Source organism: Anas platyrhynchos, chromosome 3 (genome assembly GCF_047663525.1).
Source record: "Anas platyrhynchos isolate ZD024472 breed Pekin duck chromosome 3, IASCAAS_PekinDuck_T2T, whole genome shotgun sequence".
Classification (NCBI taxonomy): domain Eukaryota; kingdom Metazoa; phylum Chordata; class Aves; order Anseriformes; family Anatidae; genus Anas; species Anas platyrhynchos.
The window spans coordinates 112,811,767-113,235,485 of record NC_092589.1 but is presented as its reverse complement, the minus strand read 5'-3'; the positions used below and the strand labels follow the sequence as shown (position 1 = coordinate 113,235,485).

At 41.9% G+C, this 423,719-nt stretch overlaps 1 protein-coding gene and 1 long non-coding RNA gene across 10 annotated transcripts; one reads left to right on the top strand and one right to left on the bottom strand.

The window, feature by feature from the left end:
* Positions 1 to 5,364: 5,364 nt before the first annotated feature.
* Positions 5,365 to 392,826, bottom strand: KLHL29 (kelch like family member 29). Of its 9 annotated transcripts, XM_072036500.1 has the most exons (19): positions 392,319 to 392,451; positions 341,494 to 341,666; positions 328,708 to 328,814; positions 310,889 to 310,984; positions 309,374 to 309,537; positions 306,047 to 308,937; positions 249,566 to 249,871; positions 150,273 to 150,386; positions 142,275 to 142,416; positions 140,974 to 141,516; positions 74,168 to 74,306; positions 58,536 to 58,735; positions 52,642 to 52,901; positions 40,895 to 41,093; positions 38,163 to 38,345; positions 35,283 to 35,463; positions 26,269 to 26,462; positions 18,255 to 18,399; positions 5,365 to 7,691 (listed from the first exon to the last, which is right to left on the bottom strand). In XM_072036500.1, exons 6-19 carry the CDS (start codon positions 306,077 to 306,079, stop codon positions 7,508 to 7,510), a joined length of 2,823 nt encoding a protein of 940 aa, XP_071892601.1. In that variant the 5' UTR covers positions 306,080 to 308,937; positions 309,374 to 309,537; positions 310,889 to 310,984; positions 328,708 to 328,814; positions 341,494 to 341,666; positions 392,319 to 392,451; the 3' UTR covers positions 5,365 to 7,507. The 9 variants fall into 9 exon arrangements, with proteins under 9 accessions (XP_071892601.1, XP_071892599.1, XP_071892602.1 ...); XM_072036498.1 differs by lacking the exons at positions 309,374 to 309,537; positions 310,889 to 310,984; XM_072036501.1 differs by lacking the exons at positions 309,374 to 309,537; positions 310,889 to 310,984; positions 341,494 to 341,666 and having other exon boundaries at positions 306,047 to 306,167; positions 306,257 to 308,937; positions 392,319 to 392,339.
* LOC119716632 (uncharacterized) lies at positions 392,684 to 394,247 on the top strand. The gene is made up of 2 exons (XR_005264984.2): positions 392,684 to 393,041; positions 393,362 to 394,247. It is a non-coding gene; the product is annotated as an uncharacterized lncRNA (long non-coding RNA).
* The last annotated feature ends 29,472 nt before the right edge of the window (positions 394,248 to 423,719 follow it).

Genomic DNA, 423,719 nt, shown 5'->3' with positions numbered 1-423,719 from the left:
GCAGTGTGTGCACAAGATGGGTTTGGGTCCCTGAGGCTGGATGGCTGCTGAGAAGGTTCACACCGTCTGTCATTGGGGTTTTGTGGAGCTGAATTCATTGCGCTGAAACAGCCCTCACATCGAGGTAAAATTTCAATTTTGCTATAACCCGGAGATGTCTGACCCTGTATGGAAGCGGGAGCCTGGAGGAGACCGAGTGACCCTCTGGCTTTGGGACTCTAGATTGGGATGGAGAAACTCAGGGAAGTTCTTGAAAGGGCCTCCCCTTTGAATTAGCTCTTCAGTAAAGGAAGTAAAGCAGAGATGAAGATAGAGAAAATTAATTCAATGTACATACATTGAATGTGGACGGAATTAATTTACTACGAAACTGAGCCTCTTCATAGAGGGTAAAGAAAATCATGTTGCATCAGCTGAGGAACTGTTTGTGGTCTCCAAAGCCCCAGCTCTCTGTTGTAAGGGCCTTGCTGATGTTGGCTGTGCCTTGTAGGGTGCCTGCTGCGTGGGGGCTGGCGGAGGAGCGGGGATACCTGACTGTGATGGACAAGGACAAGTCGACAGTCGGTTTTATGTTCCGAACACAGCTCTGAAGTGAGCTTTGATGGGATGCTCTGAGACAATATAAGATGTTTGGTGAGGTGAAGGAAGTGTTAGGTGATTGTTTGTGGCTATTAGCATCAGTTTATTCCTGAATTGCTGTTTTGTGTGGACGTTTTAAGTACCAGAAATGTAAGCATGAAGCCTGCATTTACATGAAACACAGGGGACACAATAGCTTCAAAACAAGTGCCTAACCTTTGGGTCAGGGTTGGAGAGCTTCAGAGTCCTGCTCTGCACTTCAGCACGTGTCCAGAAGGCAGAAAGCTTTTTAAAATAAAAGCAAGGCTCAGAGGACAGCCACAAAAGCACAAACTGAGCATAAATCCTGGTGTTAAATCTTTTTGATGCTTGTGGATGACTTTTGGAAGTGGAAGCGATGACTCTTAGCTCTGACACCAAACGATGGTGTAAATATTTCACAATTTGGTGCAGAAAATCAGGTCTATTCACACAGATTTAGTGTAAGCAGAAAATGGATGCCGTGGTGCATATGGTTTAACCTCGTGCATGCACAGGGTCCGCTACCTCCTCTTCGGCCGAGCAGTCTTTCCAGGGAAGCCTTGATCTGGGCGGTTTGTACGTCTGTCTTTGAGCCTTTCATCAAATGGTTAAGCTCATGGGTAGAACCGAGCCTTGCTCCTCACTCGCAGGCACAGCTTCTTGTCTTTGCTGTCTGTTCCCGGTTAGAGAGCTTTTCCATATGCAGGCTTCCCCCCACAGCCCCCCGAAGATACTAATGCGCTATGACACCGTGATTGAGTAGCCTCTCAGTCGTCTTTTTGCCGAGCACAATGAGCTCTTTGTGGCTTTCACTGCATTTTTCTCCAGCCTTTAAGTCAATTTTGTGACTTCTCTGCAGTGGGTCAATTTTTCAACATCTCCTAAAACATTTGTTCACGGTGGAAATTGATGTGATATTCCAGCATCGGTCCCACCAGTGCCATATAAGAGCTACAATCGCAGGCTCCTGCTCACCGATCCCCTTTTTACACATCCAAAGATCAATTTAGTCCTCTTACAGCAGGAAATTGGGCTGGGAGCTCTTCTTGCTCGATTCTTCTCCAACTTACAGCTTTCATGAGCATCCCTCATTCCCACCTGTCTCAGTCCCATTTAGTTTTATTTAAATAAGGTTGGGTTTAGGGTTCCCATCCAGCTGGATGAGCCAGCTGAATACATCTGACTTGTTCTGTCCTAATTATCTTCTCTGCTAGTCTCTTGTTTGTGCAGGCCTATGACCAGTGATTTACGTCAACGTTTTCCATTCAGAAGTTGGAAGAGGATCCCTGAAAACTAGACAAACCAAAGTGGGAAGTACTTGACCGGATTAGATATTCCTCAATTAATCTGCCTACTCTTAGCCCGCTTAATATTGGCTGTCTGAATACTGTACAGCGAGGAAGTTGATGTATTTTGTCACCTGCTGTTGAAAATCTATTACCTTATCAATCAAATGCGTAATCCTGTTGGAGAATGAAATCAGGTTGGTGTGATACAGCCCTATTTTCTCCAAAATATCGTATTTATCCTTATCTCTTTGATATGCGATCAGTTCAGTCAGATATCATCTTCCCATTTTTGCTTGGGATTGATGTCAGGTGAATGCCCTATAATTACCCAGTCCTTTCACTCGCCCTTTTGATAACTGGTGCGTTATCAGCACTCTCTCTGAAACACCCAGGTATTCCAAGTGCTATTAAAAACGAGTGTCAGCAGGGCAGAGCCTTCTGGGCTTTCTTGAGGTGGTTAAATGTAAGTCACCTCCTGAATCTGAAAACCCGTACCCATTACGGAAAGCTTCATGTTCTCTGTAGGTAGGGTGCAGTCTGGAAATGATGTCCTAATCCCTGTAGGAAAGGTCTTTCCGAACAGAAAACAGAAACGTGAGTCATTCCCAAACCCCGGCACATTTCCACCCCTCATTTTCCATGGAAAGCCTGCACGAGGCATTGATGCGTTCCCATACGTAAACAGAAAGGCTGGGGATAAACTGCAGAAGGTAGAACTGAACTCGGTGTCAACGAGTAATGGAACAGTGCGTTCATCGGCCATGAACGTAAATAACTTATTAAAAATTACTCTTAATGGAAACAGAATGGCTACGGGAATTCCAGCACGCCTTGAAATCCAGGCTTGCTTTGCAGAAGCTCGTTATTTCTACTTGCGTGGAGGGCCGGTGTTTCTGGTGGAGCATGATGCTCAGTGCACTCTTAGGGCTTAAAACATTTGGTGCAGCAGCCTTCAGGCCTCCGCTCCCTGAGCCTTCCTCTGGTGCTGCCCACAAGCACAAGGACCTATTACAAATCGGGGTCCCTAAGTTCCCCAAATTGTAGAGGAATCAGTTCCCTTCTATCTGTAGGAGCTATTAGTTTTTATAAATCTACATGTTTTAGCCCCTTCTTGTCATCACAATTCCTGCTTCTGTATTAATTACTTACAACTCCCCCTTTTTTTATTTGTGAGCGCTGCTCTCTGGACAGGTCGTGAAAGAGTTTGGTGTTGCTGCCAGGATGAATCTGGCTGTGTAAGATGGGGAATCTGAACTCCGAAGGAAGGGAGAACATTGGTTGATAGTAACAGATGATGAAATTAAAACCAGCAGGCAGCCTTTCAAACCTTTATTGCGGAGACCCCCACTAATGAAAAATTCAGAGGCAGATTTGGCTTGATGACAGCACTGGAGCTTCCTTCTCCGAGGCAGTAATGGAGCCAAAACATTTAACTCTGCGTGTAGGGCCGGCACTGACTAAAACACAATTTATTTAAATGAAGAAAATTGGAATTTGTTTGCGTACATGAAACCCACTAGCTAAACAGGAATCGCTAAAAAATAAGGCGTGCTATCAAAAGATGGACACCAGCGCCTCGCTTGGTGTAGTGGGAGTCCTGTCCTGAGGCAGCCCCCTCCCTGTTTTTGAGCTACCTTGAGATGGGAAAGGAGGCATTAAGGGGCGAGCTTAAGGGTGGCAGAGCAATTTAAGGCGCTTGTTTCAGTGCGACAACTTGTGAAAATGTCCGAGTGGTGCAGTGCTGCTGTCGCTGTGGCCCGCCAGCACTTGGCTGCGTGTGCCATTTGTGGGTTCAGCCCCCGCGCGCGTGTTGTCACCTTGCTCGGCTCGTGGGGCGGAGGCGAGACGGCTCCGGGAGAGCTTCCCCCTGTGCTAGAGAAAGCTGAGTAAGGCTTTGGGAGCGGGTCCAACTTGGAGAGAAATCCTTCACGAGAGGCAGGGTGGGTGGGTAAGTACTCGGAGCGGGCTGTGCGCGTTGTGGCGCTGCTCATCACCCGCAGCAGTGCTCAGGCTCCAGCTCCTGTCCCCGCTAATCCTGGCGGCTGCTGGAAGTGGTGGCTCCCACTCGCCTTGCTCCGTCTCAGCTGCACCCGGAGCAAGCTGAAGTGTAATGAACGCGCTAATTAGGTTGCTCCAACCACACGCTGCCAGGCTCAGCCTTAACACCTAGCCGCCGTTAATTAAAAGATGGCGTTGCTGAGGGTTTAGTGGTGCTTGCTGCTAGATGAAACGAGGGGGGAAAGGCAGATGGGTTGTAAGTCATCAGGTGTGGGTGGTTTCCAGAAAGCAGAGACCAGCCCTGGTCGGAGACGGCTCTCCTTCCCCCGAGAGCGTGTTGAACCAGCCAACAAAAAGGGTTTTTATCACTACCGGGCTGCAGAGCCAGCCCGGGCCCCGAATCTCTTCAAGCTTTTAAGGAGAAAAATCTCTGAGCAGATCTGGGCACACGATTCGTTTGGCAAGAGCTCCCAGCCAGCTTCCCCGAGGGGAACTAAAATAATTTCCACGTACAAGTAAAGCAAATACATGTAGCCTGTGTCTTGCTCAGCCTACCAAGCGGTATTGAGTAGTGCTGAGGAAGGTCCTTGCGTGGTGAGGGAAGGGTTGGCCGCTCGTCCCACCTGGGCTGGGCTACGTGAGTGTATAACACCGAATTGTGAGGCTTTTAGTAATCTGCACGGGCTGTTCAACCCGAGCCTAAACTAAAACGTTTAACAACTGCAGTCAAAGTCTTAAACATGTGCGCAGATGTGCTCTGTAAGGAGCCGGGACAATTTCCATGTGTGTGAGGTTATTTCTGTTAATGTGCATAGCAGATAGTGCCCGCGAAGATCCAGATGAACTGTTCCCCAGCAGCGGTATTTTGAGGCTAGCTATTTTTGGCTCATCTTTCTTCCACATCCAACTTTACAGTGGCCGGATGACGCCCTAATGAAACATCAAAGAAGCCCGGAATGGTTGTACTTAACCACGCATTCAAAGCCATGTCCAGTGAATCGCCGAGCTCCTGCCCTGAGACAGAGCTGTTCTGACACAGGGCAAAAGCGGCTTTCATCTTTCAGACATCGCAGCTGCCGTGCACTGCAAATCCCAACTTCCACTAAAAAAAAAAAAAAGCAAAAAGCTGTTTAGCAGCATTTTGAGATAAAGCTTCGAGTTAGTTTGCTAAATGATCTTGAGCCCTTCTGCTCTTTGCTTAATAGCAAGTTTGGGGAAATAGAGAGATGAAGAAGAAACGCTCTCGATGAATAAAATCCAAATTCACTTCTAAGGACGTTTCCGAAACGAGAGTGGGAGCACTTTGGAAACTGCTGAGCATTTAAACGTTAGCAATAAATTTTTTAGATTTGCAAGAGAAACTAGCTGGAATGAGAATAATTTCATCCCTGGCCGGGATGAAAGCGGCAGTAACCATTGATGCAAAGTTGTTTCTTGTTGACTCGTGACAAAAGTAACCCAATCTGGATGCTGAATCTAGATCTATAAATATATTTATTATAATATAACAAGAACTTAACAGTAAACATAAACTATATACAATACCATTACAGATAACCCTGTTTTTAATATTATTCACAGAAATAGCCAGTTTTGTTCCAGTGTGAGAAATGAAGAAATAAGCTAAATTGGAAATGTTGAATGTGTTTAGGTCTTGCTGACAGGTAGCACCTCCTTTGGAGGCAGACACACACCAACACTAAAATTAGTCCTGCCCCAGGCAGTTAGAAACTTGTGCTCCAATCGTTAGGTTCACACTTGCACCCTGTTTGACATAAATACTTTAAATGACATACTAGTATATAATTTTTGTTGTGCTTATTATTATTTTTTTTTAAAGAATAAATAAAACAACTGCATAACAAAGGCTGGAACCTCACTGTCAAAATGAGAGACTTGAGTCACCGGAGAGCTTGACTCAGCTGACTTGAGCACTTTTTTTTTTTCTTTAAATACTGCAAGATACAAATTTCATTTATTTTATTTTATTTTATAAACGATTATTAATAAAATAAGATGATTAGCTAACATCTGCATTGATTTCCCCAAAGCTGTAGGCAGACCTCCCTCAGTATAAAAAGGCGAATGTATTTGGTATGAAATTCAACCAGATATTGACTGTAGGATCTCACCCACACCCTGTAGAGGACCTCCTGCTTGAATTACCGGCATGGTGTTTGGAGTTTGGAGTCTGCAAAGGCAAGAATGGTAACTTTTTTCCCTCTACTTGGAAAGAAATCAGGCAATCCTTAGCTTGGGGTTACTTCCTATTCGTTAACTTTAAGAATCTTTCCCCTGCCCCCTCTGTGTTTCCCACTCCATCTCCCATTTGATCCTTCCACGTATAAATTTATAAAGAATTTCCACATCACAATGCTCTCTGGATAGACAATATTTTAATATATATAAAAATATAACCCCTGTGCTGTGCATATACTTACAACTCTACATAGTAATCATTTTATGTCTCTTATACTGGGCTTAAGTCTATGCATTTTTCTACCATGGGATTTAAACTTGTGTGTTTAAAATCTGTAAATAAGGTAAGATTTCCACACCTATGGGGAAACTTAAAAAAAAAAAAAAAAAAAAAAGCAAAAATAAAAAACCTTCTCAGACTTTACATAAAAGGAACCGATAGTGGCGTCTGTCCCAACGTAAGGAATTTTGGTTGAGAGCCAAAACAGAGTGCGTAGTCGCAGCCGGAGGCATCTGCTCCTCTGCTTGTTGAAAAGGTGGGAATCCCACACTACGCTGCCACCACCCTGATCCGCAGAACCGGGAGGATGCCTCTGGATTGGAAACGGTTTTCGTGTTCCAGGGATCGAGCACTGTCAGGTTTGCTCGTCAGCAGGAACCGTGAGGAAACGCTAGAAGCCCCCCTGCCAACAGATGCGTGCGTGCCCACACAAGTATCGCCGGGAGCAGAAATTCATCCAGCCCAACAGACCTTTTTTCCCCCTCATATTACATGGAATTGTGTTACCGATGGCTCCTCTTCTCCCCAGCCCCCGCCTCTTCCCCCCTTCTGGGCTCTGCTCTAGAGAACTGAAATATTCATTTGATCTGATGGAAGACTGACATCAATGTAAGCCATCTGTCACACAAGATTTCTCTCAGTCATTGGTATTGAAAAGCGTGTATTTGTTAAAAACAAATGCAGGAATCAAAGTGGTAAGGACACTTTGACCTTTCAAATAGATTGATGCCTAAAGTGTAATAGTAAAACTAATCTGCACGGTTATTTTAAGAATCAAGCTTGAGCTCTAGAAGTAAAATGCAGATTTTTTTTTTTTCCTCTCTTCCCCAGCTTAAAAAATATGTGAAATTCTATTGCACCTGGGTTGACCAAAAGCCGACGTCCAGAACAAGTGCCACTATAACATCTAGTGACACACTTGTATTATTGTTACAATATCTTACATAGCACGGAGCTCTCTGCTCCTCGTTCACCAAAAGGTGAGGATGATTTTTCTACATTCAATGTAGACACTATTCAAGACTTTAGAGCAATATGTTCACTGGCTGGCTGTCTTTGCTGCTTTTGTGATTAGTAGTAGTGTTCTCCTTGCCTGCTCTCAACAGGTACAAACAGTTCTCCGTCCAACTCCTCGGTTGTGTCAGCCGCTCTGAATGTACTTCTTGATTACTACGCAGCCATGTCGAAACACAGGGCACGGCATATTTGGTAGAAGTGTCCAGGTATTCGTTTTAGGGTCGTAGGCTTCCATGTTGCCCAGGGCAGGTCCTTCGCTGCTAACAATCCCACCGGTGGCGTAAATTTTTCCGTCGAGAACCACAGCGCTGTATTGTTTAATAAAGAAAGTTTTAGTTAGTGGACTTGCCAAACAATTCTCTTTTTATGCTTAAAAAAAAATCCCACGTATGTAATAATAAGGGATATGCTATGAATACATTTCTTATTTATATAAAGCTATGTGGGCAATTCTTTGCCTTCTCTCTCTCCCTCCCCCAAATTAATCTTTTTCATGGTCCTTCAAGGTAGGTAAATGTCTGTCATTTAAATAGCAGCAACAAACAGAACAAAAACATCTTAAATCTGTAGCAAAGATACAAGGACAGGGGTCCCATAACACCATTCGCACACACACCAAAGCTATCACAGCTGCCCCTTGGGGTCCCTGCCTCCTCAGGCAGCGTAAAATAAATCCTTGCTTCAATTACCCCTCTGATAAGCAAAGAATCCTACAAAAGGGTCAGGGGAAAACCCTCCCCAGGTACTCTTTTGCTCCTTCCCCAGCCGCTCTCAGGCGGGAGGTGCTGCTGCTTTGTCCTTCTTGCCTGAGGGTTTCCCCTTTGCTGGTTTGTTCCCCCTGCTGTGTTGGGAGGCGAGGGGCAGGAGGAGTGCTGCTGAGTGGGAGAAAGGGATGCAGGGGGACGCATGTCCGAGCAGTGCTTGGGGATGTGCACCTCTAATCCTATGTCCAAAGAAAACAAAAACCTTACTGCATGCTTAAAATGAAAGTATTCAACCTCAGAAATCTCTTGCAAATTGAGGATAACGAGGCTGGGGCTAATCCAGGGGTCAGTAAGCTGTTGGTAGTAGGGAAGGGGCAGAGGTGTGAAAGGTATTTGGAAGAAAAATGCCGGTCAGTTTGATCTTCAGTGCCTTGTTCTGGTGCTGACTTCCCAAAGGGCAAGGGCAGGTCCCAAAAGGCCACCAAAATTAGGCTGTGGAGAGAAAGATCTTAGACTGAAAGGAGATGTGGGGAAAGCATCTCCTGCAAGCAGCTGACATTTAAAGACCCTGTAAAGCTGGATGGGGCTGGTGGTGGTTGGTGTCTGGAGGGGAGAAATCCTTTCTAGGAACAGAGTGGGGTTTGGAAGGAAAAGGGAGGAAGATGAGAAATGAATTGCCCCAAAGAAGGTGTCTTAGATCGAAGTAGACGTAGAAGGGTCGTAAGCCCTTAAGGCTTGGTGAAAGCAAATTTATGTCTTCTGGCTGATTTTGGAGCAGTGGGAAGAAGAGGAATGAGAAGTGACAAAGGCAAAAGACAGAGAGCCCTAGAAGACCCTGGATGAACCGGGACTCAAGTGGCACGGAAAAAAGCTGCGTTTCTGAAGAACACAAAGCTCTGATGTCCTTGCGAAGAAGCAGAGCCGTAGGTTAAAAATAAACCCACAATGACAACAGTGAGGACTCAAATAAGCCTAGTCCCTGGATACCACCAGGAAATGGGAAATAATGAGAATCTTGTCAAAATAACTGTTAATCTGAAAGGAGGAGGAGGGCGAGAGAGACTTGAAGCACTTGATTAGAGCCTATCCACAAATCAGCAGGGCTGGATGATACATAGCCCAAGGTCTTAAGGGAGTTTGCTAATGAACTTACTGAACCACTGGTAATTATTTTTGAAACGTCAGGGAGAAATTGGGAAGAACGAGGACTTGAGGAAAACAAGTGTCATCCTGAAAGATGGCTCCGAAGGAGCATGAAGCCGTCTCTGAAGGAGCCGGAGCTGGGGCCGGCGGGGCCCACACCAGGCCTCGCATCCTTCACAGGATGATCGGGATGAGCTGGCCCATAAATCAGGCACACGTGTGTGTATCGGCATGGGTTTTGTCCCAGCAGTGCTACTGGTGCCCGTGTGCTGTACGGGGAGGGCTGCGTGTGGTGGTGCAGCTGCCGGGAGTTGCCTCGTGAGGCCTGGTGTGGAGCAAGCGACCGGGCCGAACAGCCCCTTCAGCGCAGGGGGTGTCCCTGCGGGATGATTATCAATTAAAAACTACGCCAGAGAGGAGTGTTAATAACCTCTGGGCCCCTCTGAAGGGTCTCTCAAGTTTACACGGGCTAGAAATCAGCCTTGGCAATGAAGTGGAGTGCTGGTATTGAAATGTCTGCAGCGAGCTGTGTTGCAACCTAAATGAAAGCAGATGACTTGTTCAGGTTTAGGACTAAGATATTTATGGGGAGGAACCCAACGCTCTTGGAACAAGTTATTATTTAGAAGCAAGACAGGCTGGGATTTGTAGCCAGGATGCCATGGGGAGGATGCTCTGACCCCTGCTCAAATAGCCTGAGAGCTGCAGGCTGTGAACTTGGAAATGGGGCAGCAGGATAGTGTTTGCCGTTTGTACTTCGCTTTCTTTTTTTAACAGCGTGGCTGAAGGAGATGGCAGCTTGTTTTAACCAGGGTATGGTTTGGGATGTGCTGGATGGAAGAGGTCCCATGGCAGAGATGGACTGCGGTGCAGCTTTGCTGCCTTGGCTCTCTGTAGAAATGCTGATCAGTCCTTACAGTGCTGCCCCTCAACAAAATGAGAGAAAAAAAAAAAAGAATGGATGAATTTAGCAACTTTGCTGAGTTAAAGAGGAAAACCAAACACACACTGGAACAAAGAAAACAAAGAGCTGGCTGCAGAATTATTAATAAGGGGAAAATACAGGAAATGTCAACCTGGAGCCCGGGGCCATTTTCATCAGTGTTGATGAAAACTCATGCTCATGAACAGCCTGAGCTAATTTTAATCTACTGGTAGGGACGCTGGCAGAGGTGACAGCACCGGACACCGCACAGAAGGAGACCTTTTTGGCCATGCCACTGACATATTGAGCCTGTCTCGTGCTTACTGCTCATTACCCCAGGAGGCTCAGGAGGGAGCACGGGACCTGGATGGAGGAAGGAGATGGACAGAAGGAGGACCGTGTCCAGGTGCCAATGCTGTGTGCCACCTAGCTGAGGTCTGGCCCTAGGTGCCCTGTACCTCCATAGGCGTCTACTGACAGGGCTTAAACAGGGACATGGGTGCTTTACAGGTGTTTATGTAGCATCTCAGCTGCTCCCATTTCTTTTTGTAAAGCCTCCTCTGGCGTGTTCAGCAGCAGCTGCTCTAAGCCAGAGCTGCTGCCACCTTACAGCAGCCAAGCACACCCTCCTGGTGTCCTCCTCAGCCTGCATCCTGGATTTGGGGTTGCAGTGGGTGGGCTACGACTGCTCTCGTTCTCCAGCACTTGGGCTATGGCACTGACAGAAATTCCTGACCAGCAGCTGAGAAAAGCAGCTCCACGTTGTAGCCTCTCAGAATGGTGCTAATGCATCGGGGAAGAAGCAGATGCTGAATTCCACCCTCTGAAAGAATGTATGAATTTTAAATGGTGATTAGAGTAGCTCCTGCCCTCTCCGAACACAACTGCCATAGATAAGATTGGCATAACACTTAGCTCGTGAGTCATGCCCGGGGTTAAGAAAAACAGTGAGCTCCTCCTGCTGTCAAGAAGCAGGCAGTTCTGAGAGTGCAGCGGGTACTTACGTGCGCAGGGGACGTGGAGATATTCAGGCATCTCCAGGGCTAAAGTGGGAGGTAGGTACTTAAGATCAATTAGGAATTTAGTCCTAGATTGCTGCTACTTTGCAATATTAGGACAATCACTGTTAATTTCTGGGACCTTAGGGAACAGGAAACTCAAGTGGGCTCGAAAACCCTAAGGAAAGCGAGTGGAAAGGCGAGCGCTCATTGCTCTCTCTTCATTACTGTGACAATATTTCTTTTCTCCCCTCCCTTCTATCCCATCGGCTGTAAAAACATCGTTACCGAGGCTGACGTACAAAGAAAGAAATAATTACAATAATTAGGATGCAAGTTTATTGCTCGGTGCCATTAATCCTGAGCGATAAAATGATTACAGGCTGTCAGAACCTGGGAAGGAGCGAAGCCTCGCGCTGCACAACCTCCCCGGGGAAGACGCAGCCCCCCGGCAGCTCGGGGACGGTGACCTGCCCAGCTCCACTGCACCCCGACCCGCACCACCCAGCAGCACGCCCTGGGTGAAGGTGACCGTCATCAAAACGGAGCTCGCTCTGTGCACTCCTTCCAGGAAAACGTTTCAGTGTTTTGCAGATGATTACCCTGCTTTCTGCTCCCCGGGGAGTGAGGTAGAGCCTTCACCTTTGGCCCTACAGGCAAGTCACCCGATTTACCGTGGGGTCTGTGATTGCCCAAACCATGAGCAGTGTCAGCGGGCCGCTCTGTGACTGTCCCCATGAGGTGGCCACCTCCAGGCCAGTCCTTCTGCTGACCTCCACCAAGCTGCACGTCACGCTCCGAAGAAAATCCTGGTGATGCCGAGGTGTGGAAAGGTCTGGTGGGTGCCTGGCTGTCGATGTTTTGGCATGCTTGTGTAAGCTGGACACCCTCTACATCACTTCTCCACGGACCCACCTTCCAGTCCTTCCCCAGGTTGAGCACACAGGTGGCAGAGATGATCCCCCTCTGCCGGCTGCCCATTAAACATCTTGATGGACGAAGCGAGTTGTTGACTTTGGGTTAATTTTTCATCAATTTATTTAACCACGTGAGACCAACAACCTTCCTGCCCGCTGAACTTCTCGGTGTCTCAGCAAGCCCTGCCCTAACAGTGCTCGAGCACGGAGCCTTGGCACACGGGAGCCAGCAGTTGGCTTGATGGCTACCTTCCCTTCAAGAGTGTTATGGGCCCTTTGCTTTTCACTCAACACCACCTTCTAGCAGAGGTCTCCTGGCGGACAGTAATCTGGAAGCAGCCCGAAGCAGAGGGTGTCAAACAGAGGACGTTTGAGAGGCAAGTGCCCGGGAGCTCCTGCTCCAGCACCTCTCTGCACGGCCGTGTCGGTGCCACGACAGCACCAAGCGGTGGGAGCACCAGCAAAGTTTGCTTATTATTATTCTTGTAAAATTTCCTGCTTAGTCCTAAAGATCACATCAGCCTTATCAGGAAACATGAGAAAAGAAAAGAAAAAGAAATCCTGTTTTGTAACATCTGGGGTTGTGAAAGAGAGCCGAAATGGCTGAATTAGCATGTTGTTCTGATTCACAAAAAAACTAATATATTCTGGGGCTACAAACAAAGCTTCTCTCCCGCCTCACTCGTGCCTGTGTGCTCACGGACTTGCCAGTTTATTGGAGCCGGTCCAAAAAGGTTATTAAACATTATCAGTTCAATAGACATAAAATTTGTTTAGAAGAAAAAACAAACAACAACAACAAAAAACCACGCCAGCACCTTGCATTTATTAGTGGGTGGGTTTCTTTCTCACCCTAAGGCTTCAGAAGGGTTTCACTGCAAATGTAACTGAAGGATGCTCCTGAACTGGACGGGGTAAGCGCTCGGAGAAGAAAAGCCTGCAGGGTGCCGGCTTGCCAGGGCAGCTCCTGCTTCATCCAGGGACCTTCCCATGAAACCTGCCCATGGATTTGTGAGGTGGAAGCGAGAAAAAGCGCCGTGGTCTCTATGAGTGGTGGCAGCCAGGATGCCAAAGTGGCATCCCAGGTCAGTGGCTGTGCTGCTGGGGCTGTTTGCAGCCAGGTTGGCAGCAGGCTGCGGTGTTTGGGAAGGCTCCCGCGTGGGTGGCTGTGTTGTGCTGCCAGAGGTGTCATCTTCACAATTAGATGGATAAATGAGGGTCCAGATTAGTCATGGTCAATTAGGAGGCTATCATGCCACTTCTTGGAGCAGGATGATGAGTGTGGGTGTTTTGGCCAAGCTCCAGTTACACTCTCCCATACTCCGCGAGCACTTTCTAAGGATCCCAAACCATCCTGTGGCCTTGTTACTTGTTGCTGAACACCAGCAACGTTTTATACCAAAGTCCACCGCACATCAGCAATGGCTTCAGTGCTCTGCATGTATCAGTTATGCTTAAATGCACACAGAAATCCTGCATGCTGCAGAAATTATTGCCATTAGCCTGGTGCTGCAGTTCTCATCAGCTGTCTGTTGAGCACAGCCCCGGCCACACATCTCCTGCAGACATGCTGGAAGATTTCATTTTTTCCCTTCTGGACCACCAAGGTTTCCAGATGCAAATGCTGTGTGCTTACAGCATGTGGCCGCTGGGGAGCTTCACCTGGGAACTGCTGTCCAGACAAGCTGGGCTCTTGCCCCTTCCTGCACCGAAAGTCATCACAAACTTTGTGGTGAGGAAATGAAGCAGCTGGGGGAGGCTGCAGCTGGTGCCATACGTTAGCAGTGCCTGTAGTTAAGCGCAGGAGTCACCATGCTTCACTGTTCAAGAACAAGGGCTTATTTAAAAAGAAGAGGAAAAAAAAATCCACAAACCAACCCTGTTTTTGTTGTGCTGTTCAGTCCGAGCCTAAGTTTTATTAAAGATTTCCATTCGGCAGAACCATCTAATAAATCTTACTGGTTAACAGTCAGAGGAGGAGGAAGAAAATGCTTTCCTGGTACCTTTTGGGAATTGCTGGTACTAAATTAGCTGCTCTGGAATTATTGCTGGCACCATCACGCTGCTGCTGTACCCCGTGGAGGATCGCTGTAGCACACTTCTGTGTGCACACTGCCTGAATGCCAAGCGAGCAGGATATGGAATTTTTAATCATACGCAGAAACGCATTCTGTATTCTTTTTGCTGGTGGAAAAATAAACCCTTGAAGGGCATCGCAGGAAGGGAGAGCGCCAGCCTGCAAAGAGAGGGCTGCCCAGTGCTGCTGCCAAGCGCAGGGCCTCCAAATCTCCAAATCCCCCGCGAGCTGCCAAACCGAGACGGGGCCCGTGGCACACGAGCGCCTGTTTGGCACCAGCCCTCAAAGGGCAAGGTCTAGGCTGACACAAATTTCTTACCGACTTCCATCAGGCCGGGCTTAATCTGAAAATGGGTGCTCACGCTGCTCGTGTATTGAGTGCGAGCCGGAGAGCTGAGCCATTTATGGTTAGTTTTTCATTAAACGTAATTTAACTGGATATTAAAACAGATCTGATGGACCTCTATGTTTCCACATGTGCTTTGCAGGGAATATCAAGCGCTTTTCCCTTCCCTGTACTCTGAGCAACCTTACTTAACATGTGGAAGCAGTGCAGATAAAACCAGAAGGGATGCGGTCAAGAATTTCCCAGCAAATTTGGTATTGAATGATTCCTGGTGAGAGGAGATCGATAGCATGCAGTTAATTTTTAAGTTGTTTATGTTGCTGCTTTTAAATCATGTATTTTGTGATCCACGCTAATGAGTGGAAGGAGGAATTTGTAGCCTCACAGGCTAAGGTCAGAAGGGACCTCTGTGCGCTGTTAATCTGAGTTTGTGTACACACAGGCCACAGACTTTTCCCCAGGCAGCATCTCTCTTGGAAACACATCTAATCTTCTCTTAAAAACACCGTGCTGGTGAGTTCATCTGTCCCTCGCTGGTTCGCTGTTTAATTATCCTTGCTGTCAGGGAAGTGCCTCACTTCAAGGCTGAGATGCCCAACTTGACTTTCCAGCCCTTGCACCCTGCTGCACCTTGGTCTGCAGGACCAAAAGCTCATCCATTTGCTCCCAGTGACCAAGTCACCTCTCAACCTTTCTTTGATAAACTCCATAAAATTCATGTCAAAGATTTTTTTTTTCAACGCAGGGTCACTTTTGCAGCTTTCCCACGAACTTTGCTGATATTTCCACATGTTGCTGGGCTGACCTGAGTCCTCCCCTCCTGGTGCCAACGCTGTGTGCAGCTGTGCCCTCTCCTCCCCATGTGTTTTCATTTCCCTGTTATGGCTCATAAGCTATAGCCAATATTGTTTGTAGCTCTGAGTGGCCTCCTTTATGTACTCCTCCGAGGGCCTGGCTTTCTGAAGGGAGCATGGGCAGGTGCAGCTGCAGTTGTGCTTCCTAAAGATACCGCTTAGCATTTACAACACCTCTGCTGGCTTGAGACCGCCCAACGGGGACAGGCAGATACCCGCCTATATTGCTCACTCTGTAATACTTTTAACCCCACCAAGCTTTACGCCACCTGCAACCTTTACCAGGGGAGATTTTCTGTTACCTGCATCGTCGGTGGAAATATTAAATAGCACTGAAGAAGAATCAATGCTCGCTAGCAATGGCCTTGCTCAATGATACCTTCTCATTAACAGCTACATTTTGAGATCTGTCAGTGAAGCAGATTTAATCTCTCTAATGTGTGCCTTGTTAATTCCATATAATACCAGCCAAATACCTGGGAGAGATCGCGCTATATTATACCATCACAGTTGTCTTTAGCAGCCAGGCGTGTTTTATTAAAAAACAAAACAACCCAACTCCTACCGCCGAAGCAAATGCAGGTTTGTTTGACAAAGACCCATTTTCCAGGAAAATGCATCGATGGCTGTTCATTGCATTATTAGTATCCAGTTATTTGTTGAAGAAATCCCAAATTAACCGCTCTGTTATTTTGCAAAGGACCACCACCAGGCTAAATGAGACTACTTAGCCTGATGATGATACTTTGCAGAATTAATTGCTGCACTAAGATTCTGCCTTTCACCTTTTCAAAATACGGGAAGCACTTTGGCAGTGCCCTCATCCATCTGGAAGCCCCCGAACTGTAAGAGTTATTAAAAATCAACATTAGTGGTTCCAACAGCTTCTCAGCCAAGTCCCAAAGATGCCTGTGAGTAGGATGGCCAGTTTACCTGATTTGAGAACGTCATTTCTGGCCTTTTTCACATCTCTCCTTGCTGAAAGCCATACCTGCTGTTGGTCCACTCACAGTATAAGATGGAACCAAACATTCTTGCTTCTTTCCAAATGCAGATGAGAAATACCCATCAGGTCATTCTGTTACACTTCAGTACTCCATCAGCCACATCTAGCGATGATTTTATAATGGATTAAAATTATAGATTTGATCCTAACAGGTTAAAAGTGCTTTTCTTTTTGCTCATACTGGCCATCGGTACCTCAATGGTTCCCTCATCTGCTTTTAGCAGCAGCCAATTTTTATCCTATAGCTGGTATTTGTTTCTGTTGAGCTTCCATTTTTTCCTATTTCCATGCCTATTGCTTTATTTAGTCTCTGTCGTGGCTTTCACATCTCTTTTTGGCCAAAATATTTTTCCTTGAACATGTCCCAGCACATTTAGAAATTTTTGAAATAGTGCCTTTATTTTTGGCATCAAATAGGATGTATTTTGCTATTCCTATTTCTGGTGACTATCCCGCTGTAACTGTAGGATTCCAGCCCCCTGTGCTGACGATTGCTTTAGGCTTTGGCAAAAAAAAATCATTTAAAAGTTTGAAGTTACTTTTTATTGACGGGTGTTATATTCTGCTTAAGCCAAGCCAATTTATTGGGATCACCATCACGGTGCTGAAGCAACAGCTAGGAAGTAGGACACTGCCTTTTTTTAACCTTCCTTCATCAACCAGAAAGTTTGCTGTTTGTGGGTAGCAGAACAAAGCATCCCTTAGTGTCAGAAACCTTGGGAAGTGGTTGTGTGTGATGCTCTGCTAACGTCCCATTTGAAACAAGAATTGGCTTCAGCAGCCAAGAGAGGGCGCTCCTTAAATTAATAAAAGGAAGTAAAAAAGGGAGAAAACAAGAAAAACGAAGAGCAAAAAGAGAGAAATGGAATGTGCTTTCTTGAAAATATATTTTTTTTTCCTCCACCAAAGCAAAAATTAACCACAAGCTGAAACACGGAGGCACTTTTCTGCTGTAGGACAGGTGTGAGAGGTGTCCCTTGTCTAAGGAGCGGGCCAACAGGGACTGGAGACATGGGGCTATTGGCGGCCCTGCGGCCACCCCACTTCTCTATCCCTGCCCACAAGGCACAACCCCTCCAGCCCTGGCTTTGCTCAGAGCCTCGAGACACTGCTGCTGTGGAAATAAACACCAAGCCTTCGCCAAGCCCAGCTTCGAAGGGGAGATGGGTCTTCTTGTCCCTATGCAGGGCCCCCAGCCAGCGATGGCTTTTTGGCACAGCACAGGTAGCTCAGCCAGCCCCAAACACGGGTAGGTGCTCCGCAAAGGGCTGGCGCTAGGTGATGCCTGAAGCCAGCCAGCCTTTCTGCTCTCCGTACCAGTAATGCAATACTTTTTAGAAGGCCTTTAAGTCCTGCCAGTACCTGTGAGGGCTGCCAAGTTTTATTTTTGTCTGCCAGTTTGGGAAGTTTGTTAAACCTGTGACTGGGATCAGGGAAGCGAGCCCAAAAAGCAATCGAAGACACGCAATAAATAATAATTAATAGCAGCGTGTGGTGCTATTTTTTTTTTTCCCTTTCAAGGCTCTTTTGGCTAGATAACAAAATCCAGTCCCACATGATGGCAGTCTCTCTTACAGCCTTTACTTCTCATCCTCTGGTTACACGGGGCAAAGTGAGGAAAACAGGGTGACTGTGCTCAGCTGGAGGAGTCCCGTGCATGGCCCTGCCCTCGACACACAGTGCCTGAATATCAGGAGACGCATGAACCACAGCAAGGTGCTAGAAGTACACTTTGGAAAATGTTGCGTCCCTAAACACGTAGTTTAAAGGACTTTAAACACGTACTTTAAAACCCCAGACAGTACACACCTCCCTTCCCCTGCCCCTTCACTATTAGGCAGCATTAGTTTATTTATTAGCAGAAAATGTTAAGGTAATTCAATTGGAATGTTTTTTCTCACCTGCAGAACTGCCTGGAGTGGTTCATGTTGGGACCTGCTTTAATATTGCCTTTCTCTGGGTCATAGATGGTGGTTGCCCGTGCATAAGCTCCTCCAAGAATAAAGATGAACCCATTGAGAGTGACTGCAGGAGCATATTTGTTATCTGTCAATGGAAAGCAACACTGAGATCAGTTTTAGGCTCAGGTTTGGAGACTGTTTTTTATTTATACATTCCCCTTATTTATAGATAAGTCACGTTTCTTCATACCTCCAAGGCTAGGGAAAGAAAAATGAGGAAATCTTTCCTGGTTTTGTTCCTCTCTCTTACGGTTCTCAAAGGCACTTTTAAAGTTCATCAGTCCTTCATCCCCCAGTACACACCTCCCTCTAAACTGGTAAAGTACAATTATCCTCTTGCAGAGCCTAATGGAGTCACTGTGAAAGCACCACTCTTACATATGAAATTAAGATGTCAAGTTGTTTCAGACTTTTGAATTGCTGCAAATTTTAACTAAGATGCTTCCCAACTCTGCGCAGCGGCTAAGTACAGAAGAAACCCACAGTGCAGAGTCCCACTTAATAATATTCAATAGTTGATTCTCTTTTGTATTCTACTTTTGCTTGTGGGAAGGTCACCCACACAATCCAGAAGATTTTCTGAGACCTGACTTTTTTTTTTTCTCCTTCATCTGTCTCGCACATTCACCTGTATTTTTATTTTCAGATGTGTGAAGTACCTCCGAGCAGTCTGTATTGCAATGAACCGTGTGACACCGGGGTTTGAAATTAAGCGAGTGCCTTCGCCTAAGTCACGTTCAATCAAAGTTTCCAAGGATGCTTTAAAACTTCTCAGTTAGCTGCAACATTATTAGAAATACTAACCATAATTTATTGAATAAAATAATTCTGATTTAATTAGTTGACTTGTCCCGTATGCTGCTATCACGCCATATGCACATTATTAAATATGAGCCAGTTGGGCTGAAATTTCTCACGATGGTGTCTGTCTTAATGCGAAACAGTTTTTTTAATCAACATTTCAGCGAAACCAATCAGTAGTGTCTGGGAACAAAAGACGGGAAAATACATTGCTTGAGTTAAAATATGCCTCACAATTAGTTCTCTAAGAAATAAGTGCAATTTCCTGGGTGGCTATCCTGGTGTTAGTGGACACATTTTGCACTTCCTATAAAAATTCTCTGTGAGTAGCTGTATGTTAAAGCTTCTCCCAAGTCTGTATTTATGTAGCTCAGGAAAGGGTGATCCTCTTGCATCTCCAGAGGAGAATTAGCCTGGACAAAGTGCTGCTGGCCATGTGTGAAGTATCCAGTGCAGCACGCTGGAGAGGAAAGCCACCACCTTTTGCGTTGCCCATAATGGCCTCCATATGGAGTCCAAGGGCTCTATAGGTTCCTCCCATATCTGTGACTCTACAACCACATCCTTTTACAAAAAAAAGAAAGAGATGAGCTTAAACCAACCCCAGTGACTTTACTTTTGGCACTCTCTTACCTCTTGCCTGGCTGGCACTGTAACCCTGGTTCTTTTAATACCATCTTACTCCATTAAAAAATGTAATGAGAGATTTAATTTGACAGGAGTTAAGCAAAAGTTGCTGAACGTGTCCAGAAGAGTGGTAATTTCCTTAACTGGGGTTTGAAGTTGTTAAACTAAAAGGGAATTAATGGTTTTGTGGTGTCTGCCTCTGTTCCAGCGTGGCTGTAGTGTGGTCTGGCGCAGTTTGGGGGAAATATGGGGCTGCAGCACCCGACGTGAACACAGACAAAACATGTTACGGGTTTAACGTGGACTCCTCTTACTCTCAGCGTCTACCGGCATATGTCAAAAAACACAGATGTATTAGGAAAATGTCACTGATCCTTGGGAACAGATGGGAAGAAACTAATTCATCCAGAAAATAGAACAAGGAGTATTCAGTTTCTTCTCGGTGCCACTAAGCCACTATAATTCATCAGAAAGACTTATCTGTCCTAACAACTCGTCTCACATCCCTTTCCAAATCAGGCTTGCATATGTGATATTTTTTCCAGTTAAGACACTCATCAGAATTTTTCCATATTTAATTATCACATTTTCCTGTATTTTTTTTTCCCTTCAACTAGCACTACTTTGCAGAAGAATAAAACTTGTGCATTAAAAAAAAAAAAAAAAAAAAAAAGAGCTCAGCAATCAACTCCCAAATCTCACAGGGAGATTATCTGGGGCTCCCTCAAGGCAGAAAGAGCGGCTTCTCAGGAGACTGAATCACTGACTTCACATTCCTTTTTGTCAAAGGAAAAGAGGGAACCCCCTTGGTTATTTTTATAGTGACTTTTTTTTTTCTTTTTAAATAAGCAGACACTGTGATATTCCTTCTTTTTTTCTTTCTTTCTTTCTTTCTTTCTTTCTTTCTTTCTTTCTTTCTTTCTTTCTTTCTTTCTTTCTTTCTTTTTCTTTCTTTCTTTCCTTCTTTCCTTCTTTCCTTCCTTCTTTCTTTCTTTCTTTCTTTCTTTCTTTCTTTCTTTCTTTCTTTCTTTCTTTCTTTCCTTCTTTCTTTCTTTCTTTCTTTCTTTTTCTTTCTTTCTTTCTAGGCAATCATGCTCGATTCTCATCAATTTTGCAATACATCACCTATCTGTTGTCTTTTTAGTGCTTTTGACTTTAGCTACAAATTCATAAATTGGCATAAAGTAAGCCTGAGACTGAGAAACAAGGAAATCTCTGCTGCTTCTTTCAGGAAGGGAGAATTTCACAGCAAATAGTCCTGTAAAAAAAAGTCAAGTCACCAGGGTTGGTTTAAGCCTTTCTCTTTTTTTCATTGTAAAAGGACACAGTCATAGAGCCACAGATACGGGAGGAACAGATCCTGATGAAGATATGGCAGAAGGACACGAGGGACACCCCTCCAGATTCCGGCAGAGAGAAGGCCGTGTATTTTACTTCTTGTTTTGTTACCATGGAGGCAGAAATTTTTCACAGACAAGGAGCTTGGAAAACTCAAGCTGGCATCTAAGTGTGGGTGACCTCCTTCAATCTGCAACCTTGCTTCATCCCAGGTGCTACCTGTGTCCTTCCTTTACCCTTTCCAGGACTTGGTAACCTCATGCAAACACCCAGGAGCCCCCAAAGTTGGTCACTGCTGGTCTGTAACATGATGATAGTGCAAGGTGGTGGGGGACCCTGATTTTGCAAAAGCATGTGCTGGTTGGGCTTTTTGGTCAATGCTCCTGGGTGTGAGCAGAAGCTCCTGTGGGTAAGAGGGTTATCACGGGACACAGCCAGAACTCTGGTTATTTCAAACACCTGCCTGAGGGAAGGAAGAAAGGGGAGAGTAAATGTAAAGGAAATAATAGACAAGGGGTATCTCTACACGTCTAACATCATAGCATTGCTCTCCTTTGCTATTGCAGTAGGAAAACATACAAATATTTCTATTCTAATAGCGATGAGTTGCTGCAGGAAGGGGTATGCACTCAAACACAATCCTTGAGCCAGAGCCGTACTTCACATGGGGTTGATAATTTAACCTACTGATATGCTCCTCTCTTTTTAACAACAACATGCTGTCTGTGATGTGTTTTATGGCTCTCATATCTCCTGGTACATTACATGGTCAAGTATCATAGATCTGCTTTCCATTCCATGATTACTTACAGACCTTATGCTGCCTTCCAGTGAAGCACTCAGTCAGAGCCTGAAGTGGCACGAAAATGAATGGCAGCAGCACTCCATATGGAAACAGGTTATTAAAACCAAACCCAACACTTTTGTCAGGAGGAAGAAATGCTAGCAAGCCACCAGACCTAACACAGCCCCTACCAAAGGATCTCCCTGCAGGTGTGGGCGGCTGGGGTGTGGAGAATGATGAGAATGAGCCACATGATGAAGCATATTCGAGAAAGAAGATGAGTTAATAGGATCCAAATCTGTTTTTAATAGCAAGCATCTCTTCCCCTCCCTGAATACTATGCAGACAAGCTCAGGAATGGCATAGTAATGGATGAGATAGCGTCCCTCAGCAGTCGGGAGGCTGCAGTCTGCTCCGTAACAGAGCTCGGGAGGCTGAAGTGCAGATATTGCAATTAGTGGCGAGGTCTCGGATGTCAGCCCTTCTGCCACGGTGCTGTCACTGTGAGGGGAAACCAGTGCTCCCCAGGGAATGCGGAGACAGAAGAAGGAGACAGCGGGATAAGGAATGATGATGGCCAGGTGTGCTCCAGGAATGGGCCTGATGGGTGGGGAACATGCAGCAGATGAGAAGAGGAAGCCAAGCTACATCACCCCACATGAAGACAGAGATGCTAGCTGATTTCTCATAACTACACGAGACTCATTGCTTTGAGACTTCTAGGTGAGAGCCAGCCCAATCCACAGCACAAATACCGAACTTTAGACCTTGGGAAGAAGGACAGGACAAAAACACATCTGATTTGTCCTGTGACGCCCAAATTCATGGGACTGGTTGTGCATTTTAACCAAACTAAGACAGAGGATGGTGAAGTAGAAATGCCCAGATGCTGCTAACACCATTTTCCAGGTATTTCTTGCATTCTTAAGTCTATGTCCCACTTCAGTCTGACATATTACTCCAGTAGTAAATGGTATGGGGAGGAACCTGGATTAGAAACCACTACTTGGATTAGAAACCAGAAATGCTCGTAGATCTTTGACCTCTGTGTTCCAATAATTCTCAGTAGATTTTAAAAGTTAGTAGTGGTGAAGAATAAACACTTACAGTCCTGAAACACCAATCAAAACTTGTAATTCCATCAGTAGAGATGCTGACTGTTAAGCGTATCAAAAAAGGTGTATTTTAGTGCCCTGACATGAAGGCACAACGTGAACTAAAATGCAGTGACAAGATAATTAGGCTTACTTACAATCACTGACTTCAGCACGTCTGTGGCCAACTTGTTAAATAGGACAAAACTTAGGAAGCTGGGCATGAAATGTATTTTTAGCAGAGCTATATAGGATGACCTGCTAAGAAATGGAAGGACAAGCACTACAAGGATGTAGCCTGGGCACATTTACTTTGTAGGACTTTGGCCCAACACCAGTAAACTTCTTAAAGCTCCAAGCACAAGAGGACGTGCAAGGTGGCTTACCAAAAACATGCAGTGCAAAAGCCCTGGGAGGCTCCGCTATCCAAGTAATATCAAGCTGTGCTGCTGCAGGAACATCTGCTGGCTCCACAGATGGGAAGGACAGAAGCAGGGCGAAGGATGGGGAACTGAGGAAGAGTATCCTCTCCAAATAGAGAGGTGTGTAATCAAACTCTTTTTCTACCCCCAGGCTACCACAGCACTTGTGCAACGTGTCGGTGAGCCTAGTTTTACATGTATACCTACTGCCCACAGGTGTCCCAGCACCTCATGCCAAGTGAAGTGTAAGGAATAAATGAAAACTGGGGGTGAACTCACTGTTAGTTGGAGGAGAAAGGCAGGCAGAAGAGATCAGGGGCTGATCTATGTGGATATGCTATCAGTCCCCACTTCATACCTCCTCTACACAGACAAGAATATCCAGCCTCCTTCACCTCCATTAAGATTATCCTAAAAATGCCCCTTTCCCTCTCCATGGTTGACACCAGTGCTGCTGTGAGTTAGGCTTGCACACGATGCTTTGGAAGAGCTGGATGTGTCGGCTTCAAACGTGTGCCATGCTGCATTCAGCTCGCTGATGGCTGTAAAATACCAGTGACTTGAAACAGGTACCACTGGTCTAAAGATCTCCAGAGACTTCTTTTGATACTGGCATCTACTGTTGCATATTTGAACATACTTGAGGTGTTTTTAAATAATCTGTTATTCCATTTGAAGTTGAACAGGCTTCACTGATCTCTGGAGTCATCTTGAACAACACAACTCACTGTCAGATGTCTCAGGTTACTTACTCTCGAGAGACACCTCAAGAATCCACAAATATACACAAAAAGGCTTTGAGGCTGTCAAAGTTACCCCAGAAACGATCGTATTAGAGTTCAACTCATTTCATCTCATCTGCATTTAGTAAAAAGTAGTCCAAGACTCCTACCCCCTCTTTGTTTCAAGTAAAGGTTGACTGCACTGCACATGGAGTATCACTCAGCTCTTTGGGGAGACTGTTTGGGGATACAAGTACAGGTGATACTACGGTTCTTGTAGAGCTGGAGAAATAAAAATATATTTCCAATATTCCTACAGCCTTTTTAGAGAAGACCAAGCATCACATCAGTTCTTTTTCCCAGACATTCTCCACTGGGGTGCAATTTTTCAGACTTTGTGTTCTTTTACTTCATTTGCAAATAAATTGGCATTATATATTTCTGAACAAAGGCACACAGCAACTCTGCATTTCATCATATATTTTATGCCTTCAACTTAACTAATTAACTTTGTTTACACCAAGAAAACATAAACACTGTCTTTTAACTTCATTGGTGTCTTTTGTGTGTTTTTGTTAGGAAATGGTAGTACACAGGCGTTAGAACAATGGGTGACAAACCCACCTCTGGATGGTTTGGATGATTTTTCCAAAGCACGCATAGTGTTGACGCCTGCTAGACAGTCTAATGAGCCCAGGGAATGATTTCTTAGCTCCTGTGGCACTTGTGCTATTCTGGTAAGGAAAAGGAGTACCTTTTTGCATAATGCATTCATTTTTGCAATACACCCTGAGTGTAGGAAAACCTCGCACCGTCAGTCAGTGGATTAAATGAACAGTGGCAGCTGCAGCCATGTGATGGAAAAATGCAGGAAATAGGTTTGTTTGCACTGCTGTATTACATAAACATGACTTTTGCTGGTTAACGCCCTCCCGCTGGGCACTTCATGCTGCATCATATGCATGTCATGTTAAGTTAGGCTGGACACAAACAGCAGCAAGAGAGTTGGAAAGCAGCAGTGCTGTCTTCACGGCCATGGCTGGACCATTTTCTTGTGATCTGTTTTACTAGGGAACTCCAAGAAGATAGTCATAATAATTGTAAAGAGCTACCATAAAAAAAAGAGCAGCTTACTCTAGCTTCCTGAATGTGCCTAGGCCACATCTGGATACCTTATAACCATATTTGTGTAATTTATTGCTTGCTGTTCATACTTCATCTACCAGGCTGAACACTGAGATCATGATTTTTACTCAAAGCATCTCATGCCACAGTTTCAACACAACAAAGGGGTTTAGGACACAAAAGCAAGGCATCCTAAAACAGCTTCTCTGTGATGACTGCACGAGAGCTGTTTCTTTGGACACGTGGTCCGGGTCAGCTGTCACCTGCATGAACATCCTTGTGTGGCTGAATGCTAAATTGCATTTCCAGAAGCAGCCTCGAAATTCAGGGTTCAAGTTGGTACAGAAAGCAAATCAACTGCAATTGTCTGAGCACTACCATAACTTTGGAAATCTGTACTTCTGAAGTTCTCTTCTACCCTGGGAAATCTGGACTCTCTTGCTCTTTTTCTATAAAATTGAGTTTCTTGCTCTATCTTGTAAAAAGTTCAGAGAGCTCAAGGGCATCATATACTAATAAACACAGTTTTAATAATTTACATGTCTTGGACATCTCAGAATCTGAAGCATGTATGCCTTTCAACACCACTGATAAATCCCTGTTAAGAATGGCCACCTCTTCCTACCAGAGAGGAGCCATTTTAACAGAAACACGAGTAATAATCCATTGAGTGAGCAGTGCTGTTTTAAGCATGGAGCAACACATGATATTAGAATGAAGTTTCACTGCACTTCACGATTTTCTGGATCTAAAATTGCTAGTTGTCCATACCTAATAACTGCTTTCCTTTCTCCTCTACTTTGAACTCATCACTTCTAGCTGATAACTAGTTGTATTAATGAGTGACAATTGCCTTCAGTAAAGAACCAGATAATTGCCTCTCTGGTATAAAATACATGCATTCCTGCCAATCTGCTATAAACATATCTCCCCCCCAAAAAAAAAGAAAACTAATTTGCTTTGCACAAAGACATTAAAATACCTTCAGCACAGAGATTTCTGTCATAATATGAGTTTGCTCTGACAACACGAACCCCTTACCGATCATTGGAGACTCTATAAAACTCCACGAATTAGTCTGGGGGATGTAGGACTGCAAGACCCCGGCAGCTCGTCCGGCTTCGTTCACCCCACCGAAGACGTAGATCTTCCCACCACAAACAGTAGCAGCGGCCGAATGCACGGCCTTGGGCAGAGGAGCGATGGTCTCCCACTGGTTGGTGATTGTATCGTACCTGTGATGAGAGCAATTGGAGTGAGCTGAGATGATGCAATGCCAGTTGAAGAGGATAGACAGGCAGAGAAAGCAGGCTGGGATATAAGAGAAAGGCAGCTTGACAAGCTGAAGAAAAGCAGAGGTGGAAATGTATTTTCTAACATCATACAAATTCAACCACTTGGTAAATAGTGTAATTAACGCCTTTTCTGAGCTTTTAAAACATTGATAAAAGCCCAGAGAAAGCTAGTCCCATTTTCTGTATATGCCTCTCAAATCTGATTATAGTCCAAGCTAAAGAAACTCAGGACATCTTTGTTGAGATGTCTTCCACTAATTAATTTCTATTAACGACTATACAATGAGATTATTCTTGCAAATCAGTGCAGTGATATCCAATAGCAACCGCAGGCAGGCAGCTGTTAATATACTTCAGTTGTTCAGCTTGTGGAACACATCTCACCTGCACTATAATGCAACACGATAGCTCTTTTTACTCTAGTTAACTGACCAGTGATGCACATTTTGTGCCAGAGAGAGTTGCTTCCATTTATTTTCTATTGTGCAAACCATGTGCTTCATTGCAGGATGCTGCAAATGTTAATGCCAGAATAAGATTTCACTATTGCATCCATATTTGACAAGAACCAAACAGAAAAGAGTATGCATGAAAGTGCTAAATTAGTTTTAAGGTCATCAGTATCCGATTTAATTAAGCCATTGACCATAAGGGATGTGCAGTTAATAATCCATGGATGAAGATTCATTTTAGACAATGTCACAAGTACAGACGTCAATTTTTTTAAAGATAATGTGGCAGGGATCCAAATAGCTGCTCTAAAATGAGTCTTGGAGACAGCGGAAAATAATGTGATTTTTAGGCTTCAATATTTCCATGTAATGGCACATTCAGTCAACGAGGACTTTCCTGTGAAGCAATTACTCAGAACTGTGTACTGCAGGAACAGAAGTCCTCTTCACCCATTCGGGGCTTTTGTTCTTAATATTAGTAATATGCAATATGCAAACATTAAATGAATCCACGGCCACAAATCCATCTGTAGAAAATGATTTAGCGACAGGGGAATTCTCCCTTTGTAACATGTCCCTCATATACTCACTGCCTAAACTTGGGGAAAATATAAGGGACAAAAGAAACAAATGGTGGAAATAGCACAAACTAATGTGCTTAATGAAAGTGCATTAATGAGTTTCCAAGTAATATAACCAGAAGTAATTAACACACTCATAAATGAGGAAAAGGAGGCAAACTTCAACTGAAAAATAAGAAGTGAGTAAAGTCCCTTCTAATGAGCATGGAGAACTGCGTTTTACAATGCTCGAAATTAGTAACTGAGAAATTAAATTCATCTACAACAAAGTGATCAAAGGGGAGAAATGTAATGAGATTAAACAGCATGGTGCTGGGAACATTCAGGACGACACACCTATATTGTGCTGATTCTTAAAGTCTGCTACCAAACCCACCAAAACCGAGACTGGAGATGCATGTTTGGCTACACAAACCTCTTCCAGGTAAGGCACCACATGCTGCATCTCCTGCGTTTGCCCACAGCCCTCGAGGCAGCACTCATTGGCATCCTAGCAGATAGGCAAACCTGCTGCTTTGCTACTTTTGGGTTACACTTTGCTAACTTGCTTACTGCAGTAGTTTTGGGTTTGGTAATTCAATTTTTGATGTGTATAATAAAAATGGTTAATGAATTGCTTAACTGGTAAGAAATTGAGGGAAAAAAAACAGCTGAAAAGAACTGATTTTCTTTCTAGCTCCCCAGCTCCTGGGATATAAGTTGTAACTGTCACCCAATACTTAGCACCGCTGTCAGTCCAAACTTCAGAAATGTTTGTGGACAGTCTGCAGGGCAGGGTCTGAGAGGGGAAGGTGGTGGGCAGCCACGCTGCCTTCCCTGGCTCTGGCAGAAATACCTGGAAGACTGCTGCTTCCAAGACAGACACATTACTTCTAATGACTTTCTGATCCTCCTAATACGTTTTCAAAGGAGGGGTTATATCCTTCAAATTTGCTGGGAGTTGGGGGCGGTTGAGGATCACGTTTATAGGAATACTGGTGAAAGATTCAAATTGCAGAAACAAAAGTTCTTTTTCTGAATGAATTTCACTGGGACCCTAGAGACCTCCCCACTACCCTCCATTTATACTTTACAATGACAAGAACTGGTCTTTTTGTCTTCTGCTCTCCTTCATCTGCAACCAGAGAACCAAAAATGACCAGTTTCACTTCATCTGCTGAAAGCCAAAGGCTGCAAATCTACAGGACACAAGTGCAAGTGGAATAGCTTAAAAATGCTCATCTTGAGTGTCCTTTGGTTTCAAAAGCCAGTGAACCATAAAGCAGGTGGCAGCCAGTCCTTGCCCACCCAACACCACTACCCAACTAGGTTTTATACAGGCTGCCTCTTTCACTTACTTAAGAGGATTGCTTACTCCTGTGGTTGAAAAAGAGAAGGAGATGCCTTCAAGTTCCTCCATCCACAGGGAATTTATTCCTCTGGTTCATTACCTCCTTGCGAAATGGTAGGCCTGATTTCTAGTCTCTGTTTTGCTTCAGCTCCCACCCATCTGACAGTAAGTCTTTTTTTCTGTTAGATTATAAAAATGTCTACTGTCAAACTCTCTCTTTCACATATGGACTTGCAGAAAATAATAAAGTCACCTCCTCACCTTCTATAGGATAAACTAAGTAGTCTAAGCTCCTTAAGTTTCCCCTACAAAGCAGGTTTCCATCATTCTGGTCTAGCTCAAGTCAGCTCTTAATGTGTTCACAGACGGATTTGCACCAGATTAACTAAATTGGTTTAAAAATTAATAAAGTTGAATCTTTGTAACCTTTTTAAAGAATAGGAAATAACAACACCTGCTTTACCTCTCTGCCCTCTGGCCTCTCCTTTTGCCACATCATCTCCAGTGATGCCAGCTCTCCATCACCTCTGGCGCTAGTGAGGCTTTTCAGCTGCCTTTAACACCATCTCTACTCAGGGGCCAGCAGGGAGGGAACTGATTTAAAAAATAATCACTTTGATCGCTTTCTATTAGTCAAGTTTTGCATTTGATTCCCCTGCTTGAAGCCATAGATGGAGACTTAATGGGAGCTGGCTTTGAGCCATGCAAAGGTTTTTCTTCCTTCTCCTCCACTGCTCCCTCCAGCCCCAGCGTGCCCATGCCTCTCCTTGGCTGTAGGCCTAGTAGGCCCACCCAGTATGCAGAATGTGAAACTTCAAGGACATCTCCTTTCAGATGACAGACTCCTGGTTTGGCAGTCCACTTGGTGTTACACAGATGCCCTTGCATGCCTTCCTCTGCCCCGTGTGCAGCCCAGCATCCTGCAGTCCATGGCCCTGCCATGCTCTGGACACCAGGCTTTCGACACGCACAGGACGTGTGTGTCCCTGCCTGTCACATCTCCTTCACCGAGCTGTGTTGTCTCACCTGACCCTTGTGCAGGCACTATGCTCTGGTTTATGTTTTATTTATACACCCCTGATATGGCAAATGATCTGAACCCAGCAGAAAATACAGCCCAGGCGTGAAGAAAACACTCTCAGAAATAACCTTGCTACTTTTCAGAACTCTCCACTGACAGGATTTCAGCTCTGGGCCTGATCCTCCTCGTGCTTCACTTGTTTAGTTTAGCACCTCCTTTCTTGCTTTTCCCCTACAACCCTGATATTAACAGCAGAAAACCCCGTCACTTCAAGTTGTGCCATTTGCTTCTCTGCCTTGCTGACTTTTGATCCCTCCAGTACCTGAAAATAGCTCCCCCACCCCACCCCTTCATTTCTCTCCTTCTAGATTGAACAGCCATATAAATATGGCATATTTATTCACATTATAAAATCCTTGCAACACGGTCAGTAGCTTACAGACATGCACTCTCCGGTTTCTTATACATTATTTAATTCTGTTTGTAGGAAAGCTGCTATTTAAAATAAAGCTGTACAGTGTCATATTGATCTGCTCCTCAGATGATTCACATGTTGTTTAAAATCATATTAATGGATTACTATTTTTTGCCTTTTTTATTTTCTTCTGACTGTTCTGAGGAGCTTAAGAAACTATTCTTGGACAAGGCTATATATTTAATTTTCTTAACACATCAATAAAACAGTAGGTTCTGAAGCAGTTTATAAAGCTTCTAAGGCTTATTTTTACATTGAATTTTTTAGACTCTCTTCCAAGTACACACTGCCAGCTGAAGTAATCTCCCAGTTTTAGACAACCCTATTGTAAAAGTGCTGTCAGGTCAAGGGGATTCATCTTCTTCTGTCCTTCAAACAGATAATAACCACAAAGCACCCACATTTCCACACTTTTAGTCACATATATTGTCTTGTCAGCATATGCAGTCTTCTCGGCTCTCAAATTGCATATATTACAAGGCCCATCCATTATCTAAAAACCTAGTTCGTGGATCCACTTCATTTCTCCGCCTCCCAACTCAACTCATATCTCAGAAGAAGACAGAAAGTGTAATACTCTCTCGCCTAATACCTAATGACTCGCTCCCTGTCACACAGAAACTTGCCAGAGGGGCTTGATTGAGAACTGCAGTCATGCTGTTATTTTCCTAAACAGCCATTCCAAAAACATAACTCTCCCTAAATGTATACCCATGTATATTCACAAGAACAGACTTATAACTCAGCCAGTCTGGCACATGCATATTGTTTTAAGATGAGTAATAAATGACTCCCACCTGTCTGTTTGTGGTAGTCCTGTAATATTATCCGTCAAAATAGAACTTTACTGTCTCTTTGCAGACAAATGGCAGATAAAGGGTAAAAAAATCTCAGCCCTATTGAAGTTGATGGGAAAACACCCACTGATTTAAGTGGCACCAGAATTTCTTGTTGAGGCTGCACCCTTCAGCATCAGTGACACAACTGAAAGCACAGACAGAAGCGCTCAAGAGCAGATGCCATAAATCATTAGGAGTCTGATGGTCCCTACTTGCTTTAATGTTTTCTAATGGTGCAGTAGATATATTAGGTGCAACCAGGTAATAGCATGTATAGCTAATATGGTCTGACAACTGTTTTAAAAAAATAAAACAAAAACATCTTTGTAAAACTTTAACCATTTAGGATGAAATGTTTCAAAAATGCCCAGGAAAAACACAGGTGGAGAACAAGAAGAAAACTGGTGGAAAATATTATCTTTGCCATTTTTGGAGACCAGCTGTGGCAAGACACCCATCAGACTCCATGCTCTGGGGCTGCTAACTGATGAAGTCAGGGTAGGTCCCTGTGGACAAGAGATGTGCCCTCCACAAGGCCAGTGAAAACGCATTGAAATCTGGTCAAAGCTGGACATGGTCACACTTGGGTTAATGAAGTAAGCAGAAAGCAAAATGTTGGTGAAGATAAGATGTATGTGGATGAGGGGAGGTGGTGGATGGATGGCTCAGAGAGTGGAGGGTGTCCAGTGTGTTGCTCTTCACACTGGTGGCACAGTCCAGGACTGTATCATGGCCTGGATAAGTCCCCATAGCTCTATCTGGGTGAGCAACATCAATGTAACCTCAGATGCCTCCTTTGGGATGAAAAACAACCAAAAACTCAAGAGGGCATAGTCCTGAAATTCAACACTGAGGGGCAAAATGTCCACCTCAGGGGTAAATGTAATTCTGGGCATCACTTAAGTTGAAGCATGTGACAGTGGCACCTTATTATTATTTTAATACAGTGCTCTTGTAAGACCTGCTGGAATGACAGAGAGGTTGCCCCTCCAGAGAGATGGCATCTCAGTGTCCCATCCAAAACCCTAGAAAAACATTTGCAGAGGAATGTGCAACCCCCACAGAAATATAGTGGGAAAAAGCCATCTCTTTGTAGAGATGGGGAGAAGAAAGAGAAGACAAAGGCAAGAGGTGTGTATTAACTGTGTATATGACAGCAGACAACTGAGCAATGACAATGACGTTATTATATATGCTAATGGTTGCAACCCAAATTCAGGTGGCTCATTGCAGAAGTAGGAACAGTGATTCCCACTATTCAAATTACTCAGCACTCAAAGAAATTAGCTGCCTGGTCCAAATGGGAAATGCTTTTGTCTGAAAAGGTGTGAGCTTGCTCAGTACAGCTACGAAGGTCATCTTTTTCTCACCTGTGTTTCTAACAGCAGACCCCTGAAACATCCTTTCCAAAACACACAGCTTCAGCAATGGGATGTTTTGCTTCCGTAATTCTCCACTGCCATTTTAATACAAAGAACAAAAAAGGAAACATCCAAAAAGCTCTTGGCATAACCCAAAAGAGGCCATGTTGCACTTTTTCCCTGTCTGTGTCTTGCAAGTCACTTTACAGACAATAGCAGATTAATTATAACCACGGGTTTAACAAATCCCCATGACAAGGCATCCTTATTGTGGTAGAGACAGCATGCACTGAAATGATAGGGAGGAAATCTACTACTTTCCTATGTAAAAGTCTCTTGGTGGGCTTGCTACAACTGAAGCTAGCAAGGCTGCTCTCACTGAGCCATGCTGGGCTCACCAAGTGTGACTTTGCAGACTGCAATGTCATTTGTAGTAAGAGTATGGGTGATGGCAGTGACACGGAACAAGAGGGGTTAATGTTGTTTGATTCAGCTGGCCAACGTTTTGGATGCTTTGCTAAAGGGAGGCCATGAAAATCAGAGCAGAGAAAGAAATGAGACTGGGAAAAATTAAAGCAGATACTTTAATCAAGGACATTTATCAAGACACCTCTCTGTGGTAGCATTAGTTAGATGTTCCTCTTGATTGAGAGATGGAGCGGAAGACTGCATCTCTTTCCTGAGCTCGCACCTTCCCACACTCACAAAAACATGGCTCTTAGCTAAAAATGTCCCGACTTAAATTTTAGTACAAATGCATTCAGAAATCAGAAAAAAAAAAAAAAAAAAAAGACCTGCATAAAACAGTGAGATTTTCTTCAAAGCAAGTCCCAGGGGCAGTGCCCACCTTAAGCTCAGAGTAAGGAGCGAAGCAATGCTCCTGTGTAGCATTCGCTATTATTTATTATTCATTCTTTGCTGCCTGCATTTCCCCGACTTGCTGAGAGTATCACCAAAGTCAGTTCAGACCGTGCCTGGGCTGGGAGGGAAGGCTACCTGCAGACCCTGTCCCACAACACATTTTCTTTCCAGTGGATATTATGTCAAATAGCAAAATTTTGTCTCCAAGGCAAAATAATGCCAGATTTGTGAAGACAGAGGAACAGAAAACGAGGGCCATATGTGAATAGTGATCGCTCAGCACCAGACAGATCTTCCTGGCCATGCATAAAACAGGTACCATCTGCTCTGTGTCCACCCGCATCATCCTCTACGCTTTAAAGACCTAATGTGACGTCTTACTGATGCTTCCCCCCTGCTACTGCCTTTACTAATTCCCTGAACTGATCTGTCCCATGCACTGAAGTAGGCAGAAAACCTTCAGGAAAAAAAAAAAAAAGTGATCACATGATTGTACCAAAAAATAGAGATACAGAAGGAAACTTTTGTTTTCCTAATTTAAATTTCCTAATTTCCTGAGTGCTTGACTTTGAAACATGAAGAAGCTTTTTTCAATATAGATTTTGGTATTCAGTATTTGTGATACCTACTTAAATGAAAAAAAAACACACTATCTCCTGCATTAATGGAACATAAATGTTGCAAGCCCCAAATCCAGAAATAATAGGTAGAAAACACTTCTAATCCTACTGTTTTGAAAAATGCATTTTTTATTTTATTTTTTTGCATATCTTGCTTAACGACATATCCCTTTTTGGATTGTCTGCTAAGGCAACTTTTACGGGGAACTGCCTGCTTCAAAATATTGCCGAAGTAGTCAAATTCAGCACTTAAAACTGACAAAAAAAGAAAGAAAACTTGTATTTTTGGCTGCCAGATTCACTAAGGGAAAGTATTTCACAGAAACGTCTCATCAATCTATTGTCAGAATGCATTTTTAAGTGTTTGGGTAAGGCTAAGGATGTACTGATCTTTTTGGAACGGAATATTCTTATACTGCATTTCAGTATTCATCAATTTCTAGTTGTTCATGAAAATATTGATATGCACAGAAAATACAATGTTTTATTGACTGTTATTGTTGACATGAAATTAGCCAGTTTTGGAGTTTTACTTTGTTAAATCTTTTTGTTTCTGTTCCTTCCTTTTTTTAACTTTCATGTGAGAACAGGAAAATTTTTCTATCTGGATTCTCTTGAAAAGGAAAGTTTCCATTCTCTTCCATTTCTATTTAGTCCCTCTCAGACAGGAATTCAAAACTGTTTCCATTTACTGGTTGTTTTATTCTGAACTTGGTAGGTCCCAGCTCCAGGCCAAGAGCACCAAAGGAAGGACCTTCCTTCCAGCCAGGCCAGGGCTGGGTTGCTTTAGCAGATGGGTGCATGTGAGAAACCGACTTTGCTGTTGCTTTTTTCAGTTTAAAAAATATATATATATATATATATATATTTTTTTTTTTGTGTGGTCTGTAAAAACTTCCATCAGTACTAAATTCAAAGGACATTTATTAGTTCATTGTGTAATTTGTGTTAAATGTCCAAAGAAGCTTAATTCCTCCCTTCCCTCCCCTGCACAAACCAACAAACAAACTGGCAGCTTTCATCTTTGGTTTTGAAACAATGGTTTCCACTGAAGCTTTAAAAAAAATCTAATCCTGCATATTTTCCTCCTTTCTTAACTGTTACAAAAGCTTATTTTAACATGTACAGCACATTTGACGTGTCTTTTAAAAGGAGAAGCATCCTTTAACATAGCATGGAGTCAAAGCACCAGCAAGCCACATTTTTTTTTATGTTTTTACCTTTCCACATGGTCAACGTTGCCTGCCACTCCGACCCCTCCAATGGTATATATTTTCCCATCGTACACCAGACTGTTATGTCGACACCTGGGGACTGTCATTCGGGACACGAGGTTCCAGTTATCGAGCAAGGACATGTAACACCAGACATCGGCGAGCGTGACACCCGACTCCATGCCGCCTGGCACCAGCATGCGGCCAAGGGAAAGAAAAGGGGAGAAATATGTGAGCTCCTGGAACGGCAGCAGCTCTGCGCACAGCAATCAAAGCCAGTTACAAAGTAAAAACTCTTCAAATGACATTTGACTAATTAAAATAAATCACCCTCAATACTGAGCATCTGTTCCGATGATGCATATCTGTGTCATTTATTCATGAGTCCCAAAGGCTGTTTTTTTTTTTTTTTATTAGATGACATGAAGAAATCAAGATGTCAGACTATGAGGGACAAGTACGTAAGGGGATAGACCCTTTCCAATGTTCATAAATAACTTCCAGTCTATTAAATTACTGCAACACTTGCAAGAAGGTGTCATGAGGCAGAGACTATCTTGGCTTGCGAGACACAGTCCAGTCTGAAATCTAAATGCTTAACACAGTGATGGATTGAAGCAGCACAAACATGGGCAAAACAAAGCCAGTGCTTGCGTTGTAGGCTTGCTGCCTAATTTTCAGGGACAAATTCCTTATTTATTTTCATTTGCTGATGAAAGGAAGAACCAGATGTACTGCTCTTGTAAAACAATTTCAGATGCTCAAGTGCAATCACAGAATCATAGAATGGTTTGAGTTGGAAGGGGCCTTAAAGATCGTCTGTTCTACCCCCTTGCCATGGGCAGGGACACCCCCACTGGATCAGGTTGCCCAGGGCCTCGTCCAACCTGGCCTTGAACACCTCCAGGGATGGGGTATCCACAGCTTCTCTGTTAAATCTGTTTCAGTGCCTCACCACCCTCATAGTAAAGAATTTCCTCCTTGTATCTAATCTAAACCTACCCTTTTTCAGTTTAAAGCCATTCCTCCTTGTCTTATCTCTGTACCCCCTGACAAAGAGTCCCTCCCCAGCTCTCCTGTAGGCCCCGTTTAGGTACTGAAGGGCTGCTGTAAGGTCTCCCTGAAGCCTTCTCCTAAACTCCCTCAGCCTGTCTTCATAGGAGAGATGCTGTAGCTCTCTGATCATCCTCGTGGCCCTCCTCTGGACTCACTCCAACAGGTCCATGTCCTTTTTGTGTTGCAGACTCCAGAGCTGACCGCAGCACTCCCCGTGGGGTCTCATGAGAGTGGAGCAGAGGGGGAGAATCACCTCCCGTGATCTGTTGGCCACACTGCTTTGGATGCAGCCCAGCATATGGTCGGCTTTCTGAATATTTATATTGGTTTTCTGAAATGTTTATTTTGGTCAGTTTTAAACTTCTGACTGAAGCGTCTAGTGTAGCTACTTAGTGGGTGTCTCGCTATCCCCACTTTGAAGCACAAAGAGGTTAAATGATTTATCTGAGACCACACTAGGAGTCTGTGATGAAGCCAGGAAAAGAAATGAGACTCTCAGTTCTGTGGTTTAATGACAAACCCAGGCTTTCTCCTTCCTTTTTCGCTCTCCAAAACTATGCTATGCAGTGTGGAGTCCAGTACTTGAAGCTTGTGGGGAGTTCATTCCCACTTTTGTTGGTTCCCCTTCCCTTTTTCCTGTTTCTTAATGGTTTAGCAAAACAAAATACCACTGGCAGTCTGCTAAGTTTCCAGCCATGCAGGACTTCCAGCTTTCCTATTTTATCCATTGAATACCATCAGCTCATTCATCCAGATTCAAGGAAAAGAGCTGAAAGAAGTTTTGAATTTAGGATTCAGTGGCTTTTGCCAGCAGGTAAGGCACAGTCTAAAATATCTCTACATATTGTGAAGTGCCTCAGCTAAGAATAACTACAAGTCAGCCTCTCACTAAGAGCTCCATTGAATGCTTTTGCTCCAGCTCCAAAAAGAGCATGGGTGAAAAGCGTCAAGAAAAAATTTCCAATCAATCCTTGGGGCCTCTATGCAGTATTAATGGAATTTAACACCACAGGCAGTGATTTTCTGTGGAAAATGCAGCAAGGGGACTCCATACAGGAAAAGACAACAGCTGTAACCCCTTACTGGTACTGCCTGGTTCATCTGTGCTCCCAGCTCCATCCTCAGCTCGCACACATCGGCACCTCCCTGCCCAGGCTCCTCTCTTCATCAAAAAACCTCCACTCTGCTGCCATCAGTTCAAGCCATCGCCTGGTGGGAATTCCTTTTTGCCTTCCAGCCAAGCAGAGGTACCACAAGACTGTGAATAACCAGACTCTGAGATGCTGCAGGCGCAGAGCAGACAGCTACTTTGGGAGTTAAAGCCTTTTAGGGAGCGTGGTCTCAGTTTCATTGAAACTAAGAAGATTATAGGGCTAGTGACTACTGTCAAAAGAGAGGTTTCAAAAACAAGTACACAAAGTGAATGCTCCTGTAAGCAAATACTGTAAGTGTAGGTCACATATTCAGTAGTTCAGCCTGTCTGTCTCAAATTCCATAACCCACCATTTAGACTCAACTACAGCCAATATTTTAAATTGTGTTACTATGGCACTGAAACCTCTTTGCATGCTTGATGGTTGTCAGACCTCTTTTCTTCACGTTGCAAACGCAAAATATTGCTGTTGACTGCTTTGAGGGAATGCTAACGTGGCAGAGAAATGGAGAATAATGAAAGCAGGGAAATCCCTCGTCCCTTTCCCAACCTCCCCTCCCACTTGTCTGTTATTTTTTTAATTTATTTTCCCCAGAAGCAGCACATCCTTCTTTGTTTGCACTGCCTGTGTTGTAAGGAGGAAACTTTTCTCCCAGCCCAGTGTATTTGCTGCTCACCTGAGAGATAAATGTTGTCTCCAGCGCTGACCACGCTGAAAAACTCCCGATCATAGAAGGGAAGGCTGGCCAAGGGGTACCACTTGTTGTTTTGAGGATTTAAGCAAGTGACTGCTGTTAAAGCTCGTTGATTCATGCCAATCATCTGACGACCCCCAACTAAGACTATCACCTCAGCTACACCTAGGATTCAACAAGCAAAACAGTATTTAAAAAATGTGACATCTCTCAAACAGGCAGGAGCCTATCAAAAATACTCAGCAATCTGGGCAGTTTTAACTTGTTGTATAGATATAGTATAAACTGTCTTAGGCTGTGCAGTTAAACCAGGAAGGGTGAGAAAAAAGGGAGTACGTGTGGGGAGAGTGGTGGGTGAGGAGCAACATGCAAGCATCGTAGGGATAACTGGGGACATAGTTTGTCATCTGGACAAAATTCAAGGGGGAAAGAAACAAAAAAAAATATTCCCTGTAAAGATGCCCATTGACTTCCCCAGTCTTTGGGTGAGACACACACGTATCAAATCTTTGTTCCACTAAAGAAAACGGGAATTTTGTCAAGGCTTGTGACGTCAGTGAGCTTGGCCTTTATCCACGTAAAGGATGTTTGGGCTTTAACCTGAAGGTGTTCTCACACAGCTAGCATCTGCAGATTTAGCCTATAGTGATATTTCTTCATCATGAATTTCCTTCTCCATATGGATAGTTTGACCTACAGCACACAAGGTGTACAGCAAGCCAAATTCTCTGCTGGTATAAACGGACATTTTGCTACCCAAACCTTTTGGACAAAAGTTTTATAATGCAAATCTCGGCATTTTTTCACTTCCACTTTACTCCTAGCCCGGGCTACGCTGAATCTGAGCTGAAACTCTCCCCAGACTTGGCCTTGCAGTGGACTCCAGCGATGGGTCACAGTTTAATTCTCAGGTGTTTTCTGGCTCTAGCCCCAAAGTACTGGGGATAGTTTGGATTCAGTGCTTAGCAGAAGTGTTAACATCTTTCCGTGGCAATTGTAAGCCTTGGTGCAATTTGTTGCCAGGAGGGGTAGGCTCAGAAACAGGTTCATGAGACCATGAGCTGGAAGAAGTTGCCACCTCAGGAGCTGTGCTTGTGGCCAGACCCATTGCTGTGATCTGTTAAGGTGCCCAGTTCAGAGACAAGTGCATGCTGGCAGGGGGGTCAAAAGCCCAGAAGTGAGCCTGCCAGCCAGAGAGATCAGCAGGTGCAGCACTGAGCAATGCTTCTTTACAAGAATGGATTATCATCATTCCTCATTAACTTTTAAAAAATACATATTTGTGTCATTCCAACAAGGTTACTCTCTTACAAGTTATTAAGTGAAAGTGCTGTACGGTTTTAAATAAATATTTCTCGGTAACAAGAGATCATTATTTTTGCGACACACGAGAAAATCTAATCACCTGTGCGAGACATAACTTGATTATAATCAATGACCTCGAGAGAGCGTGCGACATGCTGCAGTGAGTCCACAAAGGGTGTTTAGAGATCCTTTGTGCCTCCATGAATGCCGTTGATATGCAAAATAACATGATTCTATATAATTAGACTCTGACCTAAAAAACTATAATCACCCTCTCTTACCCCGCGAGAATCACTTTTCCCTCATCAACAAGCTTCTGGAAATGGTTCACATTACACCTACAATTTTATATACATAAAATAAGCACTTTTCAAAAATCCCTTCAAACATCACACCATTAGTCGTCTTCAATGAAAGACTTTTTAGGGTAGATTGTTATTGAAAGTCCTCTACACTTCATCCTTCTGAAAGGTGCCTTGATGAGAGTCTCCAGAAGCGGCGAATGATGTAGTCTGATATGCCATCTCGGTGCCACATTAGCATTAGTGGCAGCTTGTGACAGAAAGTTTTTGCCTGGCTTTGTGATTGTACTAAGAAGAGGCAGAAGTATTGGTAGCGCATTAAAACAATTCACTGACTTCATCTGACTCCTGGAAGTAGTTTTGATATGGTATTTGTATCACTGTTCAACAAATATTTAGGATATTTCTAACACTACGTGATACAAGCTCTTCTGGCAAATTGGGCACTTTTTTTTTTTTTTTTTTAACATGTATTTTTCCCAAAAGGAAAATATGTGCATTCCTCAGATGAGAAACTTTTTTTGAAGCATTACGGCTCTCCCTAGCTGCTGGGATTTTTTAAAGGGAATATATCCTGTGTGATCCGTTTGTTTTGGAGGCAGCAAACGGCCTGAACTGGTACCTGCAAGACTGAGGGTATGAAAATAATGTATTTACACAGGGCTGTGAAAGTGAAGCTGTTTTATGAATATTAATCAGCTCCTACCTGCAAGAGGCCGGATGGCAGAGAAGCAAATGTTATCGTTCACCCGTTCCTGCAGCTAGAGAAGTGAGGCACGGAGGGCAGTGGGGGGATGTCAGTGTGCCTCACCGTCTCTGCCAAAGCTAATAATTCATACAAATTAGGCTCCTTTTAAATCTAGTTTCTGGAGTGTACACCTAAACTCCCACGTCTGACCCTTGGGAGAGGCTCCTCGATGCTTGAGCAAAGCAGAAATGAAAAATGGAGCTTGAGATTTCGCCAGGCTCAAACAGGAGAGGGAGTGAAGGGAAGCAGCCAAGGTCTGTGGTGCATCCCTGGGCATGTCCTGGGATGTCCTGGCCATGCCCAGGTGCAGGAATTTGTGGCCCAGTGAGCTGGTGTGGCTGAAGTAAGCTTTGCTTTACCTGCAGAGAGCCTGGGTCGGGTCCTCGGTGTCTGCATCTCCTGTCGGGCGTGCGGCAGCATGTGATAACGCTTGGCTTCATTCACCAGATCCCGGCAGGCCTCCGAAGACTTTATCAACTCCTCGTTGTCAACAACGTTCAGCAGATAGCTGGGATGGATGAAGGGGAGGCGCACCACTGCCAGCAGCTCCGCGGCGTACTGCAAAGAGGGGAGAAAAATCATAGCACACTGAGGCCTTCGTTCAGCCACTCGGCATCTCCGCCTCCTCCATTGCAAACTGTCCCCTGCCACCCAACCTGGAAACACGCTCCCCTTGGAGCTGCCCTCGACACATGAATTTGGCAGCACGCAGTCCTGATGGATTGCCACGGATGCTGCACACGTGTGCCAAGCCGTGCTTGGCAATCGGGTAGGAAGGAGGCGATGCAGCCCTCGGTGATCCCCCACCAAGGCTGGTTTTGGTCCCAGAGGGATTGAAAATAATTCTTGAAAAGGTGGCAACTCCTGTTATATAGCACAGTATGGAGGGGGTTTTGAAATAAAAGCTCGAACTCAGGCTGGATGTAACACCTTATGCACTGGAGACATGTGGTAAAAGTTCAAGTTTTCTGAATTAACCTCGAAATGTGAGAGTGGAAAGCAGTGCAAAAAAAAGAAAAGAGAAAAAAGTTTGGTGTTCTGGATGTGAAACAAAAGCTGGCAAATAGAATAGATTTTAACTATTTTTACTACATCAAGAGACTGAATAATACCATCCAATTTGCTATTTTTTTTTTTTAATTAATAGGGTTTATTTGTTGGTGAAACAAATCACGTACTTGTAGATTTTGGCCAAGTCAGACTCCAGAGGGTGCTATACAAATACTGTCGGTAAGTTTCATCTTCTAAATAAATACGTTAAACCTTGGAGGGCAAAGGACATCCGAGCAAATGAAGCTGTCTGTCACTGAACGTGGCTTAAAGGAGAACAAAACCCCAAGAGAGAAAACTGCAGTTGAAAAACCAAGAGCCCATCCCCAGATTATTCTTTTTATAGGTAATTGCTTATATCACAGCACAAGGCAGAGCACAGCGAGAAGCAGCGTAACGGGAAAACGCGGTCCTTGAGAAGAAAAACACACACACAGAATGCAAGCTAAGGGTGCGCAGCAGGAAACGATAATCTGTGTTAATAGATAGTCACATAACAGCGGCATCCAAAGACCCTGCCTGGGCCTGAGGCCAGGATGCAAATCAATATTCCTGAGGTCCCTGAAACCCATCCTGAGCAACGCTGGGCACCAGCAGCATCTGCTGGCCTGCGGATGCCTCGGGTCTTCCAGAAGCTACTTGGCTCTTGCAATTTTTTAAGCAGCGGGCCTGGCCCTGTCACATGTGAAAGCCAAAGTCACAGCAGGAGCAGCGACAGGGATGGAGAGGGTCACTGTGAGGTGGGAGAGCTGCTGCCAGGCTCCTTCCTGGTGCTGGCCAGGCAGGTGAGGACACAGTGATGTCTGGGACCGCTTCCAGGGCTTCCCTTTTCCCAACCCAAATTGAAAACGCAGGCTTAATTTTGGAAGAAAACAGAGGATTTTTTCTTATAGGGGAAATACACACTGCTTTCCTGCCCGAGAGCTGTGTCAGCCTGGTGTGAGCTCAGTTGACACCAGCACGTAACCACCCGTGGGGAGCTGAACCCTGCTGTGCTGGCAGGGACACGGCAGCAGGGAACCCATCGGGGTCACAGGGTGATTTTAGGTGGGGCACAGGGGATTTAGGCCTAGCCACCCTGCTGCTGCTGGGTGCTAGAGAAGTGATGCAAAAGGCAGGGAAAAACATCAATGCTCCTCTTCTGAAACAAATCCCAGGTGAGCGGAGAGCATCAGCTCCTCGCTGTTACCTCCAGCATGCGCGGCCCGGGCTGTGTAAGGCTTGAGGTCACTGCATCAGCCTCCAAGCCAGGGAAGAAGGGACTCCTCTCTTTTCTTACACTGAAATCCATTTCTCAGGCGCTCAATAGGAGGTGAAACGGCTGCTCTCCTTCCCCAGAGTCACAAATGTCAGGCACTTGGCTGCAGATATTGTAATGTCATTAAGCGGTAACTTGTAGGAGAGGGAGCAGTGGACATATGGCAGTGGGTGGCAAAGCTCTGATTGCAGGAAGCGCTTTTTTTTAAGAAGGTTGGGGGCGTTTAACCTTACAAGGGAGCCGAGACGAAACGTGGAATCGGGACACGGGAATAATGCGGGTAGCGGGTGCATGGGGATGAGCCAGACAACCCCCCGCAGGGAGGTTAATCCCCATCACAGGCTGCTTAGGAAGCAGAAAGAGCTGCGACAGGGCGGTTTAAATAACGTTGTAAAACACACACAACACGCAACCACAGAAGAGCAAGCAACTTCCCTTGGCGCTGTGGGACATCCCAGAGCTGCTCCTCAGGGAGCAGCCGTAACACAAAGACAAAACACAAAGAGTCCTGCTGCTAAATTAGGATGTGTGGTCTGACGGGCACCAGGATGGCCCCAAGTTTGGTTTCAGATCTGGAAGAGAGCAGGGCCGGACCATTCCTTGGGGCTGTGCAGCAGGAATGCCCCCTTTCCCCTGTTTCCTAGAATAAACAGGGCATTACCGCTGCGTTAGCACGGCGAGCTCTTCCTCACACTCACCCACCTTTCTTTAATTAGATAAGTGAGAAAATGTGATACTGTTCTCTCCTTTATTCCCCCTCCCTCCTCCTTTGTCTGAGCTCGTGGCTTATTTTGAAGGAGAATAGTAATTAGAACATGTTGCTTCCTTTCATCAGCTTGAAAGTCAATGTCACATATCAAAACCCAGGTCGCTTTTCACTCTTACGGTTCCCCCCTGCACAAACAGCAAGAAGAAGCTGTGTGTGTGCGTGTGTGCACACACAACCACGTGCAGCTGCGATTCGGGCTCATTGCTGATGGCATTAAGGGTACGTGGTGTTTTTTACCAAGGGATTTGAGGAGTATGTACCATCACACTGTCTCTAGAAGAGAGGAGAGGCTTTTATAAACCAATGGCTTCTCGCACCAGCTCTTTTAAGCACTATAGTCAAGGGTGAATTTCATTTAGCCTCACTGATTTAAGAACATTCAAGTGATTTAGGCAATCAGCAGCCTTTTTCTTTTTGGATTCTCCCTCACGATAGCTTCCTAGCTCTGTTAGCTATGATTGTATTAAATATCCTGCTACTATTATCCTTTTCATTTAAGACTAGAATAAGCACTGTAAAGCATTTCAACCTTCTTACCATCTGTTATTTGCTCTCCATTCTCTCTTGTCTTTCCGGTGTTCCTTACACAGCTACGAAACGTCGACTCTAGCTACTGATGGCGCTATTTTTCATTAAAACAGCAAAATACCTGCTACAGGGAACTTTGCCAAAGTCTGGAGACCACAGCCTCCACTCCTTGGAGTCACAGCTCGTGCCTGCAATGCTGAGGACAGTTTCTTCTCACTACTGCGCTGCAGGTGCTGGCTGGATGAGCAGAAATAGTTCTCAGATCTTGGCTGGGAGTCACTTTCAGCTAGTCTACAACCTGCATTACACACTGGGGTTAAGCACAGAATATTAATGGCCCTTTCTGGGCTAAAACTGGGAGCCATCAGCTCATAGACACAGGAGACCATGCCTCAGGTCCTCTACTATGCAAAATCTAATGAATAGATTGTCTGAAATGCCAGGGAGGTTTTTGAGCAGCTTCAGGACCAGCTTTTCAGCTGATGCAAACCTCAGCATACCTTCTGTTGGACCAAGGGAGCTGCTCAGGGTTTTGCACCAGCAGATCTAGCCTGTAAACTCGCTGCTGAGTGGTGAAGCCCGTCTCCTCTGTGGTCTTGTGCATGGCCAGGGTGATCCTGCATGGACCAGGGCTCCACTGCCACATGAGCAAAGGCTTTTTGGGAAGTCACTGGGGCCTTGGTAGAGCAGTGACTTTGGAGAGATGACCTGTGGCTTCTTAAGGCACCTACGGCACTGATAACAACTTAAGTGGCTGAACAGAAAGCAGTGTCTTCAGCCAGACTGCAAGCACAAATGCGTTTCATAAGAAATGGGAAAGAAAAATCTTAGAGGAGATCTTATCTTCCCCTAATTACCTAACCATTTGGGGTGAGATCCAGCTCTAGATTAAACTCCTAAGTAGGTACATACATGCACGCATTTGCTTGTCAGCTAGACATGTGTAAACACACGTTATAATTAATAGGGATCTAGCCAACACACTCAGCACAGTCCCCAGAGCAACCCGAGCTGACTGAACGCATCACGCACCAGGGGAAGCAGAGAACACCGATGTCCCCTTCTGGTCTAAAACTGCGAGCTATCAGCTCCCGGGAAAGGGATAGCATGCCTCGGACTGTGCCTCGGACCATGCCACATTAAGATGTCTGCAAGGAGATGTCAACCCAAAGTGGAGGGTGATTAATTCACCTGTCTGGTGGGAATTTCTGTGTCCGTTTGCCCTGGGCGCCGTGCTGGGAAGGTCGCAGTTACACTACAAGAAAGCCTCGGTGTTATCACTGGTTGAATGTTAACTGGGAGAAATATAGGATCAATACACTTCGCTATAGCTTGGAGTAGACCTTTAAAGATGTTTAGGCTTTCTCTGATAATCTGTTCATTTTTGTACATGCTGCTACTCCCACCTTGGCAAGGCAGGCCAGGGTTTGACCAAAATGGATTATAAAACAGCTGAATGCTGTTTTTATTCCTTGCTTGGTACTTTGAATGAGGATGTTTACTTTGCTAAACTTTTTGTGGCATTTCTTCTCCTACTAATTACATAGGTACTATGAACACTTGCTTACAAGTGGGCTTTATTCTGCTCTCTTGTAATTCTCAGCTACAAAACCCTCTTCAGTATCACATTAGAAATAATCTTTTTATTCTCCAGTCTCTGATCCAGCGAAACCCTCACAGGTATTCTCCGAAAGGACTCTCTGTGTGCTCCTGCATAGACTTGGGCTACGAGAGCATACAGTTTGTTTTAAAAGGAAATATGTTTACTGCTCCAGAGTCAAATTTCCTGCTCCTTAAGTGTGACACTGGAAAGCTCTCAAGATTTTTAACATTTTTGAAGTAATGCCCGGAGAGGTTAAAATAATGTTTCCCTTATGCCTTATAACTCAGCTGTCTCTCTCGCTTACTGCTCTTCCTACAGAGGTCCCTTTGTGCTGTCTGCCTAAAGAAACACGCTTCAGCCAGAAATACAAATAAAGAGGTTCCATTAGCCACGATGGGGTTTTGCTCCAATAAAGTGTTGTTTCTGCTCTTTATGCATAATCTCAGCCTTTAAAACACTAGAAAGAAGGAATATATTCAGTCCATACAAAAAAAGGTGAGGAGACTTCTGTTGTCCCCCATACAACTGGATTCATCCTCTGACAGCGGGGACCTCCTTGCACCGACAAAGCCATTGGGGACAAACCTGAAGCAGCACCAGCTCCCTGCTGGACAAAACCCCTCCAGGTGTGAAGATATTATCCAAAGGGGCTCTAATTATAAAACAAACAGCATGCCCACCCCGCAGCGGGGTGCTGTGCCTCCGTGCTCCAGTGAGTGTTGGAGCTGTGGCTGCTGAGCCAGAAGATGCTCGAGCGGCTCCAGCCCGGTGCTGTGCCAGATTCCCCTTCTCAGAAAGCCTTTTGGGCTGTGTTTTCGTGGGTTGTGTTTTCATGGGCTGTGTTTTCATGGCTGTGCTGTGCCGATTGGTAATTAGGGTGCTTGCTTTGATGTATCTAACCCTTGGGGATTACACAGGCGCGCTCTGTTTCCAGTAACCCCTCGCACATTCCTGCCTCCAAGGTCACGTCCAAACCCAGCCTAAGCTCTCGGCTGTGCTCAGTATGTATTAATCACCCGTATTGACTTCTTGGAATTGCAGCTTTGCCTTCAGATTAAGCCAAAAAGGCTGGCAGCATGGCAGCTGAGAGCCTCATAATATCATGAGATAAACATGTGGCAAAAAACCTGGTTTGCAGGCGCTGGGCTCACACAGGGACTCAGCAGGGGGACGCCACATGTATAAATCCGATGCCTAGCAAGAAGAAAAGAGCAGCCCCTCTGTCTTCCTGAAATCAGGTTTCAACGTGACATCTTTATGGCAGCACAGCTGACTAAACACTGTAATGTCATCAGTGCCGCATAACGGGAACTGCTGTCCTCTTCTCCAAACTGTTTGCAAAGCAGCACACAGCTAGGTATTTCCAGCAGTAATACAACGAGAGGTTTTTCTTTAAATGCACAGGCAGATATATCATTAATTCACCGCAGTTGGAATTTACCTGATAATAAGGCTTAAACCCCTTCCATTTTTACCATCTCGTTGACTGTCATCTGTCAAACAAACACCCTAAATTCCCCCAAAGGTTTTTATAATGGTCACTGGCATTTGCTGTTCAAACACCTGTATGCACACAGATGCACCACAAAAGCAAGCTGCAATTAAATGGCTGAAGCTTGTAAGATGCTTCCCAAAGCCAAGTAAACTCCTGACACATACAGCCCTACAACACACAAATTCGTGTGCAATAATGCCCTGAAATGCTTCTTGGCTACAGCACAGATTTTGTTTCTGGAGGTTCTTGTGCTGCACAGGGGAACACAACTGGATCTCTGGTGAGGAGCTTTTTGTGTAGGGGTGTTTTTGCAAGGCCACTGCTTCGGCAAGAACTGAAAAGTATTCTGCAAAAATACTGGAAAATAAGTTGGAAAAGTCACAGAAATTAAGAGATAGCGGGGTCTGGGAGAGGGGAGCTCCCCAAAATAATTTAAACTCTTTAGAAATAATTTAGAAAGTTTTCATTCGAGGGTAGCCCTTTAAAAAATTAATGGTTTAGTACAGGAGGAATTTAATGAACTGCAAATTACACCCACACCTTCTTTGTGGGTCTCCTCTGCTTTTTTTATGCTGCTTCTTCCTCCAATGTACTGCGAGGCACATGTTCCTACACTGATTCTGCTCCTGCTGCTCCCTTTTCTTCTCCCTCTCTAAGCCCGTACGGGCTCTGAGTGTGTCTGACTGCCACTAGGAAAAGCTTCATTTAAATCTGAGCTCTTTGAGCAGCCTGTCCCTGTGAAATCACAGTGGTTACCGCTCATCCCTTGCGTTTTTCACTTTCAGAGAAATTGGAGCTTCTTGCACTTTCATTATGGCATCTTTTTGAATTTGTCTGCTCTTCCCACAAATGGATTTCAAAGCATTAGGGTAGTCTGGGCTTTTCAAAGGAGCCTAATTGAACCATAATAGAGTGTTAGTGCCTAATTCACTTAGGCTCCCTTGGAAGCCATGCCATTCATACTTATTCCAGCACTGCTTTCCCGAAGCTTAATGCCCTTAAGTATATTGATTGATCAATTAATTTCCTGTTATGATGAATTTCAGTGATTTGTACGTGCTGGCATCAGGTATCAGCATTTGATCAGATCATTACCTCCCTTTCGCTATAGAGCAGAATCAGGATTGTCCTTTTTCCCTGTCCGATTCTTCACAGTCTGGAACCACATTGGTCTTCTGAATAACTTTGGAGACTCTTTAAAATTTGCATGGTAAATTATGCCACCGTCTTAACACCTTAACTGCAGACCAGGGATCTTCCATTCTCTCTCTCTGTTACCCACCTGCTTCTCCTCTGCAGTTTCTTGCCTCCTAGCTGTCATTCTTTTTAACTGTCAAAATAGAGCTCATTGGCATTTTTAACATTTTTGACATAAATCCTCTTCTCCTTCTCTCCATCGCCTTCCCTTACCCTCGCTGCTACACAGAGTGCTTTCAGGTGGGCTTTGTGTTTGCTCAGACTGATTTGCCTCGTCTCAAATTCATCCCAGTGGTCCCACTGTTGTCACACCCGCCTTGTACCCCTTCCAGGCAACTCCTCTCCTTTGGGCTTCAAACACTCACAGACGTTTATCCCTCTTTAGCTGTCATTAGGCCAAGTCATGCATATTCACATCTTTTAATCTTTTTTTCTCACATCAGTTCCTTCAGTCATTTAATCATTTGTGTTGCTCTTCTCTAAATTACCTCCAATTTGTCTACGCATCTCTGGTTCTCAGGAACCATGAAGATGCTGTTTAGACAAATCTGCCTCAGAGGACACAAGTTCATAGGAAGCTTTTTTCATGCTTTTATGGTGGAGACATTTCATTTTGCTGCTGGACACTGCGATTTCAAAAAAGGGTTTGACAAGTGGGCACGTGATTTTATCCATGCAGAGTGCAACAGAAGATGACTGCCACACAGCCAAGCCTCTGCTTTGTCACTCAGGGCTGCAGCACCTGCCTCTCAGCTTTGTGAGATGCTTGTCCTCTCCTCATGTCTTGGCCTTCCTCAGGGGGTGAAGGAAGCTTTGTGCAAGTGGGCACCTTGTTTTGCCAGGCTTTCTGTTATTAGTAAGCGTGTCGCTACGTTTTTTATGTTTGAGATAAGAGATATAATTTTGGACTTGGAGCAGGAGGTGGGAAAGTTTCCAGCAAGCTTTGGTGTGTCAGTGCTGTGGGCAGGCTGCAAATTGGTGTACATCCAGCACCTTCACATCTTCCCCATCCCATGCTGATACTGGGCACAGCAGCAGCTCTGTGCACCTCCAGGGGTCGTAAATGGTGGTGGAAATACATCTCGTTACATTCTGGATCCTCCCAGCAGCCTGTGCAGGAGGCACCGCTTCCCTCCAGCTTACAGTGTGAGCAAGGGGGGCAGGAGCCTTTGGTGGTGCTGGGATGGCTCAGCCCATGCTGGTTTTCGGGCAGTAAAGCCTCCATTACACAACACTTTTTTTTTTTTGCATGAGTTTGCTGGAGTCGCAATAAGCTTATCAAGGCGATAACTGGTAGGATAAACCCTACAATCTTGTCCATCAGTCAGGAAGGGGAGTAAATAGAAGAACAGTAAATTCAGCTCTCCCAGACGTGTCAGGCGGCTGCAGGCTTTCCACTCGGTGACAAGCAATCAGGAGGAATTCCTGCAACCAGCACTCTGTGTCTGCCGGCACAGGAAATTACCGAAGTATTCAAGACCTCACATCAGAGGCTGCTTCTTTTGGTGAGGCTGATTTGACACAGCCGTGCTACCAGCAGGGCTGGAGGAGCTCCATAAACGTTCCTGTATGAGCTGGCTGTGCTGCTATTTACCACACCTTAGCCTAACACACACGTCATTGCCTGAGCTGCCTCTCCGTCTTATGTAGATGGATCAGGAACCTTTGAAGCTCTGTTAACTCTCTTTGAAACCAGTCCTGGGTGCTGTTTCTTTGTAATGCCACAGAGCACTTTTACAAGCACTGTAAGACTTCACACGAGCACAATTTGCAGCATTAGAAGCTGTCCAGAGTGTAGTTTTTCAACTCGCCTTGCAAAACAAACCCTGATTCCTTCCCTGCCACTGCACTCCAGCCTGATGGTGAAAGATTAACAAAAGCAAAAAGAATCTGATACCTGAAGAAGAGCTTTTAGAAAGGCACAGAAACAGGAGGAGATATAACTCAGTGCACCTCCATGAGACCTTGCACTGCTTGTGCCAGAAGCCTGCCTTTGGGAGACTTGCTGAGCTTGGGAGAAGCTGTGAAAGAGGCACTTAAATCACCTACATAAGAGCTATCAAGAAGAAAAAACCCATAATGCGAGGACAGAGCTTGGCCTGTCTGGTGAAGGCAGACAGGGAGATAGGAAGAAGGTGTGGGCCCTGGAAGCCCAGACCCCGAAAGACTGAACAGCCAGCATGACCTGTAGGAGAGAGAAATAAAACCAGAGCAGGCATCTGAGGAGAGCAGCAGAGCAGGAACAATGTCTTACCCAGGTGGGCTTGGGGCAGTTGCAAATTATGGCTAAAAGTCAAAATATAGAATCACGGCATCACAGCATGGTTTGGGTTGGAAGGGACCTTAAAGCTCATCCATTCCCAACCCCCCTGCCCTGGGCAGGGGCACCTCCCACCAGCCCAGGTTACCCAAAGCCCCATCCAAGCTGGTGGCCCTTGCACACCAACCACAAATTTCCACTCATCATCTCTGTCAGAAATAAGGTTATTTAGATCTGTCTTTCTTCCTATCCGCCCTCAGAGCTATTTGTTTCTGGGTTCTGAAAATGCAGAAGTTGTTATTGCAAAGGTGGTGTTTTTCATGGTAAGTATGAGTTCCTACTTTTAGAAAATAAGTACCTATTTAACTAAGAGCTTTATAATCAAGTGCACAGAGTTAAAAAAAAACAAAAGTGAGAGCTACTGTCTGAAGAAACTAGTTTATTGGTAGAATTGGACATGAAAATAGTTATCTGCTTGGTATCTTTAATATTAATTTATTCAAGACCCTCATCTCTGGATAAATATGAATTAAAAATTAAAAGCCCTTGTAAAGTAATGCATGAAACCAAAGCACCACAGAGAAATTTGGAGAAGCAAATAAAACTGCCATCATAAACTACAAAGGCGCTGCAGAAAAAGGAGAGGAGGGAAGGCAACTTGGAATTGAAACAAAAAAAAGACAAAAACCAACCCAACTGCGAGGCGAAAGCAAGAGAGGAGGGGATGGCAGCAGTGGCAGCAGCGAGAGGCGGGAAAGAGAAACCACCACTTAAAAAAATAAATTCATAACATCACCGCAGCAGGGCACAGAAGGAAATATTTAAACCATCAATTTTGAAAACACAACCCCAGACCGCCTGGTGAGTGACACCTTCTGTTTGCACCAGGCAAACAGACTCCTGCCGCAAGGATCTCGTGCTCCAGCCCCTGGGAATAATCCCCGAGTTTGCATTAGGTTCGGAGCTCAGAGCTGCTCGGAGCTGACTGCTGTCATCAAACTTTAAGCAATCTGGGAAATACTCTGTGTTTTTCAAGGACGGTGAGAGCCAAAAAGTGGTCCATTTCAGTAAATCAATGATGTCGTGTAAATGTTTTAGGCAATAACAATGTTGGGTAATATTAAATGGCATCCCTGGCACGTGCACGAGGTGGATGGGGACCAGCTGTTCCCCAGCACAGGATCCCTGCTTCAGAGGGCAGGAAAGGTGTGGAGAAAACCCCTTTCCAGGACTGGCCAGCAGTTCTGGTCTCCAAAAAGAGAGATTTGGGGTTCAGGCCGCCACCCACACAGACCAACTTACAAGAGCTTTAAGGAATCACCAGGGAAGTCCTCTGGTCCCCAGGACAATTGCCACCATCAAACAGTCTCTGCTTTTAGCACTTGTCTGGAGACAGTGCTGGGTAAAGCAAAACACTTCGTTTCTTGAGGCAAGGGCAGACTGCATAGCAGAGATGGTTGAGGAAATGCTAGCTAATAAATATATAACACCCAAGGGGCTTTCTAAGCAGCCAATAAAAATACAGAATCCTTTTTTATGTACTGAAGTTCCACTCATTCAGTATGTGTCATCAAAAGAAATACTGATTTTCTGATAGATTTTTATTTCCCACTGTTACTAAAATGCATCCTCTTCCTAAAGCAACATCTTACACAACTCTTATCCCTCCTGATTTATCTATGACCAAGCCTGCAGCCAACAACTTGAAGCCCTAACTTTGTACCATGCGTGTCACGAATGAGATTTTGGCTCTAAATGATCAGATATGGGGATCAGATTGTGAAATTACATACATTTTGTGCATAGCCTGTGTTCCTTTTCTCTTTTGTTATCTCAATTGCCCATCGTATCTCCCACTCATCCTCACATTCACGGAGATGGTTTCTATTTTAAAGAAGCATTTACGGGAATGGAGCAGAGTGAGGCTGCTGAGATTATTTTTTTACCTGAGCTCTGATTGCAGCGTCCTTCTTAATCCACTTTATCACTGTTTCATACACCAGCTCCTCTGCTTTGGTGTTCAAGCTGTCGTTGGACATGTAGGAAATGAAGTCGTCTTTTGAGATGTTAAGGATCTCTTCTTGGTTTGCCACCTCTGGGAAAATCTGCAGGGCGTATGCTTTGGCCATGTTGTATAGCTCAGTGCACTGCATGGCTTCAGCCATGGCTAATATTCCTAAACAGTTGCTAGCAGTCAGCTGTTTCTCTAAAAGGAGCAAATAAAAGGCAAGTGAGAATTATTAAATGTAAGATTCACATTTTTTACTGAGATCATGAAAAAAATAAATGCCACGGACAAACCTCCAAAACTAATTAATTTCAGGGACTTAATTAGAAGCGGCACCCTGGATACTTTAGGATTGGGGGCTTAACATGCAAAATCAAAGCCTGTCTAACAACTGAGCTGGGGGTGGGGAGTGAAATAAGCGTTCTGAGTTTGCTTTTCATGTAAACCTTCATAACACACAGGGGAAACCTACTGACATAATACTGTCTTGGGCTTCCCAAGGGATGGGAATCCAGCCAAGAGACTCCTGCTATTTCTACCGCCTACAAGGTTGCTTTAAGAAGCAGCAAAGATGTAAACGCCAGTGCAGACACTTAAGAATAAATGCAAACAGCACTGAGGACATTGGCGAGGATGCTGCAGTCGCTTTATGATAATTTTTGCCCTGTTCAGCTACTAAGCTACTTCAAATAAAAAAAAAAAATCCCCCCCCTTCCTTTTTTTTTCAAAGGAACTTTGTTGCTGCTGAATGTGATGACATCCCTTATGCAAAACACAGATTATACTAACGCCTTCTGTTAAATGTTGTGTAGTGGGTTTCAAAGAAAATCAGGCACAGAGGAGACAGCATTATCTCCTACCCAGCAAACAGAAGTAACAGCACAGTGTGTAGCTTTGCGTTAAAGTGTGCTATACCATACGTTTGACTGTACTTTTTTCCTTTTCAGCTTCTCTGAGGAAAAAAAACACACCAATTTCAGAAACTCATAAGAGGAAATCAGGTTTTTCTCAGCTTTTGTTAACCAAGCTGCTACCAATAGGCAGAATATATTCTTTAAGATATAGGACCAGGAAAAAAAAAAAAGAAAAAGAGAAGGGGAAACAGACTTCAATAGGTCACAAAAGCATCAGTACCAGTGGCAGACTTCTGTGCTGTCAGAAGAAAATTATATCACATTTGGGCAGTGTCACATACTAGTGCACTATTTCTGAGCGCTGGACAGGAATGTTAGATAGCCCCAAACCTCTTCAAGCAAAACTCCTATCAGATTGACTCTGCTGAAAATGCTCAGTGATTTGTCCCTATACTCAGCTTCTGCCTTCATCAGATTTAAAACCTGCACACAGTCCATACGTGGCTTTCATTAAAATGGGATTATGACCTAGTTTGTTGTGTTGGTTTTTTTTCCACCTGTCGTGACTTTAGGACCTTTGTGTGTATGTGTATTTTTTTTTTAGATCTAATTCTTTTTATTTTCTTCTACATATCCACCCATCTTGAAACTAGGCTATCTCACGTTGCATCAGTTGATTGTACTGACTCCAAGGAGCCCATTTCCTCAAGCAGACTGGAGCAGCGGCACTGTTTTCTGTCAGTAGATTTTGTCACTCAAAGGCTGCTCAGAGACAGGCTGCAAACTGATAGCTGAAGCACAAAGCTCCCCAAATTTCTGCTTTTCCAAAAAAGAAACAAAAAATCTCTTCCAGGGCCTTTGGTTCTGTCTGTTGGCACGGTTTCATGTATACATATGGCCGCGGGTAAAATAATCACCTAGCAGAGCTCAAAACCCCCGTCACTGCTTGGCAAACTCCCAAGTCAGAGACAAATCTGACACTGCCCCACCTTATCCCCATAAGGGTTATAATAAAGGAAATAATCAAGTTTGACTCATCATGCAGCCTTTTGCTATCACACAATGGAAAATACCTACAAGCCCTTGCCTTAGAGGGACTGGCTCTGCCTTGAATGGGACAGATTTCCATACCCTCCCCAGCTGAGCCTGTGGGATAGGGCATAAAAAGCACTGGTCATGGTTGATTTATTCTGGTTTTCTTGTGGTCTGGGCATGTTTTCCTAACTCTAACATTGTCATGTTACTGACATGACAGTTGTAGGCAGATCTGTATTGTTCGGGCAGTTCCATGGAGGGAAACACACCCCCCAGTTTCAATCCAGGGCCAAGGCTGATCTCTCTTGACTCCAGCTGGTCCAACAAAGTAATCACAATGCTATCCCTTCAGACTCAGAAATAAACAATTCCAAAAGGCAATTCATATGATAATATTTTGGATTTCCACTTCAGGATGTGCAGAATCGTGCCCTACCAATGCCTGTTGCTCTTCAATGACTACAAAGGGAGTCTGAACGACTGCTTAGATACAAACTTCCACTACATGGTATAGCCCACCTCAAGTGACTGCTTGCAATCTGGGGGCACATCCATCCAATGCAAACATGACAAAGACAGCTAAGGACCAGTTCTGCTCCATCTGTCCCTGAGCCATTCTCCTTTGGCTCCTGGTTTTGTCACAGTGACACTTGACTTGGAATAACACATTTTTGTGGAGTTTCACCTTGAATTTATTCAGAACATGACTTCTGTCTCAACGTTCAAGGACAGTTTGTAAGAGACATGGCTTTATGGACTTGAAGGATATCAGATGTAATCTAGTAGGTTCTCACTGGTTGGAGATGGTGTTGGGTATCCTATTTGTTCCTATCTATGTTGTAATATTGCAGATCAGCAGCCATTACTTTCCACTTGTTACATGTGATTTTGGGGTCCTGTACAGAGTCAGCATGAGAAAATCTGCCAGGCAGACTGCTAAGGCTGCACTTCTTAGAGGGGGGTGAAGGGAAGAGCTGAGATAAAGTCAGAGGTAGGTGGTATGTCGGACTCCAGTAACATTAGAATGGAAGTGCAGTGGTTGACACAAGACCTCTCCGTGCTTAGAGATGGTTTCCAAATGATGACTTTGACACCTGTAAAGTTAGCATAAAACCTGTATTTCCCCGTCATACTCTCTGTATGTTCTGTTGTGGATCTCATTCCTCAGTTATTCCTACTAGTGTCAAAAGCATGTGAAGTCAAATGATAGCTGGAAGACATCTGGATGCATTCACTGTCCCAAAGATTTCAATTCCCCAGTGAGAAGCTTCCTCATTTCTCCTCTCTGGTATCTCCAGAAATGGTTGAGGCTTCAGTTTCCCCAGCACCGGGCAATGTGATTCTCTAGCTGGCTCAAAATTCCCTACCATGAATGAACGAAAATCACCTATAATGCTTTCTTGAATTCATATGTGCCATAAAGGCCTATTCTTCCATTGGGTTTTGACAGCCTTTCATGCAGGTCTCATCACTGGTCTTTTGTTAAGTTTTTCTCATAGCTCCCACTCACATTCTTCGTAAACTTTGTGCCCTTCTCCCAGGAGACTACAAAAAGAAGTCAGAGTTCCTGTTCTTTTCTCTTCTCCTCCATGAATCTAACAGGTTTCACCTATTTTTTCAGACTGAAGGAAGCATAATTTTAGATTTTCAGCAGCAGGCTGAAGCCCAAACTCTCAGTGTGTTCACCCCTGCAATGGGGGTCCCTGCATCCCAGACCCATGCTGAGGATTCTCCTGAAATCTGATTTGAGCCACGACTGTGATGGTAACATCATTTCTTTGTAAAAAAAATATGAAAACTGAAAAAAAAAAAAAAAACAAACGAAAAAGCCCTCAAGTCTTAAGCCATATGGCTGGAGGAAATACCTATGATGTCCTGACCGGTTTGCAAACATTTGCCCAGCTATCATATGGTGCCTGCATGAACTTGTCATCATAAGCTAACACAAAACTGTTGTCATTTCTCATGGTCTAGACAAAAGCAGAGGAGACAGCGTGTGAGGGAGAGAGAGAGAACGTGGCTATAATTAGCCCAGTGAAGTCGGTTGAGGGATCTCTTGTTGAAATGGAACAATTTTCCTGACACATTTGCAGCAGGTTTCCACCGGAAAGTGCAAATAGATGCTGGGTGCCTCTGGCCAGGGCAATGCTGCTGGAGGGGCCCAGGACCAAGCTGCCTGAGCATCACCCAGCTACAGGACCCCAGTGCAGCTTCACAGCTTAAAAAGGATGACCTGAATTTCACCTGAGATGGTGCTATGCTGTGCACAACAGACCTATTAATTAATTTGTTTTTCCACCTCTTTGGGCCACTTTGGACTTCTCTCTGCTACTCTCACAATTTAGACACAGCCATACATAGGAGAGTATCACTGTTTATAGCAGTGAATCCTCCACGAACCCTGGAAAAAATCTATTTTTACCATATTTTGCTTTGTTGGGAGCAGAAGTGGCTGGGATGAAAAGAAAAAAACAGCCACAGTGAAAAAAAAAAAAAAAAAGCCTTTCAGCCTTTCCCTAAATTTTTTACATGGCAAGTGCTATACTGTCTCTGCAGAGTAATTCAGTCACAGCTATAAATAAAAATAAGCAATTACACTCCATGAATTTTCCAAATGAGAATACAAAATTCCAGCGACTCCCCATATATCACTGAACTTATAACCAACTCTACTATTTCACACCATAACATGGTTCACTGAATTCAAATATTAAATATCGGAAAAGAGAAATCTTGCATTGATTTAGTGAAATAAATGTATTTTGTTTCTGTGGCTGAAGCTTTAGAGATAGTGCAACTTAAACACATCTCCTCTTCCCAGGAAGGCCATGAGATCTAATCACTTAGAAAAGGTGGCAAAGAGAAGCTGGGGGAAAGCTGCAGCCAGAGCCCTTACTCAAGCTGGGACTGGAAAGTTGGTTTTCATTTTGCAATTACCCACGCATTTGAGAACAGACTTTTAAATGTGACATAAAAAAACTGGGAAGAAAAAGGGAATAGAATAGTGCAGATTCTTTACTGAATGCCTGCAGTTGTACCAGCCTAGTCACACCACTAATCTTGCCAGCAGGCCAGTTCAGGAGTGAGAATTAACACAGCAGTCAACTGGACTCGTTTGAGGATTTTTATTTTTTTTTTTTAATTTAGTGCCACATTTTCTAAACTCTCATCTTTCACACTCTGCAATCCTAGATGTTCATTTTAAATGAAAACAGCCCAAAAAGAAAGTATAGTTCATGTAGGTTGAAAATATATTTGGGGTCTAGAGAGAATGACATCTCTTATACCAAGCTAGGAGTAATGCAGGCCTCGGTAGAAATCAGATGCCAAAAAGAAAAAAATTTGGACTTGTAACTTGGACATGGGTCAAGTCAAGCTCATACTTTTTGTATTAATAAGTCTATATTAATTTAGAAATGATTACTGTCTCATTAACTGAAATTATAGCCATATTAGTAAAGGAGTAGCACGTGATACAGGCAGGAATTTGAACCAACATGTTTGAGGTGAGCTCCACCTCTGGTTCCTGTTCTGTGATGTTCTGTGATGACTGGCAGGTTCCAGTACAAACCAGTAAAGCTCAGTTAACTGACTGGGTAACCCTGCATGGTTTTGAAATGGTCTATGCTGGAAAATACAAGGAAATGTAAGGAGCAGGATGACATGGTGCAGATATGTCTGGGGAGTGACATGTTTGCAGATGTCATGTTTGCCCTGGTGAAGGTGCACACTCCAGGGAAGGATGGGCAGAGGGACTGCTGTGAGGTTGCTTTGTGCACTTTCACCAGGGCAAACACTCCCCATGCAACCCAAATAATTAATTATTTAATTAATTAAATTACATTTAAACCTGAGTTTCCTAATTACCTTTTAAGAGTTAAAAGAAAGCCTTACAAGCCTTAAAGCAAGATCTTAAAACCTCACTAGATGTAATGATTCTTACCTAGAAACGAGACGCAGACTTTACAGAAAGTATGAAACTGGAACTTGCTGGCAGCTTCCAGAAGGGTTTTTGCATTGGCTGAATCTATGATCAAAGAACCTGTATAAACAAACTCCAGGAGTAATTCCAGGACATCCGCAGTGAGGTTGGACATGGCCAATTCCAGCTTCTCCCCGCTTCTGCTACTGTCTCGCGGTGACCTGGTAACAGCAGACAATGAAATTACGGACATTACGCCATCCCCATTTTGTTGGCATTTAGATTAGTGAGGGCTAGAAAATTGCTTTGCACCTCATTATATTTCTCCTTTTTATATATATATATTTTGTTTATGAAACTGAAGAATATGAATTTTAAAATAACTGAACTTAAAAAACTTTAACTGGATCTGAAAGAGAAGAGTCTTAAAGCAAGTCTTACAAAAAATCTGTTTATTGCTATTCTGCATTTTCATGCAAAAACAGTTGCAAAAGAAAAGGAAAGGAAAGAAAGAAAAAGAAAAATGAATGAGCCAACATTAATGAAAATGTGGAACAGGATTAGCTTTCAAAGGGAAACAATACATTTTAACGTCTCGGTTACCATCTCATCTTCTGTGCATAATGTACGTGTTAAGGAAAAAACCCTGTCCAATTTCAAGAGAAAAGGTCATCCAGTTTTTCAGGAATCCAGTACTCAAATAATTTTAAATGTCATGTGCATTTAAGGGTACATTTAAAGACCTTTTCATCAAAAATAACAATAATTAATATTAATTTCTACTTAGCTTTAACTTCTCAATATGTTACATTGAAATATATACGATAGATATGATAGATATGATATGCATTAACAGGCGGTCATATAAATATATATATACACATATGATTATTCTAAAAATCTATTGTTCCCTTTAGGCACTAAAAAAAGGAAGCCCTTCATGGGAATTGCTTTGAAAACTGAATACAAGACAAGATAGACAGACAAAATGGTTAGAGCAAAATAGGGAGAGGGGGGAAAACAACAACCAGCTCTGCCACAGGAAGCCAGCAGCCATCCTCTAGGAGTTTCATGACTGTGGCCTACGGTTTTTCCTGCATGAAGTGCTGAACAATTTGGGGAATCAAAGTATCTCCTGCATTTGAAGTGTGGATTAGTGCTTGTGAAATTATTGGACAAAAAGAAAATTATACTGAATTAAAGTAAGGGCCCAGTTCTTAATGCATGGTTGGCTGATGTGTCTGCAACACTAAAGACAGGTTACACCTGAAAGACAAAAGTGATAATAAATTTTGTAACATCAAGGAGGGGAGGGGATATCTGTTGGAGTAAGAAAATAAATTCTTTTAATGGTTAGGACCATTCAGCACCTTCTCAAAGAAACATGAACTTCTCCTAGTCACTGGACAGTCAACGTCTGCTCGCTCCAATTCTGCTAGAGTACTTGCAAAAGCCATTGCACGATTGACACAAAACCAGCACACGATTCTGCATGACTTACATGGACTGGCCAAAGCATCACTATTCACAGGCAATGCCAGCTTTAAGCACGAGCAAGAGCACTATCAGCCTCTTGGATTCACAAAGCTGCCTAGAGAGGTGATGGTCAGACCTCTACTACCACAATGGAGCAAAAGTAAACAACGTACTAGCTTCAATTTTATTCCCTCATAATGAAATGATGAACTGGCCACCCCACTTCCCCCCACTCCATCCTACAACCCGTAAAAATTGTTTTGGGAAATGCTTAAAACTTTTGGTGGATGCTTTGTCTCTGGTCTGCCATCGACTAGTGCTGTTCAATTCAAGCATGCTACTCTGGTTAACATGAAACTTTGCAGGATCAAAGCTTTAAAAAGGTTTCATTTTTCTATTAAAAGAATGTATATGATGTCCACTGATCACAATGGGGGAGCAGCTAGCCATCCTTCATTTCGTGTGATTCTCTATGGTAGTGAACAACGGTTACTCCCATTCACAAAAGAAAACTGAGTCAAAGGAAAGAAAATCACTTGCCTATGATCACAGACAAAGTCAGGGGCAAAGTAAGGAACCCAAACTTTTAATTCTAAAGATTGGACTGTCTCTTTGCAAGGGAATACAGGTGGGATAAGTCCTATTCCACATCCAGATGGGTAAGAATACATACAGACTTTGGTACTTATGGCATCCCTACAGGCACAAATACGTGTGCTACCTTGAGTCCTTATGCTTTATCACAGCACAGTATTTGATCTGAACTCTTGCATATGGATTTAGTTTTGCACTCGGGTGTGAAAACAGAAGAGTCACCATTTCCTGGATCCTCAAGAGGATGTCGCAAGATATTATTTTTTCTTTCTCCTGCTCACATACCAATAACATTCCCTGTATCTGATTTATCTCCAGTTGTGCACACATCCGCTGCTGCACCTTGGGCTATCAAAATGCCTCCTGGTACCAATGTAATTCTTGCTGAACTGTTTCTAGAAGTGCTTAGTACCTGACAGCAAATTCACATTCAGGTGGGCTCGTTAATAAGCACGTAGCTTAGAATTTAAGTGAGATTTGGAGGCACCCAGCAAACAACTGAATCAGGCTCTTTGCACTGCGGGGAGCCCCACTGTAAGCAATTATTTATTTAGTACCACTAATTGCACTTCGCTGGTGATGGCTGTGTGTGACCCAGTGACAGCTGCCTTGGGAACCACAGACTCTCTCCCTGAGCAGAGATGAGGGGGCACAAAGGAAGAGATGACGTGACACCCATGCCAGTGTATACATGTATGGATGTTAGCAACAACTGCAAGCTGCTATTTTTCAGAATAATTAAGTAATAATCTCTTTTACTTTGTAATACGCCAAGCAATAAACTGCTGCTGCGATTGATTAAATGCCAAAGAAAAGCTTAGGTGTTTAATCAATCACTAAAGCCACTTACAGCAAGTATAATACAAAGCTACAGAGATTATTGATATTACACAATGAGCCAGAAGTGGGAAAGAAAACTATCCCTATTCCTTCCTCTGTGATGGCTCGCCTGTGCTGTACTGTTTTGTTCATGCTGCCTGAGCAGCGAGCACTTCAGCGACATAGCCCACAGTCAGCACAACCAAATGCCCAGCATGGCCGAGACCCTCTGAAAGGCAGCTGAGAGCCCCTCAGAGGAGGGTGAGACCCCCCAGGAGGTGGCTGAGACCTCCTAAGAGGTGGTTGAGACCCCCTGAGAGGTGGCTGAGACCCCCTGGTCTGCCTGAGGGGCTCTGGCTCCTGTGGAGCAGCACAAGATGGAGAATGGGTGGGGAGCTGTTGAAGTAGGCCGTGATGGATCGAAAATGAGTTTTTGAGGGAATAGAAGAAAATCGTGTGTGGAAACAGGCTAATGTGACTGAATTGGGAAATAGAGATTCTAGAAATTGACCTTCTTAATTGATTTCAGTGAACCAGGTTGTGGAATCCCCTTCCAAGCCTGACTAGAACTAGGCAGCTTTTTCCATTCCTAGTTTTCATACATATTAGAATATCAATATGCTCTGTGCAGTGTGATACTTCATAGATTTGGGACACAGCCTTCTGTCAGTTACTGTGGAGGAACTGCAGTGAATGACTAAAGCTGCATTGCAAGAGCAGAATTTAGCCTTGTAACTGCAAATGCATTTTGTTGGGGAAAATAGGTAGGAAAGCATACCGCTGTGCCCCAGACAGCTGATCCTGTCTTGCATCAGGAGGAGTTTTTTTCAGTGGCATTAGTAGATAAAAACAATCAAAAAAAGTCCCTCTTAGAAATGCCAGCCCTGAAAACCTCATTGACTTCTTCAGAACTATGAAAAACTGTAGCTCTACCTGGTAGAGCTGCATTCCTGCTCCTGTACCCCTGAACAAACATGGGGTGTTTTCAGGGTGGATAGCCTCTCTGCTTAGTGCTTCCACCTCACTTGAAGCCAGGCAATGTATACTTATTGTCCACAGACATCTCTGAGTGTGGCACATGCTGCTATTTGCCCTGCGAACTCTGAAGTTTAAAGAGAATGATGTCATTTTATTGGCCTTGTAATCATTGCTCATATTATAAAGGTCACACATTTCACATTGTGGCAGAAAATCAATGACTCTCCCAACAGCCTCTGGGGGAAAAAGTTTTGCTTCTGAAGAATAATATATAATAAACAATTTTAGTCCTTACTTTATCATTGCTGTAATCTTTGAGAATGGCTACAGTAAAAATCTGGCAAAGGCTGATATATAAACTCATTAAAATTAGGAAGTGATTTAGAACAGGACTTTTAAAAGATTAATCTTGGGCTAAACAGCAAAGAGGTTTGTTTGGGTCTACATTTAAACAAGCTACAAGGGCTCTTTAACAGCTTAATTTTATGGTAGCTGTTGGGGAATTCTTTCAGATTTACAAATCATGTCTTTCCCCAGCAAGGTGACAGACCTGAGCAATGTGCACGCAGAACTGAACCACCAGATAAGCAGGAAGCACATATACACTCTCAATGGAAAGGGGTGGGGGGGGTTACAGAAAAATATTTTGTATTGTCTGGAATAATTAGGTCCAAACAAAATACGGCCAAGGCCTTTAAACATGCTCTGGCTACCTATCCTTCGATTTAATTCCTTAAACTAAAGACAGATACAGGGAGCCTTTTAAAGCAAAAGGTGGTCAACTACATTCAAACAACAAAACAAAATTGGTGTCCCTTTCTGTTAACTCAGGTATACAAAAAAAGCTGAAATGTTTAAATACTGATAACAACAAAAATAACCTCAAAACCTCATCTGCAAGATTAGGAGCGTACCTATGTGACCACAAAAAAGTAGGTAACTTTACATTTTTGGCATTCATTTGTCCTTCAAAATCATTTCCACACATGTAAGATGCATAGACAAGAATTAGCGCTGTTTTCATGCTTAATAGAAATGCAACTGAGTTTTCAGCACCTTGAGTTATAAATACATGCATATCTGTGTATTTTCACTGCATTATTCGTATCAACACATTCACTTAAAAGAACTGTGTGATTCAGTTCAAAACATTTAGCAGTGAGATTGTTTGAGTTGCAAAGCTGAATTTAGAGCCTAGCTAAAGTAGTTGTGTAAGTAAAACACTGCTAGTGCATCCACTTGTCATTTTATGGACAACACTAGTGCCTCTAATCCCAGCTTCCCTCATGGTTTGGACATGCTGCCTTTAACCGGCTTGCAACATTATTTTGACTGACTAATGGTTTGGCTACAGCCTCACTCAATTTCAGATCAAATGCGAAAAGCTACCTTTACCCGGTGCAGATGCCAGCCAACTCTCTGTTTACAAGCTACAGTCACAACGTCAAAACAAATTCTGGATGTTCAAAATGGAGCCATCTGCACAGAATAAACATGAAAAATGTGAAACGTTTTATGTAAATGTACATTACTGACTAGGAACAGTTGGTTCAACTTCCTCCCAGACTGCCTGGTGGGGAACAGGAGGACTGACAGAGTTTGTGACACCTATTTACATCTGAAGCCATATGACTCGCTGTGCTGTAGTCTCAAAGGTATGATGAAGATGGGTACTGAAAGAAATCATTATCTTGTCAAATAAAGGCACTCTCAAAATTACCGTTTGTGTACTTTCCCCAGGCACCAAAACTAAGACCGTATGGCACAGGGGACTTTGTCTTTTGCTTTCTCCCCGTCCAAGGTCCATCATGTCAGCTTGCAGAGAGCCTGCCACCATTACCTGCTTTCTCCTGAACAGACAATGGCAAAGAGCTAGCTCTGTAATACAATTACATAATCCTCAATTTTGTTTGTATTGCACTTTAGCAAACAGGCCTCAGAATTTGTTTATAAGAAATGGGAAATCAGACTAATTCTGGAATTTTAATTAAAGAAAAAATGGTATCTCTATCTATCTACTGCTTAGAATCCCATACAGCTCAGGAATCTGAATATCCTCCGCTAAAAGTACGTGCAGGACGCTGGAGGGCTGCCAGCACATTTGCAGGGGCCATCCTGGAGCAAGGCATCTGAGGCACATATTTTGGGGCCAGCCTCTCCCTGCATGGACCAAAGCAATGTCCCAGCCTGGCCTCGGCACCTTGCACTCTCCCAGGATCTGCCCCATCAGCTCGACACCCTGGTCTTGTTGGCTTGCTTTCATAATTAGGAACATGAATGTTTACCATACGTTAATTGTGTTCCCATTCCACTGGAGCAAAACACTTGCTACCAAGATAGATAGGATAAAACAAAACCCAACAAATTAAATTACTTTGTTCCCTGGACAGTGTTTTAGTCTACAGAAAATAGGAAATATAAGATTTTTATGTAAGATGAAACACTTAAATGAAGGGAAACTTCTTCTTTTTATCTCTGTCAAATTATTTTGATTACTGAAAAAGGACTCCAGACTGGGACAGGCAGCTTCTCATGAGGCTTAACAGCCTGCTAGCTATGTGCTCATTAAAAACTTCTGTTCAAGTCTATACAATTTAGGCTGAATATCTTGTTTACTGCGGAATGTAACTCTTCAAGCATTGAAATTCCAGGCAAAGAGAGTGCAGTGTTGTTAACTGTCCACTATTTGACTTTTCATCATCATCAAAGTTATTAAATGGTTCAAAACCCACATGTCTATTTATCTTGGGAGAAACAACCAAAAAACTTAGTTATGTTCTGGCCAAACTTCAGCTATGAACAGAACAGACATGGCACCCTACATGGGAGGTAGTATTTCATACCAAAAAGCTTGATTTATGATAATTACAGGCTCATGAGATATGAAAGCATAGAGGCACAAACAGACCAACATGCATCTCCACAACACACACCCCAAGATGCATGTACACAGAGTGGTAACAGGTTATTTACTGAGTTGTTCAAGTTTATGCAGCTGCAAGGTAATCCATCATGTAAATGATGACAGGAAGGGACATTTATAGAGCAACATCATTGCAATATGTATGTCATAAGGCACTGAATGTTCTATTAAACAGGATTTTTTAAAAAAATAAATTACACCCTAGCATTGCTTCTCCTTTGGAATTATTTTATCAGCTCAGAATGTATTAACTTGCAAATCTCTGCCTTCGTTATACCATCTTGTAGATAAATATTATCTTTGAGCCTCAGCCACTATCCATCCGTCTCATGAGAGAAGAAAACATATACTGTAATGGTGCTATTGTATGATTACGATAAAGAACTCGTAAAATCACAAGATTAAATAAATTACATTATTTAAACACAGGCTTGCAAATTTGTCATGAAAATTTACCTGACCAACAAATCCATTTGCTCACTTTTTACCGCGATGTTGATACAAATAATGTTCCTTGCTCCAGGCAAACAAAATTTGGCAAGACTGGTTTAATGCGTTAGGGTCAAACGCTGTCTGTTTGCACCTGCTCTATCAGGAGAAAATCAGGGAAGTGAAGGGCTGTGGGCTTGGGCATGCACCAGAGTTCCTGCTAATTCACCGTCACAGAAATGATCATTACAAACCAAGACGACCAAGGGGATTATCAGCAAATGCTTTTGTTCACAAACAACATGGCCGGAATAAAACAAAACAAACAAAAGAGCCACGTCTGGTATATACCCTTAATGCTTTTCAAAGAAGGAACAGAGTCTAATTGCTGGTAAAGACTCTAAAGGAGCGGGATCAGTGGCGGCCTGTATGGCTATAATGGAGGAGATCTCAGTCTGAGGCACAAATCTGCCTCCCTGCTGAGATTTAAGAAAGAAGATGACAAGTCTCAAGGCGCTGGCTAAAACGACTTGCAAGTGAATAACAAGTGAATAGCAAGTGCCCTTGGAAGTACAGCATTCACGACCTAGACTTCTGCTAGGGGCTGAGAACAAACAGGCTTTCACAAGGTACCGACAGAGAAGGAAAAAACTGGGCCAATTTATTAAGAGCGCAGGCTCCAACTTGCTTGGAACTATTTCTGGCTGCCTAATTCAGCAATATGTGGCAAAACAGTGCGAGGTTTGTTAAAGGTAAATAAAAGATGCAAACAGGTTTTGGTGGATCATATGGGAATGAAAATTTGAAGTCAAATGACAATAAACATTTATTCTCATCAAATTTAAAGCTCACCCCCTTAACCAACTCATACCTGATTTGTTTTAATGATATTTATTACATTATCAAAAACCAGCTTAACAGAGAGCTGGCATTATGCAGCTAATAAATCTGTTTCTTAGGAATGTAGTGAAATTTATACAAGTAATTATCTAGGTAAGTCTATCCAAGGTTCTTTCTCATCACTGCAATGTCTGGAGGGAAAACAATAATAAAATAATAATAACCACAATTATTATTTATTACTACTACTACTACAATTATGGTAGTGCCCAAAGATCCCAATCTGCGTTGCAGTAATTAGAATTAATGTTGTCAGGCACCGGTTCTTTCTCACTCAGCTACGGGGTGTTGCTAGCACTCATTTATGGTACATGCAGGACCAGACTGTGCCTGGGACATCAAGAAAAGATAATCTATCACATCACATCACCTATGGCCACGGGATATGCGGAAAAGGACGGGCCACTCTTCTCGGTGACAGTGCTGGCACCAACCCGCACAACTGCTCAGAGCACCGGAGTCACCAGAGCTTAGTGCTGCACAAGCAAAAAGACAGGATCCTAACCTGACATGATCATAACCTGGTCATATTAATTCAAATTCATTATCCCAGTCCAGCAGTGGCTAATCCTTGATGATTTAAATAAAAGGAAATGAACTGCTGCTCCCCGGAGCTACCTGCTAGCACGCTCGAGTCTGAGATTTGATTACTCTCGTTTTAAGGCAAGACTTGCATTTGGAAAGGGCCCAAAATGACAGCTTTCAAGAATGCAGCTCCAGTCTCTACGCTGTGGAAGTTTTTTTCCTCGTCTTTGATCTATTTAGCTTTAACTGGACCTCATTAGATAACCGTTCCCTTTCACCCCTATATTTCGACACAGCCAAGCCCAGACGGTGCTGTGCGATGTAAGGAAATACAGGTGGGTCGCACGCAGCAGCTTCGTACTTGTGGCTGTATGACAGCTGCGTCGCATGATGGCCAGAGCAAGAGAAGTGCTTAGCCTGTCGTTCCTTGGATAAGTTTTGCGGGTTCTGTAGTTGTGCCTAGAAATTAGGTGAGTGAGAAGCCCAAACTATGATAAATAGAGATGCTGTCAGTGAGGGAGAGGAGTGAGAGATTAAGTGATCCTGCACGGTGCCTCGGCAAGCTGCAGCCATTCCGAGGCACAAGCTTCAGCTCTGTACCTCCAGGCTTGAAAAGGAGCCCTTCTGCTCTCCTTGCCGGGGCTTCTCTCCAGAACAGGGCCCATTGATCCAACCCTCTTTGCAAAGCCAGCGTCCAGCCCCTGCCACTCGCCCTCCTAAACCACAGCCACACTCCCTGAGCTGCAAAGAGCCGGGCTGCGACGCCTGCTGTGGTTCCTTAGCCTGGCAGTCTGGCAGCACCGCTGAATGTTTGTAAGCTGCAGCTCATTTAGGTAGGAGCCCATACATTTTTGCTTGATGAAAACATGTTTTCCAAGGCCCGGCAGCTGCAAAATTTGAAACCCAGCAGGCAGCTCTGACACACGGGTGTGAGTGTGGCTGCTCGGCAAGGCAGAGCGAGCGATGCGTGCTCACGGAAAGGGGGGCATGAAATGCAGAAAGCTGTTTCCCTTTGCCAGGATTTTGTGCCCAACACACAGTAATTATCAGTTCCTCGATTAAGAGAAAATGTCGTCCATAGCATAATTTACACCTGCACCCTGGCAGTAAAAGGGTGAAGGATATTTCATGCTCCTGTGCAACCTCCCGTTCTCCTAGGCTCCTTTAAATGGTTTAGCAGAAACCACTGGCACTGTCTACATATGATATACCTCTCCTGGCATCTGACTCAAACATTGTATTTTTAACTCCCCATTTCTCTGTTTTCAAAGAAATGTTATAATTTGTTTCCACATTCGTTCAGTTCTACAATGGAGCTGGAGCATGCAGATGTAGAAATGCTGCCTACTCTTCTCCCGGAGTTTAAAGCTAGCTTCTTAATAGGCAGGAAAAACACGAAGGGGTCACTAAGAGTAGATTTTTCTTTCATCTGCTATTTTTCATTTTGGGCTTTTTACAACGTAAACACAAACCAGACAGTCTGTTTTCCAGACACCTAAATGCTTTTGCAGTTTTGTCAGACTGTTTCAGATGGATAGCGGCAGGTTTCTCTGTCTTGCATCCAAATGCTGCCTTTCTTCACAATGGTGTAAAATGCAGAATGACATCTCTGTCTTCAGCGTAGGTGTGAGGCAAAAGGAATTTGGTCCTTTCACCCTTAACGCTTTATGTCTCCCGCCTTCCTGGTCTGCCTCCAAGCCCTTAAAGAGTATATACAGCCCTATTTTAGAAAAAAAAAATAATAAAAAACTTGCAGAAAGAGGCAAGGTATAGTGGAAAATCAATTTGGCCATGAACTCGCAGGCTCTGCTCCTTAGGAAAAGACGGGTGAACACAGCGTTGCCAGATTACACTGCATCTGAAATGTTTGCTTCGTGACTGAATCTCTTCGCATATGCGACTTACTGCTCTGTGCTACCGGAATTAGGCAGCCTGTATGACTTCAAGAGTAGAAAGCATCATTAAAAGGACATCTTGAGAAGATAAAGCTTACAGGACAGGATCTGCATATCTTCAGAAACTGACCACAGAGAAATAAAACTACAGTCTGCTAATAAAAGCCAGCATTTTGGCCAAGAAGAAGCTTTTATGTCAAGTACTTCCTATTATTAATGTCATATTTGGTAGAGATTCCAGCATTTTGGGGTGGATTAAGAAGAAGAAAACAGCAAATTAAAATGTTCCGGTGAAACTCTCTTTGTTGCAGAAATATCAGGCATTCCATTTATCCAGCAGCTGCATTTGTCTCTTCCAAGTGCAGCTGGAAAAAATGACGCCTCCTCATGGGATTTTCCATTCCTTCCTTCCTCCCAGAACACACACATCTTCCATCAATTTCTTCCGAGGCAGATACAAAGACACAGAACTCATTTCTTTCCTTCCTCAAACCAAGGAACTGCAACTACAACATTGGCTTGAATAGGTGAATCTAAAAGAGGGACATGTTTGAGGTGGATCTTGACGGACCTCTCATTTTTTTGATGTGTATATATATATAAGCCTATGTATCCAGCATCCAGACAAACACTAGTTTCTGGAAGAAATCATTTGTATACTTTTAGCCAGCTATGATTTAAGTGTCTAATGAAAGCTGGGTGACTAGTCTTTCTCCCTGAGCAATGAAAAATGAGTGCTTCCAGAAGGCAATCCATACTATTTACCATAAGGGGGGACGAATTCCCTTCCAGACATTCCTGTCTTTCCTCTTGACTGCAGAAGAAGCATAGAAAACCAGCTCAGGCTGGACCCCTTAAGTAAGCAACGTAACACTCACCATAAATCTATAGTCTAACCAAATCACCTTGGCTCTCTCTTTATTAATAGTAAAGAGGGATGTTCTCATCCTTCATCTCATCTCTTAGATACCGATTTTATGGTGAGATGCTTTACCTCCTGGAGAGTTCTGCCTCCCTCTCTGCAGGCTATAGCAGGAGTTGAGATGGTGAGTTTAGACTAAACCTGCCTTTGATGCTGACGTTGGACCTTAATATTGGTTGACTAACAGCAAGAGACAATAACCTCTTGTTCCTCCAGAGGGATCTCTACTTGCCTGCACACAGGTACCTGAAGTAGGAGGTAAGACTCTTTCTGGAAGCCTTGAAGTTGCTTTTTTCTTCATTGCTTGTGCCAGAAATTAGAGCCTTGCTTTGGGAAGGCTGAGTTCTTAAGTACCTAAAACATAGGTATGAAGTAGAAGCCCAAGTCAGGCAGACTGAAAGCAACTGTGGTTAGTGGTGCACTTGAAATATATAAGAGGGTATTTAGGGGTCATTCCAGCTGCTATTTATCATCCATTTTCTCCTAAAGGCCATACTGCAGTAATCTTGTATGCGTCAGCGTCTGAAGAAGCTGACTAACCATATGATTTTCCTAAGTGCAGATGAAGTACGTCAACTTCTCTATATGCTCTATGGCTGAAGGAGCAAGCAGTAAGGCCAAGCACTCAACCCCATACCTGTCATAAAGTAGGCACTAATATCCACCAGAAAAAGACTGTATTTTAAAGAGGATTTTACAAAGAGAACGTAAGGAAACCTAGCACTCTGAAAGTATGTTTAATACTGCATAAAATTCTTCCTGACATTGCTAGCAATTTCCCCACAGACCCTGAGGTTATTGCAACATGTTCTGCAGTGGGACCAGCCTTGAGCATGCACCCATCCTCACATGTCCCGACCCATCCTCTGCACCTCTCTTTTCTCCCTTCATGGCTGCAGTGAACTGCAGCAGAAATCACAAACATTTGACACCTGCTGTTCCTAATACCTAATCCTTTTCAGATGACTTTGAACTGAAAAGGACTGAGTGTTTTATAAGATCAGCTGCTGCTGATCAAGAACATTGAGCCCTGGCTTAGGGTTGAATGTTGTGCAGCTCCTCATGGGGGCTGGTTAACGCACTTCCAGGAGCTTGGCATGGTGCTGACCTCAGGCTCAGGACTGGACTAGCCCAGCCTCAAAATGCCCGTGCTCATATATCTGAAGATAAATCACATGGAGTAAGAACTTTTCTGTATTAGGACCAGAATATGAGAAAGAAAGGGGTCTTGAAATGCATTCTCATTGCCAAATTTATGTCATAAAGAATAAATAATTTTAGAGTTGTTTTGCTCAATCAAACCTGGTTCAGCACTGTGCACTAAAACCATACTTTTTTTCCCTACTAATACCATGACTCATTCTCATCAAACAGCCTTGCTATTGGGCAAGCACCTCCAGTTCTATTATGCTTTTTGTCTATGTTTTGTTTTTTGAAGAGGAGATAATTGATCTTATTTGGTTTTGAACATTTCATTTTTATTCTTTTGAGACACCACTTGCTATTCTACTGTCAGATACCAAGTACAACACACAGTGGAATCAATGGCAGAACATGAGGCTAACGATAACTAGCCCGTGGCAAAGAATAGCTGAAGTAAATACTCTGAAAGATATATAATTCTTTTTCTGCATCTTTATATGGATGTGCATAGCATCACCATGAATAGATCATCTTCCCATTGAAGTTTCTGCTAACCTATTGATTCCAGTTGGAATGGCATTGGAGTTTAACCCTAGCATGCGTTGATGGAAATGGCATTTATAATATATTCAACATAAAGAGATCTCATCTATTCTTCAAGAAAAATGTCATTTCTTGTTTTGATTTCTATAATAATGCAAAGAATGCAATATAAATCACATTAAGCTTTATGCACCATCTCAAAGGAGCTGCTAACAAATATCAGGAGAGGATTCTAGACATGCTATATTTATAAACATCCTGACTCTGTGAACTATAATGATTTTGGATTATTAAGGGCATGATCTTAAAAAATACCGATAGCCTCTTGCAACTTAAGTCCTTGACTTTCATTGACTTTATGAGGTTTCTAAAAGGACTATGCTTTACACTGCAAATATCCTCTAAAAAGCAGGTCTTCTGAAATTCCACCTTGTAGACTGAAAAATATTGTCTTGCAAAGACACATTTGCTCAGTTTACAGGTGAATATTTATTTTTCTCACCTGACAGTTTTGCAAACTCAACTAGACATCAAGCTGGATTTTTCCCTATTCAAGCATCATCATCAGTAAAACAGGTATTTTTGCCTTGGATACACCTGTGCAACTCTATTGGCCTTCATCAAGGTTACATGTGTGCAACTGAGGTTATATATGGAAGACAACTGGGATGGAGAGACCTGACTGTGGACACAAATCGACCTCTGGAATATTTATTACTGCTGATGATGTGAAAGAAGGCAAAAAATGGTGAGGTTGGCAAATGGGCGAAACCTCTCCCTTAATCTTGCATCATGTATGAGTTTTATGCGAACAACTGAAAGACAATAAATGCTGAAATCTAAGGTTATAAATGCTGAAATCTAAAGTTTTGCTTTCATAGTCACTTTTAAAAGATTTTTTTTTTTTTTTAATTTTATTTCTTGGTTTTAAATGAGTGCAAATCAAAGAGTTCAGTCTAAATTACATCTCCATTTGGTAACAAAATAATAAAGCAGCAACGTTCCTCTAGTGTGTGCTTCTAGAAATAGATGCTGCCTGGTGACTTATACACACAAGCAGATGCGTTTGTAGCAAAATCCAGATGACAGTCTTTGGCCAGTCAGTTATTGGATTTCTATAAGTTGATTCTAAGATGTTCTTTCCATCCAGACTCTACACCTTATCACCCTAAAAGCATATACTGTAGCCTTAACTATTAAATGATAATGAGCAGACAGAAGAGAAAGGACAGGAGAGATCTGGCATAGCTACAGCTAGCAATCATTAGATTTACAGAGGGGAAAAGACATGCTTCCTAGGCCAACATATTTTTTATGAATAATTGATAAGGCAGTCAGCACAGTTATATCATAGAAATGTAATATATATCCATAATTATAAAACCAGCTTTGTGCAAAAGGACATAACACACTGAAAGGAGATACCAGCCAATATGCCATCCTGAAATAAAATACAGTCACTATTGTGTTAGTTGGCAAAATTTAAATACAGGATTTGAAGCAAGCAAAATGTTCTTTAATCCCATTTTTTAGCACAGTCCAGGCTCAGTCTGCTCAGGAAAATACTGCAAGGCAAAATCAGCAGCTGCATTAATTTGCTGATGATTGAGAGAAAAATGAAAGTTATCCTCATGTTTTTTTTCTCCCTACTTGCTACTCTAACTTACTAATAATACGAGAGTACCAATTTATTCCTATGCGAGTATATGAAGCATACAAATTGAAAAATCAATGTAATGGAAAAAAAAGATTATCATGCACTGTTTAGAATCAATCAGCTAGAAACAGAGGGGGAAAATGCGAAGGTGGAGACATGATGTTTAGAAAATGTACATATTGCACCTACTCTAAGCTAGGTGTTTGTAGGAAAAAACTACTCTTTGTCTACGATGCAGACTGAGCTATATTTTGACCAGAAAATTGTCTTATTTCCAATCTTTTCTAAAGAAACTCATCAGCTGTTTTTTCTTCTTTTATAAGTCCCTGAATAATAAAAAATATCAATCCCTTTGCCCTTACAAGCCACACAAAAGCATGTAACAAAGATATCAGGGTGAAGGGATTAAGATACTCAAAATGCTTTATTAACATGACGTCTCAGCATCATTCACCAGAATGCTGATGGCTTATTGTAGCTTGAAGGATAAACTTCTGTCATATGTGATGGAGTCCCTTGAAAGCATCGACAGCAAGAGTTTTTAGTTGTGGTCTGAATCACTATTAGTACTTCAGTTTAAATCTTAGATGTCTCAGTGGTGGAACACTTTCTTCGGCCAAAACAGGCCTCGACTGATCAGAAATAATTACACTGTACGAGTCAGACGTGTAACAAATGGATCTGAGTTTCAGTTTGGAAATACATTCAGAGGAGGTGGAAAGAATGGCTACTGGCTCTGTGACAGGAGATTCAATCTTCATAAACCTGCAAGAGAGGGGAGGAAAAAAAAGCGACACAAATGCGCCCTACAAAAGAACAGAGCAGATCACAGCTGGAAGGAAGGCAAACCTTTTAATCAGGTCCTTGAAATACAAGCTGCAGGAAGCTAGAACATTTTGGTGGACTTCAAACTCTTTGCCTTCAACAATAATTTTCAGGTCTGTAAACTCTTTCGCTCTGCGTTGCTGGTTCAACTCCTTCAACATTTCTGCAGAACAGAGAAGACAGACAGTGCCAGGGTTCCCATTAAGAGTTTTTTATTTTTACTTTTTATTTTTTCAATTTTTTTTTTTTTTTGTAAAGAAGTAGAGAAACAGGAAACAACTGATAATTTTGTTGGTAAGATTGGCTCAACACAGACAGTCAGAAGTTACAAACAAAACATATTAAAAAAAGAAAAAGAAAAAGCAGGAACCAGTAGGTCTAAACAACGGAAATATATACAGAAAAAAAGCAAAAACAATCCTAAATTTGGAAGGGTTAAAATGAAAACAAAATCTTTCAGCATCAGCAAATCAGAAACACAGAGAATGCATTATCACAGAAAAGTTAAAATAATTTGTTATAATGAAAATCAAGAGCTAATGAATTTCTACCCAAATGCAAATAAGTTTTGAACATACTAGAATAATAGTAGCAAAAATATGGTATTGTGATGTAATATGAACTGGATATGGGTCAAAATAATAAAACCACAAGACCTGCAAAAATAACTTATCCTTAACATAGTAAAAATGTGTTAAGCCTCTCAGTTAACAGAATAAAACAGTACTTATAAATAAATATAAATTACAGTGCATAAAAAATTAACCAAATTATCATTGCACCTTGCAATATACCTCAACTATATAGGTTACAATTGTATATGTTTTAGAATTAGTTTAAAAGCATTCTTATGATAAAAAATAATCTCACGCAGAGAATAAATTACTGCCTTTTATAGTAATTCCCATTTTTTCACTCCAAGGATTTTTACCATCACAGCATTTTTATTTTTTAGCCTTCAATGGCTTCATTTACAGCAACAATCAACTTTCACACATCATAAAAGAATCGTAATGATTAAAATAACCTATGAAAGTGTTTCCATCCTGCAATAAAGCACCTACCTTGTGCGATGCCTCCTTTTTATAAAGCCTACTGGTGCTAACGGAATGAAATAATAGCATGCCACGTCTTCATATGTGGATGTGAGCTACTAAGCAACCTACATGCTTTACACACTGGCCAGACTTTTAAGGGTAAGACTTCCCTCCAACTTTGTGGACCAAAGGGGCTATCAAGATGAATAATATACTTTTCACCTGGGCAATAGCGTGGCTGTTCAGAAGCCAGTGATCAAGATGATAAAAGAGCTGATTTTAAATACTAAAGGATTTTGGTTTTATTTTATGTTTGCAATAGGTCAAGGTTCTCATTTTCTCGGTGTAACATCCCAAACACATTCCTCTTCAGACAGATCTGTAAATCTTGAAAAAGCTTCTTTACATGGAGTCCCCCTACACACAAAGCAAAAAGGAGCTGAAGAGTGGGTAACTATAACTGTGTTTAAAGCCCCTGCGTCTGGCTTTGGCACTCTGCTGCCAAATCATTGCCAAATGGCCCTGTGGTGAAATGGAGACCTAAATAATCTTTGTGTTCCCCAGTCCCCCCAGTGAAACTCTACCAAGAGTCATTTCAGGGAAGCACTAGCGGTTAAACAACATGAAAGCATGCAAATATACAACTGTTGCATTAAAATAAATTAAAGTTCTCCCAAGCCCCAACATCTGTGGCGCACATTTTTCAGGCCTAAGTAAATAAATGTCACCTTGCACATTTATGTCTATTTAATGGAAACACAGTAGTGTCTGAAAGGCTAATTATTCTGTGCTGAAATGGGTCAGTGCTCTCCAGAGAGCAAGCAGATCATTAGAGAGGGCACGGAAATAACAGCAGGTTGTGTCAGATCTATAATAGAGGAAAATAAACCACTCTGTCCTGTGGGTGCTATAGCAGGGACTATTTTTAAAGAATTTGTCTGAGCTGAAGTACAACGATACAGGCCTCAGTTAAAGACTGAGGAAACTTTGGACACAATGGGTGTTTTACCTGGTTTAGGGTCCAAGGGACTGTCATCTTTAGTGTCACAGGAACAGCAACAGGTGCTTTCTTTGTGGCATATTTTGGGAGGGAATTGTGGAAAAAGTAAGTTTCCGTCCCTTTTCATGCATGATTGACTTTTATTTTTGTCTTGGCCCTTCTCCCACTTTCACTTAGACCAACTACATTTTCCTCCATACCAACTTTCTATGATTTTGTGCTTTAAATACAATTACTTTCCCCGCTGAACTTTCTGATACTCTCTCATAACCCCTACTTAATTTCCCTTTTGTTTTCTGTCATTCCCTTTTTCAAATTTTCCCGTCTATTGTCCTCCACCCACTACTTCTGCACTTTCCCTATGTTCCTATTCAAACTCCTTTTCTCAAGCTCCCGTGGCAGCCTTTTGCAATCTTCCCTGCAGAAGCCTTTCAAGACAAAGGCTCCAACCAAGCCTAACTCTTACGAGTTTAAGATTACACTTAAACGAGAGGTCAATCTCCATCTCACCTCATTCTGTTTTCTCCCTTTAAAGCTTATGACCAATTATTTTTAGTGTTCGAAGACAGCAAATGTATAGCAACCACACCGATGGATCCTGTGCTCCGGGAGAGAAGAGGAAACAGCGTTTAGCTGCACTCTGAATGGGCTGGGAGTTTTCAGAAGTGTGCTCGGGGTGAGGACAGTAGAGACCATCTTTGAAATCATGACTGGAATGGTAAGACACAAAGTTCAGCCACTGCACCGATGGATGCTGTGCTCTCTGTGCTATCTCCTGTATCGTGAGAGCCGGTTTCAATATCTAAGTCCCCAAACGGCTCCCCAGGTAACAGGCTGATTACCTGGACTTTACTGAGCACCCTTTAATTACATCCAGACCTGCAGTTCCTGGGCACAGTTTCTATCTATGTGCTTTACACCCTCCGGTGTGTCTAATGCCACGTGCATTCATTAAGGGATGCAAACCACAAAAAGCAGGTCTGGAGCAGTGGTGCAACCTGGCTCATACAAAACTGAAATCAGAACGAGGCCTAATCACAAACCAAAGCTCCCCTTTTCCACACAGCCATTTGGAGGCCGTAAGTCCCTCCTTGCCCCCCTGACTTGTCACACTGCCCTCCGCAGAGAGACGACTACAAACAGTCCCGTGTTTTTTGTAGCTCAGCTTCTGAACCATAAAGAGAAGAGGCAGGTGGAGAGGAGAAGGGAGTCGGGAGACTGCATTGATTCATCGATCTTTCTAGCCGAGGCCCCTTTGTATTGCTAAATAACTAGCAGGCATTAGTATTGGACACAAGGTTATATCAGAACGGGCCCTCATTCTCTGAGTATTTGTAATGCTCACACTGTGCTTAGCCAGGCATTAATGATTTATGAGGACTCAGGATGAGTTGCAAAACAAATTTTTTCACCAGGTAATAATGCCTGCCGATGAGTTGTAAAAGGAGAGACAACACAGTGCAGTGCTGGCAGTGAAAAATGATCTCAGCTGTCTCCTGCTAGTCCCTCTTCTGGGCTCCTCCTAATTTTCTGCCGTCTCTCCAGCAAATGGAATTTCCTGAAAGACTCAGAAAGGGATGTGCTGGTTATTTCCTCTTGTTTATTTATTCCTCTGGTCTCTTTGTTCTTACCCTGCTTTTGTTTGTTTGCTTGCTTTTTGTCTCATTTGATTTCTTTCTTTCTTTCTTTCTTTCTTTTTTTTTTTAAAGACATCCAGCTAAAAATGAAGTTCAAGGATGACAGTAGAGTGGGCACTAATGTTTCTCTTCTCAGTAAATCTCTGCTCACTCACCCAAGGAATCTCTCTTCCTTCCCCTAGATCCACACACGCTTTGGGATCTCAGAAACAAAGCCAGTCCTTTCTATCTTGTTCATCATTGCTGATGCTAAATCATTCTCAGTCAAAGGCTGGCTGAATATTTTCTTCATAAAGAAGTGCTTATTAGCCACCAGCACATTCTTCCATAATTACATGAACCACAGGGCAGTAGAACCTAAAAGGGACTTGACCTGAAACCTGCAACTGAACATCTCTACGGAGCTTTTCAAAGGAAATGCTCTCTATCTTGCCATTTTAGCCTTCATGTCATTGCTTGGGGGGATTTAAACATAATTATATTGAGAGTCCCAGTGACAATATGGGCCAGAAGGTGTCAGTGACTTTCCTCAGGTCACTAACAGAGCAAGGAAGAGCTCAGATGCTTTGGCTCCTGGTCCCCGGCTCCACCCATCGCACTACATTTTCTTCCTCTTAATTACTGGACAAATTAGAACTGAAGAGTCCATAAGCCTAGGATCAAATGTAGGACCAAGAACAACTGTGTAATTGTGTAGGTCAAGGAAAGGGAACAGAAATTATATACTAAACCTTTTTTTTTTTTTAATTACTTATGATTGGATATAAAAATGAACAAGGAACTTATTCCCCAAGTTTATTTATTCTGTATTTCAGGCACAGTGGAGACTGCAGACCCAGTCAAAGATCCTCTCTAATGCACATTCCTGTGGCATGTTGGAAGCACTCAAGTTTCTTTCCACTTTTAATGAAGAACTCTTTCCTTCAGCTTAAATTCTGACAAATGAGGCTTTAAAAAGGGGCAGCAAGAGCTAAACCATAAAATGCCTTGAAATACGGAAGAACATTTTTTTACAAATAGTGTTTTTTTTAAATTGTGTGGAAAAACTAACCTATTATAAAACTGCAAAGGGTAATTGGTGAAACATCACTAATTATTCCTGTGAAGAACATGCAAGAGACCAGTGCTTACCCAGGCAGCCTCGTGCTTTCATGATTGGTACAGAAAATGTGGGGAAGCCAAGAGAAGTTACCAGAAGGAAAATCCAATTACTTTCTTGCCTTAATAACTAGGGAGATTAATTCCCAAGGTTAAGCTCTCGTTATGCAAAACAAGCATTTTAACCATTCGGTGCCAGCGCTGTATGCACTCGCGCATTTTGACAACAGTAGAGTGTGTAAAACCACAAGAAATTAAATTATGAAGTAAAATATCTATCAGTTGACTAGGAGTTATGAGTGTTGGGACAGTGCATACCATGGTGAGCCTGCCCTACTGAACCACACAAAACCTAATTTTCCCCAAGTTTCTCCTCACTGCAGCACCTCCAGACACACAGAGAACTGCAAGGCCCAAAACCTGGCTGTGCCCCCAAAACGCTTCTCCACATCTACCCTTGATATGTAGCTTGAAGCAGCTGCGTTGAGAGAATTTAGGTAACTAAATACCTCGTTTTAGTTAACTAAATGCCTAATTGCATTGTTAGGTCAATCTGATTGAGTTTCAAAGATGCACTTGGCTTTGCAGCAGCTGAGGCTGTTCTCTTCTCCGCTGGGGCATCTTGACATTGCAAACTCAACTACCAGTGAACAACATCCCTTGGAGTCTCTGTGATTATCAGGCAGGGACTTGGTTGTTCCCCAGCTGACAAACACACTACTGGCTACATCATCTTCCAAGCAGTGCGAAGACTACTACACGTCTCTGGAGAAGAGCTTCAGACTTGGGACTGAGGACAAGGAATAGGTCCCTTATTCTTTTTGTGATCTGAAAGTGAGTAATAGTAGAGAAAAAAGGGAATGAGGGAGGCCTGGTGGGAATCAGATGAGGACGCCTCAGATACTACTACCCTGAGATGTTGAGTTTCCTTCCCGGACCCTAAAATTCATATGTCTGGTTGTCTGGACTGCCTCTGCAGCCAAATACAGGCAGAAGCATGTCTCATGCAGAGCCTCAGATAGGATGCACTGTCCTCTAACATGGGCGTCTCTCCCCTGCGATCACTAAGGAAGGTTAGATAATAAACTGAGCACAGACACAACAGAATCTGTTGCAGATAAATACTTCCCCCTCCTTTTCTTTTTCCCAGTTGAACTCAATTTTAGTTGAACTTTGTCGAGGGCAGACGGTGGCACAACAAAGCCATGACTGGGCTGTACAAAGGTCATTTATCTAGATGGGGGAAGCTGACGGATGGTGAAGCCCTTTCCCCTTGCACTGTGATGAAGTGCAAAGGCTGTTAATGCCTCAGGACAGAGGTGCAAAGCACTGACCCCATGATATTGGCGTGTTCAGCCCTCCTCTTCCAGTCTGTGCTGATTATGGAGTTTCCCCAGGATGCCAGCCTGCTCCAAAGGCATTTTGGAGCAACCACCAACTGCTTGCGGCCATCTCCTGAACATTTGGTTTTCACAACCCTTAAACCAGCTAAAAAGAACCTATAAAAGCTCAGTCCTGACAACAGGAGTGCTACAGCCCCAAGCACAGGCCCAGCAAGGCCTTGCCCTGCAGAGTCTCTGCTATGCAGCTACACTCTAGTGAAGATGGGGCATATGCTGATGGAGAGGTATCACTGCTGGTACAGCTACACCAGCCTCAGAATAAAAGCCTCCGAGAGCTGTCTTCTGCTGGGTTTTGGCAGCACAGCAATGTGAAACGCGAGGTGTGAATTTGTCATACTCCAAGCAGATACAGCTACGGCAGCAGGACTTCGTGGTGCAGCCCAACCTGTCTAGATCTTAGTCTTGTTGACACTGTTATACACCTGTGCTACGAAGGAAAACAGTAACAGATGCTGGAGAGTGGGGAAATACTTTTAAATCCCATACTGAACAAAACGTATGTGGCTCTATACTATCAAATATTCTGCTCAACGGATTGTTGGCAGTGAGATGTCCCGTTGTGCTAAATAATTTTTCATTGTTCACATGGACAATTTCTTCTCATCTTATTGCGATAAGAAAGGGCCAACAAAGTCAGTTGCAGTGATTACTCACTTGAGGAAGACAACTACAACTTCATGTGTAAATGGAACCTTTCAGTATGTATTAAAAACCCAGGGAAGTCACACTATCGTGTTTTGAAAACAATTTTCAGGCTATTATCATCACTAGAACTGACATTAGGAGGTACCTCAAGGATGTCTTCACACATTATAGAGTTGATATTTCCCAATGTTAGACCACAGAACTACTTCAACACATTTTCTGTTTATATTCAGAGATGAACTACACCCCTAACTTCTAGAAAATTTCCTTTAAATGCAACTTTTGAGAGATTCTAGTATCACAGCTTATGCATAAAAATGATAAAAGGAAAAGGGAGTTTGGGGGATAGAATGCCTTTGGCACTCTGATTTATAAGGTTAACTCTTCAGTGGTATCCATGCCTGCTAATTTATAATCATACAGGGTTACAAATGCACAGTGAGGATATGTGACTGGCTTTGAAAATTATCTGCATTTACATTATATATCTGGATGCACAGGAAAAATGAGAAAAAAATATGGAGACAGTCTGATTAGTTTTCCAACACAGACTGTGGTCCTTGCAAGCAGAAGCAGCAAGACCAAATGATCCAACATAAAAACACCCATTGAGATGTTGAGATGAAGATGGAGCTTCCTGTAACAGGATCTGCAGTTTTTTTCCCCCCAAGATTCACCTCTGATCAAATATAAAGTTGGCTGCAGCCTGTTCCATATTGGCCTGTTCTATATTGGCCAAGGCAAACAAACCCCAGGGGATCCCAGCAAATTGCCAGCCTGGCCCCCTGTTCCATATATAACATGCCACTATTTCAGTTAGCACTGTAACTTGATTTCCAGGCAGACAATAATTTTCTCTGGAGACAAAATGAGAGAGAGAAACAGACAGAAAGAGAAGAAAAAAAAATCTGTGAGCAGTGGAAACATAGAATAGCCCAGATTCAAAGAGAAATTTACTTCTGATTGTTTTATTTACCAGCAGACAGCCCTGAATATCAATACACGCTTAAGGGATGGCTAAAATATTTATTACTACGTGATTTGGGCTGGATTCAGTATTATCCTAATTGCTTGTAGCAGAAGACTAGCAGATAGCTTTTAGACCTTTTTGATCTCTTTATGTAGTGCAAGGCATTAGCTAAACGTTTCCTAGTTTTGAAGGCTTTGAACGCGAAGCACCCATCTGTGAAACCAATAGCGTAATCAACAGGCACCCCTACATGTCAGCGGCAGTCAGAGGCTGACCAGTTTTGGTGGTGGAAGAACAAAAGCTGCGAATTGTGTATTAACAGCAATCAGTCACACACGCGTGCGTACATGCAGCAGGCAAGCAAAACGCTTGTTTCCCCAAATAAGAAAATAAGAGGAGACAGCTTCCTTAAAATAAAGCAGCGATGCATCCAACACAAATTGCAGATATTAGCGGAGAGCAGAACACGAAATACAACTGTAAGGCATAACACCTGACAATCAAGGACTTCAAAGCACTTAACATACATTAATTAGCAAGAAGTTGCGTGCCCTCTGCCCGTTTTAAACAAAGGCAGTGCTGCCCGGTTTCAACAGGGGCAGGACTCATTTTTTTTCTTAAATCATACCACAGTATAATTAAGCCAATTCTTTGTAATAAGTCCATCTTTCCTGACCAACGGTGACACAGTTATTTTCTAACGTGTCACGCTACTGCAGGATATAGATGCCTAATGAAAGCAAATAAAAACAGCTCAAATCTTTGGGACTGGAATTACTTTCAGGAGATGTTATACATCATCTAAAGACAATAAAGTAGTAAATATAAGCATTTAGGCCAATACACTGGGTGGATGGCTTAGTATCGGGCATATGTTATGCACTGGGTTAAATGCTTGTGACAGCATCTCTTGGTCTGGTGGGCAGCTCACACGGTAGAGAAGTGCTCTTTTATACAGACTGTGTCTCCACAGCAAGTCCCGGCGATCCGCTACACTATCAGAACAGACAGGTGTAATCAAATAATGCAAAATAAAAAAAATGAAAACAGCTCCAGGCAACTCTAGGCCCTCCCTCGGGGTATGCTGCAATGGGGAACTCGTCTTCACCAAGCGGTTCTCTGCTCTGCAGCTTCAGCTCGTGGCAGGGGCTGTGCTCCTGGTTACAGAGGTCATGATAATCATACCTAAACACGAGGCTGTTCATGTACCTCAGCATCATAAATGGCAGTGGGTTTGGAAAATAGGACAAATAAACTATGGTTTTATGCCCCATAAGTGGGGGCGTAACTGCAGCGAGATCTGAGCACAGAGAGCAATGGGAGCGGGAGCAGGGGAAGGTGGCAGGAGAGAGCAGGAATGAGTGGCTGGGGAGACAGAATCAGCACTGAATTTTATGTGCTTTTTAGCTTTAGGAACACGGTACAACATGGTTAAAAAACATACTTTTTGTCAGATTTTCTTTGAACATCTCTCTGCTTATCACATTTTCAAATCTCTAGATTATACCTGTCCTAAAGATGTGAGAGACTTTAAAATTGCCTACTTGACTTTTTCTTTTTTTTTTTTTTCCTCTTCTTTTTCTTTTCTAAGCACTGCAAAGTTTTCGAAGTTTAACACCGTTGTAGCTGTTTAGGGATTGTTTTGTAAAATGTACTCATCCCTTCTGCCTAACTCATGTTTCCCCTTAGCAGGGTAAACCTGCATTTAAAAACAAACATTTTGGAAGGTATTTGTGTTAATAGCTTTTACACAATTCTTGGCAGAGTCTCTTTTTTGGTATCTGTGTTGCCTGAATAGTGAGTTTGTACAGTATGGCAAGACAATATGAGCTGTGACTGGCTGATAATGTAGGAAACCATTTAACTGCAAATGTTGTTTATTCATAGAGGAACGAGTTATCAGGAAGCGTTTAAGTAGCTGCCTTACCAAACTCTGTATTAAAAAAAGGCACTTTTAAAAAGTCTGTTAAGATTAAAGGACCAAGATTTATGTAATGAGTATTAAAATTTACGGACTCTCTAGGAATTAAGCACGCTTATAAACACTATTCTGCGAGCTGAATGACTTTCCCATAATGAAGATGGTTGATAAGACTTAGCTGAAACATTTCAAGCACAAACGAAAATAAAGGGGCACCTCAGCAAACACGGTGAACGGGAGAAAGTCACAATTTCAACCCTGAAGACAATATACAAATTTCACAATAATTTCATAACCCGAAAATATTGCTAAGACAAACCCGCAAAGGTACTGAACCCATGAAAGGCTGACAACAGGCAATTTCGAATCTAGACAAGCATGAAAGAAGCATGTTTTTCTCCTTCTGTGTAGTTATGGAAACAGAGAGATGTAAAACCCCTCCTAACCGAACAAGGGCTTTTTTTTTTTTCCCTCTCCCTGCTCCCATCCGCAACTTTACAGCTGTCACCACAAGTCATCCCGCTCGCTCCTGCAAGCCAGCAGGCAGCGAGCAGGCAGCGGAGGAGAGGAGAGAACAAAAGGGGCCGCGATGCAGCTTCACTTCAAATGACAGCCGCGCCAGGGCTCCGGCTTGCACTGGGAAGACAAAGTTGTAAAGTTTTACGGAAGAATTGAAGCGAATTCCTCTTCTAAAAGTCTTAGTGGGAAATCAAAGGTCTGTTTTAATTTAAGGTACTAGCAGCTTCTCTTGCTAATGACCGAAATATCTGGAGCAAGAGCTCCCCAATGGTAGCGTGCAGGATGACGGGGGTCCGCAAAACCACGTGCACTGCTGTGAAAAGCCATATAAAAAGTAAAACATGAACTATTTCCAGCTTTGAATGTTAAAGACACGGTGAAATATAAGAAAGGCTGAATGCCGGCAGGTATCTTGGAAATACGCAGTTGAATCCACATAGGTCAGGAGAGGAAAGATGCTGCAGCCTTAGGTAAACTGAAAATAGTGGGATATAATTTAGACAGAAGATTCTTGATGGGAACTGGTTTGTCTGTCTCACAATGGAAATCAAAAGCATGCTCACACAGGGACATAAAAGCATTTCTTCGATACACTGCACTCAGTGAAAACCACACCAGTGTTCCCACTGATTAATTTGTTTGGGTTAAACTAGGATATAATCTAAAGTCCCAAAATTTGAATGGGAATTGATGTTCATCTGCACGCTGTTTTACTGATCTGTGACACACTAAAACAGGGCTTATGGATTCGGAGAACAGAGCTGCCTCTGAGAGCCTCTCAAAGGGCAGATTCTTTCCTGCAGCCTGAAATTCAGTGGTGAGATCTCCAAAAAGAAATACGCAGAACTGGAAATGAAATAACCACCGTTTATTGTCTGCGGACGTTCTAATTTTTATTTTGCATTCTTTAAGAACAAAACAGTTGGTGGTTATTTACTTTGCCTTCTGTGATAGCTTGCCCTATGACAGACAGTGGTGTCTCTTAACTAGCTTGAGCTGCGCATCTGAACTGGTTTCAGGAGAGATAATTATTATAATTTAGTTTATTATTTTTCATTTCTCTAGACCATTAATTTTCACATATCGTATACATATTTATGAAAATTACCGTACCTTTAATTAACTATACGGTCTTAGCAGTTTATATGTACAAATGAACAACCCTGGGAACAAACTCATTAAAAATGTATTGCTATACTTCAAAGGCTTCAGAATTTCACCTCTTGCATGCTTGCCTTCTCCCCGCGTGGGCAGCAGAAGGCTAACGTGTATCTAAAAAGAACAAATATCTACCTGTGCAAAAGCTGCCCTTTACTTTTCACAGGAAAAGTCAATATTTCAACAGTTGGTTTTGTCTTCTGGTATCTGTGTGAACCTTTCTGTAGTCTGAGTATTTCACAGTATTTTAAAATAAAATGTGTTCTTACTTTTTTTTTTTTGTTTATATGTACATTTTTACATTATGAAATATATCATTAATAACGATAATAAGGCTCAACTGTCATGTCTCCCTACACTGATGTCTTTGGGTTAGTTTGCAAGCATTTTCTAGGTCATTATTTTTAATTAATACAATGAATATTTGTATTCAAAATGTCAAACTGTTTTAATCCTAACACAAATATGAAATGTTGATCTAGAAAATAAGATGTTACTCTGATACTAAATAGCAGCAACGTAATTAAAAGCCTGACATTCTAAAATGAAAATAGCGTATTTGACCATCCTATGTCGTAATGAACTATCTACTTGCTATTGAAATGATATTAAATGGGATAACATATATAAAATACATTTGAAACAAAATGAAAACATTTCTCCTAATGAATTCAGAAAACCTGTACCTTGATAATGATGGTTCAATGACTTTTGAAATTGGTATTTTCTGAAAAAAAAAATCTTTGAAATACCATCTTACAACCAAAATAGTTTCAATAACAACCTGGCTCCGTGAAGACACTCTCAACACAACAGTATCAGGCAGTAGCTATTTATCTGTAACCTGAGGTTGCTTTTAACTCAGTTACATCTGTGCTCTAACTGCTAGAGCCAAACTGATGCAAAGCCCTTGTAGGTGACAGTAAGCATTTACCAGTCCTACCCAACACACCAGTACAACAGAGAAATTTTATTTCTGTTCTATTTTACGGTACACCATTACTGTACTGTAAAATAAATACAGTTCTACACATACACACTTCCAGTGCTATCAAAGGAGCATTGTTTCTTGATTTCCTTATGCTTTTTAATGTTAATTTTCTAGTCAGCTTAATGTATGTCCTGGGTTTTGTTTAGTTTTCCTTTTTTTCCCCTAAGTGTTACAGCTTTATTCTTCAACTCCCTGTTGTACGCTTGTGATTTTCTCCTAGCAGTATTTTTTAAAAGTAGTAATATATCATTGCAGAATGTGATTAAGATAATTTGGTGCATTCCTAAGGACATTAAATTGCTAGACTGAAGTGTAATTTGGGTAGGCTGCAACTTTTTTTAAAAAATACATAATGCTCTAAGTGCAAAATAAAATTGAAGATGAAGCAGCAGCTCTAGGGTCTTTATCTGCAAGAACTATAACAAATGAAAAATAGAGAAGATTTAGATGAAATTTTGCAAAATGCTATAGTAACTTTTGAGCCTGGGACTTAAGAGCTCTTGAAAATTTAACCTACCTATAATTCTTCATAATGAAAAACAATGATTTCTCCCGAAATAATAGGGTCAACCTGCATTTGACTAATCTAAGTAATGTTAAAGGTTAAAAAGATAAAGCTGGAAGGCAAGTACCTACTCTGTGAAATGGCCATTCGGCACCTGATTGGAGCTTTAAATCTCATCTTGTTCAGCAGGGTATAGTCTGCAACGACAACTCGACATAAAAATACAACACCCCCTTTTGTAAGGGACTGTACAATTCTCGCCTTAATCACACAAATTGTGCATCATTTTAACACAATCTTTAGTACTGGTTTAACTGAAAGAAGAGTCAGGGTTCAGAACCGGAACTGTGAAGTTTCACTATTCCTACGTATTTTTCCTCTGAAGTTGATGGACCCAGAAGTATCTAAAAATATTTCTTTTAGGGTATTCAATCTATAAATGGGAAAAACAGCAACTGTGGAGTATTGAGTAGAGCTTCTAGAAGAGAAAAAGACATTAAGAAATTACTCAGTTTAACACTACTTTTCATGTGCTTTTTGAAAGTAAAAAGAAAGTAAGGTTGATGTACCTTCAGGCATTGGTGGTACACCAAAACATTATCTTCCTCATGCCAAAAAAACAGAAAAGCACAACTTCCAGTATGTTGAACATTAAAACAAACAAAAACACCATCTATTTTTTTAATACATAATAATACAGATGGCACAGATCTGTATGGAATTCACTGAGAAACAATGCTGTTGGTGATGTTTTCGGGCTACTTTCTTTTTTTTCCTAGAAGAAGGAGGCCAAGTAGACTCACAGGCGAAATTCAGAGGAGAGAAGAGGACAAGAGGACAGAGGAGAAAAGACATCTTGTAGCTGGACAGCTATGAATAAGGTAAGACTGTAAAGCAGGAAAACTAAAAAAAGAGGAGGAACATGGAGCTTCAAGTGACTGTGCCATGCCACAGAAAATGGAAGGCATGTTCTTAAGTGCCAAAAGTGGAGGGGAGGAGCATACCAAAAATCTGGTAACATTAACTGTGCAAAGCAGGGTTGTTTCAGGGCTGTACCAGTGGCAGAAACCAGCCTGTGAATGATCCAAGAGGTTGTTTTGTATCATGAAAAACACACAGTACCTCACATGCACATACTAAAAGTGATCTAGGAATGTTAATAGTTGCTATATTGACGTTAAATCCTTATACGCCAGGCTAACTCTGAAATAATGGAATTACAAAGAAGTCAAAAAGTTATTCAACTTCCGAAGTGACAGGTATGAAGAGAGAAACCCTCTGGTACATTGGACTTTCCTCAAAGAAACTCCTTTCCTCCCATGAAAAGAGAATTATAACGATGCAGCTGTGGCAGATGTTAGTATATGAATATTTATATATCCAGAGGATATTTTGGTCTACCTCACAAGGCATGCTAATATTTGAATAGATTAATCAAAAGCGCGGAGTTCACGAAGCAAACTGCCCCCTCACCTCCTCACAGGAGGATGTGGTTCATGTTCTGCGTGATGCCACACTCCTGACGTACTCAGTCCCAAAGCTCTCCCCACAAAAGGAGCACAGGTGGGCTTTGAAAGGACCCAAGACACTACGGGAAAGCAGCACAAGGCTAGGCAGGGGGGTGTGGGCATTGCTGGCCTGATGGTGCTGTGCTTAAGCTTGTAGATTTTCCCTTCCAGTGGCCTGCACCTGGCCCTGTGACAGCAAATCCCTCCCTGGCACAGTATGGTGTGATTTGCCCCATCAGTTTAAGTCTCCTTTAACTCAAACTACTCTAAATCATGCTCCTGGCACTTAAAGCAAAGCACCTCCTGAGCCATTGGCCAAGATGAGTCGGTGGAAACTTCACCAATACATTTCTAATGATTTTTCTTTTTGTGGAGATATAGAAAATTCAGATTTTGTACGAATAGTGGTAACACTACAAAACTTTTTTTTTTTTTTTTAAACTGGGAATGAACTAAGTTTCTTTTTTAGAAACACGTTGTTATGTAGACACACACACGAACAGGCGCTGACATTACTGTGGGAGGAATCTAAATGGCATTAAAGCAAGTCTACACTTCAAATTGCTTTTCATGCCTTAAAAACCAGCAAAGGAGAACAATATATACTGTACATGCCTATTCATTTCTACTAGACTGAAAGTAACACAACTCTTGTCCTTTTAGCAATTTCAAGTTGAAGTATTTACTTTGCACACCTATTTTTAGGTTTGTAACTTCACATATAAGATATACAGGCACCCACAATATACCTTGTGAAGTCAGTCCTGTTTCCCTGTGCTAATGGCATTGCACATGGATTGATGTTTTCAGTAAAAAGATTCACAGCTGTCCTTGAGTGACTGGAAAATAACTGAGCTATGTCTATTAAAATCTTTCTTTTCTTTTTCTTTTATTTTTTTCTTTTAATGAGAAGCAGGGCATTCTTGGAAAATCTACAAACTATTTAAGGGAAACATCAGAGCAAGGTGCTTTTTCTCAAGGCTGGGAAATGCTAGAGAGATCTTTGATGTGCCAGCTTTGACAGTTGCTTCAGTCCACCTCTTATCGTCGCAGCAGACGGCCGAGGTTGCGACTGTTTTTCTTGCGCTCGCCGGTCCCTCAGGTACGGGCCAGGACAGCACTCCTCAAAAACTATTTCACATTAAAATTAAATTGTGATAAACACTTGCAGACTTTTCCACAGGATGCATGCTTTTTTTTTTGGCTGGGATTAATCAAATCTGCACTTAGAGGCATAAAAGGTGTTTTGCCCTAACTTCGTTAGCCAGGCTCCGCCGGCAGTCGGGCAGGCACCTCCAGAGAGGGAGGCTTCACCCTTCCTCAGACATCTGTTTCAGCACAGCTGGGTTTCCCCCAGGATTGTCCATCTCTCTCTATTAAGTACAAAGGAAGGCTAGCTGATTAGCTTTGATTAGCCGTCTGCATTTGTAGACTCCTTTGATCCAGCTGAGTTGCCTCTCACCCACTGCAAGGCAGGGAGAGCTGCGGGCTGCCTGCTTCGCTCCCGGCGGATGGGGAGCACCAGCATGAAGGTCGCCACGCGTGTGCTGGCAGCTGATTAGGACAAAAAGAGGTCTCCTGGTCTGGGGAAAATCAGCACGTGACTTTTTTTTCTCTCTTTGGGAAGTCACCGGGAGGAAACGAAGAGGCTTCTGAAGCTGTAAAAGCCCCGAAAGCTCTGAGAAAAAGCATGTGATGTGAATGCAAGGGAGAGAGGGGGGTGCAAATGGGAAGAGAAGGAAGTTTGGGGTTTACTTTTGACAACCAGGCTGTGGGTCTGGGCATAACAGAAGTAAAAAACTGTTATAGCCCAAAGGCTGGATGACTGCTTTTGAATAGGAGATGTAGAAAAGCAAACCTTGTATGGTACTGTTTTGTTCCTGGCCTGGTCTCATGCAGCATCCATTACAGAATTGCCCTTCAGAGCCTGGGAATATTTCCTATCCAAAATCTTGCTGAAGACATAGAGTAATAATTCGTACATCCATAGATACTGGGGGAGCAGGGTAGCATATCAAAGAGAGGAGAAAGAGAGCTAGATAATCATAGAAAGCAATTTACAAGTATTCAGGAAAGCTCGTCTTTAATCTGAACTACTGAAAATAATAATAATAATAATAATAATAATAATAATAATAATAATAATAATAATAATAATAATAATAATAATTTGAATGAGCACCAAATGAAGGGGGGGGGGGACTCAAGACTTTGATCTCTTTATGTGTTTGTGCCACCCCACTGCTTGACGGCTTCACCAGCCCCTGTCTCTTGCTGCTGGCTGGCTTTTTTGGGAGTATCCATGCTAGCAGCATCCTCAGCCCTGGCCCTGCTGGCACCGCAGCCCTTCATGGGGACAGGCACGGAGCAGCCTCCACTGCCTCATCTGCTGCTGACGCTCGCCAGGTTGACAAACGACGTTTTCACTCCGGCTCTGGAAGTCCAGAGGTGTCCTCTGTGAATTTTATCAGGCAGGCAGCGTGGCTGGGCTCTCCTTCGAAAGCACCCATAGATCATTTGAAACACGAGGAGCCGCAGCCTGCCGGGGACTTGGCGTGCCGGCTCTGCCCCGCAACCCGCATCTCCCGGCTGACAGTGAAATGCTTCAGCGCTGCTCTGCCAGGACGTAATTTTCCTTCCACCCAGCAACAGGCACGGAGGCATTTTGAAATCACACCGTAACCCTGACAGGTGCTCCGAAGCCTTTCAAGGCCGGCAGAAAGGAAAGAGAGAGAGGGAGTGAAAGAAAGACAGAAAGAGCATGCAAGGATGGGGAAGCTGCACTGAATTAGAGTTAATTAAATCGAAGCTTTGACAATGTTTAAATAACAGGATTCTACAGCCAGCCCTGGAATACCTTTACGAGCTGTCATTTAAATTAAAAGAGCACAATGGTGAAATGCCAGTCTCCTGGCAGATCCTTTGCATCTTTCTGATATTGCATTAAAAAGTTATAATAAAGCAGAAGTTCATTCCCCCCCCCAGTTTAATAATAGCCTTCTCAAACTTCACATCACAAACATTCAGGGTGGCACTTGTTCCTGTGCAACCTGAAGAGGTAAGCGCAGATAGCTCTAGAAAGCCCAAACCCCAAATCTTGAAGTTAACCTCCTCAGCTTAGTGTCACTGTTGTAGAGGAAACACCAGTCAAACACGTGAAGATGAAACAAGGAGAGTATTTTCCTAGCAAGATAAATCTCATAGTAAAAGACCCTGTAATAAAATCACTTTATAAAAAAAGAACAGAAAAAAAAAAGCCCCATGCTTGTAAAGCATTTTATCAAAACTCAGTTAGTGAATATTGTATCGCATGTTTTTAACGAATAGCGCTAATACTTGGCACTGCGATGTTCAGCTTTTCATTTTCAATGTGCTTTAAGAAGGATCTAATTTATTCTCCCATATCTTATTCAGTGATGGCTGCAGATCTCTTTTCAACTGCAAGTTTTCAAAAATGTTTTCTCAGCTTTAATTTATTTGAATTAGCATTTCTAATCGAAATCAAAACAATCAGAAATTAAGTACCACATTTTAATATAAATGCTGATAAATAAATCTTTCATATTTCAACCTCCTTGCTTGAAAATACCACATCTTCAGTGAAACTTGGCTAACATTTTCTCAGCTATTCAACATCTAAAATTTTGCCATACTCATATTTTTTTAGGTATTTAATCTCATATTACTCACAAGACACTCAAAAGGAAGAAGCCGCAAAATGACCCAAATTGTCAAATCAGTGCACAGGAGTTATACAGAAGAAAAATACAGCAAGCTGGTATTTATCCTCTCAGTCATTATCTTGATGTCCTATAGTACTATTAAAAATAGTATTAAGGGCTGCTGCTTATGAACCTGACACAAGCATTTGAATATATTTTTGACAAAATCTATGAAAATGAAGTAAGGTCACAGGAGTAATCCATGCCAGAGATAGCAATTTAGAAGAGGCAGCAATTTAGAAGCTGCTCCCTCTCAACAAGCAGAACACAACCACCCTATTTTACGCCAGTCTGCTGGAAATACCACACTGATGTGCTCCTCCAGATGTGAAATCAGAGGAAGACAGCGGAGCTGTAAGTGATCATGGTGGAGACAGTGGAAATAGGATACTTGGGTTTATCCCTAAAGTCCAAGTGGCAAGGCTATCACCAAGGACAAGATTCAGGTTACCTGAGGACCCTGGTGAGTGCAAGCTTTAGGATAAGCCAGAAGGCAGCTTCACGGGCACTGCTTGACAGTGGAGCTCCCAAAAACTCCTCACTGGGTATTACCCTGATGAGGCTGCAGCTCCCTGGACACCAGCCCCACACCAAACTCTGGAGCGTGGCATCGACTGTCCTGGGTTCAAAGGAACCCAACCTGGAGATACATTCTCTAAGGACGGTGAATAATTGATTTCTGGCTGAATGCTGGAGCCTGAAAGCTACATTCAGATGTAGGGCAGACTGAAACTGGGGCTTCTGTCGGTTCTTTTATTATTTATTTATTTGTTTATTAAAGTACCAGCAGAAATCAGCCAAATGAGGTGGATGTGTAGACCGCCTGACTACAAGACAGGCTGAATCCGTCCCTTTCGGAATGCTTTTAGGTGCACGGATAACCCACCCTTCCTTTTGGAGGCTGTCAGACGTTAAATAAATGATCGGCTGAAATGCAGAGTGCTCTTTGTGGGAGAATGCAACACCGAACTCTTTTAGCAGCTCTCCCTCTCATGCGTACCTGAAAGAATTTCAGTGTCGTACTACAATATGATGGGGTTGCTGAGACACAACATTATCCACGCTGTGAGCTGCGGAGCTGAGCAAAAGGTGCCAGGAAATCAAATACTGCGATACAGGAGAAATGACATTTCTAAAGACAACAAACAACTCTTTATTTCAATCTGGGGGAAGCAAAATCAGAAAGGGACAACACACTGTGAGAAATACAGGAAATGAGAAAAGGCTGGGCTATTAATAGTTCCACTACAAATTAAAAAAGCACAAGGAGAAATATTTCCTTTCTTCCCCCCCCCCCTCTGTTGGGCTCTATTGCCTTACTAGAAACGTCCCCTCTTTAAGCAGCAACCTTCATGGATCCTAACAAGGGTCTAGATTTGCTTGCGTGCCTCTCTCCTGCTGAGAAACCTGTCCTTCCTAATTACTTCTAGAGCAGTGACAAAAACCTTGCTGGTCTGACCAGACAAATTCTGGCAAGTGAAACATTCAGACCTGCAACTATGAAAATGCCGACTGACGAGAGACAGGGATGATAATAGCGCTGTTGATAACAATAAAAGGGACATGGGAAGGATGAAAACTTAATTTTTGGCCATGTTCCACTTAAAGCAACTACAAAAGGCATCTAAAAGAGATGTCAGATGCAGGGACTCTGACAAGACATCTAAGAGAAGATGTCAAAGAGGCAAGGGGCTGCTTACAGAGATTTCTCTATCTGGCTGAAGTGATATGATCTTCCTTCTGGACTATCTGCCAAAAGACTGAATACAGGTAAAATGATAAGTGATTTTATTTTATTTTTTTAATTGAGATGGCATGATAATCCTAAAATATCTTGATATGCAATATATTTTTGTTGCAAAAAACTTATGTTATGTATTACCATTGGAAGCAACTACTCTCTCCCTTTTTTTGATGGAAATCATGCAGCCATTCAGTGGTTTACAGTAGGCAGATGCAGCAGTAGAAATGTTTAGGTGCCTTACTATTTTTATTTTAAATCAAGAAGACCAGTTTCTATCTCTTTTAATCTTTGCTCAGTGGGTCAGCTGTGCTCAGTTTATTCTCTGGGCACGTGTGCAGTCCGTTCTACCTTTGTATGTGGTAGGACATGACCAAATGCAGGTCCTTCTCTCACAGCCTTCTATGGAAAATCACTGGAGAGACCTTTTGTGAAGCTCACTGTACCTCAGCATCGAGAGACTCAGGAAGGACTTGACTATAATGGAGGTTAATTGGCGCTGTTCTGCATTCTCAACTAATACTTGCTTTAAAAGATTTTGAGTCTTTCATTCTTCCTTTTGTCCTGGAGTCAGGTTTCCCCAGTTTGCCTCTTGCTAGAATGAAGCTGATGCCTTTAAAAAAATAAACAGGTTAAGCACTTTCTGCATAAGAGCTGCTAGTGTAACGGCAAAGACCTCGCCTCAGCATTTGTGTGCAGACTGGACTGATAAGCATCAGTATCAGAAGCAGTGCCAATGACAAGGGAAGCAAATGTGCCTTCTGGAGGATGAGCACACATAGTGATAGTGATATAGAGCACACACAGTGACAGTGATACAGAGCTGTACCTTCTGCAGCCCTGTATTTAGTGGAACTTCCTTTGCTATACAGATCCTTTGAGTGTCCTTCATATGCCCAAGGAAGGGGCTCTGTTTTTCCCTATGCCTTCCAGCCAAAACACCGATGCCTGCAGGATTCTTCTGCAACCATAGTTTTGCCAGAAACAAGCTTCTTAGAAAAGCCAAGGGAAACATTCATATTCTACTATCCAATTGCTAGAGGTGCACTGGATCTCATCCCATCCCACTCCCTCTAACAGAGCATTCCATATAGTAAGTATATGCACCACTTTTTTTCTCCTTTGTCAGAAAACTGCATTTTTTCCCCCACAATTTTAATCTGTAAGTTAAAGAGACAAAATGCACTCACATAGCAGAGATGCTGCTACAGCCCATGCATACGTGCAGCAAACTGGGGAGCACCACGTCACAAAGAACAATCCTTGTGGTTTTTCCTTTTCCCTAATTCTCCAGTTGCAACACACAAGTCAGTATTTCCGAAAATGCAAATGCTACTGCATTAGTGGCTCTGTGCCACTCAAATTCATCTGAGCAGCATAACTGAGAGAAAACCCCCCAAGATCTCTGCTGACAATGTTTTACAGTAAATGAGTGATAAAAGATGCACTGCTTGGATTCTTGTCTTCACTAATAATTTCCAATATATACGAAGAGAATGAAACGTTTAAACTCAGGGATTGGGGATTAAAGGATATCCATGATGAATGAGCTGTAGAGCTGAAGAGAATTTGTTGTACATCCTGACCAATATAGCAGTGAAAGTAATCAATCCATTACCTCTCTACTGAGAGAAATGGCAGAGAGATAAGAGGATAATGAATGCCAGGCACAATACTGATAAGAAAGACACTTAAAATGACCAGCCAGAATATATTCCATAGTTAATAGTGCTGACAAAAACAGTGACAAAGTAATAATTTATTCATGGAATAAGAGCCATTCCTGTGAAAATCAAGGTAGCATTTTAAATTAAAGCAACTATTGAAATCAGAGTAGCCTTATTAACCAGTAGCCATTAATGAAGTATTGTAGAAAAGAATACTTTTAAGGGCTCATTTTGCCATTAACATATGGGCTAAATTACAAAATCCTGTTACTTACAAATGCAGATATTTTTTTTTTCTCCTCCAAACCCTTCTGGCTTTTTCCTTAACCCTTTTCTTTAATGCAATAAAAATTCATACAAGCTCTGCATATTCACATGCAGACTGAATGGATAATGCTTTTGACCAGTGCTGACATGCCCCCTATCCCCTAGTCTTTTAAGAGGCTGACCTAGATTTTGAGTCCAATAATAACATTAAGCACTGCCAAGACTGATTTTTAAATATAGTTGATTATTCAAAACGCAACAGTTAAATGAGTAAGAAGCTACACTTGGCTTAAAGCTGCAGGTATTCAGCAATGTTAGTTTCCTTTGTGTCTTCAGAGCACGCAGGATGAACATACTGTGCACCATGAAGTGTTGGAGATATATAAGGAACAGCAGCAACTGTGTTGAGTGAAATAAAATCTGCATTTGCTCCAAACGGCTAAGGTTAGGACTAAATAGCAGGCTGCTCCATCCCGATTTCCTTTTCAGATTTCACTGCAGTATTTCTTACATGCTCATACTGTTTCCAAGACTGCTTGGGGTCATTATCCTCTTGGAAACTGAACCTGTGGTCAAGTATACTGGTCTTCCTGGTACACAAACAAGCTATCTAACCACATCACCTCCTGACCCCAAAGTCTATTATTAAAACTTTAAAACTTTTATTTTCAGCAAAAATCTCTTCCAATTATTCAAAGCATCTTTTCCTCATATTTCATTCCTGGTGCCAGACAGAGATGGGTTTAGAGGGTTTATCACTTCCCACATACAATAATTTTCTCCCTGTACGTCCATGACAGATACAGAGCTGCACTGTCAGATTTGTTGTCTCATCTTAGACAAAATTAAAACATAACCTTCAGGGACTTAATGATATTTTGAGAATTCTTTTTTAATATAAAAGCAATTCTATGTATCCATTATATTTGGGAAATTATCTACGCTAATAAATGTGCCTACCGAAAACCCTAACTGGGTGATTACACCTTTCCTCCTTCTTTATATTAAGGATATTGAATGATTTTCCTAAGCTTAAATTTATTAGTTACTTAGCCCCTCAACTGGAATGCATCTGACGGAGAAAACTCACTAAATTAGGTAAAGATTTCTTTGGTGGGCAGCACAGAAATGCTTAGGTGCCGGGGAAGAAAATGTCTTTACTGTACACGTACAATATCTTCTGTTGCAAGTGAGCTCCTAGAGCAGACGGCTGCAAGGCGGAGGAAACAGGCTTCAGATCCCCCGGCTGCCTGTATTAACCCCCAGTCACCAAAAGGAAAAAGAGGGCTCGCTCTGTACTTCTGAGCACAAAACAGACTTTTATTCAATTCCATCTGAGCTCATGCAGAGATAGTGACAGTTTTCTCAAAAGGGAACACGACTCGCCTTCTCAGCTCCTGAACATCTGTAACGAGCCGCTCTAATCGCCTTAGAGTGGCTCAAAATAACTGGGCAAAGGAAATGCTCCTGAAAAAATTGCTGAAGTAACCCCTGTGTTTTACACCGCAGCTCTGCTGTTTTGCCATTTTTCTGATCCGGGTTTTTCCAGGTGCAATCCTGACACATTCTCGTGGGGAGAGGGAGATTTTGGAGAGACCGGATAATGTCCCTAGGCTCCCGGTACCCTGACCGATCACTGGTACCTACGGTTACAGAGCCTTCACGAGCCTGAATATTTGGTCCATGTGCACCCTCCACGCTTGGGATTCAACAAGCAATGGATGACACACCATCCCCTCCTTCCCCCACCTCCCTCCCTCCACTGACCTTTCTATCTGCATTATAATATTTTTTCACGAATCCCAGATCCCTTTTGGAGGTCTCGCCTGTTCTTTCAATGACCACAGCTGGCAGCATGGGCTTTTGTGGATCCTTCAACTCTGTCAGTTTACCCCATGCTGCGGGAACACCCCCTTCAGTTCTATGCAAGCTGCAAGCCAACACCATGATGACCCCATGATGAGGAATCCTTGGTGGCTGTCCTCCGAATATAGACATTTGAGCTAAATTACCTCTTTGAGGATAATTTCAATTCGGGAGAAATGAAATCACCTGTCTAAGTGAACGTGGTCTTCTCTGGAGATCAATACGTTCAACATAAGGTTTGGTAAAATTGGGAAGAGCGATGTTTAAAACACAGTGCTCATCAACACCAATCCAACTGACAATGGTTTCCAGCTTACAAAGCAAGATGAGGAATATGAGGAATAAATTAAATGAATAAAATTAAAATGTCAGCAGAGAAAGTAACTAATCTCCATCAAGTCTCTTATGTAATCCAGACCCTTTTGCTGCTGTTATTATTCAAAACCCTTAGGGAACTAAGGATCTAGGTCATCTGCAGGATAAAGAGTGTACTATCCAGGAATCAATATTCACAGTAGTAAATTAAATTATAGTCCTCTCCATGCAAAGAGTTTTATTATTACTAGGAGTGTTGACAATTTAAACTCAACAGGAAAAATTAAATCTAGGCTATCAGATAACTTTTCCACTACAGCATCTCCCTGTGTACCATGCTGTCACTTAAACCGTCAATAATTCCTTAACTTTCTGGGAAATGAGATACTGCACTTTCCCGGTAAGCATATGACTACTGTAATGATAGGCTTAGACAAGCCGCTGCATCTGTTGGGAGGCCCGTTTCAATTAATACTGATAAAGTTATGTTGTCATTAACACTAAAGGAACATCATGAGGCATTTCAGACATCCTACCACATGCGATTGCCATTTGCAATGTGATTTTTAAGTGCAGAGGTGTGATCGCAGAATTCCTAATGCCTAAAATATATTAGAGGAGTTGCTTTACAGGGATGCTGGGGGAACAGCCTTGCAGCTTTATGAGTTGCCATTAGCTGCAATGTCTCAGTAAGGTCTCCTACAGTTTCTTTTCTATGTTTCTGGGGCTCAGGTTGTGTTTACCTACGACCAACACCCCAATTAAAGACGCTGCCCAGATGCAAAAGTCAAATCTTACGATGGTTTTCAACCTAATTAAAGTTGATAGCATATGACTGGGAACTGAAAGCAATTGTACAGCGTTTATCTAAGCAGTCACATTTCTGTTTTTAAACCTCCCCAGAAAAGCTTCTCATTTCATGGTACATTATGATTCTCATTCACTGCATTAACTGATGAGGAAGGCAGACTGGTTTGATTGATTGCTTAAACTGGCAGAGCTCAACTCGCCTTAACTATGCACTCTGGGGCTTTCGTGTGCTGCTCTCCACGCTGCGTCGGGTGCTGGCACAGCCCCTGCAGCCTCCCTTCTTCCAAAAGAAAAGGAGGAGGTGGCTGAAGAAGAGGATACAGAGCTTCCACTTGCTGCCTCGAGCAACACACTTGCCTTGCGTAGCACTGGCCATGACTTTAGACTCAAGTTCTCTCTGTAATCTGGCGAGAAAAATGATGAAACATGAAAATCAAGGAGAAAAGGTGGTAAAGAAATGCAGCACTATTCATGTCTGAGAATCTGCTGACTCCTTGTCTCAGACGTATACAATTCCCCACAAAGGACTTTATGAAGCCCCGTAACAATGCTGCTTTGGGAAACTTCAGAAAACTGAAATTCAGAAAACTGTGCAAGTTAAGCATTAAGAACAGAATTTAGGAACGAGAAAAAGCATTTCTTCATTTTCGCTCAACTGTCTTTCAAGGTTCAAAAACATCCCAACTCTCAAGTCACAGTTTGCTGGTTTATTACAGAACACCCGAGGCTCAGCTTGCACAGAAAATTAGGAAACTCTTCCCTAATTGTTTCCCGAGTGTACAGATGACAACACATAACTACAATTAATATATTCTTCTGCTTAACTTGGGAGGTGGAAGGCATTACTATGAACCGGTGCTTCTCTTGCCAAATGAACCAGCAGATGTAGCAGGCCCAAGAGATGCTGAACCTTCTGATCCCAAAGACAGCCAAGTTGTCATGATGCTTCAGCAGCATCAGATGCCTTTGAGGAACATGAAAGTGCCAAGCACTGCATACCGACATGTGAAATGGGTTTTTACGTGCCACTCCAGCCGAAAGCATTAGGGAAAAAAACAGGCCTGTCCTTCCAAGTGTGCGTGTCATCTAGGTGAGGGGAAAAGGACCTCCTGAGATTAGCATCTCGCTGCTGTTTCTGTAGTGCTCCTCCACTACTCACAGCCAGAGGAGTGCCGAAATCGCAGGACCCACCACGCCTGTCAGAACAAAGAGTTTCTGTCAAGTGCCTCTGCTTATCATAATTAAAGTGGAACAAAAAAAAAATAATAATAGAAAACCAGAGAAAGGAGGGAGCAGATGGATGGAAGTAGGAGCTGGCGGTTCACTTCTCGCTGCTTCTCCTCAGTAGTCAGATTGCAGCAATAAAAATGTGCTTTCTTTTCTGATCCTATCCTAGCCAGATGATTAAGTACCCCTTTTTGTCACTGCAGTCTCCTGGTGACTGAGATCTGCTCTGGTTATAGATGAACTATTCCTTAATCATAGCGAAAAAAATCGCCAAAGCTGCGGCACTCTGAAGCACTCTGCATTCACCTATTTGCTCAGAGCAATGCAAAAAAAAATGAGTAAAAATAAAAAGCTACTGCAGACTAACCTACCTGGCACAGAAAACACGTTTAAAAGACCATTATAAAGGACTGCTATTATGTTTGAGCATGTAGCATAATGTGTTGCCAGAAGACAACTGATGGGCAAAGCTGAAGAGCAGCCAGATCTGACCAGAATCAAAATCCTACCCCTCTTTTATCCTCTCTTTATCCAGCCCAAATCATGCTCCCTCCGGCTCCTCTCCCTCCCTGTGTATTCACACACTGGGTTAACAAAAAATTTCTTGTAGCTGTTAATGAAAGCTTATAGCCTGCAATATACTGTTGAGCTGCCCTGATTCTATCTAATACACATTTTATTATTTCAAGATTAATAACAAGAGCAACTGACAACACTACAATATACTTACACGGCACCTTAATTTGGAGATTGCAAAGGATATTACAAAAGACTGAATAAGTATTAATATGTCTTTGTCCCCGTCTAGCAGAAAATACTGATACACACACAAACAAAATTCATTTGGGATCCGAACAAAGAATCCTCAACTCTGAGCAAGGAAGGACCGTGGCCATAAGCTCACTTCTATGCATAACTTTGATTAGATATTTAAATACACTGCTGCACTGTGATCAAGGTCTGTATGGCATTCAGAGGCTCAGCAATCTTAGAAGTCAACCCAACCTGTATTTCCTTCCCCAGTACAGCATCGGGTCCCACAACAGTATGCACAGAGTACCACTGTGCTGTACTATACCATGAGTGACATTTACTGCAGTCAGTCTGTTTTTTTTTTTTGGTATATTTTATGGGTTACACAATTGAAACCATTGCTGTACTATGGCTTCGCAGTCAAGAGTTAAGCGCGTGGCATTCATTTATTCCTCTGTTCTTTAGATTTTATCACAAAGGTCTGATTACTTATCAGTGCTGATGCCATATGAATTACATCAAGATGAAGAATTTACATGAAAATAAGTCATCAGCACTATGTGCTAAGTTCCATATGACTTCTGAGAAAATTATAAGCTTTCTATATGATTTTAAATTCCTCCTTTAACATCTCTTTACAGGATACTATAGGAGGGGTCAAAACCTTCCCACTTCCTCCTCCCACTCCCTCACCACAAGAAATCAAGAAAAAGTTGCTATTATCTGTAAAATTAGGTACCCAGATTAGCTTACAAAATTGCTTATACTTTTAAAAATAATCTCATAATTCTTATAATCCTATTGAACTACAATGCGGTATAATTTTGTAGGTCTTATCTATAAGAATTTATGCATAATTTTCAATGCATAAATACTTCCAAGCGAAAATAGCCATTTTTAATATACAGATTCCAACCCAGTAGTACATATTTATATTGTAATATGGCTGATCTGGTTTCTTTCTGTCCATATCAAAGAGAAATGTAACTTATGTTCAACGTTTGAGTGCAACGTTGAAATGATCCGTTACTAAATCTGTACACATGCACACAAATATACAGCTCCATCATATTTAGATTGAATATTTTCAATCTAAATGCCCTATAGATGCCCTAACAGCATCTATTTGAGGTTTAAACTCAGGTAATTTCTGGATATTTGGAAACAATCTCCCAGTATGATGAGACTCAAACATGTGTTTAATTGTGTGCTTTGCAGCCCACTTGAAGAGAGCATTTAAAGATATTGTTAATGGTGGCTACTTTTTGTTAAAGCCTCCCATCAGCAGATCTCTCTCCAATTTCCAAAGGAAGGCAGGACCATAAAGAACAGATTCCAGGCCCATTGGCTGCTCTACAGGACCCAGAAAATGTGTGCATAAATCATCGCAGGATTAAGGTCCAAGTCAGTTTGGAGTTACTGACTGAAACAGAAAAGCTTTATTTTATGCAATAAACTAACACTAAGCTGATAGAAAATGAACCCCAAAACAGACGGACCGCATTGTGAAAAAATTCAGCTGGTGCAAACCAGTTGTTCCGCACTATGATAACTCCAAAATGGCCATTGAGATCCCTGCCAACTTTAAAATGCACCACCGTAAAGAGAGCAAGCACCCGCTTTTCCAGTCCAAAGCCCTGAAGGGATGTATTTTTTTTTTCCTGAAACAATTATAAATAACTAAAAAAAAAAGGGATTTCATATGAAAATGCCTCCCACACAGCCATCTAATGTGTTGTTGTAACGCTTTCTGAGTGATTATATTTTTCAGCTTTTGCATACCCACTGAGTTCAGTCATTTACTTTGATTAATTTAAACTTAGTTACAAATAAACATTTGAAAAATATAGGTGAAACGCAATTTTATTTTATTTTTCCAACTTTATGTTTTAAGTTTGCCTTTCTTTGCTTCCTCCTGCTCGTCCCCCAGAGGGAAACATCTCCCTCTCCTCGATTTTCAAAGACGAGCCTTGTCGCTCTATTACTCTTACTCTGAACCTGGGAGATAAGAGGGCAAATTTGACAAAACCTCTGCAGGAAATGAACACGCATTCATTTATTAGCGAATCTCACCGGGCACTATTAAACTCGTAATAAAAAAGTTATCGAAAGGAAGAGAACAAACCTACTGAATTAGAAAAGCAGGCACTGGTGATGTCTTCAGCTTTCTCAGTAATTCCCAACAGATAGGTAATGGACAGCACTGCTCCCCGCTGCAGGGAATTCAGGAGTTAACACTTAAGGCTGACAGGGAGAACAAATTATGATCCCACTGTACAACATTACTTGCTCAGTATTGCTGCCAAGGGGCAGCAGAGGTTAGGGACCAGTGCACTAATCTTATTGCGTAATTATAATATTACCTTTCAACCTATTTCGGGGAAATCCTGAAGCTCCCCGCAAAGTGTAGGTGACTGGAGCAATCCAGAGATAAGCAGTACTGACTTTGGGAGGCTCATTTCCCCAGCCTAGAAGTGATTACACAGGATAATTGGAGATGTTTAGTGGAGGTGTATTTATCTCTGGGAAATTCTTGACATGGTACTTTGTATCTTGCGTTTTCAATTTGTGGGATAAGCACGTGAAATACTGAGACCGGGTATCTTGGGAGGTTTTATGAATTTAAATAAACAAAATGTACTTTGGAAAGCAAGTTCTGATAATAGTTTCCATATTCAATAATAAATTACTTTTCAAATGTTCATGCTTGTTATGATTAATGCTATTAGTTGTTAATTAGCTAAATAAATATGATTAACTGTGTGAATTTCTCAACCCTTCCTATCTGTTGCTTAGATAAACAGCTATATAGTGAATGCTTTATTACATACATAAAAATGTCTCATGTTATAATGCCTGAGTACATATTGATGCTACATTTCCTTGCTGTGATATATGCATTAAGTCCCAGGCCACTTTGAAAAGAAACTACAGATCTTAATAATTTATGTTTCAAGTTTTAGCCAGGATTATCAATGGTAGCTTTTGAGCTTTTTCTTTTAGTAACATAATATATCATAGTAAAAATGCACAGACAAGCGATGTGTCAGTTTGATTTTTTCCACCTGATTCAGCAACCCAAAATTCAGACACAGCAGTTTAAGCAGAGTTGCACACTGAAGAATTTAAGTCTAAGCATTTAATCTGTTCTTTCCATAAATTTCTGCTGCTTGTGCTATTATAATGATGTTACCAGAGGAAGTTTATTTATATCACAGATTTTCAGCATCAGCACATTCAGAATACAACAGCAATCATTCATTCAATAGCTAACAGCAATGTAATAATATCATCACTAACACTCTAAATATCAAAAGAACATTTAGAGAAAAGACAATGCAAAATAAAGTCACTTTGAACAATCAGGAACACAGAACTCGCTAAAACCAAAATGTATCTTTTAAATAAATGTACACCCAAGCCAGCAGACAAATAAATACCAATTATGCACAGCTATTTCGCAGCAACAGGTTGCATATAATTAAACAATAATAAATAAGGGGATCTTTATGGGCCCATTAATAGGAACATACACTCCAGAGAGCAGCATTTTAAGATCTTAAGCCTTGTGCATCCCAAAACACCTAAAGAGATTTTGTTCACGAGCAAACTATAGCCAGCATGACTGTAAAGCAGCAGGGGCAAACTTGACACCGCTCTGTCTAGACTACGCACAACGGGATCACTGTATGCAGACATGAAATGCCAAGACCGATGGTGACGGATACGAACCAGCCCCCTTTTTTTGAGACTATGCACCATGACTTCTTTTTCTAACAGGCTCAGATCTACCATGAAAGCTGTTCTCCCTGCTGTTACTAATGTATATTGTAAAGAGCTACCGAGAACAGCACTTTAAGGAGTCACTTGTCATTCTCTCTTCCCTCCCCTGCCTGCTTCCCCAGTATTTAGATAATAATGGATCTGGTTAAAATCATAAAGTCCAAGAACATACTGCAGAAGGTTAAAAAGGCTAGACCTGTAAAAGCACAGATAAAGACTTCTATTGAAAATGATGTTAACAAAGCAATTCTCTCAAAAGGTAGGAAACTGTGAAGAAGTGGTCAATCCTGCGGGTACCCATGTTTTAAAAGAACAATTCAATTATTTCGCCGTATTTTTGCAGCGTGTGTGGGTGTGTGGTGGGGGGTGAAGTGCAGCTTCTCAAAATGAATGGGTGAGCGCTGGGAAGGGAAAAGCCAAGCAAATCATAATAAAATTTATTTGAGCAACAGAAGAATGAACACCAAGCTTGTAAGAGGTTCATACAGAGTTTCAACCAAACTGTAAGCACAGACGAGGAGCACTGTGTATGGCCGAAATGCTGGCTGGCATGTGGGCTTAGATCACAATGGCATCACTCCTCTAAGGGGACAGGCAGCACAAGGAAAGTGCTTTAGCCACGGACATGGAAATAGACATCTCAGTGAAGATGCAGCTCATGTCCAAGCACAGATCTCCTAGTGCTACGTGTAAGCCTTAGGAGAGAAAAGCAGCCCAGAGAGGAGTGGGCTGTCGGCTTTTGAATCACAGCTCCCAGGCCTGCTAAACATGACAGAGGAGAATTTTCCAGGTGGACTGGAAAGGTACCCATGCAGTTGTTTTAGAGATGCTTATAGGCATTTTTTCCCCCATGTAAGGAGCAGCATGGGAGAAGAAAGTGCTGGGTTGAAAAGGAAAGAGATGGTTTCCTGAGTAGTCATGATGGCTCAGGTATGACATCTGAGCACAGCAGCTTCTTCAGCAGTAACACGACTGACTTAAAATTGGTAGACAGAAAAGGCATCATTTTCAAGGACTTTTAATGTAAATGCAGGTAACATACATTTGAAGAAGAAGGAAAAATGAGGGCAACCGAGATATACATAACATTGGGTAACCTGGAGACAGTCTACAATTTTTCTGGTAGTTTCTCAGAAGGTCCGATGGAAACAGGCCTGGCCATGTCAAAGCCGAAGAAAATGAAGCTCTACTGGCTGAGATATGAGATGAGGAGGGATGGGGAAAAAAGTTTTGGCTATGAGAATGTTCTGGAAAGTCTGTATTGTGGAAAGGCAGAAAAAGCTGCAAGACTTGTGCATACAACCCGGTTGTGAGGAATGAGACATCCACGTAGGACACGATACCTGGGAAGGGAAGGTGAAATGATATTGCTGCTCACAGCAGCCATGTAAACAAGGTCGTGAATCACTGGTTTGAGTAAAAGGAGCTTGCACTGATAGCAAGACATCTGCAAAGCATGTACGTGTAGGTTTACAGGCTGAGATTTTAGCAGGAACTGCATCTACAGTTTAGTGTAGATGTCTGCAACTGGGCCAGCTGTCCATGGCTCTTCCTGTAGTCAGTGGAGATTTAGTCAACAGAGCCAACAGAGTTACACTCACAGGTTGTATTTCGAGGATGAGACAAATTGTCCCAGACTCCTTTGATGATTCCTTTGACTCCTCTTGTCTAAACCTCCTCTGACTGGAAAAGGAGCCCATGACAACTACCCCAAATGTCAACATCTACGATGTAGACAGCCTGAAGTATGGTGAATGAATCTTACCCCAGGAAACAGGTCTGGAACCCAAGGGAGAGCCGAAAATCATTAGACTAGATACGTCTCTCAACATAGTTTTTTCAATCTTGCTGCAAAGCGTAACTCTCTTCTTGGGAATCTGGGGAGCAAGTGGATAGTTATACATGGGTTCATTATTGTCGAGGGCAAAGATGATAACATACGTTTAGCATGTGTGGTTCAGTACATTACATGTTGTGTCTACTTAAATAATATGAATAAATCAGCCTGGCCTAGCCCAGGTATTTAAAACCATAAAACAAAATAAATAAATATAATTGTGGGCAGAGAAAGCTAACTGCCTGGAAGGTACAGGCACAGTCACATTGAAAAATGCCACCTCATAAAGGCAGTAATCTCTCTCAGACAGATCTTCATTATAGCTAATCACTATTTTGCCAAAGGCACTTACGGCAACTTATTTCTAGGGGAAGGAACAGGAAGGCAGCAGGGAAAAGGAAAAAATTTCTCAAGCCCCTGCCCTATAACCCCAAAATTGCCGCCCAATGCAAAAATCAAATATTTCACTTCAGCTGGAAAATTCTAAGAAAGAGTTCAAATGGAATATTGTAGCAGGTGAAATTGAAAACGGGGCAGATAAGTGGTTGCAAGGCATATACTCCCCTCTGGCACTTTTTAATCAGGAATACAGGACTCTTAGGTGGAGGCAATATCAAATACTTACACTGGATTATATGGTCCAAGTAATAACCTTGCATTGGTAATAAATTAATTTTTTCCCTATAAAAGTTGGTTTCATTTTAACACAGATATCTCCGCTGAGGAGTATGGTTGGGTATTTCCACATCAGCACACATCCTTAATGCAAAACGAATGGCTATGCTCCCCCCTCCCTCCTGATGCAGCAAAGATAGTCCAAGACAAAGCCTGGTTAATAAACCAGTTGTAAACAATCAGAGAAGACAGGTAATGCACTGAGCTGTGAATTGCCTTCATACAAACCAGGGGATTGCAAGGTAGATACGGACTGAAAACCACCTTAGAACCAAGATAAAAGAGACAATAAAAAGAAAAAAGATAGAGGAGAGCAGACAGACAGAAAGCAGCAGGAATATAATTTCCTTTAAAAATAATTGCATTCAATTTATGCTCTTACCTTACACTCCCAGCCCTAAGTAATCTAATCAGATGCATATGGTTTTATTCTCCAAGGTACACATGAAACATGCAATAAAACCCCCATAAAACATGACTTGTGGTGACTCACTGCACATTTAAGAGAATATATCTATTTTTGTTCTCTTGCTCCACTTAGTGAAGGTCTTTTGCAACCTTGTTGTCTCCTTTCCTCTTCTCTACCCCACACGTACATCTCTCCCTTTGGCTTTAAGTATATATTTCCGTACTTGCTCCTGTCACCTTCTTTCTGGTTTAGCGACACTGGAGGTGAATCCTTTTTCTTTTCAGCAAAAAGGCCTAGCTGGGGGACCTCTGCTCTCTGCTGTTAAGTAACCATCCCTTCTAAATCTGAATTATGCAAAGCTTCCTATGACCAGCAATTGATGACAATGAAAATTCCCTTTGAATCTCCCCTAATTCAGTCTTAATCAGAGAGAACACACAGACGTTCATAACGGACTAGCTGCATCTGCAAAACTTTCTTCCTTTTTGCTTTGCCAGTTTGAGCAGAACAGCTTCTTCAGTAGCAATGATTAAATCCCAGGTTAATGCTCTCCAGCATGAAAGCTGGACAGGTATTTGGTGTAGTTGATTCAGAAACAGAGCTTGAATGTAGCCAGAGCAAGATTGATAATCTGTGGAATAAAGGCAGTAACACTGAGAATTTACTCATTTATGTGTTGAGATTATATATTAGACATCATTAGCAGATTTTGAGCCTTAAAAAAAGTTTAAACTACCACGGGCTGTTTAACAGAAACTATGCAGATCAGGCTATATTTCACAAATCAGTTTATAGGTGTTCTCTGATTGCCGAGCAGTTGTTCAACAAGCTTTGTACCAGGCCCATTTTAACATCTAGGACCTGGAATCAGCCCAAGTACAACCCAATCATGTAGAGACGTGACATTTTGATCTCATTTCCAGCTGATATATTCCAAAAGGCAATGGTTGAGGCAACCTCAAGTGTGCCACTTTTCTACCTCCAAAAGCTTCACCTAATTTCAGCTGTTAAACTGGCAAATAGAAGGAAGGTTTCCTTTAGACCCACAGAATGCAAATTAAATAAGGCACCATAGATCACTACAAACGTTTAAACTCGCCCCTAAAAGGGAAAGAAAGGAAAAGGAAACAGAAAGATGGGGCATTTTTCAGGGAACTCACAAAGTCTGATTCCTCCAGTTGCAAGTGCAGAGGGCTGCTGCCCCCTCCGTATGTTGCTTTGCAGTTCTCTTTATGAGTAGCCCCATGTGTTTGTTTTATTTATTAATTTGGGTTATATATTAACTCATAAAAGACTCCAGACACCCTAACATTATTAATATCCGCATATCTCACTTTACATTAATTATACAATACATACAAAGCAAATCTTGGCAGCCTCAAAATTGTCAGTCCTACAGGATCTAAGGCAGTCAACCTAAGAGCCTGTTTCATCTTCAAGCAATGATAGCCTCAGCCTCTGCATCAAATCTTTCTTGAGCACATACTGAGAATATCACCAAGAAGTTCAGATCACAGAGCAGAAGAGTGATTTCCAGACTCTTTGCAGACTGTCCTGCCAGCCTGTTTTATGACAAGGGAGCTCAAGCAGACACATATCCCGCGCACAGCACAGCGTGCACTGCGGGCTTGAATCATTAGCGAGGTTAAAAAGTGAAATGGCACTGCATCCAGAGCCATTTGGGGCAATCAGCAGAATTAGGACGCCTGGATGCACACACTCCTAAGCACAGCTAGGTCCCTGTTAGCAGTGGGGATGGCTTGTAGAAAGTCCAGTGGCTGAGGTGACCACTGCTTCCCCATAAGCATATATTGTCCCAGACTACTGCACTGCCCACCTTGCTTGTCTTACTGCTCCAGAAGTGCCTTTGGGATCTGCAGTCAAACCAAGACCTGTGATTTTCTCCCTTGTAGGCAGTACCTGTGCAGCTTTCCCCTTTACTTCTCCCATGAAGGATGTCCTGGGACTCCATCCTTATAACATCTCTTTTCTATGAAACAGAAAAGAGATGTTATATATTTTTCTATTGTTCACCAGCTCCAAAGAGGGCATCAAAATTCAGGCTCCCTCAGATGATTTAGTGGGCTGACAGTGGGCTTTCATCTCCTTGCTAGATCTTGTAGCTCCATGACTGCCATCTAGCACAGTGTGCCTTCAAGAGTGTCCACAACAACTTCCCTGAGAAGTGGGAGATGTGAATTTGAGCCCGTAACATGGAGGAGGGAACTGGGTCTGGGTCTCCAATTTGCTGAGCACTAACTCTATGCAACAGGCTGTTCTTCCTTGCCATCTCCTCTCTACTTGGTCAGATGTGAACTGAAGGCCTAAATGATGGTGTTTGAGGGTGTGAAGTCAAATTTCTCAAAGGAACCTATGGCTTAATGAGAGATGTGATTTTTTTGATGTACCTGTACATGACACCATGCCCCAGTGGCTGTCCCTTGCGATCTCTGTTGTCAAAGCCCAGCCCAGAATTGCCAGTGCCAGCCCTGAGCCCACAGCTGGGCATCGTTATGCTAACGCCGTGATGCCTGAGTCCCTGTGGGGTCAGGGGAAGAGGAGATGGTTGGGGAAATAGAAAAGGAAAACAAGCAGAGTGGACTGCAATGCCAGGGCTGGAGGGCAGCAGTAAGACAGCTTGAGGTTGGTAGGGTGCTGAAACAGCTTGAGAAGATTGCAGAAGAGTGATGGTGAAAGGGGTGGGAAGGCTCTGGGGTTCAGGGAACAAAGGAATAGGCAGATGGGTCTGCTGCAATATCTAGACCACACAGAGGAACCACAATTTATTTTTTTGCTGGTGGATATTCAGTGGATTTCTCAACTTGTCTATTTCCATTCCTGGATGCCTGACAAAGACCAAAGAGGTGAAGACTTTATTTGTCTGGAAGAAAATGCATTTTGTAGAAAACAACCCCATTCCCATGTCTTAGTAAGAATTTTAATTGCCTTGTACAATGAGGGAATGTAGGGGAAATACAGTGCAATACTATCTTTATATTTAACTCAATATCATGTGAACTTTGTTTTAAATATGCAAAATTTCCAAGATTTTCCTTCTAAGCTATTTTACCCATACACAAGATTAAATCTGCTATGTTCTCAACAACAGCAACACCAAATGTTAGAGGAACCAGAGAAAGGGCTTTCCATAATGAAAGTCTGGATACGGCTTTGTAGATTTCCTGGTGAGGCCATCACGATACTCAGTCCCACTGCAGGAAAACACAGAATGGCAAATGTCGCATTTCTCGTTCTGTTCGGGGCGGCAAAAGAAAGGCAAACACTGAATGACGAACAAAGAGCTCTCTGCAAAGCACAGCGCAGTAATGGGTCTGGAATTTCTGAGCAGTTCATAATTCAGTTCTTACGTTAAACAAAAGGAGACAGCAGAGAGATAATGAAAGGGAAACCCCACGGGGCGAGCAGACATGCCATGGACATGACTGGCCACTTTGTACTCCCATTGCCCTCGAGTAAAAGAAGGCTGAATGCATTGTTTTAAATTTCTGAGTAAATATTGGTACTTGTAGAGGTTAAACAACATGCTGGAGTAGAACCTGCCAAGCCTTTATTTATACTTAGCCAGGGGACAGGGTAGGCAGTTACAGGATGAGCATACACTGACAACCTCTTTTAATCCAATCACGGAGAAACCAACACAGGAATGGAAAGTAATTTAGCAGACAGGCTTCTTCGACTCATCCTCATTCTCTATACAGAAGATTTTTTTTTTCAAAATGTGGTTTTAGGATAAGAATATAAGCACACGATAACAACATAATACACTAGCGTCACAGGCCAGCAGAAGCTGTGTATCAAACCTCAGAAAAACAATTGCAGAGTCAGGATAACAAGAACTCATTCCACATTTAAGGCCACTCAGGTTACTGCAACCTCCAGACAAATGCAGTATCATTCTGATGGGCAATTTGCAAGGCCAGCTTGCATCATTCGGTCAGCGAAAGCACCAAGAGCCACCTACTTCACGTCCCTAATCCCGCATAAACATGCAGTTATTGCAGAACTCCCATGTGTCGAGCTGAACATGTGCAGAGCTATTCAGGGTTTGACGCAGGGCTGCGCTGGTACATGACTGTCCTATAATCCAGAAGGTGGAGGAATTAAAGAGCATGTGTGGAAATAATGGACGGGAGAAATTGAAACCCTGTTGGTGCCATACCCTGGTAAATGAACATTTGGGACTGAGATCTAATTGAGTATGTGTGTTAGCATGCGTTACTCTCGTTTCAGAAGAGATGAGCAGATTGCTGAGACCAAGTGCTGGGATTCAGAGCAGTGTGACAGATATGCTCTGTGAACCTTAGCAAGTCACCACAAATTTGTGTCTTGGCCTGCTTGTCTTGAGGGTGGGGAAATGAGTGGGAAGGAACCTGTTCCAGCTAGTGAGCATGTTGGGGCCACACAGAGTGTCAGCCCTGTCAAACTGTTCACCACCTAAAAATCTGACAGCCCCACTCAATAGTAAAACATTTCCTCTGCAGATATTTAACTTTAAGTAACTGCATCGCTCTAAGCAGCTTCCTTAGCTGAGATTTCTCAGAGCCCTTGCAATTGATTGTATTTTATGGTTATTAGTCAACAAACCAAACGCCTCACTCAGTTATATCAGGATAATGCAGGGGGCAGCAGTGTTTGGCCACTGGACACTCATCCAAGAAAAACAAGTAAGTCTGTGAGCACGCAAGGATGGTTTCCCAGGGGATGTCTCATGGCTGCATTTGATGGTGATCAGTAGGACTGAGCTCTGATAGGAACAGTGGAGCCTTCCTGATGCTCCTGAGATGTTCCACATTTTTTTCATTGAAGGTCATTTTACCGCTTCTCTTGCCCAATCATTTGGTATCTAATGAAATTGGGGAAAAACAAAACAAAACAAACAAGCAAACAAAAATAAACAAACAAACAAAAACAACTGTCTTTGAGAACAGGAACCCTTACTGAAATACGGCTTATATGGGCTAATCAAATAAAAACCAGTGAAACAGTGGAAAGAACCATTGATATCAAAGTACTGTGATCATATAAGCTTCAGATCCTTACAGAAGTTTTGGATATCTCTTTCAGTTCTCAATACAAGTTGAACTGATTTTAGATGAAAGTGAACATGCTGAAGTGACAATAAAATAGAAAACCTTTGAAAAAAAAATCAACCAAATCCTCCTTACTCCCAAAAACTCTATTTACCTTTTCAGCTAACTTGCATAAAACGTAAACACAGAGAAAATCCTGTTATTCCCATCCTTCTGCCATGTGGATTTCTACTTACTTTGAAATTATGAAATATTAATAGAAGGAGATTTCAAACGAAAACAATAAGCTACAGAAGCTTAGTAGAGGTCCTACAAGTGCTTCCTGCAAAATTTCTTTTCTAAAGAAATTTCTAAAAATCAGATCTAGCTACTGTGCAAGATGTGTTAGTAAGACAGGCAGCTGAGGGCACTATTTATAGCTATTTATACTTTCCTTTATATTTCTATTTGCAACACAGGTTGATGAAAAAAATAAAATATGTTTGTTTAAAGAGATAAGAAGAAAACTATACAGTGTCCTCTAAGCATCTCAATTTCACAGGGATGAAAGTTAATCTGGTCACATCACAGCGTGAAAACTGGGTCCAAAGAATCAGTGGATAACTTTGCATATGCAAGCGACCCCCTAGGTCTTCAGTCAACTGCCATGTGCATTGCTATCAAGTTTACATACATAATTGCTTTAAATCATGCATACGTTTTTGCACACATCTGTTTCTGAAACTCATATCCATAAATGCCTTGCTTCCTTCATCTGAACACATGAAGAGTTTGTGGCTGCGGTTATTCTCTCTGCATCTCACAGAGTCATAGAATCATCTAGGTTGGAAAAGACTTTCAAGATCCCCAAGTCCAGCCATCACCCTGACCTACACAGTATCACCACTAACCCATGTCCCCCAGTGCCACGTCCACATGTCTCTTAAATACCTCCGGGGATGGGGACTCCACCACCTCCCTGGGCAGCCCGTTCCAATGCTTGACTACACTCTCCATGAAGAAATTCTTACTAATATCCAATCTAAACCTCTCCTAGTGCAACTTGAGGTTGTTTCCTTACATCCTATCACTTGTCACCTGAGAAAAGAGACCAACACCCTCCTCGCTGCAGCCTCCTTTCAGGTAGTTGTAGAGAGCCATGAGGTCTCCCCTCAGCCTTCTCTTCTCCAGACTACACAACCCCAGTTCCCTCAGCCACTCCTCATGTTTTGTTTCCTAGTCCCTTCACCAGCTTCATCACTCTTCTCTGCACATGGTCAAGCAACTCAGTAGCCTTCTTCCAGTGAGGGCTCCAAAAGAGAACACAATATTTGAGGTGTGGTCTCATCAGTCCCACATACAGAGGGACAATCACTCCCTTGGCCCTGCTGGCCACACCATTTCTGATGCAGGCCACAGTGGTATTGGCCTTCTTGGCCACCTGGGTACACTGCTGGCTCAAGTTCAGTCAGCTGTTGACCTGCACCCCCAGGTCCTTTTCTGCAGGGCAACTTTCCAGCCACTCTTCCCTAGACCTATACTGCTACATGGGGTTCTTGTGACCTAAGTGCAGGACCTGGCACTTACCTTTGCTGAATGTGGCCTTGGCCCATCAGTCCAGCCTTTCCAGATCCCTTTGTAGAGCCCTCCTACTCCCAAGCAGATCAACACTTGTTCCTAACTTGGTGTTGTCTGCAAACTTACTGAAGGTGCAGTTGATCCCCTTGTCCAGGTAACTGATAAAGATGTTAACAAAACTTGCCCCTGGACAGAGACCTGGGGAACACCACTGGTGACTGGCTGCCTACTGGACTGAACTCCATTTACCAGGACTCTTGAAGCCCAGCCACCCAGCCCGTTCACCTAGCAAACTATACATCTGTCCAAGCCAAAAGCAGCCTTTTTTTTTTTTTTTTTTTTTTTTTTTCCTGGGAGAATACTGTGGGAAACAACATCAAACACTTTTCTAAAATTCTGGTAAACGGCATCCACAGCCTTTCCCTCATCTGCTAAATCGGTCATCTTGTCATTGAATTAAGTTAGTTATTTATTAGTTATTTATTTATTAGTTATTTAGTTATTAGATTAAGTTAGTTATGACCTGCCTGTCATAAACCCATGCTGGCTGCTTACAATCACTTGATTGTCCTGTAGGTGCTGTGCTATAAAAATGAAACCACCTGCACAATTTGGTAGGCCTGTAATAATTCAAAGCCTTAAAAAGCTAGGGGTAAGGGGATGGTTGGACCAGATGATCTTGGAGGTCTTTCCCAACCTTTATGATTCTATGACTCTAAAGTAATTTATCCATGGCTAATGCTCCCTTTGTTTCAATAACCATAAATAATTTAGCAGAAAGACAGTATATTTATTCACTCAGTTGAATGCCCAGTGTTATATGATGAGCTTCTGTCACTTTGTGACCCATTTGTATGTCACTGGCATTTGGGAGACTCTAGTACCCTGGCAGACCCGGGTTCCTTCAGAAACCTGCCCCCATTATTTTATTTCTGATGACTTATTGAAAACTTCGATGGACAATAAAATTTGTAATTTGAGAGCTACCTCTTCCAATCTTCCAAATTCGTTTGTAGAAGGTAGCATGGTGGGTTCTACCACAGTAAGCACAATGGCATGAAATAAGGAGAAGGAGAAGGAGAAGGAGAAGGAGAAGGAGAAGGAGAAGGAGAAGGAGAAGGAGAAGGAGAAGGAGAAGGAATCCAGTGCCAGAAAATTACAAATTAATTTAGGAAAAATCCTGGCACTCCTCTGCTACTGTGCTTCAGGAACATTCATCAGGTTGGGGGAACTTTCTTATCCCACGCCCTTTAGCGGGCATCCAGCACTGGTAACATTTGAGAAATCTGTCAACTGGAGCTTTTCATCGACAGTAATGAGGCAAACTGAGGCAGCAACAGAACAGTCTGTCTATGACAACATATTTGGTTTTCTAAGAATCAGATGGGATAAAATGGATGGCATATACATCACATTTTACCACTTACCAGTTACTTTCCAGTCAATTCATTACTAAAACAACTCTTAATATCATTGCTGTTACACACCCATTTTTCTCTTAAGTCCTTAGCGTGTTGGCCCACGAGAGTAAATCTTTGTGTGTTTTAACTGCTTTTAGGTTTGACTTCTTGTGCTGGAGCATCCTCAGATGGTTCAGCCTTCTCAAAAGTTCTTTGTAATTTTCCCAGTTGGAAATGGCTGTTTATTTTTGAGTAATGGCTGTGTTGAAAGCTTAGTGGATGGGGAAAAAATCTGGTTGGACAGATGCACAGATTACAATTAGTTATTCGCATAGTATGTTTTGACTGCAGAACATTTCATTTTTTATGTACATTAAAGAAGAAGCTTTGCTAATGTTTTTTCCCATGTTCCCATGTACAAATCAGCAAGAAATGAAGTTATTTTCTAATAATCTCTAATTGCTACAGAAGTACCAATTAACTTGCTTTTAAAACAGTAGTCTTGATCTATAGCCTAAGAAGGTTCTTAATATTAACAGGGAGAAATGTTCTTACGAAACCTTTCATTTGTCTGATAAGAGGTAGACTGACACTAAAGAAAACTGAAGATATTCTTCAGGGAAATTTTTAGAATTAAGATAAAGCAATGGTAAGTATTATTTTTTGGTTCAAGTGAAAAGTCAAGTTAACCACAGGAAGGAAAATAGCGGGAGCTGTCAGAAACTGCTAATATTCTGAAGTTTAGGGATAATCCTCTAATGACCCTTGTAAGTATAAAGGTAGTAAAAAAAGAAACTTTAATACAAAACAAAAATGAGAGTTAACCCAGAGATTCAAAGGAATAGTCACTAAAGGGGTTCCGAATTTATACAGAGAAATTCCAAGAGATGCTGGATCTTCCTTTCAGATGTTGAGAGATCTAAAGGTCTTTAAGGCTGTATGATAAAACCTCTTTGTGAAGATGAAAGAAGTGTTCTTTATATTACATTTTGGTTTGTACATGCATCATCATGGGCCATGCTGTGAAGCTGAGAGCCCTCCAAAACCCCACCACACTTTCAAATGACGGCTTCGAGTTTTAATGAACTGGGTGGACTTTCAAAATTTGTTTATTATCCATTTGCCTCAAATAACTTGGGACTAACAAATCACAACCCAAGCTTGCAGACTTTTTATCTATCACCAGCACTAGCCCAGGGGAAGCAAGAGAATGTCTTTGAACAAGGATTGATAAGATGTCTATTGACTGAGGATAAAGCCGAGCCATGCTGAGAAAGCAAAGCAGTTCATGGTGATTTTGTACAGCTAATGTCTGATTGGTGAAAAGGCGCTTCTGAAACATTCTAAAATTAAATCTGTCTCAGTGGCATAGATGGATGCAAAGTACCATTAAACAGAAGACCCAGGCAAAGCAATGTACCCCTATAATGTTTTCTATAAAAGAAAGCACAAAGTAAATACACAAATGGCTGGCCTTAGGTCAAAATTATTCTGCCTCCAAGCCCTGGATTTTGATGATAAGTAATGTAACAAGATTGGACTGGGATCACCAACTTGTTTTCACTCAACATTTTTGCTCTTGAGTACTCATGTACTCTACTGCTACAAAGCTCTGACAACTCAAGTATTTACTTCATTGCATTTTCAATTTTCTGAAAACACAGCGTTGCCATATACATACTGAAATTTTATTTGCGCTGGTGCTGGCAAACGGGAAGAGGCCAGGTGTCATTTTTGCTTTTAGAATATGATTGGCAGTGGAAGACAAAAGCGAAATTGGAAGAATGCCGCATTCGGGAGATGCTCTGTAGCTAGAACATACATGACTTCCTGACTTCAGGCTGTCAGTAACCCCTTAGCGCAGAGAAAACTGAGTCTTACACAGACATGCGATAAACTAAACTTCAAGGACTGTCAGATTAAAAATCCTAACTCATTTAATTACTGGAAACAACACAAACCCGTGGGAACAAAGCCCATAGAGTGGTCACCAATGTACTCATGCTGAAAATAGGTGTTGAGAACTAGAAGAGACATTTCAACATCTTTTCAAAGATAAGATAATGCATCAAAGACTTTTAAAAAAGTCTAATAAAGCAGGCTGGAAAAAGTCAAATGAGACGTTACGATGCACGCAGATTTTCTTGTAGAAAAAATCCCCCAAGCCTGTTTTCTCTAATGACTTTATCCCACTTCCCCAAGGCCCCAGTGGTGGGGAAGGAGGCTAAGCACAGACTTTTTTCTCCGATGTGGGCACTGAAGAACATGCTGCACTGGCCAAGGCCACCAGGAACCCTAGTTCTCTCAACCCCGGGGGTAAATCTTTCTCTGTATGTGACACTGACTCATGTGTCCGGCTTGGATTTCACTCAGGGACTGGTAAAAAGAGAATGATAAACAGTCTTGGCCATTTGCCAGGTTTAAAAAGGAAAAAAAAAAAAAAACAACAAAAAAAAACACAACACAAAACAACACAAGACGAATGAGACAGGTAGGAGTAAGCAAGCCAAGTCAGTGCCCATTCTGGCCTTTTATCGCCAGGTTTATTGCCTTGGTATTTCATGAAATGCTTTTGAAAGTGGTGTACTTTAAAGTTTAGCAAAATAAAAATGCTAATCGATAGTCTCTCTATAGGAGCAGCTACCTTATGCCAATTAAAGTGCCTTAGAGAAAAAGAGACTTCTAAAAACCAATTTTATATCTTTCAGTGGGTTTCGGGGTGGGAGAAGGACTGAAATCCAATTTCCCCTAAGGGAAGATTAGCCAAACACGATTTAACAGCAAGGTCTGCATGTAAAAGGATGCGGCTAATATGCCTGTCTAGCTGCCATGTTGTAAGCCAAGCTAGCAGCATTATAGAATCTATTAGGGCGTCACACACAAATGTTACGGTTTGATCAATTCCCACTGCTGGCACTGTTTTTTTCTAGTTTTGAAAGCGGAAAAAAAAAAATCCTTACATGAAATAACATGCCATTGCAATGTTTGACTGCCTGCTTCTGTTGCACTTAAAACTACCAAGGAGAAATGTGGGAGAATTCTGGCTACTAAAATGAACAACAAAATCCATTATATTATACTATATGAATAGTGCAATATATTTTGCAAGCACAGTGACAGTTTGCTAGATGCCTCATAAAAAAAAGAAGCCGTAAGAGTGTCTGCGATGAACAGCCTGCAACCAATACACCAACAAGGAAGCAACAAGTGAGGGTTGTATAAAAACTGGCTTGAAAAGGGAAGTAGAAAAGCTGGATGTATAAAGTATATAAAAATTGTGTACAGTACAAAGTCTAAAAATAAAATAAGCTAAGTCTGCCATGCCTCCCTCTAGCGGTTAATTCACAGAAACGATGGTGGTCAGTCTACACTCATTTATTTAATTTGGGCAAAGAGCCAGGATGGGAAGTTAAAGGTTCAGCTTCTCTGCTGGCAGATGATATTACAGAGGATATTCATCTGATGCTGTCTGTATGTGGGCTGAAGGAACAGCACACTGCTGTTCCTAGTCCTAATGTGTCAGGATGATTTGATGGAAAGCATCCTAGAGATCCTATGAAGTGAGGGATAATAGGCAGAATTTGCAGTGAAACCAAAATTAAATCATTTCAATAAAATGGAGCAATAAAAACATAAAAAAAAATGCACTGAGAGGTAGACAATGCATTTACTTGGAACTCATGAATAGGACTATGTAAACCTGGGTTTCTTGTGGATACATCTGTACTAGAAACTTCAGCATTGCCAGGGAATACTCTACTGCCCCAGAACTCAGTTGTACTATTGCTGAAGTGCCACTGCTGTGGTTTTGGTCCAATAACATTCACCCAGCAGGACAGGGACTGTTCCCAACAGACTGTTTATACGTGGGCTCTCTCTTCGATGAGCGGGGGAGTTTTACAAGAAGGATGCAGGCTCTTCTGTGCAAGCTAGATCTCTGTACCAGGCAGCCATCTCATGTACTTATCTGATTAATGCAGACGTGGTCTGAGAGGCTTAATCCACCCGATATATATATCCAGGTAGTGCTGAGTTCATAACCAGACAGAGTAGATTTTCATACAGGAACATGCAAGATGCCTAACAGGCCTGCATGCACACCAGAATACAGTGTTAGGCATTAGGTTTGTGTTGTGGACAAAAGACCTAAGCAAAAATTATTCCCTGCATATTTTTTGTCTCTCTAAGAACCTAATTTGCCAGCAGAGAGCAAATGGGTCCTGGAGGGCAAGCTGTGCACAATTCAGACAGCAGCCAAAGGGAAACTTTCAAAGAAGAGATTTTTAAGTAGCTCTGTGACTAGTTGAAAGTTATGCTTTTCCCCACCTAATTTTAATTTTAAGGAACTGTTAAAAAATTTAGGCTCATAGAACCACAGAATAATTTAGGTTGGAAGGGACCTCTGGACTGTTCAAATAACTTCTAACAGAAATATAGAAGCCCAAGCCTTGCATTTTGGAAGAAGAACTTGAACTCAGAAATAACCATAAACCGCCTCTTTCCCCTTAACTATGGATAACATGAATGAGGAAAGGGAAGGACCTGTAAGGAAGGCAGTCTACAAGAAATATTAATAACTCAGCATCCAAAAGTCAGACCTATATCCTAAGCCAGTGGCTGAATTTTGCTCTACAATCAACAGAAAAGATGGTTAGCCCTGTAGAAATGTCTCTTTTTCTGCTGATGACAGCCAGAGACCGGTTGCTGTGCTGTTAAAGGGCTAACAGTGTGCGTGGAAAAGCGAGGACCAGCACTCGGAAACAGCTTCAAGAACCTAATCATCATTTTCCCTGCTGTAGCTGAAGTTGAAGTCTCACGTAACAGCATGGGGCCTGGCTCTGCAGATGCTTTTGGCCAGGTACAGCACTTCAGGAAGGATATGGTCCCACTGGTTTTAGTGAAAAGCACTACTCCGGCTGGGAGAGCAGGGAGGCCCTCATAAATCACCGACTGCTTGGTGAGGTGACCTTTTACTTCTTTGCTTCTTCTAAATGTTATCTGTGAAGTGCTTGTATGTAAATAAAAATAATGCAACAGCAGTACAACAGAGCTGTTGTACAAAGTAAACACAGGTGATGTGCAGGCGAGGTGTAAAAGCTGGTAAAGGCTGCGATTCTGATGGCCCTGACAGGGATCATTATACTGAAGTTCATCCGAGTGGCTTTGTAAAAAAAACTCCCACAATAGCACGTTTTATTTAAGTCCTTGTTCCTTTCCTTACACCTGTTTCAATGCACCTCATGCCTGTACAGCTGTAATTTAACTTTCTGATGTTGTTCGTGGGGTCTCTGGAGAAAATGGAAAATATTACAAATACCAGAGTTAAAAGCCAAGTGTTTGACAGTCATCCAGGCCTGCACCCAAGATATTGAAAGATTAAAAATATGGTTTTTCTTTTTTTTTTTTCTTTTTTTTTAAGTCTTCTCTAAGACAGCCTTGGGAAGAGATAACAAAAAGGCACTCTGACCAAATAGGAAGTATTTTATGCGTTCTGGAAATCAAGCTGATGAATCAAGCTTGCAAAAGCAAACAAGCCTCAACTGGGCATATTTAAGCTTCCAAGCAGACACATGCAGTCGCATCCAACTTTGGAGAAACAACAAACCAGAGATTACTACTATTTGCATATGGCAGTGCCTCGAGGATCAGACGCCCGCTGTGGGAACTGCTGTCAGGACATGCGGTGGGAAGGTGGCCCTCTCCTTCCAACATTTGTGATTTATTGGCCCAAACTCGCAGCAGATGCTGAGGTTGTGAACGTAGAGCACGCTGCTTGCTCAGCACTGCCCATTCCTGGGCCTCGGTTACACGCAACAGCAAGGTCGAGACATTGTGAAGAGGTACAGGGAGATGTGTATTAACCCAAGGACTCTTCTTTACACCTGTCTAAGCGTTGTCCTTGAAACAGAATGGAACAGCCTCCTCTTGATGAGGTGTACATTGACCGTATGGCCAAGAGGCGGTTAGTGAAACCCTGTCTGAAAGCTGAGACAGAAGGGATCTGTGCACATCATGATGCTCCTGTCACCTGCAGGTCCCCTGAGCTAAGCCAAACCTTACGCCACCTTCAGGACCATCCTCGCTATTCCCTCTCCTTGAACACCGTTTCACACCTGGTCTGCTTTTCTCTTTTTCCCCCTTCCCTCTTTTGTCTCCTGTCTAATTGATTCCAAACTCGATCAGCTCTGCAATTAATTTAACTGCATGATATCATCACCACGACAGGCTCAGCCAGTGTGTGAAGGAGAAGGGGTGGGAGGTGAGGACAGCCTGCTGGCCACATGTCCTCCTGGAACCGGGAGGTAAGCCCAGGGCCAGAGGCTGTGACACACCTGTGTGCCATCAGCTCTCTTGTGTACATGTGGCAGAGGAATGAAGTGAAACAGGAGTTTCTCTTTTCCTCCCCGCTCTTTCCTCTCGCCTTCTTTTGTTGTGCCTGTCTGAAGAATAGGAATAATCTTCCAATCTGTAGCTGAGCCTCCTCAACTCCACATTGTTCTCTCTCCCTGCAAGGATGTCTGGCACCACCTGAAAGGCGGCTAAGCAAAGGGGTTTGCTTTTTTTGTTCCTTTTTAACAGTCCTCCAGCGAAAGCAAAAGGAACACTCAGATTCTTCAATAAAGGGGCCATGTAAATGCCTGGGTGAAATTAAAGCACTACAGATTATCAGAATGAAAAATATTATCTCTCAGGATGTCCTTCCTTTTGCTTCACTTGCCGATCTCAGTAGATTAGAGAAGGCTGAATGTCCTTTTCAAACTGCATCTATGCCAAAGCTGTATTGCTTAATTTTTAAGCTTTTCAGGGCATTTTCACTCTTAAAACTGCTACAAAGAATCAAATCAAACTACAGGCAACACATCTCAGTATCTCGACAAGACCCACGGGGAGACGACAGGCCCTCGCGTGCTATTCCAAAAACATTCCAGGAGTGACAAGCCAGCGCCAACCAAGCGCCCAGCATTATCTGGGGCTGATGTAGTGCACAACTGTAGGTGCAGTCACAGAGAAGAGAGCAAACCCAGGGTGTAAAACCCTCCGATTCCTGATCGTCCCGGGGCCCTTTCCACCGAGGAGAATTTTCATTGCAGCCGGATTCCTGCCGCCCCCTCCCTCTCCAGTTGGATGCGGCATTCTCCATTTCCTATATTTAACCACTGCTGCCCAGCAGCTGCTGCGTTTTTCCCCAGGAGCCGGTCAGCTGTGCGAATTCTAAGAAAAGTGTTTTAGAGCCGAACAGGTGCTGGATCCGGCCGGCTCACATCCTTCGGTGCCAAATGGCTGCAGGCTGCTACCCAGCTCTCTAGCGCAGACACTTGCAGGGCTACTTTGATTTACAGTTCTCTTGAGCTGGCTTCAATTTAGGTAGGCAGCTCAACAAATCTGAGCACGTTTTCCCAGAAAGCTCTCAGAACCTAAGCTGCTGCTGAGGTCCTTGAGTTTTCTTCTTGTCTTCCCTTGGCACGGTGTAGCTATGGCTTCCAGTTTTTCTCTACAGATCATAAATTTCAGAGAGTGCTATCACAGAATCACAGAATCAGCATGGAAGGCAAGGGATCCTTGGGCTGTCCTAAACTACATGTTTCGCACAAAATTACCTGTGATTGTAAAAGAAAAAAAATCTGGTTCTTGTACCCTCTCTCCCTTTTTTTCCCCGTTTTGACTGGATCTGTATTTATACACAAACATATTTTAATATACGTAAAATCTTTTAATGGAGACTTCTGTCCTTCAGCTGTTTTTCAGCATCTGCATGATGTTTCCTATTACCATGTGTCAGCAGCTGCTTCTTCAGTAGATTAAAAACATACATGGGTATGGTCCTCCTGGCCACCTCCACCACAGGAAGGCAGTGGCTCTGAGTAGTTTTTGGGTCCTGAGATGCTACACAGGGACAAATAAATCATGTTTGCACATGAGGATCATTTGTATACAGGTATGTGAATCACCAGATACGGCTCAGAAGAAACTGAGGTCAGACAGTTCCTTCACAAAGGATTCCTGGAAGTCAAACTAAAGAAAAGGAATTTCAAGTGAGACTAAATATTTTGTTATTACGCAACCAGCTAACAATAAAGAGTGGTTTTAGGAAGGCGTATGTTTGAACAATTTGGAGCAGGCAAGATTCTCAGTGCAAATCAGTGAAGGTTCATTGCTTTCATTACAGTGCTGATGGTTTACACCAACTGAAGAGCTGCCCACTGTGCATAATTCCTCTGGACCGGGGTGAAAAAGCCATTAGGTTACATGCTCTTTTAATTGCTAATGAAACAGCAATCAAGACTACTTCCAACCAGATTTTAAAATGATCTGGTTTGTGTTTAAAATCAGCAAGGCGCTCGACTCTCCTATAACACTACTGAGGCAAGTTTTTATAGCGCCAGTAGGTTACTCACAATAGGTAGTACGATGCCAGCCACAGCAGATTTAACATAGGAGAAATGCTAACGAGTCTGTATTTTTTTGTTTTTTGTTGTTCAGGTAGAAGCCTACTGTCATTTAATAAGGTGATGTTATTGCACGCACTGACTGAAGCTCCTTCCGCATGGCTATAGATAGCTACTGTACTTAAGGTGGACATTAATGCTAATTTACAATGAAATGCTGGCTGAATTACATATCATATCCCCATGAGACTGTAATGAACTCCCCATAATTAATGTTATTAATCACGGGCCTAGTGCAGGGGGCATGCATTTCATGTCAAAGGTTCTTATTAATAAACATTTCCATTTTCCCAGTTGATGAGAGCTAACAGCCTGCCAGGACTCTTTCTATCATTCAAACCCGTCTCGGCTTTATAACCCGTAATAGAGCTCAGCTCCATGCAGGTATCTTTTCTCTCAGACTTGGGGTGGTCAGCACTTTGCAGGAGTCACAGAGCAACCCGCATGATGTATCAAAGCTGTGTTTGCACCGATATCATTCTACAATAAATCTGCATGGGGTCAGCGGGGCCAAGAAGTGACCCCCGCATCCCCACGTGGTGAGACATGAAACGCTGCAGAGCTGACTCAAACGCCGTAGAAAAAGGAACTTCAGAACTGAGGTTCCACTTTGATTTTAACTCTTGCTGATACGCATGGGTCTGTGCAGTAAGTCAGCAGCCCAAAAATATCAAGTCATCATGGCTGTGCTCATTTCTGAGATCCAGTTTTGCTGCAGCCAACGGGTAACTTTTAACCTGCTATTAGCAAAATCTTTCAGTGCCAGGAACAGAACAAACCCCAGATCCTTTTCTCCCAGCTGCCTATAGTTTCATTCAGATGAGAACATTATTTTTTATGTAAAGATTTTTGCACTTTATCCTTCCTCTGGCTTTCTCCTTTTATTTTTTACTGGTGATGTGATGTTAAATAATAAAAATGTCCCTAAATTCTCTGTTCTTTTATGGAAAATCATAGTAGCTTTTGCTGAAGATAGCTCTAAACTTCACACCATTGACAAGATAATGGTTTCATTAGTGTGTACTTTGGGACCCCTATGTTATGTACCCGTGGTATGGCTCCTGTGGAGCTGCTATGGTCCGCTGTGTTAATGCCTGCCCGGGGAGCCAGGAACCCATGGAATCCAGAGTGGCTCTGTGCATCAAAACCTTTCCTTATATAAATATTTCTCTTACAAGACTGATAAATACATCTTTTCTAGTCAAAGCTGTTATTCCAATACAATTTCTACTCTGGACATAATTACACCTGCTTACAGGTGTGATCACTCCTTATTTTTCTTCTTTACTTCTTCCAAAATAAATTACTCTGATATAAGCATCTCTTTAATGGTGTAATTTTATCTATTCTGAGGAAGTGTGGTCTTCACACTACCCAGATATAATTAATCCAAAACTTGGTTAGTTCTAACGGTCCTTTTAAGCACCTGGGTTCCAGTGATGGAACATGTGATGGAATACATTTTTTTCAGTGCAGAAACTGCAACAGATCATCCAAGCTCTTACCTGCGCTGCAATAAAACAAAGAAACAAACAAATTTCATTTCTGAGCGCTTTTTGTGTCTGCTATCCGTCTTTATGACGCTATTTTTTCAGCAGCTGAGAAAGGCTGCCTGGCTCTGCTTCCCACTTCTGGTTTAAATGAAGAGGGGCCCGCAGCTGAGAAACAGGAGCACTCTGATCTCACGCCTGCTCTATCCGAGGAATCTGCCATGGCTGTTAACTGCTGGGACTCCTGCTTTGGCGCTGAAAGTGATCTGGCAGGATAAAAAAGCAGGGCTATGGTGCAGTGGAGACCAAGGAAGTGCAGTCATTTAGGCTGGGACTTCATTCTCGCACAGTGTTAAAAGTGGCAGCTAAACCGTCTCCGCAAGGACCCGCTGCTGACAACTGCTGTCACCCTCCTATAGTGCAAACTTCACAGCCAGAGCCTGCTTGCTTGGCATTGCTCACCAACACAGTTTGCTTGGGAGTTTTTGGGGGTATTTGCAGCATTTCGAACATTCAAACTGGCCATTTTCTCTCCTTGCTGTCACGCTTCCAAAAAAACATACAGGAGCATAATCTAAAATCTGCCAAAATGCACACAGAGGTTTGTAATCCATCATACGTCTCCCAAAATACCTTACCAAACTGAAAACCTGTTTATAAGAAGAAAAAAAAAAGTCCAAATGTTGGCAAAGGAAAGTGTGAGAAAAGGGAGGGAGAGAGGGAACTGTGCGAAGATAAGTTGTGTCTTAAGAAGTACAACTGTCATTCCCTTTTTCCTTCCTTCTTTTATCCTGTCCTGTGGGCATGTGGGCTAATTAGCATGACTCCTGCAGGCCTGCCAGAGTATTACATAGGATTTATTACACACAACTCTTTGTTGCAAATTCTGCCTGTGAGGGAAGTAGCTGAATAAAAAAAATAAAATAAATTAGGAAAGTGACAACTTTCAAAGTCTGACTTCTCCTGCTTTACTAGGAGCTAGCACCAGCTGTACAAGTCAATGAAAATTAACCTTCTCCCCTACCCCTTGGATATCCAGTAAACTCGGATTTGATCCGGATGTTCTGATTTCCACGCAGCTAAAATGCAATCAAATGCTTGATTTTGGGGGATAGATTTGCTTAAATTGTATTAATTCACAAGGATAAACACAATTAGTAGAGCTCATTAGCTTGCAAAATGTAATTTATTTTCTTGAATATACCCATTTCCTTGGATGAAGAGCTCCATTAGCTTTATTATATTTGCAAAGTTTATATAAAAATCCAAACCATAGCAACAAAGAGAAAATTGTTACTACACAGTCACAGCAGTCACTTTTCCATGTTAAATAAGTTTGGCATTTATTTATATTTAAATGAGAATATCTACCACTATCAAGACCAGGATATGGGGCAAGTACTTATACAGAATATAATTAAAACTAATTCAAGCAACAAACGTGGCCTGAAATTAAAATACCCCCCCAACTTCTTTAACTGAAAAATGACTCAATGTTCTCCCTCAAAAACCCTGTTTATAATCGCTTAATTATCATAACCAGCAATAATAAAGGGACTCAAGCCATTTACAGTCTCATAAGATGGCTCTGTACTCAGGCACGTCTGGTTTGCTTAGTGCTGTGCTTTAATTTTGCTGTAATATAAAGGCTAGAGAGTGGAGAAAATGAATACATGGCAAAGTACCTGTCATTACTTGTATCATATCACTGAGGTATTCCAAATGCACAATATATGAAAGCGGCCAGTGCAATTTTCATACTGTTATCATTTTTGATATTATACTGTCTAAAAGCAGTGACACACAAAAGAAATGCTTTTATCATTTTCAATGTGGGAATGATACTAATTACATCATCTGTCATCATTATACAGCTAAACAAAACTTTTCTTTCATAGAAAACTGCCATTTAGCAAATTAACGGGTAATGACCCATAATATACAGAAGATTGAAATTTGGGAATTACATTCACATTAGTTTGTTTTCTGCTTTCCCCTCAATTTTATTCCCTGACATCAAGAAAAGGAAGAGAGATGGAGAATTTCTCCAACTATCTAATTTGCCAATAGCCCTACTGTCCTTTGGGAAATCGGTGCAGGATCATCTCTGTCCATATCAATGCATAGTTTGGTTCTACTTAGTGATACAGACTGTCTGCCAAGCCAGGAAAAGCCAGATGTTAGTATACTGATGCACAAAAAAAAAAGCACAACACCAACAAAACACCACTGGGACCAGATTTTCGACATTAAACATGAAACAATGAGCCTACATTTGCTTGCAAATACTGTATGGCTGCTTGGAAAGCAGGTACTAGAACATGTGTTGACTCCTGTTGACTCCTGAAGCCTGAGCAGGTCACGTAAGACCACAGAATCATAAAATTATTAAGACTTACTATTATTAAAAGACCTCCAAGATCATCTGGTCCAACCATCCCCCTACCACCAATGTCACCCACTGAGCCATGTCCCCAAGCACCATGTCCAGCCTCTCCTTGAACACCCCCAGGGATGGTGACTCCACCACCTCCCTGAGCAACCTGTCCCAGTGCCTGACTGCTCTTTTTGAGCAGAAATGTCTCCTCATTTCCAACCTGAACCTCCCCTGGCACAACTTGAGGCCATTCCCTCTAGTCCTATCACTGGTTACCTGTGAGAAGAGGCCGACCCCCAGCTCCCCACCCCTTCCTTTCAGGCAGTTGCAGAGAGCAATAAGGTCTGCCCTAAGCCTCCTCTTCTCCAGACCAAATAGTTTGGACTTTGTATAGCATGGCTATATGAGCTGTACTGTGGGACATGTTAGAGTGCCACTATCTGTGGGGATTACAAGAGGAACTAACCATTAGTGGTAAGCCCTTAGCTGAAAAACCTATGCTTTTGGGCAAGAAGAAGAAAGACTTCATTTTTCTTTATATCTGACCATGCTAAGTTCCTCAGCATACAAATAGAAATAAAAGGTAGACTAGTGCGTGGATTATAATACAGATTTCAGATGTGATGCACTGACAGCCAAGACAATATAACTAATACATCTAACTCCAGAAAGGCACATTTTAGCCAGACCTTTGCTCAGGATACACTGTTGTGGCCCACATCAGATTATTTCCTTTCATCTTGTACAGACTACAACACAAACAAAATGAAAAATAAAAGGGAATTGTCAGGGTGAATTAAGAATAAAAATAATGGCAATGACCAGTGAATTTGCTATTAATTAGCCATGTCAGCAGATCAGCAGACGTTTCAGTCATCATTAGGTGCTTCAGATAGCCAGGAAGTCATAGAGCATTTGGCCTTCAATTCCCATTGTCCACATTGGGGTGTTTAGGACTTTTCCCTTGCCCGTAAGGTGATTTCCTGGCTTAAGGGAAATTCTGAACAGAATGCATCTGTAAAGTAAGGAGAAGTTCTCAGTTCCAATTTATCATTGTTAAAGTGGATTAAAGGATTTTTTATTAGTAACACTTAGAGCTCACTTGTTCATGTACCTGGAGACTTCTACCAGAGGAAGTCTTCCCCAGCAGACAGCCTGGCCAAATCAAAAGCTGAAAATGAGCGTGTGATGAGCGCATTACACAGGCTGATGAGGACCGTGATGAGCTGGGAATTAGTGAGGAAACCTTTGAGAAAAGACCAAGAGCTGGTGAGACAGTGTACACGGCACTCTTTTTTTTCTGAGTCACTGCAAAACCACAAAGCTCAAGTACCCGGCGGAACACTGCATTACTGCAAGTCTCGTCTCCTGAATGAGGTATCTTAAGCTTCTTGCCTCTTAAAACTCTCAGTAGGCCATAATATATTAAACAGTGTAAGATAGTACGATAAATTTGTGAGATAAAAGTATAAATAGCACTTTAATAAACCAAGTCAAAACTGTTGGCAATGTATGTCGAACTTAGCTTTAGTTATGCCAATGAAAATAATGACAGGTAAAACACTGGATGTATGACATGCAGAAGAAGCTGTCCATGGGCATATGAGGCAAGCCAAGTTGATCACAAATGGGGACAAGACTGTTTGCTTACCTCTCCTGGATCAACATGTTTTAGTGTTAATAAGAGGCAAATATTGTATTACTGCTAGGTAACTTTTAAACCCATAATATCAGAAGACCCACTTAAAAAATGATCTGTAAAATACAAGGGTTGTACTTTGTGATATTGTACTTCTGACAGTGAAGCAAGTGTTCACCAAGAGGTGTACATCTTCTGAGACTCTTGACCCTTTTTCTGAAATTTAGGATGGGACCAGGTTATAATAAGATATTTATATTCAATCAAAGTCTTTTAGGTGTCTGAGCTCGTATGTCTGTGGAAATCTGATCAGTGCAGCCAACGGAGCTGAGCGTGATTCAGGTGGGCAACCAGCTTCAGCTGGGTTCAGCAGCCGGCATGCTGGTTACTGACACTGCCTGATGCTCTGGGATAGCCGAGACACCTAAAAGCAGCTGACACCTATGGAAAAGGTGGGCCATGCCAGTACCAGGAGACCAGATAAGACGTACTGCAGGCCTAGGATATACATGGCCCTAACTGCCCATGTTTATGTGACTGGGTAATGCATCTACTTTCTAAATTTAGGTAAGTTAGGGAAGACATCTTACCCAAAAGACCTGACTACCAGCTGAGGTTCTTTGAAGTAATACTTCAGTTTTGAATATAAATGATCCTTCTTTCTCATTTACTAACCACATAGTAACATTCAACAATGTCATTGTGTCTTTTCCTTATTACTATGATCTTTTTAACATATTCCATTGTGCATTTAAGATTTTAAGTAAATGTCTCTGCATCTCTTTCTGGGAGAGAGGTTCCTTGCACTCTCTTGGTTGTGAGTTCATGGCTGACAGACAGCTACGAACCCAGCCAAACGCTATCTCATTTTTCTTCCCTCCAAACTTAAAATATTAATTTCAGTGTCTTGGCGTAGTTCCAGACTATGTAATTATAATCTAGATCCAGACTGCGTAATTATAATTTACATCCTTAAAGCACCTCTCTCCTTTCATTTGGATGCAATATGGCTACCCCTTTTTCTGCCATAAACACACAGTGTGGGCCCAACTCTGCTCTAGGGATGGCTACCTCCCACTGCAGCGTGAAGCTATCTTAAAAAGCCAATATTGCTTTCAGCGAGTTCAAAGTGGTAGGAACCAGCCCATGTCACCAACTCATTTAATAAATGCAAAAGGACTTTGCACTTTTCAGATAGGCTCCAATTCTCAACTGTCTATTAGAACATACTTTGGTATTTAGAATGTGCCTTCTTAATATGTTTAGACACTATTTCTAGACAGTTACATAGATCTTTGGTACATAAATAATAACTAATGCCTTTACTGTGCTCAAACAATTTTCTAGTTTCTCAGCCCTTCTCCACTTTCTTTAAATAAAAAAAAAATCAGTCTCAGGAAATACCAAATCTTACTGAAGTACTGAATCTGTCACTACAACATCCAAGAATTTGGAGAAAAAAAATATATGCTAAAATCACTTCCTGGCTTTGATAAAATTCTTGATTTAATTTACCCTTAAAGCCAAGTGATGTTCTCAGCATTGCTTTATCACACTGCAAGTGAATTAAAGCGTCTCTGACTGATAACACCTAAATTCACTTGCTTTCACTGCACATGGTTTGCCTATATGGCAGTTTTGAGAGAGGGAAAAAAAAGTAAAATGGTAATGGCTTATCCAAAGGCATAAGTGGCACTTCCAGGGAAGAGCTGTGGAGCTGATTTAAGTTCTCACAGAAGAAAATCTTGCTGGTGTAAGGTTTTATCAGATTGCTCTTGTAACATACTCCATTTCTGGACATGAGTAGCAGAGTAGCAGCTGTCCTTGGGCAGCATGTCAAATTTGCTTTTACCATTCTAGCAAGTAAAATACATGTAGAACTGTGTTATAATGGAGCTGAAGGAATGTGAGCTACATTTATGCAAATAAAAGAGTATTCTAAATATTTCTTATCTTCAGCGTTAAATATCTGCATGTGCCTGAAACCGAAATCACTTGACAGATTCATGCTGGAGGTACCTGCTATCCATCTAGCTAAAGCTCTGAAATGCTCCTGAAAAGTGTTTTTCTATTTGGATGCTCAATGTGGCTTCCAAATCAGGGCTCTAACCACCCTACAGAAGTATAAAAAACCCTCAAAGAAGTGCACTGCTCATAAAACAGCACAGTTTGGCCATGACAGGAGTATATCTAGCAGAAAAACATCTAAACCCCAGCAAATTCAGCCATCTAGAAAATTCACATCTGTAACAAAGTCTGCACAGCATGCAGGAAAAGGAAAAGCGCAGAATTTCCTATTTCCTAGGTTACAGGCAATAGGAGGCTACTGGCACTGCTCCTCCATCTGTTTTCCACAGGATGGTAGTGTTTTGTGCAAAATGCTCCTTGTTCTAAAGAGCATCCACAGCTTGGGGATGAAAGGAACATTTATGTTTTCACTCACAAGGAAAAGGTCACACAGAGGAGCTGGGCTTGATGTTGGGTTTGGATCCCCCTATAAATCAGCCAGACTGAGCAGCAGTGTCAGCCCATGATCCTCTTAAGGATCTTCTGTTTTAGCCAATTTTGTGTTTTTCATATCATCTTCCTCATCCTCACCCAAATACTTTAGTGACTGATGGGCAAAACATACTTCGTTTTCCTCTGAAACATCAGAGGAGTCATAAATAAAAATGTAATGTTGTCTTTAGTCCTACGTTCTTGTTTTTTGATGTTGCAGTGCCACTGAGCAGATCTGTGCAGTCTTCAGGCAAACCCTCCAAACTCCATTTTAGGTCCTTGGAAAGTATAACACAATCAAACTGTGGAAACGTGATTAAATATCTTGCACCTTGTCTAGCCAAATGCATCAGACTTAATTGTGTGTACACATAGAGTATATATATTTATGTACAGATACATACACATATATATACTGCTGTCTATATTCCTGGTCAAACCCTTTTCTTGAACCTCCTGATTTTTTCAGTAGTCCAAGTATTTTTACAGTGCAGTAGTAATCCTGTAAAACATTACATGTTGTAATTTTCCGAACTGATTCTGACAAAACTTTGTCACCCTTACTTGTCTTTCTGAAACATGGAAGTTTTCTCTATGTGTAATCATTCCTGCAAGCCTATGTACCTCCTTCCCAGTGATGATTTCACCTGATGATATTTTCCAGAATAACTTGTCTGGGAATCTAACGTCATGATTTGTAAATATTAACATGCAGTGATATACAAATACCTTGTTATCCTCGCTTCGTATGGCTAGAAACCTGAATATACACAGAACAGAAAACAGACTGAAAACAAGAAGCTTGAACATCCTACTGTGTGGAAAGAACTCAGTAACATATCTTTGTGACAAAGTACAGAAATACAACATCCAGAAATATGTATGTCTATTGCTGGGAAGAATTTTCTTACATGAGTTATTCAAACTGTGGCCTGAATTATTTTGTACTTAAGGAAACAAAACAAAACAAAACAAAAAAATAAGGAAAATAAATAATTGATACAAGTGATTTCTAATTTACAAAATACAAATCCTTCCTTTCCTCAAAGTTTGCATCATGTAAACATAGAAGAAACAAGCAGATTGATGGGATGTTATGCCAAACCTAGTTTCCCGACAGTTATTCCTCCTTTTAATTCAGCAGAAGTCCTTGTGTCTTTTGTCTTACAAAGTATGATCAGTTATTTAAAGATAAACATTTTTTTTTAAGATTTATGTTTGCAAAGCACTTTGAAGATGCAAGGTGTTATGCAAGTCCCATGTTGTTATTATTATTGACTGCAGCTCAAACCCAGCCTCGCCGTGGGATAGCAGAACTTATCATCTGCAATCTCAAGGCACAGCAGGGTAAGAAAAGTTGCTATTTGGAAATGTTTGTATTTTGCAAATCTGCTTAGACTTCTTTTTTTTTTTTTTTAACCCAACATGGGATAGAATGATTCCTACGTGGAATGCAACAAGAAAAATGATTCTTCATTCAGAGTTCAGCAACTGCTTCACTGAGAACCAACAATTATAAAAAAAAATGCATTTCTACTTTCTTGTAGGGAAACCGAAAGAGCCCCCAACCTCTGCTGACTTTCTGCAGTAGCTGTAACTTGACTCTCTGTTTTTAAATCAATGACAGCAAAAGAAGTGGAAGTTTCCACTGTGAGGAGGAAATCTTAGTGAGAAATTCAAAAGCCAAACTTGTGGAGAAAACTGAACATTCAGGAAATATGGTTCTGAGGTGGCTCCAGGCATATGAGGACTATGTGAAAAGAAAATAATATGTGAACCTAGGAGGAGAGACATAGGTTGCATCCAAATATGTGTCAGGAGATGAACAAGACAAAGGATCAAGGGAAGGCAAGACCAGAGAAATCAGAAAATAAACATAAGAAGTTCTGAAGGGAGAACAGGGACACCACAAGTATTTTGGAAGGCAGTAGAGTGAGCAACTTTCAGCACATCCAAATGCAGTTCCAGCTCTCTGCGAGTGGTTTTTGGAACAGGATTTGGATGGATGGATGAACAGGTAGCCAGCCTAGAAAATGAGAGAGAAGGAGATTGCTTTAATTATACCATAGATTATATTGGTTCATTACCTGTTTACATTCAAAAAATTTGCCCCTCGCTTATTCTGCGCCAAAGGCAGCCTAGATTTTGGGTATCAAGTGGTCCCTGAGAAAATTTGTACTTTGTGAGTATAGTGTTGTGTGGAGACAAAACAGTAATTCAACAGAACTCAGCCCTGCCTCCTCTCAGACCTACTTCAAATGCATTTAGTGGCCACTGTCATGTTAAGAAGCCACGTTCTAAGCAAAGCACGTCTTAGACTTTGAGTGCGAAGAAAGTGTATGCAGTGTTTCAAGACATCTTAAAATTTATTATTGTCTCATTACCTAAAGGCACCTGCAAGTGATGACATAAAATCATTTAACAGAATAAAATCAAAATTCTCTAGCTCTGTACTTTCAAGAACAGATGAACTAAAGTTGCCAATCTGGAGTTTATTCTAAAAAAATAGGTATCAATGTTTCAGTTTTTACTGCATTTTAGCAACCCTATACTTTTTTTTTTATTTTATTTTTTTAAAATAACCCTTATAAAATATTGGTAGTGGTAAGAGACTCCTGCTCCAGTTGAAACTTGGAAATCTCAAGTCACTCACACGCTGAGAACTGTCAATCAAAGGAGAATTCAGTGACCTTCTTTATGCTGTACATTTAGCGAGGTAATGTTCTAGGACTATTACAAATCCTCTTTGACTCTTCAATGCACTAAATCATTGTCTGTCATGACCTGACCAATAGTGGCATTAAAAGACAGGGCAGGAATTACTGAAAATACTCCGTCTGGAACACAAAAAGGTGGAATGTATTTCAGTCTCACTCAGCTGATGGCTCAGATACCCTCATCAATTTTGCTACTCCATTTCTGATGACAGAAAACTGCAATCAATATTGAAAAACATTTTAAATTAGAGGACCTGTTCAAGCACTTATTTTATTACCGCAGGTGAACATGCTAAAACATGAGCCAGCAATGTGCCCTTGTCACAAAGAAGGCTAACTCCTGCATGGGCTGCATTAGGCCAAGTATTTGAGGCCAGCAGGTCGAGGGAAGCGATCCATCCCCTCTACTTAACACTGGTGAAACCACCAGTACCGCGTCCAGTTCTAAGTTCCCCGACATCAAATACCCGGACATACTGGAGGGGGCCCAGTGAAGGGCCATGAAGATGATGAAGGGCCTGAAACATCTCTTTTATGAGGAGAGGCTGAGGGAGCTGGGACTGCAGCCTAGAGAAGAGAAGGTTCAGAGGAGATCTTGAAAATATATATAAATACCTGAAGGGAGGGTACAGAGAGGGCAGAACTGGGCTCTGCAGTGCCAGAACAAGACGCAATAGGCACAAATTCAAACACAGGAGATTCCCTCTGAACACCAGGAAGTGATTCTGTGCTGTGTGGGTGGTGGAGCCCAGAGAGATTGTGCAGTCTTCTTGGAGATCTTCACAAGTCACCTGGACATGGGCCTGGGCACTCTGCTCTGGGTGGCCCTGCTAAAGCAAGGACTGGACCAGATGGACCCAGGGGTCCCTTCCACCTCAACCATTCTGTCATTCTGTGAACAATTACATGTCACTAGCAAGGTGAGCCTACAAATGATCGCTAGTTGTTTGTATCTTGGTACTATTCAGGCTTCCCCATAAAATCAAGACTATCTTAAGGAAAATGCAGTAAGAAGCACGTACCATGCTGGCAGACCGCTATGCTGACCTAACTATCCTACAAGAAATAAGAGATAAAATGCACATTTCTATTGTAGAATTCCATTCCTGCAACTATATACACACACATATATATCTATACAGTTGTCTACAGACATATGGTAATATTCAATATACAAATTTAGGTATATAAACGTATGTAAACTGTTTCTCTCTCTATATGTATGGATACAAAAATAGGGGAGATTTTCCTAAGGTTACACAGGCCATGTATTCTGATGCAAGGCTGAGAACTGAAAACAAACTTTCTAAAGCCTTTATCACACCAAATCCTTTAGTAAATGTCATTAGGATTCCAAATGCTAGTTTGAACTTTGAATTTCCCTCCCCTCCTCTTGCATTAATGTGCAAAACTACGTACGCTCACAGAATTGCAGGTCAAGCTGAAGTCCCTTTGAAAATTCAACCTTTTGTGAAAAAAAAGCTGATGGTTATTGAAAAAATGTTGTTGTCTGCCTTGTTACTATTCATGATTAAGGAAAGTAAATATTGTCTGAAGTCTAATGAGAATTCCAATGCAATAAAGTCAAGTGTGAAAGGTGCAATCAATAAGTGATGATGCAACAGTATTCGTTTGTAGTTTTGTTATCGTTTAGTTCATGGTATTTGGTGATGCTTGAAAATGAAGTGTTAAGAAATTAGTGTTACAAGGATTAACATTCAGATTTTATTTCTGATACTGTTATGTTTCTACAGTCATTACAGTATGAACACTAATTAGCATCTGATTTCGTTTCCCACTAGTTAAGGACTGCAAACCAAAAAAAATAAAGAAGAAAAAATACTATGGAAACAAACATCAATGTTACCCATGAACATCCATAAATTAAAACGCAAAATGTCCATGGCTAATTTTACACTGCAGGAGAAAGTACTGCAATAAAAATATTTTTTCTCATTTTTTGATTTTGCACCCACGCTTCAAGGTAGATTGAATTTATGAAGAAAGACTTTTTTCAGGCATATGACAGATCTCAGAGTTCAAGCTGGACCATTTGTGTCTTACACACAGCAGGGCTATCAACCAGGGGTTCAATTTTGGATTTACTACAAGTCTTGGATATAAAGAACCATACTACCCTATAAAATAGTCAAGGACTAAATCTCAGATAATCAGTTATTCCGGCAAGAGTACCACTCAATTTTAGTCCTTTATCACACATTAACTTTTCTCCATCTTGGCTCAAATGGACTGGCAGGCATGTAGACGTTGCCCTCTATTACTGCGCCATGATGTGGGGTACTAGCACCTTGTGTTAGAAACTGAAGGGACAGTTTCTCTCCCTCTTCCCTCTGCACAGGCACCTTGTGCAAGTGCAACTTGTGCTGGCACATCATGTAGCCTGAAGATACAGAAATTCTATTTGAATATTCTTTGCCACTCAACTTTTTTCTAAAGAAACCATAAAAATTTGGCTATGGGAAATTCCGTGGATATTCACTGAATATCTTCACGAGGAAATATCTTTAAAAGGGCCATTACAGTCCAAACCAGAGACCCCTCAAAACTGGTGTTGATTGTGTATGGTGAAAGATCCCATGCATTTCATAACGCAGCTCTACAGAACATCACACATTGCTAAAAGCAATAATTACTTTGAAACGTTATTTATGTCTCCCGTAATGTGACTGTTTTATAAATTCACTAAGTAAATGGATCATGCAGCTAAACTTAATGTTCATATTTAACATATTATAGAAGCAATAAAGAATCCTATTGCAGAATATCACCCATCCAGACCAAGAAGATTCTGTAACCCATGCAAGAAAATCTTGTGAATAGTTTCAATGGAATTAGGTGAGAATTAGCTGTGACACAGTAAAGAGAATGGCCTATCTGTTTTATACCATGTTTCTTGTTACAAAAATAAATTATTTGCAAAGCCACAGAAATGACTTGACTCTTTCAGTCATGTAAACGAGATCTCTTGACCTATTGCAAATGAGACAGCATACTAGCTGTGCCTTTAACTTTTGGCAACGTTATTTGTTTACTTTCATTTAGAGGCAGCCAAGTAAGAAACCTCGCTCTGAATGCACACAGTATAATACAGCCCCAACGTATACACAGCCAAGTGAAAAATATGGGAAATTAAGCATGATGTTTCATATCAGGTCCCTAATAAAGTCTAAAAATATAAGAAATATAAGAAATCCTATCATATTAACTAGCAAGTACTGCTCTTTCACTTAAGGGATAGTTGGGTAATTATTCAAACCTGTACAAGACTGGATTGTCAAGTCAAATAATAATACAGAGTATCTCAGGATAATGAGATAGATCTCAGGGCCATTAGCAGTGGCTCCTATTATAATAGTGGCCAAGATTCCCCAAGAAAGAAAGAGAATATATTTAAATGAAACTAGCAGAGAACTAGTTTGAACTTGTATATTTGAACAGCTCAGCACTTTCTTATAGCCTCCATTTCTTCCCAGAGAGAAAGCTGTCTATCATGTAAGACTGTGAAATCAGTTGGGCTTTAGAGGCTGAAATCCCAAAGGGCAGAAATTAAAACAAAACAAAAAAAAAAAAAAAAAAAGAAAGAAAATCGAGTCACATTGAAATTCATAATGTTTATATTAAGAATCTTATCCTAGCAAGGTTTTAAGGTCTGGTTAGACATCTAGTTGTCTGCTCTATCCTGATTCTTTCCCTCTCATTTGAAGGTTGTTTAAAAAGCAACAAAGTCCAACTTTTACCTTCTCTGACATTAGCTCTGACTAGAGGAATTATAGCTTTAGAATTACGGGCTTTTAAGACTTAGGAGGAGATGACTTTTTCATTATGAAATAACTCCTGCTTATGAGACATTTGTGTATGCATGCTCATTATCTTATGTTTGTTTTTAACTGCTCCAGGACCAGGAATAACTCAAGAGCTGGTGGTCATAAATAGAGAAGCTAGCAAATCCCTGCGAAAACAGCTGTCTAGCTTGCAATTTATGAGGTAAAGTCTGGTTAGTGTGTCAGCAGTTGTCGTGGATTAGAAATACGGCTCGTTTCAATATTGTCCTTATAAGCCTCTTCTAGGTACAAAGGTTTCCAAACACCAGACCAGAGCTAGGTCTGGCATGCCCAGCATATTCATTAACTCTCTCCCTCACCTTAACGAACACCTCGTGAGCTGACTGCTGCCTCTCATGCTGCCAAGAGAAGCTCCATTTCCTGAGTGCTCAGTGGCACATGGACAATCAGACTGGACTAGGGTTTACAGCAGTTTAAGCAAGAATGCTGATTAAGATGTTGCAAATCAAATATTAAAAGACTGATTAAATATTTTACTGTCTTCTTACTTAGACTCTGACTTGAAGTTTGCTTCACCTGCTAGCCAGAGATACGCTGAAGGTTAATTGATGGAGGAAGAGTACGTAACAGCTGATGCTACTGGCCCAAAGTATGCAAGGCATTTGAGAGTATTCCTCACCTCGAGTGTGCAGTCACTGACATGCTCATTTGTCTCACTAGGTTAGCGTCACTAGGGCTCAGATATGTGATCAAATTACCACAGTGAAAGTGGTTTAGGCTTATGTGTTTTTCCTTGTATTGTATATTTGCACGTCTCTGATGACACCAAGTAATCCTTTAAATTGTGTTAATTTGATCATGTATCCAAGTATCCAGTGCAGTAAATTGGGATAGGTGGCTAAGAAAAGTGGAGATGACGCCTTCAGAAGACGAATAGCTTCCATGGAGAGAAGAGACATCCAGCAGCTCAGTCTACCAAGCTTAGAGCATAAATCTCTGCCCTTCCTCCTTCTACAAAACCAAGGGTTTGTAACTCATAAACCTAACCTGACAAATTGCTTTTGAGGGTTTTCATTTCTTTTAAAGGGAAAGAATTAACAAAACTCTTAAAAAGCAACTGTTGGTAATTTTTTGGCTATACACCAGGGCTCATATTACTTAAAGCCCATCTAGGTCTTGAGAAGAAAAATTCAACAGATCACCCCCCTGCAGGTGTTCTAGTCATATTCAGGGCTCAAAGCTGAGAATTTAAAAGCAGTTCAAATATTTTGCTTTAGAAAAGTACTTTGAGCTTTTGTCTTAACTCTTTTTAAAGAGACGTTTGGTAAAGATTTGCACATACCAAAGTACAATTTATGTAATGAGCAGGAAGAGTTATTGGACTAATCATTTTTAATAGAGATTCCTTGTCTTTAATACAGAGCCACACAACAGAACTTAATAGCTTGTGGCAAGTAAATAATTTACACATGGATTGTGTCTGAATACAAATGTATACATAAAATATCACAGACTTAATGAAGCCTTTGGGGTGTTTTTTTTTTTAATCAATTTAATTGATTTTGCTGATAGGTCTGCATTTATATTTTTGTAAGCTGCATTTCCCTTTACCTTCACAAGTGGCACAGTCATGATTTTCAAGGGAGCAGGGAAAACTACACAAATGAAATTAGAAACTAAGCGCACAGACAGCAGATATTTTTAAAGCGTCTGGGGTAAGACACTCGGAAATAACACTTCGCCATGACCCAACAACGTGGCTCATTTAGAAACTACTTAACAGAAAAGGTCAACCTTTCAGGAATGCTCCTGACAATTCATGGTGTTTTGTGGCATTTGAGCCCAGTGAAGCTGGTAATGAAGAGTTTTACCCTAACGCTGAACATTTTGGGTTGTTCAGCTTCAGTCAATAGGGTTGCTTGAGTTTGGTTTTGGCTCTGAAGTGGGGGAGAAGGCAACAGCTGAAAAAGTTTAGTGTTGTGACTGATGCACAACTGGAGCCAAAAAGAAAGTGGCCTGCTGTAAACATGATCTGTACATACATAAGCATACATTAAACTGTAAACATACAGTTTAAGAGGAGGCATGGGATGACGGCTGCCTAATGTGTCTCCATATAAGATAAGCACCAGCTTATTTGATGGGCCCTGAAAGCTCTTTTTCCCTATAAAAGCTACCCGAAGTTCGTCCCCCCTCCTTCCAAAGCACTACTTTTCATCATCATTAATTCATCAAAGCTATGCATTACAGAAAAGCCCAGAGACAGACGCTGGAGCCGGGCGGGCGGGCCCGAGGAGAGCGGTGGGGAGCCCTGGGTGGCCGCCATCCTCGGCCCCGCCGCCGTCCGTGCCCGCGCGCCCCGCGGGACCGAGCCGGCCCGCCTTACCTTTGGGGTGCCAGGGGTCCGTGAACTCGTACTTCCCCACGCCAATTGTCCGCAGCATCTGCACCCTGTTGGTGTTGTCCGGGCCCCCCGCTGTGTTGGGGGGCAGCGGGGCGGCTGCCTGCCCGTTGGTGGTGGGCGCGCTGCTGGGCAGGGCGGCCGAGGGCAGAGCTGGCGGCGGTGGTGGCAGCATGGGACAAGCCAGGTGGCCATTGCCCACCGCCCCGGGGCCCGGGTGGGCCACCGGGCCCACGCCGCTCATGGAGGGCATGCTGAGGGGCTGGCTGTTGGTGTACAAGGGCTGGCTCTGGAGGTTGACCACCATGTTGCTGAGGGGCTGGGAGGGCTGCGGCTGGAGCTGGTAGTGAGCCGGCATCAGCGGGAGCTGGGGGGTGACGTGCGGAGGGAGGGAAGGTGTGACGCCGATGACAGGGGCTTGGACGTTGGCGGCCGGGCTGAAGGTGGGCGGCTGCGTCATCCCGTAGGAGTGGGTGATGAGGGCGGGCTGGCTGCCGGCCGCCACCGTGGTGACCCAGGGCGCTGCACCTGCGGCATGAAGGAAGGCTGGCAATGGTAGCGGGCTCGGCACCGAGGGGGAGACCAGAACAAAACCGCCCCAAGCCTGCCCGTCACGCTCCCGCGTCCGCCCGAAGCACCACCGAGCCACGCTCTTATCCTTCACGGTATCGAAAGCGGCTCGGGATCTGGAACTCTTCCAACCCAATAAGTGCATAAAATTGCTACAGCGATGTGAGTGCAATTGTTAAAATACTCATCAGGTGACATGCAGCATGTTTATGGTTTTATGTGTTTTGCGCTTTACGCAGCTTAAGCACACGCTTCCAAGAAAATTAACCTCTTTCCCCACCGTGCTTTCATGGCTCCCTGACAAACACTCTGTGTGTATAATAATGGTGCTCCAGCCACTACAAAGAGATTGTAATTAGGTGTCTGGCATAGTAGCACAATGTATGATATGTGTCTGGAAGCTGGAAATCATTTCAGGTAGTTCTGGACATAAAAGAGGTCTTAAAGTATTACAGAGTGCCTTTTACTCTAGTGGAGGCAAAGAAGGAAGGGGAAAAAAAAACACTTTAATGAACTTGCAGGCATCTTAATACATTTATATTAGCCCCAGCACAGAAGAAACTTGAGGGGTCTTTACAATGAGAGAAAAACCCTGCTAAAGAATACAGAAAGGGCTCACAATGAAGTCTAATTTACAGAGGTAAATGGGGATAGTGCATTGAATTTGCTTTGAATGACTCTCCCTTGTCGAATTACAAATAAGATTAAAAACATACCTGGGTTTTCATTCTCCCTCATCTGTTTAGAGGGTGGCTCATCAGTGTCCCAGGGTGTAGACTGATTGATGGGTGTCTGTCCCCACCTAACGCTAGTTGCAAGTCCTTGAGGCTGATTTTCAGTCTTGGAAATGCAAGGTGCCTACCAGAGAGAGAGAAAATACAAAATAAAAGTGTTAAGATAATTTGGAATAATCACTGTTTCTCATAACTAGAAGCTTGCTTGTTTGTTTGTTACAGTCCAAGAGGATATCTTTAAATATCACTTTCCTCTAGGCTTGCATGGCATATCTACTTAGAAAATACAATATTTAAAAAATATTTATTTCTGGAAATTTAATAGAGCCACCATTTAACAACAAAAAAAAACAAACCACAAAACCAAGTACTTTCAGAAATAAGTTGTTTCTTTTGCCTTGAAAATAAATAAATAAATAAACATGCATGGCAATATCCATTCAGACAGTCACAGCTTATCTAAAATGGGACAATCTTCTGTTTGCTCAGTCTCCTCCAAAAATGGTGAGTTTTGTTTACCAGAAGGCAGGAAAAGAGCGACTTGTTTACAACTGTAGGACAAATTACTGTAGAACAGTAAAGAGAAGTCTCAGTATTTACTGTCTGTCAACCCTTAAAATTGAATGCCAATAAAAAAAGCAGCGTAACAGCCATTGGCCGCTAAAGTGGGTATGTTGGCAGTTCTTCAGAGATGTTAAAATAACTGTAAAGTAGGGGAAGGATCGGGGCTGACTAATCATCAAGGGGTCTGTGATCTGAAAGAGATTTGTAGATAAAGAAACTATCACGTGGACTGAAATGTTAAACCAGCCAGCTCCCCCCCCCAGCAATTTCAGGGGTTCTTCCCAAACAACCATGCCTTTGCAGAGAAAAGGCTTGTACAAAATGAGGGTGCTCTAACAGGTCTCGTTTATTTGACTTGGCAGTATATTTCATTGCTAGAAGATTAAAAGTTTTTGTTTTGTTTTGTTTTTACTGGTGTCAGAACCCCTAAACCAAGAAAACGGAACCAGCTGCCTATTGCTGAATGAGTATTGAGGATTGAAGCCATAAAGAATAGGAGGCCAGTCTGAGTGATCGCTTGTTTGCCTTACATCTGGGAAGTAATTTAGCTCCGAGACGGAGGTACAGAGGCTCCATAAATGCCCTGGGTCACGTTGCACCAATGAAATCTCTGTCAACACCACTGGCTTTTTTTTCCCATTACTAGTACTTCAATCACTGCATGAAAAAATTCATTAACAGACCCATTTCTGCCCTCTGCAAATACATGCGTTCCTTTCCCAAGTCCATCTGTCATTCCTCACCTCTTTAAATCCATCGGAGGTGCCGGCTCTCCTCCACTCAGCGGCTTCCTCCTGTCCTCCCTTCTGCCCCCACCAACACCCTTCCCAGCTCTTCTGCTCTGCTCCAACACTCCCTCCTTCATCCAAATGCCTCCGACATCTCCTATCACACATTTCTTGTCTATCTGAGATTTATCCTTCCTGGGCTGTGGCAATCAGGAGATCTGGGTGCAGACCTTGATGGAAGATAGGGCTTTTGCCGTGCTGCTGTCTTTGCTGCCAGAAGCCACAGTGGAAATACTTTCCTTTAAACATTTCCATTTTAATAAAATATATTTTGTTAAATGCAGATGGTCATGGGGAAATGTAATTCTTAATGTCTTTTTTCTAAGGAGTCCCGAAATGAGAATTTTCACAGTGTCCAAATTAATGTTCCTTTTTTTTTTTTTTTTTTTTCTCTTCAAAACGTGACAATTTATCCTTTTCTGCTTTTTTTTTCCCTACCTTTACTTCAACCTCTCCATTATTTTTTTCTACTCTATTGGCACCAAGGACAATGATACCCAGATTTTAGATTCACATTTCCTCCTGCCCCCACCTTTTTCATTCCATTCTTAACTTTTCAAACCTGGAACTTTTGCAGCTGAAGTAAAAGTGACAGTCAGTAAAGACAAAAAGTGAAGACATGCAGACAAGCGAGTGCTTTAAGATTCATTGTATTGTATTCAGTGGCAAAGAAAGGGCAGTAAGGGAAGAAAATAAATTTCAATTTTGAAAAGCTTTTTGTTTATAAATTGTCCTGAGAAAAGGCTCAATCTGAATACCTTTAGCTTTTACGTTGTAGAAAGTCTTTGACAGGGGAAATAATGCTGTAGGTGGTTTACCAGTCCATGTTAGCAGTATCACTTTGGATTGTAACTGAACTGTTTAACAGTGGCTAAAGCACTCTTCAGCAGAAAAAAAAGAAAAAGGAAAAAACACCACCTGCATTCTCTGCCTAAAAATCAGCCAGGACATTTTCCCCCAACCTCCTATTATTTATCCAAAAGAAGACTTAGAACCAGTAAATACAATATAGAGAACTGGGCATTTTTATGAACCATCAAGGAAGGAGAGGAGGCTTCACAACTCAGATCACACCCCACATATGCCAGACTCCGCATGTGGCATCTATGTGTTGTACTTCTTTGTTCTATGAATGGGCCTTGTAAGCAGGTTTGTAATACTCATTACTGCGTGGCATTGTCAAGATGTGCAATATCTCATGTAACTTTGTTACATCCCCATACTGCTTTAAAACGGTGTCAATCTATAATAAGACAAAAATACTCCTGTACCTTAAATAATACAGAACCTCACACATGCTATGATTTTAAAAGAAACCATATGTTCTGTATCGAATGGGTAGGAAAGGGAGTATATGACACAGCTCTCCTAAGTCCTACAAAAATCGAGTTTCCTATTTTGCAACTTAAAGCTGGCTTTCCGAAAAACTAGAGCACCAGAGACATCTGAAACTGGTGGAGTCAGCACCAAATCTGTATCTGAATTCCATACTCTGAGCACCAATAAAGAGAAAAAAGGTTTGCTGCCAATAGATACTTCTACTCTGCTCCCACAAAATGCTATTGTTTTTTCCAAGAAAACATTTGCACTAAATAAGTTCACAAATCCTGCTTCTTAGAGGCTCCGTGGATTTAAATGCACGAGCCCAGCACATTGTTCTTAAATTGTATTCCTGAACTTGTTTTTATTGGATCAGAAAGAGCTGGAGATTAGTTGGTATGAAATCACAACACACATTAATGAAACATGGTTTAGACAATAATGGTGGTAGAAACAGAAAAACAGCTTCAAATTCCTTTCGTTTATATGTACATATCTGGTCTCTGATCTCATTTCTGCGTTATTTTTCTTAATACATAAAAGGTTACATTACAAGTGTTGCATGTCTCTGATCCAATTGCAGCAATTACCGATTTGCATATTTGGAAAGGGAAATGATTTCCAACATTATCAAACAGAAGAACTTTATGTCCATGCGCACAGGCACATGACAGCACTCTATTTGATGCTTTTAATGTACAACACAAATGACCAAAAAATGGCCTGTATTATGCCAGCCGTGCCGGGGGAAGAGATGTGTTCCATTAGTGATCTGCGGACTTCACAGGAACTAATTGTACTATGTTACACTTTTATCTTTAGCTTTCATGTCAGCTGCTTGTTTGAATTAAACAAGAAACACATTAAAAAAAAAAAAAAAAAGAAATGCATTACAAAAATCTACTGGGCATACATTTAAAAATACTGACAAATGTCTATTTACATGAAAAGACAAGAAGGTTTCTAAAAGGTCTGGTGAAGCCTGGCTAGTCAATGGCAGCACTATTTCATAGCCTGAACTTCAAGGCAGACTACAAAGATTACTAAATCAATTATTAGCATCTCTGTAGCAGCCCTAAAATGTTCAGTCTGGGCTTTTTTTGTTGCAAATAAAGTATGCTGAATCCAAATTTGAAGATTTCTTTCTCTCTTTTGTTTGAAATAACCATTAAGAACAAATACAAAATTTCAGTGAAAGCTTATATTTCACCTCATGCCTGCCACTTTGAACTGCAGCAGTGAACAACGATGTACTTCTATAGAAGAGAGTTTTGGAGATTAGGTTTGCTTATGTTTAAAGTTTCTTAACAATTTTCTATTTGATACTCAGCTAAAACAGCAATTAGAAGTAGAATTTCTTATAGTCATGCTCATTTCTCCCAATTCTAGTACAAGTGGCAAAGAAAGCAAGATTTCTTTGCTTTATTTTGGAAAATTGTTAATTCACACTTTGACCCCATTCCTTCGTTTCATCCTACATAAAGCCAATTTTCTTCACCGCTGTATAGCTCTCCCTAGTTAAGACCCTCTCTGCTGACAAGCCAAACAACAATTCTTGAAATCTAGCATTAACGTTGTACAACAAGATGACTAATGAAGGGGAGACACAGACAGCCACGATGCAACAAATTGGCAGAACAAAGGTAAATAAGAATTATATGCTCTTATGAAAGCAGATTTTTTTCCTATCCACTTGAGAACATAATTTACCTGAGGTTAGCCTCTCAAAGTTACTAATCAGCCACTAAGCATTACAATAGCAGTTCAAAATAATTCAGAAGATCCTTCACTGTCTAAAAGAACATCTTGAATTAAATCAGTGTGATGCTATTTTGCATGGAGCAAAATATCCCATGGTTAAAAATGACAAACCTTACAGAAAACTGAATCAGTGCACAAATTTTATAAATGCACTGAAACCTTCATCAGAAGCATTTCATCTTTGTATTTATTATTTTCCACAAATCAGCCAATTTAAGCTTCTGTAGTCAACATAAATACAAGAGCTGATGAGTAGCTTAGAGCCAAACCCAGTAGATAAAGCAACGCTTGTGATGTGCTGTTCCAACTATGTCCTACACCTTCCACTGTAAAAATAATTGACGGCTTGAGAGATTATGGCATGGAAGGTAAATGACTGCAAGTCAGGCAATAATTGAAAAGTTTTATGATGGATAATAAGTCTTTCACAATACGTCTCTTGGTTAAATCCAGCAGAGCTCAGCAGTGATTAATTACTACCATGATCCCTGTGAAGTTGAGCTTGGTATGAAGGGACATTAGGAGGGTCCCCGGCAGGATTTTGTTCCACCACATTTGGCAAGGACAGCGTGATTATCGTCACCTAGAGCTGGAGAAGCCTTAGAGGCAGAGCTGAATCAATCCAGAGCAGTGCAAAGGAGAGAGCTGCCTGTGACAGTGGCCACTTTGGCATTTCCCAAAGCCTGGGGAGCCCCAATACACTATATGTATTCTGTTATCTGCTAGGCATATTTACAGCCCACAGTGGCCCCACAGCCTCGATGGTAAGCCTCAAAGTGAGGAAGGGTTTGGTGCAAAGCCCTGCTCTCCTGATGGGTTGTTTGCTCTAATGCAGAACTCACCCTTCTGCTCACCTCTGGCTTAAACCTGACTGGCGCCTTTCACAGGCAGCAATGTTATATCCCTCAAAGACATACAAGAAGAATACAAAGCTAGGATTAGCTGGATTCTATGAAACAAAACTGGAAGTCCTTTTATCAAGCTTTTTAAATAACAAAAAAAAAAAACAGACACCCTGGCAGTACCAGTCTCACAGTTTTAAGGCAATTAACTGCAATACAGATGTGCAGGCAGAACGGAGCAAGATGGAACAACTTCACAATTACATCAGACTAACACAGACAAGTTGCCAGGTTGCTGATTTTTTCTTTTTTTTTTTTTTTTTAAGCTTAAATAGTCATAAACCACGGCCCATAGGCAACAGTAATTGGTGTACAGCTGGTCCACTGAACCTTATTAAATTAAAACATTAAAAACGTTCAGATTCATGGGGCTTTACGGAATATCCACAAGGAAGTTTGCAAGTTCACAGCAATCATCTGGTGCTAAAGATTGGGAATTAGTGATTCAGTCTATTCTACATCAGTTTACATGGTTAGTATTAGTTGTTCACTAGGAATAGCTACAGCTGTCTGGTTTCAAGTCCAAATCTTTACAAAAGCTGTCTCTTTTGATGAAATAAGACCTAAACTTTTAGCAAGACCTTTATGCCAATGGAAACATAAAACCTACTGCACTGCTACCAGCATTATGGAGTATATTAGCTGAATTTTAAAGAATAGCCCCCAAACAACTAAAATGCAACAACGAAAATTCTGATTAGATTTTCCCCAGGCTCAACAACACAAAATGCTTCCTGGGAGGTCCTTATAAACACATCTGAGCGATTTCCCCAAAGGCTTGTAAAACTGCTGACATATATCCTGCCACGGCTCAGAGTGCTAAGACCTATTCAAACAGTTTCATGAGCAAAAAAGAACTAATCTGGATAGAGGGATCTTATTTGTGGTGCCCAGCGACCAAAATTATTTTACTAAGGCCTTCATTTAAAGTGATGGATGAGAAGTAGCGATTCTCTGTTCCAATTATCCAAAAGAGATTGGGAATGGCAGCTTAATACTAAGATAATGTATCCAATATGCAACCCACTCTATTTTCTCTGCCCATTGAAAATAAAAAGGCTAAGACGCATGCATAGAGGCAAACGTTCCCTCCCATGGACTCAGGTTTTATGGCCTGTCATGGGTAAAAGCAACTTCAATTTAATGAGGGAATTCCTTTTAAAGCTGTTAGCTATGCCTTGCTCTAACAAGTAATGACTCTGGTTGGTTTTTAAACCTGAACGTGCCTGGTGCTCTAAAAAGCTCAGTGGTCTCTGCGCCAAAGCATTTATGGTCTAATTTAGTAGTTCGTGTTACTAAATACTGTATGAAACAGGTATTATCTAAGTGCACGAAGCATGCACGTATATCCTGAACCACACTGGGATGGATCTTTGACTGGGGTAAATTCCCATATTGCAGTGGACAAGATCCCAAGCTTACTTCTGAGTCTAGTCCACGGCCAAAGAAGCTGTTAAGGATGGAAGCACAGCTTTTAAGGATGCAGTGATGACAGCAACATCCCCCTAGCACCAGCCATTGGGCTAGGCTACAGAAAGGAAACTTGTTTTAAGAGAAGGATGTGCTGTAATTTATTAAAAACCTAAGAGATATGGACAGGCCAGTGTGCAAGAGAAACAGAATGAGCTGTCCTGCAGTAAAACCTTATTCAAGAACTTGCTCATGGGTGGAGAGAAGAACTCATCTACCTTACAGTTCCCATTACCAGGCAATTCTGCTATGACACAGCGTTGTTTTTCTCTTTCCGAAGCTAATGTGGGAGCAGCGAGAAGGAGAATAATAAAGTTAACTCATAGGAAAAATATTGCTACCCTGCAGAGAAGACAAAAGAAGTCTTTGTTTCCTTTTGAGTTGGGAGAATCATTCAATATTGCAATCCTAACCACCATCCAGCGACGAGCGAACAGCCGGTGTGGGCTCTGGAGCACTGAGGTATAGCCGCCAGGCGAGACACATCACTTAGCAGCGGGGTGCTGTCTGCATCAATTCCCGTGTTTCAGAGGATTTAAAGACATCCCCAACCTTGAGATTAATGACAAGGGCTTGGAGAAACTCCTGAGTGCAGTCAGGTCCACGTCTCGCACCGGCACAGCACAACCGCCCTGATCCCAGCTCCATCAGCAGCAGGGCTTCTCGCCACCCAGTTTGTGAGCTGCTAAGACAGGTGTACAGGCACATCCAGCATCTTCACCCCCCCCCAACACCAACCTCTTGGGCCAATGTCTTTGCCATTTCATTCACATTTGTGCCCTGGTTACCCTCCTAAATAAGGCGGTTGGCCAAATTCCCAAGCTCTAGTAATGCGATGGAAGATAACTCCATGCCAGGAATGGGTCTACTGCCTCACTCACCCTTTCAAAGGCTCCCTATCCACACTGCATGCAGGTCTGGGGAGGCATAAGGTTATGGTAAAGGAGGGAAAAATGGGATAGAAGAAGGCTGTGAAGTGATCATAGGTGCTATCTATTTCTTTCTGGTGGCTGCACTGCCCAGGACGACCACCGCTCTCCCACCGTTGCTCCAGTTAGGTGCTCAGCATCAGCTGGGAATAAATTCAAGACCATGGAATGATAAAAAAGTGCTTTGTAAATGGCACTTGATATTCTGTCTTGGCAAATTTCACCGGCATAAGCTCAGGTACTCACCCAGCTGCCTTCGTTTCTCAGCGAGAACATCAGGGAACGGAGCTGAGGTATCGAACCGAGGTCCCGGCTGCGACACTTGCTGCTCCAGGACACCAGGGACATCAGCGCACGACACTGGGTTCGAGCACAGAAGCCCCACTTTAGCCTGAGCAGAACCTCCTCTGCTAACACGGTTGGCATGCAGATCAACCCCAAAACCAGTGCGAAACTACGAATGTAAAAGCATCTCACGACGGAGAAAAAATGCGCGACATCAGGAACAATTCAGCAGCACGTACTACAGAGAACATGCACTACGCAACGCAAGAGGGCTCTCAGAGGTCCTGCAGGGATCCTAGGGTAGAGGCGGATAAATCCAGTTCATCATAAGTGCTTTTTGTCAGAGGGCAAAAGGAAACATGGGTAATAATGGAATAAGTGCTTGTCAGACCAGAATCCCAAGGGTGTACAAAGGATGTAACCCTTGTGTGCTAGCAAAGCTACTTGAGAATGACCTAATGGCAGACTGCTTGAAAACTAAACATTTATCTTGCATGCAAATGCTGGCCATTGATAGTGTCAGGAGTCATCCTCCGTGTGGTGTTTTTGTCTCAAATTTCCCATGAATTTCTTTTAGTTATCTAAACAGGACTCTTAAGTTTCTTTTTTGGATCATGGCCTGAAGCATTAGGAATAAAAAAGAGGAATGCTTAAAAAAATAAAGGCTACGTCACTTTAGGCTCCAATCCCTTCATTAAGTTACTTCTGTGAAGTTCCCTTTTGTTGTATCGGATGCCGACATTTTACATTCAAGCCCTCTGAATTCAGTGTTTCAATTGTAGTACACACTCCTTGGCAGGAAAGTGCATGTTCTCTGCCTACACAGCAGGCACATTAAAAAAAAAAAAAAAAAAAAAAAAAAAGGAAAACCAAGATAAGCCTGTGACTGTTGAACAGTGCTGCACGATATTACTGATTTATTAACTTGGCTTAATCAATAAGGCTATCATCAAGGGCACATTTAGTTTGCACATAAATTTCACTTTCTAACAAGCACTTTTGTGTGCTCACTTTAGTTTCCATAATCTGATCCAGGTCTCAGGAAGCCTTCTTTAAGGGAGAACAGAGAATTCTTTTTCTAAAAAAAGGATCAAAGTATACTCAGTCGACTCTCAAACAAAAGGACAGTCAGTACTGTAGAAACAGCATGCTTACCTTTCACAGCAAAAAGAAAAATAAGCCTATACATCCAAATTTATCACTGCCTTAAGTTCATCAACATCAATTGAGCTATTAAATGTGGCTGAATTTGGCTCATAGCAATTTAAAAACCTCAACTTTCTTTGAGAGTCTTCCATCAGTAAGATGCTAATTTAATGCATAATTCAAAATCCACTGTCCTTTAACTCAGCATTTGTAAATAATTAAAAAAGAACTAAAAATCCTTTTACATTTATAAAGCTGCCCCCCCCCCCTTTCTGCTGCAATACAACAAAGACTTTCCAATCAAGAATTTATTTATTCTTTAAATCTGAAAGTAAAAGCCGTACAAAAGATGAGGAGAAACTGATTTACAAGATAAAACAATTAGCTCTGGGATATGTACATTAAGACTAATAAATTTCACATCATATTTTAAGGGAGTGGAGGAGGAATCCCAGATATATTAGGCTTTATTCAAATTCTATTCAAATGTTCAATTAAAAGCATCTTATGAAGGTAAGTTATGCAGTCACTAAAATTAAGACGTGAAAAACAGGATTAGAGAGCTGCATCTCTCAAAGAGGATATACACTTTAATAATCCATCCCTTTTCCTACACACAAGATAACATCTGCAATCTGCCTATTCTTGTAATTGCTCTGGTCTTGTTAAAAATTTGGGCTATGCAGGAGAAGCTCAAATATATTTCATGGTGAAACTACTAAAATAATATCCTATATTTCTTTTAAATCCAAAATCACATATCTCAATGGTTCTTATTAAAATCTTTTTTTTTTTTTTTTCCATGCAGACAGATGAAAATGCATTTTAAGACTCAAACAAGTCTGTGCAAAAACAGATCGAACCCATCAATCTCCCAGTTGGTTCTTAAAAGAAGCTAAACATTCAGCAAGCTGTTCCGACCAGACGTGACTGGCAGGTCTTTTTTGAGAATATGAGGTCTCAAGATGCAGCCCTACATACGTTCAGACTCAGCTTTACTAACACCAGAAGTTCAGTGCAAGCTCAGGCAGTTGGGTGGTCATTTCATTTGATTTACATCGGAGCGCTAATATGTGTTTTTTTTTTTTTTTTTTTTTTTTTTTTCCGGAAACACAGCCATCGTTTTCTCCAATTTTTCCGGTTTGTAGGTTTACATCAAAGCATTTGTGCTCTTTTTGTTTCCGTATCTCCATGCTACCAGTAGGAAGCTGCCCGGTTCTCCTGTTTTCCTTCGGCAGAACTGATTCGTAGACTAGCATGAATGCTTCGGCTGCCTCAGCCATCATCCTTCTAAAAGATTAATGGCAAACACATCACATACCAGGCTATAAATCTAGCAAATGGCTATTAGACATACTTTGCTGTCCACAGCCACACGATTTAAAGTAAAACAGATAATGGTATAGCTGCGGCTGGCATTACTAGTAGGCCTGCCAAAACTGTGCTACATTGACACCCATTTTTTCCAGGCACCTCGCTCTTGGTTTTGGGGTGTAAATCAGGTGATCCTTCAATATCACTATGTTCATAGCTACTTGTAATTCTAAATAGTCCTTCATCATCTGAGGATAAATGGGTAAGATTAGATTCTACCTAAACTTCCTCTAACAACAAATAGTTTTATATTCCTTTAGTTTTTATTACTTTATGATGAAATTTTTCCAGGTGTCCAGTCTTGGCCATTGGTCTCAATACAAAGAGGAAATCCAGCAAGGATGGGGACATTGGGCAAAGACGTTGTCCTTTTGAAAATCCTCTGTTATGTATCTTTTAAACAAAATTTACATTAGCGAAAGCTTACAAACTCCTACTCTCTAAGCTCCCAGGAAGCTAAACCACCTCTAAAAATAATCTCCCATTTGCTCACGAAACTTCAGGGTTACAGGGCGGAAGAGAAGGGTTATCGTGAGCCCTAAATAACGCAGGTTGGTTCTGTAAGCCAGGCAGGGAAGCTAAAATTAAATAACCTTCGGTAGGGATACCTCACCTGTCACACCAAGTCATGATCTGATCTACCTAATTCTCCTCCTCCACCATTGCAGTTCATGGTCCCGCAGAAGCTATTTCTGCTAGGACGGGTGCAGGGCAGACACTGCCCTCGTGACCCTTCTGAATGAACTGCCAAGAGACCAACGTGAGGTCTTTGAGGATAATACCTGTTAAGAGGTGGCATGTCCCCTGATGAACTTGCTGCGGCTTTCAGGAAAGGTAAAGGGAGTTTTAGCTCTTTTTTTGTGCAACTATTGCCTTCAGGAGTCAAACAGAGCCTTGGCTTGCTATAACATAGCTTCAATTAGAAGACAAAGCTATAAATATCTAACAGTGCTGATCAAAATGGCCAGCTTTGGTCACAAGTATCAAACAGAATGAGAGAAGAGCCAAAGCAGGACCAAACATCTACTTTAAAATAAAATTAAAAAAAAAAAAAATAAAAAATGAATAATTTCCTTTCCATGAAACATATAGAAATAAAAATCATCTTTATTGCAAATCCAGAATCTCCTTTCCTACCCACATATTCCACCAGGGTTTGTGGAGTAACCATTAGCTTCAGGCCTGGGCTTCAGACAAGTGCACTGACTGGGCACCAGACTACCCAGACATTATTAAAACAAAACCCAGATCCTTATCTTGTTTTTATATTTATTGGTGATTCTGTGCCAAATCCAAATGTGGATCATATGCTGAATTGATTCATATCAAGTCATTACGAAAGTTGAGTCATTAAAAAAGACCCTACACCCACTACCTACCCTACCCAATACCCCTGCCTCAGAAAGGGTCACAGAGCTCTGAGATCCTCTGAGTGGAAATATAAACAATAAAATAAACAGATGTATACATTTATTTACGTGCTTCTTTCTAAATAGAAGCTTCCTTCTAAAGGATGTCCTAACTCCATGTACTGGGGAAGAAAAACAAGAGATAAAAGCTGACAAGACTAACAGAGGATCTGCTTTTCTAATGCTGCATGTGATTAATTACGTGATTTATTTTCAATGACTGGTTCAATCAATCCTGATCAAATTAACAAAGACAATGATCAGAAATACCAGAGAAAACACAATACAAATGATTTGGTTCCAGGGGCTCCAATCAAATGAAACAGGATTAAATTAACCAGTGATCGGATTAAGCAGGAGTTGCTGTATAAAGTCAGAAATGTATCAGTACTTCAGGCCATTTGCTGTCTCTAGGGTTGCCATTTCCAGTGGCCTAGAGCTCTCAACAAACTTTAAACAAAACTGTTTTCCCTACGTATCACAAGGGTATTGTGGAAATTAGTATTACCCATATTATTATGACTATTATTATTATTATTATTGTTATTATTTCACAATACCACAGTGTCTCGGGCCCTGCAAGAGTAATGACCCTCTAAAGAAAAATCACACCCATACACAGCCTCAGGCAGCCAGCAGCCTGCACCTGAAGGAGTTTGCAGTCTGTGCATGACACTGAGATCAAAAGGTGACAGAATATCAGGATACAATCAAAAAGACAGCAAAACCCATTTAATTCTACAATGTTAGCAAAGCACAAAGATGAAAAAGCTACTGTTCAACAAGGCACATTAATGAAAGTTGCCGATGATACAGCTGGAAACGTAGTTCCTACCCATAAATGCAAGTATCATGTGAAAAATACTTCCTTTTGCTGAGCACCTAAGCCACAACCAACTAGAGTCTTAGAGCACTGAACAGAGGTGTACCTTAAAATGCCTTGAGCTCACCCTGGTCCAGCTGGACCCATTAATAGACACCTGCAAAGGGATTTCGTGTCCCAAAGTAGATAAAGGAAGGGCTGGGAACATCTGAAGCCAGCCCATTTGGAAGCAAATAGGAGAACGTAAATGATGAGAGAGTGAAACCAAACTAAATTCCTGCCCCTTTTCTCATTAAGCGAATCCCTTCAAAGATAAACTTCAGGGATGTGGAGAGGTCCATAAGGACTCTTATTAAAGCCACTTCAGGACATTAACAAGCAGTTCCTGTTTGTGAATCCCAGCCCCATGTGCTACGGTGGACTGAGAAGGGACACCCAACTGGTGGTCTTGCTGCTCTCATGGCAATGCTCCTCAGTAACACAAGACAGAAGAAAGTTCCACAGCAACGACAAAAAAAGCTTTCCAAAAAAAGTGTGTAACCTGAACAAAAGAGTAAGCATATGTAAAGAGGTCAGTCCCAAATCAACTGTCCTGCCCACCTGTATCTCCTACACAAGCATTTAGGAGCCATATGGGAAGACTCCTTCCCTCTCCCTTGGCATGGTACCACCTCAATTTATAGGCACACATTGCTCAGTAACTGTAAGCAGACAGCATGTTCATCCTGCAGCTGGGTGTCTGTAACCTGACAGGATTCAGTCACTTGTCGTCATGTTGGGACTTCTCACTCATGCAGAGAGCAGACCAAGCTAAGCATTTTGGCAAGCGACAGCTGACCTGTGGGGTGTGGGTTGGTCTCTGTCCTGAACGAAACCACTGGGGACACCAGGTTGACTTCTGATGGTCAGCAAGCTTGGGGTTCACCCATGGGATCTGGTTTGCCTGGCCACAGCCACGTGTCCCATCCTTGCAGCTTGCCGTTTGCACTGCAGATGTTAATAGTGAAGGACTGGCCTTGTGGGACTGAACGTTTGACCAGCTCCTTTACTTATTGAGCTTGAGAAAGTATTTAGAGAAATATTCTTCCCTCTCTTCCCACAACTTAACACTTAATGTTTCATCTTTTTTTTTTTTTTTTCAACTATCGCAGTGAGTACATTTTAAAGCATCAGCTCCTTCTAAACAAAAGACATCTCACATTAAGATTAAGAATGCATTATTTTTTTCTTTTCTGCCCCCCTCCTTCTGCTCTCTTAAAGAGTATCTCATTTGTATGTGCAGGTTTTTTCTCATGCTCTGCCTTGCTACATTTTTTTCAGTCTCATTGCATTTTTTTTTTCATGAGTATTCTCAGTTTCATTTTCTTCCTTTATTTTCCCCATGTCTCTATCTCTCTCCTCACCCTTTCTATCACACTCTTTCCTAAGTGGAATGAGAACCCAATTATACTCCTGTTAGAACTGAACTTTCAAATCCATCATGTGCTAGTGGGCTCAAAATTAGGCAAATAAATTCCCTCAACCCTACAAATTAAATTGAGTCTTTGCATATGTTCTTTTAAGAGCACAAAGATGTCAAGTATTCACCCAGCTGTCACAAAATATGATGAGCAGGCACTTTGTATTCATATAGATTTTCTAAATCGTTTGTCAGATTTAACAGAAATGCTAATGGATCCAAAAGTAAATTCTAATCTATCCTAAATATCTGGTTATTATTTGTGTTATTGTAGAATTGTCAGCTGAGGATCAGGGCACAATCTCAATGCATCAGACATTTTGCACACAAAGACAAAGATCATTTGGATGACACGCAGGTATTATTTTGCAATTTCTCAATTTTTTTCTCATTATTTTAACCAACACCCTCCTCAAAGATATACTCAGCTGCATTTGAAAATAAAAGTACCACCAGCTTGTAAGCACGATTACCTAACGTGTCTGCTGTTGAAAGACAAGGTCTTAAATTTGCTAAAGCCCATGACCCTCCCTCAGGTGTACACTTTGAGGGGAAAAAAGCTATCACGAAGGTCAGGCTTTGCTTATGCTTTGTTTTGATCAAAGTGGGGCTGAGCAGGATCAGACTCAGCACGAGGATGGGAAACATCCAATGAAGACCTGGAGCAGCACCAGGCGCTCACTGTGGGGCTCTTCCAGTTCAGACCAGTGAAGAGAGATGGCTCACACTGGTGCTAGCAGAAGCACTCCTTGCTTCAAGGCAGGGTTGACTGGGGCCTTGGGCAGCCTCATCTAGTGGGAGGTGTCTCCATCCATGTCAGGGGGTTGGAGTGAGGTGATCTTTAAGGTCCCTTTCAACCCAAACCATTATGTGATTCTGTCAATACACAGAGATTCCAGCTGTGGTGCTTGCACAAAGCTGCTGACATCGGCAGGTTGGACATTACCAAGCACATGTGCACCTGGTCTGCATAGGTCAACAAGTCCCAAACATGCAGGATTCGCCACCCAGGTGCTGAACACCTGTACAATCTTACTCCCGCAGCGAGTCCAACACATTCAGGGAACCCGTGATGTGATGAACACACCCTGGAGACTTGTTCTGTACATACTGTTGTGGCTGTTTGTCTAAAAACCTATTAGGGCACTGCTTAAAGCAGGAGGGCAGCAGATCCTGGCTGTCAGTGATAATCCACTGCCAAAATCAATAACGTTGGCAAGGTTGCTTCATGGATATTTACGATCAAAGAGCACATTTTCCAAGAATATATTGTCAGCCCCATTGTCTTGGCCCAATTTCAACTCCAGTAATTGCATTTCTGGCTGTCTAATATTCCCCTGCCGCTCTGCGGAGACACAGGGGCCCTCGCTTCCAGTCCCACGCCGCTTCACAGCATCCTTGTACACCGTGGAGACACCACCGCATTCAGCACAAATCCGGGCATGCTGAAGCAGTGGACACAGCTTTCCCTGCAGCTATTTTACAGAGCAGTTATTACCTAAAAGGTTTTGTGATTCTTAGAGCTGGGAAGTATAAGGTATTGTTGTGGTTGTTATTTAAGACATGATTTATTTGCCCCTGGAACTAGTCATCTTGAGACATCTTTTAATTTCCTTCTCTTTCATGAGTAAATTTGCACATTTAAATTATTTACCAAAGGTTGAGCTAGGTAAGGCTCAGTTTGTATTTTTTTATTCCATTAATAAAAGTAAAACATCTCTAAAATGTGAATGTCTACAGCTTTTCAATACACAGCTTGAGGGAGTTCAAGCCCTTTCAGATCTAGTTGCAAGAGCCAACTCCACCGGCAAACTAAAAATCTGCCTTTCTCAGTGGAATAAAACTCCTCTTTACAGCAGTATAGGGCATAAAATGGGAGGTTTTAAACTTGTGACATTTCCATGTCTGGAAAAGCTGTCACTTGCCCAGCACGGAGTCTTACCTCCAGCTGTAAGCCCAGGGGCCTTAGTAGCATTAGCCCAACTCTAAGAGTACCACAGGGAGAGAATGGTATCACTAAAACACTTTTAAAACCTCCCCAAATCTTTCTTACACTTCAGAAAACAGAAGTTTCCCCAGTGGTAAGGAACTCCTATTTCCAGCTGTACGTGCTTGCAGGCCTGCTTTTCAGAAACCTCTCAGTAGTGCCGAACTGACCGGCTCCTGCCTGTTGGAAATCCTGCCTCGCAGTATTTGGGGAGAGATCTGTGAATGCAACGTGAGAGAAAGCACTGTGTTTTTTTTTTTTTATATATATTTCAGTTTTAAAGATGGAGCAACTGCTGGAAGTGTTTCAGAAGCAGGAACTGTCAGAAGCCATCCCATACGTGTGGTTTTGTGGGCAAAGGAAGACGTGCTACGTACAAGTTGTCGTGAGCCACCTCCGATCACTCTCCCTGCCTTCCTCCCACTTCCCAAAGGGACCATTGTGAGTGTTCAAACAACTGCAATTTTAAACGTAGGTAGCGTTAAGCATATTTCATATTAAAATGTAAAACGATTACCAAACAAAACAGAAAAAAACCTCGGAGAACTATGCATATAAGAAGGGCTAATAAAATATGAGTGCATAAATGTATTCAGGAGCATTTGCATATGTCAGAGGGAGTGGAAAGAAGGTGAGCATAAGATGAGAAAATAAGAGCTGAGACACAAAGTGACAGAAAAATGCACCAGTTCGGGAAGAAAGGAGCAGGCAGGGAAAAGGCTGCCTTGCAGATAAGCAAAGACTCTGTGTACAACATGGGGGGAATTTTTAAACACTAGGCTTTTACCTAACATCAGTGGGGTTATTATAACTAACTTGGTAAGATCTAGGGGCAGCAGTTAAACGATGTAATACAGGTACCTAATTTAGGTGTCATGCCTACTTCTCTCCATCGGCTCTGTGAGAAGCTGGAGCCTGGCAGCCCTGGATAACAAGTGGTCTAAATTACTCATCGCTCTGTGGAAGGTAGGAGCCATTGTAAACTCTCTGACTGTGCCCCCGTGTGCACTGCAGCAGAACCAGAGTGAAAAAGGAAAAAAAGAAATGACAAAGAACATCATCCAGCTATATTACAAGCAGAAGAAAGAAATTCAGGAACTCTATGAAGAGAATGATGACCTAAACTAAAGAAGACGGAATACTGGAAGTTAAATTATCTGTGCAGAAAATTTAATGTAAAAAGATTGAAAAGAAAATACATTCTATGTAGCTGCACCGTGGTGCATCTAAAGGGGAAAAAAAAAAAGCCAAAAATAAAATAAATAAAAAAATAAAAAAGTGAGTGCATAGGAAGGAGAGAGATTTTTTTGTTTTGTTTTGGAGTATCTAGTTCCTAATTTAATCTTAATCCACTCTGACATTTATCCTCATGGATAATTCAGTATACAAATTTAGGGCAGAAAAAGAATCCATAAAAATAATAAAATAAGAGCTGCTTGCAAGGGCAGTATCAGTAAAAATTGCCCTTGGGTAAAAATAATTTCTAGTGCTTTGTGTCCTGCTCAGCTTCAGGCAATGTATCAAGATCCTAGGAACTACTTTTTTCCCCCTGTGCAATCATTTGTGGCTCTCATCCAGTCTCTGATTATGCTAATTGCATTTGATGGAATTTGTATGTACTCTCCTTCGCTCTCATCTCATCTGAACATACACAAGATGCATTTTTAATTTTTAGCTCTTAAAAAAAAAAATAAAAATAAAGGAACTTTCTCCCCAAGGTTGTGTAGAAGTCAACCTTATTACTAGTTCCAAACAGCAAATGAACAGCCTTTATTACTAGCAAAACAAATAACCCTTTCTACATTAATATGTTGCAACAAAGCTTTTAGTTAGTGAGAGGAATGTCATAATGCACGAGTTTGCATAACACAGTCAGATCATGTCACCTAGACACAATTTCGTTTGCATTAAATTAAATCCACCATCCAAACTGCAACTTTAATAAAAAGATATAGCCGAGTTGGCTAGATCAAGAGCTGACATCATTTTGAGGCAGACACTCACAAGAGGGACAGGGAGCTGTTGTAAAACCATTCCCGAGGGTTAGCGATAAAACCTGGGACTTAAATTCCTGAGTAAATGAAGATAGTGTTTTTTTTTTTTTTCCTTTATTCCCCTTTAAAAGTGCTCTTGACCAAGTAACTTGACATCAAAACCCACTTGATTTTGCTGAGACAAAACCAGGTGACCTTAGTGACCTCAATCCAGGTCTCCTGGCTGTCTTTCAGGTCCCCAAAGGCAGCGGTGACGGGTTTATTTCATACTTCATGGAGATCCTCTGAACCTCTAAATTATTCTTTAATTCTACTAACTGGCAGCTAAAGAGAAATGTAATTGCAAGAGTAAAGGACTCGCTTCCCCTCCTAAATCAAAACAAGACTGGCTTTTTATTCTTTCAGTGAATTTTAGTGAAAAACACCCAACTGACAGCCCTGTGCGCTGCAGCTCTGCTCTCCTGCACAGCAGCTGCAGGCCAAAGGGCAGAGCTGAAGCCTCTCCTCATTTGTGTCCCTCCCCAGGACACCCACAGCACCCTGCACACTGCACATCACAGCTGGCAACGCCTTTAGGGCCGAATTTTCCAGGGTAACATGGATAGGCACCGCAGGGATTTCTGAAAGTGCTTGATTTCTGCTCAGTTCCAGTGAGATGGAGTAAAGATGCTCCAGCCAGCACTTCTGACAATCAAGGGGCACCTAAATACTTCTGAAAACCTGATTGCAGAGGCATCAGTCTGTTCCAAAAACAGAACGTATTTCAAAATGTGAGCTGTGGTCTGTGTTGGAGAAAGGCAGCAGAAATGCAGGGAAGAAGTGGAGCCAGACTGTCCTGTCTGAAGCAACCCAAAACAAATCTGAACCTCTCCAAATACAACAGTGACCACTGAAATCACAGAATCACAGGACTGTAGGGGTTGGAAGAGACCCCTCATCGGGTCCAACCTCCCTGCCAAAGCAGGTTCCCTAGAGCAGGCTGCCCAGGTTGGCATCCAGATGGGCCTTGAATATCTCCAGAGAAGGAGACTCCACAACCTCCCTGGGCAGCCTGTCCCAGCGCTCCGTCACCCTCACCGTGAAGAAGCTATTTTGCATGTTGGTACCGAACTTCCTGGGCTCCATTTTGTGGCCATTGCCCCTTGTCCAGTCCCCATAGACCACTGAAAAGAGGTTGGCCAAATCCCACTGTCTCACACACTTAAGATATTTGTAAACATTGATGAGATCCCCTCTCAGTCTTCTATTCTCCAGGCTGAACAGACCCAGGTCTCTCAGCCTTTCCTCACAGGGGAGATGCTCCAGGCCCCGTATCATCTTTGTGGCCCTCTGCTGGACTTTTTCCAGGAAATGGCCTAGGAAGGTTTACATGACAGAAAGGGACACAGCCAGGGGCACTGTCCATTTGCAGAAGGGACTGAAAACCCTGCTTTGGTCACACAGGCCCTCCTTATAGGCACAACAGATTCAATTTTGAAAGGTGAAAGGAGGATTTTGTAGCAAAAAGCTGAAGAGAAAAAGCTGACCAGGCAGCCTGGTTGTGTGAATTTACAGTTGAAGTGGGTTTTGGTCACCTTCCCTTTCTCCTCCCAGCGTTGGTGCAAGTTTTGGTGGTGACATCTAAAGGAGGCAGTAGCTAGCTGCCATTCTGTACTCACTGCGGCTGGCCCTAGAGCTCTCTCAAAAAAAACATTTTTTTCTTCTTTTTTTCCAGGCTTCTGAGTTGCCTGTGCAAGTTATTGTTGTCAGCATTACATCTGGAAGCTGGGACCCCATCCATGCACTAGTTTTGACCCTGTAACAACAGTCAACCCTTCTGAGATGGGCTCTTTGAGCTGTTTTCTGGGATTGAGAGCTACTTCACCTGTGACTGGATGCTGCCTGCTGTGTGAACCTATCTGCGGGTGAACTGGCTTTTCCTCCAGCTCCAGTTCTTCATTCCACAGCCTTGAACAATGCAAACCACTCCTCTGGCAAGGGTGGCTGCTTATCACTGGTAAAATATATGCCATTTATTCAGAGATCATTTTAAAAGTAACTTTATCAAAAAAAATAAGGGGGGGTGGGGAGATTTTTCAAGGCTCTTGGCATTTTGACATACTCTTAAAACACAATGCTACAGGAATTACAAAACATAAATCATCCACAGTAACAAAAACACTCCACCTCATGTCTGCTGCTACCTAAATTCTTTGTGATTCTTCAGGCACATTTGTTATATACATATAAATTTTAATTAAGGGAAAACTTGGCTAAATACTAGATAAAATTATTTGTTGTATAGTATATTTGAAAAGCAATGCATCATTCTAATAGATTATTCAATGGATATTTGCAACCATTTATAGAAGTGTCTAGGTAATGCAAAAAAAAAGAAAAGATTAATTGAATAATTTATTTGATGGACAACAGCATTATTCATCAAATACATTATTCAACTAATAGTATTCAACCAATACTAATTAAAAGCAGAGAAGCAATTGCTTTAAAGTACAACTCATTCAGATACCAGTTTTGGCTCCATTAAGAAAACAGAGAAGATAGGAGGGATTTGCAGGGGAATGTCTCAGTTCAGGTATAGTTGGTCCAGATATGCTTCATGTTAAAGGAACCACATCCTGCATCACATTTTTTTCCACCAAAAATATCCACATGACACTGTAGGATTTATATCTCTTACTAAACTACTTGTCGGTACTGGGGCTGGATTTGAGTATCTTCAAACATGGAGGTATTTTAGCATATGGAAGAGGTTAAATGAATATAGCAAATTTGTAACTTGCAGGGAGGATCCAACTTGCTAACTGCTCCCAGAAACACTCTTACCTGGGAGGAATGGGAGAAAGAAATGATGTGGCATCTTTTTTTTTTTTTTTTTGGCCATTTGGTTTCCCAAGAGCTTTGCAAACCCTCTTCCATCTCGTGACTAATGTCCACCATCGCCTGATAGAAGTACAACACTTTCCGTGCCCAGCCTGGTGATACGCCATGCCTATGTCCCATCATGTTGCAGGACCATGTGTGCAAGCCCAAGAGCATTAGAATTACTGCTTACACAAGCTGCTATGTCATCAAGCAAGCACCCAGCAGAGGGTATGCAGCCTTTGCCCTGTGCCTGGAGTACCACTGGGACAAGCCAGAGAAACAACCTGTGCTTCAGAAACACCAGCTTCTTATGCTAGGCTGGGACAAACATCTCCACATTTTTTATTTAGCAAGCAACAAGGAATTTATGAAGAACATTAGGTTTTAAGAGCAAAAGGCTGACAACAGATGCGTCCCATCCATCGAGGGAATAGGCGAAGACCATATCTTATGTAGCGAGTAATGACCTCCTAGCAGCACACGAGTGTGGAGAATTGTTATTGTCAGACGGTGTCCTATAGCTCACCCAGTCACCCTCCCCACAGACAGGAAAACCACCACCTGAATAAGCCCAGCTTCATGATCACGGCAGGAGGCACACTTAGGCACAGGCTGCACATGACAAAGAATAAATACCGTGCTAGGACTTTATAGATAAAATAAACACTTGTTATGCTCCTGACAAATATTCCACAGAAAAGGCAATCATGATGGTTAGCAAATAAAGATGCTCTTAAAGTTTATTAGAGTTTTAAAAATATTTTGTTATTTAACCAAATTTCCCCCCCTTTTTGGGGGGAGTTCTAGGATCATTTACAGGCAATACAGTTCAAAACAGTGGAATAAGTTGGACTGCACTGAGAAAATATTAATTGGAACTATTTTGCTTGTTTAATTTACGTTAATATTTTAAGCAGGTTTCCTTTTAACGATTCAAGACACACTTTCTACTCTAATCCACTACTCCCGTTTGGAAGGAAACAGATGAATGTGATGAAATGCAATGCAGATGATAAATTCATGCCACTTGAAAAGTGGCAAATGACATTTGCTGGTCTCTCAGTTCCCATTTCATGATTGATATAGAACTATAAACAAGAAAATAAGTACTGTTAAAAATCTTTCTATACAGTGGCAAGTAGGGTTTTAATGGTGGTTTGCCTGTGCTTATTAACAAGCCATGGCAGTTGCTGCACACTGATCAGTAACCGCGTAAGAGCTCAGCCTACTGTAGAAGTCCTGAGTCTATGTACTTTCAATTTTAGAGCATAACCATCATACGCTCCACAAACCAATGAAATTTCTAATAATACAAACCAATGATGTGTTAAATTGAGACACTTCTAGCTTGAATGCCAAAAACTTCACTATGATTTAAAGGATCTGTGCTTACCTTTCTCTATCAATTTACTGTTAATTTGCCACTATTGGAGCAATTTACGAAAAGAAAAAAAAAGGTAATATTTTATTTAATTTTTAATACCAATCTTGGTCATTTCAAATACATACTGAAATGCCATTTATTGTACAAAATGCAATACAGTAATTCAAGAAGAGTAGGTGAAGGCATGAGAAGTGTTGAGGGGGAGCAGGCAAAATGAAATCATTTTACAAAATACCTGAATTTAGATATAGGGGGCAATCCTCATTACTCCCCCAAGAAGAGGCAGAGGGATTAACAAAATTTTAGGTCAGGAAACATTTCTCTATTTCAGCTATGCTAAGCACTGCATATTTTTTTTCTTAATTATTACGCAGTTTTGCTACTTTGATGACTATCATCATATGGTAGCTTTACTGAACTGTAAACAAGCTATACCAAACAACACGAGAATATCCCTTTTTTTTTTTTTTTTTTTTTTTTTTAACTAGATGTGTCTTCTAACATATTTCACCCCAACTCCTCGAGGCGGCATCCAACCATTTCTTTATTACTCTATGTGCAAAATCAGACATACAGCATTTTTTTTTCAGTATCCTGTTCCCACTTTCTACTCAGACACAAGATAAATTGTAATGACCTTGCATGAATCATACTGACGTCACACAGTCTAGGCTGCGGAATAATTATGAAAGCCCTTTTCGATCTCTGTCTCCAGGAGCTCTCTGATAGTCCCTTAAAATCTTTGCCACATCCTTCCACTCTCCAGCAGGCTTCTGGGGCAAATATAAAGTCACAGCTTGAAAGAGAATGGAAACTGCTCAGTGAATTCGGGCACCTGTAATAAAGAGCATTTAAAATTGGCTTTGTGATTAAACTATTGCTTAGCCTGGTTAGCTGTGGCCTTCAGCAAATCAGGATACACTGAAATCACTACAATGCTTCTTGCAGTAGTTATACTTCTAAGCAATTTGAGAAATGTCAAGCTCTGTTACTAGACAACAGCGGAGCACAGCTCAGGTCAGACTGATTCCTAGAACGAAGCTGGTGAAAAGCAGCAGCTCTACCAAGTACAGATCTGACCCTCAGATTTCAGTACAAGGTTAGAAATTGATAAGTTAATTGTCCAACATTAGGGCCTGCAGCAAAAGCAGCTGCAACAATTAAGTGGTAACTTTATGCAGCAGGGGAAAGCAGGAAAGATACCTCTCCCATAGTATCTGCTTCTGACCTTCCGTTGGCTGGATATTGTGCTTGGGCTACCCCAACCTGTGCCAAATTCAGTGCACAGGGGAGAGGAACGTTAACCAAATAAAGATCTCATACCTCATTTCCTAAAAAAAAGTGCTAACCACTCACTTTGCCTTATGGAAATGGCATTTAACAACTTGTCCTGGAACACTGTTGGGCTTGGCTATCCTTGATCCAACGCCGATCCCCTGTGCTGCTGGAAACCCCTGCAAAGCAGCATGGTTTTCTGCCAGAAGGTATCTGCAGGCACTGTGGCCTCAGACACTGAGAAGCAGAGAAGACACTTTAAATGGTACCTGCATTGTCATAAAGTCAGTGTTAGTTACACTGAAATGATATGGAGCTACTGGGGCTGGTTTTAAGTCATTTTTGTCCTGTGGCTTGTAAAATGACAGCATAATTATGGTTGCAAGGGACATGTGGAGGCCATCTGGTCCACCCCACTGCTCAAAGTAGGGCAATCTTCAAAGTAAGGTTCAGTTGCTTGGGGCTTTGTCCAGTGGAGCCTGGAATGTCTCCAAGGATGGAGATGCTACACCTCTGAGCAACCAGCTCCACTGTTTGACGGCCTCATTTTGTTCTGAATATCTAACTGGAATTTCCTTTGCTACAACCTGTATCTGTTACCTTTTGCCCTTCTACTGTGCTCCTCTAAGAAGAGCCTGTCTCTCTGCTCTTTGCCCTCCCATTAAGCTTACTGTACACAACAGTGAGAGCTTTCTCTTATTAAGGCTGAGCCAAGCCCCACTCCTTGAGCCTCTCCTCATATGCCACGTGCTCTACCCACCTTACTAAACTAGTGGCCCTTCACTGGACTTATATTTCTTGAACTGGACTATCCAAAGTCCTGAGTCCTGAGTGCTGAACAGAGGGCAAGAGACACTTCCCTGGAGCTGCTGGCTACACTCCTGCCAATGAATACAACCGGTGTCTTTCTTGAAAGATCACCCCTGAGGAACACCCCCAGGAACCAGTCACCAACAGAACCTTATGCCATGATCACAACACCTCAAGACTGGTAGTCCAGGCAACTTCTACCCACCCTATGATAGAACTATCCAAAATACATCTCCAGTTTAGAAGTAAGGCAATGGTACAGTGGTAGTACGGGACACTGCCAAAAGCCTTGCTGAGGTCAAATGAAAAGATTTCTGCCTCTCCCTCCTTGTCTACATCTCCTCGTAGAAAACAGTGAGTTTGGCATGGCCTGCCCTTGATAAACCCATATTGGTTGTTCCCAGACACCTTCTTTTTTGTCATATGCTCCGATATGGTGGTTTCTAGGAAGATTTATTTCATAAACTTCTCATGGACTAAGGTGAGGCTTACTGGCCTCTGGCTTCTTAGATCCTCATTCTTGCCCTTCCTGAAGACAGCCATAACATTTTCCTTCTTGATGTTATTAGACACCTCCCTAGATTGCTACAACAATTCAAAGATGGCAGAGAACAATCTCACAATGACATTGGCTGGCTCCCTCTGGACTTCACACATATTTGTGGCCCCTAGGTCAACCTTCTTCCACCACGGGTAGTACTTTACTCCTCCAAACTCTGCCACTGGGAATCAGCAAATCACCCGAGGATGAGGTAAATTGGTGAAAGCACTTGGTCACTTGGTTTTGATGTCTATGCTAGAGAGGAATGTGGGGCCTGAGGCATAAAGATCCCAAATGCTTCCAATCAATACTGTTCTGTTCCTTTGGCAACAGGATGGTCTGGCCCCTATCGGACATTTGGGAAAAGCAGGCTCAGGACTGCATGGATTCATTGGGTGAAACCAAGCAGGAAACAACGCATAACCAGCTCTTAAAACCAGGTCATTTGTGGCTGTGAATTTCATGGATGAGTTGCATTTTAGGTGAACTTACTAAATCTTTCATCAATTTTAGATACTTGTTCCACAATTTCATCAAAAGCTCCCCTGTTCTTTTCAAGAGGAGACACAATTCAGTTTTCTGCAGTTTGCTACTGCACTTAAGCACACATCTGTATTTATACACACAAATGAACCTTGATAAAACTATGTTTCTATACTGCCGATATTCCTTCTTTCTCAATGACAAACTTGCAACTACCTAAGCATCCATTTCCTATCAGTTTCTGACCATTTAACACAATGTCTGTGCTGCCTCTATTGCATTTGCTTACTGCTGAATTTGTCTTTAGAGATGTAAAGAAGTAGAGGAGAAGCCAAAACCAGTAACCTGCTGCAGTCTTACTGTACTTAATACTCCTTTATCTTTTTTTTTTTTTTGTGCATCAACAAGTAACTTTGACTGCTTACAGAAAGGAAAGTGATTCTGATTGTCCATTGTAAACTATATATTTACATGCCTGTGTCCACAGAAGGGCAAGGAGGCTGGTGAAATGTCTGGAGAACAATTCTACGAGGAGAGGCTGAAGGAACTGGGGTTGTTTAGCCTGGAGAAGAGGAGGCTCAGGGAGACCTTACTGTCCTGTATAGTTACCTTAAAGGAGATTGTAGTGAGGTGGGGAATGGGATCTTGTCCCAAGCACTAAGTGGTAAGACAAAAGGAAATGGCCTCAAGTTGTGCCAGGGGAGGTTTAGGTTGGATATTAGGAGAAATTTCTCTTCTGAAAGGGTTGTGCTGCATTGGAACAGGCTGCCCAGGGCAATGGTGGAGTCCCCATCCCTGGAGGTCTTCAGGAAACATGCAGATGTAGAGCTTAGGAGCATGGTTTAGTGGTGGACTTTAGTACTAGGTTAGAGGTTGGACTGGATGATCGTAGAGGTCTTTTCCAACCTGAAAGATTCTGTGATTCTGTGATGTAACAGGTTCAACCACATGTTTTACCTCCAGCTAAACACCAAGATTTTTCACAAATGAAAGCTGCAACTTTTCAGATGTTAATGTTTGTTTTTTTGACACACGCTACTACAGATGTATAAACTTCTAAATGGTTCTAGTTATGTTATAAAATACAGAATTTGCCACTAAAGAAGCTCTTCTGTTATGAAAGTAATATAAATGACAATGCTGAGAAACAAACTGGTGGTTGCAATGCCATACAGCATTTCTTTCATTTTTAAAAAAAAAAAAAACAACTTAAAACTTCTCTTCATTCCCAAGGAACTTTTCATCCATCACAAACATCCAAAAATTTCAAAGTGACTTTGAAATAAGATCAGCCACACATATCAAGAAAAAAAAATCTTAACATTCTTTGAAAGAGGAAAGAAATGTCCTTATTTTCAGTGTCTTTTTGTGTATTATCTTTTTTTTTTTTTTTCCCTCTCTGTAAAGAAAGCTACTGAGGAACATGGGTGTCTTGCTCAGCAGTGATGCCTGTGATGTAGGAAAAGAGAGAAAACATCCAGCACTTAGGCAGAAATAACCTGAGATATTTCTTTGAATTCCTTTCACACTACTTTCATCAAATACATCTCCCCCCATTCGAAACAGTAAGCTGCCTTACAGCAGGTCTTGCTCACTGCACACAGGCAGCCAGTTGCCCTGACACCCCTCTGCTCTTTTCATCCCACTTCTGTAGTCCAGCTGTGAAAACGAGAGCAGGGAGACTTGGATGTGTCTGTGGATGTCTGTTTGCTGTTCTAATTGTTTGAAAAAGATGCCAAGAGACAAACTCTTGGCTTAAACCGCTTCGGGAGCCCTCTGTCTGTGCTGAATTGTGGCTGTCCCTGCGGATGTGAGCTCTGAGCACCTGGGCACAGTGAGGAAGCCCTGGCTTGGAGCACGGAGCTGGCAGTGGCGTGGTACCCAGTCCAAGCTGCTTCGCTGTAGTCTGTCTGGAGATGCTGAGACTTTCTGGAGCTCATCACCCTTCCTGAGCCAAACTGACTGTGGGAACCATATCAGAAAATGACCTGGAGCTGTGTCTTTCTTGTTTTTACATGGAGGTGAGCAAACTTCAGATACAGCACAAGTTCACAAGCAACTTTAAGGTACCTTTGAAGGCACCAGTCCTTATTAAATGTGTTTGGTCTAAAAGGTGATCATAGAGAAAGCTAACACCGACTCTGAACTAGTGAGGGACATGAATTGTTTTTGATCTTAATGACTGTAAATACAAACTACCCTCTGATCCACTTTCTCCTGCCCTGCCATTCTGTTCTCTCCATCACCACTTTCATTATTTTGGATATTCTTATCTCTTTAAGCATCTCCTGAGCTCTGCTTCTTCCTTCTCTTTTGTAACAGCACCCACTGATTGCCCCATCTTGTCCGTATATTTAAGGAAAATTTCTGCAGAATGTGTGCAAAGGTATTTTTTTGACACTTCAGTTCTTTCCCTTCACTCACCACCTTTTGCTTTGCCACAATCACATCAGCTGTCACTCGATTTGTGCGTAAATCACCTTCAGCACCTGCAGTGCAAATTTCTCTGCGAGACAAGCTATTAGATCAGCAGCTCAGTTCATCTATAACAAGTCTTGGATGGCAGTTACAAGGCCTGTACTCATCACAGACTCAGTCACAATTTACACGTGGCAGACTTTACCTGGGTGACCACTGTCAAACTGCCTTCCTTTGACCCCATGGAAATTAGGGTTGTAGCAGTGATTCAAGCAGTGTCAACTTTTACAATGGACTATTTGGGAGATTGTCAGTTGGGTCAAGACAAAATTGTACCAAAAACTTACAGAACTGAGCATTTCTGGGTGCCAGGGACCTGGATTGTGCCCCATTCATTGAGCATCTTAATGGTACATGTGCAGCATTCACCTACTGAATGAGCACCACTGCAATGGGGTGGCTTTAGTTGCTGTACACAGTTGTTAGCATGAGGCTGTTTTTTTCTACCACAGATACTCAATTGCAGCATCACTAGCAATTTCCAAAACATCAGCTCTCACAACGTTACCTGCTGCTAAATCCCAGAATTGCGTTAAATAATATCTCTGTAGAAGTTCAGCTCCATTTGTGGGCTCTGAAAACCTGATGTGTAGATTTACAGCTGTCTGAAGTCACAAAAAAATAAAATCTTGAAACAAACACGTCCATGTATTCTCATTAGAGCCCTAACAAGTGAAAAGACTGTAGTACAGGCAGGGTCAGGGAAGACACAAAGGAAATGCCCAGTGACCACAGGGGCCATTCAGCCTCTTCAGAAGAAGCGCAGTGCTGGAGAAGCTGAAAGAGTCTTATTTTAAGCAGCTAAAGACTTATTGCACCGTGCTTGACAATGTCTTCCTAAGCTGAAATGACAGAAGGGCAGATAGTTTATGCAGTGTGCAACTAAAGACTAATTCAATGCCCCAGATTCCTCCCCGGTGCCATTTCAATGACTTCAAGGGAGCTATTTTGCCAAAGGTATTATGAGAATATTTTTATTTCAATAAAATGGCTACCTTGCTGGAATTAATTCCGACAGATGTTTTAGCAATTACAAAATCACTTAACTAATTATCTCAAATACCTTTTTGGCCATCTCCACTACGATAAACACCTGAAACAAAATTACACTGAGTAAACTGCAGAGGGATTGTACGAAACCTTGGCTTTGGGAGAGACAGGATGGAAGTTAGTACTTGGCACTTAATGTCATCAGCATTATAATGATGCAGCTAGAGTATATATAATTTTGTTGCTGACCTTACATTATTATATAATTAAGGTAATTTAAGTAATTACTTGCTAAAAAGACTAATTTTGTTCATCAACATAAAGACTCTCAAAGCACAGCAATATGAGGAAATTAGATTCCAATACAGCAATTTGGGGAGAATTAGAACCTCTAGTGAACAAGTGAAATAGGAGGAGGCAGTAAAACTGAAGAAAGGATAGTTAAAGTTCCCAAAACCTGAAAGTACTCTCTGTTCTGTCACAGACATCCCCTGAAACTCCCCAGTCCTCTAAACATAGTAAGGATTTTCTTGTCACATGGAAAATATTCACTGTGAGGTTTCTAACTGTAAACTTAAATTTAGTAAGTAAAGAAGCTAAAACTATTTTTTTCCCCTCAAGACAGACAAGCAAAAATCTTTCCTTAGAGAAGTCCATAATCAGAGTGACTTTTCTGAAGGCATTTTTGCCTCTCCCCTTCAAAATAAGATTATCCTAAAAGATCCTCACAAATTAACTCTTTAATTGAGTATGCAGCAATTTCAGTTATGTCAAGCCATAAGCTCATCCAGCAAAAATAGACCACATCATTCCTACACAATAATGTAATTTTAAACCACAGACTTTTTCTTCTGGAGACACGTCTACTTATAAATGGTCATATTAAACATTGGTGTCTTTTGCAAGCATACCAAGAGTTAAAAGAAAAACGTTGATGTCAAAAGAATGTTACATTTGAGAAACTTCAGAAACATTTTTTGGATCACTCTTAAGTCTTTATTTTAGAGGTGATAACCTGTCTATTTACTTGTGTTCAGACACAGTAAAACTTCTTCTGTCTTTAAACTTTGGAAGAAAAGAAATTCTTACAACAGAAAATAATTAATCCAGCTTTAAACCTTTCTTGCTGTTGTTCCTGATGCTGTTTTGAACTGTATGTGGACATTTGCCTGCTTTTGTGACAGGAGAAAGATTTTGCTGCAAGTAATCAATATTTTGTTTGTTTAATAACTAAGAAATTGCTTGAATACATTACTGAGTTAATGATTTGGCAGGACTATGAAACATGCTAATTAAAATTTTAAGTCACAAGAAGCCTATAGAAGTATTTAATAGAAGAAGCTGCACGTGGAGAGACTGTTTTTGTACTTCAAGCAAGTGTGCTATATTAATAATATAAACTTTCAAAGTCCTTTATCTATAAAGCCAGGAGACTTCGATATATACAATCTGTGTTTTTAATTCAAGTGAAAGAACTTTCAAGCACTCTTAAGAGCACAAGGCTTAAGAATTTATGGGGCTACAATGATATTGCAAAGAACAAACCGAATACAAGTTTTTAAAACAAAATTTCCAAGGCATTCCAGAACCTGATGCATTAAGAATGGAAAGTACTGCCCTATTCAAAAACATCATTGAAAGCAGAAAAACTCACTATTGACCACATACGTGTGAGAGAAAAAGCAAAAGGAGGATCCTTGAAGTGCCCCCAAAGAACCCGACAGCATTTTGGAAACAAGCTGTCTACCAGACTCAACAGAAAGACATGAGAAAAATTACTTCACCGTCACTTGCAGAGGTTTACCTGTTACTGCTGTTACTTTTCTTTGAACACTGAAATGTTGTTGTAACTTGAGTTTTATTAAAAGCTCATTCTTTAAACCCCAAACAGCTAGACAATGTAAACCAGCTAAGGTAAGACAGAGTCTGTGAGGGATTTAACTCAAATTTAAGATGCTTCATTTTCATTAACATTTCTGTCTCAAATTATTCTTTAGTCAAACCAGACGTTAAATGACATTGAGATTTTAAGTGAATATTTCTAAAGTTGCTTCCTCAAGTAATTGAATTAAAGTTTTCCTCCAGTTACAAAGCTTTCTGTGATTTACTTTTGTCTGCTCACAAATATTTTCAGATTTGCTACATCAAAAAAAGACTCACCTTTCTAAACTGACTTGTCACTAAAACTAGCTGGGTTATCTATGCTAATTAGCTGCACTCCATCTTAGACTTAAATGTGCCTCCATGTGCCTAAAAAGGGACATTCCATAATAAAACTAGGTATGATGATGCAGTATGCAACAGAGCATCCTCCAGGGAATAATGGAACTAACATTGATTTTTATTGCTCATTTTTTGACCCCATTTTTTTCCACAAAGAAAGAAAAAAATGATTTAATGATTAATAACTTCCATTTCCTTTGTTTGCTTACTTTTGTCAGGTTTTCCTCCAAGGCATGGTAGGAATCTACACTAATAGGACCATCACTTCCCTGAAATTGCATCGCATAAACAATTATGTATAATTCAGCCTATGGTTTCCTCAGAGGTTTCCTCAAAGGCTACATTACTTGGTTCCTTTCTAAAATATTTTCTAAATTTCCACCAACACTAAAAAGGGTAAGTGTAAGACAAGATACCATCAGTACCTGTTGCTGCTCTACAATGGGAAATACCTTTTCATTCCTTCAAATAATGGACAAACACATAATGGAGCCTGCTGCTAGGAGGTGTAGAAGTATACTTTCAGATGGAGAATGACGCGAAGGTTTTGACATTGGTTAATCACTGGACCATCCTGTCATGGAACAAGGAGGATCTTCCATCATGAATTGAGCTGAAGGATGAAGGAGATTCCCAAACCATGTTGTTGCTCCATCACAAAGCATAGAACTTGTTCCAGGATCACTGGGTGAAACTGCACAGCCTTTCAGAAGGTAATCATACTCACCATTTCTGGCCTTAAGCTCTATGAATATATGGAGGAAAAAAATCCCTGATATGTTGGCCAAAGTAGTTTTGAAGAAATAAAACATCACATAAAAAAAAGAAAGGCTAAAGAAATATTAAATTATAAAAGTAAAGTAACGTACTAGTAGGAAATAGCAATGACTAACTAAAGGATGATTCATCTCAAAGTGCATTTAGTTGTAAAAATGTAGGATAAATTGGGCTTCTGGCTAATGCAGTACAGTGGAAGGTGGCAATAGGTCTGATGAAGCAAAAAGCCTGGGGAGACATATTTGAGCAATGGAATATTGAAGGGTGAAATCTGCTGCAAAAAAATGGACCTTTTCCTTCCACCCCAAAATTATTTCTAACAATTTTAACAGCTATGTGAAATAGAGCTTATTTGATGCATCAAAAACTAGAAAAGCAAAAGCATTTGTTGTCTGCTTGTGAAGACACTAAGGCCACCAAGATGATCAAGGGACTGGAGCACCTCTCCTCTGAGGAGAGGCTGAGAGAGCTGGGGCTGTTCAGCCTGGAGAAGAAAAGGCTTGGGGGCATCTCATCAAAGGAATACAGAGCCAGGCTCTTTTCCTTGGTGCCCAGTGCCAGGACAGGAGGCAACAGGCACAAACTGGAGAACAGGAGGCTTCCCTGACCACCAGGCAGCACTTCTGTGCTGGGCGGGTGCTGGAGCCCTGCCCTGAGAGGTTGTGGGGTCTCCTCCTTGGAGATCTTCAAAAGCCACCTGGACGTGGGCCTGGGCACCCTGCTCTGGGTGTCCCTGCTGGAGCAGGGGCTGGACCAGATGGACCTAGAGGTCCCTTCTACCTTAACCGTCCTGTGACTCTATGATTTTGTGCAGTAGGGTTACTTACACACTCCCCTATGTATCAGTGTCATCGTTTGAAGAACATACAAACCTCCCAGAACTTTCCTGAAAGGTCCATCCCTTTTATGCATGAATGAAAAACTGAAGTACATTGGGAAATGCAGATAGGTGTTATGGCTGCGGGTTTCATGTCAGCCCTCTACAAATACTTTCGTACAAGTAAATAATCGAAAGCATTAAAGATATCAGTGAAAAAAAAATCAGTAAAAGTACATGCAGTCTAGGTTTTCAGCGTGAGGGTATTAATGTGCTCATCATTCTTCAGAATTGAGTCACTTCTAGAGGAAGTGCAAAAATAAAATACAGTAAGCGGGATGAAATATTTTCAGCCGTGAAATATCTCCATTGCACCTTACAACTTGGGAACTCATTGAATGAAAAATGTCATTTCTAGGAGTAAAATAAAATAATATGACAACATGAGAAAATGATTGTTGTAAAATATTTACTCCAATCCATGAGCATGTAAGCTTTTGCTGTCCTTCGTAGGGATAAATTTGATAACCGCTCTAACAAGTAATGCGAACAAAGGGTGCAACATATCCACCAGTGTGAAGAAGAGATCTTCATGACACATAACTGGTACATCCGCTGATGCTGATGTTTTCAGCTAATTCTGTGCTCCCCAACTGATTTGCAGCTTGCTTATTTCTGGAGGTATTAGCATCCTGTCTATGGCTTCCAGGCTATTTCCTGAAATTGTGTGTTTTTATAACATTAGTCTAGGAAGACCGGCATGAAATAAAACCCTGACAAGCAATCAAAGAAGAAGTTATTTTCTAAAGAAGTTTCTCTGGAGAATCGGGTCAAAAGCCTACCTCTAGCCTTGCACACTTGGAAGACATGAAAGAAAGCTTTGTTTTAGAAGCTTAGATGTCGACACACAAAGTTGATAATTGTTTTTTTTGCGTGTTTTTTTTTTTTTTTCTTCTTTTTTTTTTCCCCGCTGTTTATTGCTTTTGAAGAAATTCAGTCCAAGACCTGGGATGCATCAAAGAAGGATGTGTATTTGGATGAGCTTTGTTTGATGGCAAGAGCTTTTCCTTATTAAGTCATCAAAACAGCCTGGAGTGAGAAGGTAGCCGAAGCCTTCTGGAAAAGAGTAGCAAAGCATCACTGAGGACAATCACAGGGCATGGAAACTCGGCAGCTTTAACATTCTCCCTTTTCAAGTACACACAATTAGGGAGCTAGATGTCTCATGTGTGAAGAGCAAAGGTGTCTGATCCAAAACTCATCAAGTCAATATAAACATGCCCTTTGACTTCAAATGAGCTTTGGATAAGCCCTCAAAGACTGAAGCACTAATGAGTTAGAGCTTTTCCAACACCACTTGGATAATCTTCCAGGTGGGGGCTGTGGAGGGCATTTTCAAAAGCAGACCTCAGCTCTACGTATTGGTTGTGACGTTACCTTCTTTGGTCAGACACTCAGAGGCAGTTCTGCCTGTTATCTCTAACACAGTGCAAAGACTTTTTCCGGAAGACCACTGCATACTGACCTATCCAACTTTTTGCTACTGCAAGGACCTAGGACACTGATGATGTGCTTCTCGGTTATAATATGGATTATTGCTTTTGTTCCATTTCAGAAAGGACCTTGATTTGTATATAGTGCTAGACACTTCTTACAACCTACGGATATTGCCGATGGAGTAAACATGAACATGCTGCCTATGACTTTGTTGCCGGCATATAGGAAGACTGGGCTATTCTGATGATTCTTTCTAGTCTTATGTAGCTTTTGTATCGACACAGAGAGAGAGAAGGAACTACACACCCCAAACCAACTTTCACAGTTGCATCAGAACATCTATTTGTGTCACATTCAAACCCGAGCCTCTTCAGCTTCTATCAGCCAGTCAATTGCAGGCGCCAAACCCAGTCCATTTTAGGGGCAAGTAATGAAAATGCTATGCCAGGTATTTGGCCAACTCTTCAGTTGCTATAGCTTTGTTTAAGGGAGAACTTCAGAATGTAAAACAAACAAATAAACCGAAGTAATACTTTGCTGGGAAATAAGGATCAAGGTACTTACCACTTTGGATCTGTCTGGCAATGAGGACTCTTCGTTAAACCAGAATTGCTCTGCTCACATTGCTGAGCTCCTGTGGGGCCAGGCCCCTGCCCTCCCACCTCCCTCTTATTAGCAGAGAAGCAATTCTGCTGCAGTTGCTCCCTGAGAGTAAAGACTGGTGTGAGGATCCTTGAGCAGATTTAACTTGCTGGAAAGTACTCAGAAAGAAAGAAGGGCAGGAATGTAGAAGATGAGGCATGGAAGAAGAGAACAAGAACAACTCAGGTGCCACCCATGACATCTCTCTGTCAACCCCCTTCTGAGCTTTCCTTCCATCCTTTTGCTTTGTTACGTTTCAACCAGAAGCCTTTTGATACTGACTTTCAGTCTATAATGCTATGAATTCCAGACATTGCTTTTTCCAAGTTATCTGGGCTTTTATATTATTACATTGATTATAAGGCCAGAAACATGACTTTATTATCTACTCTGATGTGCTGCATAACAGAGTTAAAAGACCTTTCCTGAAGTGTTTGAACAACATCTTTTTAATTGGTGCCTCTTCCTCCTTTCTATTTTTGACTTCTAAGATTTCATATACAGAAATCTGCCCTGATTCTTGGTCAATTTTCCCCTGAACAATGATTTCCACCAGAGAACTAATGTATTTAATTTCAAGACAAATCGAGTCCAGATTCAGCTTGCAGCCCCTAGTATCTATGAAAACTTTGCCAGATTGAGTGCTGAAGCCAACTCTTCGTCGCAGGAGGTTTTGAGCTGGAATCTGAGCTCCTAGAGAGGGAAGGAGGCAACAGATCCAGGCGAGAGGCACGCCGTTCCCCCAAAGCCTTCCTAGGCATGGCGTCACAGAGTTTTGATCCTCACTCAAAGCTCTTATTTTTATTTTCCGATTTTGTTTTCGCTTTTGAGAGATAATCTCCATTATCACATTCTTTCCTGTTCAATGCTTTTTAATGCATGTATTATTTATCGTAGGAAGGTCCTTTATGCTCTTGTGTGAATTCCAATTGTTATGGCTCATTTTAATTTCCTTTAAGGCCCTTGGCCATTTTTGTGTTGGAGTACAGCTGGTTCCACTTAATAAAAGTTTTGCTGTGCAGAAATATGAAGCTTCTGTGCCCCACCTTTGAAATCTCCAAGTAAACAACTACTCGATCTGATACAGTTTATACAATCCAATTCAAAAGAAGCTGATGGAGCCTAAAGCATGGGGGAAGGCGTGCTTAACTCTAGTACGTACAACACACAAAAGAGCTCGGGGTATGTGTCTACAGAAAGCCAACCTATTTGATTTTCAATTTATTTTACTTTTACCCACTTTGGATGCTTATCAGCATCGGTGGTGAGGAATTCAATCTATCATGTGGTCACATACTAGGTCCAGATAAATCCTGCTGTACCTAAAAACCTTCATCAGAGGCACAATTATAAATAACAGAATCACAGAGCAAAGAAACGTGCTTCTCAAACTTGTTTCAAGTCAGCCCCAGAGAATTTGATCTCAATACTGCTTCTGAAGAATAGTGTTGTCTGAATGTTAGATATTTTTCAAGCAAATGGTACTTTTTAACTATACCAATAGTAATTTCAAGTGTTTTCTCATGTGTAATTCCTTTTTCCACAGTTTATCATATCAAAACAGTTTGAACAGAGAGAATAGCCATGACTTTTTTATTTAACCAAATCCTTGTTTTCTTTCATTTATTTGTTGCCTCTAATCATGACACAATAAAGTCAAGTATTTGGGAAAAGGCCCTTCCTTTCATTGCGTGTAACATCATTAGGGACTGTGTGATTTGGGTTTCTATGTCTGAATAGAAATAATTAGAAAATATGATTCAAGTATTTTATGTCTCAGAAAGATGCTGGGATAAATTCTGCCTTTCTCTGCAAGAGGCGAGGAGAATTAAATTGGATAAAGGGCTCAGAAGCGCTCTCGAAAGCTGTATCCAAACTAGTACATGAAGATGAGACAAGAAAATGGAAGCTTCTAGGTTATGGCAGGAGATGAGCCAAGGGAGCATCCCGGTCTGATGTGCTGAGAGGTGTATCAGCCAGAAGGCAGATGTATTGCTGCGGAGCATCTATTCCTTATCTAACCGTGTGCAAATTTGGAGCACGCATTCATATTCTCCAAACACACAGCTAAAATATTGTTATATGTGCTCCAAAATATATCTTTTGCTCACCAACAGAGGCCAAATTCAGTTCAGTGTGTTCTTTATGATCTTTGAACACCACAGTAGTCTTGCACCAGAGTAGAACAAGAAAAAGTGTGTCAGACCTCAAATCCCTGAGATTTCATCAGAAAAGAAAAAGATCACAGAGGTACTGAGAGCAACTTAAGTGCCAGACTTAGGTAGAAAAGATCTCTCTTTGGGAGCCTTCAAAGCAACTCTTTCTCCCCAGTGGCTCTGTAAGGAATTTATGCACTTACTTAAGATGGCATCTACAGCAGGCAACTAAAATGTAGGTGCAAATTAGTCACCTACACTGCTACAGCCTACGAACCGGTGACCGGCTTGGAATAAAGAGACTTGCAAGGGTTTGAATAAAACAGCCCGAAGCATGTACAAAATGCATGCATAGAGAAATATACAGATAACAAATGTTACTGCTGTATACACTGACTCCCAAGACAAAACTGACTGCAGCACAAATGCTCCAAGTAGCCAGAAATATGAAGGCTCACATTGTAACACAGGCTGGACGCATCTTCAATAGCCTGCATGTGGGGCTGGTAACTCCAAAATCCTTTACAATGCTATCTGATATTTGTTAAGATCAGATAAAAGAGAAGGATTTGAAGTCGGGGGCTCTATCCTGCTCTCTGCTGCTCAGCCCCAGCGCTGCTGATTTTATAAGATATCTGAAGATGGATACTGGAGTAGGAAGGGAGGAACATGCCTCAAGGCTACTGCAATGTTCTCAGTAATAGGTTAAAAATGTGAAGCATTTAAAGTATCTGATGTTCCCCTTGATATTCTCCAGGCAATTTCCTAAATCAGCTTCAAATTTTACTCATTTTCAGCTTTAAAACAAGCAGCACCACAAATGATTAAAAGAAACAACAACAACAAAAAATAAACACACACCCAGATGGTAACTATTATCTGAGCCAGAAAATAGAGACAAATACATCCACTTAGGGCAAACTAACATATTGTATTATATCACTATGATGTACTGTAATGGGATATGATTTACATTAAAACTTGTTGTGAATTAGAGATTTAACTTATGGCCTTTCTCCACAAATTACAACAACAAACAAGAGCACGGAAATAAGCTCTAATAACGGCATACATCCCATCACCATTTGCAGGATTATTTCTAGACCAAGGCCACGGATAAAACATTCATGAGTGCAGTTTCACAGCGTTACTCAAGAAATGTGATGTCAAAGTCCCGAATTCCTGCGGTCAGCAAAGATTTCATAGCACTCTTCCCAAGAGGTGGGGTGGTTTAGGTGAGGTTTTGATTACAAAACATTCGAGAACAGTGGGGCAGACGGCGTGACCGTGGCTTTTTATGTGAAATGTAATGGTGTTGCTTGTGTTCCTTCCATCTGCTTGCTCTATCCACCTCTCGTCCTGTGTCATAACCTTGTGAGACTCCTATTGTAGGGGCTGTCTTTTAGTGATGTACGTTGAAGCGCCCAGCACAAAAGAAGCCAGAGCTTTCGGCTCTCCTTTGTTAATGTAACCGAGCTAAACAGATAAACAACTTGTCAGGGATGACTTTGCTGCATTTATTCTCTGTAGCAAATTGTACTTCTAATTGGATAAGGTTCCCTTCCCTGCCTACCGTCACCTGGTTTATAATGTGGCGCACCTTTTAAGCACTGCAAAATCTCTTGCTGAGGCAGCTGCATTTTATGATGGATAGCACACAAACGTACACATAAACACAACGCATTTCTGTTCCCTCATTTATATAACTGCTTCCCACAAAGATCCTAGGACCAAAAGCTTCTCTGAGGGGGAGGATGACACGGTAAGTGGATTCCAAAGATTTGAGGTTTGTCTTCCCTAAGTGACTTGCCAGAGCGACGCTTATCTGTATGCGTCAATATTCTCTGAATGCAAAAAAAGGATAATGTTTCCTCTCCTGACAAATGTGCACTCAACTTTATCCACACAGTGCTTTAGGAGTTCTGCAAGAATGTAAAAAAGCTACCTAATTTCCTGCTTAACTTTGTCCAGAAACCAACTTCTCCCTGCTGCACGTGTGCCTGCCTGAAAGCCCGAGATTGGGAGGGCAAGGGAGAATTCCCACTTCCAAAGCCCAAAATAACCTGATTCCCTCCTGCTCTGCTGCAAAGAAAAAAATAAAAAAGATGATTGAGCCAGAATTGGTATGCCTCCCGTGATTACTAATGTAGCACCTCCAGCAGTACTTGAGACAACATTAATCTGGCTGCCTTGGGTACCAGCATGAAGCCTGGATCCTCACCCACATGATGAGCTGCCGCTGACATTTCTACCGCTGCGCCTCCTCTCTTCTTGTTACAAGCTGCCATGATGAAGGCTAGGACGGCGGGTGGACTTGTACCATGGTCACAGCTCTGTTTACAGCACAGGCTGACCTTTCCCTACTGACAGAAGAAACATGAGTGATAGATCTGTAAATGCTAGCTTAAAAAAGAAAAAAAAAAAAAAGAAAAGAAAATGAATGCTATTGTCTAGTCATTAATCATAGGAAAGTAAGAGTTGAAAAAAGGGAGACAAAATTTCAAAATTTATTTTCTCATGCCCCCTTGGATTTGGGAGAGGTTCTCAAATAATGAAGTTTATTTGAGAAAGGAGAAGAAAATCCCATTCAGAATGACTGTACTGGGTACCCCGGGCAGTGTGACTGCATTGCCTGGGGAAGCAGCTGAGCCAGATCACATTTTTTGAAACTTGTGGAATTTTTGCTCTCTGCCAAGGGAAACTATGGGAAACTACTACGAAGCAGAGATAATAGCTTTCTGAGAAGTATGCCAGTAATGAAATGTCAGAGCAAACAGTAACAGGATGGAGAAAAAGTCAAGGAGAGATGCGACATGATGTCACTGTGCCTTATGCTGCGGCAAAGGAGAGCGGGAGTTTTGTAATGCTCAGGGTCAGGCTGTATAATGAGGTAGGAAGCAAAGCTAGAGAAATGACTCACAACCAGGAGCTAATGCCCTTCTATGAAAAATGGAGCTTCTCATGAATTTCATAATGCCAAATATGTTTATAGCAATTACCCTACAGGCTCATTTCTCCCTCATTTGCAACTGCCTAATATGCTTTCAGTAGCTGCAGCTATCCCCGAATTAAACTAGTAAAATTAAGAAGGCAGAGATTTTTCTTGCTACCGTTTTTAGCATTTTGTCCCTTTTGGATGAAATGAATCATATTGTTTACTATGGTCTTTCATTTCAGTCCTCTGTCTTATGCTCCAGCTGGAAGTGAGTAGGATAACAAGCACTGTGCCCAGTTAAGAGAGTACGTAACACTTGAAATGAGATGGAAAACATATGTAGGAAGTCAGAAAAGAACCGCCATGGGAATTGCTCCTTTGCTGTTACGCTCAGAGGGACAAATTACTGCTCAGCAGAGCGATGCAGACCCACCAGCTCTGCCAGCGTGGCACCTGCCAGCCCCAGGTCTGAACGGAGACACTCGCCACCATCCGGTGGCATCAACCTTACGTCTCCTGCGTGAAATCAAAAGGACAAAAACCACACACAAATCAGCTTCAACAGTGAGCTCACGCTGCCTCCATAACCCATACGGCATGGTCGGCATGGTTCTGGACAATGGGGGCTGATGTGCTGCGACAGGGCTTCAGCACAGAAAGGCACTGCCGGCTGCACCTGCACCAGTAATTATCCATGCCAAAGAGCTCAAGGAAAGCAAACAGAAAGCTAAGAGATCTGAAACAGAAACAGCAATGGTAACCCTGTAAAAAAAACTCAGACCTATCTGAGGAGGGCAAGCAGGGTTTAATGCATGCTAGACTTGTTGGTGCTGCATAAACACCTTGTCTGCTCCGTGCTGGTGCTGTTCCAGGGTCAAGCGTATTCAGTGTCCTTTATAATCAAGTTGTCAATATACAGTCTTGACGCTATACATTGATTTTCTGCCACGAAAACAGGAAGTTATCCCTTTGTATTCAGCAACATGGCAGCACCTTAATATTTCTTAAACCACGGTATTCAGTATCACCGCACAGACCAGGGCATCTTCCTGGTCACACACATCTCATCTGCAGTCTTAGTGCACAAGTTCTTTACAAACATGCTGGCAATGTAATGTAGCAATAGTTCCGGACTGCAGCAATGAAGTTGTTATATAAACTTCTGTCAACTAAGAGGAAAAAGGCAAAAAAATCGCCCTGAAATAATCTTAAGGAGGGTAAGAAAATGTTAGGTCTTTAAGAAAAACCTGTTTGCAAAATAAAGGATCATAACAATACTATTTAGCACTTAGATCATTACTCAGAAAACTTGACAAAAGAGATCAGACCAAGCCTCATGGTGGCAAAGAAAACAGAAGAAAAGAGTTATCTGACTTGCCCCAAACTGCACATAACACAGCTAAGAAAATTTTGCATTTGTCTCGTTTCTTTCTTCTTGTTTCTTAAACAAACCCTTGCCTTGCCAACTGCCCCATCTTTTAACCATGAGCATGGATGATATAAGGGCTCTTCTACCCAAACTCCCAGCTACCTAAAATGACAATGGAGGTCCATAATGACTTTTGTAAGGAAATTTAAAGGTTAGGAAAAGCAGCCATAAAAAAAAAACATCATCATTAATTGCCAGGTGCATTGCCTTACTCCATGTTCAGGTTGTAATTGTCAATAACTATGTTAAGAATTACAGGTAAATGTCTTCAGCAGGACACAGGGACTAAGCTCATGCAATGCCAAAGCTCTTCCATTACAGGATACAGATTTGGAAAGTGCAGATTGCCAAGTGTTATCAGAAAACATAAGGAGCAGAAAGCTGGAGGGAACCCAGAGTGGTGCCCCCATGGACAGGTCTCACTGAAGGTATCCTCCAAAGACAATTCAAAACCCTGCCAAGGAGCCCAGCCCAGTGCTTAGCTGTATCTGTCACCGGGAAGATTTTCCTACCAGCTGGCTTAAAGCTCCTCTTTCAGTATCATTTTCCAGCCGGTGAGCTCCCTGTTCACATTTGTGCACACGGTGCTTTCTGCTGTTGTTTTTTCCCCACTTCCACTCCTAGTTACAGAAGTGCATTGCAACAATAAACTGGGCAATCGGCTGGAATCAGCCTCAACTTGAAACCTGGCTCGTTTTTTGGCTCCCCCCAGGCACACAGTGCCATCCCCGTGCTTTCTGCCTGCATGTGCCAGCAGCACCCGCGGGGAGCAGGCATGGCACGGGCCAGCCGTGCCGAGCCTTCAGCTCCATGCAGTGAAGCCAATGACAAAAAATAGCCGCAAAACGACTTTAAACTCCTCTCAGGGAAAGGTTTCTCATCACACAAAGTATTTGCTTTTATCTTTCAACTTTGTTTGCTAGCTTGAAAAGTCACAATTTGCTCATACCACCTCTTCAGGGGATGGGATGGCTCACAGCTGTTCCTAGTAGGATCCCGTAGGCATCTGGATACTCATCACAGGGAAACTCTGAGCAAGATCCACGGAAGAGTGAGACCCGTTTGTTTGAACAAGATCCAGCCGCGCTGTTTCAAGCGATTACAAGGTATTTCAGAGGCATTCAGTGGCCGATTTTATTTGGCTTGTGGCCGAACGCCGAGATCTCCTTTGTAAACAGGAAGATTTCAGATCACGGCCTGACAGAATTCTGTTGAATTATGAAAAACGCTGGGAAAAAAAAGGAAAAGCTGGGTACACAGATTGTGTTCTCAGAGAGCAGGATGACACATCGGTGACACGGGACACGTGGCCCCCTGAACTGCCGAGCACCAGCACTAGAGACGTGCTGCTCCCCTGGGGGCTGCTCCAGGCGGAGCAGGAGGATGCTCGGCCCCAGGAGCCCGGTTCCCATCCTCCCCTGGCACATCTCTCGTGCAGTTTTTTTTGGCCTAAGCTGCCGTTTTGATCACATTTCCATTAGGAATCACCGCTTGCGAGTACCCACGCATGCTGAGCGCACATTAAAACCACTTTTTAATGTCTCACTATAAAACCTGCTTTCAATATCAAACAAAACATTAAAGATCCATTATTTCTCCATACCAGCTAAAGACTTTTTAATGAGATTAATTACAAGAAAAGATGAACATATTTTCAGAAGATCAGTTGAATAACACAATGCCTAATGTTTAGCAACTTTAAATAGCGTCTATTAGATCTGATGTTACTTGAAAAATGTTGGTGAATATTTACAGCATTTCAAGTTGTTAAACCGGACACATTGCAAAACTGCCCAATTTTGTTATTCACCTGCTATGACACACTGTGCTTTTCACAGCCCCCTACTTCTCACATGCCTTTAAGAAATCTGTACACACCCTGAGTAGGAAATGATTTGATTTTGCAGAAATGTGAAAATAAAATCTCTGCCATGATCCATGCGTAAATTCTGAGACAAAGCAGGGGTTGTCGGCATTAAGCTCGCTTGTTCTGGTCGCAGGAGTCATTCTAAAACAGCCTTTTAAAATGGCTTTGTAGGGCAGTGGCTCTGTCATGATGGTGACAGTCCACCTGTACAAAAGAGGGGAAGTGCAGAAAGAAATTATTACATAATGAAATTTAAAAACTACGACATGGAGACAGCAACGAAAGACTATTTATTGACTTATTTTTTTTTTAATCTTATTTCAGCCAGGGAGCAAAGAGACCAAGGAGAGCAAACGTGCTTCATTCACTGGATTTCTTTAGGACATTACAGCCTTGTTCTACAAGGAAAGCACAGCAAAGATTAGCTATCTCAATTCCTAACCCCCCCGACCTTGTTTCTCACTAAAGGTTAATGTCTGGGAGAGGAAGAAAATTGACATACTTCTATAAAAGCCTAAAGGTAAAAGACAAAGGGCAGTCTCAAGTGGATACTATTCCAGCTAGGAAAAGCTGTTGCACTGCATCACCGACGGCACCGAGACTTACTCTTGCTGCTATTTTTATAATTAATACAAACAATCTTTCTTCGCATGAAGAGTTCTAATTTTGCCGGAGATGCTAAATGAGAGGCAATGGAGATTAATGCTGAAGGACCGGGATAAATCAAACACCTGAGCACAGGGAGCTCCATGCAAAGCAGCGGGAGACTCCACCACAATTCCCATGAAAAAAAAAATAAAAATCCATGGAAAGCTGCTTTCGTCATCCGTGCCAGGCTAAGCAGAGGCACAGCTAACTGGGCTGCTCCCATTGAGGCACCCAGCTGCAGCTCTGAGACGGAGTTTGTATGAGGAAGGTGAATTCTCTTGCTGAAATGCAATAAGAAGATGGGAAATGCTGGTCTGGATTTATATGTAATCGAATGTGTACCTGTCTCTGAATACAGAAGAGCACAACTATTTGGGAGGATTGGCTTCAGCCCTTGTGGCACAGCCAGAGGTGAAGGGTCCACACAGATCCTGAGGAATGGGAATACATTTCTCAGCATCTGCGACTGCTTGTCCTCAATATTAAAAAGAAAAAAAAAATTGAAAGAAAGAAAGAAAAAAATAAACATTTGGGACACTTTTAATAGATCTTTGGTTTTAGCTGAGAGGAAAAGAGAAACATTCCACCATTAACTTCACACTCACAGCTGAGGTTTTCGAGCCAAATGAAAAAAAGCCATGACAACAACAACAACCATCGCGCTCTCTTCATCTTTCCAAAACACACAGCACTGCGGAACTTGTAATGAAATCACTAGAACTGGCAAACCTGAAGATATTTACAACATCATGAATTACATTATGTCTCAAAGATTTAAATCCCTGGGAGACGCACGTATTCCATGGGCTGAGGACGTCACGGTGACCTTGCTTTAAAAGAAAGGACAGTGCCAAGGTTGACAGGCCCCCAAATTAAAATCTAGTCAAGAAAATACATTTTTCAAATGTCCTCCTGATTCTGAAAAAATCTATCAGCCTGCCAAAGCAAGGGCTGCGAGATTATTAAAGTGCCAAGCACAATTTATGCCCACAATTTCTAACTGACCACTCTCCCTCCATATACTGCCTGGGCTGCCCGTGCCTCCTGTACCCTGGTCAGCTCTCCTCCCTCCAAGGATGCTGACACCAGTGTGCCACCCCTGCCACCTTCCCAGCTTCTCACCACTTCCTTCTCCAAAAATCCAGTGTAAGATCAAGCCAGTTGGGCTATTTCTGACTATTTTAATTTTCTATCTTCATTAATGTCCCCAGTGGGGCATTAATTCTGGGGAGTCGCAAGAACATCTGCTGCAAGAACAGACTCATAGTGATTTCTACTTACTGCTGTAGGGCGACATATACATACAGCACACTGTGTGCATTTGGTGTACAGCAGAGTTGATGTGAAAAGGGACAGATTAAGAGAAACCAGCTTGAATACAGTCCTCTCGAGAGGCTGGTGTCAGGCTCGAGTCCTGCCGCAGCCTGATCCAGGGGAGGATGCAAATCAAGCCCTCAGCTTTTCAGGAGGATGCCCTAACTGCGGCGTGCCTGTAACTCACCCAGTGCAGCCTGAGATATTTTAACTATTCATGAGGAAAGAGGATACAAAGGTGTGAGTGACACCATGCCGAGGACACCCCCATACTGCTGCAAGTTGTTGCATGGGGGTGACTGCTCCAGGCTGTCCTGCTCAGGGCAGGCATCACACCTCAGTGAGTACAGACACGGAGCACAAAGCTATCACCACCTCTCCTCACATCTGTGCAGTTCTCCTTTCCCTCCCTCCCTTTTCTTCCAAGGGCTAATGCTTCATTTTGAGTGCAATGGGCTGCTTCATTGGACACCAAAACCTCATTCTCCCTTTACCTTTCTTTCCCCCCTCCATTTTGCTGCTGCCATTTCGATCTGAAGAAACAAACCCACCACTGCCTGGTCACCTACGAGTGTTCAAAATGACAACAGCGATGATTTTTTTTCCAACGTGGCAGTCTGACAGACAGATCAATTATCCGTTGAGCCCTAATTTTAAACACATCAACTGTGCAAACCGTGGGTCGGGATAGCACGGGTTTGTTTTGCAGTCAGCTCCCGTGCAGGAGCGGGATTCCTCTACGTGACAGTCCTGCCGTGGCTCTCGAGCAGAGGGGGTGGGATGTGCTGACACGCATGAGCACAGGTGGGTTACCTCCCAGCTCAGCTGCCGTTTTAACTCTGCCATCTTAAAAATTCTCCTCCTTAAGAATTTATGGATCTGAATATCCTGCTTGTTCAAGAAGAGCAAGGCCGCCAGGATGCCAAATTACACATGGAGCAACACAACACCAGGACTGCAGGTTTGTGATGGCCCTACCTTCAAGCCCCCTTGGATCCCTCTTTGCTTCCACATGTTGTCCTTACAAATACAGACCCTTCTATGTTAAAAGAAGCACGACGGACATTCATTCTCATCGCTTTGTTCTGCTTTGCTGACAGAGAGTGTAAGGTACGCTCACGGACAGATGGACTGACCAGAAGGCTGTCTCCTGCCACTGCGGCTTGCAGTCCCGATACCACTGTGGTGTTGCTCCACAACACCCCAAATTTCATTGCAACAGCTGCCCCAGTTCCTAAAGCCCTCGTTTTGCATGGTTTTACCCACTTTAGGCAAAAATCCAACACACAAAAGGGAAGCAGCAAGGAGCCAGGTGGGATGAGAGAAGCAAGTGGCCTATGTGCTGCTGCATTGCTGGATGCCCCTCTCTCTGCGAGGAGTTTGGACAACGCTGTGATAAACATGGCACAGAAAACAGGGGGGAAAAGTGATGTTTATCATCTTGTCATGTTTATCTCTCCACATGAGAGAAGGACAGGGCCTTCCCTTCCTTGTAGGGATGCATAAGGAGCGGCGAAACAAGGGTCAGTGTGGTGGCAGTGCTCGGTACAGGCCGCATCACACCACAGGCACTGGTGCCAACAATTATTTTTTTTACAGAGGAGGTTCAGGCTAGATATCAGGAAAAGGTTTTCACTGAGAGCGTGGCCAGGCACTGGAACAGGCTCCCCAGGGCAGCAGTCATGGCACTGAGCCTGCTGGAGTTCAAGAAATGTTTGGACTGCGCTCTCAAACACATGGTCTGATTTATTATTATTATTATTTTGGTGGTTGTTTGGGGACTCAGGTGTTGGACTCAATGCTCCTTGTGGGTCCCTTCCAACTTGGATATTTTGTATTTCTATGCACCATGATCCCCCATGTCCATGGAAGGTCCAATACAGACAAGGGGCATCAGCCCTCAGCTCCTGACCTCACCCTCCGTCTCACCCAGCCTTCAGGATTAGAAGAAGAAAGTGGCACTAGAGACCATAATACCATCTCCATCAGAAGAAATTCCACCCTCACCAGTGAGATTCCCCACAGGAAATCTTTGGCTGATTGTTAGCCCAATTTTGTGCAAGGGAGAGCTCTCACCCACTGGAGAATGTGATCACAAAAGCTTAATGGAAACACTAGGAAAAATAATTTGAAATGCAGGGAAGAGAGAGAGAGGAGAGACTATCCTCTACTGTGAAAAGTTTGGGTTTATTTTCCGATTTTACTATAGGATGCAGCAGATGAATCCGGTGCTATTATTTATTGAGAAGTGTCCCATGTGCACAGTCGGGCTTTGCACACAAATGAGAGTGTCTGCTCCAAGCCGAGACACAAGCAGTTTGACATCTGAATACACCAGAGACAGGCTCTCCGTGAAGTGGTGTGGATATTTTCAGAGATCATTGCTGGAAGTCTTAAGGGAAATGGGGTGTTTGCAGGCAGAAGGCATTTCATAGAGAGAGGCATTTCTCTTTGAATACATAACGCAAGGGAATTTCAACAATAAATAGGACATAATTGGAAAAATGTAAAATATGAATATGAAACTGTTAACAATAAGGAGAGAAACTATTAAAAAGGAATTGTGATCAGAGGGCAGAACTGAGGGAGAGACTGAAGAGGTCAGCATGACAAGACTGAAGTGGGGGCTGATGCTGACTGTGGAGCTTGATCCAGCTCTGCTGTCACCCACAAGCCAAGCATCTGATGGGTGACCACCACCCCAAGTCCTCCATGGCAGTGGCCTTGTAGGCTTTGCTATTCATGAAGCTGTAAGCACCACGGATGGGGTACCACATGGGAACATGGATCCCACCAAAAGCCCCTGTTTAGAACTGCTTGTAATGGCAAGGACTCCACAGTAGCTGTTTATGCTCACCTTCTTCTCAAGTGAAACGAGGTACAAGAGGCCAAACAGCAGTTCTGGGTGGTCTCTGCTGCCCTGTTGCCTTATTCTAAAGAAAAATGGGTTATTTTGATGGCTTGTGGTATACCTAGCCAGAGGTGGAGCAAGGAGCTGAGTGGAGCAGCAAGCACCATCTGGAAACTGCATGAGCAGGAATGCAGAACTGCATTAGGAGTGATGGTGCACTGGGTGCTGATGGGTTAGCATCACCCACGTGAAACAGACAGAAGGACGGTGTGCTGCTTTCTGGAGCTCTGTTGTTGCAAGAGCAGACAGCCGTATCTCAAAATGCTTCAAAATGTGTGTGCAAGGATACACACTGCCCCAGGCAGACCCCACATGCTGCAAAATACACTCTCCTTAAACAATAACAAAAATATAAAATAAAAAATATTCAATAAAGAATCCCTGAACAATAACCTGCAGAACTAAGAAGCCTCAGCACAACCCCACTGAGCTGCAGGTTCCCTCCATCTGCCTGCAGGAGACTGCCCCAACACCATGGCTATGGGACCTCCAGCCCCAACCCTGCAGTGGCACGGGGAGATTAAGACATGATTCCTGGCGTCCGTGCCAGGATCAGGTTCATTTAGAAAGACAGCAAAACAAACTCCATGTTAAAAGCACGGGGTGCTTGCAGAGGAGGAGAATGCTGTGTGAGGTTAAGCTGTTTGCCCGAGGTCGCAGAGGCCAGCAGCACAATGTGCTAGCGAGTGCCAGGAGCTGCTCGCTGACTCCACAGCCTCCAGCCAGACCACCAAGTTCTGTCTGCAGTTACTTCTTTGCAGCAAGCTCCCTGCCAACCCTCTGAAAAGCAGCTTCCAGAGCTAGCGGGATTTATGGCAAGCCCTGACGTGGTGCCGATGGCAGGCGAGCTGTGGGAAGCGGGGGCTGTCATGGGGCAGCCCCGCTTCTCGGCTGCTTTTAAGCAATCCGCAAAACCCAGGGTGAAAAACCTCACAAAGCAACCTCCAGCCATCAATCCATCCCAGTGATTTGTGTACTACAGGCTTGGCAAGGAACGGTGCTTTAGGGTAAAAAAGTGTGTGCTCGCTGTTGTCTACATTTCAGCCTCAAAGGCTACACATCACAGAGGGATCTTTTGTTTATTTGGATAGGCTTTGCCTTCCTATGTGAGGAAATCTCTCACTGGTACAGCCAATTCCTGAATGTCGATAGGCAATTTCGAATGCATGGCCCATTTCAGTGTCAATACAGGGAATTGACATCCGATATTGCTGGTTATTGGTGGGTGAACACGTGCACACGCACAGAGTGATGGTGCAAACCTGAGAGCATGAAGATTTGCATAAATGTGCCATGGAGAAGAATAAATCAGCATTTAACACTGAGAGAAATTATTATGGTTTTTGCATCTCGCTACATCAGGAAGACATAAAACACGTTACAACCCAAGAGTGACTTTCCTCGTCCTGCTGGTACAGCTGGGACTGGACGTGTGGAGGAGGGAAAAGAGGGGAGGAAGGCATCTTGGTTGAGGAACAGGGGCAGGGAACTTGCACACCTTTCAGAGGGTGGGACCAACCTGGGCCCACCTGCTCTGTCTGACAGCAGAAGACAGCTGCTGAGTACATTGTCCTTACATGGAGTTTTGGACAGGTACTGCCCAAGAGCAGCAATGCAAAGAAAAAGAGGAAAAGAAGTTTAATTGAGCTATCACTACATTAAATTGCCTAAAATTATCCATGTTGGAGTGGGAAAAAAAGATAAGAGAAAGGATGTACAATAACACAAATGGAGCCAGGGTTTTATATTCCATCTGACAAGCAGATCACAGAATCACAGAATCATGTAGGTTGGAAGAGACCTCCAAGATCACCGAGTCCAACCTCTGATCCAACACTAACAAGTCCTCCACTAAGCCATATCACTAAGCTCCACATCTAAATGTCTTTTAAAGACATCCAGGGATGGTGACTCAATCACTTCCCTGGGCAGCCTATTCCTATCATTCACTATATTCAATAGGAATAGATTTTTTTCTCAAACAAACAAACAAATGAACAACAACAACAAAAAAAAAAACACAAAAAAACCAACAAAAATTAGAAGTCTGAGCCCTCAAAACATGCACACATGCTAGCATAAGAACAGCTCAGGTAAGGTAACTTTCTTAGGAGGTAATGCAAGAGCCACTTGCATTTTTAAATTTCACAGAATTTCACCAACAGCCAAACACGCCCTTCCCTCTTCCTGGAATACACTAAAATGCAAAAAAAATGGCAGAGACGTTGAAGGGAATCGGGTGATACAGCGGGGTGGGGGACTCCTGACTCGGACTCTTGCAATGAGAGGCCTGTCCAAAATCCATGCCACCTCCTCCCTTAATCAAAATAAAATCACTGAAAATGAAAACTTGCACAGCAGTGATAAAATGGGACTTTTCCTGTACTTTGGAAAAAAAAAGTTTATTTTTTAATACACTTTTTTTTCAGACTCTCAAAAGGCATGGTCCTAAAATTTGAAATCATTGCCATTCTGCCAGTTGTAATGATCTTCTCAGTATCTCCTGTCCTGTGGTAGTTTGTGTTTTATGTTGAGCCCTAGCTCTTGGTGTACGGAGCAATGAGGAGTATGGCTTTCACCAGTGATTTCTAATTGCTTTGGCTGAGAAAACCTTGATCACCAAAGGTTCAAAACCCAGAAAGTAAACACCTGAGCTTCAATTTCAGGGTGCGTTTGTAGTAGCACAGCAAATGGCATCTTTGTTTTTAATCCTCTGTGTGTTAAAATCATTTTTTTCATCATTTTTAACAATCTCCAATTTAGCAGACCTTCTCTGGGGGAAGAAGGGCTCCCAGTTTCAGCGGTAACACCAGGATATCTATGCAAAGCAATGTCTGCTGATTTCTGCTAGGAATTAATAGATAGATACCATACTAAATGCATGTAGTTTGATGAGTTTTATACTCTGTTTCCCTGCAAGACGGATCATTTCTGCTATAGCTGAATAATTGGAACACGGAGAGAAAATGTCAATTTTGAGGTTGGTGACAACTCACATAACTGGGACAAGACTACCACTTCTCAGATGTAATTGAAACTACAGAGCCTTTTGTCAAACATTCTTAAAGAACGCCCTGGACTAAGCCCCCTGTATTTGCAGTTAAAATATAGCTTAAATAGACATAATGAATTACAAAATAATTCAGCTATGTACAAAAGTGCCAGAGCTGGCCTTAGGAAGCATGAACTGAAGTCCATGTGTGTGCACAGCTCCTATCAGCCTGCGTGAAGCCGACGCCAAAGCTCTGATTTCAGCTGGGCAAATCCTGCCCTCAGTTTTTATTTAGCAACAAGATTTCTCTACTTGCCAGGGACAGGAATAAATAAAATGAAGAAGAGAAGAGCTGTGTGCCCTGACAGACACAGCACGGCTCATGTTCTGCATTTTCAGGCTTCCTTCATCAGAAACTGGAAGCGGAGAAAGTTCTTTCAAACCCCGACAAAACTCTTGAGCTCCCTCTCGTTTTTTGGGGGGCTTATTTTGGGTTTGGGAAAACTTGGCCAAGGAGCTTGGCTGAATGAATACCTTCAAGCATTTTCTGATCCTGCCACGGCACTGCCTTCACAGACCTCCAAATCCCTTCATGCATCATTTATAAATAATCCTCTCCATTGCAAAAGACAGCACGTATTGACTCGGCTCCAGGCGGGAGCCCACTGACCAGCTCCTGGCCCTCCACGTTGACCTGGCGGTTAACTCGGAGCTGCTGTTTGCCCGGAGCACCCTCCTTCCATGCTCCATTTCATGCGGCGAGCAGAGAGCCGAGAGCTCGTGCTTTGCTTTTGCTCTTCTTCTTCTTCTTTTTTTTTTATTTATTTATTTCTAGCACACGGGGTGGGAAGAACCGCGCCTGGGATTTGGGTTCACCAGCCGGGCTGTATGCAAGCGCGTTCCCGCAACGCTGCAGGAGCATATGCAAGTGAAAATGAGATCGGGAGGGATGTGACAAGGAATTGTTACCCCGAGCAGCTCCTTCCCAGCACATCTGTGTGCCTGCCACACAGCTTTGTTTCTGCTTCTGTGGTGAGCCCTCCTACGGCTACACTGGCTGGAGCATACCTGTATTTGTAAGGCAGACGTATCAGGATGTTAAAAGAAAGCACTGGAGAAGACAAAATGAGAGGACACGCTGCCTGGCTCTCTGCCCACTCTCGGGTAATCTTAGAGCTTTCCTCGAGCACCTAGGTGGCACGGCGATTTCAAACGGTGGCCACCGCTGTCAGCGCAAGGAATTAAGTGCATAAACAACATTAACTGTAATAGTATTATAATGTACATAACTTCTTACCTGGGAATTGGAAATTGAAGCTGATGTTTTCTTTCGCAGCGGAGGTAGGAAGCCAAGAGGTGGGGAAAGTTAGAAGGGAAAAAGAACAATTTTTCCCAGACACTAACTGAGGAGTGCCTACGATGTTGTACAATAATAAGCTGAAAATACAGACTTTATTTCCCTTTGGAATTCAAATGCTTGTACATCAACAGGGCACCTCTAATATCTAAGTAATAAGCATAGCTGCTCCGTAAGGACACTATTGAAACTCAAATTCCCTCAATACAATTTCAGATTGAGAGAGTGAGCTAGGGATAGGAGAACTTTATTACATTTCATAAGGTTCTCTTAAGCATCTTCTGAATTTAAAGCTAAACCCACAGCTTCCAGTGGGAGAATGCACTGAACTCTCATCTTTTAAATCTGCATTCACTTATCTGAAACACTGCCACTGGACAGTGTGACAGTGCTTTTATTGTTTCTGCAAACCTTGAACATTACATTGAGGAGTTCATGGAGGCTGAGAGCAGTGACACTGCAATACATACTTGTAATGTAACTCTTAGGATGTTCTGATTTGTTTGCTTCATTTTGGTACATATAATGCACCTGCAAAACTGCTAAAAATCATATCATTTCCCTTTCTTCTCGATAGCTGATTATACCAGGCATACCTGGGCAAAAAATAGTTGCTACAGTGTGAAGAGTCCAGGTAGAAATTTGCTGGCCATTAGGTTGTAAGATATGCTACTGAGCTAAGTGAGTGCTAAAATGAGTGGTAAAATGAGGGCTTGCACAACAGTAATTGAAGAGTTAACTTTTTTTTTTTTTTTTGTATTGTCATGGGATGGGTGCAATATTTTCGTATCTTCTTGAAGTTTAAGATTAAACAACTTAGGAGTTCAGGCAAACAAACTGCCTAATCAAACAGCAGACACCCTGTGAGGATTCGCTAAATAAATACTATTGCATCTCGCACCACTGCCTCCAGTTGCTCAGAATCTCTTATTTGTTTATGGTATCCCTGGTTCAAATGGCAGAACCTCCTGATCCAATTTAAAATGCTGAACAGGTCACTCCGAATTATTGACTGAACATGGATCCAACCATAAAAAAGACTTTCTAATGAAATAAATATTTACTAATCAGATTATCTACCCACAGCAACAATCTTTGTTGGTAGGCTGCCATTTATTATGCCTTCAATCAACCCCGTGCCTTCTAATTAGCTGCATTTTCATCTTTTTTTTTTCTTCTTTTCTTCTTAATAGGGAACAATGCCTCGTTGTGCTCCAGGAGTGACGCAGGTGCCTGGAGTGAGGCACAGGCTGACAGAGATGCCACCAAGCCCCTTGGCTCCATCTTCTCATCAGGCACGGACCAGCAGCAGCCACCTGGGGTTCCCACGGGACCACCAGCACCCCATAGTGCATCCCAGTGGAGGTAGAAGGTCCGTAGTTAAAACCATCTCACCGGGAATTTGTTACACCGTTTTAAGGATGCAAAGGGAAAAATGACGGCTGTTGAGAGACTCCTTGTACCCGCGTGAGGATGTAAATGTTATTAGCCGCACGTGGCAGATGCAGGCTGTTAATTAGGAAAATGAATAAGAAAAAAGGTTTCATGAGGTGCACGGGTAAGGATCCAGGTGCTTGTAAGTGTAAAATGTGCTAAGAAAAACGAGCCCTCGCAGAGTCTGAGGAGATGGAGTATCAAAAACACGCAGTTGCGCTGACAAAACACACACATCTGCTCTGCCAGTACAATTAAGATGCCTGTGCTCATGAAACAGGGAATGGAATAAATGACTGCTTGGCTGCGCATCTTCCTGAGTGCTGCTGTGAGGAAACACCTAGCACTGTGTCAGCACCATACCCATGATAAAGGCACACATCCATTGCAGCTGCTTGCTGGAGCCAGAAGACACAGAACAGGCCATCTGAAAACGCCGAAAGCCACAGATTTGCTAGAAAAATATTCCCTACCAAGATAAAGAACTCCCTACCAAGATAACTTACTGTTTCACACATCCGTGATTAGTAGTTTCACAGGTATTTCCTGCATTTCTAAATCTTAACTACAGGTATTTTTACACTGCCTTGCAAACAGCCTTAGATTCAGTAACGCGGGCTGAAGGCCATAGCTATGTCCTTACCTCACTGCCGCATGCACAAAAAATCCTACAAGATCATCAGTGGTTAATCTGCACCATCAAAAGTGCCACAGTACACTGACAAAATTAGAAATGCAAGTTTGTTATTTTAATGAGTCACTGACATCTGCTGCTTATTCTTAGTTTTCAGCCGTACTCCCCTGTCCTGATATCACAGCTCATGTGATTTTTATTTGGTTACTGCTCTTAGCACTGGCTCAGTCCTGTATATTACTTTGACAGCATTTTTCCTCATTCATTATTTAATAATAACTTTTGCTTACAAAGCACATTTCAATACAACTAACTAAACTAAAAGCATGTCCTAATCCTTAATGAAGCCCAAATGCTTCTCCTGGGAGGCAGGTAAGTATCATCATCATTTTCTGGATGGGGAAGCAGATATTAAGTAATTTACCAAGGTCATGCAGCCTGTCAGTGGCACAGCTCGGAAAAAATGCTCTCAGGAGCCCTGAGTATCAGTCCCTGAGTGCAAGACACAACCTTTGTCAGCTCAGGCTGCTCCATACCCAGAGCAAAGGCACAGTGGAAGAGCACAAACGCACAACCAGGCATTGCAATAACCCCCACCGCAGACTCCATCAGGCGAGGGAGCAAAGAATAACCAGAACACACAGCCTTTGTCCCTCCCCTGACAAGTTCAGGGCAAAGACCCGAAGAAGAAGAAGGACATGCAGCACAGTCATCTCGTCTCCGGAAGGCTGTGAGCCTCCGCAGCTGGCCAACGACAATGGTTGTGGTCAGATAATGCTGAAACAACGGCTGTGCAGTGTCCTGCCTGGGAGCTTGAAGGTCCACAGACATTAACAACAGATTTTTTTTTTTTGAGTCCTGCATTTTTCAGTCTCTTTTCAAGTCCATGTTTTTAACAATGATGTTATTTAACACATGCCAGTATGAATAAGTTTATTCTTTCTTCTGATCTACTCCTATAAAAGGCGCTTGTGTTACAGACTGCCTATAATTCATTAAGCCAAATTCCCTTCCATCTGGAGGCTTATACATTTGTTGAAAAGCTGTCACTATAACCTATTGTCACTGCAACTTTTTATGAACCAACCTACATTTTTATGTCAAAATTTATCTCAACAATTTTGCAGTACTTACTTTCAATTATTTCTATATCATCAGCCTTTAGGTAATGCAGCATTCAAGACAATACACTGGGATAAACTTCACTCTTAGGCTCCGTTCATATTGAAAATAAATGCAGTATTTTATTTTAACAAGAGCTACACAGAACAAGACACAGCTTCACGTGTGCATCCCAGTGGACACACAAACCAATGACACTTATTGATTCAACCCCCTCCAAATGAAACAATCATAAAAATATGCAATGGTCTGTGTTAAAAAGAAGGAATAAAAAGAGAATTATTCCCAATGAAAAAAATGAAGCTAGGCTTTCCTCATTTTGTTTTACATGAGAAAGGCACGTACACATGGAAATTCCACCTACTCAGAAAGGCAGATATATAAAATGGTGCAGAGGTAACCGGGTCAAAGACCAACAGCAGCTGCTTTATTTGTCTCAACTTACTGAAAGATATCCTTTCCTCTCAGCACCTCACCCTCCACCAGGCCCTCATAAAAGGAGATTAAAAATCCAGCACTGAAGGAGTCAAAAAATACTCATTTTTGACCAACTTGGAAAAGAGCCGGAGTGCGTTACAGCCTGAAATCCCAGTGACTGGGACATGGCCCTAGTCCTAAAATGCTGTAATAAAGCCCTTCAGGTCACCTTTTCCTGACTTTTTATAATGGTTTTACAGCAGAGCATTGCATCGCCTATACTAGAGGGTTGTTCTGGCATAAGCCGTACTGATATGACCAGGACTAATTCTGTAGTAAAGAGAATGCCAGAACGCTAACACACAAATTAGAAACAACATAGAAACATAGCTGATGGGTAGAGAAACAGGTTTTGGCAAGCCACTTTATCACAAAATTAGCCAAGGGTGTATCTGTGTTTGTAATACAGCTTTAGACCAGCATCATAATGTTTTTATAAAAAAATAAAAATCACAGCCTGAATTGGCATAGTTGGATCAGTAAGATTTAAGTCCTTACTAAGCCCTCGAATTAAAATACTATTTCAAAAGGGGGGAAAAATATCAGTGTTTTTCAGAAGCTCCATGTTGTCCAACTAAAATAGCTTAAAACACAGGACTGGAAAAGGAAGTGTCAGTTTTGGAAGCTACAAAGATCAATGCATCTCCAATATGGTATATCTGGCAGACTGCTGCTCAGTAAAATAACGCATGACACATAACTGCTGAAACAGTCTTGGGCCAAAACTCACGATTCTTACTCATCTTGCACTAAAGCAAAAGTCTGTCTAATCGAAGAGAAGGAGAAAAGCTGAGCTGAGTAGGAACAGTAGGGCTTGGCTCATGTACTATATATATATCTATACGTTCTGTTGGTAGCTCGACTACAGACCATACAAGTAATTTGAGGTTTTATTTCTTTGGTAGAAGTATGCATGTTTGGGTGGGGAGCAGGAACAGATGGAATAAAAGCAATTGCTGTCAGGATTCATGTTCACAAGACTCTCTGAATATAGGCACAGACATCCTCCCCGTGCACCACGTTCTCTCGTTCCACCTCCTGCCTCATGAGCTGTGCCTCCAGACCTTACTGTGTGAAGCCCAATGCTGACAAACAGAAAAAAGATGGCCTTGTGTCCCTGTACCTTAGCCAGAAGGGAAGAGGAGGGCTGTTTAATTGAGTTCTATCACCCGCTATAAAATGGCGGAACAGTCTGTGAGGAAAAAGCAAAAGCCCGGTGACTCAAATTTTACTGAGCTAGGCCCAGCCAACACCAACGGGGCCTCGTTTGAAAAGAAATGGCAAAAGAAGTTCTTTAAATCTATGGATCGCTGATATCAGCCTCTTGTGCTTGCCATGGTGTTGGCTAGGTGTTCAAAGGCCTTCCACCTTGCACTGACACGGGCTTAATTGCCTTGTTTTTGGAGTGACTTTAAACGCCAGACCTAGAGTAGCCATTTCAAGGACTGACGCAGCTACAGAAAATCCATGTGGGACTGCAGTGGCAATCAGGCGGGTGCTGGCAGCGTGCACACACACCTTCTGGCCTCCCGATAGCTTCCCAGCTGGGCAGACTCTCTCCAATGTTGGCATTGGACACACCACACGCGTGCTTTTTTTTTTTTTTTTTTTTTTTTTTTTTTTTTTTTGCTATGAAAGGAGCAGCAACACAGAAAGGAAAAATATCTCAGTGATCCTGAAAGTGCATCCTCCGTGCTACTGTTTTCGGGAGTGAATCACTCTCAGTTACAGTCCTCAGAAGGCGTTACGCTTCCTCGCCTTTTCACCATGTGGTAATCCAACAGAGAGCACGCTCGAAGTGGCACAAGCAGATTTTTCTCCCTCTGTCTTCACCCAGAGATATCCCTAACCAGCATATTCTGAGCAGTTTTCTTACCTTCTTCTTGACATGCTGTAGCTTGCATGCTGTGGTCTCCTTTCAGGTCCCTTTTTAATAACTCAGACTAACAACAAAACCGAGAGGATGCCGCCAGGAGGAAGAGAAACAAACAGATTAGATCATCTATTTAATATCCTCCTGGTGAGCTCACCAGGTCTGAAATAGCAGCGTTCTGTAACAGGTATAATCTCCGTTTAAAAGCTACAAACTGTGTTCTCAATCAGGGATAAGTTCGTAGTTCAATCTGGCAGCACGGAAGGTGGATCTTGCAGGGAGTATGTGGACAGAAAGCTACATGAGAGAGGTAACAGCATGAGGATGCATAATTGCTCTGTTAATATAGGGGGTATACACAAAACAAGGTTTGCTCTACAGCAAACGGCCATGAGCTGTCAGTGAGCATATTTGGAAGATTCATAATGATCAAAAAAATGAATTTCTGAATGGGCCTCCTTATACAGTGATGGGGATCAAAACGCCACCTGTTTTCAAGGTAGAACTTCATGCATTTATGAATCTACTTCAAATAGTGTAGTTCCATGCAATGTCAAGAGTTTAGATTAAAGGAGCAAAAAGACTTTCCAAACCTATATTTTACAAGGAACTCCCTTTGGATGGCTGAAATGCTTTTAAATGCCACAATCACCCCAGTTTGGATGTAACACAGCTGCAGGTTGGTGCAATAGGCATATTTAGAGATATTCCTCGAGCCTTTCCCTGCTAACTCATCTCACCACAGAATTTTGTGCTTAGTTTAAAATAAAAAGACATTACAAAAATCTTCTTTTAATTAGGGCAACTGATGTTCTGTGACCACAAAACCCACAGGTTTCTAAAGGATATGCAGACCTTCTTAGAAGCATAAGGGAAAAAAAATCCAGCAGAGAAGTTACATCTGCTCTCAAGGGAAGGTCCTTTTCTGGCAATTTGACTTCAAAAAAAAACCAAGATCAAGACCTTAAAGGAGTATGAGGAAACCATCACCCACAAACGTACCAACGGAACAACCTTATCTGCAAAAATCCATGATTATGCTGCAGTAACTGAAGGGGACCTTCAAAAGAAAGTACAATAGAAAGATTTGCAAAATTATTATTTTTTTGGACGCGTCATTAAAGACGGTGAGATCTGAATCAGTGAGGATCTTTGGGAGGCCCTCTGGACCTCTGAAGGCCAGGAGCTATGGTGGGAGCTTCTGTTGCTACCAACAGAGAATCCTGTTCCTCTGATGGCTCAGACGATCTGTAGAAAATGAAAGCTCTGTTATGAAATGGATGTTTGCCTTTGGCACTTGTCTGAGTGGTTCCTCTATGTGTCCTCTACAACTGCCAAGCACAGCTGCAGTCGTCACAGGGATGATGGATCTTGGGAAAAGACACAACTGCTGAAATGAAGGAGATGAATTAGAGTAGCACTGGTTTCTTGCCAGGCATGATGGTCAAACACCGGATTATGAATGTTTTAAAAGAATATCAATTACAGGGGTTTTATCCCTTTTATCCTGTCTTCAGTGGCTGCTGAAGGGTAAAGAAGTCCAGGGTCCTCTGCCAGCAGGCTGTCGGTAAGGTCAGGGCAAGCAAGTTTTCTATGAACCAGTTCAGCCTTTCCTACAATGATCAAAATCTAATCCTGTCTTTTCTTTGGCTAAGACTGCAGGATAAGCTATGATGAAACTGTTTGGGCTTCACTAGCATCCTCTGTCCTTTTGTCGCTCTCAGTTTCAACTTTATTCTGCGCAACCCCTTACAATCCTCATTACAAACAGGCAGCTAAAACCAACTGCCACCAGCCAAATGGATCATGAAGCACCAAGTGTAGAGAGAACCCAGAAGGCAAACCTTCTGCTTGTAAGTCTCTCATGATTAGGCATAACCCCACTTCATACAGATGCAAGGGAAAATGCTATGGGATCTAATTAGGCACAGGAATGGAGTGAATTCAGGAAGCTGGCAACAGCTAGCTGCGTATTTCATGTAGTTTGAAGAGACTATTCCTTGTGATATGTCTCCAGTGACCACCTCCTGCAGGAAACCTGAGCTGGAGGAGCTGGTATTTCCCTTATGAGAACTCAAATACACCAGAATGAATGAACTTGCAGGATGGGACAGGATTTGTGTAAGTGGTTTCCAATAGGAAAGGTTTACCGGTAGAAATTTGCTTGAAATGGGACCATATCCTGCATTTTCAGGAGGGGCCTTCTTTCTTGCCCTCTCGCAAGAAACTTTCTACATGATTTGTGTAATAAACATAATTAATACTATTTTTTATTACTAGTATTACTTCTTAAAAAGAAATGCCTTCCCACATAAACCTATGAGCTAACCACCCTCCTTCTTAGTTGTGACTGAAACAGCTCACATCTCTTCATCTTCAGGGCATACCATGAAACCCATCAATTTGTCAGGTAGTTTCCACAGGCATCTCAAGCATGTTGAAACTTGGTTAATTATTGCTGCTGAACAACTCCTCCCTTCTCGTGTTTGGATGGAATTTGTCATTGTTTTTGCTTTACTGTTGTTTTCTCTGCTACAGATTTTACTTGTGATGCCTGCTGGGGTGCTTCAAACATTGAAGACATTTTTTAAAAATGCTGAAAGGAAACTAATAATCATAAATAAATAATTCTTTAATTTCTCCAAGGAGTTGTCCAGCAAAGAGAGAGGAATTGCTGAAGTAGTTCAAATGTACAAAATAAGACAGGAGGAAGAAAAATGCTTTCCAGATTCTCCCTTCAAGGGAAAAGAAAGGCTTTCTTTCAGTGACCCATTGCAAGAAAACCAGAGAAAGAAAAAGGGGCAGACAAATCTGATCTTTCATTTGTACTGTGAAGGTGATCTATAGAAGTCAAAATTTAGGCTTGTTGTACATTGTAGAAAGCAAACTGAACCCCAAGATCCCTTTCGTAGTCAAGGCACCAACAGAAAAATGCCACTGTGGATTTGAGGTGAAAATAAACCAGCCACAATACAGAGACGCTGCTTTCAAAAGCCCTCTGGTATAAAGGTGACAGGAAACATATTTTATTTTTACTTCCTTTGATATAGTTATTCAACACAGCTTTTTTGTTTTCTAGATTCCACACCCAGCATTATCACTTCAAATTTATGAAAAAGAAAAGCACACCAACAGCAAAAATAGTCTCTTGCTACAAGACGCATACTGACCATCACTCAGGTCTGTTTACTTCCCTGCTTGAGGATGAGCAAGGACAGGAACATGGGTTAAGCTGAGGAGGAATTAAAGAGTCCGTGACATGAAATGAAAGCATATTTCTCTTTGACAGCTGTAGGCTGTTATAATTTTTTTAAATTGCACATTAAGTTTTTGGTTAACATATCTTACATTGCATGTAATGTAGATTTTATGGCACTCAACTTCCAGTAACAACGATTTTTTTCCCCTTACAACAACTTGAGTTATGCTTGATATACATTAACCAGTACATATCCTTCCTCTTGAATTTTTCTACACATATCCTCTGCTTTCTGATGCAACTGACAGCACAGGAGTACTGTAAAATCGAAAGGGGAGAACCTTGGGAGGAACACAAAACACAAGCAAAACAGAACCATAACCAGATCTACAAAGGCTAAGCCAAAATGAGAATTTAATAGATTTTTTTTTTAATTCCATTATATTCTTCTATATGGGACTAAGGGTATATACGTGATGACCACAAGCTATTGAGTTCCTGTAAAATAACAAGTAATAACCGAGCTGCACTCACGTATCATGTGTTTTCTCTTAGTGTGCCCCTGCGGACAAGTAAAATGAGCTTAAGCCACACGTGTACAGTTGGGACTTAAGCTAACATGTTTTTCACTGTAAGCGAGGCAGCTCATAAGAAGGCTGAGCTGAGGAAAAATACCCCTCTACGTCATGGCAGCAATTCTGGGTCCACAGCGCCGCTCACAATTAAAGCAGCTTTAACTTCCCAAGGGAGCTGGACCAGCCTGAGCAGAGAGCCACTGTAGCACTCAACTGGGAGGCTTTGGTAGGGCATAACTCCTTCAATTAAAAAGTTTGCTTACCCGCAGTCTCTATCTTTGCAAGCTCTTCATCTTAGAGGGCTGTGAATTTTTTATTTCATTGTGCACTCATGGCATGAAGCACAGGGAAGAGCGTCCCTAACGAAGCATCTTCCAGGAGCAGAAGAGAAGGGGACTGTTGCCTTTCCAGCTGGAAGAGTGAGAGCTAACAGAAATCAGCGCAAAGTAAACAAAATAAGTGAGCCAAATAAATAATTAAAAAAAGCCTTCCCTAATTCAAGAGCTACTTGCTCATTTTACTCAAGTTTTCTCAGCTCCACGTTGTTCTGATGGCTTTTCCCATCTACCTGGAGGGCCAGACCTGAATTTAAACAAGGGTAGCAAAGTCTCCTCACCAGCTTTGGAGACACCTTTAATTTTACATGTCTCTCAATGAGATGGCTGGTTACCGCTGCTGTTGAACAATTTTTTCATTTCTTTACCAGGAAATATACACTGAACAAAATTCAAAACAGTAAGTAGACCAGAGCCATCCCATGACTTAAATTATACACCCTGCTTAAGAATCCTGAAGTAGTTATTCTCAACAACTCCCCAAAACATTGACTCTCTTGTCCTAGATGTGCACTCTCAAACATGTATGAGGCTCTAGTTTCTTACTGCCATGAGCAGTGAATTCTATCAAATCCAAATTAATACTTCAAGCTTCCAGAAGATTTGTCAAGATACACAATGAAGTTGTTTACTATAAATTTGCAGTAATCTACAGCTTCCATTATGCTTTATACAATGTTTATAAAATGATATTATTTCAAAATGATTGCACTTAATTGCTACATCTTAAAAATGCTGTAATCAAATTAACTCCAGTTTTATTCTTCAAGTGCCACCAAGATTTTAACGTATTTTAAGTAGGTGCAATAAACAAAGCAGGCATGAGGATATCGATCAAGCAGTAGGATTATCTGGATAAGAACAATAACAAACTAGAAAGAAAATACGGCAGGTGAAGCAGACAATAGCAGCTGACTACTTTTTGCGTTTCCTGAGACGTGAATCATCCAAAGCTGATGGTATAAAAATGAACATTTCTCCCATTGTTTGAAGTCATTTTGCTGCAGCTTACAGAATTCATGTAAAAGAATCCTTTGTAGCCCAAAGTTGGAAGAAAAATGCTCCCATTCAAAGAATTAAGTGATTTACTGAATTACTGGTTTTTGCCCAACATAATCTCAATTTTCATTCACTACAGTGGATAATAGTGTTGTTACCATAAAAAATGCTCTCTCAGAACCCTTTTAAAGATCATGTAACTTTTGCTTGAATGTATCTCTAATAAGACTATAAACAGATGTATTTTATATAGCTGAGATGCAGAGGCATAACAGGAAGGCTTCTTCTTACCCTGCTGTAGTAACTCAGGCTTTTGGGGTCTCTGAGCTTCCCCAAAGGTGTGGGATCAAATCCTGCCTCCTACCAAGTCAAATGGCAACCTCACCATTGACTTCAGCTGGGCTGGGATTTTACTTATACACATAAAGGGTGCTTATACACGATGAAAATGACAATATACACATAAAGTCTTAGAGTTTTTAACCTAACCCATCCCAAATATTCACTAATTGGTCTTACATACCGCCATCTGAGCACCTCCCAGAAAAAACATTAAGCAAAGAGACTCACTCACACGTTACAGGTAGGTTGTACATCTCAAGCAAAAGGTGTGTGTATACTCCTTTCATTGTGAGTGCAGGACACAGTTTGGGGAGTTTATGTGTTTTTTTTGTCTGTTTTCTTTTTTTTTTTCCTTGTGTGTGGATTTTTTGTGATTATGTTTATTGCTTCCTGCTTACGCTAGCAAATACAAGCAAAAGAAATGCACCTTGGACTGCAAGGAGAATACTGAATGTCTTCACCTGGCATATATTGCTGGGGAGGTATCATTTTCCAGCTGCTGCCAGCAGACTGATCCTCACTGATGAATTAGAAGAAAATACCCTTCAGGGCTACCTCAAACTTTTAACTCCAGCTTTTAACTCCAGGTATGTAAGGAGGCCTTTCGGTTCTGAGAAGAATCCCAAATGGATGAGGACTACAAATGTGTATTCAAATCTCATTCGTGTAGCACTAAATCCACACACAATGACCTTTAACTTTTCAGTAGTGCTGAAGTGAAGGCATACCCTGCCTAAATAAATATGCAAGGCAAAAGTTCTCTCTGCATTTGCAGTAAACACCGTCTGCCCAATACTGCTCTTGCAAACACAGGATATCTTCTTTATCTTCTTGTTTGTTTTGCATTATATAAGACGAAGCCAAACAAGCGTGTACCCTTCCCAGAGGTTCACAAGATGCTATCTTCCCTAAGCAAGTGCTTTTGCAAAAAGGCCAGGCAAATTCCAGCACAGACATGCTAATCACTGAGATTCTGGCAGAAGCCTGAAGCTTGAGGGGCAGTTTTGTTTCGAACATTTATGTGCATGCTGCATTTCTGCGAAATAAAATGCAATAAGGGTGTAAGGACAGAAGGGTATTTGTTAAAGCACTGCTCCTTTGGTGAGCAAAAAGATAAATATTCATAGGGAAGAGAAAAAAATCCACAGTGAACTTGCATTAGACATCCCTGAACTGGTGGAAATATGAGGTGTACAAGCAAATGTATTTGTTAATAGATTTATTTTAATTTATTTTTATACTGCTAGGAAATGAACCTCGCATTAGCACTTCCTCGTACACTGCTGTGCTGATGCAGGTTGGCTTTGTTCAGTTGTGTACCACATTTAAGCTACAAGGATCTCCTTTACCAAATGGGGGTAGACCATGCCATAAAGCCAGGTGTCTTACTACAGCATGGGATTACAGAGGATTCCAAGTGCAATTTGGGGATTAATAGTTAAATTCCTGTACTTTTTTATACCTGACCTTAAAATACTTATATTCTTAAAAGTATTCTTAAAATACTTATATTCTTTCAGTTACCATGGTGCTTTATGCAGATTTACTTTCCCCAAACCATTCTTAATTGCAAATCATACTGTGTCTGGGTTGTGAATCCAGAAATCAAGTTGCCAATAAGCGAATGAACATATAAGAGTGTCTTATCAGAGAAAGGAATACAGCCCTCATGTACGGAATAGTCATGTAATGAAGAGTACCACAAGAAAATGGACTTCATAAGATGGCTGTACCTTTGGAAAGCACCTGCTGGTGAGAAAGAAGTTTAGGATCTTTATTGAGAACTATCACAAGGTAGGGTAATGCAGATACACTAATAGAATTATAACGTATCTGGTATTTATGCCTCTTTTCATTAAAAAAAAGTAAAAATAAAAGCCCTGTAATTTAAATTTACCCCCCTCCCCCCCAAAAGGCTATAATCTCCATCTATAATCACTCTGAAGTGTTTCAACAAATATTAGGAAAAACATTTACAACTGTAAAACTGTACTTCTCAGAGGATACCAACTACTTCTACAGTGTTTGAAATGCTTAGGATTACAATGCAAGTTCTTCTTGAACTGTGTATTTGCAAACATTTTGTATTTAAATACAGACTTTCCATATTATAACTGCTTGATTACATTTACATGAATGCTGAGATGTTTTATGCACATTTTTATTTGACGCTATAACCAATTTCTAATATGAGACACCATCTGAGCACAAAATGTTGTGTGAACTGGGAAACCAGAACAGACGAGCTCCTTCTGCAAGGACTAACAAGACAAAAAAAACAATATCAATTCATTGACTAAACACTTGAAATTTGGAAAGTTTAGAAATCTTATTTTCAGAGATGCATGCTTCAGTTCTGCAGGATAGGACCGGCTTTTGATTTCAGCTAGCCCTGACAAAACTAAAAGGATAGCTCTGAAAATGATCCGAACAAAAAAAGATTAAAAGTTTTCCGCCGCATCAACAAAAGCAATCCCAAGCCAGCTGCAGACCCACTCTCCAAATTTATATTCAGGAGCGGCAGAAGCTAGCGAAACCGAACCGGAGAGGGACGGCGTGACAGCAAGGCGGCACTGGCTGGCGTCTGAATTCAAGCACCACCTTGACAGATGATTTTACAGAAGAAGCTCTCTCTGAACTGGGGCAGTGAACAGCAGCCGCCTCATCAAAGCTTTCTCAGCTCGGCTCACTCCAAGCAAATCTTCTGCAGCAACAAATCGTTATGAACAAAAGACCCAACGGCACTACCAAGAAACAGCAAGTCCAGCACTTCTGCAACTCCGTAACATCATTTAGGCTTCAGCATCACTGGTGAGATGGCACTTGCCAAAGCACTTCTGCTTAGTTTGCGTTCTCTTTTTTGCCTCTTTTCCCCCTTTCTTTTACAGCTTTATGAACTCCAATAAAACATCTACATGTATTTATTTATTTATTTTTAGCACCGCTCTCATAATGGGAGCACGGAAATATCTTTGCAACTTAACGGAATAACAGCTTTTGTTATCCTCTGTCAAATCCCAGGTTGCACAGACTATTACTTCTCAAAACGAGACAAAAAGCAGGACCCGTTGTGAAAATAAGGTTATTAGTTGTAGCTGATCGACTATCTCAAAGGCTTCTTTCAATGCTTCCCTTGAAGAACTTTCTTCATTTTTCTTAAGGCAGCTGACATTTACATGTTTCTAACCCATTTTAAAAAAATATTCCCAATGAAACAAATCCGGATTAAAATGAAGTTGATTTAGAAAATACTGACCCAAAGGAAAAAACAAAGTGAATTTCCTTTATCATCCTTAAGACTAAAATAATAACAGTGAGTATTTGGAGGTGGCACTAAATGCAGATTTTGGAAACAAGTTACTTTGATCAAAGATAAATTAATTTAGACTGAGTTTAAGGTATAATCTGTGTTGGAGAATTTCTTATAAAGAGACATAAAGTGTCTCCAAAGATGAGCTGGCAAGACAGTAACTATCTTCCATTTTAAATTCCTTTTCCTTCCTTTTTTAACAATAAAAGGCCACAGTTCACACTCTGATCAGTTTGCTTTTCTTCAGTCAGCGAGTCCCCAGAAGGGTAAACAGAAATGTGAGTGACAAACAGCATGAATCACCAAAAGATTATTGCAATTAATATTAATAGAGGTAATTATTGACATTTAGCTGACCACGTCTCCTGCCTCTGGACTACCGTGCAGCAATCTGAGGGATACGACTACATGACACTCGACATTAGAGCAGCTCCTCATGTCCCATACCACCTTCCATGCAGAGAGGACATCAGCTGGAGTTTTTCGCAGATCAAGAGTGAAAATACAATTTCCGAGAGAAAATTCAGTTCACATGGTGGTTCTTACACGTTCACTCATGACGAGCAGCAACTCACCTCCCCAAGCACTCCTGCTGATTTCCAGACTGATTAATTCCGTTGATTAAAGGTGTCTCTAGCTGCAAGGGCTACCCCTTGGTGAACACGATGGAGTTGATATGTCATGCTAAAATGTGTGCTTTTAAGGATGCAGAGCACCGTGCTATCTCTTGGGGTTGTGGAGACACGAAAGGACTGAATATTAGATCAAAAGGCAGCGATGTTTAGGGATGTAGATTCTCCTGGCAATCTGAATTAAAACAAAAGTGGTTGCTATCACGACTATTAATGTTTAGGCAGTGGGAAACATTTTTTTTTAAATTCAACCTCCTGACATACCCATATGGGTAACTTTGATCTGATAGAAATGGGTCGTTAAAGGGGAGAGCAAGAGTGTCACCTGGAATAAATGCGAAACGGACTCTCCTGCAGTGTTACTGAAAGCTTCATTCCAGCTGTAAATGATTGTTTTAATTTACAAGGAAGAGCAGCAGTAAATCTTCATAAAATTAAAAACAATACTTCATTAATAACATGAACAAAAATGGAAAAGTTCAGTTGCTAGCAGCTATCCAGAATTACACAAGTAGCACCAAAATAATTAAAACTACTTGTGTTTCAAAAATAATAAATACATGTCATGACCCTAAGCAGCAAAACAACATTAAAATCCATTCGGTATGTAAATTCACTCAAATGATAACAAGTCATATATCTCAAAAAAAGAAAAGAAAAAAGAAAAAGAGAAAAGAAGAAAATATTTACTACATAAATTATGAAAGGAAAATCAAAGAATGCAAAAAACTCAGTTGTTTCTCTACTCATTATTTTGCTTTAATTTCATCTAACTTTGTGAAAAGCCCCATGGGCTAGGGACATTAATTTCTTGCTTTTGCTGTTTTACTAATTCCTAATGGAGAATTACAAAAGAATTTCAATCACATGAATTGGAATCATGGGAAGGAATGGGAAAGAAAATTGAAGAAAACTGCAGGACACCCAGAAAGCTAAAACTAAATTAGTATATTCTAAATGCATTTCTAAAAAGAAGAAAAATGCCCATGTCAGAACCACAATCCGAGCTGATTTCAGCACCAGCGAGACAGAGTGAAAATAATCTAGAGAAACTTAAAAGTAACAAATCTCTGGGACCAGATGGAAGTTATCCCTGGGTATTAGAGAAGATCAAGAAAGAAACTTTCGGGCTACTGGCAGGCATCATGGAAAGGCTGATAAGTTCCAGATGGAATACAGAAATCAGTAAATATGGCACCAGATTATGAAGTGATATGAAATAACATTTTAGTGTGAAATTAGCAATAAATACAGTTTGTAACACGGCAGCATATCACAATTTTGACATAATTTGACAAGTCGCAATATAAGACACAGTGTCAGAAGCTATCAAAGCAAAACAAAACAAATCTCCCAGGTGGTTTGCTGGGGGAAAAGCAGCTATTTTGCTCAGCTTTTTTACAGAGCAGTTCCTGATTCTCACCCTTGCCCAGACTGGCAGCATATGAAAGCATTATTGCTTTTAATACGGCTCAGGGTGCCGACCCTTTGCCATAAGGAGACCACCCGGCTCCACTGACCCAGCATCCCCACTGGGTGAGATGGGTGATTCCCAGCAGGAGGTGGCAAAGCCAGAAGGAAAGCAAATTTTTCAAGGTCACTGAACTGGTTCAAGGAAAAGAGCTCATGTTTTCTCAGTCCAGGCCCTAGATATTAGAATACTACACCTACATGTCACTGTCCATCTGTCCTTTCAACATCAGTCCTTAAATTTCTTCTTTTTATGACTATAATTGTAACTCACTTCTGCTGGCACTCTTTCCACCTTTGCAACTTCTACTTGGAAGAAAGATGATATACTAAATAATATTCCTGGTATTTTTTTCCTTGCAAAATTAGCTGTTCCCAGCAATGTACTGACTTCTTTGTCTCCTGCTGGCTTCCTCTCTCTTCCTCTGTTCGCCCCCCAGTCTAGGGGAGGGACGTTAAAAGGACTGCAAGCACTCAGGCAAATGATCAAGATACTCAGCAATTTTGTGTACTCCAGTGTTTGAATATGGGAAACTCTGGCATGGATTCATCTTTTAAGTACTTAAATGAGGTGTCTTAGGAATGTTGTTCCCAAAGCTCCTTCTCAGCCAGTGAAGAGATGAGCCAGACCTTCAGAGCACAGCCTCCTCAGATGATATGGGGATCACGCTAACTGTGGTACCTCATTTAAGTGTCTGAAGTCAGATGGGATGCAGATGGGTCTCACTAGGCATACAGTGGAATTCCCACTGAGATATGATATGAGTGATTGCTAACAGAAAAAGAAATAAAACAGAAGCAATTACTCACTACCATGATAACAATGGGGATATAGTTGGTTTCTCCTGACCCCCTACTCTTGTCTGCAATCAATCCCATATATAAAAATAAATAAATAAGAACCGTGGTGCTTGGCAACAGAAAGAGGCACAATGAAGAAGGTTCAAAAAGTTTTTTGTGGACTGATGGACTGAAATGTGTGCAACAAAGTTTGACAGAAATGTAAAGCAATGCACTGTGGTCTCTGAAGTAGGAAACAGATGTCAAAAATAAATGGAACTGAACTTGACCAGAAGACAGATTTTGAAAACGCCCTGGAGTAATAGTGGAATTTGCCCTTAGAAATGCCATGGCAATGCTAGGGAAGAGTCAAACAGCAGGGTGACCAGGAGGCAGAGGGCTCAGGCACCAATGTCAGACACAACATAAAAGCTTAAAATCGACTCTATCACAAAAAGACACGCTCACAGGAACGTTACAGGCTGCATTTAAAATGCAAGAAGAAAGGCTGATAGTGTTGCTCTCACATCAGCTCAAAGTCACACTTTGCAACAAAGTTGGTTTTGGAGAGAAGAAAGTAAACTACATACCCTACTGAAATGAGTTGTGCAGTGGGAACACTGATGGACACGTTACCTGTATGACCTAATAGGTCCCCTTTGTCTCCTTTTTTAACAAGAGCAGTTTTATCATATAACGCTGCAATATCAAGATACATGTAAGACCCACTGATCAAACACTATCCTTTCCTCAGTCTACTAAGTCTTGTTTTCTGTCTGAAACTTACCTCTTTCTCCTCTCCACAAATATTTTAACTGAAGTTAATGTACAAGAGAGAACAAAGCTGCTTTCAGGATTAAAGAATATAATCTATGAAAATCACTCCAAAAAGCTTAATTCATGTAGCTAAAAAAATAAATGGAAAAAAAATAATCTACTTAATTAAGAAAGTCTCCAGTCCCAAGCCTGAACCACTGAAAGGCGCTGGCAGATAATGCTATATGGAACAATCAACCTGATGGTAACCAGAATTGTGGACTGCAAAAAATATCTTATTTGATAATGGCAAAGTAAATAAATCGTGGTTGATTGAAAGGAAAATTCAAAGGACGGGTTATTCCAACTTATTTCATTCTTTCCATAGGAAATGTAGGGCAAGTAATACTTTAAATGTACACCTGCAGCAAGAAATCTGTGTTTAGTGGAAAAGAAAGAAAAAAAAGAAAACCTTCACAGCTATCAGGAGGTTCTGAGAAAGTGCAATGTCCATGCTGGAAATAGCAGTTACAGCTCCAAGATCCACCACAGCTACTTTCAAAGCTCTTTAGCTGCAGTGATAAGAAATCACACACAGCCATCCCATATTGAGCTACTAAAACGTTTTAAGTTTGTACTCTGTTAGAAACACTGCAAGTCCTGCACAACAGCTAATGTATTTCGCACTGATAATGTGCTCAGTGCCTCATGTTAGAGCATCATAAATATTTATTTAGCTGCAACAGTCATTCTGTGCTTGGTTATGCTATGCAGTATAAACTTTGCTTTTCCTCAATGTAATGTTTATTCTTGGGATATATACATATTTTCCATGTATTAAGCTTTAAGATTTTCTTCACACTTCTCAATTAATATATTTTATTAATTGCAGTTTCCTCAGGAGCCTGTAAATCTGACAGCTGAGCATCCTTATTTATTTTCCTTCAATGACCTCTGTGTAAGTCTTGCTTAGTTTTCTCTCTGTCAGGCACCCTGGGATCCATATTTCAAGCTGGATACTTTTTTCTTCTTATCTCTAGTTATTATTATTTGTTTGTTTGTATTACAGCAGCATCTTACAATCCCAGCTGGGGCTAGACATGCCAGGAATACATAAGACAGAGTACCTGCCTCAGGAGAGAGTCTCTGGCTCAAAAAAATTACAGAAAAAAACAACAACAAACAAGAGACAGGAAGAGGACTGAGGAGAGAAAGAGATGCAAAGAGGTTCTGTGACTTGCCTAATGTGATACATAGATAAGAGCTGCCCAGACCCCACGCTATCTCATGCACGCTGCATGATTTTGAGGATAGAGATGGGGATAGAAATTATAACCACTTGGAGTATGAATATATATTTATCCTACTAGGAACAAATTTTATTTGCTTAACCTCAAAATACAGCGTGTTCCAGTCTCCAGCATAGCTGTGATTTCTTAACAGTTCTGAATAATGTCAGACTTTGTCGAACTTGCTTTTGCAATTCATTTAGCATCAGGCAAGGGGAGAATTTTATTTTATATACTGTGATTTTTAATGGTCTTTTCTTCATACAGAAGGCCAGAAGGGACCTTTTGAAATTATCCAACCTGACCTCTTGCATAAAAGAAGCCACAGAACTTCCCTGAATTGATTATTGTTTGATCTATAGCATATCTTGTAAAGAAGCATCTAATCTTCGTATAAAAATCAACAGTGATGGAGATTTAGTGCAAAAATCTCTTGGTATATTGACCTCTTGGTCAATTGCCCTCACTGTTGAAAACCAGGGCTTAATTTCTGAATTTATCTGCATTTGTCAAGCTTCCATTTCTCAACACTTTGTTTGGCAGACATATTACTTTTGTTTCACAAGGATAACATGCACATTGTTTACAACAGACAAGACAGGCAGAAAATATGCATCTTCTTTCCAAAAGCAATGTCAGCAACAATTAAAAATAAATACATGCCAAATAGCTGACTCATTCACACCCTACAGTCAGAGCTGGTGCTACCAATTGCCTCCCTTATATTTAATGTCAAATGATTTGCTGTATCAAACTGAAGACATGGTTCTACTGCCATTATTGTGCTTTTAAATCAGCTAACTTGGCGCTCGTAGCAGCCTGGCTGTTACAAATCAGGCTGATGGAGAAGGGAGGAAGGGATCAGTTGTCTCAGAGCAGATGTGGATTCAGAGTGGTCACAACGTATTACAGGAATAACCTGGCCCCTTGGAGGCTTTCCACAACTCAGCTCACACAAGGCTACAAAACCCATCTGAGAAGCTGGCAAATGCTCAAGAACTTCACAGCAGTTATAGTTCCCCTAAACAGAGGGAAAACCTCTTTCCCCTTTGTGTTTGCTCCTTCTTTTCTACTCTAGCTATGGAAGACAAAGGCCCTTAGATCACTGCATAGGAGAGCTGACTCTCCTCACTATAGAGACTTTTGGATCCATGAGTACACCAGTACCTAATGGAACTGATGCTGAAAGGCTCGACAGGTGCATTTTTCATTATCCTTCGAAAAATTCTTAATAGTTACCAAATTGGCACTTAAACAGAAACATCTAATACAACAATTAACAAGCTACGGTTGAGAACAGACCTTTGACCAAGGCCAACTAATTCTTTTGTCCACTGCTCTAAAAAGCTTCAAAATTATCTTTGCTTTTACGCAGTACTTATCTCCAAGTGATAACTGCTCTCTTCTGCCCAGTTCACATCAATCCTCCCTCTATTGCTTTTATGCAATACTTTTTTTTTTTTTTTTTCCTCCCTGGTTGGAATTCTATTTTATTTTTAAGGATTAAAAGGTGAACTGGAAGGCTTTTTTTACCTGCTGTGACCAGAGTTCACGCTTCTTTATTTCCCCAGAAACTCCCAATGAATCACTAACACCTGAAAACAAAGCCCGACCTGCATTCTCCTTGCAGCCTCCGGCACCAGTGATTCATCAGCTCCTGCACCAGCCAGGCACAACTTTGAAGTCGGTACTTTACCAATGCAGAAAATGCCGTTTAAATATTTTGCTTCCAAACACACTTGCAAAGTTCAAGGCCACACAAATGCGCTGCAAACAATCTGGAATGTTAAAGTAGTATTTAAAAAAAAAAAAGAAATTATTTACTGAAGTGATTTCAGTGCACCGGTAAGGTGCTGGCTGGTTGCAGCGGTGCAGTTTCTCCTTGTGGATGTGTTGGTTTATAGATCACTTTCTCATTGCGGATCCTGCTGGATATCACAGGAATCCCATTTAAGCTTCTGGTAAGCAATTTGCTTGGTTTACTAAATTTTCCAGTCACGCGTCTGTGCAAAAGCTGCTTTGGCTTCCCATCCAAATTCTCCCTTCTGCCCGCTGCCTGCCTCTGCCACATCTGCGCGCATTGTGCGGCCGCTGGCAGTGCCGTGCCTCCTCGGCTTGGATCCGCCAAAGAACCGCCGGACGACTTGGCTGCCTCTCAAAGGTGACCTGCCAGTCAAGTTGCCAAATTCTGTCATCCATTTTCCGCCACGTGAGCCAAACGCCCCAGCAGAGAAGCAAGCGGGAGGCAGGGAGCGCCCGGTTTCCACTTCCCCTCTCCGCCGGCGCTCGTTGGGCCTTGCTACGGATGGCTGCCTCCCGCTGCGGCCTGCCCTGGGGTGCGCCGGGCTTGAAAGTGAGCCGTGGTAAAACTTCAAGACGTGGAAGTTGACTGCTTAAGTTTTCTCCTCATGTTGTGTGCTTCAGTGTTGACAGTTAACTTGCATTTAAAACAACCCTCTGCAACAGAGCTGTCAGCCAGAGATGTATTTCAGCCACACAGACCCTTTAAAATTCTTCCCTGGCTGAAGGGACATCAGTCAGCCAGGAGAGACCCTTACCTCTGGGTTAGGAGTCTGAGGGATATACAGAGCATAAGAGCATAATCTTATTTATTTATATATTTATTTATTTTCCCCAGTGTTACTATGCAGAAAAACCTGAAAGCAAGGAAAATCAGGTCATGGTATCCAAAGGGATGGGAGAGCTTTGGACATGGCCCCGGAAGAAGGGTAGTCCTGGAGGAAGGCTCTGAACAGAGCCCACCACCTTCACCAAGAGTCACTGCATGGAGTAAGAGGCTGCCAGTCTGTGGACAGACCTTCAGAGGTTCCTATCTTACTGATCAGGGACTCTTCCAGTCCTGCTAGCGTAGGACTGCAGGTAGCCTTCAGCCAGGGCTTATACACATAGCCCAGATGCAAGAGACTCACAAAGGGGATCTGTTCTGAGAACACAGCTCAGAAACTGAGTAAAAATTGTTCAAGTGTTTTTTTTTCCATGTACTGGAAAACACATCAAATACATCTACTACAAATCACTGGCCACATTAATAATTAAACACAGACTTTTCCCTCTCCAATTTTACCTAGCTCTTGTGAAAACAGTTTGATAAAGTAACTCTTTATGAATAATCAACAGCAACAACATTAACCCAGCAAGCCATAAATAAAAGAATGAAGTGAGGATATGGGGCTTTCTCTGACACACGCACACACAAGACGTTTGGGAAAGAAAAACTAAGACAAAAACAGGATATCTATATACATTTCTTACTCAATAACAATACAACCACATTACAAGAATGAGAATAAAAACTAGGAAAACAAGAGGAATACCTCCAGCTATCTTGCATGCCAGATCTTATCTTGTCCATATGCAACAGGTGGTCTCATGCATATCACTGAGCATCCCGTAACCTTCTGTGACGTCCCATCCCAGCCAAGTCAGCCAGCAGTTTAATACAAAGCAGTACTGACAGATACTGTAGGCATTTGCCGAATGCAATGAGAGGCTCTTTGGAGCGTCTGATCTACTTAGATCAGTGTTCTGCTCTCATTATTGCTTCACGTTGTCTCATCGACACTTTCTGAAGATTAAGGAATAAAAACAAACAAACACCCCTGCACCCTTAGGAAAACATATTCTTGCATCATTGTTAAGCTTGAAAAGAAAAAAGCTCCAACAGCAAATTGTTGAGGGTGCTTTCTGCCTGTTTGCTTTTGAACAGTCTTTTCTTCATCAAAAGGCAGGGTGATAATAACTGGGTCTGATTTTTAATATTTCTGATTCTTTGATTTATTTTAGATGTGTATTTGATAGTTCACTGTAGCGTTGACTTATTCTTATATCAATCCCTACTTGATGCCCTGTGAATTTGCCCTAACTGAAAACAATTCCCCTGGATTTTGCTGCCAACACTACGTTAATTTACCAAGCATATTTCTGAGAATAACAGAAAAATTCCAAATATGAAACACCATTTTATTCCCCGTCCACCAATTATATTCTAGAGCACTGCTGCTATGCACGGTGCGGACTCCACAGCACAACAGGAGCTCTGCCAGTAAGCTAAAATATTCATGAAACATAGGGTTGTGCTAGACTGTTAACATGACTTGCCTCTCATTTAGCACTCCGTCGGGCTGCACCGATGGCAATGGCGCTGGTTCCAGACGACTCTTCCAGGCACCAGCGCATGAGCAGCATGAAGGCAAGAAACCCGCAGTGCACAGGAGGAGCAGGGTAGAAGCAGGTGGACGTGTGAGAAGTTTTAATGGGTGTCTCCCCCGTTTGGTGCATGCAGACCCTCAGCTACTGATCACCTTAGACAGCATTACTCGGAAGAATAACTGATTCCCTACTCAAACACCAGCAAAGGCGATTAGGGGTAGTAAACACACGGCGATTACACGGTATCAGCATTTCGAAGACTGCAGTGGCACAAACATGCATCAGCAGGCGACGTTGGGGGAAAAGCAAATGTCTATAAAAGCCACATTCTGCTGCAAAAGTAATGGAGGAAAAATAAAGCAACTGAACTACTGGCTTTCCCAGTTGGCAGGTATTTTAGAATCTAAATGGCCCTGAAAACTTACTACAGTATAAAATTGCTGTAATTTCAAAGACTTCTAATTAAAAAGCTATAACATTAACTTTTGGTCCTCTCCCAACCCCCCACTTCCCTTCCTTAAATATTTGCCTCAACTGTACAATAAAAATGAAATAAAAAAGTATATCTAATCAGCAAAGAAACTACATCAGGCTGAAGATTTAGAAAGAGAAAAGTAAAAAAGGGCTGGAAAATACATACAGGTTTAGATTTACTCAAGACTGGATATGTACAGCAACCCGAAGCCTTAATTTTCCATGAAATCCACTATGTAATTTCTTTTTTGCTCATTCCAGCTAGATTGCCATTCTGATTTGATCATAGGCACTGCATAGGAAAAACAGCCATTAGCTCATCCAGTTCATGCTGATAGTGCAGGATTGTTCCCTAATATGGTTTCTGCAGCAATATCCCATCCAATTATGCAGTCAAGAGTAATAGGGCTTCCTCCACATCACTTAGCAATACTGTAAGGCTCATTATTAGCAGCTGTCCCCCTAGCTTAGTCTAAAACTGTCCTCTTTTCAGCTTTTGTTAAACTCTTGAGTTATATTTTTGAGTCCTCAGAATCCCCTCACCCACTTGGGGAGCTCTGGTGCCCCTCCGTGCAGGACACTCGTGCCCATGGTGTAAGGCTGGCAGACAGGACACACCAGTGCCTCATTGTTGCCTGAATCACTAATCCCGACAACCTGCTGACTCGCTGCCTTTCTGCTGCCCTTGCAAAAGTCTTCGCGATTTAGTACAAAATAAATTAACAGTGGTAGAGGTTCAGCTGCCTACACTTCAGTGTCTAATGCTGATATAAATGCCTGAGGTAACTTAGATGTCTGCACTGGTCTGGATGATACGACACGGGTCCTGTAGGAGACCTATGCCCTCACTGCATCTGTAATATCTGCAGTAACTTATGTTTAAGGAAATCAAGTCTCACCCTTTCTGTCTGAGGCCCAACTATTTATTTGCAGTGAAAACCACAACAGACTCCCTGCTGAATACATGCTATACTAACATAGACCTTCACTGAGATATATGGTGATACAGACCACAATTGGATTCCCTGGTCTTAAAGGCTGGGCACTCACTGCTGTTGTACACTGCTTCCTTCCACATGATTCATGGGGTTAGTCCTCTATTCAGTTACGCAAATATACTTGAGTTGTGATGCACTTTCTGACCAGGCACATTTCCAGGTGTTAATGCAATTGTCTTACCAGCTCTTCAGTGTCACCACTCTAGATACTGTGCAAGTCTTGCTGTTTGGGAAAAAGTGTGACTAGCTTCTGCATAAATAGTGCTGAAAGATGCCAGTTTACCTTCCTTACTGCTTTGGCAACCTCAGTCCTGCACCAAAGTTCTTCTGTAGCCCCCGGTCTTTTCCATATAAGAAACCATAGCAAATTGCATGGGACATTACCAGGATTATGCACAGACTGCTAAATGTTTTCATATAATGCTGCATTTAGGTAGGAGGTTCTTGAGGTTAGATACTAAATCCCAGATCCAACATGATCAAAACACAGACTTAGGTACTTAAATAAAACAGTATTCTCAGCAGGTACACATCTCAGTCTCATAACATAGAAGGCAGCTTGAGTGGGATGCAACAAATTTTAGATTTCTACAGTGCAGGCCCTGCATCTCAACAAGTCACCCTGGGCTGCCCTTGAGCTTCAACCAACCCCTTTCTATTCAGTGTATTTATTCCAGGTATTCTCAGCTGTAGGAAACATCTTTTGGTTAACCACAGACAGTAGCCACTTCCTTAGAGAGATTTTCATTTATGAAATACAGACCATGTCCCTCAACCATTTTATCTGCCATATGTGCTCCAGACAGGAATACTGCTATAATGTTTGTATTCTGGTACAAGTTTGTTTGCTTGTTGTTTTTTTTTTTTTTTCTCTTGCACCAGAATTTTATTACCTGACAGTCTGTTGTATATGGGATGCTTTACCAGTCCGCATGTTCATCTTCTAGAACAGGACTGCCAGTTGCCTCCATTGAGAAAGAAGGAAATAATAACAACTGCAAGAATTCAGTAAAAAAAGAAACAAACAAACGAAAACACAACACAAGTCAAGACTTCACTTTTACACTGTTCTTTAAAACACAAATAGATAGTCAATGAGGAATTAAAGCCCAATTAATTTCTTACAATTACATTACAATTAATGAATTCCTATTCTGGAAGTGGTGGCAGCAGAAGGATAGAGGGCTGATTAATTCAGCTAGACTTGTGAGATAACTTACAGACAGACATTTTCAGCGCTTTTAAAAATAGATTTACAGAGTTATGTCCTGTGCCTAGAAATATGGATCAAGAAATGGATCTTCTTAACTTATTATCCAATTAAAAATATCCACACAACAACATTCCAAGTCCAATAAATAAATAAATAATATAATACAAATCCAACAAAGAACTACACACAACTGAAAGAAAATATGGGTCAAAAAGTCAAAGCTCACAGCTCTCCACCCCAAATATGCAGAAATTAGAAACCACAAATAATCTTAACCTGTGGTTTCACAGTAGCGGTGTTAATCCTTGTCCATTCTCCCTTTCTGCATCCAGTTGCTCGTGGCCTGCCTGAACACCCAGCACCCTACCCCACAGTGGCATAGCAGGGTTGTGCTGGGAACCACGGGCCTCCCTTAAAAAATGCTCAGTGATGCTTGTTTGCAGTTCCCTTTAGGCACTTACTGATACTGCTGCAGGCTTTGACACTTAAAACCAGAGCTTTAAAATTTCATTGCTGAAAATGTGCAGGACTGGGAATTCAACAAGACTATTTCTATGGCTTCATCTTATATGAGAGGATCTGGGTTGCTGGATGATTTTTGCTCTCCCCCATGCTCTCCCGGTCCAAGAAGAACCCAGAACTCTGTTTGAAGGCATTTGGATTTGATGTACCAGGCACCATACATACATAACATACATCTCATGAAAGCTTGAAAATTCAGCAGAAAACCCTTTACTTATAGACAAGAACCTCATTACATATCTGCTACACAACAGGTAAAATGAGGGAAGGAGAGATTCTCAAATCCTTCTGCGTTTCTCTCAGGGTTGGCTGGATCTACAGCCCATGGTGGGAAGGGAAGGGAAGGGAAGGGAAGGGAAGGGAAGGGAAGGGAAGGGAAGGGAAGGGAAGGGAAGGGAAGGGAAGGGAAGGGAAGGGAAGGGAAGGGAAGGGAAGGGAAGGGAAGGGAAGGGAAGGGAAGGGAAGGGAAGGGAAGGGAAGGGAAGGGAAGGGAAGGGAAGGGAAGGGAAGGGAAGGGAAGGGAAGGTTTGTATCCCTGTTCTTAGAATATGTAATACTATTCAGAAATGCTGAAGTGTTATAAAATAGCCCAGGAAAGTTAGGAAATTTAAGTCTGAATCTCAGACTGAAGAGGCAGTTGAAGAAGGTCTTCTATTTCTCTGGCAAGTCATCTGATACTGTGGTTATTCCATAAAATTAAAGGATTTTTTCGTAGTGCTTCAGACATGATAATCTAGGGCCTGCCTGGTGCACTAAGAACTTCTCTGCCTCTTGCAAGAGCAGCCTGGCTTATATCTGGAGAGAAATGCTTCTCTCCAGAGCCCAGCACGTCGTGATGCCAGCTCTCTTACAAACCCTTGTTATTCAGATCAAGATAAACCCACCTCCTAGGCTTACAGGTTCCCCGACGCATGCCGCTGTAATTGGATTTTTCACCTCCAAAGGACATGTGCATCCTGGATTTGCAAGCTTCAGACAGACTGACTTTTAATATCAGACCGACTAGAGAGTGAAAGCACCACAACCGTACTCTTGAAAGATTGAGAGGGTTATTCGATTATTTGCGAAGTCAGAATCATGTTTACAAAGGAAACCAACCTGGTAAAATTAAATGAATAATTACAGCAAGATCCTTTCTTAATCATAACATTATGAAATTAGGTGCATTAGTTCAAGTGACTGAGAGAAAACTCAGCCTCTGACTCTCATTTCACTGTCCAGAGGATCTGAACCCGAGTATTGCCCTGCAGTTCTGAGGCCTCACCCTGGGATCACGTGTTTGGAGGCTATAGTTCTTCCTTCTCTTGCTTTAATGAAAAATCATTATCCCTTTGTTGTTGTTGTTATCCTTCTAGCAGCAGGGTTGCACCTGCTAGGCTTGCATTCCTTTTGTCAAATACTGGATATGTCCATTCCTTCCTCTCTGGACCTCAGCTATTTCCCTCTTAAACATGAGCAGAGCATCCCCTGCCAAGCCTTGAAGGAAGATGCTTCTCCAGAGAGTGCGCACCTGACCCCTGAGCAGAGATGATGAACCTGCCACTTGGAATGCTCTATCCAAAAATCCTCTTTCTCCACAGTTTTTGACAGTTTTAAAATTTCCTGTTACACTTTATTTATTTATTTATTTTTTTAAGAAAGTTGCTGCTGCTCTTGTCTCTTATTCAGGTTTCCTTGCATCCTCACAGGGTCTAAAGTGAAATAAAAACTGACCAAAGTCCAAAACCTCAGAAGCCATAAAGGAAACCAAGGCAACCCCAAATTTATGATATTGTAAAAATCTTATAATATGGGGGACAACATCATGACATCTCAACATCTGGGGTTGACAATGCTAGAAGTCACTAATGCTGACCGAATGAAAAATATGATAAAATAGATAAGCAACATGTACCACAACAAGGCAGATGCTTGAGTGTTTTAAAACTATATAAAGATTTCATTGTTATGAGATTAAATGAGATTTGTCATAACTTTCGAGTGTTTATTTTTAACACTATCATAACAAATCAACCCAGAAGTCTCTCCAAAGCTTGGGTTTGAGATGCCTGACCAAACATAAAGAAGCAATGAATGAGGCAAAACCCAAAAGCTGAATCATTGTGAGCCCCCAAATACACTACTTTTATGGATTCCTATGCCCTGTTCAGCAGCACCTCAGCAAAATCACCAAAAACCTTTCACTGCAGCCTTAAATGACATGACAGAGAGTAGCATCTGTCATGCATACTTTGTTCTCACATCCCTCTCCTTCTGTGCCCAAGCCTTACAGAGGGTTTACATAATGCTGGACACAAGGAATGGTCTCCCTGGTGCCTCATCATCCTAAAATAGTCCATCTGTTGAATCTGATGATAATTGCTACGTTATATTAAAACAAGAGTGTGATCTTAGTTACCTTTTCATTGCTATTTAGATAAAATAAGTTACTTCAGTAAAGGAAATATCTAAGAGCTACAAAAACAGTAAAAGACCCAGACAGAAAGCAGTAATATAAAAACTAAAATGTGGAACAAAGGAAGGAAAACATATGTGGACTTGTAGCAACACAATCCAGCTGAGGACCTGAATTTGCAGTAGACCTGCTAGAAATTGTGGTAAAGGTGTAAGTAGGTTTAGCACATCAAGCACGTTTCTCTAACCGTAATGTTAGATTCCAAACAGTACTGAAACTCCAGGAGTTTCATTTTTTCCCCCACAAAGACTTTCATGTCGTACATCATTCAGTAATTTTGCATTAGAAGAACGGTGCTCTAATGCACGCACTGAAATCGCTGGAGTAATAGTAAGAGGTTTAAAATCAAGAGTCCTCATGGAAAAAAAAAATAACTTGTTTTCCCCCAGTTTCTGCAACTAAAAGAATGTACTTCAAATGCATCAGCTACATGTTTATAGTAATTGCAAAATAAATCTTGAGACTGAAGACCTACTCAAGTCAACACTTTTCAAGAGGATATCAGAAGACACCACAGTACCTAAGTGGAAGATTATAGCCCCTGAGCCATTTAAAAATACAGTTTTTATCAAGTGTTCTGAACTGAAAAGAACTCGCAGGATCATTTGGGATGAATTCCTCTATGGATTTCCTGATATCATCTAACTTTACCTTCCAGTCACTCCATATTGTTTTGCTTGCACGATTTACATGTTCTCCACTTCAGCTATTTTTCAACGTGTCAACAGCTAAGCAATCATCTTCTAGCCTGCCTTAAGCAAATGGAATAGAATGAAACACATTAGGTGGTTTACTCTCCAGGCCTGGATAATTTTTATGTTTGTACTTAAGACTTTCTTCGCTATTTCTCCATCTTCTTGAATCATGGACGTTACAACTAGACAGTGCATTTTGGCATCAGTCTTACTAATAGACTTTTATCAAAATACTTTCTCTACTTGTACTTGATATTTCTCCTTTACACAACAAAGGTATTCTCTGGCTCTTTTAATTATACAGTTACACTAAGCTAATGTTGAGGTGACTATATAGGATATTCTGATGTCCTTTCCTGAGGGCTTTAAGAGGAAAGTCTTGGTGGTTTAATTTGTTCCTAGCTTCAGAACTCCATCCCATGGGACAGCAGAACAGAAGGTTGCATCCAAGCTTAAACTGCAGCTGTTGAGCAGATCAGCTTTATGCAGAAATGAGGGATTCTGTTACTAAATCAAACCAACAGCCTGGGCTACCAAGGTGCAGTTACATATCCTCATCCTGCAGTCCTTACTAGAAATGAATCTGTGGCAAAGGGGCAGACTGCTGAAGTGGTTATGTTCAAAAACAAGGCAATTGTGGCTTTCACAGTTTGTTTTTAGAAGCTCTTTCCAAAATCTTTAAAGCCTAGAATCGTGATTTTACAATCAGAATTATCCTATAGGTCTGTAACAGTATTTTGGTTTCTTGCTGTCTTACTCTGTGTTTCCCTGGACTATGGCTAGTTTTCCAGATCATAATTATTTCCATCGGCTGTGAATTTTACTAGAAGTGGTGAAACAGTATCATTTGACAACATTTGGTAGAATTTAAATCATTTTACCTTCATGCTGCCTAGTACAGTTTGTTCTTGCATCGCTCTAGGAATTTTAAAACATGACTTACTATGGCTATTTGGCTTCACTGAGCCAATGAAACAGAGTCAAGTTTAAAATCTCAGGCAGAAAGTTTTCCTAGATTTCACCATCCAGGGAACAGTTCGTAGAACTGAGACAGCTTCAACTCAGTTGTTCAACTCATTCCAGTTCAACTGCACAGAACACTTTCCAAACGTGTAATTTGTTGGTTTTGTTTTCACCCATCATAAAGGTTGGAAAAAAAAAGAGCTTGCAATTGAATTTATGAGAAAAATACCGTGTACGCTTGGATAAACAAATTACATTCCTTATCCAAGTATGTAGAAGAGGCAATACATCCCCCAAAGTCTCAGCCATGTTAACCACTACCCATAAAATTGTTTTAATAAAAGTCATGCCAGAAAATGTAAAAAAAATATAATTAGATAATTTTTGTTTACACAGATACCTATGGAGATTTTTTAACCATTTTTCTTGTTACTCCTTTCTTTTTCTTTTAGTACTTATATGGTTTAACCCCTCAGTACCATAGTTTCTGAGTCTGTGTCTACACTAATAAATGAAAGAGTTCAGGGACTGTTTCTGAAATCGTTTGACAGTGGGATTGTGCAAGCCTGCATTCACACCCTCCCTGACCACAGCACGGCAGTGTCTGTAGATGGAACAATCCCTGACCCAAGATGAATCTTGAGCGGTGTCTGGTCATAATCCAGGAGAGCTGGCCAGACTCAAAATTATTCCAAGTGAATTTTGAAATTATGAAGGATGAGAAGCCAGTATTTGGAGCCATGCCCTGGCTGGTCAGGATACGAGTACGGATGTAGCCTTGAAGTGCCTCATAATCTTTAATGTGTTTGCCCTCAAAGTGGGTGCTTTCCGCTCGTTTACAGGTACTGAAACAAAAGACTAACATGTAAATCCACAGCTGTCCATACCTAAATGCTGCTGAGGTAGGTACTCAGACACCTGAAAGACTTTCCCAAGAACATAGACAAGAGCTAAACCCAGACCTCCCAAATCTCCTGCTAGTACCCTCAACAACCCACTGCTGCACCACTCAAGGTCATCCACTAAGTAATTGAGATGGAAAATATTTACTTGCTTCTATAATCACAGAGATTAGACATGTACAATACATACAACACCTCCCACAAGTGTTACTCATCGTGGTGGGCCATTAGGGTACAGATACTCTGTAAAGATGCACAGGCTGCGGCTTGTTGTGGCAGAATTCCTCCCATTGGTGCTGCAAAGCCAACTCAAGGGTCTTGCTTGTTTTTGTCCTTTCTTGGATTGAAAACAGTGCCTGATCTCCTCAATATATTTGCCTCAAAACTTCACTCCTCTCTGTATTTATTTTCCAGCTCCCTGTGGCCTCTACAAATACTCCATCATATTCCTTTATATTCTTCCCACATAACTGAAAATGAGCAATTTGATCAGAGATGGTAAACTGCTTTATTTGTGTGGATTTACCTCAAAATCTTGAGGTTGAGTGCTGCCTCTGCAGTTAAAATAATTTGTAGTAACAGCAGACTCCAGTGTGATAATGTCACTGACAATCCAGAACGAAATTTTCTGACTTTTCTGTTCACAAGAAACAGCAAATACCTTGTTTATGACTAAGCTATGTGTAATGGGCCAAGCGCTTCCTACCAGTGTCACAAATGAGAAAAATTTGCATTAATGAAGAACAGCAAAATGAAAAGCAAAATAAAAAGGGAAAATAAATGTATGCAGTGAAACATTGGGCAAAGTTTCTGCCACTCGAACGATTCAGTATAAGCAAGACGTGACTTTTTCCCTCAGCAGGTAGATAATAATAATAATAATACCGACAATATCAATAGCAATTTGCAGAACGTGTATTTTTTTACATTTAAATCTTTAAGCATTTACACAGATTTGCTGACACCGATGGAGAAAATGATACAGAATGTTAGGACTGGATTTCTTTCAATATCAGGTATCCAAAAGCAATCTACATGGTCCCTCTGTAGCCAATGGGAGCAGAAAAACATGCCAAAGGAGTGCTTCAACCCACCTATTTTAGGATGAGAAAAATCACCTTTCAGAGAGTGCTATTCCTCTCTGTTGAATGAAAATAGAGGCTACAAGCTGGCTTTAAATAGATCCCTAACATTTGGATGGCTAAAGATATATAAGGTGAATCCAAGCTTCAGTGATTCATCAGAACCTGTCAAGTGAAATGGTATTAGGCTCCAGGTTTCCCTAAACTTTTTCTTATGCCTCATCTGCTAGATGTAGCCTGTGCCCAGGAGTGCAACAGAGAGCCTCCAGGTACCCATCACTGTTGGAAGTAAAAATAAATGGAAAGGCATGGAAATGGAAAAGAATCAGAAAAAGTATACTATACGTGACAAATCTGTAGAGTAGGCACAAAATAGAAAGCCACAAGCAGGAAAGAAACAGAAGATGAGCTGGCTCATTTATGTCTAATCTATTTCTTTTTTAATGCATAAATTAAAAAAAAAAATCCAAAAAGTTCAGTGAGACGATTTGAGATTTTTTTTTGTTTTCATAGATGAGATTTCATTAAAAAGAAACACCTTTTTCTTTTTTCATTAGGAAGAGAGCAAATGGAGTTGAAAGACTTGATGAGTCAGGAAAAAGCTGGGCAGAGAGAAGGAACACTTTGTCAGGATCAGGAGAGGGGACGCAGATGTGCAGAATGGCCCAACGAGCAGCAGAAAGATTGCTGTCTTCAGGATGATCGTTTTTCAAGGGAAATACTTGTCTAAGTGTGTTCTTTCATTCCTACCACGAGACACAGTCCATGAGCTCAGTCTTTCAGCTGACTGACGCAGCCTCTCGGCCAGGCCTTCAGGGCCTGTTCTTGATGACACTGTCAACTTCTCAGTTTGGTCAAGGACTGACAAGCTCAACTTCAGTAGCAGCGAACAACACGGAGCACTGCCTCTTTGCCACTAGCCTGACATCATTATATTTCCCTACATGTAAGGACAAATCAAAGACTTGCTGCAAACTTTCACTTTTAAAGACACTTTTCTTGAAGCATCTCCAGCTAGCCTCAGAAAAGCCTTTTCCAAAGTTATTCTCCAGAAGCTCTAACAGTACCTAAATATTCAAACAGTTTAATATCTAAAACTATGGGACCATGGTCCCTGCCATGTCAAGCTGAAGCTTTCTTCTTCCCCAAGTCAATTTTTTCAAAACACTCATGCTTGTATCAACTCATTCCTCTCTAGTGTTAGGCCCTTTCAAAGGACTTTCCTGTAAACTCCCCCAAATTGTCTGAATATCAGCCTCTACCTCGGCAGGAATTTCAGAGGTGTCCATGTTCGCACAGTTCATAGGAGCTGTTCAAGGAATTCATGAGACAAAATAAAGAAAATAAATAACATCAGTCCTGTATGTGTAAGAGTTAGAAGGGGGAAAATATAGTGGGAGTCCTGAAGCTGAGTATCCCAGGAGTCCTCAAGGCCAATCCCCAGCTAGTTTCCCTGAATCCTGCTACTCTGATATTGTACTGTGTTGCAAATGTCATTGATTTTTCATTTCCTTCCTCTGAAACCCCAAACTTATAGTATTCAATATGACTGAGAGAATTTTATTTTGCATCCAGAATACGCTAAGCAGACAGCAACCCACCATTGTCTGTCCCAGCCCATTAACTTTATTAAAAAATGCAGCAGAGCTGATTTCTGAAAAAGCAATTTATCAGCATGCTGAATAAATATGGTATCAGCTGAAAGTTATTTTATTTGAATGTAGGTGTTCTTTGGCCAGGATGTACCATCGTTCTTTCTAAGCTTGTCAAGAACAATAAAAACACAGGTCAGAAGTGTATGATAGGTATAATTGCCTTACTCTTCCTTATCTCCCTTTTAACCAAAAAGTGTAAGCTTGTACTTCATTTCTTTGCAGAAGAAGATAATTATTACTGTCACTGTCACATTCGTTTCTTGGTCTTGATAACAAATGAATTAAACTTGGCATCTGACCAAATATCCTACAGTTACCCTGTCAATGCTAATTCATGATACAATACATTCTGCATAGATTGGTGCAGGAAAAGAAAGATGGATCTACACTGAATAAAGTTCAGAACTTGATTAACATGGAAGACTTTGGACCCTAATTACACTCTATGCTCCGAAAGAATAGGTGCGTTTCCAGAGGGTTGGCGAAAGAATTCAGAAAATAAGATTTCCCAGAGATTACAGATCCTTTTATCACCAAATCCAGAAATTCAGTTGATATAATTTTCCATCACACTGTTTGACCTCCTACACTTCAAGTCCAACAGGTATGTTATAGATTTGCAAAAGCTGCCAGATTTCAAGAGCAGCTGCACTGTTTTATGACCTACTGTGTTTACAAAATCTAAAATAGACTAAGACAGAAATAATCAAACCTCATGCTTGAGAATACAAATTAATTTGAAAGGGAATTTTCCCTTTTCTCAGCTTGCTGCAAATTTGTTGAAAACACTGAGTTTTTCCCCCAAAACGTGCAGCTTCACATACAAACTACTTTGACAAGACATCACATCCAGCGTATCAATATTCTGTCTATTATATGACAAGTCCTAGACTACCAAACAACTAAATCTAAGCTTTTGGCAGTGGTAAACTTTGGAGGCAGCTGTAGAATTTACTGACAATGTAAAACCAAGTCAAGGTTTGTCTAAAACCTCCAATTCATAGCTTGATGCCAAATTAGTTTTAGTTTAAGTGCAATATGAGTATTTAATGTAATAAAACATGAGCTGCAAGTAAGTATCTAGCCCATCCCAGGAAAAATGTGGAACCAGAAGGTATTTTAATGAAAAACTGGAAGCAAATATCACAATTTAATGTTTAAAAGCCATAAGAGTTAATTCCAGTTTGAAAGGAAATCATTTTTCAAAGTTTCGTACTCTGTTTAAAAACAGATTGAGTAAGTTTATTAAATTAGCAGACCATTGCATTTATGAAATCCATAAGTCAGATCAATGGTGCACAGTCAGCTCTAGAAAGTAATTGCTGGCTTCTCTCAAAATGGACAATCCAAAAACTTCAAGGACTAGTTTTTCCCTCCATTATTTATAACAAGGAAAACACGGTGCAATAGATTCTAATTCATAATGCCTTTTTAATGCTTTTATAGCACAACATTTGGACTCATTTCTAATCTCTGTGGATGACAGGTTGCCATTATTGAATTTCCATTAATATGAATTATGGGTACAATATATTTTACCCAATATTATCTACTCCAGGCCTAACGTGATTCTACAAAAAAAAAAAAAAAAAAAATCACAGTCAGCAATTTTTTTCAAAAACAGAAAAATACGAACAGTCATTGGAGATTAGTCTTGCTACAACACTACGCATCTGACCTTGGCCTTACATCCATCTGACTCTACAGATCACCAGCCATAATCTACATGTCGTTAAAATGCCCGTATTTATTTAATGTCTAACTATGGCTTCCATGCTGCGAGTCAGTGCTTGCTGAGGATTGGAACTCAGGCTTTCCCTCTTCTGCCCAGCTGGAACTTGCTTGGTCATTCAGGGCAGGTAATGCAAGATGGATGGACACGAGATGAGTCCTGTCCCTCTTGTGTGTGCCTGTGGGTACTGATGTGAGTCTGAAGAACTCACTCTTCCAAATCACAACAGCTCTAAAGGACCGGATAGATTCTAGCACATTTCAGCTCCTTTCATTTTGCTCGCCAGCAGTTACCTACTGTGGATACCCCAAGAGAAAAGTCTCAATCTATCCAAATGATTTAAAACCTTCTAAACAGTAGGCATGGAAATAGCCATCCTGAGGTCAACGGGGCTGCTTGCATGCTTGAAGGCAAGCATATACTTCATGTTTTGCTAGATGGTTGGAAGACAAAGATACAACCTGTGGCTAAAGCAATCCCCAAGCTGGAGCCTGTGGCAAGTGCATAATGGGAAGTATACATGTACCATACTTGTACTGTAAATCTCCCACTGGAGGCAGAGTATTGAGCTGTATGAATGCATATTACACCTACTGTGGCTGTTCTCAAGTTTTATGGACTGAGCTAGGATTAGCAGCATAAAACATGCTTTAACGTTATCATTAATGCCAGTACAGAATGGCAGCTGCTTTGGAAGAAGTCTTTTTTAATGGTCACCAATGAACTTCACACAGGCCTTGCTGCACCGGGACAGAAAGGCAATATGACATTCCTCTTTGATTTTCAAAATATACGTAGTATTACAAAATCTGTTACATGGAATGAAGAACTTCCCAAATGTCAGGAATGACACATTCCCTGCCCTGAAGAACTCACATTCAGAAATGTCAAGAAAACAATGCGTGAAGAAAATAACATGAGCAGATGACAGATAACAATGTTGAGCAACACCATATGCATTTTTGTACACATACTCCAAATAGGTATTTGGCAAAGTCTGCTCCTAAATACAGATGCATGCAGAAATATTCAGCCCATCTATAATCAGAGGATTAGTTTTTGCCAGTATCATGGTGGTAAATAGTTCTTTAGGAGAAATCCACATACAAAGAGGGTAAGGGGCTTGCAAACAATCTCTGGAAGCACACGCCAGGCATAGAGGATAAACAAAACATTTATCAGAAAAGCAAACAAAAAGGTAATCAAAACCGAAGTCCTTGGGATAACAGATGGCAGGATCGGGGACACAAAAAGATACATGGGTGGAAGCCGAGCAGGGGTTTGTTTGAATGCTTCTGACATTTCTTTAAATGTCAGCTCATAATTATGACGTCTTCACCACCACCTTGTAGGTATATAGCCACTTCTAGCAGAGGCCTCCCAGCTCACAGATAGCTGCACTTTAGCATTTTGAGCTATCCATCATGTTCCCACCCTTTATTCTGGTGAGAATGAACAAGCAAACACCAAACTCCCACTGAACACCTACTGCTTCAGTTTTAATTTCAAGGTTTCCTCACTGTTCAGTTAAATCCCTGGGTATATTATACAGATTTATATGGAGTGCTACACACTGAGAAGCACTGGGAGATAAGTGGGAGAAAGGGCAATATTTAAAGAAGTTCAGAGAACCCTGCGCATACAGTGTACTCTATAAACACTCCACCAGAGAAGGAGAAGTAGTATGGTATAATCTTTCGCATAAGTTTACATGTGTAAAACCTATGTTAATAAAATCAATCCTTGTTCACTATTTGAACACAAATCCCATTAATAATTCCATTAAGTTGCCACTTCAGTTCATTATTTTACCCGTTTGCACTTCACTATATTCACTGTCAACATCTGCTGCTTTCCCTGAGAAAGAGGGCGAACAAGGCCATTCAATTGCATTTATGTTCCACGCCATACCCTTGGTTTACTGGCGAGCGGTGCTGATATAAAGGGCATTTCGCTCTCTCCTACCCAGAGACAGAATACATTGCCTTCCAACGTAACCAGCCTCCATCCCACAACTTAACATCTAACATCCATCCCCGAATTCAAATTACCTAATTATCAGAGCTACTCAGCATGCTTGTTCAATACTTACTAAGCAGGAACTTTAAAGAGAAAAGGGGGAAAAAGCAGAAGAAAAGGGGGATTGACACATGGAGAGTAATACATATCAAACAATGTATGTTTATATTTTGAAAGTAAAAGGTTGTAGAGGCGGGGGGGAAGACCTAGAGAAAAAACACCCCCCAAAAAAACAAGCCCAAAACCCTTTGATCATGTTAAACATTCAGGGAGGCAACAGATAACATAATCACAATGCACAGCAGGGTCCTCAGTGAAGAATGGGTACACGACTCTTAAAAGGTTATTACAGCAAATTTAAGCAAACCAATTGCACAGAGACCAGAGAGCAGCTAAACAGAGGTTTTCAGGACTTCTCTTCTGATCACTGCGTCTCATTCCAGCTGGCTCAATTTGATCTAACAATCAAAAAGTCAAATGATATGAAAAAAGATATTTCCTTCAGTAAATTGAAAAAGGTGGAGTAGGAGCTTATTTAGATTCGCTTCCTGCAACTGCATTTCTTTCTTTCTTTCTTTCTTTCTCCACGCAGCCAGCTCTCGTAAAAGGGATTCAGCAGCGGTACGCACATTTTCACACTGCTCCGTCTCTGTACTTTTATTCTGTCCAGGAACAGTCACCTCCAAAGGAAAAGCGAACAGTCAGGGCACTAAACACAATGAAGCAGAAACACAAAGGGAAAAAGGCTGAGAAACAGAAGCTCATTTCCAACAGCACAGAACAACTACCCCGTGTTAATAGCGTTACGTTTGACTGAACCCGACTGGCAAAACACCCCGCTATTAACCCCTGAGCTGTTCATCGAGCAGACTCGTAAACTGCTCTTCTACAAATCTGTGGTAAATTTGGCAGATTTTATGGTTGATAGGATGAGGACAGCGAGTTACCAGAGCTATTCAAGAAATAACACCACAGGTGAGTGAGGCACACCGAGCCTTGTTTCTGTAGCTTCTTCTGAGGGGATGTCTACCAAGTACAACATATGCTCATGGATTTCTGTCCAGGCTCCATCACAAACGGGCCATTAGACATACCCTGCAATAAATACTTTGGATAAGGTATCTGGCACTGAAAAATCTCCTCGATTGTCAGCTCTGAATGAAAATCAAGGGCAAAGCCACTCCACATGGGGACACACACATTACCCGTGCTACCTCAATGCTGTTGCATGTGCGAGGGGGCATGTGCTCTATGAGAGCCACTTGAGGGAACATGGATTTTAGTTCATCTAATGAACTGCAGTGCTGCAGGAAAAGCAAAACCTCAGTCCTGGTTTCTTGCAGCATGATATGGGTGCATCATGAAGGCAGTTTGCAGCTCTCTGCTCATGAAATCAGGCAATTTCTGTTAATAAAAGGTATTTGAAATCCATTTCCAAAAAATCAAGATGTGTAGATAATTGTACTTCAGGCAGCTGGAAATGGAAGCGTGCAGATGAAAACAGGGCAGGACAAAAGGATATAACCATACTCTTGGAATTTCCCCAGTCCTGGCAACTATCACAGGTTTATTGGACCTTCATTGGCAGAAAGCAGTATTATTTTCTATTCAATGCTGTGGTGAGAGAGAAAGAGAATAGACAGTCCAGTAAGTGAAAAATCAATTGTGCAGGTAGCGAGAGGCGTTTCTACTTCAACACTTAATGGATAATGTGATCTTTCATACCAGCCGTATGCCAACATCCATCCAGTATCTAACACAATCTCTTATTTCCAGAGCCAACAGAAAGCATAAAAAATAATTCCCTGGCACCAGGAACATCTGCAGAACATATTCTTCATTTTGATACAGGAACTGAATTTACCAGCAATAGGTGGCTGCTTTGCAAAACCATGACAAAGATTTCTGAAAAATAGCTGCAACAGCTCCCTAGAAAATATACTTCTGAACTCCCTTAGACTATATATATCTATTTATAATGGGAGAGTGGGTTCACAAACCATTCCAGTTGCTATGACAATTACAACAGGGACAAACCACGCCATCTCAGTGCACAGGTACTCTGGCTCAAAGAATAGATGAAGTGGAGATGTGACTGTACTCCTTATTGTCTGGATACAACTCAGTCAAGTATGAGACTGCAGAGTCAAGTAATGACACACTTGCCTCCAACACAAAGCCTTCCCTGTAACTAGAAAACTAAACAGGGCCAGGACCTGTTATATGGCTCTGAGGCCAAATGATATGGCCTGGCCACACTCACAAGATTATATACTTTTACCCTGCAAAACAGGGTGGCTATATCCAAAATACTGATTGGGAACAGCTCCTGGCCCTTGCTAATCCCAAAACCATGCCTGAGAATTGTTTATGACAGGGCTGGCTGGCCCAGGCCAAAAGCAAGGCAGAGCCTGTGCTAGCAATTTAATGGTATAGATGGTCAAGTTCCAGCTCCTGGGCCCATGCCCTGGCATTGCTCATTCAACTAGCACAGACCTTGCCAAACGCAGTTGTATTGTGAGCAGAGCTTGCTGGAAAACAGACACATAAAAAGAAGCAAGAGTATCTGACCAAATATAAAATCTGTATGCATTTTTATTCTGTTTTTTTTTTTTTCCCAAGTTTTACTTTCCAATCAGCCTTGTTTTCACAGAGGCCTCACATTTGCTAAAACAACAAAAGGTCAAAATAGTTGTGGTAAGAACTGAATGTGCTTCATTTTTTACCTATGATTCAGTGGTAGTTGCCAGCAAGCTATGGCACTTCCAGTAAAGGCAGACATGCTGTGGGGAGTGTCAGAAGAATTTAAATGGGGAAAAAGGGCAAAGACATCAACAATGGACTAGAAAGACAAAAAGATAAATGAATGAAAGCTTGGATTGCTCCACAGACTTCTCAGAATTGCTTAATGTCTTTGTTTAATCTCCTAGTTGAAAGAAGTGGATGCAGTAAGACACACTGTTGAACAGCTGTGCAGTGACTGCTGTGGTTGCCTTATCTCACTTTGTTTTTGAACCACTTCCTTTATTTCACATCAAAAGAGTGACCCAAAGGTCTCCGCTGTAGAGCAAATCTGCCTCCATGCCACCAGGTCATGAGGCCACGTAAGCTAGGTTGGCTTTGCAGACTTACCATGGGGGACAAGGTAACTTCTACGACCACCTCTGTGTGGCAGCTGCCACCTCTCTGTTCTCTGAAATAAAGTTTTTAAAGCTTTTAGGGCCTCGACCAACTTTTCTCAAAGACTTCCCTCCACAGTTTCTTGCAGGCTTCCCCTAGCAGAAAATAACAGGTTCTGTTGGAAGGCCACCGGGTACAGCTCCTGCTCAGAGCAGGCTAACACTACACTGGGTTGCTCAGGGCCTCGTCCACCTGAGTTCTGCATATTTACAGGGTATTCAGCAAGCTCTATGGGCACTGTACCACTGTCTGACTGTTCTCAGTATGAGCCATGTTTCTTTCTTTCTAACCAGAATTTCCTTTGCTGTCGTGTGTGGTGCATTGCCTATTCTTATGGTTGTCATACAACCCTGAGAAGACTCTGGCCATGTCTTCTCCATAACCAACAATCAGGAAGCTGAAGAGGGCAATCACACCCTCTCCGACTTCTTTTTTCCAGGCTGAACAAACCCAGCCCTCTCCACTCCATCACGGGCTCTGCTGCCTTATTGTACGGGACACTCACCCAGCACAACATTAAAAGCAACATGGCCCACAGGGAACAGGGAAACTGAAGTGGCCAGCCTCAATCTATCTGGATGAATTTATGAGTGTCTTGTTCTACTCTTTTACTTCTGGTTATTTTAAAAGCCTGAGCCCTAGTCCACTCCACCCGGTTCATTTCACTGAGGGTGCTCCACTATGTGCAGAACATTGACACTGAGCTTTTGTTGCCCTGCCACTTTACAAAGCAAGCGATGATGGAAACAATGGCAATTTACACAAAAACTGAGGAATTATCTGCACAATGTGAAGATGGAAATACAGATAAATCTATAGAAAGACTTGACCATTTTTTTCTTGAGATGGCTGCAAAATCCAGAGCTTAGATGACATCTGAAAAACACTGAAACGGCGTTATCCTGCCCCATCCCCAAGCTAAACATTACTGTAAAGCAGGTCATACTTCCAGGCAGGCTGAGAAAACAAGGTGAACAACAGCTTTGTGTGTGGCAAACAAAGTGTCTGTAATTCGTATCTTCAAAAATGCTATACACGTGTATTCTTAAAGAAGCAGCACGACTGAGATAATTACACATGTGCACAATGACCTTAAAAGCCATCAGTTCTACACATCAGATACTTAGGTCACCTGAAAACTACCAAAAGAATTATTGCAAGCGGTGGAAAAAAAACCATTTATCATATGGAATTTAAAACTTCATGAGCAATATCAGGATTAAATACACAATTTTTCCTCCATCATCCAACTTGACGAACTTTGCAAAGATAAATGCTAGACCTTTAGAAGCAGGGATGATAAAGATAATTAATAGAAGCTTAGAAGCAGAATAATGTTGTGAATCTATGTGGGGTATAACTATTGCTTTGCTTTTGAGGAAAAGGAAGATAAATTATTCAGTCTTACTCCATCCCAGCATGAGGTAGGAATTCTAAAGGAAACAAGCTGTTCAGAAACAAAACCGTGATGACTATGCCAACACAGAGGTAGGCTTAGAAGACCCAAAATAAATCCAAAGTTTTAGCATTTATCAGCTGAGGAGGATTCTGGGTATTGTTTTAAGGCAAACTGACAACACCTCTGCTTTGTGAAGTATATTTAAATGAGGGTTCAGTTCTAGGACAGTATCAGGATTGCATCATAGTATGATTTTGCTTAGAAAAGACATCTGCAGATTAGCTGGTTCAATCCTGCTCTAAACAAGGCCAACTTTGATGTAAGGTCACTGTGCCCCTGGTCATGTCGAGCAGTGAGTGAGCAGTGTACGATCCTGCAGTTGCTCTGGGCCCTTGCTCCCGTTTTGGACCCTGCATTGGGAATTATTTCTCCTTATGTGCAATCTGCATTTCCCTTGGTATAATTTCTGCTCATTGCTGGTTTTTCTTTCATATGCAAATCTGAGAACAACCTGGCTCATGCATCTTACTCTATCCCATTAGAAAGGCATATGGAGGAGTCACCCCTCCCTTCTCCCCCAAGCCTTTTCTTCTCTGTGCTCAGCAGACCCACCTCTCAGCTTCTCCTATGTCTTGTGCTCCAGTCCCCAAACCATTTTGGTGGCTCTCCATTGCACATGCTCCAGTACGTCTGTGTCTGTCTTGCACTCGGAAGCCCCAAACTGGATGTGCTCCTTGAGATATAGTCACGGAAGTGACAGACAGGGAATGAACTTTGCTTGAACTGTTGGCCATTCTCTTGCTAATACATCCCATCGTCTGGCTGGCCTCCACTGCACTGTACTAACTCATTTTAAACATGCTCTCAACTAGGTCCTTTTCTGCAAAGCTGCTTTCTACCCATTTGCTGTTCGGCTTTCACAGCTGCATGGGATTATTTCATCCCAGGTGGCAAGGCTTTGTGTTTGTCTGCTGAGCTTCATGAGGTTAATAGCAGGCCATTTTTTCATCTTGGTCGTTTCGAACAGTAGCTCTACCCTCTAGCATATGTACTGCTTCATTCAATTTGTTATTTGTGTATTCATTGCAATGTCCACATAATAAATAAAGATATTAAACGCTATCAGTCCCTATACTGACTACTCATCCCAGTACCAGTGGGACTCTGAACAGTTGCCCTCTACTCTCTCTGACCCTGGTGGTCCAGCTAGTTATTCACGTATCTCACAGTGAACCCATGCAGTATGCATCCCTCCACATTAGTTAAAATAATACTGTGTGTGACTGTCAAAATCTTGCTAAAGTTACACTAAATAAAAGAACCAGGGGTTCTTTTATTCAATCAAGGATGACTGTGAGTGGCTTCAAAGTCACATCAGCTCATCTGTCACCCTCAGTACTCCTTGATGCTTCCTGTCTGGTCCATGGACTTGTGTATGTCCAGTTGACTTAAGCAGTCTGCAAGTCCATTGCTCATCCTTTACTGTTCTTAACTGTTCTTAACAGCCCCTGGCAATTTTAATGCTTGCTGAGTTTAGGTTCTCCTCATTCCAAACCTGCACAGCAAAGCAATGTTTTTTCTAAATGCCACTCGAATAGCCTCGCCTCTCATATAAGAGAAGGGTGGGAGAGCTGGGACTCTTCAGCCTGGAGAAGACAGAACAGGAGGTTCTGTCTGGACACCAAGAAAGCACTTCTTTACTGTATAGGTGATGGACCTCTGGTATAAGTTGCCTAGAGACATTATGGAGTCTACTACCTCATGGGAGATCTTCAAAAGCCATCTGGATACGGTCCTGGGCAAGTAGTTTTATGTGGCCCTGCTGGAGCACACTTGGGTTTGACCAGACAAGGTCCAACCATAGGGGGTTGGACTCAGAGGCCTCCAGAGGCCCCTTGCAACCTCAGTGACTTCAACTTCTGTGATCCTCCCTGCTCCCATACACCTGCATTGCTCCTTTGAGCTCAGGCAGGATTTTCCTGCCCTCAGGCAAGGAGGCCCCCAGCTGTGCCTGCTTGGCCTCGTACACCTGGTAAAAAATTCCTGAGCCACCAGGAGGCTGTCGCTGATGAGCAACTAGATCCTTCTGGGGGCACTGCGGGGTCTTGTTGTACCACACAGCTCGTCTTACAAAGACTGGTACTTCTTAAAAAGAATATGGATTTGCAGGGGAACACGTGGTCAAATTATGCCCAGCATTGCTCTTTGGGAGTATTCCACTTGCTGGCTGACAAACGTACCTTGAAGCATTACTTCAGCGGCTTTGAATGCATGGACTTTGTACAACACATTGAGTTCCTTTGGGATGAAAGGATAACTTTAATTATATATAATATTATCATATAAACAGTATATAGTCTTAAGCATTCAAATTATACAGCCAAAAAAGCTTCTCTTTCTTGACATGTTTGTGTAACAACTTAGCGGTAGTAAATATTATTCACATGCTTTTCAGTGCTTTGTTTTGGGATTACCATAAAAGACCCGGGATCATAAACAGTAAGAAATAACGCTACAATATGAAGAATTTATTACCAGTTATTATTCATTATTTATACAGTGGGTGCATATCACTTTACACACAAACACCACTTACAGACAACATATATTTCTCAGCAGAACTTCTACAGGCTTTGTTTTCCAAAGTGAATCAGTTTGGATATGCTAAATTGTAGTGGGTAACAACCACATCTATTTCAGCTTGACAGGAGCACAGAGCAACTGAAACAGAAGAGGCAGACTGACTTCTGGGAGGATTCCAGGACAGTCAATTCCTCCAAAACAAAATAAAATGTGCATTTGGTTTGCTGAAAAGTGCCCATCTCATCCAAGAAGTGTTACAGCAGTTAACCAGCACACAGGCACTTAGTAATGCTTCAAATTCCAAGGGAAAATCACCCAAAATAACTTGGGCACTTGTAAGTTTATCCTTCTTCTACATGCTGCTTTTCAAAGTAATGGTTGAATACTTATCTCCGTCAGAGCTGCTTCTAGAAGGAGAAACTGGAGTTGGAAAAAAGCGTGAGGAATTCCTTCCGTGGTCTCCCCTGCAGAGCTCTGCAGGCATCGACAATAAAGCCAGTGTTGTGCCCACTCACAAGATAGTGAGTCACTGCATTTCCATTTATGCAGAAGATATCTGCACCTTGTGTGCATTGTTCGGATGGGATGGCGAGCAGCTCAGCATCGCTGATGCAACGTGACTCCTGGCATTGCTTCAAGAGAAACAGCACAGGCGGCCTATGCTTCTTGCCATCGAGTCACAAGATCCTCGTGGTCCTCTTAAAGGCCTGGGCACTCTGTCAAGAGGATTTTCAGGATTGTAGAAAGGGCAGTGGTGCTGCTTTAATGTCAATTTGGAGTGTCAGCTCTGGCTGATCAGTGCTTCCTGGTATGCCCAGAGAGCATCAGCCTGTGTCCAGCATTTGCAGGTGTAACGTTGAGCAGCAAAAGGAGCCAGAGAGCAGAGGTTAATGTACTGTTTATCACTCCCTGGGCCAAATTTATTTTTATGTCCATCAGCTTCATAGACAACTGTGGTATCAAGCAAGAACTCAAGGACCAAATGACATGGAGAAGTGAAGCTTGGCTCAGTTTTCTTTTCCTTTTTCTTTTTTTTTTTCTTCTTTTTTTTTTCCCCTTCCTTCCTTCCTTCCTTCCTTCCTTCCTTCCTTCCTTCCTTCCTTCCTTCCTTCCTTCCTTCCTTCCTTCCTTCCTTCCTTCCTTCCTTCCTTCCTTCCTTCCTTCCTTCCTTCCTTCCTTCCTTCCTTCCCTTCCTCCCTGTTAATTTGGTTCATTTATTTCGCAAGTGAGTTCTAAACTGAAGAGTCCAAACCAACCAGCAATTCGAGGAAACCAATGCCAGCATGAAAATATGATCTCTTTGGTAGTTTATTCTCCTTCTGATAGGCAGTAAAACTGTGTTTTAAAAAATGACCACCACTTTTATGTTACTGTTAACAAAAATTATGGTAGGAAGACATCCCACCCAACCGCCCCTGCAGCCTTCTGCAAACAGTTTGCATTTGGCTTCCCTGTACCACCATAGACCTTAATCCACTCATCCCCTCCCTCAAAGCTTCCTTTGACGTCGTCCTCTTCATGCAATGCCAAAATCAGAAATTACCTAGATCAGCTGTCTTGAAAATAATTTGCAGGGCCTTCCTGACCAAGTTACTCATTGACAGCAAAAATAATAGGAAACAGCCAAATGATTCCTCATAAAATTCTTTTTGTAGCTACGTTTGACGGCGACAACAGCAGTACGTTCCTAAATGACAGCAACCAACCTTATGATTTTATGCATTTACAATGCAGATAACCTGCCCTCCTTCAGAAGTAATGCTCCTTGGACAATAAAACTTCAAGTAATCAACATCAGATCACAGGCAAGGAAGCTCACAGGCAGGATTTTCTGCCTGACAGGAGGCTGGAACAAATTTTCTAATGAAACGCACAGACATACGTATTCTGCTGAATTTTTAATGGATAATCTGCAACTAATACATATGCTAAGGATGTAATGATGAGAAAAAATAAGAAAATAAAATGAACTGTAAATCATTTCAAAGAATCAAGCTCTTAAATCCTAGCCAACACACATTTTGCTTAGGTTACTGTTATTACTGATATTTATCCCTTTTAGAAGTCAAGATACTTTTTGATCAAAGTGCCAAAGCCTAGAAATACTCCTTTTTCTTTATCCAAAGCTGTCATGTTTGTGACCTTGTAAGTACTTGGCTATGTCAATTAGTGTTTCAAACATGCTGCCTTTCATCTTCAAATGGAACTGGGACTAGAAACTGGCCAGACCTCTTAGCTCTTTCAACAGATGATAAACACATTGCAAGTCAAAAAAATCCAAGCAGCTTTTTATGACTTTACAGATTAATTAGCATGCCAGGGCTTTCAGACCAATTTCAGTCCAATAAAGTACCCACAAAAGTTGACAAACTAAAGCCACATTTTGTACATCTTAATTTCTACACTATCAAAAATATGTAAAAATCCACATGAGAAGAAATATTAAAATAGGATGATAAGAAGATGTGACAGACCATCAGCACAATTTAAGCCCTCTCTAGGGCCACAGATCATTAGGAACAGCTTTCTACAGAGGAGCCTGAAAACTGCCCAAAGCATCTCTCCAGGCTGTTGAGATGTCAGAATTGGTTCCTCTGCACCAAGACCTTCAACACGTCAGTTTTGGAACCCACCACTGCTCTCACCTTGCTCTCTTGTCCCTTGGTGGCACAATTACCTCTCAGCTGTTGTGTCATTGTCATATTAGCTAAATACAATTAGTTTAGCAGAAGTTATCATAGAGTTCAATCTATAGACATTGTTGGTCAATTTGTAATCGGCAAAGAAAAAGGTCTCTTGGGACTGAAGGGTCAAATCTCGGCATTACTTCTTCCTGGCACATCTCTCTAAAGGACCTCTCAGACTTTTGAGGGGATACCAGGAGGATAATACAGTAATATTTTTGGGTGCACTCTGCTGTATTTGCCCTGGCTGGGCTGGTGCAATGGTGCACTGCTATCGCCAACAGTGTGCACTTTGGGTGTCTTTCCTTGCCTGCAGACCTCTTACAGGAGGCACGGTCTGGCAACTGCACTCCAGTCACCCCAAAAGGTAAATTACACAAAGTTTATTGAACTTTCAAAGCTAGAAAACCTAGAATATGATTTGGGTGCCAGAGAAAACCTGTCCTTATCTTCTGCTACAAACCATTGTGTGTTATTTCCTCTGGGGCACTCCTCTGCTTTCCTATATTTATGTAATAATCTGTCATAATTAGAGCTTCATGTAGATGTCTCTGCTTAGGTGGGAAAGGGCTTGCATCTCAAAGACCCTGAAAACTCACATTACTGTATTTTAAAAATTTATTCACAGGTAAAAATACCTTCCTGGAAAAAAAAAATATCAAAAAAATCAGTTGCACTTTTTGACATCCAGGTACTGAAACCTCACTTAGCATCACAGTAATTTGCCAAAAGAATCAGACAGGTCTGTAACACGGCTTTTGCCATTACTGCACTTGGTCTGGACTGCTGCATCATGTCCAGATCAAAGAATTGACAGGCTACTATCTGAAATGGTGACAAAAATATGCCAACTATCAATACAAGCCCTCAGGGGACCGGTAGAGTAGCTTTGCACAGGGAAGCTGGAACAGCAAATCCTATATACTTCATCAGTGCATGTTTTGACTGTTTTCTAGCAACTGTTGTATTCCAATATTTATAATCTCTCTCCTTATGCAAGCCTCTTATATTTTATAATAAAAAGAGTACATAAATTTCAGTTACCGTTACAGAGCAAATTGTTGTATGTAATTAGTCATGTACAACATAAGGCGTAACTTGAAAAACAATGCGTGTTTATTTTTCCTCTGCTTAATCAATATTTTAAATATTTGTGGAAGCCATACACCAGCTTAGCAAATCATCACCTCAGAAGTGAGAGAAAGAAAACAGACAATATAAATTCCGCGACGCACAGCAAACCGTCTGCAAGTGACAGACTGCCATGGAGGGAGCTAAATTTTTTGGACCTTCAGGGAAAGAAACGTAGAACATTTTACTTCTGGGCTGTTCCACTTCATTCCTCTTTACTGTGCATTCCTCAGCCGTACTGACTTGTTTTTCCTTTACCATAAGATTTTTTTTTCCCCTCCCCACGCATCTTTTTAATGCGATTTAGTTGCAGTGATGCACAGAGACAAAGGCAGTGGGGGCGATTTTCCCCCTGCAATCCTTTGCCTGCCTTGCCAGAGAGGTGAATAAATGCTTTAGCATCTCTGTCTTCTCTCCCACATCAGAACAGCGGCTAACCACAGTGGGATCAAAACTATGGCAGCAACACCACGCGTGCCTTAAATGGCATGAGAGTGCTGTAAGTACAGGAGGCCAGCATCACATCTCAGTTATGCTATTTAAAGACTTAAGACTATATAGTTATCCCTGAGCTCGGCTGGAGAAAATCTTATCAAAACTGAAGACTGGCATTTTTATAAGATTTGTCATAGGTTTAACCTTGAGAATAACAAATCATTAAGTGTGTGGAGGCTTAAGAATCAATTTATGTTCCAAGCAAAGGGTTTTTAAAATTAAGGTTGAAAAAAAAATTAGATCTCGCCTGGTGTTGCACAGATTCTGTTGATGTATCAATCTTTTCAGGCATTTAAAAATAATATAGAGATGATAAAAGTAAATGTTCTATAACCAAAAAATCTCTTGGTAATAAAATTTCAAATTACAGCCCATGACAACACTTCTAAATTGAAGCTGTGATACAGGAGCTTTGATGGAGAAAATTGTACAAGTAACTCGCAAAGTAATTCGGAAAAGCAACAAAGAATGAAGATGCTGAGATGAACGGAAAACATAGCTGGAATGGTGTGCAGCATCCTTAAATGAATTGTAGAGTGTTTTGTTGCCAATATCTTAAGCAGTGCTGCAGTCTTATATGGATTTCTTTGATAGCTTCCTTCTACCCACAAATAACCTCACTGCAGGAAAAAAAAAACAACAACAACAAAAAAAAACAAAACTGGGAAAACCACCACACAGGGACAAACCCAAACCTGAACTCCATCGTCATATGTGACAGGGCTCAGGGTACTAAGGACTGATGCAAAGGCAGCGGTTTAATGGCAGGAAATTCTGCATTTCTCCTACTGACTGCTTCAGGCATTCGAGGAGCTGAGGCAGATCTGCAGTGAAGGGCTCGTCTCGTCAAACTGCGCTGACCCCTGGGTGCCCATCAGTGGCTTTCCGCACAGCACCAAGGAGGAAAAGCCAAGCTGAGTTAAAAGAGCTGGAACCTTGCCCATGGTGGCACAGAATGAGCAGAAAAAATGATGGTCAAAACCTCCTAGTGTCTCAGTTTCCCTGATGGGAAGTGCAGCATTGAACTCTTCGTATGTCGTTGAGGTTTAAATACTTTTTCTCACCTCTCCTGGCAGCCTCCAGTGAAATAGGTTACAGCAGTGCAAAGTATCGTCTTTATTTTGCTCAGCAAAAATTAAGGCTTACGAAAATACAGATATTTCTTTTTGTTTAAATAACTCAGACCAAACATCCGTAAGTACTTAAACGTGGCAGATCCACTAAGTGTGATTTGTACCAAAGCATCTGTGGTAAGAAGGTTACAGGTACGCTTTGAGAATAAATTTCAAAGGTCTGCAAAGTATAATTAGTTCTAAAGTTCTCCTACACATTAATAATTAGTAATAAAATCCTTCTAAAGCCCTCCACAGAAAGACGTAAAAAGCTCTTCCAGAAGCATAAAAACAGAGACGAAGCCCAACCCCCTCATCATTGGCATTACACATATCTTAAGCTTCCTTCTGAAGACAGTTTCACCTCTCTCCAACAGTTAATTTGATCAATTTTTTCTCTCCCTTCCAATGCTTTTTCCATTCATATCTCATAACTCGGGGTGAAGTCTTTAATCTTACATACATTTCCATGATAATTTAAAGACCAAATGGTTCAGCCAGATTAGATAGTCTAGTGGTCCTTAAAGCTATTTATCTATAAATTCCCAGAGCAATTCCATCATCAACACAGGCAGCTTCGCAGTCCAGTTGGAGAGAAAAGAAAGCTTTTCCTCCTTTCTGAATTTGTCATTTTAGGATTCAGTCCATCAGGAGGTGAAGGGCAGGAATACCACCAATGCCTGCCAATAGAGGTATCAGTAGACAGGGCTCTTGTCAAAACGACTTCCCTTCAATTTTTGACAAGATCATGACTCTGCTTGATAACAACTAATGGAGGATGATGGCATGTATATGTATTTTTAATAACTATTGACTTAGCACTGTGCAATGTTTTGGATTAAAGACTTTGCAATTGACAGCAGTGGTGGTCAATGAGTTAAGAACTGGTAAACTGATTTATTTTTTTTTTCTAAGATTTTACCTCCCAACGGGAAATGTTTCAACACGAGACAATAACTGCTGATACTAAGCCAAATGGTATTCAACTTTGCAACCGATCCGGAAGTAAATTGGCAAAACACTGATAAATTTGTGGGTTGTAGAAATATTAAAGGGATGGAAAGTAAGGAGAATAACGCTTTTGCGTGAAATGATGAGTTTTCATGCAACAAATGGTGAAGTTATACATGTAGGAAAAGGAAGAACACATAACTGTACCCACAGCTGCAGTTACTCTGGAAGTGTAAGGGCCCAAGTGAAAAATGCTATGTGCATCTAGCATCTTGGTGAAAAAGCCTGGAACAATTATTATTAGCTCTGTATGCATGGGAACAGAGGAAGGGAGCGGTTTTACCTATGTAAGAGGGAAGAGTGAGTATGATGCTGAAATGTTGCGTATGGTTTTGGTATCCAGATTTTCAAAGGCGGATAAGAATCGGAGGGGATGCAAAAGATACAGAGTCATTTTGGAGGCTACTAAAACTGGTACACTGCAGGAAACTAGAGGAATCAAGGATCAAAGTCTGAAGCCAGATTAAATGATTTATTAAAAAATGAATCAAGTTGTAACTGGGAAGATAATGAAACAGCAGGAATACAAAACAAAAGGTTGGGCCTTTGTGCTTTTTGAGTTCTTCAAACCAGCTCAGGAGATGCACTAAAGTCAAAGCTGGTAACTGGAGGAAGCAGAGAGGCCTCTCTGTCCTCAGGCTGGAGGAATATCACTGGCTGTACCCATACCCTTAGACTATCACAGAAGAGGAAGGCTCTAACTAGGCTATCAAATATCCTGCTTCCAACCACAAAACAGAACCGAGAAATTCATCTTAAGATGCCACTGGCCCTCTGTGAGCTGGTACCCCATAAACACATTAACAAGAAGGCTACAGATGGCAGACTGAGCTCTCCCCAGCTCAAGACGATTTGGCACATTCCTATTTTTTTAAATATACCAAGCAACCACATTTCTTTCCCGACTTGTGATTTCCTCATTATACAGACCTTGTTTTTTATGGTTAACCATTAGCTGGATTCTACAAGAGAAAGGCACTGGCTGGGGACACGGCTAACCACAAGTGCTAACCTCGGCTGTGTGTCAGGGAGAGAGATGGAGTCAGGTGGGGTGAGCATCAGTATGTACGAGCACCTGATATTTTTTTCCTGACACCGTTCCACATCATTAGTTGGAATCTCGCTATACACTATACCCTTACATCTCTGTTGATCCTCCCTCCCTTCTCTTTAAAAGTCTTTTTCTTTCAGTACATGCCATTTTGAATTTTCAGAGCTGCTCAGCTGATTCTCGGCAGAAGAGGCTGGGGCAAGGACGGTAGGCATTTTTGCACATTAATTTTATGGGAGATTACACAGCTGATTAACAGTTCTCTGAACAAAAAGTGTCCCATGCTACCTCCATTCTTGCCTGTTTATTGCTTTTGATCTATTCATGCCAAAACATTCGTACTAATGAAAGTAATCAGAAAATTGCCTAATAAGGTAATTTAGAAAACAGTTCACATTGAACATATGATCAAAAGGCATTTAACTTGCAGTTCCTGCCTCCTCTCCCCCAGTAAACACATGGTTTACTGGCACTGCTGTGCTTCAAAATGGTTTTGAACATCTGGGAGAAGGGCTGATCAGCTTCAGACAATAGTTGGACTCTGAGCAGACCCAGGAACAAAGGTCATGATAAATGAAATGACTGCTTTGGCTCCAAAATTGCCTCAATCTTCTCCAGAAAAAGCATGATTGAAATGTGTCTATCTGTGGATAGCATCTGGAGCACTCTAAATATGTTTTGATCAGATTGGCTTCTTTCAAATGAAAATTATTTGAAGACACCATGGAAAATTTTTAAAACCAAATACACTGTAAACTTTAGCCTAATGTTTCCTTCTGCAGCATTGACCTTGTTTTTCTACAGTGTGAAGAAAAAAAAATCAATATAATAATGGTACTGCAGTAAAATTTCAGCTTGCTCTTGGCTTTAAATAACTTTATTGTCTCCTTTCCCCTGTCTGTGTCTGCTGCATTTGGCACTTGCAGTTATTAAAATGAAACCAAGTTGAAAGAAAATGTTAAATATCATAAAAAGAAAACCAGCAGTGCTTCTGGCTCACTTTGCTAATGCTGTGGTCACCTTTACAATTTGCCAGGGTTTTCTATTCCCCAGCTGTTCTACCTGAATTTGCATGCAGAAAGAAACCCTAAGTTTCTAACTGGAATAACAACTTGTTCTTTGCAGATTTAAAAGAGCTAAATGTTTGTGGTGGCTTGAAAAAAAAAACAAAAAAAAAAAAAAGAGAGAAGGAAGAAGAAAAGAAGAAGAAGAAAAAATAAAAAGCTGTCCCCTCTCCCCAGTTATATATTAGAACAAAATGCCTCAATGATTTACTAGTGATTTCAATTCTTAGCTGCTTAACATTTTTTTTCCTTCTTAGTGTGCATTTCTGTACAAAAGAGAGAGCCTGGTTTTAACAGTTCCACTGTTACACTCTAATCTGCACTAAGAATGAGGCTTTGTAAATCTCATATGAAAGTACCAACTAAAGAAAAGAAAAAGACACCATTTGGCCAAAATTATGCCCTTTGCCCATTTTCTGCACCTTCTGGATGAAAACCACATCCACCTGTTGTCAACCACAGCCCTGCCTTGGTAACCAGACAATGAGGGCATTCTCAAAAGCAAAAATGGGAACCACAGGCTCCAGGAAAAGCGATGGAGAGCCCAAATGTAGGCAGTGCTAGAAGAAAAGGGGAGTTTGCTCTGCTCAGCCCTGGGCCTCTCAGGAACATGAAAACCCTAAGTCTCAGAGCAAAGATGTCCTGTTCAAGTGCGTGCACAATGCACAAAATGATAAAAAGGCAGACACTGCCCAGGAAAACATTTTCTCCTGTTCTTTGCTGTGCTGCGAACGCAGATTTTGCAAAGGGACGGATGATGCTCCACCTCTAACATCCCCTCAAGACGTCATCCCCAGAAAAAAATAAAATAAAATAAAATAAATAAGGAACGTATAAAAAAGCTAAATTCTTACTTTGGTCGTCGAAGCCGGAGACGAGTTGGCCACCAGGCTCGTGATCACGTCGCTGTTGCCCGTGGTGCAGGCGGCGGTGGCTGGGGTGGGGAGCCGGGAGGGGACGATGGGCAGGGGCAGCAGCCCGGGGCGGTTGGTGCTGGTGGTGCTGGCGGCGCTGCTGCAGTTGGTGCTGCCGACGTGGTTGCCGTTGGAGCTCCAGTCCCGGCGATCCCACCCGGCCCGATAATCTCTTTCAAACCGGCTGTGGTGCCGTGACATCTCGGTGAAGGGCGGCTGCTTCTCAAAGGGAACTCGAGAGCGTGCCTGAAAGATTGAAAAGCAAAGAGGTGTTGGGAGTGAGGTCCCTGCAGTGTGCCCGTGCTCTGCAGTCACCAGGACAAGCTCCTGCCAAGCCTCCTCTGTGTTAAGAGAGCATTGTTACACTCCTATTCTGAGATGAATGTCGGGAGGAAGAGAGCAGTGTTGTAGTAAATGTTAATCAAGAACAGAAGTTGGAGAGTTTGAACAACTACAAGCATGTGGTGGAGAGACCCGTGCCTCGGACCCGAGGAAACACCATCTGCCCAAACTCTCCAGCAGAATAACAAGTAACAGCACACAAATCACGGGACGCTGAGCTAGAAGAAAATCATCCTTCAAATCTTCTGATAGCAGGAAAATGTTTCCAACAGCTCCATCTTGCAGTTTTCTCAACAGTCTTCAGATCATCACTATGACTTCTCTGCACTTGACGTGCGACCAAATAATCCTAAAGACCAGAGGGAGAAAAATCTGCCTGCTGGAGCTATTCATTACCTCTCTGTTTTTAAAGCTGAGTACTGCTTTGCACTGTCCCCTACCCTCCTTTTGACTCGACCTCCTCCCACAGGAGGAACATTTCACCCCGAGGACGCCCGAGCTTTCCCTAGAGCTTCTGTTCTCCAAGGCACGCCGGCATTTTCTGTCTCCTGCTTTTGGCTAGACGTAAAACACTTAATGTAGCCAAGATGATCAAATGACCAAATCACTTTGTGTGAGCATCCTGTCCTTATCATTACTTACCTCCTCAGTCTTTGTTATCCACAGATTTTATCAGCCAGGAGCAAGACGGCTGAACACAACGCTGGGACTTGAGACTCCCAACATCTAATCCTAGTTCTGATAATTATATCTTACATAGCCTACAGCAGTTATTTAAGTCTTCCTGCCGAGGTTTCCTAACCTGCAAAATGGTGGCAATAATGCTATTTTCCCAGCAGAGGTCTGAGTAACTGAGAGTTTACAGCATTTCGAATTGAAGAACAGTATAAATACATGCTAAATATATTTATTCCCATAAATAAATAATGAGTATCTAGGTCACTGCAGCATCAGATTTATTTTATTTGCATCACACGATCCAATAAATTGTTTGTAATAATAACAACAGGTCAGCTGAAGCAATTTTGTTTCACAAATTCTTAGATACAAAAACGGACAGTAAAAATATCTGCTAGTAACGGCTGAGGATGGCAGCTAAAACAAAACTCACCCAGAAACTTAGAGATAACAAACTGCTTCAGAGAGCTATTATTTAGAAGTGGTATAAACCAGTGTGCCTATCAACAATTTTGGTAGTTATTCACCCAGTAGAACTAAAAAAAAAAAGCAAACAAAACCAACTACTATGACTAAATGCAGTGTATTAAAGGCTCATGTGCTTCACCAAGGAGCTACTGGCTTGTGAGGAAAAAAACTCTTCCTCAGTTAAAAAATGAATAATATAAATATGTATTAGAAAACAGCAACAACAAAAAAATCCCTACCACAATCATCTTCCAACAAAGATCTCCCGAGAACCTGCATTGGCAATGGTGATGATGCCACCCTGCTCCAGCAGAGCTGTGGATGTTAACCACAAAATCAGCACTCCTGGTAATCCAACAGAACCAGTTGGTTTTTCTCTGGTAGGATTTGATGCAAGATTTGATTTTATGACTTGGAGGTTTAGGGATTCAAAAATTCCCCTTTCTCCTGTTTTTGTGGCTTTCTGATACTTTAAATCAGAAAGGTCATTTGGGGTTTTCCACAGGACCGTATGGACATGATAGACAGACACAAAACATGGTAAAAACCAGAGGCACAAGTGCTGTGATAGATGCAGTAGCGAAAACAGAAACTTTTGTTTCAGGAGCAGCGAAGAAAGCAAGTTTTTCCTCTTGTGTCAAGCATCTCAGAATAAAATCTGTACCTAAAGATAGCATCTTTAAAGGTTAAAAATTCCACAGGCATAAACCTCCTTCCTTTAGTTTTATAAACCTTTTGCAAAGCCAGGCAAAAAGGGAGACTGTAAACTGCAAGCTGCAATTTCACAATAGCCTTTATTATTCCCTGCTTTGGAAGTTTCTTCTCATATCTTATATCCCCCAGTGCAGGAAGCGATCTTTTTTGACTGTTTGGAAGGTGGCTGTCAATTGAATGCCCTTCTCCTTCTGTGCTCGAGGATCTCCATTAGCTGTATTAGTGTACTTCTTGACAAGGGAACGAGAGAGAACCAAATCACATATCCCCCACCCACCCACACACTTGAGTATATCTGACATTTAATTCAGCGGAGAGCAGAGCACACATGCACACAAGTCAATAGCTAGCAGTTTTTGCCACACGATCCAAGACACCATGCCCCCAGCAATTCTACTATCAGATGAGACTGACAGGCAATTACGTCAATAACAAGGAGGAAAAAAGCCTGTGACTAAGCCGTGCATTAAGAAGTTTACTTAAAACCCACCGCCCTCTTCACAAGCAAGTTCTCCTCTTTGTCCAGTTACCGTCTTTTATTCTATTTACAATAAAAACTAAAAGCAAGAGCTGGAAATGCACTGCGTTAAATATACACCGCTTGTTTCAAGCGTGTTGGTTTTGGCTGGATGCAAAGATATTTGACAGCAAGAAGACGTGCAGAAAAACTGGAGGGGATAACTATCTAATAAATGGGTATTCAACTGCTAGTGCTTGTTATTAATTGCTTAAAATTAGAAACAATATAAAATGTTCTCATAAATAGCTGCTGGGTGAGGTAAGAAATGGTCTGGGCTAGCTCTTAAATGTATTTTTGGATCCAGAGTTTATGCTTTGTCTAGTCTATCTTTGTCAAGGATCATAATCATAATAATAATGCTTAAAACATATTTTGTACTCAGAAGAAAAACTTCTCCGACAAGCCGTGTCCCGAGCCAAGCTCAATCATCACATTCCTCCGCAGAGAGCTCGACACGGGACAGCAGCATAAACCATCCTGAGGAACAGCCCTGAAGGAGGCCAGAGCAAAAACCACACACGAACAGCGAGGACAGCAGTCACTAATCACAGGCATACAAATATTTCCACCTTAACGCAGCTGTTGGCTGTTCCAAAGTCAGAGATTCACAGAACCATAGGATATCTCGAGCTGGAAGGGACCCACAAGGATCATCAGGTCCAGTTCCTGGCTCCACACAGGACCACCCAAAACCAGACCCTATGTCTGGGAGCGTTGTCCCAACCTTTCTTGAACTCCACCATCTCGGTGCTGTGACCACTGCCCTGGGGACCTGTCCCAATGCCCGACCACCTCTGGGTGCAGAACCTTTCCCTCACACCCAGCCTGACCCTGCCCTGTCCCAGCTTTGTATCCAATTTTAGGCTAAATTTTCCATGGATTGTTTTAGATTTTTTTTCAAGAATAAGGGAAAACCAAACCAAACCAAACAGAAAACCACACCTTTCCACTGGGGAGAAAGGGAGAAGAAAGATACTAATGCTTATAAATACCAGTATCAATACCCACAAATAATTCATTGTTTTTCCCTTTTTAAGGGATTTTTTTCTCAACATTCATATGCATGCTCACATATTTTTCTTTTCTAGGCCCTTCAATTTTAGCTTTAAATCCCGCTGAGCACCACAAAGGTAAAAAAAAAAAAAAAAAAAAAAGGTTTTCACCTCATTTTTCAGACTTGGGGAACTCCCAGCGCTGCCCACAATACACTTGCTGCCCCAGCTAATTATAATCTACCAACTTCTGTTTTGGAGCCTATCAACTATCAACTATCTATCAACTCTTTTTTTTTTTTTTTTTTTTTTTTCTGCTAGCACAAAGCTCCCCACTGCCTTGTCCAGAAGTCATTTCTCAAGGAGATGAGCTTAAAACCATCTCAGATATGTCCACCATGGCTCCAGATACCACAAAACCACAAGGTAGTCATGCCTGGCAATAGAAAGACCATAGGATTTGCATACATCAGAAGTTCATGAGGAGGGCTATCGCATGCTGTTACTGCTGAAAATCAGTCTGTACAGCTAATTCAGCTGACAAACTATCTAGTGAAGGTGGTGAAGTCAATGAGACAGGCCTTCCCCCACGCTCTACCAAGAAGGAATCGCTGGAGTAGCCAGGTGTCTTTAATCTCGATGAGAGAGGAAATGTGTGTTCCTGTTTGTCACACAGAATCAAAGGATTTCGCTGTGCAGCCAAAAGGAACAAAAATGCTCTTGGAGGGGCAAAAACACCCTTACTAAACTAAAGAGGGAGGAGAGAAAAGAGAGAAACCCATAGCCGTAACTGGATGAACTGATAAATTCGAAGCAAAAAGGAGATCAAAACGGCATTAAGGGGAGAGCTGCGGAAAAGGCTATAAGCTACAGAAGAGAGATCGAGCAAGCAGGCGGAAATAAGAAGCCCACAACAAATTTGAAATGAGATTTAGTGATATGGCAAAGCAAACAAAATGCCTGCCCTGGTCCCTGAAGATCACCATCGATGCGTAGGTGTAGCAAGGACTGAACCATGCCAAGCGCTGAGAGCCCACTGATTTCAGTGAACGGCCCTGCAAAGTTCCCTGGAGCCAGGCAAGACATGAACCTGACCCTTTCCTCTGTAATTTACTTTCACTGCAAGACAGGCCTGGGAAGGCTGACTAGGGAAGAAGGTAGGAGAGCAATGAAACAGGACTGACTGCCCTGCTGAGAAATGTGGCAGGTGTCTCTCCTGGCTCCCCATGGCCAAAATACACGGTGCAGCGGTGAGAAAGGCCAAAAAAAAATAAAAGACTTTAAATCTCCTCTTGAAGGAAGGTAAAATGTGAATCAGTTCTCTGCTAGTGAAAACCACAAATTTTTGAAATTTCTCATACAAACAGCTTGCCCAACAATAAAATTTGAGATTTATGTTTTTTCTGCAGAACGGGAGCATCTTCAGGTCTATAACATGGGGCACCTACACGTACAACCGTATTCAACCTCCAAATTTACCCCAAGCCCTTTGGCAATTCGGAAGCCCTCCTGCCTTCTCAGCTGAAAACTGCCCTCATGCTGGTGCTCATTTTTCACCACGTCTCTTCTGCCAGCTCGTTTGTGCCGTGTTTCTGCAGCTTCCACATCTGTACACAGAGGCAAGAAAAAGACCAGAGGCGTTTGAGATAGCGGCGTGCTAACTACAGGCCTCTTACCAGGTTCAAACAGATCATTGCTGCAGATTTATTAAACCTAAGTGATTAACATTTCATTTTATGCTCAATACATTTAAACACAGCCCTTCTTCCCCCGAGCCCAAAGCACTCACTGTTCTGCAGAAAAAATGTTTCCCATTCATGTTCCTCTAAATGACAGTCCGGCTTGAGCCTTAGAGCAGCTTTTTTCCCTGCTCTCCACGCTTATCTAGTCAAGGTCTCCTTAAAATGCCTGTCCTCACAGATATAAATACAAGGAAAAACAGGCTTTCAGCCAGTCTGAAGCACAAGAATCAGATTTCTTAGACTATTAGTCAACTTCATTAAGTGACTTCAAAAATAAAGGTCAGCCTTTTAATTTAAATTTTTTCCTGGGTAAGCATTTGTTTCTAAATTTACCTTTTACATAATAACATTGGAGAAATATGATCGGCAAGAGAGGTTGGGAGAAAGCACAGCGGAAGTAGGTATGCAGTCATTAGAGAGATGGAAGAAAAGAAGAAAGAAAGAGTTTGAAACATTAAAATAAGCAGCTAAATAGCCTGACGAGTTTTCAGACTGGCTGAACGGAAGCACAGATAAAATAGGTTATTAGAGAGCTTAAAAAGCAGTTAAGTGCATGCAAAGCATAAGTATTTTATGAGATTTACAGAAAAAAAATATGAAGAAGAAGAGAGAGATTTGCTGTAATCAGATCTAGCATGAAGGACTGTAACTGATACAGAAGAAGATGTCTAAGTACCTAACCTCGAATGATTTCAGATATATGCTGCAGGGGAACTGTTACTGGATGCAGTTTTATCAGTGCATACCAACACAACAAACCCTTCCCGAGGCACAGGGGTAAGGACATTAATTTATGTATACAGCACCAAAATCTCATCGAAATGTATAAATTCTGGGCATCATTTAATTGCAAGCACACACATGCACACACTTTGCACGCAAGTAAATGTGGCTTTAAAAAAACATCTTTCAAATAAAATAGTAGCCCTATCAACCAGTAACAAACTAGTCAACCTCGCAGCTTTGGGAGCTAGTCTTTAGTTCAGAAGCATGACAAACAAAATGTTTAATTTCAGCTCAACATTATTTATAACCTACGAAGACGCTCTTAGATAGATATGGAATCATTGTTAGAAGCCTACAAGGATCTGACTACTCCATTTTTACAATTTTTACTTAACTTCTTTTTTTTCCATTTGGGTAACTTCATTGAAAGACTTCTTTGTTAGACTAAGGCAGTAGGAATCCAATCAAGAGATTCTGTAAAGCTGAACTACAAGCAGCTGTGTAGAAAGATAAGACCCAGAAATATTTGAGGGGCAAGGAAACAACTTTATTATCAAGCAAGGTCTACTTTTGTAAACCCCTGATTTAGTCTTGTAAACAGTTGTAAAGCTCTTGTAAAATCCAAGACAAGGCAGAGAGGCTTGAGCTGCTTTGCTACAATCAGATCTTTAAAAAAAAAAAAAAAAGAAAAAAAAGTCCTAACACTGTAAGTGATAAAGGAGCACAAGATTTAAGAGATTATATAGGACTTAATTTTCCAAATATATGCTGGAAGAGACCATGCTTTGGGACATATTAAAAAAAATCAGAGCTGCAAACACAACTCTCTTCCCAGGACGGAGTCCACTATGCAAAACACGTAAATTAGATCTTTCCTTCCCTGTTTCAGAATATTGTAGAAAAGTGTGTATATGCTTGAGTTTTTAAGATAGATGTGGAAAAATTATCTTTAGATAAGTAAAAAGATAAACTAGACTATCCAATTAAAAAAAAAATAAATCAGCCACATTGAGAGTGAAACCCTACCTCACTAGTTTGGTTTCTTTCTCCCGAAGTTGGCAGGACATGGTCGTCCCAAAATAAGGAGTTATTAAAAAGTCTGCATGTGTATGTTTTATTCCTAAGTTTCTGGGAAATTTCAAGTGGAAATTTATTTTAAATACAGTAATTTCCTATATTTCATCCTTTGCTTTCAAGTGCCAGTTCCTTTCCAACCTGAGTGGTAGTGATAACACACCCTGCAATTTATGGATCACGAGCATTGGCAGGGTGAGAAAAATTCACAGTGCTCCAGAAGCATCCTCCTGCTCACACCACTGGAGCAGAAGATGAAGAACAATGCCACTTAAAAACCCTGCAATGTGTCAGATTTGGACACACACAAAGGTACACGGTTTACATCAGATTACCTTTTGGGGAATCCCCCTATCTGTCAAATGTCTTGCACTATACTGAAAGGCCTTGATCCCCATCCTCAGACAAAAGCCATTGTCAATTATACATTGATGTAAAATATACAAATGGATATAAAATGATTTGGGATAGGCACCTTGAGAATATTCTTAACTCCATTCCTCTCTCTCTAGGTTTTTATCTGAAAGATCTCTCATTTGATCTGTTTCTCCCCCATGGCACGCTGCAAACATCCCCCCAAAGCTCAGGGCAGAGCTCTGAGCTCCATTCCCCAAAATCAATTTCAGCTGCCATTTGCTGCAGATTCTTGGGCGCTGCAATGTCCTCCTGCAGCAACGCGACTGGAATTTTGCACAGCAATTTTCTAAATGAAAATCCACCAGAACTTTACACAAAGGCATAATAAACTTTCTTAGATGTCTCTACAGGGTCCTGAGTAGCCGGCGCTGCCTGGAACCCAGCCTGGCGAAAAAATGGGGAGAGAGAAAATCCATCCTGTTCCTCCGTAACACTTCTGCTTGCAAAACACTGCCCAAAACATTGACTTCCCTAATTAAATTATCTCATTAGCATGAAAAGCAAACAAAAGGAAGCCAAATGCCAAAAGCTGCTATGTTAACGGCCAGTTCGGTTCGTGGGGAGGTTGTGCAGGAAGGTTCACAGGGCTGAGCCGGCAGCCGGGACCCCAAATCCCTGCACAGGGGCTGCCTGGGCATCGGCCAGCAACCACGGTCCAAAATTGCCAGCGGGGAAAAACAGAGGAGGGAAGGCAGGGATGCGACTAGGTTGCTTCTGGGGAAACCGGCCATCTTCTCAAAATGCACGGGGTGGATGCCAGCACCTGACATACCTAATCTCGCCCAAGACTTCATAGTTAATAAAGCAGAAATGGAGAATAAGCTACTGTCGGCGTTGCCAAATGTCACAAATTAGATCTCGCAAAATTTAATTAAGAGGTTCTCGGCTCTTTTGGGGCTGGTTTCTTAGGGGTGCAGACTAGGTCTTCAGATTGTATTTGGACCAGGCAGGAGAAATTCCCTTTGATTTGCTGCCATTCTCAATTTTCCAGCCCTTGGAGAAGACTGATCAAGCAGTGACTACTACTAGTTCTCCTACTAGGAGAAAGGTCTCCACCAAGGAAAGGGTTAAATACAGTGTATTTTGCTGCAAAATCTCTCTGGATCACCTGCATTCCTTCAAATATCAATTAACTGTATTTTTAATTTCTCTTTTACAGGGTATTTTTAGGTTGTCCTATCCCCATTTTCCATGTTCACAGGTAAAAGCTTCAGGTGGCACCAGGGGAAGCAGCACATTTCCTCTTCCAGGACTGAGGCCCTCTGACCACACAGTGTTTTCAAACACATTGTTCTAAGAGGATGCATTTATCACTCCCCCAAAATGAAGATCACATGTATGCTGCAGCGAGCAACAGCATCTGGTATATAAAAACGGCTTATTAGATGCAAAATGCCTCCAAAACAAACAAGAAATATTAAATCTACTGCACACAGATGAACACAGGCCATATCATCATGTATCTAAGCATCCTGGAGGTTTTACATGATGCACTTCATGCTGTTGACTGAAGTAGGAAAGTGCAGTTATCCCCATCCTGAGATAAGGAATTTCCAGAGGCTGTGCAAGATGCCTACACCACGGGGAATAACTCCTGTTTTTGCAGTTTCAGGTGCCCTGAATATGGGTCGGTTGCTGACCTCCATGCTCATATCCTCAAAAGCTTTCTCACTTTTCATTTATGGAGCCACCTCTACTCCAGTCACACTTTTAGAGGGGAGTTTCCTTGCACATTTCCAGGAGACATTTGCTTGCTTTGTGGCACTGGTACCGTCACTACCCGTATATCAGTACACGTAACCCTTTTCCCGGCTAAAAATATTGGACTTTTCTTCCAGCTCACCTGGCAGACACTTGGGGATTTCAAATCTCAATGTTCCCATCCTGGTGGATGTCACTGAAGGCCAGAAGCCCATGTTATCTGTCCGTATGCAGTCACAGCTCATCACCTCTGTTTGGTCTACCCATGTTTCGTAAAGCGACTGATTTTATTCTCAGCTGGTTCACCAGAAGAAGTATCGCTTACATCTGCTTGTTATTTTTGCTTTGTTTTGAAAGGCGGATGCTTCAGGAATGAGAGGGACTGTGCCACCACCCTAATGAACTAATAGCACACCCAGTATCAAAGCCACCTGCTTCTCAGCTTGCTCCTGTGCCTCTTAAAAGCAATTCCTGTTATCACTTCTTCCACCACCCCTTCTTGCTTCTCACTTAAAATTTGCCACTAGCGGCTCATGTTTTATCTTTCCAACTGTCGGATGAAAACTGTTTGCCGAACGCAGTAAATCAGCAACCTACCTTTTCTAGGCCAGAGGTCTGAAGCTTTTAATTAGCTGCTTTAGAACTAGCTTGATAACATAAGGATCAGCTCACTTCTCAAAAGCATGAACTGCTTGCAAAAACCCTCTCAAGATACGTTAGGTGATGTAGAACCTCAAAAAATCACAGAGATAAATCATGCCACGTTTGGTAAGCACCTACTGAAATGTGGATTTAAGAATATGGAGAACCTAGTTTAGAATATAACCGTGAATTTCCCAGATTTGCAAGCACTGGCCAAAATGTTTGCATTTTATCCTGAATAGCAATCATTCATTTCCGTTCAGCCAAAGCTGTCAAAAACTCTATATGCAGTCTTGTAGCGAGATTTCTACATACATGCCAAATGCCTGTATAGCAAACATCTGGCCTCGCTTCTGTTCCATGGCTTTGCCAAAGAATAAGTCCGTCAGATTTTTTGTTGTTGTGCCTTTTATTTTTTTTTCTCCACTGTGCCTCAGGTCGTTTTTCTTAAAATGAAATCATTAAAACAGGCAGAGGAAGGAGGAGTAAGGCGAAGAGATGTAGCATCTGAGTAATCTTCCAGTGGGACTAATTTTACTAAGCATTTGTGCTACTGCTACCAGTCAATCACTACAAGTATTATTGAAAACTAAAAATAAAATAAAACAACAAAAAAATTAACTGCATTTAGCAAAGAATATTGGCATAGAAAGAAGGAAAAACACATATGCTCTTCTATAAACTAGAGGCTCCGTTTACTCAAATGTCCTCAATATCAATATAAAATGTATTAACATAAAAAAATAACTTGCTGCTCCCTTATTTTGCATTCCTTTTACATCCGTACTTCTCCGAGGCAACAGATCAGAATGGCGCAGTGCCTTCCCCTCCGGCCAAGTGCAATAAACAGGCAGGTGTAATATAAGGCTGCGGCGCCTCAGCTCTCCTCCCAAACAATTGATCTTCCAGGCCTACGGTGTAATTCAGTCCTGGTAGCTCCCTGCACATGCCTCATTCCTGATCGGTCAATTATTTCAAATCAGGCAGAATTAAAGTGTTATTTTTGTGAGGGGGGGAAGATATTCACCAGTGACCGAAGTGAAACTAATAAACTAATTTCCCTTCGCTGCCTTGGGCAAAACAGAAAAATCCAAGTCTCGGAAAGAAAGACTGCAGCTGTTTCATCAGTCTGTTGCCCAAACCCGCTTGCAATTTACTATCTTCAAATTCAATTTTTGTTCACGGAACAATTTTGGAAACGAAGCACAACACAGAGAAAACAGCAAAAAAGGAAACAGCGAGAGTCCGTGACTCTGCAAGACCGAGCTGAGCGGCGCGAGCCTCCTGAGAGGAGGGGAGCAGCACACTCCTCTTCTTTGAAACCGAGCATATTCCTCCTGCCAGTAGCGAATTTATCCAGTAGATGTCAACACCAGCAAAAAATATGTGTAAAGCCAACCTTAACAGCAACAGCAGTCACTTCAATTTACGGGAGTGCATCAGAGGAGAGCTTAATACTTAGGAGCATCGCGTGCTTATTCTCCGCTGTCCCGTCTCTGCATCTTCCAGTACGGATCTGGCCTGGGCCATCTGTCAATAAACATACATGGAGCAAAATAATTGCATTTCTAGCTTTTAGACTAATACTGCCTGGTTTGCTGGAAAATGGAAAAATTGCTAATGAGCATGTGATTACTTTCAGATTAGATCTGAGGAAATTTTTCAGCGGAGGAGTAGGGAGAGGGTGGGTGAAATACTATTTGGTGCAAAGCGACTCCGACAAGCAAAATCTTCATAGTTACTAAATATAATCTGAAGAGGTCTGTTCCTTTCTGACCTTTCGCTGCGTGGTTAAGCAATGCAATAATTTCATGGATTTTGCTCTTTCCTCAAGAAGCTTCTCAGCCTACAACGGTGACCTGAGATTCCCATGCTGACCCCAGGTCAACAGATACTTGTTGTTCCTGTAAGGTTTCTTCTATATTGTAATACACCAAGGATGGGCTGTTGTAAGCCTGTTAGTGCTATTATCACTCAGAAGACTGAATTTGCTGACAAGTTTTAACCATGCAAAAAAAAAAAACAACAACAAAAAAAAAACAAGGCCATTGCTGTTGACACTTTTAAATCTACTATTAAGATCTGACTGTTTGAACAGCTTGCATGCAGTATCTGAAGTACAGATTTCTGTTTCCTTTTTGTTTATTTTTAGATAAACCTTGTGTTTCTACTCTGCAATGTTTGCATTTGGCTGCTGAGCATGCAGTAATCGCATACATTATACGCACTGCTTAGAGACACTTTGCATCGCAGCCCATCAGGTTTTTTTGGATAGATTAAAAGGGAAAGGAAATAACAGATCATTTTCCTGATTGATTAATCCTTCCGCACATTGCCATTTTCCCATAAACATTAGGAGGAAAACCAAAAGTATGTTGTGACATCTAATAGCGAGACATTGAAGCAAATTATTTTATTACCGCTACAAAACTTACTAAGGAGCTTGTTTTCACAGGGATCTAAAACATGGCACGGAAACCCAAATGAATATATTACAGAGACTCATCACTCTGAGCAGAATTATTCCTCACATGTAAACCTTACAGCTCTTAAGAGAAGCATATATCCTACGTAAGAGCAATAATGTGGCTGCAGGTTATCTCATCAGCTTGGCCAGAAATTCTGGATCACTGAGGAAGCAAAAACAGTGGGCAAAAGCTGAGACTGTGAATTATCGTAATTTAACCAATTCTTAGGCATTGACAGGAGCGGGCTCGGGAAGATCAGATAAAGGCACTGCACTCTCAGTAAATAATTGTAATAGGTGATGGCATACGAGGGAATAAAGCTCTAAATACTGGGAAAAGGCATCAAATGTGAAACGTAACATCACGAGACAAGAAGCAACAGCAGCAGCACGGCCAGGATGGGGAGCCCACGTCCCCTGCAGCTGCTCCACAGCTCTGGGTGCAGGCATGGACCTCCAAAGGGAGTGCCCTAAATGGTGTGGAGATAACACGCGGGTGTTAGGCTGCCCACAGTTTTGCAGCCTGGTACGAGCAATCCTTTCACTTACCATCAATGTTTTCTCTGAATCCAGGTCTCTAAAGAAAGAGCGAGAACTTTTCATTTGCTGTGACACCTCGACTGCCGTGTGCATGACTCACTGCACCATTCCTGTTAGTCTTAGGAATTTATGGATTTTTATGGCCATAAAGCACAAGAGACCATGATGATCATTCTGTCCTGAGACCATGAACAGCGCAGCCCCACAGCCACTTTCCCCAAGTTCAGCCTTCTGCTTTGCACATGAAGGCAATTGGTAAGAGATCTCCTTGGCTTTACCTCCCTGTCTTTAGCTCAACCCCTGAGCTTTTTCCCCACATTTTCTCTCCCTGTCCTGAGGAAAGGGGAGTGATGGAGAGGCCGGGTGTGGGTCCAGCAAGGCTGACCCATCACAGCGAGCAAAGATCTGCAGCTGCTTTTTCTTTCCAGGATCTCCCAAGGCATTCTCCGTGCTAATAGGGAAGAGGGACAAAAAGGACTGAATATTTTTGTATCTGCAATATTTTAGTGTATTTATAAAAGACACCATGGAGAAAACCTCCTAAATTATTACAAAAGCTGGGGTTTTGCTTTATTGCTCACTTTAAAGACGTGTTCTTTATTGCCGCTCTATTATGAAATTTTGTTCAATGCATCATATCATTAAATTTTTGTCTATCCAATTTTAAATAATTTCTAAGCTGACATAAGTGTATGAGCTGTTTGGAATAGTCTTCCTAGATGGAGTGCTATACCAATTGCTTTCCTGAATAAAGTACATATCCATTGAATTTCCTTGATCTTCTAGGTAAGTAATGACATCCACTTAGGAAGGATTACACATACACTTAGGAATAATGCCTGTCTGTAACTAGATCTCTTATTTTTCAGCATTCACATATAATGGCCCCATTATATGTTTGATTACTGTGGTCAGGCTAAACAGAATTATTTGTTTAGAAGATTTTTTAATGATTTTTTTTTTGAGAGAGAAGTTCAACTTTGCCTATTTACTGAATCCTCTGATTTTCTGAAGGTTATTTTCAATGGTCCCAAAGACTGTCCCTTCCTAACTTTCAGCAAGAGATTCCCAAGTGCATTTCACTCAAATATACAATTTTGTCAGATGTCCTTTCTTCTCCTCCTTTGGTCTTCATTCCTGAAGTTACAGTTTCTAACAGAATTTTCCTACACAAGGTTATCCAGTTCCTCCTATTTCAATACAGTGATAAGCATTTACGTCGCACTCTGTCTTCAAAGCACTTTACAAACATTAAATATTTAATGCTCTTGGTATCCCTCTTATTCTCAACCCCATTTTACAGGTAGGGAAACAGACTCAGAGGTTAAGTGATTTTGTTTCAAGTCACATCACAAGTTACTGATGGATGTGAGACCAGAATACATGAGCTCTGATTTTCAGTTCCTCACACAGAAGTAGACAAGCCTTGTTCTTTCGCTTCGTAATAATAATGAAAAACTTTGCTCTTGTTCAGGGGGCATTTCTCTTTCACTTTGGAGGTTCTGAAGCCAAGGAGAAACCTGAGTTGCAGAAAGAGCTCAAAAGGAAAACCAAAACCACAGGAAAAACAGCCCAAAATGACCAGAGAGACACTTATCTGCTTTGTAAACCATCCTTTAGTGTTCTAGAGGGGAAACCACAAAAGTATATCCTCAGAAATGGGACAGTATTTTTTGTCAGCATTTACATACAGAGACACACAGGTACATATCTATACATACATATATATGTATATTCTCAACCACTAAGTAAACCCAGAACACAGAGACCTTCCAGCCAGAGAAGAATTTGCAATTTAAAAACTGAAGTACTTTTCAAAATGGCATCACTAAAGAGCTTTAGCATTTGATAAGAAGATTACAGTATATTCAATTGCACAGAGCAAAAGCCTTTTAAAATAAAGTACAGCAATAGTGAAGCCAGGCATTTGCAAGAAGATAACAAGAAGCTAATCGGCCAGTGGAAAAGGTGCGCCCTGCTGCATAGAGCATTCAGGAGCCAGTCAGATTTTGAAACTCAAATAATGAATGTTGTTTTTTTTTTTTCAGCTTTAACATTTTTCATAATCCAAGCGGGAGGTCTAAACACAGGCTGTATGCAACATTAACTGTATTTCCCTGTAACAGGCTTCTGTGGGAACAAATGCTCAGTGTCAGGCTGGTACTGTACGTCCATTTAATTGAGCTGAGAAAACTCTCCTGCTCCCAAAGAAAGCTCATCTCTTCTCTCCATGGATGTGACTATAGAGCTGGCAGATAATATCTGGCTCTCACTCATTATTTATACAACCACCTAATTATCTCCCAGAGACTCCCCGTTTTGTAGAATTTGCTTTTTGGAAACGTCACCCGTCAGCTGAATGGCAAGCCAAACCCAGCCCCAGATGCCGTGACAGTGGGTGCTGTACCCAGAGCATCCCTGGCTACGACACGTGGGACACGGCCCAGGGGCCCGCAGTACCACCCACACGGGGACAGGCTCCTCGTGTCTGTTTAAGATTTCTCCTGGGATATGCACACATTCAAGAAAGACAGAATAAAAATGCACTTCAAGAGAAATATGATATGGTTAGGGGCCGAAGATGCACAAAAAACTATCTGCATATCGCAGTTTCCTCCACTGGGCCACTGGGTTCTGTCTTAGCACCGACAGTGCTCCAACCCCACCACATCCAAACACTGCTGATACCTATTTAGTGGTGACAAAGTCTTCTGAGGTCAAGAACTGCTGTTATCCCTCCTCTCCTGCTGATGAATTGAGGATGGAGAGAATATGAACCAAAGCTAAAGAAGCCCTCAGGTAGGGAGAGCAGAGCCTGAATTGAAACATGTACAAAACCCCTCTGCAGGAAATCACATTTTGCTAATATTTAGGTGCCCAACGTCCTGCTGTTATATAAGCCAAAGGGAATATTATTTGGGCAGTTATCGCTGCAGGAACATTGGAAATTCCCAAACAAGTCAGCCACTGCCCAAATCCCACGGTGTCATGTCACGAGCCCCTCCAACACGCAAACATACACTGTGCTGAGCACCAAAGGGAGGTGAAACGGTGTGATCCGTCCTGCTGAGGGATTTGGATTGCAACCTCAGCTCCCTCTATAATTCAAGCATGGGGCATTATAAAAAAAACCTTCTGGAGTCAGAGGTTTCCATGCCAGGAGCTGATGTGCCTGGCATGGCTGCATTCATCACAACATTGGCGCTAGAGCTCTCTTTCAGGTGGTATCATATTTTATTTTTTATTTTTATTTTTATTTATTTTTATTTTTATTTTTATTTTTATTTTTATTTTTATTTTTATTTTTATTTTTATTTTTATTTTTATTTTTATTTTTATTTTTATTTTTATTTTTATTTTTATTTTTATTTTTATTTTTATTAATTCTAGCTTTAGTCTAAAGGCAAGGAACGGGTATAATTCTCCGCTCTCTTGAGATCTCTTATATGACTTTGGGTAAATCATTCGGGCTCAGCTCAACAGAGCGTTGGAGCTCACTGGGGAGAGAGAAGAAAAGCACCCAAGGACACACAGCAGCTTAGCACCACGCCTCCACCGCTCTGCTAGCACAGCTTTGGGGCAAAACCCCAAAACCAAACCTCAGATCTCAACCACAGCCCATGAGGGAGGGCACTGGTGTTTCTGCTGCCACCACTCCTCGGGACTGAAGCCACCACGATACTGCAGATTTACCATTATTTTCCTCGGGCACTCACATTCAGCTACTGCATGAAGTACGTGCTTCTGCTTTACTGGTCAGGTGGAGGCTTTTTGTTGCCATTTCATTTTTAAGATTATAGGATTTACACAGACGCTGGTAAAATATTTTGTAGCGCTGCCGTAAAACAGCAGAGTGGAGGCAACACACGCGCATTATGAAAGCCGTGTCATTATAATATGTAGCTTTTCTGTTATAAATTACATTGACCAGCTAAAGTACAGGTTACAGCAAGGACTACGCAAGTCATGTTGTGTCAGTAATGTGCATATGGGAGGAAAAAGAAACAGCAATTTCCTTGTGGTTTTTCGTACACTTAGCAAAACAGCCAAGCTAAATTCCTTGGAAGGGGAGGAGGGAGTCAAACCCTATTCATAGTCATTGTTGGACGAGAAACACAACTATGCAGTCATGTCACAACTCTGGGAATATCAAATAACACTGAATTAAAGGCCTTTTCAGGAATGTGCAAAACACAGCTTGCTGTCGAGGTCTATTTTTTAATCCTGAAGCGCTGGTTTTCTGAAGCAGCCAAGAAAACCCGACCACCTGACTCGTTTGTGCCCTTGCTTCATGTGAAGGCAAGAATTCATCCAGGACTCTCCTCTGTCCCCAAACAAGTTTGCAAAACTGTTTTGTTTACTTGGCTGCTCTTACCTTCTTGGCCTTTCTCTTCCCATCTGAAATTCCCTACGTGAAAGCACGGTGTGAAGGAGAGCGACCCGATGTACCAATACCTTGGCAAGTTGATGCCCTTAAAAAGAAACAAAGGTCTCGGACGCTATTTGCAGATGTAGAGAGGAGAAAATAGAGGTGAAGAAGCAGGTGGGAATTCAACGGTGATGAAATGGAAGTGACAAACTTATTATCTGATAAGCTTCTAAGCAGGGTTTTGACCAAAAAAAAAAAAAAAAACCAAACAGGGGAAAAAAGGTAAATAAGGTATTTAACAGAAACCATCAAACCAACCAACAACCCTTTTCTCTCCCAACTCTGCCATCTACTTCTAACCCCTCACAGGAGATTTTAGTTCAGGACGATTGATTTTATTAGCTTAGACGGGAAGATTTCAGTGGCCAGCAGGGGAACCTGCCCATCGACCAACCATTTCTATCTGTGGTGCAACCTGTGGTGTTAAATCCCACAGCGCTGCTCATCCCAGGAGCATCCCCACCACATCCCACAGCCTGGCTGCAAAGGTTGGGCCCGAACTGGTGATTATGATCTTGTAATTAAAAGAAATTACTGGCTCTCGATCGTTTTAAGGACATGTAGTAATTTCTTCTTTCCTGCACTGCCTCTGCACACCCGCTGCTGGCAAAGCGACAACATATAAGTGCCGAATGTTGTGCTGAGTAGCTTGAGAGCTACAAGACAGATTTGCATTTCTCTTTCTTCCAATTTTCCCAGGGAAAAAAAAAATCCCCTTTCCCCAAAACAAATACAACCCCCTCCTGCCCCTGCAGTCATCTTCAAATTTCCAGAAGAATTGGAGTGGCACCATCCTCGGAGGAGGCGAAGGAGCGAACGCATCCTCGGGAGGTTTTTATTCCGGACACACAGGCTCTCCCCGAGAAAGCTTTTTGCCAACTCATGGAGAGTTTGGAAAACGAAGGCAAAAGCCTCCCATTTGACTGAATTCAATGGGAAGGCAGCACGGCGCACGGAGCACCAGGGCAATTTGCTTTTGGCAGCCTCTTTTGCTAAGTAGGTGGGCTGCATTCAGAGCCAATTAGAGGTTGACGCTTCCTTCCTTAGGTACAATGCGCAGCAACACAGCTCGGGCTATTCTTCCCTCGCCGCGTCTGTGTTTACTGTGGCTGTTCATTTTTACTGTTGGCAAGGGGGATGTTTAATAAAGCAGGCCATTCCCTAGCTACAAACGCGGTATATCATCGTTGGTGTATGTACACATATGGTATGAAATAGAACGCTGTTAAAAAGTCAAAGCAACTCCTGCCAGAAAATTTTGATGGCGGTGTTGTAAAAAAAAACCAACAAAAAAAGCAAAAAAAAGCGATGGGGTGCAATGCGGTTCTCTGTTTTCTAATACCGAGGGGAAAAAGGGGAGAGAAAACATGGTGGGTTTAGATCCGAAGTTAAAAGGGGATTTTAAGAGTGAAGAAAATAGAGCAATATCCAGATTTCAACCCCCCCCCACTCCCAATTTGAGATCTAAGCTTTGCTTTGGCTTGTGCCGCTCTGCAAATGGAGCCAGGAAGGTTCTTGATCCAGATTTTTATTTCATGCAGTGCTAAGCTACAGGAATGTTCACACCTAGGGTCTGCTTTAGTCCCGTCTCTAATTAAGGTAGTTTATTTTTTCAAACATGCTACCTGAGACCTGCTGATGTTGCTTCGGGTCATGCAGCCATGCTTCAAACTGCTTTCTAATATACCAAATAGTGCCACAGTGATATGTTCAGCTTATTACTGCTACAGAAGCAGTAGGGTCATGGTATTCTCTGCAAAATACTTCTGTAATGGAGTGGATTAATTTAATGAATGCCATTTACTGCAGCAGAAGTGACAATGATTTGATGTTTTGTTACAATTAAGACTCATTAGCCAGTGACTTTTTTCTTAGTTGTCTGACACCATAATAGATATAACACATATCAGACACAAAAGTTTTGAACTTCTTCCTAGTCATTTTTAATAAACATGAAGGAAGCGAGAATGAAAGACTCGGCATTCGGCTGCTCGAGGGTGGCCTTTTTGCGGGATGTCACATTCACCTCCGCGCACGGAGAATGCAAAACTCGGCACAGCTTCTCGGAAACAACCGGGTGGTACCCAGCATTTAAGCTTTTAGCCCAACAACCGGAATATATACTCGAAATATATGCTCGGTACCATATACTCAGGCCTCGATGCTTCAGTTTTAGCAAGATCCCAGTGCTCCACCGAGATGGGAGCCCTGCCAAAAGTGCATGGCTCCCCGGCATCTGAGCGCGTGCTGGTGGGGACCAGCGCACCCTGCCACGAGACAGAAGGAAAATTCAAAGCCTGTTTTAGCAACAATCCCTTCTTTCTCAGCCTGTGTTTGAACGCTGAGCAATGAACCCCACACTGTTCTACTAATGCAAAGTCTTTTGTTCCCTGGAAACACAACAACTCACTCGCTTTTCACAGACCTTGAATAGCGGTATGCTAACATTAAAAAACTGGGACAAAATCCCCTACTAAATAAAAAATGCATTGTTGAGTAAAAACAATATTGGTCAAACCAATGTCACTAGACTCCAGGTTAAGTTTTTACACTACAAGAAGTCAAAAGCCAAAATAATATTTTTGCGAATGCAGCATTCCCTGGCACTAGTGAGGATACAAGAGCACGCTTAGCCGTACAACCTGCAAACACGTCTTACTCAGCAAAGGAGTGAAGCTACCAAACAAATTCAATTGACCAAGTCAACAGCATTTAAAATCTGAATTGTACAAGGGGTGTATATATATATATATATAAACAAACCAAAAAAAACACACTCCAAAACCATACCTTGAATGCCCAGAAAGACCCACAAATTTAAAAGAAAACATAGGTATTAGCTGAAGAAAAAAAAATTCTTAAACATGCAAATTATAAATGCTTCCTTTCATATTTGACAATGATAACTCATAATTTAAACCTAAATTTATGGCCTTGTAGTGCTACCTGTTGTATAGGGAATCCTTATATAATGTAAAGCTATGAATGAAAATAACTCACCATCAATAAAATCCATCACAATGAACATCCCAAAAACTAGTGCAAAAGAAATACTTGAAGTTACTTGTCTGGCTTTGAAACTTAGAATAAGACTCCCTCCAAAAATATATGAAAAGAAGGAAATCAAGAAAAAATCAATACCATTTCTTACTATTCTTGTGCAAATTCAGCATCATTCAGCCCCGTTCTGCCTGGGACGGACAGAGGTACATTTGCCAAGAAAGACATAAAACCACACTGTGTTGTCAAGATTTCCAGCCGCTGCTGCTGCTGGTGACATCCCTGGATGGCAGCCTTAAGATGTCAGAAGACAGAAAAAGTTGGAAAGGGGTAGGAGGTGACACAGCAGGCTGCATTAGAAGCCCTGAACCCAGAGTTTGACAGCAAAAAACATTCTGAGGGGAGGTCTCTGAAGCTTTTAGCATTCTAAGGCTTCTCCAGCTCTTCCTAGCACACCTTTTGTAGGAAAGAGTCTCCCCAAAACTACGTGAAGATCCCGGTATGTAGACACCAATGACCACAATGTGAAGACGAGACATACACACAAATTCCCTACCCACTCCCACCTGTGTGCAATCTCTGTCAACTCTCCCATGCAGATGCAAACCTGAGCAGTAATGTGCTAATAAATGAAATACAAATTCTGTTTTTTCCTTCTATTGTGCGGTGAGGATAAAAATCAAACTCCTGCTCCCTTATCCCATGCCAGAAGAGTTATAACCCTATGAAAATCACTTGAGTTAAAGATAAGCTGGGAGCTTCAACTTTATATTCATTTTTATCAAATCCTTGAAACTGCTTCATGGGGTTTATTTTAATAGGTATTTCTACTAACAATAATAACCCCCCTTATCTGTACTAAAGAAGAGAAAAAAATAGCAGATTGCATCATAAATCTTAGTCATACCAGGTAATAATCTTCAAATTCATCCTTTTAGCATGGACAGCACCTGTTAAGTCAAAGCACTTTTTTCCTGCCGGTTTAGGAGTATAGTCTCATCCCTGCTCTTGTTACAAAAATGGAAGATTTTCCGCAAACTGTACTGGCATTGCAGGACCATAAGTTATGAGCATGGCACCTGATATCTATAATTAAGGAATAGGGAATAAAATTTACTAAGTGCTTACTGAGTTTAACCCCAGCCCCAGCCCCTCTCTGCAGGGCTCTGTCCCTGGGTGTTCCTAATAAAAGAGCTTCAAGTGTCTGCTGCAATGTAATTTTGTTTATTAAAAGCAGAAGAATTATGGCAATGATTATGTCAAACCTGAGCTACACAAAGGACAACATATTTGCAATCTTTTTACATAAGGCATGCTGATAAACATCATTTATTTCACAATTGCCTCTGATGTATGATACAACAAACAATGTGCCTTTATATATGTTTAAAGCAATTTTATTCCAAGAGATGCACAGCTGATTTCAGGGGAGGGTATGTGTTCCAAGATGCATTAAGGTCTAACTAAATTTATTTTTTAAAAGAAGAAGAAGTGTAACTTATTACAACAATGCAAACTATTATTGTCATAACAATGTAAAGTACCCTTGGATTTAATACTACAAATGCTCTATTCGTCACAATCTCATTTGGCAATAGTGTCATTTCACAGTATTTTATTACACAAACATTTCTCCAAGAGCGATGCCATCTCACAGAAGAGGTGCAAAAACCAGGGCACTTTCACTCCGAAGCATCTGAATTGTAGCTCTTTATCAAATTCTTTGAAAATAAATACAGTCACCCGACTAGCATTTCATTCTTCTTCCAAATATAGTAAGGTTGCAAAACTCTGAGTTCTAGACCATGGCATACGACACAAAAATATAGTAAATTATAGCCTTGGCTGGATAGAGAAATGGAGGCAGGAAGTGGAATACCCAAAGTCTCAAAGTACATCATGAGCAGAGTGAAAGGAAATGTGGGAGGTGCTGATGTTCTGGTCTGCATTCCAGCCCCTGGGCCACGCTGCTTCTCCAACTCTTCCATGACTTAGAGGGTAACAAATTTAGGTATATTAACTATTTCTAATTAATTAGAATGGCATCAAACTCATCTGTAATAGGGTGACATTGTATATGCATGTTAAAACGTGGTATGTGACCTTATTATCAAAAGTTTGGGTATTTTGATGGTTCTTTGTGAACCATCACAGACTTTCCCTTGTGCCACATGATGAGATACTTGGTGGGGTTACAGAGCAGATTACACATCACCCATCCCCTGGGGAATGACCACAGATGCCCAACTTCTGCCATACCCCAACTACAAGTCACCCCAATGGAAAAAGAGTCTACACACTGAAAGAACAGGCTGGGAGCAATTCTTTGGAGTAAGCAGGTGGGCCCTAAATTTCCATCTCCTATCCAACTTTCAGGTATAACAGGGAAGTCCAGAGTTACTCAGCTGTAACTCAAGCAGTACTGTACTTCTAAGACTTCCAATTTTCGAAAGATTCAAAAGCATTTTCCACCGTCAGGGAGAAAAATTCAGTCAAGATGTATTGATAGCAAAGTGAATGTGAATACCTGATGTTTTGATCAGAAATAGTTTGAAAGCATAAGCTCCTGGACATCTAAATGCAGCTTTTTTTAAAGCCTTTTTTTTTTTTTTTTTTTTTTTAATAGATTAGGCATGGGTAAGGAGGATCTTTCGAATTGTTCTTACCACCTTCCAGTCTTATGGAAGATATGCCCCGTGTCTCACAGCAGGGACTGTGCCACCCTCTCCTGCAAGCCCTTCGTGAGGTTGCAACTCTCTGTCCCCACTGCCCTGTGACCCAGTCCCCATTTCTTGCCCTCCTTGCCCTCTCCTGCCCTCCTGCACTGCCCTTCCCCATCTTCTCCTGCAAATCTCCCTGCCATCACCAAGCCTGGCAACATCCATCTGATGCTCAGTTCTCGCGTTTCAAGGCCCAATATACAAACCTGCTTCCCTTTGTCCCTTCGGATCACCGTGACTCCATTTTACAGCCTCGATTCCTCTTTTTCTGGTCCCTTGCTTGCGGCCTGTTGTTTATTATTATTTGCCTATCCAGAAGTTAATCTCTCTGAAGCCCTTGCCGCTGCCTTCCTGCGTTCAGCACGAAGCCAGGTGCTCTGGCAGTGCTTGATAAACCATTTGTCATTCAGGCAGCGGGTAATGCGGCTGCACACATGCCCATTTTAAACAGCATATACTGAAGTACTGAGAATAAAAGTGTTAAAATAGCACTGAAGGACTTATAAATAAATGTGTGGGCTTCTTTTTTTTCCCCCTCCATGAGAAACACAGAAGGCAACAGTTGCCTTGCTGGGCCAGACCTGAAGAGGTATTTAAGGCTTGCAGATCCTTGTAATCCCACCAGTTGGACAACAATAATTAAAAGGGCATATCTGAAAGTCAGGGTCTTCACTTCTCTGTCTTGGCTCTTTATGTTATAAATCTAATGCTTCTCTTTGCTGTCCAAACACTACTGGAGGTGAATTTAATGAAATGTTCTGGAGAGGATGAGCATCACGGCCTAAGCACAACTAGGCCCTCTTCTCCCTCCAAGTCTTGGCAGCAGAGAGGGTGACAGGGTGTAGCTACCTGCATGTTAAATGGAAATTCCCCTTTGCTACAAATAATTCAACTGTTCTCTATGTCCTTCAGATTTCACATTGCGTGTCACGTCACTTTCCGAGGAATGTTTTTTTACTTTCACGCTACCTTATCTGCTGTCCGAGATGGTCAATACTTGTATGTTAACATCTCACAGCACAAGACAGACTTCACTGAGAAGATCAAGAGCTCCTTGCTTTAATTCCCGCTGTGCAGGAGAATGATGGCTCCGTTTGGAGATTTCTATGGCACCAATAAAGGCAACTTTCCAAACCTCTCTTGGGAGAACTTCCCAGCCCAGAAGAGCTGCAGCTGAGCCCTGCTCCCACCTCAGCTGTCCCCAGGAGCCACTGCAGCTAAGAGATTCTTTAGGTACTTTAAAAAACAAAAGCGAACTATCAAAAGCCCTGAACCCAAACCAGAAGCTACTAATGCAAGTGGGAGGTTTTAAGCCAGAGTTGTAACTGGAATCACCTGGTCATTTTTTAAAAGCGGTGCTGGGAAGGCTATGGGTAAATTCTGTCATAAACTAGGATATAGCTGGGCAAAACTTCATTTTCAGAGATTTCAGGAGGTTTGTGGTGAGCAGAGGCTGCCTGATATCTCTAGGGGGAAAAAAAGTCAAACCACCTGCAAGCAAGTGTTATGAAGTTCTCCTGGATGTTATCAACCACCTGCAGAAACCTTCCTGCACCAGAGGCTGTGGGTCTGGAAATAAGGAAGACCAAGAAAAACACAGAGTAAGCCAACATTTTTTATTGGCTGCTAATCATTGTCTCACTAAACAAGATTTGGGATTTCACTAAAACAAGATATGCAGTAAATTCTTTTTTTTTTTTTTAATAATAATATTCTTCTGCTGTTTCCTTTTTTGTTGTGACAATCTAAGAAAAATGACAAGGAGGTCCAAGGATGTTTCCATGCACTTCTAACAATTTACCTGAGGGAGTAAAACTGCAAATGTTTGAGACAGCTTTTTTACAGTTAATATGTTAGAATGAGTACAGAAACAAATGCATTCGAAAATAAACAAGTCCCCACCCTTATAACTTCAATAAAGCCTTATTTGTATGTTCAGGTTTCAAAACATTTTTTTGTTTGTTTGGAAAGTGGATATTTGCTACCCTAATGTAGGTTATATTTATTCTGAAATTAAGGCCATCTATATACAGACGTATGCAATGATAATGAAACTCATTTTTTGAAGTCCAGTTTAATTACTTTGGTGACAATACTTGCATATCAGCTTTTAGCTTTATAACTAATTAAAAATGAAAAATTTAGCTTTTAAAAAGCTGTTTCTGTAAGGTAATTCACATTTACAACAGTCATCCAGTCAGGGTTTCTAGTTTGGGTTAGTTATTAGTAATTGCTACCATTGAAGGTCTTTAAAAATATCTACTTTAAACACAGATATAGCCTTCCCCCAATCATCTTTACATTCCTTTTCAAGAGATCATTACATTATTCAGTTTTACTGTGCATCTATGACATTCCCATAATATTACCAGACGTCAGGGGCACCCAAAGATTTGGATGGCCACTTTGTTGTGACATTTTTGTGAGACTGGAAGCCAAAAACTAAAGTAAACCAAGAAGCAAAATATAACATAGAACCCATTTTATCCTCCTCAAAGATCTCACTGGATAACTGGAATATAAAAACAATTTGATTAATTTTCTTCAAAATCAGAAGAAAAAATCTAGTAATTCTCAGAGTGAACCTGGTAGTTTTCAGCATAAAACATTTTTCATAGTAAAAATTATATGAGGTTATGAAGGAAGAGAGTTAGATTTGGTCTGTTAGATTTGGATGCAGGTTTGGTTTGAGCAAGTCGACTTCTCTTCCCTTATCATACCAGTATATCTCACAGTCCCTTCCCTAGATACATTAAAAATAAGTCCTCATGCTACCACTGCACTCTGTCAATTATATGTATTTTGTCCAAATACTATAAAAGTGATGCTCCTATTTCTGATCTGCTGGAAGTGATTTTTAGATTCTTCTCTTCGAAGTTATTTTATACTGATTTCCCAGTTAGTACTTGTGAAACCTAGGGTACGTGAGAAAGGCTAGGGAACAGGTCTAATGTATGCACATCAATTTTTAAATAGCTTTTTTATGTTCACTGAGATGAAAATGCATGCAGCTTGGCTCATTTAGGAAAGTCACAACACCCCGCAAAGTCTCTTTCCCCACTGCAGACACAGCTGTGCCACTCGGGCTGTCTCCCTGGAAATCTCAAACCTTACCAAGGTCAAGTGCTGAGAGGAGGGAGCCTGGTGATCTGTTCAAAAGTCTGCTACGGGGATTATTTTCCTGAATTGTTTGCCCTCTCCATTCTCCATTGCATCAGCATATACATCTTTGCTTTCCATGCCCTCTGGGACTGTCAACCCCTCTGTGCTCCTGGCACGCTGACTCCCACCTTTGATCAGCAATGTCAGCCCTCACCATCTCAGCACAACACTCTAACACCACTCATCTGTAGCCGACGCTTCCTGTAAATATTCACAGAACAGCTTGTACGAGGGGAGAACAAAGCAAAGATCTCCCTCCTTTCAAAATATTTGGTGCCACGTGCGGAAGATGCGACTGTTTGATGGGATTGTGCACCAACTCGTGCATACCCCTCTGAGTAATTGCTTTGCTGTGTTTTATCTCACGCGCCACCCTTTGCCATGGTCTAGCTCATCCTTCCCATTACCCTTTGCATGCAGAATACTTGGAGGGTGCACAAATGCTGGTTTTACTCCGTGGGCACACACCAACTAACAGGAGATCTCAGTCCATGACTCTGGCTTAGCAGATTTGCTGTAGGATTAAGTGAAGAAAAAAATACACTAAATTATTCAATCGTCTACTACTAATAAAAGAATGTTGAACAAGACCAAGCAATGCCTTTCTCTGACCGTTTTGCACAACACCATTACCTCTTCCTCCAGACTCAGCATCCATTCTGGCAGTTTTGGTTACTCCAATTCCATCAACAGCTGATCGAATACGGCGCTCTTTGTTCCCCGCCTAAATTTAACTTCACACTGCTCTATGCCATTAAATAGTTGTCTTACAACACCTCAGGAGTCCCTGTGTGTTTGTTGTGGACAGACTGACTCATCTACAGACTTTCCAACATGTACTTGTCAAAAAAAATAAAACAAATGGGGGCTGGAGTGCTGTGATAGAGCACAGTGCCTCCCTGTGCAGCTCTCCTTTGGGGTACATGGGAAGGGAAGACATTTGGGATATGCCAGAATGAGGGACAAAGGGGTAAGCTTAGCTTTGGGTAAGCAGATGAAGTGTTGGCGTGATATGGTGTATGGCCACGTAAGAAGTCAACCTTGGTGCCAGCAGCTCGCTTCAGTACGGAAGCTTGGAGGTATCTACGTGCTGCTGGCTTCTTCAACAAAAACTGTGTAACAATATCTGTGTGTATTCATCTCTGAATTGGCAACCAATGGCAGCAAGTCCACCTACATAATACTTTTATCCAAACAACAAGTCTTGACTTTTTTGATGCTAAATTGTCATCTTCTAGGGAAGAACAGATGCCAACCAAGCTATACCACAGCACAGAGCAGCCATTAGGCCAGCATCACCCTACCTCCAGCACTGCAAGTTAGAACAAAGGAGAATAAAGATTAAACCTATAAAACATTCAGAAATACAATGACTGTTGTGTTAAACTCAGTTCTGTCGCACTTGGTTTTTCTGTTGTGCTAAAACAAGCTCTCATCAATATGCTCCAAAGAAAAACCCAACTTCCATCACTTCTGAGGCTACCTACAGCTTATTTGGTGTTCCACTTCAAGGAGAATAACTGTAAATAAGAAATAATTTATTGCACTTATAAGTGTGGAACTACCTCAGTGTAGTATGCTTCTTGTCTAAACAAAGATAGTATAGTCGCAGCCTTTGAAATAAAGTAAAAAATAAAAAATGGAGCAGAAACTCACATGAAGTGAATGGAAGGCTGTCTGTTTCAGTAATATACTGTGGCACCCAAAACAAACTCAGATTTACTCAATATGTATGATATTAAGTACTCTTTAAAATACTCTGGGATATATGAAATACACACAGAAGTCACTAAAAGTAAGCACGATTCTCGGATAACTAATGATTAGCTGTTTTATTTCTGCATTTCACTCTGTTTGGAAAGTAGACGAGTGAGCTCCAATTCTATTAATAAGTTGTTTCTCTTTCTGTCTTTTATGCAGTAGAACAGCTTTATTGTCATTAACATTTTTAGCATGTAATGTAACTGATATGCCATAGTACGAAAGAGGTTTCCAAACCGAAACAATTGTAAATATTTTCTAAAGGAAACTGGATGAACTCTCTCTAAATCAGAGAAGGTATTTCTTCATTATGTGGAAAAACTGTTTAAATCCAAACAAAATATCTTCCATTGGGTCATTTTTTCCGTTTTATTAAAAATTTGGTTTTGAGGCATGTGGCAAAGGAACTTCCAGTGATTATACCTGCATTTGGAGGCCAAAATACCAAACAACACTGCTTCAACACTTCAGCATCGATATTTGTTTGCCTCCCCTCCTATGTATTACATACTAGGGCATAGCCATGGAGTATGGAAAGTGGAGGTTCTCCAACAGCTTGTACTATTTCTGAGGAAGAAGAGAATCACTGCAAGTCCTGATGCATACAGCAGATGCTGGGAAGGAATTACTCCAAGGATCACACAGTCTATTTGCAGGACCTTTTTGCAGGATCTCCATACATCTGGATGTAGAGAAGCTTGAACTGCTGCCACACCACTGAGAGACCTATGACACATGGCAGTGGCTACTAAACTCCAAAGGCTTTATTTGCTTAAGCCTTACAGTCACAGAACCACACACAGCACAGGATCGCTGAGGCTGGAAGGCACCTCTGGAGATGGCTGAGTCTAATCCCACTGCTCGGAGCAGGGTCACCTATAGCAGGTTGCTCAGGGCTGTGTCCAGTCAGGTTCTGGATATCTCCAAAGATGGACACTGCACAGCTCTGTTCCAGTGTTTGACCATCATCACAGTAAGGAACTTTAATATTTAAATGGAATTTCTCACAGAACAGTTGTGCCCATTGCCTCTTATCCTGTCACTGGGCATCACAGAGAGGACTTTGATTCCATCCTCCTTACCACCCCAAAAGGTATTCACACACTGGAAAGATCCCCCTGAGCTCTTCTACAGGCTAATCACTCCTTGCTCCATCAGCCTTTCCTCATATGAGAGAGGCTCTGGTCTTTTAACCATTTCTGTGGGCTTCTATTGGACTCATTCCATCAAGACCACGTCTCTCTTGCACCGAGGAGCCCAGAAGTGGACCAGCACTCCAGATTGGTCTCACCAGGAGAGCTGCTATGGACCCACTATTGATCCCTGGGGCACATCCATGGCCTAGTTTTCAGTCCACCTCACTGTTGATTTATCTAGCCTGTACTTCATCCGCCTGTCTTTGAGGTTCTTACAGGAGACAGCACCAAAAGCCTTGCTAAAGTCAAGATAAACATCCGCTACCCTCCCTTCCTCCACCTGGCAGGTCATCTCATGAGAGAAGGCTCTCATGTTGATCAGGCATGATTTCCCTTTCATAAATCCATGCTGACTAATCCCTATCACCTTCTTGTCCTTCATATGTCTGAAAATGGTTTCCAGGACTAGTAGTAGCCCCATCATTGTTCAGCAGTTGAGGCAAGGCTGAACCACCTCAGATCCTCCTTGCTCTTCTGGAAGATGGCATTTACTTTCTTTGCCTTGGTAAGGAATGAAACTGCAGCATAAACAGCAGTCATCCGATAAAAGAACATTTCACTGGCCAAAATCAAACTGTTACTAATGTGGACGTGAAGTTAGAATTATAAAATTGCCTTTATGTTTAGTATATATGATCAGCTAAGACTGGCTGTGCTGTTGTCCAACATGGAGGACCGATTCAGTTCCCTAAACACAGGCATTTAGCACCATTTCAGATGCACCAAGATCTACCAGACATCTTCACAGAGGTGGCAGATATGATGGCAGACCTACAGGAGACCCATAAACATCCAGCATGGCAAGGTGGAGAAATGATGGGAGACCCTGAGGCCTCTTAAATGGCTCTGGATGCCTATGCTTAGCTAACTGAAAGAGACCTAACCACTCAGATTCAGAGACTTTATTAATTTATTTATTTCAAATACCTTTTTGCTTAAAATGCTCACTGGGTTACACTTTCATGTTCCACTCCACGACCACGTGGGCTACAAACCAACAAATCCCAGCTATCATCAATGGATTTTTAGCACCAAGTCACAGGAATCCAGGAGGATGAACAACAGCAAACAACAAATATTGAGCCTCAGTTAAGTATCCTGAGCTGGGTCCCCCAATACACCCTGCTTAAACACACTGACTTAAGTTTAGCAATGCTATATTCCCCTTTAATCTGTTTTCTGCAGATTGCCTTTTGAGCAAGCGCCACGGGCTACCAGCAGGCCCAGCAACCCACACTGAGAGTATCTGTGGTTTGTGATTTTTTTCTCTCATTCCCTGCAGAAGCAAACATCATGGAAACCTGTAACACGATTAGTGTGTTACGCACCGGTTAAGTAATATTTATAAGCTTCAGGACCTCGCCTTCAAGGTAATGCGCATCTCTACATTCAGAAACCATGGGTCTACTTTTCCTTCTGCTTTGTTTATGCATTTTTTTAAAGCCAAAGCAATTTCTCTGATCTAATTGATCACGGTTGAGCAAAAAAAGGAGAATTGTACACTTGAGATGAGAGGGCAGAGGAAGGAGGGCAGGCTGTAAACTGCAAGATACGAGGGCAAGAACCTCTGCAACTGGCACTGTAGAGAAAGCATGATGCAGAACGACACCTTGCAGGGCTTAGGTAGCGACATGTCTCACCAGAGGTTGATTTTCAAAGTGAGCTTCTTACAGAAAGGATATTATGGCTTCTTCTGTAGAACACACACTAAATGCACTGATCCCAAATTATAGTATTTGCTTCCCAGTTGGAGGGAAAGATGGTTATTTTTTAATACTCTTCTGCCTAAAGATATTTTTCCCTCCCCCCTGTGCTTTCGTTTTAATGCAAACATTAGTTAAAATTATTGCAGTACAGATGAACAACTATTAATTAAAAGTGAGGAAGATTTATTGCATCAGACAGCACTGCTGTAACAGATCAAATATCAAGAAGGATATGGAGCACAATGTGCTGTAATTAGCCGCTTAATGCCTCTTAGATCACAGCCCTCTGTGTTTCATAGGCATCATGGTGTTTCTGCACCCCACCATGATCTAGTTGCTTGCCTGTATTTCAGCTACACCTATAACAGAACATGATTTGTAAAAACACGCTCTTACAAAGAGGCTGTAAGGAAATGTATCCCAAATGATACTGAAGCTTTTTTTTTTTTTGTCCTTATGCTCTTACATTTTGAGTTAGAAGGCATTAGCAGCAGGGCCGACGGTTTCATTACCTGGGGTTTCTCAGCAGTGCTATCCACCCAGTGCTGCTGAGAGCTAAGAAAGATTTGCTTTTAGCTCAAGTGACAGATGCTTCTAGTCCAAAAGCACGGGGCTCTGGAGTTGTAGCCCTACTGCTGCTGTGAATTTGCAAATAGCTCTGTGCGCAGGTAATGAGAACTCGGATGTCACAGGTTGGCGAGATTTTTTACTATGTTGTTTCTGCAAAACTACTGCAAGATCTATCAAGTGGTTTTAAGCAGCTCCAGTGTCTGCAAATTCAATGAATGCTGGCACATGAAAAGAGTCCTCTCTTGGCAAAAGGCAGAAAGTGCCTCACCAGGAGGAACGCTTTGCTACTCCTTGAGATCTGCACACAAAAAAACACCTCAGAAATAATCACCCTACTCCATCTCCAGAGAACATGCCGGATAAAACAAAAATTCCCAAATTAGTTATTTATTAATCAAGCAAACAGGAATTCAAATGATGCAAGATTTCTAATCACATCTTATGTACAAAAGCAATAAGCCATATGGAAAAAGTCAATTTCAGAGATTAATAAAATGATCAATTCAGGTCATTAGAAGCAGTTATTTCTTTAAGACAGATATTAGGAACTGAACTGAGACCAAACTCATTACCCAAATGGTTGCCTATCAGCCATGAAATGGCAACAGCCTATTGTTGATTCAGCTCTGATTTGGGGCTAACGACTTGGGGGTAAAGAGTTATCAATCTCATGATGAGTTCATTGAGCCACTCTTTGATGTTCCTGTGGGGAAAAAAAAATCTTCTGTTTCTAATAAAATACAGTGGAAGACATTATCCACAGCTGATTTGTTATCTGCCCCTTCCTCCATGACTAATGCTAAGTGCCAGGAAGCCAGGACCCGTCTCCAACCTGTGTGCTCACATACTTACTGCAGTTACAACTCTGGAGCTCCTTTTCCAAGTGTAAAAAAAAATGTCAGCACATATGCGAGGCAAGGAGTTATTAATTCTTCACAGCTTCAGCTTCGCTATTTTAAAGCTCACACCAGCTTCAAGCTCGGGCATGCTGATGGCAAATGAGAGTTACATTTCTAATTATCTTCTTCCTTACCAAAATAAATAAAATTTACAGATTCAGGGCTATGCATGCACAAAAAAGATAGTGCTATTAAGAGACAGGAAGGCTGTGCTAGAACACCCCTAGGCAAAAGAAACAATTCCTTTCTCATCCCCCTCTCCTCCTTCCAAAGACCTTCCCATTTATAGCCTGTCACTTACAGATACACTTCCAGCATTTAAAAATACTCTCCGTGTTTGTGGAACCATTTTCCAGAACAAAACGTTATCATTCATCAGGAGCAGAGCTGTTTGCAGTGTGAACAATTCGCTTTCGTTAAGTACCATATGGCCGCCCGTAGGAAAATGCCAACATGTTTCAACTCTACAGCTGGGCCACGGTTCCTTTATTCATCGTGCAGATGGTTGTAATTGACACCACTACTAAAACAGGTCTCAAGCACTTCTGTAGGATCATTAGAGTAATTAGTTATTAAATACAGTTACCATTTTTAGAAAGAAGGTTTTAAGGCTTGGCATGTAAAATGCAATATTTTGCTATAATGAAATAGACAGGCTAAATGTTACGGGGAGGGGTAAAGCTTATGTGATCCTGTTTAGTATTTCATCTGAGAGGCTATGGAAATTGCTAGAGCAAAGCAGAGCACACAAAATTATTTGCTAAGGAGATCAGCTGAAACCAGGAGTATTCTTAAATAGTGCAACTGCATACTAAAACTTCTGCAACCAAAAGGAGGAAAGAAAAAACAGAATTGTGGGGGAAAAAAACAGTGAAACTTCACCTGTCACCAAATTCCAAGGCTGAATTCAGCTTTAAATATGGGGTGTCAGCATTTTTGTTAATTATAGAAGAGATGACTATCGATCTCATACTCTTGATACTCTGATGCACATATTCCCAGAGTTAAATCTGAACACATGGATTATTTTACTGCTGCTGCAGGGACTGATTAATAGATATTATTACAGGGGTCCAGCTCAGCTCTGCATATTTCAGGTTAGAAGTGGTAAGGTTACAACCTGGGCTGGGTAGCAAGACAAGATTGGTTAAGGCAGCTTTTACTCACAGAGCAGTGAAAAACCTCTTCATAATATTAAGAAAAAAAAAAAAGGTTTGCCTTTGAATAAAAAATAAGGGTAAAGTCTTATGATAAAGCTCAGCGTGAAATGCTCATTTGCCTCCCTTAGAGTCACAAAGTCACATCTGAAAACTAAGAACTCCAGCACGGAGACTTTCAGCCTTAAAAAGCAGAATTATACATGGCTTCTGAGCGCGAGCCTTCGGAGATTAGAGGAGCCAGAACAAGCATGATATGATAGCAAAACTATTACTTGAAATTGTAGTGGCTTCCACTCCAATGAAAACTCAAATTTTTCATTACAAACCAAGTATTTCGTGTACCAGACTCTATTTTAAACATTCATTGCAGACATAAATCTGGTAAGGATTACCATACATAAAACAACATTTTCTTTCATGACTGATGAAAATAATCTAGAATTGAGGTGCCCAACAGTAGTTTACAAGAGATACTGAAAAATAACATTGACAAATAGTGGTATAAATCTACTCCGAATAGAATTGGGTTAGAAATCAGAAAAGAGCTTCTAATCATGAGGCAGGAGAAGAGAGGAGTAGCTTTGCAATGGCAGCATTAAACTGAAGAGTTCGGAAGTTTAGGACGCTGCTCGATGTTTTAGCAGGGACTTGGAGACTCAGGAGCCCTCCGTGGGTTGCATGTTCTCGTGCATTTCACTTCTCAGATCATATTTGGTTAAAAAGCATTATATACAACTTTAATAATGAACGTCAGAAAGCCTTTATATAGCACAGCAGATATTAAAGCCATTTACAAAGAAAAATAGACGCCATTAAAGTGAAGTTATTTATCTCAGGTGGCTGCTCTTGTGTACTTACAGCTGAATCCGTTTTTATGGCTCTTTTCGGATGAGCTACAGAGCACAGATCCTGAACGCTGCGCTCAGGCTGATGGCAATTATCCCGGGAGCAGAAGCACTAACCCTAGGTATCTTGGCCAAATTTCAGTTCTGCTAATAACATTCTGCCCACCTTCGTTCCCCACAGAGATTCAATTAGACGCGGTGTTTCCGTGGTGCCTGCCCTGCCGAGCCGTGCGGGGTGGCTGTGTGCTGCTGTGGGGATGGCCACGCCGCTCCTCAAAGGATGCTCAGAGCTGCCTGCCTCGTGCTGCTGAGCAGGACTGCCACGTGCACAATTTTCACGGTTTGTGCAAATTTTTCTTGGTTCAAGTTACACATTTACTTAGTAAAAACTTTTGGTTTTTTTGTGTGTGTGTCTTAGCATAAAGAGGGCTTTTAAATGTAGATTTTCAGCTTTGCATATTTAAAAACTTTGTTAGCAAATCTCAATTCCCCAAGCAGAAAACGATGGCAAGATTTTTAGCATAAACATTCATAAACATCTATTTCTCACATGCAGGAGCTGATCTAAGAAGTAACAGTTCTGGGTATTCTAATATTTATTTGGAAGCTATTACGTGTTTTTCAAAGTTTCTAGCAACTTTCTATCGAATAGATCTTAAGAGCTTATATGGTTATGGTTATGAGAATTAATAATAAATAGAGCTATCGTGGTGGGAAAATTCAAATACTGAAGCTACCCTTTCTTCCCTTAGAATGGGTTACGGAAATCAATACACCACTGCTAAGAAGGGGTTATCATAGATTACCAACAGAGAATTAGGTTTTTGTGAAATGTTGCAGTCATGAGGTTGAATACAGCCCTTTGGAAGTAGGAAAAGCGTAGAGAATTAGTAAAGCCAGTACTTGCATCTCTGTTTTAAAACAGGAAATTAAATCAAAAAGTATTCACAAAGCAAAATCTACGAATACACAGAAAACTTGCCTTATAAATGAGAGACTTAAGAAACGCAATCTATCTTATCCAGAAGAAGGTTAACAGGGCAGTTGATCACCACTTATAAAGACAGCTCTTTAATCTGTTGGAGGAAGATTCAACAGCGAGACAAAACTGAAATTAAAACCAAGATAGAAATGGTTAATACACATTAAGCACTGCTTGGTTTCATGTGGTAATTAACCACTGGGAAAAAAACATAAGGATGGCGTGGATTTTTGATCACTAAGAATTTGTAAATCAGATAAGCTAATGTCCTAAAAGATCTGCTATAGCTCAGACAGAAATTAAGGGTTTGAGGCAGAGATTACCAAGAAAGTACATTAGACTTTCTAATCATTACGAAGTTGATTAGGTTTGTGCTTTGGGATTTGGATCAGGCCCTCAAAAATAGATTGTGAGGCGTTTTGTTGTTATTGGGTTGGGTGGTTTTCTTTGTGTCTTTGTTATTTCTATTGGGAAGTTAATGTAGAAACCTGCAAAACTGCAGGAATGAGACCCACCAGCAGTGCCTGGGCACAGCGACCTGCAAGCCCAGCATTCCTGGCATTAAGCCCTGAAACTTCACACAAATTTTCAACATCTCTGCGCTCTCTTAAATTTACTTCTACCTTATTAGACATAAAGGAGCAAGATGCATTCACCTCTGCATCTTCAGGTTGTTGAGATCTAATTGACAATTAGACCAGCTGCTGCTGGTTCCTGCAGAACAGGACTCAGAACAGGGAGGAGGAGAGTAGATGAGGAAGGAAAAAAAAACAAAAAACACAACTTAAACAAGAAAGATAATACAGGAAATAATAGGGAAGGAGCTCACATTTAGACCCTCATTACCTGAAGATCAAGGCTTAGTATTCTGGCATTATTAATTTCAGTTTTGAGGTCTAATCGAATCACAGGCAATGCAGCCCTCTTATTGATGGACAGAGTGCACAAGGCTTGAAACCAGAAATGAAAGAGTTAACATGCAAAAAAAAAAAAAAAAAAAAGCCAACTTAAAAAAAAATATAGTACCATTATGGCCCCTTTATAATGTCAGAAGGAAGTTGTTAGGCTGTCATTCCACAGATGTTCATTCACACATATACAAGAACACAAACAAATCTCATGGGATCCCTAACTTCATGTGTGGCATACATAAACGTTAAAATTCTTCAATCATCACACATTTCCCCTTCCTCCTGCTGCGATAACAACACAAGGAATAAAAGCATGCCGCTTCCAAAAAAAGGATTAATCGAGCACAGGAAACATGGGCTAGCCTATGAAAAAAGCCCTGCCGCCCTGGAAATGCACAAGAAAAACTATGCTGAAATTACAGAGAAAAAAATAGTAGCTTACATTGGGTACAGCAATTATTCTTAAATACTACAGGTCTGTAGATTCACATCTGCTCTGCTGAATTTTTCTTTGTCTTTAAAAGAAGAGAATAGCAACAATTTTACTATATAATTATCTTCTTTCCCTTCAACAAATGTTGATTTTTTTTTAATTGCAGGTAAAAAGACAAAGCTCAGCCATTTAGGCAAAATAGCTTAGAATTAATTTCCTATTTTAAAACACTAGCAAACAGTAATAAGCTTCTCTGCAAAAGTTTCTGGAGACTCATGTTGCTTTGTCCTTGCTGCAAGATCTTCTTAGAAGGAAAATGCTTCTCATTGTGTTTTGGACACAAGTGGCAGAATTAAGGAGAATTTCTCATCAAGACAACTTTGGAAGTAGCTTTTGTATTTTTTTAATGTATGGAATTAGGGGGACAGTTGTAAATTATCTCTCTAAATTCAGCAATTTCGTGAAGTGTTGCTCAGGAGAGTGGACTGCACGGGTAAGTCCTCAAATGACTTCAGATACCCTGTCGCGAATAAGCTATTTCTAGACAGCAAAAGATGCTCACTCCAGTGAAAGGAAAGCTGCAGCTGGAAAAATTTCCCTGTAGGAAGGTTCAGAGAAAAGACCGTAACAACAGTCGACTGGAAAATAAGAAATGCAGTTTGGAGAAGAAAAATTTCCACCACATGAGATCAAAAGCTGTCTAGACCCCGAAATCTGGTTGCCTCCGTGGATCCCATAGTGTGTTGTAAGTTGTTCTGAGGCAGGACAAATGCCGCGCTGCCTGTCCTCAAGAGCTCATTTCAAAGCCTGTAGCAGCTGGGGCTGTGCAAATAACTGGGCTTAGAGACAGAACTGGTGACTGTCCAAAATAAAACAGAAAATATTTATTTTTAAAAAGTGTTTTTTTTTTTTTTTTTAATATATGAGAATGTTCAGTTTGGGCTCGGCTGAGGCAAAGCCCAAGATGTTCCTGGACAACTCCCACCCACCTCAGGTGGGTTTTCTCTCTGCTCCAAATACAGTAGCAAGGAAGAGCCACCAACTGCCCCAAGCTCAAGGCAGTGACATCTCTCATTCACTCTGACCCTATGAAAACCTATAAACTACACCTTACAGAAAGCACAACTAATTTAGAGGCAGGAGGCGGCCTAGTGCTCGCAGGGCCTGCTGAGAGGAGCAAGCCCTTCGCCTCCCTCCCAACGCGACCACCTCTGTCAGGCTGGGTTTTATGAATGGTGCTGAAACTGCCTTTTTGTCAGAAATTTTGCTCAAGCCAGAGGTATTGGCAGCATCCACACCAATTTCTTGAGGTGTAAGGCCAGGCATGCTCTGCAGCATGAAAGTCAAATTTGTAACCTTCCTGCCTGCAGCAAGAGCTTGGAGACGTGCGCTCGGCCTACCCCAGCAGCAGGCAGAAAAGCTGAACATCAAACCAACCCGAAACCTCTAACAAAAGCTAATAAGGCCTGAAGAAATTCGGATATGGGGCTGGTGATACTGTACAAGTTTTTGTCCGAGGGGAAATAATAATCTTGTAGGCTGAAATGCGGAGGGACGGGGTGAATTTTACTGGGGGAGAGCTGGACTGCAGAGAAGCAAATCCTTTCGTAGCGGCTGGTAGCGCTGAGCTAGTCTCGAGCAACAGCAGTGTTCCTTTTCATGTCCTGTGATTGAAAAAAAAGACCTACTGGTCCATGTCGAACCTCCAAAATCAGTGAAAATAGATGGAAAAAAAAAGAAAAAAAAATGAAGAAAGGGATTAGAAACTGCAGTGCTTCTGAAATACTACCTAAAGCTATTTGGAAGTTTCAATTGTAACTAATTAATGACTGCAAAACAACTTTCTCCTTAATAAGAATGACGAACACTAGAGAGCTAAAAATAATGCTTAGATATTTTAAATCTACATTTTCACTTTAAAAGGCCATCACTGAAAGTCAGCACCACACAGACTGGAGAAAAATCTTCACACGGTCTAATGACTTGACGAGTCTTTTAACAAATGACCAAGTCTACCGCTCGCTAGAAATTAAATCTTCCTCTTAATGTCTGGCTGTTCCTGAAACTGTGGAGATGAAACAGTGAAAATAATAAAAGAAAAAGGCAAAGCAAAAGAAAAAACATATCTGGGAAACATGAGTAAGAGAAAAACTACTGGAGAGTTCACTGCTTTTAATTCACAGTGAAGTATTTATAGATGCTAAGGGTCACTGGTAGTCTCACTAGTAAACAACAGCAGCTGGTTGAAATTGTACCTCTAGAATTTCATTCATTTTATTGCTGACAAATAAACTCAGTGAATCAATGCCAATGTAATGTAGTGTCTGCACAGAAACATTAAAAAAACCCCACAGTTAAAAAAAAAAATAAAAATCACCCAACTCTCAGAAAATTTCAAAGGGAGAAGTGACACTAGGAGCAGATCTGACCCCATCCATGTCACCTGCATTTGACTCTCTCCAGGCTATTTTTGAAGCCTTTCTTGTAACCAATTTTTCATTTTGTTGTTCCTTTTATTTTTTTATTTTTTAAATCTGTCACAAAAGTGAATGTTTTTGTCTGTATATTTTGCACATGAATTAAAGCACCGACGGTGCCGAACGTTACCTCCCTGCTTAGTCACTGGAATCTCCTTATAAGCCCTGCTCCTGACCTCACCGTCTCGCTCTCGCCCAAATTAGCAGCACTATGTTATCTGATAGGGAATCTCACGTTTCATTACTTAATAGGTTTGTGTTCATCAACCACCAAAGCCACTTGCAGCAAGGCCCAAGCAGCAGCGACACGCAGTCCCTTCTGGAAGCATTCACTCAGCCTCTCATGACTGAAAAAAAAACCAAAAACGTAACACACCTGAAACACAAATACGTGAGTGAACAAGAAATCAGTGGCTGCCATCACACAGCTAAGGCATGTAAAGATGGTGGCTTAATAAGTATGGGATGCCTTACTCTGGCATTTATGCTCAGGGGGGTTTCTAAAAACGACCTGCAGCTTAAAGTGCTTGTTTTCAGATGCAGAAGAAAAATACTGTCTCCGGTGTAATTTCCTCAGAAGAGGTGTTTTTTTTTGTATGTATGTGTGCCTGTGTGCATATATGACACAAATAACTAATAAATAAATGAAAATAGTTATTTATCCATCTTAAATCAGTCATGAAAAAGCTTCTTTTATGTGGCTGTACCACCGCCTCCGTGAGAAGCAGCACTGTGTGTCTGACCATGGCTCAGATCCTCAGCTTGGGGAAATCTGATCCAGCCGTTTGGCACCACCTGATCCCGTCACAGGAGACTTTCCTTTGGAAGCAGCCTCCTGCATCGAATCGCAGCTCTTCCTGTGTGGACAGCATCAATCCTTAAAACGCAGTGGCACAAAAGCACAGTGCTACGGGTGCCCTGGCAGCTCTGACCTCTCTGCATCACTCCGCAACGGTGCAAGGAGCTGCCGTGTCCTGACTTCTGCTTTTACAGACATCAGCTTCTGGAAAAGCCTGGCATCATTTTCCAAGACCTTAATTCAAGTCATTTTGGGGGGCAGGAATTTTTTTCTTGTTTTGTTTTTGTCCTGCTCTTCCCAGATCTTATACCAAGAGACATAAACTCAAGTCCTCTCTGCCCACGAACTCGTGCTGCGTGCTGCCCACGTAAGCACGCACAAATAACTCACTTTTACACATTCACAGCTGGGGTGGTGCAGGGGGCAGACCTGCTGGCTTGGTGAAATACAGGCCAGCCCTCCTTCCTTCATTCCCACACAGCAAGAGCCTTACAAAATCATGCCCTGGGCACAGGCAAATAGCAGAGAGCTTAAAGGCTGTGTGCAGCTGCGCAGCAGCCATATGGCGACTGCTCCCCACCGCAGCACAACCTAACGGGCGCAGAATCAGCGTCAAAGTGCAGATTATTCCCTGACTCGCGGGATTTGAGGCCACTAGATCTTCCTGGTATTATTAAGCTGCTCCTGAGCTGGCCCAAGGTCAGAGGCAGCAGTGGCTTCTCAGCCATCCCAGTGGTGAGCAGTGTGCAGCAAACACAGCTGGGCTCTTCCCAAAGCATCATCAACCCTAAAAACCCTTCTTGGGAAGCGAGGGCTGAAACAGAGCCAGTGATGAGCAATCATTACCTGGCCCAACTACTGTGCCAGCTACCTTATGAGAACATGTACCCGAAGTAATTAAATTAATAGTCCTCCCTTTCTCCTTCCCCTCGTATGACAAGCCCCTGGCCAGGACCAGCACTGCAGGGCACGAGGCTGCTCACAGAAAGCGTTGTATACACACATTTTCAGTCATACAGACCTGCTGAAGACACAGATGTGCTGCACAGTGACTCAAATACACTTTATGACATTCTAGTACCTGTACTGGGGCTTCAGTGCTCATGCTCCCCCAACGGGGTGTGGAGCTTGATGCCATTATTTTACCTTTACAACTTCACAGCGGCACAAGGAAAAGAAAACCTGGGACCCTCTTTATGTATTCTCTCCCTGTGATGCAAGACAAAACCAACGTTAGCATGTTTCATGTTGTGATTTAGCTCCTCTTAAAATATAGCTGACTTGGCATCACGATTTCCCCGATAGCAATGGCCCTGCACTAGACAACATTGAGGTTTGTAGGGAAAAAACAACTTTTTTTCCATTTTGCAATTCTATTATATTTGCAGTTCTGCCACATGCAGATGAAATTTATTATTTATTTATTTTACAAGCTAAAGCCTGTGCTGGAAGCTCTCTGGCCTGTGTTCTACCCCTGGAGAAACAGCCATCCCAGTCTCCCGTGTGCTTTTCCTGGCTATGACTGAAAGGCTGTAATTCATCCCTACTTTTCTTGACCTTTCTGCTACTTTAATGCTTCTGATATTTTCCTCTCCCTCATCTTGCTTCCATCCCCTCCCCTCCCGTGCTGCTCTTACAGCATCTTCTCAGTGAGATGATTGGGGAGTAGGTTTTTCACAGCCAGAATCCAGGGGGACAAGAGGGGACCACGCACAGGTACCAGACAGTGACCACAGCTCGAGGGTGGGCTCATGGGCTTCTAAATTATTAGAGAGAAATTCAAATTCTCTGTAGCCACACAGATAGGGTACTAAACAGTCCATGTATATGCAGCTCTTGGTCTGCATATACAACAGCCAGGTGCATGCTTCAGCTTATGCTAAGGAGGACTCAAGCTCGAGGACTCTTGTTTTTTATTCCCCACCGTGCCCTGAGGTGTGCCCAAGCCCGGCACGGCGAGTGCCGACTTCTCATGTTTAAGAGAGAAGAGAGGACAGAAATACCAATGGCCACTTGTGGGGTGCTGCAAAGCTACCTGAGGATGCTTGTATGTGGGAAACACAGCAAGAAGATGGGCTGAAAGATGGCAGTAAGTGGAAGGCTGCAAACTCAAGAGCAAAGAAAGAAAAGGACAAAAAAATGGGAGAAGGTAGTGGAGAGCAGAGCATGAAATACATCGGGGCAAAGTCTTCTCTGGAGCTGTCGGTGAAGTGGGGACAACCACAGATCTGAGAGAGGTTAACAGAGATTGCTAGAAGTGTTGGCTACATGAGAAGAGAAAGTTAATGTGTTGTTTAAAGTAGTTACCAAGACCTGGAAAAGCAGGAAAGCAGTGCAGTATCTCCAGTTTGTACCTCGTGGCTTCAGCAAGAGGGTAGTAGGAAAGGAAAAGGGAATAAGCCCAGGGCAGGGATGACTGTGAAACTGAAGTTATGCCAAGCAAAAAGGAGAAAAATAGAGCAGGAGATCCAAGGGGTGTTTGAGTAACAGATTATATAGGAAATAAACCTACAATGCAGAATAAAATGGTGATCAGAAAATGAGTAATGCAGGAAAGGTCGGAAAAAAACAATGCTGAGCGGCCAGGTCTGGGAAGTGGCTGGTTTTGAAAGAGAGAGAACTCATCCAGGTTTGAAGGTCAGGTCAAGGCCAAAGTGTAAAACCAGAAGACAACAGGGGAGAAATGATATAGTGGAAACCAGCAGAGAGCTGAGAGGGAAACTGGCACCCATGGAAAAAGTTACACCAAAATGGAGAGGGAAGAGGAACCAAGTGCAGTGCTGAGGTAGGGGAGAAGGGAGATGCAGGAGGAAAGGAGCAGCAACTGCTCCTAGGAGCAAGACCTAGGGAGAGACAGATGCTCACCGACATCTGCATGCAGCACAAACCTCAGCCTGTGCCGGAGAAATATTTCATTGTTCCGGAAGAGAGAATTTATTCTGGTACCTGATATTATTTCCTTCCCTTCTGAATATAGAGTAGGAGCCACTTTTAAATGTGATTTCAACCCAGTAGTAGAAAGTGTTAATATTTATATAACTAAGTGGCCTTAAGCCAATGGAAAAACTATACACCGAGAAATGTGTGATTATCTGATATTTGATAAAGATATTAGGGGTTACCAAGTTTTTTAAATGACTTCATGTCAGTAAGTAATGATCCTTTCCAAATCAGTGAAGAGCAGACACTAGATGAGGGCACTAATTAGCATCGCCTTCTTTGAAGCACAAAAAAATCCCGTGGTCCACCTTGGAGAACGGGCTGCAGGAACTAACTAACCAGGCAGTAGCTCTGGTGGCAACTGGCAAGCATGCAGCCAGACCCAGCCAGGAAGCTGGACAAGTGGCAAGCCTGATTTTAGTTACTGTACATTTGCAAAATGCCAGCACCATCTAAGAACCTCAAAAAAGAGAGAAGGATCCAGAGCACAATTGCTACGGCAGCAACTTGTGACCGCAAGTCTAAGGGAGCAAGAGCAAAAATCTATCTTCCTTAGCTTCTGGGACAATAAAAAAGCTAAATATAGCAAAGGATAAGAAAGACTGAGGATGTGCATACAAGAATAGGGCACAAAAATCTTACCATAAAAACTTTTTTACTTGTTGTTAGTGAGAATTTTTGTCTTAATAATATATGTGATTTAGATGAAAAGGCTCTCAGCCTGCCCCTGGATATCCCTCTTCATCTGCTCAGTAAACCCGAGCCTCTCCATGCTCACCAAAACGCTCCGCAGAAGGAGAAGCGAGGAGTTGCTTTGCCCACAGGGAGCAGGGCTAAAACTCCGAGTCAGAACCCCTGGCTCTGGCATTGTGTTTCCCTGTCACAGCGCTCTGCTCTGCTAGCAGCCGAGTATAATGCACTAAAATCCTAATCTCTAAAGCACTGTGTGCCAGTGTGCTTCGGAGATCAGCGTTTCAGTCGATTTTGCTTTGCTGCTGCCACCGCACACAAGAGTGGCACAGCGGGGGAAAACCAACACAGCAGGCAGGGCTGCAGGGACACGCTCAGCTGGGGAGGGGTGGGGGGCAAGAGCATGGTAATGCAGTATAAAGGGCAGGAAAAAAGGAAAAAAAAGGGGGAAAACAAACAACAGAAAAAAAGTCTGTCATGCATGAATAGGAACTTTGGGCATTCTCCTTCCCAGAAACCCAATCAGCAGGATGTCTCCAGCCACAATAAATCCGCTGTTTTCTGAGCGAGGATTTGAGTGACCCGCAGAATTCTTTCCATTTCTTCCCTTCAAAAGGGAAAGATAAGGAAATCTCCACTGCAACCCCACTGTGCATCGGAGTATCTGTGAATATTTTAAGATGAAATCCCTCCTGCCTCTACCATGTGCTTTAAAATTAAAACAAAGTGATACTGCAGAGGCTGCAAGAGCTGCAGTCTGGCCGTGTCCTATTTGAATACGCGCTGCGCCGTCCCCTACAACTGAGTCTGGCACAGTGCACAGGGATGCAAGCACTCAGCTGAACACTTCCAGGTTCAAGGGATAATGGTCCCCAGAAAAACAAAACAAAGAAACACAAACCCAAACCCAAAATACACCTCAAAAAAAAAAACAACAAAAAACGTAACTAACAAAACAAGACCCCAAATCAAAACCCACAAATGCTAAAACCAAACACTAAGAAGTGGATCAGGATCCACACAAAAAAACAGGATCAAAAATAACTGGGCGGTGATTTTATTATTACAGAGTTCATTGGATGTTAACTATTGGTAACCTCCTGAGGCAAAGATGCAACGCCATGAGTCAGAGGAGCAGGATGATTTAAGGAAGTGCTTTGGCCTGTCTACTTTGACAGCATCTTAATATCTTTGCTAAACTCGTCAACAAAATCTACTTCACGGTACCTGTGTCAGGCTCAAGTACCGTTACATAGGATTAGTGTTATATACTGATAATGCTCTTTGGAGGGAAAGCTGATTGAACTTTGCCCTTTAAGAGCGTTCAGACAGCCTAGTGGTCTGCTGACCCACACCGGGCTTGCCCATCGTTCTCCCCTTACAGAGAGTCAGAGAGCACCTCGGTCTCTTGAGCTACTTCTGCAAACTCGCCCTCACTTATCTGTCGTGCTGGAAGCGAAACGCTTACTCACTGCCCTCACCCCAGGAGTAATTTAGTCACTGATTTGGAAGTCACTGTGTAAATTCTCGATTAGCTGATGTCCCTTTTGAGTAACACTCCAGAAGAGGAAGCTTACATTGCCTTTTATGTTGCCTTGCCTTTTATATTTGGGTGTTTTGACAGAGATGTTCTTGCAGATTTAGTGGCTGTGGTTTAATACGTTATTGCTCTGCCCTTCTGCAAAGGTTACTACTCACAGATCAACTGAATAGGATGTGTCCCTGCCTTAACAGCCACGGCAGCTGCTAGCAGAGGTGGGCTTCCATTAACACATCACCCAAGGAGTGCAGGCACTTGGTGCAGTAGCTGCCAAGAGCAGAAATCACCGTAGAAATGCGTAGTGACAACACCTGAAAAACACTGCAGCAAGATGCACCAGAACTCAACTGCCCAGTTAAAAGCCAAAATTCCTGGCAGAAAGCCTGTTTACAGAGTTCCTACCTCTCCTCAACCTCTCGTGTCTTGTTGCCAGCCTTGCACATCACCCCGTTGTCCCTTGGGTTGAGCTGCTGCAACCATCCGTGGGGTTATCCTGCAAAGCGGTGAACTGAGGCAGGTAGAAGAAGCCTCCTCCCTCCCTCCCTATGCTGAAGGATTATTTTTAGCCCATACCACTTGATAATCTGATTCATGGCATGCCCCTCAAACTACAGCATCAGCACAACCGAAAAGGCAGCCTGCTTTGGCTGCGAGGAGAATGAATACACAGAAAAAAGGTGGAAATATTTAAATCACAGTGGCTGCCAAGGCCTTTGGACTGCGAAATTGTGGCTAGACTAGTGCCCATAAATTGCCTAATAATCCATAATCCACTATCTAATAATACTCTAAATAATCCAATCCAGATTTCAGAAATTTCCTTAACTGCCAGTGCTCTGCGCTCTGTGTAAATGTTTTTGAGATCAAGGATATAACCAGTGGCAGAAACAGCGAGCGCAAAACAAGATGACCTTATAGGGAAAGAATTAGCCAGAAATCTAACACTGAAGGAGATAGATTTATGTTTGAAGGATTTTCACACACGGTATAAATGTCATTCCCTCCCCACCCCCCGTAAAGTCATTGCAGAACAAAACAAAACACAAAAACTCGAAGAAGAGAGGAAGTTAAAAGTAGAACCAGACAAAAGCAAAAGTAAATAAAAATGTTTTACCTGACTCCCTTGGGCACTGAACGGCAGGCCTCACAGTAATGAGAGTGAGAAATGAAATTTTAAAATGAATGCAAGTGGGAGAAACTGCAGAGAAAATTGAGACAGAGTTTCACTGTTATTTATCCCAGACAAAGTATACATGCTCGGCTCTGAGCAATACATGGCACGGTAGCGGCACCAGGATGGAGCTCTGACACAACTAATCTTCCTTTTCTATTCCCTTCTGTGCTTTTGAGAAGGAAAGGGGAGAGAAACCAATTTAGTGTAGTGATGCAACTTGTTTACTTCTCCATACCGCTCAGATCCGCTGGCTGCAATGTATTTGGGAGGTGCAAGAGGGAAGGAGAGAGAGAAGGGGAATTACAGGAGCAGAAGGAAGACAAAACTGTAAGACAGGCCTCCAAATTTTGCCACTGCCTACTGGTTCATGTAAGCAGCATCCCTATGGCCAACAGCATGCCAGCAAAATTACACGGGTTACCAAAGAATTACTCTGCTTGAACTGTTTAAGCTCTGGCTCATCTCAGTGCAATGGAAACACTCAAACGAGCAGCTTAGATGGCAGATCTAATGGGGCACCAAGTGCCTGGCGCGATTTAGCGGTGTGAAAAGCCAGCCCCCACCACCACCATGGCTCCAAGCCCTTCTGCTGAGCTGGGACACGTTCAAGCTCTCGGTAATTCAGACTGCAGCATCCTCACTGCTTGCGGCTGGGGAAACAGAGGGAGGCTGCTGGGGCAGCCCTCAGTGCTGGCTCCAATCCCTCGGATTGCAAAGGGAAGAAGGGAAGGAGCAGATAAAGGAGAGGAGCAGTTATTGAGAAATACAGGCTCATTTCTCATTTCCTTTGCCCTACTGAAACTACCACCTAAATGGCATTACAAAGGCAGAGACAGTCTCTTAGGCTACCAAACCAACCAAACGTACCTAGTCACCAACTTCTTCCTGCTTTATAACCTCTCATTAGAGTTGATACATCAACATTTACATGACAGAGCCCTTTTTTTTATTAGAAGCTCACTGTTCTTAAAATACATTAACAACTGTCACCTCCATACTCAGTGGCTCTTTGTAGTTAGCCTAACACTTCAGAATGTGTTAAAATCACACATAAAACTTATAGTAGTCTAACACTCAGGAAATAAGAGTCTTTAAAGGGTTTAATTCAACCACTAATGGATTTTCTCCCAAGTTAGGAAACATTTATATATTGCTGATTTACTGCAGGTGTGCTAACTGAATTTGGACTTACACATACCAGCTGCAAGCAAATCAAGGAAAAGGCTCCATAAATCAGTTTAAGGCACTGTAGGCTGCATGGCGCTTGGATTGAGACAGAATTTTCCCACACAAGCACACAAAACAAATGGGAGTTTATAATTTTCTCTGTCACAGCTCATAACTTTTAAAGGTTAGAAATCAAAGCACCACTGGAGTGGAATTTCATATATTTGAATGGGATGGACATAAGGCATCCCAGAAAAATGATTTATGTCATCCCCTCTTCATACAATGAAAGAATGAAGAATGCAATGGTTATGACAAAGGCATTGACTAATCGTGTTGTTTGGTAAATACCTTCCTCTGAAATTTCTCTGGATAGATCAAGATTTTTGACTTTCTCTTTGTTTTACAGACTGTTCTCCAACAACCACTCTGCTTTTCCAAACAAATCTGCAATGCATACTGTGTTTAGCAGCTTTTTTCAACAAGTTGCACTGGCTCAGAGTCAGACATTATAGGACAAGAAGCCACGGTGACTTTATCCAAGAAATATGAGGTGGCAGAGATCCAGTACGCCCAGCACTCAAGGTGAAAGAACAGCATGGAGAAAGATTCTCAAATTAATTGTCAATTATGGAAGACTGCTGGAGTGAATACTAGATGTATGCATGGGATAATGTACCCAGGCACCTGCACGACTGAGCTGTGGAGAGCGCAGAAGCAATTACTCTGTTTTTAAAAAGAACGAGAGAGATACCATCATTGGAAAAGGACGTATAGAGGGGGGACACATTTAAGTGTCTCCGTGCACACAGTTCAGCAGCTAATCACAGAAGATGGTCCTCTAGATGCGGGAGGGGCAGAGGACCTGACTGAAGAACCTGCCTGTAAGGGAGGCATAGGAAATGAATTGCTGAGACAGCTTTTCCAGCATGTGCAGGCAACCAAAAAGATGCTGTCATATTGCTGCCTACAACATGGGCATCCTACGTGGCAGAAAGTAGAGCATACGAAGAGCTCATTGCCCATACCGTGGCACTGGGAAGTCACCAGGTAGCAAGGACTTCCATCTCCTCTGCTGCAGGTGGTTGACAAAAAGCCTGGGAGTGCTCCACACGCAGTTATCAGCAATTCCCAGGACATGCTGCACAAACTCCAGATTTCTCCTGAATAAACACCAGCAAAACACTTCTTGGCTTGCGAGACTCACGGATGACACAGCAAATTCACTTTTTCATCTGCATTCTCCACGCGCCTCCTTGGTCCTAGCTCCCATTGGCATGCCATGGGAGTGTGGGAAGAACAAGAGATTAGAGTCAGTGCAGCAGCTGCTCCTCCTGGCTCTTTGAATAGAGGGAAAACAGCTTTTGCCCAATGCATGGGGAGTGATATCAAGTGAGCAAGCCAAGAACAGAAGGGATACATCAGAAAGGAAACAGGAACAAGAGCTTCCCCTTACAAAGCAAACAGTCATGCTTTTTTAGAGCAAAATCTTTGCCTAAAAAGCTCTCACAAAGTACCTCACGGGAGCTTCAGACCATTTTCAAGTGCTGGAAGAAAAACAGTCCTGGGGTTAGAGTGGTAACCTGGATCTGGGGAGACCCACTTCAGTTCTTTGCTCTTGCCAAGTGTTCTCGCATGACCTTAGGCAAAAACACTGAAGCTGTAGTTAGTGGATACCTTGGCTTCAAAAGCAAACCCAGCCTAAGAAGTTCTTGCCTTCCCCCTGCCTGCCACGCACGGCCTCCACACCTGCGCGGCCCTACCAGCCCACAGGCGCTGCGCTGCAAACCACCCTGCTGAGCAGAAAGATGTTAAAAGCGAGTTTCTCGTTGTATTTTTTACAGGGGCAGGGGGGGTAATTTTGCCCTGGACAGGTTAAAGGAGCCACAATCAATTGGATAAGAGTGGGGGAAGCCTGTGATAGCACAGGGGCTGGAGCAAGGCTGGGAAGGCAGGTGGAGGAAGACACGCTCGGCGTGCATTCACCACACACCTCCCTCCCTCCTGGCAGGGCACAAAGAGGAATAAACCAGCCAGGAATGTGCTTAAGCCAGCACTGCCGCTGAATACAGGGCACTGTGTGCCCACCTCCCTAAATACCAGGCTCCCAGTTGTAATCTCTGAGCTGGGGCCGGCAGCTCTGCCCCCCGGCCTGCTGCAGGGTGCACACAAGGAGAAGCACCGAGACCCCCGGGGGCACAGGGCCGTAGGGAGGCCGACTGCTGAAAGCCCCAGCCAGCTTCATTTCTGTAAGCTCCGGTTTTCAAAGCTGGCATGCAAATCTCTCTGCTTACCCTACATAATATGAACATTCTCCTACAAGCGCTGGCTCCTGATTAACTTGGTACGGCGCTTGCCAGAGCTATCTGAATGAGCCTGTGAGCCCAATTAGCAGCAGATGCAGCACTAACGCTCCTCACCTGCTGTGCTTACCAGTCGTCAGATCAGGAAGGGAAGGGAATATATCAAAGACTTGTGGAGGGAAGGAAGCTTAGAAAAGGGCTCAGAAAGGATGAGGGAAATAGATGTCTGCAACTGTTCCTCAGGCAAGGAAGCAGAGCCCCATACAAAAGGGAAAAACAGACGGGCCTAGGGAAAACTTTGCTACAGATCGTGAAAAACATCCAAAGGGCTGATCCTGAACCTTGGCAATGTGCCCCGGGAGGAGGGCACAGCTCGGGGCCCTCCTGGCCTGAACCCCTGGGAGCTTCTTTCCACGTGTCCTGGCACATCAGCACCTCACTCAGCCCATCTTTTCCACGAGTTCTCTGTCGTTCTCTGTCGCTTGCGGTGTTTTTTGAGTTCTTCAAACATTAAGGAAGGAGCCTCTGGAGCCTACAGCTGCAACACACATACAACCCTGACAGGCGCCACTTCGACGAACTTCCCTGAACTGCCAAACTCCACAGCTGCCTCCAAGTTTTACCTGAACGTCTACGTGTATGAACCGAGTGCTTACCCGTCAAGCCATCTGCCAGCTTTTTCACTGTTTTCAACAATAGGAAAAAAAATTGTGTGCCAGTTCCGATTCTTGGTCTGAGGAGCGGGGAACCTGCTTTTGGGAGGAGGTCCTAAAATAGGGTTTAGGAAGGGATAGATGTGAATCCCTGGAGCTTTGAGCTGATGGGAAAACAGGAAAAGTAGATTTAATGCTATATTTAATGCTATAATTTTCTATCAACCAGCGGAAGGCAGCTGCACGTTATGTATGCTCGCTGTGTGCATCTCATTCCAAGAAGCCTAAATCTCTCCATGTGGCGGGCAAGGAGAGCCTAGGCATGCCACACAAACCCGTGGCTAATGCCACCATAGCTTACACGTGCCCGTATTTTCTAAATTTCAGGCAACCCAGCAGTACCATGTTTTATTATTGTTCTTTTAATAGTAGCAACCACATAGTTGGTGGGCCTTTCGTCATCTTCAAGACTGTGACTGTAGGACACATATAATGGAAATGCATTAAAACAGCAGTCTTATTCAAGGTGTGGTCAAACAAGCCTCCTAAGATCCCACGACCACTTCCGTGTGTTTTTACAGGTGTCTGGATATGAAATGTGGCCTCCAGTGACTGCTCACCAGCCCCTCAGTGCAGCCTGTGCATCACCCACTGGCTTGACAGCAGTCTCGGTGGAGAGACATCGGCCAGTCTGAGCCAACTGGATTGTGCAACACAGAAAAGCTTTCTGGAGTTGCTGACAGCAGTTTGTATTCCAAATCCTTTGGTCTCCAAAACATGTCACAAATGGCCAACATTTCCAACCAGCACTCCCAACAGTAACACAATTAAATAGACGGTTTTGTTTCCTACAGACACATTCCCTTATCTGTGAAATGGGAATGATGACATGTTTTCAGAAAGAGGAAATTAAAGTCTCTTTCACGGGCTTTACATCTATATCTGCCTTTCAGATGTTTACTCCTGAAATTACTGGTACAGGCTGACACAGAGCTGCCAGTGGTGACCATGCCTGCATGGTGATACACTCGAAACCGAATGACCCCTGCAGGTCAGGTACACAGACCAGAAAGAGAAACACAGATGCTGAAGACCTGTAGCACACCAACAGTGGAAGAGCTTTTTTAGCCAGTGTGACTTCACATAGGTTTTTTAATGACTTTTCCAATCTAGCCTTTCAAAGCAGAGGGACAGTAGAAATCATGCAAGGATCCTAATTTCAACTAGAAAAAAAAACAGCAACACGTATCCGTCCTTAATATTGAAAATGAAGGAGAAGAGCTAAGGTAGCAGCCTGTTCTTCAGCTCTCTACAGGACAACCGATAAATAATAACAAAGCTGCATACAGCAGGTCCATCCCATGTCTACCAGGGGACCTCTGATCAGCTCCTGGCTATTACAGGAACTTTAAGACCCAGCACTGCCTGCAATGGCTCCTTCTCTTTCCCTACACATTCTCCACTTCAGCTTTTAGCCTTCATGTTCTCCCAGAGCACATGCATTAAGCAGCTCGTGGTATGGAGTGAGGGATAGAGAGCAGACATTTATGGTATCTCTGGACTGCATCCGTCAGACAGCTGCCTGCCCTTGCAGAGAACTGGATCTACATGGTGCCTTGTGATCTTACATTTCTTGACTTACCTGTCATGTACCTGAGAAGTCAGTCTTTTTTTTTTTTTTTATGCCTATCCACAAAATACAATCATTTTTACAGCATGACAAGCTGCCTAAGCATCAGTGAAGTGAATTCCCTCCAGTTGAGAGCAGTTACCATCATTGTACCATACATCTATCCTAGACCATTAGTTTTAGATGGAAGAGAAGGAATTGCAACTTCAAAGGACATAAGTAGGCTGGAAGTAAGAGTCCCAGCCAACCTGCTCCTTTGGAGCACTTTGTTTGGCCCAGCATCATGATCCTATCCAATACAATTTGTATTACTACAAGCATGGGGCTGAGGAATGATTGCTAGAAAAAATACACCTCACAGATCTGATATTCAAATTGTGACAAACACACATATATATTCGCTACAACACTGAATGCTCAGATGAAGTTCCCTCAGATTAGGTTCCATAAAAATCTCACTCTTAAAGAGAAGCAATCACAATGGTGCAAAGCTTATAGTGTGATGAAGTATGCTGTGCTAAAAGGAATTTGGGTCATGAAAGCCTGAGGAGGAAAATTTACTTTCCCAGGGTCTACCCTCTGCTGCTTTTGATTCAAAAGCAGAGAAGTGCTTTTGGCATGCTCCTAAAATGTTCTTTTCAAAACTGATCCTCCCCTTCCCTCCTCTGCTTTTGCAGAGTGCAAAGGTGCTGCCCTCAGGACTTTCCACCGAGCTCCCACACCAAGGCTAGATCCTACCTCACCAAACACACATACCCTGAACCCCCCCTAGTACAGGCACAGCTTTGACCCATAAAAATCATGGAAGAATCCCCTCTTTTCATGAGTAACTACTACATTTCATAGAATCATAAAGGTTGGGAAGGACCTCCAAGATCATCTGGTCCAACCATTCCCCTACCACCAATATCACCCACTAAACCATGTCCCTAAAACTTATTTTTTTCAGACAGCTCTCACTAACATCAAGTTTTCATGGTTTCACTTCAGCAGGTCTAGATGGTTCAAACACAGACAACTTACAAACATGGACAACTAAGGCAGCCAAAAGAAAGGTTGTGGTCTCCCAGCGTTGGCCACCATCACCATGACACAAAGTCAGAAGAGAAGAGCTCTGAGGTTCACTTAATATCAAATTAAAGCCTGTTTGTGGTGGATCACACTTGCCTGTTCTTAACTCTTGGGACTGCTAGGAAGACTGGGTTGTCATGAGCTCTGAAAGCAGAAAGTGTGATATTATTTGACAAAAACAAAAGGTGTAAATAATATATGCATATCCCTCTACCTCCAGAGAAAAGGTTAGTGTATTATGAACTGTGCCTAAGTAAAGGTGTGAAGCCAAGAGCACCTGAAATATCCAGAGGAATACATCCAAGCTGCAACTTTACAGTGGCCATTTGGGATTTTAGAGACATTTGGAGTTTTCTGTTTTTCTTTTTCCACGTGAGGAATGAGAAGGAATGAGCTCTAAAGAAGAGTGATAGGACATGGAAAAAAACAAGAATTGAAAGATCCATTTGCACTTGGCCTGTTTTATTATTATTTTTAAATCAGAGGGGAAGAAAGACCCAATTACCGGACCGAAATGACAGACTCACTCCAGATATTCATTGACACTTGTCAGACTGCACTTCAGAGCCTTCCTTCATGATCACTTGTACAATAAGCACCCCGTGTTTGACTTTCAGTGCGAACATTTCAAAACATCGAGTACATGAGAACAGTCTGCACAGCATACCTTGGTGATAGTCCCTAAAAGTCCTCCAATGTTACTCAAAGAATGAGGAAAATATTTGCAACAAGATATGTAAGGAAGTGGAAGGTTTGACGTGATGTTACTCCAGATTAAAATGAAGCAATTTTATTTTGTTTTATATGCTTTCCAATCCCACTAAGTGTAATTACAGACGTCTGTCTACTCACAAATCTCTCTGTACAATGGAAAAAGGAATACAATTTTTAGCTGTCCAAATTACAAGAGACTGTAATACACAAAAGCAATAAATACAGGTTCTGCCAGCAATCAGATAACACTTATCGTAAACAATAGCTTTTGCTATTTATTTGAAGCAGGTTCAGCTGCTACAACTTAAGATTTGGTTATTCTTATTTTTGTGTTGGATTTCCAGCAGGTGGTGAGGACATGATAGAAGTGTTTAACCACAAGAGATTTAGAAAAGGGACCGGTATTTCATTGCATATGAAATTTAACAAAGATTTATTTTGCTAAATCAATTTCCCATCTCCCAGTGGTCTCTAAGTTTGTAGTGGCTGCTTCTACAACTTTCTCTTTCTTAGCTCTCAGCTCTCACAGCTCGATGCCACACAAAGGCTGACCAGCATTCAGAAGTGACTCCGAACCTCAGCAGTTCTGTGTGTAATTTTTTTTTTATTATGCAAGTGGGAAATTGTACAATGCACTGAAGTGTTAATTCCAGATACGCGCCCATAAAAGATGCACCAAATCTGCAGCAGTATTCAGAGTAGTACACTTTGCTGTAGCTCTGGGAAAAAAAAGGAAGGGGGCATCAGAAGTCTTAATGTCTTGCTTTGAGCCAATACCACACGATGAATATGCTGCGTGGGTATTGCACTGCAGAATAGAGACCCCAGCACTTACTCAGTTAATAAGAGGGGAATGCATGAACAGTGAGGATGCAGACTCAGAAAGCACCTGAAATGCTGGGTGGGACAGTGTGGTCCCTCCATGGATCCTGCCTCTCAATAGGTACAATGGATCCACTTTTCCCCATGCACATGGGCTCTCCTACCCCTCCTCGCTCCCGGCATTCCCAAAGGCTGAGCTCACCTGTGCAGGACACAGAAAAAGGTTTTACAGACTCTGCAGATGGGTAGCTGTCTTCTGCCTCATTTTCCCAGCCTTGTGGAGACAAGATGCAAAGGCTCCATCGATTGTTTCCACAAAGACAAGGAACGTTTTAACATTAACATCAGTGGTCAAGGATTCGACACTGACAAAGCCACAAAAAAATTGCTGTAATCTAACGTTATCTCTCTCCCTCCAGGTATACATCACTCTGAGTTGCAAGATACTTAGGGTTTGTACTTTGTTTATTTTCCTAAAGCAGATTAGCAAGAAAATGGAAGGTTAACAGAACATTAAGGCTGAGAATTTAAATGAACTAGCTAGGAAAAACAAGGCTGTAATTCTCATAACTGCTCTATGTCAACCATCCTGCACATATGCAGAATTCAATATTGTTGTAGTGGCTGAAAAAATTATGTTGCAGTATACCTGTAATATGACAGAGTTGCATTTATTGCAGGAACTTTTAATTTCCTCACTTCTATATTAAATTCCCAGTGTAGTTTTGCGCTGTCTTCTGTTGTTGGTGGGATTTTTTTAAACGCTCATTTCCCATGATTTAAAAAAATAAATGAATGAAACTGTGTTTGAATACTGAAATAAATGCAGGTGACTTTTGCCAATTTCTACATATAATTTACAGGCTAAATGTATCAATCCATCTCACACCTATACCTTTAGAATCAATTACTGAAATAACCATATTTAGTGTGCAGAGCCCAACACCACATGTAATTGGAGCCTAGTACATTAAAAGTTTAGAGAAACCTTACGTATGTGTGACTAGAATTTCAATGGCATGAGAATTACTTCAAATAGCTCACTCATAACACAATATAGTTAATGATCAGGGGGAGAGAATGGGACTTGGAAGTCTTAACACCTCCCCATCACGCCCAGTTAAAGAATCTGTTTATGCTAAGTTAGCCTCTGTCTCCACCCTTCCCTCGAAACAGTGACTAATACAACTCCATTTGACAAGTTTTTTTCTGCCACTGAGTTAATAAAAGCCCGTGGGCCAAGAAAACAGCAGCGGCTGTTCCAGCCAAGCCACCTACGCCTGCTGGAGAAGCGACACTTGCACTGACCATAGCTTGGGCTTGAGATTTTCCCATGCAAGAACAGAGCCTCTTTCTGTATGATGCAGCTGGAGAATTTCTACCCTGATTAAACCTCTAAAACCTTCTGCAAATGGCCGGCAAAATTCAATTTTAAATGCTCATATATATGTGTATATATATATATATATAAACCATTTCAGTAAGCAGACTTTCTTCAGCAAGACATCAAGTGTATTGCTCTGCATAGACCCTTTTTACCCTGACTTCTGTGAGCAAGGGGAGAGAAAAGCACAGCCTGCTCCTGAATTTGGCAGGCATAGTATGGGGCAGCACAGGCAGCAGTCCTACACATGCATTTCTCACCTTCACAATTGTTTCAGGCAGGCAAAGATGCATTGAAGGAGGGATCCAGGAAGAACATAAGATCTCAGAGTTGACATAACCCGGCAATCATCTTCAAAGCTTTGTCTTTCCAAAACTGGAACTGAGGAACAAACCCCACTTAAAACTATTCTTCTTCCGCCCGTAATTTGCGAGCTAATCCAAACTGCAAGAAAAAGATGACTGCCTCACCTCTCCACTGCGAGAAGGTATTTCAGAAGTGACACAGACATTCTTATTTTTGCAGCCTCGAGACACAGAGCAGATTCCAAATGCCACTGACGTTGCCACGTTTGTTCTCAATTCAGCCCATGTTCAGCAGAGGCTGAGCCGCCGCAACGGCTGCTTGCAGCTCATCCCAGCAGACGTATTGCACTTTCCCAGACTAAAGTTTAAAAATCCCGAAATAGCTGTAGCGAATGCGCTTGGTATGGATGCTGAGGGAGGGCAATCTGGGTCGCCTTCTCCTTGCCAAACACCACTGACACCTGGCCAGACTCCAAGAAAATACACATTTCCCTGCAGATAGCTAGATAAACATTTAACCGTAAGAACCATAAAAGAATTCCACTTCTGGTCATGCATATTACATTTGTTTGTTGGTCTGTTTTTGTTTTTCATGGTGTGGGTGTTGGTTGCGTTTTTTTCCCCCTTTATTTAACCTATTTAAAGGTAATGAGCACATGCTCGGATCTCCCTCTCCAGCATTTATTTAGCTTTAAGTTACCTCAGCCCAAAATTATTTTACCTGTTTAATATATTGCAGTCCGGCACGCTGCAGACAGAATTACTGCAATAGTGCTATGTAAATCAAACTCACATGTTAAATAAAACAGCAATGCAATGTGTGTCTGTCCATAATCATTCAGCTATAGGCATCAATCCCACATTTACCATATGAATAGATGAAGATTCCCTCAAAGCAACAGAATCTTAATTCTACCCCCAAATTCAAACATATGCATTAAAGAAACACTTCAAACATCAATATCTTTTTCTCCTAAGGCACACTTCTTGTCTGTAATTAGTTCCCATTGGTCAAGTGGTTTTGCTTCTATATGCCAGGCTATAGTAATGTTTTAAGTGATGCTCTGATTCATCCCACACTGTCTAATATAATATTTTTTTCCCTTAACCCAGAGTGAGAAGGAATGGAGAGAAAGAGGAAGGCAGGGGAAAAAAATTGCCTGCAATCATATTGTTACACTGTGCACAGTTTATGGCTGGCACACATCCAGTTTGCAGTTGTGATAAGAAATGTGTAATCCTATTATACGGAGAGGAGTCAGAATGTACAAATAGGTCCTGGAAATAGGAACTTCTCCTGTAAGATTATTCTTTTCGCCATAATAGTTCTGCAAGTAGGTCTAGACAGTAGCTTTTCACGATTCTCCCCCACTGGTAATGGAAAAGCAACTGCCAAAACAATTCACCACACGTGAGCTGGGATGTTTGCACAAGACAAAAGAGGCAGCACTGGACATTTACTTACAGGAGTTACGTTAATTGGAACCATGGTTATAAGTCCTTGCGTATGAAGAGTGAGTCTTGTGGTATAAGAAGAGGTATATAATTCTGCAAAGTTGTCAAATCCTGCACACTAAGCAGTTCTTAAGAAACACGAACTGCCATGCTTCTCCTGGCATTTTCTTTACTAAGAACACAGAAACCACTTCCCAAGCACATAGCCGCTCAAAGCACATTCTTGTGCTGTCGGTGTAAAACCAAACATCACCTTCAATCTATATCAGCATTCTCACGGAGTTAAATTCCTGAATCATTCCAATCTGGCTATCCATTTTTCTCATTTCCTTCACGTAACACCACTGCATTACTGTGGTTACAACTCAAAAAGAGTGGCTATGAATTCCCTGACTTCCCACACATGTGTAAAAGCTTTTGACTTCAGTGAGATAAGTTAAAAATAAAGGACACTGCTCTCTTGAAAGATGTTTTCTGCCAAAGGAGCCCTGCACCAGGACAATGATGAGATCCATGCCAGAAGCATCCATGTATCCTGAGCAAACAAGGTCACCATTTAACCTTAGCTCTGTCTGACCATATAGCAAATTCCTCAGAGGAAAGGGCTTTTGAAATGCGAAGTGTGAAAAAGAGTTTTTCCTAGCAAAAAGGATAAATAATTAAAAAACACCCACAAGCACGTCATGCAGGAGTAAAGGACATGGTCATGTGGTTGCAATGTATATATGAGCACCATAAATTAGCCTGAGCAGCAGCAGGGTATGCTAGCTTATTACAAACCCCATCAGAGTGTGGCTAGATCATTATTGGCGCTTGAACTAGCTGATTTGGTGTATTTGCATATACCAAGCTAGATTGAGTATATTTGCATGAAACTGCAATTACTTCTGTGACTACAATGTAGACATTCTCAATAAGTACCAACAAACGCATTTAGCATCCTGTCTTTCAACTTGCTGCAACAGCAGTTGAGTTCACAGGTAGGAAATTTAATTCTCTTCAGGGTAGAAAAGGGAATCAGTGATGAAAGGGGGAAAAAAAGAGGCAAAATAAATAGTTCTATTACAATCAAGACACTTTACATTTATAAGAATACAAAGACAGTGACTAAATGGTGGCCTAGGTCAGAGGAATACACACACATTTCCATTAAGCTCAGCAGGAGGACGAGTGTGTACACAACAGAATTTCAACATATTAAATAACTTAGGTGTGTTGTTTTCTTAACCTTCAGCAGTGTGCTCTCCTCATCAAGAATGCTGAATTCTGGATTTTCCTAACTATACAGTCCAAGCATCAGGCAACACGGAGGCCGAGGGCAGCCAGCTCCGAGCAGGGGTCGGTCTGCACGATCTCCAGAGGTGCCTTCCAACCTCAGCGATTCCGTGAGCCTGTGATAATTAAATAATATTTATTTCTCACGAGAAGGTTGAATGTCACAAATTCTAAAGTGTAAAATAACAGTGAGGCAATCAGATTAAAGAGATTCTGTTGAGTTAGAGTGGGCAGTAACACATGTACTGCAATCCAATTAGCAGAGAAGATTTTCCCCGTCGTTAAAGTGCCTTGTGCACTGAGCTACCTTCACCTAACCTGACAAGCAGCGAATTATCTGTTGTAGCTGGACTCTGTTGCAGATTAATTAAAAGAAAACAGCAGAAGAAAGAGATGGAAGGGAACTGCACGAAAATGCATAATTTTCCTATTAACGTGAATGTAGCACCTTGATAGGAACCCGGTAGCTTGCAAAGTCCTCCAACAACAGGAAAAAGAGGAGTAATTTGAAGCAGCAAAAGACGACAACTGATCAGAAATCATGAGACTCACGAAAAAATAATAGATCCGCTATTTCTTTTGTGAGTTTCAGGTGTTTGTTGGTTGCCTTTTTTTTCCTCCAGCTTTTTCTCACTACATTTAGCATCGCCTTTACAGAAAGCAGCTGAAGATAGACTGTTGTGTGCGTGCACACACACAAATCCCCAGTGCTTAGTCTGCAAACAAAAGCAACAACAGAGCTGCACTGAGATCAACAGTGGAGACCATTTATTCAAAATAGCCCTAAAAAAATTTGCAATCCTCTTCAGAGGGTCATTCAAGGTTTTCTCCAACAAACGGGGGACTATTTGTTAATCAAAATGTCGATTTGGAGCTGGTTTTGAAAGACCAAGAGGATGACTGGTGGACCTGGGAATGACCAGGTGCCAGCAACAGTGATGCTGCCCCTCCTGCTAAGCAGCACAGGGTTATGAGGTTGTGAGAATGACCTGAGAAGTTGGCCTAGAAGGAAACTAACAGCACTACAACCTAAAAGTCTTTGCAGCCATACCCAAATGCCAAGTTGCAGACTCAATCTGTCCCCTACCTATTTATGCAACGTGCCACCATCTCCAGGGCACAGCTGTGACGCTGGCATGCAGCTAGCTGGAAACCATGCATTTCTATTTTAGTACTGAGTTGGATCCTCCAGCTCCCTTTTACTTCCTCACTTCCATAAATGAGAAAAGAGGCCACTACATAGCTCCAAGAGACATCACTGTGGTGAAGGGGAAAAAGTTGTAATCTTGGGAAAAAGTTTTTGGATGGATACTGCCCTGCTTTGCTCACATGTTTTTTAAAACCGTTCTATCCTTGGTTGTGATATAAAAGCGTGATTAAAAGCCATCCCCTGACTTCTTGCTGGTTTCTGTGCTGAAATTACACTGCTGGTTTTTGATATCCAACTGAAGTGCAAGTAACCGATGGCATTACCAACTCATAGCTATGGAGAACAGGGAGTCTTCTCTTTTTTTGCAAACTCCATCTGGGATAAATCATGTGGCCTCTCTGCCCCGTGTTTTACATAAAAATGCATGTGGACAAAAATAAACCAGGAGCTGGGGCTTCAGCATCGTATGCTCATGAGGAAAGATCTTTCCACACCATCTTGATCATCTCCTGACTAGGCCGCTGGCAAATTATTAGAAAATTCTGCCTGCAGTTTTCTTGGCAATTCAGAAGGGACTCTTGGTACCTGCAACACTGCATAAGCTATACAGGAAGAAATATTCCCCTTGTACAACAATGCAAAACGAAGACCTTCACAGATGAATTTGCCAAGCTGCCCCAAGAGGCACTGGGAAAGCTGAGCCCAGCCGTAGTTGCACTCCAGGAACCCCTCCCTTGGTGGTGGGAACATCTTCAAGGGAGGATTCGGGATATTTTATACCCCTTGTGTTCATCATGCATAGAGAAGTACCAGACAATGAGACATTGCTACATGGAGATATTTCAACATCCCTAAAACTACAGCAGCTTTCATACCCTCAACTGTGAAGGCTAATTCCCATCCCTGGTACTGCTTACCTTTTTCCTCATAGCCACCGTGACTGATAACAGCACAATATACCAGTTCCATTTATGTTTTAGACTGATTACTTAAATTTTAGTCCACAGAGAAAGCTAGAAAAAAAAAAAATGTTTCCATAATCACAGGTGATTCAAAAAGTCGTGTTACACCAGGAAGGCCTGAAGAAAAGCAAAAAGGAATTGCAGTCTGACACTACATGCAGCTTCTCTAGTCTGTGATTTGCGCCGTGTCTTATCTCATATTCTGTAAGCATGCATTTTGCTCCGTTTTAACTGTACAGAATGGAAAAGGGAAGGGAAAGAAAAAAAGCATGAAACAAGTAAAAGGTGCTGTAATAAAAGTGAGGGTAGGTAGGTAGTTACTGGTAGAGAGAATATAAAAAAAATGTACTGATCCATGAAAAGAGAACATATATGACCTAAGGAAAGTTAAAGATTATTAAAAAGTCAGATAACATAAGACTTCCTGCTGACCACTTAGCACCTGAGCAACTGTGGTGATAACCAACTTTATTCACTTTTTATATATGGGGAGAAAAAGAAGATAAAACAAAGGAAGAATACAGGAAAAATCTTCAAATGAAAGCACGTTTTTCAAGTTGTTTCCCCTCAAAAAGAAACAAGAAAATCCCACACATAGCCTATTAAAAAGGCTACTCACACTCAAATTGCCAATTTAAAGGCTTTGGTCAAAAATTAAGCATGAAGAAAGGGTATACCCAAAATAACAAATGAGTTGCATTAAAGTCCCAGTGCAGTTCTCATAAGGTTTACTGTTTGAGCTAATTTAATGAAAAGATGGTCTAGATGATTATTATCTTGGCAAAAAGAAACCTACATAGACAGCTATTATAGACTGCTATGATCACTGAATTTTATTTCTTAACTGAAGACATGGCTAAAGAAGAGGATGAACAATCCTTCTCTGCTAACCATCCGAAAAGTTGGCATCTTCCAACCATTTCCACAGGCGGGTACCAGACTCTCAAATGTTGCCCTGTCTGCTAACTTCTGGCAATCACTTGGGTACCATGAACATGACCATCATCAGTGGGAGGAGGAAAATTTACCATCGCAGAATGCTACGAGGCCAGCTTAGTCATCCCCTGGCTAACGAAGGTGGTGTTATTTTACAGCCAAACATCAGGCTGGGGTGCAGGCAGTCTGGGCTCCGTTCCCAACACCACCATAAAATTTCTTGGGGAGATGTTGCGCTTGTCGCCATCTGAAAGGACAATATCAAGCTAAGTTGGTACGGACTATACAAATATCCAAGGAAGAGTTTTAAGGAATACACAAACAGCTCAGGGACTAGAGTTCAGCTGTCTACAGAGCTCTGCTCTCAAACCAGAAACGGCAAGCCTGCTATGGAAAGCTTTCTGAAAGGCATTTTGGACTAGGAATATTCCTTAAAACTCTGTAGGAACATAAATCAGGGCTGCTGATCTGCACATTCACATGGTATGAAGCCTAGTATTACTAAACTGAATTTCACTGACTGAGAACAAATATTTCCATGAGCAAACACTTCTGAACTGGGACTTTTTTTTTTATGACATTTTTGCATGCAATTTTTGATTCCACACAGCCCCAACTGAATTTTTTTTTTTCCCGTTAGTACTGTACAAGAACATAAAAAGAAAAAGAATAAACAAACAAATTCAGTCTCTGCCCAGCTCCCATGTTTTTAATAGAAAAGCAAAAACAGGAAAAAAAGTCAAATGATCTGAGCAAGGTCAAAAAAGCAAGCCTGTGGCAGAGCTACAGCTGAAATCAAGCACAAGATTTTACCTGTGGATTTCAGAGTTGGAGGATAGCAACTTATCTGACAGACCTCCTCTTGTCTCCTGGGTATCTGCATATCTACATACATGCTGCAACCTTACAAATAAGTAAGTCTCCTGGACTGGAATGAAGACACTCAGGTTTAATGTCTGAGAGGAAAGCTATTCCAGTGATGAGAAAGCCAGCTGCTACAGGTGAGATGAGGCTCAATCCCTTCTCCAAGAGCCTTTGAGACACTACATAGAGTGTGGGAAGACAGATACCAAACTGACTTCAGCAAGGCAGCCTCTGATCAGCCCGTCACTGAAACAGAGATAACAGCCCCCTGCCCATGGGTTAGGTTTTACAGGAGGTACACGAGCAAGTCTGATTTGATTGTGTTGGAGAACAACTGCTCTAAATGCTAACAGTTTAAAATACGACTGCCCGACTGTGGCCATGTAAGGCAGAAGGAATGCATCTGAAAGCTAAAAACAAATACAGCCCTTGTAGTGTGACGCACTCATCCTCTGCTCATTTCCAGTTTAGAGGAGCACAGAATTGAAGGAGAGGCCATAAAGCAACAGGAGCAGCCATCAGTTGTCTTCACCTCCAGCCATTCCCCCCCATCCACCAATTTCAAGTGCTTGCTGCACTAATGCACACACACACACCCCACAGGCAGCTGCTGTGGGTGTTGCACTACTATTAAGTGATGATGGAAGATGGGCAAGGAGCCTCCTGCAGTCATGCTCCTACCCGAGCCCACCCTTCATGCTGCAGAAGTTTCCGAGTTTCCAAGCCCAAACAACTTTTAGACATGTTGTAATAAAACCCATCCGCACAGCCAAGGATCTGCCTTGAGCCAGCAGTAATTAAAATTAATCATTCACAATTATTTTCATGGGCATGTTCAAAAAAAGAGACACTGGTAGCTCGCCGAATCCTCAAAGTTGACAGACCTTGAAATAGGATGTGGTCAGGTACAGTGCGTTCCTGGATTTCAAGCAGTTAAAAGCATGCTTTGCATATCTATTCGCTGTCCTGCTCGCCGGATCCGCGGCGCTGCCATTCATTGCTACCTCGTTCCTGCAGTCTAAATTTTGAGCTGACATCAACAGATCACTTGTGGGACTGATAAGGAAATAAATTTTTAAGTTAAAAATTACCGTGTCTATAATGGCAGAAAATTATGGCTGCCCAGCTGGGATTCAGGACCACATCAGCATTAATATTTCTTATTCTTGAATCTTAGTGTCTTCTGAACCTGAGATTCTTCCTGTGTTCCACACATTCATATTCAGTTTTTAATCACTATTTTCTTCCATTTCAGCTTCGCTGGTCACTGCTATTTTGAGGGAGGTGAACAAATTTCTGGAGTACGGAGTAGCCTGAAGGATACCACTTTCCAAAGCTTCAAAACTATTGAAGAAATTACATTTACAGAGGTAGAAGAATGAATAAAATTTGATGTCAGGGATTAGGACTGTCACCTTCTGGAAAACTATTTATACAAGCAATTTTTAGGGACTGAGCATCTCCTATTCATGATACCATCCTTGATCATTTCTGTCCCTTTTAAACTTATCATAAAAATGTAAGAGCATATGTCTTACATATATAAAACCAACATTTGTAGGCAGTATATAAGACCAAGATTGTAACCATTGCGGAGAGAAAGCAATCTCACACCTAACAGATTGCAGATCCCTAGGTATCAATCTGCACACCGCTCCTTCCTCCCCATCAGCAGGAATATTGATTTTTACAATTCATACCAGGGAAAAAAAAAGTTTTCAGCAGCTCTACTGAAGGAGAGGAAGGCGGTAATGGGATCGTCAGCCACCCACCACGCATGTTCTGTAGCTGGAGTTCAAAACTGGAACGAAAAGGAAGAGATAGAGGATTCAACTTTCTACGTTAATCAACTCTCAGCATGGTTTTCAGTTATAAGACTTCAAAGGAACACATATTCCCTCTTTGCTGAAGTAGAGAAATGCCTGATAAATATGTTTTGCTTTTTATCTTTATAATCTAGAGTGATTTTCTATACTGCATGTAGGTACGATGCTGTGCGGGAAAACAGCTTTGCAGAGCGCTGACTGGAGAGGGAACAGTTACAAAGCACTTCAGAGGTTTCAGGCAGGGTTGGGGAAATATTTCTCTTTAGGAAATTCAGCCAGAGAGGAGGTAAACAGTATAAAACAACTGCAACACTCAAGTTCAGAAGTCTCCGCGGCAGTCAGCAGCACTGCAGCCAGTTTGAAGGAGCCACCCCAGATTGTTTTTATTGTTTTATCCAGGGTGTTGGCATTTCTCAGCTCTGTGTTTGCCTGTCCCTCATGCTTCTCTTCTGCTGGTCACCCTAATGGTCAGTCATAGCCCTCTCCTAATTCACATTATATCCCCACTAAGCCACTTTACCACTGAAAACGGCAACAGAGGCATTAAGGTGCTAAAATTTAGGGCTCCCCCTTCTCCAACCTCTCCTTTCTCTGCATCACGAGCCCTGCAGGTGCAGCAAGGCTTCCCAAGGTGTAGCTTTAAATCAGGGATGCACATTTCCAGTTCTATTCTCACCAGCTCTCACTTCATCCCCTCCTTCCACATCCACAAGCATTTGCAGCTCAGAAGAGCAGGTGCCAAGGAGATCCCAGCCAGCACACCAGCTTACCTCCAGAGGCATCTCACTACAAAGGCCTAATTCTGACCTGCATAGTTTCCATGATTTTTACACCACACACAAAGTTTTAAAGTTAGAGGAAAGACCTCAAAGGCATGCAGGAGAAAAAGCACGGCAGCCCTATTTCAATCCTATATTATGGCCCCTTCTTCCTTTGGAAAACCATCTCTGAATTATTACAGATCATGCTTGCTAAAATGTTGTAGAAGCTTGTACAAACCCATCTTGGCCCAACTCTAACAAATAGGAAAAAAAAAAAAAAGAGGTTAGAGCAGAGGGAAAAGACTTCTTCTGTTTGAAGAGGCACAATGAGCCCTGAAAACACATCAGGAAACCAGGAACAGCTGATGGAGGCAGGTTGGGGTGTGTCTGCATGTGTGTGGGGAGGACATGGTTCCCCAAAATGCCATGATTGCTCAAAAACAAAAACTGAAGACAGCCAAAGGCCCAACCACCAGGCATGTACGTATTCCCTCCTGCGCAGAGGTGCAGAGCAGCTCTGCCAGAGAAGGGACGAAAGCCCAGCTTCTCTTCTAACCACCAGACAATCTTGCTAGTAAGGGATTAAAGAGGTTTAAGTAACTATATGTTTAATAATGTCAGGAGGGCAAGGACAGTTACATTTTGACCGCTTTGACCTACTGATAGCTTTGCAATTTTGTTCCTGTTTTAAATACAGAATCAGTATTTTTGCCAGAGCAGACATCGTCTAAGGATATGAGCAAGGCAAGGAGCACAGGAAGAAGTACTCTTTTACTAGCCAATTAATGGAAAAAAAATAGATGAGCTTTCAGACACAAGTCTATAGACACGAAATTTTCACGAAGTGAAGACCATTGGTCCTTAAATACATACACATATACAAGCATATATACGCACACACACATACACATAAAAACTTCCTACCTTGCTTTAAAATCTGAAAGACTTTCTCAAGCTTGCGCTGCCAGTAAAAATTACAGCTTCTTTGGTAGGGGAAAGAAAAGCACAGCTGAGAAAAAAATAGGCTGTGGAAAGACATCAGCAGCAGAAGACAAAGTTTGCTATTACCTACTGTAATTATGGAGAAGCATTATTTTTTATTCTGTGCTCAACTCCTCTTTTCCATTCTTTTCATCAGCCTTAAAAATGATTTTAGGATTTCAGCAAAATAGGGTCATGTGGAGGACTGTATGCTTCTGGCCAAAGCCTTCCCTGCTCCTCCCTTGAGGGAAAAAAAATAAACAGAAATGAAGCAGCAACGACAAAGGAGAAATAGAGTTTGCAGTTCTTCAGTTCTCCCTTTCCCTCTTCCCTAATGCAAATTCAGAGCAGATCCTGTAGAGACTGTAAACACCCACGCAACTTTCCAGGTGGGAAAAAAAAACACACACCAGTAAATATATTAACAGCAATTTCTTTACCCTTTCTTCGCTAAGTGACTGGATATAAAATCTGTTGCTGCCTCATGGACGAACACACAGAACCTTTGGCAGAACTGAAGGATGTTTTGGGGCACCACAAGGACTTGATGGCTGTCTTATCTTTCCCTGTACACTAACCAGTCTGCATAACCTAATAGCATTAGCTTACTAACAGATATATTAATAGGCGTGGGGGGAGGGAGAGGGGGAAAAAAGCCACTAAAACATATTCCACCTACACATCTTGCTACTAATCACAAACTCAGGTAGAAAGGATTTTTTTTTTTTCTCCTGGTCAGGCAAGAAATACAGGAGAGAAAAAGACACAGTGGGGGAAAGCGCCTATTTTAATATTTTTCTAGAAATCATCATATAAAAAAAATCTAACCTTAGACTGATCGTTGCATTTATCAATCCATGACAAGGAAAAAGAAAGTGGGAAAAAAAAACTCAGGAACTGCCACAACATCTTACAGTTGGTAGTTTCAGAGTGATAAATATAACACTGGTCTCAGACTGCTAGAAGGATTAGATTTAGCTGTAAAACAAGAAGTGCAGTTAACAGTTGGTGTTGGGTCTGGTGTTAGGATTAAAAAGCTCTGCTAATCACAAGAAATGCAAAAAGATTAAGTGGTGATGGCTGCCAGTGAGGTTTTTAAGAGCATGTACGTGTTGGAATTCGTCGTGAGATTAAAATTCCTCAAGTTGAAAAAATTAAATTTAAAGAAAAAAAAGGACAAGGATAGATCATAAAGGCAGCAGCCAGTTTCACTTGCGCTGTCCAGAACCCATTCCTAAGGATTAGAGATTTACAAGTGGAAACGCAAAATGTATGCCATGGCTTACAGTGAAGGATCCTAGGAGGGTTTTAGTAAGGACAGGCAAGCATTTGTATTCTGGTACCTAGGAATTAACTGCACTACTAAAACCTATTAAAACAGTGGGCTTGGGGAAAGATTTTGCTTACCAAAAACCTGCCTGAACACAGTGGAGTCACAGCTTCAGAAAGGCTCTGTGACACGAGTCATGATGGCATCCGGTATCTGTGTTCTTTCAGTAGGAAGAATAAAGTGACACCTTAATTTCCTGGTTCCCAGCTGCTTTAGATTTACCAACACGATCTATTTATATTGCTACTTATCAAGGACAAGTCAAACTCCCCATATAAAATATTCAAATTGCAGTAAGAGAACCCCCCCCAGCTCCCAGAAGGGCAAAGTAATAATAAAATGAGCTTTCTTAAACCTTGAAATAAACATCTATTAAAACCCAAATTTGAATTTTGGCTGGGAAATTTTCCTAACAAGGCATTTTAGCCAGAGCAGGCCACAGCATCACAAAGCAAGATTCCCTTGTTTGATTACGACACAGAGCTCTCTCCATCAGCAGTGAGTGCACAGTTCATCGCTGTCACCCTGGGCCACCACCACCCCAAACCCAACAGCGTGCTGTGTCACATCTCAAGGAGAAGGAAGACCCTTCCATGGCACATCAGTTCCACCACTAGTCTGATGGAGTCATTGCTTAGCAGTGAGGCCACCCCAAACTTGCCTCTCCCCCACGCTGTTCCAAATTTATCCAAAGATTCAGAGTAAAATGAAAGTGCTGCCATATGACTTCACGCAAATTTGCCCTGCTCAGCTACATTTCCTTCTGGGTACCCACAAGTTCAAGTGCTGATTTGAACTATCTTCTTTTCACTCATTAATTTACCACCTTCTGTAGAGCTGAACTTTGCTGTTCAAGAGGTTAGGGAATGGTTTGGAATAAGACTGTTTCATCATTTTCTCACATGCCTTTCAGTCCAGTGATTCTGGTGCATGTCTGGATTTTCAGAATCCAGAAGATTTCACTTGCCTTCTGTTCCCCTCAAATGAGTATTTTTCCAGATGCCTGTAGCAGAAGCAGAAATCACTGTCTTGCAAGAGTTATAAAATAGTTGTATTAAATAATAGAGGTGAAAGCACAGTGTATGATTTTTGCAGAAGTCTCTTCAGAAGAACAGACAAATTTATTCACTGCATTATGGAACAGTTTGAGAAAACAAGATCGTACAATGTACAGTGCCTCTATTTAAATTGTTTCATTTCTATTCATGAGTGCACTGATTAGATACACTGAAAATATCATCAGTAAGAAATAAATAATTCTGCCAAATTAATAGTTGTTGATTTCCTTTACCTGAAAATATAAGTAGCATCTCATCCACACTAGATAAAGCTGCTATAATTTGGATACATCGATCTTGTTGGTTCAAGTCTACGGAGCACACCAAGCCAGGTATCCACATGCATTTTCTTAATATTAAAGATCTTCTTCCAAAATGAAACTATTTAGAGAGTTAAGATTGGCTAATACACGCTTCGCTTGGAGAGGTTTAGTAGCCAAGTAGGGTTTTGTCTTCTGTTTCTGTTGTCTTCCCCACATAGTAGGTTGAAACAAACAAATAGCTCTAAATGTAGAGCTTGGTTTAAGAAATGGTATGTTAGGGAATAGAGGTAGATTTGCTGTATCAGACAGAATTGATCTCAAGCTCACCAAATGCTCTTTATTTAATAACATATCTTTCTGCCCCAGAAATAAACCAGCCAGAAGCAATCACCACTAACACCATTAGATGATGGAAGCTATTAACCAGCTCCACACTGAGGGTGCTCTACTACCTCAACCCCTATAAAGGATTTTGCTGGAGAAATGGTGGAAAGGGTAGATAGATGTAAATGGCGCAGATGATTTTCATCAAGATCAGACTCATATTTTGCTTGCTTAAAAAAACAGACTAAAGACATAGCTAATACGCTTTAGATTTAGACATTGCAGGACGATGGATGTAGTAGGTCTGTCCAGCTTACAAACCTATGAGAAAGCCTTCCAGAAAGCCTTCCATGTTTCTGCAAAATTCACCTAGTTTGAATTGACAATGAATTATTATGCTAAAAATCAAATATAATTGCTTTAACATTTCAAAAAAAAAATCTAAATGCACAGCTGAATAACTTAAGAGCACCCTGTTTGCAAAGCAGCCAAGTGATACACCTCAGAGAGCTACTGTTAGCTACTGCAGGCAAGATACATCAAGGAAATGCTGAGTTGAGGTGCAATTTGACAGTTATTAGCAAAACAAGAGTAATTTGATGAAGAAAAAAAATCTGACAAAATCTCAGTTCACAGCAACAGATTTTAGAAGCCTATTTGCACATAAATTGGAAAAAAACAATTCTTGCATTAGAAACTGATGAAGACGAAACAATATATCCTAAACCCTAACATATTTGAAATTATTTTCTTTGATTCAAAGCCGATAATCCTGTAACAGGCAGTAACTAAACAGTGGCTTATCAGACTTGCTCTGCATGTTGAAGAGACTGCACAGTTAGATCCTGATCTGGGGCCATTCTAATATCAGAGTAACAGGATTTACTGCCATACACACACCTTTGTTTTTGCCATTTGAAATGGTTACAGCGTGCAGTACATTCGGCTGTGTTTTAAGCATTAGCAGCATAAATATCCCCTTGTGTACTGTATACTTCACCACTTCTTGCTTCCCGTAAATCAAGTATAGAACCAATCATCTTTTTATGTTAGACATTAACGGCAACTCCATTATTCAAATCCAGCCTGCATAGATTTGCCTTTCACGGGGATGTAAAGCAGCTCACGGCTGAGCAAGGCGAGATTCAAATCTGGCCGTGATCTTCCTACAACTCGACTGCCGGCAGAGATGAGGTATTCTGCATCTTTCAATTTATCTGTGCAAAAGGCTTTTTTAAAAACTCCTATAAGCAGTAAAAAAAAAAAAAAAAAAAAAAAATGGAAAGCCTTTTGCGCTCTTGAAGAACCACATCTTTGTGTCATCGTAAGCATTCAGCAGAAGTGTTTTTGCTCAGTACCTCTGCTTACTCGTGCACGTTCTCTACCGCATTACAATTAGACACGTAGATTAAGAGATGTCTTTGGTGTCATTGTATCAAACTCTTCTACAAAGAGATTTTATAGATTGCCTTCTTTTCTGCTTACCGCTAAATTTCCACGCTCGGTGCGAAACGCAGTAAAAGTGACAGGTACCTTCCCTGTGTTTACAGTACCCACCAAGAACGATTTCAAAAACAAATAAAACAACTTGGCTATGATTTAAGCAGCACAAACCGTTCTCCCACGGGGTTCCTTTTTTCTCTCCTCTTCCCCCTCATCTCTCAGTTCATGAGGATAGGGAACATGAAAACTAAATGGATTTACGTTTAAATAATTCATCTTTTCAGGCACATCAAACCAAGTACTAAAGTTCATCCACAGGGCTAGCCGCATTTAGCTGATTCCAGCGGTATTTTGAACAGAGTTCTGGAGAGCTACTCACAAAAGGTTGTGGGGAAATGCTGAACAGCTGCGTTGCCTGAGTTGTTTTGATACACGTGCTGAAACTCTACCTTGCCTTACCGAAGGCAGCTGACGGGGATGCGACAGCAGCCGTGCCGATCTGCCGCTGCATTTTGGAGACTTGCTCCTGCAGAAGAAACACTTTGTGACTGGGGTGAGCTCTGGCACATCCAGGGAAGACTCAGAATTACAAAAGCTGAGCATCGTTTTCCTGCCAAGCAGTAGGAAAATATGTGGCAGCATAAAGCATCTTTAGGAGAGCAACTCCCGCAGGGCAGACATCCGAGCTAGCCAACTTGATCCTAGGAGCCAAGTTGCCTTAAACTTAAGTCCCATGGGGACTTGGAAGCGAAGCGATGGTAGTAACTTGTCTCCTCTTTAAGCACTGAAGGAAAGAGGTGGTTTTTTTTTTTTTTGTATATTTTTAAACATCCTAAAGAAGTAGAGAAGATACATCTACTACTGTAGGAAGCCTAATGATATTCCTTCATAACCTTTGCTACACTTGCACGTTAAGTCATGTTTGTTGTGCTAAATAAACCATACCAAATTCTTGCAGCTAGAGGAGAAAAAAATTAAGTACTTGCTTTCTTATTTTACTCCCTTAGAAGCCAGAATCTAAAACTTTCAGCTCTTAATAATACCTACTTGCTTTAGCAACACAAGCAGTCTCTCCCCTGCACACGGCTAGAAGAAAAGTCTGCAAAAGGGAACAATGGAAGCAAGTCTTTCACACAATTGAGATCCGTTCTTATGATTTATACCAACAGCTTCGTGTTGTCTGGACTAAATTAGAGAAAGGAGCAAAGAAATGTAATTACCTTTCAGGATATAATGACAATTGACAACAATTTTAGCCCCAGTGCTTTGCCCCTGTAGGAAATGGTTGGTCATAGTGAAGAAATCTTTTTGCCATGTGGAAACCTTTGAGCGGGTTAGTAACCAGCTACTGTACCAGTTATGAATTTTTGCAGTCAGGTTTATATCTTCAAATTCACTGAAGTGGAGATTTATTGCAACAAAGAGAAAACCACTGGAGGGATGTGCTGGAAGTGGAGCGGGACAAAAGGAAAACAAACAGAGAAAATACAATATTCTTGGATTTGCAAGGGTTTATTTGAAATGCCTTTGTGTTTCCAGTCTAAATTATCATGCCTCATAATACTACTACCTAAATCACACAAAGACAAGATTGGTAAAGAGTTGAGTTTTGCAGAATATGTTTTAGGCAAGTTTCATTAGAAATAGCTTGATAAACCTTTAAGAAGTATCACATTAAGGACACTTATTTTGGGGGGTAGATTTTGAGCCCTTCGGCAGAAAGCAACCTCACTGCAAGCAGGGACATCAATGGCTGTGAGCCACTGTTTACGCAGTGGAAGGCCTCTTTAAATCAAGCATGTTTAAAAACGTCCTTGTTCTGAGTTGCATGTACCGGGCAGCCCATCACAAATTTATGTCCTCACGCTTTGTAGAGTAATCATGCTCATATACCCACATAAGCCGTCTGTGAGCAACACAGGCACTTCCACTTGGTTAATCTTCCCCCATAAAAGTTAAGTGCCTCATAGTCCTTGTGTGTGGAAGCCTCTCTAAACCAAAGCGTGCAACTTCTTCTGCCTGTAACACATGCATATTAATACATGCATAATAAGAAAAACCTGGGTTAATTGATTCTGACCAACCACCATTAAAAAAACAACACACAAAGAATAACCACAAAACAGTCCACCATCAGAAAAAAAAAATATGCTTACAGAATGACTATTGAATTGCAAGTTCTGACCTTTGGGGATGTGGGGAGCAGCATTCATTTCCTTCCTTCCAGAAGCTAATACTTGCTGTAACCTTTTTTTTTAAAAAAGTTACAAACTGAAATTGTTCTTTTTCCTAGCCCAGCAGACAGTGTTGCTGTGGAGAAGCTTGCTTCCAGAGGAAGTGGAATGTAAAAACAAAGTTGCTCTGACCTTAACAATAATCCTGTTTGCATATTACAATACATTTTCCTACCATAACAAGGCAAAGTCCCTTGTGTTCCGGTCAGAAAAAGTCATCTTCCAGTAAAAGCACACTGTGATCAATAACATTTTCTTAATATATTATATTATCTCTCACTGAAACACTTTTTCATTTGGCATTTCAGGCTGACTAGTAGGGGAAATTCATGACAAAACTCAAGATGGCAAATGAGATACTGCAAATTAATTCCATCTTTTCGTTCGTGAACAATTTGACAAGCCTGTGTCGTCTGGCTTCAGCAGAAGCTTTCTCAGCTTTCAAATATACATGAAACAGAAGAATCTGCTCCACTACCATACCAATCTTCACTTTAGCCTGCATAATTTTGTGTTGAAATACACTGTAGATTAAACAGCTAACTTTGAGACCAGAGTTGGTGGGGGCCTACTTTAAATATTAGTTTAGAAAAGAGACTCAGAAGCCTGCAATAAAAATTGTGGAATTGTATTTTAAAGTCACAACCCAGAGCATAGCAGGGTGCAGGAATCCTGCACTTCTGAATGTGTTTTGCCACTGAGCTGTCTGCAATCTGATCCTGAAAAAGGCTGAGTGATGAAAATGCCAGCTGAAGGATCTCAATTTGGTACCTGCAAAGATCCAAGAGAGCTTTGTCATGATGGGCATTATAGCAAAGTACTTCTCTATCCGTGTGTCTGAAATTGCTTTTGCTATGCTGAGCAGTAGCTTTATTCCCCCCTTGGAGTTAATGTCCTTCCACAGGCTGAAACGATGACCTGGTGGCACAGGCAGGAGCAGAGCCCATGCTTCCTGCTGGCCACGTGGCAGCCCATCATCATTTTAGCAGCAGCAGCTGCAGATCCAGCTGCATTAGTGGAAGTCATTGGTGTTCAGCATGGCCCAGAAAGGCACAATCCTGCAAAAAGGGCTTGGGAGCATGCACAGCATCACCAACAGGATGGCTTACATGCACCTGGTCTCTGCAGGATTAGGTGCAGAATCACTGCCTCCATTAATATTTCAGCATAAGAAATAAGGGGCAGGCAGCTGCTGAATATTCATGCTGTAGCAATGCTCTGTGTATGAAGTCTCTAGCATAAACATGCAAAGGCTGTACCCATACCCTGAAGAATTTACCATCCAATGCCCCAATTAAAGAGGTACTTAAGTATGTACCCTGCTTTAAGCTCACAGGGCAGTCTCATCAACTAATTGTATTCCTACAGCAAAGAACGTGCTCAATTTCTTTACTTAAATCAAGGCTCATGTTGAAAACAATTTAAAGGAAGTAGAAGAAAATGGATGAAAATTTAATTACATCTGCAAATCCCAACATCTCATTAGGTCAGAACCATGTAAAGGGCCAAACACTGCATCTACCTCACAAGTCACTCATAGAAGATCAACATTTTGTCAAATTGGGGAAGAAATGTATGCAGGAGAGAAGCATGGAATAAATGCAAGAAAAAGCATATACATTTGTGAGAGAGAATGGGTAAAAATGAAATTAGCCTCATTGATAAGTAGAAACACAGATGACATTATAGCAAACTAGGTGGAAGACTGAGATAATCAAGATTTTGAAGGAGAGAAAGTTTGAAGGGTTTTTTTAGGCAAAATAAATTAGGTAGTAAGCTCTCATGTAAATGAGCACTTATAAAATTATAAAATAGCCTTTCAAGGTGAATAATCTCTTTTACGATTAATAAAATCTGCAATCTGAGCAACACTGTTCTGATAACTTTTTGCCATTTGCAATTATTACTCATCCCGGCACCAAAAACTCATTATTATTAGAGATGACAAAAAAATATTTAACTGCTTTTATGAAAGGACTTAATAGTTAAAAGAAGCACAAGTTTCTATGCTTTGTTTCTACTTCCGAATCTTGAACGTGGAAAATGAGGGCATCCTAGCAACCCTCGTGCATGTCTCCTTCAATTTCCAACAAGTAATTTGGATAAAAGCATCTTATTTGTATGGTAACACAACACATTACAAAAGTCTATTTCTTTGGTTTAAAAGAAACCTACTAAGAGTATAGAGTTAACATATCCCTGTATAACTACAAGCATGTATTTTATACTATAAACATACATATTTTTTGCCTATTTTATAGCAGTTTGCTCCCAAGGAACCAAAAGCATTTAACAGTTACTGTAGAATTCACAGCACTCTCGTGAATAAGAGTATGTAATCTCCATTTTAATGACACGGAAGCTGAGGCACAAATATTGCAAAGGTGGCTGTGGCGGAGATAAGAACAGAAACCATACTGAACTCCAAGCTCCATGAGTAAATCACGTCCTGACACACATCACCTACAGACAGAAGGGAACACAGGTATTTTTGTGTCAGCACCTACAGAGATGTTAGTATTAACATCGCCCACCTCCTGCTCCACCTTGCTCACTGACACCAACAGGGCACGAAAATGAGCCACATTAGAAAGAATACTCCAACAACTAACAAGTGTTAAATGGACTGAAGCACAAACAAAAATAAAAGATTTCCTATGCAGAGATGCTTGAGAAATGTTATCTGAGCTCTTTATAAACTCGGATTTCCAACTTTTAATGATTTAGTCAATAGTTAGAGGTCTGGAACACACAAGATAGGCACCCTTCTCTGGGTCAGCCAGTAAAAGGACAGGCAACAGGTCCAAGTTGCAGCAAGGGAAAAGTCTCATTAGATGTAAGGAAGTAAAAGATCAGAGTGAGTGCACCTGGCACAGGCTGCACTGGGAGGCTGCTGAGTCTCCATCCTTGAAGTTATTCAGAATTTGCCTGGACACAGCCGCAGCCCTGAAAAACCAGCTCTCCTCTGAAGTTGGCCAGTTTTGAGCAGGAGGTTGGCTGAGATGACCTCTTGAGGTCCTTCCCTAACTAGATTATTCTACTAATATCATACCAAATACAAGTGAGGTTATTCCTTGGTTTCTTTGCTTCATCCCAAAGCTTATCACAAATTCATACAAGAAGTATGACCCTGGATTTCCATGAACAACTTCTACTCCGTTCAGCTTGCTCTCTCCTGCAACGGAACGAACTGCAATCTTTGCTTTAACCCACCTAATGCTACAAAATATGAAAAGCAAAAACACAATCATTCTGTTCAAGCACCTAAACACGTGTGGTCGTTTCAGGTCTTGCATTGAGTTTACATACCTTTTCTGACCCACGCTCCTTGTAAGAAATACTCAGAAAAGCAATCAGGCTGCTGCGCTGAGACCCACTGTTGTTAAAATAACTGCATCACGGTAGCAGCTCGCTACTTCCTTTCATTTCAAATTCCTCTCCACCCGCACTTTCATAGGAGGTGCTGCATATGGTGAAAGCTGATTTAGTTTGAACCAGAAAGAACAGAGGTTAAGTACTTGCCTAGTTAGAACACCAAAATTGCAGCAGCATGTGATCAGCAAGATATATAGGGTTATGGCCAACGTACACAAATACCTTCTATGCTCTTCAGAAATTAAAATGTGTTTTAAGGGAGGCTGAGCTGAGCTAGGAATATCCCCAATTGGGTAAGAGACAACTGTGTGCCTCCTACAGGCAGCTCCCTTCTAGAAGTAGACAAAAGTTCATCCTAAAATCCAAGCCTCCTTCCAGCTTCTCGATTCGTAGCAGAAGCCTTGATGAGGTAGCCTGGACAAAATTGATGCATCATTTCCAGGTACACACAACCGCTATTTGTCATAAATAGCTCCAATAAAGAGAAGATTTTTGTTTGCTTGTTTCTTCGTTTCCTCCCTTAACTAGATCACAGGCATTGTACCAGAAACACCCAAAGGACTACCATAATCTAACAGAATAATTATACAATATGTTGATATTCAGCCTAAGACTACCCTCAGCATTTTATATTGATTTGAACTATGCGATGCTGCAACATATCACAAGCCAGATTTGCGAGACATTCCCCTCAATGGAAAGTGAATTAAACTGTCACTCATCACCATATGAGTTGCTCTAGTATAACTACTTCATCAGTAGGACAACATTTCTCTAAATTAAAAACAAAATGCTAGGTTACAAGGTAAAGTCTTCATTCTCTTTCCCACACATTTTTTTCCTCTCTCTTTCTCATACTTATTTTCCATTCAACCATCTTCCCCAACTCAGCGTGTTTAACCCTCTTTGCTCCACCTGCCTGTTCAATGCTTTCTTTTCCTCTCCTCAAGTCAGTATAAACAAAGAAACTTGCACATGAGCTCCAGTCACCCCAGCAAAGCCATTAGTTATGGTCTGAGCACCAAACTACTGATGTTCTCCTGGTCCTTTCTGTAGACTATCATGAACAAACCAGGCAGCAAAGCCAGCTGGAGCACATCTCCCTTCCCCAAGGGCCAAGGGCCACCTGAACTGTGTGTCAAGGCTGGGGCAGTATTCCTAAGCATCCATTCCCTGGCATAGCCCCCAACACATACACACCATTAAAACATGGGAAAAAAATAACACTTTATTCATTGTGAGGGCTACTAAAAAAAGGTTATTTAGAGAATGTTTGATTTTACTACAACTGCAATGCAATTACAGTTGTTGGTATCTGCAATTTACAGCATTACACACACATGCAGGGACAAACAAAGAAGGAATATAAAATAAAAGCCTTATTCAAAATTCAGGCTCAACTTCAAGCAACAATTTCATTTTTCTATTATTACATAAACTATTTATGATTTTTGTATTGGCAGCCCAGAGAAAAAAAGATTAAATACTCTTTCTTTACATACTTGTACACACCCAAGCATACACAAAATTTCCTGTTTTACCATGAACATACTAATGATAGGAATTGAAAAACATTTTTAAATTATCAAGGCTACATTGAAATCTGTAAGATAGATTTGGAAGGAAATACATCCATGAAGATAGGTTTCCAACGTGTAGTACAAACCTATTTGTGGGAAGAGGCTGACAGAAAGGTTACAACCAAGATGTTGGGGATGCTGAGGTGTACAGTAAAGAATCTGAGGGAACAGCTAGCACTAGAATTGTACAACAGTGTGAGAAAAATTAAACAGATTCAAATTAGGAGACAAAAGGACTTAGTGGTCTTGGCAGATAACACATCGAACTTGAGCCAGAAATACACCCGTGCAACAAACAGTTAATGCATCCATCCTGGGCTGCATTAGCAAGAGTACAGCCAGCAGGTCCAGAGAGGTAGACTCTGCCTTCTGACACGTATTTGTGAAGTCTGCAAGACTGTAATTGTGTTATACAGAATGTTTCATTTGTAATACAGAGATGCAAGTGTATTTTATAGCTTAAAACTCAAAATGATCACTACCCTTGAATAAGTGGCTTACAGCTTTTTGCAGTTTTATAAGATATAGACTTGCAAGTCTGCAGAGACAAACTTTGCTCCCTCTAGGAGATGTACAACCCAATTCAAATACCTTTTATCAGGTTTACAGCACTAGCATTCATCCTACTACATTATTTTTCCAAGTGTAACACAGATGGTCGGTTGCAAACGTTCTGACAGGGATTTGCTGCAGTCACTGAAAGGGAAAGCATAACCCAAACTACGTTTGTGTTAAGTGGACAAGAGCACAAAAGAGGAAAAAAAAACACACAAAAAAAAACAGATAACTGCACACTTACCCTATGATATCCAGAATCTGTATCAAAATCAGCCTCAGGTGTAACAGTCAGTAAACAGGACAGCAAACCCTTGCATTTAGCAGGAGGTTTCTGAGAAGCCAGATTACCTAGAAAGAGTAGAGAAGAATTATTTTAACACACAAAGATGAAGTCACCTATGCTTAATAAGAATAGCCTTCAAACGAGCCACAGCACAAGAAAAAAATAGCTGCACAATGGGAGATGATACATGCCACCATGATCGGCACGAAGAATTTAATCCTCTGAAGGTGACAGAACTCTGTTACGGAGCACGGGGAGTTGGATGCTGGTAGATTCTTAGGGTTTAGCAAAGAGCATCTAATACCCGAGATAACACGGTGTTAACCCTCTGATCAAGGATGTGGAGGAGACCAGAAAGAGCATGATATTTTGCTTAATTAGTTGCTATCAAAGAGAGGACAAGTTCAAGCACTTGCAAGAATGAGGCAAGGCGAGATTATTTAAAAGTTTAATAGCGTTGTAGAGTCTTTGGTAACACAGGGTTTGCCCGGGAAATAAAAATAATCCCTGGAGATAAATTTAAAGAAATATCTCATTTTAGTGCCCAGAGTAAAATGACTATTCATTAAAGTAAAGCAGTTTTATACCTATGTTCTCCATCTCAGATTTAATATATAAGGGAGTAATCTCCATGACAGGAAGTGGAATGTAATCCTGCAGGAATGAACTGCTGTTATTATCTGCAAATCAATACAATATATTTTTTTTAAGTGGATATAACAGCACCTATTGATTTCACATTTTTAGCACTGGAGTTTCAGGCTCTACAAAGAAGATTCTTACAGTGACAAGAGAAATGCAGATGAGTAAATGAGTTGATATGAATTAAAGTTCACAGTGCACTCCCCTTGAACAAAGCCATCAGGTTTCTCTCCCATTACCTCAGCTTTAGCCTCTTTCATTGCATGTAAATTTCATTTTATATAAACTTAATGTTTTGTATAATTATAATATTTTGAGTTAGTAGAGCAATCCTACCTGCAAGCTATGGAAAGCTTACCACTCAAAACCTCTTGGAAGACATCTCCCTGTCCTGCTACCATATTATTACAGGATATTTGTACAACTCTTTCTACGTTTAAATTTGGTCAGGCTATTTAAAAGAAATCCATTCCCTTGTAAAAGCCCTAAACTGGCTGAGCACTCAAGAGCTTATGGTCCATAACTGAGGATGGTAAAGTAACAGGAAACAGAAGCACGTGGAAGAACCACATAATGGATCCAAGGACACTCAGCGGGTCTGCCAAGCCATGAGCTCCGTTGGGCCATGATATATTGCTTTAGGAGAATTTAAAACAACTGATAGACTCCAACATAATTCTGTAAATGAAGCATACAGCAACTTTGGCTTGATGAGCTGATCAAATCACGTTGCAATGACCTCCAACGAGAGCTGACTGCAGTGCACGAAGTACAAAGGGGAAGGGGGAAAAAATAATAACATTACAAGGAGTGATGGGAGTAGGGCCAGCTGACAACCCCAAAGACATCTCAGAGCAAACAGACAAACCATTTAGTTCTACAATTTAGTTCTTGTTTTCTGCAGGAAAAAAAAACAGATCTCTCCACAAGTACTAGCCAGCTGCAGGTTAGTTACTTGAAAAGCAAGACAATAAAGTAACGAGTACATGAAAGGCCTGGGGACCGCGCAGATAGACAAGTGTCTAGTTTGCATTATCCCCCTCCATTCCCGTCTTCTGTCATGCTGTGCTACATTCTCCTCGTTAGCCTGCTTTGTTTACAGGGTTCGACTCATTTTGGAGTTGAGGCTTCTCAAAGAGCTGGTCTATTCATTTATATAATGCTTCTCAGATGCATTGCCGAGACATTTCAACTGAGTATTTCTGACTTTTGCGACATGCCTAAAGAATTTATCATGAACCGCCTGAAAAGGCTCGAACAAAAATAGAAGCTTTTTTTTTTTTTTTGGTTGGGTTTGTTTTTCTGTTTTTCATAGAGCACAGTTTTCATAGCGAAGTTTACGGAAAGGACAGAAAAAAACTCAAGGGAGTCATTTCTCTTTTGCATAGTGAATCATCGTATCACAGTTACCCCATCATCTCCAAGGGCAACACCAGGCCAAGGCTGCACTGGAAGCTCTCCTTAGGGAAACATCCACTTCTCAAACCCATCTCGGGCTTCTCGTTCAAGGGCAAGCACAGACTTTGCAGAACCAAAGAAGAGGCTTTCACAGCAATAAAAAAATGAAATGGGTTTCTGATAGGGAAGAGGACTAACCTAATAGACCGATAGTTGTTTTACATAAAGGAAACTTTTTTATTTCCCCACCTCAAAAATGAAAGACGTGAAGAACATCTACAAAGTGTTACTGCAGACTCTAGGTAGCACTGCCATAGGGAAAAGCAAAGCACACCTCACAGCTGGATACGGGATATTTGAAGAAAGGAAGATCAGAAGGAAAAAAGGAACAAGAAAAGCAATAATCCATCACCGTGAAAATGGTACACAAGGCAGGCTGAAGTTCAGAATCTGTTTCCTTCCTCCTGGACAGACAGTTCCAAAGAGGAGTCAAAATTATTACTTGAGACAACATAAAGACAAAATTAATGGTCTTTACAGTTTAATGTACTGCAATTTACATTTATAAAGCTTTGGTTGGCTTCTTTCCCCCCTTTTTAGGAAGTCTTGGCTGTTGTAGGAAAGGATTTTGATATTATCAAAACTTAACTGCAGTTCACGTTGAGGAGGAGTGAGGAGAGTAACGTCTGGCAGACAAGTCAGAACCACTAGAATAAAATACTGGAACTGGAGATGCAGAAATAAAGCAAGAAGCTTTAAGCATCTAAAACCAAGAGTTGCCCTCTCTCATCATAGTTTACTGTCTTTGAAGGTAGAGACTCGCTTCCCTATATCAATACTTTATGAAGTTGAAGGTATCTTGCAGAGGCCAGTCTCTCCTTTAGGAACCTAACAGCCTCGAAACAGGTAAGTCATATATCCTGTACAGTACCTAAGCTTCTAAATTAAAAAGACCTGAAGCAATATATTGGAAACCAGACATCAGCTTTAGACATTCCATCATCGTAGCAACTTTTACAAAGTTAGCAACTCTTCGCTTGGGGTAGAGCTTTCAGGAGGCTGCATCCAGATAAAATGAGAAGTTGGTGTGGTCTCACATAACCCCATCGACCCAAGCTTCTTCACGAGGAAACGCAATAAGCAGAGATGCTGGGGTAGTTAAGAGCAGGTCTGGATCTTTTGTAGAAAGAAAGTATATCACTGGGATTCCCCCAAATATCAGCTCTTCTGGGATGGGTAAAATACAACGATTCTGCCCCAGCAAATCATGAGCTATAGTGGCTGCACACAGAAAATAAAAAGCTCACCTTGCTTCCACTTTAAGTATGTTAGAAAAGAAGTCTCCAAATGCCAAGGAATGGTAAGGGAGAGAATTATTTCACAAGTCAAGTCAAAAAAAAAAAAATCTAATGCAGAAAAACCATCTTTCAGAGCTCCAAGGGCAGTAAGTCTGACCAGCTCATCCACCAAGAGCTGCACAAGGTGTGAGCAGTGTATACGGACTTATAATAATGTCCTCATGATCTAAAGCAAGCTGAGGAGCAAGGAGCAACATTCAGCAACTCAGTACTGTAACAAGACTGTTGGAAAAAACAAACAAACAAACAATCAGTGCTTTCCTGGGCCAAACAGGACCAGGCATCGGGAGATGTGCCTCACTTTGTGCAGCATCCGCAGAACTAGAAAACAAGAAGGAAAGACAAGAAGAAAGCAGGAGAGCGTTAGCAACCACTTGCCTACTGCGATACAACTGCACTTGCCAGGAGGAAGTTGAACAGCTTCCAAAATGCAGGGAAAAGCAAAGTGGAAGGCTGTGTCTTTAGAACAAAGCCAAAGGTGTTGAGCAACGACTGGCAAGATTAAGGGTTCAAGGAAGTTTTCCTTCCCGAAGCAGCAGGCTTCTTTGGGAAGGAAGACAAAGAGTAAAGAAAATAGGCAGAAGCTGGTCTCTGGGTAGGGAATGGCTTGTGTTTGCTTTTCTATATCATGCAGAGTCCTGGAAAGCAGGGAGCAGCTGAGGAATCCCTCAGGGCTTATTTCAGAGCTCCCCGATGCAGAGTTCATGCTGCAGCCTGCGGCAGGGACCCAAGGCACCGATCTCAGCGGTGCCATGCACTGTGCAGCACCCAGCTGTGACAGTCAGGAGAGTATTTGGAGAGGAAGGATAAAACCAAGGACACAGAGACACTTATTTTAGGTTAATTAATCAGAAAAGGTTTTATGCAAAAAGCTTTTACAGAAACCTGCCTGTGCAGACAAGCTACAGATCACCTGTGAAGCAGCCAATGCCTTAGAAATGCCCTTTATAAGCTGTGATGTATGGCAAACACCTGCCCCTATACCACACACCACAGCTTTGGGCAGGGGCAATGGAAGGGAAAAAAACAACTTGAGAGAGGCACAGCTGGAGCAAACACTTCTTGCAAATAAGGAAGGCAAAGGAAAGCAAATTGGGGGAAAAAAAGACTCCCATATAAACACTTAATAGGGAGCCTAAGTGGTTTTATAAGCAGTAAAAGAAGGGTTCTTATAAGCAGTGTATCTGGCAAAACAACAAAAAAAGTTGCCTTTCTCAGCCACAGCACAACTGGGAATTACAACAGGCATGGAGGGAGGGACAGGCTGGCATTCCTAAAGCTCTCAATACTGCTCAGGCTGGGGACTACCAGCTGTGCAGTCCCAGCATCTTGATTGCATTTAGCTATTCCAGCTCTACCAAGGAAAATCTCCCTACCACCTGCTCTGACCTCTTCTGTTGCCACACACTGTGAAAGTGGTTTAAAAAGGGAACAATGGTGGATCCCACAAGAAGCTACGTAGGCTCTGAAGTTATGCACAGCCACAGCCAAGCATTGCAGGCTGGGACAGACAAAAAAGTAATAATACAGGGCTGAAAGAAGGACATTAAGTCTTCATAACTCCACTTGACCTCAAACACCTTTTGGGAAAGGTTCACAGCTCTGTACAGTGTTGCCCTGTACAGAAAGATATTTTGTACGTTGACCCCGATCTATTATTTATTGCAGAATTATTATTTATTGCAAAATTTACAAATCTCTTTTCCCTACCAGAAAACTGCTAATCAGCAGGCTAAAAGGCTGCCGTGTCTGGAGACCCCAGAAGATCTGCAAGCTGAGAGGATCCTGGAGTGCTCAGGAAAAGCACAGGAAGAGAACTGCCTGTCCTCATCATGGTCTGAGAAAATTAACGTGATGCCACTGGGACTGTGTCATCACCTGAGAAAGGTGACTGGAGGGGAGGATGTCTGTAAACGCCTAATGTGCAAGTTATTTATATAACTATTTTGCAGTGGCACCAAATGAAAGCGTCATTGGATTCACCGTCTAGCAGCTCTGGGTTTGAAACGATAATTGCTGAATTCCTAAGACTACTCAGTATGTTTTACTTTTAGCTCCTCACAGTCACACTCATCTCTCTGAAAGCAGGCCAGCAACTATTAACATCTCTTCATCAAAGATTTAGGCAGACTGACAGCAACCCTGAGGTTATTCAGTGTAATACTTTTGAAAAAGTCTCCAAAAACTAGAACACTGACCCGTGCTTCAGCAAAGAGTTAAGGTGGCTAAATGGAAGAGGAACACGGTCTGAGCTTGGTACCCCTCTGTTCCATGGCAGAGAGGAATTAACTCCTCCTATGACATTACGTAGCTTTTGAGAAAACATTTGTGCTTTAGAACTGTTCGGCTTGCATGCCTGCATGGATAATCACTTCTTTAAAAGGAAGTACACATCAATAATATTCACGGGAAGCTTTGTAAGAGCTTGGCAAACGTTTCTGACAAAACAAAAAAAAAACTCAAACAGAAGGATTACTCACAAAATGCTACATCAACAACTCTTTTGACAGGCATCTGGATTATGCTGCTCTTCAAAAGGGAAAAACAAAGATGTCACTTCGAAGTTTAAATGGAAACAGTGAAATATGCTATTAAAAATATCAGATCATAAACAAAGCTATTTTTGCAAACTCAAACGCAATGAGCAATTATGGCAAAGTTTGCCAAGATACTTTACAGACACTCACTTTTTTTTTTTCCAAAAATACTTAGAAACGCTGCAAGATATACAGATATCAGAGCTTAATACGCACAGATTTATACACCTGGAAGATCAGACATCCAGCATCAGTAGCCTATCATGTCTTGTCTTTTTCTTCCATTGTCTTTTAGCTGATGCTTTAAATTAAGTTTAGGCATATACACCTGCCCAAATGAGCAAAATCATCAAAGAAAAAGGCAGACGCTTCAGGAGCTTGTCCTCTAAGAATGTATTTCACTCCCCCGAACCATGTCAAACACATTATTTCATTATCTAGACAACATTCATTTATGTGGTATTCTGTAGCAAGACTCAACCAGATAAATGTGATGATATGAATAGGACTTTTCTTACTCATTCTAAGTTTATTTAATTTTTATTCCCCAGGAAAAGCTCAAGGAAAGCTACTGAGATGCGTGGAGTTCAAAAGAGATGTGCATAATATTCACATGTAAAAAAGACTGCTGAAAAGGCTGCTTATTCAAACGAATGCAGGGTTCTCATGTATCTGCAGCGTGCAGTTCAAAATTGTTCACCTGAATAGTGAGGTTTCTTTGAAGACAAATGCATACAGTCTGGTAAAAGGGGCAGATTTCCTTAAAGTGGAGTCGGCTTCTTCACAATTCATTGAAGTCCACTGGCTTTGCTGGAGATTTGATGAAGGTAATAAGAAAGAACATGTGTTGAAAGATCTTTTATTTCCTTATTGAAGCAAAGACTAGCAAAGATACCTTTTTCTAAAAGGGTTTGAAGGCATTGGAATTAAAAGGCTGGAAAGTTTTAGGACAGGTTGACTAATGTATCTTCTCAATTCCAGTGCTTCACTGAAGCAGCTGGAGAGACAAGCATTCAAAGCACTGAAGCGTTTTAGGCTAAGAAGGCCTCAACTCCTTTGACATCATGAACCAGCTTTCCATGGTTCAAGATCTCCTGCAGATATTTGTCCAAAAAAAAAAAAAAAAAAAAAAAAAAAAAAAAAGAAAAAAAAATCAATAGAAAGAGTAGAAACAGAACAAACCTGTTGTTTTGCCATGTGCAGATGTTTTTATTCATGAATCAGGTAGCACAACCATTGGCAGGTGGTATGAAGACAGACGCAGAGTGTTTTTTGTAGTGCAGGAGGAATGCTGTCACACAGGAGGGGTCCTGGTCCCCAGGACAGGAATAGACAGGGACAACAGCCAGGACAGTTGCTCTTCCAAGGAAATAACAGGATTTGCTGTGGCTCATGTGAAACCTTGCACAATGCGAGGACAGACTGAGCAGACAACAGGAACCGCACTTGGTTCACAATGTACCAGCGACAGCAGGGAGGAAGAAAAAACCAAAAAGCTCATTCTGTTGGGTCTAATACTGCAAAACGGGAAGGGAGCTCACAGTATCAATTGCTCAGAAAGAACAGCCTGTACTCAAAAAGGGCAAAAGCAACAGTTTCGCTTACAATCTGAATCAACATGGCTATACCCCAAGAGAAAGCAATAGCCTCATGCGATATTTAAGAGCAAAGTAGGCTGGAAAGGGAAAAATATAGCCATGGTGGTAATGTTGCTACAGGGTGGTATGGCCAGCAACATCCTTGTATCCCCCGAAGGTTTTTAAAGCTGAATGTCCAAAAAGAAGAGCTGCAAGGATGACAGACAGATGTCACCTGATTCCTCAAATACAACCTTCATTTCTGACTCACTTTGGAACAAGTTGACCACAGAACAGAGGAGCCCTAACCTCTTCTCAGGACCAACCCTATTTGCAGACTAGATAATCTCAGCAGCCCTCTTTTGAACTTAGTCTGATCCTCTTGCAAATAAAGCACAGGACTCAATTTCTTGCCTTGTTCAGGAAGAAAAATTATAAGAATCCTGTCATGATTACCAAATTTCTAGAGATGCCTTGGGGGAGTTGGTGAAAGGTTTTAGTAATTAATTATTCCTGCTGTCAAAAACCTGTTTTTTTCTTATTATGAATTTTCTTGGCTTTCATCTCTAGACAATGAATCTTGTTATATTTTTGTTCAACAGACGGAAGAATCTTCCCTTCTTAAAGTTTCCCACGTAAAAAAAAGTTAATCAGTTCTTTCCTTCACGTGGACTAGGGTAATGAACGATTGCAAGAAACCCCAGTGGGTTAGAGACATGCCCTTCCACCCCTAAGCTATCACCATCACTCTTCTACCATCAAACTCTTTGAGATGTAGACACAACTCAACCCAATACTCTAGGAACATCTGCAGCAGGGTCAGACCCAGATTTAGTACAGCCTCCCTGAATTTCTCCCATGGATGTACACAAATTGCTGAAAAAGGCAACCCAAGAGTTTTGTCCCTACAGGCTCACCTTCCTCTGGCATCAGCTCAGGAGGGGAGCAATAGCCCTCTCCTCCTCTCCACTGACTTCAGAGGGAGCCTAGGACAATCAGGTTAGAGTAAGACACCAACTTCACAAGGCTGAAGTTGGGAAAGCTCAATTTCATCGCTCACATACATCACATCAAATTATTTTGTGCTAATTTCTTAATCAAAATGGTGTTATCAAGCCAAATGCCTTATCATCTAAACTTGCAAACACGTTAAAAACACCTAATAGACATCAGGTTAGCTTGACAGGATCTATTTTCTATAAGCTCACGTTGATTGGCACTAATTATATTTCTCTTGCTCAATCCTTTATCAGCGGTCCCATTTATTATACCCCGAATCAATATTAGGATGACAAGACTCAACATCTTGCACCTTTGAGGCACAGATCTTGGCCACTTTTCCAAAGCAATGAACCTGTTTCCAAAGCTGACTGCCAGCAGCACACTGGCATGATGGAGCTCTTAATCTCCTCTCTCCACCTCCCAGTTACAACACTAAAAAAAGATCTGTAGCTTAATTTGTCATCCCCAAAGAAACAGCAGAATAAACAGATCGGTTACAAAAGATCCCCTTTAGTGAAAGGGAAGAAAGCAAGTGAAGACAGAAAAGGAAGTGTGGGAGGTGAGCAGGTTACTGTCAATCAAACTTTTGATTCCATGAGAATAATTAGAAAAAAAAGTAATTCCTTCACAGCAAGAATTCGTTCTCCTGATGTTAATTGTTGATTTTAGCATGTGTGACTATCACAGAATTCATTCAGTTGAGTGAGGCAATCGTGCTGTTCAAACCGAGCTGCTAGATTTAATTTAAGAATTAAGTTACGTAAAAACATGGGTTTTAGGCTCTTTACATATGGTGCGGAGAAACTTTCATCAGTGGGTAGCCAAAGAGCTCACCTTCTGCAAGAAGGGTCAGCAGCACTCCAAAACAGCCCCGACACACAAGGTGAGCATAGGGAAAGAATTTTCCTAGAGGATTCGCATTTTCCTGGCAATCACTTAAGTTCAGTTATGTGTAGGGACACCACAGCAGTGCTAGCTCCAGCTCTTCCCAGCTCACAGGCTGTATCAATAAGCTTGGTGTTCCATAGCTACCTCGAACGAGGATGAGAACAGGTCACTAAGTTACTGCTGTCTTCATGGTGCTTTGACCAAACGTGAAGAGACGTGAATATTCCACACAAGGAACTGAATCGCTTCCCTTGACATGCTTGTTTATAGCTCTGACTAGAGCATACTTGAATTCAGCAGCCACAAAGATAGCAGAGAGCTTGCTTTTGTTTCACAAACCAGCACCAGCGCAATCAGGAAGGTATTAATTTAGAAACCCTCAGATAGCACCCGTGGAGAAGACTACGGTTATTTGCCTTCCAGCCCCAGGCAGTGTCCTGCATCCTGTCATCAAATGCTTTGAATAAGCCCATTGCACGCCTGCTTCTTTACTTAGGCAGTACGTACAATGAACACACTCCAGCTCAGGGAATGCTGCCATTTACTTCCATGGCTTTATCCTCATACCTTGAGGGTGATGTCAGGATTAGTATAAAAGCCTTCTCCTCCACAGCTCCAGCTCTCTGGTGATACACTTTCCAAGGAACAAGCTCCTCATTCCATCAGCATCCTCATCTGAATTCTCCTTACCCAGTGTAAAAGAGGTTTTATGGTCCTTGTTTGTCATACACACAATTCAGAGACTCAAAACATTGACTGCCTTCATACAGCCAGCCCAGATGACTCTTTGGTCCTAGACCACATCCATTTCCCTTAGAAGCTATGCAACCTCAACACCATGCTATGGGCACATGATGTTGAAAAGAAGGCCTATCAAAATTATTTCATGTTGTACTGTGGCACCTGCAATGGCACAGATCCAGTGATGTGAAAGGCCTGTGTAAGCTCTGAAATTTTCTAATGAGCCAAGACAAGTCAACTGAAGGTGCCTGTGCTACAAAGGCTTTCCAATGTGTTGGCCTCTGATCATCCACAAAAAGGGAAAATAAGTTATGAGTAGAAGTGTTCATTGTTACCCGTTTAACCACATCCTCCTCCCTTGCACTAAATACCACTAGGTGCAACAGCATATTAGTTAGTACCTTCTGACTACATTACCTCAAATTAGATAAGAGGCGATGCCCACAGGTTGCTCATATCAAGTATCTGGAGCATGGAGGTCACAGTCCAGCACAGGGCCCTCGCTGAGGTGCTGCTGGTGTGAGCACACATTCCAGACACTTCATTTTCCAGGTAGCTGACTGTCTTTAGTAAAAATCACCTCGCCGTAACAAAAAGCAACACCCCCCTCGCCTGCAGAGAAAAGACATCTGTCCCCATTTCCAGAACGGTGGCTGAAAGGAAAGGCAGTCCTAATCAAAACATCGGGGACAGCGCAGGATCCCAAACTATAGCTCAGTCTGTACGAATCTCTGTTCAGCGCTGAACACACGACTTGTCTCTTTCTTTGGATTCTTTCTCCCAAACTACAATAGACAGCCCCAGAATTAATCTTTATGATTGCAAGGGTAACTTCTCACTATGAGAACAGTGTGGCCATGGGTTATTAATGAGGGTCCTGATCAAGTGCACATTCAGTCCAAATCATTTGCTAAAAAGTTATCCTCCTATAGGCTATATAAATACATAATACATCTACATTAACCTGTGTGACACTGAAGCAGCCTTTCCAGCAATCTGGCCTACTTTATCTCCAAAGTAGACTCTTATACCTCATTTGAGTGAGTGAGCACACATTTTAAATAATGATGAGAGACTCCAATTTTCACATTTTCATGGATGCAGTGTCAAATTTATTTGTAATAGGATCATCTATTATCTGTCAGTACTGAGCAAACTAGGTGAGAAAATAATGGTTAGTAGTACATTAAGGAGTCTACCTGGAATCCTGATCAAAATTAACACAGGGTAAATGGAGTTGTTGAAAAGAAAAATATTACTTGCCAATTGCTTACTTAATGAAGCCTGTTACTTCAGGTTTAAAAAAAAAACCTTCCTCCAACCATTCAGTTTTAAACATGGAATATTTAATCCACTGAAGCACACTTACTACAGTAGATCTGTTTATGGCAATGTTTCCACCAGTGCCGGACAGCAAGAAGAGGAAATGGTGTTATGAAGTCATGAGAGAGATCACAGAAGTTGGGAGCTTCACTCATTTGGCCCTGACTTTACAGCTTCCATGTGGATACATAACACTACCTCTTGTCCAGATGTTCCACAGGAAAAGCAGAAAGACTGGTGTATCTCCATGTCCATTTTCTCGTCTCCAAGGTATAAATGGAAGCGAACAAAACCCAGACAGACTTATTGACCTAAGGTTTTCCTTCCTTCTAAAGAAAAAAAAAAACAACAACAACAAAAAACTATCTCCTTCTTAAACAGGGAAGACAAAGATACCCACGTACTTGCGTGTACCACTGTAGCATCAATCTCTTCTGAAACTCAATGCAGTAAACTCCCACTGGTAAAGGTGTCACCTCCAAATAACTTGGTCTCTTACCCCTTCTGGATGTGCTGGAATAGCTGCTAAATGCTGACATGGGCTAATTGATTTGCTTCACCAGATCCACCCAAAATCCTGTGATGGCCAAAGGATATGACTAGAAAGAAGGTAGGGAATCAGCCCAGTAGAGGATGAGGCTTAAGCTGAAGTTGCAAATTCTACCAGTGGAAGTGTCCTAATACAAGCACACAATCTTTTCTTTAGTTTGCTCACAGCATATTCAAGTGTGGAAAACAATAACCAAAAAGAACCAGATAGCAAATGGAAGCTTCATGCTTTAAGAATGATGTGAGATGTAAAGAGAATTTTGTTTGCTAATACTGGACACATTACAATGACTCCCATTTATGGCAGAAATGCTTTTAGTGGCTACAACTGAAATAATTCTAGATGTTCACTAAAATGGAAATACTCTTACAGGAGTAAAATATTTCTCTCTCCTTCCTTAAGAAATAACCCAGTGAAAGCATTTTGCCTGTAAGCAAGCATAATCAAATTCATACTAAGCTGTATTAAAATAAATATTTCCCAGTTTCGTAGGATTAAAGTATAATAATTTCAGATGTAATTTAAGAAGTCATAATATTAAAACCTAGATTTAATATAAGGGTTTAGACAAAGTTAAGTGATATCAGTGAATTCTTTTCAAAATGTAATAAGTAAAAAAAATAACACCCTAAAATTATAAAAAAAAATCTCAGTGTCTCCTAGCCATCTGAGGTCAATTCAACCACACTTGTACATTTAAACATCATAAAGCTTAAGTATATACCTACATATATACTTTTATAACTGCTGAAGTGGTACCAGTTTTATCTGTTCTTTCTGTATCCTTTCCCACGAAGTCATAGTCTTCAGTATTGGCTGCACAGAATTACTTTTTTTGATTGTTTGTCTCAACGCAGCCAGCAGTTGTTCAGAGATTATTTTCTGTACTGGGACCAATTCACTGAAAATAAGACCAAGAAAAGTTAATTTCTCAGTCACAGGCTAGAAACAGGCAACCAAGTGGGATAGAAAGATATTACAGCCAGACTTTATAGCCTTGAAGGCATGGGGACATATAATAACCAGTTTAGGTCCCTAGAAGTACATACAAGTGTTTTTGGAAAAGCCTCATTACAGCACCTAAGTGCATGGACACTAACAGTTTGTGTTTATGTAATTCTTCTTGAAATCAATAAAACTGAAAAACTCTTAAAACCTAAAAGATGCACAGGTTATAGTGCAGATTGTGACCAAAGGAAGACAGTTTCAGCAAGCTTTATAAGCTTACATCCATGGTGTTGATATGATTTAAAGGCCGCTTCTGTGTGGGTTCTTCTCTACCTGACCTTGAAAGCTTTCAAGACTGTTGTGTGCTCATATGTGCCAGAACTGCACTACTCAAGAGTAGCTGGGTTGCAATCTGGCTCTGCAATCCAGAAACTAAATAAAGCAGCACCCAAATCCTGCGAGGGATCCAACTCACTCCAACCTGCATAAAGCAAAGACATCAAAAGAGGAAGAGTCCAATCTGCATGTAGCATTGAAGACACCATCAGAAGAGGCAGAATAAGACATTGCTTGTTAGTGGGATACGCATGAGAAAGCAGGGAGCACCACAATTCTCATCCCTCTCATACACCAGACCGTGGTCTTGTGCTATAGCCATCAGGTTCTGCTGCTCCAAGCCGCTAGTGCTGCCTCCCTTTGTACCTCCTGTAACCCTAATTAAAATGAGTAACTACACTGGTCACAGGCACCCAGAAAGAACATCCAAATTATGGCTTGTTGCCATTTAAGATGAATCTACTTTAAAACATTGTAGCTCTTAAAAATGTCTTATTACTTAGTCTTATACATATACTATACTTACACAGAGTCTTAAAGCCTAGCAGTATGTAGAGCTAGGAGTATATTATTGATTAACAAAGAGTTGTATAGATCTAAAGTATTCACTTGCAAGACACTTGAATTATTACTAACTAAAGAATATTATGGACATAAATTAGATGCAATACAGAGCAAAAATAAATCAGCTACTTAAATGAAGCTACTTGTTTAAAATCCTAAATAATTTAAATCCTAAGACTTCAGTCACTTTGATTTAGAGCATTTTACCTTGACACACTCTCAGAGCAGAAACAGAAACATGTAGTAAGTCACGTCTAAAATAACCAGGTATATCAGGACAGAGTGAGACTGGAGCTATGCTGGAAAGGAGGAATGGTTTGAGAAACAAGCAAGGCAAAGAAGGTGTTGGACAGGATGTCGATGAGAAGCAGCTTCATGTTAGGTGGTACAGGAGCCCATTAATCAGCGGAGCAAGGGCTGGAAGGGAAAAGAAGCTTCTGGATGAGCTGGCACTGGAGCACAAGTGGCCTGTGTCAAATCCCCAGGGTTAATCACCATCCCAGAGACATGCCCGAGGAACAAAACGTGCTTTTGCTCAGCACACATGACGGCTGACAGGTGAGAGGAGGTATGCAGCTCTATTTTGAAGGTTTACATGAACACTTAATGGGCCGGAAAACAAAAACCATTCACGGAGTTCTGAATTATTCAGTAATTTCTCTAATTATAAAGTGACTTGGAGCACCGCTATTGTTCCAGGCAGTCCTTCCCTATCAGGGCCCATTGTTTAAGGCGGCGCGTTCGAGCACTGCGAGCTCCCGCACACCAAGGCAAGGTTCTCCCAAGTGTCACTTCTCCCCAACCATTTTTCCTCCAGCAGGTAATACGCACATTATCTACGCTGACCTCTCCTTAATTTATAATACCTCCATGTCATAAACCAATTATCAGCATTTGACACGAGCAGCACTTGCTAGTTTGAAAAGCAATTAAAATTTAGGAGCTGTCTCTCGCAACAAAAAAAGCATTCACAGAAGTAGCGCTACAGAAGAGCTGCGACATGCAAGCCATCATTCTAATTCTGCCTCTATCAATCAAGCTGGGTCTCGCTGAATAGCGAGACTCAGGCAAGCAAACAGCAATGTTTATGAGGTGCAGCTGGTGGTACTTACGTTAACAGCAAAAGCAGCATCAGTTAAATTAACATTCTTCATTCTTTCATTGCTCATTATGGTTTGACAGACATACCCGCAGTCCACATAAATGACTTAGAGCAAGAGAGCTGTCTAGCATCCTGCCATGAAACAAGACCACCTAATGGGAGCAGCCACTGTAATTAAAACTCTGGAAACCAAGATTTATACTAGTTTGAGGATGCAGTGGTGGGTATTATGACCTACTTTAAGTTTATTAAAGGAATCGTGAAAGCCTGTACCATTACTCTAGTGGAAAAAAAAAAAAAAGTCGACTGTTTGTGATATTTGTCCAATAAGAAGGACTCGGTGTTGTTTTAATCTAGGAAGCATTTGTGTTGTTTCAGGTCTGAAGATGCAGGGGAAGAGCGAAGAAAAAGATATTACTTAAGTATTAACTAATCAGCTTCCCCAGGAGAACGCTTTTCCTAAATCTTACTCGTTCAAGTTCACAAGACTTTCTTTGATGGGGAAAAGCAGCAACTGGTTCTACTTAAAAATTTACAGCCACATTTAATCTCTTGGATCAAGAAAAGTTAATTTCATCAATTCAAGGCAGTATTTCATGGAACTCGAAGTGTCAGAGATGAATAGACTACCAAAAATGGGGTGAAAACCCACAAGAGTTTTAAAGTACGTCTAAAGCCCCTGAATTAGACCTGACAAAGTAATAGAATGCACTCAGGCTGCAATTCAAGCACATTAAGGAGGAATTAGCATCAGAAAAAAAAAGTATGTTTAAAAAGAATAAATAAATCACACGGACCTGCAGTTATAGTACACCTTTAAAACGCTGTGTGAAGCTTAATACTCCTGGTTATTAGGCACAGATTAGATCACGAACAATGATTCAGCCTTCGCAGGAGGGGCTGCTGCGTGCAGGAACCTCGTGGTGCCGAGGGGTTCAGCGGGTGGAAGTGAGTGCCCCTGCTCCCCAGTGGGGCTGCGGCACCGCGAGGTGTGCCAGGAGCCCGCTCACTGGAGATTGGATGCCGGGCAGGCAGGCGTCCAGCATAAGCTCGGGAAATGCTGCGGGGAGGAACAAAAACTTCAAATCTGGCACCCTGCAGGGAGGTAAGCCCTTGCTTTCAGCTTCCCAAACCCGATCTCCCTACTGGAGTTAGCGCCTTGTTTCATCTCCCTTCCCCTCCGCCAAGAACAATAAGGAGGGTGAGATTTATAAGAAGAGTGGTATTTCCCCCCCACCCCAGCCCTTATACAGTTCAAAAGCATCATTCCCTTTTCTCCAGCAGCTCAGTGGTTGAAGCACTTGCCTGAAGCGTGAACATCTGTGGTTCAATTTCCTCCACTGAGATCTGTAAACCCACCTTCCATCCCCTTTGTGACCCCAGGCTACCAAGACATAATTATGGGGTGGTGCTGGACACTGCTCACCCCTCCCTGTTTGGTGACTCTCCCTGTGCCTAATATGGCACCAGAAGAAGGCAAGCCTGTGCCCACAGCCACCGCTCCCATACAGGGCAGAAACAGCTCATCCACCTCACACCATACACACGTACCTGGGCATGGGGCAGGGAAAGCCCTCGGCCAAAGTTGTGCCCAGGAGCACACCAAGTGCACAATCCCACTCAAGCTTGTGCCCTAGCCCTTTTTACCAGTACAGGTGTAGCCATGTAGAATCAAGATAAGTTTAGTTTAAAATCCAACCATCGAAAACAACGCCAGTTATGTATGAACTAAAGCGTGCCTCCAGTGGCGACCAGTGGGCTGGCCTAACCCTGTCAGGAGCCCTGCTGCCCGTGCTGCTTGCACTGGCAACTTCATGCAAAAAGCTTGGGGGCAGGGACCCCAAAATTTAACAAACCTCATCTGTTGTGACCAGCTGCTCTATTCCCTGTGAAATATTCATACTTCTTGCATAAGCTGTATGAATTATAGCAGTGAGTGAGTTAGCTAAGGGCATATCTACAACATTTAAGAGCTCTTCTTCTTGTACCTCCCCTGTGAGGAGAAGGTGAGAGCTGGGGCTGTTTGGCCTGGAGAAAAAAAGGCCTCCAGGAGTGGGGGATTTTATTTTTAATATTAGTAGGGAGGTACAAGGAATACAGAGCCAGGCTCTTTTCTGTGGTGCCCAGTGCCAGGACAGGAGGCAATAGGCACAAACCAGAGCACAGGAGGCTCCCCTGACCATCAGGCAGCACTTCTGTGCTGGGCGGGTGCTGGAGCCCAGAGAGATTGTGAAGTCTCCACCTTGGAGATCTTCAAAAGCTGCTTGGACATGGGCCTGGGCACCCTGCTGGAGCAGGACCTCGAACCAGAGACCCCTTCCAACCCTGACCATTGTGTCAGGACCCCGCTCTTACCTGCTGTCCCTGGGAACCTCGGCTGCTCCTCACCCAGAGGACTCCATCTTACAGCAACCAGCTTCCCAAGACAAAGGGCTAAGCAAAAACCCCCAGGGAACTAGTTAGTGCTTATCTTGTTTTCTTCACTGGTACCACCAAACAGCTGGGAAATGACTCCTATTACCCCAAGGGAGCATACACAACATCTCCCCAACACTCCCACTCAGGGACTCACTTACATTGAGAGCGTGCCAGGGTGACAGCCTCTTGTGCTCACATGAGACTGCCAGCAAATTTCCAGTGAAACAAATGAATTAACACACAAAAAGTTCTTCAGGGTCTAGCAGCTTCTGGGAAGCCTCTTGCAATACTTCTTGGATGGCTGCAAACCAAACTAGATACAGAGACCTTCACTCCCACTTGTTCCACAGAAATCCAAACACACATTCTGCTGAACGGGGGTGTAGTTTTGCTTGTCCCATGAGGAATTTATAAGAAAAAATATTTCAGAGAACTAGTTAAACAATTTAACCGGAACAAGACAGTAAAACTTTAGCATATTTCCCCAGCCAGAACTGATACACTCTGCTTCCTAAGAATATGTATTTACTTGGAACTCTGTTGAAACACGTAGATGATATTTGCCATCCACAGGAAGACGAAGCAGAGAGCCACATATGTGAACACTGGAGATTTAAGTTTGCTGCAGATTACATTGAAATTTCAGTGATCATGTGCCAGAAAACATATATATTACATATATATAAAATTATATACACACACATATTTTTACTTACATCGGTTTGTAAGATGAGATAATTCCCTGAAAGTCTGCCTCATCTGTACCTTCTAAGCTCTGGAGATGCCACCACTGATGAGCCGTTCTGTTTACCCACACCAAATCAGTACAACTTCTATGAGAAAAATTAAGATAACCCAAACCAAGTGGCAGGGAAAAGACAGAACCCACGCTGAGATATAAGGTCACCTCACTGTTTCCAGTGCCTTTGGACCTGATCCCAAGTTCACAAGCATGAAACACCTTTTCATTTATTTTTAAGGAATGTTGGATTCTGTTTAAGAAGTCCTTTTTGGCTGTAAAAAAAAGCTACTGGGTAACCTCAGTAACTGTTTTATGGATACTTACATAGTTGAATTAATAACTCAAGTTGTAACCAAGCAATTAACTGATTAAGGATCAGAGATGCTTTTCTCAAGCAGGTTTTGTTTCTTAAAAACAATCCTCACTTCATACATGCAGTGGCAACTAAGCCTCAGCCTTCCATTCTTTATGATTGTAAATCGTTGCTGTTGAACAGAGATGAAAAATTCTGCATTCAAAACTTCTCCAGTTACTTAATTTTGTGAAATGCAAGCCCAACAAAACACATTACAGCTTCTCACAGAGCAGAAGTACAGAACATGAATCAGCTATTCAAATTGAACTCTTATAACCTAAGAGACAAAGCTTATACGCAAAGCAGCGCACACTTTTTTTAAACCAGGTGCAAGCTTGTGAAAACGTGTTATCTTGTTGCTAATAGCGATCACCAACTGGGATTTGATAAAAGGACAACTAGGCTTAGCCTACTTCAGAAAGGGACTCATTAAAAAACAGGAGAAGAAAAGAAAAAGCACTCAATGTAACAAACAACAAGAGATTATCCCTTGCAGCAGTCTCCACCTGTGATTACAGGCTTTAGCAGTAATATGTAACACTGTCCACGATCCCAGGGAATGCTGAAGATGCATGCCTATACATTTTTAAACTGTAACTCCATAACACATAAATGAAGAAGGCATTCAAATGATATTCACATTGTATTCTGAAGGCATTCTTAAAGATTATTATTATTATTATTTTTTTTTTTTTTACGATTTATATTTTATACTGCAGAAATCCAATAACAGGAGGAGCCCTGACTCTAAGGAAGCCAAGTGATCTGGTCAGTGGACTGAAGATTATAGATCAGCATGCCATACTACATTACGTAAGCCAGTATCATTTAGGACTTCCTATGCAGACAAATTTCACTATTGAAATAGGCAGGGATATTTCCCTACTATGAACACAAAGCAAGATCTAGAAGACAAAAATAAAGTAGAAAAAGTTACTGCCACTGCAGCTCTCAGGAGTACACACTGAGTAAAAGGACTGACCACAACCAGGCAGAGGAAAGCATCTAGCCCAGCAGCATTGAGAGGGATATCATTTAAAATTTAAGTGTTGGCCAATGGCCCCTTCCTAAGGACCTGCACCTCAGCACTGCACAACTAACTTGAGAACACCATGGGAACTTTGAGCTACACCAAAGGTTGCAACTTTCTCCAGCACAGGCTAACCCAAGGCAGGAAGGTCAAAGAGCAAGGATAAAATGAAAAGCAATCCAGTTGCAGTGCTGCATACCCACTGGCTTCTCGCTTACCCTCAGCAATGAACTGCAGACTCCGAAGTGCAGCAGAGACACCAAGAACAGCACTTAGGTCAATAAACCAAACAACATTGCCACTGCAATGAACTGTATGCTGAATGAATGCCTCAGAAACAGTCTTTGAAGAAGTTATCTGGATACTGAAGCTCTTAGAAGACAGTTCTGTGAATGGACACGTCAGGAGCAGCTGAAGATGCTACTACCCTCTGTCATTTGTAATCATTATCTGCCAAGTAATGGTTTTATCTCTATTGTACTGCACGAGCTGCTCCTCGCCTGGGTTAGTCAAATCACCTTCAATGACTTCTCAGGCTGGGCTGGCGTGGCTGGCTGATGGAACTGGGTACCAGAGTGCTCCCGCCTCCTCTTTTACCAGCAGCACAGCATCACGCAGCTGGGGAAAGCGTGGAGGAGTGGCAGTAGCATATTCCAAATGCAACAGCAATTTCCAAAATGAATGCTACTCTACCAGCTACAATTATAGCTCTCTGGGATACTAGAAATCAACAAGGTCAAAAGCTATACAAGTAACTAAGAAAACAGATGAGTCTGTTCTCAAAATTCACAACTTATGCCAATGTCTAGGAGTGAGTTAAAAAAATAACTAAATATACAAATTCATCATAGGCATGATGAACGGGGATGGGAAAATGGTTCTCCCTCCCTGCAGAAAGAGCAACATTAAATTAGGACTTCTAATGCTGAAAACTGCTGAAGGACTGGGAGCCAATTAACAGCCAATTTCTCCAAGCTGCATTTCAAATGTGATATAGGAAAATGACAATTATAGGATACTGCACACCAGACAACTGTGCTGATGAACTCACAGCATGCTACACACAGTGACAGTGTCCTCAGCCATGACATCTGCTTACACTGGAGAGTCCTGACAACTAGAGAGAAGAATGAAATTGCTAAGTGTGGTTGAAAATATATTTATATATATACACTTACACACACAAATATACATATATATACTCATACGTGTGTGTATACACACACAAAATAAGAATACATCTACTAATAATAAAAAGTCAGGGTGGCATGAGACTGACAGAATCACTCTGGGGTTTCTTCTTGGTGGAATATTCATTCCCCTAGTAAGATATCTACCCGTAGATCAGATTAAAAACCTGTCTACTGGAATGAAAACGTAGCTCAACTTATCCAGGATATTAAAGTGTGTAGTGCAGCTGATATCTGATCTGATCACTTCATGCAAAGCAAGAACAAAAAACAAACTTTAAAAAGATGAAACAAGAAATACCAAGTAAAAACCATGTTGGAGGACCAAGTACGATTACAGCGGCAATTTCAGATCAATATCAATAAAAGATTTTATGGACTGTAAGATGCATATCCAACAATTCAAAATTGACATGTTGTAGGCTCTACACCAACCGCTTCCCACAACGGAAGATAATTTTGGAGATGCAGAGATCAGAGGTGAGGATATATTCTGTGCAAGAAAAGAAAGACGCATTCAACTCCTCACACACACCTTCAGAGAAATAAGCAGCTCATATCAGAAATAAAAAGAAAAAGCAGTTTCAAAACAAGAATTACATAGTCAATCAAAATAAACAGGAAAGCTTTTGAAATACGCTAATGTCAAATACCATCTACGATCAGGGGCATGACCCACAAAGCTGCTATCACCTACAGTGACGACGTAAAAACTGTCACCAAAAGAGCATAGTGGGGCAGATACCCACGAACTTCTGAGGTGCTAACCCCACCAAGCCCATTTAAAACACACTGGCTTTAACAGAGAAATTAAACACTTGGGGCTAAGCAGCTTACTTCCCAGAACAGACAGTGGCATGAAAAATACAATAACAGCAGCTTAAGGGAAGGCTGCCAGTGAAAACAAACTCAGAAAGTGTTGAAACTCTGGGATAAAGAGATGACCAAGAAAAAAAATCCCCTAACTCTAAGTTGAGAAAAACAGGGGGACAAAAAGAGGCAAATTAAGGTATACTCAAAATATCAGATACATACATATGTTTTAAAACACATTATGTTCCTTTCCACAGTGAGCAGGAAGTTTCCTCCAGCATCACCTTTACCCTGGAAAAAGGATGCAGCAAGTCACGCCTCACAAGTGAAATGCTCTCCCAAGTCTCTTTTCCCTAACCATACACATCATGATGTCCCCACAGAAACCTACTGTTAGCATTATAAAATAAAACAAAAGTAAAACACCATTGTCAGCACATATTCTGCACAGTTAAACTAAAATGGAATTCAAACAAATGGTCTTAAAATGGTTAATAATGGGAAAAAAAAATCCCCCATGCTTTCTGCCCTTTTTAAGGCACTACCACAGATCTCACTGTGAAATGCATGAAGAATGATCTACCATTGCACTCAATTTAATAACACTTTAGAACATAGCTTGCTGATAAACGTATCTTTGAGAGGTACACTGGTTGAGATACAAGTAAAGAATAAAGTGAGCACGTGGGGAGAGTAGCATAGACCTGTCCAGTATAATTTTTTTCTTTAAGTATTTGAATTTTGAATATTAACTGGCTGTAAAACCTAAGGACAAACAGTCCCAAGTCAAACAAGGATGAAGACACTAAAAAAAAATTCACCCAATGTGTAAGTAAGAAACAAACCCACGGGGCCATGGACAGGACACACATTGACATGATCTGGTCACATGAGGTAGTACGAGATTTCACTGGAAGTTACTTCAAGCTAATGGGACATTTGAATACCTTTAAAAAGAAGTTTCTGGAAAGGATCTGTTAGAACGACTCCAGAGAAGGCCATGAGGATGATCAGAGGCTGGAGCACCTCCTACGAAGCCAGGCTGAGGGAGTTGGGGTTGTTCAACCTGGAGAAGAGAAGGCTCCAGGGAGGCCTTCCAGAGGCCTTGCAGTGCCTAAAGGAGGCCTGCAGGCAAGCTGGGGAGGGACTCTTTGTCAGGGGGTATAGGGATAGGACAATGGCTTTAAACTAAAAGAGGGTAGGTTTTAGGAAGAAATTCTTTCCTCTGAGTGTGCATTTCCTTGGTTCCAGACAATTCAGTTCATAATTAGCATGCAGATAACAGACCAAATTCAACAGCTCTAAGATTTGATGCAAGCCTCGGTGTTCTGAACGGTTGTTCCACTTCTTACCAGCACATCCTTGCCAAAACAATTTTATTCTCACATTAACGTAGGGATGCCTTTCGTCTTAAAAACACACTGGTTCATTTCCTAAGTAAATTGAAGATGCTGAGATCAGATAACATCTCTCATCGCCGTCCTACCAAGTGGTGAATGAGAACAGCAGCTCGCTCAGGGAAATTAGAGTGCTGTGTCAGAGGAAAGGCAGTTTTATCAGAGCTCCCACTCCTTCACCATTGCCTACACATCTTTTTTAGGATAAGAGCAAAACACTTCAGTCTCCCACCCCTCTTCTTCCCCCCAACTTAGTCCAGCATCTGAAATATAAATGGGAAGGCTGGAGCTGAGCTGCAGGTAGGTGCCTCCCGTACCCACACAGGGCCTGATGTTCACCGGTTGTTATTCAGTAGCATCAGTGACAGGGCTCCGCTTCCAGCCAGTGATTATATGTTACTGCTGAAAATTATTTTCAAAAGGACAGGTAAAGAGTAGGCCCAGGTGTTGCCTGATAAAATGATTACTTATAAAATAGATCAAAAGTTGAAAAATAGTCATCTGTGACAATACAGTGGCCTGTTTCTACAATTTATACAAGCCTGTCCACAGATTTCCCTCTGAGCACCTCATTAAATCTAGGCTCAAAAGCTAGAATTGAGTGCATTTATATATTTCGGCTGTGAATGCTGTCAGAATCTGAAGATAAACTACTTCTTCCAGACAATTTAGATTTTATAATATTTGTTGGTTTCACCAAGGATGAAAGACTGTTGTTGTTTTAAATCATTGCTTTGTACAATCTGGTTTGCATACATTTAACAGAGACATTTACAATCTGATCAGCACTGGGAGTGAAGAAACAAAGGTAACCCACAACTGGGTACTTTATACCTTGACACAAGGGCTTGATTCTCCCAGTCTCGCTTTTCCTGCGATTCTTCTCCTGATTAGATAACTTGGGAGCAGGGGTGGGGGCTTTGTTAAAGAGCTCCCCGCTCCTCTGCCTCACCAAGGGTAAGCTTCAACCCATTCATCTCTCAGTCCCACAATCTCATACCTTACAACACTCCTGGCAGGTACCCAAAAAACCACACGCATACACGCACAGCATCTTCTCCTGCAAAACAGCACTTCAGTCCAAAAAAAAAAAAAAAAAAAAAAGAAGAAATCAACACCACTTGGTCACATTTGAATAGCGAGTGACAGGTAAATTTAATTCCTTTTCAAAGGGCTTCAAGTCTCCATACTCTACTCCACGTGACCACTCCAGCCCCAGCTGCAGAGGTTGCCCAGGGAGCTCCGTGCTTAACTGCAGGTGCCCAAAGAGAGGTAAGAGACACAAGCTGTGGGGTACCAAACTTGTTTTCCTCTTGCCCCTCCAAAAGGGAAGAGTGGTGGGACCACAGACAACACTGCCTCAGCAACCCTTCTGTGACGATGCCAGGACAAAATGATAATGCAAAATGAAAGAGAGAGTGGGAAGGAAAACCCTTAGCTTCCCACCTCTCATATCACTTTCTCAAAAGAGCAGTCATTCACAGGGAAACACCACTTCACAAGTGCTCTGTCCTTGCTCATATTTGTTGCCTGCAATTGCTACAGAGAAATCAAAGTGTCAAAACACAGGACGCAAGACCCAGAAGACAACATCTTCAGTGTATTTATGAGTGGCCTGAGAACTGGGCTTGGGGCCAGATTCCTTGCAACTCAGGAGCATACTTACAGCTGGAGTTAGACAAAACTACTCGAGGAAAACCTCTTGTGCACCTCTTTCCTTGCAGGGACACCTACACTACTTTCTCTCCATGCAGCCAGCAGCAAGGTTGCAGCACATCACCTGAGCTCTGCCATTTGTCTCGATTTTGGTGGCCTGCTGGGACATCTGGGATCTCAAGTAGTCCAATCTGGGGACAATGGAAGCAACAAAGCCATGCAAACACCTCTTCTGGCCTTCCCTTTCCCTCAACCTGCATGAGAAGTGCACCTCAGTGAAGGTCCCTCCAGCCTGTGAAAAATGACACTGGCAACTCCCAATTGCTAATGAGCACTTACCCACGAGCCAAAGTGTAACATGAGATAGTTTATGATAGAGAAGAGATTAACTTAATTTGACCAGGTGCCATGAGACTTACTGTACTGAACCAAACCCTCATCTAGGCCAGTTTTTATATTCTAATACTTGACAACATTTTTTTTTATATTATAATAAAAATTTAAGACATGTAGATGTCTCCTTGCAGATCTCACTATTATGAAGTGCCTACATGTAAGTCTGGGCTGCAGCACTTCCCAGCTCTCAAGTCCTGGTTGACCCCAAAGATTTTGGATGCCCGCTGAAGAGCAACATACACTTCTGATGGACAACAGAACTGATTTTCTTTCTCTAGTTCATCTCATTTAGAAAACATTCAACCTTTAATCTTCCCACATTTGCTTTTCTTGTACGGTTACTTCTCTTCTTTTTTATCCCTTGAAATTTACTGGTTCATTCACAGAGCCTAATGTGGCACTACACTGCATTTCACATAGTTTTAATTAATAGCTTAACTGAGCTACTTGATGTTTAATACTGTGAGAGGTGACTATTTTCCTTCTTTCATAACTGTTGCTATGATATTTACAGTATATTTGAAGTAAGACTCCAACAGCCTACTTCTTATGACCTAAATATTATCCTTTCTCTATAAAATTCTAGAAACTAGCTCACTGAAAATAGCCAGAGGAAAGAACAGTCTCCCCATTTCAAAAAAAAAGAAAAAAGTCCAGACATTAAACTACGAAGAGGCTGTCTGTGAGAGTAAGCTGAAAAATCTCTCAGAAAAATTTAACCCATGATTCTCTTCAGCGTAAGGCATTCGTTTCAACTTGCAGTGCCAGTGAGAAGTTACTGTTCCTAGCATATATAATCAAACTTAATTTAAATTAGTACCGTTTGTATCAAAAAGATCAGTAATGATGCTTGTTTAAAGCACTGTCAAAGAATGATAGACCTCAAGATCTCCAGTGATTTTGCTGCAATGTGCTTATGCAAAAAAAAAAAAACACCATACAATGACAAACAGCCCTAGAGGAAAACTCACATACAGCAACCAGAGCTGCTGTACATTTACTGCCTATGTGAGACAGATGCAGTTTTTACAGAGCCAGCAGGACCGCTCTCAACAGCGGGAACAACAAGTCTAAAAAACAAACATCTGGACAAAGATAAACTATCGAAATTAAAGCCAGAATTTGCAGGGCTTCCTTTGTGACCTTAAAGGATTGGGAGAGGTTGGTCTTACAAACATCACCCAACAGGAACAGCCGCTCCCTCCTCTATGGGTGCTTTCATTTTGGTTAGCTTTATTATTTTCATGTTAAAATCATTCAAGACCAACCACTGCAACAGCTCTACCCCCAGAGCACAACGGGCAGCTACCGCTGTAAAAAGCCCGTCAAAATAACAGATGTAAGCAGGTGGGGGGGAAAGGCAGACCCTGCAAATAGAAGTGGCAACCAGCACCACGTCTGTGAGGTATTGTTTATTTATGTTTAATTTTGTCTTGCTGTTTTTGAGGCAAAACAAAAGAAGGGGGGAAAAATGGCACAGCAAGAGGGATGAGGAAAGGTTTGTTACCATAGGTTTCAGACAAGAGCCAGCAAAGGTCTTTGTGCGAGTAGAAAACTGGAGGAAAAGACACCAGAGCAGCATGCAGTGGTGCCATACAGCTGCCTGCATCCTCTCCCCAGCCCAAAGCCTCCATGGAGTATATCTGTCAGCACTTGCTGGGATAGCTTCCCTGGGATCTCCTTCCACAGCCCACACCCCTCCAAAGCACACAGCCAACCTTACGTAGTTCTCAGTCCTCCTCTTTCTGAAGAAACAGCATGTCCTTTGTCTCCCAGAGCATTCAGAAGTCCCTGCAACATCCTCGCAACAAGTGCTTCCCCTGGGACCTCCCTGGGGGAGGATTTAATGCCACGCAACCCTTCCCACAATTTCCTCTGGAAGGGATTACAAACTTACCCATTTCACAGCTTCAGAGGCAGACAAACAGACTGAAAAGCTAAATGAATTATCAGAGGCAACAGTGGATTAAGGCTCATGAGCTAATGTCTCAGCTGTGTGATCACTCCATCAGAATGCAGCATCGTTTAATATTAAAAACAGCCTCAGCCAGAGATTTACGGTCAGCATCGCTGGAGGTGGGAAGGCACAGGACCCATGCACTTGTTGTCATTTAGTTCTGTTTATTCCCTCACATAGACACCACACTTCTGAGATAAGAGGCTAACACTCGAGGCAAGGTCTTCAGTTTGTTGAAATCACATCACACTGTAGATACAGCAGTAAACATTACTTCAGTTCTGTTGTAAGGACCATCACTCACCTCGTGAGAGTGACTGCAGCGTCATGTCCCACCCCTAAAAATGTGGGATCAGGTTGTTTGCCAATCTGATATGCTAAGGTGAAAAGACAAGAACAGAGCACCTGCAGAAAGCAAGCCATAAAGAATCCTGCCCAATCCTTCACTTGGGGAGAGATGGCATCTCCTCCGTTTGCTTCCCAACAAGCAAAGCCATCACTTCATAAGCAGGTCTCACGCAATTAGTTTTGCAAAGACGCTTGTCAAATAGAGCAAGCCATTGAATTCAAGTCCATCATCCCAGAACCCTGCAGTAGCTGCTACTCCAACTGCATTTTTCTACACAGAACAACTACATAGACCATTTCTCACTCTTTGAAAACTATTCCACGTCCCCAGATGGTAGAATTATCAACAGCTTTAAAAATCTTTTAACAGAACGAATAGATGGTTAGAAATCCCACGTTCAGTGTTGTTTCAGAAGCTTTCTTCCTTGACTGAAGCTTTGATTAGAAATATTCCCTGCCACTTATTCAGGTGCTATTCTGCAACCGGTACAATACCATTTGAGCAGGCTGAAGTTAAAAAAAATAAAAAATGAGTGATCACAATCTCTGCAACTGAGTATTGGTAATTCTGTAGAGCTGCATGCAAATGAGATTATGGAATCTTGAAAAGTAGTTAGTGTCTTTGTAAAAATAGTCCTAATTATTAAAAACCATTTTCCTTTAATACTTTTTATAAAAATTAGAGCGTTTATTGTCAAAATACTGTAAAGCCATATCAAGCACCGCAGCTGGAGACGGTGCTTTCTTTTCCAGCTAAAATGCTGGCTTTCAAAGCCTCTGTTTATGCTTCCATTTTGACAAGTTGTGTGGGATTATTTTATTTCCTCAGTTACCACAGCAGTGAAATTATTTCAGGTTAAGAAAAAAAAGTTTCCCATGTTTTGGCTGAATAGAAAGTCTTTCAACTTTCCCATGACATTTTAATGGGAAAGAAGTAACATTTTCTAAATAAATTCAAAATGGGATGCTACAAATTGAACCCCACATATTGAGGGGGAAATAGGGAGGGAAAGGGGCCCTGGGAATAGAGATAAAAAAGCAATAACTATCAACGTATGTATTTAAGGCTGTCCCTTCGCTAGCTGAGTGTTGACCCTTAACATTGTTACCCAAGGGCTCAACTTTTTTAGCTACCTTGAAAATCTCAGCTCAGCCTGATGACATTCTTTTCTTGTCCTGAAGTTGTGCCCTACTTAAGAACTACTTTGTTTTGCCCTAGAGACATCTGAATTTCAGTTTTCTGGATAATGACCACAGGGACTGGGCTGTGTTATGTGACCTCCATTTGTAGCTTAAAGTGCTTTGGGCTCGCTTAGAATAGGCAAAGAAAATAAAAGGAGGAAGGGAGGCTATTTAAATTGCTATTAAGTTTTTAAAATTCTAATGTTTGATTGGATAGTTGGATTTTTGCTTGGTTTACCTTATTGAGGGTGAATCCTTTCCGACAAAGTGATCCGAATTTGCAGGGATATTTTCCACAGTTGTATCATTAAGGTAATCTCCACAATAATCTTCTAGGTAGAAGAAACTGAAGTTTTAGCTTTTCTATTTTTCTTTCCCATACTCTGAGCAAGCAGCTCTAAGTGGACTTAAAGCAAGATTTACTTCGAGTGGATATTGGGAGAAAGAAGAAATAAAGACTTAGTTAAGGGGCCCTGCGATATTCCAGATTTATTGTGCTTTCATGCTTCCGTCTCAAGCCTTCTCAGTTTACAAATAAAAGATGTTCTCCCACATTCCTCTCCTGCCAACCCTGCAACACGCTCCTGAGTCATCCCGGGCTCATTTCTCCTTGCCCATCACTACCAGTAATCGTGGGACCGTGGGCCAAACCCATGCGCAGGGACACCTGCACATCCCCAGTGTCCCCAGCTGCCGCTGATGCAGGATTTGGCAAAGCAGTTGGTAATTCCGATTGCTGGGCTCTGCCAGCCCAGCATCCAGCCCCGCTCGATCAGCACTCTGCTGGCTCTGCAAAAGCAAGGAGAGCGAGAGCATTCGTCAGGAGGAAGGAAGAAAGGAAAATAGGCCCTGAAATAGATGCTAGGAGCAGACCTGCTGAGCAAGACGTCACTTTTTTTTACAGTCACTTTTCTGACAGAAGAATTACAATGCTATTGTTTTCCACTTTTCTAGAACCAAAAATATTGACTTCAGTTTATAAACAACTTGGGTATCTGGTTTCTGATTTATAGGCAAGGCATTTTTACTAAGGGATTTTAATTTTTATGTTGTAACTTCAAGATACACTTATGCTACATCTTATACTCATCATTCGAACGATGACAAGCTGCAGATTTATTTTTATCTAGATTTACCTATGTTTAACAGCATTTCTTAAGATAAAGTATGAGTCCTCCATCGGTCAGCAGGTAACATTCTGTTTCTACAGAAGTAAGTAGTACACTTAAAGCTCTTTCTCCCTTTAAGGCAGTAACAGCATTATGCATCAGGAAAGATTTAGCAAGGTTACAGACCAAGAATACGTATTTCAGTATCACTAAAGAAGTGCCATTTCATACCACTGCTCAGACAAATACCCCAAAAAGAATTAAAAAACCTACAAGCACCACCAGTTTTATAACATTTGTAAAAAAAAATATAAGCCTTGCAGTATAAATGACTTAATTTCTCTGATTTGCTCAGATTCTTGATCGAGTCATTGCACCGTAACCAGTTACCATACATCAGCAAGGCCACGTATCCAGGTATATGCTCTTAGCTGGCAGGAAATAACAAAAACCTTCTACTGCTTTCATCCCAATTTAATTCCTTTAAAACTACTGCAAGCAAGCAACTTGCGCGGTGAGTGGCCACAGGCTTGCTGATGCTGCTACCCTGGCCTTGATGGTGAGCTCCAGCTCACTGAGACTTCGTCAGGAACAATGACCCTTCCAAAAAGGGGCTCACATTCCCATGGTGCCTCAAATCCATGCTCTTCCACACGCTAAACTGGGTTTTATTTCTGAACCAAGAGAGCTTGGGAAGGAACAGGACTAGGGTTTGGATAGACTGGGTTCTCACTGCCTCTTTTACCAAGGCCTGTGGAATTCTGGGCCAAGTCACAATCTTTCCATGGGCCCCAAATTAAATTAGGGACTAATGTACTTCTCCAACACCTCAAATCAAAGCATGGACTAATGCATTCGTGTATTTAGTAATGTCAACCTATAAATAAAGGCACAATAGGCGTTCCTGTAACCCAATCTTTTCCTAGCATTCCCTTCTCCACAAGTGAACATCTTTCAGGCAAGTCTGATCAAGTATTTCTCCAGACATTACGTCCTGTGCTTGCATTTTGAGAGATGTTGCGCTTTAGACGCTGTGGTAAGGATGGGGGAATGGAAATAACTCGTGTGTCATCTCCTGAAACCAAAGGACTAGGAGAGACAGGCCTGCACATTTTAGAGACATGAGCCTGCCAAAAGAGGAATACTCACAAGTTGCTGTATTTGGCTCCCTCATTAGCTAAATTGATAGCATTTCCCGCAAGAAGTAGAGAGAGGGAAAAAGTTGGATGCACTGGTCCTATTAGGCTGTCACGCTGGCATGTAACAACATAATGTGGTAACATTTTTTTCTGAAGACAAAACACTAATGTTAATTCACGCTGCAGACAGAGGCACAAGCTGGAGAAAGGATTTACGCACATTCTCTCCTCCCTATTGCATTCAAAAGCAATAGCAATGGAAAATGGCATTTTTGTTTAAAAATGAAGAATCGAGCTTTTTACCCAGCACTGAGCTCAGAGGCTTGCTGGAAACAAACAGCAGCAAAGAGATGACCAGGCTGAATTTGCAGCAGTGGCTGCAGCAGCCCTATGCCCAGCACAACCACAAAGTGACACCTAAGGGGATTTCTTCCAGCCCTTCTAAGCACCTGCTTGAAGACTGTGGCTGATGAAGAACCAGCACAAGCCAAGCCATAGCTGGTCCCCGAGGCTCAGCACCAAGGGTGGGATCTCTCCTGCCCAAATTCAGCATCAGAACAAATGGCGAGTGCAAACTGGCCAGGAGAGAAGCTAACCTCAGCCTGAGCTTAGAGCCTCTGATATTCAGCGCAGGCACGTTCAGAGGGCAATCTATTTCTTTCTCCTGACTCTGCAGGCACCCTGGGGCAAGGAGCTTAAACTCAGATGTTTGAAGTAAGGGGAGACGAATCCCACCCTCACTGCCATGAATGCGAGCAGCTTTTATTTTAAGAAGGGCGATCAATGCTAGAATGTGCTTGAGTCACCCTCGCAATCCACCACAGCCACCGCTCAAATTCTTCTCTTTGGAGCCTCCAGAGTTGTCAGCAGCCCCCCCCAGCCCACCCACACTTTCCACCATGAGGATCTTTTACCACCCAGGGCGCCGCTGTCCCCATCGCCTGCTCCACCAGGACGAGCCCCCTGCAGCCAGTGCCGAACGCCAGGGAACGATGGTGGGTTTGGGAGTTTTGTTTGTAAGAAGTGTTTTTCTTCGAGATGCCAGCTACAGAACCATAAGCAGCATTTATGTTCAGCGTTTACCTGAGGCATCAGAACAAGGGAGCAGGAGCAGGCTGTCACTGATACACAATTTTGAAGCACATTACTAACCGCTATTGATGCTTTCATAGTTTCATTTCTAGTAGAGGTTTAATTTCTTTGCCAATTACACAGAGATGCACACTTTCCCCAGGCAGGTCCCTATAATCTAGGCTGTGGTTTGTACAACTAGCAGTATAAAAAGAGACTCAGTTCCAGAATAACATTAGTGAGACCAATCAGGATGACTAAGTATATCTGCAAGACCTCATTCACGCAGAAATCACCTGCTACTGTGGAATATATTCCATGTACATTTATTTCTCCAGGTGTAGTACCAAATTGCTTTGCTCTACAAACCGGAGTCTGACACACAGGCTTGCAGCTACTTCTTTGCAGGTTTTGTTTGGAGCGGGAGCCAAACGGGAGCTTGGCAGCAAGAGCTGCTGGGAAGCAGGTAATGAATTTCAACCTTAGAACTGAGAAAATAAATGTAAAAATAGAAATTAGTAAGAGTTCTTATGGAGAATTAGAGCAGGACTAGCCTGAAAAACAGCTGGAAGGTATCATCTAGTCTGAGCAGGCTGCAAAGCCCACGTACCTGACTGCCTAGGCACAGTGAGTGCACCCCACCTAACTCTGCACCATATTTTGGACTAAAAATTACCCATTTGGGGAGCAAGGTGGCACACCTCATTTATATACTCTATTTACTCACAGCCAAACCACCAAGTCTGCCCTTCTCTTTGCCCCACTCTACTTCACCACACCAGCCAGCAGTTGTTGCGATCCTAAATCTTTACAGGTATTCCTATCATTATTTTTTTTTGGCTTCGCACTCTTGGCGGGGAGAGAGATGAGGGAATAAATCTGCAGCCTAAATTGCAGCTCAGTGAAGAGGACACTCCAGTCTGGATTGCTGTTACCACTTTGGAAGCCCCATGGCAGGTGGAGCTGTCATTAATCACACACCCTGACAAGCTGCTACTCTCAATCACACTTCCTGATCAAATTCTGCATTAATCAGGAGCTCAAAAGCACGCTGACTGTTCAGCAAGGTTAAAAATGCAGATGATATTTTCCTTAAGCTTTGTAAGGTTTAATAGTAACAAACAACAAGACAAAAAAATGCCCAGACAACATCCCCACCACCACCCTGCTAAATACAATACGCGTGAAAAGGAAATGCTGTGTGGTTTTAGCACGAGTGCTTTCTGTACCTATCATATACACACAAAGTCCTTAGAGCAAAAAGCATCTTGTAGCTCTAATAATATATATTACAGCCTTGAAAGGGGATTGTTGATTACAAACGATACAGCTGCATTTGCTTAAAAACACCTCAAAATATGCCACGTTCTTATACGAGAGAGTAACAACAAAATTTTCAGGTCAGGTGAATATCACAGAGATGTTTACCTGCTATTTCAAGGTAATTAGGTAGATGAGGAATCATGCACAACACAGTGAGCAAGTTAACTGTCAAAGGGTGTGTAATGCCTCTGGGGAAGGCACAGGCTGCTCTTTGCTGTTCTCAGAGGGCCCCATTTTAGCCAGCAAGATCCATATACTGGAAGAGCAGCCCTGTTCATCTTTCCTATCAAAGGTGGTTTACAGAAATCCAGGGCATACAGGCTTTGATAGATCAATATCCAAGTTTCAAAAAACCAGCTGGAGTAATAAAAAGCAAAAAGAAAATGAAATTAAATAAAAGTCAGGGTTTCTTTGCTGTGGGAAAGCCAAGGCAAAGTGTCCTCTGCCAAAGTCACTCAGGATGTTCTACCTGTGGCAATCGATTGCTTTCAGGGGGATTGCCAGCATGTGCCTGAAAGCTGGGCAAGAGCTGGGCTTTCAGGGAAAGTATGGCTTTGTTAATGAAACAAAAGGAACAGGAACTGGAAAGGCAGCATGGATAAATACCATGCACGGCACCACTGCTGCCAAAACCGCCTTGCAGGTAAGGACATTCGAGGCATAACTCCTGAAATATTCCTCTACAGTTTTTCCTCCGTTCTGTTCCTGATTTTGGCTCCATCACTGATGCAAGCCAGAAGGAGCCTGACATCTAGGAAATGCTGTTCTCTCTACGCACGTGTCTGAAGGACGCTCGTGTCTCCGCTCTGCCTCTGACACCCACGCAGCTCAAACAGGGAGGACAGAAAATTAGCAGCCTAACTAACTTTTCTGATTAATTCCTCAAAGAAAGCACAGTTCAGCCACAGAAGTTTGAGAACAGACACTGCCAAGGTTTGGGCTATTTATTATCGCTAATTTAACTGAAAAGACAGAAATTGAGTGACTTACGATTCATTAACAGCTTCCTTATAAAATTTAATTTTGGCTACTTACTTCTGTATAGGGAACATAAAGTAAAGTAATTAAAGCAGATGATTGTGCTGATTGCAGAAGGCTGCCTGCTTGCTTTTCGTTGATCACAGGCTCGAGCCACGCTAACAACTTGTAGAGTAAAACCCTCCACAAGGTCTTGAGTGACCACTCACCAGCTCTTCTTTCTGAGTAATTCAATTAAAGTCCTCCATATTACTTCTTGGGGAGGGGGGAAGAAAATGAAATGAGAATAACCCACACAGTAACAGCACAAGGACAGGACTTGAGATCATTTATCTGATCAGCCACTTACTGGCAGCTAACGCAGCACACGGAGGACTACAGGGAAAAAATCTCCAGTATTGAAACTGTCAGCACGTTCAAGGCAAAGAAAATAGAAAAGCGTGACTTCTGTTAACACAACAGCCCCCCATTTGGTTTTCAAAGCACTTCTTGGTCACATCCTGCTGATTTCACTCCTTATTTCAAGCTACCAAGTTACACCGAGACACTTGGAATCATCTGGGCTGGAAAAGACCTTCAGCATCACCAAGTGCAACCATCAACCTGACCATGCTTCCTGTTTACACACCCCCAGCAACACCAGACACATTGACTGATGCAAGGTGACCACGACAGAAGGACAGCAAAAGGACTGGAAGTGAGGCCAATCTACAATTTGGAAAAAAAATAAAGAATTATAGAAACAAAAGGTAAGGAAGCAGGGAAGAAGCAAGCATATAGCAACACAAAAAAAAAATCAGCAAGAGAAATGCAAGCAAGGAAATAAATAGCTTCAGAAATTCAATTTAGCTGCTGATGAGTCAATTTTTAATTTAATTTATTTATTTATTAAGAAAGCAGCTAATCACGGGCTCTGAAGCAGGAGTTTGCCTGGATGCAGCCTTCGGGAAGATGATTAGACCTGGGAAATCCAGCAGCACATCGCTGTTAACCCATGTCCTGAGAAAAACCTCATCTCTACTTACAATGCTTGTTTTTGCCTTCCATTTCGGACGAAATTTGCTACAGATCAATGCAAGAGACATGGAAAGTGGACTCTGGACAGCAACAAAAGTCCAGGGTGTTACAGCAAGGACAGCATCACTGATATTGCTAAAACGGTCGCGGAAGCTCATAAATCAGCAGGATACCAAGAGATGCCAACACAGGCAGAGGACTGAGATGCTGCAGCTTGGCTTTGGAGCAAAGCTCCTTGAGGCCCGCTGGAAGCTGCAGTTAGGATCACCTACAATATAATGCTAATGCAGGTTTCTACCTGAAACTTCTGAAATACATACAGGCTCCTTCTCCCTTTGCATAGCTCCAATTAGTGTCTAATCAATAAGTATATTTGCCTGCCAAAAAGCATGATCCAACTACTATTTTACGTGGGAAGCACTTTTAATCTGGCAGGCTGAAGCAGGTACTCTTTCTGAAAGGTAAAATTGTTCTTGGAAGCCTTCCATTAAGAGACAGCAGAGACTCCACCACTAACTCTTAATTAAGTGCTCTATTGCTTTGGGTTTGTTTTTAATTATTTTTCTTTGTAGATAAGTCATTAATAATTGAGTATCTGCTTGCCTGAGTCATGACACTGTAAATGTACTAAGAAGAATGGCTGTGTGAAAACCTGTGGCAGTTGTCCATCCGAACACCAGCAGAGCTACTACAGCAGCCTGGAAGGCATTTGTTCCTCCAAACCCTAGTTTTAATCATTTGGGGGGTGGGGGAAAAACTAAGCAGCACACAGAACAGCAGCACTTTGAGAACAAGCTTACCTTGTCCAGCAGTGTACGCTGCCCCAGCTGTTCATTTGTTTCCACCTCTATTCAACAACAGCCACCCACACTCTGCAGAGATGGACATACTGGGAAGCTGGGTGTGCAAAAAAAAAATTGGCATCCCCATGCCAGCCACCTAAAACACACACCCTCTGAAGCACATGTCACTGCTGTGTGAGCACAAGAACATCTCGTACTGCAGTACCTTTCCTGCTGGTTTTAGATCCAAAAAAAAAAATTATTCTAATTAGACCTTCAGCATGGACGCAAGAAAAACATTTTTTATTAATAACCTACTTCCAGATTTTCGCCTATGCAGGACTGCACATCCAGGCCTCAATCACAAAACTGCTGCGCTGCAGAAGAACAGCGAGGCACCTTTGGTAAAGGACAAAATTAATTTTGGGTACAGCTGTTTTAAAAATTAATATTTTGCAAGCGGAACCGTATGTTGGAAGTGAAACTTCCTCCAACAAAACACGTGTATATTTTATATATATATTTCTTAACCTTTTCAGGTCAGCCTGGCTAAACTAGTGACTCTAATCTGTTTAAACACCCTCCTGGAGATGTGCCTGAAGGTTTGGGGAAGGCAGAGGGGAGCGAGGGGAAGATGCTTCTTCTTCAGTTACTTTTTATCGGCTGTATCATTTGACACCCCGGTACTCAAAATGCTATCTATTCAACACAGTGTGCAGCTAATCTAATCTAAAGCAGCACTTCAAGCACTGCTGTGCCATGGAAATGTTTAACAATGCAAGCATGATTAGCCACATAGGTGGAGCTTTACACACGATTGTTTTGGGAGAGAGATTTAACACTGCCACACTGACAACATGGCCTCCCTCTTCAAATCTGTTTTATCAACACTTGGTGCAGAATAGGCTTTAATCTTGCTGGCTGCAATTTCCCCCCCCCCCCTCGCTAAGGTGGAGGCTCATCTTGCACTAATTATGGCAACTTAATGAAGGGAAGAAACAAGGATGATTAATAAAAGCCTATGCTGTTTGTTATGTTTTTGGCAAGTCAAGTTGCACTAAAGGATGCTTACACAATATTAAAAAGCTATAAAATATACATATATGCTAACAACAAAAATATTTTTCGACGTATAACAGAGATGAATTAGAAGAATAAGAACCATGATTCAAACGCCTTAGACCTGGAAATTAAGTCAATGCTTTAAGAAACATGACAAGTGAAAGGTTTTCTTTAAATAAAGTTTGACCATAGTAAGGCAAAATTAAGGTTTATTTCTCTAAAGAAAAAAAAAAAAAAAAGGATTACAGGCACTCTCTGCAAGTGCATCCATCTGCCACTATTTTGAGATGTGCCCACTGCCTGTTAGCTCTCTGCGAGTTCTCTCAAATTACTTTTGTAAATAGTGCTGGAAGGGTTGGGTGGCATTTAGCTTCGGCCACTCCAGACCAGCTAAGGCAATAATGTTAGTCAAGCCAATACTGTGTAATGCCAGTGTTAAGCCTTTTGGCATACCCGCTGTGAATGAGGTATTTCCAGAAGTAGGAGCAGCTTTATGCAAGGTGAACAGGTGTGTATTTAAGGTCTGCTCCCAGGGTCCAGCCAGGCTCTGCCCTGAGGGCACTCTGAATACACCAGCACCCAGATCTCCACCATCATGAAACAGGTCCCGCTTGCCTTCCTAAAAACAAAGTGTTTCGGCAGCTGTGAATAGCGTTGTGCTGAAAACTGACTTAAAAATATTAAATAAAAGAGATTACAAAGTTCTCAAAGAGGATTTAAATACAGGCAGCAAGTCAGCACTTCACTTCCTACAATCCCTTCCAAGAGAGATTAGGGGACAAGGACTCGATACCTTGAAAGTAAAACAGCTACAAAGGACGCCGATTTTCTTCCTTAGAATAGTGGCCCCAGAAGATAAGAGGCACAAGTACTTATGTTTTAAAACCAAATAATGGAAGCATTTAAGAGATACTGTCAATACAAATATTAAAGGAACACTGTCAGCTCCACATCAAGATTTTTAGAATAAATCTGGAAAAGTTTGAAATAAAGAGTTTGGCTTTGTTTTATCATTAACTCTGTGGGCCATAAGTAAATATATATATATACACAGTAATAAATATATAAATGCATGCATGTATATCTATGCATGTGAGCATATTTATGTGCACATACACACAAAAGTTAGTGTCATTGATGTCAGCAACAGAAAACTAAGCTTGACATGAGACTGACATTACCAGCATTTAATGCTCAAACAAATCCTTCTCCTGAATTTGCACAAAAACAAATCTCAGAAAATATCAGCATCTACTGCTTTGTTTTTGTTACTTGTAAAAAAAAAAACAAAACAAAAACAAAAAAAAACTGGGCATTAAGACAACGCAGTCTATCCTATTACAGGTTAAATGGGACGTTTATTTAAGACAGTAGGCAACAATAGTCCCTGTGTCCAGCGAAAATAGTTCCAAATTCTTGCAGAGTTCTGCCAATCCCCCGCCCCATGCTGTGCAACCAGCGCGTGCTTTTATTGCTTCAAATCTTCCCTGGAGACCTTTGCCACTCGCATGGCCCCGTTCACTATCCTTTTATCCTGACAGACCCATAGGAGAGCAGCTTTAGGAAAAAGGTGACCTCAAACATCCCTCAGATTTCTACTCTCCGCATTTCTACAACCACCCAGTGCCAGCTCTGCTTTCCTCAACCCACAAAGAGAGGCGATGGAACTGGCTACTTCCCTTGGTCTCGCAACAAATAAAATAAAGTGGGAATTATGCTTTCCCTCTGCCACCAGTCTAAGCCTGCGGCAAAGAAGTTCTAAGATACCTTAATCCTTCTGGCTGCCTTCCGTCATGCTGTGCCTCCTCGATGCTCACAGCTCTCCCATATTACTCTGTAATAATGCCAGCTGGCCTCCCTTAGCCAGCTTTTTTTTTTTTCCCCTTTTTAAAAAAAAACACAAATTAAAAAAATAAATACAGCAAAACAAACTCCTGCATATAGTATTTCATTCATGGGCTGGTTCTTACCAAGTTGTGACTTATATAATTAATCATAATTCAAGCAGGCATAGCATATGAACAATTATTTAAACATTTAAAAACAAAGTGGGTTGCTGGCTCTTTACAATGCTGACATACTTAGCACCCAAAACAAATCCTTTTACTGCTGTCTTTGAAACAAAGGCACACATTTTCTAACAAGTGAGATCTCATATTGCAGCACTCTCCATCCCTCTGCAGGAAAAAGGCTATTTTCAGTAGTAGAAAGTGCTGGGACAGCCAGTTACAGAAGTGGTTCCACTGGGTGGAAAAAATAGTTTTAGCTGCATACCCGGTTGATGACAGCCCCCTCACGCCATTCAATGTGAATTTTTCGAATTGAAAGAAAAATGAAGAAAAAGCAGAACTTTCACATATAACACAATTGTGGGGAGCAGCTGACTCACCAGAGGGCTGTGCAGCAAGCTCTACCTGCAGGCATGGTACGCAGCAGATGCGGCCAGGACCTCTTCAGTGGTGCCTGGTGCCAGGACAAGAAGCAACGTGGACAAACTAGACTTTGTCTAAAGATCAGGCAGCACTGCTGTGCTGGACAGGTGCTGGAGGCTGCCCTGAGAGATTCTGGAGTCTCTTCCTTGGAAGATCTTCATAGGATACCTGTACATGGGCCTGGGCACCCTGCTCTGCTCCTTACTTGAGCAGGGCCGGGACCAGACAGACCCAGAGGTCCCTTCCAAACTCAGCCATTCTGTGGTTCTGCGATAAATATTTGCCTCCTACTCACCATGCAACATCACTAAGAGACAGACCTATTTTTAGCCCATTTTCCTCTAATATCAATAGCTCTTTGAATATATATTTTTAGTGGTTAAATTACCATTACTCCAGCCTCCTTGCTCACACTGGTGACTGTTTTAGGCATCCTGTCACCATGGGGAGGGCAGATCTCTATTCATCTTTGCGTTGCAAAGTCTTCTGGAGCAAGTCTGTCTATTTTATATCCAATAGGGCATAATCACTTAGAAATAAGAAGTTGTTCTTGTCTTTCTACTCTCTCCCACATGTCACGCACTCCTGCGGATAAACTCGCAACACACAGCAAGCTTTAAACCACTGTGGAAAACTCCCAACCTGATATTCTTGGTACAGACGTTCGTTGAAAGCGTAATTTTTTGAAGGCCAGCACTCTGCTCATTTCTACAGGCTCTAACCATTTCCACAAAATCAGTCCGGACTCACTTTTGTTTTTAATTTACACAGAACAAAACATAAAAGGATCCTAGAGGCTAGATCAAGATAGGAACTGACATGCCTTAGTGAATGGGTTTTAGGAATTTGAACTCCAGTGGCATTTATAAAAATCCCAATATAACTTTCTTGCAATTATTTCCCTCCCTAGTGCTTAAGTTTTCAACAAAAGGCACAAAAATAAAAGCTCAGCCAAGTTCATATGTTGCCAAAATGGTAATGTTAGAATGCACTGTGTGCCCTCGGAGAGTTATCACAGCCCTTTTACTTATTAACTGGGCCAAAGAGGATAGCTTCAGTGTTTTCACAGCACAACTGAAGAATTTCACATTTAACAGCTCCTCTGTCCAATTTAGCTTAAGGACCTAAGCTCAGGTCTCCTTAAAACACAAAGATCCAAATTGCCTACCTTCACACTGAACGCAGCTCATAACGAAACCTGAGGCTTTTTGGCTCCGTATCTCTGTAGCTGACCTCCTCATTTGAGTCCTGCTTGGTGAAGCAAGAAGAGATAAGAGTGACATGATTTGTGTTTTACTCTTATCCAAAGAACTTGCTGAGATAGCTAGGAAGACACAGACGTAGGACTGAAGTGCTAACATCTGATTAAACACAGTCCAACAAATTACACAGCTTCTTTCCCCTACCCCTCAATCGTAAAGTTTGGGACAGGCCTTCTTTGATACAGAGGGGGAAGAACCCCCCCCCCCAAATCATTCCCTAAGAATTAATGCATTTTCTAAAGCCATCCCTTTCCTACTTCATGGAGGCTGTGCTGTTGCAGGGATTTGGTTGTGACTGTGACACAAACCAGAGCTTCCCTCTCAATGTCAGTAGCATGGAAATACTTCAGACACAGCCATCAGCTCTCCCAACAGCAGCAGCAGAATTTCTCCTCTGGTCAGTTTTCACTAATGCTATTCGCAGTGGAGGAGCTGGCAGGACTCATCCCAATTTCATTTTGTACCTTCTGGGAAAGATGCGAGTAACAGCAGAGGCAGCCGCAGCCCAAATGGGCTGGCTACAGAAGCGGTGGAGCTGCACCTCTCTCCTGCCAGCAGCACACAGAGACGCAGAGAGCCCAGGGTCAGCCTCACATGAAGGTCTGCAGTACCTCTGATGTATCCCAAAAAAATCAAACCTGAATCACAAAGCAACTGCTCTGTGACAGAAGACAACTGCAAGTTTGCCGCCGTCCTGGTGGGCTGCAGGCAGCTGTTACCTGTCACGAAGAAGAGCTGAAATTGTGCCTCTGAATTCAGATCAAGTCAGTAAGTGCTTACCAGCATGCTGGTCCTGGTCTGAACCATTCTTCCTTCCTTCCTTTTCTTTCTCTATTCTCAGAGTTGCCAACAAGTATCACAATAGAATCTAATTAATTTTCACTAATGAGTGGGAGTCCAATTGCTAAGCCAAAAAAAATTTTGTTATGTGCAAGTAAGCAAACAAGTTAATGTACCATAAACCATGTTTTGTTCATTTATTTTGACAACCATAGTTTGCTTTTAATTATGATACTTCCTAGCAGCCTAGTTTGTCCATCTCCTTTGCAGAAGTACTGAACCCTTTCACAAGCTACCGTTTTTCCCCAATGCTACTATTTTTCCCCTAGAGAAGGGAAATAAATCCACCAAACCAACTGATACTACAAACACTCGCTGCCCTCGGTCACCAGAAAAGCTGAGAAAGTAATGAATGGCAGATGAACCATGTTTTCTGTTTTGAACCTCCTTGTAGGGAAGGATCCACCACTGGTACTTCCCCATGCCAGAGAAGATTTTGTTTCAGGGATTGTTCCAGCTCTTTGGCAGACCCCATTTGGTGTGTACCCATGCTGCTGGTTTTCTTTTCAAGCCAAAGATGTCCAGCTAGATTTGATGACAAACCAAATTTGTCACAACATATCTAAAATAATACATTTCAACATTTCACTGACTTAAACGCCTAAGCCTTCCTCCCTACTCTGGACTTGGTTTAGGGAGTTTCACTATTTTTGCCCCGTATTCCACTACTGCTTCTGATTTTTTTTTTTTTTTTAAACTTCTTATGCCATTTCTGGCAAGTTCAGCCTAACACATGCAGCCACTTGTGAAAACACCCATCACTCTTCTACAGGTGCATAACAGGCTTTCTTTTGACTGCCAAAGATGTTGAAAGAATATTTTCCAACAGTATTGAACTGTAGATTTTTTTTTAGTCAAGCAAACAGTTGACTGTGTTCAACAGCCTTTTGTAGAAAGGAGTAAACTCTGACTCCTCTGATGCTCAAAGCAAAAAACCTTCGCCTTTTAGGTGAGATGAAGGTGAAAGCATCTGTAGACCACTTGCTAGCAAGGAACGGTATATGCATTTCACCAGACAGCAGGTAACTAGCAGGGGAACCCTCCCAATTCCTGGGCTTGATTCCCACTTTGAGAAAAGATTGGGTGTGGACTCTGGAGCTGCCAAACAGGCACATAATTTGGCACACACAGATTTGCTGGGTGTGTGAGATGCAGGTAGGTGCCACGTGAAAGTAGTATGTCATTTCAAGAGGAGCTGCCCTAAGACACGAAGGCCTTTCAGCCCATTTCTAGGTGGCAGTCAAATACTGAGGCCAGCAGAGGCTCTTTGTTCCTGGAGCAAAGGCTACAAAGAGCCAAGAAGCAAAACGGGAACTCACAGCCTCTTGATCCTAAGGTCAGAGAGTTCCTCTGCAGGGTTGGCTCGGTTTCAGAAGGAAAAAAAGAAGGTGCCCATCCAGTTTACTAGAGAGTAACACGTTCCTCCAAAGGGCTGAATGCTTTTAACCATTTTCTGCCACAGCCACCATTTGGAGCTTAAAGATTTGTTGTACCACCTGCAGTGAGTAACTAATGGAAAGAAAGCCCACCAAGGCAAAGATTAAGAGATGATTAAACAAACCAATAACTTTTTTAAAAAGTTATTTAGTTACTCATTCTCAAGCTGGAAGCACAGTCAGTCCCTCTGAGAGCACAACTGGAAGACAATTTCCTAATAACGTGGTTTTCAACTACAGAAATAAAAACAGGACAAATTTGAATAAAAAGCTTGAGCACTTAACAGCTCGGAGCAATGAGGTCAGTGCATATAACCTTCTCAGTTACTACTTCCAGCTTTCTGGAATGTTTTCAGAATTGTAAAACGGTGCAGCTCATCTTTAACTAGAAGTCACCTATCCCAAGTAGAAAGTTTTGCTCTGATTGCTTTCCTTTTCCCTGTAAGCCAACTTTTTCCTTCTCCTCTGTGGAGGGAATATTCCCACTCGATCCATCCATGGCTGCATCCCTCTATCAGCAGCAGGCAGCCACGGGTACTAAGAAAGGACTGGAGCCCTGCTAACGCAGCAGTACAGTAGCTACCTGGCAGCTGCCACAGCAGATTATCCTTCTTCTAATTCTCTCCTAAGCTCAAACAAGTAAAGCTCTATCATCTCCTTCCTGCACATCCCACTTTCCTACTGTGGATGTTCCCCTTCTGGAGGGTGCTTTAGATTTCCAACACCCTCCGTGCTCTGATACCTGCTGCTTATACCACTCATCTCTGCAGCAGCATTACCCACTGCTGCTCTGATCCTGGCCCGAGCCCCAGCTCTGTGCTCTAAGGATATCCTCCTGCTGAAGAGGTTCAGTCCTATTCCACAGCTCTGGCTTCCCTGTGCTAACGAGAAAGACATCTGACCGCTATTGCCAGTGTCTGGGCATCATATATACCAAAAAGGCTCTTCTACCTCACCACTTTTGGAAGCTGTTGAAAGCCACAACCAACATATTTTGTTTGTTTTTCCTTCCTAGGTTCGGTCACATCAACTTCTCTGTACCACTTTCCATGTGGCTCCATAGCAGCCCCCATCGCAGCCACCACTTTTCCAGGCTCAGGAAGCCACAACTCAGCCTCCCAGACACAGCTTTGGAATTGTGTCTGCTACAGCTCTGGTCCAGTTTCTCCTGCATACCATCTTCCCCAGCTCCCTGCCAAGGTCTCTGGGGCTGTCAACCACCACAGAAATGAACCAGGACAGGCTGATGTCTTGCCAAAGATGCTTAGTGTCCTCCTGTCCAGTGTAGGACTGAAACAAAGAAAATTACTTCATAAAATCAGTTATTTCATGGAAATCGAAAAAAAGCCAAAAGCCCCAGGCACTGCTGTGGCAGCATGACAGAAAATTTCTGTCATTTTGTGGTGAAGGACCATTTTACCTTCTGAGGGAAAAAAGATGGCTGAGTTATCTCGTCCCCATCTATCCTGTGCTGACCAGGAGGGCCAGTCATAGATGTAAATTTTACCTTTGTATAACCAAAAGAGCCTTTAGCAGTTGGGCAGACCTGAGACTTGTCACTGCTACAAGCTCCCCAAAGCTCGGGCAGCCCTGACAAGCTTCAAGGCCCTGCTGTGGCCGAGCCACCAGCCCACCCCCAAGGGGCACGTCACCTTCAAGGCTGCCCATGCACAAGTGATGCTGGCCTACAGGATGGGCTACTTCAGTCTCGAGAGAAGCTTGCTACATGGAAATCCTGCCACCAGAACCAGGAATACATTTAATCTGAGAGCCTCAGGGCAAATCCCTTCTCCTCTCGACATCTCAGCTTCCCCATCCAGAAAAGTTCGCAAAGTCTGACATTCATGACTGAAAGACACAGCAGAAATGCACAAAGTCACTGAGACAAATGGAAAGACTGGGGCCAACCAGACAATTGCCTCAGATTTTCCAGAGATGGTTATTTATTCATTCCCGCATTGTTTCAGGAGCTCCGAGAAGCCGTGACTGTGATAGAGGTCCAACAGTTGCCAACTGAGTATTTTTCTTTAATCACATTTGATATTGTTCTTAAAGCAGCCTGCCAGCTTCTGGAATCATTTGATTATATACAAGTATTACTTCAAAGCAAACAAACAAGGGATACATTTTTATTTGTTTGTTTCAGTGTTTATAAGTGATATTTTCTATGAATTTGCAGCGTGAAGGAAATTCATGGTACTTATGTTTGGATCTAATTTTCATGAAAATTAAATAAAAACAGAAAAACACCAACCACCCAAATCCTTCCTACCCTCCAGTAATTAAGTTTCCACGAAAAAGAAAAAACCTTGCTAGCCAGCCAACTTTGTTTAGGATATATTTCATAAATCAGGGCTGTTCAGCTTAAACCAGCATAAGCTAACATAAATGAGAAGTGGAAGCCTCACAGCAACTGTTCAGACACCTGAGAGATGACAGCTAGACCCCAAAGCCACATTTGCTGGGCAGAGGGAGAGAGGTTTGGTTTGTATTTTTCTTCCCCAATCAAATTTTTGAAAGATATCCAGCCTGACTTACTATAGAAGACTGGATGGGAGAGATGGGGAAAAGAGACAAAAGCAGAAGTGCACCCAGCTGCCTCTCCTGGCTTGCAGGACCCCAATGCACACTGCTGCACTGCAGCACAGACCTGTTTGTAGGATGACCACCAGCACTGAACACACCACTGCTCCACCTTGATCTGACAGATACCTCAGGGACAGCATGGATTGCCGAATGGAGGGGGCATGATGTGCATGGAGTCATACTGCTCAATCTTCCATTCCTCTTTACGTCCTGCTAACTGGAATTTAAGGAAAAAGTTAGTTTTGGATTCTCAGAGGAGTAAGGGAACAGCTGCAGTTTAGCAAGTCACCATCTCCTATTGACAAAAGACTTGATAAAGAAATGAAACATAACTGCAGGCTTAAACCCTTGAAGTTAGAAATCATCATCCTTCCACAGATTTCTTTACATTAGCCTAAAGACAGGCTTAGTTCTAAAGACAGAATACAATCTGATTCCGATTCCCAAAAATGACTTCATCTGTAGGAACACTCAGAAGAGCCACTGATCTAAACAAAAGAGACACACCGATCCTTAAAAATCATCCATACTGAAATAAACAGATTGATTCATTTAATTTCTGGTACAGCAAGCTAGACTTCTTTCAAGTATTTTAGCTAAATTAATATGGGCACCATTCTGGAAAGGTCATGGAAAAAAAACAACCTGAAACAACTGTTCACCGAGACAGAGAAAACAATACCAGAAAAACCCTCACTGTCTTAGCTTGAGCAATAAAGCAGTTTTGAAGTGCCACTATCAAATCAGTAGTATTGCTTCCTTGCTCTCTGTACTAGACACCTAAATCCAAGGGAAATACTGCAGACTCAGAGAGGGCTCAGAGGACCATAACAACAATATTTTGGATGTGAAGACTCTTACTTGAAGGCAGACTGAAGACTGAATAGCAGACTTTAGAGACGAAATAAAAATGTAAAATCGTGACTAGCACAGAAGTCATAACTTCGGTTTCTCTCCTCTTGGTCTCATAACAACAGGGAATTCAATAAAAGCTACAAGTTATAGAGCAGATAAAAATAAGATACTCTCAAAATGTCTAACCAGACTGCAGAGCTCGAAGCCAGAAGCTGTCAAAACCAAAAATGCAAGAATTCCTTCAGAAGTCACCAGACATATATATGGTTAAAAACATCCAAAGATTTAAAAGACCATGATCAGAACTGTTGGTACAATGTGTTTAACTCCTAAAAATAGTTCCTAAAAGGTAGTAAGAGGTAGAGATAATTAAAACTGCCCAAATCAAAAGGTCACTCCTCATTTTATGAACAGGCTGGCCACAGGAACAGCTGGAAGTCAGTATCTGATGAGGTGGACCAAAAGTCTGAGAGCTGCATGGTCAGACTGACTGTTTTTAATCTTCATTTGACCATGAAAATTGTGTTTTTCAATAAAATATTCACCAAATTAAATAAACAGTATTGAAAAAAATCTTTCACAACCAGCTTGAATTTAAATTAAGACAAAAAGCCTTATCATGTGTCCCATTTTCTTTCTGAAAGCACATGAGCAAGATCTTCCTTCTCTAATGCTCATCAGATTATCTTCCTTAGCTGTTCAAGAGGGTACAAAATTTAGAATATTAAAAATTAATGTCTTCAAAACATGCCCAGTTTTTCAGAAATACAATTTAATCAGTTTCCTAAAATCACATTTTAGCAGTTTGAACCTCCATAAATTCCTACAATATTTATAATAACAAACAGTACATGCAACCAGCACCAGTTTCAGCACAGAAGCTACCAACATTCTTATGTAAAAAGGAAAAAAAATGGGGTGCTTATTCGTTAATTTGTTTACTGTATCAAATACCCAACCATAACATCTCTTTTATGTTTGCAGTTGACCAAGTGGATATTTGAATCTTTTAATTAAAGATGATTTTTTCTTTCTGACAGCCAGGTAGCTGTTTGTCTTTAGAACTTTCATACCTTCAAAACTAGGATACGAAAAGGAATGATTTAGCAAAATTACCTCATTTGACCTGCAAGGTGTTTTGCTTTTTTTTATAGCCACTGCTGCACTAATTTCAACAGCTCTTTTCCAGAGCCTTTTCATAAGTGACCTACTGGATGAAGCCACCAGGGCAAGGAGTTTTATGGCCAAATACGAGGTCCCTGAAGCAGAGCACAAAGCTGAATGCCCTCAGACATGGGGGAGGGATGGGGCTAGGTTCTCGTGCATGGTTTCAAGCCTAATGGGCCTAGGGACCCACCACCATGCTGGAGCTCAGACCCCTTCCCTGTGACCCAGGCTGCCTTCCTCAAGGCAGTTAACAAGGATTTAGGTCAAGCACTGATGGACCCCAACTCTACCAGTTTTTTTAAGTCATTTTTATTAAAAGAAACCCAGCTGGCATGGACCAAAACAGGCCCTGGGGATGGCCTGTGAGCCCCCATAGGCCCAAAACCATGGGCTGTGTAGATCAGCTCATTCAGTAGGCCTATGTTTCCATAGGACAATTAAGACCTATAAATCAACCTTGATTCCCAACAATTGACATTTGCTACCTGCTTTCTGCTTCATGCTGGCCTGCATCATCCACAAAACCCCATTTTCTACGCACACAAAACACTCTTGGAGAAGCTCCTTTCTGCACCTTCAAGTGGACTTTCACAGAATCACAGAATTGAAGGGGTTGGAAGGGACCTTGAAAGATCAAGCCCCACTTTCCTGCCCACTAATGGGTAGGACCAAGAGTTAGAAACAGCTGGTTTTGTGCTTATGTCAAAATTAAACCACATGGATTTTCCTCTGTTCCAATCAAAGCTGGATGTCAAAGCATCCACATTTCTTCCCCTCCCTGGGGTCACTGCCAGCTGCTCTTGAGTTTTGGTGGGCAGGCTGCCTCAGAGTGCAAGAAAATAACAAAATTGTGAACATTTTTCAGCTTTATTTTGGAGCTCACAACATGGAAAGACAGGCTCCCTCTGCCCAAAAATATTTTTACAAGCAAGGCAGTCACCTGGCTCCAACGCAACCATAGTGGGGGATTTCCAACTTGCAACCTCCCCCCCCCCCTTGGAGATGCCCTAAATTGGCATTCAACAAGATTGAGGGAAGCAGCAGAGTTAGCAAAAGGTGACAAGTAGTTGTTTTTGATAAGAACAGTGTCTGCTGAAGCACATCAAAGTAAAAATTCAAGCACTGAATAAACAGCATGTTTATAAGATTTTTCAGTCTGGTCTGGAACAGCTCTAGGCTACTTCTGTCAAAAACTGCTGTTGGCTATGTGGTACTGCTAACTGAGCAAATAACTTCCAGAACTTTGCCACAGACCTATACGCCAAGATGAAAATATATTGAAGTTAAATATGTTGCTGCATATACTTTGGAAGCCAAGGAATTATTTCTGATACAATAGCAGTAGTGTTAATAAGTTAGCACCAAGATGCAAACAGCAGACAGGTCAAATCCTTAAGTCACTCCGTAGGAAACCCAGATATGTGCTTGTTTTAGCTCAGAATTACACTGAGACCTCATATGGTCCTTGCTAATGAAATGAGAGGAAGCAGTAGTATCTATTCCCAGTGTAACAGCAGGGAAACCAGATTGCAAGGTTCTTCTGCTAATATGAGTTACTATAGTGTTGTGGGAGCTTTGCACTGTTGCAATAATTGCAGATTTAACAGGCTTTTTCATCCTTCTCACCTTCAAATCCTCTCTCTCAGAACAGCTTAGTGCTGCCATCTACGTTTTTTTATCCTAACAGTTTTGTTTTTATTTCTTTTTTTCTTTTTTTTTTTTTTTTTATCCTAACAAAGTTCTTAGCAGACCAACCCACCTGCAACACCACCACCATCTCTTGAGTCTCTACAGTTGGGTCCCCGTGTACACTTATAGCCTGTCACCATAGGCAAAGTTGAAAGCAGAGGAAACTAAATACAGGATTGGATCCAAAATCCTTTTAACGCTAATTTACACTCAAACCCTCAAAGATGGGGGAAGAAATAAAACACAAGCATTAACCACAAGATCATTTTTACAACACTTGCAAATATAAAGCTAGTAAATTCAGGGGGTGAAAAGGTGGTAGAGACATGGGGCATCAAATCTTCAGGACAGTTCTGGAAAGCAAATTTATCTTTCTAAAAATGTTATTCAAAGTTTCAGTCCCAGAGGATTAATAAAATTTTTACAAGTCATTTATTTGCACAGATACTAATACCACTGGAAAAAAAATATATATTTCCAGGCTAAAGGATCTATCATCTGAATAACGAGGCTAAAAAACATCCAGGCTTTTTACTAGGAGACTGCCTGCTGCTGATCAGGCAGGAGCTAGTCTTGATTAATTCTCCACCTCCCTTTTTCATCGCACAAATTTATTTTTATTTTTATTTTTTAACTGCATTTTGGAGGGATCGAGAAGCGAACCTACAGCACCTTTTGCCTCCCATCAATATCACATGGAAAGAGGGGGCATCTATCCCCACTGTGTGCTTCAGAGAACCACGCTGCTGGCATTGTTCCCCTTCATTCCAACTAAGATAGCCCTAACCTCTGTGGATTATGGTCTGATCCCTAAAGAGACCATGAAACCTCTTTATTTAGAGTGGTGGTGGGTTGGTGGGTCTAGGTCCATACTTACTTTGCTCCAGTGAGGTGCAGATTTTTGATCAGAGCAGTATAGAAAACAAAAAAATAAGAAAGAAAATCTACATTTCATTGCAATCCCTTTTCATTAAATAAGCTACTTTTGGCAAGCGACAGACACGCTCTGAATTATTCCCATCTTCATCCAGATGGCCAGAAACGTAACATTGGGTCCCAAACACAGGTCCCTGAACTACATACACAATAGGTATCCACATCCCTACACAAGCCACTCACAGCATGTCCCACATACATGCCAGGAGGGTCCTCCATAGGGAGGAAGATTTTTCTTACTGCCCTGCTTTATGCATTTCAGCAGAGGCTGTTCGGATCCCTGCCCAGGTTTGCAGTTTGGTCTCCCTGGCTCATATGACCCTGGGGCCTCTGCTGAGGCTGCAAACAAGTCACAGGGGCTCTGGTAGAGTGAATACATTTGTCCACAGGGAACCAAAAGGAATTAAATCACATTATGCACACTGTACCAGGCTGACGAAGGTCACAGATCTGAACTGGGGTAGTCCAACCTTCAGCACAGATGTTAACTTTACAAGGAAGCACCCTGAAAAAGGGTGAGACCATATTTTCAGCAGGGTTTTTTTTGTTTTTTTTTTTTTTGTTTGTTTGTTTATTTTTTTGCTTCCTGTATAGGCTTTATTTCATCATGGAAAAGGAATGGGAGAAGAGGAAAAATAAAACCAAAATATAGTTTTAAAAATAAAAGCCTCATTTCCTAGCTGTCATTCTTGCATTTTGCATGTCATGCCTGAGCATTAGCTGCTGCCAAATGCAAGACGTCAGGTCCATCTGGCAGATGTATACTTCCCTGGCTGCCAAGCATTTCCTTATGATGCAGGGGCTTTACTATCAAGTGTATTTGCAAATTCCAGTTTCCTAAAGGAGCAGGGCTCCTCAACAGCAGCCTCTGCTTTGGAGAGCCCTGGAAGGAGGTAAATGGAGGTACACCTTGGTCACCCAGATTACCTATTGCATTTTCTTGGTATGATGGCCAGTTTCCTGGTAACCAGTGGCTATACCAGCTGGAGGAGACCTGTAAAGAGGTCTTTTTTCTTCAGATTATCCCTAAACAAAATTAAGGATTACTTAGCAAGCAGAGGGGAAACCCAACCATTCAGGCTGACATCATTACTTATTTACATATAAACACAGCCAGGAAATAAGCATATGTATTTATATATAAACAAAAAAAGCTATCTGTACAATGTTTTATACGCTGCTTTTTCATCCAATATTTACTACTTTATTCATCACTTCAGAAAAAACTTTCTCCCCAAGAAATTGGTGATAAAATGCCCTCTGGTGGGCGTGACTGCAGACCTCTACAGCAGCAACCACCTCCTGAATAGTTCAGAGGCTTCAATATATTCTTGGGATTACTATTTTTAATAGAGTGAGACAAAGCACACACTTTCTATCCAGAAGAAACAGAAACACCCCTGGCTAGTGGGCCCATTTTCTACTGCTAAGTATCTAGCTTAAAAGCATTTTAGGTTTCTAATCCAAAGTTTAAAAAGAGAGGAAAAAAAGCAATTTCCTGTTTAAGCATTCCATGATCCACCTTTTTTTTTTCTTGCCTGTTTAGGATATTTTCTCTTCTACAAATACGACGACAAGAAACTGAAAAGGAAAGTTGCATTAGGTTTTGCTTTGCCTCAGCATAAGAGGTTCTTGTAGACTAGAGCAGAGAAAGGAAAGAAAATAACATTTCCAGAGCTTGCAAATCATTTGTCCTTTTGCAGCTCACGGCTTGGCTAGGAAGGAGGCACTAATTGTACACACAAATAAATGTAGCAGTCCCAGAAAGAGTTTACTGCATAAACAGAAGAGGCAGGGATGGAAAAATCCTCAGAAATAAATTGAAGTTAACGGGATGTGTTTTACCCTTAACATACTCAATAATTGTGGGTGGTGCTTTCATCAATCCTAGGTGAAATAAATCGAAAGAAGGGAACTGGAAGCTTAAGATGCAGTGACTGAAGGGGTAATGCAGCAACTACAGGTCAGGCAGCACGTGCAGCTACTTTAAGGATATATAAAGAAAAAAAGGAGAGAGACAGACTCTTTGGTAGCACAGCCAACGTGGAGAAGGAGAGCCACCAGGCAGAGCCAACTGCACAAGCCTGACCACCTAACATGACCATCAGAAGCTGCAGTTGTACACAGAAATGGAACAGTACAAGAATAGATTATATATTTTCCTAGTTTTTTTTTTTATTATTATTATTATTTATTATCCCTACTCCCCAAAAAAGAAAAGCTTCAGAGTCACAGTTAAATAAGGAACAGCAGGGTAAAACATTCATAACACATGAAGGAATGTGGAAGAGCTCCACTGCTCTCCCTGAGGTCCTTGGGGAGCCTTCGTGCTTCCATCTCATGCAGGATACGGCACTTTCTCTACTCACCCAGATGGTCAAAAAATTGTTTTCAGCTTCCATAAAAGCAACTGGCAGTTAATTGTTGCTTTATGTTAAGAATATATGTAGCTCAAAATTGCAGATGCATTATATAAATAATGGGGTTAAGCTTTTTTTTTCCTTTTAATATGTTCCTGTGCATCAGCACTTCACTTCTGAAGTGTTCTTGGGCGTAAACAATGGTGCGATTTAACATTTATCCTCCCTTTTTCTACCCTTTGAAAGAAGCACACTGGCAAAAGCCCCTCATTTATTTGAAAACCACTCTAAGTAACACACCCCTGCTCTGTGCAGAGCTCCATCCCTCTCTAGTGGCAGCCAGGTCACATACCAGTGATAAGCCTGCTCCAGGCTTGGCGAACAGATGGTTTTTTAGCTCAGACATTAGAAACTTCCAGCGTAAGATTCAAAGATCCCCCCCATTTGCTCCTCTTTGCCAACAGCCCACCCAGAGGTTCAGAGTTACATTGACAATTTGCTTTGAAGACAGAAGCTAAGAGTTTCAGGGAGCAATGCTGTCACCCGGTGCTGCACTGTACAAACTCTGTCGCTGATTTGCGATCATCGCTCTTGCAGACATCCCCAGACATTGTGCTGATTGCAGCTCCAGCTAAACTTATTTATCTCATTAGATAGAGCAAGCCAAGATTAAATACTGTATTTGTGCATGTGGTTATACATGCATAATGCCTGGACTCTACAATTTTGCCTAAAGTCAAAACTAACAGGTTTTCCAGATAGAGATTAGCACTGACATTTCTTGGATCTTACCCTGCTGGTTAGCCTTTTCCTCAAAGAAGCTTTGCTCTTAGAGTAGCAATTACAGGTGTACGTTGAACTATTTTTATTTTCCCTAACCCTTTGAACAAATGTGTGTGTTTATTCGTAATATTTTAACATATAATGCGTGCTACTATGCCTGTCAAGCAAAGGGGAGAGAAAACCACCTTTGTTGTTTGTTTGTATCTTTCAATTTTCTAATCAGGAAGATAGCCCAAAGCTGTACGACTCTGACTGCTTTTGAGTTTAACAGCAACCTTTACGTATAAAAATAGAATTTACCCTTTTTAAAAAATATACAAGAAACATCCTCTTAGGTAGACTTGTGAAGGATAGTAATCAAATTAAAATGTTACAGGTCTACCACTAAAAAAAAAACAAAAACACCAGGAGCTGGCATGTTCTTAATTTCGCAAGGTAATGTTTAGTAGGTGGGAAGGCTTGTGATATGCTGCCATATGCAATGTCATTTCAGGAAGCACCTTAAGGAAATCTGAGCCTGTTCGTGTTTCTCTGAAGATGAATAACTGCATGAGAAATAGCTTGGCCTGAAAATAGGAGGAAATAAGTTAACCAGGACTTCCACTCTGATTACATACAGCAGGAGCCTAACCAGTCTACTGGCTTCTAGAGATCAGAAGCCCAGAGGTACCTAGTGCCTTGATTAAAACACCTCCTCAAGCAGTAGATGCTCCTGCTGAAGCCACACCTGCATTTCCATCCCAAATTAGAGTTCAAGCTTCTCAATGTCACCCAACCGGGTGTCAATTGATCTCTAGCCCAGAGCACCTTACCTGTCAGAGCACTGCCACTGCCTATGCCTCTTCAAATAAAGGAGGCAGCACGGCGCAGGGGTGTGTTTTGTTTGTTTTACTTCCATTATTCTTGAAATACAATACTTCAATAACTTCGCTGTTGCGACCACAAGATTTGTCTAAGAATGGTTTTTAGAAGGCTTTGAAGGATGCTGCTGTGAACTGTTCAAGTGTGATATTGAAACAGTGAGTTTAAGGAAAACTTGCTGCAATTTCTCTTTTAGTGAGAGCGCTCCCCCTCCTCCTTGCACTCACAAAAGCGCTTTCAAATTTTTTTTTATCTGAGACAGGGGAAAAACAAACCAACCAAAATAAAGGGTATCATGGCAGCAAGCAAGCCACAGCTCTGCTCTTCGTTCCTCTTCGGCTGCATTTCTGTATCAGAGCACAATTTTTGAAGCCAGCCCTGTGTTTTCACAGACTTCAGGCAAGACTTTTTGTTTCCTTACTTCCCATGCCATTTCTATGCTCTATCTTTTCCTCCTGTAAATAACAACTCAAATATCAGCCACAACTTCCCATTGCCATTAAGTTCAGACAGAGATAAGGCTGTGATGTTGCAGAACTACAACTGCCCAAAAGTTTAATCATAAAATTACACTTTTCTTCCAAAAAGAAAAAAAAAAAGTGCTGGAAAATAGGCTTTACTTTAGGGATTTGATAATCCTGAAGAACATTTATCTAAGATTTCCAGGGTGCCAGATGTAACCTCATTTAATTCAACAGTTTTGGGCCAAGGATGACTTTGGCCCATTTTATAGCGCAGAACGGAGACGGGGGGGGGAGGGAAAAAAAAAAAAAGGAAGGACAAAAGCGTTGGAGTACCTGCACCACACAAACCCAGGAGATCAGAAAGATAAACCTACTGCGCTACTCCCCTTTACCCCCCCTATCTTTTGCAGCCGCTGTCATCTGTGGAGATTTGCAGGCTTTCTTTGACCTTAAGACCTTCACAGTTGAATTTCACAAGCGATTTGTTCCTCAGGGTGCAGAAGCACTGCACAGCATCAGACACATATCGGAACGTGTCAGCTCCACAGGTGTTAACTAGTTCAGGATTTGGTCCGCAGTTCAGCAGCTCTGGTGACAATTTACACATCAAGATCAACCGGGAGGTTCCCCAGAAGGTCCCACACCACATACCACGCTCTTACTCGCTCTAGGCAGTTTTTAATCCAATATCATTACATTTGTTTGCAGTCTCAAGGCTGAGACTTCAGAAAGCAGAAGGGTGTTTTTCACCCCAGGCTTGTACAGAGCCCATAAGAAGCATAATAAACTGTTGGCACAGGCAGCAAGCCTCACGGCTTCTGAGTTTGAGATTGGGCATTCAATCCAGCCGGCACAAAATCCAGACTAGTATCAGCGCGAGATAAGAGTTAACTCACAAAGAGATCAAATCCAGCTCATTTATGTCTATGCAACATCGATTTCTAAGAACTACATGTGTGTAACCAAGAGCAACATTTGATCTGAAGCCTAATACCTTGATGTCCAGCTATTATAAAACAGAAGCAAAAAAAAAAAAGTAGCTACAAACATTTGACTGATGTTGCCTGCAAGCGGGGCACCGCAGAAGGCTGCGCCAGCGATTTATATTGACAGTATTAAGATGGGACATGGCAAGCCTCGCTATTAGAAGTAATTGTACAAATATTTGGAGTTCTTTTTTTTAAGAACAGAACATGGGGAAATACAATACAAAGCCACAGACCAAGAAACAAGCTACTACATGCAAATACATGCAAGCTTCTCCCAAGTTAATTCTCCTCTTAATGCAATATCGATTGGTATATTCAACGTTAGAAACATGAAGTGTTGGGGAGGGGGGAGGAAGCAACACCCTGAGAACTGTGAGTTTTGCTTTAGTTATAAATACTTTCCTCATATGATCAGCCAGAATTATAATAAGGAGGGCAGTGAAGTATATTTAACATTTTGCCTTGTGCTGCATTAGTAATTCTGTCAGAGGTGACCTGGAAATGTTAGCTTCAGACTTTCTTCACCCTTCACCTGAAGCAGCCTTTTTCATGACCTCTCATCACACCATATCCTTGCTATAGCTGGCATTTCTCTGCTCCCAGTGGGATACACTACAAGGTGTCCTTGGTGCTGTCTAGGCATTTCAGGTGCAATCTATCGAGCTGTTTATGGAACGGACAGGGGCAGGTGGGGAAGTGGGAACAGTATTGGACAAGCGTCTCTAAGTTAAGCAAGTCACTCAGGGGGGAAAAAAGGAAGAAAAAGAAGCCATGTACCAAAATCTGTCTTCTGATTCTAAAACATCAGTTAGATTCAAGAACTGTGTACAGCCCTACTGTGAAGGGGGAAGACAGGGTATGCATCCAGAAAAGGGCAATAAACACTCAAACTGCTCTACTGGAATTTAAAGGAGTTGTACGAATTTGACATTTCTTATAACAAAGGACTAGCCTTGAAGAAAGCAGAGTATTCCACAGATATGATGGAGAAAATCTGGATAGGCTTTGTTGTATCTATTCCTATCCCCAAGGATAGGAATCCCCCCCAAGGAGGGGGATAGGAATAAGAGGGAAGAGGAAGAAGAAAGTTTCAGCTTTATGGTAGTTCTCATTGACATGGATCTTCTGTTTCTTAAGCAGAACCCTTAAAATATAAACAGTGTCATACAACCAGGAAGCCACTCATTCCCATCATCCAGGAACTGCCATCTATCCCGGCATCCATTACTACCCACCCAACTGTAGGGAAAGGTGTTCCTTCAATCCTTTTCCTCCTGTCACTCACAGCATCCTTCTGAGATAGCCCTTATATCCTCCAATACGTCTTATTAAAAGAAGTCATTCAGAAAAGGGCAGGAGACAAAAGGAAAAACAAAAAATTCAAAAAAGAACCAACTTTCACTGCTTCAGAGTTCCCAACCTTGATACTTCAAGTAACGACAGCATCAGGCTCAACAGCTCTGCTCAACTGCCCCCAAATCCATAGTTTAGAATCTAAGCACAGCCAAAGGGCTTCTTCATAGCATATAGTTGAGACAGGTGACTTAGTTTATACACTTTACATACACACACACTTCTATGCTCCACCCCTTCCCAAAAACATAAGGGGTTTTCATCCAGAGTTAGCAACTTCTCCCTGCCCTGTTCCCAAACTTCCCGATGGAGTAAGGAGTAAACTCAGTAAGATATTGCAGAAGTTCACGGTTATTCTGTAGCACTTGATATAGTTTCAAAAGCATTTTCCAGACATTTATATACCCGACAACATTTTGTAGTATGAAGTGTTCCAACTTGGCATTTCTTCCCCACTCTTGGCAAGCAGGAGAATAAAATTGACAGAAAGTTGAAAAATGAAGTTTTTGAAATACACAATATGTTAGGAATCATTTAATGAATTCAGGTGCTCAACAAGCTACAAATCAACAAAAATTTGCAATACATATATATTTCAAAGCACAGGTAAACACAGCTGCAGCCACTTTAAAGTTATTTCATGTCATATAATTATTGCGATGAACTTTCTGAACTCTTTGCCCTCTCTTCTTTTGATCTGCAGTTTTCCCAGCCACAGGTAAACTAGTGGCATTTAAATTCTTCTTTCTAATTAAGGAAAACAGCATGGTTAAGTCTCAGACTGAAAAGAGAAACTTTTCTTTGAGTAGCTACAGCATGCTGTGATCTGCAAACCCACTACAGCAGCATTCACGGACCGAAAAAACAAAATCCTCTAACAAGGTCTGACAAAGCGTATCTCAGAGCAGAATTATCTGATTTAAGTATTAATTACTCATCAGCGCAGACTTTAAGAAGTATCTGAAACAAAAGCTCTTAAAAATCATACTTTAAATCTCAGGTTTCTATTGTCCATGTTGCAATACAAATAACAGTTCTGTTTTTGCAGTTTTTTTTTTTTGTTGTTGTTCCATTAAAAAAAGTCAAGATGGATAATGAGTCTTTTCTCAAGGTTAAAAAATAATCAGTGGATGTATGATTTAAGTCCAGTTGAACAGATCGGGCACATCTTGAGTTTGAGACCTACAGCAGCAGTATTGCCTCCGATATTTATATGGGAACTTGAGGGATTCTTCTCAGCATCTCCCAACTACATACACAGTCCAAGAAAGCAACTTCTACAATACCTGTGTCTCATGGCTCTCAGTTAACGGGAACATTGCAGAGGAATCGCATCAGTCAGATTTTCTTGCAAACTGCTGCACTGAATGAGCTCCAAAAGGTAACCCCTAGAAGTCATCTGATTTTTCTAAGTCAAAAGCCATTTTACCTATATTTATGTAGACTCCAGAATTTGAGACAATTTGACACAAACTGTACGTTTGTACGCTCCAGTAAGGCAAACCAAACAGAACCTGAACAGAAGTCCCAGCGCTTAATATCACCTTTTGCTCACTATTTTATTGGATGGCAGTGAATTAATAAAAAAACAAAACAGTGCAAAAGGAATCCTGAATTCATTACAAAAAGTCTGTCTTTGTCTGTAGTTGGAGCAGACTGCTTCAGTGAATCAATATTATCATTACAAGCCAGCATAAGCTACCTGAAGTTTAAGACCACTGAAAAGCCATGCATTTTTCTGATGTTAATGCCAACGATGGCAAAAATCCAAGTTCAGGATATTTGAAAACCTAGACCTGAGCATCACAGATGGAAAAAAAAACACAGCAGCACATAAAATTAAGGAAAATGGTCCCATGTTCTAGATATTCTAATCCACAACATAAAATTATTTATGGAAGAGTGTGACTAGGAATTCAGTTCCTGTCATTTATCAGATGGTCAAGACAGCGCAGAGGTAAGCGGCTGCATAATAACAGCACTAGGAAGGCTTCTCGGGGCATCTCTGGTATCAATTTTCTCCAGTCCTATTTTATCCCTAATAGGTAAACAGTGCATATTCAAAACCTGGGAAGCGTTGACTTTTAAAAACCTGACAGCAAGGCGTTCCTATAGAGATTTCTAATCTATTTCTTTTTAATCTCTCCCTTTATAGCGGAGGACGAGTTCTTTGTACTTCTGGTAACAAAGGCAGCACAGAAGTGACAGAAGCATGTCAAAGCTGTTTACATTTCATACGGCCTCGTACGCGGAGCTGCTGTTGGCAGGGCACTTCGCCAAGCAGCAAGGAGCCCATTTTCCTACAATGAACTTCCTACAAGAGTTTGGCATCACTCGGTACGGCAAAACCCTTTCCCCTCCCCATGCAGGGCTAAGCTAACCCAAACCCAGAAAGAAAGAGTTTTATTTTTAAAAGAAGTGGTGCAACAAAGGGTTAATACCGTAATTTCAAAGACCTCCAAGTATATTTAAAGCAAACTTATCCGATTTGTATTGCTGTGGGCTTTATGATACAGGTCAGGGTGAAACCTATTGATACAGCCCAGTTTGCATGGAGAGACGAACACATTAAGGAAGTAAATACAGGCATAACTCACATAATTTAATGATACTGTATCATATTTATTAAGGTTACTGAATCAGCACGCTGCAAGGCCAAATGTTGCCAAATGGAAGAACTGAAATGAGGAAAAGAAGAAAAGAGAGCCGAAGGGCCAAATAATTTGCTAACCCACACTGAGACTTCAGCCAGCTAAAAGCCTTGATTATGGCACAAAGAATTAATGGTCTGAAAACGATGCAGACCTCTGTGGTGCATTATGAAGCTGATGCTCTGCAAACAGGAGCTTCAGGATCAGAACCTCAGCTTTCCTGACTGCCTGGTCCTGTCACCTCCGACAGCAAACCCAAGAGGATGAGCGTTGTCTGCAGGCAAGTTGTTGGGAGAGCATCCATCATACCATGCTCAACCTGAAGGTGAAGAAGGGACGGTTGACGAAGGGATGCTTAAACACAGCTAACATTGAAAATACTCCAGAACTCAGAAGTACAAAAAAATAAAAATTGGTTTTAAGATTAAAAGAAATCCCACAGCAGGGATATAATGGATGGGGTAGAGGGCTAAACAAGACAGGGCAGACTGGAACGTTCCTTTACTTTCACACATCTAGGGGAACTTTTTCCCCTAAAGCTGTGTGTGAGCTCCTACCGCAGCACACGAAGCTCAACATGCAGAAAAAGTGGAGAGAAAAAAAAATGTATATATTAAAAATACACTTTTTCCTGTGCTTCAAAAGACATGGCTGCATGGGTTTTTCGGAACTAAATTAAAAGGTCAGGAAAACAAGTAGGCATGGACAAGACTGAACTGCAGATGAGTGCAGAGAAGCAGCAGCAGGATGAGCACCAGGGACTGAAAATAGTTCAGGGCCCAATCCTGGCCCCAGCTCAAGTGGGGCCGAAGGGGAACGGCTGCCATGGAAGCGATGGATGGAGACCTGGGAGCAGGAGGACGCATGGGAGCAGAGCGCTATCGGTGAGTTGAGCACAGCCAGCCTGGGGATAATGAATTCTCCTCACAAACAGGCATTAAACGTGCTAGCACCAGGTATGGTTCACAGCAAACCCAGAAATCACATCTAATTTCTAGACGAGTCATTACAGGCGGGCACGTCCCTCTCCTTTCATTGAGAGGATTTCCAGTCACCACGCACGCTATGTACTTTTTATTGCTGTTTGAAGAATAAGAGCAGCCACCCTGACAAAACGCCAGCCTAGAAGAAGGAGCAAAAAAAAAAAAAAGAAAAAAAAAAAAGAGGTGGTTACTTTCTTCTTTCGAGATTTCTGCTCCTAAAAACCAAGTGAGCGAGGGAAGGGTTTGCTTCTGCACACAACCACTTTTTGTTCCAGCAAGACTTCACCAAAATCTCCTTCGCTAGGCTGTGCATCTAATATATTGGGCACGTGAAGTATGACCATCACTCATTAGAAATGTAATTAAAAAGTGACAAAACTGGATCCCCCCCTCCCCAGCGTGCAGATGAAAACCAGTAACCCTGACTCTATTTGTAACCATGACAACTATAGAATATTTTATTTCAGTAATATAATTCACACCCAACGTTTGCTCATAGGTTTTGTTGTTAAGGGGAAGGTTGACACGCTGTGCACACATTTCATAAGCTACCGGAGACAACAAATACAGAGAACTCGGGCAGTGCTCGGGATCGCGAACCCGGTACGTGTTTCATCGCTCGTTTGAGACCCTCTGCAGGAAGCTAAATGAGCACGAACAAAAATCCAACCAAATTAAGCGGGAATGGTCATCACTTGCAAGACAACAACTCGGTACAACTGGATGTTTTCTGACTTTTAAATAAACTGCAGTGACGTGCCTGTATTTTAGGAGAGCTACTAACTCAAGCCCTAAACTTTAATTTTCAATTAAAATATAATATGCATTTTTCACTCCCTGTTAGGAAACACCAGAATAGATGCTACTGGAAGAGGTACCTATACGAAGGGAGGCAATGAAAGACGTGGTTCACATATGCTGGCTAAGTCTTATCCTGGATGGGTCACTAAATTATTTGCATAGCTCCCATATTTCATCTTAAATTGAGGACAACTTCCATAAATACACACAATGAAGACAAGTTATAAGAACAAAAAAAAAAAAAACCTGTACATTATTCAGAGAAGATTAAACAACCTACTGAGCATAAGTAAAGTTTGACGCAGATAAATGTCAGTGTAAAATATGGTTGTACTTTATTTTTCTCCACACAGGGAAAAAAAAAAAAAAAAAAAGAACAAAAACCATTAGCAGCTTAAAGCAGAATATAACTAAAATAAAAAGGCAGACACACACTGTTGCTTTGTTTTGGAGGAAAGAAAATTACAAATAAAGCTTGCTGGAATACTACGCCTTCCCTCACACAGATCATAACATCTATCAAGGAGGATTTAAAGTTTCAGCAGATTGCTAATTATAAGAGACAGTAATACTATTATCTGCAGTCACCTTAAAGCTACAGCAGGTTGATTTTGAACTCTCTCAAAACTGACCTCAGACGGGTACCCCAATAAATGTTTTATCACTGCAAGGCTCACACACAACCACACATACACACTTGCTCTGTTGTTTTAAAGAAAAAGCAAGGGAAAAGAAAGTTTCTCCATTTGTCAGGAATGCAGTATATGTAATATTCCATTAAAACAAATAAGCCTTCAGCAGACGTGCATGCTTTTTTCTTTTTCCCCTTCATTGATGGGAAAGTGAAGGACCCCCCTTTAACCCCGTTAGCAGAAGGCTCCGTTTTTGTGAGCAGTTTTCACGTAGAACAAACAAAAGGTGAGCAGCCAACTGCATCACCAGGGCTCCAAATTTTCGGTGGTGGCGGGGAGGCTGATTTCTCCGTAGCATTCTAGGAACGTTTTCGGCTTCGTCAATGAAGCCGAAGGGTGGAAAACAAAATATCTCAGACCACGAGCAGACAGTGTTGGTGAAGTGTAGGAAAACCAGCACCAGCCATCCCCACAACTCCCTTCCTCCAGACCTTTTTCCACCCTCAGGGGAGGCAAAGGAACCCGAACCCGAGAGCCCAGGGCCCTCGGACCTGCATCCCCGCACAAGGACAGCCAGTCACACCGGCTCAATGTCAAAATAAAAAAAAAAAAATAATTAAAAAAAATAAAGAAAAGTAGCTTTCACCTCCCATCCTAAGCCAGCCCTTCCGAAAGCAGGTACCCAGGGGATGCACCTCGGTGCTCCTACCGGAGCCAGGCAGCACTTCGGCTGAGAGATAAGTTGCAAGAAAACAACCCGAAATAAATAAATAAAAGTGAAATAAATACAAACCCAACCACCCTAAAGCGCGGCGAGAGGGAAAAACCCCAAAGCAGCCAAACACAACCTCCCACCGGCGGGGACCGGCACACGGCACGGAGCGGGGAAAAAACGCCGAAGAAGTGGGGGTTTTAAATATATATTTATATATGTTTATATATTTTAAGGGAATATTCAGCCGAGAAGTTGCTGCCACGAAACCACGGCGAGGGATGGGGATGGGGACACGGGGAGCCGGCGGCGGGTGGGCGCCGACCGCTTCCCGGCGGGTTTGGGGTGGCGATGGGGGGGGGGATGAGGACATAAGGGGGGTGATAGGGACAAGGGGGTGGCGATGGGGACACGGGGAGGGGACGGGGACACGGTTATCGCGGAGGAGAGGAGGGAGGCGACAGGGACAGGGCTGCGCGGGCGAGCGCCAGAAGTTGCGGGTGCGCAGCGAGGAGGAAGGGGAGGAGGGGGGGGGGCACAAGATGGGGACCCCCCTCCTTCCTTTCCAAAAGGATTTAACCCCCCCAAAAAAAACCCTGGGAGGCAGCACACCGCCTGTTATTTCATCTCCATGAATAAGCCCGATCACCAACCCGGCGGCGCTCGGGGGGCTGCGAGGGGAGGCACGCAGGAAGTTTTCGATGCGGGCGCAGGCGCAGGCTGAGGTGAGGGGGGGGAGGTTGGCGGCGGTGAAGGGAGGGAATGGAAGGGGTTGGGGGGGGGGGGGGAAGGAAGAAAGAAGAGAGAAGGAGGCAGAGGCTCCGCGGGCGCGCAGCCGCCGCTTACCTCCCTCCGCGGGGGGCGCAGGGAGGCCCGGGGGCCGCGTCGTCAGGCGGCGGGAGGCTGCGCGGCGAGGGGAGGCTGCGGTGGTTTGCGCATCGCAGCCCCCGCCGCTTAACGCAGAGCCCAGCGCGGAGCCGGCAGCCGGGAGCCGCGCTGGAGGCCGGGCAGGGAGGCTGGGCGAGGAGGTGGCGGTGTTAGAGGCTGCTGGTGGCGGTGGCGGTGGTGGTGCGGAGCAGCGGGCATGCTCCCGTCTGGCCGCCTTCCCCTCACCTACTGCCCGCTTTAGCCGCGGAGGGAGGAGGCCGGGGTGCCGGGGAGAGGGGCGGGCCGGGCCAATCGCGGAGGAAGAGGGAGGTGGAGGAGGCCGGGCCGCTCCGCCCTGCACGGGCCGCCTTCCCCGGCCTCCCTCCCTCTCTCCCTGCCGGCCTCCCTCTCTCCCTCCTCCTTCCCTCTCCCCCTGCCTCTCTCGGGAGCCTCCCCCCTTGCAGGCGGCAGCGGGGCTCTCCCCTTCCATCTCCCCTTCCATCTCCTCGTCCCCTCGTCTTTGCCCGTCCTCCGGGCCGCAGCCCTGCGTGCAGGTGGCAGGGAGCCTCCCCCCAAAGGTCACCCGGCTGCCTCCCAAAGTAGCCTCGTAGTTGGGAAGAAATCTTACCCCGCTTTATTAAATCATCTCTCTCCGGGGGCGTGCTCCAAAGCCTCTTGAAGTCCACGGGAGTCTTTGAATAGGTCGGTACGATGCGCTCCCGACAGGGCTTCTTTTTTTTTTTTTCTTTTTTTCATCCTTCTTCTCCTGTTAAATATCCATCGCGCTTGGAGTCACTACAGATTTTACGCGTGGAAATCTGCATCTGTCTCTCTATTCTGTGTAATCTTGTCTCCGTGCGTGCCGCTTTGTAGTGAGCTTTCTGATGTGCACGCAATCTGCATATGCTGTAGTTTTACCCGCAGAACACTTTGTCTCTTTATATTTCCTGCGAGCATAAAAAAATAATAAATAAATAAAAAAAATAAGCTTAATAGAATTCTCTTTCTCCGTACTTTTCCAGTTCGAGACGCGTCGTGGGGAAATGCACGCTCCGCCGTGTTGGAAGGGAGACGGCGGTGCCAAGTGACAGCCGAGCGAGGCAGAGGGAAGGAAGGCAGGGGAGCGGGCAACCCACAGAAATGGGCGACCACACGATGCTGAGAAGAAGGGACACGACGCCTGGCAGGAGGCAGGGTGCAGCGTTAAAAGGGCTGTTTCCCTTTTCCCCCTTCCCAACCTTGCAAACAACCCGAGAGTCCCTGATTGCAGCGGGCTAAAACGTTTCTAAACCCAGCCGTCGTCATTAATATTAGAATGCTTTTAGCAGAACATGGCCTCGCTTCGAAAACAGGAAGGCTCCATGCGTTTTTGTCCTTAATCCATCATGTATCAGCGCCGAAACCTCCAGCCCGGCGCATGGCGGTGGAGTGTGAGGGTCAGAAGTTCACAACAGTTTAAATCTGAATTATTTAGCAAGCACACACATGACACACTCTTCCGATTTCCACACAGCTTTTTTTTTTTTCTCCCTTCCCCTGTTCATTTCCTTCCCTCTAAACACGAGAGCCCCGCTCGCTGTTATTTGCCCTGGCGCGGTGTTATTTGCCCAGCATATCCAGTTGACCCAGAATCCGACGAAGCCGAGGAGAAGAAGTCTCGATGGGACTGTTGACCTAACAAGTAGCATGTCAGTCTCCCGGTGGCATTTGAATGTTCTCGCAGCGAATGCTTTGAGACAGGAGAGAGCATAAAGCCGAGTTTCTTTGGAATCCTTAATTAGACACAGTGATTTTGGAGGACTGGTTTCTGCCGCTATCCTCTAGTGCCTGGTACTTTGTTTTGCGACCTTGAGGTTAAGGGTACCAAGCAGCCCTGTTTATTTTTAATAAAATCTTACAGTTATATGAGACAGTTCTAGGTTTTATTTATTTTTAGCATAAGTGCTTCCATCTTATCTGCCTTGCAGGTTTATAGTAAGGATTTAGCTAATATTTGGACAGCACTTTTAAGCTATGAAGCTCTATGGGTCTATTATACTGACCATTTTCTGGGGTTTTCGTTTTAGGAGTGTACTTTCGTACAAGATAAGAGTGTACTCTTTCAGTTCAGATAGATAGAGCTCAAATCTTGACCTTAGTTTTCCCCTCAAATTTTATTAAATGCCCAATTTACAAATGCTGACATAGGGTCAGATTCTGATTTTACTTCTAGGTATAAATTTCAAATAATTTCTTGATCCTCAGTGACTTGATTCTAAATCTAAACCAATTTAACTCAAAATTCAAGCCATAATTGTCACAAAGAAAAAGCATATAATTACATTAAATACAGTATTCTACATTAATTTTCTTGCCTCAATTTTCTTATTTTAGCAACTTCATTAATTTCAGAAGAAAGTGCTTCATTTTATTTTATTTTTTAATTATTATTCCATATTTTTCTACTCTGTTTCTGAGAGGAGGGCATCTACATGTGGGCTTTGTCGAGAGGCACAGGTGGAAGAAATATGATTTGGGGCATCGCTCTCATGGTTCAGTGGAGTCAAGATGTGCAAGAAGTTGTTTTTAAAGATTAGGGTTAATACCTGGGTGTGGAGAAGCTCCTCTGAGCTTGGTGCTGCTCCTGCCACTGGGACCAATGTGCTGCCCTGTATGTCCTTTCTCAGCACTTGGGAAATGTTGCTTTTAGCTCATATTTTAAGGGAGGCAAAGCTGTCCAAGTAATAAGGCTCCTTTGAGCCTTATTATTATTGAAATTATTTTCATTACCAATGAAAATAAGGGTATTTAAAACACTAATGAAACAAGAGGTGGATTTACATGGGAAAAAAAATATATATACCTTGTGGTGCAGGTTTCATTGGGATGGGTGGGTGGGTTACTTTTGTTTGTTTTGTTTTGTTTTGTTTTTTTAATGAAATTAGTTACAGAGTTTTACTTGACAGACTGAGGATTGTTCCTGAGAATCCTGGTTTTGGATTAGGCAGCTGATAGCCTGTGAGACTTTGGTGGCTGGTAAAGCTTGCTCCCCTGAAAGAAGAGATTTCTTCTTTTAGCAATAGATCATTATGTTCCAAGGCATGTATTAGAATGAGAATAATACAACTTCCCCTGTCTTTGCTGATCATATCAAAACTAATGGCATCTTGAATTGTCAGAGCATCAAGTCCATCTTCTGATAAAATATTAGGAGACACACAGATCTATTCATCTTATTGGAGATTTCATTGTAGTCTGCAAAATATTTGATGGCAATGCTATTAGATTAGCTGCAGGCATATTTCAGGAACCAACATAGTAATCAGGTACCAGGATTTTACAAAGGGGTTCCCATAAGAATTTCCCACTCATTTTATGGTAAACCTTGTCTTTTAGGGCTGGATGTGCTTCAGGGAGTGAAATTCTTGCTTCTTTTAAGGGATTTGAAATATAGTTCTTTATACTCTTACTAAAAATGTCTGCTTTTTGATGCAGGTTGAGCAATTTCAAAGGTAATGAAATTTCATCTCCAAAATTGTAGTACAAGATTTTCTTAAGCCACAGCCAAAGACAAATGTCTGTTATCCAAACTTTAGCCACAAGGTTTGACTCCTGCTTTCAGCTAATGAAGTTCTCCTTAATTACAGGTTTACAGCTTGGATACCAATGCCAATGGTTTAATTTGCTGCTGCCTGAAATCCTGGTAACAGGTATTTAGCGGATTTCCAGGAAAGTGTTTAAGGGTTCTGAAAAATGAAGTGGAGATCAGGAAGATAACTTTTTTGTTTTCATTTTTTCTTTCCCTTTTTTTTTTTTTTTTTTTAATCATGTATTTTTATTTATTTGAAAAGACTGTTAGCTGGTACTTTTAACATTCATCTGTACATATCCGTTACAATTATCCTTAACATTAAGCAGAAAAGTAATTCCCCAAAGAAAGCAGGAAGTGACATTTAAAGTAATTTTTAGCTATGCAGCTTGAGTTAATTGCCAAAATATAAATCTAAGATGTTTTAAAGCTGCTAAAAACTGCTAACCTGTGGAATTCAGCGTAAAACATCATTGACTTCTGTGAATGCACCATTTTTAAGGAAGCATCTCCTTCTCTTTTCTCTTCTGCTGAGTAACCGGAGTAAGTATCAGGGGGAAGGCAGAGCTGACGCTTAAAATACACTCGCACCTGAACCTGGTTAGAAATGTATCATTGAATTCCTGCATCCCAAACCATGTACACCTCTGCACCCTCGATGTGGTAGCAATCAAGGCAGGCAACTATTGTTCTGAAACGGATTGATCTTCAGACATCATTTCCATCCCTTTGGGAATTATTCACAGCCCAAATGTCAGTTTGTTAATTCCTGTGACTGAGCCAAAGTTGAGGTTTCCAGCAGGAGGTTTGCTCCTGGGTGTTCTCGGGCACTGCCCAGGGTTCAGCATCCACTGGGTGGCCGCTTACACTTGTGGGTCCTCAGCTGTCACCCCTAGGCTGTGCTCTGTCTGCGTCATCACCCAGTGTCACCAGGGAGAGCCTAACTTTGCATGGTCACTACAGGGATGATAACCTACAGGCGGAGTGATAATATTTTACCAACAGGTGAGGATGATATGTGATCATCTCAGGAATATTGGGCCATTCTTCTCAGGTTTTTCACAGGAATGTTTTATTAAGCATACCTGGTTTTCTTAGGCATTTAGCTTTTTAACCTGACCATGAACTATGTGGATACAGTCATTTGCTTGGAACTGGTGAAACAGAGATTTCTGTGATTTTAGGTGTGTAAGCTGAAACTTTGTCCCTGACTTGTCAAGGGAACGAGAGGAGTCTGGTCCTATAAGAGCAAGCAGTATATTGAGTTGATTTCTCTTAGATATGACAGAACCATTTGCTAAAACTTCCCCCAAAAGACAGAAGTGGGTTCTGCTAGAGTCATGATTTTGATTTCTGGTGGGCAGTAATAAAAGTTAAATCTATTTTACTATATTGGCAGAGTCTAGAGCTCTGTCTTGAATTATGTGAAAATCTCTAATGGTTGGGGGATAGCAGAAAAGTCAGGCTTTTGTTGGGACTTTTAGAAAGCTTTTGAAGATTCTGTTTAACAACTTTATTTCCAGCTCACCCCTAGTCCCACTCAATCCCGTGGAGAGACGTTTTCATTGCTGCTGAAGTCATTGCAGCAGTTCCTCGAGTTTTGTTGAAACAATTCTTCCACGTTGGTTTATGAGCAGGGGGTGTAGGAGGAATTGGACTTTCAGGGTGATTTTGGAGTGAGTTGTGTTGTTTGATTTGCTTGTCTAAAATGGTAAAAATGTTTCCACCTATTCCTCATAATTATATGGAGAAAACTAAAATACATGTCATTTTGAACTGAATGTCTGTATTAAATTAGTTTGACTCCTATTTTCTGCCATCTGTGGCTTAACTAGAACAGAGAGCGAGAACAAAAAATATAAATGACTCAGTCACATTTCCTTTAGGAGACACATCATTCCCCCCATTCTTGTCAAATAATTAATTTCAGCTCTGAGTGAAACAGTGTTGTGACACTCCGGGCATGGAGAGGAGATGCTGCCATTCTGTCATTTAATAGAGGGGCACAAGTTTGTGCCGTAATAGTCTGGTTAAGCAGCTACACATTGTTTTTCTGTATATTTCGATGGCCTCCAAAACAATCTTAGCACAATGCTGGGATGTAGTTCAGCTTAATTAAATACCAAGGTTTGTTGTAAATGTTAAGTACCTCGTGAGCCAGGCTGTGGAAAGAACCAGAAGCAGGTTCACAGGGGGGAGACCAAGAGAAATAGGTGCTGCTGAGGCTCCCAGAGGACACAGTTGCCACCTGAGTTAGCTGCCACTGACTCTATAAGGAGCCATGTATAGGCTTTGGGGTGCATGGAGACGGTGCTACATCCCACGATCTTTGCTTTTCTGGTACCCAGATGATCAGCACAGGTCCCTTCAGCCCCACTGAAGGTCCTCTACCTTGGTAGAAGGACACCGATGATCTCCAGGGCTTCTCTGGGGATGGATCCGAGGTGTGGCCAGGTGTGCATAGAATCACAGAATCATTAAGGTTGGAAAAGACCTCTAAGATCATCTGGTCCAACCATCTCCCTATTACCAATGTCACCTACTAAACCATGTCCCTAAGCACCAAGTCCCTAAGCATGCATACCTTGGAGCCTGGATGCACTCAGGGGACTCGCAAACCTGTGGACACCCCTTTTGGAAGGGCTGATTTACTCCAAAGTTTACTTATGAGGTAGGTGTAAGACAGACACCATCCCTGCAGTATTGTATAGGTGTCAGGGAGTTAGTTCATCATTGCAACACTCTGCCAAGGGTTGGTATTGCTGCTCTAGCTATAACAAGAAGTTTCCTCCTGTGTACCTGATGCCTGGCAAAAGTCAGGTTGAAAAAGGTGGTGGAGCTCCCATTTTTGCTTTGGTTAATGTTTTGAGCAGACCCTGGATGTTATATGAAACTCTTTTTTAATGGATTCCTTAATCGGAATCAGGTTTTGACTAAAGGCCAAATGTTTTTATGACTGATGTAAGTAATGATACAGAATCAAGTGTACACATGGCACAGGTTAACAGTGAACAAATGTAGGAATGAGGGATTAAGGGGCATTTTTTTTCTGATTGACCTGAGTCGTTTAATAAAGAATAATAAAGAAAAAAAAAAAAGAGGAAAAAATTGAATACTAGCTAGGTACAAGGTAATAAAGACAAGAGGCTACACAGAGCAGGAGGCTCTCCTTTGGAAAGCAAGGACTTTGAGAAAGATTTAGGATTCTTTTTGGATAAGCGCCTCCAAATGAAATCTCACTGTAACTCTGTGGCTAAAAGGCCAATGCAATCCCAAGATGTAAAAAAAGTAATATCAAGCAGATAAGAGGATTTGATGCTGCCCGCGTGCACAACAGTGGTAAGACTACTGTTAGCAACTGTGTCCAGTTTTGGCGTTCACAGTTCAAAAGCAGTGTGGAAGAACTGAGGTAAGTTCAAAGGGAAGGTATGAAAAAGGATTCCGAAAACAGGCACGGCAACATGAGGCATAAGCAGCTCAACTTATTCAGCCCATCAGGGGAAGAGCTGAGAAGTGACTTGGTCACCACAGATCAGTAGTGACCTATGGAAAAGATACCCAAGAGCAAGTAGCAAGTTTATCTTCCTGACAAGGATGTTCCAGACCCGGTGGTTGCGAGTTTAGTTTAGACAAATCCATTCTTGAAAGAGTACAGAGAGCCCTAAATAATAAAACTGCTTCTTCTGTGAGTGCTGTCATAGGTAGGAATGTTTAAGAGGAAGTTAAATATGTATTCTTAAATGTATGCTTTCATCTGCTTCGTGGGAAAACATCTTTCTGTGCATGTGTGAGTGGGAGCCTTGTGAGGAGGTTGGTGGCAGTTCCTGTCTCTCCGGCTGAGGACCTGCTGTCCCCTCCTGCTCGGTCCCTCCTGATGCTCCAGGAACCAGTGCTGCCTGTGCTGCTCTCCACACCTAACGCTTGTGGTTTTGAGAGAGTAATTATTATCAGATAATCTTTTTTTTTTTTTTTTTTTTTTTTTTTTTTTTTTGTGGCTTCAGTTAGGTCTTGCAGACTCTCAGGAAGGATTTTTATTTTTTTTTCCCTCTCAGATGAAATTGGCCACATATATCTTGGTTATTTGGGTGTTTCATTTTTCTGCACTCCCTTGGAGCATCAGAGATGAACGGATGGCTGGAGATGAGCCCTCGGATGGCTTTTTGCCAGAGTTCTGCACTGGTGCAACTCACCCCTCCCAGCTACAGGTGCCTGGATGCTGGATTTTGCTTTCATATCTATGGTTGAACTAATTCCACTAGCTGAAGGGGTTGGAGCTTTTGCCTCCTGTCAGATTGACAGGGATCTTGAAGATGATAGAGGTTCCCCTTATAGTACAGGCATGGTGTGTGTACTGGGATCATCTAGATCTTTCTCAATTAGTCCATTTCTTTTGCACAGGTCTCAAACATTGGTAGTGACAGGTTCATTTCCACTCATGCACAAATCTACTCTTCTGAAGACTTAACTGCTGTGATTTAATTTTTTTTTTTTTTTTTTTTTTTTTTTTGGTTTTTAAAATAGGGCTAAAACATGTTGCTTTGAGATATATAGGAGATCAGGCTCTCAGCTCTGTTTTTAAATTCTGTGAAACTTTCTATAAATGGTTTGTGTAGTCAATAAGGATATGATTAACAATATTGTGATGAATATTCTGAACAAAATTGTGGCATTTAGAAATTCATAAGCTTTTGTATCTAAAAGGAGTATTGCAAGATTCTTTCTGCCTTCTTTCACTGAGCAGTCTATAGAATTTCCCCTGGTAATTCCTGCATGGAACTTAAATCTTACGGATGAGCTAATGAGAACATTTACAAACAAACAAATGCAAACACCCAAATCCTGATTCACTCATAATATTTCCTAGAGAATGTAATATGTTCCTTTCTTGGTTATTTGAAGTAATAATTATCCAGGTTGGTTCTCTAGGACTAATCAAAGCCCCGTGAGCATAGACTGAAATCCTAGTGCTGGCCAGGCTGCACGAGGGCTTGGTTATGAATAACCCTATTCAGTTTTATCCTTTGTGCAGAGCACTGGGGTTAGTAAGCTGTGGTATGCACGCAGCTACACACATGTAAATAGTGAGAACTGTTCCAGGGAAGGAGAAACACTCAGCATTTAGGACAGACAAACATTAGCGAAGGGAATATTTTCCTGCCCATCCCTTTTGAAGCTTTGTTTCACGGTAGCCAGAGGGAGAAAAAAAACACATTATATGAGTAAATTGGCTGGAGAATGTAACCAGGGCCCCAGTAAACACTAAGAATGAAAACCCATACGAATGTGTATTCAAGCAAGTATGCGCAAAGATGGTGTTTTCTGCAAGCAATCTCTTGGAGGAAAATGCTGTCCTGGAGCTGTAAATAACTGGGAGGAGGTGGGGGTCTGGCTGTAACGCTTCGCATTTTGATTTTCACTGATGTTTCCTGATTTCCCCCTTTCGTTCCCCTTCCCCTCTGCCCTAACATGGTTTGTGTGGTCATATTCAGTACTTTGCTCTCTGAATAATTCAGCTGAAATCTGAGATCCCTGATGACCAACCCCAATTTTGAAATGATCAGCCTCAGACTGTATGATTTCGGAATGATAGAGTTGGGATATTTTAAATTCTCTTCTGTCAAGGAATGATTAGGACATTAATTTGGGCCATATTAGTACATCTCCCCTGTGCTAATGGGAGGATAGACCCCCTTTCATGTTTAATCTAAAGAGGGATTAATGACTGGCGAGGTTGCCTCACATAGGGAAGTCTGCCACCGAAATAAATGATGAGCTCAGTGAGTGAAAATGTTTAGGCTGCACTCTCTAAATGTGGATTCCTTCAGTGCCGAAGGCAATGAAAGCCCTTAGGTGGTGGCTGTATGGATTTTTCTCATTGTGGGCAAAAAAAAATGAGGATTTTTTTATTATTTGTTAGCCCAAGGCTTCTCTCTTGAAGTCACTGCTGGTTGTTGATGTTGATTTCACGTTTCATAAACAGCCAAGGCATGTTCAAGAAGCAGAAGACTGACCTCAGAGATGACAGAGCCACTGGAGGTGGAGGGAGACGGCAGGATCACCTCTGGCTGACGATGAAAGAAAAGGACACCTTTCCTCGGAGTTTGCCAGCAACTTCTACTTGATGTGTGAGTTTAGAACTTCTGTGGTAGAAGAAGAGCAAAGTACCTTTGAATAAGAACAGACTAGAAAAGTTGCCTAATGTGCTTTTTCTTACTGTATTACTCTTAACCCACCACTGCAAAATTCCTCCTACCTGTAACAAGTAATTGCATTTGGAAAGGCAAATAAAGGCTCATTAGCTGACGCACTGCTCCATATCAAGTGAGCAGGTTTCATGCCTAGGGACAGACGTTTGCAACCATTTTGTAATGACACAATGCAATGCAATAGATCCCACAGCCTTTTCAGCGAGAATGAGGCGAATACCCTCCTTCCACTACCTAAGTGTGAGTTTCCTTGGCTGTAACATCCTTTGTATTTGACTACTGGGGAAGCTGAAGTGTTTGAGGGGGCCAGATCACACACAAGTCAGTTGAGCATGTGAGAGTTCCCAAAAGCTACCCATACCTATTACATTCACAGTGTATTGTGGCTGCAAGGATCACCGTGTCTGGGAGCTCTCCATCATACTCCCCAAAGAAGAGGCAGAACTATTTCTGCAAATTATATTTCTTTGTATTTTGAGCTATGCCTGGGTATTCTGGGAGTTGTTAAGTTTCCTTCTGTCTCTGAAGGATGGTTTGTTACTAGTCTCACTGTTTCAGAGAGAGTGTTTAATATAGAACTCTTTTCACTTTTCTAATAATATGCGATTTTCTACAAGGACTTTGCCTGTTCTGCTACTTATCTTAATGATTTTCAGAAATCGCTTACTTGAGACCACCCACCTTAATTTCAGGCAGCGTGTGCATGTAAAGCCCAGGCAGAGAACCCTCCACATCAACTGGTAACCACAGTTTTAGTGTACAGTTTTAGTATATTTAGCTTGTATTAGACCTGTATTTATTATAGCTAAATATTTTCAGTGCTCAAAGGATAGATCTGGAAGGAATTCAGAGGCTCAGAAATCACACTAGTGTCTTTTAAATGTTGCCTTTAATTTAAGTTCTGATTCAGTAACACGCAAGATATTCAAACTACAGTGAGTTATCAGCCATTGGCTGAAATTCCTGCAGTTTCCATCTCCAGCAGTTTTATGGTTACCCCAGACCCACGTGAGCAAAGCAGATTTATGACTTGTGAACCAAATGCTAGCGTGGAGCACATCTGTCACTCAGCGCCCTTTGGAACATATTTTCTCCCACTTGGAAAAACGAATTGTGGGGTGACTGCTCACAGGTGTTGTCCCTTTGGCTTGAAAGGAGAGTTTTGTATGTGAGCAGTTCTTTTCTGGCTAGGGCCCAAGGAGGAACCTCTGGGAACACTGCATTTCGTGTAATACTGGGGCTGTAAGCTTGCAGACCCTCACTCAGTGTTATGAAATAACCATAATAACTTCTCATATTCCTGGAAACTGAGTGTGTTTGGCTGCTCTGTCAAGTCTCATGATTGGCAGGGTTTCCAGGCGTATGACAGCATCACCTCTGTACTTAGGGCCACCACAGGCACACAGCAGGTGCCAGCTTCAAAACAGCCCGAGGGAGTTGTTGTCCATGCAATTTGTACTGGACAGCTTCTTGCTACAGGGCATTCACGAAACTGAGTGCTCTGAATGCCAAGAGTTTATGTGGGTTCAGAAAGGGCTTGGGTGAATTCTTGAAGGAAAAAGATCCACAGAAGCACTGGTAATGGCATAAGAAATCCCTTTGCTGTAACAAACTGGAGTGAGGGAACCCATGTCAGCAAGGTGTCACCACATAATCCCCTCATTTTATGTTCTTCTCTAGACATCCTCCATTGTCCCAAAGCAGGTAAGATGCAGGGCTGCATGGACCTCTAATTTGAGCTGGCAATCACACACAATGCTGTGATAGCTGGATTCTGTTGGGGAAAACGAGACTGCCCATCCTCTCCACCTGCACCTCACAAGGCTGGCACAGACTGTCCGGAGGGTCAGGAGATACAGCACGTCTGGGCTGTGCATGCGTGGGACACAGATGCTGCAGACAGAGACTTCAGAGAGTCTGAAGCTGGCTGTGCTAGCTGCAATGCTTGGCAGCTCTAGAAAAAAACAGTTTTGTAGAGCCAGCTCGTTTTTCTGGGTGAAAACTACCACCACGCCTAAACACATCTGATTAATTCTTGGTAGGAGAGGTGCCCCCCCCAAATGAGGCACTGAAATGATCTTCAAGATCCCCTCTTGTACCATGCGTGTGGAGTGACTTTCCTACAGGTTTTGAAGCTTAAGAAACTAAGGTGCAATTCTTCCTATATAAGGCTGTCTAACTTTCAACCTTTCTTCCGGAAAGACTGACAGGACACATATTGAGTCTTATCCTTGCTTTCAGGCCAAACCTTCACTTTTTTTTTTTTTTTTTTTAAACTATGAAAATTTTATCTTTCAGTTTATTTCCCTGTCTGTAGGAAACTCAGCATATGAATAACATGCCTAAATTACTGTGTAAATCAGCTAGGGACATGCTAGAATAACTGCTTTGAGTGTGATTTGATTGGAGATACACAGTGATCCCAGTTTAAAAGGACAACCTTAGCACAATTGGCTAAGATAAAAAAATAAAAAATAAAAAATCACCTGTTTTGAATTTATCCTGTGTCAAAATCTTATTTCCATTCTTTTCTGCCCCTCCTGGGCTTCCTCCCTTGCACCTTTGCATTATACAATTCCCAAAATAATCCCTACTGCATTCAAAAACTGTTTAAAACCAGGAATGCTCAACTCGCTATTGAACTGTGGACTCACAATTTGAGGCCGAATCTGCAGGCCTTAACAGAGATAAAATTCATATTGACCCTAGGCTCTTTGATGGCATATGGCAAATGTCACCTGAGTTATTAACAGCAAAACAGAATAATGGACTCCGTTCGGTATTTGAATAAGCCTTTACCAATGAATTGGAGGAGATTTCTTCCTAATCCCAGATGCCGATTAGTTTATATTCCGATCCACACAGTTTGCTAACCTTTATGATTTTTATACTAGCTGCAATGACTGCAGAAGCTGTTATTCATCCTGTAAATGGCTAATCTTTTTAGAAATTTAAGATTAGAAATGTACATTAAGAATGTTGAATTTAAATGTAATCCTCTGTTCACTCACCAGCGCAGACTGTTTCAGGATATTTGTTATTATGCTGAAAATATTTTCGTCTCTCTTGGAAATGGCATTTATGTTTCCCATTCCTGTGCACCAATGACTGTTTTAAAGAGCAATATCTTGTTAGGCACAAAGGATAAAAACTAATCCTTGTGTCCTGGGGAGCTGAGGCTCCTTCGTGTCAGAAACCTCCACCAGGAGCACGCACGTGCTTCACAGAATCACAAAATGGCTGAAGTGGAAGGGTCCGCTGGGTCCATCTGGTCTAACCGTCTGCAGGTGCCCAGGCCCACGTCCAGGTGGCTTGTGAAGATCTCCAAGGAGGAGACTCCACAACCTCTCTGGGCAGCCTGTGCCGGTGCTCCACCACCCTCACAGCACAGAAGTGCTCCCTGATATTCCCTGATATGATTCCTCTGTTCCAGTTTGTGCCCGTTGCCTCTTATCCTGGCTCTGGGCACCACAGAAAAGTGTCTGGCCCTATTTTCTTTGCACCCTCCATGCAGGTATTGATAGACATTGATAAGATCACCCCGAGCTTCCTCTTCACCAGGCCGAACAACCCCAGCTCTCAGCCTCTCCCCACAGGAGATGTGCTCCAGTCCCTTCACCATCTTTGCGACCCTAAGTTTTCTTTAATTCCTGGAGTAATCCCCTTCTCTTCAGCTGCTTGTGTGAGGTTGGACACGCAGGTTGGTGCATCCAAGGCCAGAGCCTCAAAATGGATTGCTTCCAGCCCCTGTGTTTTTCAGGGCAATGGCACTGATAAAGGCAAGGCCTCGTTGGGGTCAGAAGGCAAGGTGGTAACAGCACTGCTCTCGGACATGAATCAGAGGGAAGAGGAAACATTATGACATTAGGGTCAGTGAAAACTACCGTGTTGCCTTGTCCTTGCAGTTCACACTCATTATTTATCACAACTCCAAACCAAACACTCTCACCGTTGTCTTTCCTTTTAGCACAGCACTGCTGTCCCTGCCCAGTGTCCGTGGTGTTGTCTTGTGAGCTACCTGCACTGAGACCCCAAGTTGTTCAGTCGTACACCCAAATTTTCCTTTTGTTTTCTGGATGACGTCAAGCTGTGTACATGTACATTTCCATATCATAGGGGGTTCCTTCATACAAACAACAACAACCAAACATTAAATGAAGCCAGAACTTAAAGGTTCAGGATATTTTCTGTCAGGTTGCAGAGTCACAGAATGGTTACGGTTTGAAGCGATCTCTGGGTGCATCTGGTCCAGCCCCTGCTCCAGCAGGGACACCCAGAGCAGAGTGCCCAGGATCACATCCAGGTGCCTTGTGAAGATATTCAAGGAAGAGACCCCACAGCCTCTCAGGGCATCCTGTGGCAGGGCTCCAGCACCCGCCCAGCACAGAAGTGCTGCCTGGTGCTCAGGGGAGCCTTCTGTGCTTCAGTTTGTGCCTGTTGCCTCCTGTCCTGGCACTGGGCACCACAGAAAAGAGCCTGGCTCTGTCTCCTATGCATCCTCCTTGCAGATACTGATAGATGTTGATAAGATCCCCCCGATCCTCTTCTTCTCGAGGCTGAACAATCCCAGTTCTCTCAGCCTCTCCTCATAGGACAGATGCTTCAGTTCCTTCATCATTTTTGTAGCCCTCTGTTGGACTCTTCCGAGTGTGTCTGTATCTCTCTTAGGTCACAATAATACATTGGTAGATGCCTATAGAAATGTTTTCTAAACTGCTGAATTTCTCTACAGAATATTCAAGCAGTGATTTTACTCCATCCTGCGCCCATCCAAGGAAGACAGTGAGAAAGTCTGTGGTCAGTCACAGCTCCTACCTTATGTCCCTGATCTCTAAGCAGTCTTCTGAGGACTGACTGTGTGATGATGGTCACAAGGATTGAACTATATTTGTGTCCTGTGTGTGTGCCTTCACCATCAGTGCTGCCTGTGCGAATGAGAATCATTGAATCACTTACGTTGCAAAAGACCTTCCAGATTATCGAGCTCAACCATCAATCTGACCTACTGAGTCCCATCACTAAACCATGTCCCTTAGTGCCACAAGAAAAAGAGCAAGAGCCTGCAAGTTGTCTGCTTATCTGAACTAAAAAGATGCAACCCCTCTTAGAGCAGTGCTCACAGTGCAGCTCAGCACTTTATGAACCAGCCTGTCCACCCCTGTAATACTCTAATTACACTTCAGCAACTAGATCAGTTGCTGCTTTTTTTTTTTTTTTTTTTCAGGGATGAGTCACTTCTGCTAACGGCTCATTAGGGTGTATGGCACAAGCCCAGAGTGATGGTGCCTGGGTTCCAGACCAGCTCCAGTCTGTGCTTCCCATGGTGTGAGGAGTTAACCCCAGAGGACAGAACCAGTCCTGCAGAGCTGCCTGTGAGATTGGTGGGAATTCCTTGTGTGGAGCTCCATCAGTGGCTCAGCAGGGATCACTTAGGTAAGTTATGTATTTGCAGTTGATTATACGTTTATACATACTCCATAATTGCATGCAACATGCCGAGCATCTTTCCCATCGTTCTTCCTTGAACCTGCCATGCACATGGCCCTAGCAGAGGAGGTAACAACCACTTGTTCTTGCTCTGAACAGCAGGTTGTAAAATGCAGATGTGATCTTTACATCATGGACAAATGCCTTACACACCGTTTCAACAGCTGGTGATTCCTTCAAAGTAGCCTGCGGGGGGGGGGGGAGGGGGAAAGGAGGATTTGCTAGAGATACTGAACTATTGTAAACTATTTTAAAAGCAGAGAATTAATTAAAATGAAAGTTTTTAAAAAATTAGAGACATATGGATCTTTTCAAGATTTGCTCTATTTGATTCCAGAGAATCCACAGGGAATAGTTTGGTAGAAAATCATATTCACTAAACAATAACCAAATGTCAGATTACTGCGTTCAGGGAAAGCCAGATGTAACATGAACCAAAGTGTGGCCTGATCCAAACTACCTGAATAACCTAGCCTACCTCAGTTGTACTCCTGCTTTCAATAAAAGTTTTGATTGCTAGAATATTCTCCTAGGTGCAAATATTTTTTTGAGTAAGAATAATAGCGGAAGGGTTTCAAAGTTATACAGGTATTGAAGTTTCTAATTAAATAATTCATATCTAAGTCAAAGATGAAAAATTCAATAACTGTAATGGTATATAAAGCTGCTGAAATGTGTTTTAAATATATGCATCTATAAAGCTGCATAGCAGGATTTCCATCCCAGCCTTCTGTGCTCTAATAAATCCTCCTTTTTCTTATATGAGTTATCCCCCCTTATATCTGTCACAGAGCACTGGGCTGAGAGGCAGGTGCTGGGGTCCTCCCTATAGACACAAGCAATAAAAGCACTAATATCCAACCCATCTTTTTTTTTTTTTTTTTTAAGGCTCCAGAATCACAGAAATGTGGAATCCGGTGACTGATGAGTAAGTGAGCAGAAAGAATGTGTATGTCTCAAAGGATTATATATTTTAAAACACTTTCCTGGCCCTATTGGTAGTTTAGATTCTAAGCTAGTCACATTTTTGCTGCTGAAAACAAAATTTGACAGAAAAAATGCATTTTGAAATGAATGGGAAAGTGTCTGCTTTAAAAACTTTCTTTTTTTGCAGTTTTCAGCATTGACTTTCTTGGAAAATTTTCCAGTCTCTTTCCTTCAGAACATTGTTATGATGAAGACTATAAAAATCGAAAGTATACACTAAAAGACAGAGATTTTCTTTTCCTTTGGTATTTTTCATCTACCGCAATAGATGGTATACCTTGATTCCTTTGAAGTCAATGGGAGCCTTTTTATTGATTTTAATGGCAGCCGGATCAGACCTTTAGTGAAAAGCACTGTACAAAGGCGCTGTGCTAACTTCAGACTAGAAACAAATCCTTTTAGGCAGGGGGCACCTAATGGAAGCTGGGGCTTTGCAGAGGGATGCTGATACTGCGTGTCTCACTGTTTGTTTCCTGTTCAGTGCCGGGCCGTATGATACCAACCTTTTGCTGCCTAGAACCTGCTTATTTGGGCTGGAAGATAGAAAAGGCTTTTTTTTTTTTTTTTTTTTTTTGAGTAACTTGAGAGTGAGTCTTGAAATGAAGTAGATGCAGCAGACTGGTAGGGTTATGGTGAGGGCTGCTGTGTGGGGAGAGACTGCCTATAATTGAGAAAGCTTTACCACGTTTGATTCTGGGAAGGGTGTTCTTTCAATGTGGTGTGTTTTGATAAGCGGTATGAGAATTTTTAAAGTCAATAACTTGGTTTATAAACTTCAGCTCAGCTGGACTTAATCCTGCAGCTAGCAAATCCATGGACCAAGTAGCCCAGCTGTGTCCTCATTTGTTAAGATCTTAAACCCAAGAAGACGTCTGGGATGCTGAATTTTATTTTATTTTTTATTTCTTACACGTTTATAAAAAGCCTAATAAAGGCAGATAGGAACAAGATGTGCAGCAAACCCAGCTCTTTCAGCAGAGGAAAGAGAGAGAGGGAAGAGATACATTTAAATTAGCTTTGGACTGGCCCAAATTTGGGTCCTGTCTGTAAACCTTATCTCTGCCTCAGGGAAAATACTTACAGCAATCAGGCTGATTCAAGGAAGCATATAAGCACATGCCTAAGGCTGCTTGTCTTAGGTATGTTTTCCTAAACAGGGGCATTTCACTGATTTGAAGCCTCTGCCATGCCATCGAATTTTGTAGAATGAGAGCCTCACCCTGTCACTCCTGAGCAAAATCTCCGGGGGCAAATCCTGGAGTTTGTATGGTTCTCTGTTAAATGAAACAGTGCAAATCTGGGCACGCACACAGCCTGTAACAGGACCAGGCTTGTAATGAAGAAATCTTTCTCCTTGCAGGAGAGAAAAACAATCAATAATTTAAAAATATTTTATATTACTGTCTATACTGTTAATGAATATTATAGATTATTTTATACATCATATGAATAAAGGCAATATGCACTAAACTTAAGAAAGAGCCTCAATGTGGGTATGTTTAAGAAAGTCATATACAGTGCAGCTGCAACTTTTTTAAAAAAGCCATCCATTATTTGTAACACCTTTTAAATCTGTTTATTGCTTTATATTCAGAAATTGCTGGTATTTCCTCCTCTCCTTCTGTTTCCAGCTGAGCTTGATTTTAATATGGCTTTTTTGTTTACTTCAGCACAGATGGCGAGATGTATAAGGAGAGCTTATATAGAGAGCCTACTCTTGTTCCGTGTGAGATCCATATGAATTTTGGCCACTGACTACAACAAGTGCAGAAGTAGACCTGGCAGAAGAGATTGGAGTGTTGGATTGTTTTGCTTGTAAGAGGGCGACCGAATGCAGATATTTATGATTACAGAGAACATAAATAAAATGAGAGCAGCCATTCCTCTTTTTCCCCCCTCTTTCCCAAAGGGAGAGGCAATGAGTGTGCTTCATTGAAGTAGGCTGCACATAAATTTTAAGTCAATAGACAGAAATATTTCCTCGTGCTGCACTGTAGTTTGTTGAGATCACTCCTGCAGTTGGTCATAACAGTTTTCCAAAGTATTCAGTGATTTTGGGGCTTGCAATAGCAACTGGAGAGATCTCAGACTGAAAAGCACTGAATAATTCCTGTGGCAGAACCTTTCCTCACACTGAGGAAGGGCACTGCGTGCTTCTTTATGAACCTAGGATGAAACTTGGCTCCCAGGCAGGTCAGAAATTCCCATGGGATAACAGTTTGATGCCCAGAAGTTGCCAGTGTGGGGCAGAGCACTGCTAGCATAGAAGGACCATAACCCAGGCAGTTGCAGAAGCACCTCTGTGATGACTTGGGCAACCTGCCTATGTATGATACAGTATTTCTGTCTGAAGCTCTAAAGATGACCCCATGAACTGCCCCAGTTGACAGGCAATTAGCTATATGCTAACTAAACATATCTTCAACAGACTAGGGACAATAATTATTGAGCATTAACAATCACCAGCCAGGTGCAGATGAAGCTTTGGTGTTGGAGAACCCTATGCAAATCCCTGATTGTGTTACGTGGTGCCCTGTGCTCTTCCAACACCAGGCTTCAAACCTGGAGCATCAGCGTGGCTGGCCGTGGAGGAAATTGTGCTTCTTATGGTCCGTGTATGGAGAACTGCTAATGACAAAATAATTTGAGGTGAGGATTGGGGCTAACAGTTTTCTTGATTTCTGGTGCAGAAACAGAGGGAGGTGGGCAAAGTGGGTGCACTTAGTCAGTGTAGATTTTTTTTTATTTTATTTTTTTACATATCCCAGTGAAAAAGCCGGTGGGTTTACTAAAGAGAGAGAGAGAGATGTGGAGATTACAGCATGCTGTTGGTCAGATTATAGATATTTTATTCAAGTAGGTCAAATTTTGTGACTTATCTACTTAACAGTGTCTCTCAAAAAATCAAGCATAGCTTTAGAAGTTACAGCATTTATGCTAATGTAAAACTCACAGGAAGATCGTTGGCTTTTTATTTCACCACCTCACAGAAATGATAATCTCCACAACACCCCGCGGTCTCCACAAGTCCTCCCAGTATCTTGTTACCCCCTTCTCAGTACTGCCACAAGTGCTACTCGGCTCTCCTGGGAGGCTGTGCCGAAATCCATATTTGCACAGGAGCCCACACACAGGGAGCTCATTGTAGGGCTGGGGTCTGAAGCCTCATTATATTTAAAAAATCCAAGGTGTTACGCTATCAAATATCACCAGAATGAGACTCAGCTGTATTTCCTGGGATAAATGAGCACATTTCCTTTAATACTGCAGTGTTCACATTTAGATTTTCTTTCTTCAGTTTATTCACTTATTTTCTAATTCAGAAAATGCACTAATTTGCAGGTCTGCCCGTTACTAGTATGAATTAGGGTGCTTTTACTGTATAGTGAAATTAAAAACCACAGACTAGCAATAATATCTGTACTGCAAAACATACTCCTTAATTAAGCAATAGGACATGAAAGGCTGTATATTTCTGAGTGATTATAGCACACCTCATGTTGTTTTATAAGGCATGAAATCTAATGCAGAGTGACCACCCGAGAATTGTAGTAATTGCCCTAAAAACACTGCCTGGGGTGCCTGGTTGCTATTGTGAAATGCAATCAAGAAGTAAAAAATAAGTATTAGAGACCCGTGCATGGAAAAAAATGCTCTCAAATATGGCTGTTGCCCTCTGTGATAGCCTTTCATTCCAGACATGTCTTGTGCAAAGTTTCAAGGAATGTGACCGAACGGCGAAAATGCAATTAAAGATTTGTAAACTCATTGTAAGCAGCATGTTCTCGACATAAAATTGTTTAAGGGAATTAAAACCCCTTATAGACAGGATCTCACATGCTTGCCTGAATTCTTCAGGTTTATGTTTAGCTTTTTACAGACCCCACTTGTTTTCAAGTTTTAACCGGGATTTTTTTTTTTTTTTTGGCATTTAGTTAATCACTTCTACATAAACAATGATTAAATGGCCATCACCTTGGAAACTGGCTGCAACATAAATCTTGAACTTAAATATAGGGTCTGTAACAGCCAGCAAAACAATTAACCCAATTTGTTCAGACCATTAATACAAAAGGTAAAACTCTGAAAAAAAATCAAACCTTAGCAGGGCAAGCACAAGCCACATTCTGCAAGCAGTTATGTTCTCTGCTAGCCCAGGGAGTGCTCCATTTTTGTACGCTGATATTCATAAGTAATTGGGAAGAAATATGTTAGGCTGGACTGTTTGGTTTGGGTAAGGATATAGGGAATCTTGTGTGGTTGTGGTAGCAACAGGGTGCTTTCACCAGACTTGGAGTTAGGATGAGTAGTTATTACCATCTGCTACAGGCTGATTAACAACTTCTGACACGTTCTAGTAGCATCCTGCAGTGATGAAGCTGAGGGTGAATGCAGGTAAATGTAGTCTACCCCAGTTTGACCTGGGCAATACTGAGTTTATACCAAATTGGTAAGGATATCCATTTGTTACACTACTGGAGTGATGCCATTTGTGTTCCTTCCAAGAACTCTGCACAACACGTTTGTTTAAATGGACACGTTAAATAAACCTTTGGGAGAGAAGAAGAAAAAAAGGCAAGTGACAGACAGCCATAAATACCTTTGCTAAAAACTTTCAACTCAACATTTTTATTTTATTTTTTTCAATTTTCATTTTGAATTTTCTTTAATTGAAAAGTCTGTGGCAATTCTAGCCTTCATTGAACATTGAAATGCCAATAGAACTGCTCTATAATGGAGGGCTGTGTAGCAAGACTGTACAATAATATCCTGGTGCAATATAACAGTAGGTAGCTGGGGAATGTAATCGATTTCCAAAAGAACTGGAATGACCCTCCTCTGCAGACGTGCATCGCTCAGAAACTCCACTGAATCCAGCTCAGATCAGTTCTGGTTCACTTCCTTCCTTAAGAGGAGGATGTTTAATCTTATCAAGAGCTGGTGTGAAGGGTTTTTTTCCCTTTTGCTTTAAATAGAGTGGGCACCTTTATTATGTTGTCACCTTTGCTTACCTGTCACACTTTTCCCATATGCCTTTATTAGAGTGTATTTATGTAAAGTTCTACCTGCCAATACTGGTATTATTCGTTTGCATGCTTAAAGAAGACAGTGATTATGGTCTAACCCTGGATGCCATCAGCTGAAAGGCAGGAGGTTGGAGCAAATACTTAAAAGGGGAATGATTCAACATAAGAGAATCCAGGATTTCTACTGGAGACAACCTGCATTTCTGTACCGACTGGGAGAGCTGTCCTTCCACTAGAAAAGATCCTTAATTGTGCATTAACTTATAACCTTTTGAGGTGTATACAATAGCTAAGAAATGGTTCTGCTTGTTGTTGTTTCTGTGCATTTTAATTTTTAAGAACTTTCTAAAATTCATGTGAATGTTTACAGTCCTGAATTGAAATTCTTCTATGTATGCATCTATGGGCAGGATCAGGCTCTAAGTACAGTTAAGTTATAGGACTTCCTTCCTTCCTTCCTTCCTTCCTTCCTTCCTTCCTTCCTTCCTTCCTTCCTTCCTTCCTTCCTTCCTTCCTTCCTTCCTTCCTTCCTTCCTTCCTTCCTTCCTTCCTTCCTTCCTTCCTTCCCTTTTGATTTCTTCATCTCTTCACATCCCATAAAGCTATTCCAATATTCCAAGGGATGGCACAAAATTAGACTTGATGTTCAGAAAAATGTGACAGACCTTAAGATGTGTTTTGGAATAGTTCCTATATACAGGAAGCAATACAACACATCATAGCACGGTCAACATTCTTGCCTTGCAAATACTTGTCATTTTATACCACATGTAGCACTGTCTCACTTTAAAAAAGAGTTTTATTTATGAAAACATGTTCCTGATTTAGCAAAGATTTTACACTCACCTTGTTTCATAAGTATGATCTTCAGGTTTTGAAAATTTCCCTTTATAGGCAGAAGTGTTATCAGTTCCCTTTTACAAACAATTAAATGTATTTTTGCATTTCAGGATGAAACTGTCAGAAAAAACAAGATCTTTCCAAACTCTCTTCTTTAGATCCTTCTGTTGCTGCTTGCCTGTGCTGCACGCCGTGTTTGTTACTTGCCGGCTCTTTTCATTTTCCTTGTTTCGTGCCACAGTCGCCACTGTCTGGCTCTCAGCTCTGCTTGCCTACCCCTGCTGCACTCAGGGACATTTAAATCATGTAAGACAGCGTCTGTTTTTTATAAAACCCAATTCAGTTGCAGGGTTGAAGTTAAAAAGCATAAACATAAAGTAATCAAAAGGAACACTGTTTAGCTTAATTTCGCTGCATCACTAAAACCTCGCATTCCTACGGAAATATGAAAATAAATACACTTCTTTTTACGCTTTGAAATGCCATCTGGGAGCTCCTTGAAAGCTAATAGTGCAGCTACCCCCCCAAAAAAACCATTTCTTAGCGGCTTTCATCGCTTTTTCTTCCGACGTGCACCGCCAGAGGGCGGCACTCCCGGCTCCGCACCGCAGCGCCCCGGCTCCGCATCCCCCGTGCCCGCGGTTCCAGCGCTGGAGGAAAAGCAGCGAGCGAGCCGGAGCCCTCCTCTTTTTGTGTTAATAGGGCTCTAATGAGCTGCCCGTGTGTTTTTCTCGCAGACTAGAGGAGCTCAGGGACTCCCGGACCTTTGCAAACCTTCTCACCTCCCGTTTTCCTGCAAGCCTGCCTCTTTCACCTGCCTTCTCCAGGATAAGAAAGGACAATTATATTAATCTCCTCCTTTCTCCCCTGCAAATCCCCAGCCCTTCCGAAACAAAATGTTATGCTGCACACACGGTTCACCTTAATAACAAGAAGGAGAAGATGAATGATACCTGAGGGGTATTTGTCATGTCACTGATAGTACTATTGGCGAGGAAGATGCACTAAAAAAAAAATACCTCGACTATAACAGAATTAAAATGTGCAAATTTCCCGGTGTTTAGAGGACTGTCTTCTGCACAGGGGAGCTGCTGGGAAGGATGGGAAGTGTTTTAAGAATCCATTTGCAAACAACAGTTAAAATTGCAAGTACACATTTAGCGCTTTAATTCGGTCTTTGAATCTCCTGGGATTCATAGGCCAGTTAATAAAGTACATTTATCTTCAGAATTAAACCCAAATACTGAGCTTTTGCCATTTCTGTACAGAAAGGTCCCAGTTCTGCACCTTCCCCACTGCAGTGGAACATCCAGGGTTGCACAGAGCTTGACGGATGTCGCTGTGTTACCCTTTGCCAATGATCTTTGTGTTATAAAACCAGGGTTTTGGTTCCAAATGTCACTATTGTCTGAATCTTCCTTTCTTTCTGCAGGTGGCCAGCCCTCTGTTTTCCTGTTTTCTGTCTTCTCCATCCAGAGATGGCCTTGGGGGTATAAAGCCTGTGAAGCATTTTGGAAATGAATACCATTATGCAAATTGTTGCTAGAGACAGAGCACAGATCTACACGCTGTAGCTTCATACTGAACTCTCACTGAGGTCAACTACAACATTTTCTAAATAACCACTAATGGCATTAGAATGGTTTGCAGAGCCAGACAGGTATGCTGCATTTATTTCTTTAACCTTTTGGAGACCGAAAGGTGAATTTTGGCGTGACAAACTGTCAGCCCTGTCAGCCACTGTTAACAACAGCAGCCAAACCCTATTTTGTCTTGTTTGATGTGAGCGATCCCTTTTTAGCATGCTCCATTCCCTTCTCAACCTGCTGGAGCCCCCATTGGAGCTGAATGCTGGGAAGTGAAAACCACATCTCCATGTAAGAGCATCTTCAGCCCCGTGGGGCGGAGAGGACACCAGGCACGTTTGACATCATTAAACTAAGCAGTCGTAGTCATCGTGTGGCAAAAAAAGTACCTGGAGGAATACAGTTCTGAAACAAAGTGAGGTTAATAAAAGAAACATTTGAGGCAGGGCACACAAAAGGGTACAGGTTATGCTAGTTAGAAGGGCCTGTAATCTTGTATCAGTGCGCTCAGAGTGCAGGACTGGCTTTCATATTTCTTCTGTTGAAGTAATCAAAAAGCAGAGCATCACTCAGCCTTGCACTGATGCAGTCTGGCTTCAGTAGGCTGGAAAACATACTTGTATCCTAAAGGTGCTGCCCAGTAACTTCACATGCCATGGTATTTCCCCAAAGCAATGAAGGGAACACTGTAGTTTGATTAATAAAACAGAATGTTGTGCATCTGGCCCCATTCATTTAAATCTTACCCCTTCCCCGAGTCATAATCTTTATTAACAGTCCAGATGCTAATTTCATCTGGATAGTAAGAGGAACAGAGAGGCTGCTCAGGGTACAGGATCTATAACAATAAAGACCAGGGCTGCATTGGACAGGGTGTCCAAAGTGTGGATAGATATTGGGCTTGAATTTTCCAAAGCAATTAGTGGTTGCTTATCCATCTCTACAGAAGGTTAACAAAGGGCAGCTCCTGGATATTGCCTGCAACAGGCTGTTCAAGTCAGTTTTAGGACACTGTGGCCTGCAGGACACCTCATGTGAGAGGGGAGCAGGTCTGCTTTTAGGGGATTTGGTGGATATATTACCATTTACAGTAGTTGATACAGCTGATTGCCATGGTTACCACACAGAAGCATTATGTACCTTGTTTGTAATTTTGGTTGCATGCTTAGAGAAAGGGAGAGGGAGGGAAAAAATCATATTTGAGAAGTGTAGCCTGTACTTAACTCATAGGGGTCTTGTAAGGTTGAATTAGCTAATGTTTCTGCTTTGCTTTGGAGATGTAAAAACTGCTTATGTTTTATTACTGTTATATATATTTTTTTATTTGGAAAATTCTTGCCAGGTTGAAGAAATCACATTTCTTGAATAGCTTAACCTTTTAGACCTGTAGAAAGAATTTTATATTATGGGAAGACCTTTGCCCCTAGGGAGAAGTGAAGATAGATGATCCAGTAATTCAGGTGCTGGGCTGCACCTTAAAAGATCTCAGTTAAACTCCTGGCTTGGAAAAATCCTTTCTGTTAGTAAGTCACTTGATCTAACCAGGACTCAGTTTCCCCTGTGGTGCATGGTGAAGAATAATACTTTCCTTGGCCATCTGGTCTACCTATGTTGTAAATTCAGAGAACAGGGACCTCAACTACCTGTTTGCCCTAGCGCAGCTGTAATAACCTAATCCTAACTGTGGCTTGTATTTCCTTGAATAACCAGATCTACCATGAACAATTTAAGGATGGGATAACTATTTTGCTTGAGCTGCTTGGGTGTCTTTGGTGGACAGTTAAAAAGGAAAATGAGAAGTCATTATAAATTAGTTGCTTTTTTTCTGACGTGAGCTGTCCAAACATTCATAGCCAATGTACTGCAGTTTTATGACAGAGTCATGGGAGCAATTTTACTGTGGTATCTTTAAATTAGCCAAGGTGTTAGCTGGGGTAGCAAAGATAATGATTCTTTTAGGCTTACTGAAACACCATGCAGACTGGAAAGGCAGATCCTCTGCCTGCAGATGCTGGTGTCGTAACGGTGGCGTCATTTTGCTTCAGCGCGACATCTGTCTCCGTATCCAGGTATTAAAAGGTAGATTCCCACTTTAAAACCTTAAGCCCAGTGAGAAGTGGAGAAGGGACATCTCAATCGCTCTGATTCATCTTGAAATTGAGAATCCGGAGATTAATGAAATCTTTAGTAGATGTGATGGTAGAGAAATAAGATTTTTCTCACTTCCTTTTGTGACAGGGTTATGTTAGAGGACCTCAACCCATTAGCCTATCTTGGAGCTGACAAGCAGGACTGATATGAAACATCAGGAACATATAGCCTGTCCAGATTGCAGATGGCTTGCCTATGCCGAGCTCTGAAAAAGTAAAATACAGGCAGAACATGAGCCAGAAGCTCAGGGTGCAAATTTTAGGCATGTGGAATAAACTGGAGAGCATATGAACTCTCTCTGTCATACAGAATGGCCAGAAACATTGCAGAAATCCAAGCTGAAGGCTGGAGGCCTTTTCTTCTTTTTCCTTCTAAGCAGATCTCTGGTAAAAATATTTTAGTGCCACCACAGAGATTCTGCAAGGATGTACTCTGAAGACTGATGGGATGGACTATTATTTATTGGAATATTTTTAAAAATACTTTATTTATTTATTTATTTATTTATTTTAATTTGGCTTTGTTAAAGCAATGTGAAATAAGTGTGTTGTGTCTTTTTGGTGTGTAACCTTGCCTACATTGCATTGATCAGTTCTCTAAAACAAAGAATTTGAACACTTCCATAGGGTCGCTGTAAAAATTATTCTGAAGAAGAAAAGCTTTTTTTTTATTTTTATTTTTTCCCCCCATATTGATAGGTACAGTATTATATAGAGCACTCCCAGTAAGCATTTCTAAAACATCTATGCTGCATAAAAAGGTGAGAGAGATGAATAAAATTAGGTCTAGGCAAAGAATTATTTCAAAACATTTATCTTAGATCTGCATCACAACAGAAATATCACCCCTGTTTTAATTTGTCAATAAACAACAACAGAATAAAAAAGGGTCACTCTCACAGATTGTGGATAGGCAAATAGGCTGGCTACCTTTCCCTACACACACAATGAAATTTCTTTTCTTTCTGCTACTGACATGTGTCTCAAAAAAAAAAAAAAAAAAAAAAGTATTCATTTCAGTTTTGTTATTTAAAATTAATTGCACTTAAAAAGTTTCATAGACATGGACATGAAGCAGAATATACTCTCCAAGCCCCATGAATGAAGATACCAAGAAAGTATTCTGCATAGATATGCCCAGACTTATTCCAAGAAAGAACAGGTGACTGATCAGAGAGTCTTCTTGGAGTGGAAAAAGAGGTCCACGACTCTCTGAACAGCAGAGTGCTGAGGAATGCTTGGTTTAAATGTCATTAGTTGTATCCAAGGAAGGAGGTTACAAAGCATACTGTAGATATAGCAGCAGAGGCTTCTTTGTGTCACCACACGTGTTTTTGCTCGAGATTGCTTCTTATCATTTGCAATTCAAGACAAACTGTGGTTTTGCAGTAAGTATCAGGTCTATCAAGCATTTACTCCAGCCCTTGGGTCACCAGAACAGGAAAAGGCTGTTTGTCTCAGCTTAGTATGGGCACAGCGAGTTCATGGGTGCTCTTTTCTGGCAGCCTGGCTTACCTTGGCCATCTGTGCAGCTGGATCCTCAGACAACAGAGGTGTGGAGAGAATTCCAGCTAATGCTGTGTGCCTACAGTATATTGCCTCTGTTTTAGTCCAGACTATTTCACAGTAAGGTCCCTCTCCTAAACACTGAATTAGGCAGACTCTTTCAAAACTTCATGGGTGATAGCTCTGGAAGTAGAAAGTCTTCATGACTCACTGGGTATTGTCTGTGAGGAATGATTGAAGCCATCTACTCACAATCCCACTAATCCCCTGCCATGTCTCCAAGACAGGACATCAGAATTCTTCCGACGACTGTATCAAATGCCGCGCTCAAGTCCTGCACGAGGAGTTATTTTTCAGAGTTCCGATAAAGGGAAATGTAGGTTATTATGAGAAATGGATATAAATTTAATAACAAGGTCTGATATAAGCAGGAAGGCTTTTTACATTGTCTGTTCTGCTAAGATTAGGGACAGCCTCTATAATGTGATGTGCCAGCAAAGCAGAAAAATGTTTTATGCTATTACAGCCTGGTGCTGGGAGTGTGGATCTTCCCTTTTCAGTGATTCAAGTGTAGTGGAAGAGATTTGTGTGCAAATCACAGAAATGAACAAACAAACATAAATTCAATAGCTGAGAAAATCTTTGGAGTACTACGACTGTTTTCCCAGAAAAGCTAGTAAAGTGTGTCAAAGTGAATGCTCCCAAAATCTAACTGTTCTTTTAGAGTTAATTCAGGAATTTCACTGATTCAAATATAAAGCTTTATAGGGTTGACACAGCCTCTTAATATAGGGCTTAAGCTGTCTGCTACCTGATGCTTCGCAACCATTTGAAGCCTCGAGGAAGTTATTCACAGCAAGAGGAACAGATGCTATTGATGAGTTTGGACAATTTGGCATTTTGAGGAAGTGATCCTGTTAAAGCAAGAGGGAATGGCATTCCTTTTGTGCAAAAGCAGATTTACATTTAAGTCAGTAGCCATTGCATTGCTGATTGCTACAGAGCATAGTGAGATGTAGCGGATATGCTGAATATAGAAGTAATTAGCAAAAGCTTTCAAGGTTATGAATCCAGTGTTTCTGGTCTGAATTCAATGGCTTCTACAGCAGAGCACAGCTGGGTTAAATGCAGGAATAAATCAACTTCAGGAACATCACAAAAAATGACGACCAGGTTTCAGGCAAAGAGATCAGCTGGGAGACACTTGATAAATGTGTAGAGAGCCTTCCCTTGCTGTTGTACTGTGAATTGGTTTTTGTTACTATCTAAATGAAACAATGGCAGAACATCATGCAATTTCATAGCAAAGCAACATTCCAGGCTATCTCAAAAGAATATGAAGACAACAAGGTGAAGTACTCACAACTCAGCACTGAGAGTGCTGTTTCTTCAATTGTTTGTCTTTATGTCATGTTCTCTTTCAGCAGGACCCATTTTCTGGAGTGCACAAGAATGGACACAGCTCACTGAATCAAGGAGTCTGATCTATAGATTTAGTCTCAGTGCTGAGGATAAGGTCCACATCTCATTTCCTGATGCTAGTCAAACCTTGTTCTGAACAGGATGTTTTCCCTGTCTTTGCAGAGGAGTGCTTATCACTGTGGTATCTGTGTGCCTGATGTATGTTGACAAATTTATCCCTCCATGTCCCAGTGAGCACAGGATGTGCTATTAAAAGTAATTCACATGCAAAGGACACAGACATAGAGGAATGAAGTGATTTACGTGAGTCCATACAGGAAGTCTTCAGCAAAGTTGGAAAAAATTCTGCTGGTCTGGCACTGCAGAGGGGGAGCTATAATACTGAGTGGTACTGAAGACCTTACATCCACACTGAATTTATTTTGGAAGCTTTACGTCAGACTGGGTCTACTCTCATCCAGGGAAATGAAGTCCCATTGGCAGCTGGAGCTCATCAGAGGTGCACCTGCAGCACATCTTTGGTTTAACGTAGCCCCCACAGAGCCCAGTTGCCTGTGCTGAGGCCACTTGTGGTATGAGCCTACAGGTGAAGATTAGGACATTTGTTTCCAGTGCACAATCCCGAACAGAGCTTAAGCATTGCTTTGGAAAAACCCTCTGTCTCCTTCCACACTCAATTCCTCTACAGTATTTAAGGTGAATCCCAGGAGCCACTTCCTACAGCATCTCTGGCATCACGTGTAAAACCAAGCAATTACTTGCAGATTATTGATACTGTCCTTGGCTCACTTTTCTCATTTAAAACCTTCCTCTCAGCAAGCTCGCTGCCTCATATGGCTTCAGCTATCTGCTTTGCATCAATGACTTACAAATCTACCTGTTCTCTCCTGACCTCCCTGCCTCCGTCAAGTCGGGAAGCTTGTCGTGTTTCTCTCTGAAATTTCCCTCTGAATGTCTTGCCCTCCATTTAAACTTCACATGGCAAAAACATCATAGCTCAGTGAGCTGCTTGAAGCCATTACACCAGGAGCCCAGACAGCCATTAAACATAATAAAATTTTGCATATGTCTTAGGTTAGTAGTAGAAAGAAAAATGTTTCAGGTAATTAAGCTAATTTTTATGAGGTATTTTATTTCAGTATTGTATTAAACAAATGTACTTCAGTAACTGTACTTCAAGTGTTTTATAAATGATAGAACAAAGTTTATCTGTTATAGTGTTTAGTCAAGCTTTTGAAATAAATTTCTCAGGCATCACAGAAGGCAAACATCCATTCTTATACTTGTGGCTCCCTCTGTCATGTTTGACATTGTTGGCCACAAGCTACATTTGCTTGTCTCAGGGAAGTTGTGAGCCCCAGGGTAATGAGTTTAAATGGTGTGAGACTTGCTTCAAGGCAGAGCTGATAGGAAAGTAGGCACAGATAGGAAACATCACTGCGGTCAGGAAACCTCTCACTGATACCATCCCACACAGATTTTTTCTCTTTGTAGTATTAATTCAACGTATAAAAGTCAGTAGGATTTTGTTATCTCCCAATCTGGAATGGCTAAATCCTCATCCCATTCGATTCAGGTTTCTTTTAGCCTGATCTGGTTGGCAAGGCATCCCAAAGCCTCCTGCACACTCTGATGCTGAACCTCATGCAGTTTTCCCTCTCGACTCCCACATCACCTTTATTCTGCTTCTGCAGGAGCTACACTCATTGATAATAAATGGCCAGACTCCACAGAAAGACCTTGAACCCACACCCATTATTTCCACTCTGCTGATTCTCACATAAGGTGGCTCACCAGGAATAAGAAGGTCACTGAGCACAAAAAGTGGCCCCTATCAGACTGTGGTAAACACAAAAACATTGCATTATTTTCTACAGTGCTGACCGAGGTTATGTAGCCAGGAAAAGGCTGCTCATACTTTTTCATCTGAGGGCAGGGTCACTAAATGGCTCAAAAAGGGCCATAGAATCATAGAATATCCTGAGTTGGAAGGGACCCACGAGGATCATAGGATCCAGGTCCTGGCTCCACACAGTATGACCCAAAAATCAAACCCTATGTCTGAGAGCATTGTCCAAATACTTCTTGAATGACAGCAGGATCATTGCCTTGACTGCTTCCATGGGGAGCCTGTCCCAGTGCCTGACTACCTCTGGGTGCAGAATCTTTCCCTAACACCCAACCTGACCCTTCCCTGTCCCAGCTCCATGCCGTTCCCTCGGGTCCTTTCACTGTCCCAAGAGAGCAGAGCTCAGCACCTGCCCCTTCTCTCCCCTCATCAGGAAGCTGCAGACCAAGAGATATCTTGATGCCATCAATGGTATGAGGCATGTCTCAGTCAACATGAGCTTTTCTGTGACTCAGAATGAGCCTGAAACAGAGATCAGGAAGGAGAAAAGGACACAGAAGTAATCCCATGCCCTAGCACAGCAGCCATATACAAGCACCCAACTCTTCTGTTTCCTTGGGGAACACTGCCCAGACCTCCCCAAACCACCTCCCTAACTGCTTGTACTGTGAGCCTTACAGGAGACATATTCAAGGAATAATTATCTTGAATACATCTTGTCTGATCTTGGTCATTGAATTTAGGGCTTAAGA

What these genes read in the sequence shown, in the direction of transcription:
- KLHL29 (XM_072036500.1), bottom strand. Translation starts at nt 306,079, where the DNA reads ATGCATCTTTGCCTGCCTGAAACAATTGTGAAG. An exon ending in TGCCTGAAACAATTGTGAAG is followed by an intron (nt 249,872 to 306,046) that starts GTGAGAAATGCA and finishes TCAATCTTTCAG; the next exon opens with GCACGCTCTCGAGTTCCCTT. An exon ending in ACGCTGCAATCAGAGCTCAG is followed by an intron (nt 41,094 to 52,641) that starts GTAAAAAAATAA and finishes CCCTCTTTGCAG; the next exon opens with TACGCCGCGGAGCTGCTGGC.